At 42.9% G+C, this 576,716-nt stretch overlaps 9 protein-coding genes and 1 pseudogene across 37 annotated transcripts in view; 7 read left to right on the top strand and 3 right to left on the bottom strand.

Moving 5' to 3' along the window:
• SMARCAL1 (SNF2 related chromatin remodeling annealing helicase 1) overlaps positions 1 to 14,767 on the bottom strand; it is a 40,905-nt gene extending 26,138 nt beyond the window's left edge. The window contains exons 1-8 of one of the 6 annotated variants that reach the window (XM_081006356.1): positions 14,730 to 14,767; positions 13,096 to 13,178; positions 10,505 to 11,454; positions 7,965 to 8,015; positions 7,006 to 7,266; positions 5,434 to 5,484; positions 1,967 to 2,150; positions 853 to 1,003 (exon numbers count right to left, since the gene is read on the bottom strand). In XM_081006356.1, coding sequence (XP_080862482.1) covers positions 853 to 1,003; positions 1,967 to 2,150; positions 5,434 to 5,484; positions 7,006 to 7,266; positions 7,965 to 8,015; positions 10,505 to 11,417 — 1,611 coding nt within the window. In that variant the 5' untranslated portion in view covers positions 11,418 to 11,454; positions 13,096 to 13,178; positions 14,730 to 14,767. The other 5 variants (XM_081006360.1, XM_081006355.1, XM_081006357.1 and 2 more) reach the window with 5 other exon arrangements.
• Positions 14,768 to 36,939: 22,172 nt separating this feature from the next.
• Positions 36,940 to 149,956, top strand: MARCHF4 (membrane associated ring-CH-type finger 4). 2 transcript variants are annotated; one of them, XM_081008591.1, is made up of 4 exons: positions 36,940 to 39,453; positions 125,469 to 125,630; positions 132,989 to 133,181; positions 145,736 to 149,956. In XM_081008591.1, the coding sequence occupies exons 1-4, from the start codon at positions 38,932 to 38,934 to the stop codon at positions 146,095 to 146,097; spliced, it is 1,239 nt and encodes a 412-aa protein (XP_080864717.1). In that variant the 5' UTR covers positions 36,940 to 38,931; the 3' UTR covers positions 146,098 to 149,956. The 2 variants fall into 2 exon arrangements, with proteins under 2 accessions (XP_080864717.1, XP_080864718.1); XM_081008592.1 differs by having other exon boundaries at positions 125,469 to 125,624.
• An 18,349-nt stretch (positions 149,957 to 168,305) lies between these two features.
• Positions 168,306 to 208,549, bottom strand: XRCC5 (X-ray repair cross complementing 5). Of its 2 annotated transcripts, none has more exons than XM_081007085.1 (21): positions 208,354 to 208,549; positions 206,578 to 206,691; positions 205,681 to 205,864; positions 204,334 to 204,382; positions 203,135 to 203,257; positions 200,510 to 200,698; positions 198,925 to 199,039; positions 197,693 to 197,831; positions 196,769 to 196,881; positions 195,207 to 195,269; positions 194,079 to 194,216; positions 193,166 to 193,256; positions 192,211 to 192,344; positions 189,933 to 190,129; positions 187,874 to 187,967; positions 186,634 to 186,703; positions 175,631 to 175,740; positions 175,036 to 175,132; positions 172,554 to 172,621; positions 170,330 to 170,404; positions 168,306 to 169,548 (listed from the first exon to the last, which is right to left on the bottom strand). In XM_081007085.1, the coding sequence occupies exons 1-21, from the start codon at positions 208,369 to 208,371 to the stop codon at positions 169,534 to 169,536; spliced, it is 2,196 nt and encodes a 731-aa protein (XP_080863211.1). In that variant the 5' UTR covers positions 208,372 to 208,549; the 3' UTR covers positions 168,306 to 169,533. The 2 variants fall into 2 exon arrangements, with proteins under 2 accessions (XP_080863211.1, XP_080863210.1); XM_081007084.1 differs by having other exon boundaries at positions 206,578 to 206,687; positions 208,354 to 208,461.
• A 5,581-nt stretch (positions 208,550 to 214,130) lies between these two features.
• Positions 214,131 to 228,128, bottom strand: TMEM169 (transmembrane protein 169). Its single transcript, XM_081008890.1, has 3 exons — positions 227,316 to 228,128; positions 221,208 to 221,651; positions 214,131 to 217,593 (listed from the first exon to the last, which is right to left on the bottom strand). Exons 2-3 carry the CDS (start codon positions 221,515 to 221,517, stop codon positions 216,971 to 216,973), a joined length of 933 nt encoding a protein of 310 aa, XP_080865016.1. The 5' UTR covers positions 221,518 to 221,651; positions 227,316 to 228,128; the 3' UTR covers positions 214,131 to 216,970.
• Positions 227,409 to 228,104, top strand: LOC308478929 (annotated as a pseudogene). The gene has a single exon. The product of its transcript is annotated as an uncharacterized misc_RNA (transcript).
• A 183-nt stretch (positions 228,129 to 228,311) lies between the features above and the next one.
• On the top strand, positions 228,312 to 245,116 carry PECR (peroxisomal trans-2-enoyl-CoA reductase). The gene is made up of 8 exons (XM_081008889.1): positions 228,312 to 228,471; positions 230,660 to 230,793; positions 237,585 to 237,750; positions 239,114 to 239,195; positions 240,709 to 240,805; positions 241,884 to 241,991; positions 243,312 to 243,423; positions 244,595 to 245,116. Exons 1-8 carry the CDS (start codon positions 228,327 to 228,329, stop codon positions 244,681 to 244,683), a joined length of 933 nt encoding a protein of 310 aa, XP_080865015.1. The 5' UTR covers positions 228,312 to 228,326; the 3' UTR covers positions 244,684 to 245,116.
• Positions 245,117 to 248,706: 3,590 nt separating this feature from the next.
• On the top strand, positions 248,707 to 287,430 carry MAP3K2 (mitogen-activated protein kinase kinase kinase 2). 4 transcript variants are annotated; one of them, XR_013986838.1, is made up of 18 exons: positions 248,707 to 249,516; positions 258,076 to 258,145; positions 258,461 to 258,579; positions 258,930 to 258,970; positions 260,445 to 260,544; positions 260,655 to 260,768; positions 261,898 to 261,985; positions 262,552 to 262,682; positions 263,898 to 263,977; positions 264,092 to 264,159; positions 264,903 to 264,995; positions 266,996 to 267,202; positions 269,759 to 269,907; positions 271,056 to 271,187; positions 271,382 to 271,511; positions 272,720 to 272,897; positions 274,661 to 284,110; positions 284,147 to 287,430. XR_013986838.1 is itself a non-coding variant. In XM_081007313.1 (17 exons), exons 2-17 carry the CDS (start codon positions 258,142 to 258,144, stop codon positions 274,884 to 274,886), a joined length of 1,860 nt encoding a protein of 619 aa, XP_080863439.1. In that variant the 5' UTR covers positions 248,707 to 249,516; positions 258,076 to 258,141; the 3' UTR covers positions 274,887 to 287,430. The 4 variants fall into 4 exon arrangements, 2 of the variants coding, with proteins under 2 accessions (XP_080863439.1, XP_080863440.1); XR_013986839.1 differs by having other exon boundaries at positions 274,661 to 278,827; positions 278,871 to 287,430; XM_081007313.1 differs by having other exon boundaries at positions 274,661 to 287,430.
• A 2,520-nt stretch (positions 287,431 to 289,950) lies between these two features.
• Positions 289,951 to 308,666, top strand: ERCC3 (ERCC excision repair 3, TFIIH core complex helicase subunit). Its single transcript, XM_081006591.1, has 15 exons — positions 289,951 to 290,099; positions 291,832 to 292,037; positions 292,775 to 293,011; positions 294,275 to 294,324; positions 294,705 to 294,840; positions 295,202 to 295,366; positions 297,348 to 297,552; positions 297,993 to 298,307; positions 299,595 to 299,779; positions 301,553 to 301,755; positions 304,629 to 304,725; positions 304,936 to 305,053; positions 306,427 to 306,545; positions 307,582 to 307,734; positions 308,260 to 308,666. The coding sequence occupies exons 1-15, from the start codon at positions 289,952 to 289,954 to the stop codon at positions 308,392 to 308,394; spliced, it is 2,472 nt and encodes an 823-aa protein (XP_080862717.1). The 5' UTR covers position 289,951; the 3' UTR covers positions 308,395 to 308,666.
• A 7,064-nt stretch (positions 308,667 to 315,730) lies between these two features.
• On the top strand, positions 315,731 to 341,882 carry CYP27C1 (cytochrome P450 family 27 subfamily C member 1). Of its 3 annotated transcripts, none has more exons than XM_081007441.1 (9): positions 315,731 to 316,625; positions 325,425 to 325,615; positions 327,357 to 327,556; positions 328,620 to 328,829; positions 329,534 to 329,697; positions 331,863 to 332,029; positions 335,087 to 335,165; positions 336,990 to 337,193; positions 339,603 to 341,882. In XM_081007441.1, exons 1-9 carry the CDS (start codon positions 316,269 to 316,271, stop codon positions 339,720 to 339,722), a joined length of 1,692 nt encoding a protein of 563 aa, XP_080863567.1. In that variant the 5' UTR covers positions 315,731 to 316,268; the 3' UTR covers positions 339,723 to 341,882. The 3 variants fall into 3 exon arrangements, with proteins under 3 accessions (XP_080863567.1, XP_080863568.1, XP_080863569.1); XM_081007442.1 differs by having other exon boundaries at positions 315,738 to 316,625; positions 325,428 to 325,615; XM_081007443.1 differs by having other exon boundaries at positions 316,515 to 316,625; positions 325,498 to 325,615.
• A 13,169-nt stretch (positions 341,883 to 355,051) lies between these two features.
• On the top strand, positions 355,052 to 471,328 carry BIN1 (bridging integrator 1). 16 transcript variants are annotated; one of them, XM_081007171.1, is made up of 21 exons: positions 355,053 to 355,292; positions 403,658 to 403,738; positions 412,338 to 412,392; positions 413,586 to 413,680; positions 415,294 to 415,389; positions 422,225 to 422,332; positions 424,284 to 424,376; positions 429,986 to 430,071; positions 430,306 to 430,381; positions 432,748 to 432,830; positions 437,645 to 437,689; positions 439,731 to 439,881; positions 446,120 to 446,248; positions 450,579 to 450,689; positions 452,010 to 452,033; positions 455,086 to 455,205; positions 458,515 to 458,634; positions 463,276 to 463,377; positions 464,387 to 464,497; positions 465,210 to 465,311; positions 466,916 to 471,328. In XM_081007171.1, exons 1-21 carry the CDS (start codon positions 355,212 to 355,214, stop codon positions 467,021 to 467,023), a joined length of 1,977 nt encoding a protein of 658 aa, XP_080863297.1. In that variant the 5' UTR covers positions 355,053 to 355,211; the 3' UTR covers positions 467,024 to 471,328. The 16 variants fall into 16 exon arrangements, with proteins under 16 accessions (XP_080863306.1, XP_080863297.1, XP_080863305.1 ...); XM_081007180.1 differs by lacking the exon at positions 437,645 to 437,689 and having other exon boundaries at positions 355,052 to 355,292; XM_081007179.1 differs by lacking the exon at positions 452,010 to 452,033.
• Positions 471,329 to 576,716: the final 105,388 nt, after the last annotated feature.

Genomic DNA, 576,716 nt, shown 5'->3' on the forward strand with positions numbered 1-576,716 from the left:
ATAAGTTTTCTCCCTGCATTTGGCAGGGAAAGAGTTTTATGCAATAGCCAAAGAGACTAAAGAATCTCCATGTATTTCCATATGCCCATTTTCACCCCTAAACTGGGCTCTCAGCTCCATGATCTCCATTCTGAAGACTCCTTTTGGAATTATGAATGAGAATCGCAAACAACAGTGAAGGAGGGATGCCAAGTGAAGGGACTGCTGTAACTCCTCAAAGCTGAGGGCTAACATGAAGCACCATTCCTTTCTGCCCCCATTGTCTCATTTTTCATTGGCACCAACAACTTGAGAGCCAGTGTGGTGTAGTGGTTAAGAGCGGTAGCTTCGTAATCTGGGGAAGAAGAGTTTGGATTTGATATCCCACTTTATCACTACCCTAGGGAGTCTCAAAGCAGCTAACATTCTCCTTTCCCTTCCTCCCCCACAACAAACACTCTGTGAGGTGAGTGGGGCTGAGAGACTTCAAAGAAGTCCCAAGGTCACCCAGCAGCTGCATGTGGAGGAGCAGAGACGCGAACCTGGTTCCCCAGATTACGAGTCTATCGCTCTTAACCACTGCACCACACTGGCTCTCCGGGTTCGCTTCCCCGCTCCTCCACATGCAGCTGCTGGGTGACCTTGGGCTAGTCACACTTCTCTGAAGTCTCTCAGGCCCACTCACCTCACAGAGTGTTCGTTGTGGGGGAGGAAGGGAAAAGAGATTGTTAGCCGCTTTGAGACTCCTTCAGGTAGTGATAAAGTGGGATATCAAATCCAAATCCAAACTCTTCTTCTGCGGTGCCTCTCTCAGAATGTGAAAGACAAGCAAGACAGAAGACTAAAAAGGAGTTGAGAAAATGCAGGCATTACCTCCGCCCATGTATATCTCACTGAAGAAGGAGTGACCACCAGCAGAGGCCACTCTTTTCGATAGTATTCAGCAATGCAGATTGCCTGGATTGTTTTCCCTAAGCCCATGTCATCTGCAAGGAGCAAACGACCTTCTTTGGCAATTGCAAAACTGAAAGAGAGGGGAGGGAAAGAGACCAATGGGTTATTGTTTCCATTTCCACAGTGAATTCAGTTCTTCTAAGGCAAGGTTGAGGTACTTGTGGTTCTCCAGATGTTGCTGACTCCAACTCACACCATCCCCATCCAGCATCACCAATGTTCAAGGATAATGGGAATTGTATCCCAGCAACATCTGGAGGGCCACAGCTCCCTGCTCCCTGTTCTAGAATCTAGTTGCAAGTTAAATACCAGAAACCCCCCCCCCCCAACTTTCTTATCCCGGATTCTTCTGATTCAAGCAGAAATACAGCTTCCATCTCAATCAGTGTTTCTCAAACTTGGGTCCCCAGCTGTTGTTGGACTACAACTTCCACCATCCCTAGCTAGCAGGACCAGCAGTCGGTGATGATGAGAACTGTAGTCTGTAAATATATGTCAAGCTGATTAGCAGAAACCTTTGCCTCAAACGAGTCCACTACTTTGTACCTTGAAAAAGATCCCAACTGCAGTTTCTAGTAAGCCTGTTTCTCAAGGAGTGGAAACGGCAGCAGACTCTGTTCTCCCTACACGGGGGAAGGAGTAGCTAGCAAGAATAGTTAGCAATCAAGGTTATGTACCTTCCACACATTCCTGGTACAGGAGTCTGTCCCCTGAGAATGTCAGCTTTCGATATCTCAAAGGATCCTCTTCAAGTAATAATAGCAGGGGTGAATTAGCAAGGGGGAAACCAGCCATTCACGGCTTTGTTTTTTTCATGTGTCGTTTTATGGACCCTGGAAGTCCCTGCCTCCCCGTTGGGCCAATGTGGGTCCAACAGCATGAGATACAAGTTACCACTTCCAGATTGTGTTGGCAAAGCAAGAAAGCAAAGGAAGGTGGGGGTGCGATGGAGAAAAACTCTCAAACAAAATGCAAGTGCCAACATTTTAAATGAATGGCATGTGTTTTTCAGAAGACCCAGGGCTTGACTTACTTCACACCTTCTCTCTGAAATGGCATGAGGCTGGCCACAAGTTTAGGATCCAGTCCTGAAAGGTCTGCTTCTGGAATGTCAGGAACCTTCGAGGCAGACTTCTCAAACTGAGCAGCAAAGGCTTGTATTACTGGCTTAGGCAATGGCTCCACTTCCACTGCTGGAAGGCTCCTTAACAGTTCAACTAAAAGGAACACACACAAGAAGGATTTGTGTCCCTAGGGGCATTTGTAAACAACCTTCACTTAAGTCTGAACAAGCACACAAACAGATGCCTTGTTTATACAGAGTCCTAGACCACCCTCCTTTGCACGTTTACTTACATATTTTATGGTTCTTTCATTTTGAAACAGAAAAAGACTACTTTTCCCAAGAATGACTTCTTCAATCAAATGCTTTATTGCAGTCGATCAGCCAATAAAGAATTGACTTCATGAAAAGTGCCAATCTAAGCAGGGTGCATAGACACATGTACAAGTACATTAAAAAACAGAGAGCTAGGAAAAGAAAGAAAGTGATGCAGTACTTTCAGAAAATGCTCAGGTTTATTTTGGCAAGTTCTATACCAAAATAAGGGACGCGGGTGGCGCTGTGGGTAAAACCTCAGTGCCTAGGACTTGCCGATCGTATGGTCGGTGGTTCGAATCCCCGTGGCGGGGTGAGCTCCCGTCTTTCGGTCCCAGCTCCTGCCCACCTAGCAGTTCAAAAGCACCCTTAAGTGCAAGTAGATAAATAGGTACCGCTTTATAGCGGGAAGGTAAACGGCGTTTCCGTGTGCTGCGCTGGCTCGCCAGAGCAGCTTCGTCATGCTGGCCACGTGACCCGGAAGTGTCTCCGGACAGCGCTGGCCCCCGGCCTCTTAAGTGAGATGGGCGCACAACCCTAGAGTCGGACACGACTGGCCCGTACGGGCAGGGGTACCTTTACCTTTACCTTTATACCAAAACAAAGTTTGTTTGTTATGCAAATCAAGCATGTTTGCACAGCTTTGCTTAGTTTGCATAGTTTATTATTTTTCTGGCAAGCAGAAAAGTTATGCTATTGAATCTGCACACACTGATCACTGGAAATCTTATTGATCCATCCCACCGACTGCTGAGATTTAACAAGTCATTGCCCACACTGTTTCAAACCTAATTTCACATGAATAAGGACTGGAAACTTTCAATTTTCTAAAATGGCTCCCGCTATAATGTTGAACTCCATGCAGAGTACCAAACTTCATAATTACATTTCACTTGTGCGGAACGGCACACGCAAGTGTGAAAGAGAAAAAAATATTACGAAACACCTATATAGCTAATTATTTGAACTGTACACAGTACTAAAGTGAAATAGTCTGAAATATAATTCACTAGCATCTCAGTCTGCAACCCACTAATAGAAAGAGTCCCCTACATCCTTTGCTTCCCACCGTCTTCTCAGACATTTTTTTTTTTTAAGCAGAATCATATCAGGAGTGGACAATGGTGAGAATTACCAAGTGTTTATATATCTTAAAATGATTCCTCTTCTAAAAATAAAATGATGAAATGATTCATTTCAAAAATGCTGAATATAATGACTCTGGATTAAGCACTGTCTGTTCATCTTAAACTAGTACTGACACTAATTTTTTTCTTGACACAGCAATCAAAATGTTGCCACGATGTATTAGACACTGCAACAAATAAAAAGACACAAAATCCTGCAAGCAGCCTTTCCTTTCAAAGAAAACTAAAATCACTAAAATATGGAAATCAACAGACTGGAACATAATTCTGACAGTGAAAACAAAACACTCAGCAGACTCAGATTTGCACTCGCGTTATAAGAGCCTGGGTATTGACTGCAAACTACAGTTAATTTCGGTTATCTCTAGAACGGAGGCAGCAGATTAGACCCCTGCTACCCAGGCAAAATCCTTCATTCTGAAAGCATATAAATATGTGAAAGAATTTCTATTTGTGCTTGTAGGATAGGCTATTCAGTATGCACCCTTTGGTTTAATCTGTGCTCCTCCAGCAAGGAAAGAAGCCTCTCCCTGCTGAAACAGAGTCCTGCACTGTTATTACGCTCAGAAAGTTACTTGCTGGAATTATAAACTAGCAAATTGCTGCAATTATGCCATCGCTGCTGTTTTGCAGACAGGCTTGGAAAATCAGGATGTCTCAGTAGTTTGAATGATTCATCCAAAAAACGTCCCGTCCCCCCCCCCCGCTCCCTTGTCCCCAAGTGACCTTTTATCTTAAGACAGCTGAGCAAGTGTGTAAACAGGTAAAACCGTTAAGATGCAAGGAGCAAGATCCTTTTTTAAAGGAAATTGTGCTATGGTAGAAAAGTCCATATTAGGGGATTGGAGACTCTTTGTGACAGTGGTACCAACGAAACTAAGAGCCATGCACATGGAATCCAGCTTCTGTATTTGTACCTCTAGCTGGTTTAATAAAAGAAAAAGCGCCCAGATAGGTATTTCACACCCCCATTCCACAGCACAATCCAGCAGCTGTAGCAACATACACAGAGACATATAGAAAAAATAAATAACTGTAAGTAATTGCAGAGAAGCTGTTCAGGAGATAGTGAGCAGGGGTAGACTGCACAGTTGAATTCAGTCCCCCCCACCAAGCAACCTCCCCCACCCCCGGTTGCCCAAACAATGCTCCCTTCACGATGGCACACTATTTTGCAGGCCTCCACTTGCATAGAGCCAGCTGCTTCATTCACACACTGTAGAGCCTGGGTCTTGGATTTTTAGACCAGAGCTGAGAGCATCTAGGAGACCATCTACAAAGGCCTGCTTGCTATTTCCTTGCAACTAATCCATTAAGAACTTGAACATTTGTCCGAAGGTACAGGAAATATCTGACTGCATTCTCTGTTTCCAGACTTGTTTTAGGATGATGCACAGCTTCCTATCTTTCTGGGCCAGGAGAAAACCCTGATAGGATGGCTTTAAAATACACACAAACACATTCACCCCAGCAAAGAGGATGGAAGTTTTCCTACCTTTGAATAAATCTGCGCCATATTACCCATTAGAGCTACTACAGAGGAACAACAGCTGCTCTACTAGATGCAACTGCCTTCAATACTGAAGGTGTGCAAAAAGGATGGGGAAACTGTGGCCCTCCAGATGTTGCTATGCCTGACTTCTGACTTTGTTGGTTAGAGCTGATGGGAGTTGGAGGCCAGCAACATCTGGAGGACCACAGATTCTTCTCCTTTCCAAATGTAGAAGATACTCAAAATATTAGGCTGCAAATACTAATAAACATGTCTACTTTTCACACAGACAATATTGCGTTATGATGCCACCCTATAAGTTTCAATGTGAGTGCATTAACCCCATTGCAAAGCATCAGAAGAGGCAAAAGGGAAACTCGTGACCATGTCAAGTACCTTTAAGTGACCATTTCTAAGAACTTAGTTTTAAGTGAGTAACCCCCCTCCAAAAGAATAAAACCTGTTGAGAGGCAGCTTCTTACTTAGTCTTAGATAGTCCTCCAGGAGAAAATTCCATTTTCTAGTCTTCATATCTGTAAGAGTCATAATATGGAAATAAGCAAGTACGAAGTACATCAACCTTATATGAAATTCTAGCAATCAAGAATATATTCACCAGCATCAAATTGTTCGTGACAACTAAGCAGGTGGATTATTTTAAATAGGTTACAATGCCAAAATTCTTTTTTCTGTCCTCCATATTCACTGTGTGTAATATTTGATATCCTGTTATTTACAGGATGATTCATTTTTCATTTTGACAATTGGACAATGCTTGTCTATATGTATTCGGCTGCTTCCCCCCCCCCCCCACTTTGTGTTATTATTACACAGTCCTTGTTCTATTTTATATGTCTATTTTGAACATTTGGATAAATTTTAGTACAACTTACAATTCTTGTCCTGACTTTTTAAAAAATGTTTTAATGGAGACGAGGCAACTTCATAAATCACAGTTTGAAGATCTCCACTATATGTATTTAAAAACAAGCGTACAGTGGTACCTTGGTTCTTGAACTTAATCCGTTCCGGGAGTCTGTTCGACTCCTGAAACAGTTAGAAAACCAAGGCACAGCTTCCAATTGGCTGCAGGAGCTTCCTGCACTCAATCAGAAGCCGCGGAAGCCACGTCGGACGTTCGGCTTCCAAATAGCATTCGCAAACCGAAACACTCACTTCTGGGTTTGCAGTTTTCGGAAGCCGATTTATTCAGGAGCCAAGCCATTCGAGTACCAAGGTACCACTGTATTTTAGGGTAGGGGCAACATACTAAGGTGTGGCTAATCAAAAACGGAAACAGAAACTTCCAATCACCTTGTAGCTGGGCCAGATAAAGTGGGGGGGGGGTGGAATCTGGGCTAGCTCTGTCTCACCCTTGTTATGCTAAACCATCACGCAAAACAGTCCTCTCCAAATAAAGTAGATACTTCCCTTGAGAGACAGGGCATTTGACAGTCACAGCACCATGACCAAAAAAGCCCCATTTCTCATCTCTCAGTTTTGTACACAGGAGATATAGAGCAGGAACCTGGATGCTGACCTGATCACAAAGGTAGGGCTTTAAAACACTGGCATCAACAAGCAGGATTACAGATGAGTAAATGAGGCCGCATACAAACATGCTATTTGTAAATGCCACCAATGGAACGCATTAACCTAAGAACTCCTCGTTCTTTGCTTTTTATATTTTCATTGCAATTAAACTAAAAATGACTTATGAATAAATGTGAGTAACAAAACGCAACAAATCAAAAACAGCCAAAAGAACTGCATAAAAAGCAACCAGATTTCAACAAAATGTATATTTAAAAAAATTATTCAGGTATAAAATATATTCTATTTGGCATGTCTTGCCTAATATTTTCATATGGCTTTAATTCAATCCTGTATCTAACAAATGTCTGCCAGCTCCCTGCTTTTATTACAAGCGGTACATGAGACAAATTATGTAGGGAAGGTAGTAAGAGGAAAAATACCACCTGGAAAGACAAGGTGCAAGCTTCAGCGACTATGGCTACACGGCTGAAGTGAAGGCATCAGCTTAGATCACTCACCATAATTCCTGGAATTCAACTGCTTGAACACCCCTATGGCGCTGTCAGCATAGCCAATGTCTACTTCAAACCGAGAGTATGAAATCAGCACACATTTCCCTCTGATGGTTGCCAATGGTTTCTGCCAGCCACTGCATGTCTGCAAGAGGGACCTCAATGGAGGACTTCTACCAACAGAAGATGACTCAGTGGCCCGCGAGGTTGCTTTCATTCCTTCCAGAGGTGTCAAAGTCACAGAGGGAAGTTGCTCTGCTTGTTCCACTATACAGAAAAGCAGGTTGACCAAAGAAAAAAAAGAACAAATGGATAATGGGACGGGGGGAATCAACTGCCTGTGGAAAGCAGAAAATCGAAGACAGCTGAGAGAAAAAGCACCAGAGACTTTCAAATGCAGAAGAAAAGCAGAGCAGGAAAGCTCAGAAGACATTCAGTTAGTCTCCCTACTCCTAACTCAGCAGGGACTGTTCCCTCTGTGAGTTGAGTTACACTTGGAGAGCAAAGTCTTTGCTGGCATTCTGAACTTTCAATTACTGATGTGCTACAAAAAACTCTTCTTTAAAAAATAATAATCCCAAACGGCACTCTAATAAACAATGTTTTTCTTTTCGAAATAATAATTTTCTTCAAACAGCTCTTGAACAACTCTTTTATGAGAAAGATCTAGGGTTGTACTTAACTAAATCCTACTCTGAGTGGATCCATTGAAATTAAGGAATCTAAGTTAGTAATGCCCATTAACTTCAATGGGTCTACTGTGCGTAGGACTAGCTTTGAATAATGCACTTAGTATAATAATGCACTTGTTGTACATCTAGAGTCCAAATTTTGAATATAAACTACTTTTTCTCTGCTATGAATTAAGCAAACCATATTAAGAAAGAAACCATAGGCTCTGTGGCCCAGATTTTGTGCCGACTCATTCTGTACCCAACATGCATGTCAATTGTCTTATGACTTACTGAGATGGCTATAGTCTTCCAGACTGAAGTTCCACATCTTTGTTGCAGGATCTAAAACAAAGCAGGATTTAGAGAGTCATTGTGGAGAATAAATGGCTCTGTTAATGTATTCAGAAATGGCAAGTCGCACCTGCGCACAGAATTCCTACACTAGCATAGCAGCACACGTTGCACTATACAGCACTTCCACAGGTCCAGTCAAGTGATTTAAGCCCTTGGACTTAATGGCCTGACAGGGAATCTCCTATTTAGATGGCAATGTATACAGTGGGACCTTGGTTCTCAAACGCCTTGGTACTCAAACAACTTGGAACCCAAACACTGCAAACTCGGAAGTAAGTGTTCCAGTTTGCAAACTTTTTTCTGATGCCGAACATGCTCCGTTTTGAGTGTTACGCTTCCATTTTGAGTGTTATGCTGAGGTCTGTCTGTTTTTGCTATTTATTTTGCGTTTTTGTGGCTCCTTTTTTGTTGTTTTTGTGACTGTGTCACAAAACTGGTGACTGTGTCACCAGTGCAGCTACCGATTGATTGTGTGACTGCAGTACATTGTTTATTGCTTTCATTTTATGGATCAATGGTCTCGTTAGATAGTAAAATTCATGTTAAATTGCTGTTTTAGGGGTTGCTTTTAAAAGTCTGGAATGGATTAATCCATTTTGCATTGCTTTCTATGGGAAAGCATGCCTTGGTTTTGGAACAGACTTCCAGAACGGATTAAATTTGAGAACCAAGGTACCACTGTATTACTTCACTTATTGCAAATTGTGGGAAGGCTAGTCTTGCTGCATTTTGAGTCCCTCCTGCTCATTCTACTGAGGCAGATCCTGGACCTCTGCCCTGAAGTTCTATCCTTGAGAAGGATAACCACTGAGAAGTTTCACTTTTTTGGCCCCATTGGCAGTGCTGACATGTGGAGGATCAGGTCTGGCTGAGAACCATACGTGCAGCATGAGGTAGGATATACATGGGATTCTGCATGCGGAAATAATTGTAGCAGAACTACAGCAGGCCAAGACCACCAAGGAGACTTAACATGTGCACAACACGGCACAGAATGATAGCCTATGCGTGCCTGTGACAGCCAAAAAAGAACTGGAATTTCAAATGCAATGGGAAGCAATTTCTCTTTCATGTTCAAACAGGAGTTCTAATCAGAGTTAGGGCAAGACATTTTACTGACTGAGAAGAGCAGTAAAAGGTTGCCCTCCCTGCCTCTCACCAAGGCAAGGCACACAGGCAGAGTACCCAAGTCTGATGGAGTCATTTTGGCACCTGCGGCATAACATCCCACAAGCCACTCTGCCCCTCTCTGGCATTAAGAAGACAAGTAATAATAAATCTATTCTGGCATTTCATGACGCCTAAATTCAGTGGTTTGTGATGGCCACCCCACATCAAATTCATCGTCACCATGGCCTTAAGAGATTAATTAACAAGTTGAATGTTTTTTGCATGACCTTAGGCAAAAGGCTGAGAAGCCTGCTATCCAACAAACTCATACTATGAGTAGACCCACTGGAATATGAGTTAGCCATTTATGTTTATTACAGTGGATCTGTTCCAAGCATGACTTCGTCAGGCAGAACCCAAAAATAAGTAAATAATAACTTGTTCTTCTACTAGATGTTCTCAGGGCACTGTACAACATAATAAAAGAAAATTGTTATATAATCAATACAAGTACAACTGACAAACCATTTCTAAAAGTATTACAAAGAACATACAATACGATCAATACTCAACGCATACACGCACACCAATAACCTGACAGCAGCAGCAGGGGTAAACAATATTACACATCAAAACTGGCAGCAATAAAACTAGGTGTCACACATTACAAGCCAGTTGAAATAAAAATGCCTTGAACTTTCTAGGGAAAGAAACCCATTAAGGAACCTGCAAAGCTCCGCAGCCTAGACTGGAACTGAACCCAGGATTCTATGGCTCCCAAAACCCTGTCCTGGTAGAATAGTCTGGGATCAAACCCATTATCTGAAGGTGCTCCTGCTTCTTCCTCCTTCACCACCATTTGCGGCCTGTCCCCTTGAGTGAAGAAAACATTGGAGAAAGGGGCAGATAAGGTGAAAAGGCTGTCTTCCCAGCTTGAATCCCTGTGTTCTTTTCTCACTCAGCATGCAAGGAGAGGTACAATAAGTTCCAGCTCCACTCTTCTCTACTCCACTATTGGGAGTGGGGGGGGGGTGTCTAAAGGAGTATCAGGACCAGGTAAGTACCTCATGAGAAACTGTGAAGCAATGGGCCTACAGAGACTTAGAGACCTCTCAAAGGTTATGGGAGCCCCACTCTAAACACTCCTGGATTCAGATATAACTTCAGAAGCCTACCCTAACCTCACGTCTCCCTGATTCTTGCAGTTCATCCAGGTTTTTCCTCACACACATGAGGGCTAGGGTCCTTGTTGTTTTTAAAAGAGACAGAACATACGAATAAAGGCAATTCTGCATTATCCACAAGATCTAGCACAACCCCATCTATGGAAAATCCCAAGAGGCACAGGAAATATCCAGTTACCTTACCGTATTTTTTGCTTGGCAAACTCCTGAACAGTTCAATCAGCTTGGCATTATATCCTATTTCAACCCGGAAACGGTCATCAGAGTGCTTGACACATTTCCCTCTGAGGCCATCATGCGCTTTTTTCTGTGTTTCAGCTACGTTGCCTGGGTCCTCCGAAACGGGCAGTTTCCGTTGCCTGCCCCCTTCTACAGGAGTCAGGAGGTTTTTTGTGCCATAGAACAGCAACGTGCTACTACCTTCTTTTTCAGCAATGAGTTCGCAGGCTGGATTTCTGGCACTTGCCTGCATTTCACTGTCACTGGTGACAATGCCACTGGTGTCCACTGGTGCCATATGTTTAATGCCACTGGGAGATACTTTCTGAATAGGGGTGCCTTCATTTTTGCAAAGCATCCTACTAGCGTCTAATGTAGACTGAAGCTGCTCTGCACAATGTTTTGGTGGCTGCAATGTGCTAGAACTACACTGGATGGGTTGACCTTGCTCCTGAGCACTCAGGCCAGAATAATGCCCATGAGGGTGACTCAGAGAGTCTTTCCCCACTGGTGAGAGCTGCTTAGCACTGTTCAGCTGCCTGCCTAGATTTTGGCTGGAGTCCTCTGAACAACCCCTCTGCTGGGCACCACACAAAATGGGTGCCTGGGGGTCTGAGCTACAGACATTGTGTGGCACTTGAAGATTCCCCAGCACCACATGGTTTCCAGAAACCTGGAGGTGACGGCTGGTGTGGTGGTTTTCCTTCTTCAAAGGCTGCTGCAGTTTTCCTTGACAGCTAGGAAGCGCCTGCAGGTCAGGCAGCTTCTTAGCAACGACACCCTGCTGAGCTGCTAGTCGTTCTGCTCTCCTTGCCAAAGCCTTCTTCCTATTCTCCTCAATCTTCCTTTTCTGTTCTTCTGTGAGCCCAGATGACATCTTCTGTTAAGAAGTCACTGGAAGCCTCTATAACTGCCTGGAGATGGGGGTGGGGAAAAACAAAGGAGTTATAGCTGGCTGGTAAGTTTAAAATTTGCACTGAAATAAAAACTTAGTGGCTTTTAGATAATATGTGTGTGTGTGTATTATTATACTAGACCTAATCATAGAAGAGTCATTCCCTTCTTGCTTGTGAGAGAAATGGGAGGTGCCTCTTCCCAGAAAGTGCCTGCCATCTGCTATATTTATAAATTCTTGTATTAAACAGTCAGTATGTCATAGTAAGAAAAGTGCTGGACTAGAAACAGGGAGACCAGAGTTCATATTCCCTCTGTGATATTGAGCAAGTCATTACACTCAACCTAATCTATCTCTCAGGGTTGTTGTGAGAATAAAATGAAGGGAAGGAGAACCATGTACAATGCCTTGAGCTTCATGGAGGAAAGAGAGGGCATAAATGCAGGAAATAATAAATCATAGAATTGTAGAGTTGGAAGCGATCCTGACGATCATCTAGTCCAACCCCTTGCAATGCAGGAATATGCAGCTGTCCCATATGGGGATCAAACTGCAACCTTGGTGTTATCAGCACCATGTTCTAACGAACCCAGTTGTTGGCATTTTGTTTTAACAAAACAAAACAAAAAAAAGCTCAACAGATCAATTAGGGAAATCTTGCCAAAGGATTGAAAAGAAGGGATTTAATCAATTAATCTATAAGTAATTAAACATTTTTGTTCCACCAAAGACCACTTAATTTTTAGCTACACACACAGGATATACCGTATTTTTCCGTGTATAAGACTACGTTTTCCCCCTGAAAAATAATGTCAAAAAAATAGGGGGCGTCTTATACACGGATAGTGCCGAGGTTGGACTGGCGATTGGTTGTGGTCGCAAAAATAAGGGGTGTATTATACATGGGGGCATCTTATAGATGGAAAAATACGGTACTTAGCTATTTCAAGAGATTCTATCATATATTTCCATTTCTTCCCTTTCTTATTCCAAGGGCCCAAGATGGACTCAAATGTATCTGTATTTTAATACATCTTGCAGGTGCAACTGAAATAATTACATCTGGCCTAACCTGAGTAACGCAACTATCTTTTTCACATGAATCTTAGATTAGGAAAAAGGCCTCTAGTTCTGAACATTTTACTTCTGAGCAGACTAGAACTCCCATGATAGAAATCAAGCACTGGGATGAATCTTAACACTAGTTTAAGTGTTAAGTGTTAAGACACATGAGGTCTGCAAGCCTAAACATGGACTTAAACTGTCACCTACACTGGCCATGTACATGAACAGGTGTGAGTACTACACTAGCATACTGAAACTTATACCAGGTGAAGAAAGGGAATTATTCATTCATAATGTTCAGCAGAAAACAATATGGGCAGAAATCACACCAACGAGGTAATTCAATAAGCATGTTGTTTCTACCTCTTCTGCTCAAACAAGTAAGGTATGTGCTTGCCAAGTTTTGCTTCAAGTACTTGGTTATTCTTTGCACAGTTACATAAATTCCATCTCCAAATGCTGGGCTGAGTCATACAATGTTGTGTTTGGTTTAGTGTCAGACCTGGTTGATTTTCCCTTGGCCAACCTAATCTGGATTATCTCTCACAATGACTGGACATGTAAATTCCCCAGCATCCCCATCAATACTGCATACCTTTCCACACACAACAATTGAAATGAGACATCACTTGGATACGTGGTAAACCTCTTCACACAATCTGTTCAGATCATGCAGCCCTTTAAAGAAAAAAAGTTTTCACAGACTGAAACAAATTCAGAAAGAGGGAATATGAACCAAACCTCTTTCCTAAAGTGCCAAACAAGATACAACAACAGAAGAAGCACTTGCGATCCAGGTGCTTCTTAAACAATAGCTCTAGATGGATTAGACTAGAGACAACAAGACTTAGCTAGAGACAAAAGCACTGGAAACACTGATGACTGCCTAAAATAGAAGCAAACTTTACTGTAGGTGGGTTCCCACCATTCACCACCATCAACTTCAGCTAGCCAACCAAAAAAGTGCTATCTACAACTTTTTACAGATAAGAAAAGCAAAGTATGCAATTCAGGTGACACAAACAGGGTTTTCGCAAGGTACCACCTTTTAGCTAATCAGTGCTAAGAGATGCCAAAATTCACCATGAAAACCTCCCTCGTTCTCTTAGAATGGCAAGGGCACCCACCTGAGAGGCTCCAACTGAAAAAAGCCAATGCTAATGCTACTGACATCCAATAGTTCTTTAGCAAATTTAAAGTGACCTATATGAAGCTAAATTTCTTAGACTAGGTTTTACACATAGATTTGTACATACAGCTAGAGTTTATCAAATTGAAAGCATTTTTTAAATGATACAACCTAGTCAGATGGGCGGGGTACAAGATGTTGTTGTTGTTACAAACCCTGCAAAGGTACTTATCAGAAACTAAAGCAGGAACCATCTTATGCATTGCAAGCAGCTGACATCCCTCTTTCAAGCCACTTCGGCTTTCTGGGGGGGGAAAGAACATCTGTCTCCAGTCTAAGTCAGAAGGCTTTAAAAGTCAAAACATTTCACCCACTCAAGCGCAGAGCTTCTTGACACAGATACCACCTTGACACAAATGCCAGATGGTCACGCCTGCCACTGGGCTCAGGCAGAAACGAGTTCTGAACCTCTTAAGACTTCAGCCACCCAACCCAACAACTCATTCCAAAGAGGAGCAGCTGTGATGAACTATTGCAGCTAATAACAACTGAAAGTCCAGTGCAAATTTGTTAGCCTTTAAAGTGCCACAGCGCTCTCCCGCTGTTGTTGCTGCAAGAGACTTGGGACAGCCCCTCCTCTGGAAAGAGTATTGTGGATTATTGTGGCATGCACTTTTCTTGGACAAGAAGTTTCTGCCAGGTGCTTAAGAGGCCGCGAGATCCTCGCTTGGTTTTCCTACCGTCCAAAGTGGGGTTTACTCTCTGACCACTGCCCGATCCTCTTCAGTTCCCCGGGGGGCTCTTCATGCCTCTTACTCACAAAATGGGGCGCCACCCCAATGCCCCGCCGAACGGCTCCCACCCCCTCTGCTCCTCGTCTGTCTCTCTCTCTCTCTCTCTGCCTCGACCAAAACTCCCGCCCCAAACTCCTACATCCACATCTTCTCCCTTTCCCCAAATGCTGTTTATCCACCCCCGCCCCTCTTCCCCTAAGCTGTCGCTCAGCCGCTCCGTCCAATGCAAGCCATGTTTCTTTTTGCCCACAAAGCCCAAAGCAAACTCAGTTCCTGGGAAACGTCCCCGTCGGATTTCATCATTACCCAAACTCCGCCGGCAGCCTCAAAGGCCTTTTAACGCCTCCCCCTCTTGACTACAACTCCCATCAGGCAACGCGCCGCTCCGCTCGCGCCTTGCCTCCTGGGAACCGTGGTCTAGAGAAACTAGCCTCGGTGCACCATGGGAAATGAAGTCCCCAATCCACTCAAGCCACGTTCGTTTCCTGCGAGCTCCGCGTCTTGAAACCACCTCCGCTTAGCTCTTATTACGTATAGCACAATCCTGGGCAAAGCTGCTCAGAATTAAGTCGCCCTATAGTCAATGGGGCTTATTCCTTAGTAAGTGCGTAAGCGTTTAGGATTAATACAGCCTATGGCTGCAATTCCTCTACACGCCTACTTTCAATAAAGTTCCGTTAAAGTAAGTGGGGTTTACTTCCGAGTAAACGTGGACAGGATTGAGCTGCTGCAGGGAACTTTTTTCTCCCCTCTGCGGATAAAGGGATCTAAATATTTGTGGGGGTCCATAGAAGTTGGTCACTCATGGTTAAGATATGCCCTTCTAAAAGCACACTTAAAAAAAGAAACCCTCCTTAGTAAAAGGTTTGAAAAGTCATCAGCTTTCTTTAAGGAACTTTAGTGTAAGTCATAGTAGATAGCTAACAGATTCAGAGCTGCACAAAAACACATTTGTTCTACCTTTTGTAGCCCCATTAAATTTATTTGCTCTTCTTTTCAGCACTGTTTTTAAGTGTTTTTCAGTTGTTTTATTGTATCCTGTGCACCGTATTGAAACACGTGTGTGTGTGTTTAATTCATAGTCATCATCTTTGTAACCCATTCTGGAAGCCTTTTTTGACTGAAAAATGGGTAAAAGTTCTTCAGTTAAATAAATGCTGCATCTTTATGAAACATCGGATGAGAGCAATTCTAACTCCTGCAGAAATGAGAAGCAGCATCAAATTATATAGGCCTCATCTTCCAACTAATGACCATCTCAGATGGATTCGGAGATTAGACATGACATTAAAATGGACAATGCTTTAGGAAAATGAGCAGCTAAGAGGGTGAAAAAGGAAGAAGGCAGATTGATAGATGTTAGATGTCACAGGGAAACATTAATGGGATTATTTATTTAAGAGCAGACAACCTTTGTGCACTGACGGAGATACACACAGAGAGACCTTTCTCTGTTACATGTTACAGGGCGGCTGCAAATGGGATGCAAAAATGGACATTCATCATGGACTCTATGCTATGGAGCCCACACATAAAGCAGTTAGCTGAGCTTTCCCCCTTGTGCTGCTGTTGCCCATCACTTGTTGCTAGTAATAAAAGAACTACATGCTCCATGTTTTCTTTTGTAGCTTTTTGTATAGGTAGAGAGAGAGATGAGCAACTGAGCAACTAGAACAATGGTTGATTGCATCTTCATTACCTACAATCCTTGAAACTGTTGCCAAAGTTTTGTAATCGTTTTGTAGCGAAACTCTGCGTTTTGTAGCGTTTTGTAACACCCCACAAACAGAGCAATAGGCTTTCTTTCTTTCTGTGGCAATCACTCGTAGCTAAGTAAGTTGTCTTCCATGAAAATAGTCTTAACAGTGAGTTCATAAGTGACTGTGGAGGCCAATTTTGGATCCACACATCCTTCTACAGTGGGGACATTGGTTTCTGGGTGGGAGTTGATCACGGAACCAGAGAGGAAGCCGCATGAGCTTTCTGGGACCATCTTGCCACTGTCAGCTGTGCTTCTACCCTACTGTGGGGTTGGTATTTGTGGGAGCTCCAACTGGAGAACAGCCTTTACCAAAGGTGTCATGGGCTTTGAAGACACTCAAACTCGGGACGCAAGGGAGAAACGTACTAAGAGGAAGGCGTGCTTGGCAAATCACACCGTGATCAACTCCCACCCAGAAACCAATGTCCCCACTGTGGAAGGACCTGTGGATCCAGAATTGGCCTCCGCAGTCATGGACTCATTGTTAAAACCGTTTATGGGAGGCAATCTTACTCGGCTACAAGTGATCACCAAAGAGAGAGATTTGTGGGAGCTATCAGACCACATGTATGCACACATAGACACTGATGAATGTTCTGTTAGTATCTTCAGCTCACAGGCAGAGGTACCTGGCCTCCCCCGAGGCAATTGAGCGAGATACTGTGTTTACCGTCCGTCTGCGACCTCCGGCAGGCTAGGTAAACAAACCGGCGATCCTCCTCAAACGTGAGCAGGACACACCCTCCTCCTTCTCTCCCTCCCTGCACTCCCCCAGGGAGGGGAAGAAAGACAGACAGGAGTCCTTTTACATGTCCTTTCATTCCTGTCATTCAGCAGTACAGAGAAATGTGACTGTTCCCTTCAGACTCCATCAGAAGAGTCTCAACTCCACCCCTGTACTTCCAGCACAGGTCAGATGACACACTGAGCTAACATCCGGTGCTCAGTACAGAGAATAGGCTCCACCTTTTCTCCAACAGTACATCTGCAAAACATAACATCCTGTTTTGCATTCCAGCCATCTGGAGCTGGCTTTTGCCTTGGTGCTTTTTCCCAACATCCTCCCCCAAAAGCATCAATTGGCAAAACATGATCCAGAGAAGAGAACAAACAGTTGTTATACATATAACAGTCCCCTGTTGTTTCAGTTCCACCCTTGGAACTCCCCACCACTGGTTTCACCAGTGTACCTCTCTGGTTGTCTGGCTTCCAAGGAATGAGTGCTTCTGCATTACCTTGGCTAGCTACTCTCTGTTGTGTCTTTGTGTCTGACTTAGACACTCCTTTTACCTGCTTTGAGTTGTTAACAATAGCAACACATGCAACAGCTAAGTTAGCAAACTCTTTTGAGTACCTCTTTGGTGGTACACCCTTTGTAACTCTCTCAGACCTGCGTATGAGGTTCTGATCCTCTGTGCTCACTGGTTCAACCTTTGGACTCTGTTGAGAACCAGTAGCAATCAGTGGTTCTTCCTTCACCTGTGAAGGTCTATCCATTGTGTGAGATTTCCTCTCAATGACTGTTACAACTGAACTCTCTGAGCTATCACTGTCATCATCATCAGTACCACTGTAATCTGTGACATCAGAAAAATCATCATCATCATCTGAATCGTTTCCTGTGGGAAATGTGTGTTCTACAACCCGCTCTTGCTCTGGAGCACTCTCTAGGAACTTTGTGAGAATCACCTGACCAGATTCAGACAAAATTACTCTGTAGAGACCCTTTTCATATCCCACAAAAATGCCTCTGGCATTCTTTACTCCACCTGGAGCTTCTGTTCTCACATGAGACCCGAAAACCTTAAAATAGGCAACAGAAGGTTTTCTATTGAACAGCTTCTCAAAAGGAGAACATCCCAACTCTGTTGAGACTTTTCTCAACCACACATGAAGATAGGACGCTAGCGATTCGGCCCAATATTCATGTGGCAAATGTGAACTCAGCAATTGCGCATTCATCCCCTTTTGCTATTCTTTGTTCACCCTTACACAGACCCCCCTGTTCCACGCTTCTGGCGAAACAGCAACTTTGTGGTCTATCCCTTTTCCATCCAGGAACTTCTGAAACTTCTGTAACAGAAAAACTTGTTTGTCATCTGTGAAAAGACAATCAATGTTAGCATCATGCATACTTTTAACCTTGTCACAAAACTCCTGAAACTTTTCTAAAGTTTCTTGCGGTTTCTCCATCATAGAAACCCAAGAATAATTAGTGAAACAATCCACACACAAAAGGTAATATTTTGCATTGCCCCTAGATGGTTCTAGAGGACCAATCACATCAGCATACACCCGCTGAAATGCTCTGTCGACCTTCTTGGTCACCTTCCTGGTGCTCACACTGGTCACACCTGCAAGAGAGATTTCGTTAGAATCAGAAGAATTACATTTCATGTAATCACTTTGATCAAAAGTCAACAAATACAGTCCATCTTTCTCTTTGGCAGTAAGAAACAGTTCTCCATCTTTGTAGATCTTGCAGCTTTTAGCATCATAGGTCAGTTTCAGTCCTTTCTTTGCAATCTGCGACACACTCAGCAGATTAAATCTCAGTTCTGGAACCAGGTAAACATCACTTATAGTCAAGTTCAGACTCTCAAGATACACAGTCCCAATTCCAGTCGCTTCCAACTCTTGACCGTTGGCCTGTTTCACAGCGAAGCTTTGCTTCTTCAACGTCGTAAACAGTTGTCTGTGCGGGCACATATGAACCGTTGCGCCCGTGTCTATAACAAATGAGTTCTCCACGGATGATGTGGCTTTTATGGACATCAAAGCCATATCTGGTTTTGCCTGGGACTGGGTACGACCTTTGCTTGACGCCTCAGGCTTTACAGAGCTCCCTCTAGCTCCTTTCTTCTGATGTGGTGTCTCCTGACAAACAGCGTTCTGAGCTACAGCTTTCTCCTCTGTAGCAATTGTAGTGGGGGTGCTTGATTTCTGAGCTTCACTCCCCCCATCAGCAACAGCCATTGCAGCAACAACAGGATCATCAACATCAGCAGTAAGGAGCTAGAGGGAGCTCTGTAAAGCCTGAGGCGTCAAGCAAAGGTCGTACCCAGTCCCAGGCAAAACCAGATATGGCTTTTATGGACATCAAAGCCATATCTGGTTTTGCCTGGGACTGGGTACGACCTTTGCTTGACGCCTCAGGCTTTACAGAGCTCCCTCTAGCTCCTTTCTTCTGATGTGGTGTCTCCTGACAAACAGCGTTCTGAGCTACAGCTTTCTCCTCTGCTACCATATGTTAGTATCTTCAGCTCACAGGCAGAGGTACCTGGCCTCCCCCGAGGCAATTGAGCGAGATACTGTGTTTACCGTCCGTCTGCGACCTCCGGCAGGCTAGGTAAACAAACCGGCGATCCTCCTCAAACGTGAGCAGGACACACCCTCCTCCTTCTCTCCCTCCCTGCACTCCCCCAGGGAGGGGAAGAAAGACAGACAGGAGTCCTTTTACATGTCCTTTCATTCCTGTCATTCAGCAGTACAGAGAAATGTGACTGTTCCCTTCAGACTCCATCAGAAGAGTCTCAACTCCACCCCTGTACTTCCAGCACAGGTCAGATGACACACTGAGCTAACATCCGGTGCTCAGTACAGAGAATAGGCTCCACCTTTTCTCCAACAGTACATCTGCAAAACATAACATCCTGTTTTGCATTCCAGCCATCTGGAGCTGGCTTTTGCCTTGGTGCTTTTTCCCAACATGTTCAGCCAACATCATAAATGTGAGGGCCACACAACTTACACTTGCCTCTGTGTGGCCCTTCCCTGTTGAAAAAGTTACAACTGATGGGTAGGATGGTAGAATTTCTCTGTGATGGTTTCTTAGTCAGCCCACACCACTTGTTCCAAGGACAGCATTTAGATATGAAACGTTCTTTCCACTCCACTTCCATTTTGTCCAAGAAGCTGACTTGTTATCTGCTCCCTGCATTCTCTTCTACAAAGGGTTGCTCTGGGATCAGAACATGTTAAGTTTCCATTTAATGGGTGAGATGGGAACATAGCTAGCATAGATCAGCTTGAAATATTGACAGATACTAAACAATGCTTATTCCAGGAAAAAAGCTCAGCAAGCAATAACAGGAGTGCTCATAAAAGCAGTGCACTTTGCATGTGTGCTGTTATTTTTTCCAAAGAGATGTCACTGGCATGGCAGGAGGTGAGTAGCCAAGGTTTAGTCCCTGGGGCAAGAAAAGGATTGCTTTGTAAAGCGTTTGATCCTGCAAAGAGAAGATAGAGCAAAAGCCCGAGATGGAATTTATTTGAATGATTACATCCAAGAAGGGCTGCTTTCAGTGACTAGAGGGTGATCAGGAAATAAGTATGAGTAAAAAGCACTAAGGAGCTGAATGCCTTTATACCTAATTTTGATATATAATGTTATTTACTCTCACCTTTTCTGCATGCAAGCAGGTCCGTCTTTAGCAGATTCCCCCGGGGTGCAAATATCCGCCCAGCGCCCCCAAATTACCATGGATAGTGGGAGGGGGGGCACAGCTGCGCACTGCCAGCCATGGGGGGGGTGCAACTCTCCCCCAAGCTGCTGTGGGAGAGCAATCCCCGCAGAGGCTTGGGAGGGAAGCTGCTCACCCACCAGCCATATGGTTGACAGTGCACAGCTGGTGGGCGTGCAGGGAAAGGGGAAGCCGCCGGCAAAGCCTCGCAGCTCCCCCACTCACTGGGGTGCCCCTGAGAGGCCGGCTCCCTGGCGCAACGCACCACTAAGCCCTATGGGGAAAACGGCTCTGCATGCAAGCAAACTCAGCACGCTTCACAATTTTGGATATGTGAATGTTTATGAAGACAAAACCAAATCTGGAACTAAATTTACCCTAAATTCAAAATCTGCTGATTTCTTCAAATTCAAAATCATCTACTACTATTACTAATCCTTTGTAGTCAACTTCCCATTTTTGAAACTGTAAACGCTAGCATTTATCCATGCAATATGATGTGACCGTTTGGAAATAAGGCTAACAAGGTCATGGACATAATATGCTTTGTACAATTGGTGGTAGTAGCAGGACAATCCATGATAGCTTTCAGTCTCATGGTAGAAACAGGCTGTATGAAAAGCCACTTCAATTACCCTCCAACATTTCTCCCCTTAAAAATAGGGACGTCCCTTTCCATAATCACAATTTTACTATTTATACCCCATCCATCTTACAGGGTTGCCCCAGTCACTCAGGGCAGCTTCCAACATATATAAAAACATAATAAAACATTAAACATTTTTAAAACTTCCCTATACAGGATTCAGGATTGCCTTCAGATGGCTCAGGGGTCGGATAATTCTATACCCTCCAACATTTCTCCAATGACAATCGGGACGTCCTAAAGAAAAGCAGGACATTCCAGGATCCAATCAGAAACTGGGACACCTTCTCTAAATCAGGGACGTCCCTGGAAAATAAAATAGGGACACTTGGAGAATCTGCTTTCAATTGATCCCTGTGGTGCAAGAACCAATTTATCTCCAGCAACTTGCTGTGGAGTGGACTTTATGCTACTGCCAGCCAGGGCCAGATTTAGATGAAGAGAGGCCCTAGGCTACTTCACTTGTGAGGCCCCTCCCCATCCCCCTCATGACTAGAAGAAAATGGAAGAGTGTTATAAACAAAACTGAGTGAAGCCAAGGATGGTGATGGGTATTTAAAATTCTGCAATTCACAATTTCTCCTCTAAAGGACATAAGATGCTATTGTTAAATACCATGGTGATTTTTTAAAAAATTGCATAAAATTAACACTGAAAAACTTTTGCAATAACTGAGCTTTGTAAACCTTTTGTAGAATAAGCATGATTTTTTAGGAAAATGAAGTTGTAATGTAAACACCTTGAGTTTGCAAATTATATTGTCTGGAAAGTATAAATAATATGATCATGATTACCTGACAGTGTGGCACTTTTAGATTCCACTTTATGTTGTCATTAAAAAGTCAGTTTTAAAATACATATTAAGAAGCAATCTACAACCATCAAATACATTAAGGCTAAAATGTTTTCCCCCCTAGCCTTCCTCATAGCAAAATCATCCAAAACTTCATCAAAATTTGTTTGTCTAAGTTTGTCACTTTCGGTGTACAGAATGTTCAGTGCAGACAACCTGTCTTGAGACATTGTGGCCCTTAATTTTTAATTCTTTTGAGTCTTAAAATACTCCTCTCTCCAGAGTAGTTAGTGACCATAAAGCTAAGAAATGGCTGCAAGATTGCTTCCACATTAGGAAAGGCCATCTGAATTTTTTCCTTGTATATAATTTGATAAAGGTCTGTATGAGAGAGTGCTCTGCTGTAAGCCTACGCCTTTGTGTCACGTACAGGTGAAAAGTTCATCAGTAAGTTTCAGGTCAATATCTTCTGGGTATGCTTCCATCAACAGTTCAACACCTTGCTTAATTTCTTGCTTAGTTAAGGTTAAAGGGACCACTGAACATTAGGTCCAGTTGTGGTCAAATTAGCAAGAATGGCAACATCACTGTACATAGTACTTATTTTTAAATTGGTCTCAAGTGCATCTAATATAGGAATAAAGGATTTTATCCTAAACCTATCTCTTGAAGAAAAGGCATCTAAGGCATCAGGTGCACTTCTGTTATTTCTTTGCTGTTCCCTCACTCTTTGTTTCCACTTTTTGTAGTTGACATTTGGCAAGGTGGCTTTTGCTTGTTTCTCAAGCTCATCAAAATCATCTCTACTTTTCCTTAAAAAATCCAGAAGTGAACTGTACAAACTTGCACAAGAACTCAATAACAGGTCTGATTTCTAAGGGCTTTGCTGACCTAGCACATGGGTCCAAAAATGCAGCATAAACACAAATTCCAGTTCTTCCATTTTCTGCAAAAGATTGTTAGCTTGGAGCCTGGTTTCCCTTTCACATTAACATCAGAGTACAAATGACTGAGGGCATCAGTGATAGAACTGTAACTTTCCAAAACAGCTTCTGTGGCTTTTGCGTGTGCATCCCACCTAGTGTGGGACAAATATTTAGGCACTTTAGACTGAGGTGGCAAAAATGGTTTTAGAACTGCCCATCTCTTTGTGGAGGATGAAAAGAAAGAATAAAATTTGTTGATAATGCCAAAGCAGTTCACAGCATCAAGGCAGCAATCCGCAGCTGAACAGCCCACCAGATTTAAAGTGATCTGTCAGCTCTTGTTGCTTCAATGAGTGGTTGATGCACGAAAGCCGTGATTGGTCTTAACTTCATTATCATAGCATTTTCGAGTCTCTGTCTCTTCTGCTTGCTAGCACCACTTTCAAACCTTTTACTCATGTTTCAATTAGAATCTAAAAATAAAAATAAAAATTAATCTTCAACTGGATAAACATGGGCTTCTGTCACTCTTCAGTAGCTGCCACCACTCACTGACTTCCCTGTGCCTTTCTTGAGGAGCGGTGAGACCCCTCTGGCTGACTCCTGGGGTTTGGAGATGAAAACCCCTAAGTTTGGGTTTCTCCTGGAGGGTTGGCACCTGTACATTTTTGGGCTTTTCCCCTCCCAGGACCCTTCTTAAGGCACTGGTAGTGGGCAGAGCAGGGGAGACTCTGGTCACAGCACCAGACTGGGCTTTTAAACAAAGAACAAATGTTTTCTTGAATATCTACAAGTAACAGGATTTTAAACACAAAAGGTATTTTAATTTAAACACAGAAAAGGAAAACACCAGCAGGCACAAATAAAATAAGACAAAATGCAGTTCCTCTGACCCTGAACTGATCCCTATACTTATTTTCCCTCAGGATGAGGTCTAGTTTCCAACCTGCAGCCTGGCCTCCTGTCTTCTACAGGTAGTTCTGGATCCCTTCCCACTGCTGCCTTCCCTGGTCCCCAAGGCCACTCTCTGCTGGTGGGCAATTTACAGTGCATGCTGCAGGCACCAACAGGGCTCTGTGAAGTGTGAAAGATAGACTTTCCTGCCTGGGAACTGGACTCACCTGCAGTTCCTTATCAGGTACTTGGGCACCAAAATACGGAGTTAAGGGTGCAGATAAGCAGACTGGAATAGTAGGGGAGTAATCATGACAGCTGATGGAGGCATGTGGGAGATAGACATCCAAGAGCCTCATGCTGCGGCCAGGACAAAGGCCTGGCCAGGATGGTCGTCCTCTTATATAACCTGCTGGGATTGACAAGGCCACTGACCCTCACCTGAATCTCATAACTGTCCTGACAGGTGATTTGGTCTGCAGCCACAGTGTGGAAACAAAGGATGAGATTGCCCACCAGATACCAGGCACTCTACTATTAGGCCCCAGTGTTTTTCTTACAATCTGCTTCTCAATGAATAAATTTTAATCTAGCATTTAAATTCTCAAAATTTTCTTATTTGTTAATTTGAGCAAGTAAACTACTGCTCTCACTTCATTACAAACAGTATTTCTACCTGCAACTCACCTGAGCAAACCTGCTCCTCCTCCTCCTTTTACAGATATTTTGTTGCCATTTGCAACTGTGGCTGCCTCTGATTAGTTATCATTTAACTCTTTGGGGAAATAATTAGCAACACACATCATGTGCATGGAAGTTGCCGAACCAATTAACCCACTAGAAGGATTACTGTTAATAGCACCAGTTTTCCTATAACTTGATATTGCTGGATATAAATCTCCATTGGTACATATTGGGTGTATACGTACAGGTTTATGGCCATGCTGTAGTGTAGTGCTTATGTGACTGTGAATAAAAGGTGGCTGGGCTCATCGTCCCGGGTTTTTTTTGTGGGGGGGGGGAGAAGTGACAAAACTGATTTCCGATATGTGCCCCCCCTTTATTTCCATAATAAGTCCTTGAGTCTATACTCTGAATAGTGACACCAGGGACCTGAGAGGGGCAGGGCTTGTCAGTCCTTAATTGCCTTAAGGCAATTGGGCCAACTGGGCACCAGGACAATCTAGATGGATTTTATTTACCAGTACAGTGGTACCTCGGGTTACATACGCTTCAGGTTACATACGCTTCAGGTTACAGACACTGCTAACCCAGAAATATTACCTCAGGTAAAGAACTTTGCTTCAGGATGAGAACAGAAATCGTGCGGTGGTGGCGCGGCAGCAGCGGGAGGCCCCATTAGCTAAAGTGGTGCTTCAGGTTAAGAACAGTTTCAGGTTAAGAACAGACCTCCAGAACAAATTAAGTTCTTAACCCAAGGTACCACTGTATATCTCTAAGATTTTGCAGACTTTGGCTGTGAACTAGGGCCCTACAAAAAAAAAAAATCAAGTTGGGCCCCAATGCTTCAAATTGGGCCCCACTTGCCAGCCCTGAGAGCCAGTGTGGTGTAGTGGTTAAGAGCGGTAGTCTCGTAATCTGGGGAACCGGGTTCGCGTCTCCACTCCTCCACATGCAGCTGCTGGGTGACCTTGGGCCAGTCACACTTCTTTGAAGTTTCTCAGCCCCACTCACCTCACAGAGTGTTTGTTGTGGGGGAGGAAGGGAAAGGAGAATGTTAGCCACTTTGAGACTCCTGAAGGGGAGTGAAAGGCGGGATATCAAATCCAAACTCTTCTTCTTCTTCTTCTTCTTCTTCTTCTTCTTCTTCTTCTTCTTCTTCTTCTGTGTCTCATAGTTTCTGGGCCTGAGTTGCCCTGCCCTCGCATGAAGTCTTGGGTTTGCAATTTTGGGAGAGGGGAGACTTCCCGCTGGGAAGAGGGCAGGCTGGCGAGGCCCCCTAGATTTAGAGGCCCTAGGCTTCAGCCTACTTAGCCTATACATAAATCTGGCACTGCTGCCAGCCCATGTTTGGGTAGTTTTTAAAAGGGCAGAGAAACAGAATGGCCGAACATTACAGAAAAACATCTTGCCGTGTGGAAGCAACACCACAGGGAGCAATGGAAAGCAGTATCTGCAGAGAGACATTGGTTTGTGTATTTCAGCTCTGAAGAATCACTAGCTTAACAGTTGTTCCTTGGTAAACAGAACCCTGGGAACTGTAGTTCTGTGTGCAAGGTTTGGGATCTTCACTTTCTCACTATAGTCATACAATTCTGTGAATTCTTTGGTGTAAGATGTGATAGGTAATGGAAATAAAACTGATACGTAGGTCTGTAGTGTAGATAGGCCTTAAGGGTCCTGTTGTATCCTGACAAGATGCAGTTGCTTCATTTTTTGGACCTTTGTTCCTAGAGAGCCCCAGTGGAATGGAGCATGGAAAAAGGAGAAAGGAGGACAACACTGGGAATATTAATAAAGTCATGTCTTGGCCACAGCATACTCCTTGCCAGGAACTCCATTACAAAATGTTGCCGTACTTATAAGCCAACTTCTAGTACAGTGGTACCTCTAGATACGAACGGGATCCGTTCCAGAGCCCCATTCGCATCTAGAATTACCGGTAAATGTAACTAGCGACGGCGCGTCTGCGCGTGCGTCGCTTTTCGCCACTTCTGGGAATGCGCGTGACGTCATTTTGAGTGTCTGCGCAAGCGGTGAAACCCGGAAGTTACATGCTCCGTTACTTCCGGGTTGCCGAGGAGCAAAACTCGAACGCGCTCAACTCAAAGCGTATTCAACCTGAGGTATGACTGTATGGTGTGGGCATTCCCAGTTCATGAGGCCTGCTGCAAAGCTTAGCAGATGTACGACATATTTTACATAGGTGGGTTTACAGGAGATATGGCATGACCCACTCAACCTAATGAAGTTTACTGTGTGCATGCCGATGTTCAGAGACTACTGGCCACTTTCTGGGTGGCCATTTTGCTGACGTGGGGTGTGAAAGTGCTATATGAAATGTCATTACATATAATTTTTTATTATTTAATTTTCTGCTTTACAATTTAAAGTACTCATTTTTACATCCTTAAAATATCAATGACTTCCCTTCTTCTCTTTCCATGGGTCATTTTACATGTCATAAATCGCATGTAACTATACCAATCAATATTCCATTATTGCGTCCATCAAAACTTATTTACACTGCTGAATTTATCTTAACGCTACCAACGTTTTCAACTGTACACAATTATTTCCCATATATTCAATAAACGTTTTCCAATCTTCTCTAAACATATATTCTTCTTGTTCTCTTATTCTATATGTTGCGTCTGCAAGCTGTGCATATTCTGTCAACTTAAGTTGCCACTCTTCTTTGGTTGGGACGTCACTCGTTTTCCATTTTGGGGCTAATAAAACACAGGCTGCAGTAATGGCATACATAAATAACCTTTTTTGACACCTGGGAAATTCAATCTGACTGCCTTGTGAAATTTCATTGTCAGAACTCGTTCCCCATAGAAATTTTGCTAGAAGAGGAATCTTTCAAATTAGCTCTACTTTGGGTGAAATCCAGTTGCAATGCCAGATGCTTACAAATAGATTGGCCACCTTTCTGCCAGAGGGGGCTTCTGTGCCTTTAATACCATGCAGATGGAATAAACTCAGCAATGGCCCAAGAAGCCTTCCTCCACAGGGAAGGAGTCAGAACTATGTTTTGCAAGCAATTGGTGCCTCTGCCAACCAGGAAAATTCCTCTATTGTTACTATGAAGCTAAGACGATTATCTGGCTTGTAAGCAACTAGAGCTGCCTGCATTGTATTTATGCAAAGTCGGGTGTGTTTGCCTGCTGTTCTAGAAATGAGATGCCACAGCTCAAGAGTCAATATGGGCTGCCCATGATGTTAAATCCCAGGATAGGGATATTTGGGGATTTCAGAAAGAAACATTATCTCATATGCTAATTCTCCCAATCTAGGCTTTTTTCCTATAAATGGGGATAGCTCAGGTTGCCCCCTCCTGGTTCATGTCAGGAGGCAATGGAAGTAGCGGTGTGAGCTAGGTGTGGATTTTCACCTTGGATTTGACCACTAACAAGGGTTAGAATAAAATCTCACAGAATTTGAATGTGTGGTTATGGTCAGGCCACTTGGGATTCTTAGGAATAAGAATATGGGTGTACAAGATGCCTGAGAGATGTAAAGCCTAATTTTCAAGTTCCTTTGCTGCACTTTGCAGTCTACTACAAGACCCAGGACGGACTAGCCAGGGTATCCTGAGATACTAAATACTAAAAATACTTATATAACTATATCAGAATAACTTCTACTGATACAGATGGATGATGAAGCGAGAACAAAATTGTATCATCATTAGACAGAGAGAACTGGGTCTTTTGCAAATTCAAGTGGGAATGTCAAGGGGAGAAGGCCTTGAAAGAGTAGAGAGAATAAGATGGAAAGAGGAAGCAGTCCCGACCAAAGAAGTTTAGCAAACCAAGTTAATGGACTATGCTGAAATGGCGAAATTAACTGGAAAGCTCAGAAATCAAGATGACAAGAAATTTAAAAAAGAATGGGAAATGTTTATTATGTATTTGCAAAAGTATTGTAAGCAGGTTAATACATTGGCAGGATTTTAAAAACACTTGTAATTTTAGAAATAGTATAGGAAATCTGAGGTAAAAAATAATAATTTAGAGTAGAAATTATATGCAGCTGAAATGGAAATTTAAGGAACCGGGGGGGGGGGGGAGTCACAGGGTTCGGAGAATCCCATTTTATGGATTCAACATTGTTTTTCTGTATATTTTTCTTTGTTTGTAGTTTTTATTGTATTTGTTACTGTTTGGGTTTTTTTGTTTTTGTTAAAAAATTAATAAAAATATATAAAAAAGAAAGAGTAGGGAGAATATACCTTGTTTGGGGTACACAAAGGGAACCCTTGGCCCTACAGATGTTGGTGGACTACAGTTCCCATCAGACCTGCCTCTCGACCATATGGCTGGGTCTGGTGGAAATTGGAAGTCCAATAACATCTAGAGGGCCACAACTAGCACATCTCTGATTTGGGGATGTGAAATGCCTTCAGGTATACAGGACCGAGGCCGTTTAGGGCTTTAAAGGTCAGCACCAACACTTTGAATTGTGCTCAGAAATGTACTGGGAGCCAATGCAGGTCTCTCAGTGTTATATGGTCCCAGTGGCTACTCCCAGTCACCAGTCTAGCTGCCGCATTCTGGATTAATTGCAGTTTCCGAGTCACCTTCAAAGGTTCCCTGTAACCTCACTTCTCGCAGTGTGGGAACCACCAGAAGGCCCTCGGCACTGGACCCTTGTGAAGATCACAAGATGAGCTCGTCTTTGCTCTGTTCTATTCACTGCCCAAGATACTTTTGCTGCCTGGGGTAAAGGACAAGACAGGGCCTCCCCCTCCATTCTAGGTATGGAAGCTGATTGGAGAGGCCATTTAATAGTTGTTCAACACTTGTCATGGGATAGAGTCCTCCACTGCTCCTGAAGGCAGCAGGCTAGCTTAGGGATGTCTAGGGCAGGCCATGTAGCACACCTGTCCCTGTCTAATGTTAGGGGCAGGCCCTGCCTCATACAGCTATGGTGCATTCACTGACATTGCCCCTTCTGCAATATATGTACATAAGTACTATTATCCCACAGGCAGCTTGAACTGCAGCTCTGCATAGTTAAGAACTTCAGCTAAAATTATCAGGGGCAGGTCAGCTACATAAAGAATACTCAGGAAGTATCCAGATTCTCAGTGTTTGCTGCCTACTTAATCCCTAAATTCTAGGTCCCTTGAGGACCAGCCTTTTAAGATAATTACTACATTGCTTGGGTAGTTACAAGCATTTGGCCTTTGGCCTGGTGCCTTTGGAGCCAACCTGAGGCCTTTTATAAAGACATACTTGGTTATGTTGGATGACTTAATTTTTAAAAATCACATTTTTGCCATGAGTCCCTGATCTTCTGCAGCACAGTGGGCAAACTTCAAGTACAGATATTTCCTTAGGTCTTGAAAACTGGAAGCCTAAGGGTAGGAGCACAATTGTGTGGGATGAATGCACTTAACAGCAGACTCTCTCATCCATCTGCAGCTTTAAATGTTACATAAAAAAGGGGGGGAAGTCAGAGCTTTCTTCTTTGGGACACCCTGACAGGCACCTGGCTGGTGGAAAATCAATGGCCTGGTCCGGCAGAATCTTCTTATGTTTTTGTGTTCTTCCCATTTCACAGAGATGTGGAAACTCTGACTTTTCCGATGCTGCTGGATTTTGACATAGTCAGTATTCAGAGGTGTTGAGAGGTGTAGCCCAAACCAGACCTGGAGAGTTCCAGGTTCTCATTCCCTGCCACCGATCACCTTCATAGTCCACCACATCTGTGCCACAAGAAAGTGCTTGCCGAGCTAGAACTTCAGATGAATCAAACTAGTGAGCCTTAGCTCACTATAAGTTAAAAGCCCATGTCCTCACTAGCATGTATCATTGGCTATGTAGAGTGCCATTTTTAATGGGGAGGTGGCATATATTAAATTTAATCTAAATCTCACTGCATCTCATCTAACCAAGCTGTTGGGATGGTGGTGGCAGAATCCTTGCTCACATCATGATTATACATGATGATCATATTTGCATGGCTTTACTTTTAAAAAAGGAATAGAGACCATGGTTAATGTGGACATTGACCAGCACATCTCCCAAAGCTACTCTTTGTCCCTGAGGACAGGAGCTGTGATCAGCGCAAATTACAAACAGCAACTTGATACAGAAGAAGGAATGGAGCTCATTGGAAAAACAGTGCTGGGAAGAGTAAACACTTTCTTCCTTTGCAGCACAGTCCTGCTCCAGATCAGGGTCCGTCACACAGTTGCTTTTATTAAAATTTTGCAAATGCATTCATGCGTTTTCTGTATCACCCAAGTTGGCCCTCAAACCCTGCTTATGAACAAAATCCATTCAGTGAGCCTTTTTCCTGGGGAAATTGGACTGGGTTACATCCGTACACCAGCCAGCATCCTGTCTCTCAGCCTTTGATTCCCTCGGAGGAAATGGAGGGAAATAAAGATTGTTTCTGGGGAGCGAAATCCTTCCTGACAGCCTTGGAACACACCAAAAGAGAGGCTCACAAGATATCCTTGCAACCGTATCTGACTGAATCTGGTGAGGGTTCCCCCCACTTTTCACCTCCCATTACTGTTCCCAGGGATCAAAAAATGAAACAGAGTCTTATAAATGCAGTGGCTATGATTACAGCTAGCTATTAAGGACATGTGCCCAGGTTCTCAAACACATTCTGCTTCTGTTTGCAGAATGTTATGAAAAGCAGTTACACTTTTACCTGGCGGAGGAGGAACTGGGGGAGGAGCCTTAGAGAGCAGTGGGAAGGCAGGAAACTTCAGTCTTCACAACTGCTTCATTGGGGCAAGCCCTAATGGGAAGGGTTGCTGTGACCACTAGGCCTGCAGTGTTTTGCTTCTTTGAAAAAAATGTAACTTCACTGACACCTGCGTTTTTTATTGCAGACTTACTCCTGACTCTGGCTCCTGGCATATGTACCTGTCTGTTGACAGCCCCCACCCCACCCTTGCACATAACACTTTTCCCAGCTTTGAGACTGCAGCAAGCTGGCTCTGATTTCATGGTGTTTCATTCTTCCACCCCACCACACTGATACATTCCTGTAGGTCATTTTATGCTCTGTCAAGTATTCAGGCTCTCTGCTCATTTCGACCCCACTAAGCCCACTAATTCTGCTCTGCCTTCCTTATCAGCTCTCCTCCCCAGCCATCCAACAGGCACCGATCTTCCTGCTACAGACAGAGTACCTCCGGGTGAGCAACATGCTCCCGCTCCAAACCGTTTTGCCCACTAGTTTTGTCAGAGATGCTCCGCTTAATTGCCACACTCAAGTTTTTCCCCTTAATTGCATCCTCATCCCGGAAAGACACGGGAAGTCTTACTGCAAGGCAACACTCACAGAGGCAGGAGGCTCCTGATCATTGAGAGTTCAGTCAGGAGCCTTCAGTGAAGTATCTTTAAGCGATGGCTTGCCAGGGGGATGTGGCTGAGAACAAAGCAATCAAGGCAGCCTCTGTCCCATTAAGGGAAGCTTAAGTGGAACAGGAAGCTCTCTGCCGCTATTGACAGAGGAGGAGGCAACAAAACGGGTGGAGGAAAGTGTTTGCTTTGTGTAGGAAGGGAGGATCAAGAAGAGGCTTTATGCTTTTTTAAAAAAAAAGTATGGCTGCCTCCCGGCTCTCTGCTCCTGAAGGGTCAAATCAGAATGTTATGTGTCTTGTGTTCTCCCTTTCCCAGGGCTGATTTAGCACACAGTGGTGACTTAATGTAGAGATTTGCTTGCTTCATGCATCAAGCATCAATTGCTAGTACAGGTACCAGCTAAGCATTACATCCAGGTAGTGGTTGGGGCAGATTCAGCTGTTCTTGGGTCTGGACTGCCTTAAGCAAGGGGACAGAAAGGGGATTTGCTCAGTAGGCAGGCTGGGCTTGCTAAGGTCAGGATGCCATAGTAGCCATGGCAGTGAAAGTCATAGTTTGAACCACTCTGGGACGGCAGGCATCTACTTTTTTCCTTTTTCACATCAGTCACTCCACAAGCTACCTAATTCAAAGCATTTGCACAGCATGGGCACCAGGTAAGCCTCTCTGGAGAGGGCATTCCATACATGGGGCAGCACCACTGAGAAGACCCTTTCCTTGATTGCCAGCCACCTCATCTGAATAGCTGGGGGAACCTGGAGAAGGGCATGTGATCTACTATTGAGCTACAACAGGCCAAACTGCAGAAGAATAAGAAAGTCGTCTCCTCTCCAGTTCTGCTTTATCTGACTTGGTTCTGTCCACTTCGCTGTCTCCTAGAAGAAGAAGAAACGTCATTTTGATGTTTCCTTAATATTTTGTTTTTCATAGAATCATAGAGCTGTAGAGTTGGAAGGAATCCCGAGGGTCATCTAATCCAACCTCTGCAATGCAGGAATCTCAGCTGAAGCCTCCATGACAGATGGTCACCCAACCTCTACTTTGAAACCTCCAAGAAAGGAGAGTCCAACACCAGAGGCAGATTTAGGGGAGTGCGACTGGTTCGGTTTCACTGTACGCAGTGGTGTTCACTGGGCGCCTTGGAGGTGCTGCAGGGCGCACCACAACTATTATGTAGAATGGAAGGCAAGAAGTTGGGAGCATTGAATTTTGGTGTTGCTCAGGGCCTCAAGGTCTGCCACGGCCACCACTTTCTGAGGGAGTCCATTCCACAGTCCAGCAGCTCTTCCTGTCAGAAAGCTCTTTCTGATGTTAAGCTGGAATCTCATTTCTTGTAACGTGAAGCCATTGGTTTGGGTCCTACCCTCCAGAGCAGGAGAAAACAAACTTGTTCCATCCTCCATGTGACAGCCCTTTATATATTCGTTTGTTTTAATCAAATGACTGTTTTACAGTCAAGAACTGCAATTTATAGAATCCTTAATATATTTCCATAGGGTTGGTTTTTTGGTCTATTGTGAAAGACAAAACCTTGATTTTCCATGGCACATCAACTCTCAGTGATAAAGTGTTTAACACTTTACAGTGGTTTGAAGTGTAACTTATTTGTGGCAAATTAATTGCACGTGCTGTTTTCATTTGGCTGTGCTGAGTAATTGGATCCACCCCCCTCCACCCTTCATTAGAGAAGAATGAAGAAACTTCCACTGCACTTCATGCTGCTTCTCACCAAAGCCTATTGATTATGTGTATCACAAAGGGAGACCTGGCCCAGTATCACATCTAAATGACATTTGAATCTTACCTGCATTGTTCCTTGGTGATGGGATTTTTGCTTCTTGGAGTGGTGAGAGGCAAGTGACCAAGCCCTAAACTGCTGAGGGTTTCTCAACGCTTATACAGAGACCATTTTTATTTTGTGATATGTGGGCCAGGGGTCCATAAGACCACATAAGGAAGCTGGCAAGTAAGTATGTGTATACAGCCAAGGAGTTATCTGGACACCCCTAAGTACAAGAGAACTGTAGGGGGGGGGACATTCAAATGATTCCACAACACTATATAAGATGTATTCAAGAGTACAAGGGCCCATATAGCCCACCATTCTTATCCTACAGTAGCCAACCAGATGCCCATGAGAAGCCCACACGCAGGAACTGACTGCAACAGTGGTCTCTCCACTTGTGTATCTGTGAGTGTGCCTTACATGTATATGAACAATCTCTGTGGGATTTTCCATGTGCATATAAGTGTATATCTGCAGCATCTATTTTCTGGCATAATTGATATAAAACACTGATACAGAACACCATGTTAACTCACACACACACTAAGTTTAAAAGCACCAGTGACTTAACACCAGCAGCAGTGGTCAAATTGTCAAATGGAAATCCTAGCAAAATAAGTTTCTTTTGGACCTCCTTGGAGGCTTAAGCACCAGTGCTGAAGAGGAACTGTCCTGGCTTCCCATTATCTAGCCTCCTAAAAGGGTTTGAGGCAAAGCACGGCCACATCTTGCAATGCAAACCTACAACCAGCTGTGGTATGCATGTGACTAGCAGAACTGCCTGGGCAGGGCTAAATAATGTCCAAGGACAATCCAAATGCCAAATTAATATACAGAAAGCCAGAGGAGTTCTCCATCAGGCTTGTCCTCAGTCGTTCAGGTACACTTTACACAAGGCTAGCCTTGAAAACAGCCCAGAAACTTCAGCAAGTCCAAAATGCATCTGCCAGGATTCAATCAGTAGCTACCCCTTCATACCACATTACATCATTCCTCTGTTGGCTTCACTGGTTGGCAGTGCATGTCCATACTCACTTGAAGGTTATGGCTTAAACCTCTAAATGGTTTGCAACAAGAATATCTCTGAACCATATCCCTCCATATGAACATGCCTGAGGCTTACATTTCACTGCAGAAGTTATTCTTCAAGGTACACTGCTGGCTGAGAAACAGCGTATAGATACCTGAGAAATGAATATGGTTATGGAGCACTCGTGGCCTGCTTTTAGGTGTGTGATAAATATGAATTTATTTAAGTGGATTTTGTTACAATCTTGATTTTATTGTGTATTCCCCTACTTGGTTTTTAGTTTTGCATCATGGCTTGTTTCTGTTACTGTTTTTTTAGGTCACATTTTTATATTGATTGATTGTTTTATGTTGATTTTATGTGAGCTACCTTGTGTACCTTTTGTAACAAGGTAGAGTGTAAATATAGCACATGCATCCTTTGCAGCCATGATACTTTAATCAGTACCATACTAAGATGATAGATCTATCTCACATATCTCACACTGCCACCATGGTATGTGATAATGGAATGTATTCAAGAGAACAACACAACAGGACACAATTAATATATTTCTTAATGAGCAAAGCATCTCCCGGCATTAATGAAAATATAGATAATCATACCTGTAAGCCATCAAATCCTCTGCCGCTAATTAATCTCGGGGGGGGGGGGGTCTCAGAAGAACCAGATTACCCACTACCCTCTTTGAAATCTTCTGAACTGCATGCAGGATTACACATCTTCTAGAACAGGTGGTGAACTAGCAGCCTGCAGGTCTGATTTGGCCCACCAAGCCTTGACCCATCAAGCCACAACTCAGTTTACTGACTTACTTTGCCCTTAAATTATGTACAACCCATCATTTCTGAATGAACTCAGTGAAGCCTGTTGGAAGTAACAACTAAACTTAAGCAGTAGAATGGATCAATTGATGTGCCAAAACATGTAATATATTTGTTTAAATCATCTCATTCTAAGTGGCCTGAAACCCTTCATGTGTGAAGTGAGCTAATATTTCCTGTGTGGGGGGAAAGTATTCCTGAAGATGATCAGTGGCTGTTGTTCTTGGAGGCTCTGCTATTGTGTGTGTTAAGTTTCATGAGGAAACACGATCAAAATTATGCCATGCCACTTGAGAACAGGGGTCATCAAGTCACATGTGCAGTGTCACAAGTGTGCTGTTAATAATACAAGCATTCTGATGGGACGGGGTGAAAGTCCTCATATTATGCGGAGAAACAAAACACACATTCTCCACTTAAACACACACAAATAAAAACAGATATATAGAAGCATAGCTTCCTCATTCAAGGCACCCACACTAGTTTCCTAAAGACCCTGGCTCAAATTGAGTTGCTGTCCTTCAGATATCTGCACTTTATGACTGCACTTTGCTAAGCAGATAAACTAATAAAACAACCCCCTCTCCCGCAAAGCAGATAAAAAGGATACTAGACCTTATACACATAAAATAGCTGTGCAGGTGAGAGATCAGTTCCTACTCTCACAACATCCCAACGACACACACAAAGAAAATGTGTTCCTAATACTCATAGGTGCACGCAGGTATAGCACAGCTTCCAGAAAACACAGAAGCAGCGCCACAGACACACACTCCTCTGTACACAGACAACCACGTAGAGATCGCTCTTAGAGATGTATGGCACACTCGCAAATGCATAGATACGGCGTGCGGAATAGGAGCGACCTTTGCCTTCCCACGAGACGCGCACAGTGATCACCCTTCCACGTTTACGCGGAAAAGTGGAAGGCAGGCAATTCCCACGCACAAACATACAGGGACACACGCTTTTACAGCTTACCCACAGACACCGTCTCTTTTTCACACACACGCACACACACACGGAGCAGACGAACAGGCAGGCAGCAAAGGAAAGAGTAGCCTCAACCATATCAACATAATACTCGCAGGACCTAATTTATTGCTGGGGAGGGTGGAAGCTAACACAAGGCGGCTCACAGTTCCGTAGCACTTAGTCTCTCCCCCCGCCCCCTCTCTCATACGAGCACTCTCTCTGTGTGTGTGTGTGTCTCTCTCTCTCTCTCTCTCTCTCTCTCTCTCTCTCTCTCTCTCTCTCTCTCTCTCCCCCTTCCCCCACCCCCCTTACTCTTCGGATCTTTCTGCTAGTTGCGTCAGTTCCCCAGTAGCGCGCCAAGCTAGGCAAGGGAGCTGTCCATAGCCTTTTGGTGCTGAAACTGCAGCAGCTCTGACCAGCCCCCCTCCGCCGCTGCTTCCGCCAGCTTCCCGGGCATATTTTCTATGCTAAGCAAGACCTTTCCTTCCCCCACCCCAAACGGTTTATTGACAGCGAGTGCCGGCCCTGGAGGCGGAGAGAAGCAAGGCTGGGCAACAACCTGAATTTATCCTCCCTCTCCCGCTCGCTCGCTCTTTCCCCCCGCCGTCGCTTTTCTGTCTTGGCTTTATTTATTTAAGGGCTGAGCAGCAGCAGCAGGAGGAGGAGGAGAGAGAATCACGTTCCACCCATCCTTCCTCGCTCCCGCCCTTCCTCAACATCCCCATTTGCACTGCAAAACTATCCTCCTTTCCCATTGCATCCCAAGGAGGTAGCAACAGCCACATCATCACTGAAAGCCGGATGGGAGAGAGCTGAGGGGAGGCTGGTGAAAGGGAGAAGCTGATCGCTGCCCAGACGCGAGGAGCTTCAAGCAAAATACCCCCACTCTTCGCTTTTCCCCCTTCTCGATCTGGCACATCGTATTTCTAACAAGCCTGCTTTCATTTTTCCCCCTTACCCAAAGCCGAGGATACTATCTACGTGTGGGGTCCCCCACCCCCACCTCTTTTTATTTTAAAGACTTGCAATGGTTGAGCGTCAATGCCATTGAGCGAAAACAACAGTCAGAGAAAGAGGAGGAGAAGGAGGAGGAGGAGGAGGACAGGGGAAGAGGAAGATGAAACTGGAGACGGTTGTAGCGGCGGAAAAGAAGGAGCCTTATGCATCAAAAGGAGATCCCTGCATCTGCTGAACGCACCTTTTCCTCCGCGTCAGCCACAATGGTCTGTACAGGCTGTCAATGCGTTTGATGACGTCCCTATTTTGTGAAAGGGGAAAGGAAACGTGACAATGTAAGATCCACGTTCTCTTGGTCAATTTCGTGCGAAAAGGATAGAACCGTTTTCTACGGATTTGTTTTCCTCCCCAAAGTCTAGGAGGGAAAACCATTTGAGGAATTACTAAGATCCACGTCCCCTCCTCAATCCTAATAATAATAATAATAATAATAATAATAATAATAATGTGTGTATGCGTGAGTGTGGTCCAGACAGTTCCTGGAACGGGGAGTGAAAACAAAATCCAGTGAATTTGGGTATATAAAAAATTAACCTCATTTAATACTCACTTCCTTTCAGGACTTTCAAATTTTCTATTGAGAATATTTTAATAAAGTAACATTTCAAGTAATCGGTGAGGATTTCACATCGAGGGTGTGTTTTCCCCTCTCCCCCAAGAAATGTGTGCATCTTTTTTCAATGAAATCAGTTTTGATATTACTATTAATAATGATTATGATGATAGAAACAAGAACTAATTTTGCATTTTATTAATGATCTGCTCTGCTGATATTCTGTCAGAGACACATTTTTAAAACGTTCCAACTAAATAAAAATAGTAATAAGGAGAAATACTTGACATGCCAAATACTGTTGGAAAAAACTATATACACACATATATTTATTTTCTCCACACCTTCTGGTGACTTGAATTCCTCTTCCACTTCCTCCTTTTTTTGGAGTTACCAATTGTTATCAGTTTCCAACACATTTTCCGAACTATCCTACCCAGCACTTGGAGTGGATAAGGCTTCTTTCCATAACTATTTCATTTTAACTTTTTAAAAAGGAATTGTGGAATTGCTCATTTAAAAAAAGGAGATGTGGGAAGGAGGAGCTTGAAATCAATATTTTGTGGTTGTTGTTTTAAAAGGAAACCTCATGATTGTTGTGTGTGTGTGTTTTTAAAACGGGGTTGCTGTGAAATATCCGAAAGATCTTCCTACAAATTCCACTTTTGTTATTTAGCTAGCTCTTATATATGTATCAGTGAATTCGGGTGGGAGCAGGGAAAAGGAAACGGAAATTAACCAATCCAGCCCTCTTGCTCTTGGGTGCCCCCTACCGGCCCCATTTTTTCCCACCCGTGCCTGTCTGGAAGGGAAGGCACATGTTAATACCAACCGGTGCGATCGTTTTATGGTACTGTTGCTGCGGATTGCTGATCCCCAGACAGATGTTGCGCCACCAGGGTCTCCTCAAGTGCCGCTGCCGCATGTTGTTCAATGACCTGAAGGTCTTCCTCCTGAGGAGACCCCCCGCGCCCCCTCCGCCCTCGCCGCCGCCTCTCCCTCCCATGAACAGTGGAGACCAAGCCTTGAGCTTGCAGGCTTCTAACAACAACACGCTGACCACGCTCTATGGAGGGCGAAGGGGACCTTGGAGAGCGCCGACTGCCGGGGGTGGTGGTGGTGGAGGAGGAGGAGGAGGGGGAGGGGGGCCAACGAGCCCTCCAGAAGAGGAGTGGGGAAGTCCTGGAGGAGAGGGAGAGCAGCCCATGTCTATGATGAGCAGCGCCTCCTCCGAGGACTTCTGCAAAGGGAAGGCGGAAGATCGGTATTCCCTGGGGAGCAGTTTGGACAGTGGCATGAGGACACCGCTCTGCAGGATCTGCTTTCAGGGCCCAGAGCAGGTGAGTGTGTGTGTTTATGCACATATATGTTTACATTCACCTGAGAGAGACTTCCTACAAAGCCAGACTTTCCTACACCTCCAAAATAGCACTTGCCGCTCCTCCCCACCCCACCCATCTCCACACTGATTCTCCACCCAAGCTGGAAAGGCTCCCCGCCCCCTCTCTCCACACATTCACACAGCTGCCTGGGGTGTTCCATTTATCTGTATCTGTAGTGAAGTTTCGAGAGAGAGAGAAAAGGAGAGTGGAGCAGTCAGGGGGCACAATGCCCCAACTTGGTAACTTTTGATGAAAGAGGACTGGAAAGTACTGCAACACAGTAGGCCCAGGACCAAAAGCACACAGGTGCATACACCAATCACAAACATGAGTAGACAACCCCCCTCCAAAAAAAAGTATCGCAACAAGGGTCCAGGACCACCCCCCTCCTTTTCTGCATAAGCAGTAGTAAACATAAAGTACAATTTTAAAAAGAAGAAGAAGAAATCCAGAAATATTAAGCTTCACATATGTAGTTGTTCTGCTGGTGAAGTTTAATTACATTCCTGGTAGTTTGTGCCAGGTCAGGCATTACTCTTCCATGCAACGGAGGAGTGAAAGAAATGATGAGTGAAAGCAATACAGTTTAATGCACTTGTGAAGGGTCTGTGAGCCGCCTTTTATGGTCAGCCCTGAAGATGCTAGCAATTCCTTGCTTTAAGTTCTGGTAGATGGATTGTCTTTCTGTGTCAATAGCATTCCACATGCAAAGTTACATGGACATAGGCAAGTATTGCTCAGAGTTACACTGTTACTGCCTTCCTACTGCTGATTTGGTGTTATGTTTTGTTGCTTGACTTTCCAAACAGCAAAGGCATCGCTTTTGTTTGACTGACGGTTTGCAACTTGGTGGAGAAAAGTGGACTATACAGCTTTCTAAGTTTGGTGTGATCCAGATTTGGTCAGAGTAGACCCATTGAAATCAGTTGAATTGGAAGTTAGTCTTGACTAATTGAAGTTTACGTATTTGAATGGGTCTACACTCCAAGTATGTCTAAGTTTGTATCCAAGCTTGTGCGATTTCATGTGTTAGAAAATATTGTGCATAATGAAAGTAATGTCATCTTTGATACCTGGCTGAAAGATCACAGTGTGTCAAATTAATGAATTAAACAAGCTTGTCTCAGATTGGCTAACTTCTGAAATGCTAAAAATGTGTGGACATCCTGAAAGCTTGAATTTCAGCACTGCTCAGCTAGCAGATGTTTAAAGATTACAAAATAAGGCAAAAGTAAACAAACAGCCAAGCAATTTAAAGCAATTAGTTTTTTTTAAAAAACAAACAAACAGCAGCACACTTTTCTAGGAAGTGTATTTAGAAAGCACGATGACATAATGATTCATTAGGAATGATGAGCAATTGAAATTGTGCAACAAAACTTCTAAACTTTCATTTTTGGTGTGAGGGCTCACCCATCACAATCAGATACACTGGACACATTTGGGGTGCAGTGTCTTTTTCATAGCCTTTGGACATACATACATACATACATACTATGCTATTGTGCAACTCCTGTTTGATTGTAATATGCTCAGAGCAGATGTTTCCACTAAATTGTGGAATCTGTTACACAGTTGCACATGTTTCAGCATTATTAAAATAGCTGGAGCTACTCTGTGCTGTATCACAAACATTGTTTTAACATGGATATCCTGTAGCCTTGATCATGAATGGTTGTGTAGTATTTGTGAGGCCACATTAGATGCTTTCATGAAATAAAGTGATGTGGTAATATCTGTAATGCAGAGTCATAATATAGGATTTATCTCTGTAGAGTCAGGCTGGCACCTTGGAATCAGACAATGAAGACCCTGAATTTGCCTCTGTTCTCATACAATATTTCATAGGTTGGACTTGGGCATCTTTATCTCTGAGTCTCAGTTTTGAGCCAGCAAAAGGACTCACCATGGCCAATCAAAAAATGCTGAACAAGTTGAGAATGGTAAAGCCTGTTCAGTGATAAAGTATTATTGAAAGAATAGTGGTGCTAATGTTGTTGTTGTTAAAAAACACACACACAATACTATAGTTGAAAGGAAGACCGAGAATAATGCTTCCACATGTAGCATTCTGAAAAGCTGCCTGTGAAACATCAGATGGCTATCTTATGCTTCCAATTCTGGTGGGCCACTGTGGTTTCAATTGTATGATTTGACCAGTGGATGGTTTGAGTGGATGGTTCAGCCTTCCAACAGACAGTGCGTGGTGAGAAGGTGTGGATGAGATGGTCTTTCATGTCTTCCAGTAATGGTAAATGAACCAGCTGCAAAACATTTTTCCATCATACGTTTAGTAGCAATTTGAACTTGAGCTGTGCTATTTGCAGATATAGATCCAAAATAGCAAGCAGGGTGATGAATGCTTTGTGTAGTATAAAACTGGTCCCTGGCCTGACACCATGCAGGCACCAACATAGCAATCACTCTGATGATTACACTGCTGTCACCCAGAATGCTTGTGCTGATACACATCCAGGGTTCAACCAGTTATTCATACACCAAGCATCCAACCTGTGGATCACTGCAGCTCTCAAAGATCAGCTGCACATTGGCTAATACCAAATTGCAGAAATCCACTAGTACAGGCTCCGCTTTATGTGAAGGACAAAAATACTTTCCCTCCAACAAATAAAAATGTAAGAAGGTCACAGTACAATACATATATTTTAAAAACAGAAACTGAGAAGGGTTAACTACAGTCCTGCACATAAAATGCACAGGCACTGCAGCAACTGGGCAGAACAGGAGGGAGAATGCAATGCACTTATACCAGGTAGGTTCAGAATCTGCTGGAAGATCTCTTTAGTTCTGCTGCAGTCCCAATCCTGCCTTTTTACTAGAACGGAGGTTGGCTTGAGTGGAAATGTTTTATATTAACTGGATTCTTAGTGCTATGTGCCAACTCCATCCTTAGTACAGCAAATGTTGCATTTGGTAGTAAAAATTCTGTTGTTGTTTAGTCGTTTAGTAGTGTCTGACTCTTCATGACCCCATGGACCAGAGCACGCCAGGCACTCCTGTCATCCCAAACTCATGAAATTAGCATTTACTTTTTTGGGGTAATCCTGCTGCTAATGTTAATGTAAGAGTAATGTAATGGAATAAGGAATGACATATATTTCCTAGCTTAGTTTGGGAGGCTGTACCAAAAAATGGGCTGGAATCAGGATTTGCTGTAGTTTCTCTTCCATCACTGTGTGGAATCCAGAGCTGACTTTGCTATACTGTGAGCGTAAATGTTAAGGTCTCCTAAGGAAGAAAGGAAAAGGCATTTTAGTTGTCAGCATTTTAGTAGAGCCTTGAGTCTATTGTAAGGGCATTGGATGGAGCATGTCTTGCGGCCTAATAAGAAAAATTCAGCATCTCACAAGGGTAGTGAAGATGGCTCATACTCATGCAGCATCTAAAACATAAAGAGTTTGGCAGAGAGATTCATAGTGAGGAATGGAAACAGAAGGGATCTTGCGTGACTTCACTTTGCCCAGCAGTGAGAATGGTATCTAGAAAAACTGAAGTGCCAAGCTGGGAAAAAAAAGCCCTGGTGGTTACCTAGATCTTGTTGCTGGTTGTGATGTCCTGGTACTGTGTTTTCCAATATTTGTTTTGACCAGCTGTAAGTCTCTACCAGGGCTATAACTAGAAATGGCTCTTTGGCAGCTGTCCCCATGTGGTGAGTCACAGAACAGTGATTGGAACATTATTCTGAGCGATTCAACATTATCATTCTCTGGATTGAGTGGCAGTTGGTTGGTCATTGAGTCCTTTTAGACAGGAAGAGTTCCTGTTTGAGATGATAATTTGAGTAAACAAAAACCAAAAAACAGGCTCTTGTACCTTTGAGTCACATCTGACTTTAGCTTTAGCTTTAGCTTTGAGTCACATCTGACTGCTGCTTATGGCTGTGCCCTGACACGGGCATACATTTGTACAAGCTTCTGTGGTTTGGGCAAGTCAGAATCTCTTTGGAGATAGGTACAAACAAAGGTACAAACATGACATGCAAAGGATTTGGTGGGAGCTCCTGAGGCCGCTGTTGCAGTTCTTGGGCTAGGTCCTGGTGCTGAGGTGTCCATAGAGAGCATTGGTTATTGTTATTATGTGTGCTTAAGGTCCCAGGTTCAATCCCCGGGCATCTCCACGTAAGAATGGGAATAGTGAAACCCTGGAGAGCTGCTGCCAGTTTGTGTTTGCAATACTGAGTTTGCTGGGCCAATGGATCTGACCCTGTGTAAAGCAACCCCCATTGTTCCTCTTTCCTGCCAGTGTCACTCTTGTACCTGATCGCTGCACAGAACCAGAGTGCTGATTTGCAGTATACTCTGTTAGCCAGAGGATAAATGACCACTGAGACACAGTCCTTGGTGGTGACTTCTGTAATTGATGGTTTCAGCAAAATGCCTTAAGATGATTTAAAAACAAACAAACAAACAAACAAAAAACCCTCTCTGTTTAAATACACATTTTTCCCCCTCTGCCAGACAAATTACACCTTGTGGAATTTTATTTCTTTTTTATATGTTTAGAAAGCCACTCTTCTGAAGATGCATGCAACTATTCCCCTTGCGTATCCTGCATAATTCATCTTTATAGAGGTACACAAACTGTTTATCTTTCTGCGCTAGTCCAGGAAAGATGGAATCTATGAAGCGTGCCTTTGTGTGTGTGTACGTAGAGATTATAATCAGCGTTAAAGCAAACAGTCTGCTTTAGAGAGCACTGAAGCCTTAAGACAATGGCAGCACATTGTATGCTTGCCTACTCAAAAGTAAGTCCCATTGAGTACAGTGGAGCTTACTCCTTTGTAAGTGGGTATATGATTATATGATTACAGCCTTAGGGTCAAAACACACATTGCTGGATTTTAAAATAATTAGGCATGGAAGGCTCCCCCTCCATTTGCATTAAGTGCACAGGGAAGGGATGTTTATTCCCTCCCTTCCTGGCCATGATCATGGATGGAAACCAACCCAGCTTTGATCCCACAAGGAGCACCATTGACACCAATGAAAGTTTTCCCTCTAAGTTCAAGTCCAGTGCAGCGGGGGCGAACCCTGTGCAAGGCCAAAATTTGAGACCCTCTCTAGCCCCTGCCAGGTAAGAGGCACCAGGTTTTCGGAAGGAGGCAGGAGGGCTCTTGTAGGTCTTAGAGCCACCGCCCCCTCATTCCCAAAGTTGGTAAGTCCTTGCTGGGTTTGGGGAAGAAGGCGGGAAGGCTCTAGTACCCTGCCAGAGCCCTCATGCCCTTGAGAAGGGTTACACCTCCCTCACCATGCTCTGCAGTCTAAATGAAAGCTGCTCCCCACCTCCATATTTAAAATATCTCACATAATAAAAACATAACATAGTTTGGCCCTCAAACACTTGCTTTTTTATTTATTATTATATATTTATTAATATTATTTTTAGGTGTGTTCCAGATGTTTTAGATTACAACTGTGCTGGCTGAGGTTGATAGGAGTTGTAGTCCAAAATAGCTGGAGGGCAATATGTTGGCAAAGGATGCAAGAGAAACAACAACAACAACCTCACACCTGGAAGGTATGTTTTCAGAGTCTCCTGAAATCAATGTGGCATAGTAACCAGATGCAGCTCTGAAAGTAGAGGATTCCACATCTGCAGGGCCACCACAAAGGATGCCTGTTTTTTCACACATACCCCTCACGCATCTAAGGTGGACTTTTGAGGAAGGTATTTGATGTCAATCTCAGTGCACACGAAACATTGTTATTATTACTATTATTTATCAGACATATATTTTTTCTTCAACAGGCAATCATATATGTGATAGGAACAGCAATAACAGCAACATGAAAGAAGAAAATGTTATACAGATGAGTTCCAATTATCATTCTCCTCAGAACATTGAAAATCCATAATTAACACTCAGATTCCATATACTCTACAATACTCCAAAAAAATTGTTCCTTCTTAACATGAACATGTTAAGCCCTCAAATCTTGGGTAATGCATTAATTCTGCCATCACCACATAGTCACCAGATGGGAGGAGTATAAATTATTATTATTATTATTATTATTATTATTATTATTATCATTATAGTCCCTTATTTTATCATGCCATTCTTTAACTGTTTGGGTGTATTGCCCACCTCCATTTGCCAGCATATAAAATTCTGGTAGCTGCTAGCAAATATGAAATCATTTCCTTATGTTCTTTCTTTATTGGCCTTTCCAAATAATTTAATAGAATTGTAAGTGGATGCAACGGAAATTCATAACCCAACATTTTCACTAGCCGAACTTTAATTTTCTCCCAGAACTTTCTTGCCAAGTCAGATTATATTGGTGTTAGTGATTATGCTTTGATTTAATATATGATGCCTATATGTTAATATGAACATATACTCAGAATTTCTTAGGTTTATAGAATATTCTGCAGGTAAGGTCTACACAATACAAAAGGCAGAAAGGTTGTTTTTTTAAAAGAAGAAGAAGAAGAAGAAACAGCAACAAGCCTGAATGGCCATAATAACAAACACACCGAAAAAGGCTGTCACCCATGAGATTTATAAGAAATTAAGGTAACACCAAAATATCCTTGCCAGAGGTTATTTATACCATAAATATAATGTATTGGCTGCCCAATTGCTTCTTTCCAGTTTTCATGACAAGAGAGATGAATAGATTCATTGAACCAGCCTCTCTTGGCAAAGACATATGCAGCCTTTTGAGTTCCACATGTGCCTTTATCAGGCAATAATCTTCATCAGAATCTGAATACTGAGAATGAACATATCTGCTTCCCCATCCTCTGCCCAATTATGAAATAATAAGGAAGGACAGGAAGCATATTGAAGAATGCTTTAAAAAAAAAAAGCATTATTGATTGGAAATGCAAACTTTCAGGCAGGAACTGTTTCCGCATGCAATACACTATCAAGTCCCATAAAGAGATGCAAATCCTATTTTGATTTTCTTTACAAACAAGCCTAAATAAGATTTCTCCCTGTGTGTCTTTCTCATCTCTTTTTGCAAAGATTTTTTTTAAAAAAAATATAATCTCATGACTAAAGCAAGCCAAAAAGGCTGCAAGGATTTTCAGATTTCAGTTTTATGGCAGTCTGAAACACGGCAGCCTCCAAGCAGCTGGCTTGCTTGTATCTTAAGATCTGTGTGTGTGATGGTGGCTTTTATGTATAAGCCCGTGGTTTCTGTTAAAACTCATGTTGGGCAAAGGGAGCAGAGATAAAGAAACATTTGGGCTTCCCTTTAAGTGAAAGCAACTCCATAATGGCATCCCCATTTCCCGGGGACAGTCCCCGGATTTACAAATCAGTCCCCATACAAAATCCCTTGAAGTTGAAAAGTGTCCCTGGATTCAACTGAAAAAAATCTGGGAACCTTGTGGTTCCTTCCTTTCCCTGAGTGGGTACATTGTGAGCCTCAAGGTTTACATCTTGCCTGAGCCACAAACTCATGAGATGTCCTTAAGTATGCCATTATTCTCTCAACTTCAGATGCCCCTCTGCATGTGGGACCTACAATAAAATGTTGCAGTGCAGAGTGCTCTTGCTCAGTGTGCCAGCCAGCCATGCACCATGTTGCATTTCCCTCTCCCTTTGCTCTATCACTTTCCCCTCTGTCAGTCAGTATTCTGTGCCCACTTAGCATGCAACACCTCCTCCAGCCAGATCCAGGTATCAGAGACTTGATTCATTTCCGCTGCGATATTGTGGATTTTCTCTGTTTGGGAACTAAGATTCAGGAGCAAGGGTGATTCATAAACACGTGCCCAAGTGCATAGGAGTGATAGGCCTCTTGACTATTTTCTTGTTTCGGTTCACAACATCTGTTCACAAAGCATGGCTTAGCTTGGACAGAAAAGAAATCGAGATGCTTTGACAGGTGAACCTCCGTGTTCAATAGGTCTGAATCCTACCTGGAGGGGAACCAAGCAGGTCATCAGAGAAAGAAAAAAAATTAAGAAGAAAAAGCTTCTTTCACTTCAGTGAGTGGCAAGATTGCAAAGGCAGCAGTGCATAAACTCTCCGTCTGTAGTTATGTCCCCTTGTTGCTACTTATTGTGTTGAGAGGGCAAGACTATCAAAACCTCCTTCAGATCCGGAAGGCTCTGGAGCATGAAATAGGGACTCCTTCCTGTAAAATGTAAATATGCTGAGCCCATATATTTTGAAGGTGGCATCTCTCTATTTGAATTTGCCTCTGCCTTCCCCTCTCAGGCTTCACTTGAGCTTAGTGCAAAGGGTAGCTGGGAATGTGAATTCTGGAAATGTGATCTGTTTTAGGGAAGGATATGGAACTCCCTATACTCATTCCAATATAGGCATATAGAGTTCCTCCTGGTAGGGAGGATCCTGAGTCTGAAACACACATTCCCTTGAGTTGTTGGCTCACCCAGTGAGCTTTGTGGGTTCATTCATTCATTTATTCATTCCCCGCCCTTCATCGTAAGGTCACAACATTAAAAACAATATTAAAAACAATGAAATCAACTCTATTTTCAAAGTATGATGGCAAGAGCAGTTGCTAAGGGTAGCTTGCTCTTTTTCCTTGTCCATAACAACAGGGGTGAGGAATTTTTTGGGCATGGTGAGCCAGATTGTTGCCTTTCATCATCCCTATAGGCCAGGAACAACCTATCTGTCAGTCACTTGATATCATTATGCGGTCACATGATTAGCAAGTGGCTTGTTCCATTCCCTTGCACAGTGCTTCCCAAGCACGTGACAACCAGCTCGTGGGAACCACAACGCAAGGGGCTTTGCTGGGGATAAGCGTTGTACATTGGGCTGTGATGATTAGAGCCCCGAGTTGGTGGAAGTCGAATGCCAGCCTGCTAGGTCCCTCCCAATCAATGCCAACCAATTCTGTATTCTACCAGATGTTGAGGCCAGTGCTGGTTTGCAGACTTTTCTTTCTTTGGTGGGCCTTCTACCCATAGAAAAAACTCTTTGTTCTCCACTTCCTCTTGCCCAGACCTTGGATGATTGGGTAGCACAAGCTTATCCTTGGGCCTTCTCAGATCTTTCTTCTCTTGATGGCTGATGGAGACTGTATTTGAACCAATGTTCAGCTCCCTTGAACCCAGCACTCTGAAGTGGCAAGAAGTTATGCTACTTAAGAACCTTATAATGCTGGTTTACTTGTTATGGTTTGTTGAATTCATGAACTGCCCAGAGAAGGTTTGTTCATGGGTAGCATCCTAAAAGCACAGGTGAGTGAATAAATAAGGAAGATCCTGTTGCTGGATCAAACCTCAGGTCATGCAGAGGTTTAATCCTGCCCCCGTGTCAAAGCCAATCCCTGCTTCTCTTTTTCCATTCCTGCTCTTCTCTTGCATGGCTTTGTCAAGTTTTCCCCACTGCACACCAAGCCTCACTGCTGCCCATTTTCTTCGAAACGCCAATTTGGCAAGCAAAGTCTCTCCCGCTAAAAACTTCCAATGGGCTGGAAGCCGAAAAAGCTGATATCATTAGACATTTGCCAATGATGGTTAAGATTCCTGCAGCCTACAAAGTGGCAGGCGCAATGTGACTATTTCAGCAAGCCTGGAGAAGAAGGGCCATGCATCATAGGAGGCAATTATAAACCTGTTAGCTTAGCACAAATTGTGGAGAGAATATCAGAAACAAAGCTGTGAGATTTAATGAGAGGAAGAACTTTGATTAGGGAAAGGCAGCTGACGTGGATCTGGGGGTGGGGGGGGAGCAACGGAAGCCGCCAGAGCTTTTCAAAAGGCATTAATGTCAATGTTGGAAAGGAAACAAGTATAGTTGATGCTGCACGCTTATAAATCTCAACGAAAAAAAGGTGCCAAGACGTTCCACTCTGGACTTTATTTGCTAACGAGTGACATGCCTGCCATGAGGACAGGGAAGGATGTGTGCGGAGGGAGGGCTTGTAGTATATTGCAGGGAGTGCTGGAGTTGAACAGTGCAATGTATCTCCGCAAATTGAGTGTGCCAGGAAGGTTTTGCTTTCACAGCATTGTTATTCACCAGCACAATGCCACTAGGGCTGCGGATGCACTGTGCATTTAAAGCACATTTAAAAGCACATTTTCCCACCCAGAGTCCTGGGAACTGTAGTTTACCCTCCAGAGCTACAGTTCCCAGGAATCTTGGGAGAAAGTGATGTGCTTTAAATATATGGTGCGTATATGCAGCCTAAGTTTCTTTCCCTTTCCCATTCAGCAGCCTGGGAGTCAATTCAGTATGATCCTCAGGAGAGCATTGTATGTGTGAGCCTGTAAATATGTGACCATGTAAGCAGAACGGATTGCATCCTGCCCTCGTGGGCAGTTGTTATTTATTGCATCTATATCCCATCTGTAGAGAGCTGCACAGAGAGCTGGATCCAGTATTAGTCATACTTGGAACAGACCCATCTGAATCAATGGGGCATAAGTCTGGATCGAAACCAAGGTTCAAAGGCAATCATCCCTTCGGGGACTGACCTGATCCAGAACTGCTTAGCTTTGGAAAGGCTGCTGCGTCATGTGTCTTCAAACCATGCTCTAGGACAGTGATGGCCAAACTTGGCCCTCCAGCTGTTTGGGGACTACAACTCCCATCATCCCTAGCTAACAGGACCAGTGGTCAGGGATGATGGGAATTGTAGTCCAAAACAGCTGGAGGGCCAAGTTTGGCCATCACTGCACCAGGACCTTTAATCACACATGTACTACTGCAGCATGGGATCTCACCATAATTGAAGTCTTCTTCTTCTTCTTCCCTGCCTCCAGTCTATAGGGACTTCATCTGTTCTCCAAGAATTCTCAGAGATCATAGACAAAGGCTCTAAAGAGGAAGCATGTTTGTTTTCTCCTGCTCTAGAGCAGGCTTCCTCAGCCTCGGCCCTCCAGATGTTTTGAGACTACAGTTCCCATCATCCCTGACCACTGGGCCTGCAAGCTAGGAATCATGGGAGTTGTAGGCCAAAAACATCTGGAGGGCCAAGGTTGAGGAAGCCTGCTCTAGAGGGTAGCACTCGAGGCAATGGATATTCCAACTAAACATTTGGAAAAGCTTTCTGACAGTAAGAGCTGTTCAGCAGTGGAACAGACTTCCACAAGAGGTGGTGGACACTCCTTCCTTGGAGGATATTAAGCGGAGGTTGGATGGCCATCTCTCATGGATGCTTTAGTTGAGATTCCTGCATTGCAGGGGCTTAGACTAGATGACCCTTGGTCCCTTTCCAACTCTAAGATTCTATGATTCCATTATTACTATTATTAGACATGGGTGGTGCTGTGGTCTAAACCACAGAGCCTAGGACTTGCCGATCAGAAGGTCGGCGGTTTGAATCCCCACGACGGGGTGAGCTCCCTTTGCTTGGTCCCTGCTCCTGCCAACCTAGCAGTTCGAAAGCATGTCAAAGTGCAAGTAGACAAATAGGTACTGCTCCGGCGGGAAGGTAAACGACGTTTCCGTGTGCTGCTCTGGTTTCCCCAGAAGCGGCTTAGTCATGCTGGCCACATTACCCGGAAAAACTGTCTGCAGACAAAAGCCGGCTCCCTCGGCCAATAAAATGAGATGAGCGCCGCAACCCCAGAGTTCTCTGTGACTGGACTTAACTGTCAGGGGTCCTTTACCTTTACATTCTTCTTCTTCTTCTTCTTCTTCTTCTTCTTCTTCTTTTCCTACCCTGCACACTAAGGTCCCAGGGCAGGTTACAACACTAATGCACAGTATTAAAAACAGTTTAAAGCCCTGTGCAATCTGCTACTACTATTATTACAACATCTCAACTGATCATGATGCACTCTTGCTTTGTGCTATATATCCAGCTAGCTCCTTGCTTAGAAAACATCCGGCAGCCACATTCAACAGTGTGGGATGGAAGGATGGCAGATGATTTGCTGATGCAAAGTTGAGAGCACAAGTGAGTGGACATGAATACAAAGATGTAACGTTGGGAAATAGGGGTATCCTGTTTCAAAAGCAAAACCGAAATACTACTACTACTACTACTACTACTACTACAACTACTAACTAACTAACTAACTAACTAACTAAATCCTTGATGTTTTCCTCTTTCAGGTGTGCCAAGCCTGTCAGCCTAGTGCATCATGGGAAACGTAGTTCCCTCCCCACCCTTTGTGTTATGTTAGCGCCTTTTCCCTAAAGGCTGCCTTCATTTCTGTTTGCTAAGCACTTTGGGATCCTCAGAAGGCATAAGTGTGAGAGAAGTGGAAGCTGTTATTTTCTGAGTGGGCGGTTGCTGCGCCTCTTCCGTTCCCCCCACCCTTCTGCCTCCTCTTCACACCATTCCTTGTGTTTCAAGACAACACTTAAAAATTCCCCTGAGCTCTTGCTTAGCTTGTTCACTCTCTCGACTCAAAATAGTAACAAGCTTAATCTAGGGGACATCTGTAATCTTTGGGGTTTGTGTGGGTGGCATGAGTAATAGCTCTGAGAAGCAAACCCGTTTATGCAAAGCAGTTCACTCTCCCCCAGCCACTGTCTTTTAAGAAGGATGAGATTAGAAAGATCTTGCCAGCCAAGTGACTAAGGGATCTATCTTCTTCTGAGGCTTGCTTGGTACTTAAGGAATTTACATTATTTGGCTTTCACTAAAATCTGTGCTGACTGAGCCTAGGCCCACAAAGCAAGAGAAAATGCAGTTTAGAAATAGCAAAGGCTGCAGTCTTAAACATGGGAGACGGCCAATCCTGAAATCAGCAGGATTTACCCTCTAGGGCAGTGTGTAAAGCTGGGCATCACCTAGGATGAGTAACCAAAGGGGGAGAGGCCAGGAGAAACTGCTTGTGGCCTTCCTTGCACAACTGCTGCACAACAACAGCCTTGCAAGGTTGGCCAGTTGCATCGTAACTATCCAGTTACCACCACAGCTTCCTTTCCATTCTTACAGTCCCCAAACAGGGAATTCTTGGGCACTCAAGTAAATACCAAAACTCGGGATCCTGAGACAATGTGCCCTGCATTTCCCAGGCAGATCCCTCTCAGTTTATGCAGGGAGTCCACAGCTCTTCCTGTAATAAGGGCATCCTGCTTCTCCTTAACATCCCCAAACTTTCACTTAGTAAAATGCACCCAGTGGTCATGCACAAAGGAGATTACCAGAAGTCTACCATCATATACACTCTTCAAGTTGCAAACTATGAAATTTTATTAAGAATTTTAAACAGGGAAAGAAAAGGACAAAAGGAGAAGCAGATTGGAAAGTAAAAGGAGCTCATTAGTTCAGATCTACTTAGACTTCTTGGTCTACTCACAAGTAGCACAGTCAGCTGGAAGGTTTCCTGGTGGTTTTGGATGGCAGTAGTGATGTATGGAAGTGAGAGCTGGACCATAAAGAAGGCTGACTGCCGAAGAATTGATGCTTTTGAATTATGGTGCTGGAGGAGACTCTTGAGCATGGGTGTGTCCCTCAGACCTTGTGGGGGGCCGGACTATGTTTTGAAAAAAAATATGAATGAATTCCTATGCCCCACAAATAACCCAGAGATGCATTTAAATTCTACTCATGTAAAAACACACTGATTCCCAGACCATTCACTGGCCGGACTGAGAAGGCAATTGGGCCATATCCGGCCCCTGGACCTTAGGTTGCCTACCCCTGTCTTAGACCAATGGAAACCCTATTCAGCCCCCATGCTGACTTTCCCAGGTATCTCCGACACACATGCCTCTCTAGAATCTATCATTGCCACCTCCAGAACTAAGCAAGTTGCTTAAAAAAATTTTTTTTTAAATCCTGTGGCCACTGCCAGATTCCATGCTTTCATGGTGCAGCTGCAGAATATGCACAGCCTTGACTTTGCCTGTAAACATGTGCCAGCAAAGCAATCTCATCCCTAAGTTACACCCACTTGGCAGCAAAGGATCACTCATGAACTCCCTTGTGCTGTTATAGTATAATGCCAGGCTGGCAGGAGAAATGTTAACATTGGCATGGTATTGGCATAGCCCAGGCATCAACAGAACAATGCCACAGGAGCATAGGAAGCTGCCCATGTCAGACCCACCAGTCCACTGAGCGCAATAAGGTCTGTGCTGACTGGCAGCTCCCTCCAGGGTTTCAGGCAGGGGTCTCTTCAGTGAACCTGGGGCCTTCTGCACACACACACAGAGGACAAAAAGTCACACTGGTGCAATTTGCTGCATGAAACGGCTACCCAGTTCCTGTGGTCTCTGTGTGACAAGCAAAGGCGCAGAGGGGCGCATTCAAATTCAGGGTTTTATCATAGTGGGGAAAACACTATTATTGTTGAGATAATAGCCTGGAAATTTGTTGAATCATAACATCACACCAAAATTTATCAGTTGATTATGGCAATTTGAACCATTATTATGTGATAAAAAGGCAGTTCCCTGCGGGTCAGAAGCAGAGGAAGACACAACATCCTATCTTACTTTAAATCAGAAACAACCGACTTAAGTATTCTTGCAGGGGTGCTGGGGACTCTGTTATCCAGACAGTTGCCTGAGGCCTGGATGGAAATGTATTGTTAGACCAGCTGTTTAGCAGGGCTTGGTTACAGGGAAGTAGGGGTGGGATGGGATGGGATTCCCTTCAGTGGTATTCAACTAAGCAGTCTAAACACTCTCACATTTCCTCTCTTCCCACACCACCACCCCTTTTGGGGGTCAAGTGCGTCATTTCACTTTTCTCAAAATGTTGTAAACTAGCCTTGCTGTTTTGGGGCCCATTTTGCTGAGTGGTGATCTAGACTTTTACCTTCCAAGTCCTGTCCCCATTGGCCCCCCTACCTTTTTTTTTTTAATGCATTTGTTTTAAGAAAGCTGGAGGGCAACAAAATTTAAAAAATCCTTCCAGTAGCTAGCACCTTAGAGACCAACTAAATTTGTTATTGGTATGTGCCTTCGTGTGCATGCATGTCTGAAGAAGTGTGCATGTACACGAAAGCTCATACCAATAGCAAACTTAGTTGGTCTCTAAGGTGCTACTCCCCTTCATGGATCACTGCCTTGCCGTGGCGAAGGGGCTTGAATAACTCAGAGAAGCTATGAACTATGCCAAGCAGGGCACCCAAGATGGACAGGTCACAGTGGAGAGTTTTGACCAAACGTGATCCACCTGGAGCAGGAACTGGCAAGCCACTCCAGTATCCCTGCCAAGAAAACTCCATGGACAAAGACAACGAAAGATTGAGGGCACAAGGAGAAGGGGACGACAGAGGACGAGATGGTTGGACAGTGTTCTCGAAGCTACCAGCATGAGTTTGACCAAACTGCGGGAGGCAGTGGAAGACAGGAGTGCCTGGCGTGCTCTGGTCCATGGGGTCACGAAGAGTCGGACACGACTAAACAACAACAAGGTGCTACTGGAAGGAATTTTTTTATTTTGTTTCGACTACGGCAGACCAACACGGCTACCTACCTGTATCTGGAGGGGAACAGTTTGGTTGAAATAGGGAGGGCAGGTTGCAAGGGGCTTATGGATTGTGTTAAGCCCACCCCAACAGGTAAAGCACCTCTCCATAGTCCAGAGCTGAGAGCAATGAAGAGAAGGAGAAAGACTCTCCTTGAAGACAACCAATAACACCTGAAACGCGCTCATATGTGGCGGTGAAGGCAGCAAAGAAATATCTCGCCTTCATCACATTCTCTGTTGCTGCAGAAAAATAGATGCAAGCCCACCATGTGCTCACTAAAGAAATAACAACAACAACAACAACAACAACAGCAACAACAACAGCAGCAACAACAACAATATAATTTGTTTGTTTGTTTGTTTATACCCCGCCCATCTGGCTGGGTTTCCCCAACCACTCTGGGCGGCTCCCAAGATCATCATCATCATCATCATCATCATAAGTGATACAATGTCAAACATTAAAAAGTTCCCTAAAGAGGGCTGCCTTCAGATGTCTTCTAAAAGTCAGATACTAGCTAGCGGTCAACAGTTCCTAGCCATGATGACTATGTTCTACCTCCATTGTTGGGGGCAGGCAGCCTGGGAACTTAATAATCATAATTGCACTATATCCAGAGAACTCTAGCAAATAAGCTATGCCACACTCTTTGGAGAAACAAAATCCCCTAAAGAATTAGCCTTTTATTGCAATATGTTTTTTCAATCAATCAATCAAATCCTGTTATATGGTTTAATCCGTTTAACAAAAACGGATAAATTCCAGAGCTCAGGTTGTTACTGCATACAAACCTTGACTGAACAAAGAAACCACCTGAGAGAATGTTTAATCTGCTCGCAACTTGTAAACTGAAAGCTAATGGAGGGGAATATATGAAGGAGGATTCTGAAGAGAATCCGACGTTTACTTTGAAATGTGCTGGGGCTACCACCCTGGAATAACTATGAATAATACGACTCTCGCACAGGACTTAAAGATTATCTTCTTCTTGTTTCTTCTTTTAAAAAAAAATCTCCTTCTGAACAGAAGCTCTTTGAATTTAAGTGCTTTGTACAAGGTCACATAGCAAACCCGTCTCAGGACCCGCATCACAACTCTTGACACTGCTGGCTTTAGGCACAAAGTGCTGTAGTAAAAGATTAAACGGTGCTATCAGTGGGAGTGGCTGTCTGCTCTGCCGTTGAGTAATGTAATGTTTCCAGAGATTTGCAGAAACACTGTAAAGAAATCAAAGGAAGTTTGGAAGAAGAATGCCCTTTCTTGAAGAATGACATTTATTTCCACACCGGGCTTTCTGTTTTGGGTATGCACAAGGCTGATTAACCACCCTCATTGTGATGGTGGAAATCATGTCCCCAACTCACTCCAAGTCACTGTGACACCTCCGTGAGTATCCTCTGTGAGGAGCGATGTGGGTGGTGGTGCATGCAGCTGTGTGATGGAACACTTAGACAAAGAGAGAGAAAGTGAGGCATGGAGACGTGTGTGTGTGTGTGCGTGTGTGTGTGTGTGTGTGTGCTGTTACATAGAAATCTGCCTTATACCGAATCAGACCCGTTGGTCCATCTAGCTTAGGGTTGTCTACACTGACTGGCAGTGGTCTTCCAAAGAGGAATCATTTCCAGTACTACCTTCTGCATGAAACACAGATGCTCTGGCAGATCAAGTGGATGGATTATGCTGAAACGGCTAAAATGACCGGAGGAATCAGAAATCAGGAAGAGCACAATTTTGATAAGGAGTGGGGGAAATTTATAAGCTGCCTTAAAAACCATCGTAAACAGTTAAAATCGTTAGTAGGATTGGAATATCACTTGGAAATGTGAAAGATTTGGATTATCATAAAAGATGCAGGAGGAAATGATTAACAAGAGGACCCACAAAGGGAAGGAGGGAAGTCCAAGAGATTCCTTGGAATCTTGTTTTTATGTTGTATGTTCGATATGTGACTGCAGAAAAACCAAATCTGAAAATCCAAATAAATAAAATTATAAGACAGAAAAAAGAAAAAGAAAAGAAAAGCAGATCACGGGGTGTTAGCCCTTCCTCACTATTGTATATAAACTGGTGGTGGTGATGAAGTACTGGATATTTGTTACAGCTGGCTTTTATTTACAATTTTATGGTTGTGGCTGCATTTTAGTATATTTTATTTGTATGTTGCCTAAGAGGATATTACTCTTAAAGGTGGTCTAGAAGCATTCAAAATATCATAACAACAACAACAGCAATAGTGTGAATGAGAATTGATGCAAACTTGCAAAATCAGGCTTATTTCTCTTTTTCTCTGTGCCACAGGGTGCTATGTTTAAACAAACGGCAGTGAGGCAGCTGCAGTTTACAATGTGCTTTTATCTCTTTGCCTAATTCTGAAGTCTCCACCCTGCCCTTTCTGGACCCTAATCAAGGCCACTATTGCATTTCCCCTGCCACGACCAAACTCATGCCCTGTTACCTGCATGGGTGCCTTTCTGGTTGTGTCCTAGACTAGTCTGGTATATGTGTCAAGGCCTCTGCCTATGTGATTTGTCCTGATCCCATGCAAATGACAGCCCGAAAGCCTGTTCATCACTCATCTGGTGTCCTGATGTGTCGTTCAGTTTCAATATAAATTACGGAGGCTAACAGCACCTTGGGAATGTGATTTCTGTCAGGCCAATAACAGAAGTGGAAAGGGTTAATGAAAAATGTTAAAGAGTTTGCAGGAGCAAGAAATTCCTGTTGTTACATTTTTTAAAAATACAGGCATGCTTCATAATGATGTGTTATCATGTCTAGGTTGGCTTTCAGTATGCCTAGTGACACAGCCTTATCAGACTTAGGTCTGAGTCAGGTGAACTAGCACCTGGATACAGTGGGCTGGATGAGGACCAGTCAGCTGAAACTTGACAGGTATGAAGGTGCTCCTTGATTCAACATTGTCCCTAGAAGCCCAAGTAGCTGCACTAAGCCATCTTTGACCATCTTCTGCTGATACACGAACTGTGCCCATTCCTGGACAGGAATGTCCTCGCCACAGCAATGCATACATTGGTAACACCAAAATTGGACTACTGTAATGTGCTTGTGTGCAGCTGCCCTGAAGGCTGGTCTAGAAGCTACAGCTCATTCAAAACACTTGAAACTTTATATGGAGTCTCCCATTGTGAATATGCACCACTCTTAAAGGTGATGCACTGTCTGCCAAAAGGCTACCAGGTCAGGTTTAAGGTTTCAGTCCCTAAACAACTTGGGACCAGGATAGCTAATGGATCATCTTTCCCCTTACTTCCCTGCATGACCATTACAATCCACTAATGAGGCTGCAACCTTTCGGAAGCTCAGTTGGCGGCGACCAAAAAGAGGGCCTTTTCTGTGGTGGAACCATCTCCCCTCTGACCTTAGACAAGTGCCAACATTAGTGATATTCTCCAGCACCAATTAAAGATGCATTTATGTTTGCAGGCCTTTGTGCCAGCACTTGGTAGCACCAGGTTATTTTAGGGCATTTTCAGACTGTTCCTATTTTGGAACAGCAAACCACCAAATCCAGGTTGCACAATTAAAGCTGATTTGGAGCTTTTGTGCAACAAACTTGCTACACACACATACAAATTGAACTTTTGTGATACAGAAAGGGATAGGGAAATGTTTGGCACAACATAGTCTAATCTCCTCACAAACAATTCTGAATGGATGCTCAGTAAGCAGCCCATGTTGTCTAACTACCCCATAAAAGTTCTTCAAACCAATCAGGATGAATGCTCAAGAAACAGGTTGCCTGGAAGTAACCTTACTTTATCTTATGTTAAGTCTGCCTGGGTTATCAGCTGTATTTTGTTCTGCAGGGTAATTTTAACATTTATGTAGTTCAGATGGTTGCAAATTACCTGGAGCCTGAAGCAGTAGGTGTTCTAAAATATATTTTATCAAAATAAATTCTAAACCTGATATACAGTATACAGTAGCTCATCCTGACCAGCTCAGGCTCCTGATTCTGCACCCACACCACTGCTGCAGGGAATAAACCAGACTCCTCCATACAGACTCCTGCAAGCAAGCCGAGCTGTGAAAACCTTCACCGCTGCTGAAGGGTGAGTGGCGCTGACAGTTTACTGATCCGGAAATACTGACAAGAGTGTCAAAAACGTGAGTGTCAGTTTCACTTAAAGCTCCATTGAGAAGAGCTATCTAAGGTCACAAGCAACTTTGCAGAGCCCTTGGGTGGCTTCTTTGTTTTCAAATGTTGCTTCTAATTCCTGACTCTCTTCTCTGCCTCCTGCTCCTGTGGGGGTTAGGGATTGCGCTGACTGAAAGATAGTGTTATGAGTTTGTGGGTGCCGGACCACTATAATCTCTGGATCAAGCTAGTTTGAGACTTATTTAAGGCTTGGAGTGTTAAAACTTGGTGCCAGACCCGTGTGTATTGAGTTGTGTGCTAGACACTTTTAACCCCCTGTAATCAGCAAGTGTTAAAATGTAACAGTGTTGAGGTGATAGCCTGGGTGGTGGGCCAGTAAGAGAACAAAGCATCAAAGGATTTGGTGTGAGACAGCAAACAGTTGGGCCCCCTCTCCCTCAGCAGATAAAGCCAGAGCTTAGAGTAAGAGGGTTAGGAGTTATTTGACCAAGATGCAAAGCAGCAGGCAAAGCACGATGTTTGATGTCTGTTTGAACCCAAGGCTGCACCCATGGGAGAAGCAAGACCCTTTGGGTGTGTCCATGCTGTGAACCCTTCCCTCACAGGCTCAGGCTGTAGATATGTGTACACAAACCATATACCATAAAGACACCGCAGTCTCCACTGTGCGTCATTTCCTAAAGGAAACACAGACCTTCGATAAAGTGCCTGGAACCCCTGGAACCTCCCATCACTTGGAGATTGGGATGGCATGCAACAATTTGGTGCTGCTCCATGCATAGAAAATGGACCAAGTGTAAGGCGTGTACCAGCAAGATTAATTGTGTTTGTTATGCTGAGGCCACACAGGGGACCTCAGCCAACAAGAACGTCAATAGTAGAGACTTAAAGAGAACAAGCCATGTAGCCTGGCTGTTGCTGGCAATATGAAACTTAAGCTGAAAGGAGAGCACTTGAGTGATGCGTTTCTGGCTAGGGAAATGAAGTTGAGGCTTGTTTTATAAAATAACGCTCCCATGGAATGACTTATTGCCTGCAAAGTCTTTCAGTCATCTCCAGACCGGAGGAATTCTTATGAATATGGAAACTTAGTGTCATAGTTCTCTTAAATAAAAAAAAGTGGGGGAACAGAAGATAGCTTGTATCTTACTTGCCAATTAGCTTGTTTAATGTGTTGAGGAAAATATATATAAGGCTCCTCCTCTTCTAATTAGGGAGCTGGGATGAAGGAAACAATTTAGTAGGAGACAAACGACTGGCTTTGTCTCAGGGAAAGCTACTTTGAATAGCTGCTCTGTCTTATTCCATCACATAATTATACCATTTTCAAGAGGACAAGCTGTTTACGCATCTAAATGTGATGTTTCCATTAAAAAAAAAAAGGAAAACGGGGGGTGCAAATGGATGAATCTAAGTATCTTATCTGAGGGGTTTGAACATTTTAATATCTTTTACATAGAGGCAACCAAGCAAATGAAATAACTAAGAAGTATGTGAAATTTATAGACATCTAATAGACCTCTGGGACGCGGGTGGCGCTGTGGGTTAAACCACAGAGCCTAGGGCTTGCTGATCAGAAGGTCGGCGGTTCAAATCCCCGCGACGGGGTGAGCTCCCGTTGCTCGGTCCCTGCTCCTGCCAACCTAGCAGTTCGAAAGCACGTCCAAGTGCAAGTAGATAAATAGGTACCACTCCAGCGGGAAGGTAAACGGCATTTCTGTGCACTGCTCTGGTTCGCCAGAAGCGGCTTAGTCATGCTGGCCACATGACCCGGAAGCTGTACGCCGGCTCCCTCGGCCAGTAAAGTGAGATGAGCGCTGCAACCCCAGAGTCGGTCACGACTGGACCTAATGGTCAGGGGTCCCTTTACCTTTACCTTTAATAGACCTCTATCCTAATGCCAGGGATGTCTTCAGGCTCATTACTTTTTTGGCCTGTTTATTAATAGCAAGCTGAGTGAGAATGCCTTATTTTCCCCATCATCCCTGACCATTGTCTGTGGCAGCTGGGGCTGATGGGACATGAGGCCCAACAACCCTGCAGTGGCAGCAGGTTGACCACCCTGAACTAGAAGCTCAGCATCTTTACTCTTGAATCTCAATTCTGCCTCCCTTGCTCACTCCCCCAACCCAATGTTGCTCCCCCCCCCCAAGTTTGCTCTCAGTTCCGCCCAAGCTTGGCTCTTCCCAGCAAAGCAAAACTCTGCTCCCAAAGCACAGAAAGCAAGACCGTTTCGGCAGTTTTGGGTAGGGATGGGGGAGAAATTTGGTTCAGTTTGCATTTAAAAGTGAACCTGCCTGATTTGCACTGTCTGAAACAATACCTGGACTGAAGCAGCCACCCTTCGGAATTTGCACTTCTCTGAATTTTGCAGTGTGGCTCTCCAGCCAAGCAAGAGATACAGGAATACACACACAAGGGTAAAGTGGGCATAAAAATGCATATATTTAAGAAAACAGCATACACAAATGCATTATGTTAGGGAAAATTGATTTGTTTCTATGAGGAGCAATATAAATGCTGGTGAATTTTCATGAGAACATTAAAAAAAATATTGATGTGGAAGTGTGTAGAACTGAGCTGAAAATGTCAGGTTTGCCTATTCTTAGCTGTGGATCCTAGAAAAGGGGATTGCTGCACTTTATCACCTAGCCTTAACTACGGCAGAAGTCTATTTTGTAGGATCATCCTGGTTTGGGATGGATGTCCCAACCACACACACCCAGGCCATATTAGGGCCCCCTCTGATCTCCCTTTTTTGTGGGCTCCCTGATTGGAAATCATCATAAGGTCCCTTGATACAAAAGGGCACACCTAACTCTATGTTCAGTTATGGTCTCTTACCCTGAGACAAAACAGAGGTGAAGCCAGCCCCTAATTAATCAACCGTTCTCTTGTTTGCTTTCAACTAGCCTCTAACCAATTGATTAAGCTCACTGATTGTGTAAACAAACTGGAGATGGAAACAAATGAAGGGGTTTAGTTATCTCAGGACACAATTCTGTAAACAAGCTGTATGATTGATTTCTTCCTGTGAACTGTAGTGCTTTACATTCGTATCTTGGTGGTGAATGTCTAAAGCATTTAGCTGCTGAGTGTCCCATATGTCTTGTTTGCACAACCCTTATCAAAAGCTTTGACATCAGCGAGTGGATCCTTTCCTTAATGAGGGCACTTCCAGACTGTCACTATTTTTTAGTAGGATTCAGTCACATCCCGGCAAATTCAGGATGCCCAATTATAGTTGATTGGGTAGTCTTGTGCAGTATACCTGAGAAAAAAGCAGTCTTTTTGCAATGAAGAACGTAGGGTTGCCAGGTCAGGAGCATCCCGCCCCTGAAATTTCAAGAACCAAACATGAGACCTAGGGGCAGGCTTCTGATGATGTCACAGGGTGGGCCCTGGTGATGTCATTAAGCATGACACATTAACCACAGTTGCCAAGAACCCGTCATTCAAATAAAAAACACAAAGGCTAACCAAAGAGCAAAAATGTCACAGGTTGGATATTAAGATGGAGATCTTAGATAAAGGGACTGTTTCCTGTTCCATCTGCAGTGAGGGGGTCGTTCCTTCTCACCTGCTTATACAGGCCATGCTTGTTGTGAACGGCTGTTGTTTAAGTCACTGTTAAGGATGCAATTGCCATTCAGTAGTGTACACATTTCATTTCATTTCATTTCATTCTGACCTCACGATCTACACCCCCTCACCAACACTTATGCCATTATACAATTTGTTACTCTTTCAGGTGCCACAAGGCACTCTTGCTTGTTCAGAAAAAGAACAAAAGAAAAAGCATTTAAGAGTTCATAGGAGCACATGACATTAACATCAACATACAAAATCACCTGTGATGGAGGTCTACCTTTCTGGCATATAAATGAATCAGAAGTGGAGAGTAATCAGGCAGGAATGGAGATATAAGTGCAAAACAGATTAATTTCCCCAACATGTGCTTTAAACTAAAAAATGCACACGCAAACCATTTATTCCCCAAGGTCTGTATTCAAGACATGGGGTGTGATGGGACTTGTAGTCCACCAAAGTAAAAACCATGAGGATCCTCTTCACACCAAGAACAGACCTTTCCAAACTTCTATTTTACACACAGGCACAGATAACAATAACAATAATTTATTATTTATACCCCACCCATCTGGCTGGGTTTCCCCAGCCACTCAAGGCGGCTTCCAGCCAAATATTAAAATACAATAATTCATCAAATATTAAAAGCTTCCCTAAATTGGGCTGCCTTCAGCTGTCTTCTAAAAGTCAGATAGTTGTTTATTTCTTTGACATCTGGTGGGAGAGCATTCCACAGTGTGGGCGCCACTACCAAGAAGGCCCTCTGCTTGGTTCCCTGTAACTTCACTTCTCACAGTGAGGGAACTGCCAGAAGGCCCTCAGCGCTGGACTTCAGTGTCCGGGCAGAACAATGGGGGTGGAGATGCTCCTTCAGATATACTGGGCCGAGGCCATTTAGGGCTTTAAAGGTCAGCACCAACACTTTGAATTGTGCCCGGAAACGTACTGGGAGCCAATGTAGGTTTTTCAGGACTGGTGTTATGTGGTCTTGGCGGCCACTCCCAGTCACCAGTCTAGCTGCTGCTGCATTCTGGATTAGTTGTAGTTTCCAGGCCACCTTCAAAGGAAGCCCCACATAGAGCGCATTGCAGTAGTCCAAGCAGGAGATAACCAGAGCATGCACCGCTCTGGCGAGACAGTCCACGGGCAGGTAAACAGCTGCCCTGGACACAGAATTGACCTGCACCTCCATGGACAGCTGAGTCCAAAATGACTCCCAGGCTGTGCAATTTATTCCCCAAGCTCTGTGTATAAGACACTGGGGGGCAGAGAGACTAAAAATACCACTGGGGTAGCAGAAGCCCCTTTTGTGAATCAATATAGCCCTCTCTTCCATCACTTCATTCTCTTCCATATCCAAAGTGATTTGGCTAGATGGGTGGTCTTTAGAATGCCTTACCGGCTTCAGATAGCCCTATGGTCCTCTTCACTGCTTTCATGCGTGGTCTCGAGCGATGTTTCACCAACATCTTTGGAAGAAGAAAAAATCACAGAGAAAATGTAAGGGATGGCTACCATCTGACAGCATCACCCAGGTACCTCCACCGACTTCTGCCTGGCAACTTTTTCTGCTAACTTCAGCCTGCTAGGTTCCATGGGTTTCATCCATTCATCAATATCCACCAGTTTTGTTTCACACATCACATCAGATTCATGCTCTAGTCAACATCCATGAATATTGGCAATGGACACACTCCCTCATCTTTCACTCACCATTCAGTCACACTAATCTTTGTTCCTTGTTGAGCATACAACAAATATCTGCCAGCCTCTGTTGACCAGGTTCCTGAAGCGAGCTTCAACCATCTTACATCCACAAACATCAGCCTTCTTCATCCTTATGACACCCACTGGCTTCTGAATGTGAATTCTACTGCCTTCCACCCAACAATGATTGCCAGCTTCTGCTAGGATCTAATTTTCATACCTATATTTTATCTTTAATACCAAGCAGAATTCAGTGGAGACCTCTTGAATCAATAGACTCATTAACTTAAATACATTGATTCCAATGGGTTTGCTCTGAACATGAACTATTTGGATATCACTCCAATTGTTAAAAATGCCAGCACACAAAGACACTAAAAAAACTAAATGGGGGAGAAAGCTAAAACACAACTGTCACATTACAAACGAAACTACAAAGCCTGAGGGACTTAGGGAAGTGATGAGGAAATGTACTGGCAAGTATGGAATAACATTTGGTTTGATGCAAAGCCATCTAACCTCCTGCAAACAAATCAAGATGACTGCTCAATAGACAGGTTGCCTGGAAGTGTCCTAAGAATGGCTTGTGGTTAAGGTTGCTTGGTCAATTTAAAGAACCTGTTTTTCTGAAGAGGTTAAATAAAGAAGTGGCATAAGGATGTGTGTTCTTCTTATTTCTATCTAGAGGATTTAGACAAGAAGACTTGGACAAGTGGAATAAATCCAAACCTTCTCTTCTAAAGTGGAGTTCGAAATGAAGTCAGCTTGAACATTTTTGTTACTCAAGTTGGGCTTGCTTGTTGGATGGCATGAGAATAGTTAGGTAGGTCATCCAACCTGGCATGCCTGCAGGTATCAGTATACCTGGAAAGCCAGAAATACATCTGGAAGACAACAGGTTTTTCAAGCAAAATGTGCAACACCTAAATAAGCAAATGTTGTAGGTTTGTATCTACTCAGACCTGTCAACTCTGTTGCTTTCTCCTTGAGCAATAGACTTGTCAACACTGTGACTTTGATAGCTTGGTGCCCTTCAGATTTTTTCTACTACAACTCCCAGCAATCCCACCCTGCTGAAAAACAGCTGTTGCAGAACTCTTGCAAAGAACACGCTCAGTATCTACTTGAAGTTGCTCCATCCCCTTGCCAGTCCCATCATTGGCACAAGGTTGTTAGGATGGAGGACTCTCTTCTGCTTGGGATATGAGAGCACTAAATCCAGCCCCACACTGTCCTCCTCAAGCTGAGGGCACTAACCATCTGCTATGCGGTGTTGGGAATTCTATTCCACCTTTCGTTGCAGATATGTGGATTGTTACATGTCACATGTCTGTTTACATTCCAGCACAGATTGCTGGCGTGAGCAGAACTTCTGCTCTGTATTGCTTTTGTTTTCAGTCTCTATCCAAGAAGACGGCAAGGAGAGAAGCCATGTTTTCTTTATCCTGATTTACGTATAATAAATGTGTAGCCTTAGTATTGTATCTATGCCTCAAGCCTCATTTGTTGCACAATTTACACTGCTGAGTAATGTGTGCTCAAGTATGCACTGTAGCTTGAGTCACTGACAAATGTCAGAGGAGCAGAGGTCCATGGATCTCCACAGCGGCAAAGCTGAGAGGGGATACGCTCCAGCTGGGACCGAACCAGCTGGCCTTTCATCCCCAGTTCTGACATGGGGATGGGCTACACAGTGGCACCAGGAAGGGGTGGGACTTTGGGGCAGATGTCCGGGGGGGGCAGTCAGCAGAGTGAGCAGGAAGGCCCCCAAACTCTTGAAGGGCTGGCTTACCACATTTTGAAGTAAGCAGTAAACAATGCAATAGAAAGAGCAGGGAGAGAGACATTTAAGCCCAGAGTCTAAATTTACCTAATTGCAGCACTAGAAATATACATGAATGGGCATTAGAGACTTTGGATTTGGTGCTATCGAAATAATTTCCAAACTCAGGATATCTAGTCAATGAGTGGTTCCATGTGAATGAACCCGAATTATGGACTTAGTAATCAGAAGCTGCAAAGAGAAGTGGTTTTATTTTTCTTTGATTCTCAACTAGTTGCTGCTTTGTTAATAGCGTTTTATAGATTGTAATGATTTTACTGATGATTTGTTAAGTGTTTCATATGATTTATGCTGTACTTGGGATGTTCTATTATGTTTTTGCTATTTATTGTTTGTAAGCTGCTTTGGGATTCATTTGAATGGAAGAGGGCATAGAAATACAATAAATCAAATCAAATCAGTGTTGTATGCTCAACAAGGAACAAAGATTAGTTCGCCATGGCTGGAAATAGCAATAGAGTTCCAAGTTGTTCTTTTGGAACAATGTTCAAATTCACTCTCTCAAAAGATATAAATTATAGCTCTGAATGACTAGAATTGTTTTACTGTTTATGATTACTTTATGATGATTTGTATATTTCATTTAAAGTAGGGACAGGGAACCAGATATTGCAGAACTACAGCTGCCTTCATCCCTGACCTTTGGCTATATTGAATGGTGCTGATGAGAGTTGGAGTCTGATTGCATCAGGAGGGGCACAGATTCCCCATCTCTGATCTAGAGACATTCTGGTCCTATAAAATGGCATAGATTGAGGCAGCAGCAGAAAGAAAGTGGCCTGCAGCTGTACAGTGATCTCATGCCAGGCCAATTGAACAGCAGCCTGCAACTTCCAGCTCTCCAAGGAAGTCACCAGGCTATGCATGGACATTTAAGAAGTCATCTTAGGAGGCTTCTTCTGAGTGGGTTCTCTGATGAGAACAAAGGCCAGTGAGCCTATGTTGCATGGGCTTCAGCACTGCAAAGACAATGGTACTGCTGGCCTGGAGGGCTATTAATAGTCCAGAAATTTATGTTTGGGTTGTGCAGGCTGCTGAGCTGGCAGCAACTGAATTGATAGTATGTTAAGAGATGACACAAGATAAAGGATTACAATGAAATATTATCTACATTTATGGATTATATCATGAAGCAAAGAGAAATGTAAAGTGTATGGATTTTAAGGTTTATAAATTGCTGTGCTGTGATATGCATGGTATGACATCCCCCGATATGATTGATGTGCTCCAAGTTGGATTTGAGTGAATCACTTTTATTGATCAGTATATACTATAAGATGCATAGAATAAAATGGGGGGTGGAGTTAATACTAAGGGGAAAAGTGCATGCTACAGGTCTCGTGTGCAATGAATTCCCCATCTCTCCATCTGATACAGCTCCTGAAATGTTAAAAATTTTGATCCCTGAGTGGGGCCTGGGGCTTGAACCAAGAGCAGGTCCCAGGGTAGAAATCTGAGAAGCAGGAGTTTGTTTTTGTCAGTTGTTTTTGTCGGGCTGCAACAGAGCCTACTGATTTCGGGTCAGTCTGGAGCTTGAGTTCATTCCAAAGACTGTCTTCTTGCTGAAGGTTTATCATTAAGATAAGGCAGGGGTAGCCAATGTGTTGTCCCACATCCCTGACAGCTGGCTGGGGCTGATGGGAGTTGGAGACCATCAACCTGAGAAGCTGGAATGTAGATGAGATAAAGTTGCTCACTGCCATTTGGAGTGAGAGTCTTATCATCAGGACTCTACCTTCTACCCTGGCTGTGAGGTAATGAATGCAGCACTGATTCAGTTCCATGAATATTTGAGTTGTTATCTAGTCAGCTGCCACTGTTTTACAAAGCAATTGGTTAGGATTTTGTGTTACTGATTTAACAGTATAATGTAGTTTTCAAAGGTAATTATTTGGTCTGTTTTTATTTCTTTTGCATTTTATGCGGCCTATCTTTGATTTTTCTGTTGTACACGGACTTGAGTTTGTTTTGTATTGATCTGTATTTTTTTTATACCGTCTTGATAATCTTTTGTATGGGACTGGTGCTCAGCAGTAGGGCAGGGGAGAGTGAATCTATCAGTTTTGGGGGAGACTGGAAAGCTTACCATAGTTCTCAAATAATGTGGCAAGAGAGGATGGCAAGTGTAGCAGGAAGATTCAAGGACAAGCAAAGAAACATTTAAACATTTCAGTGTAATATGGATATGCAACTAGAAACAGTATTTACGCCTCTCTTCAAGAGCATTGGCTGTTCTTCTGCAGATCTCCATATTGTTATGAACAGGGATTTTAATCTCTGACAAATATGAAAGATCAGAAAAGAGAAACGCTTCTTTGTGTTGATGAGGAAATGAGAGTTTGTATCAAATTAGACCTAATATAAATGCTTTTATCCAGCAAAAGCAAGCTCACACCTCTCATTCAGTTTATATACATACTTAAGGTACATATGTTAGAGGCTCGTTCATAATTATATTTTGGAAATGATTCATGTTCTTATGTAGGTGCATTGTTTTATACTTCTTGGATGTCCCATGAACATATTATAAAATAGTTGTGTTCTCTGTTATAAATCAAGCACTTCTAGGAGTTGTTTCTTTTTGTTTCCCATTGTATTTCCTTTCCAATAAAAACTTTGGTGTGGCACAAGCAAATTTTTATTCTGAAAGTGTGGCCCAGAGAAAAAAATGTGTGAGAACCAGTAATTTATGAGAAGAGTTGGCAGCCATCTTTTCCTCCAGCGATTTCCTGGGATCAGCACTGCATCATCATAGAGCATCCCTGTCCTTGGGCAGCAGTGGTGAACCTGGTTCCCGACAGATGCTCTTGGACTCTGAGTTCCCATCATCCCCAGCCAGCAACAACCAATACTCAGAGTTTTTATTTAGTACTTCATTTATTAAAATGTTTCTGTAACACTGTATCTACAGTTACAGATGGGTAGCCGTGTTGGTCTGCCATAGTCGAAATAAAAAAATTCCTTCCTGTAGCACCTTAAAGACCAACTAAGTTAGTTCTTGGTATAAGCTTTCGTGTGCATGCACACTTCTTCAGATACAGTGTGTATCTGAAGAAGTGTGCATGCACACGAAAGCTTATACCAAGAACTAACTTAGTTGGTCTTTAAGGTGCTACAGGAAGGAATTTTTTTATTTCGACTGTATCTACAGTGGTACCTCGGGTTACATACGCTTCAGGTTACATACGTTTCAGGTTACATACGTTTCAGGTTACAGACTCTGCTAACCCAGAAATAGTGCTTCAGGTTAAGAACTTTGCTTCAGGATGAGAACAGAAATCATGCCCCGGCAGCGCGGCAGCAGCGGGAGGCCCCATTAGCTAAAGTGGTGCTTCAGGTTAAGAACAGTTTCAGGTTAAGAATGGACCTCTGGAACGAATTAAGTACTTAACCTGAGGTACCACTGTATATATCTATAGCTATATCTATATCAGTTTACAAGAGTAGAAAAACATAAAAGGGATGATGGGAGTTGTGGCCCATCCACACCTGATGGTGCTGTAAGACCTGGCAACGCTGCTGATGCTGCTGATGCTTTTACTGTCAGTAAAGCTCTTGAAGTGGTTAAAGGATGGAAAGGAACAGGAACCTTCCCTCACCTCTTCACATCAGTCATGATGTCAAGTCCCCGACACCTCCGAAAACGAGTCGATTTCATCTTCTCCATGGAAAACGAAGACTTATTCACCAGCTCCTTTCACCTCAGCCTCCACCCCTTATATAATTATTGGTAAGCTTTCCTACAAAGGCTTCAGCCCAATGTTAATTGATAGGTGCTCTGTCCATAGAGCTTGAGACTCTTCATCTCAGGGTTGTGGGTTTGAGCCCCATGTTGGACAAAATATTCCCCTGCATCACAGGGGGCTGGCCTAGATGTCCCTCCAGGTCCTGCCAACTCTACAATTCTATGATTCTATGTACCGATGCCCAGAGGTGTAGCGTGAGGGATGCCATGGGAGGCCGTGGTCCCGGGCACAAACAGGTGCCCCCACAGCAGGCTGCTTCATCGGAGCCTGGTACCACACCAGAAGGAGCTGCACCTTGGTAGTGGCACTTGTGCCTGGTGCAGAGCAGGCAAGAGGGTGGCAGCACTGCCGCCAACCCTCCTCGACTATGGTGCATCTTACGCCCTGCAGCAGCAGCTCTGCCACCATGTCACTTCTGACCCGGTGGTGGAGAGCAGCCGTCCTTGGCCACGGTGAAGCACGCCTGGCTGCAGCGGCTCCGTTTGACCCGGCAGAGTAGAGTCGGCATCTATGCTGCCTGACACCCACCCTCCTTGGCTTGCGTCCGGCTGCAGCAGCTCCACTGCCGGGTCCCACTTGACCCGGTGATGGAGAGGTAGAGGAGAGTGGGCAGCAGCTCCCCCCCCCCAAACCTTGAACTGTGGCATCTGCTCTGCCGCTGCCAATGCCTGCCAGCTTTACAGGGGATAGGAAATTACGCTTCATACTGTAGGGACTTTTCTCTCTCTTATTTTCTTTTTAAAGCCAGCTCCCTCTGAATGGTTGTCCCCAATTGTTGGTCTTGGTGGAGCTGAAGAAACAGAAAAGCGTGAAGACACATCTTGCCTACCTCACCTGTGACAGTCGCAAAGCGCTTGGAGGAGCCCAGTAGTGCCATCACAGCCCTTATCTGCTGTGATCAAAGCTATTACCGTGCATATCAAATTAATTAACAATAATGACTTGACACTGATTATCGTCTTTAGCCCATTGAGCTGCTTTGATTAAATAAAGAGGTTCTCCTGCTGGAATTGTAAATTCCAGAAGGTGCCTTCCTATTTTATTTTATTTTTTTATTTTTAATTGATTGCATTTACAGCCCACCTTTTTGTCCAAGGAGCTCAAGGTGGCATACATGGCTTCCCTTACCGTCCTCATTTAATCCTGCAGCAACTCTGAGAGGTAGGTAGTCAGTGTGGTGTAGTGGTTAGAGTGTTGGACTAGGACCTGGGAGAGCGGGGTTCAAATCCCCACTTCAGCTATGAAACTCACTTGGCGAGTCACAGTCACTACCTAATATTTCTAGGTTGTTTTCTTTAGTCAAAACTGCCTACGTAATTTTTATGTGATTCTCCAGCACAACTACAAGCACTAGAAATTTGGTGTTGTTCTTTGGGGGGTGGGGGAGCTGCTTGGATTCTTAGCATTCAGCTAGTGCAGCCTGCTTTACAGACATTCCCCAGCATAAGGACAGTTACTGTAGGTGTTTCCTGGTCTTCCTGAGCTTGAGTTGAATAATGTGAGAATTGTTTCTGAACAGCAGGAGTCAAGCAGTATGGAAAACAATCTTTGTTCTTGGCAAGGGCTGTCTTTTCTCCCACCCCCGCCCCTCCAGGGAGTAGATTACCCAAGTTGTTCTTTTCTACACTAGCATTGCCACCTTCTCAATCATGCCTTTGCCTCTGATCTGCAGCCTGAAGGAGGCATTTATATAAGGGCGAGAAAATATTCACTTAATATTTGCCCATCAAACTGCTGCTAAATTGTTGTTTGTTTCTTTATAATGCATCATCATCAGCATGCACTGCATTTTACAGAGTATCAGAGGCCATGTCCCTGCCCTGAGGAGTTTACAATCTAGAACTGGACAATGGGGAACAACCGTGGAAGGAGAAGGAAGTGGAGGCAGGGGTAAACAGGAAATCAACAAGCAGTTGCTGCAGCTGCATGCTGTTATGCTTAGCTACAGTATGACAGCTTCCCCCAACCTCAAGATGTTGCTGGACTCCAGCTTCCATCAGTTCCAGCTGGGACGGCCAGTGGTGAGGAAGGATAGGAATGATAGTCTGAAAAACCCAGAGTAGGGCAAGGGAATTCTAGGTTGAAGCCATGTAACAATTATAATAATGAATAACGCTATTAAATTTGGCCACAGCAAACAGCAAATAATGTTGTTGCTTTGCAGAACCTGAACTGCAGTGGAACGGAAACAGCACTGCATGCAACAGTATTTTTTGCTCTATAAGATGCACCGGACCACAAGATGCACCTAGTTTTTGGAGGAGGAAAACAAGAAAAAAAAGTATTCTGAATCTCAGAAGCCAGAACAGCAAGAGGGATCGCTGCGCAATGAAAGCAGCAATCCCTCTTGCTGTTCTGGCTTCTGTGATAGCTGCACAGCCTGCATTCGCTCCATAAGATGCACACACATTTCCCCTTACTTTTTAGGAGGAAAAAAGTGAGTCTTATGGAGCAAAAAATAAAGTATATGTTGGGGGACTACAGCTCTCTGATCCTTGGACGTGCTGGGTGAGGCTGATGAGAGTTGGAAACCAGCAACATCTTGAAGACCACAGGTTCCCCACCCCTAGCGTAGGGTTTCAGAGGTAGAGTGGTATGGTGCTGAGCTGAAAGCCATATCATTTGATGAGGCCACCCACATAAGAACAGAGTTTCAGAGACTTAAGGAAATCAAGTAGGAGCTAGCAATCTGTGGAGCATAGCCCATTAAAAAAATGCTGACAATCCTATTCTTCACTCTGCCCTTTTTTAATTTATGCATGCTTTTCTTTTCATATATATATATATATATATATATATATATATATATCCCCCCGCTTCCATCACCTGTTACACAATGGTTACGCTGTGCACTGCACGACTTTAGAAAAGACCCAGCCATTGTCATATTCAGCTCTCCTTCGACTCTTAAGCAATCAGGATGAATGCTGGCTTTTTGGTGCTTTGCTCGCCTCTGGAAAGCCTGTGAGGCAGAGAGAGGGAGGTTAAGGTTTTCCTTTTAATGAGCAATTGGTGGAGCATTGGGAGCATGGCTCTGGGTTTTGTGGTGTGTTTTTTCCTCAGTGTTAAAGGTTCTGAGAGAGATTAAGGGAAACAGGCCCTGTGAAAGGATTAGCAGATTTGTGTGTTCGGTTCATCTCTTTAAATTATTATCCCCCTAATTGCCAGTATGATGAAAGTCCACTTGGCAAGGATCAGAAAGAGGTAGAGCAAGCAATCAGGCCTTGAGAGAAGGCTCAAGGGGGGGCTGCGGAGCAGGAGGGGGCAGCAATGTGATTCCTGTTTTGTGCCTGATCAACAGAGCACTTACCTCTTCATTACCAATTCATGAGGCAAGGCTTTTTCTTGGGTCAACGTCAAGATCAAGACTAGCATATGCTTGAAATCTGGGACTCCTTGTGGGGACGGCCCATCCATGATTCATACTGATGTAGCAGACCCTCCAAGTGCCCCTATTTCCAGGCACACTCCTGGATTTACAGAAGCCTTCCATGTTTCTGATTTGACCCCAAAATGTCCTGCTTTTCCTTAGGATGTCCCTATTTTCATCGAAGAAATGTGACCCCCGATCCAAGGAGATAAGACACTATACACCCTTTAGAAGGCAGCCCTGTGTAGGGAAGTTTTTTAATGTTTAATATTTTGTTGTGTTTTTATATATGTTGAGCTGTTTTGGGCAAAGATGTTGAGCTCTTTGGGGTAAAACCGCTTAAAAACAACAACCGATTCTGAGGTATTTTTATGGAACGACGGCATTTCCACCCGGACACAGCTTCTGACAGCAGTATTCCACATATATCTGGGAAAATCTGGACATATGGCAACCCTATAAATTATTATTATTATTATTATTATTATTATTATTATTATTATTATTTAGAACATTCCTATTTCCATCGGAGAAATGTTGGAGGGTATGATGTAGCCACCTCAGGAGGCAAGGGCACTGCCTTGGGCACCTTCACCAGAGAAACCAGGACAAGCAGCAGCAGATTCTGGCAAGAGCCCCATGAAATCTCATAGAATCTTGCAGGACTCTCACAAGATCTCCTGGGGCTCTTGAGAGATCTCGCCGGAATGTGGAATTCACAACTGCATGAACCAGTCTGAAAGGGATCATAAAATTTTCTGGCAGGCAAAGTTAGCCAAACCTGAGCTGTCAACTTCTACAGGACCTATCAGACCCATCGTGCAATGCTGTGCCCGACTCAGAAGTAGTCCCACTGTGTTGGATGTGCCTTACACCCCAGGAAGTGCATTCAGGATTGCAGCCTTTGCTCCTGTGTGGGTTATGAGTTGATAAACTATTCAGCAGACTTCTAGTTCACAACCTGTGTGTCTCCTATATTAATCATATAATAATCTATTCAATCAAAGTCAGTGGAGCAAGCGAATGTCTGCTGTACATGACTGGTGTGGGTTTTTAAAGCTTTTCATAAAATGGAAGTGCTAGATTAATTTGTAGCATTAAATACAAGACCCTCACCCTTTTTAATTAAAAAGCAAATGCCCGGCCAGTTATGAAACTGCAGCTTTCCAATGCCAGTCATGCTAGACTGAGTGGATTTTACGGAAGGGGGGGAGATGAGGTGAAGATGCCCATCACAGTGATTTCGGAGGTGTTAAATTAGCCACTGTAGACTTCCAGGGCAGCCCAAGAGTGTAAAGGGAACTTATTGAATGTGACAAAGGCAAATGTAATGCAACGCTGAGTACCAGGGCTGTGGAGTTCACAGAAAGTGCACACACCTGGCTTTCCACAGCAGTTTGCAATGAGGTCCAAAGCCGCGAAGGCAAAATGTAATAAAAATTTGTCTCACTCTGCAGAGCATGGAGGAATCTGTGGCAATTGCAAAGGCATGAAAGACCCAGCACAGAGAATAATGGAAGGTTGTTTGCAAAGCCATAGCCAGTTAATAACCCCATCTGTTGTAGTGCTGTATCATAGCTCAGTGGTACAGTGCCTGATTTGCATGTAGAAGGTCTTGGGTCCAATCTCTTGTATCTCCAGTTAAACAATATAATCTGGCTCTGCAGTATCAGTGCATGAAAATTACTCCTGCTGCATCCTGTGCTGCAGAAGCCACATGCACACACTTTTTGAAACAGTTATTCCTGCTTGCTGCGTCAAAACTGCTTTGACTTGAGCATGAGGTGGCCCCCAGGTGCTGAATCCCCTTCGGTCAAGTGATAAAGCTTGAACGGCCCATGGATCAGTCCCCTAAGCAATAGGAACCCGTTTGTGTGCAACTTCCCATTCGTGACAATAAAGCGATCAATAAAATCTGCTGCCCCCTGGGCTGCTCCTTATCATCCTAAAGAGCAATGGAGATGGAGAAAGTGTGTTGCAACTCAACTGAGAGTGGCACAGAATCAGCTTAGCTGTTATCTACAAAATAATAATGAAGCATTGATGCAGACTTTTCTGGAGACAAGTGTGTATATTTCTCCATCCCTTGCAGAGTGCACACAGATGTCCGGTTGCAGGTTCTTGACAGCAAGCTTTGACTTCTACAGCTGTCAGATGCTACAAATGAAGTGGAAGCAGGTTTTCGGAGCATGGCTGCTCACATTATTTTCACCAGAGAGAGACAGCCAAAAACAACATTTCTGTGGCCAGTTATCCACTTGGGTTTTCTATATTCCATTTCCCTGTCATGTCACTAAGAAACCAGGCACCATTTGCATTGCTTTGTTCCATTTTAATTTTACTATGCAATATATGATCAAAGAGCAAGCAACAGAGCTGAAGGCCACAAGCCAAAATTACAGTGAGGGTACCATGTGTGGTTTGTTCTTTTTGCATCAGCAGCTAAGGAGGTGAGCCGCTGCTGTTTTAAAACTGCAGTCACATCCACACCATGCATTTAAAACCCATGGTGTCATCCAAGGAATCTCCTCTCCGCATATATGGCAGGTGTAGGAAATCTTTTGGGCTCCTGGGGCAGATTTTTATCAGGATCAGCCTCATGGGCTAAACCTGGCAGGCGGCCAGGGCCCCTTGGCCCACGGGCTGCCGCTGGAGTTTCCTCAACCCTGATATAGGGGTACACTGACATATTAAATGGTGTGTGGCTCTCACCTACGTCAAAGCTCTCAGTATTATATTGACTTTAGTGCCAATCCTGAATTACAGGGAAATACTGTAGGATATTCTGGGCTAGAAAGTGTGCATTGGAAAGTGGAAATTTAGACCCCCCCCTTACTAAAGACCTTGGGACGTGGGTGGTGCTGTGGGTTAAACCACAGAGCCTAGGACTTGCTGATCAGAAGGTTGGCGGTTCAAATCCCTGTGACGGGGTGAGTCCCCGTTGCTCGGTCCCTGCTCCTGCCAACCTAGCAGTTCGAAATCATGTCAAAGTGCAAGTAGATAAATAGGTACCGCTCCAGCAGGAAGGTAAACGGCGTTTCCGTGCACTGCTCTGGTTTGCCAGAAGTGGCTTAGTCATGCTGGCCACATGACCTCCGGAAGCTGTACGCCGGTTCCCTTGGCCAATAAAGTGAGATGAGCGCCGCAACCCCAGAGTCGTCCGTGACTGGACCTAATGGTTAGAGGTCCCTTTACCTTTACTAAAGACCTTTTAAAAAAGACCTGCACTCATGGAGTTGCCTGCCCTTTATTGTCTCTCCACCCCCACCCCCTGATTATCTTTATAGTCCAAGCTCTGCCTGTGATGATTCCAGAGAAAGAATTCAACAAATGCCAAGTTATATTAGAAAAATATGCAGCAACAGAAAAGAAGTACAGACTGAAGTCAGAGAACACTATGTAGGCACAGATCCAGAGGAGGCCTGCGATGTCAAAATTTAAAGCTGCATTTCAGTCCATACAGGCAGCCCTGTATTGGGAAGTTTTTAATGTTTGACATATTACTGTGTTTTTATATGTACTGTAAGCCACCCAGAGTAGCTGTGACAACCCAGCCAGATGGATGGCGAAGAAGAAGAAGAAGAAGAAGAAGAAGAAGAAGAAGAAGAAGAAGAAGAAGACGTCAATGTATATACTGCCATTTGCACAAGCCATAGAGCAGTGTACAAAAACCCATAAAATAACATAAATAATAAAAAAAATCCATAAATTAGTGCAAAAACACATAACAAATCACTAAAACCCAGTTACAAATAGCAGCTCCAATCAGGTCTCTGTTCCTGCCAAAAGAAAGATGTGTGTTAGCTAGCCACCTAAAACGCTAAAGAGGCAGGGCCAGACACACCTTAGCTGCTGATGTGGATTATAAGAAACTTTCCTGCCATCCCATGGATCTCTGCAGAAACACAGGCCCCTGTGCCAACAATTAGCCATGGTTTTGTTGTCTCCTAAACCCTGTGCGCTTGTATCCAATGAAAACCCCTTTCTGCACAAAGGTATGATGGTGTTGAAGATTCAGAAGCATAAGTTGCCGATCCCCCTCAAAGCAGTTCACGAGATGGAGAGCATACGTTTCCTTGGGAAAGATCACATTTCCAGTAGACTGGCGCAGTGGAGCTATTGGCCACAATCCAGCCACAATAATCACACCATCAGAATTCTGAAGCCTAAGCTCTCACAGTGCCAGTTATTGGTTCAGGAGGGGATGGAGAAAGTCTGAGTTTGACCTGAGTCAGCACCTCTCTGTAATTCATGCAGCCTTCTTGCTGTGGACTAAGGGAAATTGTGTATATCTGTAAGGATGATGATGATGCACCGGAGAAAAGCCTGCAAGTTGACTTTACAGTAGTTGAAGCATAACAGTGCACAACTGAGACATATAATTTGGATTGCAAGTGTGTCATTGTTGTATGTAGTGTCAGGGGAAGCGCCAGCAAAGGGACCTTCTGTATTTCTGTGCTTCTTTAAGAAGTAGAAAGAGGACCTTGGCTATTCCTGCTGCTTCCTTGGGATGTCCAGGTAGGGTTGGGAAGAGCTCCCATCTGAAACTCTGCAGAGATGTTTCCAGTCAGTGTAGTCAGTGTTGAGCTGATGAACCAATGGTCTGGCTTGGGGGGGGGGTGAAGGTAGCAGGTCGGAGCGTTAGGGCTGCAACTTCAGATTCCACTTCACAAAGAAGTAAGTAAATGGGGGAGGGGACAGAAATAAAATATTTCGATCCCATCTTAATATTGGAACAGGTACCAAGTCCAGGAAAATGTCAAATGTTATAATTTGCACCAGTAGTTTTTATCGGTGTTTATATAGCTATGTAGGGACGTGGGTGGCGCTGTGGGTTAAACCACAGAGCCTAGGACTTACTGTACCGATCAGAAGGTCGGTGGTTCGAATCCCTGCGACGGAGTGAGTTCCCGTTGCTCGGTCCCTGCTCCTGCCAACCTAGCAGTTCGAAAGCATGCAGTGCAAGTAGATAAATAGGTACCGCTCCGGCGGGAAGGTAAACGGCGTTTCCGTGTGCTGCTCTGATTCACCAGAAGTGGCTTAGTCATGCTGGCCACATGACCTGGAAGCTGTACGCCGGCTCCCTTGGCCAATAAAGCGAGATGAGCACCGCAACCCCAGAGTCGGCCATGACTGGACCTAATGGTCAGGGGTCCCTTTACCTATGTAGCTATAATTTGTTCTAATACGTTCTTTGGCCCAAGTCCGGGGGGGGGGTGAGTTATGTTTTATTGAAGTTAGTTACTCTTTTTGGGGGGACTTGGGATCATTGTGAGGAACTTACCGTAGGTTCTTGATCCCTCACTTACAGAGGGGTGTGGGTGTGTGGGTGTGTGGGTGTGTGTGTGTGTGTGAGAGAGAGAGAGAGAGAGAGAGAGAGAGTTAGAGTTTAGTGGCAAACATAATCTACTATATATTTTGTAAAGTTGTTGGTAACCAAATTTTGCATGAGATTAAGGTACGGGCTTCTGTCTATGTTTGGACACAATTGGACACCCATTTGAATGAAGATGGTGGAGTGAACCTTTCAAAATCACGCTCTTGGCCACTGATTTCAAAACCGCACTGATTTCTTATTCTGATTTCTTAGAATTCCCAAGCATCGCCAGGTATAAGGCTGCTAGTACATAATAAAAGAGGTACTAAGCTTGCCACATGCTTCCAAATAATATGAAAAACTGTTTCAAAAGAAACGTTTGAATTTCCTTTCACCTTAGCTATTGTCTTCCCTCTGTTGCTGTAGTGGTGGGCTTCATGCATCAGCAAAAGGTTGTGCAAGGCAGCCTTTTGAGGCTCCTTCCAGTTCTGTGATTTTTTTTTTTAACATGATATAAGTGTTTTAAGATTTGTATAGGCCTGCATAACGCCCATCAGCTATAGCCAGCACGGCTGTGCTAGCTGGGGCTGATGGAGATATAGTCCAACTCAGCACTGCACCAACTCAGAAAAGGCATCTATATGCATTTGGAGAATGGAGGAGGCTTGATCACGGCACCTTCCTGCTTCTTCAGCACCAATGTCAAATCTGCTCATCCATCTGCCACAGTGCCTAATATGAAGATTCAGTTCTATCTTGCTTCTATAAAAATAACTAGAGGAAACCCTCTGAACAAATTGCCACTTGTCACTGAGTGTATGTTTCATCCTTGGACAAGATGTGTTGTGAAAATATACTTACTAAGAGCTATCTTGGTGGGAAAAGCCCCCGGCCCCCCGACCATGCTTGTGTTTGGGAATGTTGATAACTTGGTGCAATACAAAAACTGAAAAGCTCTTTCCAGTGTCTGCCATTCATCAGCTTTCACCTGGTAGTTCCATTAGGGGTAACCCCATAAGGAAATATACCATCTCACGTGTCTGAGAGAGAGAGGATGTATACAATGGTACCTCGGGTTACAGACGCTTCAGGTTACAGACCCCACTAACCCAGAAATAGTACCTCGGGTTAAGACGTTTGCTTCAGGATGAGAATAGAAATTGTGCGGTGGCAGCATGGCAGCAGCAGGAGGCCCCATTAGCTAAAGTGGTACCTCAGGTTAAGAACAGTTTCAGGTTAAGGACAGACCTCCAGAACAAATTAAGTTCTTAACCCAAGGTACCATTGTATATGCTTGTATGCATGTATGTATGTATGCATGCAGAGAGACACAGGGATGCAGGCTGTGTGTTGATGAATCTTGCTCTTTCAAAGACAGTTTTCTGTTCAATGTCCTCCCACTGTTCCTAACTGACAGCCACAGCAGGAAGTTTTGCAGCGGTGTCCATCATTTGTAACTGTGTTAGAGATACTTTCCGCAGATGAAAGACACGGAGGCAGCCGCGAGCTGCATATGAACACTGGATTTCAAAGGGGGAAAGGAGGACAAAAAGTGGGAAGAGGTCTTTTCTCCCCACCTCCCTTCTTCTTCTTCTTTTTCTTCTGTCTGCTTCATCATTGCGTAGTACTGTCACAACTTTCTCTCAACTTTGCAAGTCTAGTGAAACTTCACTTCAGCACTGCAGCCAAATTTGTAATGGTTCTCATTGAGACGGCACCACATTTTATGCAGAACGTAATTTGCCAGAATGTAATTTCTTTTCCCTTCTCCTTGTTTCTGTCTGAGCTCCCAGATTCCTGCTTCCTCTGCCTGGGACCTCCTTTTCACATGCCTGCAGGTTCTGCTTTAGCCTCCTGCCAGGGGTATCTTGAGGCTTCTCCATCCCTGTCAGCCCACCTTTCCATCTCCACCCTGCCCTTTTCAGCTTCCCATGCATAGCCAAGCAGAGGCCAGCACTCTGCACCGCTGCCTCCCAACACACTCCCATGCTTCACACTGCTAGAGCTAGATTACGATATCAAAACGTTGAACGTGACTGTACCAAACACTTAACCGTTGTGCTGTGTTGATTTCAGTGATCCCTATTTTAACACACCAATTAAACACTGGGTCCCTGCATAAGCTTTGTCTACTGTTTGCACAGTTATTCTAACCATTATTTGGAAATTCACAGGCCCAGACTTGATCACGTTTCATTCGGGACTATCCCTATCATTAGGCAGAGCAGGGCATCTGCCGGAAGATGCAGATTTGGAGTGCAATCAAATGGTGATAAATAAACACTTAGTTATTATTACAGTGGTACCTCGGGTTACATATGCTTCAGGTTATACACTCCGCTAACCCAGAAATAGTGCTTCAGGTTAAGAACTTTGCTTCAGGATAAGAACAGAAATCGTGCACCAGCGGCGCGGAGGCAGCAGGAGGCCCCATTAGCTAAAATGTGCTTCAGGTTAAGAACAGTTTCAGGTTAAGAACAGACCTCCGGAACGAATTAAGTACTTAACCCGAGGTACCACTGTATATCTCTAACGTTTGTTTTGGATTTTCTGCTTCCAGCAGCAATGCAATGAAAACTGACTCAGTCTTTGAATGTACTCTCTGCATTACTGTTCTTTGTGCGAGTCTTTTTCTAACTTCCTTTTGGTAAACTAGTCAAGCCATTGGCTCCATCTAGTTCTTACACCCCAGAGAGATATTTAGGAGCGACATGAATCTTGGGTATTGTCACTGGACACCTGTAAGGCTCTTTTGCCCACAAGCAGCCACTTGCTGAGGGAATTCTATGGCATTTACACAGATGCCTCCACAATTCCCTATTTTCTCTTGGAGAGTTGCCTCAGCAACTAAAAAAATGGCTTCCTTGTCACTCCTTAAAACCTTTACCTTTCCAGTCACCTGATTTATGTATTTTATATTTAACTTCACCTGCTTGGCATCCACTCTCTTGCAGAGGTACCACAAACCAATCCCCATGAATTTATGGGACATGTCACACTCCTTATTGCGTTTTCATGATAATCTTTCACTAGCATGATATTTCATTAGGGAGCAAGAGTTGCGTTTGCATACACTCTCTTGGAGATGCTCTCTTTTTGTCATCAAGAAGTTTCATATGTGGAAAATTCTCTCCAGTAATCACATTTCAAATTGCTACCAACAATTGCTCCTTTCCCAGTTCCTAAAGGAAATCTTTCAGGGAACATACTACACAAACTCTGAAAGCCTGTTTTCTTTTCGCCATGTGTGCGTGTGTATTCAAGTATTACAACTGATGCGTATCACACATACACACATCTTCTGCTTCTCTTCTGTGGAGCTCAGGCATCATGCATGGGGTTGTCAGATGACAGTCATCCATACATGGTCAACCAGATCCAGATCTGCTTAGTGTCAGCAAGCTGTGCCTGCTTAGTAGAAAGATGTAGTAGCTCAGGAGAAGTAAGAGAAACCAATTCTCCTTGCCCAGTTCATAATATTAGCATTTTAACCAAGTTAAATGTTGGTAGAGTATGAACGGCTTAATCTCAGACTTGTGGGTTCAAGCCCCACATTGGGCAAAAGATTCCTGCATTGCAGAGTCTGGACTAGATGATCCTCAGGGTTCCTTCCAACTGTATAATTCATAATTCTATTATTCTAAATGCGTAGTGGAGGCATTCTTTTAAGAACTAGGGAAGGAAGACAATCTAAGTTGCCATTCTGACATGATCTTATTCCATGTTTGGGGGGCGGGCAGTGAAAATCCCATGACATTTATTTTCCATTTCTTCATAAAATACCCTGTTATTCTACGCAAAGTCCCCTGTGATAGTCTTGCTTCTCCCACATCTCTGTCCTATAATTTGACCATTGCTCTTAGACAAGAGGCTCTTGCCTCAAGAACCACCTTGACTTCACCATTCTGCCCGAAGAAATCAGCTATAGATGGGCTTCTTATATGCAAGAGAAAAGAAAAATGTAAATCGGGAGAGGAAAAGTTCACTCTTGTCTGATCTCTTCCTTTCCACTGACTTAAAGAGAGATTCTGAAATATAATTTTCTTTGAGCATGATCGCTTACATGAGACAGTATCTGTCTCACTTTCCTAATCTCTCTTTCCGCCCCCACCTTCCCTATATAATGTATGCAATTTATGTTCTCTCTTAAAGAGTAATGAGAAAAGTTATCCCTGCAAAAGATAGCTTCTTTTCAAAGAGGATAAGTGAAGGTGAGCAACCAAGTGGCCATAAAATATTTCTTCTCCTGTGAAATTGCAAATTATGGTTGATCATATTGTGCAGGCAACAACCAAAGAGAGGAAAAGATGATAACTCCAAGTATTACCTAAAGGAGAAATTTTGTCCGCTAGCATCCAACGTTTAATGAGGGGTGTGAGCACATGCTGCGGAATGAGCATTACGTTGCATCAGACAAGAAAGTTTGGAGTTGTGGTTCACCTATCTAGATCAACTCTGGTTTCAGGCCTTGTTTTGACTCTGAAACAGCCTTGGTTTTCCTGGTTGCTGGCTTTTATTGGGGGAGAGGCAGGGGGTGTATGATGGTGCTGGTTCTCCTTGACCTCTCAGTGGCTTTTCACACCATGGTATTTCTTATGGCATGATTTAAGGAGGTGGGAGTGGGAGGTACCGTATTATAGTGGTTCTACTCCTAGCTGCAGGATCGCTATCAGAAAGCAGTACTAAGGGATTGTTGCTTGGATCCAGTTCCCCCCCCCCAAAAAAAATGTTTAGGGGTACTCTCATTTTAACTCAAGAAAACCACCATTTTCAAATCTGGTAAATAAATACAGTCAGTGGACAAAAGTACAAAGATTCACAAAATGTTTAGGGGTATGCATCCCCCCAGAAACAAAGCACTGCTTGGGTCCATGGTTTTTGGGCAGTGGAATCCCACAAGGGTCTATGATATGCTATATACACTTAACAGAGAGTAGTAATTCCTAGAGAACTTGGTTGGATTTGTAGCTGCACATAAATATGCAAACCAGCAGGCTGCACAGAACTGAATTAAACGCAGCTGTCCTTTTTTGTGACTTCATCCATAAGAACATAAGATGAGCCTCCTGGATCAGGCCAATGGCCCATCTAATCCAGCCTCCTGTTCTTACAGTGGTCCAACCAGATGCTTGTGGGAAGCCTGCAAGTTGGACACGAGAGCAGCAGCACTCTGCGCATCCATGATTCCCAGCAACTGGTATTCAGAGGCATACCAGAGCCACTTGTCCTCATTAATTTGCCAGATCCTCTTTGAAAGCCATCCAATTTGGTGGGCATAACTACCTCCTGTGGGAAGAAAATCTGGGGTTTAACTATGCACTGTGTAGTCCTGATCTTTTTTATCCATTATCATCAGAGGCTTAGAGACTGAAAGAACAATCATCAAAGGACAAACAAATTCCTATAATTCACAGAACCCACATAAATAATTTACAGCAAAATCCTATATGCCTGCTTAGAAATTAAGCCCCATTGAGTTCACTAGGGCTTACCTTCAAATCAGTGGGTTCAGGAGTGCAGCCTGAGACATCAATATATAATTCCAATTCATTTTCAGTCATTGAAACTATTTTCTATGTGAAAACCTTGCATTACTAGAGTGATGACATTTACCGCCACCGCCCCCAATTCTCCAAGAAACATGGCTTCCCCACCCACTCATTTTATCCTAGCAACAATCCTGTGAGGTAGATTAGGTGGTGTGATTAGGCCCAGTGAGCTACATGGCACTGTGTGATTTGAACCCAAGCTTCCCCAGACCTATTCCAACACACTGGCTTTCTTTGTACACTCCCTTAGCCAACTTCTAGTTGCCTACTAAGTTGAATTCTTAAACGCAACAGCACATAATGAACATCTGTTGACCTTCAGCTACGAGAGCTACTTTGGGACCTGTAAAATTCAGGTCATCAAACTGACCTCTCTTTCCAAGAAAACATACTTCCTGGGAGTGTCCCCCACCCTCCATCCCTGTTTCAACAGTCACACAACTGTGTTAATCTCATGATGAGTAAACTATCCTGGGACAGCCTAGTTTATTGATTCGGGTCCCACCTCACCATCCCAAGATGGCTAGCAGCAGCATAAAACAAAGAATTAAAAGAGACTACAGAAAAAGAGCCTTGCTGGAGCAGGCAAAAGGCCCATCTGGTCTGGCATTCTGTTTTCACAGTGGCCCACCAGAGATATATGGGGAGTCAGGACCTGAGTGCACAGCCATCCTGGCTAGTAGATACTGATAGCCTTATATTCCATGAATTTGCCCAGTCCTCTTTTAAAGGCACTCATGTTGCTGGCCATCACTACCTCTTGCAGGAACAAATTCTGTAGGTTACCTATGCACTGTGTAGGGATGTAAGAAGGCATCCGTTCCATTCTGACCCACGTTCCTTGCATGCAGCGCTGTTTCTATCCTGCCTCAGTTCGCCTTCTGACAGAAGTGATGCTCTTCATCTCACTATCCACTGTGGAAAAATGTCATGTTACTGATTATGTGATTAATCACATTATTATTACGCTGTTCCACACCATTCATTTCAACACTAAGGCCATTCATTTAAGTGGAAAAGGAAACAATGCATTTTTGGGGAGGGCAAAATATACCGTATTTTTCGCCCTATAGGATGCACCGGCCCATAGGACGCACCTAGTTTTTTGGGGGGGAAATCAAGGGAAAATTTTTTATTTCCCCCCCAGGTTTGCGCAGCCATCCCCAAGCTAGAAGAGGGAGATGGAGCGCTCTTCTGCCTTCAGGGACAGCCTCCCTAGCCTCTGTGGGGCAGCGCACTCCGCTGCCCTGCAGAGGCTTTGCGCAGCCATCCCCAAGCTAGAAGAGGGAGACGGAGCGCTCCGTCTCCCTCTTCTGCCTTTAGGGACAGCCTCTCTAGCCTCCGTGGGGCAGTGGCTTGCCCCGCTATCCCCCGAGCTTGTGGGGCTGGCGGGGGGGGGAGAAGCAAGCTTGCTTCTCCCCCCCGCCAGCCTCCAGATCAGGTCCGGGAATAGCGGGGTGGCGGCGCTCCGCCTCCCCGCTATCCCCCGAGCTTGTGGGGGTGGTGGGGGGGAGAGAAGCAAGCTTGCTTCTCCCCCCCGCCAGCCTCCAGATCAGGTCGGGGAATAGCGGGGTGGTGGCGCTCCGCCTCCCCGCTGTCCCCTGAGCTTGTGGGCTGCAGGCTGCTGCCCGCAAGCCTTGTGAGCCCGCGGGACCTCCCACCGGGCTTGCAAGGCTTGCGGATAGCTTCCTGAAGCCTGGAGAGCGAAAGCCTGCATTCGCCCCATAGGACACACACACATTTCCCCTTCATTTTTGGAGGGGAAAAAGTGCGTCCTATAGGGCGAAAAATACGGTAATCAATTACATATCATTTGCAGACTGAAAGCAGCAACAACAATGAATACTGAATGTATTTGCTGGATTGATTTGTGTTCCGGGCATGGAACAAATAAGAGAATATTGGCAATTTCTGCTGCTGTTGCAGTTTCTGTCCCAATTCTCTCAACATCTCCAGTGCTTTACCTTCTTTTGTTTGTCCTGAATAGTCCAACATTCAAGTTTCAGTATTGCAGGAGATAGAGAAAATAAGGAGACTCTCTCCTTTTTTCTAGCCAAAGCATGGGTGGCAGCAGGCTTTCTTTGCTATGGCTTACAGTATCAAAGTTCATTCCTAGACCTCAGCTGTACTCGCTTTTCTGAAGTATGTAATCTCTGCTCCTGCTGTTGATGCACCGCAGCTCTTATTTTCCAGTTCTGGAATCCTTTAAACTTTGCCAGCAAGAAAACCATCAGCACCCACCCGTCTCTGGCTCTCTGCACACAGACAAAAAACGGTGGGGATCGGGGGAAGGTGAGGGTTGCTTTCATGATATATTCACGCACAGAAATCCAATTTCTGTCAACGGAGCAAACTGGCAGATCCGTGCTGATTACAGAAGGCGCTGCACAGCATTTGTCCAAATTACCACTGATATATAAGAGGACGTCGTGATAGGGTTGGTGGCTGCTGCTTTGTGAGGAAACCCATTTTCACATGTTAAAAACAACAAGCGTAGAAGTACGGCACAAATCACTGCAGAGGGTGGTATTAGGTGAGAATGCAGTAAGCCACTATCTGTAAATAAGGGAACAAATCATGAGAAGATTGGCCGGGGAAGAGCTAACCTCAGTGAGCAGCTTGCAGGCCTGTCTCTGGATTTCATATATTATTCAGCACCAAACATTTCATGGCAGAAAACAAACCTGAACATGGCAGGAGCTCCTCTCCTCTCCTCTCCTCCCCCAACTGCCCAGCTTATTTTTTATGCATATCTTGGTCTGCCTCAGAGAACTGGATGCTATTTAAATTCAATTATGGTGAGGTTAAGCTCCCCATTGTAGTACCAGCCGAGTAAATTTAGAAACAGCGGAGAGTGAATAGGTGCATTTGTCTTGTCTCCATTAAATTATACTGTAGTGAGAAGGGTTTCCTGGGAATAAAACAATTATTGAGCAAAATGAAATGGGCTAGGCTTGTTTGCCTTTCCTTATCCCAGAGTCCCCTTTCGTGGTGAAACTATTATTTGGATAACAGAACCAGGCTGAGCAGGAAACTAAAGAAACTCGGCTCCAAAGTTTAGCGATGGCTGGTGGCCACTCGGGCTGGCAGGGCAGAAGACAAGGAGCCCTAACAGTGGGTGAGGCCAGAGCACATGGCAGGTAGAGCCAGCTAATTCTAGTTTATACCCCATCCCTCTCCCTGCTGAGTTCTACAAGGCTCTTACCACTAGGAAGTTATTCCTGATGTTTAGTCTGAATCTCCTTTCTTGTAACTTGAATCCATTGGTTTGGTTCCTAGTTTCCGATGCATGAGAAAACAAGCTTGCTCCATCTTCCATGTGACAGCCCTTTAGACAGCTATCATATACCAACTCCCTCAACCGTTCTTCATGAGGTTTGGTTTCCAGACCTTTGATCATCTTGGTCTCCCTCCTCTGCACACATTCCAGCTTGTCAATATCCTTCTTAAATTGTGGTGCCCAGAACTGACACAGTAGTCCAGGTGTGGTCCGACTGAGGCACCTGGGGTACTGTGTCCAGTTTTACTTTTATGTAAAAGGAAATATTGCACCAGAAAAATATGGAAAGCATATTCCTTCTATCGATCCCAAAGTCTGTTGTTTATATAGACAAACTTGGCAAAACTTGATGGCATCAGTTCATTCAAGTGCTGCCTGTTTTGCCCTAGCAGCAGATCCAGGCATTGTGTCACTGCTGACTGGGTGGATCTACACACATGGGGGGGGTGCTATAAATAATGTATAAATTAAATCGTTACAACAAAAGAAAAAAAAGCCCTATGAAAAATTGCATAGAAAAGTTTTGCGCTCTACAGCGCCATCTGGTGTAGCATGTTCATAACACATTTAAAATGCTTTTTAAAAAACTAATGTGGCTGAGTTCTCTTACTCTCTCAATAAGCTTCATAATCACCACTGCAAAAGGTTTGTGGGGAGGTTAGAAAACACTGACTGGCTGTTTATTGAGCATTCAAGATTTGTTCACAAGGAGGATGCATGTTATCACGCATTTTTGAATGCATCTCCCTGCCACTTTCATTATCACAGTCTGATTTGGGGAGGTGGAGGTTGTTGGGCAAGAGCACCAAATCAACGTAATTGTGCAACCTGAATTTGCTTATATGGGATTGAATCCCAATTGAAAATAGTGAAAGTCTGGAAGTGCCCAGAATTCCTCACTGTTCCTGTCATCCTTTTGGTGGGTGGTTAGTTTATTAGGCATGAGAGACAGCATTAGCAGTTTTCTGTGGAGCAAATTACTTGCTGGGTATCTGCTGGGTGGGGAGATTGACTTGAATATCCTGAGGATTATTGGTTGACAATTGGTCTGGCTATGTCTATCCGACTCCAGAACTTTCCCTAAAACTAAGCAAATCTAGCAACTTCTGTGCCCTTTGACTGTGTCTTAGATATGCCCCAGCTAGAATGGAAATGATAAGATGGGACAGAACCCTCATCAATGGAGCCATGACATGAGAATGTGAAAGACTGACTTCGTGATACAAACTAGTTATGACTAATTTCTTGGAGCTAACTCCAGAGGATCATTATTTGGATCTCTTCCAAGGATGAAAAAAAGACAAAGTGATTGGAAATGAAGAGAGGATATAAGTTAAGGAACAAGGCCGAAGAACAGGCATTGGGTAGGGTGTAAGGTAAAGGTAAAGAGACCCCTGACCATTAGGTCCAGTCGTGGCTAACTCTGGGGTTGCGACTCTCATCTCGCTTTATTGGCCGAGGGAGCCGGCGTACAGCTTCCGGGTCATGTGGTCAGCATGACTAAACTGCTTCTGGTGAACCAGAGCAGCACATGGAAATGCCGTTTACCTTCCCGCCGGAGCGGTACCTATTTATCTACTGGCACTTTTGACGTGCTTTCGAACTGCTAGGTTGGCAGGAGCAGGGACCGAGCAACGGGAGCTCACCCCATCGCGGGGATTCGAACCACCGACCTTCTGATCAGCAAGTCTTAGGCTCTGTGGTTTAACCCACAGCGCCACCCACGTCCCTCGGTAGGGTGTACCTGACTAGTAAGAGAGAGTAGCTCTTAAAGACTTAGGAGGAAGCTGGATTGATCAACTAGAGAACATAAGAATAGCCTGTTGGATCAGGCCAATGGCCCATCTAGTCCAGCATCCTGTTCTCACAGTGACCCACCAGATGCCCATAGGGAACCAGGAAGCAGGATTCAAGCACAAGTGCACTCTCACCTCCTGTGGTTTCCAGAAACCACAGATGTACTCTGGAGATTTCCAGTACAAAGAAAGGCTTCAAAGAAAACTGGCTAATTGCTTTCAGTTTTGATTAGGGTTCTTTGTATTCATGTGTATGTTTGCGTATAATTAATAAGAATCTCTCAGCTCTATGTCCTAATATTTTCAGGGACAAGGCCTCACGGAGAGGTGTCTAGTCTGATGGGGAAAGCAGCTTCTAATGTGTACAGAAGGAATGTCAAATCTAGAGTCACAAAGGATTCGCTTCTTCTCAGTTCCAGATGGTGTGCTTATCCCTTAACAGGTTAGAGGAATTCACAGCATGATGCTCTAACCCATTCAGAGTCTAAGTATTATAGAGTAGCAAAATTGAAATTCATCTAGCTTCTCATTTTTAAGATAGACAGTGTCACAGACTCTGGGCCAAACTAGAAGACGAGACAGCAAACATGACTGAGAGAGAGAGAGAGAGAGAGAGAGAGAGAGAGAGAGAGAGAGAGAAGCATGACAGTCACCAGTTATTGTGACTGCAACATGCAAGAGAGAAAAACAAATGAGGGTTTGCCTTCTGGGGAGACTGTGAGAGGGAAGGAAAGGGTGAAACTTCAATTTCTCATGCGCTACAAACAGACCGTGGTTTGCCCACGCCTGCTAATTGGCCTGCCCACAAAGGAATGCTGCTTCCTTTGCCAAGGAAGAGCTTCTTCCTTGATATTACTTCATATGATCTAAACCGAGCTGGTGCAAAGAGAGGTGCTTTGTGGAACACGCTGCTTTGGTCTATTGTCACACGCCTGTGTGAGTGCGTACGTGTGAGATACCTTGGGTGTGCTGCATTGAAACTGCATCTTGCACCGAGCACACTTCCTGCCAGTGCTGTTAGAGATCTCAGACTCCTACATAGTCAGCCTGCGGGAAGGAAATGCTCTCACGTGCAAGATGGGCTTGGGCAGAGTCCAAATGGAACAGCCTGTTGTCTGTGCTTCTCCGCTGTCATAATTGTGATCTAACAATAAGGTTCAATTTGCATTGTAAACCATCTGTGCCTCCCTTTCAAATGCCTGCCTAGGAATTCACCCTGTCAAATGATGAGCGAATGCAGAATAATGGATTTTGCACACATATTAACTACCTTGCAGGAGATGTAGGTTCAGTGGAACCAGATGTCTCCCCATTGCAGGGACCTTGCCCCTGCCCCCCTATGATTTATTTTTAGTTGTAGTCGTTGCATCCTAGCTTGCTTTAGTTGGGCTCAGTTTTCATCTCAGTCCTGCTCAATGGGCTTTATTTCCTCATTGAGGTTTCCTTTTAATAAGGTACCGGCACTACAAAGGAGGGAGGAAAGACCGTGGGAACTAAGCTGTACCATCAAAATGCATTGCAAATAGGGTTGCTGTATTATTATTCTTATGAGACCTGCTCCCATGTCTTTCACAATGCCTTTGAGATACAGATATTTAGACTCCACTCATTTCCATTGTCAGGAAGACCTTCACCTGCTAAATGTCTGCATCATACAATGCAGTCCTTTGCATATCTGCTCAGAGGTTATTGACTTCAATGTGGTGTGGACCCACATCAATGTGCACAGGTTTGCATACTTAGGCTATAAAAGATACAGGACCAGGACCAGTGAAAAAAGAAGTGGCAATCTTAATGACAAATTATTTAATACTTCTTTGATGCTTTTCATACCAGGGGTATGTTTGTGTGTGCTCTGCAGACAGTGTAAATCTTCTTAACAATGCCAAAACTCAAGCCTGCAACTAAGCAGTTTTTGAGGTCAGGATTTGAAGGATACCAATAGGCCTTTCATTTCCAAACTCTGGACTAAAGGAAGGAATTCTATCACTGATGGGGAACCTTTAGCCTTCTAGATGAGGCTGGACTTCAACTTCCATCAGTCTAAGCCAGCATGACCAATTGTCAGGAATGATGGGAGTCCAGAAACATCTAGAAGGCTGCAGGTTCCCCATCAGTGATAGAGTTCCTTGCTTTAATTATCATTCTCACAGAATGGTAGCATATATTTAATGTTATACATGAGCATAGTGGGGTTTTTTTAAAAAGAAATTGCCCTTTCTGCCTTGAAACAGCTTAATATTTCTTCCAGTGTCTAAATTATATTTAGACAGGAGTTTATATTCAGCAATGCTGTACCAGCAGTAGTGCTTTTGTTTTCACGTTTTAAGTTAGTGTCCAAAATGCTCTGGGGTTTTTTGTTATACAGAGGAACCAAGGGTGCCATTCTCAAGCCTGCCAAAGACTGTCTGAGAAACGATTGGCTGTGTTGTAAGAGCTGCTCTGCCGGCAGAAAGGGAAGCCTGCCTGTGGGATGGCACGTAGGCCAGTATAGGTTCCCTAGTACACCCATGAAAAGCTGCTTTGGGGGAGTGCTGTAGCTCAGGGGCAGAGCATCTGCACTGCAAACCGAAGGTCCCCAGATTCAGTCCCTGGCATCTCCAGGTAGGGCTGGAAAACACCTCTGCCTGAAATCTGGGAAAACTGCTGCTTATCACAGAATCACAGAATTTTAGAGTTAGAAGGGACCCTGAGGATCATCTAATCCAAACCCCTGCAATGCAGGAATATGCAGCTGTCCCATGATGGGGATCAAATCTGCAAACTTGGCATGATCAGCCTCACGCTTTAACCAACTGAGCTATCCAGACAGTCAGTGTAGACAAAGCTGAGCTCGATGGACCAATGTTTTGACTCTGCATAAGACCGCTGCCTATGTTCCTACGTTGCTATAGTTATTTTCATAGCTTTGTGTTCCCAGGCTGTCCCTGTATTGGAATTGTTTTTAGACATCTTAATTGCTTTACTGCTTGTGGGTTTGCTGCCCTAGGCTCCTTTGGGAAGAAGGGCAGGATATTAAATAAACAAATGTCGCACCAGCAAGATGTGTGTGCATGTCAGGGGACATTTTAAGGCATGGTGGGGGGTGTCGGGGGTGGCTGAGGATCTGTAAAATCCTAAATTGTCCCCACCACCACCACTGGCATTCCTCCAGCAGGAGCCCTGAACACCACCAGCTCTACAGCTGCCATAGTTAATTCCCTGCTATTGGTTGCAATGGGAGGGGAAATGGACAAAAGAGCAGGAGGGAAATGAGTAACAGAAAGGCATCTCTGTCTCCTGCCCTGGGCACATTGTGTCTTCAGGGGTTAGGAAACAACAGCGCATAAACCACAGAACCCACCACCATAGAACTGCTCTGTGAACTGTAGTCTTGATTGGTCCGGATTAACTAGCATTCAAAGCAACCATCTTCTGATGCTGCATTCACAATTGCTAATGGGGATCCCAATCCCCACTGCAGCCATTGGTGTATCTCTTTCCCCACTCGTTATCAACTCTGAGTATGGAAAGTGGCTAAAGGGTAAACTCGTCCACATTGATGATGAGCCTTTTGTCCTTTGAGAATTTCCGAGGCCACTTCCAAATTAATGTCCATCCTTACCGTGTCGCTGCAGAATGCCTCTGCCACTGAGCTTCTGCTCAGTTTCACTCTCCTGCTGTTGGAGGCTGGTACTCACGCTGAGGTGTGGAGACTGCTCAGAGGGGGGGCTTTTCGCAGGAACTTTTTGCTATCTCACTTGCTTTTTCATCCTGGCAGCTATCTCCTCGTGATTTCCACGAAACTTTGTCCATGCTGTGGATTTTCCACAGGCAAGTGCCAATTCGGATATTTGAAATTTATTTTAAAAGGGTTCGGCTTAACAATAAGCTGATTTCCCCACTTCAGCATAAATCATCACTACTGATTGATTGATTGATTGATTGATTGCATTTATATCCCATCGTTTTCTCCAAAGGAGCTCAAGTTGACGTGCATGGTTCCCTCCTTCCTCATTTAATCCCCGCAACAACCAGGAGAAGTAGGTTAGACCAGGAGACAGTGACTGGCCTAAGGTCACTGACTGAGCTTCATGGCTGAGTGGGGATTAGAACCCTGGTCTCCCAGTTCCTAGTCGAAAACTCTAACCACTGTGCCACCCTGGCTCTGTGTGAATGGAATGGAATAAATTTTTAAGGTGCTTCCAGACTGTCACTAGTAACAGGTGGAATTCAATCACGTATTGGTAAATTCAGTTGTACAATCAAAGTTATTTGGAGGTTTTACGAGACAAACCCACTCCTCCACCACCCAAAAGCTTTGACTTTTTGCAATGAAGAAAGTGACCAGGAAATTCCCTGGAAAGTGTGGGATAACATTTGCTCGATGCAACATTATCTAAGCTCCTTAAAAACCTTGCACAAACAAATCAGGATGGGTGCTCAATAAAAAGGCTGTTTGGGAATGACCTGTGTGAGTGCATTGGATTAAGAGCTTTTGTGACTTGCAGTGATGGTGCAGGGCTGTCCATGAGGTGGACTGAGACATCCTCCTCGGGCAGTGGTACCCAAGGGGCAGCCCCCCTGTGAGTGCCCTGCAGGAGCCTCTCCACCACCACCAGAAAAGAGAGAAGAAATCCCATGGGGCTCTCACAAGATCTCACTGGAAGCTGCCACTTCTCTGGCACCACCCCCAGGTTCTGGTAAGATCTTGCAGGGCTCTTGTGAGATCTTTCCAGAAGCTGCCTCCACTTCTCTTTGCTTCTCCAGAGCCGCCATGGGCTCCCAGCCCACCCGCTGCCACCAGAGCACCAAGGAGAAACAGTGGCGGCTTCCGGGTTCTGATGAGTTCTTGCAAAGCTCTCACAACATCTCACTGGAATCTAGAAGCCACAGCTGTGCGACTCCAATGAGCAAGGCTTTGGCAGGGAGCGGCACCTTCCCATATTGCCTCAGGTGGCTGAACTTCATCTGCTCTCTAAATGCTTCTTACGAATACATCCTAATGTAGGAACAGCTAGTATTTGCCAAAGTGCTGAGAACCAATAAAACAATGAACAGGGTGGTGATACAGTGACTACTGCAACCGACATAAGATAATATCACCAAAGCAACAATCTGTAAACATACAATAGACGTCCATAAAAATGGCAAAAGTAGTTTCTTTCCCAAATAGGTTTAATCTTAAACAATAGCAAACACAATAAATAAAGAGTCCACTTGTAATATATCAGTGATTCAGTGCTCATTTCTGACGTCATTCCGGTAATCAGACGTTTCGTCGCTAAAGAGCTTCATCATCGAGCTTTGTACTAAATAATATACAAGAGAAGACTGTATGTAAATGACTTAAAGCAGGGGTATATCTGTCCCCATCTGCATGTTTCCATCAGGAGGAGCATAGAAAGAGGACAATGTCCTTCAGTTTCTGAAACCTCCTGGATAGTGTTGAGAATCAGCAGGTACCTTGCCATTTAAATGTCAACGAGAACACATTCCTAACAAATATTGACTCTCTAAAACTAACACTGCAGCCGAGGCATCACGTGGAGGCTTTTCAATGGCAAGGAGGAGGTGGAGGAGAATAAGAAGATGGCATGTGAAGCTCCTGCCCAGTGGTTTCCTGTCAAAGTTTATTCCTTGGGCCAGAAGTATTCCCAGCACTGCAGGACTTTGAGGCAGGATCTAACTCAATTGACTGTATGGGTAGGGACTGTATGCTGTAGGGTTGGCTTACAACGTTTTCGAAGTAAGAGAAGTAATGCACATTACCATCGACTTAGGAAGCCTGCAATACTCCCAATAAGTCCGCAGTCTAAAATTGCCCAAGTGCAACACCAAACATTATGGAGATCTCACCCAAGGGAAATTTGCCAGGACCATTCTGTTGTGAATTTAATATGGTCAGTAAAATATATATCCACCATGGATGCTGAACTTGTTGACGGATGTACTTTCATTAGCTGCTATTATTTTTAGGGTTGTTTTTTAATGATATTGTAAACGATTAGTTTTAGGTGTCTTTAAAGGTGTGTGTATTCTGGAACTATTATTGCATTTCTTATATATTTATTAAAATATTTCTGGGCCACCCTACCTCACTTGATCTAACAGGCGGTACCAAGGAAAACTCTGGTATTTCAGCAAGAGGAAAGTGTAGGGGAAGCCAGGGAGCGCTTGTTAACATCCCAAAGCATGTGTGTGATTATGAACTGAATTCCCATCTTTATGAGGAACTAGTGATTGACTGAGCTTCCACTTTCATAAGAGGTAGGAGTGGGGCTCAGAGGATATTTTCCTTTTCCACCTACCTTCAATCTCAGGCGAGATATAATTCATGTATAGGCCTAAACAGAAACTAGCTTCCATCAAATGATTTCGGATTGGGCAAAACCGAGGAGACTTGGGCAGAGCCTTCGCACGCACCCAAGTGTAGGGAGCAACCCCCCCCATTATATTTGTTTATTTGTTTAAAGTTTTTATATATATTTTTATTCCACTCTTCGGCCAAAAGAAGGGCCCTCAAAGCAGCTTAAAAATATCAGTTATTGTGCCTCAGGCATGACATAAAAGGAAAAGGAATTGGGAGAGAGGAGGAAAAACAACAATCCAGGGACTAGTTCTTATTTACAAAATAATTGAAATGGCAGGCGTGCCAACTTGAATATAATATGGGGGGGGGCAGGCAGGTAAGCTCCTCCTTGCATAATCAATCACAAGACATAGTGCACGCACAGCATTTGAATGGCAATGTCCATCAAGTGGGGTGGGTGAGTGTTTCAAATATTTTATTGGGGGTGGGTGAAGAGACCTTGGTCCCTAGGAGTTGGCTCCTATGGCTAGTAGGACTGAAAGAGTTCAAAGAGAGGAGACAGAAGTTGATGTTTTTTCAGCAGAGCCGCTGGAGAGACCCTGCAGTCTTGCCCTCTTCTATAGCCTGATGGAATAGGTGCTTCTAGGTGACAGGGCCTGATGGATCTAGTTTAACAGCAGAGTTGACCGAGGGATCCTGCAGTCTCCCGTCTCTTCCTGTGCTAAGTAATTCTGCTGTTAAAATTCTAACAAAGCTGCCAAATTCTGGGCTAGTTGCCAAGTTTCACCAGAAATGTCTAAACTTGCAACATTGTTGAATCCATAAGGCCTTGCACAAACCTTCTGCCAACCGCGATTGTTACGAAACATAGTCTTTTTGTCACACCACACAATGAAACACAAAGTCACAGAAGATCAACTGTGATAATAGCAGGTTGGGCTAGGTGTTTATTTGTGAATTGCAATTACAGGCAAATGAACACCTTGCCTCCATTTAACAGGGGTGTGAAAACACTTCCTTCGTCATAAGTATTCTTGCAAGAGTTCTTGGCTACATTGATGCAGACTTGAACTGTAGGAGAATATTTGCGCTTGAATTCTGTGTAAGGGAGTCTGCTGCTCAGCAGTAGAGGATACCCCTTGTCTAATTTAAGGTCCTTTCTTCAACCCGTAACCCGAAAAAATGCAACCTGAAGCATCTGTAACCCGAGGTATCAAAAAATAGTCTGTTCATTTGTTCTCTATAGATGCCTCTTGAGATATCACCATCAAATATGGCATGGGAGCAACAGTCTTCCTCAATGTTTGGATGCTGGCTGCCATTTTTAATCAAGGTGGTGGACCAAAACATAGAATTATAGAGTTGGAAAGTACCATGAGGTTCATCTAGTCCAAACCCCTGCAATGCAGGGATCTTTTGCCCAATGTGGGTCTCAAACACATGACCTTAGATTAAGAGTTTGGTGGTCTACCAAGTGAGCTATCTAATTATTGGTATCCTATAACTGACATTTAACTGGGAGAGGGTGGGTAGTGATATTGCTTTTGCAGATTTCAGCCAAAGGGACCACAGTTCCATTCCCAAAGTGGCTTTCTGAAGCAGCCCATCCAAGCAGGTGGTCAGAGCCATTGGGAAGCACTTGGGTTCATTCTAACTGAGAGGTGCATTTCTCAGAGACTGCTAGGACTGTGGGTCAAGTGTAGTGCAGACCACACCCCTCACTGGCTGTGCTTTGTACCCCAAATGCCTTTGCCTGGCTGGAATGTGTCCTTGAATGCTGAAAATGCCTCTTGCTTGTCTAGTTGGAGGATACAGAGAGGGGTAGAAAGAAAGTATGACAGTCGAGACTAGCCATTGCTTCCATTGACTCCCACTATTGCCTCTGCTGCTGCCCACCACTGGCATGCAGCTCTCGTGAGGTTGCCCAGAAAGGAAGCTGCTCCTTAGATGGGAAAAGGCTCCCTGCCCTTGTGTTGTGCCCCCCTACTTCCTTGCTCTATTTCTCACCTCTGTTTTCTCTCAGCAAGGCCTACCCGCCTGCCCCACTCTCTCGTTCTGCTTCTTCCGCTCTTCTTTCCCCTCCACATCCCTGGCTGCTTCTGTTTCTGCTTTTAGCATCCAACTTCCACCTCTTCCACCTCCTGACTACCACGGCTCCTTTCTCCTTTTGTCTCTCATCTGAGTTGTGATTTCCAGGAAACAATTGAAGACATTTTTGTTTCGACATGCTTCTCCAGCTGGATGAAAAGGTCTCTGCCATCTCCAGTTATTTTTGTTTTTGTAATATGCTTGTACGTTGCCTTGACACATATGTAAAAAAGATTCATAAAATGAAGGGTCTTCATAAATAAATACATAAATTGCCCCTTTACCTTCCTCTCACATACTCTCAGCTTCCTCTGTGTATCTGCTTTGGCTCCCACTCCCACCCCACTCCGTGTCTCCTGCCTGTTCACTTGCTCCTTCCTCTCACTGTCATCCCTCATTCGCCTTTTGTTGTCCCACCTGCTTCCTCCTCCTCTGTTGTCATTGCATTTCGGTTTAATGGCACCAGGAGTTTCACTTAAGTGCCTCCCTAGAGTAGGGTGGCATTTGCAGTTTCCTGTTTCTTCCCCCTCCAATTTGCTTTATGTGATCACACACATGTGAAGTCACCCTACTTTCTGGGTTTTGTAAAGGGGGTGGCCCCAAAGGATGAGGATGATGACTTGGGGAAATACACTTCAGCAAACCTTATTTAAGTTAATATCCCACCTTTTCCTTCAAGGAGCTCAAGGTGATTTACATGGTTCTCCCCCTCCCCATCTAATCTAATCTGTGAATTAGGTTAGGCTGAGAGTCAGTGACTGGTCCAAGGTCCCCCAGCGAGCTTGGCTAAGTGGGGATTTGAACCCTGGTCTCCCAGGTCCTAGTCTGACACTCTAACCCCTGCACCACACTGTCTCAAAGTAGGTTTTGAACCGACATCTCCTGAGGAAACTGCAGCCTAAGCACAGTGCCTTAGACTACCCGGCCATTCTTATTAGGATACACCTGACATGCAGGTACTTCCCTTTTGCTTCCCAGTGACCCCATTTTGGTCACAAAACTCTTGGCATGCTAGGACTGAACTCAGCATTAGGTGGAACAATGTTTGGTTGCATAAAAGTCAGGGGAAAGCAACTCATTGTGGTACAGACTGTGGTTACTAACTTCTGTTCCTGGCCTCTGGCTTTATTCCGGCTCTCTCATCTCCTGGCCTAGCAGTGAAGAGATGATGGCATTCTGACCCTCTCTCCAGAGGCCGTGATCAGACACACACACACACACACACACACACACACACACACCGCCTGTCAGGAAAGGAGGAGACAAGGATATGGACAAATTTCCCCCTCATGAATTACACGTGCTGCTTTGTAAGCCATGTTTTTCAATTCAAGAGACTTTGTGAGGATTTGAAAACGCAAGCATAGTCTGTCTCCAAAACCCCAGCAGATCCCATAGGGAGTTCAGCCATTCAAGAAAAGGTAGTTTATCTCAATGTGACAGAAGAACATCCAGTCCCCAATTAGATGTCACTGAGAAATATGTGTCTCGGTATTTCTAAAAGAGCCTCTCCCTGTGGTTTTCCACCACTAGGTGCACATGTATTTTCTGCCCCACAGGACAGCATGAGATGGGATTTCAATATTTCAAAGCATCTGCTTTCAGTCTTACAACGGCAGTGAGCTTCCTAGTTAAGTGGGTCACACAGGTACGGCGATATGTGTTCCCTTGTACCTGAGATGCCATTTAATGCCTTCGCTCCTCCCATCTCAATGTGCTGAACAGCAAAGGGCAACTTTTCTCCAGGCTGTTTCTCCATATACAAAATTTTTGTAAGAATCTTTTCCTTCACAATAATAATGAGCACAAGCATGGGTGGCGGTAGGGAGCGCTTTCAGCAATTGTACAATAATGCGAGGCACTTCTCAAAAGAGCAGCCTTCCTTCATTTCTCAAAACTGCATTTGTCTTATGTGATGGCTGCTTTGGGCCCTGGAAGGTATTCCATCTCAGCCCAAGAAGAAGAAGCACTCTTCCCTGTTAGCGAGGAGAATGCCCTATATGCATTATGCATCCGAGGAAGTAGACTGCAGTCCATAAAAATGTACGGTGCAATAAACATGTTAAGTCTTTAAGGTTCCACAAGAATCATTGCTTCTCTGGTTTCCTGCCCTGGGGTGGCAACCCTGTGCCCCATTGTATCTAGAGGGGTTGACTTCCAACTTAAACATGCACAGCCTTATGTTCTCTAGCCCAGGCTTTCCCAAACTTGTGTCTCCAGCTGTTTTTGGACTACAGTTCCCATCATCCGTGACCACTGCTAGCTAGGGTTGATAGAAGCTGTAGTCCTAAACCAGCTGAAGGCCCACGTTTGGGAAACCCTGCTCTACAGTTTCCTTTGTCCCTGTGGGTTACATATCTTGCGGGCTTAATTTATGCCAAGGCTCAGCACCCAGTTCTGTCTTTTTGCACAGTGTATGTCACTTTTCAGGAAAACCTCGCAAAATAGATGATGTAGAAATAGTAGAACAATAAGCATCAATAACAATTGCATAACAGAGCAGCAGAGACAAGCTACTGGGGGGGATTTTTTTTGACAGCTACATCTCTTCTCCCCATCAGGGCAAGAAAGCCCTTAGGTAGGCATGTGGTGGCAGCTGGCGGAGAGAGATGCCATGTCATTAGCTGAAAAATAGTTGAGGGATATTTTTAATCAAGTAGGCCTGCAAGTGAAGGGCTCGCTTGTTCATATATCCACCTTTCACGTGGCTGTATAGCTGCCATTATTTTATTCATATAGAAAGGTGGAATAAGAATTATGGATATATATTAAGGGTGATGAGTGGATATATAAACAAGTTTGATTAACATTTCCCTTCGCCAATTTTTCAGTTAATGAATCTGTGAACTAAACATTGCAACCCCAAGGTAGAGTGCTCAGGAAACACAGTTTCCATACAAGAGAAGCACTTCCTAAAAGGATAATATATTAATTCCTCTCCAAAACTGGCAGTGTAGTGGTCAGAGCATGTTTTCCCAAACTGACGCTCCCAACCTTGAGATGTTGCTATGCTACAGTTCCCATCAGTCCTGCCTATTGGCCATGCTGGCTGGGGCTGGTGATGGTTGGGAGTCCAATAGCCTCCCAGCTTGAGGAAGGGTAGATTAGAGTGTTGTGTTAGGACTAGGAAGACCAGGGTTCCAATCCATGCTCAGCTATGAAGTTCATGAGGTGATCTTGCACCGTCATCCTTCAACCTAACTTTTTTCAGGTGCCCACACCATATGATGGGGCAGCTACAGGGGAAAGAATCTACTTTTTTGTTGTTGTTTAAAAAGAGGCCCACAGTGGACATGACGTGAGGGGTCTATGGCCAAATCTCCTGAGGGCATCTTCTTTCGTGGACAGGGTCCAAAAGGGAGAAACCTGATTTGTATTGGGAGTATAGTAGTCTAGGACAGGGCAGATATCATTATCTTCTGCCTTCAATTCCTCCTCTCCCCCCCCCCCCCAAGTTGCTATTTGTTGCTGCTGTGGGAAGGGAAATGCCAAACATACATGTATCAGACCTCCTCCCCACCTCTGTGTCTAAGAGCAGCTTCAGAAAGGAGGGATTTAAGTCAAAAACGGGAAGGTGTTTTTTAAAAAAGAAAGTGCCACATAGAATTATAGAACTGTAGACCCACAAGGGTAATCTCATCCAACACTCTGCAATGCAGGAATCTTCATATTCGTCTTCTGATGTGATTTTAACCAATGGAAGCTCTGACCATAGATCTCCCAGATTGTGTCTAGTTAGTTTGACTATCCACACAATACATTCAATGCACATTTAAAATGAGATTGACAACTTCAGTTCTTCCTTTTATTTTGTTATTGCGCATTCTCGTAAGGGATACAGAGATTATTCGTGCAACTATTTCAAGATGCAGGGTCAGCCCGGAACACCTTGCTACCTGAGCCGCTGCCCCACACCCACTCAAGGTGCATGGCATCCGTGGCCCTCCAAGTTCTTTAGACATCTGAAGCAGAAAATCCTCACAAGCACCTCTCCCCCTGCCTGGAAGTGAAAATTACAACAACAGCAACAACAACAACAACAACAACAACAACAACAAATTTAGCTTGATTTCTGCATTGCAAAGGGCTGGACTATACAGTTGTATGATTCTAAGAAATTAAATAGCCAGCAACCTGCTCACTTTCGTGATGCTCCAATCAGCTGCCTGAGGCAGCCACCTCAATTTGCCAAATGGTAGGGCTGCTCCTTTTGAGTTGGTTGCCTTTTGGAGGTTATGTTTCAAGAATTTATTTGTACTCTCAAAGAAGCCTAGAAAGATCCCTCATCTTTCTTCTCTTATAATCCACATTTACATATTCCTCTGAAAATATATTCACTATTTCGTTTGTCTACGTCCTTTTCTAAAAGACACACAGCTCTTAGATGGAAGGAGGCAGACCAAAGCCAATAGCAAAAGCAAAAGCCTCTACTCGAGCCTCACGCACAAACACAGGCTTCACTACAAAGGTAGAGTTAGCAACCTGCTGAGAAGCACAACACCCAATATGCTAGGAAGAAAAACAGGGTCTAGAGGAGGAGGAGGTCTGCTTGCCTGGAAACACAGAATTTGGAGCACTGGTAAACAGTAAGCCCGCCCACCCTCTTCAAAAGAGGGAGTGAGAGAGGTGAGCTCTTTAGTCTAGCTGGAAGTGAACAGGTGCTGTTAGTCAGACAACAGTCCGAAATCAACAGTGGTGACCTAGTTTGTTGTACATCTCTAGGTTGATTTGCATGACCTGCTCCTACAGTGAGCCTCACATTCTATGTTTATTGCTTGCAAATGTTCCCAAGCACACACAAACAAAAAAAACTTATGGTACTCTTTTCTTGAAGTTCTGGCCTGGAGCTGCTAGGCACACCACTTTTGGGGTTGTTCTCTTCCCCAGCTTTGTTGTTGTTGTTTAGTCGTTTAGTCGTGTCCTACTCTTCGTGACCCCATGGACCAGAGCACGCCAGGCACTTCTGTCTTCCACTGCCTCCCGCTATTCCAACTTAGTGGGGAATAAATAAATAAAACTGGGTGGTTTTGTTTTAGTGGTAGTAGCATAGGCAGCTGCAACTTAGTTGGTTATGAATGCAGAGCCCTAAATGAGCGCCGTAGCTATGGGGTGGGGGCTAGCCAGGTATTTTTTGCCCCGGGTGAAGCCTCCAGAGGGGCGCCATTAAGGCTCCCATGTGTGTACACAAATGTGCATGGAGTGTGTGCCAAACTGGGTCTTTGACCTGGATGAAATATAGCCTAGTTTCACTTCTGCCTAAATGCATCTGAAACTAGAAAAAAGGCTGCATACAAACCATGAGTTGTATCCAGTGCAGTGCCAGCAAAGTTCTCTTGAAACAGCAGTGCTTCTACTTCATTTCCTCTCCCTGCATGCCCTCAAACCTTTTTCCAGAGGATCTCCCATCCCCCCCCCCCCGCTGAATTGATTTAAAGGGTGTGCAGAGGCTACAGTGGACAGGAGGGGCTTGGGAAATTCCATCCCTGCACTAGCAGAACAGGAGTGGTAGACACCACCACACCCCTTTAAAGCACATAGCTTCTTCAGACATGCCAATTGCACCTTGAGGGTGGACACCATCCCCTCTCCCCTCTACACGCATGTATCCGACTCTGATTATGGGTTGTATCCAAAATAGCACTGAGTAACACATCTTCACAAGAATTTCCACTTGTGCAACAGGACTTTCCCCCTCCACATGCCCCTTAAATATGTTCCAGGGGTTGCCCCAACCCTCCAGACCAGGGCAGGGGGTGGAGGGAGCAAATCTCACTGTGGAACGCCCTCCCATCAGATGTCAAGGAAATGAACAACTATCTGAATTTTAGAAGACATCTGAAGGCAGCCCTGTTTAGGAAAGTTTTTAATGTTTTATTGTGCTTTTAATAAAGTGGTACCTCAGGTTACAGAAGCTTCAGGTTACAGACTCCGCTAACCCAGAAATAGTACCTCGGGTTAAGAACTTTGCTTCAAGATGAGAACAGAAATCACGTGGCAGCGGCACGGCAGCAACGGGAGGCCCCATTAGCTAAAGTGGTGCTTCAGGTTAAGAACAGTTTCAGGTTAAGAACGGATCTCCAGAACGAATTAAATACTTAACCCCAGGTATCACTGTATTCTGTTGGGAGCCGCCCAGAGTGGCTGGGGAAACCCAGCCATATGGGCAGGGTATAAATAATAAAAATTCTTATTTTTATTCTTATTCTGATGTTGCTTGAATACTGCCCTATGCTGTTTTTAAGTGATTGATGACAGCCCTCAAAACTGTTTGAGAATACCCAATTATAAAAAAAGTTAGAAACCTAGGAACCTGTTTTGTAGCAAGTCATACCACTGTTTCATCTAGATCAGGGGCAGGCAACCTAAGGCCTGGGGGCCAGATGCAACTCAATCGCCTTCTCAGTCTGGCCCACAGAGAGTCCGGGAATCAGCGTGTTTTTACATGAGTAGAATGTGTCCTTTTATTTAAAATGCAACTGTGGGTTATTTGTGGAGCATAGGAATTCGTTCATCCCCCCCCCCAATATAGTCCGGCCCACCACAAGGTCTGAGGGACGGTGGACTGGCCCGCGGCTGAAAAAGATTGCCGACCCCTGACCTAGATCAGTAATGTCTACATTGATTAGCAGCACCTCTCCAGTGTTTCAGGCAGGAATCTTTCTCAGAAGATGCCAGGGGACGGATGAAAAGCACCTGCTCTTCCACTGACCTACCACCCTTCCCCTGGTTTGTATAGTGTGTGCACACCAGGCTGGAGGAAATTTGCCCTTTTCTTTGGGGGGGGGGGGGAGAAAGAGAAGCACTCCTGCAAGGAAGGTGATCCCTCCCTTAAAAACTCCACTTTGATGTGTTATTTTAGCTTCATATTGTCTTAATGAGGGTGGGGCTATGCGTGAGAATAAGAGATGGCAGAAGCAGTGGTAGAGGGTGTGAAAGATCTAAGAATATCATTTCGGCTTCTGAGACCTGCCTCCTGCAGAGATTTAGGGACAGGTGCAACATGAATATTCGATGCCAGTACCTCGAGTTGGAATTCAGCTGCCAAAACTGCAGGAGGCAGGGTCAACTTCACTCAGATTCAAGCTAGCTTTAATCCTCAAGGTATTTCTGCAAAGTTTAAAGCATGGTACCCACTAATATTGGTATGAATGCTGCCTTACCATCCTTTGTGTGACTGATGGTTGGCCAGTATTCCACGATGATAGCACAACCTTTCATTAGTGGGAGCTAATGATAGGAAATGGCCTCCTGATGGCTAGAAATCTCTCTGCAAATATTGGAATGTGATATCCATAATCAGGGCTTTCAGGAAATGAAAGGGACAAAAAAACAGAGCCCATTCACAATTTTGAGTTTGTAGAGAGTATTTGTGGGGGGAGGGGTGTCAGTTGGCTGGAAGTAAAGTACCTCGGGGTTCAGCGATACTCTCTGAGATTTGCTGCATGAAAGCTTCTTTGTTTTCAGTCTGTTATATATTTTGGAAAGCTACTTGTTTGCTGTGCATTTGGACACCTCTGAATATATCATAACCAAATTTTGCAGGATGGTTCCTGAGATCAAGGAGCAGGTTTTCATCTATGTTTGGATAGAATAGAACACCACATTGAATCCAGATGGCGGGCTGAACCTTTAAAAACAGAATTGTTTTTTTGGTTTTTCAGAATTCCCAATCAAGGCCAGATATGAGGCTGCTAGTAGAATATAATGTGAGCTCCACTGGGTGAGACTAAAGAGCTATCTAGTTCAACATCCTGTTTCCTATAGTGGCCAACCAGATGCCTCCAAGAAGCCCAGACCAAATGAGTTGAATAGCACTCTCCCACTGTTGTTCCATAGGAACTAGCACTCAGAGGCATGGTGCTTCCAATCCTGCAGGTAATATTACTAGCCATCATGGTAAGTAGCCATTGATAGCCTTAAGGCTTAATGTTAAACTCTATGAATATGTATAAAGGTAAAGGGACCCCTAACCATTAGGTCCAGTCGTGGCCGACTCTGGGGTTGCGGCGCTCATCTCGCTTTATTGGCCGAGGGAGCCGGCGTACAGCTTCCGGGTCATGTGGCCAGCATGACTAAGAGCATGTGGCGAACCAGAGCAGCACATGGAAACGCCATTTACCTTCCCACCGGAGCGGTACCTATTTATCTACTTGCACTTTTTGATGTGCTTTCGAACTGCTAGGTTGGCAGGAGCAGGGATCGAGCAACGGGATCTCACCCTGTCGCGGGGATTCAAACCGCCAACCTTCTCATCGGCAAGTCCTAGGCTCTGTGGTTTAACCCACAGTGCCACCCACATGAATATGTATAATCCCCCTTTAAAGCCACCCCCTTTTAAAGTTGGTGGTCGTCACTACATTTTGTGGTAGCAAATTCCAAAGTAACAAATATATATATAAAGAAGTATAGCTTCCTTTTGTCTGTCCTGAATCTCCTCCTGTTCAACTTCATTGGATAGCCTCACGTTCTATTATTATAAAAGAGGCAGGAAAACCTCTCTCTATGCAGTTTCTCAACACCATGTAGATTTGTATACACATCTGTTATGCCCCCTGACTTGTCTTTTAAAATAAAAAAATTCTAAAAGAACAAACGCTTAAATGCTGTAACCTTTGCTCTACTCCCATGACCTTTTCCTGCACCTTTTCCAGCAGTACAATATCTTGCTGAGGTGCAGCACACAAGATTCCAGATGCAATCACACTATAGGTTTGTACACAGGAACTGCGATACTGAGTTTTATTTGCGGTCCCTTCCCTAATGATCCTTAGTATAGAATTTACCTTTCATGGCATCCACACACAGTGTCGATCTTTTTTGGCTGAGCTATCCACCATGACCCCAAGATCCCTTTCCAGGGAAGTTGCAGCCAAGTTAGACACCATCGGTATACAGGAAGTCAATTTTCTGTACACTTACCTGTACACTGAACCGCATGTGCCACTTTATAGTCCATTTGCCTATTTACCCATAAACCTCTCTGCGTCTCTCAGCTTTTCTGGGTCAGCTACCTTTGCCTCAAGCGAACAAATTTGTTCCTCAAGAGCCAGGAGATCGCTGTAAGTGGGCACCCACCCACAGCTGCTGTCCAATAAGATTACAGGATACTCTACGCCATGCTTTGGAAAGCCCCCACACCCCAGCTCATTTTCTTCCTTCATAACTGTTTATTATTATTATTATTATTATTATTATTATTAGGGAGGGGGGATATTAGGAAAGTGCATTTATTTACAGTGGTACCTCGGGTTACATATGCTTCAGGTTACATACGCTTCAGGTTACAGACTCCACTAACCCAGAAATAGTGCTTCAGGTTAAGAACTTTGCTTCAGGATGAGAACATAAATCGTGCTCCGGCGGCACGGCGGCAGCAGGAGGCCCCATTAGCTAAAGTGGTTTCTCAGGTTAAGAACAATTTCAGGTTAAGTACAGACCTCCGGAACGAATTAAGTACTTAACCCGAGGTACCATTGTATCTATCAAATCTTTATACCTTTTAATATAAAAAGAAACTTCTGAGCAGTTTCCAGTTTGCAAGATCAAAAGCAGCAGAGGGTCCACTGAGCTGGCTCCTTCATCCTGCTGCTCCTTCACACAGGTGCCTTACTCTGCTTTCTTTTTTATTTCTTTTTTAATGATATTTATTAGAAGTTTAAAAATTACAGAAAAAAGAAAAAAAGAAAACAACAAAAAACTTGACAAAACATACATTACAATACATAAAAGGAAAAGCATAAAAAACAATACAACAATACAGCAAAAAAAGAAAACAATAACATTAAAACACACATCCAATGTTCCATATCTTTATCTTTCATTTACTTGTTTTGTCAACCTCCTCACACCTCCCTTTTTGTATTCTAATTTAATTAATTGTTTCAGCAAATTCTTTCCATCTTTCTCAATTTTTGTTATATAATTTATCTTAACGATCTAACCTTTTAATTAACTCAACAAATCCTTTCCATCTTTCACTATATTCTGTCATTCAATTTACCTTAATTTATTTAACCTTATCTTACCATAAAAAAACCTTAAAACTTAAAACTTATTTGTACATAACTCCTTATATCATTTCTACTAAAGCCAAATAGTTTCATTCCAACATTTTTCCTAATACTCATTAATTTTACACTAATTCTCAAAATAATTTTTTAAAAAACTTTCTTCCAATCTTCATCCAACGTCTCTTCTTCCTGGTCTCAGGTTTTGTCAGTCCTTCTTGTCCATTCCATCTAGTCCATCAACCTGGTGATCTTATGTCTGAGGCTCTTAAGTCTTTTCCATGTCCCTTCTGCAGATCTTCTTCTTGTTTATACCTGCACTTTACTTTGTCTTTTGTTAATCTTTTTCTTAATTTCTTTCCTTTCTCATTGGGGGGTAGGTCTCGGGAGGACTCCAATCCAAAAATATCTCCATCTCCCCTCAACAGATCAGCCCATTCCCCACAGTCCCATTCCCCACAGTCAACACTGTAATCCAGGAAGTATTTAAAAGCATGTTTCAATGTCCTTCCAAAATTAAGAGCCCTCACAACTCCAAACCCCCCCGGTCTACTCCAGATTCAAACTTCAAGAACAGCGGCTTATGCTCCTGCAAGGCCTCAGGTCTCTCCATTTGTGTTACTTGAGGTTCAACAACAACTTCCTCCATTATCTTCTGCACTTGCACTTGCCCTGTCAAAACAGGTTCCTGGGCTGGTTCCTGAATGGTTTCTACACGAGTATTCGCCGCTTGTCCAAAGTTTTTAACTGCAACAGTCATCAAATCCATCTTCTCATGCATCTGCTCCAGCAAAGCGCTTGTCTTGCAAAAAGCAAGCACCAAAACTTCTTATAAACACATTTTTATTCAAGGTCAGAGTCTGGTCCCACGATCCTAATCTTCACAGCTGTGAGGTCCCCAGATCGACTCCAGCAACAATTTAACAAGCTCCCTCTAGAGGAGACAATTTCTATTTGTATCCATCTTTTGAGAGCAGGACCAACAAAGGAAAATTACTTTCATTTTTCAAATATTTTGTTTCTTTTGAATGGAAGAGGCAACATTGGAATCAATTTGTTTCTCTTTTTTAACTATCTGTCAAAAGACGTTCCATTCACAGTCGATGAACTTCCCCATAAATTTCTGTCTCTGACACCCCGTTCCCAGGTTTGAGACGGTGGAAATTTGTCTTTCTTTACTCTCTCTCCTGCTGGCTTAAACAGTCAAAAATTCCCCCCCTTTTTTCCTGCTTCCAAGAGGGGTTTTGGTGGTAATAACTGAAGGAAATTTAGACCTTTATATACGACTTTCCAGACTTCAGCTTGCAAAGTTTTTGCTTCAATCTATTTACAAAAACGGGAGGCGGACTTCCTGTTTAGAGCCTTCCCGCTTCAGTGCCAAATTAAAATATTTCTTAATCCAATTTTCCGTTCTACTCACGGGTACTTGTTTAGAGTCCAATTGTCCACAGGAAAAAGTCAGCGCTCTCCGGCAACGGCTGTGCGGCTTCACTCCGTAAAAGTAGCAGTTGATTCAAAACACCGCGCCACTCACCCCACGTCGCTTCGGATCCCCGAAAAAGGATTTCCCTGCAAGTAGGGGAGGCGCTCCTGGTGTCAGCCGAATCCCACGTTCCCAGGCTTCCTCCGCCTGGGATTTTTAAAGGGTCTCCGCCTTTGCCGCGGCGGCAAGACCCGATTTTCACAGAGTGGGTTCCCCTCAGTCAGAGGAACTCCGCCATTGCCGATGGCGCTAACCCGGAAGTCGCCTTACTCTGCTTTCGGTTTTATCTTGGGGCTCCATCAGCTGGGGCTCTCCTCATGCTATACAGCTAGGCTCCTTCAGGAGCTTGCTTTTATGTTATATATATAAAAAACACATTTTTGTTATATTTGCAGTAAAAACAGAAGAGGAAAACAGGCTTGCTTTTATACACCTGGCTATCTGCAGTTGATTAAATGAAATGGCCTTCCTTTGAAAATAGGGTGTGACTGAATCAGCTGCACCAAACGCCACTGAGTGGAAATTTAAGTGGGTATTTAATCGTAGACTATTAGAGTTGGAAGGCACCCCAAGGGTCATCGAGTTCAACACCCCGCAATGCAGGAATCTCCATTAAAGTATCCATGCCAACTGGCCATCCAACCCTCTGCTTAAAACCTCCAGTGAAGGAGAGTCCACTAGATTCCGAGAGAGTCCAAATGACTCTTCTCAGAATGGTGATTTTTATTGAAAAGCTTGCACTGAGTTTGAACTGAAAGCTAGACCTACGCTCTTTGTTTATAAGCTGACTTCTGAGTAGTGCCGGTGTAGATTAGTTTGTATTTCGTTTCCAAAACTGGGTCTAGTATAGGTTGAAGTTTAATGCGTCTCTCAAGGCGTCACAGCTAGAGCAAAGCTGAGGGAGGGAAAAACTAAGTTTCCACAGGATTACCCCTCTGGGATTTGGTTCCTGGCATGCGATGCCCTTGCTGTGCCTTTGCTTCAGCTTCAGCCGATAATTAATAATTTAAATAAATGGGTAGTACTTAGCTTCTCCTTGCACAGGTGCTCAATTCACCTGTCTGCTTAGCTGTTTACCTTGATGAGCTGTTACTGTGCTCCCCTCATGCTTTTATATACTCTGCTTGCATATTTGTAAATAAATCAAATATTACAAAGAAGACATAAATCTCCCAGTGCTCTCTCAACCAAAGGAAAACGATTTCTGTGGCACTGCCCCTGGAATTTTTTGCTGCTTGGAAGCAGGCAGCATGTAATAATATGCTCGAAACCAAATGGATGCAAGTAAATGGCCTGTGTGATCTTCTGCCAAATGGCTCTGCAGAGCTGACGGCCCACATTCTACTATTTTAGTTTCTACTGAGGATTTCTATCCTTGATTGTCAGGACTTGTGAGCTTTCTTTGTGTGTAAATTGCATCACAGATTGACTGGTGTTTCTTCCACTGCTACACCAAAATACTTTCAACCCAGAGATCCGTTCCTTTATGGTTTCCCAACAGTACAGGGTTGTGACGTAATCACAGACATGGGGAATGATTATACATGTTGCACCTCCTTGTTTGTGATATAGGGGCCAGCTCCTAGGGGCCAAGTTCCCTTTGGCCCCCACAATAAAATATATGTGGGGGACAGCCCCCCACCAAGTTGATGGGCATTGCCATTCAAATGGTGTGTGTGTGTGTGTGTGTGTGTCTGTCTGTCTGTCTGTCGCGTCTTATAGCAGTGCCCTTGCACTCCCAAACTCTGTTACTGCAGATCTGTAACAGTGTATTATGGGAAATATTTGTTCAGGGTGTTGAAATCTGAAGAAGGGAAAAGGCATGGGGCAACTCTTAAGGATTAGTTTTCGAGCAGCACTGAGGCAACAATATAAACAAAGCCCTCTAATTATTTTATGTAGCAATTACACCATGCCATTGATAGCAGTGGATCAGATACTTTCTTCTCACGCTTACTTAATTGCTCCCCAGCAAGAGCCAGAGAGGTTATCAGAGTCTTAAGAGACTTTGCATCTCTCCATGCTTGCACCATAGACACTTCACAAAAAGCAAAAATATAGATAGGTTGCCTACGTAAAACCTATCAAGTGTACATGGGGAAGTTCACCCTATCAAATCAATATCCTCACCTCAGTGCTGGATTTACATATAAGCTAAACAAGCTGTAGCTTAGGGTGCCACTCTCTTGGGGGCCACCAAAAAAAATTTAAAAAAACAAAACACCTGGATGTACATTTCCAAAATATAAGATAAAAAACAAATAAAATAAAACCTACATACAGCAACAGTGGTTTGTGTTGTGTAGGCTCCTATTTGTTATGTGCAAATGGCTTTAGATATCTATTAGGTCCATAAATTACCATATAGCATATATTCAACACAAAAAACAGCGACTATTTGTTGTTGAGAAAGGACAGCTGGACATATAAAGGGCCCCATTACCTTCAGTAGCTTAGGGCCTCATCAAACCTAAATCCGTCTCACCTATATTCCTATCTCTCACTGCCCCTCCTGAAGGCAGAAGTGTGCAGAACAATGTTACATGCCAACCCCACAAAAGCTGGAGGTTTCTACACACTTCTTCATCCAGGCGAGCAAGATGCGCAGTTCAAAGACAGCTTATTGTGTATTAGCAGTGGATTTATACTGAACGTTCCACACATCGTTCTACTGGAGCTCCCTTAATGTTACTACATTATTGCTGTCTGGAGGGGCACCACTGGACTACAAAAGGGGTGGGTTTGGGGGAACCACACACCGCATAATAACTGTGTTGTGAAAAGGTATAGGATTTCAGCAGCAAGCTCCTGGACATCCACTGATTAGAAATGAAGCAGTATGTCTGCCCCCAAACGGGATAAGGTATTATCACCCCCAAGACCTCCCTAAGAACAAATCATCATGAACACACAATTAAAAGGAAATCTGGAGAGGCCCTATGAAGAAAGAAGCATTGCCTTTCTATCTCAATTCCTGCTGCTTGGCGAAGGATTTCCAGGCACATTTCCATGAGAATCATATAAAAGGTCAAAATCATACACCGGCCCTTTGCCAGGATCTCTCGCATTACACTGCTGGCATCTCAGTATGCCCAGAGCTCACAAGCCAATGCATATCGGACGCCAGTTCTGCAAAGAGTCTCTCTTTCTTCCTCTTCTTGTTACTCCTCCTCTGGACCACAACCCACTCTGGCTCCTAGCCAAACTCCTGATCTTAAGCTTTAGCCTGGGTGTCAGCTCAGATCAGCAAAAGTGATACACTCAGATGGGCTCCTGGTAATTCCACCTTCTGTCCCATCATCACAATCCCTTATGATCACAAGAAGTGACTTAAAGGCCTTCAAGTGGCATAAAGGGACACCAACTTATTTCTATTAGAGCGCCCTGACTTCCTTCTTCACCAAACATGCTGGACTTTTAAAAGGCAGGGTCCACTGTTACTCAAGCACTGCCTGCAGGGTACTGTGGACATAAAGCAAGGGTGGGGGGCTGTTTTTCAGCCAGATGACCACATTCCCTGCTGCGCATGCAAACCTTCCAAGGGCCAGAGGCTAAAGTGGGAAAGCAGGTGAATTCTACTGTTGCACAGCACACTCACACACCCTTCACTATCAAGATACAGTACATAGAAATAGCTCAGTCAGTAGAGCATAAGACTCTTAATCTCAGGGTTGTGGGTTTGACCCCTGTGTTGGGCAAAAGATTCCTGCATTGCAGGGGCTTGGACTGGTTGACCCTCGTGGTCCCTTGAAACTTTACGATTCTATGATTCTGTGATCCTCCAACCAGACAAGCAAGGCAAATTAACAGAGTTCAAGGACAAATTCCAGGCAGGCAAAAACACTTGGAGTGGGGTGGGACATAGCGCCAGTGAGTGAGCAGGCTGGGAAGAGGGATCTGGCCTAGGGTGAGTACTGAGGGCCAGCTAGAGAGGTTGGGAGGGCAATATTTGCTCCCTGGGCCTGAGGTTCCTCACCCGCGATGCAAAAGAAACTGATAAATTATTTGCCGCACAAAGTCAGCTGCCTCTACCCATTTGCTCCTTTGTTGTTATTGTCCTTTCCCTGTACATTTCAACCTCCTTGGCAGGGCCTCACAGAGTCTCGCACTAGGGCTGCCTTTCTCCTTCTTGAACGGAGCTGTTGTTCTTTTAGCGCTTCATTTATTTACGTTGTTATTCATGGGCCAAGGGAGCTCCTGTACTGTATGACTGATCTGCATGCGCTTGCTGTTGCTATGGCAACCAGGTAGCCAAAGAACCTCATGGCTCAGTGCCCCCCCAAGCCACCCCACCATCACACACACACACAAACACACACACACACCCTCTCTCTCTCACACACATACACAGCTCTAAATCTGCTATACTCTTTCACCCTGCCTAGCAAAGAAAAAAGAAAAATCCCTTCTCTCGCTCAGGACATATTGGCAGAAGCCCTGCTGTTTTCAAAGAAGTTTGACGGTGCCGGCAAATTGCAGGCCTCATGTCTTAGCTGTAAATTTTGGATGGGGCCATCGAAGCAGCTCGCGCCCCACCAGCGCCTGTGCCGGCTTTGATTGTTCATTATGAAAGTGAGAACATAAGCCAAGCATGAGAGAATATAGAACGGGCTCGCGCTGCAAATCCCAGCACGACACTTGCACTGTCTTCCCCAAAGGTTTTCCAGCTTTCCAAGAAAGAAAGAACGAGAGAAAGGAAGAAAGAGCAGGGTGGTTGGGGGGGAACGTTGATGTGTTTCATTTGGTGCTTTGTGAAAGGGGAGCTGGCAATCACAGGGCTCTAAGAAGTATCCCTTTCTACAAATTCTCTCTGGCTGGTCCTTTCAGCAAACTGCCAGCACAACGTTTTCCAAGATGCCTATTAGCGAGTGTCTTTCTCCGCTAACAGCTTCCCGCACGAGTAACTGCAAAGTTCAATTTGCTGAAATTATGGCGGCATCACTGATAAGAACCGTATTATAAGGCGCTCGCATGTGGAAAGCATTAACTTTTGACTTTGAACTTTTAAAATATGCATTGATTAGAATGGAACAGCTGAAAGCCTTGCAGGATTAGAGATAATAAGGCATACATACACACACACACACACACACACAGACCAAACCCTGCCTTAAAAAGAACTATCATCTAAATTATATTCAGATGATATCAGTTAGTGAATCTGTTCTCCCGTTGTATTAAAAAAAAATGTATTAGGGAATCTTTTCACCTGTTTCCTAAAAAAGAAAAGAAAATTAAATTGGGACTATTTTATTTATCTGTTTCTTATTTATTTTAGCATCCCATACGAATCCAGGACAGTTAGTAACAGGCCAAAGTTGTGCCAAAAACAGGTGAAGTCATGCCAAAGTCATTTTCAGTCTGCCACTTTGAATCAAAATTACACTTGGTGTCCAAACATTGATAGAGACTCCCCCACCCCCACCTTGGGACCATTGTGCCAAATGTGGTGACAATACTTTGGGAGGTGGCCACCACACCTGTGCCAAACAATGGGTAGAGTCACACCCAAGTCATGTAGAGCATGAGACTCTTAATCTCAGGGTCATAGGTTTGAGCCCCACATTGGGCAAAAGATTCCTGCGTTGCAGGGGGCTGGACTAGATGATCCTCGTGGTCCCTTCCAACTCTACAATTCTATGTTTTGGTCCACCACCTTGATTAAAAATGGCAGCCAGCATCCAAACATTGAGGAAGACTGTTGCTCCCATGCCATATTTGATGGTGATATCTCAAGAGGCATCTATAGAGAACAAATGGACAGACTACTTTTTGAAATATATAGTAGGTGGTGTTAATTATGTAGAGAAGAAACAAACAGAAGTCTATTGTCTGGATGGGATCTTACATACACGCACAAAGGATGAAAACTTAATTTATTGTAAGGAAGGGGAAATAATCATTGCTTCAGGGACCTATAATGAACAAGTCATGGCATTATCTCACCAGCAAAGCTCAGGGATTGTCATTTACTCATGTTAGCAATAGCTGACAAAAGTGACAGCTGCATCCAGGTGATATTACCCATGTAATTTCTCACAGCCAAGTGCTCCTTGACAACTGTCATTTAACCTACTATTATCCATTACAGCTACACCGTTTGGATGGACAAGGGAGTCAGATGCTTTTTAATGTCTCCTGTAATTCATCCCCTCTATTGTACAGATTTACAAATCTTTCATAACAAATGTTCTTCTGAGAAGTGAAATAAATTGGACTTTTGACATTTGCAATCCAAATGCAAATGTTCTTCTCCCTTAATGGTCTTTGAAAATGGCCCACCTTGATGTTTACCAGGGAAGTACAGTGAGTCACCAAATTCAAACTGGCTCTAAATGATTTGTAATCTATCCTGTAGATTATATACGCCCAGCAAAATGAACAGGGTAACTGAACATTTTGGAGGAAATGTAGCTAATGCCTACACAAATTACAATTGTAATCCAAGATTTTGGGATACCCATGTGATCTTGGCCTTGCCATAAGGCCTTTAAATCTCAGGATGGGATGAGGAAAGAGTATATGGCTGCCGCACATCTGCAGTGAGGTTTTTGTCTGAGGATCTTGCATTCTCTGCTGACAAGATGGTCAAATGTGATGCTGTTTTATATTGTCAGGTCATTGGTCCATCTAGTTCAGTATTGTCCGCACTGACAGGCAGAGTCCCCCACAAAGTCTCCCCTAGTTGTACCTGGAGATGCCAAGAACTTTTGCATGCAAAGCAGATGTTCTACATCAGGGGTCAGCAAACTTTTTCAGCAGGGGGCCGGTTCACTGTCCCTCAGACCTTGTGGGGGGCCGGACTATATTTTTTTTGGGGGGGGTGAATTCCTATGCCCCACAAATAACCCAGAGATGCATTTTAAATAAAAGCACACATTCTACTCATGTAAAAACACACTGATTCCCAGACCGTCCACAGGCCAGATTTAGAAGGCGATGGGCCGGATCCGGCCGCCGGGCCTTAGTTTGCCTCCCCATGTTCTACATCTAAGCTACAACCCTTTTTTCTCATCTTTCTTTTAAAGACACAGGATCGCCCTTGGCTTAGCTCAGTGTGGAATTCAAAAAAGACGAGAGAGGGGCAACACAGCTGTGAGCTCCAATCTGGAAGCTCACACATTCATGTAGTCTATGTTTGGTTTACTCTATTGGATTAGCCAGTACCTCCTCACCAGCAAAACCACTGCTTTTCACTTACTCTTACTAAAAACCATTGACAAAAGTGGAGAAGCAATCAAGAAACTATCGCACCAAGTTAACGGCCCCTCTAAACATCCTATTTGTCGTATGTTCATGATGATTTGTGCTCATTATTATATCAAGGTAGTTATACATCATCCTGCTTTCAATACTGTTAGCTTCTGCAGATATTTCAGGGAGGACAAACTACTGAAAATGGTCCACTAAAGCCCCCCTACTGCACTACAGACCAGGCGCAATGTTCGGCAACATAGTTAATGCAATAATAGTGCATTAGTGGTGGGTTTATGGGGGAACCATCCACATATTCAATTTTATTCTGTGACGCTTCCCCAAAGCTATTGCATTATTGCCAACTGTAAAGGTCTTCTTGCGCAATGAAAGTGGGACAAAACAATAAACTGGAAAAAAAGGTTTAAAGAAATTCGGCAGGATGTTACAGGGCATGAGGTGGTTGTTAGCATTTCACTCCTCCGTTGCTGAATGTGTGATTGTTACATCACATGTCAGTGTTTACTTTCTAGGCTTGGAAAGTGTGAGAACGGAAGTCAGTCTTATCTCTCTTCCGCTGTCCTGTACCTTTGTACTTTTCTTTTTCTCTCTCTCTCTTGGAGAAGAAGTGAGAGGACGCCATGATTGCTTTATCCTGTATACAGTGGTACCTCAGGTTACAGACACTTCAGGTTACAGATGCTTCAGGTTACAGACTCCGCTAACCCAGAAATAGTACCTCAAGTTAAGAACTTTGCTTCAGGATGAGAACAGAAATTGCGTGGCAGCGGTGCGGTGGCAGCGGGAGGCCCCATTAGCTAAAGTGGTACCTCAGGTTAAGAACAGTTTCAGGTTAAGAACGGACCTCCAGAACAAATTAAGTTCTTAACCCGAGGTACCACTGTATATTGCTTAATCACTTAGAATGCACATACTCACGTTCCACTATCGTTTCCGCTATACTCTGCTGAGTGAGCGTGCACATGTCTTTTGATATGTGTCGCTGGTGCACACCAGGACTGATTTGTGAACGTCCCGGGCTGTGCTTCATCAGGAAGACACCCAGAGAGGTCTGTCTCATTCTGGAGGCTACGTGTGCCCCCAGGCGTGTTCCAACAGTGATTGTGCTTCAAAAGAACCTGGGAACACCCTGAAACATTTGCAGGCACAAATAAAATATGTGTCAGCAACATCTGGAAGGCCAAAATTCCCCACACCTGGTGTAAAGTCTTTGTTACAGTAAACGTTTTTTATATAACTCATAAATATAACAAAATATAGTTTCAAACAGAAGCTTGTCAGGAAACATTTTGATGGCTTTAAGGTAAAGGTAAAGGTACCCCTGCCCGTACGGGCCAGTCGTGTCCGACTCTAGGGTTGCGCGCTCATCTCACTCAAGAGGCCAGAAGCCAGCGCCGTCCGAAGACACTTCCGGGTCACGTGGCCAGCGTGACGAAGCTGCACTGGCGAGCCAGCACCAGCGCAGCACACGGAAACGCGTTTACCTTCCCGCTATAAAGCGGTCCCTATTTATCTACTTGCACTTAGGGGTGCTTTCGAACTGCTAGGTGGGCAGGAGCCGGGACCGAACAACGGGAGCTCACCCCGCCGCGGGGATTCGAACTGCCGACCTTGCGATCAGCAAGTCCTAGGCACTGAGGTTTTACCCACAGCACCTCACTAACAAAGCCTTACATTGCTACTGCCCAGCAAAAAGGAGGAATGCAGGTCAGGTAACAGGGAATCATACAGTGTGATGTGGGAGCTATAGAATGGGGAAACCTTTGGCCCTTCAGATATTCCTGGACTCAAACTCCCATCAGCCCCTGCCAGCATGGCCCATGGGCAGGGAGTTGGAGTCCAACAACATCTGCGGCTTCCAGAAGCTTACTACCACAAGATCCCCTCCTTCTTTGCTCAGGATGTTGATCCTGGTTTACTCTCAGAGCTAAACAAGCAGATACCCAAGTTGTAGACTTGTAGACCTCAGGCGCTATGGCCAAATGTACTAACACGTGACTTGTAGTTTTGTGTCAGAATGGTTCCGCAAAAGGGTTGTGTGGCAAGTCGAGCAGCTTCTTCATATGACTCTGAGTACATTTTATTGCCTCCTCTTCCTGTTCACAAAGCCACGGTGTGAAATGCCTCATATCAACATCTCATGGATTAAATTCAGTCACCATTCTCTGACAGTCAGTGAAGGACTGGGCAATGATGCCTGGCTGTGTCACTCTACAGTGCCCTGATTGGGTACACATCATACATGTAAAGCACTTGACTCTCCCCAAGGACTGCAGTTTGCTACAGGTACTGGGAACTGTAGCTCTCTGAAAGGGAAACAATAGTTCTAAAGATTCTCTGGGTGAGGCTATGTGCTCTATGGTGTGTATACAGCCCTTGGGGTGTTAGGGGAGGGGTAGTACATGGGGAACATGTCATGCTCCTTCTGGCGTAGTTTGTCCACCTTTGGTCTCCACCCTGCATTCAGCTCTCACCTGTGGTTCCAAGAAGCTGTCAGTATGTGATAGTGGCCACACTCTAGGCACTGCTTTGATTGCCCAGTGGAACCAGGTAGGAGAAGATGATGGGTCTCAAACCCCTGGTGAGTTAAGGATTTACCCTGGATATGAAGACAGGCTCTGGCAGATTGAGAAGACAAGACCAATAGTGGGTCCAATGGTCAAGAAGGCGGTTTCTACACGTGCTGTAGAGGGAAGTAAAGGGCAGATGGGGCTCATCAACCTGGTAACCCATCTAAGAGAAGGAAGACTCCAATCCTAAACCTCTCCTGCCTTTCAGGTTATCTTTGGGAGAAGAAAAGCCTAAAGAATAAACCCTGCACAAATCTGGAGTGGAGTCCTAAGCCAGTTGGATGGCGCCTTGTATCCCTCCTTCCAGCAACTCCTGCAGCCAAGCTGGTGCCAAATGTATTGCTCTGCTTTCCTTTGGACCACATCAGCAAGGCCAAGAGGGGAGTCTTGTTGTCTGGGCAGCTGAGGACCTACATGCACACTGCCCAGGTCATTTGACTTCACCTCTCTCAAGACAGACAGATGCCAGCCAACCAACACAGCTCTATCTTTGTCTTAAAGAGTGCTTTCTCCCTTAAGAATATTGGATTTTTGAGTTCAATTTCCCCGAGTTTCCTTTCCATTAATTTAAGTTCTCTCTCTCTTGGCAACTTCTCAGCAGGGTGGAAGCCTGTATCTGCTTCCTGGGGAGTAAACCCCTTTGAACTCAATGGGATGCACTTCTGAATAGACATGGGATAGGGTTGCACTCTAAATTTAGCCACAGGCTCATAAATTGGATTAATTAATGAATCCTTCTCACATCCGCAGATATAAAAGTCAAAATTTACAACTAAGGTTATCTAGTGTCTCACACAAGCCTTGAGTTTTTTGTTGCTAATTTCTGATTCTTGGCAATAGATATTCATTTGCAAATGTTAAGTCACACTTTTCACAAGTTTGCAAAAAACAAATGGCAAAAACCATATGAAACATCAACAGAAAAACTACCATCAACACAGTGCAGCCAGCCAAATGTCAGCACTTTTTAAGATCAATTGACTTGAACAAGATCTTAACTTGGAACTTAAAAGTTCATTGGACTGTGTTCATGATTTTAAAACAAACAAACCCCCAAACCTATTCAGATGACATTATAAAAAGCAAAATTAAAAATATCTTTGAAAATTAGAAAATTATTGATGGTCTTAATGCAGAGTTGTAATTCCTCCTGGAGTTTTATTTAGAGCACTGTTTCCATCATGCTTTTATTTGCTTCACATGAGGGGTCAACATCTACTCTTCTGTCACCTATGGCAAAATTAGAGAGAAAGTTTGATTTTTTAAAATTTATTTTTTACTAAACCTTTCCTCCCAAAGGATCCCAGAGTGACCAACCACAAAAGATAAAATGCTAAAAAACATTTCAAAAGCAATTTGAATACGGATGCAGACTGGGAAAGATCTCAGCTTCAATGGCTTGTTGAAAGAGGAAGGTATTTACTAGGTGCCAACAAGACAACAGAGATTATGCTTGTCTAATATTCAAGGGAGGGAATTCAGAGAGTCAATGCTACATCACAAAATGCCCGATTCTTGCATGTGTTGAATGGACGTCCAAATAAGATGGTATCTGCAGGAGGCCCTTACCTGCAATACCCAATGATCAACTGGTTATATAAGGGGTGGGATGATCTTTCAGGTAACCTGGTCCTTAGCTGCAAAGTTAACCAAGCAAATTCTCTGTGCTGCAAGATTCCAGCACTTGCAAATCCCAGCAGATACAAAAAGTGATTACTTCCTTCTAAAAATCCATTCTTTTTTCCTTTTAGTTTATTTTTATTAGTTCTCAAATTATTATAGAACCACGAAAACAGATGAACAATAATGAAAAATTCATAATATATCCAACTAAAGGCTTGGCATTTGAAACCTAAACATATTAAATGATAACACCCAATCTTAGATCATGACATCTGTATTTCTCTAGATGGCATGGGGAGAAATACCTATAAATCTGAAACTAAATTATATGATGCAAAATCTGTCTTCACCCCTCCCTGGAAGGAACACATTTCAGCAGCATAAACTGCCTTTTGGTTTCTCAATGCCATTTGGTCACAGGCACAATCCCGAAATCTCAGGAGCTTACTATTTATTTCATGGGACTTAAACCACATGAGGCCACTGAGAGGAAAAACTGATGTTTGCAAATGGCTTGCTTATAGATCATGAAATATTTGCTGCTAAGTGAGAGATAGCCTGATGTCCTGGGTCTCCTGGCAGTCTCAGCCATTCGCTCTCCACTGTGGGACCACTTAAAGAAGTTTAACAGAAGGGCAGCTAGGGCTAAGTGTCTTCCGTGATGACAAATTACTAATACACGGTTACTGGCATTTACCAGCAGCAGAGTAACAATGTGATTCTTGTTAAATCCCATATAATTATGTTTTTAATGCAGGAAATGCCTAGTGATTATTTTCCACTTTAACGTTTCCAATTCTTTATCAATTGAATGTGGAGTTACATACACTAAAGAGACCATTAGCGCCACTTTTTACATTTCATTCTTGGCGTATCACACACGTAGGGCTTTTTTTTTTTCCCCAGCTGGCGCTCACCGGAACTCAGTTCTGGCGCCTCTCAGGTGGGCACCATTGGCATTCTAAGAGAACAAGGGGAGATGTTCATGGAGTGCTGGCACCTCTTTTTCTAGGAAAAAAAGGCACTGCACACACACACACACACACACACCATTAAGAGTCATGCATCCACCACACCCTCTTGTCTGTCACCCAACACTCTTTGGGTATGAACTCCAAGTAAATTAAAAACAACAACAACCCAGCAACACTGTATAAGCTTTCCCCCTTTTCCCTTTGTGCCCACCTTTGATAAAATGGGTGTCCCACGTGACCTCACTGTGCTGGCGACAAAGTGGGAGTGGGCCCTAGCCCACAAAAGCTGCATGCGGCAATAACATGTATTAGCTTTGAAGATACCATAAGACAGGTATGGGGGACCTTTTACATCCTGGGGACTGCATTCCCTCAAGGACAGCCTTCCTGGGCCCACATGGAAGGAGCCAGAGGCAAAAGGTGGGTGGAACAAGGTATGTGACTCTTACCTATGTACAACAGTCTACGTTTTGGCCATGCAAAAGTCAGAGGTTGCTACACATACACACCCCTGCACACACATCTCTTCATCCTTTTTCCAAGCAAGCAAGAGCCTTGGTCACATTTCAATGGCATCTTCCAGCCAGGCAAAGGCATGTGAGGTGGTCTGGAGTGGGGCCGTGGAGGGGTGTGGCTTGGGGAGAGCTCTGAAGGACACAGAGAGAGGACCAGAGATCTGCATTTGACCCCTGGGCCCAAGGTTCAAGCAAGTGGGTGAGCTGCCATAGGACAAGGATGGAAGACCTGAGGCCCTCCAAATGTTGTTGGTCTCCAGCTCCCATCAGCCCCAGCCAGTATGGCCAATGGTGAGGGATGGTGGCTCCAGCAACATCTGGAAGGCAGCAGGGTCACGATCCTTGCCGTAGGAGGCGCTGAGGGCTGAGTCTCTGTAATGGCTGATAGAGTGAAGCATTGCCTCTAGCTATTCGCGGTTGGAGCTAAGACCCCACTTGGTAGCTTGTTCTTGTGGTTGCTTTGATTTTCCTTTCCCTGTTCATCAATAAGCAGCCTCTTGTTTTGGGCCTGCAAAATGAGTAACTTATACTAAATAAGAGTCTTACTGAGAAGTTGGGAATAAAGCAGGGAACGTGTTAGGAATTACTGGAGGCAGGGTGCGTGCGAGGTGGGAATTCGATAATTCCTGCAAGGAGAGTTACGGTAATATTTCACTTGGGAGTCGGACACCCACATGTTCAGGAGTGGCTCTTTAAAATGATCAACTACTCAGTGCTTTAAAATGGGTGATGATCTCTTGGCTGTTTGTTGTATTTTATCGAGAGTTTTATTGTAAGCCACTTAAAAGCTTGCACTCAAGCAGAACATAAAATGTTGTTAAATACAAGAGAGACTTACAAGGCCTGCTGATTTTCCAAGCTATCACATTTTCACACCCCTTAACGGAATAGTGGAGAATACCCAAACAACCTAGTTGCCACTTGTGCACATATAATTCCATATACACTAATACATTGTGCTCCCCCGGACTACATTTAGTATTTGTGTTGGAACACATGCTGCTACCAGTTGGTGTTATACATACAGATGACTATTATTGAATAGCTTGCCTAGTGGAGACTGCAGTTATTATGTAATACCCTAGCAGAATGGATTCATCACTGAGGAAGGAAGCTGACACAGGGCAATCCAAGCTCCCTATTAATACTGTCTGAAACCACCACACACACACACACCCCGCAAAATGATTTTTTATTACATCTATTTTTCACCACTACCATTTTATCCTCACAATAACCCTGTAAGGTAGGTTAGGCTGAGAGAAAGTGACTGGCTCAAGGTCACCCAGTGAGCTGAGTGGGGATCTGGACCCTTGTCTCCCAAGATCCTAGTCCAACCATCTACAGGCTCTCCATTGTGGGATGACATCTATGCTGCCATACTTCGTGAATAACAACGTGGGTTTCTCTCTGATCTGACCAAGAGCTCCTGGTCTTACCTTTGTGGCATGAAAAGGATCTGTATTGCACAGAGTGTCATATCACACGAAGGTATCAGAAGAGGTAATCCCATTTTAAATTTCAATTCCTACCAATTCCACCCTTAGTCTAACCACCCAAAAGTATCAGCCAATGAGAAATTGATTTTGTTTTTTGGCAATACGGCTTCTTCAGCTGCTGTTTCCTCCTGGTTTATGCCCTTTTCCTCCCATCCAGTTTCATAATTAAACTCCGTGGTGGGATAGGTACTACCCCACCTGTGCAGATGGTGGGGGTGGGGGTGGGTAGGCATGAGTGTCAAGGTGGATAAGGCTCTGCTATCTTTATTCCCAGATTCTTTTGCAACACAAATTGCTACATATACTGTCGGATGTCAGAACCACTCGGCCCTGAGCTTCTGAGTTTGCATGACAAGGAATGGCAGGATTCACTATTTCTCATTATAAACCAGTTTGTAACTTGTAACAATGCAATGAATATTAATAGTGTTTTTTGCTGACGATCTAACTTGAATGCCAAGCAGCTTTGGCTGGATTTCTGAGCAGGTGCTGCATTTGACTTAGAGTCAAGCAATCAGGTTGGAGTCTTGGGAGGAAGGACGTTACGGAGAACATAGGGGAGAGACTTGCCACAACCCCAGAAAGCACAGCTGCCTGTATGAGCCTACCAGCCTGTTAAGATTATCTTTCAGGGCTCTGCTCCAGGGTTCATCTAGTAAGAAACTTAGGCTGACTGTATGATGCAAAGCAGAGACTCCTTGGTGGTTGCCCCAGTCCTCTGGAACACCCTTTCTCTAGAGGTATTTTTCTCCCTCTCTCATAATGCTAGAACTGTGCTGAATGTTGGATGGTGCACAAAAGAAAGAAGAATTCCATTGTGGAATTCGCTCCTACAAGAAGGATGGATTGCTTTAAAAGCGTTTTAGATAAATTCACGATGGCATAGGCTATCAATGGGTACTAGCTATGGTGGTTACACTCTACCTCCACAAATCTGTTGATATGCAATGGTCTTTGGATAGCTGGAGGAAAATCATGCTGGGCTTCAATAGTAATAATTGTTTTATTATTTGTTGGTTTTGATAGAAGAGTCTAATGACTGAAAATTGGGTAAGGCAGTGTATAAGTGTTTAAAAATAACTGGAGAAGCTAGAATTCAGTAGTGTAGAGCTATGCTACAATAAAATAGCCCTTGAGCAATCTAATAATAATAATAATAATAATAATAATAATAATAATAATATAATTTATTTATTATAACCCACCCATCTGGCTGGGTTTCCCCAGCCACTCTGGGCAGCTCCCAACAGAATATTAAAAACACAATAAAACATCAAACATTAAAAACTGCCCCCTGTCCCCCAAAAACAGTACTTCGGTCTTGTCAGGATTCAGCCTCAGTCTGTTAGTCACCATCCATCCTCCAACTGCCTTCAGGCACTCACACAGGACATTCACTGCCTTCACTGGTTCTGATTTCAAAGAGAGGTAGAGCTGAGTGTCATCTGCATACTGATGAACACCCAGCCCAAACCCCCTGATGATCTCTCCCAGTGGCTTCATATAGATATTAAAAAGCATGGGGGAGAGGACGGAACCCTGAGGCACCCCACAAGTGAGAGCCCAGGGGTCTGAACACTCATCCCTCAACACCACTTTCTGGACACGGCCCAGGAGAAAGGAGCGGAACCACCATATAACAGTGCCTCCAGCTCCCAGCCCCTTTAGACAGTCCAGAAGGATGTTATGGTCAATGGTATCAAAGGCCACTGAGAGATCCAGCAGAACTAGGAAACAGCTCTCACCTTTGTCCCTAGCCCGCCGGAGATCATCAACCAGCGCGACCAAGGCAGTTTCAGTCATGTGTGCGAAGAAATATTCAGCTCTCCACATGCCTAGTGCCAAGAGGTGGCCTCATCTCCATGTGGTTAGAGGGGGAAATCTGAGGTGGGACCATGTAGGAAGCAGTTGGCTGTTTTCTACCCTTGGGGTGTGGGAAGGAATGCATCTCCATGTTCACGCAGGCCTGCCTGTGCTCCACTGCCTCTGGACGGGGGCAGCAAAAACCAGCTTTTGATCCTATTTCTCTTTCTTTCTCTTTGTTCCCAGGGTGAGTTGCTTAGTCCGTGTCGGTGCGACGGGTCAGTGAAATGTACACATCAGCCTTGTCTGATCAAATGGATCAGTGAGAGGGGATGCTGGAGCTGTGAGCTGTGTTATTACAAGTATCACGTCATTGCCATAAGCACAAAGAACCCCCTGCAGGTAAAGGTACTAGAGATTATTTCAAAGTCCTTTCTTCCATTGTTTTGCCTTTTTTTAATGCTTTCCTCTCATCCAGTGTGTGTGTGTGTGTGTATGTGTGTGTGTGTGTGTGGCGTTATTCATTGTATCATACCTTGCACAGTGAATGACAGAATTGCTCTTTCCCATTTTATTTATTATTTTGAAAGCTCTGCAAAGATGTTTATGAACGTTTAATAATATAATCAGATTTTTAAACACACACACACACAACTACAACTACTACAACAACTCATCTTTTTATTTGTTCAGCCTTGGTCATCAAACCAAAAAAGTCTCCTATTATGTCCAGAAGATTCTCAGAATCAAGCTAAGACGAGGCTTCAGTAACATCCGCACAGCCCACAGGCGGAATTATAATGTCAGCTGCCTTTTCTCCAGCTCCAGGATCTATCTTCCTTTTTCATTTTCAGCTGGCACAGTTTGCACAGCCTTTTCTTAAATACTGCCAGCGGCTCGCTTGAGAGATGGCACTGGATGTATGTTTCACTTACTGTCACAATGCATTATGGGTTTCCTGGGCTTGCCATTCTTGTGCTATTCTTATTTTGATGTATAGCAACATTCGCTGCTTGAGCCAAGCAGGTGGCGTCCAGCCGTCCGCTGGGTCAGAAGCTCTTTCGCCAGCACAAGGGCACCTGTTGAATTCCACTCAATGTTCCTAAGAGGCCATCATCCCTCTAAGTCCCAAAACATGTTGGTTCGATATTAGAGCCCTTTAGCACTGTGGAGGCATCGCTCTTACACAATTAGCTGAAACAGGAATTAAAATGGAAACTGCACACAGGCATTTAAAAGAGTCCTTTTGTAAAGAAACCAGCCCTGGACCCATTGCACTGGAAAAATTACTGACCAGTCACAGGTACCACCGTCTTGGGGAAGCTTGGGGCAACTGCAAGCATTCTTGGATGATGCAAGTTATTTAGATCTGTTCCAATCTGGGTTCAGGATTGGTTACCTCACTGCAAGAAGTGAGGGGAACCAGGCAGAGGGCCTTCTTGGTAGTGGCACCCACCCTGTGGAACGCCCTCCCATCAGATGTCAAGAAAATAAACAACTATCCAGCTTTTAGAAGACATCTGAAGGCAGCCCTGTATAGGTGTCAGGGACTGGACTGGGAAGGAATGGTGGAGACCACACACCCCCTACAATTCCCAGAGAAGTGTGAGACAGTATGATTGCACACTATGCACAGTTCAGGGACACGTGGAAACAAAATGACTGGATTGTGGGCAAAGCAGCTTTTCTTCCCTGGGTGTAAGACTTCAAGCACTCTGATTTAAAATTAGTATGTGCTGTAAGAGGAGGGGGGAGTATCTCGCTCCTATCATTAAAAAAACAGATCAGGTTGCTCTTGATTTGAATACAGCATAGCTTCAGAAATAAAGACCAGATAGAAATTAACCACAATGGCAGTCAGTACCCAACAATGTCAAATGAGCTGGCAGGGAAGAAAATGAAGATGAAATGGTTCCCTTTTATGAGTTCATTTCTTTACTGTGTTCTCAAAACAATATCAGTGCAGCCTACCGGTGCTACCGAATATTTGTTTTATGCTAGGCTCTGACATTAAAAAACAAATAGAATATGCTATGTATTCTGGTCACATCCACTTAGGGTAAAACGTGTGTGTGTGTGTGTGTGTGTGTGTGTGTGTGTGTGTGTTTAGTATACTGCACCCACGTAGATATTCCAATACCGTTCATGAATCTGAGAGGCACAGTTTCGTTCATGTCTCAACAAAGTGATGTGCCGCAGTTGGAGTGTTGGACTAAGGTGTAGGAGACATGGGTTCAAATGCCCATGAAGCTCAGCAGGTGACCTTGGGCCAGTCACTTCCTCTCAGTTTAACCTCCTTCATGGGGTTGTTGTGAGGAGAAAATGGGGGAGAGGAAGAACCACGTATGCCACCTTGAGGTCCTTGGCGGAAAGGTGGGCTATAAATATTATAATAATATTCCAAGTATTTGAACAAATTACTAAAATCTTACCTGCATCCTACATGGCTGGAGTTTTTTCAGGCTTGGTATGTGTTTGATTTCACACTAATCAGCTGGCAGGTAGCTCACTGAAAACCATCATTCAAGTGGCAGAGGAGCTGTGTGTCTCTTGCACTGCCCTATTCAATTTATAACAAATAGTCCTATTCAGGCATTCAAAAGAATGTGTGAGGGCTTAAACTGGTGAGGGAGAAGAGGCCTGTGTGCACCACTGCTGACTCTCTTCTGTTGACTACTCAGGAGGTCTGAAGGGGACTTCTAAATGCTTTGGGCTGAATGTCTTTACAAGCCTCCTCCTCCTCACCTTATCAGGGAGTGTCACATGTCAGAAGGAGTGCATTTGGCCCCAAACACAAGCTCCCTTCAGACCTTCTGGGAAAGTCAAGGGTGGTGGTGGTGCTGGAGTGGGTGTGCCCATAGCACATGGGGACACTGAGGGCTGGCCTGGCCTGCGTGCCTGAAATATACTCGGAGTCAAGAGTGGATTTCATGCTCTTAATTCAGTTCATAGTGGTCAGGAGGAATGGAAGTTCCCCCAGAATGTCTGCTTTATATACATTATTTACACAATGGGCCCCACGTGATTGGCTAATTCCGGGATTCTCCTGTAGGCCAATCAGGTTGCGGATTCACTTCCACCAGGAGCTGGATTGGGTGGCTCCTGTGGACCAATCAGACTGCTGCATTCTGAATCCTATTGTTCTAGGACCAATCAGACTGCTGCATTTTGGGTCCTATTCAACTCAGTACATAACAGTGCCCCCTGCTTCCTCCACTCCCCAGTTTAAGCCACACTGTTTCTTTTGAGCAGGGGTAGTAACCATGTGATGCAGAGAACCTGCGGTTTGACCGGGAAAATTAGACCCCCCCCAATTACACAATCAAATGTAGTCGGAAACACCGGGCAGAAGAGCACAATTAATTATTGTTTTATGCCACCCTCCCTCCCAAGAATTCAAGGCAGTGTATGTTGGGACAGTCTTCCATAGCATCCTCACAGCATCCTTGTGAGGTAGGTTTAGGCTGAGAAAGTGGAGACTGGCCCAATATCACCTAGTAGGATTTGTGGCTGAGCAGCGGATTTGAGGATGCCTTCCCAGTTTAAGTCCAGCTCTCTGAGCCGCTCTGTGCTACGTTATGCTCTCCTGAAAGGGATGCATCTTTGAGAGCGTGTTATACCAAGGAAAGGAGCTGCTTCTCATTGTTTCCTGGGAACGTGTCATGGCACTGATTTTGATCTATAACTCCATTACTGGCTTGAGCCGAATATACCTCAGAGGGTACCCCACAGCTAAGTCCCAACACAATCTCTGAGATCAAAGAAGAGCGGCCTCTTTTTCTTTTCTATTAATAGTTTTTATTGTGCTTTTTAATCAGCTTTACAACAACATATGCAGGTGCCACGCCGCAAGTCCAATTTTGTAGAACAATCCAAATCCCCCTTCACTTTCTGCCCCCTGACCCCTCCAGTTCCCTTCGTGGCTTAGTATCCGGAGTGCTCCAGAACCAGTCAGCATAATAAACAGTTCTAACTATTAGCTTTAAAGAAAAAGGGAGGAAGGGAAGGATAAAGAATAGCAGAAACAGAGAAAGGAAGAAAGCAGTAAAATAAAGGGTTTCTTATTGATTTCCCATATCCCACTATGGGAAATGGTCTCACTTGGCTATAATCATGTGAGGCAGGAGACCCTCCTTGATGTTATGCAGCCATGCATGGGGAAGGGGGTATGTCTGCCACAGGGCAAGCTGCCAAAAGCATGTAGGCATGAGTGGCCTTTGTCACACTGCAGAATAAGGTCCTGTGTTTTGAAGGGCTGCCAGAGGACAGTTCTCTGTTTCTTAGTCCTTTGTTTGAGGGCTGCCTGGTCCAACCCTGCATCCACTGCAACAGTGCTGGGCAGTTCAAAAGAGCCCTTGTAGATTCCTTGTTGGGTTTTGCTTTTTTAAAATCTGCATTTACAAATCTGCAAATGCTATCTAGGATTGTAGCGTTCCTGAGACCCAGTGTGGGGAAACAGCAGCCAGCATACACCATACATAGCTTGAGCCAGTTATCAGTGCAGACTGCACAGCCTGTAAAACAGAGAATACACAGAATGGCCTTGCTGCTTTTTAATTAACCCAGCCACAATCCAGCCACCAATCAAGCATCCTCCCCAAATAAAACCACTTGTGCAGGTCCAAAAGCGATTTCCAGGAACCCTGACATATCCTCGGAACACTTCATTCCCAGGCAATCTTGTACATTCATGTAACTGGCCAGAAAATCATGCTTGGAAGGTTCCTTGCGTCAGTGAAGTGGCCACTTAGCTTGAATTTACGCCCATTAAATGTGCCTTTTCTACTCTGTATAGCTGGGGGTGGGGGTTTCATGGGAAAAGGTAACATTTTTCTCTGATGGCCCTAATCAGAGCATAACCTTAATAAACAAGCTAGCAGTCCATCTGTGTGATACAATGGACATTTCACCAAAGGACAGAAGGTCATGCTAGGCCCAAAATATCACACAAATAGTCTTATAGAGGAGCTATATAGAAGATGCCCCTTGGTTAAAGGAATACTGAAAGCAGGCTCCTTTAATCTAATTTCTAATGCATTTGTGGGGCAAAAAATTCTCTAGATGAATCCCCGAATGCTAAGCATGGGATCTCAGAGGCTGCTTCATTAGGTGGACTTCTTTTTTACAGGAGCTGCTTTGCATTACTCCGTATCACAAAACTGGAACTTGAATATATAGAAGGATTAAGGCAGTGAACCTGTTGCCCTCCAGATGCTGCTGGATTGCAGCTCCCATCAGCCCCAGCCAGCATGGCCCATGATCAGGCATGATGGGAGTTGTAGTCTAGCAACACCTGGAAGTTCAAAGGTTCCTCATCACTGAAATAAGATCTACCCCCTACCAATTCCTACCTTCACACATTTTTGCCTGTAGGTGGTGGTGCTTTGTATTGGCGCTGCCCTCTTTGCTTTCATTTTTCTTTTGGCATATGAGTTTTGTTGATTCTCCCTTCTGCGCTTTTCCTGGATGGCTGCTGCGTCAGCTCGCTCGCTTCTCTTCATGGCACTGCTTGCCAGGCTGCTCTGATGAGGCAATGATACAGTTAGCCTATTTTAGCCTTGCGAGTGTGTCAGCAATCTAGCCTTGGGTTTGCAAAGGCCCTCTGCGATCTCAGGATGTCAGATGCAGGCATATCACAGTGCATCTGAGGGCAATTAGCTGAACTGTTCTGATGTCATTATCTCAGCTGCTCTGATGTCACAGAAGGCTTTGCAAACATGACTCCTCAGGGGCCATAGAGAAAGCTTTTTATTCTGAGCGCCAAAATTTAGGAGCAACATTAGGTTAAGTTATACAGCACTGGCATGTATTTGCTGCAAGGGCTTTCAAACCATTCCTTGACAAAGCCAGAAACATACATGACACTTTCTGCTTATAAGGGATGTGCTTGACTAGCAGTTCAAGGGGTCTGCATCATTCTTGTTGCATTCATTGATAAGACAATGCTTCCAAAGGGGGGAGGGGAGGCAGTTCAGCATAATCCTACAGTTCTATTCAGAAGTGCCATTGAGTTCAATGGGGCTTTCTCTCAGGTGCATGGTACATATAAAATCACAGCCTTTCACAAACAGTTGCATTCCTTTCCACATCCAAAGAGCTGTTGTTGTGATCATAGAGCAAGCAGATAATGGTGCTCAGAGCAGGACAAAGGACAGCAGCCATGAAGTGTGTAGAGAATGTAAGATGCTGTACTATAAAACTGATAAGAACAAACATGGATGTTTTTGCTGTTAAACAAAACCTTTTATTGAAATTTCACACCATCTAGAAGAGAAGCACAGGGCAAAATGCACACATCCTCAGATGCTTCAAAATTTATCTAGCCAGAAGATGAGATGTTTAAAAATAATTTGTAAAGCCTATTTTCACAGATGGATGTCATAACAGAGTGAGTAAATGGAAGGTTACTTGAACCAATCTCACACACTATTTTGCCAGCCAAACATGTAATGTTGGCTGGTAAGTTCCTGGTTTGAGTATATTTCACAATGTTGTCCTCTGTAAATAATAACCACAGGGGCTCTGCACCTATTAAACAGCTATGGAAGAGCGAGAGCAGCACATTACAAAGTACTATAAAAAATCATAGCCACAAGAGGCCTGGCCTCTTCAAGGATTTTGTAGGCATTTCCCTTTATATTTTATTTTTAAAAGTACAGTTCTGGGATTATTATTTTTTATCCCTTGTATAATGTCAATTTTTGTGTGATGTGAGTAAAAATGTGCAAGGCAAAAATGAAATAATCTCTCTCTCTCTCTTTTGGAAACCTGGTCATTTCTTATCCCATCAAATGATTTTACACACACACACACACACACACACACACACACATCTTTTTGACACTGCCATGAGTTTCTTGGGCTTTCCAAATAGGCGGGTGGCAACACGAAGAGTTGGACACGACTAAACAACTAAACAACAACAACAACACAGTTGTGGACCCCACCTCCACCCATTCTCCCCGGGCTCTGAAATGCAGAAGAGTAGTCAGACCAATGAAATTTGGCAAGTGGATTTCATATTTGCTCCCAGTGGTGGAAGTTCCAGACTGGGGACTGACTGCTGTTTTTCTTCAAAAGAAAAGTGATCAGTTTAAGCTTAAAATCATGGATATAGTGATGCACAGTTTGATCCTTAGGGCTATGGCTGCATCCCCATCCCCTGGGTACCATTAAAAAGCCCCTGCTTGGTCATGCACAGAGAGCCTCACACCCTTTAGGCCACTCAGGATCGCTCCTTTCAAATTATGATGTGCCCATGCCATCGTTACTCGTCTGTGCGCCATGGGCAAATGAATTTTACTACCACCATGGCATGTTCCCATGCTAGTTTCTGCAAAACTAGCCATGACCAATACTGTGAGAAAATCAAGAAAAAAGAATACTTAAGGTGTACTTAATCAATGCACCTACCCAACCCACTCGTAACAAAGCAGCCCATAAATGTTTTGAATGGCAGTGGGCTATGGTCAAACAGTAGAATAGCAGAACGGAGAGCAGAACAAAGGCATGTGGCAAAATGTGATCCCATCTTTCTGATCTCCTGTTGCAGGCAGGCACAGGACTGCCCTTTTCTTCTGAAGTCTGCTGTCTAAAGAGCTGCTAGCCTCTGTTGCAAAAGTCCATGCGAAATGCTGTGGGGTGTTCATTGGTAGCCACTGGTACCACTAACTAAGGAATTAATTCTCTACATCTTCTGCTTACGCTTCTCTTTTCTTTGTTGACTTCCCCTCCCTCTTCCCCCCATCCCCGCTGCTGTCTTGCAGTGGCAAGCCATTTCTCTGACCGTCATTGAAAAGGTTCAGATAGCGGCCGCCATCTTGGGTTCCCTCTTCCTTATCGCCAGTATCTCGTGGCTCATCTGGTCCACCTTCAGTCCTTCTGCGAAATGGCAACGGCAAGACCTGCTCTTCCAGATCTGCTATGGAATGTATGGCTTCATGGACATTGTCTGTATAGGTGGGTGACTGGATCTCAGTATGAAATGTAGTAACCATAGGCAGTGTTTTTTTCTGGGGGGCTGGACACAGGGGTACGCAAACCCCTAAACATTTTGTGAATCTTGTACTTTTGTCCATTTACTGTATTTATTTTTCCAGATTTGAACTATAAAATTGTAATTTTCTTGAGTCAAATTGAGAGTACCCTAAACATTTATTTTAGAAAAAAAAGCACTGACCATAGGAATTCATTTGTAAGAAGGAATTAAGAGGTAGCTTCTTTGCTTTTTTGGGGGGGGGTGTCCAGAATGAAGTTTTGGTGCAACTCTTTTTGGACTCAACAGTATTGGTCCTGGTGGGCTTTTCAGAAGCATCCAAAGTTATCCTGTTTCATATGTAGCATCGTAGCTGAAGTAGACTCAGTCACTAGTCGGATCCAGTAGGACAGCTCCTGTCCTTTGACCATTGTGGGTTATCTAAGAAATTCCCCCAGACAAAGACATATTTAGGGTAAATCTCTGCAGTCAGTGGTGTCCAAACTTTTTTCAAAGAGGGCCAGATTTGATGAAGTGAAGGGCCGTGAGGGCTGCCCAAAGGCTTTTTTTAGGATTGAAGTTGTTGAGGTTTTCTTAGGATTTTGCCCCAGGAAATAAACTGCCATGGGGGGGCGGATTAAACCAACCGGTGGGCCAGATTACACCCCCGAAATGGACTTTGGACATGCTTGGTTTAGGCCCAACGTGGATATCCCCAGTGCCTTGCTAAAGATAACTGTTGATAACTATTTTGAATCTGATTCTTTGGAATTTATCATAACTGTTGATGTGATAAATTCCAAAGAATTAGATTCAAAATAGTTAAAATGCAAATCCGTTGTATTTGCTAACTCTTATGCATTAAAAATATGAGACAGAAACTTACTTTGTAGGTTTGCACATTTTGTTTTCTCAGATTATACTGTAAAATCTGATGTTTTAGATAGTGGAGTCTTGTTCAGAATTCAAACCTGCAGACCTAAGATTCATTTCAGTGACAATTTTAATGCTTTGAGAATCTGCATGTGCCAGCCCTGGTACTTGTTACCTAATTGAGGTGCTTGTCTATTCTGATCCCAAAATAATAAATTCCAGTATCCTCACACAAAAGACAGAAAAATGGGGAACTGATGAGCATAATCAGTTGGCCTTCTCCTTTTGTGGGAGGCTTGCAACAGTGCCAGCCCACTACAAAGAAGAGAGGAAAACGAAGCCATTTCTAGGCAAAAAGAAACAGCCAGAAAAAGGAATGAAATGTTTGAAATAAATAAAACTTGGAGAAGGGAGGTTGATGAGGACAAGAAGCAGGTATTCCTCCTAATTTTGAAGGGTGTGCCACAAAGTGCTTGGGGGGTAAGACAGGACATGAAGGATATGAGAGAAACTTAACTGGGAACCACTGCATGGCTGGCGGTGATTTCTGAGTCTTTCCCAAGAACATTGGAGGAGAAGCTTTCTTTAATTGACAGTGTGCCATAAATGTTCAATAAGCCATGGTATGTGTGGGCATAAGGGGCAGTGAACTAGTAAAAATGAACAGGGTTTAAGTCAACAGTGGGTTTATTTGCAAGCCTTGGCATAGCTCACATGCTCTGTTGTGTAACTCTGACATTCTTACCACTCCCATTTCTGTGGTTCTCATGACCCACCACAATTGACCAACCACCACTCACCAAACATTGCCTTGTATGGAGGGCAACAGATTTTTCCACTAGTCAGCTACAAGCTGGTATCTACTCCAATCCAACCATATTGTCCACTTTTCTCTTTGGGATTTGGAGATCACCTGCTCAGAGAGCAACCATATTTAATGAACAATATCAGCTTCCCTGCCACCACACACCCTTTCCCTGCCACACCATCCCTTTTTACCCAGCTATGCAGGGGACAGGAAGAAGAAATTGTCTAAGTTCTCTTGCTTGGCTGCTGATGGGAACAGAGAACAGGTGGGTGGCTTGCAGTTGCCAGTAAGTAACATGATTAACATGGCTTTGGTAAAGCAGAAATTGTTGGCAGCAGCTGGAGCGCTCATCTGTCAGTGGAAGATAAGTATTCTATTTCCGTCCATGAAATGGATGCAAAACCAAGCAAAATATGCCAGTCCTTAATGAGGGGAGTGAAGAAAATGTTATGTTTAAATGGAAATCAGAGTGTGATTTCTCAGTTTCCCTTTCATGTGATTGTTGCATTGTAAATCTGATTGTTAGCTGGATGATAAATAGATAAAGTGGTATTCAACTACGTTCTGCTCAGAGCAGATCCATTGAAATCAATGTGCCTAACTGAGTCATGTTCATTCATTTCAATGTGTCTGCTCTGAGTAAAACTTCCTTGAATACCACCTGAAGTCTTCCCCCAAACCCCGGTATATAGGTGCAGTGATAGGACAGACTTAATCTACTAAATTTCTGCTTATCGTGAAACGAAAGAGCACTGTCAGAGGAAAAAATGTGCCGGGGGAATGCATGAAACAGCAGAAAGTGTATTTTTGCATCTCTTCAAACAGCAACTTTTGCAATGAAAATAGAACCTCACAACAATTCGGTACCCTACCAGTTTGCACACAAAAAATGGGGGTGGATAGTCATGCTGCAGGGATATTGCGTTGCTTCAAGACAGCAGGCTGTGTTGATGTTAACAGCTCCTCCTTCTTTGGCATGGCTTATAACTGCTAGCAAACTGGCATCCTAGAAACCTCGGGTAAGAACCTTTTAAAATGCATATTGCCGGATGAGTTCCCATGTACCGATTCTGCAATGCAGGAGCTCGCCCCTCCTGCAAAGCACTTAAAAGGAGATGGTATCAAAAGGAAGCACAGCCAGCCCTTATGAGAAAGAGGCATTGGGAGTTTGCTCATTAGTGACAAATTAACCAGAAAGCAGGTATGTGGGGAAATGGATCGAGGCTCCCTGCAATTCATGGACGCTGCAGGCATTTTCTAGCAGGTACCTGTGACAGTCGCATAACCGTATTCCATACAGCCATCACAAAAGAGCTGAGTGTGTGTTGGGTCAGGGATGGGGAGTGGTCGGACACTGTCCTATTTTCCCAGCAGCAGAATAATGCAGCTTGAGGGCTGGGGAAATGTGATACCCCTTTGACAGAAGAGCAGTATATGGATTTCTCACCAGCCATGGACATCAGCTGCACATTTATTGTTAAGAAAGGAAGACCCTTGCTGTTCTTATTTATTTAATCTAAAGCAACATTACTCACTTTGTAGGGCCAGAAGAAGAGGCTGTTTTTGGATGAACAGACTTGAAAGAAAACTACATAGGGAAATGACAGTTATCACAAGACCACCCCATATCATCTGGATGCAATACAGTGGTACCTCGGGTTAAGTACTTAATTCGTTCCGGAGGTCTGTACTTAACCTGAAACTGCTCTTAACTTGATGCACCACTTTAGCTAATGCGGCCTCCTGCTGCTGCCGCGCCGCCGGAGCACAATTTCTGTTCTCATCCTGAAGCAAAGTTCTTAACCTGAAGCACTATTTCTGGGTTAACAGAGTCTGTAACCTGAAGTGTATGTAACCTGAAGCGTATGTAACCCGAGGTACCACTGTAGCGGGCTTTCGAGTTATGAATTACCATACTTACTGTGACTTGATGCCCCTTCCCCTCCCTCTCTCTGCATATTGGAGCCTAGGAAACCTAAGCCCTCTAGCACTTTAGGAGCATAGGAAGCTATCTGGTAGCAGGTCAGACTGATGGTTTGTCCATCCCAGAGCTGAGTTTCCAGGGACTCAGACAGAGAACTCTTTCCCATCCCCTGCTACCAGATACTTCTGGCTAGAGATGGAACAGGGACCATACTGGATGCAAAGGTGCTCTATGGTGGTGCTCTATGATTGAGCTGGAAAAGGGGAAGAGACCCCAAAAAAGTAAGAGGTAATTACGTTTGGAGAACCATTTTCTGTGCAAGGTATGCCATTTGTGTATGTGTCAAGGCTGCCTCAAGTCTCAGCTCACAAAAGACCAACGCCTATCTCTTCTTATATACAAAAGTGTTTATTGCAGTTCATTGTTTGCTTCACATCCGAGGCGCGCAGCCCTACGTCTGCTAGGCTTAGACCGCTGAAGTCCCCTCTGAATCCGTCCCTCCCCTGCACCAGTTTAAGAGGCTTGCGCTGCTCCACCTCTTTCTCTCTTTCCTTTTCCGCAGGGTCTTTCTGCCCGCTGGGGTTTCGCCCCTCCTGGATTCCTCTGACGCGGAATCAGACTGCTCTTGCCCCCTCCTGCGGGCTTTGGGACCTGGCCCCTCCTCCGGGCTCCCTGTACTTCCGCGCGCCTCTACATTTGAACTTGGCATGCGCGCCCAACCTCTAACCTTCCTTTTAACAGCTACACTACTCCCTTCACTACTCCCCTCCCCTTCCGGGAGGGTGGCTTGCTCCGACCTCCCTCCTTTCTCTGCTGCCGGAGCCGCTTCCCCTGATACACTGAAACCTCCACCCCCTTCGCTGCACTCTGGCGGGGAGGCTGGTCCTGACGCCCAGCTGCCACTTTGGGATCCCCCGCTGGCCCCCTGCTCCTGACACGTCCCCCCTGGGGCTCCCCTGGCCTTGACCACCGGCGCCCCCTTCTGGGAATCCTCTGATTCGCTGGAAAGACTCATGGAATCTCTTGAGTCATTGTCATCCTCTTCCTCGCTGTCCTGGGATTCATCCCCATCGCTCTCCATCTCCTGCCTACCCTGTGCCTCTGTCCCTGAACCCCTGACAGTATGCAATACATATAGCCAGTCAAAAAAAAAAACCCCCACAAAAACCAACCTTCCAAACTCACACCACTGAGCTGAGCGATGATGACAGTTTGGAAGTTCACTGCACATTCCTGCAAGCACCTGGCCATTAATTAAATGGCAATTCAGATGCAGTTGTGCGTCTGGCTGCCTGTATCAGTGGAGGCTGCAATTAAGGAAGCTTGATCTTTGCAGATTCAAGTGGCGTTCAGGGTCAGCAGGGCTGGAAACCATCTCTCGTTGAACATCGGGAAGTGTCATCAGCTAATGAGAGAGGGAGGCCAGTGAGCAGCACGACTGGCCCAAAAGGGGCGCTGTGCATCACAAGACTTGATTTAACAGATGGCCCACACGGTGCTGTCACTCCATCCACCCACAGACCACCAGAGCTGCATACACAACAAGTGCGTCCCATGATTCGGTTTATTTCTTTTTGTTTTCCTGGCTGTGTCAGTTTACCTCATGCACAGCGGATGACTGAAATAGCAAAAGCAATTATGCAAATTGAGACTGAGGGCTTGGAGGTGATGGAGGGGGTGGGCTCTTGGGGAATTTGTCCCTTTACAGTGGGCAGTTTGCGTTACTGAAGTTGACACTGGCTGCAGGGTAAGTGCAGTAAACACTGCCAGTTCAGAAAGATATTTTTCCAAAACATTGGGGGTGGGAAATAGTTTTAAAGCTGGAATAAATAAATATGGAGCAAATAGGCTTTTTTTTTTTTTTTACTCCATTACATGACCTGATCAATTTCAACGTTTGACAGGGGATATACTGTACATAAGTTGAATAAAGGAATATTAACGTGGCTATCGGATGGAGCAATTAGACTCCATGTTGCTGCATGGTCAACTGTAGCACATTTTGTATATGTGGTAATGTGAGCTGCTTGCCAGCCTTTACGTTTCTATATTTTTCATGCATAAATATATACACTAATGCATGCACACAGCTTCTTCATCAGATCCAGAGAGCCTTTAGCTCTTTGAAGAATCACTATTTTGCATCTGAACAGCTGGGGGGATGAAATTATAAGCAGAGTCATTCATCTGCCACTCCCTCCACCAGCTGGCAATTTTTGTAGACATCACTGTTGCCTTGGAGAAGGGTTGAAGCTCAGTGTCAGATCACGTGTTTTGCAGTGAAAGGCCCCACGTTCAATCCTTGGTCTCTCTAGGTAGGACTGTCTGAAACCTTGGAAAACTTCTGGCACCCACTGTAGATATATGAGCCAATGGTTTGACTCGGTATAGGGCAGCACTATTAAGTATAGTAATTTAATTCACTGAAATTGTAAATGCTTGTATGCATTACTATGTATTCAATTTTGGCTGGTTGGTAACTGAATTCTAGAGAGTCATTATGTGGTTGGGTAATGTTGGTCACATGGGAGGCATCTAATGAAGGAGAGACACCATTTTATGTGAAGCAAGATGACTGTGTTTTAGAATCCACTGTGAACACTGCTAAGTTGAATGGAGTGTTGGAGTCCTTCTTCTCTGCTTGAAAGAAAGAGAGCAAAGCTGCAGGAGAAGGTAAAAATGGGAAACTCTCCTAGGAGCTACAAGGCATGGCCTAACTGAGATACAGAAGGCTGAGTGCTGAGCTCTGGAAAGAGATGAAAATACTGTTGTTTGGAAGTTAGAAGAGACTGTAAGCCCATGCTTGGATGAGCATGTGACTGTAAATATTATGTTTTAATTCATCTATAACTATTAGTTTCTGCAAGTGCATTGGTTTAATTTCCAAAGAAGGGTGTCAAGTCATATATATGATCTGAGCTTTTTAGCTGTGTTTTTGCTGCCTTTACTTCAAAAAGGACTCAGGCACTCCATTGCAAACCAGGAACCGCAGGCCTCCAGACTTTTCTGAAAGTCCGGCTGCTGACAGTCAAAGGAAGGCAGAGTTAGGCAGTCCATTCAGCAACCCCTCTGCACAATTGCAGGTAATAGAACAACAGATCAATAGCCAATTAAAACGGATATGTGGTGCTTGATCTTTTGTGGCTTGATGGGAAAGGAAATTAATGGGGGAGCTGCCTGTCGACGCTCACAATTCAGGATCTCCTGTCAGGACTAATGGCGACTTACTTTTAATGGTGCTGCCTGTTTCGACTGGGCATTGTTTAAAATGTGCCAGGCTGGAAGAACCTTTGGCACTTCCTTCTGCTATCCTTTATACGTCAAACGCAGGTAGGCAGAGAAAGAAGAGAATGATGCATACAGCAAAGATAAGAGCAACACCGAGGAAAAACCACACAAAAGCTGCATTTCTTTCGTGGACAAGACTGAATGGTGTTTATAACAACAAAACTTGTCCCAGTATCTCTATAGCCCTCTCCATCCTAAAGCAGAAAATTGGCAGAGGCTTGTGTGGCAGTCTTGCCTTTGGCACCCCCATGCTGTCACCTGCTATACTCCTGAAAGGGCTTCAAGGATCTGAAAGAGCTTCTAAGCACATTCCGCTGAACATTTGTAGATGCATCCTCACAATCAAGAACCTTATGCTGTTCACAAGGTTCCTGTGATCAGGTTCCTGATCACAAGGAGGCAACAAGACTTGTCCAGCTGAATGCACTTAGACGCAGCATTCAGACCTCCCTGCTCAGTCTGGGACAGTCAATGGTCAAGTGGGTGTCCCTGGCCCACACAGGGATGTGTAGGGGGATCCAGTCATTCCACCCTACATCGCCGAAATTGGGCCTTTGCAATTGGATTTCATTTGCCGTGCTTGCGCTTTGCCTGACATTTTCCTCTCTCATGGAGAGGGTGTCCGTTTGCATCATGCCCAAAGGTCACTAGTAATGGCCTGGTCTGAGGTCAGCTGGCATCATCCTGAGGCAAAGACCTGCCAATCATGACATACCTCTTGGAGGCACTGCTCTCCCTTTCGTCCAAGTGAGCCACTTCTACCAGAGAGCCATGATTGGGTCATCCATCAGCAATCCACCACATTATATGTGGTGTTGCACCAAACATTTCCCACTTGCTGGTATTATGATGCACCGAGTGGGTGTCCAAGAATCATAGAATCATAGAATCAGAAGGGACCCCAAGGGCCATCCAGTCCAACCCCCTGCAATGCAGGAATCTCAGCTAAAGTATCCATGACAGATGGCCATCCAATCTCTGCTTTAAAGCATCCAAGGAAGGAGAGTCCACCACCTACTGAGGGAGACCATTCCACTATTGAACAGCTCTTACTTTCAGAAAGTTTTTTTTTTTTAAATGTTTAGTCAGAATCTCTTTTATTGTAACTTGAAGCCATTGGTTCAAGTCTCATGGTGGAGTCCTTGGAGGCCTCTCTCTCTCTCTCTCTCTCTCTCTCTCTCTCTCTCTCTCTCTGACTTTATAATTTCATAAATATTAATACAACAATAAGAGCTGCCATTGCTTTCAAATGCATCTTGAATGTGCTTGAGACTCACACCAAGGTTCAAAAGTCTGCTCTTCAATATATTCAATATGTAATTCAAAAAGGTAGTATGTTTTATTAAAAATCATCTCTTGTGCTTATTTATTATGTTTTTCTGCTGCACCTGTGCAGTTGAGTGAATTGATGAAACACTGCCAGAAGAGAAAAGAAAAAAAAGCAATCTTGTTGTGATTGTATGTACAACTGTATAAATTTTAGTTTCGGGGGTAAGAAGGATTATTTCAGCAATGTGCAGGAGCAGATGTGCACATCAGTAAAACATCTCTTGATGGAATGATACGTACAGTCACATCTGCAATGTCACCTGCACATTTGTGCAGTGATGTGCCTTGGTAACATAAATCTTTAGGTTTGTGAAAGCAAATAAGTACATAAATAAATAACAGTAAATAAACAAACAAATAGTAAAATGAATGATAAGTCTCTAGCACAACAAATCCACTTTAAAAAAAAGAACTGGACCTTTCGTGGTTTGGAAGGGCATGGGGAAATGCATTGAAAAGTGTGGGTTTGATCAGTGACTAATGGACAGATGTGTAAGAAAAGCCCCACAAGCCAATCAGAATAAATGCAAGGCAAGTGTTCATTGTTGTATAACCACCCCGTAAACAAATCAGAACAAATGCTCAATAAAGGCCAGATATTGTCAGATTTGTGCTAGCAAATCTGAGTGAATGCTCAATAAGTTGGTCATCTGGAGAAGCTGTTAATTAACCATATCAAACTGGTTCCAATAATATAAGAGCTCTGCTGGATGAGGCCAAAGGTCCATCTAGTCCAGAATTGTGTTGCCTGCAGTGGGCAAGCAATATCCCTAGGCAGCCCACAAGCAAGACATGAAAGCACTGGCCTCCTACCCACTCCCACCTCCATTGGTCCTCAAAAAATGACATACTCAGTGACGTACTGCCTGAAGGTTGCATATAATCATCTTGACTAGTAGCCATTGATGGAGTCATTCTCCTTTGATGTAGTCATTGATGTAGTCATTCTCCATTGATGTAGCCATTGATGGAGTCAGCCATTGATGGAGTCATTCTCCATGAATGTGCCTGTTGTTGCTGTTTAGTCGTTTACTCGTGTCCGTCTCTTTGTGACCCCATGAACCAGAGCACGCCAGGCACTCCTCTCTTCCACTGAATGTGCCTAATCCCTGCTTAAAGCCAGTTATGACAGTGAATTCCACAGTTTCCCTTCTTCTCGTCTGTCCTGAATCTGTTCCCCACTAGTTTCATCCTAGCCATTATTTTAGCCTGCTGAACCACATAAAGACGTCATACCAAGAACCAGACAGGCTAAGGGCATATTGTGATTGTGTTAGAATTAAGTTAAAGGCAGCTTTCATTTTTATTTGTTCCAGTACAGCAGAACACAACACTATAGACATTTTAATGATGGCAATCCAACACAATGCTAAGCACACTTTAGCCCTTTGATTTCAATCGGCTTTAAGCACAATTAACTTTGTTAGATTGTGACTTTCAGATTTTCATCACAATTTGTTGAGTTCTTTCCATTGAAACATGTGTATTTCAATGTTTATTGCCAATGTGTATTTCAAAGGTTAACCTACAAACTCCACCTAGTGATATTTTTCTCTTGACACTCCATACTCAGGCCCAGACACTTAATTTTTGTTTTTTGAAAACCCAAACACAATGTGTTTAAACCACAGCTTTTCCTGCCAAGATACACTGAAGTGGCCTGATGGCAAATTCTGCATATTTTGTTGAGAAATGTAAATATGCACAGTTTGGAACTGAGATGTATGCAGGCTTCTGGAATGGAAGGGTTTAATTACTGGCATCTTTGGTTAAAAAGTTCTCTACTTCCGTACTTGAAAAGCTATTGGGCTTAATGGATCACTGATTTGATTCAGTAGAAGACATGTTCACATGTACAGTGGTACCTCTGGTTACGAACTTAATTTGTTCTGGACGTCCGTTCTTAACCTGAAACTGTTCTTAACCTGAGGTACCACTTTAGCTAATGGGGCCTCCCGCTGCCGTTGTGCCGCCATGCACGATTTCTGTTCTCATCCTGAGGTAAACTTCTTAACCCGAGGTACTACTTCTGGGTTAGTGGAGTCTGTAACCCAAAGTTTGTAACCCAAAGTTTGTCTGTAACCCAAAGTTTGTAACCCAAGGTGTTTGTAATCCGAGGTACCACTGTACGCAGTTATCCACACCTTACAATAACATGAGAGATCCACACCCCTGTTCATTTTGCTTATTTACATATTTATTTACTTTCCTCTCATAGAATATCAGGGTAGTGAAGAGAAATCCAAAAACTATTAAAAACAGTACAAAACAATAATTAAAATGACTGGCTACTCAAGAAAAAATTAAACAATCGCACAGAAAACATTACACATCTGCATAACTCCAAATGACTCAGATTTATTTTGATGAAATCCTACAGCTTTTTGCAAATTACTCTCCGAGTCCCTCCTTGCTCTCTCCTCAGCTTTCTACAGTTGCAGATGCATTTGCATTATTTCCATCTGCCCACCCAGTCCTCTGCTTGGTTCCTTTTTAATTTTACAGCTTCCTGAGCTCAATGCTGGGAAATCAATAAGTAATTTGGATCCCAGCAACTGCCAAGGAAAACAAACTTATTTTTTGCACTTATAGTAAATATTTTGAAGCACAATTTATCTAGGAAAACAGGTGTACGGTTGATGCACTGGCCCATCCATCAACATCATTTTATTAATTGCATGGGATCATAAACACTTATAATTTACAAAGCAAAACAAACAGACTTTTTAAAAAAATCCTCTTGAATCAGCCTTCTCATTAATATTTGTGATAAGCTTTGAGGCTGAAATGAATTGAATTTTCCACATCTGACTCATGATCCGGTGAGGCAGACTCTTGAGGTCATATACTTGAACTTAAATAATTGAGGTCAGGATTCCTCACCAAACTTTTAACAGAAATGTGAGGGTGCTGGCGTTCATTCTGCAATAAACATTTGACCTTCAGCATCAATATTTGACTCCCGCAATTGATTGTTGAACTTTGGAAACAAAGGGGTCTGCCAAATTGCAGATGTACTTGAGTCCACTTGTGCAAAATGGAAGACTGGCAGATCATATGCGTGTGCCCCTCTGAATCGCAGTATAAGTTGTGCTTGGCGGCTAGCATACTGTTTTTGCACTTGTCTCTTAATATTAGGTGTGGGAAAAGTTTGCGCTAAAGGCTTAAACCTGGGATGGGGCAACCTGTGACTTTCCAGATGTCACTGGAGTACAACTCCCATCATCCCTGACAAATGCTCATGTTAGCCAGGGTGAGGCAGAGCTGCAGCAATAGCAGCAGCAGTTCTGGCAGCAGAGTCCATGCCACTTAGTGGGAGGGGTGAAGCAGCAGTGTGGAGGTCAGTAGAATCAATGCAATGCTCCTACTGATGCATCCATGGAGCCCAGACCTGGTTTTTGTCTCATCTCTCCTGGTAAACAGCTGCTGGATTGTTCCAAAGGCCACCTAGTCCAGCATCTCCTCACACAATAGCCCACCAGATGTCTGAGGCAGGGGAACTGAGCCAGTGCCCTCAACATTACATGTAGTTCTGCTTTCTTTATAGACAGACTCAGCAAATATAATTCCATAAAGAAGAAACTCCTGCATGCTTTGGGCGCTCATTTCATCCTCACTATTTCAGGCCATTCACAGGTCACATCTATTTGTAAGAAGGCCTGTGCTCAAGAAGGCTGGTCTAGGTGGAGATTTGTCTGATCCAGACCATACACTGTTGCTGGTCTTTTAAATCTGTTTATCATTTTAGAATGATGATGGGACTTGGAGCAGACCATTCTCCCAAATATTAACACTTTGTGTTAAGCGGCAATGAGAGCAAGATGTGCCCCCTAAAGCTATATCAAAAAATGTTCATGGGGCATGTATACCCTCCAACACTTTGAAGCCCAAATCCAGGATGCCATCTTCCTGGACACCATCTTCCTGTTTTTTATTGTGAGAGTATGGCAGCCATTTTGGTTGCCATGATCTCACGTGGTTTTGCACCTCTCCCCCTTAAAAAAACACACACACTTTTGGGGCGCAAGGCACTCTAAAACACATGTTTGGGAGCACCACACAAGATTGCATCCCTGAAAAAGTGTGGGGGAAATCGCACGGCAAAATCGCGTGAGATTATGGCAACCAAAATGGCCGCCATTCTCTCACAATAAAAAATGGGATGTCCCATTTTTTTCTAGGATACTTGTGGGGTATGTACGTGGAGTTGGCCGTAGGTGACTCTCAGAGGTTTGTGTGCAATGATGATGAGTCAGTGAAAAATTAATAGATTCTCTTTTTTTTCTCCTATCCACACACTCTTTTTTATTCTACAGGTCTAATAATCCATGAAGGACCCTCAGTTTACAGGATTTTTAAACGGTGGCAAGCAGTCAACCAACAGTGGAAAGTTCTGAACTATGACAAAACAAAGGACCTGGAGGATCAAAAAACAGGGACCAGGACCAACCAACGAACCTCTTCTCAGACTAACCATTCATCCTCCACTGGTGGTGCCACTAGCAACTCTGCTCCAGCCGAGAGTGTGGCTCGGGGAGCTGGCCACACCACGGGCACCTTGTCTGACCACCACTGTGCTTATACCATCTTGCATATACTCAGCCACCTGAGGCCTCACGAACAGAGAAGCTACTCTAGCACAAACAGAGAGCTCGTCATGAGAGTCACGACGGTCTGAGCTAAAGGAATTCAGGAGGCCTTAATGCAACGCGGAGTGGCAGAGGAACTCACAAGCGGAGGGGGCGCGGCGTGCCTTTCCCCCCACCCTCTACCCCCTTGTCCTCTGCAGCTGCACCAGGAGCACAATAGGCCCTTGGCCAGCCAAGATGGTGGCGGAGGCAGAGCTGCACACACAGCTGAGAGGCGGCTGAAGAGGTTCTGCAGTCGCTGGAAAGTACAACAAAGCAAGTGCAATACAGAACTACAAAAACTGAATTAGGGCAGAGGCCGGTGGGCTGAGGTGGGGTGGGGAGCAGAGAGGGACAGCTGCTCTTACTGCAAGGGAATGAATGGGTAAGATTTTAAACACCCACGCAGACACTGAATAGGAAGGAAGCAAGGAAGCCAGAGTATTTTAAACTGTATTAACCATGGGGTTCAAGTATTTGAATGCATAAATTATTCTGTGGCCCTATGCTATTTTGTGTGGCCCCAGGGTGTTCAAGATGAAACAGCAGTCAGTTTATTGCTATTGTTATTTTATATGAGTAAAGACACTCTGCCCAGGTTTTTTAAAAAAACAACAACAAACAAACATGCAACAGGTATAAATTCCTGATTTAGCTCCCTCCTCAAACACTACAATTTTTCAATGTTTTTGAGGGGAGGGCCAAATCCATTTGAGCCACAAACATTTGTAGGAATCAATGTCCAAAGCACAAGGTGGATAATTTATGCCAGCCTGCTTTTTTTAGACTACAACTCCCACCAGCCCCAATCAGTGCATCTGTGCTAGCTAGGGCTGATGGGAATTGTAGTCCAAAACATCTGGAGGGCACTAGGTAGGGGAAGATTTATGACATTTACCACTGAAAGAATTATTTGTGTGTTTTATTTGCAGATTTTTCAAAATGGGATTGTCCCCTACTGAATTTCCTACTTGGCTTTTCCACCTCATTCTCCAGCACCTCTGTATCGGTGCACCTCTCATAAACCCCTGTGATTTTCCTGCTTTTAAATTTACTTCCTGTAATCTTGCTGCTCCTGGAAACAATCTCATCCACTTAGTTCAGGCATCCCCAACCTGCCGCCCTCAATATGTTTTGGCCTACAACTCCCATGATCCCTAGCTAACAGGACCAGTGGTCAGGGATGATGGGAATTGTAGTCCAAAACATCTGGAGGGGCGAAGGTTGAGGATACCTGTCTTAGGTATTAAGCCACAAAACTTTGCACTCAAAAAACAAATGGAAGTCCCAAGTTTAATCCACACTGTGGATTTAGGCTCCAATCCTATGCACATCTTTCCGGAAATAAGTCCCATTGAACACAGGGGGACTAACTTCTCAGAAACATGTATGGGAGGAGCGCACTGTAAAATTGGTTGAATGGGTCCCTCTCTGCAAGGAACACTGGGAATTCTAGCAATATGAGTTACACTAGAAATTGCTAAGAGAGACCTCATCACCCTGACCAAACAATTAACAGGATTCTTTGGGAGAAGCCGCCATAATCACACTGGTATATTTGCCAGGTACCCGCTGAATAAATTTGAGAATACCGGTACACTCCCTTCTCCACAGGTACTTCCACAAGTAACACTAAATGCTGAAGTATCCCGGGTGAAGCTGCCTTATCTTACAGTGGATTATCATTATTGTCGCTGTTATTTTTCAATCCACACAAATTGGCATATTCACCAGATTTGTGTACACTGAAGCAAATCTTTGAATGCTTGACATCTACCTAGATTGTGAGTCACCACAGCCTGAACACATCAGTGAAGCAGGGGTTGAATCAGGACGTGATGAATCACAATCTGGATACATGCAGAAGACCAGTTCAGCACCTGAATTCACCTGAATAATCAGCATGATTTCAGCTTGGGTTTTTTAAATATATATATATGTCCCAAGATTGTGCCCCCTGCAGGAACCAAGGAAGCATAGGAGCCAACTCCCAGCAGCCGAGGTCCCTGTGCCCCCCCCCAAACTATTTGAGGGAATGACACACTTAAAGGAGCTTGGCACAAAGTATTCCTTCATTGTTTCCTGTCTCATGGCCACTTTAGATGGTACTTGCTGCCACAAAAGTCCTGATTGTCCATGTTGGACATCATGGACCCTTAATACAATGCACCTTAGGCCATTCTCATCCCCCATTGTGGTGTCCCATATGAAGCCAACCCTGGCCTATCCCTTGGGGTCTGGCCTGCACAGGTTCCATGTATAGAGTAAGGAGCAATGGAATAGTCTCAGTTCCACTTCTCTTTCACAAGGACCAGTACAGTACCATCCAAACACAGACATCAGCCTGCAAACCTGGCTCACATCCTGGGAACCGTCATTTGTTGAGGATGCTGGAAACTTTAGCTCTGTGAGGGGTCTTCAAATAACTCTCAGCACCCTGTTCTGGGGTTCTTTGGTAGAGGGGACCATGATTGTTAAAGTTGTATGAGAGTGCTTGAAATGTGTGGGTGTGACCCTCGTCATTCTCGCCAGGTCAGTTGTAGGAACTCAGCAGTACATGGGATCAGTGTTTTCTGGATGTACCATCCGTTTTTCAGGGAACTTATCTTTCTAAGCACAATTGGTGACTCATCTGATACGTATGAGGGATGCTGCCCAGAGAGGACACCTTAAAGCTACTTTAGTTGGGAATATTTGCTTCCAAAGTGGAAAATCGAAACGTATTCATTCACCTTTTGACTTTTCCTTTCCCACCAGTCCTCACCCTCTTCATTATACTACCACTCCTCCTGAGGTCCCCACTTCTGCCAGGAGAGAAAAAAGCCACTCACCCATTGCTGATTTGCATATGTTTAATTGACTAAGTCATTAAGCATATGGAGGTTGAGCACTGCCTAGAAAGCCTATAAGTTGTTAAGACCTTAATATTCCAGGTTAATAACAGTTACAGGTAGGGCAACAGTGAGCATCAGTGGCAGCAGGCTCTGTGTATTTATCAGCCACAAAAGCTACAGCCAGGGTTTTATTTTATTTTTTGACTAATATTTCTTACCCACCTTTCGCCTCAAGGTCCCAGGGTTGGTTACATGAACTAAAACAAAATCACCATGATAATACATAAGCATAAACACATAAAACAATAACAATAAAAGCACAAAATGCTTAATGATACAGGAAGGACAACTAAAAAAACACCTATACCACACTTCCAAAGATCAAGGTAAACAGGTGCTACTCTGAGTTCCATCCCTTTACCACTGGGAAAGGGAACCTGTTGCCTTCCAGGTGCTGTTGGCCTTTGGCTCCCATCATCCCTTGCCACAAGTTCCACATCCCTGACTTGAGTCAATAGAGATGTGACATAGGCTAAATGAAGAATGTTTTGGAGTTGAATGTGCAGCAGAGAGCCATAAACAATTTTATAAATTTATAAATGTTATATGCATTTTTCACTGCCAACTCTGCATCCTTGCATGATGCTTCTACTGATTCATTATCTCTTTCAGTCACTTTAAACCCTCTGGACATTAACTTGGGCAAAAAGTAGGGAAATTAAAATGACACCCCCCCCCAAAAAAAAAAAAACCTCTTACACCATCAGGATGCCAAAAGGAGAGAAAAAACCCAATTCAGATCTGTGACCTACTGCTGATGATAATAATAATTTTAAAAATGTATTCTTGACCACAAAAAAATCAGGAAATTTTGCTGAGAAGTTTTAGCCCAATATCAACAGAACTACTACCTACCTAAATCCACTGAAAACATTGATTCAGTAATGGGTATCACACAACAGCTTGTTGGGGGAGATATGAGCTTCTCCACCTCAGAACAATTTAGGACAGTTTGTACATCTCAGAAGGAAGTGAAATTTTGCTTCTTCCCTAATAAATGAAATATGGACAACTATACAGAGTATGTGTGACTAGTGCTAATTAATTTATTGACAATATTGGAAAGGCTTTATTCATTGGAATTTCCTCCCATACAGTTTTGCTCCATTTTAGTCCCATCCAGAAAGCACAACATCAGCCAAGATGCCCATGTTTAATTTACTTGAACCACTGGGGCAAAAAAACCCCACCCCTAAATATGAGAGCGATAGATTATTGTATCTTAACAGTAACTCAGAACAGCTGCTATCATTTAGAAACCAAGGCAGAATCCTGATTTTGAAATGAAAAAGGGGGCAGGTGAGTGAAGATGGAGTCCAGACCCTTCTCTCCCTGCCCCATGGCAGCCTCTCTCCTCTCAGCTGGGCTCAGTTCTGACACGGGAACCTAACTAAGGGGAAAGTACCTGGAACAGAGGCTGTAGGGAGTTATGCTGTGAGGGTGCCCCTTATCCACACTTTCTGCTTGCTGTTGAAAACCAGACTCTCTACCCCACCAGCTTCTATCATGATTGCAACAGATCTGACTTTAAAGGTACAAATCAGCCTCCAATCACATCTCATTTGACCCTTGAGTTTGACACAGGAGAGAACAATGCAGACTGGGCTGTCAACAGTTGTCTTTGTCTCACAACTGGAGAGGCTCAGTTTCCTTTTTGACTGAGGGAAGTGTGCAGCCAGTTACATAGTTTGAACACGACTGGCCTAAGGGAATAGGAAGCAACCCATATTTGGGGTTTCTTGTGTTCTGATGGGTATTCCCTTTGAATAGGGAAAGTGCAAAGGGGGGGAAGGCAAGGGTTTTATTATGCAGTGCATAGTTCCAATCATTGGCGTCATGTAGAATCAGCCTTGAATTGTCCTGACATCTTGGAAATGGCATAGTCTACAAAAAGCTAATTGGCATAATTGGAACTGCTCGTCATTGACCTGGTATGTGGCATGACTGCAGACCAACGAAAACATTTTACAGGGAGTGTGGAAGGTACTGTCGATGAGCCCCACAGTTTGTCACCGAAGACAGATTCAACATCTGTCAGGGATGCACAGGACTGGTGGCTTCTGCCTGTCTCAATCCCACACTGCTCTTAACATTAAAAGTGGTTGCATGCATCTCCCCTTCTGCGTTTCTTTGCTTGGTTTTAAGGAAAAACAGTCCCAGGTAGTGACCATTCTGTGTGGAGCTGTAGCAGAAGCCTGTGTAGCTCTTTCCCTTTAAAATGTTGCCCTCCTGCTTCACACACACAACCCCCTGATAGGGTTAAGAAGGACTCCTTGGAATAAGAAGTTGTGTTGGGTAGGGTTCAGAATCAGACATGAAGCACATGGATGCTGGAATAAGCACTAAGGCCACTGGGTGGCTATCCTGTCACCATCATTTAAAGCTGCCCACCACATTACACACATTTTTATATGGATCAGATTCCAGATTCCATCCTACAAGCAGTCGAGTTGTTGTTTTTTAGCTGGAAGATAATCATCCTCATGGCTGTAAGCCCCATTAGATGTAATATGAAGCTGGGTACCCTTCACATTGTATGGGGTGGGGGGCAACATATCCCTGAAGCTCGCAGACTGAAGAAGCCATAAGAACATCTTGTGATGGGAAGAAGCAGCAGGAGTTAATTGCAGATTCAGAGGTTTTTCCCCCTTGGCTTCATTTCAATAGGGATTTTCTTTGTAGCCTTGAGCATGTTTCCTACTCTTGGGAGCAGGGAGGGGGTGATGATACTCTAACTACCTCATGGGGCACTGTGAGAATCAGTGGTGAAGCACATCCGTTCCTGACAATGAATGGCACTCTGTGCTCCCCTTCACAAAAAGAAAGAATCTGGTTTCCTCAGCAAGTTTTGATGCAGCATGAGCAGGAGGAATGGAGAGCCTCTTGAATTGAATCCTGTCAGAAGTTCTTCCCAGGGTGCAACTAGGCATGCTACCTAGTGGATACCACAGTGTCTTTCTGGGCTACAAGCTTTGTTATAATATGTATGTGTGCATGTTTTCCATAAGGCATAAAGCGTCTGTCTCCAGTTACCACGCGTCTCCCCGTTTCTATGCCACCTAACAGGACTCCTCTTGTACAAGCCTCTAATCCTTTTTCCTTGACAAGTTGATGTGGGTAGGGGTGGAATCTTGTTTCAGAGAGTCTGAAGAAACTGTTGAGGCTTTAAGGGTGGCCAGAGAGAGAGAGAACCAAACACTTTCCTTAAAATGAGTTAAGACCTTTAAAAATCGGTACCTCAGTTGTGTTCTCCAAAGTGTTGTAGTGCTGCTCTCTCAAAGTCTTTCCCCATATATTGACCTTTCTGGTCTGGTACAGTGGCTGTCCCCAGGTACTGCGTGTCAGGATCCTACGTGCCGTTTACAGATTTGTTCCTCCACAAAGTCGCTTTTGCAGCCATGGGTTCCAAAGCTGCAGACCAAGAGAGGTTGCAAGTTTATTCTCAGCATGCATGGTGGTGGCATTAATAGTGGTGCTCTCCAGCACACACTCAAACTTACACCCTCCTCCCCCTTTGGTTCATAGAAGGGTTCCCTTTATTTCCCCCCTTCTTTTTCCTAATGAACAGAATATTACTAAGCAAAAAATCAAATACATTGGGTGGGATTGACCTAACAAACCCTTACCCTGCTCTCCCCCTGTCCACATGCCCTCTCCAAATAGCTCAAGGGGGTGGTGGTCAGAAGAACGCCCAAAACAGCATGCAGGAGATGGGAGATTGTTCCGTCTGGCAATGTGGAATGCTTCCACAGAGGGAGCGTTTGTAACAGCACAACCATTTATTTTCTTCTTTCCTCCCTTGAAGTAGCATGGGGGAGGCAGAATGCATATTACGGATCAAGACAAGAGACAATATGATTTAGCCAAAACAAAGAAATTTCCTACTGAATGTTCATCTCCTTTCTCCCATATCTCCCTTCTTGCTTTGACAGTTCTCCTGTGTTGCCTTTAATTTGCATCTTTAAAAAACAAAACAAAAAACAAATAAAAGGATTATTTCTTCTTTTTCACTTTCACAACTTCTTATGAAACGGTTAAGTTTTCTTCAGCTGGCTTACGGTTGACCAAAAAGCAAGAACTCACTTCTGTGGAAGGAAGAAAACTATTTCTTTGTACTGTGCATCTCCCAGTTGTTATACTTGGTGCAATTAAAGAAACAGAAGGGGCAGGTTACAGGGGTAAATGGCCAACTTGTGGCTACAGGGGTAAGTGACAAAGTTGTGGCCAGCTGTTGCCGGACTCCCGCTCCCTTCATCCCTGTACATTGTGCATGCTGACAGAAGGGGCTGGTGGCAGCTGGAGTCCCAACAACATCCATTGGACCACAGATTCTGCACCGCTGGGGTGGAAGATAGGTAAACTCTTCTCTCCAAGGCAATCCTAGCTAAATATCTATAACAAACCAAAAGAAGGAATCATTATCATCATCATCATCATGTCTGACTATTAAATGCAACAACATAAAATAAAAAGGTCAAGGTAAATTTAATGGCTGTGATGGACATAAATATATTAACAAAATTTATTACATAGAAAAAAATGAAACTTTTAATAAAGAAAAGAGTGCAAAAATCCCCAAAACTGAATACCAGATGTACAAAATCCATAATACAATAACTGGAATGGGTAAATCCATAAACAAAACATGTATCAAAATAATATCCGCAATATATGAAGGTCCCTTGCACTTCTTGTTATTCATATTACTGCATGTTTCTTCATAGGTTGTGTACTATTTTGATACATGTTTTGTACAGTGGTACCTCGGGTTAAGAACTTAATTCATTCTGGAGGTCTGTTCTTAACCTGACACTGTTCTTAACCTGAAGCACCACTTTAGCTAATGGGGCCTCCTGCTGCCACCGCGCCGCTGCTACACAATTTCTGTTCTCATCCTGAAGCAAAGTTCTTAACCTGAAGCACTATTTCTGGGTTAGCGGAGTCTGTAACCTGAAGCGTATGTAACCCGAGGTACCACTGTATATGGATTCATCCATTCTAGTTATTGTATTATAGATTTTATACAGTGGTACCTCTGGTTAAGAACTTAATTCGTTCTGGAGGTCTGTTCTTAACCTGAAACTGTTCTTAACCTGAGGTACCACTTTAGCTAATGGGGCCTCCCACTGCCGCCATGCCACCGCCACACGATTTCTGTTCTCATCCTGATTTAAAGTTCTTAACCTGAGGTACTACTTCCGGGTTAGCAGAGTCTGTAACCCGAAGTGTTTGCAACCCGAGGTGTTTGTAACCCGAGGTACCACTGTACATCTGATATTCAGCTTTTTTTTTTTTAATCTTGCCTTTTCTTTGCTACAAGAGTTTATCTTTTTTGTAATAAATGTTGTCATTCTATTTATAGGCATCACAGCCATTAGATTCTGTATAAAGAGACTGGTGATTAAGTTCATTTATGTTAGTTACCCTTGAGGTTTTTTTAATTTTATCTTACTTTGATCCCATCTAATTGCCAGGGGTTAGATTTGTTATCTTTATGCAGAGGAGTGAAAGTGAGCAGTGCTACCCCTAGATACTTTTGGACCTTAATCAAAGCCTCCCCCATCCAACAACTTCCTGGACAGAAGCTCAATATTGTTTTTATTGACACAGAAAGATGAGGAAAATTGATACCCAACCAGACAACTTCATGGTGGAACCAGCCCTAAAAATGGGGTGTATGGGTGAATGCTAGTGGATATGTTTGCTGTCTACTTGTTTACAAAAAGTTGTCTTTTTTGCCACATTAAAACAATACCAACAAAAAGGGAGAGACGATAAATTCTTGAAGTGCAGGAGGGATAGACCGAGCCATATATAGATCAAAGTAAGCACAAAGATAACACTGGTCAACAACAAATTTGTTGTCTGTGTTTTTTCAGTTGATTTAGGATGAATCTGATGCGCTGAATCCAAAAATCACATTGGTTTTGCTCAATCAGGTCAAGTTTTTGAGCTATGGCCACATGGTTTTTTTTACGTTTTTGTTCACATGTATGCTTGTGTGGAGCATTTTAGGAGAAGTTGGTGGGGGTAAAATGCCATGTCGAATAATTTTTTTGATTGGAAATGATTATTTTAATGACAAGAAATATTCAGGTCCGATAGTTCTGGGTGATTATGTCGAAAAGGGATCAGTTTGAAGTCATAAAACCTCAAAATCATCCATAAATTGGTGCGGCAAAGCATAAAGTTGCTTACCATGCGTATTTTGGTATTAAACTTGGTGACCAGGATTAAGCTTGGGCGCCACACATGGTGTGCAAGGCATGCACCGAGACTCTACGTGGGTGGACCAATGGCAAGAGGAGTCTGAACTTTGAAATTCCCATGGTTTGGAGGGAGCCAACAAACCATGTCACTGACTGCTACTTCTGTGCTGTTGATGTGACTGGGATCAACAGAAAGAACCGGAGCAGCCTCAAGTATCCTGATCTTCAATCAGCACGTTGTCCTGTAGCTCATTGTGATGAAATTCCAGTGCCTATCTTCGGAGAACTTCCTGACATTAGTGACGAAGATGCCTCCAGTGTTGAAGAAGAAGAAGTGGTTCTTGAAGATGATGCTCCACATCCATTTTCCCAAAAGGAGTTGAATGATCTAGTTCGCGACCTCAGCTTGTCAAAGGACTCTGCCGAACTGTTGGCATCCAGATTGAAGGAAAAAAACCTCCTCTCTGACAATGCTCGCATCAGCTTCTTCTGCAACAGGCATCAAGAGTACCTCCATTTTTTCTCGGAAGAGAAGGACTTGGTATACTGTGCAGATATTGCGCAGCTTCTGTTCAAGCTTGGAGTGGTACAGTACGAACCCAAAGATTGGAGACTGTTCATTGACAGCAGCAAGCGATCACTGAAATGTGTTCTGCTACACAACGGCAACCAGTTTGCCTCTATACCCCGGCTCACTCGAGTACACTGAAGGAGAACTATGAAGCGGTGAAGTATGTGCTGGAGAAAATTGGTTATGATCAGCATAAGTGGTTTATTTGTGTTGACCTGAAGATGGTGAACTTTTTGTTGGGACAACAGTCTGGCTTCACCAAGTACCCATGTTTTCTGTGCATGTGGGATAGTAGGGACCGTGCTCAGCATTACATGAAGAAGGACTGGCCTGTGCAGGAGGAATTGGTGCCTTGCAAAGAAAGGAACGTCATCAACGACCCTCTGGTGGACAGAGACAGAATACTCTTCCCACCGCTGCACATCAAGCTCAGCTTAATCAAGCAGTTCACCAAGGCTCTGGACAAGGATGGTGACTGCTTCACATACTTGTGCCAGGCTTTTCCAGGATTGACCATGGAGAAGTTGAAAGCTGGCATCTTTGACGGTCCTCAGATCCATCAGCTCGTCAGAGATCCAGAGTTCGGAAACTCAATGAACGAAGTGGAACTGGAAGCGTGGAAGCCATTTGTTCTGGTAGTGAAGAACTTTCTTGGCAACAATAAGGCCAGAAACTATGCAGAACTTGTCAACAACATGCTGACTGCTTTCAGAAACCTGGGCTGCAACATGAGCGTCAAGATGCACTACCTATTTTCACATATGGACTGGTTTCCTGAGAACCTGGGTTCAATGAGTGACGAGCAGGGGGAGAGATTCCATCAGGACATGAAAGAGATGGAGACCAGGTATCAGGGTCGCTGGGACGCAGTCATGATGGCTGACTACTGTTGGACTCTGAAGAGAGACCTCCCTGCCGCTGAGCATTCCAGGAGTTCCAAGAAACGGAAGTTCAAGCCCTGAAGTTTGAAAAATGGTGAAGCAACATGCAATTTACGTGTACTTACCTTTATCAATGCCCACCATTCATTTTACAGTAATCAATGTTTCTATCAGGTAATCAATATATGTTGTTGGAAAAACATTATTTTCTCTTAAAAACATATTTAGGATGAAATGTGTTGACAAAAATCAGCTGATAATGCCACAAAAATGTAATCGATTTTGTCACAAGATCTGATTTTTTTCAAATCAACATAGCACAAAAACCTGACCTGATGTAGAGAAACGGATGCCATTTCCTGATTCAGCAGTGCAAAAATACCCTAAAGCAGTTGGAGAAATCTAGACATCATTCAAAAAGTAAAAAATTGTTGCCCAGTGTAATTGAAGCACAAATATCTGGAGTGACAAAGGACTCGGGTTTTGTTGCGAATGGTTGGTGGGCAAGTCTGAGAACAAAATGGAGATTCATTTCTACATCCTTTTGCCGGGTAATAAGATCCTGTGTAACTGGTTTTCTGAGGAATTTTGTTAAGGAAATAAAAGATTGTCATTTATAACAAAACACAATAAAAAAGATTCAAAGCAGTAAAAGGAGTGCTTTGGCTGCTTCCAGACTGTTGCTGTTTTGTTGGTGGGATTCAGAAGCATACCAGCAAATTCAGGTTGCACAATTAAAGTGGTTTTGGAGCTCTCATGCAACATAAACACTTTAAAAAAAAGATTATTTGCAATAAGGAAAATGATGAAATGATGGGGAGATGCACTGGAAAGTGTGGAATACCAATCATTTGATTGGTCTGCAAGGTCCACAAACAAATCAGAATGAAAGCTGAATAAGCAGACTGTGTTGCCCAAGCTCCTATTGTGCAAACCAGTCAGGATGAATGCTCAATAAACAAGTTGTCTTGAACTGACCAAAGCATCAAATGGGCAGCAGACAGGGAGGTGGAGAGAATGCAAAGACAGAAATTCATTCCCCTTCTTTTTTCATCAGATGTCAGGAAATTTAAAGAAAAAGTAGCCCACCAACTACCGCAGAACTTTTGGGAAACTGAAACAGCCACCAATTTATCAGAGTGCCAGTCTTCAGAAATGAGATTAATTAGAAGGAAAGTGAATATATTTGGCTGCTTCTTGCTGGCAATTTGTGGCAGTTGCTTTTGACACTTCCATATGAGTCACAATCCATCCTGGCTGCTGGGCCTGCTGAATGCAAGCAACAGTTGTCTATGTAGCAAAACAGACTTCAAAATTTTCCGCTGTGTGGCCAAGACTGGTTTTCAACATGTGTTGAAGCACAAGAGAAATGCTTTTGTCAGAAGAATGGCAACATAGCACAACATTAGTGTCCTGGGCGATGACATCATTTTGGAGTGCCTTCATTTCAACAAGGAATAGCAGTTTGCTGGGAAACAACTGTGGGAAAGGGCTTATTGTCCTCATGTGCTGCTTGTGAGCTTCCCAAAGGCATCTGGTCGGTCACTATGAGGAACAGAATGCTGGGCTAGATAAGCCCTTGGTCTGACCCAACAGGGCTCTTCTTTTGTTAACACTAACACAGCATTATATAGTTTCTTATCACTTGCAGGAGTTTGCCTATAACAGGCATAGGAAAACTCGGCCCTCCAGATGTTTTGGGACTACAACTCCCACCATCCCTAGCTAACAGGGCCAGTGGTCATGGATGATGGGAGTTGTAGTTTCAAACATCTGGAGGGCCGAGTTTGCCTATGCCTGGCCTATAAAAAAGAAGTGGAGCAAAGAAAGATGTTTATTTCCTTTTTCTTTATTAAAACAAATGATATAAACTGCTTAATTTTACAAAGCCCTCTAAGCAGTATACTTAAAACAATGTAAAATGGCCATCAATAGCACACAGATAAACTCAGCAGTTTTGTTTAAAAGTGTACATGCAGAATACCTGACTGAGGTTGATCCCACTGAGGTTATGGATTTGCCAACCTGGCCCCAGGTGTTTTGGACTACAACTCCCATCAGGGCTGGCTGGGCCTCATGGGAATTGAAGTTCAAAACATCTGGAAGACAGCAGATTAGCAAAGGCTGGATTAGATGCTGTACACAAACAGCTGCCTAGTCCAAACACTGCCACATTCTTCGTATTTGACTCTAGCATTTTCCCCAACATCGTTGAGGTTTCTGTGCACCAGCTTCCCCAGCTTACTTCATTAATGCCTACCCCCCGCCTGTTATAAATGGAGCAGATCAAGGTGAGGTCTCTAGCCTTCCAGATTTCTCACCTCTCGGGGGAGGAATGAACATTTTCCTGAACCAAAGTTCAGAGTGACACAGGAGAGATGTTTTCCTTTCCTGTCCTTGGCACAGAAACAGTTCTCACTATTATGCATTTATTGTAACAATTAATGGTATAATACTCACTAGTAACAATGGAGGGCGACCCTTTTACATCAGAAACATCTTGGATGAAAATGCCCTCTTTGCCTCACTCTGATTGCAGTGTCTGATCTGTGCTTTATTCTGCAAAACATCATCCCGATGCTACGATTTCCATCAAAGTTTTTGCAATGCACTGATACAATCAGGTGCTCTTGTTTCGCTTCCACATGTCTCCCCACCGTCACCTCTGACAAAAGCTGGTAGTGCTACATTCACAGATTAATGTGGCACTAACAGATAGAGCTCTTCCCTGCCCCCTTTCTGATAAGAGCGAGGCAGGAAGAAAAGCAATTCAGTTATGTAAGTTCGTTGCTTCAGGTGTGCAGAACCCCGTTCATGGCTTCCCCCATTGGTTCCCAAAGGATTTTTACATCATGCACATGCTAACTCTATAGTTGTTTCTTTGATGGCATTTCCAAAAGTTGCACTAAGAACACCTTCCCTGGAATTTGACACAGCTTTGTGTGGGTGGTAGGTTTGGGTGGTAAGACATCAGGATACCTCTGTGTGTTCGAGACAAACTATCTCAGATCCAGACTCAAGATTCAGCATTCTGAACTGCTGGTGGGAGGTAGAAATTTGAAGAAGACTGCTGTGCTACCCTCAAGAATCAGCCTAATGGGAAAGGAGTCTCATTTCAAGACTTCATTTATGTCACTTTCCTGTCATGTTCCCACATCAAGTATGAAATAGCAAGTGCTCTTGATGGGCAGACAAAGTATTCTTGGGTGTTTGAAGGTTGTTTTCTAAAATAAAGAAAAAAGGGTGGGAGGAAAAAGTTGAAATGCTTTGTTCATTTCTCTCCCCACTCCCCGCCTGCCCTCTCTCTTGATTATTTATTCCGTGGCTTGATTATTCCCTTTCCGTGGCTATCCATGAGTCACACCACGTTTTTTGCTTACAATTTGGGAGTGTTTAGTTCAAATGCACGAAACACTCCCAAATGCACTGGGACGCGGATGGCGCTGTGGGTTAAACCACAGAGCCTAGGACTGGCCGATCAGAAGGTCGGCGGTTCGAATCCCCGCGACAGGGTGAGCTCCCGTTGCTCGGTCCCAGCTCCTGCCAACCTAGCAGTTCGAAAGCCCGTCAATGTGCAAGTAGATAAATAGGTACTGCTGTGGCGGGAAGGTAAATGGCGTTTCCATGCGCTGCTCTGGTTCTCCAGAAGCAGCTTAGTCCTGCTGGCCACATGACCCAGAAGCTGTACGCCGGCTCCCTCGGCCAATAAAGCGAGATGAGCACCACAACCCCAGAGTCGGTCACGACTGGACCTAATGGTCAGGGGTCCCTTTACCTTTACTTTAGTGCAAATGCACAGTGTAATTATGGTGGCGGCCCACAAATCGCTTTAAGAAACCATGGGGCTACTTCATACAGGACTTTCAGCTTACATACATTTATTTAATACAAAGCTGCTGTACACCAAGACCATAAACAAATATCGTCTCCTCCCGCTGATAGGGGCGCTTCACTTCAAAGGGTCAAAAAGCAGTTAATGGGTCCAGAGACTTTTTTAGAAGCAACAGTTCGAGGAAGAAAGAGTTAAGCAGCTCTCTCTCCTCACCTCCTCCATCTTTCACTCAAGATTGCCTTTAATGGCAAAAGTCAGTGTGGGCTTGCTGACTACTGTAGTTGATTTATAACCTTCTATTGTCTGTAAATATAGATATGGATATAGATATATACTCAAAGTAATAAAGTCAGCCAACTATAAAATATATGACATTCAGAATAGCAAACATCATTCCAAAAACAACACACAGGCTTGTCCTTAAATGCAAACTGCATCAAATCTGCCCACCCCGATCCTACTCTGGCTGCTCTATGATGCCTTTTCCTACAAAGCCACAGGCCTGACACATGAATCTAATCCCATGAGATATCCCGAAGCCATTTACAATATAACAACAAAAATGAAACAGTTAAATATATAGGAACAGTTTTAAAAACAATTTAAAATTTAAGAATAGTTTAAAACAGAAACAGCACACAATAAAATCAACCCACAATTTTAAATGCAGCTGAATCTTAATACGTAGATGGATTTTCAAGAGGACTTTTTGAAAAGAAGTTGTCTAACTGATGTGGAAATGTAGGGAGTTGAACTTAATATTGGAAAAATCAGAAACAGGGAGAAAATGAAATGGAAAAGTTCGCCCAACCCTAGTCTAGAGCAGATGCTCTGTACACACACAAACACACACACACACACACACACACACACACACACACATGGTTCTCATGTCATTCCCTGGCACCTTATAGGACTTACTTTGCAAGTATTTTCTATCCTTAATGTAGCCTTTTTTCGTTACCCCCTTGCTTCTCCTGAAAAGGAGATTCTAAAAAGGCCCCTGGTTGGCACTCTCCCATTGTCTTATACTGGGCCACCATTTTAAGTAGTTCTTATCCTCAACATACAACAGGCCCCATTACACCATTTATTTAAAAATACAGTGCTACCTCGGGTTAAGAACTTAATTCGTTCTGGAGGTCCGTTCTTAACCTGAAACTGTTCTTAACCTGAGGTACCACTTTAGATAATGGGGCCTCCCGCTGCCGCGCCACCACTGCCACGCGATTTCTGTTCTCATCCTGAAGCAAAGTTCTTAACTCGAGGTACTATTTCTGGGTTAGCGGAGTCTGTAACCTGAAGCATCTGTAACCTGAAACGTCTGTAACCCAAGGTCCCACTGTATACAGGATAAAGCAATCATGGCGTCCTCTCACTTCTTCTCCAAGAGAGAGAGAGAAAAAGAAAAGTACAAAGGTACAGGACAGCGGAAGAGAGATAAGACTGACTTCCGTTCTCACACTTTCCAAGCCTAGAAAGTAAACACTGACATGTGATGTAACAATCACACATTCAGCAACGGAGGAGTGAAATGCTAACAACCACCTCATGCCCTGTAACATCCTGCCGAATTTGAAGCGTATGTAACCCGAGGTACCACTGTAAACGGCATAAAAATAACATCACACATTTGAAAATAGACACCACATTATAAAAATAATAAGCACCATACATTTGAAAAGAAGAAGTCAGAAGGAGCTGGAAGAAATTCCCCCTATGTCTCTCACTAGTCAAATCAATAATAACAAAAGAAATAAAAACTTGCTTTGCTGACCTGCTGGCTGGTGTCTCAGCAAAACATGCCTTTTTTTCTCCAGTTCAGTAGGCTGCTTAGCAAAGAAACAGGTCTGAACGTGTTCAGAATGGAAGAATGATTCTTTTTTGGCTTGCCAAAATGCCAGTACTTTGTAGAGTCAAAAGTCCAAAGCAATTTGGGAGCGAGTTTTTTTTGGGGGGGGGGCTGCCTGCTAACACCTGTGCCCTGATTGGCTAGATTGTTTATAAGGATACAAATAAAGATTTTATTTTAAATAATACAAAGTGCTTGGGGTGCCCTAGCAGAAGCTATGTGAATGTGTTATTCTGCCTGGAGATGGATGGTGGGACAATATTTTGGCTTGGGATTGGCTGAACAGTAGAAAGAGCTGATTGGCCAGAGTATGGGATATTGACAGAAATGGCTGCTGTAGTTCAACTGGAAGGATAGAACAGAGAACAGGAAATAGTGCAGGTTGGTGGGGCGTATTTTGGGCAAAACTTTTAATTTCCACACTTTATACACCATGTGATGGGGCATTGCCCCAGTTTCCCAAAGTGACCAACCTCTACTGACCCGATTCCATAAACACCATCAAGCCATTCGCCCAATAATTTCAATGGGTTAAACGGTGCTTAAGCAAGTTTTGGATTATGGCTCATCAAATGATTCAGAAGAAATCCAGTGTAATAACCAACTAGAAAGAAGGAATTACTCATCCAGTAATTTTAATGGTAAATAAATTAAGCAGGAAATGAAAAGCTGCACACGGAAATATGTTTAAGTCATGAGGGACAAAATCCATCTCATAAATTGCAAACTTGTCAGCTCCGCCATCAGAGATTTTATTAACAGCTACCAGAGGGGTAGCCTGTTGCAGCAGAGGCAACAAAGTCTTGGTGCCATAATTCATTCATCACAAGAAGTCTTTGCTGTTTTTATCAACAGCTAGTGGAAAAAACGCTTCGTATTTCAAAACAACCAGAATTCTCACATTAGCAGTATATTCAGTAAAGGTCACCTCTCCCTATATATCATTGCATGCATCACAATCTCTGAGAGGTGAGACACTCTAGAGGTGTCTGTGCTTACCTAAAGTTCAGTTTTATTTACACATATACACATGAGCTTAGGATGGAAGAGCTCACAGCATTAACACTCCAACAGATCGTGGTCTCTGCCCAACCGCAGCTTTGGACTCAGCACACCAAGAGAGTCAAACCTCTCTGTCTTGTCCAGCATTAGCCAAACATCACACACAAAAGCTAGCCTCTTGGCCAAATGATTTCTGGATTTCACAATGATACCACTTCCAATTTAGTGTGGGAGTTGTGGAAGTGCCTACCCCGCCCCTCTGCCCAGAGAACATGATCAGTCAGGGACTGGCTGGACACTGAGTACACTGAGTGGGCACTGGGGCAATTGGAGACTGACTTGGAAGATGGAATCTGTGATTTGGGGGAGCCCGTAACGGACATGAGATGAGAGGCAGAGGCTGCAGGATTGGAGAGTGAAGATCAGGTTGCAGGAGGAGGGAGAGATGTGCCAGGCTGGTGTGGAATCAAGCACCTCCATACCTCCTTCTCTGGCTCCATCACTCCGGCTCCCTTGTCTCTCAGGACTAGGAGAGGATAGAAGAGGGAGGAGCAGAAACTGGTTACACACAGGCAGAGTCTTCGCCTGCTTGCACACAGCTCAGATGGGGGAGATACATAAGCTGAGGTTGAGGGCGGGGCCTCTCTGTTGCTGCAACTGCCTCATTGGGTGCACACCTGGGAGTATGTAGGACTGGTGGACATGCCTTTACCTAACTTGTAAGTGTACTTTTGACAATAAAGTATTCATTCCTCACTCTGGACATCCCTGGCCTGACAGCATCTCTCAGTTGTTCCCATGGCAACACAGCACCCTCTTTAGGATGCTACGGGAGGTACTTAGCTGGGCAGGTAGGGACATTATCTTAATGAAGAAACAGATTTGATCAGTTTAGCAGACTTCCTCTTTTAAATTCTAACCTCATTGACACAGAATCATAGGTTTGGATATCATCCAGACCATCCCCCCAATCCTATACTGTAACAATATTATTATTTTTAAATGTGATTTTTTCAAGTAAAGATATGTGTGTATAGGATCCTGACCAGGACCAAAGAGAGACCTTAACTCTTTGCCCCCATCATGGTCTAGATTATCAGAGGGCCTCCCTTTCTGGCTTCTACAGTGGTGCCTCGGGTTACATACGCTTCAGGTTACAGACTCCGCTAACCCAGAAATAGTGCTTCAGGTTAAGAACTTTGCTTCAGGATGAGAACAGAAATCATGCTCCGGCGGCGTGGTGGCAGCAGGAGGTCTCATTAGCTAAAGTGGTACCTCAGGTTAAGAGCAGTTTCAGGTTAAGAATGGACCTCTGGAACAAATTAAGTACTTAACCCAAGGTACCACTGTATATACAAAAGGAAAGGGAACTCCCAGTTCCCAGTGGAGACCTTTAACCATGAAGTAGACTATAATTCGCAAAAGCTTGTACCATAAATGTACTGGTCTTTAAGGTGCCACAATACTCTTGGTTGTTTTTCTTGCAAGGGACTAAACAGTTACCTCTCTGAAAATTGTTAAATAGATTCCGATTGTAAGCTGTACTGCCCGAGTTCACAGTTAGAGAGACTGATATGTAAAACTCAGCATTGTTCTGAGTCCCTTGCTATATTTTAGCACCCTAGGTTTAGCTAAGGACAGAGCTTCTAAATGTAAATAGCTTTATATCTGAGGCCCTTGCCTATTGTTATAAATTCAAATTAGGCCTCGAAACTGTTTTCTTCCCATGCAGCATGATGCTAAGGAACCCAGTGGGAACTGACACCATGCAAACCAAGTGTCTCAATGAATCAAAGACTTGCCCAGGCTTTCCTTGCCAATGCTGCTCTTATTCGCAAAGATCACATGACTGCACTGCGTAAATTATGACACTTGCATGCTTATTTGCATATATGTTCAGCCAGCATGCATTTTATTTCACATGGTATTAATCCATGTAGAGAGACGCTTGCAAGGCTAGGATGCTGAACACCAAAGAATTGCATTCTCAAGGTCACAGGAAACGAAGATCACCAAACTACCTCGGTTATCTGTTCACTCCACAGCGGTAAGATATAGAAGAATCAGTTTTACTCAGGTTAAACTATAGTTATGAATCTGAATAAAATAAAATAAAAATTGACTTCTTTTAAGAAAGGACCTAAAAACCACCTCCTTCAGTGGAGACTGCAGCATATCCTCGTCAAGAGATGTAATGACATTCTCTGCAAACCCCGCGCCTGCGGCTTCCATTTTGAATCATACTCGAGCTGTCGCAAGATCCTTGTAAACATGTAACAGTAGGCTATAAAAAAAATGTCTTCTTGTGGTTGGTCATTGCTGGGTGTTAATAGCTTTCTTTATCACCCAAAACACCTGGAAAGGTAGCAGGGAAGGAAACTCTTCCCTCCCACCATCACAACAATCCTGCAATGAATTCCAGGCTGTGCTGTTAACTTTTTCTTGTCCTTCAGTAATTTAAGCCACTCACATGCCAGAAGGAATTTCTACTCCCAAGTGTGGGGTATCAGATCTAAGATCAGAAGTGGATTTAGGAAACTGCACTGGGCACCAAGCGGAGGGGGGCACCACAGGTCTTCACGACTATGACACAGTGCATGTGCAAAACGGAAGATGGCGTGGGGCACAGACATCTGGTCTCTCACAAGGTGCAGCTGAAATTTGAAAGACCAAAGTCTGCCCCTGTCTAGGATCCATGGAAGTAAAAAGCTAGAGTCAACCTGTCATTCCATAGGCTGCATTTCTATCCTGCCCCTCGGTTTATATAGTTTTCTTTGCCTATTTCATCTGTGAGGTAGGCCAGGTTAAGGGAGAACAACTGGTCCATGGTCATCCAGTGAATTATCTAGCTAAATAGGGATTTTGAATAAGAGCCTCTAATCACTATACTACACTGATTCTCGGTATTTGTTGAAGAGCCAATGCTTCTCTGATTCTCAGCTGCCCTTCCTCCTCCTCTTACTGTTGCATAGAGGGCTGTTCTTATTCTGAGCACTTGAGCAGGACAAGAAAGGCAACAGGTGTGCTAGGAAGGCCCGCCAATAAATAAAACCAATAAACAGGGAGGTGACAGCAGAGAACAAGCCAACAAAAACAGAGAGCGAATATAAGGCAGCTCTTGCTTTCAGTCGGAGAAGGCCAGACCCCTTGTAAAAACCTCCCAGCTCATCCATAACAGCCCAAGGCTGGCGTGTTTGCCCCTGCCATACACATTATTGATTGAGATATTGGGCATTAAAAAACCCAGAGTCATTCAAACACCAATTACTGACACCCCTGTTAACACACATAACAAATTATCTTCCTTTGAGAAACCTCATAAAAATAGAGAACCCAATTTTGTGTGTTTCTGCTGTTTGTTCTGAACATAACAGGCAACATTCTCACAACCATATTCTGTGCCTGGCGGCCTGCTGAGCCTGAGATAAGTGTGACTATCTCCATGTTCTATTAGTACATATAAATTATGCCTCTCCTCTCAAGGCGTTCACAGCATAACTGCCCAGCCAATAATACACTTCCAGCACGCTCAGGGCACCAATAAACAAAGCGAGACACAAAGCTTATGGCAACTAGTAAACAGTTCATTGTTTCTCATCTTGCATGACAGCAGGAGGAGGAGATGGGAGAAATGAGACAATGGATCCATTTCCAGCCTTTAACATTTCATTTTGAAGGCTTTAAGCATGTGCATATAGCCAATAACCGTCAGAGTAATATGTGGAAAGTCAAAACATCCAAGCTGCAGCTTGATGCTCTGAGCAGTATCCATCTGTCTCTGTGTTCACATAACTTCCTGAATCAATTCTTGAGTGGTTGAAATTAGAACAGCTGGTTTTCCATTTTCCAGCTCACTGTGGTTTTGGCTAACTCAAGAAGATTCACAGTGGCTTACACGTGAATCCTCAGAACAACCCTAGCACTCTTTTTACACGTGGGAAAGTTGGACTGTAAAATGAGTGGCTTGTCTGATGCCATAAGGGTGGTGGAACCTGAAGCCAAATCTGCAGAAAATGGATCTTTCAATTTTGTCTGGGTGGCTATGATGGAGCCTTTTCGGAAAAGGACAATTCTATGGATCTGCTGTGTGTGCTACAATGTGGTGCAGGTCAGCAAACAGGTGAGAATAACCAGAGCCTCAGAAACATAGGGCTCAAAACCTGCAGCCAACAGCAAGATTTTCAGACTTGGGATGCAATTCTCTTGCAGCCAGAAAATATCTCCCATGACCACAGTCCCATGTTTAAAGCCGCTGCACTACTGCTGCTTCTTTGAGTTAGTAAACTCTTGGCAGAAGTTTCAAAAGGGTTTCATAAGGCAGCCACAGAGCTAACAGCAGAGCAGTTGAATGTTACACAATATTTTGCAGTATGCAGTCAACCCACTATTCTGACAGCAAAATACATTAACTTTCAGAACGACTGCTGATTTAATTGATTGAAAGCCAAACAATTAATAGACTAAACCCCCACCCCAAAAAAGGGGGCATCTAAAATAAACTGATTTATCACAACTCTTTTCATTAAAGTTACAACCATGAAAGAAAACAGACACTTTGGAATATTAATCTTCTAGTTAAGGCAGTCAATTCACAGACCATCAGCATTTGGAAGCTCGCCCCAGGAGCCTCCTTTTGCAAAGAAGTGTCTGGATCCTGTGGCAAGGGAAGAAAAATAAGGGCCCTTCCAGACATCAGCTTTCTTCAAGGATCATGGGTTTTTTCAGATGATGGGCACCTGTAGGTAAATTAACTGTGCCACTTGCTGTGATGAATGCTACCAGTGGACCAGCATGACAAGAGGAGAGGAGAGCAATCACCACACCAAAGAACTGGTGACAGACTCAATCCACTTTTTAAAAAAGTCCCCGCCCCCTTCTGCTTATTTTCATGCCCTCACTTGGAAAGCCAAGGCTTTTAAGTGCTCTTAAACCTACCCTCCTTGTGATGAGGAAAGAAGATACCCATTTTATGAATAAGAAGCCATGTTGCACAGAGTACAGAAATGACAAGACAAGGTTCCTACTAAACATACTTTGGCTTTTAATATATAATTTTTCTATAGCAACAATATTATTATCTTTACAACCAAGACTGTAACAAATTACACTGCATCAAGCCAGCCTATATCTAACCCGTGCTTTTAGCATCAGTGGCACTGGCAACTAGGTGCACTGTTAGTTATGAAAACTAACCAAGGCAGCTAAAAACTGGTGGTTGTTAAGGAAATGGTTAAAAGGCAAAAACCTGACTTTGGATATAGAAGTTGGGGGTTGGGAGCAATGTGAGGAGGAAGATAAAGGAAGTTAAATGACTGATCTGAACCGTGTACTGCAACATCAGGAAGAATGCTATGTCTGTACCACAGGCTGTGGTTGTGACTTTAAATGCTCCAAGGCAGGGGGAAAGAATGCAGCTGTTGTGGCTCCCACTCTTGTCCTCTGCTTGATAGCTTCATCCACTTCTTTCAACTGCTGACAACTAACACTAGAGCTCTGCTGGCTACAAAAGACAAATAGAAAGGGCTTGATGAAGGAACCCACGGAGCAGTGGGATATTCAGCAGCTGCTTCTAACCATTTGAAGGCATAGATATGCAAACTCTGAATTGGCAAAAAACACACAACCACCTCTGTGTATAAAAACTGGCTTGTGATTCACCTGGTAGGTGCTGCATTGGAAAGGACACATAAACCATGAGCTTCAACAGATAAACATTTGCAACTCAAGAGGCTTTTCTGGGTTGCAGTTTATGAGTACAAATCTTTGGAATCTTTTTTAAATTCTTCATTGGTATTTCAGGTGTTTATGGCATTCATGAACAGACAATATTTCTGTTAGTATGCCGAAAAGACACACATATTTCTGGATATGAAGTCTATTGGGATTTCATTCTGACAGCATTCCCTCTGCAGACAGTGAGGTTAAGGCATCAAAATCTCTTGTGACTATAACAAAGGCCAACATATGACAACAACAGGTATTTGCTTTCAGAGAATGTGAATCTGTCCTATTAAATGGAGACTGAGCAGGTAAAATTCAATGCACTGCCTTGGTAACTTGTGACAAATTAGAGAAAATGAAGATTTGCACCATCCTGGAGATTTCCTTGGAGCCAGTGCCCTCTTTCTGGGTCGGAGTATCTACACAGGACTTCCTGGCCACACCTTTCTTTACCACCCATGTCATTCTCTCTGGAGCCTCAAAACATCTTCAGATCCACCCATTCCGAGACACTGTCCATCCACTTAAATCATGTCCAGCTGCAAAAGCAAAATGGCAGAATTGAAAATGGGGCCATCAGTTTCAGGCTAAAGCTTGTGCAGGCCACGTACAAAGTGATCGTTATTGAAGAAAAATATGTACAGCCTTTTAAAACTTAAGTAATAGAGATTTACTACTATGATATAGTTTATGGCAGTGCTCCATTCATTACAGAAACAAAAAAAGCAAGAAGGCTCAATTCAGTCTTAACGCCAAATCCTTTCTGACCCAGCAGCTTTTCCCACAGGTTACCAAGGGGGTTTAGAGAAGGGAAGTCTGTAAATGCTAAGCCTTTACAGGCAACTTACAGGTAGAGGGTGACAACCAACATTAGTCACTAACACTACTAACACCCTGACCCTAAGTCATTTATTGCAAGGGCACAGGAAGTGATCCATTAATTCCCTATCTTAATTCCTGATCCACAATTTGAGAACCGCAGCCTGATAAGATGAGAAAATATTTTACGACCTCTTGATTCAAATCTGGTAGGGTCACCAAGGCTCAGATAAAGCGGCTTTAGTGAGCTGGGTCTGCCTCATACTGCACCAGCCGCCGCCTCCCCCACCCGCCTGTTGTTGTTGTTTAGTCATGTCCGACTCTTTGTGACCCCATGGACCAGAACACACCTACCCCCTGAGCACACCACCTGCCTACCCCCTGGGATACAGAAATGTAAGAAACCTCACATTAACATGAATATTTATCACCCGCATCATCCTCCAGTACAATCCAGTTACTTAAAGTAATCATGTTGGAATAATTCTTTAAAATACTTACCAGATCATCAACATCGCCGCCATCATCATCTGCCACTGGTGAAGTTTCCATGAGCTTTTCTTTGGGAGCCAAGAACTATAAACAAACAGTTATTAAAATGTCAATTGGGAATTCCATTGTGATTTTTGATTATCTGTAACAGTAACATTGAATAATAATAGATAGTGGAAGAAGCGAAATTAGAACAAACTTAAAAACAATTGAATATAGCCAAACAAACAAACAAATATTAGAGTCACAATACAAGACAAACAAATCAGTGTGTAAAAGTACGCTAGCAAATTACGTTTGACTAAATTTTCCAAATTTCAATTTTGTTCTGCAGTTTCTTATATGATTCTATTGCAACCTTTGATACTCAGAAAATGGCCCATTCCAACCTGGATTAAAGTCTTTCAACCACTTAAGATCTCTAAACTGAGCAACGAGTCACAGCCACAGAGCACAGAAATGTTTTTAAAGTCACAAATTTAATCCAATTCAAATTTCCAGCAACAGAAAAAAATTACAAATGCTCTAACTGCAGGTCCCCAAATAAAAAAAATTCACAATGTATGATGGCTGCTCTAGTTGCATCACAGTCCAAAGGCCAGGGTTTCCTAAGCTGCAGGCAAATGTTATTCTACACATAATGTTTAACTTAAGGCTGCTATGGCCTTTGAAGCAGAAAGCATCACAGATCTGCTAAGGTTATACAGCTGAGAAGACTGCAAAGTCTCAACACATCATCCCTGTATGCTTTTTTCCCTGACACTGTGGATGTAAAACCATTACTGTACAGGCAATATTGAAGTAAAAGCAAGTTGTCAAATTTAAAAGCCTTTTTCCACTGGAGCAGATCCCATTTTACATAGTTAATTAAGGTAAAACGCTATTTCTGAAAGTTACATATTTGCTCCAAGGCCTCTAGAGTGGCATCTCGGCACTAAATTAGATGTAAACAACACATCAGAGTCTTGAAGACACTGAGGATGAGAAATTGCTTAGCAACAAAATTAAACTTTTTATTTCCCATCAAGAAGGCACTGAGTATCAGCAGTTGATTTTTATTCTTTCCTGACAAGATCTGTTTTACATTTATGCAGAAGCAAAATTACACGTAATGGTTGTGCTGAAATCCATTACCTTCCTTGAGATAACGACAGGCTGTGCTTGGCAGGGCTGTTCTTATAACATTGCAGCTCTGTGTTCTGAAGAGGAACACGCTCCCCACCTGTGCTCTTTCATGAATATACTGCCTTAGAGAGAACAATTCTCCCAAGGAAAGGAATTAAAGTCCCCGCCAATACAAGATGTGGGCCATGGGTTAAGCTCTTACCCATGTATATGGACTTACCTCATGCACTGTCCCATTCATGCAACTTAGAATGCCCATGCTCAGTGACTTATATGACTTGGCCTGCTTACATGCTAGCATCACATACAAATATATCATGGCACACAGTGTGTTTAAGTGGGATACAAGCTTACATGGGAAATGGCTTTCCATGTGCACTATGTGCTGAATAAATCAACTTCAATGCCTGGATAAAATATTCAGCAGAATCACAAGAAAGGAGGTGGAAGAGTAGCTTGTGCCACTTCAGAATGCAGGGGCACAATGCTTCCCTATGTAAAAAGCTCCCTGCATATGGTAAACTAGAGCACCATGGAGAAAGTTTTAGATAATATATGCAGGTAGGATATATTATTTATCTAGTATCATTTAAAAATGGCATCCCCACACCTTCAGTCTGAAGTGGTATAGGCCCAAATTCTACCACCTCACTTTGCTGCATGTGGGAGCAAAAACTCATTCACAAGAAAGATATAGTAGGGAGGACAAAATAGCTGGCGGACTCTCTGAGCAGCTGGAGATAGAGACCTGCTATCATGAATGCACATCTGTGCACAGGCATACAGCAAGCTGTACTAAGATATTTTGCTGCTTAAGGGGGCACAGGAAATGCCCCCCAAGACGGGGGCAGGGGGGAGAGAGAGAACTGCTCTTTCCTGTCAAAATCTATTGCCGGAGGCAGTCATCTCACTCTGCCTAACAGTAGGGCCAGCCCTAGCTGTACCATTTTTTCACACTCATCAATCTGCACACCCAAAAGAACATTACCTGGCCTAAAGGTAGGTTAGGTTCGCCACACTACATACTGACAGAGTTTCCAGAAGAGAAACCTTTGCTTGTAAGCTACATATTTTTTTCTTAAAAAATAAAAGGCACTCTATCCAATACCTTTTGGGCATCTTCAGCTGTCAGAGAGCTTCCTTCAGTTTCTTCTTTGGTGATCAAGGAAATTCTATCTATGAATAATTAAACAAAAGACAAGTACCATACTATAATTTTCTCCGAGTGGAAGTAGAAGATTTTACGCTCACAAAACCAATGTTTTCTTGAGGTCCACAGGGTAAAACAGCTCTCGCAAAAAAAATCTCAAGTACCACGGTGTATAAAAACAACTAATGAATGTTTGTAATAGATTAAAAAACCAACCATTTCAAGGTGTGTGCTTTTCCCTGGACCAACTAGTTTCTAGAATACTAGAAAGATGACTTTGAGTTACACCAATTTTGCTCGTCTGGAGGGAAAAAAAGGAATAAAACAGGTTTTACATGGCATACAGTGATGCTGATCTAGCCAAGTGTGTATGTTAGGTGTAATTTAAGTTAAGAAGTTAATGTGCCTAACAACTGGTTCCTGCACATATTCACCATGCCTCATGTAAGTCACACTTACAAGCTGCATTTAACCACTAACTGAGCTACTGTAACTCTGATGGAATATTTACTGAAAATTTAACTTTTGCAGGGACAGATGAGTAATATAAGATTGACTAACATGTTTAGCTTACATAAGGATCTCGTGTAGGGCCTTCAGATAGCAAGAGATGAGAATAAGGGTTGAGGAGACAGGATAGACGGGATTTAAGGAGTGGTTAAAAACCTCATGAATGGGCCATGGACAGGACCAGCTCCACGTTGCCTGAAGAAGAGGAGCAAAACCTTCACACAATTTTAAAGATGGCAAGAGGCTTGTGCTGCAGAGAATACAGGGGGTCTGGGATGCAAGCAGACTAAATGCCAGGAAGGAGAGCAGCAGTGGTGGTAGGGAACCTCGCATAGGACCTAGTAACAGGAAGGGATGCTTGGAAGGAAAGGGTTTGTATGGAAAAGGAAGGCCAAATCCCATATGCCAATTGTAAACAACTAGAAAATACTTTGTTTGCTAGTGTCTAGCAATAAAGACACATTGTTACATTCTGCGCAGTATATCCCAAGATTTCCTTAACCAAAGCCAGTGCTCCCCTTTCACAAATGGAGATGCCAGGACAGAGAGATACAGTAACTTGTCAAACGTTACACCAATAGTTAAAATGAAAACCCATGAGGCTTGTTTTTATGATTGATTTCATACACTGTATACTTTTGTAATTTTTGTGTGCACTGCTTAGACATTTTTGTGAGTAAATAGCTGAATAAATACGTAATAACAAATAAATGCAAGTGCATGACTAACAAAGCTATTAGCCACCATTCTCTGGAGTCCCTGACGTGAACACCTTTTGTACTAGTTTCAATTTCATCGCTCCACTTTCTTTCTCCTTTATGCTTACAGTTATACCTCATTAACTCAAATGACACTAGTCAGGACTCACACACGGCATGATGAATTCCGGATTCTAGGGAGAAATTGCAACCACCACCACAGGACTGCCACAGAGCACATGCTCTTCCTCAACCGTGGCAAGCGGTTACCTGAGTGCATCACTCAGTCGTGGGAGAGAGGGGAAGGCGTGGGTATGTGGCCAAGACCCAAGAACATTGAGCTGCCACCAATATAGGAATATGTGGACTCAAGTTTTGATTATTAAAATGTTCTGGCTTTTGCCTTACTACTCAGGCATGGCACACCCTTGCTTAATTCCCTATGCTCGGTGGTATCAATGTAACGTTCTGCTTTGGAACAGTGGGTTGTACACAATCAAGTCATCCCATTAACTCAAGGGCTTTCACCTATGCAATGGGACTTCCTCTCGTGTGCCCCGCCCCCATCTGTACTGAGGGTTCCCAACCTTCCAGAGCAGATCTCTGGGAATGTGGGAGATGTGGAAGAGTGGAAGTCTGTGGCACAGGTGGAAGTACTTGTGCTAATGGGATGACTTTGCTAGATATAACCCAGTGTCTGCATGCAATTTTTAGTGCAAATGTTTTTGTGGTATTTTTATTATCATTATAATTTATGTATTAAATCTGCATACCACCCTTCATCTGTAGATCTCAGGGCAGTTCAAAGCATAAAAATACAGGATAAAAACACAAAACATGTATTATATATTATTATTTTGTATCCCCTTTTATGGCACACAAGGGAAAAATCAAATGCATTTCAGATCTACAAAGTAAGGTAAATAAATACAACTGGACAAAGTGGTAAGTAAAATACTTGGGGGGGGGGGAACATAACAAAAAAGGAAATAACTGCATTCCAGAGCAGTCACACACACACATACCCTACATACTGTACATAAAATAAAATAAAATAAAAAACCATGTTTTTTAATATAGATTCTCTGCAGAGATGTACTACAGGTCTGCATTCAGTCTACTCATTCTTCTGGAAAGAATTGTGAGCACAATCATGCAATTTCCGATTTGCCTCTAAGCTTCACTCCTCTCCTCCCCCTTGCACCGTACATTGTAAATAATGTCTGACATACCTTGTATTACAGTCTCCCAGAAATCAGTTAAATTTTTATCTTCCACTCTCTTTTTCAGGGCCTGCAGAAAATCATTAAAGCACTGCACCTCTGACAGCTGAAACAACAAGGATAACAAAGGAATCACAGCGATGAATAAAAGTTAGCATGACACCCGTGACACCATATTCTTAATTCATCATAATACTCTGCCTGAATAAATGGGGGGGGGGAGGGGTAGCATTTCAAACCACTGCACATTTATCTGGCCTCACTCAGAAGCAAACTTCTAATGCGCGGTGAGTCACTAAAGAAATGACATTTCACAAAGCAGCACTGTCTTTTTTTGTGATTTGCTTTATTCAAGAAGTTATTTGGGAATTGCACAGCTTCCTTTTCATCTAACAGGTCAGAGGTATTGTCTTTCCACATTTGAAAAGCCCCAGTGGAACTTGGTCTAAGCTCTGAAGAGGCCAAAAGGCCAATATGTAAAACCAAGGTGTCTTTTAAGCCTCCAGAATGACATAGCCATTTTAATTCTGTGCACCCTTTTTGATGTTGTCACGTCATTCCCCCTACTCTCCAGCAATGAGTGCAGTTTCCACATGCGCATTACCTTAATAGCTTCCTCTCGGAAAACTTTTATGCAGTCGATGCTCTTCATATAATACAGATGCCCCTTGTTCTCCAGAAACTGGTAGATGTGGTTTATCAGCTGCTGACTAACTGAAAGGCAAGAACCAGAAAATTAGAAAAATTGCTCATAAAGCAGAACCAATGTGTATCTTGTGCAAACTACATATGCATTAAACTAAGGTTAGAACTTTGACATGGGAAGCAGGGGCTTCAGTGGGTAGCAATAATTTATTTGATTTAAGGCAGGGATCGGCAACCTCTGGCCCATGGGCCTAATTTGGCCTTCGAGATTGGCCTGCTGGGCTGTTTGGGGGAAATCACATGCCTGCTAGCTAGCACATGCCTGATGTCGTACATGATGACAGGTGCAGGGAACTTCAAGCCACAACAAAAACCAAGAAGAATTGGGAGCATGCTCTTCAGAGTGCTCCCAACTCTTCCTTTGCATCAGAAAGTCTGCATTTTTTGAATTTGGTGTCTTTTTGTTTACATGCCAATCACTGATCAGTGCTTACAGCAAACCCCACTAGAATCACTGCCCAAAGCAAGGCTTCTTGGGCCACCTGATATCATGGCTACGCTGCCTGTCAAAAATAGGGAGAGAGGGTAGGGAAGCTTGGGATCTTGCCCAATCTGATTTTGGAAGTTCACAGTATAGGAACTGTTGTTAAATAGGAGCCCATAGAATAAAATCCTGATGTGCAAAGCAGAATAGGCAAACCCAATAGCTATAGTTGGAAACAGGATAAAGATTTGAGCCCATCTATTAACTGGTGTAGTAAAACTAGCAAACGCTGTGGTAATTAAAATGCTAGCACTCAAGCAAAGAAGCCATGGGGCTGTGGGGACTTTGGCCCCCACAATAAAATATTTGAGGGGGCTGGGCCCCCACCAACTTGATGGGCATTACCATTCAAATGGTGCGTGTGCACTGTGTCATGTGATTGATTATGAGGGTGGGGCTTACCTAGGCCCCCACAATATTTTATTCAAGTTGGCACCCCTGCACTCAAGACAACAGCTTGGCACTTAAGTTGTTTCTCTGCTCCTTTGAAGAAGGGTGTGTGTGTGTGTGTGTGTGTGTGTGTGTGTGTGTTTTCTACCAACTCCCATCTCCATCTGCAAACCCTAGGAACAATATTCCATATCAAACTATTGTGGGTGAGACATGGGAAAGCCTTGTTCCATAAATGTGAATTTTGTTTCTGTTCATGAAAGGAAATACAGGATCCAAAATACTGATTGTAACGTTTTGATTCTCCTTCTTTTACTAGGTTAGAATCTCATGAAAGAAACATCATACGCAAGACAAAACTGGGTCAAAGTGGTGGGGTAGGAATTGAGACCAACCGAGTAGAAAGTAGAAAGACATGGCATATCCAATCAATGAAGGCAACACCTCCTAGAGGAAATGTTTCCTCTTCACATAGACAGTAAAGGCTCAGATCAAAAAGTGATATTGCTCATTAAGTCCTGACCAATAGTTACTGAGACCTTCATCACATTTTACATGTCCATTTATCGGAAATAAAAATGATGATCATATGAAATACCAGCTAAGTATATTTTGCCCTGTTGCACTTTACACTTCTATAGCCCAAACAGAAACTACAGTATAAGCAAGATGAAATAGGAGTGTTGTGAGGTGGTTGAAGAATGGTTTTTTTAAACCTGATTTTTAAAATTCTCAGTTTCATTAGATACCCCCTGGGGGGTGGCACAATTTAAAATGCCATTTGGATGAAATGCAAACATTTTAAAGGTCACACTAATAATCTCTTAAAAACTGAATATGTGAGGCTCTCTGAAAGAAACTAAGAGAAAGCCCATTTCCCATATGCTGAAGAACAAAGGACAAAATGTGTGCCTTGATATTGATAAATTTATTATCCTGCAGAGCATGGGGGGTTTCAGCTGGAACTCACCGGAACCCAGTTCTGGCACCTCTAAGGTGGGTGCCATTGCCATTGTAAGAGAACAAGGGAGGCGTTCACAGTGAGTTCTGGCACCTCTTTTTCTAGAAAAATAGCACTGGTCCAAAGTATGAATACTTGGCCTGTCAAACAGCATGGATGCTCCTTTCTCATGCAGTGGAAAATTGCTCACTAAGCACTTGCTTCCAAAAAATAGGATGCTAGACAAGATGGGGCTTTGATGTGATCAAGCAGTGCTCTTCTCATGTTATTATGGAAGTGGTAGACAAAACTTTTTTCAAGGCCTTAAATCAGGGATGAAGAACCTCCAATCTATGGGCCAATCTTGGCTCACCAGGCTTCACCTCCCCCACCCAAAAAACCCCCAACCCACTCACCTGTCAATCAGCTAATGTTACTTGTGATGTGAGCAGATGACATTTAAGCAGCAGAACTTAACACCCCCACACCCCACACATATTTTGTATCTGGAGATGTTTTAGCACATGTTAAATTTCTATCTGTAAGGAATATAACAAGTCCAAGTCAGCCTAAGCAATCTACGACTCAAAGCAGTAACTCACCAATACATTTTAAACTGAGTCATTGTTTTAATAACAACTTCCATTAATGGGATAATAAGAAACATAATCACTGAAGGAATCATTACAACTTATTAATCTCCAAGGACACAAGGTAACTCAAAATGTTGCTGCATCCTGGAATGTAAATGAAACTGAAAACATGCTTTCAAGGCCCATTAGCTGACAAAAATGATCATAATATTAGAAAGAATGTGTGCTAATAAAATGTGTCCTTGGGTGGATATATGGGCATACATAATTGGACCCCAATGTAGGGAAACCTATCCATAAGCAGAAGAAGGTTTCTGCACATTGGATAGAATCCAGTGCCGGCACGGTCTAAGAGGCAGCAGGATCTACAAAGAGCCTCCTAGTTGAGCTGAAGCGACCAGTGTTTCTTTCAAGTCTGAAAGAGCTCACCACACCATTAGCATTGTGCTCCTAGTGAGAAATCGTCTGTGGGGAGGGTTGGGGACAGAAATCTGTGGACAAACGATAATTATTATTCCCAAAATTGGAGCTTATAAAACAAAAAGGGGTTTTAGCATGTGCGAGCCTGTCCACCAATGCTAGTGCTGCAGAGATACTGAGAAGCCACTAAGTAGCTCTATAGTTCCTTGGGACACAGTTTTTAAATTGCCTTCATCAGGTTAAAACATAGCTCACCTAAGCGTAAACTGGATCCTCATTCAGGAACCAGTATCATTTATCGACAAGCTTCAGAACTTAAAAAGAACCCAGATGGATCAGTCCAAAGACCCATCTAGTCCAGCATCCTATTCTCACAGTGGCCAGGCAGATGTCTCCCCAGCAACAGGAATCAGAGGCAATATATAGCCATTACAACTAGTAGCCACTGATCACGATTAGCCATGATCACTGGCAGTCTTATCCTCTGTGAATTTGCCTCATCTGCTATTAAAGCCATCCGAGTGAGTGGCATGTTGGATTATATGTAAAATTGGGTGGTTTTTGCCCTACTGTTTATCACTTTACATTTGCTTATACTGAACTGCATTTACCATTTTAACGCCCCTTCACCTAGTATAGGGAGAGATCCTTTTGCAGCATCTCACAACCCAGTTTTGTTATTATTATCTTGTAGTAGAAGTATAGCTGGCACTAACTATAGTAGTAGTAATGACAGTCTGGCTCCAACAAGAAACTGGAATAAATGTACAAATCAATGAAAACTTTACAATTTCAGCTCCACAAGTGAATTCACTCCCCCCGCCCTCCCCTCTCATGGCTAATGAGTTTCTCATAAAATATTCTAATTTCTTACAAATTGCAACAATAAAAATTAAGCCCTGCTGTTCCCCCCACCTCTTAGTTCTGGAGCGCTGCTTCTTCATTGATGTGTTAAATTAAAACCCCAGGCACCAAGAAAGTGTAATAGAAGTCTTCATTGTGAGAAAGGAGCTTCAAATAATTCTCAAGTTTATCCTAGCACGTTGACCTTTTCCCTCCATTAAAATAACAACCTGGTTTCTCTCCTGTGACACTAGCAGATTTCTGAACACAGAGCTGAGCCCATTTCTGCTTAGTGATAGCACTTTTTGGTAATAGCTCCCCGGGGACTAAAAATCTGCTTGAATCATTCCATGAAGCAGTAGAATTCAGTACTCGGCTCTGGGTCCATTTCAGTCTGGCTTTTGCCCTGGTTATGGGACCGAGACGGCTTTCGTCGCCCTAACAGAGGATCTCCATAGACAGCTGGATCAAGGCGGGTCGAGATTGCTGATTCTTTTAGATTTGTCAACAGCCTTTGATATGGTCAATCACGAACTTTTGGACCACCGCCTTGCCAACGTGGGGATTCAGGGCATAGTCCAACAATGGCTGCACTCCTTTATCTCAGGTCGGAGACAAAGGATGGCGCTAGGGAAGGAGTTGTCGCCATGACACTCCTTGGTGTGTGGAGTCCTGCAGGGTGCTCCCCGATGCTTTTCAATATCTTTATGTGCCCCCTTGCCCAGATTGTCCGGAGTTTTGGGCTGGGTTGTCATCAGTATGCTGATGACACCCAGCTTTATCTGTTGATGGACAGCCGCCCTGACTCGGCCTCAGACACACTGACCAGATGCTTGGAAGCTGTGGCTAGATGGCTGCGTGGGAGCCGGTTGAAGTTAAATCTTTCGAAAACAGAGATTCTCTGGCTGGGTCGGGACGACATGGGGTTGGGGGGGCCAACTTCCATCTCTTGCGGGGGCTCAATTAGTGCCAGCGCCTTCTGTCAAGAGCTTGGGTGTAACCTTCGACACCTCCCTTTCCATGGAAGCGCAGGTTGCAGCCACAGCAAAGGTGGCATTTCTCCATCTCCACCGTATCAAGCAGTTGGTCCCTTACCTTTCTCGCCCTGATCTGGCCACAGTGATCCATGCGGCGGTCACCTCCTGGCTTGATTATTGTAACTCGCTCTACGCAGGGCTGCCCTTGAAACTGACCCAGAAACTCCAGCGGGTGCAGAATGCCACGGCGAGGCTCCTTACGGAGTCCCTGCCGTGGGACCACATTCATCCAGTGCATTGGCTGCATTGGCTCCCAGTGGAGTACAGGGTCAGGTTTAAGCTACTGGTTTTGACCTTTAAAACCCTATGCGGCCCAGGACCCTCATACCTACGGGACCGCCTCTCCTGGTATGCCCTGCGGAGGACCTTAAGGTCCACAAATAACAACACTTTGAAGGTCCCGAGCCGAAGGTGGTTAGATTGGTCTCAACTAGAGCCAGGGCCTTTTCAGTACTGGCCCCGACTTGGTGGAATGCTCTGTCACAAGAGACCAGGGCCTGCGGGATTTGACATCTTTCCACAGGGCCTGCAAGACAGAGCTGTTCCGCCTGGCCTTTGGTTTGGACTCAGTCTGACCCTTATGTTTCCCTTCCCTTATGGTTTTTAATTTATGGGCTACTACTAAAATGAGGCTGCATTTTAAATTGTATTTTAACCCGTATTTTAATTAACTGTTATTTCTTTTACGTTTCATTGTAATTTTATTGGTGTTAGTCACCCTGAGCCCAGTTCTGGCTGGGGAGGGCAGGGTATAAATAAAAATTTATTATTATTACTAGAGATAAAAAAGAAATGTAAGGCAGAGCGACTAGCACATCTGAATCTAACACAACATACACACATACAAATCCCCATGATCTCATATGACTCAAGAAAAGGGATGTAAATCTGTGGCAAACCATCTGCTCTGCATGCGGAGAGCCGCAGGTTTGATTCTCAAGATCTCCAGGTAGGTCCTGCCTGAAAACCTGGAGAGCCACTGCCAGCCAGTGTGGACAATAAGAAGTTAGGTGGTTAGACCATAGTCAGACAAATACTCCCAACTTGTTATAGGGCAATTGTTTACGTCCCCACACTTGCCAATTCCAACAAAGTGAAAGGGAGGAGGCGGATGGGATTTCCCCCCCTGAAAACGCTACTTGTTTCAGTCCTGTCCAACCGCAAGCAAATGTGGGCAGTTACCTGAGCCCCCTGCTCCATCTGCTTTCAAGTATTACAGTAACCCACATAGCTGCATGCAATGGCGTTGCCCAGGAGTTTGAGTGAGACTGAAGGGCTGCAGCTTAGCAGTAGAGCATTAGCTTTGCATGCAGAAGAGCCCAGGTTCAGCCACTGGCAACTCCAGGTAAGGCTGGGAGAGACCCTTGTCTGAAATCATGGAGGGCCATTGCCTGTCAGTGTAGAGAATACCAAGCAAAATGGGCCAATATTCTGATCTGGTATAAGGCAGCTTCCTATGTTCTTATGACTGTAGGAAAGGAGGAATAAAATAAGAAACTGAGTCATTAGTGCCATCAGTCCAGTCCTGTGGAATGCTCTGTCCATACAGATTCAGCAGGTGCCTTCTGTTTTAACCTTTCAATGCCTGCTGAAGACTTTTCTACACCAGCAAGCATACACAGGCAATTAAGAAAACTTCGTTCCACAGTAGTTAGTTGATGTTCTTTGATTTTAATTTTCTATGTGGCTTTTTTTGACCCATATGCTTGTTGTTAAGCGCTTTATTTTTTATGATACAGCAGTATATAAATATTTTTATTAATAAACAATTGATTATGTAATCTGGCTAGAAACCCTACCCTCTTTTTCCATTCTCTCCATCACACACACACACACACACACACACAGTCCAAGGCCAAAGGTGTAAAGGAAATAAGAGTATTTCAGGTAATAGATTATCAAAGTATGCTAATGCATCAAATGAATATCAAATATTTGGGGTCTATATATGCTTTGGGCTTCCCGGGACTTTGCTGAAACAACAGAAGTGGTCAATGCTGATATTAAAAAAAAAAAAAAAAGCTGACACCGACTCTGCAACCAGCACACACACTCTGGATGTTGAGAGTCCGCAGGGTCACTGCATCCTTTGTCAAAAGGGTCCTCTGTGCAAGGAAATGGAACTTGTTGGCCAAAAGGATCTCTGACCTCAAATGCATGTACTGCCAAATTTTTCAAATCAGATTTGTCATCACTGACAAATCACTCACCCATAGGAAGAAAAAAGAAACTGATGCAGAACAGTCTTGACGGGACTTCGGCTTGAGAAAAAGACTTGGGAGAGAAGGACATCCTCTGGCCTGAATAACTATTAAGTAGGAGATTTGATGTTTCAAGGGAGAGCCTCCTACCCCAACCCCCCCCCCTTTCGAAAGCCAGCGCGTTTAAAAAAAAAAAAGTAAACTTACAGACAAGGTTTGATGCATTTCACACACATCCATAAGCAGATCATGCAAATGCAGAACCTGCTATTTAGTGTAGAATTCAGCATCCTGAGCACCTCAGCTGTTATGGGGGGGGTGTTCCATTAAATTTCCAATCTTCATAGTTAAGAAATACAAAATCCTTCTACAGTGGAACCTTGTGTTATGTACCATCCTGCTTACGAATGCTTCAGGTAAAGCACTCCGCTAACCCAGAAGTAGATGCCCCTTGTTGCAACCTTTGCCCCAGGAAGCGGGCGGAAGTAGTGCGGCGGCAGCACGGCAGCAGCAGGAGGCCCCATTAGTGAAAGCGCGCCTCATGTTAAGAACGGTTTCAGCTTAAGAACAGACCTCCGGAACGAATTAAGTTCGTAACCGGAGGTACCACTGTATTAGTAAATTAGGGAGAGGGCTATGCTCAATCCTTTGGGCAAGGTTTCAACATGCAGGGAGGAGGCTTTCTTTCCTCTCCTTTCCTTTCAAAGATAGGGTAAATTCAAAAATGCAATTTTCCATCTGCACTCTGAAATAATGCAGGCAAAAAGTTCTGCCAACTCACTCTCACCCAGAGTAACCAGATACACCTTTATACCTGTATAGAAGAGGAAACTATTAAAGGCGCAAGAGATCTGTCCCCTTTTGCACCTGGCCACCCTAGTTTCACATGATTTGCTAAAATGCATCAAATTGTGATCCGTTAGTACTTAATAGCAGCAGCACCAACTCATAATTACAAGGTTTGATGTATTAATTTGTCCACCTCAGCGCTATTTCCCTCAAGGATTTTTCCCCTCCCTCAGAAAGCTGTGCATGAGCAGACTCCTCCCCTTTACTGCACATAACCTTTATTATAATTATGTACAGGACTGTGTGTATGTCACACTTTAAAAGAAACTGAGTACGGGTTTTCTGGCAGCATCTATCTCTCTTTTGTGCTTTCATGCTTTGAACAGCCAAAGGACGAAGTAGGGCTACAAGGTCTCGCAGTTGCCCTGAACCTGTCAGGTGTGGGACAGGTACATCCATAGGGCCAAGCTGAAAAGGAAGAATCACACCGTAGTGGCAGAAAAAGGCACTATAACTCAAGATGCGCCAAATTACATCCGGAAGGGAAGAATCAGGAGCACATTCTAAGTGATGGCAGGTGATTGACAGGTGGGTGGCCCCACCCACCTCTCAAAAGTTGCCTATGGCAGGGGGAGTTTTGGATCTTGCCATCTCCATCCCTGACATAAATAAGATGAAGTTAGAATAAACAGTTTCACCAAAAATAAAAATAAAAAAAATACTTGTGAAGTTAAAATAATGTATTTTTGTTACATCCAAAGCTATTTCTTGGGTTTTCTACGTTTAAATTAACACACTCATATGCTGAATGGGAACACTTAAGAATGTCACCAATCTCTTTTCCTTAATGAGTATGTAGACCATATCCCACACAATCTACCCTGTAATTATAAAGCATTCCACAAGCGGAAGGTAAATTGGCACTAAGTGTCCAAGCCATTCAAGCAAAGACATTAGACACTTCAGAAACAGCTAGTGAGCCGACAGTTTTCCATCTACTGAGCTGATTTTAATAAATGCATGCTAAAGACACTCCAGTCTTACAGAACTAATGTTCCTAATGCACTATTTATTTTATTAGCTATGATTTTTAAAGTACATGTGGTCTAAGTCAACAACATTTTGCTAAGTTCACCATTTTCAGAGCAATCCCTCCTCTCCCTCTTATATCTGGGGTGGTGGAGCTTTGGATTAGGTGAAGATATACCTCCATCCAGCCATGGGCATAGCCAGAATTTTTGTTAGGGAGGGACCGGCCTTTTGTTGGAGAGAGCAGAACCTCAGTTTGCTGTCTTTTTATTTATTTTTATTGACTGGGGGGGCAGCTGCCCCTCCCTGCCCCCCTTGGCTACACCCATGCATCCAGCTCTCCCACTGTCTGCCAGAGAGTGTAGAGTGGTGCCTGGATCTTAAGCCATTCTCACTTCTGTCACATGATCATATCATGCCCAATCACTGTGCCAGCCTGTAGATGTCACTATGACTGGGTCAAAATCATGTCTGATTGTGTGTCCGTCCCCCCGTCCCCCCGCCACATACAGTGGTGCCTCGCAAGACGAAAAGAATCCGTTCCGCGAGTCTCTTCGTCTTGCGGGTTTTTTCGTCTTGCGAAGCAAGCCCATTAGTGGTTTAGCGGATTAGTGCTACAGTATTAGCGGCTTAGCAGGCTTAGTGGATCAGCTGATAAGCGGCTTAACATCAGCTGATAAGCGGCTTAACGATAAGCTGATAAGCGGCTTAACGATCAGCTGATAAGCGGCTTAGCATCAGCTGTTAAGTGGCTTAGCCATCAGCTGATAAGCGGTTTAGCGGCTTGGGGAAAAGGGGGGGGGAGGAAAAAAACCCCGCAGGAACTCGCAAGACATTTTCGTCTTGCGAAGCAAGCACATAGGAAATTCGTTTTGCGAAGCACCTCCAAAACGGAAAACCCTTTCGTCTAGCGGGTTTTCCGTCTTGCGAGGCATTCGTCTTGCGGGGCACCACTGTACCTTGCACACACACATACCTTCCACGGCAAGCAGCCAGGATGAGGCACTGGCCCCATCAATCCCCTCAAACAGGAGTTTGGATTGTGTCCTTTGAAAATTCAAAGTATTATTGCTGCCATTTTACATACCGTATTTTTCGCCCTATAGGACGCACTTTTTCCCCTCCAAAAATGAAGGGGAAGCTCAGCGCGTCCAGGCTTCGCGGACCTCTCCGCAAGCAGTGGGAGCGCTCCCGCTGCTTGCGGAGAGTTGCCTGCATGCTGAAGCCCGCGCGCGCTGAGCTCAGCACGTCCAGGCTTTGCGGACCTCTCCGCAAGCAGTTGCCTGCATGCTGCATGCTGCACGCTGAAGCCCGCGTGCGCTGAGCTCAACGCGTCCAGGCTTCGCGGACCTCTCAGCAAGCAGCGGGAGCCAGCGCTGGGCTCCCACGGCTTGCAGAGAGCTGCCTGTTCGGGGGCTGGGGTCGGGGGAAGCTCGGGCTTCCCCCGCCCCAGCCCCGCACCTGGGGGGGAAATAATTTTTTTCCCTTTATTTCCCCCCCAAAAAGCTAGGTGCGCCTTATGGGACGGTGCGTCCTATAGGGCGAAAAATACGGTAATTAAGGCAGCAGCTGTACTGGTGAAGATCAGGTGAGAAGGCAAACATTATAAATGGTGACTAAGAGGAAACTATTACAACTGTACACAAATAAACCTGAGCAATCAAAGTTAAATTCCAGTAATAAAACAATAAATGAGAATGCCACACCTATCCAGTCCTATTCCATATATACCAATATTCCTCCTACCGGACACAAAAAAATTACGCAAGTATAGAGGATACTCATTTATCACAATTCATGCTGTCTTCGTAGAAGTACAGTCATACCTCTGGTTGAATGTGCTTCAGGCTGAGCGTTTTCAAGTTATACTCCGCGGCAACCCGGAAGTTACGGAGCGTGTTACTTCCGGGTTTCGCCGCTCGCGCATACGCTCACAATGTCCCGCACATGCGTGGAAGTGGCAAAACGTGACCTGCGCACATGCACAGTCGCGTCTTACGTTCTATTCAGGATGCGACCGGAGCTCCGGAATGGATCCCGTTCGCATCCCGAGGTACCACTGTACACAGAATTTGGCTGATTAAGAAAAAATGGGTTGGGGGTTTTTGAGCTTGGAATCCCTGGACCCCAAATGGATTGTCAAAAGCAATTAGAAAACAAACATCTATCCACTTACCATCCTTGAAGTCAACATTTTTCTGCCTCACCAGCACTTTGAAGTTTTCTGCAGGATTAACACTTCCAACCTACAAAATAAAACAGCAAGGGTTACATCTTCAGCCTATATTCTGGTCTCACTTACTAAAAAGGAACACCCAATGTTCCTATAACTTGATTTCATTGGTACGTATCCATTCAGGAACAGCATGTCCTCAACAATGCCTTAACAGGTATCAAGAACAAAAGCAGATTCGCACGGAACACCCACCCACTGTGAATGAAGTTTGATTGCAATTAACTTTGTCATAAGAAAAAGAGAACAGCAGGGAGCTTGGCCAGTCTCTCTGCCTGCCATTCCACTCCTACAATATTTCTTTCTTCAAGTCAACAACTTATGCAACATTTTCTGAATATATACAGTTGTACCTTGGATCCCGAATGCCTTGGTACTCAAACATTATAGCTCCCAAATGCCACAAATCCGGAAGTGACTGTTCCAGTTTGCGAACATTCTTTGGAACCCAAACATCTGACGGGGCTTCCATGGCTTCCGATTGGCTGCAGGAGCTTCCTGCAGCCAATCAGAAGCCGTGCTTTGGTTTCCAAATGTTTTGGAAGTCGAATGGACTTCCAGAATGAATTCCATTCGACTCTCAAGGTACAACTGGAGAGAGAGAGAACAAGAGAGAGACTACATTCAGGGGATACAATCTTAAGCACCCTTACTTGGCCATAAGATTCCATGGTCATACTGCTGCCAAACAAATGTGGTTATGATGAAGGTATAGTTAATATACACGGCTTTCAACCCATGCAACTTCTGTATCTCAGTTCATGTTGGCGTGATCGTGATTATCTAAGCAGCTGCTTCTGCAATCTGAAAAATCCTTAGTTCACAAGCTGCACTGCTCCACCAGTAGACCATTGGTATGTGAAGGGGACAAAACAGTGACATATAAAATGTGAACTGATCTTGAAACATAACTCACTCATCTAAATTGTGTCTCAGAACTATCGTTGCCAGTATGGCATTCTTGGGGAGTAAAAGGGACATTTCGAGGAGCCTGTGTGTTTCTCCATCATCTTACCCAAATGAAGGCAAGCACACTTCCCCACTTCCCTATCCATCACCACATTGGATAATTATGTGGGGAGAAATTGGCCTATGTGGACACTGGAAATAACCCCATGTCAGGGAGTGACATGCTTAGCATGACAGCCAATCTAACCTATTAGCATCTGCCAAAAGTACTTACCACGGTGACATTGCCTTCAGCAAGGTTTGCAATTCTAAAGTCACCTTCATCATCTTCTGTTTTTGCCTTTTTAGCATTGGGCCCATCTTCATTACTGAAAGCAGACAAGACAAGGCTATCAATCTGAAGAAACTATTTCAGGAATAAACTAACAGGGAAATTTATATCTTAAACACATATATACTGTGAAGATAGTTTCAAGAGCAACACTTCTAGTTATGCAGCTGTATTTCGGGCTCCTAACAAATTACACCTGTTTCAGTCAAAAGGGAATCGGAAAATAAGGAATCGAATTTGACCCCAGAATAATGGGGTAGCCAACAAGAGAAGGCTATTGCTTTTCCTAGGTCCCTGTGTGGGGAAAGGTATTTTCCCTATAGTTTGCCAATATGGCAACTTGGGTTTTTATCTATCTGCGTTAACACTTACATGATATTATGCATTCACATCAGATTTATTTTTCTTGATTAAACTGGCATGAAAGTTAATGGAAATTTAATGTTTAAGAAGGAAATCTATTTACCCTTCCAATGTAATTTTCTAGTTCATGTCGTGAAATGGGTAACTATTAAGTATCTGTGTACACTGAAGACCTGTATGCCATCAAACCCATCTCCTTGATCAACACGCATAAAGGCTAGATCAACTTGCAGCTGTCAGTACTTACATGACAAACACCAATTAAAATATGCAAGACCTCTCTGTCACACTGGATAGCCTTAGACTACAATCAAAATTGCTTTCAAAAGCCAAATATCTAATTTTTAACAAGTAGTTTTAAACTCATCTAAATCAGACCACATTTAGCGTACTGCAAGAAGTATGAAGACTCCAACAGGAATTGAGATTGTGACCTGATTCACATGTTACTGCAGCAGCTTGGGGGCTGCTTATCTGTGGTCTGAACTCACTATTTTTTGGTTTATGGTATCAAGAAGGAAGATGCACATGAGATGAACGGTAGAGTTACTTCTAATGCCAGTGTCTTTTCCCCTTTTCGTGTGAAAAGAAACTACACTGTCTATCTGGCACATGCAGATTCTCCATCCAGACACCTAATTTAGCAGGCTAGGGCCAACAAGATTTGATTTATTCTTTCCAATGTATTATTATTTAAATTTGTGGCATGCCCCACCCCCACAACTTAGAATGGGAAACCCTGGTTAAAATAGCACCCTTATGAAAAAACAGAGTAAAACTTGGCATAGTTAAAACAGTTCACCCTTGACACACATCTAAGGGCAGTTCAACCAACATTGCTGAAATATTGGTATTTTTATTTATTTTATGACATTTCTATACCACCATTCTCTTCCAAGGAGCTCAAGGTGGTGTACATGGTTCTCTTCCTCCCCATTTCATCCTCACAAGAACCCTGTGAGGTAGGTTAGACTAACAGATGGGGACTGGCTCAGGGTCACCCAGTGAGCTTCATGGCTGAGTGGGGATTCGAACCCTGGTCTCCACGTCAAGCACTAACCATTACGCCACACTGGCTCCCACACTCTCACACATTTGGCATCACTCTGGAGAAATAAAGTTCCACAATTGCGGAATGGATACTGAAAGCATGGCTGGCAACTTTTCCCTTTTCTTGCGAGGAATCCTATTTGGAATAAGGGAATTTCCCTTTTAAAAAGGGAAACGTTGACAGCTATGACTGAAAGCCCTCTTCTATGGGTCCTTGATAGCTAAAATTAAAAGCAGAGATAGTCTACTCTAGAGCAGAGCATGCTTTTGGTCTACCTCAGCTATCATAAAAGCTACAGAGAAGGTGGCATTCTCTGAGCTACGCTGAAGAAAACCATTAAGACATGGGAAGGAACAGCAACACATGTCTCCCCCATGTTTGCAAAGAGGCATCTTTGTCTTTGAGGTTATGAGGGCACAAAAGACAGAAACTAGGTCTACATCCAAACAAAATACCTGCATCTCTTTACACACAAAGGTAATGAAATCCCTCCTGGCCAACACAACCTGAGATTGCAGGTGTAACGATGTGGCTAAAGGAAACTGGATTAGCTAACAAACAATTTGCACCAGGCCTATGATAACTTACTTATCTTTGAAGATATGCTGAGCTGTTTTCTGCTCTTTAATTTTATCTGCTTCCTTCAAGGGAAAAAGCGCTTTTAATTTCTCAAGGGGAGCCTGGCATTTCTCAGTCACTTCTTGTGGTGTCCCCAACATGTCTGAGAGGTGTTTTTCAATAGGAGGCAAAGGTGCATCAGGATGGAAAGCCTTATGCTGTAGGCACTGATGGGAAAGCAAAAGAGGACAAGCAATTCTCTGTTTGTCTGTCTGTTTCTCTCTCACACACGCACACACAAATATACATACATATAACACAGTGTATGAGAGATGGACCATAAAGAAGGCTGATCACCAAAGAATTGATGCTTTTGAATTATGGTGCTGGGGGAGACTCTTGAGAGTCCCATGGACTGCAAGAAGATCAAACCTATCCATTCTTAAGGAAATCAGCCCTGAGTGCTCACTGGAAGGACAGATCTGGAAGCTGAGGCTCCAATATTTTGGCCACTTCATGAGAAGAGAAGACTCCCTGGAAAAGACCCTGATGTTGGGAAAGATGGAGGGAACAAGAAGACGGGGACGACAGAGGACAAAATGGTTGGACAGTGTTCTCGAAGCTACAAACATGAGCTTGACCAAACTGCGGGAGGCAGTGGAAGACAGGAGTGGCTGGCGTGCTCTGGCCCATGGGGTCACAAAGAGTTGGACACAACTAAACAACAACAACAAACACAGTACATGGGGTTCACTTTGGTTTCTAATATGCAATATGCCTTTCATGTAAAAGGGGATTTGTTGCGGAGCAAAGTTCAAATATTCCACGGCATGAAATTTTATTGATTTAAATCCATTTTGATAAATACTGAAATAATAACAGCAACAAGGCATTTTACAATAAAAACATTTCAATAAAAACATTCCACCACAAATACTATAGTCAGGAACTGTTAGAACTGGCATCAGAGGCCAAATAGATGTTTTTTTAACAACCAATGGAAGCACAATTACAGTCTATATTTCAAAGGGACTATCATCCCACAAAACGGGTATCACTGCAGAGAAGGCCCTGTTCCAATTTGCCACAAGATGAACTTCTGCAACCCCCAGCACAACTAACTTGTTGTGGACTTGTTCTCAAGATTTTAGTGAATAGGCAGGTCTATGTTGTGGGAGGCTTTCTTTCAGTGACATTCAGTGAAAGATGGCATTCTGGGATCATATAAGATTACAAGTAATAATCTGAGGTGAAAGTGTTCATATAGCACAAGCATACATAATGCTCACTCATGTAAGGGTAATGAAATTTGGCTTTTAATAGAATAGTTTATTACTGAATGTTATGGCTTTCTGTTGGCTGTAAGCCTCATTGAAAGGACCCTGTCCTGAAGCAGATTTGTTGGATTTACATGAAACTGATTTAAAATCAGCAAGAAAAATGCCAATTTACATCAGTTTTCCCACTGATAGTTCCTTATTTCCCTTATAATTTCCCCAAATTTTAGATCAAAATATACTGATTTTTTTTAACTAATTCATTTTTATTCAGCAACAGAAAGGCTGCCTAAAAATATTCAAAAAAAAAGCAAGCAAGCAAACACTGAAGCCCTCCTGTGTGCTACATGCTTTTTTTTTTTTAAAGCATACAGAGATCCATTTGGTTGGCAGAACTTTAGGATGTGTAAATATTGCTATGGTAGAATTAAACCTGAATTTCCTATTTTATCAATTTAAGTCACCCAGAGCTGGATGTTAAAGCTTCTTTAACTCAGGCTTGCCTGTCAAAATATCCAGCTTCTCTGTAGGAGTTTCTCAGATATAGTCCAACACTTTCAGCAGTGAAACACTGAATTATTTTATGCTGCCCACACATTTTCCTGTGAGACTCCAGTAAATAAATGATGAGGGGCCATGTATAGGTTATTCTGCTGTGAACCAGGTGGAGGAAGCATTTGTGGGGAAAATGCTACATAATTTAAGCAGGCTGCTACATCGCAATAGCACAAAACCACTTGAACACAGCACACTGTCCCCAGTCTACATAATTTGTAAACACCCCAAAGACCCTAGTGGAACTGACTGAAAGCATCTTGCTCTATTTCCTACAAGGCAAGTAAGGATACAGAAATGTTCACTGTGATAACCAACGGCAAGGGGCGAGGTAGCTGTTCTCACAGGCACAGGCCTAACTTTATCACATTACATTTGCAACAAAGTTGTTTTTGCTACAGCTTAAAACAGAGAAGGAAAATATGGGAAAAAATAGGGAATGTTTTAAGGTAACGGTGATATGGTCATCCTCTTACCTGATACAATCTTTGAAATTGAGGGTTGGGGAATTTGCTGGTTTTAAATATATCCTGGCTGGTCCCTTCACTCTCATCTTCATAAACCAAACTCATGGAATCAATCAGAGAGTCAACTGCACACAACTGATCCTCTGTGCCATCAGATATAGACAAAGGAATATTCAATACATCCAGGAGATAAAGACACTGTAGCCATGTTCACTTTCCCCACTACCCTCTGCCCTCACAGTCTCCAATGAGAAAATTGCTCATAACACTAGGCTGCATTTACCTTCTCCCACTGAAATCAATGGAAGCCATTTCACTTCTGAGGGAAAATGTAAGCAGTTGCGAACAGGAGCACAGCCGAGGTAGGAACTTTCCTCCACAACTTCACTACTGGTAACCCCAACATCTGTATCCTCACTTGCCCATCAAGTGCCCACATGAAATATGTCTGCAGACGCAGTCCCTTCCATTTTCTCCCACTGACTTCTAAGGGAAAATAAACACCTCACAGACTGGAGTCAAGGGTGTGTGATGTTAAGCGACTGACAATTGGGTGTGGTTTGCCCAAAATGGCCTAGCAGGCCAAATCCAGAGGCCATTTGAGCCTAATTGGGCAGTACCAGGTACTTCAATGGGTGGAATGGCTAATATCTCGGAAGATGAAATCAGGATTCAATATGACCATAACAGATTGGAGAACTGTGCCAAAACTAACAAAATGAATTTCAACAGGGGAAAAAGTAAAGTTCTACACAGAGGAAGGAATAAACAGGTGCACAAGTATAGGATGGGGAAAACTTAGCCTGACAGCATGAAATGTCCTGCATATTGCAAGACATATCTTTACACTGCAACCGTACAGACATGCACCTGGGAATAAGGAGCACTAAACTCAAAGAGGCTTATTTCTGAGTAAGTATATGTAGGATTGCTCTGTTAATGATGCCAAAAGTTCAAAGCTCACCTGTTGGTGTAAACTTTTTATTATTTTTTAAGGAGGAAAACATGTATTGCCTCAGATCTTCCATATACGGTAGCTGTACATAGGCCAAACACTGTAAAGAGAGAGGGGGAATGTCAAAGGGGGGAAAACATTTTCATTTTAGTTGAGTTATCATAGTATCTAACACATAGCACAAAACACATTCTAGACTAGCACACATTCAATAGAAATGTTTACGAAATTATTAAAATAAAATTCAACAAAGCTGCCCTGAGCATTTCTTGGAGAATGGCTTGACGTGTCCTTATCTTTTTCTACCTGCTATAGTTCCTATGGCAGAGCAGTTTCCAAATTTGGGAATCTGATCGGTTTCTTATAGTGGTCCATCAAGCTTGTTTCTTTTAAGATTCCAAACCACGGCCCAAACCAAGAAGTTCTGCACTTCCCATTTACAGAGCTTCACTGGGCATCCTTTATCCACATACCTCCGCTGGCTCACACCACCTCAAACAATTCCTTTTCTTCTTGTGCTTATTTTTGCCAGTCAAAAGAAGATGAAAGATAGTGTCCGCCCCCACTTTAGTCACTGCTTAACCAAAGCAATGCTTATTAAGCACTGCATTCCATATGCGCATTCACTAAAAAGTAACATGCCAGAAATGGCATAGCCGTCTGCAGACTTTAAAAAAAATATGTATGCAATGCAGAATTTTCTTTTATCAAAAAAATACCCAGCAGCTATATACAGATTTTAAAAACCACCCCGCACCAGGTTATAGGTGCAAGCACCAAACTACTGTGCTATAGTGATGTCTAGAAAGTTCCTATGACAATACTGCATTCTTAACTTGGTGGGATTTATGCTACCCACCCCTGCTAAGAACACAGGACTGAATAGGGGTTAATAACTATATAACCATGGTAGGGGGAATACCTCGTATTCATTCTTAATTAACGGAAAAGCTACTCCAACTTGCGGGTGCGATCTTCTGTCATAGACATAACGCACTATGGCCACCATATCCAACTCATCCAAAGCATGAATGAGGGCAGAAAGAGCCACGGCTGCAGCCTGTCAAAAAGAGAGATGCAATTAAATGCAAGCATGATGAAAGCCTGGGAACCGCAGCAGTCATGAAAAATCAAAGAGGTAGGTTTTGAGCCAGCAGTCTGACTGAAACCTCACCTTTTTTACCTTTTCAAAAGCAGTGACAGTGCACAAGATCAAGAGACATACTGAAGTAGGGCACCCTCATATATACTGCACCACCGTGTCAAAATTAAATGTGTCTATATTTAAAGTTGCAGATTTAAAAACAAACTCTCGTGTGATATCACTTCTCTTAAGTTCCTATTTCTCTTTCTATTAAAGCTGGAAGAGATTCCATTTTAAAATCTGATGAGGAGAACAGGCTCTACGTTCAAAAGGGGTACAATGTAAGTAAGTCAGCAACTTCCCCGATACTACTGAAGGAGCTTGGAGAAAGTGGCTCTAGAAGAGCTGTACATTTTCTATTTCCAGGGCCTCAAAACGGCCCTGCAGGTGCTATAACATCCTAGTTCGGTCCTTGGACAAAAACTCTGTTACCCTTCAATTTTTTGTGGCAGAGAAGAGGAGGAGGAGCTGAGACTCTGATTCCATTTCCTCAATGCTTCTACAATCTAGCTATGTTGCACAGTCATGCTAGAACTAGTGGAAGAGAAAAAATGGGGGCAAACAACTAGATTGCAACTGCACCATGATACCTACTGCTAAGAAATCAATGTAAGATCTCATCTGTATCAAGAATATCAAAGCCCAAAAGGAACATCCAAGCCATGATCTCCCACTGCTAGTTCTTGTGACATTCTAGCTCCATTCTCCTTGCAGATTTTCATGTTTGTTTTCTTAAAACAGTAACGCTTAAGGAAAATAACTTGTCTGTTTTTGTGATACACCAGCTTTCAACATGTTTCACATTAAAAATAAATAAATAGAAAAATGCAGCTTTTGATTCAAGGACAGCCAGTCAAAGATTTAAAGATACAGCAAAACTCCAATCAGCAGGTTGGTAAAGCTCACCTCATCATCCTTTGCTGGGAAGACTTTCAGAACCTGATATCCCATGTAACGATGTCTCTGGACCTATGAATGAATGTTTCCAAAAGTTAGCTAGCTTTGACCTGGTCCAAATGTGATTTTGAACTCTTAAAAGTCACTGTCTAAAAGACATGAGATTCAATTCCACAGCCAAATATAGTGTTATATTCCAGGAGACTTTTAAAAATAGTTGCTAAAGCTTCTGCACTAGGTATCACTTTGAGCTACCTTCAAGCGCACTCATCACTCTTCTCCCCACCTCATACTCTCAGTTACACAAGTTCATCTGTCAGCCTTCTTTCTTCACCCCTGTTGCTCCCATCATGCCTTCCACTACAGATGGGGGGGGGGGGGGAATGCAATACATTGTGCCCAGTTTCCAAAATCTTCCAAGTTACTTCTCAGTGTTAGTGACCTCTACTTTGAGGGAAGAAGGCAGGCTTGTAAGATAAATTTTGTCTCATCTTGTTCTCCATTCTGAAGCACACTGAGGCCCCATCTGCACCACACTTTAAACACTAAAAGTCTTCCCTCAAACAAATCTTTCCTAAAATGGCGCTGAGAGTTGTTAGGAGATGCCTATTCCTCTCACAGAGCTACAATTCCCAGGAAAGAGGGATTGCTTGCTTAACCGCTCCAGGAACTGTTGCTCTGTGAGGGGAAGAAGGGTCTCCTAACAACTTTCAGCACCCTTAACAAACGAGCTCCAAGGATCATAAATGTCTGACGTGGCATGGTACTGCGTTATAAGGCCTTAATGAATGGGATGTAGCTCCAAGTATGCATAAGACTACAGCCTTAATTCTACTGGCTATACAAAATTTGATATCTCCTGTTGTAGTCATCGTTTTGTGATGTTCAAATCACCAGTTCAGATTGTCCTCCGTGGCCAGATCAGGTATGCCCACAGCCTCTGAATATGTGCAAAATAGTGCTCAGGACTGTGTGCAATGCAAAAAGAAGCAACCCAAATTTAATTCATTCACCCAAATTTTCCAACAAGATAGGGTGAATTCCACAGCCTCGGCGAATTATGAAAATTAAACAGGCCATCATGGTTTCTTATTTTGCACAATTCATTCTGCACCATTTAAACAACACGTCCCTTTTCTATTTGTCATGGGGAGGAGCAAAAAGCCACAGAGGCACTGAAGTTCCATCCCTTGACCACTGGTATTCTTATTCAGCAATTCCTCTGGATTCTGAAATTTCACAATGCAGTTTCAATCATCTTCACAGCACACACACAACCCAGATTGTGACAAAATAAAAAGAATGCTTCTCTCCCTGCCACCCACACTCAGGCATAAGAAATAAGGGAAGTGATCTCTCTCTCACACACCAACATCTACTTAAAGTGAGCTATGATGGCTGTGTTAGAAACCAGGAGCTGAAGTTCATAGCAGCTGCCCTTGCCACAAGAAGTAGTTAGCTCATTTGAAACTCATTTGTACAACCTCTTTTGCCTAGGATAAGTTTTCAAGTTATGTGAAAAGCCCTACAGCAGTTGTACAATAAGCACTTCTCCAAGTTTACATCCATACCTGAGATGATCTTGTGAACCCCAAGACAGCAAAACATTTCCCATCCGTCTTGTATTTCATCTGTTCCTCGTCTACCTTAGAGAAAGGAACTATATCGCTCCCATAGCGGAATCCTGCAGAGTGAAAGAATCAGTTCCTATGTTATTAAAGGAGGGTGACTCTCACATGGGAGCCTAAATGCAGAGCAGAAGAGAACGAGAGAGCCTTGCAGGAAAATATGAGTGTGTGGGGTGGAACTGGAGAGGACCCTCCCACCTCACAAACCAACAGCAGCCAAGGGCCACATAGGGACACTGCCTGGAACCCCTGAAAGTCGAACACAGGCACAGCTGGAAGGTAAGCCTGCTGCATGATTCCCTTCAGCCTATGGACAGAAGCAGAGATGGAGCTAGACATGGAAGGTGAGCCCACCTACCTCAAGTTTTTCCTTCAAGAGTGCATTCAAAGTGTGCATGTGTGTGTGTGTGTCACTCCTGTTGTCACATCCTCCATACTCAACATACACATCAACCAAGCATCTTTTAAACTGCAAGCAGGGCTGTCCTGTTGCAGCTCAAGGGATGGGGGGAGGGTGGCTAAGGAGGACGTGCTTCCTCTAAATAGATCTCCCTACATGGTATCAGATAATTGTATGAAGCTTGTTATCTCTTGATACCCTAGAAATTCTTTTGTGTATTTAGCAAAACATGCATGCCCCAAATCCATTTTCAGTACTCTCCTATCTGGAATGGATATAAAATTTAATTCCTCTGTTACCAATGTTACCTCACTTATTCTACCTTCATCTCAATGCTTCTGCCAATAAACCAAACCCAGAGCTTGCTCACTAAATGCAATTCACTAAATTGCACTTAACTTTTTTTTTTTTTTTGGCAAGCAAATACTTTCCCAGGAAAATCTTGGTGCTCAAAGCAGAAGTCATACCTTGAATAACGTCCTCCTTCTGAACTTCTGTTTCATCATCGTCATTCAAGCAGTAAACTGTTTCTTTCTGAACATCTTCTCTTTTTAGTGTCTTGGCATCTACAACCGTCCAGGTTTTTTTCACTTTTTCCTCGGTGAACTTGACATTGAAATTAAAAAGATAAGTTATTTCATGTTAACAGGCAGAACAATCCTAAGTATGGGAAGCCAACAGAACTTGTGCCATCTTGAATTCAGCTGGAGTAAATTACCCCTAGTCCGAACTCTGTTCAGGAGCAAGACTACTGACAGCTGAGTTGACCTAAGCCTGGCAGAAGAAAGCAAGCCTTTAAAATAAGAGACTGACAACACCCTTTTTGCCAGCTTGAGTTCCACTGGGTTGCCAGGTCATATGACTGAGCTGAACAGAGCTAGGATTCAGCATACGCCACCAAACATCAGCAATACCCATTTTTCAGGGTTTGTGCCAGCATAAGATCCCCGGCTAAGCTAGGACATATGACTTACACTAGCACAGCCCAACTGTGCTGGGAATCCACCTGCTAAGCTAGAGATCCACTGGATCCTAATTTGCTCATCCCAGCAATCTTGGGTTTGGATTGCTCCCTTGGAGCTTAGATATCCACTGCAACAATTCAAAGGCCCCCTTTCCTTTCCCAGGCATAAGACAGCAGCCAACTTACACTGCACTAGTAAAAATATCCCTGAACCCATAAAATTTATTTCACTTATCATCAATGATATGCCAATATTGACAGTTAGAAAACACTGGAAAAAATGCCTGAAATTTCAGGTGCACATAATCATGGATTGACAGTCTACAATGCACTAATTTCTAGTGACTGAAGGCAAACTGCAGATTTAAAAAGTTACAGTGGTCCTATATACAAGAACACTTTACCGGAAAATGTGAGAAGTTCCCCAAGAGAAATATGGAAGGAATTCATTGCTATGCAGTTTCTCCAACTGCCATCACTTGCGTTTTCCAAGGGAATAGGAGTTTCAGAAACCAGACAGTGAACTTTATGAAAAACGACCATATTCTATCTCTCTATGCTGTCAGATTTAATAATTTAATAGGCAGCTATACTAATCAGTTACTGCGGTTGAATCTGAATTTACAACTAATTAATCCCTGCTGTGTTTCCTCCCTTCTACTGGCACCAGTGTTGGCATGTGTTCAATTATGCTAATATGGTGCTAAAAATACAAAAGTGGCTGTTGTAACTTACTGCTTTGTAGGCCACAATCCTTATAGACAACTGAGAACCAATTGTGAGCTGGCAAGGCCAAGCCATAGGTCTCCGTTCAACCTTCTTAAACACTGAAAGGCGCTCCAGACTCTCTCTAAATGACAAAACACAGGGGAAAGTGATATGGTGAATCCCGTAAAACATTTTACTAACTGCTCACAGGAAAAGAATAGGTTAGTTTTAACAAAATTGTGGTCTTGAAAATATTTTGGTTCTAGATAAATTATCTGTGATTTTTCACATCTTCACATCATAGTAATGTATGTGTTCTTACATGTTTATCACAGACAGATCTTCAATTTCACCTTACATCATCTCAAGTCAGGGTGATTTTCAAGAGAGACTATTCCCACATCCAGAAATGTGCATGAATCCAGTTACATGTGACATTAAGGTTGATGACACTGTGGTATTTATTTTCCAGGCATTTTAACAGTTCTGCTGAATTCTTGAATCACTTGAAGCTCACTTGTTGTACTAGTATAGTTAGGATGGAATGCGGCAACAGCACTAGTCCAATATCACAAAACATGTCATTGTGCTACTACCTCAGCAATGTTATATCAGCAACAGAGATGGGTATTTCCATGCTCACTAGTCGCTTTCATCTCTGTGATGAGAGCTGCAACCAGATAAAAGCACATGGATGGCACGATACACGAGCAAGGAGTGCAATGTGTGCTATTTTTCACCAAGGTAAAATCTGTTAGGGTGCATAGCAGAGCCCTCTCTCTTATGGCACCCACAGTATGGAACTTGTTAATAAAAAAAACATGCCTGGCTGACTACCCCCTTAGAAGTACTGCACTACCAGAAGATGTTTTCCTTTAGAAAAGCCTTTGTCAGCACTTCACAGAACCAATAATGTCACTGGATTGCGCGGTAGATCAGCTTAAAAAGCCACAACAATGAACAATAAACTTCCACAGTTGATTTTTTTTTCTGAGTGCTGGTTTAACACTTATTTTATATCATTAGGCTGTAAACTGCTTGCCATGAAACTTACCAATAATAAAAAAATCAACAAAAATAAATATTTTTAAAATGTCAAATCCAATGCAGATATAGGTTTGGATACTAATGTTTGTTGTAATTACATATTGGGGAGGAAAGCGGTGAGTAGAGCTTGTCATTTTTAGCATTATTTTTCCCTTGCTATTTTTGTGTGCTGCTGTTTGCTGGTTTTCCTTTGAGGTTTTTACACACATTTTTAGATTTTAAGCTATCTTTATTTTAAAGTGCAGGTGCCTGCAAGCAAAGAGGCACCTCCAATATTATCGGTAAATAATGAGCACTGCTCTCCTGTACATTGCTATTCCCGATGCTATTAAGGCCCAGGTTTGCTGCTGAACATCTAGCTTGGCCTTACGAACCTAAAACATTACACTGAAGCCATGTTCCACCATAATGAAAAGGGAAATACTTCTATGTAAAGGAACACTGTGGTGTCAGGAGGAGAAAAAGCCCAATTTATGCAAACAAAACCTCTGTGGGCATGAAACTGTGAGGGAAATAAATACAAGCAAAGTTTCTAATAATGGAAGCAAGAGCAATTCAAAGTTACCTGAAAGTATAAATGTCCTCCAGGCCTTCTTCTTTGGCTAAGGAAAACATAAGCTTTCTCACCATCTGAAGGCCTTCTTTCTGCTGCCCAGATAGCCCCTTCCTTGGAAAAGGGTTTTGGCCCCTACTGGAATGCAAACCATTCCCCGTGTCCCCACTTCCATCTTCGTCATTCGCTGGAAATGGCAAGCTAGGAATACAATAAAGAACAATTTCCATTCACATTCCTCATTCACCAGAACGACTACAAATCAATTCACTGACTTTTATTTTATTTTTTCCTGAAATGAAAGAAATGTGAATTGACACTTTGCATCCTCCCTTTATTCTGATGCACGTTCAATTGTCATTCTGAAACCTTAGCAAGCCAGCCCACACTGATGCTCATTTATTGCCACGCTATTAGTCACTTGTGACATGACAAGCTCTGTATAGGATGTTTTAAAGCTCAAACTTGGGAGTATTCATAAATAAAGTTGACGTATTTTCCTCTGCGGAAAGAAATTGGATTAAGAATTTTGCATAATACATCTGCATGAAATTATCTTTTGATGTAATTTATATGTCAACAACTAACAGTCAAATTATACATAATGTTAAATGTATCATTTTCCCCCCCTTAAAATTGCAGCAGTGGAGTGTGTGGGGAGGTCAAATCAGAATTGGAGCAGTGGCAATGGGAAATGGGGATTTAACCCTTTCCCCACACATGGAAACCCCCCTTCCCCAAGTAGCTGATTACCCCAAGAGGGAACAGGCCATTGGGGCAAATAGCAGTTTCTTTCCAGAAGTGGCAGAAGGGAAAGGAATATATTTTTGGGGAGTGGGGGCACTTTTCACCAAGACTGTGATGTGGTATGAAAAGGTTAACCCCTCCTCCCTCTATGTCTTGGGACAGAATTCCCCCCTTCCTAGTATGGCCATTAAGAAAAAGGAAGGAAGATGGAAGCTAAGATATGCAGTTCACATGATGTGTTTGGCCCTGAGCTTACAATAAAAGGACCTAAGGAATGGAAGCACCCATTGGAAAAGCCAAGTTTCCTTGCCCCATGCATTTCAAGTCACTTAATTCACTGAATGACCACAATGGTCTGTGCATGCCTGCTTCCTTTGGGACTTCTGCCCTTCAGATTTCATCCACGGCATCTTGCCAATTTTTGCATTTTGCGATGTGAGCTGAGTGAAAGCAGTTTTCATTCTCATATATTGAGCATGAAAATCTATAGATTAACCTGGAAGTAAGCTTCACTGTGATCAATGAGCTTACTTCTGATCAGACAGAACAATCCTATTTATGTAATTGATCATAGCATAGCAAAGGTGGAGGATGGGGACGGAGGGGGGGGAGATGAAACAGAATTCCAATTTAGGCACCTTTGTCTATTTTGCAGCATTAATGATGTCTAAATATCATTATTGCCACTGGCATATTACAGTTAAGATAATTTCTTCTTAGTATTGCTTTCTGAATGAGCCAAATCACAACCTATAGTCTTTTTCTCAATACATTAACAGGGCAATCCTAACCATATCTGCTCAGAAGTAAGCCCGCTGGGTTCAATGGGCCTCATTTCCAGGCACAGGCACATAAAGGACGTTCCCAATTAGCAGTTGCTTGCTTGCATGCAGCCCTACAATTGCTAAAAATATGGGTATTCCTGCACAGAAGCAGAAAAAAGGCTCTGAAATATAGCAATGGATGAGTAGAATTAAGGCCTGTGAGAATGTCAGCTATTCTCCAGGGGTCTAGAACTGCTGAACCACAGGCAAGATCCAGCCTATAAAAGCTTCTGAAACGATCTGCCAGCCACAATGGCATAAGCAACACCACAAGAAGACTCAGGTGGCACAATGGGGTCAGTGCATCTGGCTGTTAACCAGAAGGTTGGTGATTCAAGCCCACCCAGGGACAGCTGCAGACAGGATTCCTGCATTGTAGAGGGTTGGACTAAATGACCCTTGCGGTTCCTTCCAACTCTATGATTCTAAGAAAAGCTGTCCCCAGTCATTCTATACAAGCGCTGGGCTGGGGGAAGAGATTTAAATGTCCTGACTGAGCCCGGTGATGCAATGGGGATGAAATCCCCATGGCCCACCTTGCTCTTCAGAATGAAGAGAAGTTCTGCCTAGTCGAGAGCAATTGTGGGAATGAAAATTACCTTTCCCACCACTCCTCAGCTGATGTGCATGCATCAGCTAAGGAGCAGTGAGTATGTGCACCTATGATTGTGGACCTTGGCATACCTGGGGGGGTCTCACTCCACCCACTCTGGGGTCTGGTTCTGCCCACTCTTCAGCTGAGGCCCCCCAACAGTTGACATCTATCAGCAGAGGAATGTATACAACCCAGAGCTTTTGTGCTATTTGCAGAATAAGATATCCCAAATAAGGGCAAAATATGCAAATATGCTTTATTTGCATAATTTATGCAGCTTGCAGAATTCAACTATTCTGGATGCAGACTTGCTAAGTTTTTTGTTTGAACGCACAGCCCTACTTATACAAATTTTTAGTGTCTTTTTGAGAAGGCACTAAAATATTAGAGGCTAGAGTTAGAGAAATGACATTCCCTTTCTCAGAACAGGACAGAGTTGAAATAATATTTCATAGTTCTCTCCTCACTCACAAAAACTGAAGCGAAATACCAGTATTCTTCATGTTAGCAATGATAACATCCAGTTGATCCTCACTGAAGGGACTACTGAGGTCTGTAAAAACTTCAATGTGTAGTTTGTCATATTTTTTCCCACTAAAAGAGAAGGCAAAAATAAAAGAGTTTCAAAAGCACAGGTATTTTGACAGCTGCAATATTTTGACTGCTTCTTTACAAAGAGCAATTTATACTTCTAGTAAGGCCACATACGATTAATATGAATCCACAGAATGTCATGTATTTGCTGTGTTTGGCCATCACAATATACCATATTTTAGAGGGATGTGATTGGACCTAGGTAACGCCTAGGTAAGCTGACATGTTTAAACAAGCCATAATTAACCTTAACCAAAGTATAAGGTTCAAATGAAATGCTAAACTTTATTATTCTTGCTATCCACCTTGAACTGTCAGGAAAGGCAGGATATAAAATTGTTAGATCAATACAAATAAATAAGTAGCACTGCCATTTTAATTATTTCCCCCCTTTATTACTCATTGGGGGAAGCATCTCCTCTTATAATATACTGAGTAAAATTAACCAAGTGCTATATTCCACTTGGTATCAGTCATGGAAAGTACTCCAGTGTCAGGTGAGCTCTGATTTTCCAACACTTAAGTCAATGAAAACCTGCAATTTTTACATTAGCATAGACCTGATTCTTAGCATTGTGCTGCTGAACAAGTGCCCAATTAACCTGAAAGCAAACTTCAAAAATGGGCTATGAAAGACTTAAGTGGCTAAAGTTCAGCAGTGAAAACAAATGAACAGAGCAGAGCGGCGAGGAAACCCAATACTTTTCATTTTCAGCTTGTTATATACATTAAGAGTAAATGTCATTTTGTTCTTCAAAGAACTTCCAGTTCTTTATCTCAGTGATAATTTGGGCCCACAAAAGCTGGTTGAGAGGTACTAACACTTCCTTTACAAAATTGAACTAAAAATGTCCTTAAGGCTATCCCAAAATAGCCCTATTTACTAAGCTGTCTAATAATACACACAGAAGATTTTGAGCTCTCTTGTGGTAATCAGTCAGAATCCTTCAGTATTTATTATCTCAAAAACACTCCTTCCATAGTAAGATAATGTCCCAACACTAAAATGGAGTCAGGTCCATTTTCAAAACTGAGTTTCAGAATGCTTAAAGGCAGTTGTGGGCTGATATACTTACATTGTTTCCTTTTGGAGCAAGTCCATGCAAACAACAAGAGCATCAAGAACTAAGCACATTAAGAAAAGTCACTTTAATTTTTAAAAAACCCACAATCTGATACATGCTGGCCAGGATACAGTCATTACTGAGCAGCCCTAGTCACAGTAATATTTCACATTTAACACACCTGAAGTGTTCAAAGCATTTAACATATCAATAACAGCCCTGTAGGGCAGTGTTTCCCAACCTTATTCCAACTATGACCCCCTTCTGACTTAGTTTCCTTTCTGTGGTGCCCCCCATGGGCATAGCCAGGGGGGCAGCTGCCATCCAATAAATACAAATCAATACAAATCAGAGGTTCTGCCCCCCCCCCAACAAAAATCCTGGCTACGCCCATGCCCATGTTCTATGTAAACAGAACCTGTTTTATTTATCATTTTTATAATACAGTCCAAAAGTCGCACAGGGAGCTCTGTATATATGGGAGAATTTTAAAAGGCAAGTGGTCTTCACTGACCTGGTGCAAAAAGATCTTGTCATCCAGAGGAGCCCTGGCTGCCTAGATAAAACACTACAGCCCCACACACCCTTACCTGGGAGTATGGTCCACTGAACTCAGTGCAACTTTCTTCTGAGTAGACACTTATTTACCAGATGCAAGGCAGCAACACCAGACGACCCCACTCAGCTAGGCGCTGGGATGGATTTCACCCAGACCTTGCAGAGTCAGGCCAACACTGGCCGACAGGCCCAGGGGTGGGAAACACAGCATTAGTCCTGCTTTGGCCTGTGAAGCCATTTCCCCCAACTCATGCCCCTCTGCCCCACACCTGAAGTCACATGTGAGGCAGGTAAAGACATGACTGGATTTGTTCCGCGAGTTTCCCCTGAGAATCTTGATCATGCCACCAATCCTTCCAGACAGCAGGGTCAAGTCACTGGCAGGATTAAAGTCACTGATGGGCCATGAGTTTAACACTGCTGGGTAGGCTGCACAACTGAGCTCCCCTGTAGAAAAAAGCTTTGCCAATAATGAAGTTGGCGAAGCGCCATGCACCCCACACTCAGCTGGATGTCGGGTGCTTGGGAAGTGCCGTGCAAGAGACTTTGGCAGGTGGGAGGGATAAACCACCTGTCAATCATCTGACATCATAATAATACCATGTCCTGCCCACCTGTCAATGGTGTTCTGTCGGGGTGAGACAAATAACAATCAGGCCCACTGAGCCAAATAGGTTTGTCTTAAATAATAAGGGCTCTAGGAGTTAATGTGGCAATTCCAGACACAGTTAAAATATAAACTCCCAATCTTCCATGCAGCTGTAATCTGGTGAAAAGATTTTCAACATTCATAAAGGATACTGTCCCCATGTTCAGAGCCAGGCTGAACCATATTTTGTATGTCTTCCAGCAAATCAAAATCCGGCATCATCAGGTGTCTGTGCACAGTGATATGCTGATATTGGTCCCCGCTGGCAAGGCTATTTGCAGTGTCCTCTGTGCCAAATAAAACCAAGGCGATTTCATCTTTACTCTCAGCAAACACCTGCAGATGGTAAAAGATGCCAGTGCAGATACAAAGTGATCAGTATAAACTTTGCTACTCAGCTTCAGATTACTATCGATTCATTTTTCCAACCTTATCTGCATCATATATGAAACATATTTAAATGACATTTTAGGTTCTGTGGTCAGCTACCAAACTGTTATGGGAACTACAGTTCAATATCTGGAAAAAAATCCAGAGGCTAGAAAATACAGTTACAGAACTTTGCCTCCCCCGCCCCCTCCACCGGAAGGGGCAGTTTTAACACAAGTTGAAAACTGAAATAATGGTAGGAAAAAATCAATGTACCAAAAGGATTGGTGGAACAGAATGCATTATCAAAGAAGTGGAGTAGACATTCTGTATTTCTGTTACACCTATGTAACTTCAAGGAAAGAAGTATGAAGCTGAGGGGAAACATGGTGTGCAGCAAATTGTAAACCACAGGAAGGGCAACAGCCTCAATGCCCCTGAAGCTGCCCCCGTCTTCTATCCCATCAGAGTTATTTTTCCCCCCTATTCATTTCTGCCTTATTTCCCCTGGTTTATAAAGTTAACAAAACACTGCAGGCCTGTTTTAAGTTTTACTTCTTCCCTTTCACATGAAGTGAAGTTTAGCCCTGTTCTGATGTCATCATGCTGTGAGTTTTCTGCAGCACCTTCATCTTTATCATAACTTCTACTGTTCGTCCCACAACTCTGAGATCTTTTACCTGTCGCTGCACAAACATTGTCATCACTTTTTTGGCTTGTTCAAAAGGAGAGTCTTCTCCAGGACCAGAATTGCTCATAGAAAAGCCGACATCCATACACAGGACCACTGCTGCCTTCAGAAAGCAAAAGTACATGCTGAACTAGAATATAGCTAAGTGAAATCATACAAGCACCTATTTCTTGAGCTGTAACATTCTATACCTACATGCTACTGCAAAGGAAACTATGGAACCAATACAGTTTTCAGGCTACAATCCTATACCCACTGGGAGTATGCCCAGCTCGGTTTAATGGATTTTACTACTTTACTCAGAAGTAGGCATACACAGAATTGTTTTCAAAATTTCTACCTGTCTTGTCAAAAACACTGTAGAAAAATAAACCACAATACACACTCCCAGCAGGATTGGGGGGAAAGTCCGATTAGCTTTGTAAAATTGCTTTTACAAGAGAAATAATGTGTTTAATGCAGTAAGGGTAAAAATGGAGTGCTTATATAGGGGAAAAAACATATTTTGTTCTTTATTCAGTTTATTCAATCTATGCATTTTGGGTCGTAGGGCTCTCCTGAGCAGAAAATGCTTGCTCTGCCTGTACCACTGAAGCTTTACAATCACTCAGCTGAGCAATACTGTTGGATCCAACCCAATATTTATAACCCACCTTTACTCAAACTATAGGAATCCATTTTTTAAAAAATCAGGTTCCCCCAGGTCCTAAACTTCTCAGATATATTTGTTCATGTCTTAGATGCTGGAGTCACAGAACTGGAAGAACTGTTTGGTTTGTTTAAATTTAATAGTTTAGGTTTTTTTAAAAAATGCATGTTTACTGTTTTTATATTGTATTTATACAAGCTTTGCTACATAGAAAGCTGCTTTATGGTGGCTTTCCCCTCGAAAAGTGGGATATTAGTACCTAAATAACTACATAATAATGTTATTATAGAATTAAGAGGTTGTGTCCAACTAACATGTACCAGTAGTTCAAGGACTCTTGCCTGTGTATGACTTTCCATCCCCATGCAACCCCTTTTATCTGCCCTGAAGAATTGGCATTGGCAAGAAGAGTGGGCATTGCGCACTACTTTACCGCTTGATCCCAACAGGTAAGTTTCTTATATGTGAACAAGGTCGGTCTGTGTGTGTGTGTGTGTGTAAGTACCACTGTGTGTATAATCACTCCCTTGATTAATCTGGAATACAAGGCATCACTTGGTTCTAAATGCAAGTGTAGATTAGGTTGCAATCCTACATACACTTACGTGCGAGTAAATCCCATTGAACTCAATGGGTCTATGCACAGAATTGTACTGAAATAAATAAATAATATTGTATCGCGATCCGCTTCGTGCAGACTTATCTGCCCCTGAAAAGCAGGATGCAATCCTGATTCTATATATGTAGCATTTCGGAGTGTGGGGGGGGGGGTCCGCCCCGGGATAATCTGATCATAGGTTAACACACACCCCCCCCAAAAAACCCCACACACCTCACTAAGGACTAGAAGCCCCACTTTCACCTACAATAATAATAATGATACATTCTTAAGCGAGGGAGGGAGGGAGGGGAAGAGACTCGCTAAGCATCTTGAACGGAAGTCCAATGCTAGGGGATGAGTCCGTGTGAAGCAGCCGAGAGAAGCGGGGAAAGTTCCCCTCAGGCCCCCATTAGCCCTGTCGGGGCGACGCGCGTCTCTTCCTGAGGCAAAGAGCCTGCAGGGGACCAGCGTAGCCGGCGAGGTCCGTCTCTCACGCCCCACCACCCGCGCGTTACCTTCGCCCCCCGCGACATCGTGCCAGAAGCGGCTCCAACTCCGTCTTCCGCGCCTCCGCCGCCTCTTCCTTCCGGAGTCTCTCGCCTAATATCCGGCCAAGTGGGTCCGGGCGCGGCCGTGGGAACGAGCCCCACAGCGGCGCCTCGTGGTCGCAGCCGAGATGGAGGAGGAAGGATGGAGGGCCGGGGGAATTGCGGTTACAAGGAGGAGAGGGTTGTGTTGGCACAAAAGAGGATGCTCAGGCTGCAGTTCTAATGCACGCTTCCTGCAATGATTTAACAGTGCCGGATTTACGTATAAGCTCAACAAGCTATAGCTTAGAGCCCCACTCTCTTGGGGCCCCCCCAAAAAATTTAAGGGGGGGGGGAACTGGATGTACATTTCCAAAATATAAGATAAAAAACACATAAAACCTACATACATCAACAGTGTTTTGTGTTGTGTAGGCTCCTATGATGTACATAATGGGCCCCGCCTGCTAGCCTGCTCCCTAAAATATCACTGGTTTGCTCATTTCTATATATAGGGTGCCTACATTCATTTATAATTATTAGAAGTTTGCATCATATATTTGCACCTATTATTATTTCATGTTATAGCAAGTTTCTAGAGACTAGATTATGAGTCTTTAGAAATTGTGTTTCTAAAGGAAATTTTGTTATTGCCAAATGCCAATGTGTTTGCATTATTAAGTTTGTTATGAATAAAAAATCATTTGAAGTTAGAGCTTAATAATTATTTCACTATTAATATACCTAATTGTATTTCAGTTCAACAATTACTTTGATAAAATACATATTTTGTTATGTGCAAATAGCTTTTTATACCTATTAGGTCCATAAATTACCATATAGCATATATTCAACACAAAAAACAGCTACAATTTGTTGTTGACAAAGGACAGCTGGACATATAAAGGGCCCATTACCTTCAATAGCTTAGGGCCTCATCAAACCTAAATCTGGCCCTGATTCTTCAACATCAACTTCACTGGACTGGTCATGTTGTGCGGATGCCTGATTAGCGTCTCCCAAAGCGACTACTCTATTCCCAACTTATGAATAGAAAGTGTAATACTGGTGGTCAAGAAAAGAGGTTTAAAGACTCTCTCAAGGCAATTTTTTTTAAAAAAATGTAGTATAAACACGGACAACTGGGAAACACTGGCCTGCGAGCTCTCCAATTGGAGAACAGCCTTTACCAAAGGGGTCATGGGCTTTGAAGACACCCGAACTCAGGATGCAAGGGGAAAACGTGCTAAGAGGAAGGCACACTTGGCAACCCCTCAACATGATCAGCTCCCACCCGGAAACCTATGTCTCCAATGGGGAAGGACATGTGACTCCAGAATTGGCCTCTACAGTCACAGACTCACAGTGAAAACCGTGTTCATGGAAGATAATCTTACTTGGCTATGAGTGATCGCCAAAGATGAAGATAAGAAGGAGAGAGGAAGGAGTAAAAAGATGTGTCGACACAAAAGTGGATGTTCACGCTGCAGTTCTAATGAATACTTCCTGGGAGTGAGTCTCCTGGAAGCCAACGGCTCTCTCTTCGAAGCAGACGTGTATAGGGTTGCACTGTTCATATCATAAGCCTAAAAGAGGGCAATGAAGATTGGGTGTGTGTAAAAAAATGCCACCTTTTAAAAAGGAGAATCTTTTCACCCCACTGCACAGCAGTAAGTTCAAGCTTCCCACCACGTCGATCCTTAAGGATGCAGTCCTATACTCCCACTTACCTGAGGGCGAGGCTCAGCTCCATAAGGCTTCTGAGTAGACATCTGTAGGAGTACAATAACCAATCTCAAAACGTATGGGAGAATGGGATGCTGAGAAGAGCGCAGAGAGAAGAAACGTCATGGTGCATCTGCAGTAGGACAACTGGATGCCTTCACCTACCCCAGCTACAACAAAACATGTCTGTCCTGTATCGGTCTCTGCAGCTGTTACTCAACAATTTGACTTCAGCTCCAAAGGCACACTCCTCCATCAGCTCCCAAGATGGACAGGTGCCAACCATTTGTTTTAAAACTACTGGTTTTACTTAGATTTTATGTCCATTTGTTTTTAAAGATTTTAGCAGTATCTTTTATGAATATTTTATATTGTTTTATGTAAGCCACTTAGAGGTTTGGGTTGATTAAGTGGAATGTAACTTTTGTTAAAATATGGGAGTTCATTTGGAAACACTGAGGTATTGTTCACCGACTTTTTTAAAAACTAAATGTCTGTGTATAGTATCTGCTAGATTAAATTGCAGTTTCCTTTTGCAGAGTATGGCATCCTGTTAAATATATGAAATTTTAAAGGAGGGAGGAAATCTGATAACCCAAGAGGGAATCTTATTCATTTCCCATCGTTCCTTAAAGAAGATGCCCTTGGTATTCTAAACGAACTTGAACAAGTTCCACCCTGGGCTGAAGCAGTGATTCAGGCAAAACTGCCCAAGACTAAACTTAATTTGGCCACTTCACAAGAGAACGAAAAGAATAGGCCTCCAGTTGCATCCGAAGAAAGGGCACATTATCTCAAACAGCCGCAGCGGTAATGCTGCAGGACACTGTGGTCTAGATCAGTGTGAATGGATTCTGTGTACAGTTAAATAGACCACTTTCAATTTTCTCCATGATGGGATCCTTGTGTAGGCTGTCTGAAGTTCAAATGGAAAATACACAAAGCAGCAGGTGATGTGAACAATTTTGGACAAGTCCCTCACCATTTGCTATGTTTTTGGAACAACCAGACTCTTAAGGAATAGGAGTGGGTGGTGGGTGGGGGAAAGCTTCAATCATTTTGCAAGAAATTGGCAGGTGGTCTATACAGAGGTTTCCAAAACACCTGGGGTTTTGAAAAAGTATCTGTTGAAATATGGTTTTTTAAGGTCTTACACCCCAGCATGAGATAGATCTGCTGGGTACAGAATTGCCTTATCTGTGGCAGCTTTCCTTAAACACTTATTATGCGCTGTACTCTACACTACCACATGCAGCTCGCCATGACTGTCTAGCAGTTATTGATGATTCCCTGCAGAGGTGCATGTAAGTGCACAATTTACTTCCTCTATTTGAGCACACATACCTGGAGAAGAATCCCCTACCTACCCATTTCATGAATGTGTATAAATAAACCATGTGCCCATGGTCTGAAATTGAAACAGAACTTCTATACAGGTGGTTAATGTTTCTGTTCACCCTGTGGAATAAACTGCATATTTAGTTCTGCATCAGTATGGTTTTCATACTGAGAGCCAGTGTGGTGTAGTGGTTAAGAGCGGTAGTCTCGTAATCTGGGGAACCGGGTCTGCGTCTCCGCTCCTCCACATGCAGCTGCTGGGTGACCTTGGGCTAGTCACACTTCTTTGAAGTCTCTCAGCCCCACTCACCTCACAGAGTGTTTGTTGTGGGGGAGGAAGGGAAAGGAGATTGTGAGCCGCTTTGAGACTCCTTCGGGTAGTGATAAAGCGGGATATCAAATCCAAACTCTTCTTCTTCAAAATGGTAGCTGGGGAAGTTTTCATATTACAGTGGTACCTCAGGTTACATACGCTTCAGGTTACATACGCTTCAGGTTACAGACTCCGCTAACCCAGAAATAGTGCTTCAGGTTAAGAACAGACCTCCAGAACGAATTAAGTACTTAACCTGAGGTACAACTGTACCAGAGTTTAGGCATCCCTTATGCACACTACAAAATGCTAATGCATTTCTACAAACCTTCTTGTTAAACTATTTAAAAATCCATCCACAATATTTTGTTTAACCAGCCCGCCCATTTGCACAAATCCAGGTGCTACAAGGCAACTTGCCCCCAAATAATTCTTGCTTACCTTAGGCCATGATCTAACTACGTATCTGCACGCATTTCAGAAAATCCATCACCAGCTAATTAAACTTTAGAACACAATAACTGATTCAAATATTTTAATCAGATTAAAACTTTCTAAAAATGAAGCAGGCAAACTCTCAGGAATAACTGCTTCTGTTTGCAAAAGACTGAGATCTGTCTGGCTTGTTACAATTTGGATTGTTGCTGCAGTGCAACAGACAGAATACAGCAGGTACCAAATAAAGAGTAAAACCACAAACATTTACTCATTGTGCTACCATTACCACAATGCAAACTGGCTATCTGTTTTGTCATGTTTTGAGGCGAGGATATATAATTTACTTATTAAGTCTATATGCCACCCTTCATCAGAGGATCACAGGGCAGTTTATAAAGACAGAAACGCAAACAATTCATAGGAAACACTTCCCCACGGTAAGAAATGTTTTGACAGTGAAGCAGACTCATGGGTGGCGAGTTTTGGACATGGGCATCTGCAGGAATCTTTTGGGATGGGGAGACAAAGCAAAATACTGGAAGTGGGAAGCAGGCTAGTTCCCCATAAAGAAATGAAAGCAGTGCCCATGTGTTTTGCCACATTATCTCAGGTTCTACAAATGCTAGAAATGTAGGGTGGTATTCAATTAACTCATAGGTAGGCAAACTGTGGCCTGGGGCCAATCACCTTCTCAATCTGACGGTCTGGGAATCAGCATGTTTTTACACGAGTAGAATGTGTCCTTTTATTTAAAATGCATCTCCGGGTTATTTATGGGGCATAGGAGTTCGTTCATTCCCCCCCCCCTTCAAAATATAGTCCGGCCCCCCACAAGATCTGAGGGACAGTGGACTGGCCCCCTGCTGAAAAAGTTTGCTGACCCCTGAACTAACTCCTCATGCATGTGAAATTATGTCCGTTTTTGTAATGGGACTTCCCTCCCCGCTCTCATGGAAGCAGATCTGCTCAAATGCGCCAGCCACACTGCACACTGCAGCTACATGGCACCCTCCCCCAAACAGCCAGTGTCAACATTAGTGTGCTATCGAACAAACCTGAATTATGACTTAAGTTTACAGATTACAGAAGTGACTATGGATGCCACCAGATTCTCATTCACACACAGGAATTTGTACATACCTGGCAGGCATCACTGACACATGCTTCCTGGTTGGGCCCAGTATCTTGGGGTGGCTAATCTAACCTGTGGTCTTCCAGATGTTGTTGGACTCCAACTCCCATCAGCCCTAGTCAGCATTCCCAGTGGTGAGGGATGTTGAGAGTTGTAGTCAACCAACACCTGGAGGTCCGTAAGTGCTTTTCCTTAATTGATATTATGGTCAGGCCATGAAGAACCAAGAAACTGCTTGGGGATGGAGCTATGCTTGAGCCTTGAGAGACAGAGAACATTTTATTTCCTGATTTACTGCAAGGCATCAGAACACAAACCAGAAGGCTCCCAGGTCTCAAATAATATGTGCAATTGAGAATGAGGGAGGGGGAGAGGTCACAAGGGCAGATATTTGCTTAGCATTTTCCTAACTTTTTTGGGGGGGGGGAAATCCCATGGTTTAACAAAGGCTTTTTATCACAAACATTGAAAGAGCTTTTTATTTTAATCTTATGAAAGACAAATTTGTCTTCCTATACAAATTGGCTGAAACCCTGTTAAAATCATCTGATGAACTGTACTAGGACAGTAACAATGATAAATCTTCTGTGTTTGGTTTCTCGTATTTCCTGATGTTCCAAAACACATGTAAGAAATGCCACCAACTTCAGCAGAACATTAATCTGTAATAACAATGGATTAGGTTTGAAAGAAAGGAGATCAAGAAGGTCTATGTCTCACTGCAGAACGGCTTATGGGAAGGTTGGCGAGAGGGGGAGTGAAAGCACCCCAAGATAGAAGGTAGAAGCAAAAGGTAAAGAAGAAAAGATAACTACAGTGTCACCATCCATAGCACTTTAATATAAGTCAAGGAAGGAAAGGGGAAAGGGTACACGTTTGAGGCCAAAGATCAAGGCGGGACAGAAATATATAAATAAATATTAAGAAAAAGGTATTTAAATCTCCCAATACAAACATGGGAGTAACTAGACACATTCAGCTAGGAAGCCTCTTTGGGGAAGTCCAGCAAGTTAACAGTAGGTGCATACAGATGTATCATTAAAGCAGGAGCCACCACAGAATTTACCCTGACTTCAGCCACACTTTAAATCAGAGGTGGGCAGCCTTCGACCTTGCATGATCTACTTTCATTTTTACTAGAACCTCAAGATGCACCAACCAGAGCCAAGTGTGAGAGTGAACATACAAGGAGAATTAAGTGTACTTCTCAGCACATATCCAATCAAGACATTGTGATTAATGTAATAGAACTGAGCTCACAAGCCTTTCACACTAAAATCCAGTCCTGGTTTTCCAAAGGTTTTCCTTTCTGCAGCCTAATTTACCAGGGTGGGTGGTACAGGGAACTATTGCAACTTATCTTGAGTTCCACCAGTAGATCCTGAGATACATTCTGCCCACTTCTAATATAAAATGATGGATGCACATATCAATGACTAAAACACAGATTTAGTCATCAGTCTTGCACCTCCTCCTGCCATGTCTTGGGCAGGCTGTTGACCTGTTAAAGAATTATTTATTAAAACTTCATACACATTTGTGATTTTAAGTGTTCCTGGTCACCTTTTTTTTTTTTTTTTAAAAAGGTCTTTTTGAAGTTGCAAAACTGCTCTGGACAGGGGAGGAATGGATTGGTAATGTCACTGGTATCAGCCAGTCAGTGCACAGACACCTTATGATACAAAATTGCAGAATTGTCGCCCCTCCCCCCCCCCAGGTTGATCTGGAAAGAAAATAGGTTTGTTTGAACAGAATGTGACAAACATCCTTTCCAAAAGGCACCACTCCTCAAATAGTGTTATATCTGAACACACCCAATGGCACACAATCAGCATACATTGTGAGTGGAGGAAGGAAATTACATTGTGCTTTTCAACTACAGCATGGCTTTTAATAAAGTTAGTAAGCTTTACAGACACTTTGCAGCATTAGGCGACTAAAGCTTGTGATAAGAGAAGAATCTACAGCTCAGAAAGGCGTACCAAAGGCAAATACAAATAGCACCAGCACTTGGGCTCAACCTTGCTTATCCTACAGGGGTCAACAGATCAGGCCTCCCCAACCTGGTGGTCTCCAAATGCTCTGGACTCCAGCAACCATATGGGCTGTGACTGATGAAAATGAAGAGCCCAACAACATCTGGATGGCACCTGGGTTGGGGTAAACTGCAGTAGACTAAGGAGCAAGAAAGCCCAATAATGCATAGTAGAAAACAGAACATTTATGTAGGTGCTGTGTAATTACCAGCCTCAAATACCACAGTATTTGCCCTACACAAACAGTAAGAAAGAGCACTCTATTGTAACATTTATGATATCAATTCCCTCTCCCCCATTATATAATCTGTGCAATCAATAAGGCTTGTGCTAATTACCTACTTACACAAACATACAACTTGATTTACACGTGCATCTTTTTTGTACAGGTTCCCCACCCCCACCCCATTCCATTATATTATATTAAAGGAAAACTTCTAATTCAGCTTGTCTAAACTAGACACTAGATTTAACACCTTTTAACAAACATTACATAGATTTAAAATTTGTGGTGACTAAATGGGGACGACGACAGACCACTGAAAAACTCTTTGTGAGTCGGGTAAAATAAGGGAAGGACTGATAGGGCTTGGAAGGTTCAGGTTCCTCACTTCTTTCCCTGAAGACCATTCTTGGGACTCTAAGTTTTTAAGACAGCGTCCTACAGCATCACAGGCTATGCTTAGTTGTCCCTGGGCCCTGTCTTAATGCAACATACTTGGTGCATTTCAGATCGCAGTCATTACCCATAGCACCTATTAGCTCCTGCTTTTCACACAAGGAAGGCAGGCATCAAGTGGAAGATTGCACCTGCGTCTTCACACTGGAAGATCCAGTTTGCAAAATAAAAATGTTTGGGGGCAAATTTTATTATTTCCCCACCCCTCCCAACCAAGCAACACCCCCTGCCAAACAACAGACTTTTTGTCACTAAACTGTGCGCTTTAATAAAACACAACAGAGAGCACTGATCAGATCAGCAATATTAGTAGCCAGTCATGAATGGTCATCTTATAAAGAATGGGATATTCTTCACCCAGAACATTGGCACTTCATATTCACTTGAGAATCTAAATGCCAGTGTGTACAATCAGTAGACTTGAGTGGCAAAGCTGTACCTGGGCTGAACCATATCAGGCAGTGGATAGGGAATGAGGGTTGGATGTTATCGCACAAAAAAACCAAATTCCTACACACACAGGAGAGACATGTCAGAAGAGTTTACTCTTCTCAATTATGTGCTGCTTTTGAATGTACAGGAAGACATTTAATGTATTCAAACAGGCGACCCTTCATCTGTAGCCTGGAGTGGTGTAAACTGGGTCTGGGTAGGTCAGACATAATAGGAAGTCAAAAACACAGCTAGGCTGGAACTTTCCTTGAACACTTTAGCTTTTCACAAGAAGATGATTTTTGATGGGGGCAGGGTGGGGAATGTGTATTAAAACTTGTAATCACCCCTTGGTTTTGAAGTGGTACCATCTAGGAAGGACTGTCCCCCTTTTCTCCCCATGCCCCACCCCAAATGTTTGAATTGGCTTTATTCCCTGTACGTGCATGCCTCCCGAAGTACATTTGCAATGCAAGTGAACATGAAAAGTTAGAGACACTTAAAGCAAAGGCTCAGACAGCTGAAATCTCTTCACCTTGGGCTGAGCCTTTGGCTGACAAGCTCCCGGAGACATTGTCAGAATCTAGTAGCTCAACAATGCTGTATGGGGAACAGTCTTCCAGGCCCATCTTGCTACACAGCCAGCCACAGAATCCTTTCTCCATATCCCTCACGGCATGCCACCAATCCCCAAAGGCCCACGAGATCTGTGTCACTGCTGTGTAGAGGCCCAAAGAGAAGGACACCACCATGATGATGATGGGGTAGAAGATAATTAGGAAAGGGCAGAAGGTGATCTTGTGCCAGAAGGTCCTCTCTTCGTTGTAGACCAGGAAGACATTGTACCAAGCAATGGTGCCATAGTAAAAGGACACCACAAAGGACATGATGAAGATGACGGGGAGACAGGTGAGGCTCCAGAGAAGGACATGGGGGCCTTTAGAAAGCCCAACCTCACAAGCTTTTTTCCCTTCAGGGATGTCCGTTTTGGGAGGCTCTTTCGACCTAGCCAGTTCTTGCAGCTCCTTGTCAGTGAGTGTAACATGAATGTCCACCATCTGGCCTTTCTTCTTTCCTCTTGTGATGGTGCCAGTTAAAGTAACGTATCTGCTATCTAATGGCATGGCCCAAGAACCTAGGAAGAAAGAGAAACTAAATCAGTTCAAGACAGAAAACTAAAGCAGAACTTAATGGCATTTTCAGCAGTGTTGTAAGAGTATTTTGGAAAACTGCAAAGAATTAAAACTGTCTGAGGCATTTCGGTTTGGTTTTACCAAAGCTTCTGATTTTACAAACACAACCCTAAAAGATGCAATGTTGTTAGCTCTGCACACAGCATATAAATGGTACATAGGTTAATCTTTTAGGGTTGTGCAGGTTCAAGGAATCCTATCTCGGCACAGGGGAAAACTAGGTAATTTGCTCCAGCTATTTCACACTTATTCGGCAAGATGCTCATTTCAGGAGCTCTCTCAACAACACATTTCAAGCAACTGAACCATATAGCATGCCTTAAGGCAAAATAAAACAATGTGGGGGCAGTTGACAAATTGCTAACGAATTCTTTCTCTGCAACAAATAGTGACACAGTATAAAAAGCTGCCTTCAGCTTCTCAGGAAGGATGGGATAAACATTGAAATAACACAACAGCTCAGTGATAGGAGCACCTGCCTAGCAGGTAGAAGGCCCCAGGTTCAATCCCCAGCATCTTCAGGTAGGTCTGGGAGAGACCCCCTGGCTGAAACTCTGGAGAGCTTCTGCTAGGCAATGTATACAGTACTGAGTTAGATACAGACCAATGGTCCAACTCCATATAAGGCTTCCTATGTTCATATAGGAAGCTTCCTATGTTCCTGTGCAGAATTCCTAACTGACCTGGGAAAACCAGCCGTGTTCTGCACTGCCCTTATGTCTTTAATGAGCCAGTGTGGAGTAGTGCTTAGAGGTCAAACAAGGACTTTGGAGACCAGGGTTTAAATCTCCACTCAGCCATGAAGCTCAATGGGTGATCTTGGGCTAGTCACCGCCCCTTAGCCTAACCTACCTTACAGGGATGTTCTGAGGATTAAATGAGGAAAGGGAGAAACAAATACATCACCTTGTGAGGAAATCAGAAGCTATGCTTCCATTTAAAATTAACTACTACATCCTAATACTAAACTGTGGCTTACTCAACTATGGTTTCTTGAAATAGCCCAGCTTCTTAAATTATGATTTTAAGTTGGCTTGTTTCAACAAACCATAGTAGAGATTAACCATGGTTTTGTTAAGTTTGGATGGCACAGCAAGGTTTCTCGTGGTTACCATTCGCTCACGTGCTGGTGAAATAGCAGATGGAAAAAACATGCTAGTTAAAGATCAGAAAGCAGAAGTAAGAATAAAATGACAGTTTTCGTAATGGAGGGATGTAGACAGTGGGGAACCAGTACAATTTAGCATTTATAAATTATCAGGTGTGAGGGGAGAACCAAGTTTGTGAATGACACCAACATATTCAGGATGATGAAATTTAAAGCAGATGGTCCAAGTTGATCTCTCAAAACCATGTGAATGGGCAAGAAAATGAGATTTTTAAAAAGTTATGCAAACAGACCAATAAAATAAAGTTTTTAAACTGTTTATGTCTATCTAGAAAACTATGCATTAGGCTTGTTGTGAACAGTTTGCTGAAAACTATAAACTCAGTATGCAGTGGCAGTGAAAACGGCAGAATTATTAGGAAAGGGATTTAAAACATTAAGTAGCACAATGTCTTACATCAGGGATGAGGAACCCATGATCCTCTAGATATTGTTGGACTACAACTCCCATCAGCCTCAGCCAGTATGGCTAACTGTCTGGCACAAACAGAGCTGTAGTCCAACAACTGAAGAACTACAGATTCCCCATTCCTGCGCTATATACTGTATATGGAATACTAGTACTAGTCGGGTTCCCTAATATCACAGAGGATTTCTATTAATGGTAAAGATATAGATAACGGTACAGAAAAGCACCATCAAAGCAATTGGGGCTCCTCTGTGAGGAGAACCAGTGTTTTATTATTATTTTTTGTTTAGAAAAAAGATTACTAATGGGAGACATTTAAGGTTTATAAACAGTCCTCAGGGAGTGGGACTGTAAATTCTGAGTCATTTTGCTCCAGGGAGGTCTGTGAATTCTCAGTCACTTTGCTAATTTAGTTATTTGTAATCCAATTAACATAATATGCTCCAGCTATCTGCTCTTTTATGCTTATTTTGTATTTTGTATTTGTGCTCTGAATGTTTATATCTGATGAAGAATGTGTAGTTCAAAAGCACACAGCCATGAATTTAAATATATGATATTTACTCACAGGTAAGGCCCCCTGTGTTCCATAGGATTATCTCCCATGCTAGTGTGCATAAGGCTGAATGTTAGTCCAAAAGTAATAATTAATAAATCACACCCACACACAATAATGTGACATTGAGTGTGTCATTAACAAGGGTTTTAGGTGCACGCAACGCTACGTATGATCAGGCTGAAAACTTCCTGGTTTTATTTTCCCCATATTTCTCATCAAATAATGATACACCTCTACATTGTCACAACTAAGAATTACATTTTTCCAGACACCAAAAGCAGGAAAAACCTCTGGATTTATTGCACAAATGTTGGAGACACCAAAGGCCAAGAAATAAACTCATCATTTGAGAACTGCTTCTGTTAGGGCAAGAATAAATGGAGAAAGTTTAGTGAATGTGTGGGATTAATGATTGTTTGGCTATTTCACCTAAATGGCGGAAGACAAAGACCAGGGATAGAATCTGTGGTGGTGAGAATGGTGTGGATGTATCTCCTTAAAAAGATGGGAAGCAGAGTTAATGGACAGCTTGAAAAGCTGGGACTAGAGCGTAGTGTAGGTGTAGCAGTTGAGAATGTTGGACTAGGACCAGGGAGACTGGGGTTCAAAGCCTCATGCAACCATCAAGCTCACTGGGCCAGTCACTGTCTTTCAGCCTACCCCACAGGGTTGTAATGAGAATTAAAAAGGGAATGGGAGGAGCTCCTTGGAGGAAAGGTAAGAAAGAAATGTAATTATTTTTATTAAAAATCAATGGCTATTTTGAATATGCTTGAAAGCCGAGACTCAATTTATTTATTTTTGAGACTTTGTTTTAATTGCTCCAGGAACCCTGAAAGCTCAACAGACCTGTGAGTGGGAACCTGCTTCTCTGAGAATACCATACACTGGGACAAACACAGGAGGGTGAGGTTGGGGTCTTAGAAACTAACCTAATGACCTTTGATCTAATGGGTTCAGCTCAACAGTTAACATCACCCACTTATAACTTCAAGGTGAAAACTCAGCAATATAAAGTGAAGACTTGTGCACCTAGGATTTTCGAGATTAACAAGGCAAGTCCAGCGGTAGTGACTATGCATTGCCAGAACTCTGCTCTCTACATGACCAACTGCTCTCAAGGTTGGCCACCTGGGTCATATGCTTCAGTATGAATGGATAGGGATCATGTTTAGACCTTGTTATTGAATAAAGAACCGACTGCAAGATATAGCTGTGTTTGGACTTTGACTACCCTCTGCAAGCTATTCAAAGGGTAGCTGATCACCCACTAAAACTCAGCAGCTAATGGGTCGAAGGCACAAACTGCGTGTAACACTTCCCATTGTGAAAGAAGCCACAGAAGCCCCTTTCCTCGCACTCTGATAAGGCAGCAAAGCGTGCCTGATGAATCACAGACCACTTGGTCTTGGGCATTTACCATCGGCAGAGTGTCCCAAGAACTTGGAACCTTCCTCTGAGCTTCTCTCGCCCCCATCCTCCTCCACCTGTTCTTCATCCATCTTGTTCTCGTTCCCCGATCGGTAGACGATGATCGATTCTGGGCGGGACTCCTTCTTCCTCTTCTTCCGTCTCTCGGTGGTGGCTTCTCCATCGAAGGTCACTGCAGTAGCTACAGCCCTGCGCAAGGAGTTGCAGTGAGGGCTCTGTGCCCCAACCCCACCCTTACCCTCCCTTAAGGCAGGCTCCTCCGCCGCCTCACTGCTACTCTGGAGGCTCTCGCTGGGCATCTTGGTGAGGGAAACAAAAGAAGTCAGCTTCTTCGGTACCTATGAGCTGTCAACACTGGTATGTAGGAGTCGGTGCTCCACCTAACAGCAGCAACCATTTCACGGCACAGAACGAACACATTCCACGCCTAACCCTAAAAATGGGAGAAAAGGGAAGTAGCAATCAGTGTACATATAAATCCAATCCATTTATTAAAAGAGGAGTGAGGAGGCTGTGGTCATGCAGATGTTGATGGCTTATAACTCCCACTATCTCAAATGGATGCGGCTGATGGGAGCTGAAGTTCAGCAACATCTGGGGTACCACAGATTCTGCATCCCTGTATCAATCTGGAAGCAGCATCTTAACTCTCAGAAGAAATTCTGAAACATTCCTGTTTATTTTATATGCACCCCTTTATGAAGATATGAATCAGTGTCATACAAATGAATGAGAATTAAAGCACAGCAACAGATGGGAAGGAAAGAAGAAGAATGAGAATATTGATAGTATTGATAAAGACTGCAGAGCCAGCAGTTGGTTAGCAGGGAGTAGCTGACTTGTTACTAACAGCCCAGAGCAGGCATGTCCAAAGTCTGTTTCGGGGGCCTAATCCCCCGAATTTTGGGGTAAACTTCAATCCTAAAAGCTCAACAACTTCAGTAGGCTCTCATACATGTTCACTTCATCAAATCTGGCCCTCTTTCAAAAACGTTTGGGCACTCCTGGCCTAGAGGGTGTTTGCTGGAAAAACACAAAGAACTTTTAGAGGTAGTGAAATCAACTGTTATTGTGCATAATTTTGCTGCTGTGCCTTCAGGGATTCCTGCTGAAGCTGTTGAGCTTTTGGAAGTTTTTGCCATTTGATAACAGGGCTTTTTATTGTACAAAGTAAAGGGAGATGTGGATAGGTTTAGTCAACACCGAAGGCTATACAGTATTGCAATGTTCTTAGGCTGGCAGGGCAGAAGCTAATTAGCATTTCTTATTTACAAGAAAGACAAATTATAATCATGTTTGAACAAACACAGTGGACACGTTACAGTGGATATGCTGTAGCTGCCCATAATATCATTAGGGCACTTTTCATTTAGAAAGTAGCAATTAAGTTATTCTGCAGATGAATGATCATGACTTAAACCAAGATCTCAATTTACCACCAATTAAGGTTCAGCAACTGGGGAAATATCCTCAGAAATAGATACACTACCCAAAGAGAAATTATAATTGTTATTAATTTTCATTTATGAATTTCTTCTCATGAAGCATCACAAAACAATTTCACAATACAATAAAAACACATATGACATGCATAAATCACGGAATCACACAGTTGGGAGGGATCCCAAGGGTCATCTAGTCCAACCCCCTGCAATGCAGGAATCTCAGCTAAAGCATCCATGGCAGAGGGCCATCCAACCTCTACTTAAAAACCTCCAAGAAAGCAGATACTATCGCATATTCATAAACACATTTTCAAATCCAATACACGTACCAACCGAGATAAAAATCTTGAAAGCTTGTTGAAAGAGGAAAACTCTTTAACAGGCTCTGAAAAAAGATGTCTGGTGTGGATTGGGAGTGAGTAGTAGGGTAGGTGCTATCACGTTAAAGCTCAATTTGTGTTGAATGGATGTCCCTGATAAGACAATATCTTCAGGGTACTCTTAGTGAATGCAGTGAATATACAGTATTTAGGTCTCCTGGTCTCAAGCAGATTAGGGCTTTCCACACAAGTACCAGCACCTTCATCTTAGCCTAGTGGCTAATTGCTTGCCAGTGTAATTCTTTCCACACCAGCATAATACAATGGTGAAATTCTATCCCAGTGATATTAGTCTCATTATATTTATATCTCCCCAAACTAGCAGGCTACCAATAATGGCTCAAATGCCAAGGAAGGTCTTGAGGAAGACTCAAAACAAATTTATGGATCACCACAGGAAGGTGTTTACTAAATTCAGGCAAAGGACTCAAAATCAGTGCTAACTCTCAACTTCCAAATAATAGAGCCAGTTTCTTAGGAGTCAGAACTTGAGCTGGCCAAATCACTGTGTCTTAAAGTCTCATCCATCTCAGAAGGTTGTTGTGAAGTTGAAACACCACTCGAGAGTTGCGTTGAGTTACAAATTGTCTGTTGCTGGGCGAAATCAAGAGGAATATAAATCAAGAAGAATATATAATATTAATTTAAATATAAAAATATGTATCAAGAAGAATATATGCCAGCATGGTGTAATGGTTAGAGTGTTGGAATAAGACCTGGGAGTGCAGGGTTCAAATTTCTACTCAGCCATGGAGCTCACTGGATGACCTTGAGCCAGTCACCATCTCTTAGCCTAACCTACCTCACAGGGTTGTTGTGACGATGAAATGGGGAGAAGAACCATGTACACCACCTTGAGATCCTTGGAAGATAAAGGCGGCATACAAAGGCAATAAATAAATACAAGCAATAAATCATTGATGGATAACAGTTTGTTGTGTTCATATTCTCTTTTAAGAAGGCCAGAATTTGTAGGAACTTATAAAGGTTGCAGACTTATTTGCAGTTCAGTCTTATGCAGTTAGGTTGTGGCCCATCCCATTACACAAACTTAGGTACTTTCTTCATCAGCAATTATTAGTACATTCAGAAAGAGCTGAGGAACATTTAGATCAGTGGTTCCAAAACTATCCCCCACCCCCAACCACTTGAAAATTGCTGCATTTTTTAGAACCACTGATCTAAATATTCTGAATATTGAAAGAAATAAAATAAACAAAAACATCCATAAATTAAAAATCAGCAGGATCATTTTAATGCTGTGGATGTGTCTATAAGTGTTGAACAAAGTTCTCTGATTTGTCATCTTGAGGATTCATCATTCATCCTGCTGCTGCCCACGTATCAACTCTCCACTCCTTTCAAGTGCCTTGTCAGTCTTGCTTTATTCCTCCTCGAAGCCTATAGATGGGCTTTCTCTAGAGCCCGCTTTGAGACAATGCCCTCAGCAGTGCTGTACGGCAAATTCACGCGGGTTCCAATGCATGCGCGTCTCTGCCCTTGTATGTCTAATAAGGTAGAATCTGTCACACACATTCTTCTATCTTGCGAATTCTATAGTGAAGAACGAGTTCAACTTATTTTACCGCTTCTATCAAAATTTATACCCCTTCAATATTATTTGGAATCCTCCCCTGAAATTCTTCGAAAATACCTCCTGGAAGATTCCTCAAGCTCAATATCATATGAGGTGGCTAAATTTTGCACTTTAGTAATTAAGAAGCGTAAATCTCTTCTGTTGAATGGCACACTGCGAAGTTCCCTTGTGTAACCTTTTTTCTTTTCTGAAGTTGTTGCTGATTTCTTGTTGTCTGATCTTGTGGTGTTTAGTGTCACTGGCTTTGGCCGCAATAAACTTGAAATTGCTTTATTCCTCCTAGGAAGGAAAAATCTCCACACCCTCATCATTTCTGGTCAGTCTTGCCCACCTTCTAGGCAGACAGCCAGGTTCCAAGAATGATGGAGCACCTGCTGCACCCACCTTTTTCACATGTGCACCCACCTTTCTTCACACACACGTAACTATGTTGCTCCTCAGAGCTGCCACCGCAAATCACTTAAATGGAGCTCACAGAACACACTTTGGGGACCCACACCTGACATAGAGTCTACAAATTGGAGGTGCAGACAAATCTTTCTGAGGAGCTTACAGTACAAGATGCTTATATGGGGCTGACTCTGAAGGAAGTGTGCATAGAACTGTAGACTTAGTCAATTAATTACCGGTATATGAGTTCTAATAACTTTAAATCAATTAAATCTTAATAAGTATGCAGACAAAACACACACCCACACCCCAAAACCATTTTTTTAATAGAAGAAACTTGTGCACACATATGGTATTGAGTCTAAGCTTTTTTCCAAGGCTTTTTTGGTGACAAATCTCACTGGGATGGAGTATTGGCACTTGTTTTATTTTGCTACCCAGGGCAGCTATTTTGTGCTGATACCCATGACACTTTTATCAATATACGAGTACTGGCACTTAATTTTATTTTATTTTGTCAAAAGAGCACTGCCTATGTCCATTGCCCTACTCTGGATTTACACCTGGAGCAGTACTGGGCTCAAAGTATCATGGGCTCTTCTTTCAGATCTCCCTTATCTTTCAGGACTGGCTCAAAAACATACCTTGGCAGTGGCGGAGGAAGGGGCTGCAATATGGGTGGTCTGGCCCAGGTCTCACCACTGAGGGTGATGACAAAATGCTGGGTAGCACTCACCGCAGGGCCTGCAGCGCACCCATGCCACGCATCTCTCCTGGGAGAGACGCGATGGTTTGGGCGCACACAGGCTCCGTGCTGCCCAAACAGTCTGCCCACTGCCTCCCCCTCAGCTATAGGGCAGCTGGGTGGGAGGAGGCAGGCAGACTCCTTGGAGGCCCCGCAGAGAGTCCTGCCCTGGCTGGCCCCGCCCCCACAGGCAGCTGGCCCCGCCCCTGGGCGCTGCCCCAGGTGCCTGATCAGCTTGCCCCACCGCTGTACCTTAGTGTAGGAACTGAAAGGTTGCTCATGGTTTGACAACAAGAAGAATTCCTAGGGCAATGGTGTGAATGTCAGCTTCTTCCAACTCTGCAATTCCATGATTCTATGTTTGTATCCAGTAATTGAGAAGGATATTATTGTTGCTCATTACAGTGGTGCTCTGGCTACTTAAAATACCTCTACGTCAAATCAGCCTAAGTACCACTAGCTGATGCATTAGCCGTACTGTATCTATATTCTCAATAGCTTGTGCTTAACATACTGAACACCACTGCCCAGATTCTATATAGCTTTTAAAGGTGTTTTCCAGAAACACACAGTTTCAGAACAAAGGGTTATTTCAAACCCAGGCTAGTGGGATATACTTCATTTTTTCCAGAAATCTGAGATTCACCAATGAATGTCAGGTGCAAAAGTCATGCACTTAAATAATGATAAGGCCAGGAATTTGGAGTTTTCTCAGCACCAGTCTTGAATGAACTCAGTATCCTTCTACACAAAAATCCACATGGAACAGACTTTTGAAAACTATCATCCAAGTTACAGAAGAACTGCTGGTAGAAAAACAGATTTGGGCAAGATGTCAGAAGCATCACAGTTAAAAGCTTCAAGTCCAGAAGGGCAGCATAATTTGCTGCCAATTTCCTCTTACAAAGTGATCTAACCTAAGTAAATCCCATTTAATTGACACCAATTGGCTTGGGAAGGAACTTCACAGGCCAGGTACAGGAGGGAAGGCATTCATAGCTCAGATTTCATTAATAGTAACTCAAATGCACAAACTCTTTCGAGATGTATGCCAGATTCTGCCACAAGCAAGCTTGCTTGCAAGGGGTGTGTACGTCTGTCCTCTTCTTTATAATGTAATAAATGAGTTAGTTGCCCCTTTCCAGGATAAAGGGTGGTGGGAGGAATCCACTCTCAGGGAACTCACTTCCTATATCCCAGGAATGCCCTCAGACGGGATTTCTGCAACAACCCCACATAATCCAAGGATCCCTCTGCATTTCTGGAATAGTGTGCTCTCTTTAAAAATAGAACATCGGCCAGGAGCATCGTGGAAAGGGAAGGAATTTCACCAGAATGAGATCTGAGGGTCTCTTTCGACAAGCATTCCCTGCAGGGAGCCGGCACTCCTCGCGTGACAGTGCGCACCACAGCCGCCCCATTTACCGAAGTGCTTGGGAGGGTAGGGGCAGGCGCGACATCTGGCTTGCGCTTTAAGTGGAAAGGGATGAGGATGCACAATCGCTTAGGGCCGACCAGTCAATCAAACCCTCGCGCTTACCTGCTCCTGCGAGATCAACGAGGCCTGCAAGAGGGGTGGGAAACTGTCTCTGCCGGGCTCCCCACCTTGGGATCATAGCATGGAAGGGGCGCCATGGAGCCTCTGGTCCTTCGCCTCCCCCGCATGCAACCGGGTGGGTGGGGTAGGATGTGTCGCCGCCTCTTCTCCCACCACCCTTTATCCTGGCAAGGTGAACGCAGCCAGGCAAGGAGGAGCTCTCCTCCTCTCCCCTCGCCCCAGTGGCCCGTCTGCCCAGGAGATGGAGAGCGGCGCGGGGGGCGCAGGGCAGGTCCGCTTCAGCGACGAACGGCTGGGTCGCCGTCGAGATCCCTCCGCTTGGAGCTGCTCATCGCCGCAGTCAACGGGTCTCGGCATAGCTCGGTTGCAGCAGGCGCGACGGCTGGGGCGCTGCTGCTCCCTCTTTTCCCGACGGGTGAAGCCATCAACCCTCAGGCGTCGGCGCTGGGTGGGAGAGGCTCAGGATCCCATCTCTTCCACCCACCCTTCCTATCACTGCATGCGCGCAGAGAAGCAAGCCACGATTCCCTCTCTGCGCGTCGAGGAAGAACCGGAGGAGAGGGGCGATCTCCCCCTCCTACTCTCTGTTCCTCCCTCTAGCTAAATGCAGGCAGCAGGGAAGGGGGCAGGCCTTTTGTGTTGCGAGGTAAAAAGTGGGGGGGGGGAGGAAAGAAGGCCGCCGCCCCTTGCGACCCTCCACCCTTTTCTGGCACGCATGCAATAGGAGAAAGCGCGCTCCTCTTGGCAGCCCACTGGGTTGCACCGCGATGAGGACGCCCCGCCCCGTCGGGGCTGCAAAGCGGCACCAATAATAAAACAATTCTAATGCTAAGAATACTCTTGAAGCTCCTGCAGCCCGCGCTTGCTTTGGTGGCTTAATTCAGGAGGAGGGGAGAAGGGGGCGGGGCGCTGCGTCACGTGGTGCTAATCCCTCCCCCCTCCCTCTCGAAGGCTGCTGGTGGCTTTGGAGACCTTGGATCTCTTGAGACCAAGATGGCGGCGGCGGCGGCGGCGGCGTCTTGTGGCGGCCACGGGGGTCGCTTTCTGGCGTCCGGGCTGTTCCGCAACCGGGTGGCCATCGTGACCGGCGGGGGCACCGGCATCGGCAAGGCCATCACCGCCGACCTGCTGCAGCTCGGTGGGCAAGGGGCGATCCGAAGGGGAAAGAACCAAAGGGAAGCCCCCGGGGACTCCCCCCAAATCGGGAGTGAATCAGGCTGGGTACCCTCGCTGCGCGCACGCATGCACGCATTCACACGTCCCCTCGGGAGGAAATAGCGGGTTGGTGGTAGACTTGGGCTGCCCCGTGTCTTCTCCTTCCTTGTTTTCAACAGGACTGGCAGGAATTCAACAGGTGTAGCCTCCCAGGGGCGTAGCCAGGGGGTTGCAGGCTGCCAAATTTTGCAGCACCTGAAGTTTTCAAACCATCTTCAGAGGCAGTTCTGCATATAACACATCGCAGTAATCTGACCTAGAGGTTCCTAGAGCAGTTAGGCTACCCTAGCCCAGATAGGGCCCCCACTGGGTTACCAGCTAAAGCTGATGGAAGGCACTCCGTGCGACAGAGACCACCTGAGCCTCAAGCGACAGCAAAGGATCCAGAAATATTCACAGTATCCAAGCTGTGTACAGTACGTGCTTCTTCAGAGGGAGAGTAACCCCTACTGTGTCTTGATAAGCTAGTTGTTTTATATATATTTATAATGATTATATTTATATCCCATCTTTTATTCAAGGAGCTCAAGGTGGTGTACAAACTTTTCTCCCTTTGCATTTTATCCTTACAACAACCCTGTGAGGTAGGTTAGGCTGAGAGACAGTGACTGGACCAAGGTCACCCAGCGACCTTCATGGCTGAGTGGGGATTTGAACCCTGGTCTCCCTGGTCCTATTCCAGCGCTCTAACTACTGCACCACACTGGCTCATCATTGCCTTTGGCCCCTGTCCTAGAGGATTAATGTCTCTTGTTAATCAGTGATATATAATGTCAAATCCAGGAAGGCAGATAATGAACTCTGATTCTCTAAGCTGCACTTGTAACTGATGGATAACTGAGCTGTAGGGAAAGTGATTGGCAGTTTGAAAAAAAGCTGGCTATATCTGTGTGCTTTACATGGGTCACACCAGGGAATCGGGCCATGTCACTTGTGTGTTAAGTAGGGCAGGCATTAAAATACCAAACTAACTCATCTGCTGCTGAAGATTCTGTACCTCGTTTGTGGCTTTGAACGATGAATGAAGTCATGAACTAAGGGTGGGCAACTTTTTGCCATTGAATGTTGTTTTACTGAAACACACCACATTTTGATTAACACATGGTGTGTGTACATGCAAATTCTGAAGCCAAGCCACAAATGATAGACTTCTTCATTTGTTCATCGAATGAAATGTCCATAAAATGTCCATCATTTGTCCATTCTGGTATAATTCAGAATGTAATAGCATGCTTTTGGAAATACTAGAATGTACTTTCTGTTTTGGATAACCTCTGACTCTCCCTGTCATCATGGCGAACTGCAGATATTCTATTATTTGGACCTGCCACTCATTTATCGTAGGTGTTTTATCACTTTTCCAGTTTCTTGCAATTAAGATCCTGGCTGCTACTGTCATGTACATAAAAAGTGGTCTAACATCTTTTTTAATTTCTGGTGACGTTATACCTAGAAGGAAGGTTTCAGGTTTTTTCTTAAATGAGAGCTTAAATAACTTTTTAAATTCATTATAGAAGTTATTCCAAAATTCCTTAATGGCTGTGCATTCCCACCACATGTGCATATATCTGCACTTCTAGGTCAAGAAGTGATGGTGGGCGTGGTTCTTTGTAATCAAAAGAGGTCTTGTTTCTGTTGTCGTTAGCACTACACTAATTTCATGTCTTATAATTCAAATTCTACCATTGGCTTAGGAAGTTTCTGTGAGATGGCTTTCCAGTTCAGTAGTGGGGGGGGGGGTAATCTGATTAATTTGCAAGCTTAAATAACAATTTATAGAAGCATTTCAGGTATCTGACTTTGCAGACTTCCAGAACTGCCAAAAATGCTTGACAATCCAGAAAGTCATGATTGAAGATGGTTATCACAGTCTGTGTACACTGCCATTTGTTAAGCAAGAACCCTTGTTGCTTCTACTAAAATGCAACCATGGGCATAGCCAGGATTTGGGGGGGGGGGGGGCAGAACCATGTTATCTGTGACACAGTTGGTCAGTTTATTAAGTATTTTATTTATTTACTTGATTGGGGGGCAGCTGCCCACCCCTGGCTATGTCTATGAATGCAAGACTATTAATGTCTAAAATGTATTTCCGCCCTCTTTTTTGACAGGTTGTAATGTAGTCATTGCCTCCCGCAAATATGACAGATTAAAAGCTGCAGCGAACGAGCTAGCTGCCAAAATTCCATCCACAGTTTCTGCCCAGGTTACCCCTGTACAGTGCAACATTCGCAAAGAAGAGGAGGTAAAAACAAAATACTTTTGTGCTGTAGAGTGGACAACTAGTGTACTGGTTCACTGGAGAATACTTGCCTTGAGTGTATTACACACACACAAACACACAACATTTGATTTATTATATTTCTGTGCCGCTCTTAATTCAAATGAATCCCAAAGCAGCTGGTAGTTCACAGTATTTTTCAAAGAGGTTGTTGTAAGAGTAATACTCTGTGATGGGAAAAGATTTACATCCTGCTGCATAATTGTCTTTAATGTTGTACGTCACTAATAACAGCCTCCTTTGCCAATGTTGAAATGACTTCTGAAGAATGTAGATTTTGCAGGCATTGAGAAATGTACACATGTGGGTGCTTGCATCTGGAGATTGGATCTAGATGCCAGCCACTTGGTATTAAACAGTGCATCTGGATTATTCCAAAGAAAAGGGGGAAAGGCCACTTATTTTTGGTGACTTTGTTTTATAAGGAAAACATGTAACCTGGCTGTTGCTTTGACTAAGAAATTGTTGCTTTCCCTAAATCATTGTAGTTTTTTATTTCGTATAGCTTAGAAGAGTCACCCAGTCTGATTATGAAAGTGGTAACACCCAGTTGTTTATGTTGTTAAGGTGTGTTGCTGGTTCTACTTTTAAAAAATAATTGGGGAAGGGCTTTGTGAAAGAGCAGTGGGAAGGGGAAAGTTAATGTTCCTTTTCACTAACTCTAAAGCGTTTTTGTGTGCATCTACTATCCTTTGTCACTATGAATCATTTAATTATTCAGACTGCAATGCACTATCTGGGTCTGTTCGAAACCTCAAGTGTATCTGGAATTATTTGTCTCACATTCATGAATAAACTTTTAAGATTCGGCGTTTGTCATAATTTACTTTCTTTTTGCATATGCTTCTTGGTTTCCTAATCCGTGGGTGGTAGTCACTATTTCTCCTGGTAATCCTTCAAAGCCCTTCCTGTTTGTAACCTGTCTTTTGGAGCTGGAGGAAGACATTTTCTCTGGGTTTTTTTTTTTTTTGAGAGTTGAAGGCAGTAGGGTTGCAGATGCTTGTTTCTTTTGTCATGGTATTGCGGGGTTTCCCAAACTTGGGTCTCCAGTGGTTTTTGAACTACAACTCTCATCATCCTTAGCTAGCAGGGCCAGTGGCCAGGGATTATGGGAATTGTAGTCCAAAAACAGCCGGAGACCCAAATTTGGTAGTGTTTCAAAAATTACTAGATATTATAAGCAGTGCCATAGCTACTGGAGGGCTAGCCAGGTTTTTTTGCCCCAGGTGAACGCTCCAGAGGGGTGCCATTGAGGCTCCCAGCCTGTGTGTGTGTGTATGCAAATGTGTGGAGTGCGTGTGCTAGTGTGGTGTAATGGTTAAGAGTGGTGGACTCGTAATCTGGTGAACTGGGTTCGTGTCCCCGCTCTTCCACATGCAGCTGCTGGGTGACCTTGGGCTAGTCATACTTCTCTGAAGTCTCTCAGCCTCACTCACCTCACAGAGTGTTTGTTGTGGGGGAGGAAGGGAAAGGAGAATGTTAGCCGCTTTGAGACTCCTAAGGGTAGTGATAAAGCGGGATATCAAATCCAAACTCTAAACTGCGTGTTTGACCTGGGTTTTCACCCCTGTTTCAGCTCCTTGGGAAAGCATGTGTGCTTTGCATGCAAAAGATCCCATGTTCAATCTCCAACATCTCCAGCTTAGGCTGGGAAAGACTTGCAGTCCTGCAGATTCATGACCAGTCAGCTGTAGGCATTGAATTTTTATTTTGATTATATATTTTGTGGTTTTATATTTTGATTTTGTTCGGTGAACGGCCCTGATACCTCCAGGTATAGGGCGGTATATAAATTCAATAAACAAAAACAGCAACTTTGTATAAGGAAGCCAGCTATGCTCTATGATTAATCAACGGTCTTAGAGCTGTCATATCACTTTCAAATTCTGCTTTTTCAATAGTAGTAGTAGTAATAATAATAGAACCACCTATTGTCAGTCTTCTGCCTTCATCTCTAAATAGTGTTCCTGCTATGAAAAATAGCCCTTCCTTGGTTCTATTTTAGTTCATTCTGCCTAAACCACTGCTTTCTCTTTCCATTTATTTCATAACTGGGCTTATGGAGTGGCTGTTTCCCTGATCAGCAAAAGGAGATTCACGTAAAACATCTAGGGAATAACTTATTGAATGCGAGTTTCAGAGTCTTCATCTTTATCCTCAGGGGCCTCCTTGCTTTCTTTTTCATAAATAATTCTGCTTATTGGCACAGGGCTCCTGAATGCTGTGCAGTCTGCCAGTTTCTTTTGTTAAGAATACAGTGGTGCTGCATTGTACCCTCTGTGTCTCTTGGCTGTTCTACATCCTGTAGCCACCAGTCCTACCAGGCTTGATTGTCTCTCCTAACATAAAGAACATAAAGCTATTGAATGCTGTCATGTGGAAAGATGACCTCAGTTCTCTTTTCTCTCCAGCCCACCCCACACTCAGCACCAGGAGATTGTATCTGGTTTGTCATAAGATGGCAGTGATGAGATGAGCTCCCTGTGATTATTTAATTGAACAGCCTTCCATCTCATACTTGCTGCTTTTAGAGGAGTCGTTGGAACTAAAGGCCTTCAGACCAAAATCTATAGATAATGTTACCTACTGGTAGTGATGAAGCCATAGATTTCATAAGAAAACTCTTGGATCGGATACCAAATGCTTAGTATTCTGTTTCCAATAGTGGCCAGCTAAATACTTTTGGGAAGCTTGCAAACAAGCTACAAAGGTAGCAGCCCTTTCCTGTTTGTCTCCAACATCTGGTATTAGAAGTGGTTTCACTTAGGTATCGTATCTATTAGGTATGAGGTTGATAGTCTTTGGTGGCTGGGGAAGCCCAGCCAGATGGGTGGGGTATAAATATTAATGATTAGCTATGATTATGATTAGCTATAAGATCACAAAACTAGTGAAAGCATGGTGTTATTACATGTATTATTATAAAATTACTTGTGAAGTATGGAAAGAAAACACCATGCTTTCACTAGTTTAGTGATCTTATAGCTAATCATAATTAAATATCAAATTCTGCATATAAATTATTACATTCATCTGGTTTAAATTGCTTCAGTTTAATAACATTTCCTTTTGAAGAGGGTGCTGCTTCAACAGTGTACAAAGTCTGGTTATATACATTGTTACAAGTCTCCAAAAACCCTGAAACAATAGCTTCCTCTCAGAGTGGAAGGGAGGTCTGTTCATAAGTTTGACGTCTGAATCTAGTAGTAGTTCTTTATTCCCAATGGAATAAAGGTGTTGAAGGGTGCAGGACTGCAGCCCATGATGCTCTCTGAAATACTCCTTTTTTTTGCTAATGGGGGAAGCTTGAGTGATACTCTCTGGGCGATTTTTCTTCTTAAACAAAGCAATTTAGGCTGCAAGCCTAAACAAACTTACACAGGAGTAACTCTCATTGAGCTCGGTGAGGCTTCCTTCTGAGTGGTCATGTGAAGGATTACACTGCTCATGGTTTCATAGTCAAACATTTACTGAAGGGTCTTAACCATTAATATGGTTCTCCATATTGAGCATGCAGTGCTTGCATAATTCCTTAATACTCTGTAAACAGCCCAGCCTTTTATCTGTACTCCTCATTCGGTGGCTATGAGTGGCTTTGCAGTATAATGTGATTGGACTCTGCTGCCTGGGAGTGTGTATGTGTGTGGATTTAAAGGTTTCTTGTAGCATGTTCTCTGAAGAGGCTGGATTTTCTTCTAAATGCATTGTTAAATCGGGGTTTTGTAATTGGTTGACTATCCAGACTGGTGCTAGGAAATGCATTCAGCTGTAGCTAATCATAATTAAATATCAAATCCTGTGTATGAGTTGCTGCATTCTTGTCTAGTGCTTAAGGGTTATCTCCATAAATATTCCGTTGAGTGATCTACTTTTTTCATGTGCTACTTTATGGACTTGCCCTTTTGTATTTCTTGATTCCTCATTTTCCAACTGGAGTTAATTGCTGTTCTTACTTAATAGGGCTCTGATATTTGTTCTGTTACTCACCTATACTGATTTTTCTCTGGCTTCTCCATATACCTGGAATGTGTTATATGCTAATATGCAGCCTATTTATCTCCTTTCTTAATACAAACTCCTGAACACACTCTTACCCCTTCCCTGCTGCCCCCTTACGGCCTCTTTTAATATAAGCAAAAAAAAAAGCCATTTTTAAATTTACTAGTACATAAGGTTCTTCCTCATCTCATTGTCTAAAGATCTCAAAGCTGTGTACAAAACTACAACCTAAAAAAATTGAAACGGTATCATAAAACAGACATACAACAAAATCAGTAAAACAGTATGATTAAAAAAAGGAATTATGTAATATCAGGATCCAGTCTTATGGACTAGGGAAATCACAGGCAAAACATATGCATTTACAAGTAATCTGAAACATCTGATGGATAATGCTTCACATATGGCAGATGGTAGGGAATTCCACAGTACAGAGATGATTATAGAAAAAGACAGTTTTGGGGTCACCACCCTGTGATATATTCTGTAGAGTATGTTTCCATGATTATCATTTCCTCAGATGATATACCAAAATGAAACATTTTAGTAATATATGGCTCTTGTTTTTCTAGAAGAGTCGCACACAGTTTCTTGTCAACTTGAGCTAATTCAGCTGTTTGTATTCAGATTCCCAGATTGCATGCCTCTTTTTAAAAGGAGTGCACAGGTATGAATGTATACCTATGATGTAACGCCTGAAGCAGCCCTTAGCTGTGAGCTAGTTAGTCAAGGGTTTGTTCTGCAAATTGTCTCGTATTAGGCATCATTATAAACAAATATTACGCATTTATAAAACTTCTTCTTACAAAAATGTAAGGATTTTTTCTTGCATTTTTGCAAGACTGCTGGTCTGATTCTGCACAAAATCTATGCTGAAAGAATTGTACCTGCTGTACATGCCTTGCTAAATATTCAAGAATGGCATTTTGCTTTTCTTTGATGGGGTTGTATAGACTGTGACTCTGCCACTTCAGCAGAATGTTGCCATTACTTGTTTTGGGTAGCTGAGGATGCTGCTGGATTAGCATTTTTTCCATCTTCTGCTTGGCAGGGATCCAGGCCCCTTGGATCCTTGTGAAGACCATTGGCACAGATAGCGGAAAGGGGACACACAAACTGATTGGATGGGAAGAATAACTTCTGTGTGGCAACGCATTATTCTTTAAAGCACAAATATGTTTGCATTAAGGCAAGAAAGCAGCCTTATTTTTAATCCTCAATTTTTAAGAGCTTTTGCCAAATGCTCTGAAGGTCAGAGGTGAATTTGAAACTCGGGACACAGGTGGAGAGGTGGGAAGAAAACTGGTGCTATTGGATTAAGAGGAGAATGAAATCACTTTTTCAAATCTGCCCTAAAAAGAACTTTTCAATGGAGTTGAAAAGGGAAGAGCAACATGGAAGTTGGTCCATTAGAGCAAATGGGGCGCTGTCCTACCACCTTAGAGTGCCATCAGTCAGCCCCCACCTGCATGCTTTCTTACTTACTGCTGGGCTTTAGTTTCATCTTCTGTGCTTTAGTTTCATCTTCTGATGGGAGTTGTAGTTTAAAACATCTAAAGGGCACCAAGTTGAGCAAGGATGGTCTAAAATCTCAGAAATGCTCACCCAGCTTCTCTCTGAACTCTGCTCTTCTATCTGTGCCAAGTGGGCCTTGCTTCCATTCTTTGGGAATGCATTAATTTGCATGCTGCTGTTTTCATTCATAAAATACAACAGATTGGTTGTCCTCCCTTGGTGACCTTGGGACTAGCAAGACCTGCTTGCTGGCAAAATACTGTTTCACACATGACTTAAATAGACTATTAAAGGCTGCTTGTTCATTCTATCAGTGCTGCCGCTGCACCATAAAGTCTCTATCTACTTAACTAAGGTTTAGGTACATTTGAGGATGCATGTTTACTACTTCCAGTATTAGATATAAAAGAACTATTCTAATATCCTTTATTGCAGAAAAGCTCTTTTTATTCATTCTTTGCAGTATTATGCATGGCATTGTTAGGAATGTCATTTCATGTTGTGTTTGACAAGATGCTCATGTCAGTCAGCTGTTAGGTAAAGTAAAGGTAAAGGTACCCCTGCCCGTATGGGCCAGTCTTGCCAGACTCTAGGGTTGTGCGCTCATCTCACTCTATAGGCCGGGAGCCAGCGCTGTCCGCAGACACTTCCGGGCCACGTGGCCAGCGTGACAAGCTGCATCTGGCGAGCCAGCGCAGCACACGGAACGCCGTTTACCTTCCCGCTGGTAAGCGGTCCCTATTTATCTACTTGCACCCGGAGGTGCTTTCGAACTGCTAGGTTGGCAGGCGCTGGGACCGAACGACGGGAGCGCACCCCGCCAAGGGGATTCGAACCGCCGACCATGCGATCGGCAAGTCCTAGGCGCTGAGGTTTTACCCACAGCGCCACCCGCGTCCCACCCAGTCAGCTGTTACTGTATGTTAAATTTTGTAGCATCATGAAAGTTCTCTGAGACATTCTATAATCTAGATCTAAAAGTCTATTTTTAGGAGGTTCCAGTGGACATGAGACCTCTGGCTGCAATGTTGTGATTTCTTTAGTGTTCACACTGTTTTACCAGCCCCTAACCTTCTTTTTGCAAGAGAAATATACAACATATACAAAATACAAAAAGAAACCACTACAAAACAACCAATTGTTTTTATTCGGGGCAAGCTTGAGTGATTAATGTAGAAATGACTAACGCTAAAAGGCTACAGTGTGCAGACTTATCATTCAACTTTTTTTACTATTGGTAGGTAGAGGCACTGGTGAAATCAACATTGGACCTTCATGGGAGGATAGATTTCCTGGTCAACAATGGGGGAGGCCAGTTTCCTAGCCCAGCAGAAGCAATTAGTTCAAAAGGCTGGAATGCTGTGATTGAAACTAATTTGACTGGGACCTTCTACTGCTGTAAAGCAGGTGAGCACTTGGTGTACACAGGAAATAAGTAACTAAGCCATCAGAAGAACTCTCCCTCTGCTTTCCCCGTATAGCAGTTCAGTCTCTTTATCATTGCCATGGCATGTTCTTGCTCTGCTGTCCCCAGTTAGCAGTGACAACTTAGTCTGGAGTCCTTTAATAACCTGCTGAGCCCAGGAAGAACCCCAGACTAAGTTGTCACTGCTAACTAGGTTTGGTTGAAAGTTGGGTTGCCAGGTCTGTTGAAGCTCAGACCCTGAGATGCAAGGAGGAGAGGTTGGGGGCTAAGAGAGTCTGGATGCTGCCTTAGGTTGGAGGTTGACAGACATGGGGCAGTGGTAGCAGGATGAAGCCTCGAGTACAAATGATACAATAGCCTGCTGCCTTGATTTTTGGTCCTCAATCTGAAATTCTGTTTTTGTAGAATCTTAGAGTTGGAAGGGACCCAAGAGTCATCTAGTCCAACCCCCTGCAATGCAGGAATCTCAACTCGTTTCCCCCTTCAAACCCTGGGAAGAAGGCTGAAATCTGACACCCCAGGTCAAACCATGAGACCTGACAAGTAGTTTCTCCCCTGACTAATTTACAACTAGAGGTGGAAGAAGCAAGGGGATTCTTTGACAATTTTTTTCCATGTCTGCAGATACCTACTGACTAGATGATAGATTTACATTTGAACACTGATACTGTTTTTGGCACTAAGAAATAGTGGGTGACAGGTGAGGCAGCAGGATCTTCCTTAAGGCTCCAGAGCAGTTTTTTCTAGAAGGAAAGGAGGTGGGGGCTGGAGCAAACACTGGATTGTCCAAAAGTGCTGTCAGTTCTAGTTCTCCATACTTGCCTAGAAACATCGTGCCTGGGTCATCAGGCCTAACTAGTTGGAGCCATTTTCTTAGGAAGTAGTAGACAAATTGGTAGCAAGATGGACAGGTATCCTTCAGGAAGCTGCCTCACACTGAGTCAGACTTGGTGCAGCTAGTCTTGTCTGCACAATGACTAGCAATGACTTTCCAGGATTTCACAAAGACTTTCCCAGCCCTTTCTGGAAATGCCAAGGTTTGAACCTGAAACCTTCATGCAACAGATGCGCTGTCCCACTGAGCTGTGGTTTTGTGTTATACAGTACAGATAAATATCAATAGAGTTATAAGATGTGCATTCAGTTGTGATTCTCAGGTGAATATTTGGGTTTAATGTCATTGCTGCTTCCACCTCTGAGCAACTGGTTTTGTCAAGTTTTCTAAGGCTATGGAAATAAGGCTTGAGACAGATTTCATTCCACTCATGTGTTTACTGTAATCTTTGTACACCATTTATCTGGCAATGTAAAAGCCTTCACGACCATTCTTCTGTGTCTACCCAGTGTACAATGCTTGGATGCAGGATCACGGAGGTGCTATTGTCAACATCGTGGCTGATATGTGGAAAGGGTTTCCTGGCATGTCGTAAGTTTGCTATCCGTATACGATACACAGTCCACTTGCTTTTACTTAAACTGCTGTCCCTCTGAGTAGTCGTGTGCATTTGAATGGTAAAACAAGATGGAACGGCAGATTCCCAATATTTAACATGCACATTCCTTGAGATTCCATTTTAACAGAAGTCTTTGAGGAATTTGGGACTAAATTGCCGGTGCTTATGATCCTCACTTATTGTCACCTGCAAGGCTTTCCTGAGAATGCTCTTGAACAAAAAGTGGAATGCAGGAAGCAGTCACAGACAAGAAGAGGCTGCATTTTTCTTAGGCCAACTGGAAAGCAGAGTCCCTCTGCTGGGACAGTGCAATGAGACTAGCTGAGGTCTGCCTATATAGCTGTGCATCTTTGCACATGCCTGTTTGTAATCCGCCATCTTACTGGGTTGCCCCAGCCACTCTGGGTGGCTTCCAACAAAGATAAAAGCATAATAAAACATTGAACATTAAACACTTCCCTATACAGGGATGCGGGTGGCGCTGTGGGTAAAACCTCAGCGCCTAGGGCTTGCCGATCGCATGGTCAGCGGTTCGAATCCCCGTGGCGGGGTGAGCTCCCGTCTTTCGGTCCCAGCTCCTGCCCACCTAGCAGTTCGAAAGCACCCTTAAGTGCAAGTAGATAAATAGGTACCGCTTTATAGCGGGAAGGTAAACGGCGTTTCCGTGTGCTGCGCTGGTGCTGGCTCGCCAGAGCAGCTTCGTCACGCTGGCCACGTGACCCGGAAGTGTCTCCGGACAACGCTGGCCCCCGGCCTCTTAAGTGAGATGGGCGCACAACCCTAGAGTCGGACACGACTGGCCCGTACGGGCAGGGGTACCTTTTATACAGGGCTGCCTTCAGGCAGCCCCAATGACATAACTTCTCATGCATTTGCAGTTTAGTTCAAGAGGACTTCTCTCATAAACATAGTGAAAGGACAGGGCACCATACCGACTTCTGTTTTTGTACTGGAAGTTGTTTCTGCAAAGTTCCTACAGAAGACTGAGATGTCCGGAAGCGCAAAGTACAATTTTATTAACAACCTTGCACCTCAGAAGTCTCAGTCTTCTGTAAGCCATGCTTTTTTCTCAGTCATTGCCTATACTTCTATAACTTGTTGTTTATAATTTGATGAGTCATACAGAATGCTATTAACATTGTGAGCTTTTCGTTGGGCTGGAATAATTGGACAAACACAAAATATTGAAAATTTTTTTACTGCAGGACTTCAGCCAGCCTTTGTTCATTGTTTGTGTTAGCATTGAGTTTGCAATTAAGCTTCTAGAATGTCAGATATTGCTAACTTGACTGCCCTGTTCTGCTGAGATTTGTTTTGGATTTGTTTGATTGGATGACTGCTTGTCAGAGTGTGAACCTAGTTAGGCTTGCTAGGTGTCGCTATAGTTACTTCAAAGCATCCAGTCTTGATGGAGCTGCCTCATACCCCATGTCTATTTATTGATGGAAGATAATATTGCCCTTTTAAAATTTCCTTCCCTCACAGACACAGTGGTGCAGCAAGAGCCGCAGTCGATAACCTGACCAAAAGCCTAGCCATCGAGTGGGCCCGCAGTGGAGTGAGAATTAACTCTGTTTCCCCGGTAGGTGACAGAAACATGTGACCAGACCAGCTTTGGTGCCTGTAAGGGAAGAGTCAAATTAGTACAAATTTGTAAAATGATCATTTAGTTTGGTTTAGCTGAGATAGAATAAGATAATTCCCTACCAGCTGCGCATTTGGTCATAATTATTTGAGTCTATTAAGGGTTTTTGTAGTTAAACCTACTAATAGCATCCAGGGTTTGGGATGGGTCTTAGGATATGAAAATGGAGGACGATTCTTTCTTTCTTTCTTTCTTTCTTTCTTTCTTTCTTTCTTTCTTTCTTTTACAAATTTATAAGCTGCTTCACAGACTGAAGCTGCCAAAGCAAACTACAACAGTATAGAAATGTGATAAAATGCAAGCTCCCAAAACAATTTCTATAGATATACAATGTGTCTTCCTTGAATGACTGGGTCACACTTCGGGGAAAGCTGTCTTAAGCAAAAATTACTATGGTACATGCCTAAATATCATGATGCAACTCTTCACAGAGATTGAGTGGTTTATAAAAGATTCAAATAATAAGTGCCGTTAAGCCAAAAGGAGAGAGAACAATTTAGTTGCAAGGAATAGAAACTATGCTTTTTGGTGCGTGTGCTTGGTTGTTGTTTTTTTAAAAAAATATTTATTATCATTCTACCGCATCCTTCCTTCTGCAGGAGACCGTTGGAAAGTACACATAATCAAGAAAATACAAATGGTTAAAAAAAGTTTTTAAACTGCCATGCAAACAATAATACCAATAAAACAATTTAAATACATTATACAGTGGATGAGGAATATTGGGCCGTCAGTCTCAGTTGCCATTAAAGTGGTTTTTCCTCAGGGTGAATCCTGCACCACACAAGAACAGAATGTTGCGTTGGGAATTGTGGCATATGCACAGCCCTATTTATTGAGGGAATTGTAAGCAAGTTAAAGAGCCAAGATTTTGAATAAGAGCTGGAATTTATTTTTATCCCCTTCCCCAATCATGTAGGTCTTAATGAGCACCTGCTTTTCAGTGTAGAGGGTTCAATGTTACTGTATTAAGCATTAATGGAGTCTTACTGTGAGTCTGTCCTTTTCTTCATAGGGAGTGATATTTTCAGAAACTGCTGTTGCACATTACAAAGATGGTGAAGAACTGTTTAAAAGCTATGTCCGAAAAATTCCTGCCAAGAGATTAGGACTTCCTGAAGAGGTATTACAGTATTTCAACCTAAAAGTTACCTTTTGGCACTGAGGGTCTTTCCGGATGATCAGTAGTGGCGCCCACCCTGTGGAACTCCCTCCCACCAGATGTCAAGGACATAAACAACTATCTGACTTTTAGAAGACATCTGAAGGCAGCCCTGTTTAGGGAAGTTTTTAATGTTTGATGTTTTATTGTGTTTTTAATATCCTGTTGGAAGCCTCCCAGAGTGGCTGGGGAGGCCTGGCAAGATGGGTGGGGTATATGTAATTATATATATATATATATATATATATATATATATATATAGTGTGTGTGTGTGTGTGTGTGTGAGTGATTCCCCCCCATACACAACGTTTGCACAAAGTAGTGCAAATACCAGCCTTGCTGTGGGAGATGGTTTTCGGTGGTAGTCCTGATCAACATGTGTGTGAACAGGGATAGGTCAGCAAGGGCCAAATACAGTCCTTCAGGCCTCTCATAGAATAACTAATGCATTAAGGGGAAATGGTGCTATTGCATTGGAAAGAGGAATTTCATGACACTGAAAAGAACACCCTAAATTTCAAAGAGTAAGATGTTTGAAGACGCATACCACTAATAAATATGTTCATACCAAAATTTTTTATTGAAGTACTCTTTAAAGGGCAAGCTATGTGCCTGGCATTGTATAAACCTAAAATAGGTATCCTGATTATGCTATAATTATGTTGTATGTACCATTCACTCCACAGTAGCAAACACCACATTGCGAGCCTGCTGGTTGAACTTGCAGAACTTTTGAATGTGCAGTATATCATAGAACCTTGCCACTTTTGAAGGTGATTTTTGAGTACTTTTAGAATGGATCGTTCCGCTGACATATCCAAGCCAGCAAAGCATTGAAATGATATAATATTTATGGACAGTAAAATACCAAGCATTTTCTTTTTGACTTGAACATTTTGTATTTAGTAATATATTCCTGTGGACCACTGGTCAGTAATCTTCTGTAATTGATCAGTAATGACTTCTGCTCTAAGAATCACCTTCAAATAGGGAGCTAACAGGAACCCTTTTCAGAAATGTGCATTCAATGGACGCAGGGCTGGTGGCACTGTTGTGGTAACTGGCTCTGTTTCCACCCTACATGCTTATCACTGTGCATTGGCACCATTCCTTTGACATACAAATGCATACGTTTGCACATGTGTAGGGCAGAATCTATACACTACTGCCTTGGTTGTGATGAATGCATGAAGCCTTGCCTGCATTTTTGAAAAGTGCTATGGCATGGCAGGCACTGAACACCTGTAATTCACATAAGCAAATGTCTCGAATCTTTATAAGGTATCTCCCTTGGTGTGTTTCCTGCTGTCTCCGGCTGCCTCTTTTATCACTGGAGAAACTGTGAAGGTTGATGGTGGGCAGAGCATATATAGTTCCCCATGGGAAGTACCAGGTAAAAAACCCCGCTTTTTAAAAACTACTTTCTAACAAGTAGCTTGTTCAGTTATATGCCCACCCAGGGCCTGTTTAGATCTCTTACACTCTTTTGTGGAAATCAGCACTTCAGTTTTATCATAGTTTATTGTCAGCTTTGCAGTAGCTTGATAATTTAGTTTTGAGTCTTTTTAGGTCCAGCCTGGGATTGTAGAGTAATACAGCTCACTGTAATAAAAGGATTTCTATGCTAGTCAGTCTGGGCAAGTGGTGCTGTGAACCCTGAATGCTTCCCCCCCCCTAAACTATATGCTCAACAGCCTTAACTTAAAGGTTCTAGTCTTAACCCATGGCCGCCTTAACTCTCATGACATTGGAATGGGATTGGTAAAAACACTCTTGGGATTACCCCAACCTCAGTTATTGAATTGTCATTTAGCTGTCTTATAAACAAGAAGAAGGAACCTTTTTATAAATTTTTTTTGAAGGATTTTAATAGACAACAAGGGTATATACAATGTCTCTGTTCTCAGTTCATAGAGTCCTTTCTATAGGTCAGTTACATTTGGTGTGAGACACTGCTGTCATAGAGATTATGAGGTGGAAGAAGTGAATGGGGGAAGAAAGGGGGTAATGGTTTTCATTATTTTGACAAACAACCCTTTACTTAACAATGTCACATCTAGTTTTTCCCAGATCTTCATGTGCTGAATCCAAGGCTGACTAAAGATCTGTAGAAATATAGTTTGCCTTTTTGGTGTTTGGAAGATTTTTCAGCCGAAATGAACATAACTAATGCATGGTCCATAGCTTTTTCTCCTAAGATCTCTTCCTATACATGTTGGAAAGACAGTGCTGTAATTTGGATCACTGTAAATATGTAACATGATAATTTTTGGAAAGAATTCGATAAAAGGGTGTTTGGAGAGCATTTCCTTTAGTCCAGTCTTCCCCAACCTGGTATCACTATTTATTTTGGACTATAATTATCATTCGCCATGCTGGTGGGGACTGATGGAAATTGTAGCCCAAAACAACGGAAGGGCACAAGGTCGGGAAAGAGTGCTTTACACTTACAGGAAGTTTTCTTTCTTTAAGAGAGCTTCTCATCGAGATCTAGCTGGGTTAAGGTGAGATGAAGCAGCCACTAGCTTTTGAAGGTAACTGTCTTATTGTATCCTTTCCCACAGATCATAATAGATGGCCACCTGCACCAGATGGAGATAATGCCAAAGCACTCAAGAAGATACTTTCAGGAAAAGCTTTGTCAAAGCTGTAAAACAAAAGAAATGGGGTTAGCTCCCTTCCATGCCTGTCAGTGGATAAATGCTGCCTTTCAGTAATTGACTGCAATCTTGAGGATCACAGTCCCACTGGGGTAACAAACTGTGCCTTAGTTTTCTTCTTATGATTCCTCTGAAGAAAGTCCTCCAGAACCATGTGCTGCTGCTGGCTTTGATGTAAAAGGGTAAATGCATCTCTCATGACCTCTGCTTTTGCAATTTGCACTCTAAGCTCCGCTCACTAAATCACGTACATATGCTGCATTAACAAGGTGCTGAAGTGAATTACGGTCCAAGTTCTGTAGCTTGTTATCATCATAGCCTTTCTGATTGCCATGCATTGATTACTCACTTCTGCCATAAGAGTCTTTGCCACACCTTCCAGAGATGAGAGATGTTGGTGCACAATAAACTGGTGGTTTGTATCTATGTTCAAAGTTGTATTTTATCTTCAGTGGGAGTAGGAAGCATGGGTACTAACTGCCACTTGAAAACATCTTTAGGTAAAAAAGGTAAAGGTACCCCTGACCGTTAGGTCCAGTTGTGGATGACTCTGGGGTTGCTGCGCTCATCTTGCTTTATTGGCCGAGGAAGCCGGCGTACAGCTTCCAGGTCATGTGGCCAGCATGACTAAGCTGCTTCTGGTGAACCAGAGCAGCACCTGGAAACGCCATTTACCTTCTCGCTGGAGTGGTACCTGTTTATCTTCTTGCACTTTGACGTGCTTTTGAACTGCTAGGTTGGCATCTTTAGCCTGTACTATACAGTGGTGCCTCGCAAGACGAAATTAATTCGTTCCGCGAGTTTTGTCGTCTTGCGATTTTTTTTGTCTTGCGAAGCACGGTGCCGGGAAAGTTTTGGAAAAGCTTCAAAAATCACCAAAGTCTTAAAAAACCTCAAAAAAGGCTACCACACCGCGTTCTATGAGTTGCTCCTCGAAGTCAAGTCGCAACTGTATTAACGGTGTTAAGAAAAAGGAAACAAACTTGCAAGACGTTTTCGTCTTGCGAAGCAAGCCCATAGGGAAAATCGTCTAGCGAAGCAGCTCAAAAAACAAAAACCCTTTCGTCTAGCGAGTTTTTTGTCTTGCGAGGCATTCGTCTTGCGAGGTACCACTGTACTTTAAAAGTTCAGAGATTCAGAAAGGGAAATGCCTTCATCTTGTACACATGGAGAAAACAATGGCAAAGCTTCATTTTGTTCGCATGTGTTACAAGATAGTTTATTTTTCTGAACTAGCACTGCTTGTCTTAGACAGCTTGATTTGCAAGCCTTCATTTTGACTTAATTCTAGTGATTAGAGAAGTTGTCCAGAAACATTTCCCCCGCCACAAAGGAGCTGAAGAGGAGAGGTGGCAGATGTAGAACTGAAATATGGATACTTCATTATCACTGCAATTACCAGAACCCAAGGGGAAGAAGAAAAATCATTAGAGCTATAAGGGGAAAGTGCATGTTAGCTGCAGTTCCTTGCTTTTAATGAATTGCATTTTATATTTCCAATTTGCCAAATAAAAAAGAAAATTAGCAAAATGTTATCCTACCAGAGTGTAATACTTTGAAGGGGTAGTTTCAAAGCCAAGTTACTGCACAAATTTAAATATTTAGTATCTAAACATTGGTTCTTGGGAGTCTTCATTTTCCTCTAGGCGGAAGTGTAGTAGCAAAAAAAGGAATGGAATATCCTTGTCTTCCCTGATAACAGTGCATCTTCTTTTCATAATTGACTGTTGTGACAGTTAGGAAGTTTCCATCACCCTTTGCAAACACTGTTGAACAGCTGATATCTATCAGTTTACAAACAGTTTATGAACTGTCTTGTTATCAAGGAAATACTCATTTATTTGACCATCTACGTCACTTTTGAAGTTCACCTGCACGCCAATGATGCCTTTTGATCAACTCAGATGTGTACTACCCTTCACTGATAGACCAGATTTATAACCATAAGAGACAGTTAATTATGTTTTCCAGAAATACAGTAACCTACTAACAGATTGCCTTGGTGTAGGGCGGCTGCATTTAATTTATTCTTTGCCGAGAACAAATATCAGCAACCTATTAAGGAACCCTTTAGTGACTCTTCTGTTATTTCCCTGCCTACTATGGCCCACAGTGTTTCAGGAAGGACTGGCTTGTTTGTCTTTCTTAAGCAGTCCAGAGAAGCTCCAAAAAGTGATAATGGGACCATTCATAATTGAAGACACGTGAGAGATCTTCACTTACGCTCTTTGCTGATAAAGCCAGATGCTGGAAAACAAGATGTCTATGGGCTTACAAACTACCTTCACTCCATTTTTTGCTTTGCTCTCTTGAATGTATATTGTGAAACACTTTTCTTACTATGGACTTCAGAATATGTTGCCCAGCATTGACATCTTGACCCTAATGTCACTTTATTTCCTGTTTCATAGTGATGGAGGGTTTCTATCCTGGAAGTAATCATAGTTAAAACATTTGTTTTTGTTTTTATTTTTCCATCCTGGATTAGATGCTGTTCTTGTGTTTGACACTGTGGTTCCGTTTAACTTTCAAACAGTATTGTTCATTTCTGTACAATGGGCCGGAAATCAACAATGCACAAAACACTTCCTTAAAAACAAACAATACAGGGAAATGCCATTTGTTATGTCTCCTTCACATGGGTTTATGCAAAGAAAAGGTTTAACAGAAAGGTGTACCGGTACACACACACACACACACACACACACACACATATATAACAGTATAAGGCTTACTAGCACTACCGCAGGTTCCCAGAATGGAAAAGACTGTGTTTCCAATTCCACCTAGTGACTAGCCAGATTATTACATTTCACCTATTTATAGACAGCTTAATATTCAGAATTTCTGCACCTTGCCCATAAACGTGTTTAAAAAATATTACAGAAAACAAGAATGATAAAAAAAATTGGCTCCCCAATAAGCCAACTTTAAGCCATGCAAGTTCTATTGGCTTGTTGACCAGAGGAGGCTGCATGGCGACATCCCTCGCCAGCACAGCATTCCTGCACGCACGCGCTCTTCCCAGAGCTACGAGCGGCTGTCGGTGGGGATCGAACCCGCGATCCGAGGACAGGCAGAAAGGCAGGCAGGCGAGCACTGCCCCAAAGAGATCCACAAGGCGGTAGGGGAAACTGCGCATGCTCCTTCCGATAATCGCTTTTCGCGTCATCGGCCACTGTGTGGCGAGCGTCGCTCGCGAGGTACGGAGAGCTCTGGCTTGTCCACCACAGAGATAAGAATAGTAGAGAAGCCCATCATTAACGAGACGGAGAATTTCAGAGTTCGCACAAGGGAATGCCAGTGGGGTCGGAAGCGAGAGCTGCCCATAGAAATAGGATTTTGTAGGAGGTGAAGCTGAGGTGAGAAGCAGGGCTGAATTTCCACTCAAGGCTGCCTAATGCAAAACACCCTTCAGCTTAATCATTCATTTGCTTCCTCAAATCAACCTGTCGGGCCAGCTGCAATATGCAGTCGCATGCAAAAGCATTGTTTTTAAAACTCTCATTACTAAAATAAATATATTTAACAATATATACAAGAAATCGCGACGTGAACAAGGAAGAGTATGACGTTCTGACTTTTCTACCTTGTTTGAGGAGAGCTCTAACTATATTAAAATTGTGGATTTCTCCATTGTTAGAGGGAGAAAACATTTACAATTAACCCGGAAATTTCTTCCTAGTAAACTCCAGTTTTACAAATATACGATCCAGATCAACTTTAGAACGGAAATGTCAGTTAACTTCTTTGAATCCTGCGACTTGCAGACTTGTGAGTCCCAATCAAGAAGGTTCTGCTTCTATACTGTTTATAAGAGTTGCGTTTATCCTCAGTTGGTAGTTCTATGACACAAAGCATACGTATTTCGGCGGTGGGTTTTTTATTTATTTTTATTTTACCATCTTAGAATCCCCAAGACGTCCAGCGCTACCGCTCTGCGCTCAGAGGAGATCATAGATGCCGGGTTTCCTTTTTATCCCACCCCCCCGACCGGCAGTTGGACGCTATGGGAAGAGGGGGTGGGTGCCCTCAGACGTCACCGGAACTACAACTCCCATCATCCCTCATTATTGGCTATGCAGTCATGGGGCTTGCTGGGAGTTGTAGTCCTACGACTTCAACGGGTTACAAAAGCTATCCTTTCTGGAGACTCTTTCTCCGAGCGCACTTCTTCGGGCCACCCGCGAGCCCCTTTCCGAATAAAGTCTCTGTAGGGGGACGCGGCTCTTTCCCTCCTTCGTGCCTTTTATTGATTGATTGATTTAGGCGCGACGTGCGTCATGACGTTGAGACGTGCCGTCCTGTGTGTGTGTGTACGGGAGTCACGGGCTCCTGCGTGAGGGGAGGCGGAGCCTGAGGAGATCTTGAGGAGGAAAAAGAACAGGGGTTGCTTGTGAGGGGTGGGGGTGGGGGAAAGGTCTGCTCGAATAGGAGACGGGCACCGGGTTGGGGTGGTGGGGGCTCCTTGCGCGCTTCTTTCCCTTCCCCCTCCGGCCCCCGGGTAGCGCAGGGGAGAGTGAGGGGGGCCGCTGCCTCATTGGCCACTTCCACCTCTCCCCCCCGGCTCTTTCTGTGGGTCTGTCCCCCTCCCCCCGCATCGACGTGCTGCTTACCCCCCTCCCTGCGGAGGGGGTGTTGCTGGGCCTGCTGTTCTCCCCCCCCCTCCTCACTGATACCCGGTGAGGGGTGAGAGTGGGTCTGGCCTCAGCTGAAAGCCAGGATCCTGGACCCCTCCAGTGTTCGAGGCCTGGAGCTGCCGGCTTCTGGGGGGGAGGGAACCCTCCGCCTCCCCCCCCCCCCACTTCCTCGTCTCTGCCCCACAGGTAAGTAGTGTGTGTGTGTGCGCGCGCGCGTTCATGTCGCCTGCTCTGGTGTCTGGCGAGGTGGGAAAAAGCCTCTTGCTCTTGGTGTAGGAGACCTCACCCCCCTTTGGACCTCATAGCCATGCATGTAACCTAAATTTATTATATATGATATGTTAGCTTTATTTCTAGTGGGTCACTTTTCCTGGTTGCGGTTGTAATTGGCAAAAGCCAAGTACCGAAAGTCTATGGGGATTCGGGGTTTGGGAGGACCCTTGAATTGTCATTGAGGAAGAAAGGGGAGGAGTAAATTGTGGTTTCTTTCTATGCCATCCTGCGTGTGTGTCTACTCAAATGTAAGTCCCAATATCAAGAGTGTGGCTGGGATTTTGGCATGTGTGTGTGTGTGTTTGGAAAGGAGGTGAGGTTTGTGAGTTCTCTAAACCATAAGGCTTGGCGTAAGCGTACTTATTTGGGAATAAGTCACACTGTGTGTACATTTATCTGAGAATGGAAGAAAGTTTTTATATAGCGTCTTTTTGCCCTGCTACCACACGTGCACACAAAGACACATCGAGCAGAGGAATCTGGTTTCAACTGCAGAGATGAGGTATGGAGAGAGAGGAAATAAGCAAGAATCCACAAGATACTTGCAAAAGAGCATCAGGTAAGAAGTAGGCCACAGTTTAACACTGTGGTTCAAAGAACAGGATGTCAGCACAGATTAGGGTTGATGTTAAAATGAGATATTGATTTACTAGAAGTATAAAACAGGGTTTTAATCCTGATTTGGGATTTTATGGAGAAGTTGGTGCAGTTTTGGTGGCCATGTTGGCTAATGACAAATTTCAATGTGTAGTTGTGGAGTGTAGTTAGAGGTTATGGTCAAGTTGAGTGACTTCTGCTGACAAGGAATATTGGGTGAATGGGCTGTTTTTTATGTGTTGCGGCTTGTAACTTGTGCTACCCTATTAATATCATTTTACTTGAGTTCTTGATGTTGTGAATTTATGAGAATTGCCTATCAGGTATTTTCAAGAGGGAAAGTGAACAAAGAGCTCCTTTTGCCCTGAGTTGTGAAGTGTGGAAATACATGCAAGGAATTTATCTAGCTTCCGTTCTTACTTTGCAAACAAATTCTTCAGGGTTTGCCACAACATTGTTGGTTAGAAGATCAAAGCTGAGAGATGCTGACCACAACTTAGTGATATTTGTGTTTCATGCTTATTTTCTGTTGAATGGCTAAAAAGGCTAGTGGAAGTTCACTTTTGGAATAATGAATTTTCATAGAATACTGTATCTGTGCTCTCTCCACTCACAAATCCCCCTGGAATTCCCCCACATTAACCATTTAGAGCTTTTCATTCCTACTCCATGCAACTGTTAAGCTCACTTTTCATTTTCCCAACCTCATTTCAGAAGCCACCTCTCCTATTCTGCAACCTTGCTTTGAATGCCTGTTTTCACCTTCATCCCCATATCCATGCCTCCCTCTCTCTTTTTGTGCAACCCCTGCACACAGACCACCCCCATAGTAACCTCCTGTATCATCCTCCTCCAAATACATTGCGTCCACTAACCATCCTTTTCACCTTCCATCCAGTTATGATGAAGCCACCATCCCCTCCTGGGAGAGCCTTTTATTCCTTTGCTTTCATCTTCATCCCAACTCCCATGCCACCTACTCCCTCCTTCTTTGCAACTTCCTCTGCCCCCATTTTCAACTTCACCCCTTTTTCTTACCTCCTCCTTCCTATTTTTTTCTAACTCTGCCTTGCACACAGACCACCCACCAATTCCATGCCTTCTCCTCTCTACTATTCTGTAGCCTCTTTTGCACATATACCCCATGCTGATATGCTACTATATTTTTAAGAGGAATAGAATTTTAAGAGCAAGTATGCTAGTTAGCTTGTGTTGATGGATGTTGTACATATATGGGTGTTTGCTTGTTAATAAAATATATTTTCTAAATTACTACATTGAATCTGTAACTTCATGGGACCAGAAATACATGGGACCAGACAACACATGAGCAGAAATGCATTCTGTGAAGGTACTATTGAATATTTGAGGGCTCCACGTTTTTATCTCTTTCACATGAGGCAGATCTGAGGGAGATGCTTAAAACAACCCTTTCAGTATTCTCCCCTTCTTCCAGTACTCAAACAATGGCAGAAGTTTCAGTAAAGCAGGGGTGTAAGAACACTGAGGGTTGTTGTTGTTGTCTAAACCAATTTTAACAAGGAGAAATACAAGAGGTGGGTACAACACATAAGCTAATACCAAAAAGCTAACACAACAGAGCCTTCCCCAGCTCTTTTCTCACTCTACTCAAACTCTATTTTCAACTGCCACTCCCCCCTTCAGTGCTGCAAATTTGTGACTGTTAGTTGTATGTTTTAATTTAGGAACAAAATTCAGTTTCATGATCATAACAAGCTGAAAGATGTTGCTGTCAGGGCAGAAGCATATAGGATAAACAACTTAGCAATGTTTTTGGGGGGAGGAAAAATAGTATTTTGATTCTTGCAATTCCTTGCCGTGTTAACATTACAGTATTAAAACATTACAAAAAGGGTTGTCATTCAGACTATTTTCAGCCCAAGTAAATGCTGATGCAGACTTCCTCTAGAAACTGTAAAATTGTGAAATGATTTAATTATCACCTTGGTAGAAAATGACACTTATAAAATAACTCACAGAACACATTTAACTTGATGCCGAAAAGCAAAGAAGTGGTTAGCAACTTTAAAGTTTTTTGATGTTAAAAAAAAAGAGGTCTGTATAGCCAGAACCATTAAACCATTTATTAGCTGAACATTATTGCTCCCACCCTCTAGTACTCTGCATAACTTGCTACGGGGTCTTCGCTGCGAGACCACATTCATCCGGTGCTATACCAGCTGCACTGGCTCCCGGTGGAGTACAGGATCAGGTTTAAGGTGCTGGTTTTAACCTTTAAAGCCTTATACGGCCTAGGACCCTCGTACCTACGGGACCGCCTCTCCTGGTATGCCCCACAGAGAAACTTACGGTCTTCGAATAAAAACATCTTGAAGGTCCCAGGCCACAGAGAAGTTAGGCTGGCCTCAACTAGAGCCAGGGCTTTTTCGGCTGTGGCTCCGATCTGGTGGAACACTCTGTCACAAGAGACCAGGGCCCTGCGGGACTTGACATCTTTCTGCAGGGCCTGCAAGACAGAGCTGTTCCACCAGGCCTTTGGCCAGGGCACAGCCTGACTCCCTCCCTCGGCAATCTTCGCGGAGCTCTGGCCCAATAGTTGCCAATGGCTTGAATTAATTAATTTTATAACGAATGATTTTAGACTGTTGTTTATGCTGTACTTTTGTACTGTTTTATTGTTGTTAGCCGCCCTGAGCCCGGCTTCGGCTGGGGAGGGCGGGATATAAATAAAATTTTTTATTATTATTATTATTATGTGAACTGAGCTATGTTCAAGGTATTGTAATTGACAGATAAAGGCTTGAACTACTCAGGGCCAGGTTACCTGAAAGAGCTGTTTGATCTCTTAGCTAATCAACCTGAATCCCTATTGGTGGTACTGGATCCTAAAGATTATTTTACGGCAGGGGTGGAGAATCTGCAGTCCATGGACCTATTCTGGGCCACCAAGCCTCTCAGTTTGGTCTTTGAGGTCATTTCAAGTGAACCCTGCCCAACTATTCTACACATGATGTTATTTTGATGTCAGGTGTGGGGTATGTAAGGGAACGGTTTGGCCAAAAGCACCTTGGCACACACCGCCAGTTGGCAGTGCCAGCAACACCCCTATTTTACAATACAGTGGTACCTCGGGTTACATACGCTTCAAGTTACATACGCTTCAGGTTACAGACTCCACTAACCCAGAAATAGTACCTCGGCTTAAGAACTTTGCTTCAGGATGAGAACAGAAATCGTGCTCCGGCGGCGCGGCGGCAGCGGGAGGCCCCATTGGCTAAAGTGGTGCTTCAGGTTAAGAACAGTTTCAGGTTACGTACGGACCTCCAGAACAAATTAAGTACTTAACCTGAGGTACCACTGTAGTTCCCAAGTTCCCAGCTACCAACTGGTTGTTGGGTGCTTGGTAGCTGCTGTACAGGGGCTTTGCCAGCCCTGTGTTTGGTGCTCAGGTGTCAAGCCTAGAGCTTGCAAAGACTTTGGGCTAAGCTTCCGGTTTTGGCACTTGACAGTCATCTGCTATCATTATGAAATCACATGATTTATAGATGGATTGTCCCTCCCTTCTGTCAAAGTTGACTTGCAGGAATGGAGGGTGATAAAGATTTTGCCTATTCAGCCAAAAAGGTTCCTCACCATTGTTGAGTGATGAATTGGGAGGGGGCATTTTGTACGCTTGCTCCTGCCATTTGGAAGGCCCTTCCCTGTTCAATCTATCAGTTATCTGCTTGAAGCCACACCTTGTTCAGGCCTTTCCTGTCCCCTAAGGCTGGACTCTGTCTCTTTGTATCTCTGTTACCTGTATGTTTATGATAGTGTTCTTGTGTTTTATTGTTTGTTTTTATTGATTATATGCTGTCTTTTATTGTATATGTGTACTCCGCTTCAAATTTTTCTAACATTAAGCAGTCTAATTTTTTCCCCCCAAATAAAATAAATAGTATGGGGCACTTTTTTCCTTACCTGTACTAAGAACAACTCTCACTGATAATCTCCATACAGCCTTGCCAGCTAAATAGTGTTGGTGTTATGAAATTCTTGGCTTGCGAAGAGAGTAATACTTAAAATAAAATAAACAGTTTCAACTTAATGTGTGCAGTGCTGAAGACTACCCAAATCCATGAAAGTTTCTGCTTATCTTCAGTCTTAATTGTTTAGGCAGCAGACGGGTTTCAAAAGTGTTAGGAACAGAGGAATTTCATAATTCAACACACATGTTCTTTCTGACCTTAAAATAACCAGATGTTTCTGTTGTTCATTTCAGCCCATTTTTTTTAGTTTTCAAGATTTGTTTTTTGCAAGAGCAACCTGCAACACAATTTTGTAGTGTGGGGTGCTTCAGTACAACATCACGGCTATTCCATTCTCCCCTACCCACCCCAGTATATATGTATGCAGTGCCAGTATTCTATGGCTACCAAGCATATTCAGCCCCCATTGGGCTGTTCTGGAGATTAATTTCCTACTGATGGTTTCCCCTCTAAATATTTGTTTTTAATTTATGAAAACCTTGGGGTTCTTTCAAGCCTGGTGAAACCTCCTCCTCCTCCTCTGCATGGATAGTTCTGAAGGGCTGTCACTTAGCTAATTTTGATTGCTATTAGTCTGTACAAATGCAGTGTGGAGTATGGACTGGGACTGTTGCTGTTCAGGGTTCCAGCCACTCTGTCCCATTCTCCTCTCTGCCTCCCACAGGTCCCCCATCTAACAGTCAGTATTCTGAGCGGAGGTGGCAGACACACCTTTGTGCTAAATCCCAGATACGTTAGAATCTTGGATTTCTGTGAACAGCTCTCACTTCTGTCCCTGGGGACACTTTAAAGTAGTTTATGTGTGTGAACGAGGAAGTGACCTATCAAGACAGTGAAATGGCCTTGTCTGTCCATTTTATATCTGTGTCTTTCTCTGGCCATTGCATTCCTGCTCCCACATAGTTTATAGTTGTTGTTTTTCATGACAGTCAGTCAGCATTTTGTGCCCAATGGATAGGTTTCAGAATTACCTAATTTGGTTTTCCAAATGGGAAACCACCAGTAGGAAATAAAGCTCCAAAATTGTGTTGCAGGTTGCTCTTGCAAAAAACAAATGGTTTCCCTTCTAAATAGATAGATACGAGTCCTGTAATCTTCAGGGTTAGCCAGTTTCTTCTTGTGCATGGGTAGTGGTGTTTCAGCTACTTTGTGTGAGTACAAAATACAGTGGTACCTCGGGTTAAGTACTTAATTTGTTCCGGAGGTCCGTTCTTAACCTGAAACTTCTTAACCTGAAGCACCACTTTAGCTAAAGGGGTCTCCTGCTGCTGCCGCGCCGCCGGAGCACGATTTCTGTTCTCATCCTGAAGCAAAGTTCTTAACTCGAGGTACTATTTCTGGGTTAGCGGAGTCTGTAACCTGAAGCGTATGTAACCTGAAGCGTATGTAACCTGAGGTACCCCTGTACTTAAATATAGTTGATATGATGGGGAGAGAGATGGAGGTAGACAGAAACATACATATGCAAACCTGCTGAGAAAGTAAAACGTGGAGGTGCTGATCCTGTACATGCATGTAGCAGCTTCTTTGAATTGTGGCTTTAGTTGGTTCGGATAGGAATACATATATAAAACCAGACTTTCATTTGCATTTCAATCATCTATAACAGAAAGCTGTTGATATTCTGCATTGGTGTCTGGAGGCGGTAATGGGCAGGATAAGGGCTAATAAATTGAAACTTAATCTAGACAAGACAAAGGGGTTGTGGAATAGGGGTTCATCCTGTTCCAAATGGGACAGTACTCTGCTTGAAGAATCACGTTCACAATTTGGGTGGGTTGTGTGCTTCTGAACTCTGCTTTGTACCTGGGTGCTCAAAGAGCAGTTGTAGCCAGGAGTGCCTTTGTCCTGCTTAGCTGGTGTGACAGCTGTGTCCATTTCTACGAGGTCGGACCTGGTCATGGTGACCATGTAGACATAGTTGCATCCAGATTGGATTATTGAAGCATGCTCTGTGTGGGGCTACCTTTCCAAAGTTTTTTGAAACTAATTGGTCCAGTATCCTGGCTTATGGGATGATGTTACACCTGTCCTGCCAGGCTGCACTGACTACTGATTTGTTTCAAAGTATAAATCAAAGTGTTGGTGCCTTAAGACCAGGGACAGCCCCCTCCTGTATCTTCCTGCCCTCACCTTAAGATATTACTGAGATGCTCTTCTCTATGTCCCAACTGTAAGAACAGAAGGAAAGCCTGCCAAAGGCCCGTCTAGTTCAGCACCTTGTCACGGTGAGCTGCCTTGGAGAAACCCACAAACAGGACCCAAGCACAAGAGCACTCTCCCCTTCTGTGGTTTTTGGCCACTGGTATTCCATAGCATATTGCTTGTGACCACAGAGGTAAAGCATAGCCATTATGGCTAATAGCTACTTATCTTCCATGAATTTGTACAATCCTCTTCTAAAGCCATCCAAGTTGGTGCCCAGCTACAGTATGATGCAGGCATGGTTGCTAGGGTCTAGATAAACATCCTTCTCTGCAGCTACACCTAAATTTTTTAACACTTGGATGCTTCCCCCTTTTTTTTACAGTGTTTCACTATATGGCAAAAACCTTTTTGTTTAGGCAGGTATTGTTTTATCATTTGGGTAGACTAGTATCAATCTCTATTTTAGCTGCTACAACTTAGCTCTCTTTTAATTATATTGTGTTAATGTTTTAAAAAGAATTGTATTTCATTCTGGGTTTTAATTGTTTGCTGCTCTGAATGGTGCATAGGCGCCATTAGGGTGGGAAATTTATGTTTTATTGTATTTGTAAAATGTATCTGCTTTTCACTACTAGTATGCCCAAAGTGTGTACAATGTCAATAAAACAACAAATTTCATAGTAATGTATCAATAAGACACACCAAGGTAAACACAATCAGCATATGCATGTAACAGTGTAGCAACCTACAATGATGTTTACTGTACACTTCCTGATTTAAGTTCGACAAATGAGCAAGTCCAGAGGATACCTGTCTTCCATAGCGTTTCATTTTATTGTTGAATCAATTTGATTTTGGGTAAATCTTAACTTGGTCTTCTAATGTTGGTGGGCATTGAATTTTCAACAAATCCTGTGAATTGTCTATTTCAGGCATTGATGGCATGTGATGGACTGTTAATACTGATTACTTTCCTTGAATTTATTTTTTCTGCTGGTTCTGATTTTAATTTTTATGGGTGCATGCTTTTAGCGTTCTATGGATTTGCTCACTTTTCCTATGGTTTTAAACTTCATTTTTTTATATTCATACATATAGTCACTCAGGTTATTTTGAGAAAGGTGACTAAAATGTAATAAACAATATATAATCATTATGACAACACAGTAGTAAGTGGGCTTCAGCTTTTTACTTCTCTAGAGGAGAGTGGCATTTACTTCACAAATATATTTCATCTTTATTAAAGTTTATCACCTCTGTTGGACCCCCACCTTGTGCTCCCTACAGTCATATCTGTCCAGACAGGTTTCTTTTATTATTTTAGTATATGATTTAAGATCAAGAAGAGGTTAAAACAACAACAGCTTTATTGTGTCAGTACAGCCAACATAATGCTTCTCTGCTGCATGGTAATTTGGAGGTCTGAGAAAGGGACTGTGGTTTGTAGAGCTATAATAATACAGCAAAAGCTACAACATTGCATTGTTGGCTATTCACAAACAGTAGTCAAGTAATTCCTATAGTAATCTTCACCCATACTTCTTCATGAAGAAGCTGATGGGAAAGGATGTGGCTGACCCGTAACTAATTTCCAGTGGCTTATTATATTTAACATTTGGGACATGGCAATTTTCTTTCTTTATGCCTGTAATCATAGTCCTTTCTGAACTGTTTATTCTCTTCATTGCTGTAATTTATGTGTTTGTTTTTCATATAGGCAATAGAAGGGTTCTAATGGGAGAACCATTCTTCTGAAGTAAAGGTTTGCTGGCTGGCTGCAGCTATGGGTGAGTTCTTGGGTTCAACTCAATTTAGCTCAGGCACATCAGCCTTGTGTTCATAATGCAAACCATCACTGAAAACAGGAAATTTTTGCAAGTGTATATTAAAATTTGGAAATCTATGTTAACGACATAAGTTAGAATACAAAGTAGTTCTTGAGACATTAGACAGTCTGAATATATATGAGTTAATAAAATGTATAATCAGAACAATCTTCAGATCCTACTTATTTTATTGGAGGTATTAAAAATAATAAACCTTGTTTTCAAAGACATTTTATGAATAGTGGGTACAGATAGTTCTTTTTTCCTCCTAAACAGATGAGCAGCAAGCTTTGAAGTCAATCATGCAGGATTTGGCAGTCCTTCATAAGGCAAGTCGCCCTCCATTGCCTCTACAAGAAACAGGGAAAGCAAAATCATCTTCACCGAAAAAACAGGTAATCCTGTAATGTGTTTGTCTTACAATGAAGAATGTGTTTCTGCATTTGATGTGAGTGATTTCCACTTGCTGGAAATGTTCCACCTTGTGGTGTACATATTTTTGAAATTATGAAGTAAATGAAAGGGATATAGTGTTGCAGAACAGATCTTAAACAGATGTGTCCTGTGTTCCAGAGTAATGCATATCCCAAATTCCCACTTCCCAATAGTTTTTCTTCCATTGCCAAAGAATGTTGCTTCAAGTGTGTGAGAATATTTGTTGGCCGTCTGCAATCCAGGGAGGAATATTCACAAATAATATTTGTTCCCAGCTTTGTTTTCTAGTATGTGTGTAATTCTTTTACAGAATGATGTCCGAGTCAAATTTGAACACCGAGGAGAGAAAAGGTAAAAAAAGATAATCCACAAGTTTCCAGAATCCATTCTGAATGTTACATCCAGTTGATGACCCTCGGCAGATGGAAGGCTCTTTGATCCAGTGGAATGGGAATTGAGGCAATATTTAACAATTCCCCCTAGAACTCCCACATCTGCTGCAAAGGGTTACTGGACCCTTCAGAACAGTATGGACTATAGTATGGGGTGTGTGTGTGCAAAAGGAAGATGACTCTTTAATAATTACTGTGATCCCTGTTTCACTGGCTAAAAATTCCACTGAATCAAATTGTCTTCTGTCAGTGAAGGAAAACCAATTGGATGCAACCCATAATATTTTGTAGCTTTATGGAGTATTGGCAAAGCTTGATAGAGAATAGAGAGATGCCTGTCCAACGTCAATGTTTAGAAAAGAGAAACTTAAGAAATGTGCTAAAAATGCATGCATATGTGTGAAATATATATGTTGCTATCTTTTGCTCCTAGAATAGAATAAGGAACAATATATCTTAATAAAATCATTTATTTTGACACATGCACACCCTATAATACTCCTGCACTGCAGGGGGTTGAACTAGATGACCCTTGGGTCCCTTCAAACTCTGCAATTCTAATTACACATGCAAAGTAAGCTCAATTATGGCATCCAGCTACTCCTGAATCCCAAAGAAAATGGGGGAGCCTTCATGCACCTGCATCGTGGTTTGTGATGGTCAGCTAGTTTCCGTTTCTGCTGAGTAAATTACTAATGTTTAGAGAGATCAAACCTGGAAAATGATCTAGCTTCTGTTCTTGTGCTAAAACTGACTTCAGGTTATTTTGGTGAACAAATTTATTCTGTGTTAGTATTTCACCTCAAATGACTGCACAGCACGTATTTCAAATCCTTCAGATAGTTTGCCTTTGGCATAGGAATTAATTTCCTAGAAACTCTTGGCCAAGTTGATGTATCGCAATTAGGAGAGTTTTACTTTAATAAGGTATTGACTCACGTAGTTTAAGCCTGCTGCAGATCTTAAATAAATGATTTCTAAGCATGGCTTTCTAACTTTAGAAAATCTTATAATGGCTGATAAAATCTATCTTCAGAAGCTGATTAGCTTGCTAATTCACTGTGCAAGTTTCAATTTGACTACTACTTTTTCAGCTGCAGTAATTATTTGGTGTAAGGTGGGTTGAAACAGTATTCCGGAATAGTGCAATAGTTTACCCAGCAGCAATCATGTACATTCAATGATTCACCTTACTGAATGTGGGGTTATTAATTTGGGTGCTGTTTTTGTCTTTTCAGTAAATGCACTTTTTAATAATTTGATTTTTAAGAGAGAGTGTGACACCTTATGAAAACATGCTTTTCTCTCCCCCACCCCCCGGTATGTCACTATTCCACAAACAAAAATTTAACTTTCATCATTGTCATCAATAGTTACGTACTTGTTTTCATGTTGGTGGATTTCCCCCCATATACCTATACCTTGTATTACAGAATTCTACAGTTTCCTAGACCTGTCAAGTTAGAAGATATTGCATCAAAAGCTAAAGTTGCCTTTGGACAGTCAATGAATTTGCATTACAGCAATAATGAGGTAAAAGAATGGCTCTTGAATAGTAGTTGTTTGTGTTATTCCTTAATCGCATCAACTGTGAGTAGGTTGCATTGTGACCTTGTTCTGTGTGTATATTTTTCTGCCTGTAGCTGGTGATCCCATTAGCTACACAGGATGACCTGGACAAAGCGGTACAGCTTCTTGATCGAAGTGTTCATATGAAGAGTCTCAAGATATTGCTTGTTGCCCATGGAAACACACAGGTGTGTACATGTTATTTATACGGATGTATGTGTGTGTGTATTCAGATATCATATGACACAAGTGAACTTTCTGTATTTAAAATTACTCTTTGGGGCATGTCCACATGAATCCAAATCCATTGGTCTGTTTTGAACTAGCTTTGTTTGGTTGTTTGTCTGTTATGTGCTCAGGTGAAGAAATCCAGATGGCTGATTTTCTGAAGCTCTGTTCAGGTGTTCATTATGAGGATTAACTTAACACATGGGGATTAGAGAGCACCACCCGAACTCCACCCTCTTAGGTCACACTCAAGAAGGTTCCCTGAGGTCCTAGCGTTCCAAAATATGTGCAAGCCTCCATGAGTAAGGAGGCTTCATTAATGCAGATAGTTGCATTTGAACCCACAGAGGGCAGCAGGGAAGATGCAGACCTAGTGTGCTCATTCATGGACACTCCCCTCCTCACATTTGAATGCCTGAACAGGGACGAGAGTCTATGGAGGGCATGTATTGTTGTGGCAGCACTGGATTAGGCAGCACACTGCTGCTTTTATGAGTTGCAGACTTTTGCTTCCTACTACTTGCCTCACCAAAGCAGTGGGAAGGGGTGATGTAGACATGACCTACGTCAATTCAAAGACTGCTAGTGACTGTATTTTTTTAATCTGTTAGTGCTGATAGCTGCCATTGTGTGAAAGATGGATGCAAAAGTATTTTTTCATGGGCAAGAACAGGCATTGGCAAACTTGGCTCTCCAGATGTTTTGGGACTACAACTCCCATCATCCCTAGCTAACTGGGCCCAGTGGTCAGGGATGATGGGAGTTGTAGCCCCAAAACATCTGGAGGGACGGGTTTGCCTATGCCTGGGCTAGAATGATGACAAAAGTAGAATATTACTGACAGAAATAGAATATTTCTTCCCAGTTTTAAAATACTCTGGTTTACGTATTTTAAATCGTTGAATTCCTTTGTTTTTGTAACTGGCTTTTTGAAATTCTGGTCCGAAAAGAGCTGCTAAGGTTGTGTAGGCACGGCAGCAAATAGCACCTGTCCTCCTTAACAGTCCATTCACTGAAAAATTACAAGAGTGGGAGGATTTCTTATTTTTTTTAAGGGATAAATAAACTGCTCCATGCTTTCACCTTCAGAGTAATACTGAGCCTCTGCCATCGCTGGAAGATTTGGATAATACAGTTTTCAGAGTGACTGAGAGGAAAAACAGGCTTTCTGTAATAGGTAAGCAAACTTCATATTCCTACAGTTTTGAGTTGGTTGGGTGGTGAGTGGAGGGAATCAATATCTCTCAGTCTAATATACTTCACAGAATTGATGTGAGAATTAAATTGAGGTCAAATTTGGAGATCCAAATGTAATAAATAAAAAGGTAAGCACCTGTGTGTGGGTGAGAGAGAGGAGACCAGCGCATTGAGTCTTAGCGCAGTGTGACTTTTGCACCCCTCTTCTCCCTCTGTTGCCCCTGTTCCCTCCCCAAATCCTGGTTGGGAGGGTCAGGAGAACCCCCCGAACAGCAGCAGGCAGAGGACAGAGGAAATCATTCTGTCTGGCAAGCCAAAATACTTGTGCTGACAGAATAATCACTTAAGTGCAGCATTGAACCCCACCCCTTTGAATTTATCTTCCCACCAAAAGATAGTCAAACCTTATTTCTTTTGTGTGCCTTGCAGCATCTGTGGGCGTTCAAATAAATGTCACATGCTTTGATACTAAAATCATATAAGTAGATGATTCTTGCTGGTAAAAGGATTTTTATAATTTACTCACATATTTTAAAAAATCAACAGGTTATTATAGTCGTGACAGAAGCTCTCCCCCTCCAGGATACATTCCAGATGAGCTGCACCAGGTGGCCCGGAATGGCTCATTCACCAGTATAAACAGTGAGGGCGAGTTCATTCCAGAAAGCATGGATCAGGTGAGTGTTTTCTTTCATTTTCCCTTCAGGGGCTACTGCATTGAGGGGCTGCTGCATTTCCTTTAAAAGGGGCTACTGCATTAAGGTTTTGCTGTTTAAGATCCTTTGTTATCCTGATCTAACAGTGGACCATGGCCAGGGGAGATGCAGCTCTCCCAAAGGCAACTCTTGGTACAACTATATATGCTATGATCCTTCAGGCTTAGCTAAGCAGTGTTGCAAGTGGCAGAAAGGGAAGGAAAAACCTCCCTCCTTTTCCTCCTTCATGCCCCTGATGCTGCTGTTGTTACTGCTTGCAAGGTAAGTGAATGGGGGGGGGGGATATGTTTTTTGGGAGGGTTTCGGGGAGCAATGTGGGTTGGTGAATATTTACACAAGGACATTTTTCTGAATTACCAGATTTATTCAGAAAAATGGAATGAAATTTTTCTCATTCCCATCCCGTGAAGATCTCTGATAATTTATCAATAAATCTGAGGTGAGCTTGAGAAAATGTGCTCATCTCTAACACCAATGCTTAAGTATGCCCCGAAATGAACTGGTAGCCACTGTATCTCCTTAAACACTGGATTAAGGTGTTCCCAGTATCCAAATTTGTGCTTGGCTAGTGTCTACTTAGGGGACGCGGGTGGCGCTGTGGGTAAAACCTCAGTGCCTAGGACTTGCTGATCATAAGGTCGGCGGTTCGAATCCCCGCGGCGGGGTGAGCTCCCGTCGTTCGGTCCCAGCTCCTGCCCACCTAGCAGTTCGAAAGCACCCCTAAGTGCAAGTAGATAAATAGGTACCGCTTTATAGCAGGAAGGTAAACGGCGTTTCCGTGTGCGGCACTGGTCTGGCTCCCCAGTTGCAGCTTCATCACGCTGACCATGTGACCCGGAAGTGTCTTCGGACGATGCCGGCTCCCGGCCTCTTGAGCGAGATGAGCGCGCAACCCTAGAGTCGGTCACGACTGGCCCGTACGGGCAGGGGTACCTTATACCTTTACCTTTTACTAGTGTCTGCTTAGCTCATCATGCAGCTACTGGGTTACTAACAGAAGTTTCTGAGACATCTTCAAAGGTAGCACTATGTATAATGTGTTACAGTAAGCAATCCAGAATGTTAGCAGAGCCTGGACAACTGTAGTCTGTGTTTCCCAGCTTGTTGCATATTGCCTATGTATGTTACACCCTTGTAGTGATAGTTCTTCAAACTTCCTTGTACTTTTGTTTCCAGATGCTGGATCCGTTATCATTGAGCAGTCCTGAAAACTCTGGCTCAGGAAGCTGCCCTTCGCTTGACAGCCCTTTAGATGGGTAAGAACCACATAATCTGCACTTCTTTCTGCTGTGATCTTTAAAACAATGAGGTAACAGAATTCAGGTAGTGTTGTACACGAGGATGTAATAGTTCAGTGTTTCTACTTATAGGGATAACTACCCGAAGTCCCGGATGCCAAGAGCCCAGAGCTACCCAGATAATCACCAAGAGTTTTCTGGTAGGTAAAACAAATGCGTACAGCTTCTGATGCTATCCTTACAAAATCTTCTACTGTAACTTCATTGTGTGCCTGGATGTATGCATAAAGTTTAACCTAATAACGTTTTATTTGTCTTTGAGGCTGTCGTAACAATGACAAAAGTATGAAAAGTAGAAACAACCCTATGTTCATACAAAAATGTTTACTATTTTTTGAAATGTTAGTAAATCAGTAGATCAGTGGAAATGAAGCATGCACTTATAAGCCGCAAAAAATCAGTGGAGGCAGAGCATAGCTATTTGGAGGCAGAGCATAGCTATCACGGCTAATAACTATTAATAGCCTTAACTTCTATTAATTTGTCTAAACCTCTTTTAAAACCATCCAAGTTGGTGGTCATCCTGTGGGAGTGAGTTCCATAGGTTAACTATGTGCTGTGTAAAGAAGTACTTTCTTTTATCTGTCCTTGATTTTTCAACATTCAGCTTTGTTGGGTGTCCTTGTGCTATGATAGCAGGAGAAAAACTTTGTTCTGTCCATTTTCTCTATGCCATGCATAATTTTACAAACTTCTGTTGTGTCACCTCCTACTCGTCTTTTCTCTAAACCAAAAAGCTCCAAATAATGCAGCCTTTCCTTGAGGGGAATTACTCTGTCCCCTTGATTATTTTGGTTGATCATTTGACTAACTCACTTAACTTTTGCATCCAAACCTAAAATAGCCTAATTGAGAACAGGAACTTAATTGTTTTTTCCTTTAGATTATGATCTTCCTATATTTGAGAAGTTTGGCAAAGGTGGAACTTACCCTCGAAGGTATCATATTTCATACCACCATCAAGACTACAATGATGGTAAGTTTGTGGGCCCCTTAACACTTTGGTGAAAGCTTCCCCCCCCCCAAAAAAACACACACACATAATGCTCTTTCCTATCCAGAAGGGAGGCAATTTTAATCTTCAGTTGTGTGTGCTCTGCAATACAAAAAAGTATTTCTTGGCTGGTCTCCTTTCCAAGTTTGAAATGTTCCTTAATTCTTGATCTGTTGTATGCAACCATAACAGTGTGTGATGGATTTAAGAACATAATTAATTTTCATGAGTTTTCTGGATGGCCTAGAGGCAGAAATCACTGTTTGAAAGGGGGGGGGGGGGAGGAAAGCAACCTAAATGTAGGATTGCTGCTTTAGGAACATAGGAAGCTGCCTTGTACCAAGTCAAACCCTTGGTGCAGCTATCTCAGTGTTGTCTACCCTGACTGTGCACTGTTCTCCAGGGTTTCAGACTAAACTCTCTCTCAGCCTTGCGTGAAGATGCCAGGGATTGAACATGATGTGCTTCTGCATACAAAGCAGATGCTCTACAACTTGGCCACTTTCATATTATGTGCGTGTTAGTAAACCCCTTTGAATTAGGTGGAATTTATTCCCAAATTAACTTCCATTGGCTTCCAGCATAACAAATACAAATATTACACAGAGGCAGCTGAGTCGTGTTTCTTGCCGACAACTTAATTGTGGATTCTGCTGTTTAAATAACTCTGGGAAATTTTCCGTTGTTTCTTGTTACCCACGGGCATTATCGTATCTGAATCTCATTACAATTACTCCCAGTTTTAATAAAGGTAACAGTGTACTATATTTTACTGCATTGTACTATATTTTTAAAGCCATAGTTGCCTTCCCACAAAAGAAGTTCTCTATTTGCAGAAAGGGCTGAGATCCTGCAGAGTCTCACCCTGGAGGAAAGAAGGGAGAGAGGGGAAGGCAGTATTTGCAAATTTTCCACTGCAGCCCCCAGCACCACCCCAAGTTCTATTCCGGAATGGCCCTCAACCCTTTGGAACAGCTTTTCAGGGGGCTGTAAGGGGAAGGAATGAGTGGAAACTACCTTCATCTGGCAGGAGTGTCTCATGAGGAGAGATCTATTTCCTCGTTGTCACAGAGGAGCATAGGACACTGTCTTATTCCAAGTCAGACCTTTGGTCCATCTAGCGCAGGGATGTTTACCCCAGTGGTTCCCAGTCTTTTTTGATACGGCAACCCACATCAAAATTGACTTGGTATGGTGCCCATTGATTTATTATCACATGAATTTAGGACCTTAGGTCCTCATGCATTTTAACTACAAGTTTGCCAGTTTTATAGTCATTACTTGAGGCATCCAGGCAAAAATTTCCATAACACTTTTCAGCCACCAAAAGGCGGTTTGCAAATGCTGTAATGCAAAATTTACTCTTTCCCATGTTCAGTTACAAGTTTCAATACAGCATTATAATAAAAGTTGTAAGAGGTATTCATCCTACCAATGAAGAATTATAAGCAGTACTTATTTTGGGCTTACTTATAACGCCCTTGGCCAACTTGTACAAGCCTTGTGCCCCACTTGCAGGTTGGAACCCACTGGCTGAGAAACACTTGCCTACTGACAGGCAGGGAATCACCAGGGTTTTAGATAGGAGACGTTTTCCTGTACATGCCATCAGAGATTGAATCTGGGACTGCCTGCCACTGAGCTGTGGCCTTTCCCCAAGTTAAGTTCCTCCTTCCACACAGAAAAAGTTGTGTTAAGAGTTGGATCCGAGTCTGCTGAATGTGTACAATCTTCCAAGAGATGGTCCTAGATTTGTTTCCTTTGGAAGGTATTTCCTTATTCCTCATTCATCCTATGCACTTTTCTTTATTTTTTAATCTAGAGGTAGCATGCTCTGTTCATTTGTGATTGCCATTGAGGTAGAAAAGTGTGGTTCTAGTCTATCCAGCATTCAGTTACTGTCCTTTGCTTCCAGTGGAATGTACAAATGGAAATAATGTTTCATGGTCCTGTATTGTAGGTTTCTTTGTTCATTTCTGCAGGCCGTAAAACTTTTCCACGAGCTAGGAGAACCCAAGGAAACAGCTTACGATCCCCAGTTAGCTTCAGCCCAACTGATCACTCATTGAGTACAAGCAGTGGGAGCAGTGTTTTCACTCCAGAATATGAAGATGGGCGGATGCGAAGAAGAGGAAGTGACATAGACAATCCTACTTTGACAGTCATGGATATCAGTCCGCCTAGCCGCTGTAAGGAAAAAAGCTGCATATAATGCCATGTGACAGACAAGTCCAGTAAAAATAAGGTAACTTTAAAATGATTGCAAAAGGAATTGTTTTTGAGAGAACAATCAGACTAGCAAAACAACAACCCCATACCAAAATATATATAGCGCAATACAAAACAGATTTCTTTTTCCATTCCCAGTTGCTGAACATGGCTGAAAAGTAATAGTCACTTGACAGTGTAATATTTTGGAATCTTTGGGGTCAAATGGGTCCCTTTTTTGTAAATTTGTTATTAAAACCTATTAACACCAAATCTTGAAAAACAAAAACCTCTGGAACTTATTTTGTAAATTTCCTTTGCCAAATCATCAGTAAAATCTGTTGATGGCAGTCGCTGTCATGATCTTCTGGCATCTGGGCCAACACTTTGTTTCAGCATAAGACTCAATGTAGTATGGTTCCTCCATGCTAATAACAGCCAGTGTGGGTGGAAATGAATAAGGTACCCCAAATGCTTGACAGATTTTCTACCCCATAGAAGTGCTGGACTGTACACAATTTTGTGCCATCACATAGAGGATACTCTCCTAGAGGTGGTGATGTCTGATTTGGGGTGAAACCAAGCTTAGCTTACTCAGTTCTCTATTCCTATAGGTAAAGGTAAAGGGACCCCTGACCATTAGGTTCAGTTGAGGCCAACTCTGGTGTTGCGGCGCTCATCTCACTTTATTGGCCGAGGGAGCCAGCGTACAGCTTCCGGATCATGTGGCCAGCATGACTAAGCCGCTTCTGGCGAACCAGAGCAGCACACGGAAACACCGTTTACCTTCCTATTTATCTACTTGCACTTTGACGTGCTTTCGAACTGCTAGGTGGGCAGGAGCAGGGACCGAGCAATGGGAGCTCACCCCGTGGCAGGGATTTGAACCGCCGACCTTCTGATTGACAAGTCCTAGGCTCTGTGGTTTAACCCACAGCGCCACCCACGTCCCTTCTCTATCCCTATATCCACTGGTTATTAACGTCCCCAAGGTGTCAGTTCTTGACATTGTCTGTGGGTTGAACCTACTTGGCTTGAATACATGGCCCTCTTGTTCTCATTTGGAAATGCTTCAGGAGAATGGCCTATAGTGCCTGGAGTGGTCACTCCATCCACCCTGTACTAAGACCAGCCATGGCAACATTTGCAACGATCTGAACAAGGCAGCTTTTCGGATCTTCATTTTTTTGCTTGTCTGATGATTGTCTCAAATAATTTCTTTTGCTATTATTTTAAAGTTTGCATGTACTTTCCCCAATCTCTACTGGACTGCCTGCGTTCCTATTTTTCTTTTCAATTACTTTGAGTCTCTTTGTCCCGGTGAGTTCCTGTGCTGCTGTTTGCATGTTAGCAGTTTACACCTACAGAAAAGTAGGACAAGAATGACTTTCATATAAGCCTCCTGGCTCTTGTAAAGCAGCAGTCAGTGGTGCTCGTGGGTAGAGCCCCCAGGACTGTCCCCTTGCTGGAAAACCCACATGTAAAGCAGCCCCCTTCAGACTCACCCTGATTACGCAGCTGGAGTTTGTGCCCGACATGCACAGTGATACTGAGACAATGGAGCTCAGCCTGTGTATTCCTGCTTATCCCTTTCTGCATTCCTACTGAATGCCTGCAGAGGGCCTATGTATTGCATGTGCCTACAGTATTTCTTTGGAAGAACAGCTGGCACAGACATCTGCCTAAAAGTCAAATACACACAGGTATCTTGCATTACTAGCTTCTAGCACTTTTGTGGGGAAATTGGTAATTCTAAAGAGATACACCATGGGCACACCTGGGACATTAGGAGGAAATGTTTCAATACATTGTCCCTCACAAAAACTGTGTCATATTTAACAAAAAACTTTCCTCACACCTGACAGGGTAAAGTTACTAAGTTGTATGTGACCAAGCAACTGTAATGGTTTGTTGCCCTAACTGAGTACATTGCTATCATAAGCAACTATTTAGTTTCAGTCTGTACTAGGTGCCTCCTCAGTCCAAAGTAATCTTTTGTGTGAGATACTTTGGACTGAAAAGGTATCTCGTACAGACTGAAACTAAATAGTTACTTAACTATTAACTAATGTTCTATCCTTAGATGCATGGATAAGTTTTCAAGAGACATCAGCAGCCTGCCTATTAGTCACACTGCTGGGCTTAATGAGTATTTTCTTTGAGTTTTTGACAGATGGAAAATGTTTAGCATTTTTACAACATGCTATGTTGCAAACTGCTCAGGGGATATTTATTGATGCACATTTACTTTTAATAAATAATATTAATAGCTTAATGATTTTTCTGCCAGATAAAGTGCCACTTTTTATTTTAAGCTAATTTAGTTGCATTAAAGTGAGGAATGCAAGAGTAGTTTGTGGCTTGCATTCTTGATCATTACTACAGATTGTTGTCTTAAAGGTTCTCTTTAAATACTTATGTTGCAAAATGCAATGTGTGTATGTATCAATTCTTGCTGAAACATTCCTTGAAGTTTTGATCTTCTGATCCTTTTTCTTTGAGAAATAGAAATTGATTTTTTTATATTCTGTTTTCAGCCCCAAGAGCTCCAACTAACTGGAGACTAGGTAAACTCCTGGGGCAGGGTGCATTTGGCAGAGTTTATCTATGCTATGATGCAGATACAGGACGTGAGCTAGCTGTTAAGCAAGTTCAGTTTGATCCTGACAGCCCGGAGACCAGCAAGGTAAGAGTACTGGTTATGGTGGGTTGGTTGGTTGGTTGGTTGGTTGGTTGGTTGTTGTTGTTAACCACTTTTCACACAGAGGAGTGTCCCAGCATAAAATACATTAAAACTCAGTATAAAACAATAAAAAAAACTGAACATGCTCATCCAGTAATATGTGTAATATTAGGACAAATCTTACTTACCTCATTAACAGGATGAGTGTTAAAAGTTTTTTTAAAAAACTAATTCTCTTTCCCGATGTTTGAGCGCAAACACTTTAGCCTGGCACCTACAAGCAAACAATGACTGCACCAGGCTTACTTCCCAGGGGAGAATATTCCACAAATGGGCAGCCACCACTGCAAAGGCCTGTTTCTATGTTGCCTCCCTCTGCACATTCCTTGGAGGAGGCAGAACAGGACCAGGAATGCAGTGTCCAGGTAGCTTCATATATGGAGAGGTGCCTCATGTATCTGTTACCCAACTACTTCCAGAGCCAGTGAGGCATAGTAGTTAGAGTGCTGGACTGAGACCTGGGAGACTAGGGCTCGAATCCCCACTCAGTCATGAAGCTCACTGAATGTGACCTTGGGCCTGTCACTGTCTTTCCCTACCTCGTAGGGTTGTTGTAGGGATTGAATGAGGAGGGGGAGAACCATGTACAATCCACCTTGAGCTCCATGTAGAAAAAAAGGTAGGCTATGAATGCAATCAATCACCAGTCAATAATATTCTGAAAATTCCCTGTAGTTTTATTTTTGCTGCTACAAGGTAACTTTGCCATGTGGACATTAAGACGAGGTTGAAACCCAGGCCACTGTGCAGTGAAAATAACAGAATAAGGACTCTTAAATTGCTCAGGTACATTTCAAAGGGACTTGGAAAAGTCCAGTCTTTATATAAGAAAATGGTAATTTTATGTGGTGGTACCAGATAAAATAGTAAGTACTATCCAGTTTAGCCACTCTTATTTAATAGTTGGGGATGGTGGATTTGCTAATTCCCCAAGTTCAAGGATTTCTAATAGTGAGCTAAAGGATGAGCCCCAATGTGGCCTTTGGAAGTCTTCGGTTCCAAGTGCAAGTTAAATGATGCGTTTATTGTTGTTTGAATCAAACCTGCTTGTCAGATTCTGTTAAGGCTAATCCTGTGCTCTTGCGTTCCAGGAGGTAAATGCACTTGAATGTGAGATTCAGCTTCTGAAAAACCTTCTACATGAGAGAATTGTTCAGTATTATGGCTGCTTGAGGGACCCTCCCGAAAGAACACTCTCTATATTTATGGAATATATGCCTGGGGTAAGCCAGAGATCTGGATATAGATAGTAATTTAATGTGGGCTTGTTAGAGTTAAGGCCAGATAGGGGAAGGGTCCTTAGAGGATTGCTTCTACAAACTTGTGAAACATTTTTAAATGCAGCCATTTTTTATGCAAGAGTGACTCTACTCTTAAAAGAGGCGCTACAGTATTCTTATTCTTCCTTTGTCTGTAGGGCTCAATTAAAGATCAGTTGAAGGCATATGGCGCACTCACGGAGAATGTGACTCGGAAATATACCCGGCAGATTTTGGAAGGAGTTCATTATTTGCACAGTAACATGATTGTACATAGAGATATTAAAGGTAAGAATGGGAGAATTGTTGAAGGTGTGCACTTACCAAATTGTAGATAAGTAATGTGGTTAGAAAAAAATAACAACTATTAACTAAATGCCGGTGATGAGCCAAATCTTTATGATGAAAACAATACGATGTTTTATTCAAGGTTCTTCTTGCAATTAAAATATAAATATATCTGTTGGTAGTTTACAATGTTTCAAGTTAAGACATCATTTCAAGTAAGACTGCTAGAAAATTTTAACAGACTCTCTCATTCATATTGCTTTGTCAAAAACTTCTCAAAACATCTCCAAAGCAGTCAGAACATTAAACAACTCTATCATGGTACCAATAGGTGAATCTTTTCCATTTATTCATTGTGAATGCTTTTCCAGTACAGTGATACCTTGGGTTATGAACTTAATTCGTTCCGGAGGTCCGTTCTTAACCCGAAACCGTTCTTAACCTGAGGTGCACTTTTGCTAATGGGGCCTCCTGCTGCCGCTGCGCCGCCATTCCTCGATTTATGTTCTCATCCTGGGGCAAAGTTTGCAACCTGGAGCAACTACTTCCAGGTTAGCAGAGTTTGTAACCCGAAATATTTGTAACCCAAAGCGTTTGTAACCCGAGGTACCACTGTATTTGGAATTTCAACCACAAAGGTTGGCAATATTTAGTGTTTACACAGTGCTTTTCTCAGTGCCTAAAGAGCTTCACATATACTACTATGCTAATGTGTAAAATGTTTCTCGTATGCCAGTATTATCCCCATATTGCTGAAAGAATAGCAGCTTGCTAAGATCACCAACGAGGGAGTGCATGGCTTAGTTGCAGTTTGAGTCTGGCTCATAGTCCTGACATGGACACTGCACCAAATTCTCAAAACAGCCAAAGCCCAGGGAAAACAGCATGGCAAATGCCCCAGGCTCACACATCTATCATAGCTTTCAAGGAAAACGATAGTAATTTTATTTCTGCTTCCTCATCCTGTCTCCTCTACCTTGGCCTACTTATGTGGGTGAAGTGCCAAGACACCCTGGAAGTGATCTGTGTACACAAATGTATTGACTTGTATGCAAGGGCCACTGAATCAAACATCGAATTCTATGTTGAGCTGATGTACGTGTAATGTCATGTAAGCTTCTGCTAGCCCCATGGGACTACTATAAGTCTTCTGTAGAGTTAGCTTGCTACCAGATATACACCAAACCTTATCTCTCTGTGTTTTGCAGGTGCAAATATTCTCAGAGACTCTGCAGGGAATGTTAAGCTGGGTGATTTTGGTGCCAGCAAGCGGCTTCAAACAATTTGCTTGTCTGGTACAGGTATGAAGTCTGCCACAGGAACGCCATACTGGATGAGTCCAGAAGTCATTAGTGGAGAAGGGTATGGGAGGAAAGCAGATATCTGGTATGTCTATGCTGTTCCAATGAAAAACAGTTGTACAAGGGTCTTAACATTAAATGGTATGCTTGACACACACATGTGTGTGTGTGTGTGTGTGTGTGTATTTTCATCTACTTAGGACACACTGTTCACAAATCTGGATTAGAAAGTTATGAAGAAGTGGCATAATGATATGGCATTAGTAAGCAGGGCAATATGATTGGTCAGTTGTGTACAGATCTGTGAAAGAATTCAGGTAATACATGTGAGAAAATGATCTCTGGAGGAGCCTGGGATGATCCATTGCCTCTGATACAGCTCACAGGCTCCCATTTTTTGAACTGATGCTCTGGTATGGCTTGGGTCTAGACTACTTCATGTTACAGGTGGGGTCTCAGATAATATTTTTCCCTACAAACAAATGTATTCCAGATTATTATTTTTTTAAAAAATTAGCATATCATGGAGAAAGCTTAGTTTTAACTCTTCACTCTGACATTTTATTATTATCGTTTATTATTATTATCATCATCCTGCCATTTGTCCTGCAGGATCCCAGGCACTTATACAACATGATAATAGTTACAATGATTAAAACATCTGAAATTCTCTATAATATAGAAAAATATAAGCAGTAATAAAGAACTGCTGAATCGCCAGACTTCATGCAGGTTCATGTCCTAAAAGCTTGGGCAAGCAAAAGTGTCTTCAGTTTACAACCAAGTGTCATCAGTGTGATAAACAAATGCATTCTACAGAAAGGGAGTCCCAGGATGCAACTACTGAGAAGGCCTTATCTCAAGTCACCTTCCCATGGCCCATACCATTGTTGGCATCACTTGCATTTAGTTTGGATTATGTTTCTGAAAGGAGAATTAATGATGTGCTTCTAATAGAGTATTCTAGCTTCAGAGACTGCTGTGTGTGAGTTTGCTTTGTAAGAAGATTTGTAAGTTCTTTTCTTGCAGTGATTGCAGCTATTTCCTTGCTTTCCAAGGTATTTTATGTCACTTTTCAGAAGTATCTCACAAAGCGTTTGCATAAGATTATTACAACAATAAGCATCGAAAAGCTTTCCACATAAAAAAATGCAGTTGTTTGTTTTGAAAATGCTGTATGCCCTTTTTCTCGACAAGGGCAATGTGGTTCTCTCCTCAAGTCCCTGTGAGTGACAGTTGGAAGAGTTGTCTGGCTCAGTCTGACAACAGCCAGTTCTAAAATTGAGGGGCAACTTTAAATATTGAATTAATGTAGCTCCAAACTTCGTATTCTAATTTTCTTCAGTACAATTTCAGTCTCCCACCATTTTAAAGATTAAATTGTAACACAAAACACTTTTGCTGGCCTATGGTTTTTAGGTAAATGTGCCTACAAGTGTACAAACCCTTTGTGGTGCTGTTGGGTATTTTTCGCTCTATAACACACACCCGACCATAACACGCACTTAGTTTTTAGAGGAGGAAAATCCGTAGGCATGCCACCCGTAGGCATTCCCTCCATAACACACACAGACATTTCCCCTTACTTTCTAGGAGGAAAAAAGTGAGTGTTATGGTGCAAAAAATATGGTAAGTTATTGATAGATTGACCATTAGATCTAGCAACAAAATTATTACGTTCTGATTATTGGCATAATACACACTACTCCAACATGTGAAAGAAATGCAGTCTTTTGAACTGAATGTAAGTTGTGCTCTTTAGATATCCCTGTCTGCTTACTCTTGCAGATAGTAGAGATACTTATTAGTTTATATGACTTCAACTTGCTTTTCATTCTTGACTTACAGGAGTGTAGGCTGTACCGTGGTAGAAATGCTCACGGAGAAACCACCTTGGGCAGAGTTTGAAGCAATGGCTGCCATCTTTAAAATTGCCACACAGCCAACCAATCCCCAGCTGCCACCTCATGTCTCGGACCACGGTCGGGATTTTCTGAAGCGAATATTTATTGAGGCCAAATTGCGACCATCCGCAGATGAACTGCTAAGACACACGTTTGCACATTATCACTGATGGCCTGCTTCAACCCAGCTGTCACCTACTGCATTTATTTTCTGACTGCACTTTTTTTTACACAAGGTTGAGAAAAGACAAGGGAGAAGTTGTTTCTCTTGATTCTTTATTTCATATAGATTGTTAATAATCTCTGCATATTTACACTGCAGATTTCGTTCCCCATTTAGGACTTAAGATCTTTTTGTTTTGGTAATGTACTGATGTGGTTCGCATAAAGCACTTTAGTACATATTCATTCCTTATTTAAGGGGGGAAAGGCAAGTTATTGGGACTGCCAGGAATTGTGTGTTAAGGTTTTTTTTCCTAGCACTACTGATTAACTCAGGATGCAGGAAAAATATACATGTTGTTAGCAGATATAGAAAAGGAAAATGTGTCCAATTGTTCTTTGTAATATGTAGATAGATGCCCTGGGAGGTTTTGGTTGTGTTTCAGCTTTGACATGAGGCTCATCCACAGTATTGGAAACAGGTTTAAAAGCTGCAAACTCAAACTGCCGACCAAGGTGTATTCTGGAAAAGAAATCTGACCAGTGCATCGCCTGCAACCAAATGTATATTTATAATTTTAAAAGAATATACAGGAGGGTTCCCTAGCTGAAGTAGTTCAAGAGTCTTTTGAGTCAAGTAGTTCTGATGTGTGAATGTTCTAGACCAGGAATCGTAGATAAACAGATTACTGTAGATCCATAAACCTTTACAGTTGAAGAACAGGCTTCACATACCGTGCCACAAGTTAGTTTACTTAATCTGCTAAGAACCGCAATGAGTTGTGCTGGATGGGGCCTCTGGTGGCCAGGGTGAAGGCTAGTTTCTCTCTTGATAATTTTCTGTTCTGCATCCTTCATGCTGTCCCAACTGGTCTGTCTGTTGCATAAAATACTTAATGAGACCCAGTCTTCCTTCCTTCCTTTATTATCATGCTTACGATGAAGTTTTAAAGTACTTGAATAGGTATCAGTGTCAAAATTAAGCCGTTACCATTTATGTTGATGCTAAACAGAAGTCTTTGTCTTAAGTACATTTGATTTAATAATCAAATAGTATTTGCAGAATTTGCATCATGGTGAGCCTGCAGAATTTGGCTTTCCAGGTTTTTTATATGGAGTATAGACGATCCCTCCTCTTTTTAAGCAAAAAGAGAAAGCAAGCTGATTAGAAATAGATGGAGGTTTCCATGTGCATCGCAACAATATAATTAAGTTCCGGCACGCTGACCCTGATGGAGGCACAAAGAATGAGGTACCATTTTTACTGTCCTTTTTCTAAAGTACGTTTTATACCTTATCTGACTGTTAGTAATTAAAATAATTTCAGATTTGACATTATTATCCCAAATGTGTACATTCATCTTTGGACACCTGAATATAGTCTTGAAAAGGAAAGAAACCCCTTTAGAATGCTTTAATACTTTCTGTCCCTTCAAGAAATTGGGAAAAGTTCTTGAAAGGAAATAATTCTAGTTTCCGGTGCCACAGTGTCTGTTTTCCAGAGGTGATGTTTCTTAATGCTGCTATTAAACGTTTCCTAGGGAAATTCAGCGCAGCCTGTATAAAAGCATGCTTGGCAAACCAAACATACTGCAGGTGTGCAGATATTACATGGACAGTGCATAGTTGGTGACACTATCTTCCATTAATAAGCTAAAAAAAATGTCATAAGTCTCAACAGCAATCAGATGTGGAACAATGTAATGCTATGCATGTGATACGCTGCATGCATGTATATAACGCTCCCAATACTTTAGCCACAGGTTAGAAATAAGAGTTGCAAGCCCTAACTCCTGTTTACAGTTGTAAGTGGTTAAAGCCAACAAGGGAAATTTGCAGTTGGGAGCAGGGGCACAAGAGGCTTAGAGATAATATCTGATCCTTTAGCTATGGTTAAAGGATGCAGAGCAATATGAGAGCACTCAAAGTTTGGGAATTGAAAGTTTATTGAACAAAATTTACTCTAGGTCACACTAAGAGACTCTTGCAGTTTTCTATGAAATATAGTACCCAATGTAGAAACTATCATACTGAGTGGACTTCTAAGAATAATAATTTCTTTAGTTCTTAAAGCAAATCCTTTTAATTGTGAATAAAAAAGAAATGGTCAATTTTTGCTACCAAAAAAGAAAGAAAGAAGTACTGTATAATAGTCTGGGTGTGATTCCAGTGATTGACTTTCCTTCTGTACCATAGGTATTGATCCCTCTCTGTGGCCCACAGTCTGTTGTCTTCTCCTACAGACGTGTGCTCATCTTTCTTATACACTCTTTTTCCATTCCTCATAGGAAGATCCCTAAGGTTCAGATTTCTAAACTCGCATAAAACTGTAACTATGCAAATTGTGTAAAACATGCAAATCCAGTAAACATATACAAATGTGCATTGTTTGGTCCAGTAATGGAATGTGGGATGAGGCTAAGATGGAAGTATTGACTCCCCAGTCTCCAAAGTGTACCAAACTATGTTGAGCATATTTGTCAAACTTCCTTGCTCTACTCCATTGTCACTGTTTAGAATTGTTTAATATCTAGCAGACAATCATTGCAGCCTGTAAGTGACCTCTTATAAAGTGTTGCTGCACCAGCTAAAGACTTGTTGAACTGAAAATCATCTTCCAGTGCAGTGATTTGAAGAGCATGTTTAATGAACCTTCCCCTCTACAGAAAACAGTAACTAGGGTTGCAGTCCTGAGCACACTTACTGGAGAATAAGCACCATGAAACAAGACAATAGTTACTTTTGAGGAAACACGGATAGGACTGGGCCGTTGGATTTGCCCCCTCCAATTTTCATCAAAATCTCACCTGATTTTTGGCTGAGTGGTCATAGAATTGTAGAGTTGGAAGGGATTCCAAGGATCATCTTCTAGCCCAACCCTCTGCAATGCAGGGATCTCAACTAGATCATACATGACAGGTCGCCATGTTCCACTGCTGAACAGCTCTTACTGTCAGAAAGTTTTCCTGATGTTTAGTCAGAATATTGTTTCTTGTAACTTGTAGCCTCTGGAGCAGAGAAAACAAGCTTGCTCCATCTTCATGTGACAGCCCTTTAGATAATTGAAAATGGCTGTCGTATCTCCTCCTGGTTTTTAACAGCTGACAGAAGTTTCTAGCTTGGATGCCATTCAGTAGTGTACACTTTTTAACATGATTCTTTGAATATCTGTTTTGAGCTGCAGAATATAAATTTGGTGCTAAAGTCACTGGCTGCCTACCCTTGCTGTTTAGCTGTGTCAAGAACAGTGTCTCTTGGTGCTTTTTATTATTGGACTGCTAATCATTTGGGATTTATCGTATCACCTCTTGCCTTTAGAAGTCTCAGATATGTGTAAGCCATGATTGAGGCGGGGATGGAAGAGTGAACTTTTTTTAAAAAGCACCTAGGAAAGTTACCAAGACTTAATTTTAAAATGTGAGGATGGAAAAATGTGCTAAAATCTAGAATTGAGGCTTGCTTTTAGGAGTCTGGATCTGCCTTAACCTGTTTATCTTTAGCTCAGCCACCTATACCATAGTTGCTGTTTTAGTGTCTGAGGCAGAGGAGTAGTAGTGATGGTTTCAGTTTTCTTTTCTTCCCCACTGTTCAGGGTGGGTAGCAGTATAATCTTAGGAGAGATCCTTGAGTCAGCTTTTTTTGGCTTCTTATTACACACCAATCGCTTGTGGAACCTGAAGGGAGAATGTGAATCTCTGAAACTCTAAATTTGAGCAGTTAAAAGGAGCCTAAAAATGTTAACATTACTTTATAGTGTACAGGTATGATAGTACTCATTGATTATGTGAAGGGTAACAATGTTATTAGAGTATTAGTTGTGTAGGTACAACATAGAGCAAGTAGGACAATACCTCTTACTGGTCATTTAGGGGGAATATGCAAACGTTTAGAGTCGTTTCAGAGCTTCAGGCATTCAGAGTTCAAATAAAATCCAAACAGAATTTTCTTTGTAGTAAGGCTTTTTGGTTATTTAGCTGGGTGCAGTTCTCTAGGACAAAGCAAGTAGATGCTATCAGGCTACACAGGTATGAGTTCTGCTTTTCTAGAGTTCTTTGCAACCTAAGTCTTACTAGATGGAGGGGGGAGCCTTATGGGTTTTGGTTATATTGCTTACTATCTACATATTTTCCCACACCTTTTTTTGTTCCTAAACAGAGCAGCTTACAGTAACCCAAAATCTATTTTAAAGCCGCTTTATGATCTGAAGTAGTATGCTGTTTCATCCTCCCATTTCCTTTGTTCTAAAGAACCAGAGCCTTGACAGAGGGCTAGAGGGTTCAAATTGCATCTCTGTTTATTTTGGTCTCTGAATACCTGTGCTGAAGCATGCAGTTCAAAAGTTTGCGCTATTTTAACAAGGTTACTTCTGTTACCAAAAAGTATGAGAATGGACTTCAAAAAGAATGTATGAATTGCAGCATATGAATTTTAAACTCTTCTTGAATTGTTTTAAAAGGAACTATTTGAAGCTTGGCAGCATTCAGATTCTATATTAACCCACCAGCTTGCAGTGCACAGCTTGTTTCTCTCAGCTGCAGGTCCATTTCCTTATTGTGGCTAGACAAGGGTTTGGGGCAACCTAGCAGAATAAGGTGCCTGCTTTCTGTGCCTTTCTCCCCCAGTACTGCATTTTGTCTTGACAATGGCAATGTAAAAGCGCTGCAGAGAGATAAGTATCTCTGGAGATTTCAAAAATCTGAACTACTGTCTTTAATACCATTTAGATGACATAAATACTATCACAAACACATGCTTATATAGGAGTCCCAGTGGTTCTTTAACATTGTTGCTAGTTATTATTAAAAACACTGATTTGCCCCCTAAGCAGCATGGGGAGTGGATCAAAGGTGTCTGATTCTTAATCCTTAGCAATTTTGCACTTAATGTAGTGCAAGTTTTGGATATAAGCCCTTTGCCTAAGGTCACCAAACCAAAAAATGCAGTGAGGAATTTTAGTGAATGGCAGCAGCTCTGATATTGAGGAGCCCAAAAGTTACCATTTTGTTTACAATTAAGACTTTGCCAAATGGGGCAGCAGAGTGTTTACATGATTACTTTGTGGGTAATCAAGTGGAATTTGCTGCCAAGGAGTGTGGTGGAGTCTCCTTCTTTGGAGGTCTTTAAGCAGAGGCTTGACAACCATATGTCAGGAGTGCTCTGATGGTGCTTCCTGCTTGGCAGGGGGTTGGACTCGATGGCCCTTGTGGTCTCTTCCAACTCTATGATTCTATGATTCTATGGGTTGCTGTCTAACTGACAAAACCACTTAGAGCCTTTTAACAACATCTACAAGAAGTGTACACTTTTATTTAGAAGAAAAGCACTGATCTCTCAATAAGTTGCATATATCCTCCCCCATGCACTGGGGTGCATAATGAATCCTAGTGACATTGTCAGTTCATTAAATTCCCCCTTTCTAGGTGTGTATTCTAAAATTCTTGTGTTCCTAGAATTCCAAAGATGCAGGGAGAATGAGGCCATGAAGCCTTGCGTACAACTGCTATCATGTATAGGCTATTTGCGGAGAAATTTTAAATCATGAACATTCTTCATGTTTCTTAAGGACAATTATGAGAAATTGGTCTGGGAACAGACTGTGATCAAATGATCATTCTAAGGTGAAACTGGAAACAACAAAAAGCTGGTAAAAGAATCGTCACAGCAAAATAAAGATTCATCTCTCCAAATATAAGTTGCAGATCTGGCAGCAACAATTGTCAGCCATGCTAGTTGGCTTTTGTCACTGTTTTTAGCAGAATTTAGATGGCATACTGATGGCACATTTTAGCCAGTCAGAAATGAGCGTAATGCAATAATGCATTAGTGTCATAACTTCTTGTATTTGGTGTAGCTTGAAAGTTGTCATCTTTTGGAGAAGAATTGGGTGAACAAAACATTGACATGGAATCCAGCCACTGTAGATTTTTGATACCTAAAATAAGTTTTTGAAAATCAGGAAACAACCCTAACATTATTTGTTGAAGTTAAAGGAAAAATGAAGTTTCACCAAAATCATGTACAGTCAATTGGAAGCAATTTGAATCTGCAGCATAAGCTTTAGTCCTTACATTTCTAAAGCATTTTATTTTTTGTAGTTTGTTGCACTCATTTTTCAGATGCACACCCCACGGAGTGAAACTTAACCTATTTAGTTATACAAACAACAAAAATCAAGCAGAGTGCCTTTATCTGTATGCCTTAATTTTGTTTGTTTGTATATTAATTACAGTAGTGGACAAGTGATGCAGGACCAGCAAGATCAGTCTTTGAAGTGTAGAAAATGGCAAATTCCCAGTTGTTACAAGTTACTTGTTCGTCTGCAGAAATTTCAGATTTAACTACCTAGTTTCCACCACCCCCGCCAGCCAAGTTCTATACAAATACTCAGAATACAGCCAATGTTAAGCTTGTTGAACAAACACTTAACTCTCGCCACTGGAAATCAATAGCACTTAATTTGGTTTGACAGTGTCCTTTATTCTTAAGCTAAGTGGGAAGTAGGAAGTTCTACCACCACATTGTTCTTGTTTTTTAAAAAAATAACCCAGGCTTTGACTCTTGCACTCTGTTCCAGAATGCATGGTTAATGCTGCAGCTGCCCTAATGTCCAGTAGTTCAGTGAGCTGCTAACAGCTGCCCTATATAGTCTATGATGGTACTTATTCTGAAGGAAGGTGTTAAATCCCAGTCAGCATGGCCACTGGTTAGGGGATGATAGGACCTCTGGAAGATCACAGGTTCCCAACCCTTGGCTTAAAGCATGTGACAGTATTGCTTTTGTATAGACAAATCAGATGCCGTTTCAAGGAACACATTTTCTTTCTAGTTATATATATAAATAGAAATATATATATATATGAGACAAACCTTGTTCCTGCCATTGTCCAGATTTAATGCTGCATCAATGAGTCAGTTGCACTAGCAATCCTTTCAATCATCTCTGCAGCAGTGTCTGACAACTGCTGCAGGTATTTAAGAGAGCTGGTCAGCATTCATAATATAGTTCCTTTTTTAAAATATGTGATCTTTGGAATATATCACGCCTATGCGGGCTGGGGACAGACTTTATTTGTTTGAATGTAAGTCCTTGTGGTGGTATTGAAGTTAGCAAAGGTACTACCGCCAGCATACCAGTACTTAATTGCTGGTTGGTTCCTTTTATGTATTATTGGCATGTGTGCATTTGCAAATCACTGCAAACCAAAGCTTTTCTACCCCTGTACACAGCCCAAAGTGATATTTATCTAGCTTAGAGACTGTTAATTGTTGTCCAATTTTTAAGCTTTGCTGGACATAACAACTTCCATGTGCAACCCAAGAGGCTGTGCGAGCAGAAATATTTTTAAGGGTGCCAATGAAACTGTGTGATGTAAGTTATGCTTAGTAGCCTCTGTGGAATTTCAAGGGCTCACTCCTGGGTTTGCAAGGTACATTAGTCCTTGTGGTGGTGGTGGGGCAGCAAAATGTGCAGGTCCTGATAGCTAACTGCAGGGGCTAGTGAGTGCTTTATTGGGCATTGCCTGACTCGTGTTCAGTGTTGATGTAAAGACTTAGCCCTGTTGATGTACCAAGGAGATTCTAGTACAGCAGCAAAATTTGAAAAGTGATCCATACCTCAGGGAAAATCTTACAGGTTTTAAATGAAAGGTGGAGGTGTATATAACAACTGATCCAAAATCCGACTTTATGCAGGAGCTAGGAGAAAGATCATTTGGTATGGAAAATACTCTATTACACACTTACATAAATTCATCTGAAACTTTCAGAAATGAAAGCCATTGGAAGAAATGTTCCTACTTAAAAAAGAAATGTGTGTTTATGCATAACGTGTTGGAAACTGGAATTGGCTTTTACATTGCAGTGCCACATATTTCATTTCTTCTCAGCACAAACTTAATAATGCTAAATGTGTTAGATTCTACTTTGTAGATGGTGGAGGCACCCCATCAACCCATCCCTGGCTTAATCTCTTAATGGAAAAACATTATTATGCTATCCATTGAACTGACCAGAATTGGCCTTTAGGCGAAATATAGAGCAAATACTCATGAAAACTTGGAGGAATCTGTCACAAGAAAAAGCTACGCCTGAAATGGTGCAGCATTCACAAGGCAGTGACCACACTGACCTTCACACTGTGTCCTGCAGACTGATATGGGAACTTCTAGGAAGAAGCTTGATAATGTGGACCTGCATCATCTGATAGAATGGTTTGACAAGCCTCAAGCCTGACTAGTCTTTTGTGTCCTGTACTTTGCAATTGTACAATTAAATTGTACAATTAAAGCAGAAGAAATGGAATCTAGAATGCATACAAAAGATGGACAACATCGGTGGGTATGGTGCATCAGTTATGGTAGGCTGCTTCAGTGTGGAGGAATATCTGTCAGTCGTGATTATTCATGTGGGCATAACCATTCTATTCTGGAGATTACAATTACAGAAAGAAATGGAAACTTTGCGACTACCTCAAATACGAACTTTAAATACAGCAACGAGTTCATATGTAAAGACTGCCGTGCAAAACGCCCTTCTGTCCATGGAAGTTTGGTCACTCACTACAATGCTAGAAGAATTGATTGAACCTTAAGCAGTAATATTAGGACACAGTTTGGCTTTGATGGAATGAATCTAGGAATTGTTCTTGTGTCCTCATTCCCAAGGATAAAGAAGTTCTCTGCTTCACAAGAGGCCAGCTTGCTAAAGAAAAATAAAAGTGATTGTGAAATCGCAGGCTGAAATTGGAGCTGGACCCAGATTCTTTGTCAAATTGTGCTCTTGAAATGTCAGCGATTCTTTAACATTGCTTTGCTTCGCAGAACATGTGGATGGCAGCTACGGATGCAAAAACCTCCACAGGGAGCAGCACATTTCCCAAGACACTACCTCCAGCCATTTTCATGTCAGATTTGGGAGGTCTACACGCTAGATCTGAAAGTAGGGCTTGGAAACTTGAAAAGTTCATTCTTATGATAAGGCTTTTGATGATATCCTTAAATGTTGCTGGGTGTAAGTACAAGATGGTATCGAGGCTTGCATGCAGTACAGCTTGCCTATGCTATAAATGTGGCTTGGCACACATAGCATCATGCAGTGATTGCCAGGGCAATGGATGTGGGATCCAAAGGTGCCTTGCTTAAGCAAACAAAAAAAACTTCAATCTGCATCAAGCAGGGGAAGATCATATCCTGAACTATTCCCAATAACCCTGCCCCCTGAAACCAGAGTTGGTGTTTGGGGGGCCGCTGAGCACTGCGGCACAGAAAAGGAAGCAGATAATTCTTGCTCTGTGATGGAAAACTGCTTGTAGTTCTCTGGATCAAAGCCATGGTTGGCTGATCTGATGAAACCTGACACCAGATCGTGCAGCATAATAAAGTATCACCAGTTTGTTAATTTTGTAGAGTGAATTTTATGGAGATTTCATAAATACTTCGAATGAAATATGTATTTCATGTCAAAATTTGCCCTTTGTTTAAACTATGATCACCACATATTAGCACTGGAGTTTTGGATAGATGATATATATATACCTTCACCTTTCATTTAAGTACTTCTGTACTCCCCCTCCACCACCCCTGGTCTAAACCACCAAAAGTTGTATTTCTGTGGCTTCAAAGTTTGCAGCTGAAGGGAACGAGGTGAGTCTTTAGGTCAGTATAATAGGCCAAAGTATTTCTTGTGCCATAGCAAACCAGAACATTGCAGAGTTTACGGGAGAAGTAGTCCATTTTATTCCAAATAATTCAGAACAAAACTTCTCCCTTGGCTATCTTGGTTCGGTGTAAGTCAGACATGCATCCAAGTGAGCAGGACTTAAGATTTCTAAACTGCTGGTTACTGAGAAACTTAGCATCAAAAGCATTTTATTTATCTTGCGTATGCCAACTTTTTCTGCATTTCTAAAATAAGAGTACTTGACAAAACTAATGCTATTGGAAGTAGTTGGAGTCAGGTGAAAGGGGTCTTGTATAGGAAGAAGGGTTATTTTAATATACATATTTTTTAATGGATTTGACCTCCTCTCTCCTTAATAAGAAAGGAATAACTACAAAAGGTTACTGAAATTCTCTCTGGCTATTTGACTGTAATGCATTCAAACCCTGTTGGTAAAGGATGTCTCCCTCCTGAGACCCCTCCTAGGCTGTCAGACACTGAACAAATTCACAGACTAGTTTAATATCAGAGGCTGAACTACTCACAAACTCTGTTTTTAAAAAGGATTGTCCCAGTATTGAATACCACCACCCACCCACCCACCCACACACACCATGGGCACATAATCATGACCTAAAATAAAAGGTTTGTGCTTTCTTTTTGGAACAGGGTATGTAATCTGTCTAAATTTCACGTGGCTTGCTATTTGTTAGTATCACAATTTTAAAGCTTGATAATGTTTGTCCAAAAGTGGAAACTTGATTAATTGCAACCCAAACGTGCTCAGCCTGCCATCTGTACCTTGCACCATTTTCTTAAGAAAATGTCACTGTAAGTTATGGGGAAGAGATGTTGGTTAAAGCAGACTTTTGCTTTTAAAAAAGCTAATAATAATGATGATAATAATAATGATGATGTATATCTACCCTTTGGATCTAATGTACATTTTTTTATGCAGCTGTCAAATTCTCTATTTAATCCCTTGGTTTCTCTGTAAATGTTTTTACTCTCTGTTTGAATGCTGGGCACAGTTTGTAACGTATGTACACAACGGTGTTTTTTTCTATCAATGTTGACTCTTTTGCACATTTTTTGAAATTGTTTAATTTGTACACTGTTTTAATACTCTGACCAACTGTTATGGAGTGTATGCGGATTATGTATGTGTGCAATGTACTACTGTTTTGAATGAGGATTTTTAGATTCCGTATAAATGCGTGTCCACTTCTGGCTTTACCTTGGTTGAGGAACTCAGGACATTAGCTTTGCTTACTAGTTCCCCCACAATAGTCCAAATCCAGCAACTTGGTTGTACCTGCAGAGCTTTGACACAGATACTGAACTCTGTGTGAATAGGGACTCCCCAGTTCACTCCATGCTATTTGGGGCTCTTGCCAGTTGACCAGTCAAATATGGTCAAGTTGACCACCATCTAACATCATGAATTCAATGTAACAGTTAACTTGGTTCTGTTTTGTAGCTAGTGCATTTCTGAATCCTTGCCCATTATTTGGCTGGAATGCTAGCCAGATTCCAAATGCTTTTTCACTGATGTGCAGAGTGCACATACCCAGCTTCTCAGAAGCATGGCGTGAACAGGAACAGGGAAGCCACTGCTTAATAGAGCTTCAAATATGTGTCAGATCCTCTGCGGAGTTTGGATTGTGGTAAATGTGTCTAAGAACTTTCCAAATATAGGGTACATAAAAATGCCTTCTATGTACTGTCTGTCCTGTTTCCCACAGACCTATTCCAGTTTCATTTCTACATGTTTTTTAAAAAATTGTTTTTTAAAGGTACTGCATTTAGTTAGATGAATATATAAAAGCTTTGAGAGATAATTTACTAGATAAATATATTTTCAGCTGGCTGATGTTCAGAAAATATTTTATTTTTTGTTTTTAACCATTCAAAATGTATTTGTATTTCCAAAATTAGACATGAATTGTATATTAAAACACTCTGGCTGGATAATGGTATGGTTTGTCTTGTAAGGTTTGTCTCTCTCTCTTTTTTAAGAGCTAAAAATGTTTCTGTGATACAGAGAATAATAATACTGTTCTGAAAAGCTGAAGGCAATCTTTCAATTTAGAGCTGCTTGAGAAAATTGAGACACAAAACCAATCTTAGAAAAGTCAGATGTTTTTATTGCCTGTTCTTTTTTGTTACATTGAATGTAATGTTTCCCTCTTGATCTTAAAGCTTTCCTTATTTTCTGGTACTGGGAAAAAATAAAGCATGTTGAAGGTACTAGCAGAATACCAATTTGCCAGCCTAGTTCATGGCTTGAAAGATTATTTGTATCATTCTTAAGACTTGCCAACAAAAAATTCTCATGTTGGGTAAATAGCACACTGGTGGATATCAAAAACCAACAGTTAGGAAAAGCGGTATTCTCTCTTTCTCTCTCTTTTTTTTTAAAGAGCCTACTAATAGCCTGGTATGGTGTGGTATGTTCCATTGTTCATGCACATTTTGACCTTGTCATAGTCTCAAAAGTGTGCTTGTACAAAATGTATAAAAGCATTTTGATTTTTTTAAAACAACAACAACTATGTATTTACCTGTCATTTTTTTGCTGGTAAATGGCTTTTATTTTATTTGGGTTTTTTATCGATTATAAAAAGAAGCCATGTTTATATTCTGTGTTTGACCAAATTACTTCTGTTTTATGAAATTTGTATATTGGTGGTACACATCTTCGTGTAGGATGATTGTGCATGAGGACCTGCAAGAATTAATACAATGAAAGATTGGAGGTTGTTTTTTTTTTCTTCCAAGTTAATTCTGGAAAGGTTATGGTGCAAAGGTTTACTGGATGTAACCTTATGAGCTTATGGAATGACTATAGAGAATGGCACTTCTAAGTGTTAATAAAACAAATATTTATTTCCACTTTGTTTTTTGTCTTTTCTAAGTGCATTAATACTTGGCATTTACATAATGCTTCGGAGTGATACCCAACAAGTCATGCTTGGAGTAGACCCAGTGGAATTTAATGGACAATTCAGTTTCAGTTGATTTCAGATTTCAGTTGAGCTATGACATAGCTGGAAATTATCCTTAATGTACTGACAGGGTTTCATGTACAGCACCTCAATAATTATTACAACACTGCAGGGTAGGTTGGTGAAATCCAGTGCATGCTTTACCTAGAAGTAAACCACTCTGTGTCCTCTGGGGCTTACTCCTTAATGTGTTTAGCACTGCAGCTTCATTATTGTATCTACTATGCAGCACTATACAACTTGCAGGTAGTGTTGGGTATTCATATATAATTTCTATATTGCTTTTCCCACCCCAGTGTTCATAGTACTAAAACAGCCACCTAACTGATTATTGATTGGTAAAATTGGTATACCTCTCAATATAAAAAGAAATCTATACATTTACATGAAATATAATTAAGGGGGTAGGGGGAAGGTGAATATAAAATCATATAAAAATACAAGACCATCAAATAAATTTTTAGAAGCCAAAACTGAGTACTGTAGAACTATATCATAGTTATAACGTGAGTAGTACACAAGAAAGAAAAAGTTTTAAGAATTAGAAATGAGCGAAAGCTTGGGTAAGCATGTCTTGGTAACAGTTGTTTAAAGCTGGTTACTGTCTCAACCTTTTGAGCCACCCAGGAGAGGGCATTCCAAATGGAGGGTGCCACCACCAATAAATCATCCTCCTTGTCTTAAGTTTACTTACAGAAACATGAAGAATGTAACAATGATGCAGAACATCTATTACGCTTTGTGTACTTCTTACGCAGGGCAAAACATTTTAAACAATCCAAAGCAAACAAATGTTTATACAAATAAAACCAATGTTTTAGACTTATTACCTATAGTCAAATAGCTCAGGCCAATGGCACCACCGTATATTATTAACATGCACAGGCCTATAAATGTGGACACACACTCCAGCCCCCATGCAGCTTACATAGGGTCTGAACATGCATCTTCATGCATGTGATTACATTGCTTTGAAGTCTTGCAGCTAAACTATGTAAGCCGCCTCAACCGAGAACTGTTAGGTGGAAAAGATGGCATGAAACCCAAGTTCACCAACTTGGATGGATTTAAAGGTGGATTGGACAAACTCGTGGAAGTGAAGGCTTATGTTGAACCTCTGTATGCCAGTTGCTGGGAATCGAACGGGGGGGGGAGAGGGTTGTTTTACTCAGGTCCCGTTGGCGGACTTCCCAAAGGCATCCAGGCAGCTATTGTGAGAGCAGGATGCTGCACTAGATCCAGCAAGGCTCATGCACTCAGTGCCTGCATGCCTGAATTTAACAACTCACATTTGGTGTTTTTTTTTTGTTTGTTTGTTTGTTTTGTTTTTGGCTAATTGTCCCTGCACTTAATTCCTTCCTGGGCCCTTTCTTTATGAGAGCCATACACACGTGGCAGGTACCTGATCGAGTGGACTATCCAAGGCCGGATTTAGGTTTGATGAGGCCCTAAGCTACTGAAGGTAATGGGGCCCTTTATATGTCCAGCTGTCCTTTGTCAACAACAAATTGTCCGTGTTTTTTGTGTTGAATATACGCTACATGGTAATTTATGGACCTAATAAGGTATCTAAAGCCATTTGCACATGCAGAATGTGTTGTCGTTTAGTTGTGTCCGACTTTTCGTGACCCCATGGACCAGAGCACGCCAGGCACTTCTGTCTTCCACTGCCTCCCGCAGTTTAGTCAAACTCATATGAATGTAGAATGTAGGCACCCTATATACAGAAATGAGCAAACCAGTGATATGTTAGGGAGCAGGCTAGCAGGCGGGGCCCATTACTTACATCATAGGAGCCTACACAACATAAAACACTGTTGCTGTATGTAGGTTTTATTTGTTTTTTCTCTTATATTTTGGAAATGTACATCAAGGCGTTTTTTTCCTTTAATTTTTTTGGGGGTCCCCAAGAGAGGGGCCCTAAGCTATAGCTTGTTTAGCTTATACGTAAATCCGGCACTGGCTAGCCCACGGATGCTTGTTGTTGTTGTTGTTGTTGTTTAGTCGTTTAGTCGTGTCCGACTCTTCGTGACCCCATGGACCAGAGCACGCCAGGCACCACGGATGCTTAGGCTGCCTAATAAATCTGTTAGCCTTCGAGGTGCCACAAGCCTCTGGGCTGCTCTTTGTTACATCTTCGTGGATGCTTCAGCTGAGATTCCTGCATTGCAACGGGGCAACTTTACGATTCTAGGACACCCGACGATCAGCGACCTCCTTTCTGCCAAGCGGGCACGGCCGGCCCTCCTGGCCTCCCCGGGAAATCCGCCTCTTTCCTGGGCACTTGGGAAAGCGGCTCCAGGCTGAAAGAGGCCCCATCGCGGCAACTTTAGCCCTGGGGGCGCACGCTTCTTTCCCTCCCGTGCAAGCCCCCCGTTCCTGTCCCCCCCCCCCCCGCAAGATCTGCCATGTTATGGAGGCGGAGAGGAACCGGATTCGCTCCCTGTCCTGCTCCGGAAGCGGCGGGGCGAATGGGAAGGGACGCGGAAGGGAGGCGCGAAAGCGGCGTTGCGCACTCCTGCCGAAGCCGCGAGCCGATGGGCAAGAAGGAGCGAGGTGAGGAGCCGGAGAGGCAGCCCTTTCCTTTGCAAGGGGAGCGGAGCCCAGGGAGATCGTCCCGACCGAGTGGTCCCCAGGGATCTCATTCCCTACGCATCCCTAGCAAGGGAGATTTCCAAATCCTGGAAGCCCTCGGGGGTCCCTACTGTCTTCTTTCGTTGGGGAGGGCTTGATTACCTTACCTCTTTTGAACTGTAGGATGCATGACGGCTTAATAAAAGAGAGCATACCTTTTATTATCTTAGGCGCCTTTGTCTTTTTTCAACACATGCCTATTTTGGGGAACGCAGCTGTAAAAAGGCGTCTTTTTTCTGGCAGCTACAAAATCGGTATCTACAGTTAGGCAGGCCGATTAGCTATACTTGCTCCCGAGCCCTGTTTTATTCACTTTGTGTTTTTAGGCATAGCTTTCCGGTTTGAAAATTCAGCTCTCCTAAGTCACGTGTTGCGTACTGCTTTTCAAAACAACTCCTTTTGTGAATAAAAAGAATTTCTGCATGCATCTATGTGCTAGGGGCCCAAATCGAAGATTGGAACTGGCAGTTGGAGTTCAATGATAAAATGCAGGCCCTTCCAGCAGGAAGTTTCCAGGTTTTTATCATCAACCCCTTACGGTTAAGAAGGCTGGAGAGCCTGTCTAAGGCTCCAGAGAGCCTCATGTCTAAAGAGTTTGGAAGCTTAGCAGGGTGAATGGGCTGACTGAATGTCTCAACATTAGCCTCTTCTAGGGTTCATTTAAATTAGTAATATAGCTGTCAAGGAGCATGGAGAGAACAGATTTTTGGAGCAACACTGGTGGAATGTTTGGAGTGTGACTCCTGAGAATTGGCTGGATTGGAAGCTTGGTTCTTCAGTGATGTGTTTGAGTTTGACACTCCTGCTTTAGAGGGCCAATTTGTCTTGGTTTATTTGACCTGGTACTCCTCTTGCTGCCCAGTGAATACTTCTCTCTCCATAACTGTGTGTTGGCAGTATAAACAACCCAGTCTGTGCCTCTTGCTAATTATTTTTTAAAAAACTCTTTACTGGCATGACTTTCAGAGGCGTATTAGTCCATGGAAGTTGTAAGCAGACATATGTGCATTTGAAGGAAAACACATTATCAGTGCTTAGCTTGCAAGCACATTTCACTTCCATTTTTAAAGCAAATGAGTGTGCGGTTGTCAATCAGTTATGTCACTCTGTTTTGGGTCTTTTCTCTTGCTCTGGATTTTTTTACATGGACATTTCTTGGAATGTAGAAAATACATTCACAATATGTGAATGTAATGCTATTTGCTACACATTCATTTGCTACAAATATTTTCATGGTAGGGAATCTAATTTTGTCCTAATAACAGGAAAGGCTGATAATATCCTATAGCCATATGCGTTCTCAATGAGACAAAAAAGCGGATGCAAAATGAGGGAAGTCTAGTCCTAATAGTTGCCCTGCTCCACATATTCTGTCAGGTGGGGGGTGGTAGCTGGGCATAGTTTGTGGGAAAGCCTTCCCAGTCAAATTGGGACCCCTGTCAAGCCTGGTTAGATCTGAGGACCAAATGTCCCCCGTCAGGGAGCAACTTTTGGTTTTCTGAAGATTCTTCATAGAGAAAGGGCAAAGGGGTTCCATATGGGTTTCTCTACAGACAGTATAGTATTGTAAAATTCAGCGCCTGTGATTTGTTTAGCAGGAAAAAATTTTCTGAGTTGCGGGTGTGTTTTAAACCGCTTGGGCCTTGGTTTTCAGATAAGAAGAAATCTAAGAAACGACACTATGAGGAAGAAGACGAAGAAGAATATGATATCTCAGGCAAAGAGTCCCAGGAAGCAGTTCCCTCGGCAGCAGGGAAGCAAGTGGAAGATTCCTCAAACAAAATAGATGAATATGGAGCGAAAGACTACAGGAACCAGATGTTCTTAAAGGCTGATCATTCCTCACGCCCCTTGTGGGTGGTAAGTTCCATGAACTTGGAATGCTCACGTTTCGGCAAAGGAAATGTATCAAAGTATTTGGATATATTGAGCTGGTTTGCATGTGATGCTGAGCCAAACTATGGCTTAGTGTGAACACAGAGGTTCCCAGAGAGGAGATTGCAGCCGGTGTGCTTCTTCTATTATGCTCTTGCACTGACGTGAGCTGTCCCAACCTAGACTCATGGATTGGAATAATATATGAGTGCAGTGGGACTTCTGCCATCTGGTGCACGGCATTTCCAGGAGAACACTTAAAAGTGATTTATTCCCCACAGGTGTATTTTCTTCAGACTGCTTGGTAGCCTTTAAAAGTTACCTTTCTTCCAAGGAGCTCACAGCTCGGGGTAGCATGCATGGATGCTTACAACACACATTTGCCCTTACAACAACCATGTGAGGTAGGCTAGGCCATCAGTATATAGTGGCCCCAAATCACCCAAAGTGAAGCTTCATGGCATTTGAACCTGGGTCTTTCCATTCCTGCTCCAACCACTACACAATTGGCTTTGGGTGAAATTGTTTTATTATTAATTTTAATTATGGATAGGTTTTTTTAATATTCAGATTTATACTTCTTACGTTGCCATTGGGTTTTATTTGTTGGTGAACTGCCTTGGTATTCTCGAAAAAAAGGGTGGGAAATAAATTCTTTTAATAATGATGAACATACAGATAATATAAAGTATTATTACCATTGATGCTTGCCTTTTTTGTAGGCCCCTGATGGCCATATTTTCCTCGAGGCCTTTTCACCTGTTTACAAGTATGCCCAGGATTTTCTAGTTGCCATCGCTGAGCCTGTTTGCCGACCCACCCATGTCCATGAATACAAGTTGACGGCTTACTCCCTCTATGCTGCTGTCAGCGTGGGCTTGCAAACGAGTGATATCACCGAATATTTGCAGAAGCTAAGTAAGACTGGAGTGCCAGATGGGATCGTTCAGTTTATCAAGGTAAGCGGTTAATCATTATCAGCTTGCTTTATATTTTAAAACTAATAATATAACAACAACAACAACAGTCTGTTGCAGTGCTTGGAGCTGCCCAAGAACATCGGTGCACAACTTAACATGATCTTCAATAGATGAGTGGTGGAGACTTGCCAGTCCCAAAGTCACTCATTTAAGTGGGGCACAGCAGCGAAAAGAAGGAGGAAGCTAAACACTGAGGATCGGGCATCATGAAGAAGTGTATAGGTAGCTCAGTGGAGGAATGCTCTATGGATGCTGCAAAAGCACAGCCACTTGCTGCTGTGAACCTCGGCCAGGATTTTGCAAGCAACAGTGGTGCCTCGCAAGATGAAATTAATCCGTTCCGCGAGTCTCTTCGTCTTGCGGTTTTTTCGTCTTGCGAAGCACGACTATTAGCGGCTTAGCGGCTATTAACGGCTTAGTGGCTTTAAGAAAAAGGAAACAAACTCGCAAGAACTCGCAAGACGTTTCGTCTTGCGAAGCAAGCTCATAGGGAAATTCGTCTTGCGGAACGACTCAAAAAACGCAAAACCCTTTCGTCTAGCGAGTTTTTCGTCTTGCGAGGCATTCGTCTTGCGGGGCACCACTGTAGTTCTGGTCAAAGCTGAGAGCGGATCTTTGGTATCAGGTCATTATGGGGCTAAGCCATGGTGTCTGTCTTCCACCCCTGGGCATAACGTTTAGGAGAACTTCTCATGTGCATTCTACCCTTCACATAGTGAGCACTGCCTCATTGCCAGTAGGTGCCATGGCATGGAATGAAAGTGGGGAAACCTGCTGTGTGATGCGCAGGATTCATGTGGCCATGGGAGTTGTCTAAATCTCAGGTAACCAACGTAGTGCCCTCCAGATGTTGTTCAACAACTCCCTTCAGCTCCTGCCAGTATGGCCAATGGTTGAGGATGAGAGGGCCTGGCTGCCCATGTTCTAAGCCAGGGTTTCCAGTTCCCTGCTGTTTTTAGACTACAGTTCTCATCATCCCTGACCATTGGTCCTGCTAGCTAGGGATGATGGGAGTTGTAGCCCAACAACAGCAGGAGACCCAAGTTTGGGAAATGCTGGTCTAATCCAAGTTTTTGAAAATGTGGGGCCTTTGTTCTCTTTCATGTTTCAGGCAACTTGACCATGTAGCCTGCCTTGTTGGCGATCTTGTGAAATAAGCTGCAACATTATTCTCGCCATGTGTATAATGCAAATTGAATATCTTCAGGAGTTCTGTTTCCAATGCATATTATTGTTTTGCAGCTTTGTACGGTCAGCTATGGGAAGGTAAAGCTGGTCCTCAAGCACAACAGGTAAGCAGGTGTTTGCTTTTTGAGTTGCAGGGGATTATTTCCCAACCCATTCCCAAATCCCAAATAATAGCTGATTACTGAGTTCCGGCTGGGGTGCTGCTGGAGTGAATTATCGTCTGTTATAGAACGCCATTGCAGAAAGCAGTGTGATTGGAGAAGCAATGTTCTTAACACACTGCCTCTTTAAAAACTGTCATCAAGTATTAACTGTGCCATTACTTCACAGTTGTCCTAAAAGTATATGACACAGCATCCTAGCAAAGTGTGTCATACAGAGGAGCAACATGCCCTGTGGAGGCAGACCTTCTGTAAAATGGTGGTAGATGTTGTTAACGTTTGTGAAATCTATAGAATTCCCTCTCCTTTTCTCTAATTCCTAGGTATTTTGTAGAAAGCACCCATCCTGAAGTCATTCAGCAGCTTCTCCAGGACCCGGTTATTAGAGACTGCCGGCTGAGGAATGCAGAAGGGGAAGAAACTGAACTCATCACTGAAACATTCACGAGTAAATCAGCTGTACGTTGAGATTCTGGACCACCTTTTTTATGTAATATGTCCCCTTCTTTCTTGACTAGAAGCTGTAGAAAAGCTTACCTTCCTGCTGTACTCATCCCATTGAGTTTCCCACTCCATTGGAGGTATCAGAGATGGCCATGAGGCATGTTGGTTACATGTTTCACTGGGACACTCTACTTCTCTTCTTCTGCCAGCTGTCCTCACTGCTGTATGGCAGTGATGTGGGGCTCCTGCTTATTTGCAGCCTGTATTGGAGTACAGCTTGTCTCATTAGTTGCCTTTTACAAGGTCCAGCTAATTGACAGAACTTAAGCCTCTTTCTAGCCACCTTTTCCTCTAGCCTGATGAATTTCTGTTCTAGATTGCCAAGTCTAGTGAAGGGGGCAGTGGCCCTTCGACGTCGCAAGGGACAGATTCTCAGGGTAAACCAGGTGTTCCTGCTGACTTATTTGAGTTTTACGAACAAATGGATAAGGATGAAGAGGAGGAGGAGGAAACCCAGACTGTGTCTTTTGAAGTGAAACAGGTAAAAAACAACCACACCCATAAATTTGATGGCACCCCCATTGAGGAGTACCCTAGCCACAGCATATTGAATATGAATTAATTCAGTTTTGCAGTAACAGCATGACTTGGCAGGACATGGTTCTCCATGGTTGTTGTCAGCCCTTTGCTGCTTAGTTTGAAGAGCCATTTTCCTTCCTCCCAGGCTCAGTTGTATCTGTGGGTCCTTCAGTGATCTTCAGTTTTGCATGCCATACTTCAGCCAACTGCCTTGGCAGTTTTGTGTGACCGCAGAACAATGTCCTTTAAACCAGTAAGACCAAATGTTCCTTAGAAACTGATTTCTATTGTAGTATGATCATTTGTCTGCAACTGATAAGGTGAAGTGGATCTTGGCCATGTTAATGCAAACTGTTAACTTACGTTTAGCACGGCAAAGTATATTGAATGGTCTTTCAACAGGTATACAGAGGAAGAACCAAGGCTACACATTCTGTTCCAAAGAGAATATCCTAATTCATGCTTAGTTTGGTCTGTGAACATTGATAGTGGCTGCTCTTCCCTTCCACAGATATAGAATAGAAATTGTATGGCTGTCTGTACCATAGGGAAACCAGAGCTGAGAATAGTTCTGGATTGAGCTCATGACTTCAGTGAGTGTGCTCCTTCACAAGCAGGGCTAGGGAACCTGATAGGCCCTCCAGGTGTTGCTGGACTACAACTTCCATGATCCCTAACCATTGGCCATACTGTTCACTCTTCTGGTTTCAAGGGCAAATTACCGTATTTTTCGCTCTGACCATAAAACGCACATAGTTTTCAGAGGAGGAAAACAAGAAAAAAAATATTCTAAACGAAACAGTGGATGTATGATTTTTGTGGTTCATGCTGTGGCCACAGACATGTGATCTGACGGTGAGTTTGGGGTAGCCCAATGCAAAAATCCTGAGGATCCATGTGGATCCGTGCTTTGTAACCACGTTTTAAGTGGGGAGGGAAGGAAAAGCACTCAAGGGACAAGGAGCACGCGTGGGGTGTCTGGAGAAGGATGCTGCTAATAATGCAGAAGAGGGGTATAAGGGGAGAAGGCTCCTCTCCTCTCCCACTTTGCTCCTTTAAAACAAGCAGGCTCTGCTTCTCTCCCTCCTCCCTGGCTTAGAGAGCTGAAAAGCTTTGCTGCTATTTCGCGAGCTGAGTGGGGAGGAGAGAGGGACAGAGAGCACAGTTTAAAGCAGCCAACCAGACAGGAGCCGTTTACACCTGTGTAAGTGGCTCCTCTCCCACTTTGCTGTTTCAAAGCGAGCCACGGAGGAGGGAAGGAAGGGGAACCATGGATCCTCTCCTCACGACTGCAGCAGATCCCCCTCCCCCGCCACCCGTAGGCATTCGCTTCATAACACGCACAGACATTTCCCCTTACTTTCTAGGAGGAAAAAAGTGAGTGTTATGGTGCAAAAAATACGGTAGGTATTTTCTCCTGAATAACCTGAGTAGCGTAGAGTACATGTTACCTTATGTTCATGTGCACTCAGCCTGAGAAGTTGATCAGGATGAAGGTTAGATATTAAAACTGTAGTAAGTGCTTTCTGCATCCCCATCAGCTGGAGCTCTAAACTTCAATCAAGTATATAAATGTAAACATATGCTAGAAAATTAAAGCATAGGAGTGATTTTTAAAAAGAGAGAGTTGATTTTCTTGCTGTGGCTCATAAAATGTGAGAAACATTTTCAGATTTGTCCATGATACCCAAAGCGTTGCAGCATGTATGTGTGTTTGTGTGCTAGTTGTTAATAATAATAATAATAATAATAATAATAATAATTCCCCTCCATCTTGATGGGCCACCCTAGCCACCAAACACATAGTCAAACATTAAAAGCTTCAGATATAGCAACCTGACATTCTTCTTTCAAGCCTTACAGGAAGATTGTAGCTGAAGCTCCCAGCGAATAGCAGAGTAGCAAAATGAGAAAAAAGATTTTGCCCCTGCTTCTTTTTTAAGGAAATGATTGAAGAGCTTCAGAAGCGATGTATCCATCTGGAATACCCTCTACTGGCTGAATATGATTTCAGAAATGATTCGGTGAATCCTGATATTAATATAGACTTGAAGCCAACAGCTGTCCTCCGACCATACCAGGAGAAGAGTTTGAGAAAAATGTTTGGGAATGGCCGTGCTAGATCCGGTGTTATTGTCCTGCCTTGCGGTGAGTTGGCTGGGTTTAAGTTAAAAAGCTTTCTCAAATTCTCTGATTTTGGCTTAGGCTTCGTCACACATATGAGAGTGTTTATTTTGCCGGAGAGCAATCACTAATCTGAACTTTTATGGATATATATTTCTTGTGCTTGTAATGTCTCTTTTCATTCCTCTTGGAACAGCTTATCCGACTTACTCAACTTGCATCTACATTTGTCTTGAGAGCGTTACCTGGGTCAGATGTGCCAGTTAAACTTTTCCATATTAGTGTGACAGGCAGGACATGCATCACAAGTGCTTTTTCATATGACCACTTTATTAGATGTTCTCTCGATAGAATGCAGCTCTCTGGGGTCTTGTGCGCTTTCTATTCTGGATCCTACTGCACCTTGAGCTGTGGTGCATTTCAGGCACATTTTTGACAACTTCCCATCTTTTTGTCCACTGCAGGTGCTGGCAAGTCACTTGTAGGAGTCACAGCTGCCTCCACGGTCCGCAAGCGGTGCCTGATTCTGGGCAATTCCGCCGTCTCTGTAGAGCAGTGGAAAGCCCAGTTCAAAATGTGGTCCACCATAGACGACAGCCAGATCTGCCGATTTACTTCTGATGCCAAAGACAAGCCAATTGGCTGCTCCATCGCTATCAGCACTTACTCCATGTTGGGGCACACAACAAAGAGGTCGTGGGAGGCAGAAAAAGTAATGGAATGGCTGAAGAGTCAAGAGTGGGGCCTTATGATCCTTGACGAAGTGCACACCATCCCTGGTAAACAAACCGTGTCCATGTCTGTGAACAATCCCATTTGCCCCAGTCTTAAATCCAGCACTACAGTCGTACCTTGGAAGTCGAATGGAATTTGTTCCAGAAGTCCGTTCGACTTCCAAAACGTTTGGAAACCAAAGTGTGGCTTCCGATTGGCTGCAGGAAACTCCTGCAGCCAATCGGAAGCTGCAGAAGCCCTGCCGGATGTCTGGGTTCCGAAAGAACGTTCTCAAACCAGAACACTCACTTCCATTTTTGCGGTGTTTGGGAGCCAAAACGTCCAAGTTCCAGGGCGTTTGGGGTCCAAGGTAAGGCTGTACTGAACTAGGGCATTCCCAGTTATTTCATTCTGTAATTTTGACATGTGCTGTCATCTGGCTTCAAAAATTAATACATGTTTCGGAACCCTAACATGGGTGGAGCATATTGCAGTGCTGCTAGTTGCCCTGAAAACTGCTTTGTGAGCTTTCTCAAAACAAGTAGGAGCTGCATTTTTTGTAATACTACTACTTGACTATGATTCCTTTGTAGCCTCTCTTTTCATTATTCTTAAGCGAAGAGGGAGTGAAAACCCAGTATGATTCACTATATGACATTTAGATTTAGACATGGGCTAAACTTATTGCAAAACTTGGAGATTTCATCTCTAAAATGCGGGACCAGGGGTGGGTGGAATCACAAACCATCTCACCAAAAATATTGGGTCTTCAAACCCCCCTGAAAAATACAATTTAAAAAGCATAATTTTTCTTACCAAATTTAATATTGTTCTGTTCATTTTAAAAATTATAATAATGTGCTCGCCTTTCCATACTAGGATGGACTCCCTCCTCCCCCGAAATATGATATGATTTTGCAACTGGGAATTCTTCTTTTATTAAGCAAATACTAAGGATGTGGTCTGTGTATATTTACTTGGAAGTATCCTACTACGTTTAACAGACTTACAGTCAGGGAAGTATATATAGAACTACAGCCTGGAATTCTAAGCATAGCAGATTTAATTCCCATCTTGTAGGTTGTCCCTAGTTTTCTCAACTTCAAAAAATATAGAGAGGCTGCTTACTTTTGATTTGATTAATGCTTGTAGAGCATAAAAAATAAGACTAAACCCACCTGGTTAAAGAAAATTTCTAATCTAATGTGGCTCTTTGAAATAGGCATATTTTGGCCTAAGCCTTTTCATGTTACTCACAGTTCTAAAAATAAATGTGGCGCTCCAGCTTGAATGCCTTTCTAAATATCCTTTTTTGAAATCAAAGCATAATCTGTTCTTCTGTGATTCTTCAGCAAAAATGTTCAGGCGTGTTCTGACCATTGTTCAAGCCCATTGCAAGCTTGGGCTGACAGCTACTCTTGTCAGAGAAGATGACAAAATCGTAGACTTGAATTTCCTCATTGGGCCTAAACTGTATGAAGCCAATTGGATGGAGCTGCAGAACAATGGCTATATTGCAAAAGTCCAGTGTGCTGAGGTAAATTATACCTTGCTCCTTAAAGCTGTTGTTCTTCCTTGGACTCCTGATTATGTTCTTAAACATTCAGATTATGTTCTTAAACATTCAGAGTAGCCACAGAATTGCTTTTTCTGTAGATCAATTTCTTTTTTCTAACCTAAAACTCTGAAATGGCTATCATTGGGTATATGGCCATGGGTTATAATGCTCCTATTCTGCAATGAGTTTTCCCCTATCATGGAATTTAAAATCAGGAAACAGGACTGATACAAATCATGGCAAATTTTCCCAGTATTAAATCTGTTAGCTTTTCAGCTATTGCACACAGCTGAAAAATGAAGATGCTACAAATACTACAGTCTTAAGCACTCTTGAGCAATTGTTTGAGCAATTGTTTGCTTACAGTGGTCTTTTTATATATATTTGCCTTACTAAAGCCCTTTTCTGGTATTCATCTTCTGAGTTAAAAAAGCACCATGGAGGGTGGCAGCAGTGATGAGTATGCTACTGTCCCTACTTAATTTGCTGGAGGGGGGAAACTAATGCATTCATCTCTGTGTCTCTCTCTCCCCACCCCCAAGCGTTTGCTTAGTTCAGAAGAAGAATGCCTGAAGAGAGCTTTCGTCTTGCAAATAGACAGTATATAAAAATCCTCTCTCAGAAAGTTGCATTTTGAGTTAACCCATTTTTACCATGTGAAATAACCAGTCTGCTTTGAAACGCTCAGTTCTCCTCAGCAACAGCAGAGGGCAGTGCCCCATTGCATGATCAGGCAATGCTGTGTTTGGGGCATGTGAGTTGAACTATTTCTTGTTAACTTGAAACCAGAGAGGTGGATGGCAGGAACTGCTGCACAAGGTTTACTGCTCATAAGGGTGAGAATACTGGATGAACTGCAGCCAGAATGGTATTTGCCCAGAAGTGGGAAGAAGATGCTGTACCAACTAAGGAAGAGCAGCTGATTAAATTGATGGATTATGCTGAAATGGCAAAACTGGCAGGTGTAATAAGAAATGGGGGGGGGGGGTGATCTTAAAGAGTGGGGGAAATTTTTAGAATATTTGAAAATTTCTGGCATACAGGCACGTTCATTAGTAGGATTAATTTAAACCAAGCAGTTAAAATTGTACTAAGATAAATGGAAGAATAACAAAAAAATGGAGTAAAGTGGAAAATGCAGTGTTATACAATCTAAATTAGAAAAGGAACCACAAAAGACTGGGTGAGGGAAGTCAAATATGCAATTGTATTGGAGGTATGTGTTTGTAAGGTGTGTATTTGTCAACTTTTGAAAAATGGAAAATAACATTTATTTTAAAAAGAGAATACTGGATAATCTGGCAGGGTGACCCAGAGGCCTGAAAGTACCCGAACCTAGAAATATCACTAAAAGTAGTCTACCCCATATTGGGGGGTGGGAGTGTGACATCACACATTTCTCTTACTTTTATTAAGCATTGCTTCACGTCTTGAAAGGTAGCAGTGAGAGAGGATGCACAGGTGAGTCATCTATCCTCAGCTCATTGTGTTTAGACACAATGCACTGATTTACGTTGTCCAAGGGATGCAGTGAATAATTTTCCTTCTTCTTTTTAGGTTTCCTTTTAAAAATTCACAAACATCCTTTTTCAATTGTGAATATCTCCTCTTGTTGAGGTGCTATGTGGCCCCTTCATCCTTTTTTATCATACAGCATAACCTATAGACTTTTATCATAGTTCTCTTCTGAGAAATATCTTACAGCAATATCCTGATTGGAATCTAACTTTGTTTTATTTGGCTTAAACATAGGTATGGTGCCCAATGTCTCCTGAGTTCTACAGAGAGTATGTGGCTATTAAAACAAAGAAGAGGATATTGCTCTATACAATGAACCCAAACAAATTCAGGGCTTGCCAGTTCCTGATTAAGTTTCATGAGCGAAGGAATGACAAAATCATAGTCTTTGCAGACAATGTGTTTGCTTTGAAGGAGTATGCAGTTAGGCTGGGCAAGTAAGTATTGAATGAAGCGTAGACATGAAGATATATATGTGTTATGCTTACCCATATGTTTCATATCCACAGTAAAATGGAATGGTGAACAGCATTGACTCGCTTAGTCTTTTCCCAGTGCTGTCAAAAATAGCATTTGGTTTTTCTGCTGATTCTCCTTCCTCTTAAAAAACAAACTATAGTGATGGAGAGCAAGAGATTATTATAAACATCTATACAATTTGCAGAAGCAATATTTGGAGGAAGGGTTCAAATCTTGGATCATATGTAAAATTGTATTCTAATTAAGAGATTGTATCCAACACTATTTGTGAATGGAGCACACTGAGCCAGTTCCTACAGTACCAGGGTCTATAGAGCCAGAGTCCGGACCTTTAAAGGAGCCTTCCCCTAGGCTGGAGGAACTGAGGGCCTCACAAAGTACTTCACCAATTCAACAGCACAAGAAGCGCACCAGGAGGCCATGAAGTGTGGGATAAATACCTGATTTCAGGCCAAGTGTTGGCCTTTTGTTCCCAAAAAGCAATAGAGCCTAGGAGTAGTGGACTGGAGGCCAAGACTTCGAAGGCCTCCGCTCACTTCCGCTCCCTGTCAGAGGAAGTTGCCCAGTCAGAGCTCTTGGCAGAACTGTGACACTGACCCTCCATACCCTGTGGGCTCTTCTGCAGGAGCAGAACTGGATACCTACATAAACTTTAAACTGAACAAAATGAGATTTTTATTAAGAAATGTTCAGTGGTGTGGGGCTTGACTGGACAAAAGTGCTGTTGCTCAGAGAGAGCAACAGAACTTGTTTAATGTTGCTTTAACTACTTCTAAAAAGGGGTTTATCTTATGTGGAGAATTGTGAGGACAGTTGGAAACTTATTCAGATAAGTCACATTAGATACGTTTAGGCCATAGTTCAGTCATAGTAACATGCTTTACATTTGGAAAGTTCAGATTCAGTCGTTGACATCACCACTTAAAAATATCAGGGACCAGATGATGCAGAAGAAATCAAGTCCCCGGAGAGCCACCATCAAAGCAGACAATACTAGGCTAGATGTCCAATTGGTTTCATTAAGATGTAAAGAAAAACTCTGGTTTATTATTATTATTATTAGTGGAATGAGTTACGGTGAGGCTCTGGATTGCGTAGTCTTCTGGCACAGCTGCGAGGAGGAGACAGGAGCTTTTGCATATGGACAAGCTGAGACCAAGACAACTTGGGTCCTAACCCATCATTTGAAGCTGACTTGATTCCACAAACCGTAGTTAAGATTAACCACAGCTTGCTCAAGTTCAGATGTAATGACAAGATGCAGTTAATAAAAAATGGAAGGGAGAGCTTCCCACCTGCCTGTCATTGTGCTGGAAGAGGAGAGGGAGAGCAAAAGCACAAGAGCCCCAGCTTCACTTCAGCTGATTCCTTTAATGATAAACTATCATTAAATCCAAACATAACCAGTGTCTGACGCGGTAGAGCAGTGCTTACGGTTGTTTATTTTGAATTGACCTACATTCTGAAACTTACCGGTTCATTATTTCCAACCCAGCGATGGTCGCTTTGCCAATATTTGCCGATGAATATAAGCATAATAGCAATGTGGGAGCAAGTTTTACCACATGCTTTTTTGTTTCTATAGTTACAAATCACCTTTGCCTCAGGACAGGGTATACTGTTTAATGTACAGGTACAAAAATGCTGTCTAAGAACCGTAGAAGTACTGTGTCGAGTGGTGCTCGTTACTGCACAAAACAGCAAAATTGCTCATGGTAGCTGGGAGATACTGTGCCCTCACTCTCAAGTCATGCTAAGCCGAGCCATGGTTTAGCATGAACAAGCAAAGAGCAGAGGTTGAAGCCACTGTTCTCCCTCCCTTCACCAGCCATCTGGTTACTATGTCAGGCTATGGTTTCACTTAGTATGTTGTTTGAACTATGGTTTGTGGTTTAGCTCTCTTCCAGACAAACCACAACCTGGAACCAAGGTCAGCTCTATGGGTTGCAACTCATACATTGTCTGGAGAGAGCTAGGCAACAAATCTTCATAGTCTTAAGCATTGTTTGGCACTGCATGTGAACCTGGCCTGTGTGAATCTGAATCTACCAAGAAACTGAAATCCATATATTTTCTCAGATGTGTTGTATATATCCCTTTTTCTCTCTCTTCCTTTGGTTTTGTAAAAAGATACGGTTGTTCTTTTGTGTAGTTTCTTCTTCTTCTTCTTCTTCTTCTTCTTCTTCTTCTTCGCCAAGTAAACAAGACATTTCTTCCTCCCTAGATGGGTTTACTTCTGTAAAGCCTAAACAGTCTCTTTGGTTGCTGTTCTTGACCAAGCTCTTTAGGCTCAGCAACCTGGATACTCTGTCCCAAAGGGTGCAGGGACGCTCCCAGAAAAAAAAATTAATCCACAGGGCAGCTTGTTACGCAAGGACACGAGTGGGAAGGGGGAAGGGAGGACACAGCTGTTAATGTGCTAACTCAGTGAATTTAACAAAAGAAAACACCTTTTTTATTTTAACAGCTGCTGCTATCCTTTCATGTAGGATTAGCAGATAAATTCAGCCCACTGATCTGTTGAGTCAGGAGGCACACATCAAGCGGATAACATTTACAACTGTCTGGATTTATTTCTTTGGAAGGGGTGTCGGGAAGAATGGGTTTATCTTCAGGCGGGTGGGTCCTCAGTGCAGTCGGCAAAGAATGCTGCAAGGAAAGCAAAGTATTTTTGTATTTTGAATGGAATGTGGAAAATATGCGAAACAGATTTATTTTAAAATTCCCATGGTTTTCGAGTCTTCGTAATGCCTGTTCCACATACCTGAGTCCATGGGACAGAAGGCGACACCCGTTCATCACAATTTTTTGTGTCCTTTTTTCTATTTAGACCCTATATATATGGGCCTACAGCACAGGGGGAAAGAATGCAGATCCTACAGAATTTCAAACACAACCCCAAAATCAACACCATCTTTATTTCAAAGGTAATGGAAAGCGATCTGTTAGTTACCAAATTGGCTTGGGATGTTACATGGCTTGTTTTGAGCAGCCTGTGAAACGGCTATAATGTTGACAGAATTATTTATTTACTTTACTGTAGCCCACAAATCTGCGTTGCTTGTTAAAGAGTTGTTTGCTTTTATTTTCAATGCTGGAAACAACACATTCGTTAGGAGGTTGTTTCTGTATTGTAGGTAGGAGACACGTCCTTTGATTTGCCAGAAGCCAATGTCCTCATTCAGATTTCGTCCCACGGCGGGTCTCGAAGGCAGGAGGCTCAACGATTGGGTCGAGTGCTGAGAGCCAAAAAAGGTAACTCAAGGCCTGTGCCCCTGAAAGTCTTCCATTTTAATGGGACACTCAAGCATGAAAGTAACATAAGTCAACTCATGTAGCCGACTAAGCATGTACAATTTGCCATTGTGCTAGTTTGTCACTATCAGCTCCAGGTCACAGGTTAAAACAAAATTCAAGGGTAGTTCTAAAACGTGCTGCAGTAGGGGGCCATCTTTCCCTTTGTCTTTCTTGCCTAATCGCTCCTCACATGACACTGAGCATTAGCATTTTGTATGTCTTGTAAAGACACACTTTCGCAGGCCTTGTGCTCAAGGGGCTCTGTTCTAATTGTTCTTACTGAACTTCCAAGGCAGCTGTGTTAGAGTTCTGAGGTGTGTCTGTTGCATAGTACTAGGATCTTTGCATAGGATTTGGGGCTTGGATGAACATGCTTCCTGCTGCTTTGCTGATCATTTTTAACACCTTGACCAGCAAAGGGCTCTATGCATGTGGCAGTGTGCTGCTGGCAGTAATGGCACCCAGCTCTTAGAATCGTAGGTTTGGAAGGGGCCCCAAGGGTCATCTAGTCTAGTACAGCCCCCTGCGATGCAAGAATCTGTCACCCAACATGGGGCTCAAACCCACTTCCCTGAGATTAAGAGTCTTGTGCTCTTCCCAACAGATATCATTGGATTGGGGGAGATTAGAATTATCCAGTGTTTAAGCATAGGGATAATGGGAAGTAATTGCATGGAATAAAGAATTCCTGCCTACATTGATGTGTGTGTGTTTCTTTCAAATGAAGGCATTGTTAGGGGGAAAGGAAACAAGAATAAATATGAAACATAAGAATAGTTGCTAACACCAAATAGCTGAATTTTACTGCTTATAGTAAAAGGTTGTATTTTAGCTTGCTTTACATGACCTTATGGAAAGAATTCTAACGGTGTTGTGTCTTTGGTTTATAGCTTGGGTGTACCTCATATCCTAATACAATCCTAGCTACTCAAGTGAAATATTGGGTATGGAGAACATACAAACAAAAAACCACTGATTTCATATATGACATGTATAGGTTGGTTGATGCGAAATATTCTTTGTGCACTACACACCAGAAGGGTATGATTCTGCAATTACTGCAAACGCTGAATGGAGGGTGGCAGAAGGAAACCTGGCTCCTGCCCAGTTGACTTAGAGAGACCAGGGTACTTTGAGCTGAAATAACCACTTGGGACTTTTGCCCATCTAAGGGGAGCTCTTTTCCTTTGCCTAACTGCAGCTGTTGAATTGGCAGCTGGTGGTTTACTTGATTATCAGCGATCGTAGGCTGCTGACATGGCAATAAAATAACTACAAAATGTTTGTTTCTTGACATCCTGACGTGCTTTTATGTGCTGCTACTTCTCTAGGAATGGTTGCAGAGGAGTACAATGCCTTCTTTTATTCCCTGGTCTCCCAGGACACTCAAGAAATGGCATACTCAACCAAACGTCAACGGTTTCTAGTAGATCAAGGCTACAGCTTTAAGGTAATGTTGTCCCCCATTAACTTGCAATATTTTTTGCAGTGACTGGCACCTGAGTGTTCTGTGGATCAACAACGCCGCAACTTAGAAACACAGTAACACTGCACTAACTTTATTACCTCTGGTTCTGTGTTGCTCATAAAGAGATAAAGGTGGGACAACAATCACATCAAATATGTTGCTTCACCTTGGTTATTTAATAGTTAATTGTTTAGAAGTTGCACTGTTACTGATACAAACTCGAATTTATTTATTACACACACACCCTGCTCTTTTCTTGAATTAGCTCAAGGCAACATGTACAGCTCTCCTCTATTATCCTACCAAATAGGCTGGATAATAGAGAGTGGGATGGAGGGGGTTAGGCCTTAGATCACCCAGTGGGCTTCATGTCTATGTGGGAAACTGAACTTTGGCACTCCCCAGTCTTAGTCCAATTCCATAACACAGGGGTAGCCAAAATAGTGCCCTTCAGATGTTGTACTACAACTTCCAGCAGTCTCAGCCAGCCCAGTCAGGGATTCTTCTGCTAAACACTGTATCATCCCGGCCCATTATTTCCTCAGATGATGATAATAATAATAATAATAATAATAATAATAATAATAATAATAATTTATTATTTATACCCCGCCCATCTGGCTGGGTTTCCCCAGCCACTCTGGGCGGCTTCCAGCAAAACACTAAAATACAATAACCTATTAAACATTAAAAGTTTCCCTAAACAGGGCTGCCTTCAGATGTCTTCTAAAAGTTTGGTAGTTATTTTTCTCTTTGACATCTGGTGGGAGGGAGTTCCACAGGGCGGGTGCCACTACCGAGAAGGCCCTCTGCCTGGTTCCCTGTAACTTGGCTTCTTGCAGCGAGGGAACCGCCAGAAGGCCCTCAGCGCTGGACCTCAGTGTCTGGGCAGAACAATGGGGGTGGAGACACTCCTTCAGGTATACTGGACTGAGTACAGTGCCGCATCCATAAGCTTCACTATGAGAGGCGTAGTTAATTTCTGTATGTAACATCTCTCTTCCTTCCTGTGTCTCAGGTGATCACTAAACTTGCAGGTATGGAGGAGGAAGAGCTTATGTTTTCATCCAAGGAAGATCAGCAGCAGCTTCTCCAAAAGGTTTTGCAAGCATCAGATATGGATGCTGAGGAAGAGGTGGTTGCAGGAGAGTACGGCTCAAAGTCATCTCAGGCAAGTGGATATCATGGTAGCCTGTCAGGTTTGATGTGGAGCATAGAGGAATTTAATGTTCAACACCGCTCACCACACCCACCGCCCAAGGGAAGTGGCCCTGCCTCTACCTGCTTCAGTGGCAGTGGCTTCCATGATGAATGAGGAAAGGAAGTAGAAAGTTATTTTCCCCATTCCTGTCCATCCTGCAAGAAAGAATAAAAGGAGGGAGTTTCTTTCAGGATACAGGTGGTGAATGATTATGAGGGGACACAACCTCGCTCCGAAAATAAAGTGTGTGTGTGTGTGTGTGTGTGTAACTATCACAAATCTTGTTCACACATCATATGAATGTAGGGGTTTCATATGCAGAACAGACATTGCTACCCTGACATTGCACTTTCTGCTGGTCCTAGCCTCTCCACTCCCACATGGCAGTTCAAGTGTAGGCACACTCTGCTCAGTTGAGACGTCTGTGTGAAAAAGGGTTGCAGGCTCTGCCTTAGACGGTAGACGTTACTAAATTCTTATCCTCTCTCCTTCTAGGTTTCCCGGCACTATGGCACAATGAGCTCTATGTCTGGAGCAGATGATACAGTTTACATGGAATACCAAGCCTCACGAAGCAGGGGCTCCTCAAATAAACACGTCCATCCCCTTTTCAAACGCTTTAGGAAATAGTACAAGGAGAGTGCATTATGCATCTCTTCTTCCTGTAAGAAGAGGAGATAGATGAGTGAAGCAAACTCGTATTTTACAAATGGACTTTACCTTTATTATTTATGTGTGGTATTTCATAGGTAATGCTTTCAATTTTTATTTAACAGTTTAAAGATGACTTCAGAATAATTCTCAGCTGAGGAAACTATTTTTTGCATATGTTTGTTACAAGTACACGGTAAAGGTTCAGATATCTTGAAAGCACTGAATAAAAATACTCTGTACAAAAACTACCCGTAAATCATCTCATTGTCTCTTTTTCCTCTGACTCCTCTTGGTGCCTCAAATTGGATGCCTTTAGTGAAGACTCAGCCATGCTAAGAACAGTGGTCCTATTGATTTCAGACCCTTATGTAATGCTTCTGATCTAGTTTTTCCCCTAGCCATAGGCTTCCAAGAAAAAGTGATGAGAGGAGTTGCACATACCTAAGACTGGGAAGTGTTGAGCCATATTACATATTATGCAGTTTTGGTCCTTAACCATGATGCTTATATTTCCTTTTCAGGCTCAACGGCCAACAATTTTCAGTTCCGTGTTATGCCAATGATATGGTCCTTTTATCCCAGAGAAACATTTGAGATGGGTGTTTTAGTTAGGAGATGTAGTAATAAAAACTGACAGGTTACACGAAAATTGAGATGGTCTTTGAGTATAATCCTCCTTGATTTAAATATACCATGGACAGTCATCTGTTGGAGCAATTTTTCCTCTGCTATGTTTTGTGCAAATAAAGGCTGGTGTTACCAGATCTAATACACCAGGGCTATAGGCACTGTATAGATATACCATACTGCATTGCATCTTTTTGAAATGGAGGTACTTCCCAAATAACTTGTGGATCAGTTCAAACTTAACAGATACAGTGGTACCTCATGTTACAGACGCTTCAGGTTACAGACTCCGCTAACCCAGAAATAGTACCTCAGGTTAAGAACTTTGCTTCAGGATGAGAACAGAAATTGTGCAGGTCCGGCGCAGCAGCAGTGGGAGGCCCCATTAGCTAAAGTGGTACCTCAGGTTAAGAACAGTTTCAGGTTAAGAACTGACCTCCAGAAAGAATTAAGTTCTTAACCCGAGGTACCACTGTATAGGGTTTCTACAAAACTTCAAGATCAGTTTCTACAGTGGCTTCTTTCTAGTCCTAAGAACGTGGCTGCTATAACAATTAAACTGGAAATATACATAGGTGTCTCTACTAAAATTGACAGGTTTAGGTTAAGAAGTTCTGATGCATCAGGTCAAAGGCCCATTGAGTCCAGATTCTGCATGCAGGATTGAGTACAGCAGTAGTCTATCCACTTGTGATTCCCCATTCCTGTTCCAAATAATTCCTGGGCATAATGGCTATGTTGTATCTTAGCATGCAATGTGTACTTCCCTAATCTGTATACAAAATAAATGACACCTCATGAAAACAGTTGTCACAGATTCGTAAGAGTTTAGGCCAGATGTAGTTTGACCAAAGAGTTCTTACCAGGCCAAGGTTTACTGAAACAAGGCAGTCCTGAAGGTTGCAGTGAGTGTTTGATATTGGAGAGCGAGAAGAAATTGTGTTTCCATGTTTGTGTGTTGTTTTTAAGTGACCAATATTGCAACGAAGGAAAGAAAATGGAAGATTTTGCATGTTTCTTCTTGCCTGTTGCATTGTACAAAATAAGTAGCACTTTGGGGTATATATTTGGCAAAAATAGTTGGATGGCAGACAAGTTGCAAACTGATCTTTTAGGTGAAGATGCGTAAAACTACAAAAAGCAAACGAGGTGTTGTTAGCCCGTATGAAAAATTCCTAAAACCACATTAGGGTGATACTTTTATTTAGCCAACCAAACCCTTCTTAAATAGCACACAAGCTTTCAATTTTTCCAGAACTCATTATGTTAATTGGTTTTTAAAAAGCAAAGGATGGTGGTGAAAATTTTTGGCTGATGTTAAAGCCATGGATCAAGTCTGCGTTTCAGTCAGTCTTAAGATGGAACGTCGGAGGAGGCAGCAGACATTCAAACGGGACTGTAATAATACAGTGGTCTAGTTTGCATGTTGTATTAAAAAGGTAAAGGGACCCCTGACCATTAGGTCCAGTCGAGACCGACTCTGGGGTTGCAGCACTCATCTCGCTTTATTGGCCGAGGGAGCTGGCGAACCAGAGCAGCACACGGAAATGCCATTTACCTTCCCGCCGGAGCGGTACCTATTTATCTACTTGCACTTTGACGTGCTTTCGAACTGCTAGGTGGGCAGGAGCAGGGACCGAGCAACGGGAGCTCATTCCGTTGCGGGGATTCGAATATGTATGAATTGATCAATATAATTATATCTTAATGACTATCACATGGAAGAGAGAACAGGCTTGTTTTCTCCTGCTCTGGAGGGTTGGACTCGAACCAATGGCTTCGTGTTACAAGAAAGGAGATTCCGACTAAACATCAGGGAGAACTTTCTGACAGGAGGAGCTGTGGAACGGACTCCCTCAGGAGATTGTGGACTCTCCTTCCTTGGAGATTTCTAAGCAGAAGCTGGATAACCATCTGTCTTGGGTGCTTTAGTTGAGATTCCTGCACTGCAGGAGGTTGGACTAGATGGTTTTTGGGATCCCTTCCAACCCTAAAATTCTAAGAACAAACCCATTGAGGGAATTATAGTACTCGTGCCCCAGGATTTGCCCATTCTTCATTTCACACATCCATGCCACCTCTGTTAATTGGTTTGATTACTAGAAGATTCTGGCAATTTTCCTAGCATACCTTGTGATTTCTCCTTTTCCCTTTAATGCAGCCCAACTGCTAGATTCATTATCATTCATTATCACTTAATTGGAACAGAGCAGGCTGGGAGCACATTAAGCTGCCGGGACCTCTCCCCTCCCCCTTGCTGGTGCCTTCAGTGCAATAATAATTCATAATTATCGCCCCCGCCCCCTGCTGCAGCTGTTATTAAAGGTGTTGCTATCACAACCTAGCCACAATTATTATATTAAGAATTGTATTTTTAATTTTTGCTTCTTTATAAGAATTTATTTATTTATTAGTGTGCACATAACCAAAAAAGGAAAAGCAATAGAACTTTAAGAACCAACATAAAATATTACATACAACAGCAGCCAGTTTCATTAGGCTTCAAAAACTTAGCAAACTGAAACATAATCTTTAAATTAAATAATCTACGTCATTTTAAAATATGGTTTAGCAACACTAATTTACCAAATAAAAATATTCTTTATTTGTTGAAAGCCTACCTGTGGTGAGAGACTGTTCAACACAGCCATGAAGCTCACTTGGTAGCCTAAGGCTAGTCATTTCCATCGCAGTCTAATATGGTAAGACCCATGCACACTGCTTGGAGCTCCTTGGAGGAAAGGTAATAGATGAATGAAAGAATGTGGCTGCAACAAATGATTCCTGTAAGCAGGTGCTCACCTAGGCTGGTGAATTAGTAACAACAACATGCTACCACCGAGATGCTTTTAACATTCTGCACATCTCAGGCTAATTCCCTGCTTTCTCATTAATAGTTATCACAATTGCTATGTCTGCTAGATGTTGTTATCTGGAGCCTAAAGTAGGGTACCTGTAAGTTATCTGAGAATAAGAGGGTTTCATCTGTTCCCCTTAGCTGTTGGGTGCTTGTTGTTTGTACATGGTTCCTCATCATCAAAGTTCCTCATCACCAGTCTCTACTTGTGAAGACTTGGGCAAAGAGCCATATAGCCGCATGTTGCATATCTTGATATATCAGAACTGTGTTCCTTTGTGTGAGCTTATATATAACCAGAATTGTGTCTTGATTGTAATCTTATAGTCTGCTGCTTTGAATAAAGGGAGGGGCAATCATTTATTGCTTTCCAATGGTAGTGTTTTTACCTTATGCAATCTTTTTTTGCAGACATAATATTACACTATCATGGGACTGATACCCAAGCAAGCATAAAATCCCAACTACCTTCAACTTTTCCACTTCCACACACCCAACTCTTGCATTAACAGAGTTCCACCAATTCCACCAGCCCAAATATATTGCTATGTGGTGTAACTTTTTCCAGTGATGTGGTTAGTGCTCTGCAAGTACAAGGGAATTTGGCGTGATTTCTGTTCTGTCTAGCATGTACAAAGATAGGATCATGCAGAAAGTCTGAGTCCAGTCTGCTCTATGGGCTGGTGAAACACTGTTGACAATTATATATGCAACCTTTTGAGGTTTCAACTAGCAATATATGATCCTCCTGTAACAGTATTGTCAGCTGACGAAAATACGTTGATGAATGATCGTAGAAATAATGGGTGGTATATGTTCTATAGCAGGTTTATTGTCAGCAGTTAGATGTTTCAAGATGGGGGGTGTATTTATAAACCACCACAAGTCTCCTGCCTGTATAGTCATTCCCAAAGAAGAATCACAGAGCATTTTCAACTGTGACTAGGACCTAATTAAAGAACAACAATAAGCATGCCATACTAGCTAAAAAATCCATGGGAAGCAAAAGGATTTATTATTAAGGATAATTCCTGGAAGAAAGGTATCTTCTTTCTCTTTAAACACACAACAGTCACTACTCAAGCAGAACTCTTTGAAATCAATAAAAGTTGAGACTGAGTAATGATTGTTGGATGGCTCTGGCGATTGTTTTCTCACTCTTTGAACTTGCCACTTACCAAAAGATTTTTTAAAGAAAAGTTTGGCATCTGTTATTACAAGCTTTTAATTTGTGAAGACTGATTATGTTCCAAGCAGTCTCTCACTATTGGCCAAAGTAAAAGAGGGGAAAAGTTTGCTTTGTTTTACTTGAAAATGTTAGCCTGACTCATAGTGACAGTCATTCTTCATGTTTGTCTTTGTGCCTTTTTCTGACTGCTGTGTAACTTTCAGTTTAATTAGATCGGCTGTATACAGATTTATCAACCACCACCTAGAGAGAAGATGTCAAATGAACTCAGCAGTCAAGTCAAAATGACATCTGGTCCTTTGACTTCTCTTTTAATTAAAGGAGAAAAGTGCACAATTTTAATATGAGATCATGGGAACTACTTGGTGTAGGCATTTAAATTATTAAAAGTAGGACTGCGTGCCTGAAATTTATATTGTGTGTAATAAAGTGCAGTGTATAGTATAGCATAGCGTATGGTGTAACTTTCAATGTATTGTGCTGTGTTAAAAGAAAAGAATTATAGTGAGGGTATTTGAAGCTCAGTGCAAGAGGTGGGAAGACTTTTACAAAGTTATGTCTGCAAAAGTGGCCAAATGTCCTAAGCTGATATCTACATACAGTCAAAAGGCTTGAGATAAACAAGCTTCCTCATCCCTTGCCTTTCCCAACACCATGTTTCAACAGCTGTTTCTCCTTTCTCGATAGTCTTAAAAATTCCACCTAGTGTCACTATTTCTCTCTTCCTCCTTAGCTAAACCATCATGTTCTGTCTCCCAGGCAATAGATGTTGGCAGTTTCCTACTGCCAGTACCAGGAAATGTGCTATTGATTTAAACTTTTTCTCATCATCTAAGTTAATTTTACTTATAGTGTGAGAATGAGAAAAGGAAATGTGAGCTGGATGAACAAAATATTTGGTGAGATATAAGCATACATATGCATTAAGTGAAGGCTTATTATTATTATTATTATTATTATTATTATTTAAAAGGACATAGAATGTTAATCAGCCAAAGGCCTAGTTACAGAGAAATCCTTTCACATAGTGCCTAAAAATATGTAATGAAGACACCAGGCACGCCTCCCTTAGGAGAGCATTCCACAAATGGGGAGCCACTGCAGAAAAGCCCTGCTCTTGTGTTGCCACCTTCTGGACCTCTCATGGAGGAGGGCTTTTGAAGAAGGGCCTCTAATGATGATCACAGGGCCTAGGTTGGCTCATATGGGGAGAGGTGGTCCTTGAGGTATTGTAGTCCTGAGCCATTTAAGGCTTTATAGGTCAAAACCCACTTCCAGAATTGGGCCTGGAAACTAGTTGGCAGCTAGTGCAGTCAAGCCAGTTATATGCTCAAACCATCTTGCCCTGATGAGCAACCTGGCTGCTGAATTCTGCACCGCCTGAAGTTTACAAACTATCTTCAGCCCCATGCATAGCAGTAATCTTATCTAGAGGTTATCAGAGCATAGATGGCAGAAGTTAGGCTACTGCTGTCTAGATAGGGGCACTGCTGGGCAACCAGCTGAAGCTGAAGGCAGGTGCTCTGCACCACTGAGGCCACCCGCAAGTGACAGCAACGGATCCAGAAGTATTTGCACCTTCAGAGGAAGTGTAACCCCATCAAGTGCAAGCAACCTCCTCTCCATCTGGTCTAGGATGGATATAGGCCCACTAACAATGCCTCAGTCTTATCTGGATTGAGCTTCAGTTTGTTGACTCTGTCCTCAGTAAAATTTAGTTTAATATCACCCATTGGGCTAGATTCAACTAAACAGTAAAAGGCGTTCCAAGGCTTTGTGCCTGCGTGTTCCCGCTCCCTCAATTAGGTCTGGGGAGTTGGGAGAACCCTCAGAACAGCATGTGAGGGAAAGAGGGGGACATTGTTCCATCTGGCAAGCAGAAATGCATGCACTGATAGGAAAACTGATAACAGGAAAATGTTGAATTTCTTTCATTCAGTGGGTTTTCTCTGAGCATGACTTAGATACCACTCCTGGTCTGCAACGTAAGTGGAAAACCAAACACTAACAAGCAAATAAAATTAATTTAAAATTGACTTTCTATTGCTTTAAATCTTACATTAGCACATATATTGCACTCTATAGGTCAAAGGCTTTATATGACTAAAAATAACATCAGTATCCCTTGTGGAATGTGTTAGCAGGACTGTTTCTAGTTATGGAGAAAATATTGATGCTGTCATATTGATAATACTATAGAAAATTATGTTTTATTTTACTTAAAATTTACATAGCAGCAATGCAGAGTGGGAGTAGAGGAAAAGGCAAGACAGAAACTCAGCCAAGAACAGCGCTACGTTTGGGCAAGTCAGAAGAAAACTAACACAGTGAGAAGTGAGGGGAAGAATCTGTCCGGGTTCTCTTGGAGCTGCCAGCTCACTGATGTTGATCGGTTTTCATTGGTTTTAACTTTTGAAAAGTTCAAAGAGAGATTACAATATAGTTTGAAACTTAGATGATTCTCTGTGTAAACAAAACCAGAATGGTAGGCATGGATACTGTTGCACGAGAGTGTTATGCAATGTCCGGCAGGTCTGACGTAAAGCAAATCTGTTGAACTGGAAAATGTTAGACAGCTACAAGATATTATTATAGTACTTCAGCAATATGTAAGAAGCAAAGGGCATGCATGCACACACTTATAAGGAGCAGTGGAGGACATCATGGCAAAGATGTGTCATTTATGCAGTTTTGAATGCATTTTCAGCATTCTGTGTACAGAATAACTCAGGGTTCCCCCTTTGGTTATTCTGCTGCACACTGAGTGCCCTTCTTTGTGCAGCTTAGGAATCGGACTGAGCATTAGCTGACACATGGAAACCAAGCCGACCAAGAGAAAGAGGCGCCTCACAGCCAAATCCTCCCCTCCTTTTTTTGCCAAAACAGTGGGGAGGAGAGTAGAAAAACCTGCATGTTGACCAGTTTCAGATCAGACACTCATGTGGGGCATCTCATCTGACCTAAATGAAACAGAATACATGCCGCCTCCTTCCCCTCATGGCAGGCCACCCCGCCTTTCCCCAGCCTCAGGGGAGGGAGCCTTTAATAATGGTCTGTGTAAACTGATGCTCAGGCAGCGAAGAGTTTGGGGAAGAAGCACTGCTGGACGAGAAATCCCACAGAGGAGCCGCGACTCAATGAAAGGCGGCAGCCCCTGAAGTGCAGCAGACAGAGAAAATGTCTCTCCTCGCCAAGGTCTTGAGAAGGGACTGCAGGCAGGTGCTGGAGCCTCGCAGGAGCTGCGTTGGCGGCGTGGCTTTTGTCAGCAGGCTTCACCAGCTGCCCAAACTTTCAGGCAGCCCGTCCCTGGAGGGGCAGAAGGAGGCAGCTGCGAGAGCGGAGGACAAAGACGACGACGACGAGGAGATGGGGGCAGCTTCGGACCGTGGAGCCCGGGGGCTCCTCCTCGACGCCTGCCAGCACCCGAGCCACCAGAGAGTGAGGAGCCTGAGGGAAATGCCCGGACCCAAGACCTTCTCCAATCTGGTCGAGTTTTTCTGGAAGGATGGCTTCAGCCGCATTCACGAGATCCAGGTACCATTGAGCGGAAGGGGATCCGTGGCAGGAGACGGTCGACGAAATTGGGCAACAAAAGAGCGAGTGAATCACGGTGGTGGGACAGGAAGATTTCACACGCATTTCTCTCCCCTCGCAGGGCTCCCTTGTCGTCTGACTGAGAAGCAAGGAGGGCAGCTGTGTGTGTGTCCCCCCCCCCCATTCAGAAAATGAAATCAGTTTTGTGTTATTTCTCCAAGACGTAGCCTTGCTTTGTTTTCCAGAGGAGTATATGATGAACCCTTTTGTAAAATATCGGGTTGCAGATACAACCTAGAGAGATTGTAGGGGTGTGTGTGTCGTTCTTTTTTTTATAAAAGAACGGTCTGATAACTTTACCGACAAGTCAGAAAATAGGTGCCAGAAAATATAACTAGCTGGTATTTAAATAGTTTTGAAGTCTGAAGCGTGACTTCTGAGGTGGTTTTTTGTTTGTTTGTGGCAGATGCTCTGAGGGGACTGAAAAGAACGTGAAAAGGAGGTGTTGCGGTCGGAAATGTCTGAGCTCCAGACTTTGGTCAAGGCTTTTATTCCGAACTATCCCCCCCCCCCCGGACCGTCTCGCCGTGGCGGGAGACGCGCGTGACGCAGCCTCGTGCGTCGTATGTGTGTCCGTGAGGAGCTGACGAGGGAGCTCCGGGGTCGCAGGGCTGAAACCCGCACCTTTCTCCTCAGCTCCGGGGAGAGACCATTTTGTCGCCTTCGTTTGCACAGGTCTCCGGGGGAGGGGGGACGTTGAGTATATATGCACGTTATAGATTAGATAGATAGATAGATATGGTTGACGGGGGGGGGGGGGGAGCAGCAGCAGCAGCAGCAGCACGAGCTGCCGGCGAGAAAGTTGCACAAACGTCCCCTCAGCGGAGGCGGGCGCTTTGAAACCCCCCCCCCCCCCGTTTCCCGGCGAACTTCCTTCCTTCCCTCTCCCGCGCTCCCTATTGAAAGAGAGCGCGAAGCAGTGGCGGCTGGAGGGGACGCAGGGAGGCCACGGCTGCTCATCCTCGCGCAGCTCCCCGGTGCCCAAATGCCCACGGCGCCGGGTGGGCGACGAGGGCTCTTCCTCCCCCGCCAAAAGGCGCCACACTCCTCCGTTCGCCGCCCCATATGCTGGCGGGGAGATGAGCCCCACGTGACGTGGGGTTGAGGAGGGTGGTGGGGCCAGCAGTTGTCTGCTTTCCAGCCTGAACGGGGCGGGGGGGGGGGAGGCAGGGTGGTTTTGAAGAGAGGCAACGCTAAGATCCCTTCCCCACCCACCCCTCCCCGCTTCGGGTTGGTGCTTGGCTGCTAATTTGCCCACATCTGGTTCTGTGCTCAGCCCTTCCCCGCCCCCCGCCCCCCCCGTCGCATAACAGGAGGGTTGCTATGGAGCCAGGAGTGTTTTGACACCACACAAAAACACATTTTGCACCCCCGCCCCGAAGGACTTGGTGCATTTGCCATCCACGCTGTTCCTGGCACTTGACGGCGCTAACGTTTTACATCTGCTTCGCTAAGCCTTTCATCCCAGGGACCGGTTGTTTTGCTCGACATGTGGGACTGCTTTATTTTCCTCGGGAGGTTGGCCTCAGCAGGTTTTAAAATGGCAAAAAGGATTTCTCTCTCTCTCTCTCTCTCTCTCTCTCTCTCTCTCTCTCGCTACCTTGACCATCAAATATTGCATACTGGGAAGTTTTGTAGTTGTGAGTAACCGCTGAGGGGTCCTTTCATATTCCCTTGCTAATGAAAGATAAGATATGATATATCCTGCTAATATATTTAAGAGGGTGCTCTCAGTGTATCATAGTGCTCACAGGAAGATGTGGGGGCAGACAGGAGTTAAGAAATGCACCACAACGTGATATTATTATTAATACATTAATAAATTGTTATTTATTAGTTTCTATATGGATTAATGACAAAAGAGCATTCTTAGTGGTTTATAAGTATAAAAACCAACTGTGCAATCAATCAAATATCCATAATAAAAAACACAATGAAACAATCCAGTTAAAAGAATCCGCAATTAAAATATTCAATTAAAAAACCACAGTAATTAAAACAGGAGACTCTGGAGAGATCAAGGGAATGCTTGTGTAAACAAGCATGTTTCAAAAGCCAGTGGAATACCAATACAGATGGGACCTCTTATATTTAAGTAAGGGATGCATTTCCTAACACTGGTGCCACCAATGAAAAAGCCTGCTTCCTTGTTACCACAAGCTGATCATCATTAGGCTGTGGCAAGACTGCTGGCTGATCTTAATGCAATGGAGAGGATTTTGGTTTTTCAAGCATACTGGTCCAGAGTTGTTCAGGTCTTTATATGCAATTAAGAATACTTCAGAATTGGCTTGGGGGCTAAGTAGTCAAATGCATTGATTTCAGATTGTAAAACTGACAGGTCACAACACATGCTCAGAATATCAGTTCAGTATTTTCTGGATTTAGTTTGCCAGTTCACTTACATCCAAGTTCTAGGCATGTTAGAAGCCATGTGGGATCTTATGCAGCTTCTGGATTGGATGAGGAAGAAAGATAAATTGGGATGGCAACAGCATATAGAGATCTCACCAAATCTTGTTGTCTTGCTGCTCGGTTGTGCCTTATACACGCTGGATAAGGGAAGGAAATGGAAGGAATCTGGAACTGGAAGGGAAGGAACTGGAAGGACCAGAGAGTAAAAGACATACGAAAACGTAGGGAAATGACTTACTGGCATCTTCTGGGACTGACTTGCCAAAGGAGATTTCATCACCGCAACCACACCTCCTACATGCTCATATAGAAGAGGCATTTACAATCTCCCTAACCAACCTAGCAAGCTTATCCAAAAGCTTGTGAGATAAATACCTACCAAACTCTAAGTAACGTTGCCCATTAATTGTAGATTGAAGGCTGGCTTGTAATTAAACCCCCTTCCCAATTCTCTTCATCTCAATCCCCTCTTCCTCTGGAACCAGTATTCAAGAGGTGAAAACTGTCAAGAAAGAAACCCTCACACACTAGCAGAGGTACTGTTCCACGGCGGGACCTTTGGGTCCAAATATCAATCTACCTGCTCAGGAAATTCAGCAACTAAACTCATTCTGCAAATGTAATAAGAAGGCAAGGGCACATCTAAAATGTTATTCTCCTTCAATGTAACAGCTAAATCAGCTTGGATACAAACAGTTTTTCTTTCAACACATTTTGCAAATGTAGCACAGCAGATAACCAGGGCTGATTCATTGTCCCATTAGAGACCTGGATATAACAGGCCCATAGCTACCCAGAAAAGTTCAGCTGATTGACCACTGTGGATACAGTGGTAGTAGATAAGTAAGATTTTCACATCACCATCACTGCCACAAAAGAACACAGGCTCTGGTCTATGTTTGGTCATCCCTACCGCTTCATTGTCTTAAACTCTTCAGAATATTAGGGATCAAACCTGAAGAGAAAGGGCGGAAATTGGCAATAATGGGGACTCTTTTTTTCTTTTTAAGAAAAGACACTGCTGGAGGGTCACAACTGGGGAGGGAAGGAATAACCTTCCTGTCCCCTGCCTGTAATTATTTAGATAAAAACAAGAAGCCTAGCTTCTATTACGCATGAAGCATAATGTGCAGCCTGACCATGAACTGTGGCATGTAGGATAGTGTGTCTAGGAACAATAGTGTCAACTGCTCATACTATCTCCTTGCTTTAGCAGTTGACTAGTACTTCAGTGGGACAACTTGCAATATTTATTTGAAGGAAATTCCCTGGAGAGCAGTCAAGAAACCATTTGTAACCATTAGCCTTTACATAGGCAGATTATCCTAACTACTATTACTCTCTCCCAAGAAGGCTATATTCACTATAAAGCTAATCACCAGGTAAGGATTTATCCATGTTGTTGTAACTACATTTCCCATGTATTGATCTCCAGTGTCCTGTCCAGTACAAATCCAAGGTGTGATTTGTAGTATAAGTAGGTTCTGATCCGTACCAAGAACAGCCCACTCATGCCATTAAATCATGAGCTGCACTAAAGAGTTCTCAGCATGGATACCAAGATTATTTCACAAACACTTAATGAAGAAGAGCACCAAACATCACTGAAAGAGGGTCCAGTTTCCACAAGCATTTTGTTGTTGTTTAGTCTTTTAGTCGTGTCCGACTCTTCGTGACCCCATGGACCAGAGCACGCCAGGCACTCCTGTCTTCCATTGCCTCCTGCAGTTTCATCAAACTCATGCTGGTAGCTTCGAGAACACTGTCCAACCATATCATCTTCTGTCGTCCCCTTCTCCTTGTGCCCTCCATCTTTCCCAACATCAGGGTCTTTTCCAGGGAGTCTTCTCTTCTCATGAGGTGGCCAAAGTATTGGAGCCTCAGCTCCAGGATCTGTCCTTCCAGTGAGCACTCAGGGCTGATTTCTTTAAGAATGGATAGGTTTGATCTTCTTGCAGTCCATGGGACTCTCAAGAGTCTTCCACAAGCATACTATTGTTATTTGACAATTGTTCCAATTCATCAGCAAGGCCTCAGCACTTGGTATGATTGCTGTATATTACCTCCAAGTTCAGAGGAAGCATGGCTCTGAAAACTAGTGGCTGCTGCACCCTCAACTCCTGCCTGTGGGCTTCACAAAGGCATCTGCATGTTAGACTCCTCATATCACCCATGCATTTATTGAAAATATTGACATAAAAGCCAACCTTTCACAATGTTGGTTGCACAATAGAAAGGGGATAGCTAATTAAATAATTAACTCAAACGTTTTGTTTCGATTGTACATCCATGTAGGGAAATAAACCATTTACAGTTTATTGGAAGCTACAGGAAGTGGTAGCAAGCAAGTACATGACTCAGTCTGTAGTACTGTGTAGCTTTCTTGTTCAAGAGTTTTATGCAAACCACCACACTTATGCAACTCTCTAAAAGAATTTATAAAACTATGTTAAGAACATAAATGAATAGAATAAAAAATAATAATCTGAAACCTTTGAGCAATCACAGCAGCTACTTAAAAGATGCAGTCTGACATGCAGAATGTTCCATGCATCACACCATATGTGAAAGTGGGGGAGGGAGTTGAGTGGTTTTACAATGAAGGTTCTGTTTGTCAGTAACCTGACTCCAACATTAAGCCGGCCACAACATCTATGCCTAGCTCTGCTTTGGTTAAAGAGAAACATCTTCCATTTAGAAGAGCTATAGCTATGCAATGTGTTCTCTGCATTGTTAAGCAAGAAAGCAGAGAATGATTTTTCCACCCCCCAAAAATCTATATATTTGCATGTGAAGTGGTATGTGACATTAGCAGGGGGCGGGGACGGGACATAAATTATAAACAGTGTTTTAATGACTGAACAAAGATTAAATGCTTGTATGACATTGGTGAGCGCAGTGAGCAGGCAATATTTCACAGCACAGCATTTAAACGTCATTGGGATTATTAGGAGGTTTTAAAAAATCATTTGCCAGATTTAGATTTTCTGTTTTGTTTCGTTTTGGTGAAGAAAGCCTTTATCTGCAGCACTACTGAGGCCGTAGCAGATTGGATCCCTAAATTCTCATGAGAGCAGAACTCTCACAGAATACTCCAGCTGGCACATGCCGGGTAATGTGATTTTCACTTATTCTGTTCTTTTTCTGCAGCCCTCTGTGCTCTCTGAAAATATGCCCTGGAGGCCTGGGGACCTCCAGGAACAACGTGGGAGGGGGTGGGGGAAGGAATGGATGAAAATCGCCACCTTTCACTCTGCCTGCAGAAGCCTTCCTTGGATGAGAGTTCTTTCTATTCATAGAAGGGCAGTTTAGGATCCAAGCCATTGTTCTTGAACACTGAGCATAATTTCCAAAAGAATCTCAGAATTCTCAAGCACAACTTTAGTTTTTCTTTCTTTAAATAGATTTTGTTGCTCAGTTTTGAAATAAAGTGGTTCAGTCACAATTTATTAAACAAAGTATAATATTTCATCTTTATGTAATATAATCTGCTAGGGAAGGCACTTTTTAAAATTCTTCATAGTTCAAATGTTTTTCACCAGCTCTTCTTTCATAATTGTCCTCTTGTTGTCTCCAGCTGGCAGAGATTCATTGCTATATGAATAAGCCTTCTTCCCTCTAAAATTATATATAATTTTGCAATGTATTTAAAAGATTAAAGCTGCTGTAAGGTGGGGACATTTAAGGGCATGTATTTTTTCCCTTGGCAATCAGTATATAGACCATAAATAGATTTTTCCAAGAAATGGGAAAACCAAAAGTATTGCAGAAGAAAGAACTGAACAAAAATGGAATATTTTGCTTACTAACATGGCTGTTCCTAGAAACAAAAAGCAACCCTCAACCCACTAGTCTGTGATAGTTACCAGCCAACTGCTAATGTTTTCTTGGAAAGGAGATTGAAATGGTTGTGGTGGATGAGCTGTAGCCATTCTTGGCTGAAGCTATTTTCATCTAATTTCAGTCTGGGTTCAGATCTGGATTTGGGACTGAATTGGCTTTGTTTGTCCTGATGTATGACCTTCATTGGGAGAAGGGGACTATGCTCTTGCTTCTTCTGCTTGATCTCTTAGCAGCTTTTGATACCATTGGCCACAGTATCCTTCTGGACTGGTTTTGTAGCATGGTGTTGTGGGCACTTGGTAGATCCCATACTGCTTGCAGTGTTGGTTCCAGAGAGTAGCTTTGGAGGAGTGCTGTTTGCCCCTCTGGAATTTGTACTATGAGGTTCTGCAGGGCAATATTATTTCCCAAGGCTGTTTAATATCTGTATGAATGTGTTGGGATTTGGAACAAAGTGTTACCAGTATGCTGAAGACAAATATTTCTATTCCTCTGTTAGATCCGAGTCAGGAGTACAGGCTCTGCACAGAGCTCAGTGCTAGGTGGAGAAATTCTCTATGGAGAAATTCAATACAGTGCTAAGTGGTGTATGCATGTGGGGAAGGAAGTATATTCTCAGAATGGGACTTTCCTCCATCTCTTCTGCCCATGTGCCCCCTAGCATGCCCCCAAACCTGGAGGGAGGTGGGAGTTCCACTGCATGAGCAGACCTCATTCTGAGCACACAACAACTTAGTTGAATCCCTCTTTTAGTTTAAAACCTGGCAGTGTGGAAGCCCTGTGGGTGAGTGGTTTCTGTGTCTGGGAGATAGGTCAGCAACCTGTTCTAGGTGGGGTTGCATTCCCTCTGAAGGAATATCTATATAGTCTCCTGTGTCACCTGAGGAGCATGTGGCCTTGGTGGGTAGGAACGCCTTGTGTCAGCTTTAGTTGATTAGACAGCTATGGCTTTTCCTGGCCTAAGAAAAGCTTGCCTGCTGTGGTCCTGGCACTGGCAACCTGAAGACTGGATTAATGCAATGCACTTAATGTGGGGCTTCCTTTAAGATTAGTCCAGAAACTGCAGCTGGAGCAGAATATTGCAGATAGGTTGTTGACTGGGACAGCCAGTCAGCACCATATAGCACCTGTTCTGAGGGTGCTGCACTGGCTGCCAACTTGCTACAGAGATCATTTCAATGTTTTCCTTTTAGCCTTTGAAGCCCTAAACAGTTTGAGACCAGGTTACCTAAGGGACTGTTTCTCTTCATATATATATCTCTGCCTGGAAACAGCACTATTCAGTTCTGTATGCCCCAGATGTGTGCTTAGCATACACTAGAAACTGGTTTTTTACAGTTTCAGCTCCAGCCCTCTGGAATAAGTTACATTTTGAAACACCTAGCATTCTGATATTTAGACAGCCAGTAATGATATTTTTATTTAAGAAGACTTTCATTTACCCTGCCATTTTATGGAATAATAACTGTCTAATTGTATTACTGGCTTTATAGACTTCCATTTACAGTTGTACCTCGGTTCCCAAACGCCTCCGTTGTCGTACATTTTGGTTCTCAAACACCGATAACCTGGCAGTAAATGCTTCCACTTTTGAACGTTTTTTGGAACCCGAACGTGCAACGTGGTTTCTGCTGAGTGCAAGAAGCTCTTGCAAGCAATGGAAAGCCGCACCTCAGTTTTTGAATGTTTCGGAAGCTGAACAGGTTTCTGAAATGGATTCTGTTCAAGAACCGAGGTACCACTGTATAAAGTTCTTAATCTTTCATATTTTATACTTTATCTTCCTTTATTGTACACTGCTTTGTTAAGTTTTTATTATAAAGTAAAATAAATAAAATGTCACTTCAAAACATTAAAAATGTGGGCAAAGTTCCATTTCAGGTTTGTTGGAATTTCTTAACTTTCTGTTCTTATTCCAATCCTAACACACTGTAAAAAATTATTCAGACACATCTAATGTTGATTATGTCAAACTCTTATAAGGTTTATAATATCATTTCTATAAAATGAATAAATATATATTGTTTGCATGCTCTAACAACACATTCAAATAAACATATTTGACCACTGGGGTGGAAAGAGAGAATTTTCATAAGTTTCACAACTGGGCAAAACAGAAAGCACACCTGATCTTATACTTCAAGTTCTTGAAATTATGTACAATGCCTGAAGTGATCATGTTGTTTTTAATTCCCTGGGTCACAATACCGATTTGTCCATGACAGAACTTGTAATGTTGCATTATGAAGAGGGAACCATGCCCTGGGGGAATGCCCCTGGGCTCAGATTAAAATCAGATTAAAACCCATTTTGCTTCAACTCCTTGATCTCTGCAACAGCAGCTTTTCAGGTGCCAGGGAATCTGGGAAATCAGGCTATAATGTAGTTCATTACTTCTAACTGCATAGCCATATGACTATATTTTTTCTTGCTGGTAAGAATGAATAATGTATTCATCTGAAATTTACTTTTCGTTCATAGCAGAAGCACGTTCGGGAATATGGAAAAATTTTCAAGTCTCATTTTGGTCCCAAACTAGTTGTATCCATTGCAGATCGAGACATGGTTGCTCAGGTTCTTCGGGAAGAAGGATCCGCGCCACAACGAGCTGACATGGATTCCTGGCAGGAATACAGGGATCTACGAGGGAGAGCTACAGGACTTATATCTGCGTGAGTGCAATGGTATTTTTGGCATTACGTTGCCAAACAATGTTTAGATCTTTGGGTTTCACACAAAAGACACTGATGATACATTTTAAACTGTTTTTGATTAATGCGTTTCTTGAAAGAATGTGCTTGTAGCATGATTATATACCTATGGGGATGAGTGTTGGAAAATGCCTTTAGGGAACATTCAGAGTAATTATTGATGCAATGTGCTTATTCCAAAGAAAGCCAATCCCTTTATGACTCACAGACATTCTTCTGCTTTTATCACATGATAACATTGCAGCAGCTAAGTGTTTTATGTAGTAAGAACTAGGCTGTACATTAATAAAGGTTAGCAGCATCTTAATGCTACAGTCTGGACAAAAATAAATATATTTCTTTTGTAAGTCTAGAGATGGAATGTTCCATTTCCCCCATAGTAAATGCGTAAGGTGACAATGTTAGTCAAATTTAAAAAAATAAAATTGGAATGTTAGTCATTCTCAGAGTAAACCCATAACTTAAGTCCATCAATGTCAATGGATCTATTCGGTGTTTGACTAACACAGAATGTCACCCATTTTTAATATGCAGTCAAAACGTTGTATGTTAGGCTTCAATCACCCCACTGTTATATATATTTAAAGTCCACTAAAGTGAATGGCATTTAATTTGAAACGGCATAGCACAACTGAGAAAGCGAACATTTAATAATTAGACTTAAAGTATAATATCCACTTGTATCATCTTGCTTGCAGCATTTTGCTTGCTTAACAGACTTCTGCTTGTGTAAATGGGGCTTATTGATCCTCTCCTTCCCACTGCAGCCACCCACATACCCCAAGGGCACAGTGGGGAGAAGAAGTATGAGCTCCATCAGGTCCACTAGCTTAACATCAGATCTCCCCTCAATATACCACTTAAGAGTATAAGGAAGCTAGCAAGGACTAGATGCATTTTATGGAAGCGGGGGGTGGGAAGCAAACTCTGATCAAATTGGTATGAGTGGTATGGGTCACATTCCTCTCAAAACTTCTAATTAATTTACATGTGAGTTGTTATGACGCCCCATTACCTAGTTTGATATATATTAATAACAAAATTCAGTAGCACTGATCCAGATATATTCCATTATACACAAAGATCTCCTCAGTTCAAACAACAGTGCTAGGCACCTTTTCTGGAGGAGGGGGAAATGGGGAGGCAGCTGGACTTAATTGTATCCTAACTGATCTGATCAGACTGCACAGTTTTACATGCGTGTGCACACCTCACCTCTAGGGTGGCCTCTTATGAATCAGAAAAAAAAACTATCAAAACAAGAGGACAAAAGAAGACACAGGTTTGCATATGCCAATGTACAAACACATTTAGAAACAAGTCTCAAATGGAAATATATAATCTCAATATAGTAGCGACAGCTGAGACCAGGTGAACTGTTTGCCTATTCAGTCTGCTATTCAGTCTGCTAATTGTTGATGGGCAACTTCAAGGGTACTGCTATCTCTTTTTATGGTTATTTATCTTGAAACTGGACTTGGACCAGTTTGTAAAATATGTAAAATATAACCAGTAAGGCAATGTGCTATCTGCTTCTTGTTGAATCTAAATGATTGAATAATCAGCACACAAACATTATTCCTCCAACAACACTTTCAAGAATAGACACATTTGGTTATGGCTTTCTAATGAGAGATGCTCTCTTTTTTACTTATTGACGTAAATAATTATTTAGATAATTTTAAACTGTTATTTCTTCCAGAGAAGGGGAACAGTGGCTAAAAATGAGGCGTGTACTAAGGCAAAAAATGGTAAAACCCAAAGATGTTGCCGTTTTCTCAGGAGGAGTTAATGAAGTTATTGCAGATTTAATTAAGAGAATCCACATTCTCAGAAATCAAGAAGAAGATGGGGAAACAGTGACAAATGTTAACAGCCTTTTTTTCAAGTATTCAATGGAAGGTGAGATTGATAATTCATTCTTAGAAATTAATTGAAGATGTGGCTGTGTTGGTGCTTCATCAACCATTATTGCTTATTATTATTATTTATTAATATTATCATCATCAACAACAATTGTTCTTGCATTACTCAAGTTGGCAAAAGGAACACACTTATGTTTCACACAAAGGTACAATGTCTGGATAAGCAGTATTCAGCTATTAAGGAGAACAATATAATTGTCTCGCAATACATTCCACAGTACATCAGAGGTAGTTGACTTTTTTTGCCTGCAAAGTGCACATGTGGTGTTGGACGGCTGCTTGCAGACTGCATGCCTGTGGGCATGGACAACAGTGGATGGAGCTGATGTCATTAACAGGCATACATTGGTCCACATATATTGCTCATCTGTGCTGCAGATGGATAAAGTTGCACTGTACATTATTCCACTTCAGTGTAATGCAGTGTATTATTCAGTGTTTGCACCATTACACCATATGCTATGTGTATGTTGCCTTACTCCACAAAAAATGCTTTGTGTAAATCAGGGCTGGATTTAGGTTTCATGAGGCCCTAAACTACTGAAGGTAATGGGGCCCTTTATATGTCCAGCTGTCCTTTGTCAACAACAAATTGTTACTGTTTTAGTGTTGAATATATGCTATATGGTAATTTATGGACCTAACAGGTATCTAAAGCTGTTTGCACATAACAAAATATGTATATTATCAAAGTAATTGTTGAACTGAAATACAATTAAGAAGTAGTATATTAATAGTGAATTACATTTTTTTCCTTTAAGTTTTTGGGGGCCCCCCAAGAGAGTGGGGCCCTAAACTATAGCTTGTTTAGCTTATGCGTAAATCCGGCACTGGTATAAATGTACAGACAATATTATAGCCATGCAAATTAATCCCATGTGTTTTGAGACAATGGGTCTCCCTCCCAGATATGTGCCTAGGACTGGGCCTTTGGTTCTTGTTGTGGGTGTGGGTGTGTGTTTGTTAGCTTGCTTTAGTTCTTCACCTTGAATTACTTTGGAAAGGAAAAGAATAAATCCCAATGTATTTTTATTCTATAGGAGTGGCAACTGTTCTGTATGAGTGCCGCCTGGGGTGCTTGGAAAACCAGATCCCCCAGAACACTGTGGAATACATTGAAGCTTTGGAGTTGATGTTCAGTAGTTTCAAGACTACCATGTATGCAGGAGCCATCCCCAAATGGCTTCGTCCAATTATTCCAAAACCTTGGAGAGAATTCTGTAGATCATGGGATGGACTCTTCAGATTTAGTAAGTTTTTTTTTTTTTTAAAAAAAAATCATTTTGGTTTCATAAGTTTGCAGTAATTTGGAGGGCAATGTTTTCCGCTTCCTTAATAAATTTAGCGAGGCATTATTGCAGTTCAAGGATGCATTCCAGCAAGGCAGAAGCAGCCAGGGAAGGTGCAGAGCTGGACCAGCGAGGGACGTGGCATGAGAAAAGGGTGTGTGCCCCAGGGAGAGTCTGAGGGGCCAGACAGAAAGACCTAGAGGGCTGCATTTGGACCTTGGGGTGAGGTTCACCACACCTGCTTTAGGCCATTCCTTATCTTCCAAACTATGGATTGGAGACTTTAGAGGAACATCTCAACTGAGTCTGACTTCTCATTGCACCTTACCTAGAAAGCAAAAAGAAAAGAAAATCTCATATTTCAGCCGTGTTAATGGCCATACCGCTTCCCTCGCTTTGAGTGTAATTTGCTGTACAACAGAATTTATGTGGGGCTGCAGTTATGTGCTTTGCCCAGCAAATCACTTTGTTTAGCAGAGCTAGGACAGTTTTCTAGCAAGCAATGCGTAGTGAGCTTACAAAAAAACAGCACACAACTCTAAACCTGTTATGAAAGCCCTGTGTTGGTTGCTGTCACCAAATGACAAATGAGAAATAACAGTTTGAGAAACGAAATCTCACTGATTAACAAATGCATTCCCCCTTCTTCTTTCTTCATCGCAAAGGTCAAATTCATGTCGACAATAAATTACGTGATATAAAGTCCCTTTTGGACCAGGGGAAAGAGGTAGATGGTGGACTTCTCACAACTCTGCTTAATAGTAAAGAACTTACAGTGGAAGAAATCTATGCCAATATGACTGAGATGCTTTTGGCAGGAGTTGATACAGTAGGTTTACTGCTATGACTGTTGTTATTACATTATCAATATGATTACTGTTATTGTTGTTCAGTGAACGTTTCCTAAATTCCTTATGAGAGAGCGAGGCAGGGGGAGAAAGAGAATCAGGACTGTTTTAGTTTCTCCCTTGCCTGAGTTTCAATCCAGGGTGACAATGGGATCAGGACTCACATTAACGCTTCCAATGTGTTGCCTAAGCCTAGCGGCTCACCTTGGCTCAAAGCAGGGCTGGACCTCTCTGGTCCATTTATCTCAAGACAGAATATCCCTAAAGCTGCAAGATACAACTTCCTTTTAGGCATATTAAATTGAATTAATTTGGTTCGATTTGTAACAATTTGGAAAATCAATAAAAGTAATTGGCAAAAAACAAACCTGCTTTTAGGCAACCAATGAGAAATAAATATGGAGTTATTTTCCTTCCTATAGAATACAGTATAAACAGCATTTCATGTTTTGATTGTTGCAGCAGCAAATGATGTAGTGGGGCTGCACCACCCACCTGACCTCCACTTGGCTGAGTCACTGCAACATGTTGGAACGGAGAGAAGGAGGGGTGTGGCGGTGGCGAGGTCAATCCAGTGCTCCCTCCCGCTGGTGGATTTGCACTGTGTTGTCATAATTGCCACTGTGCCCCTCCCCTTCTCCTTCTTGGAGTGACTCAGCCAGATGGGAGGTCAGGTGGGCGGCGCAGTCCCACCATGTCACCCGCTGTTGCATTGTTCTCTAATATTAGACTTGTCTCAGACGCATAAATAAATTCTATAAATCTGTAAAGCTATAGCTGAGGTCTGAGGAGCAGCAAACTAGTCTGCTTCTGCCTACATACATGTAGAACAAATACCATTATCAGAATTTCTCTAAGAAAGATGGCAAGGCAAAAGTGAGTGTGTTGTTAAGTAGTAAGAGTTACAATGGTATTTCATGCCATCAGGTAAGGACAGGGCCAACCCAAGGCATTTGGCTGCCTTAAGCAAAGGGCGAGAACTTTCACCCTCCCATTCCCAATCCATGTAGAAAAGCTCAGCAGACCATTGAATCATATTTCAACATCCTCCACTGCATCTTAAGGGCGGTGACTTTAGTGGGTGCAGGATTCCCTGCCCTTCAATACTTGCTACCTGAGGCAGCTGCCTTACTCTGTCTCATGGTAGGGCCGGCCCTTGGTAAGGGTGAGTTGATGTTATTTTACCTTATGTTACAGATTTGAATTATAATACTCTCCCCAGAAACATCTATGGAAGTATGATTAGGATTTTATTTAACATAAATAATTTGCTTTAATTAAAACTAATTCCACACCTGAATTTAGTAGGTTCTGATTTTAAGCCTGAAGGGTGGGGACATTAACTTGAGGACCTTAGAATAAAACAAAGTGTGTCAAATATATATGTTCTATACATGCATTTCTACTTTTAGTTTTGAAGCAAGCTCTTTTATAGAACTTGAATTGGCAATGTTTTGTGCTATCAGAGCAGTTGTCTTAATTTATATCTACCTCTGTAGCTGGTAATAACCAGATTATCATGATTCTGTACTATATGAAGGAAAGTGTCTAAGACCTGGTCCCTCAGTCTATGATTTAAAATATAAAAGCAGCAGGCACAGAAAGGGGTTATTAAAGACTTTGAATAGAATAGGGCAGCTGTTACTGGGCTTCAAAACACTTCAGTTATTTTAGCACTGTGCCAGTTTTGAAGAGGATGTGAAGGAGCTGGGAACCTGAGAGGAGACACTGTTTAGCTCACAGCAATTTCTTGTGTAGTTAGGCACGGCTCCCAGCCTCTACTGAGAGAAGCTGTCCAGAGCTTTTTAGAAAAACGATAATGCAGAACATAATGAAAATAATGAAATGAGGGACTGAAGGCAGCGTAGCACAAAATTGGAAAGAGTGGAGTAACTGCTGCTTGCCCCCTCCTCCTCATGGTTACCATGGGAAGTCAGTAACTTCTGAGTTAAAGTACATAGGATTGTGCTCTTCGGGTAAGAGCTTTATAAAAATTAGCTGTTGTTATGAAGAACAACAATAATAATCATATCTGCATTTTGTTCAGGTTATAACAAACCATTGGTTGAAAATGAAAAATGCTACTGCTTAGCAAATGTTACTGAATGTTCTCCCTCCCATTGGTACTGTCTCTTCCCTGCCCTAGACTTCATTCACTTTATCTTGGGCGACGTACCTGTTAGCAAAGCACCCGGAAGTGCAGCGTTCTGTCTATAAAGAGATAGTCAATAACTTGGGGAAAGATAAACTCCCTGATGCACATGACGTCCCCAACTTACCAATGATCAGAGCCCTTCTCAAAGAAACCTTGAGGTAAGTGCAGAAAAACTAAGTTGACCATTAAACGTTTTTGTTCCTTTCTTGTTGTTTTGTGTCTTTGTTTTAGCTAAATTGCAATTGTGTTTTTTAATGTGCCCTTCATTATTTGTATTAGAGTATGTCTCACTATTCTCTGCAGATTTAAATAGTGATTTAATGCACATTTATAAAAGCAAGCAGCGTTGAATTCAATTGGACTTTTTGCTGACTAAGCAGGCTTTGAATTGGGCTGTAGGTTCCCTACATTACAGAGAAGCTTCTCTGAGTTCCTTTTGAGTTAAATATTCAGAGTACTGTGCTAGTAGGTTCAAAAACTTGCTCCACCTGCAGCTTCACAAAGTTGCCATAGTTCTTTAAAATAAGTGACTTTTTTTTACATAATGTGCTCTCATTTCAAGAGAGTCTGTTTGCATATTCCTCTCCCGTTCCCTATGATATGCAACGAGAAAAGATTGGGAACTTCTACTTTATCTTTTCAACTAACCGCTGTCCCCCTTATGTCTGAATGCAGGAAACTGTGGTATGTTCTAAGTGTGATTAGTTAAAACAAACCAGTTTTAAACTGTGGCATTATATTCTAGTTTGCTAACCAATCACACTTAGAAAAAAACCATGGTTTCCCAAAATTCAGATGTAATGGAAACCGTGGCTTCCTGTTTCTTGTGCATGGAGAGAAAACATATGAGCCTGAGGCTTATGCAGGCTCATTATTGCAACAGGAAACCATGGGTTCCTACTTCACCTGAATAAAATCTAGTCAGCTGCCTCAATGAAGATTACAAGGAAGGTATGGTGGAGAAAGACACTATTTTAGTTAGTAAAGATAGTTGGTTGTAGACTGTCTTTGAAGATAGACTTTCCCTTTTAACTTGTATGGCGAATAGTTATTGATAGATTATTCTCGGCGAAGTTTTTGAAAGACAGCTTATGCTAGTAACCAGCATAGGATCAAGTGGCAATAGTAGACAAGTACGATACAAAACTAACAAACAAGCATTTCTTAATTTGATTATGTTTTGCATGAGATGTAACTCCTCTCATGTTTTTCTGATCAGTTTGTGGTTTGTGAACAGAACAAAATAATTTTGTCAACTTCTCACATACCTTCTCTAACAGCACAATCAGATGCACATTTACTTAGAAGTAAGTTCTATGGTGTTCAGTAGAGATTACTCCCTAGTAGGTGTGTTTAGGATTATAGCTGCAGTTGTAATAGTAATAATAGTAATAATACTCCATCTCCTTCAGTATTTTAGGCTGCCATCCTATGCACTAACCCCACTGAATATAGTGGGATTTACTTCTAAGTAAACATGTATAATTTTATATTGCATATTGCTCTTTTCTATATTTTCTCCAGCTTGACATTACTCTTACTGAGATGGGGTGAGACGATTGCATCATGGATTTAAAAAATGGCATTATGATACTTCCATTTAAGTGTAGCCCCTTTTCTAATATTGAGTTTATCTTCTTCATTGCTGTAGGACCCTGAGTTTTCTATGATACATCCAAGATCCTGTATGGTTTTAGCCAATCTAGATTCTATATATGAAACTAGGAATGTTTATCATTTTACTTCTATTGAATTTCATCTGTCAGTCTGTTACCCAATCACTCAGTTTGTTATAGTAGTAGTTGCTGCTGCTGTTGCTGCTGTCATCGTTGTTAGTATTAGTAGTGGTTTATTACATTTACTTGGTGCTTACTACAAATTTATGTACAATTATAAAAACAAATATAATACAAAATTTCAAATACATAAAAAGAACACTAATTAACTAAAAGCAACTGTCCATCCCCCTCTTTACTACTTTTTATCAGCCATGAAGGGCATGGGTTAAGAGCACATGTGATTGTCCACACCAATCCACACACCTTGTTCATGTCCTCAAGCCATACCAACTGAAGCTCATCTGAAAAAAACAGAACCAGATAATGTTCTAAATATCTCTTGAGATTCACCTGCTATAATAGTGAAGTCAATGTCTTCATGGATGCAGGCAACTCTATTCTCAAAACGCTTTGCAAACAAATTATAATGGGCCACCATTGGTTCCACCAACTTTTTAGAGTCAGAATATAAAAGGTCCTACAGTATCTGGGAAAGTTCTACTGGATATAATAGTGCTGACTTCAATGCCACTGAGTAGGCTTAATAATGAGCCCTTATTTGGGTTCTAGTTTGGCTGCATTCATCTGGAGGTTTCCTCTGTTTGTGTTCAACATGTCCCAGCTTACATCATTGTCCTAAGCTCTGGTGTATACCAAGGAGTCAGGCTGTATGAAGTGGGAGAGGACATTGGGGTGTGTGTGATTGTGTCAATAGCCTGGGTCACCTGTTTATTTCACAGATCAAGGAGGACATGACAGGGAGCACCAATCATATCAGCCAAAAAGTCTCCCAGAGCTGTCTGGAAATTAGTTGGATCCATCAGCCTCCAATAAGTTATAATAGTTCCCCTGCTTTTGCAGAGGTGAAAAGCTGCTGAAAACCAAAATCTCAGCAGGAAGTGACCTGACCATGACAAGCAACTGATTTTTACAATCCCTCATTTTCAAATCATCCTCTTTCTGCCCAGTCAGGAAGACCAGATCCAGAATGTGGCCTTGCTAAAGGCATGGCTTGCTAAATGACATGCCCCACATAAGTTTAGAGCTCTTCACAATCTTTTTAAGATTTTGCCATCCTAAATAAATTCGTGCTTTCTATGACCTTGGCTGCCTCACTGTTCAATTTGTTAAGAGGCATCAGTCTTGAAGCAGATTCCCTGTTTACTTGGCTACATTGTAAAAAAAAAAGTTTATTCTTACCTTGTACTTCCAACAATTTAGTTAGTATTGGGGCCCTGTTCTATTATCCAAATAATGCTATTTTTAAAAATATAGGGGCCATTGTTGAAGGCCTTTGTCAAAACCTTGTTAAAAATCCAAATATGCAGTGTTTACTCACTGAATTCCTCCTATCTTCCCATTTGTGGGCACCTTCAAATAATTCTAAAGAAATATAACATTACAGGCACTGAATATCTAATTGACACTTGTTTGTAGGTTATATCCAGTGTTACCAGGAAACGGTAGAGTAACCCAGAAAGATATGATTGTTGGAGGATACTTGATACCTAAAGGGGTGAGTTGTACAATGGCTTTGTGAAAGGAGTGGGAAAGGATGAAATCACAGATTTACTCTGGATACGTGAAACTGCCTTTGCTAGGAAATGAGCTATTATGTGAAAGTCTGGTTTAATTTTAGGCATGTTCAGAGATGTTATTCAGGATCTCAAGCTCCTTTTCTTTTGCTGTGGGACCCAGATTTCCTTTGAAAAAAAAAAGAAAAGAAGTCTTAAAAACAGAAGAAAATTCATTTGCTTATTGGACATCTGGGCACAGCCATACACCATCTTGAATTTTCAGAGCCATTTATACACATGAATTAGAACATGCAAATTTGTGTTGTGAGCATTTGCAGTGAGTGCTTAATGCACCTAGGAAATCCCCTGGCCATGTGAGGTCATTAGCTTAAAACATAGGCGCCATTTTTTAAAGAAACATTGAAACATTCTAAAATTATACTGTATGGTATTTTCAACCTATTTGAGTATAGGAACTGGTAACTTGAAATTGTACTTTTTGTATAATTACATGTTATTCTGCTCTCCGCCGATAAAAAGTTGGGTAAAACAGTAACCCGAAGAATGGGAACAGGAGTTAGCTGGTAGAGGTCTTTTACCTTGTGGGTAATATGTATCAGGGGACATAGTACATGAGATGAGCTGCTTCAGTATTCCCCTTTGCCATGCTGTTGAATGGAGAAATTACTGGACATAAGGAGAAGACTGGTGAACTGTTCATTCTGACTACCCTTGGCCCACCTTCTTCCACAGTGCTGGTTGCTTTCACCCTCCCCCCAGTGGTATGCCAAAAGCAAGGTAAAGGTAAAGGTAAAGGACCCCTGACAACCAAGTCCTGACAACTAAGTTGCGAACGACTCGGGTTGCGGCGCTCATCTCGCTTTACTGGCTGAGGGAGCTGGCATTTGTCCGCTTCCGCAAACAGTTCTTCCTGGTCATGTGTCCAGCATGACTAAGCTGCTTCTGGCAAAGCCACAGCAGTGCACGGAAACATCATTTACCTTCCCGCTGGAGCGGTACCTATTTATCTACTTGCACTTTGATGTGCATTTGAACTGCTAAGTTGGCAGGAGCTGGGACCGAGCAATGGGAGCTCACCTCATCGCGGAGATTTGAACCTCCGACCTTCTGATCGGCAAGTCCAAGAGGCTCAGTGGTTTAGACCATAGCACCACTCGTGTCCCAAAAGCAGGGTAGTAGTTTTAAAAAATGGATTTTGCCTTGAGGCTGCATTTCAGTCATGCATCCAACAACCTTCCCAATAAAAGTAATTGATAATGCTGATGCAACTAACTGAAGCATCAAACATCTGGTTTTCTTTTATGTGAGAGGATGTCAAATTTAGTGTGGTGTGCTCCTTGAAGGGAACCACCTATTTGAGATTGCTTTGAGACACGCTCATGAAGCACACTAATTACTTAAGGTAGACCTACTGAGCCACACTTTTTTTTTCTAGGAGGAAGAATCTAGAGAGCATGGCAGCTTTTTGTGAAGTTAAAGAAGTATAGTTTTTAGTACAATTTTTTTTATATAAATGGGTCAGTTCTGTTTTGTCTGATTTAGGCTGAAATCCAATACACATCGGGCAGCCAGTTTTATTGAACTTGGTGGGACTCACTTCTGAGTACACGTATATAGGACTGCACTCTTAGCATCTTAGCTTGTCCAATGTTTTTTAAACTTTTTAAGCAATTGTATTGATCCTTGTGAATAATCTGAATTTATATTAAACAGCATAAAATGTATATTTAGGAAACTATAAGTAGTTCATTAACAGGCATTTGGGAAATTATATGTAAATATATGTTCATTTGTTTCATTAGACCCAGCTGGCACTCTGTCATTATGCTACATCATATCAGGAAGAGAATTTCCCATTAGCAAATGAGTTCCAGCCTGAGCGCTGGCTAAGGAAAAGCAATATGGACAGAGTGGATAATTTTGGTTCCATCCCCTTTGGTTATGGTATACGTAGTTGTATAGGAAAAAGAATTGCTGAACTTGAAATTCACCTTGCACTAATACAGGTAAGCAGGCTACTAAAGCACATCTCCTTGCTATATAAAATGTTTAAAATATGTGTGATTTTGTATTTCAGAAATTCAGATTAATTCCCTGAACCAGCAATAGCTTTCTTTTCAGTGTGACTGCTCACATGTTTAAAGTTTAGCATTTGTACAGTCATACCTCATGTTACGTCCGCTTCATGTTACATTCTTTTAGGTTACGTCCTGCGGCGACCTGGAAGTACCGGAAAGGGTTACTTCCTGGTTTCGCCGTTCACACATGCGCAGAAGCACAAAAATGACATCATGCGCATGTGCAGAAGCTGTGAATTGCAACCCGCGCTTGTGTAGATGCGCCGCTGTGGGTTGCGCTCTCTTCATGTTGCGAACGGGCCTCCGGAATGGATCCCGTTCGCAGCCAGAGGTACCACTGTATATATTTTTGCAAGGATTGGGGTCTATAAATGCAATGCCAATAAGTGACTTAGTTTGCAATCCTGTACCCTTTTACATGGGAGCAAGCCCTATCAAACTTAATAGGATTTACTTCTGAGTAGACACATAGTGGTTCACACTGTTAGGCCCAGTCCTCAAAGTGCTCCACTGGTGCAAGTCACGTGGGCCATTTGGCTGTAAGTGCCCGTATTGTTGAACGCAAAGTAAAAAAGGCTATAGATTTATGGTCCTAAGAGTGATCTGTAATAGCAAATAAGCTATCTTTCCCAATTCTTAATTTGAATTATATAATGAAATCATTCACTTATATAATTTCTGATATTGTCCTTCCCCTAAGGCAGGGGTAAGGAACATGATCTAACTAGCAAGCCAGATCCTGGCTGTCTCAACCCCATGTCGGTCATTTTGACAGGTTGGCAGGACCTTCAGACATAAAACAGAACAAAAAATATTTTGTGGGTGTGTCTCAAACTGCACCCACAGAGGTAGATCCTTTGCATGAATAGTTTCAATTCAGGATAGTCATGCAAATATATTTGGCTATATACCAAGCCCCATTTTGGGGCTTGCTGTAACTGTCAATCAGTTGATCAGCACTTATAGGAAGCTCAGATTATTATTATTATTATTGCAATTATATCCCACCTTTTTTGGATAGGTATCAGCTGTGCCATGGATTTCCCTACCATGCACTCCATACTGCAGCTGATCTCAGTAGTCTTCCTTAAGTGCCAATCAGGTGTTTGGGGCCTATAGCAAGCTGGCTTTGGGCAGATAGTGGTTGTGCTACGAGTTCCCCCATAGCACAGTCTTACAGTCCACTCCAGCAGTTGCTTATTGAGAAATAAACCACACTCTGCTTAGTGGGACTAGCTGCTAGTGTGCATACTAATGAAGCCTTGAAATAAATCTGAAGCATGTTTACTCAGAAGTAAGCCCTGCTCAGTTCCATGGCATTTGCTCTCAGGCACACACAGGACTGCAGCCTTAGTTCAGTCTTTGGACCTTCCAAAAACAACTGTTCAGTGAGTGTTTATGGAAAACTCTTCTACTCTGTCCTGGCACACAAGGCTCTGCAGACTAAAGCAAAGGGCCTAATACTTGGGCCCTTTCAGTAGCAGCTTATTTTCATCACCAGTGATTAATAGCTGAAAAGGGGTTCTAGGGGTGAAAGCTGCTCAGAAGGCACACCATCTGATCCAGTTACTCTGAAAAAGTCTCACTGGAGTAGTGTACACCAGAACTGCTAGTGCTCCACTTCAAGTTCCTTCAGTGGACACCACGTGGGGTCTCTGTAGTGCCCTAGGATATTCTACCTGGATCAATGGCTCACCCCTCTGGTAGTTTGAGAGTTCGAGTCGCCAATCAAACTGATTAGCAGTAGTTTCAAAGAAGAGAGCGTACTTACACAACTCATAATTAAATTGCTCAACTTACTGCTACAAGATGTGGTGATGATGACCATTGGATGAGAGAGCTTTTTACAAAATAGGTATTCACAGAGAACAGCTGTTAGCCATAACAGGTAAATGGAAGCGCATGTTAAAGGGCAATGAATGCCAGTTGCTAGGGGATGAACAGTTTGAGATGGCTGCTTCACAAAAGCACTTCTCTAGCCACTGTTGGGAATCTACAAGGCTCTTTCCTCTACAGTGGTACCTCGGGTTAAAAACTTAATTCATTTTGGAGGTCCGTTCTTAACCTGAAACTGTTCTTAACCTGAGGTACCACTTTAGCTAATGGGGCCTCCCGCTGCCACTGCACGATTTCTGTTCTCATCCTGAAGCAAAGTTCTTAACCTGAGGTACTATTTCTGGGTTAGTGGAGTCTGTAACCTGAAGCGTCTGTAACCCGAGGTACCACTGGATTCTGGATTCTGCCACAATGTAGGCTGTTAGGACTATCAATATTCTTGTTGCCTTTGTCATATCCAGTTTTTATTAATTCTAGTGTTCTGTTTTTTTATCCTTGAAGCTGCTTCAAAATTTTGAAATAAAATTTTCTCCAAAAACTAAACCAGCTTATGCCAAAACCCATGGACTATTGACTCCTGCAAACTCCATCAATGTGAAATTTGCTGACAGGAAATGGTAGTAGGACCTTCAGGAGGCTCCTCAGCCTGACCTCTGACTGAAAGCTGCATGATGGGATTCCTGTAATCAAGCTTTATATGCCTCCCTAGCGGTTTCTCTTTTTCCTGCTAAACAATTATACATGTTCATGCAGAACATTCTGTAAGTCCAAATTAGAACCATTCCTCTTTATGCTGGCAATCCAGTTTGAGAGTTATGGTAAAGGCAGCAGTTGTACCAGTACAGTGTCATAGTCTTTATCACATGCCATCACCTTTGAGAAGAACTGAGACATCCTCTGCAAAATTCTAGTAAATGATAGCCAAAGTAGTAATCACTTTGTCACCTCTTCCAGCTGGGTTCCCATGGTTAGCTGATTGCCTGTGATAAAAGGCAATTATGAGATAACTGGTAACAGATTTGCATCCTCAGGATATCTGCAATTATCACATGCATAAAATATAAACTCATTCTTAAAGATAAGTGTGACTGACTGCAGGATAAACACTGGTTAGTAATGTTTGTTTGTTTGCTCTCTTCGTGTCTCCCACTTTGACTTTGGTTAACTTTTTGATAGTTTTTGTGCATTAACTATAATGTACTAAAAACCTAGTATAATATTTTGAAATATTGAGACATTTTAAAGAAAATTATGAAACTTATAGGTTGTCTAGATTTCAATGTTTTATTTTTATTTCATAAAAGCTTTTTAGAATAATATACAAAAGGGATATAAAGTTTATGTAAATTTAAGCCAACAAGTCACATAAATGGTTAAAGAATAAATTTTTATATTTGTCATTTTTTTAAAATTTACAGTTATTACAAATATAGCTTTCATTTTAAATAAAAGCTTTACTTTAGTATCTTGGCAAAAAAAATTTTTAATTGCACATTGTATATCCTGCTTTTACATAAAACTTTATTATTTGTGTGGGCTACTGCCCTCTCTAGGACAGATAGATAAATGACATGGTGTTTATGTACTTGAAAAATGTGCACTTTGTAGTTGCTCATATACCGGTAAGCAATTTGTATAGCTAGTGGCAACCAGACAAGTTTATGTATTAAACTTTTGCCTGTTACAGGATGGGAGGACAGCAATCTGACCGTTATGCAGAAAGCATTATTAAATCAATTACTGTGTAGTGAAGCCATTTTATACCTGCAGCTAAACGGTTGCTAGTAAGATTGAATAAGGATATGTACAAAATGGGTGAAACTTATTCACTTTGAAACATTTACGTTAGATATTTCAACCCAGCTGTTACTACCTTGACATTTACTAATCTCAGCTTCACATTAATTTTCCAAATGTGTATCTGTCCAACTTTCTTGTGAAGCCCTCTCTCCATCTCTGGAGAAGTTGAGCAGAGAATCAAAACTTGTGCGTTCTCAATATTTAGGCTTGCTTTTGGGAAACTCTGAGAACTTGGTTACATGGGGATCAAATGACTGGTTCTCAGTTTGAATTCTTTATGGCACTGTAATTTGGACTGTTGCATTAGCTGTTATCAAAAGTCATAATATGTTTTTATGATCTTTTGTAAGTTAACTTTTCATATGATATAAAAATAAAGAGAAACATTTAAATAGTTTTCTATCATTAATAAATACGTTTAGTTACTTTGATCATTCTCCCTATTTGTCCCTTAGCCATAATAAAGTAATTATATATCAGCCCTGGATTTTGTCTGAAATTGTTGCAGTTGTCAGCACCTTTAAAACAAAAGACATCATAGGGTTATTCTGCCTTATGCCAGCAATCCAAACACATTCATTACAGCATAAGCTTTGTTGCCTACAGTCTATGCAGTCTATACAGTCAGATTCAGAAAAGCTCTTCATAATAAATAATTCCCTCATGTGAACGTGCCTGGGCTCTGAGATCTTCTCTAGGTCCTGCCTCCCTCAGAGGCATGCTTGGTGGGGACTCCAGAGAGGGCCTTCTTGGTGGTGGCTGCTCCCACACTTTGTAACTTCTTTCCTAGAGAAGTTAGACTGGCTCCCTCCTCCTTGCTGTTCTTCCACCAGCAGCTGAAGACCTTTCTATTCCAACAGGCCTTTGAGAACTGTTATTGTCTGTGGGTCTTCTAATGGGTCTTTTAATGGGTCTTCTAATATTATTTGAATTTTATTGGTGTCTAATTACATTTTAATAATAAACATTTCTGTATTTTTAGCTTGTTCTAGTTTATTTGTGTAAGGCACCATGAGTCCTGGACTGGGGGAAAGGCATGGTAATAGTAGTAGTAGTAGTAGTAGTAGTAGCTGAGGCTCCAATACTTTGGCCACCTCAGGAGAAGAGAATACCCTGATGTTGGGAAAGACTGAGGGCACAAGGAGAAGGGGGCGACAGAGGACGAGATGGTTGGACAGTGTTCTCGAAGCTACAAACATGAATCTGACCAAACTGCGGGAGGCAGTGGAAGACAGGAGTGCCTGGCGTGCTCTGGTCCATGGGGTCACAAAGAGTTGAACACGACTAAACAACTAAACAAGTAGTAGTAGTAGTAGTAGTAGTAGTAGTAGTAGTATTTAAGGTGCAATAAGACTTTTTGTTTGTGCTGCAACAACCTGACATCCCCCCCCCCATACTTGCTTTTACTTTCTGACTGACCTAAAGCACGCTTGTTCAGTTATTAGTCAAGGGACAAATGTGAGAGTCCTCTAAAGAAGGAAATACGTAGCCAGGTGGCATGTAAGATCCTGAAATCAACAGGGCAAAGATGCCCTGCACATAATTTCCAGTTTTTTAAAAAATGACTGCAGAGGCACATTGCCTGGGGCTGCATACTTGCCTCTTGCTGGATCAGATGTTATTAAGGATAGGTGCTATGAATTGAAATTTACGCTGATCAGCCTCTGGAGCACATCCTGGGTGTTGCAAAACCTAACAATTTTCTTTGGCTCTAGAAATCATTCATACTGCACATGCAAGTTTGGTCCAATGCTACAGTATCATAACTGCACCAATAGAATTTATGCTCTGTCTTTCAAACTACCACCTGTCTGTTATGTGCTGTAGAAAAATTAGTGTCGTGACTTCAGCCCCTTGATATTTTCCTTTCCCAACCCTCTTGCTTCAATCCAGGAAAAGCTAATTGGGTTTATATGCTGTTACAATGGAACTTAAAATATGACAAGTTATTTCTGGACTGAACCCATATTTTGTATTATCTGGTTTATCTCCAGGATTATCCAGTGAAAAGTTTGTTCTGGGTTGGTCAGGTTGGCTGCAAGTCAGAATGTGTCCCCCCCCCCCCCCCGCTGACAGAGTGAGTTTATTTCCAACTCTCACATTCCCAATTTAAGAAGAGCCTAGTTTGCAGCTTTGGGAGAAGACTTGACCTATGTGCAGAGTCTAAGCACTGCTGGCATTCACTAGCAGACAGACGTTATCCCCAGAAAAATGATACTGTGCAGTACTTATGTAACCTGTCCACTATGTATCAAAGTGAAGAGGATGAGATGCTATTATTGAGCATACATTCAGAAAGCTAAGTTTGAGTTCCTTTTAAGTTCTGCTTGTTTCTACCCATATATTTTCTTCTTGTTGCTGTTTTCACTATTTTAGTTTATCTAGCACAGTTCTGCCATAAACAAATGCTTCTTTTTCACCAATAATCACAATACGTTGGTTTTACTAGACCATTTTTGGGTCTCACTATGCTTTGTTGCAGGCTGGCTCCTGTTCAGTCTCTCCCCCCCCCCCCCGCCCACATTTCCTTTAAAAAGGAAAGAAGTAGAGGATAGAGAGAGGAATATAAATCACCCTTCTTACTGCTTAGGAGCAGTATGATTCATAATGTTATCAGAGGTGTTATTGAAATGCATACTAGTTGAAGAGGAACAACTAACTGTGAAGAAGAAGTGAGGATAAATCTCTACACCTCTTGACCAACCAATATGGTTTCACATTATCATGCACCAAGCATCTCATTTAGCCCCGAGTTTTTCCTTTATTTGTGCTGTCTTCACCATACTGTGAACATGTGTTCTGGGTCCACCTCTGGAAAATGGCAGACTTCCTCATGGCTCACAAGGTGGTGGTGGTGGTGGGGATGGGGATCAACTGAAAGCCACCTGCAAGTAAAAAGCAAAAAAAATCCACATCTCTCCTGCTTGTGGTGGTGTTTGAAATTCAGCAACCTGACAGAGTGGTTTCAAGCCATCCCTCTGCAAACAGGAGACTACCGGCACAGGGCAGTTTTAAGAAGGGAGAGATTTGATAGTGCATATGTGGCGTACTGTCTGTAGTTTCAAAGGCTGGTTCAGTCCACACCTTCAAAGATGAAAGGACCTACTGTGTAGGTTTCCTACCATCTTGATCCATACCTTCAAAGTTCATCAGGTGAAATTCAGCAAGGGGCCAGGACTGACCCATTGGGCATAGGTTCCCCCACCCCTGGTTTAAAACATTTCTGTCAGTCAAGAGCACCACAAATCAACAAGAAAGAGAACCATCATCAGCTGTAATGATTGATGTATAAAGTGAACGGATTAGCAAATTAAAGCTCACTTTCACCTTACAGCCTTGCTACGTTATCTTTGCCAGGTATCTATAAATCCAGATGAGAAGTCACATGCCTCTGGCTACTGGGAATCCCAAAAACTGGCATAGATTTTACTGATTAAATTGTACCACTGCAGTTTATAAGTACGTATGGAAAACTGAATGGACTGAAATCTCGCAACAACTTTAGGATCCTCCATTGTGGTGGCTGCATTAGGTCTGCCTGTTTGTGCCCTTGATTACTTTCCAGGCATGATACTTTTGTCATTTGCTATGCACAAAATGATGAAGCATGTGCCCAGGTGAATTTCCCAGCATCTAGTTCATTTGTGGTTTCCTCCCTTTTCTCTTGCTTTCTTGTTGGGCAACAGTGGCACAGCCTGGTTGTTGCAGTTATTTTCAGGACTTGACATGAGTCCTATTTTTGTATAGTATGAATTTTTATTTGCCCAACTGGAAAAAGGTGTATTTAACAAAATCCTGCTCCTGAGGCTATGAGTGCAGTTGAAAAATAAGTGTGTATCAATGTGCACTAATATTCTGTGAGCAATTCAATTGCCTGAATCAAATCAAAGACATTTTGCTGTATAGAACCAAAACACCACCAGATGGTGCTATTTTTTTGCAATAGTCTGCCTATATTGACTTTCATATGTATTCCAGCAGGGTGGTGGATGAGACAGTGGGGGAAATGCTTACTTTGAAATAAAAGCTTGAAAACTTGGCTCAGGTGGTTCAGAAAGTTCCATTTAGAAAGTCCAGAGAAACTAGATTTATTGACTGGTTGAAAGATTATCTCAAATAACTGCTTCCTGCTATGGGGGGGGGGGTGATGGAAGGGGAGGGGGGGTACAGTGACTTGGATCTGTCATCAAGATTGTTCATTGCTTTCCAGTCATAAACAGGACATCTCAAGTACAGTGGTACCTCGGGTTAAGAACTTAATTTGTTCTGGAGGTCTGTTCTTAAGCTGAAACTGTTCTTAACCTGAAGCACCACTTTAGCTAACAGGGCCTCCCGCTGCTGCCACGTCGCTACTGCCTGATTTCTGTTCTCATCCTGAAGCAAAGTTCTTAACCCGAGATACTATTTCTGGGTTAGCGGAGTCTGTAACCTGAAGTGTATGTAACCTGAAGTGTCTGTTACCTGAGGTACCACTGTACTCCTTGAGATGAAAAATAAAAATACTGTAAATACCTGTCTGATTCCCATCTATCAAAACACTTAGAAAATTCAAGGCTGGGGGAAGTTGGTCATAATGAAGTGACTCTTGGTTTTGTAGGAACAGACAACACTCATTTTGATGTTGAAGAAGTAAGCTATGATATCTATACCCACCCAACACTGTTCAGATGTTTCAGGAGTGTGCTGACTTGGTTTTCTTCTCACACATACTGAACCGGTCCCACCCATAAAATAATTTGAAGCCATGCAGGTTATACATCACAAAGGCAATAGTGAATGCTACAATGTACAGCTGCAACAGTGAACACATGCCAATGAATGAAAAAAGAGGGCTGTGTGTGGGGTATGTGTGTGTGTTCACACGCACCATCCACCGGGCTGTTCAAATCATACACAAGGATACATTTTTCAAAGAAGCAGATACTTCCAGCTTGGAAAAAGAGTAACGTGAGATGGAAGCCACATTGGATTATGTTTCACGCATTCAGGATTCTTACTATGAACTGGTTCACTATGAATGCAAGATAAGAGTGTTATGAAAAATATTTCTGTCACAAAAGTGAATTGCAGTGCAGACAACTGTGTTAATGTCAATGCAAATATATTTGATGAATAGTATGTGCTCTTCTTCTTCTTCTTCTTCTTCTTCTTCTTCTTCTTCTTCTTCTCATTTAATTTATATATCGCCCTATACCTGGAGGTCTCCGGGGGGTTCACAGAACAAAATCAAAATATAACAGCACAAAATATATAATCAAAATGAAAACAACAACCCAATAGCCTCTCCCCTGAAAAAAGCACACATTTTAAAAGGGCATAGGATGTAAATCAGGTCACCCGAAGGCCTGGTTAAAAAGGAATGTTGTTTTGCCTGGATCCTAAAGGTGTATAATGAAGGTGCCAGGCAAACTTCTCTGGGGAGAGCATTCCACAGACAGGAACCACTGCAGAGAAGTTACCTGATGTCACACTGGTATCTGGAGATTAAGTGCTTTGAAGCCAAGATTTAATATACTGTGTAGGGCTTTCCAAGAGTCCTGTGTAGTGCTTTAAACTGCCCAAGCCTTGGGCCTTACCACTCATCAGCCAAAACCTGCTTTCCCTTGCCAATGCAAAACTGGGAATGCACATTGAGGCATTGGCAGCCACATCTCTACCTCCTCAAACCTGACATGATATGATGTGGTCTGTAGAGAATTGCCATACTTAAGTTTGTGTTGCACCTACAGTACATGCTAGTGTAAATAAGAATCTGTAGACTGGCAAGCTTTTCAGGTCAGATCAATGTATTTGTACAGCTTTGCAGTGCTGACACCTCTTGAGGTCAAGCAAAACAAAATACCTTTCCATGACTATTGTAGCCTATGTAAACAATTCTTGCAGAGCACATTTTATATTTTTTCAAAGTTTAGATAATAGAATTACAGTGGCAAATATGGGAAAGTTGGGAAAGTATTTACCAATTCATCCTTGTCAGCACTAAAGGACTTTTTCCTTTTAGCATACAAGGAATGTTAAATTATCTGTAGCTGTGATCACCGCCTGGAGGAGGCTAATTAACTTTTGGCAGAATCTAGAGTCTGATGATGATGATCTTATGCAGCCTCATTCTTTGACTGCCTTTTGCTATCTTAATCTTATAAATCTCGTTTGATTAGGCCCTGAAGTTAAGCTGCCTTATGGCAACAGTTTGTTTGTCAGAGAGCTCTTCTCTAAGAATTTGGTTATCAGTTCTTCACTTGATTTTGAAAATGCCGCAAGATTAGCTCACATTGTAGCATGCTTTTCTGATCAGGCTCCCAGTTGCTAGCCTAGTAGCAGTAGACAACGCTAGTAGCTTATATGTATATAAGAATAGGCTAGGATGCAAAAAGGAAATACAGCCTTGTCCTGCCACTTCAGTGATCTCTTTGCCCATTCATTCTTCCCAGCTTGCTCAAAAGTGCCTTTGCACTTTAGGAAGCTCTAAAGGGCTAATTCATACGTTTGCTTTGCTATGTAGCTAATGTTTTCCTAACAATGTGTAGTCATTTCTGGAAGCAGATAGTCTCCTGTTTAGGCTGTTAAAGCATGAAAACTCTAAGCTAGTAGGCCAAAGACAAACATCAGATATCACCTAGGTTTTGCCTTATCAGCGTGTCACTTGATTGACCCCATACAATAATTATCTCAGGAATGAAGCTGGCTAGGCAGCCCTGGAAGATAAAAGACCATTTACGCATCCCAAACTCATCCCAGAAACTTCCTGGGAGCAGTTATGCCATTGGTGGGGCTTATCTGCAACCCCTTCTTGCTGGAATTGCCCATGAATCAATGGTGTGAATTAGCAACAGTGCTGATTCCAGGTTCTGATTTCTGATCTCCTCCTGATTGCCTTCTGTGCCCTCTCTCACCCTTTCCCCTCAAAGGAGAGAGATGAGGCTTCTTGGCTCAGCAGCAGACCAGATGGGAATGAGGGTGTGAGTTTTATTGTGAAGAAGAGGAGCTGCCAGTCAACACAGAAGTGTCTCCAAGAGCTTCTGTTTTTCCTCTCTCTCACCTCATTCCAATTCTTTTTGTTCCTGCCTTCACTCTCCGTAACATGCATGCACACACAAGGAACTGCTGCCACAGACACCAATCCAGTTAAACACTGGTATGGTCAGAGGGTGCGCTGCAGTACTGAGGCCCACCGGGGGTCCCCAGTCTAGAATTCTGGAAACAATATGCTTGTCCAGATAAAATTTCAAAATGCTAAAATTTTGGTGATCCAAACATTTCATTATTGCTTTTATATCCACTCTGTGTACATTTTTTTAAAAGCCAACAGCAGCAGCAATTGATGGTATTCTATAACCTTTGGGCAGCTTGAGATATTTAGCCTCAAAGTTTGTGGAGCACTCAAGACCAGAAATAGTCATGCATTTGGTGATATCGGTCTAACATATATATATATAATCAGGCGGCAATGAATGATTGAAAAATGAAGAAAAAAATTACTGCCACATATAATCATTATAGTCACTGGTTGCCACCGCTCACTGTATATTGCCATTGCATAAAAATTGAAGTAAATCTGAAATGAATTAATTTATCCAGATTCACCAAAATTCTGAACACTGAGAAGATGCAAAGACAGTGATAAAATGTTCGCGCACCAGTATTTGAAACTAACCTGAAATATGGCAGTGTGCTAAAGATTGCATGCCTCTCTTGCTGGAATGAATCTTACACTGTTGTCTCTCTCCCTTAGTTACTCTGAATAGCACCAATCACCTGTTCAGCAGAGAGGCGAGGACAGCTACATTTGCAAGTCATTGATTGGTGCTATTCACTGTAACTAAGGCTGTGAGCACATTATCCTTCACTCTGGCTCCAGGGCAGTTTGAAGCAGAGTACTGCGTACATGCCAGTAGCCACAATTTATATGCACCCTGTAGTTTCTGGAGGAATACAACTTCTATCTGATTTAAAAACATCAGCTGTGGTTAAGCTGAGATGTGTGCATTTGAGGCAGCAGTTGTGTATGCTCAGATGGCAGCTTTACTGAATAGGAGTTTGGTGTGGGGAAACAAATCAGGGATTGCACATTGGGTGAAGACAACCCCGGTGTCTCTCTGGTCTGCAAAGCAATGTAAAAAAGTGCGGGGGCGGGGGGGCTGACGGACAACATCACTGCATTTTAAGGTGTTGATATATACACAGGTTGCCCCTCTACATCTGCAAAACTTGCCTGGGGAATTGCACATGCACCAGCCATTTCCACAAGCACTTCTCTATTTAGTGAGGAATATGAAGGCACAGATCTCTTTCTGTGTGTATATGGACCCTAGCTTGCTCAGGGCAAGTCTAGAAATTCTCAGCAACTGTCCTGCGAACAACCAGGTAATCGAGAAACATGGGATTGATGGATGCTGCTGCCCATTCTTAATATAATCTTTTAAAACATTGTCTCTGTTCCTGTTCCTGCCCTTCCAGAACGATTTGTCACTGAGATAGATGAATCACCATTCTTCTTTTGCTAGTCAGATTCTATTCCATTAGCATAAGAACATAAGAATAGCCCTGATGCATCAGGCCAGTTGCCCATCTAGTCCAGCATCCTGTTTGCACTGTGGCCAACCAAATGCCCATAGGAAACCCACAAGAAGGACTTGACTGCAACATTGCTCTCCTTCTCCTGTGGTTTCCAACAATGGGTATAGTCATCCTGGACAGTAGCTATTGATAGGCTTCTCCTCGAAATCCTCTTTTAAAGCTTTCCAAGTTGGTGGTCATCACTGCCTTTTGTGGGAGTGAATTTCACAGTTCAGTTATATGCTGTGTACACCCTCTTGCCCTTGTTATTTTAATTTTGCTATTGGATATTTAAAATGAGAGGCCTGGTTCCGGCATACCAAATTCGAAACGAAAACAAGAATTGGGACAGTCAATAAAAATAAATTGGTATGAGCTGATTATCATTGCTGGCAGAGCATTTTTCTGCTATGTAGATTACGAATAGTCTAGGAAGTTAGGCCTGATGATTCTGCAGTGGGTTAAGAGCTTATCTCCTGATAGGTGTGGAATCTCAGCATTCCAGCCAGAGCTTGAAGAGGATACTTCCATCTGTTAAGGCATGGGTAGGCAAACTAAGGCCCCGGGGCCAGATCCGGCCCAATTGCCTTTTAAATCCTGCCCGCGGATGGTCCAGGAATCAGCGTGTTTTTACATGAGTAGAATGTGTCCTTTTGTTTAAAATGCATCTCTGGGTTATTTGTGGGACATAGGAATTCGTTCATTCCCCCCCCCCCAAAAAAAAATATAGTCTGGCCTCCCACAGGTCTGAGGGACAGTGGACCAGCCCGCTGCTGGAAAAGTTTGCTGACCTCTGAGTTAAGGAGTGGGGACCAGATATAAAGCGCGAGGGAGGCTGTGTTTGAATGAGGCAGGCAGCCTGCAATCCTAACCCAATTTACATGGAAGTACAGTAAGCACCAATCAATTCAACAGGACTTCTGAATAGGCATGGTGCTAGGGTTGCACTGTAAGCAACTGTGAGCTAACCTACAATTTAATTTGGGGAGGGAATGCTATTAATGTCCCATTGAAAGGCTATCTTTAATATTTTATTGGGAGGGGGTTCATTTCAGGACTGCACCAGAACCAAAATGGCTTGAAATAGAAACAAATGTACCCTACTTTCTCACCTCCAACGATTAGAATTTCTCCCCACCAAAATTTATCAACCAAAGGGTCAGTTTTTAATGTATTTATCCAATGCATAGTACATACACAAACAAAACCATTAGAATGGATATAACATGAAAAAATTTGCACATTGGCACATGACTAATAAAAATTAGGAAATGGCTGTATTTACGTACTGTACGTTTTGCTTATTTATTGTGCATTGGGGCTGATCCTATTAGTCAAATGGAAGTGGTAGCCTTGGGCAGATGATTTTGGGTGACAAATTGTTTGTTACTTTATTTACTACTTTATTTTTACTTCTAGGGAGGGAGAGAGCAATGAGATTATCTGTCTCAGGTGCCAAAATAACTTGGTCAGTCTTGGGTATAATGCCTCTGACTTTGGCAGGGCTGGAGAGCATTTGCTGTTCCACCTCAGGCAGCAGAATGTTTTGAGCTGGCCCTGTTGGGCATATAAAACTAACAATCCAAACTAATTATAATATTCAAGCACCTCAATCTTTGTTGTTTAGTCGTTTAGTTGTGTACCTCAATCTAGTCAGGGGTATATCTGGAGTTGGATGAGGAACTGCACTCACAAAGAGATGCTGGATACGGGGACAAATATAGGAAGACGCCTTCACCCCGGTATGGCTTCCGTTTATCACATACACAGCCCAACAAGACAACGATAAGAATCCACCAACAGCATACGAATCAATATGGCTAACCTGATCCTAAACATCCACCCACCCCACTCACTCATGAAAACAAGGTTCACCACAACCAATCACAAATGAACAACCACACCCTAGGCCAACCCTGACCTCTCTCACCACCAAAGGAACACAAGCAAATAGTAAAGAGAACCTGCACAAGTGACGCTGACACAAACCCCACACATGCACTAAGTAGAATAGAAGCATTGCCACCCGACCCCACTCACCATTTCCCCCTTTCTTCCTAATGTAACGCTAATGTCTCAACAAATGAAACTGATCTGTAGAAAATGTAACTTGAAAAAAGAGACATTGCACATACTTTTGTAAACCAAGAAATTGTTAATAAAGGACTTCCGGGTTGGCGCCATCGCCGAATGGCGGACTCCCTCCGAGTTCTGGAGGGAGCCTGCTCGGCAGGGGCTGGGTCCTACCGCACCGGCGATGCGGGGACCCTTAAAAACCACGGCCACGGAGGCCGTGGACATGGAGACTCGGCTGGCACCGCTAGCGCCCTCCCGACTCGTGAAGGAGCCTTTTTAAAGGCTACGGATCGGGTGCCGGGGAGAAGCGTGGTGCTTTGAGTCCTCTGCTATCCCTGCCGAGCGAAGCCGCATGCCATCCGGTGGAGAGCGCTGACTTCTTCCATTGAAAATTCGGACTTCTTAACAACAACCCGTGAGTAATTTGGAAACCGGGTTCAAAAGGAGAAAAAAAGAATTTTTTTTTCGGATTGGACACGAGCGGGGGGGGATCCAAAAAGGAAGTCAGTCCCCCCCCCTATTGTAAACCTTCCAAAACAAGGATGGGGAAACCAAGGTCCAAAAAGATTTGTATTGCTGATAAAAACTAAGAATTCCACGATGGGGAACTACAAGAACTGTGCTGGAGGAAGAATTGAGGGAAAAGGGAAACGTAACCCCCCCCCCTGGGAACCGGGGTGATTGAAGAGAGAGCCTGGTGAAAAGAGTCGGAGATTTTGACAGCTGTCAAAGTAGCTGTCAAAGTCGGAAAGCAGAGAGGATTTTATTATGAGAACTTTGCTGGTTAAAATTTGTTACAATTTGCTATAACCCGTTAAAACTTGGATACAAAATGGCGAAAACATGGATAACAATCGGACTTTTGGACTAGAGAAAACAAAGTTACAACAATCCCCCTAGAGGAGTTTCGGGACATTACAAAGATGGTCGTAAGTGGAAAAATACCATTGGAATTTTACAGGACTGGTTATCTTCTGGGAAAGCTGCAAAACGGAAATAATATTTTGTCTACAGGGTGTTCAGCTAAAGGAGACAATAGAATTTTCTATTGAAGAAAGGAAGGGACTGAACGCAAGTTTTTGTTCCTGAATAACAATAATCCCTGCAGAGTTACTAAACTTCTGAATTAGAACGTTTTAGCAGCGGAACAAGAGGAAATTGGACTACAACTTGGAAAGAACAATGGGGGGAGTTTTATTAAAGATTTGAAGTTAAATGTTTTAAAAAAATAACTATAAAAAGAAAAAGCCAGCAAGGAGTTGGGGGAAATAGGTGATTTATGGACTTTAAGAATTCCAGGCAGATAACATGGTTTGGTGGTCAGGGGGAAATTAAACCGGGGACAGGGGGGGGGAGAACTAAAATCCAAAGGCTTGTCAACTTTTTTTTTCTGAATTGGCTCTTTTTCATCTATTATACTTTTCATTTCTTATTTCTTATATTTCTATTGTGTGGGGTGTCCTTATTATTAAAAAAAGGGAAATTGTGGAATGAAAATGGGGTGGGCCCTGGGGAGAGAACTTTTGTTTTTTTATTAAGGGTATTGATGAGGAGTGTATAAATTTTAAATTCGAATAATGGTCTAAACAAATTAAGTTTCAATTAGAACTGAGAGCTTGTGGAGCCAACAATATGAAAGTGGAATATGGTAGGGGTGGGGGAAGGGGGGAGTCCCGGAAAGTGGATGTATGAAAATAAGGCTTTGAATGTACTTTAATCTTTACTTTCTGTATTTTTGAAAATTTTAATAAATATCATTTAAAAAAAAAAAAAAGAAATTGTTAATAAAAATACATTAAAAACAAACAAACAAACAGATGCTGGATATGTAATTCCCTTTTTGACCAAGCTGCCTGGGCTAATTGGTACAAATACTGATTTATTTATTTATTTAGACAGGGCTATGTGTCCATGACTGTGGCAGGTCTGTGTCTATTTGATCAATCTATCAGTTAAAGCACTAATAGTACAATGAGTGTGATTTTTGTACCTTAGGTGATTTTTTTTCAAGAAAATGGTGTGTGTATGTGTGTGTTTGTATAATCACAAAAGGATGGTGGAACGGTGGTCCATTTCTAACTCCAATTCAAGTTGTTAATATTAGTGTAAAGATAAAGGGACCCCTGACCGTTAAGTCCAGTCGCGGACGACTCTGGGGTTGCGGCGCTCATCTCGCTTTACTGGCCGAAGGAGCTGGCGTTTGTCCGCAGGCAGTTTCCGGGTCATATGACCAGCATAACTAAACCACTTCTGGCGCAAGTACTTGAAATTATTGAAATGAGTCTGTAAGTGACTGTGGAGGCCAATTCTGGGTCCACATGTCCTTCCACAGTGGGGACATTGGTTTCCAGGCGGGAGTTGATCACCAACCTGGTTTTTAATTCAGTGGGGGAGACTCAGTTTCTGGTGTCTTTAGTAAATGCAGACTATGGGGCTACCACAGAGCAGGCCCTTCTTGGTCATAGTGTTCCTTATGTTGGTTTCATTCAGGCATCAGCTAAAGGTGAATTTATTCATGCAGGTCTTCAGAACACAGGGGGAAGGACTTTGCCTATTTTATCGCTGACTGTTTTATTGCATTTTAATGTGTATTTGTGATTTTTGAACCATGATCATAATGACGTTTTGTGTGTTGCATTTATCTGGTTGACCACTGTGAGAACAGGATACTGGGTCATTGGTCTGAATCCAGCAGCTTGGAAGTTATGTTATCTCAGATGTGTGCGAGATGCCTGTGGTTATTCAGGAATGAATGGAAGTTATTTTGTACATTATCAGAGGTTCTCTGTTCAGTGACCCTGGCGCCAAACACAGATGCCAATTCTTGTCAAATAAACCTTAAGTAAAAAAAGGTGCCCAGTTGTCTCTGCCATCTCTCCTTAACCATGGTTGTCATTCCCACTCTGTTAGGATTTTAATATCCTTAGAGCAAAGAGCCATTTGCCTTTTCCCCTACCTTGCAGGCAAAGTATTATGTGATTGCATCACCATCATCCAACATTCATGTATTATTATTAAGATTATCTCCAGATTCCTTTTAAGAAGTCTGCCAAGCGGCAGGTGCATTTAATTTCAGCCAGAGAAATGCACATTGCTCTAGGGGAAGAGGAGAATAATAAAAACGCAGGATATTTGATAAAGTTCAAAGATGATGAGGGCCACTGGGATTTCATCGTAAAACTGCAGCACCCAGAGGAATCAAAGACTTGACATTCATGCATCGTGCGTTTCTATCTTTGAACACAGCAAAAATTAAAAAGTTGCCGAAAAAGGTGAAACCATGTGACTTAACCCTCATCCTTGCAGAAAGCAAATGGGGCAATAATCATTGTACATCTATTTATTTTTCAAATCACGATGCCCATAGGCTTCTCCTCCATGCTTAGCCTACGTTTATTGGCTCCTAAGCTTAAGTTGATTGCTTCTTCGTTTGCTCTCGCTAGGCTCCCGTCCTCGTCCTGCTCCCGAGCAGGGCGCGCTGTCCCTTTAAGAGGCCGCCGCGCCTGGGCTGCACTGTCTCTTTAAAAGGCTGTATCCTGCGGGTCCCCGGCTCTTGAAGAGGGCTATGGCCATTGTTTCGCTCCTGCTCTTTCCCCTCTTCCTCCGGGTCTGATCAATTTAACCACCACCACCGCACAGCTTTAAGACATCTACATATATTTTTAAAAGGACAGCAAGATGGCTGAGATGGGCAAGGGAGTCACCGCAGGGAAAATCGCCAGCAATATGCAGAAGAAGCTCACCCGGGCCCAGGAGAAGGTATGGGGAGAGCGCGGGGCGGAAAAGGCAAGGGGCTGGGCCGGCGAGCCGGGCGTCGCGTCTGCGGTTCCCCGGGGCGCTGATGGGGCTTCATGGGTGCGGGGAGAGGGAAAAGGGTCGACAGTACAAGGAGCAGGGTGGGCGGCTGCGCCTTGGCGAGAGTGGCGCAATGCAATTCAGTGGGGCGTCCTTCTCTCCCCTGGTCTCCTGGAAGTGCTGTCCCTTCGGAGGATCCCTGGTGCGCCTTGACAGCTCGGCCACGTCTCCTCCTTGCCCGTCACCCCCGCGCTACTTTTTTGGGGTGCCCACGCTGCGAGACCCTCCGGGGTGGGCTTGGGAAGGAGAGGAGCGCGCGGAGCAGGGCAATGCAGTCTTCGCTCCTGGCTCGTAGGCTGCTTCGGAAGTGGAAGTCCGGCTGCCTTCAACACGAGGGCTTCAAATCACAGCCTCAGAAGCGCAACATGGGGCCTGGGATAGCAGACAACTCCTACGAGCCGAGGACCCTTCTGCCCCTCCTAAAATATTTGAGGGGGCTGCCCCCCAAGTTGATGGCCATTGCCATTCAAATGGTGTGCGTGTGCCGTGTCTTGTAATCGATTATGTGGGGCGCTGCTTACCTCCCCCCCCCGAATATTTTATTCAAGTTGGCACCCCTGGCCTGGGTCGTGGGAAGAGGGGTGGAGAGAGAGAGATCGGCAAAGGGTGTAGGATGGTGGCTCGGCTTATTTTGGAGACTCTGCCCAGTTGGTGAAGCCGAGGGGAAGGTTATTAGGGGCAAAGGCATTATGGCGTATGGGATGGAAGGGAAACTCGACCTCTCCATGGGATGATGTCCCTCTGTTCTCTCCCAACCCCGTAATCTCTCCTATATTGGCGTGTCTGTAAGGTGTCCCTCAGCCTCGATCCGCTTCCTTTCCAGCGCTGCAAGCGGGACAGGTCTGCTATAGGGCGAAAGCGACGCGCGATGTGCGTGCGGACACACCGCTGCTATTTTTAGCGGCGAAGGTCAGCGAAGGAAAGCACGAGAAAACCCACCGCCACTACCGGGGGTTTGGCCCGAAGCCCGGACGAGATGGCGAGGCCTTGGGATGGGATTCTGGGCGGACGGATCGACTGGCTCTCGATAGGGAAGGGCGCGCTTTGCGGTTGCCCCCTGGCGGGGGTCCATGGCGCCCACTTTACGCCTGCAATAAGATGCATTTGTGTTGGGAGAGGCTTCGCGTCCCAAAGACCGCACAGGGTTAAAACCCACCTCGAATAGGGAAAGGAAATGGGGGGGGGGGGTCCCGGGGAGTTGGAAATCCGCTCTGCAACGTCAGAGGAGATGTGGACGAGATTCCTCCCTTTACGCACGCGTGAGATGTCCGCCTCCCCCCCCCCCGCCTCCCCCAGGTTAAGATGCTTCAGATGCAGCTCCTTCACCTGCAAAGGGCAAGGACAGCAGTGGGCCGTTTCCTCTTCTGCCTGCCTAACAGAACACGGAGAGCTCAGCCCGGATTCCCCAGCCCCCCCCCCTCTGTGCTTGGAGATCTCCCTGCTGTCCCCGTGGGCAGCTCTCGCAGTCTCTCCATCTCCCTCTCTCTTGAACGCATGCGGGGGGAAGAGCAAGGCAGGCGGGCGCTGTGGCTGGCCTTGGATCTGGCTGGCTCTTCTCCCCTAATCCACTCCTGTCTCTCTATCCCCCCCCCGCCGCTTTGCTGTGGCCACTTTTCCCGATTGACAGGCGCGCATAGGTCAGGCTGCTGCGAGAGCGGGCTTGTGTCGAAAGCGGCTTTCTGGAGTGGCTCGGCGGGAGATTAGGGCTGCCTGCCTGCAGTTCCATCCGAGAGAGACACACAGAGGGCTCTGCGTGGGTCAGGTGCCATCAGAGGCGGCTAGGATTGGGGGAGATGAAAGCCTCTGCCCCCCCCCTCTCTCTGGTCGTGTGGAAGAGACCGCAGGCGTGCTGCATAAGGCGTGGAGAGGCGGAGGAAGTGCTGCTGCGCGCCACGCTTCTTTACCGGATTACTCGCTGGGTTTGGAGACACAGATTGCCTTTCGCTTGCCTTCTTGCTCAGGGTCTGACTGGCCTGCTGCCAGACTGCCTTCCCCACAGCAACAGCAACCCCCGAAGCTCATTATTATTGCTTTTCTGTGGGATTGCTGCTTCGCACCTGTGGGCCTATTCCAACATAGTATCATAGATCTATAGAGCTGGAAGGGACCCCAGGGTCATCTGTTCCGACCCCCAGCAATGCAGAAATCTTTTGCCCAGCGATCCTGAGATTAAGCGTTTCAGGCTCTACTGAATGAGCTATCCCAGCAAGCCCATGGAAAACATAATTCCAAAAGTGATCCCTTGTACTTGCCGGATGGCATTTTTTCACCATAGTAGCCTCATTCCACACACTTTAGGATTAAGTCGCTGGAGGATGAAGTAAGCATCTAGAACAATTTCTCTTACTATTGCACTTTCTGCCTGACCACTGGGACAATGTTTCTCTCTCTTTGCCCCCAGCATTTTGTTGCTTGCCAACCTTCTAAGCTTGGTCTGCTTTGGGACCTCCTGTGCCTTCCCCATCACATCAAGCACCAGTTACCTTTTCAGTACCTGACCGTGCAGGGATTCTCCATGTGCCCCTGGGGGTGGTCCAGTGTTGAAAGTGTCCTCTTTCTTAGAGGAACTCCAGGTTAGGGTGGTTAAAGGAGCCAGTCCTGGCAGGAAGGCAGGAGGGAAGTTTTCTAGGGCTAGGAGGGAGACAACAAGCAGAAGCAGATTGCTTGCTGAGTTCCCACTCCAGGTTCCATCTCTCTCTTCCAGTCACTAACTCTGCCCTGATACTACTGGGATCAGGACTTCATTTTCTAGAAGAGGACCAGAGGGGAAAGAAGCACATACTCAAAACCTAGAGAGGGAGCCTCCATCAGCTGGTGCTTGACTTTTGACCCCTGTGGTTGCAAGACCTCCAGCAATCTTGACACCTTCCTTTGGAGGTGTCTTGCACACCTGCCCCTCTGCAAGGGGGCTTGGCCCAATGTGCGAGAATCCAGGCGTAGGAGGGGAGGTTCTATTTCAGCCTTGCCTAGCTGATGATGGTTGGGGTAAAGTTTCTAAATGAGGTAGGTCTATTTACAGCAGAGCCCTTTTGCCTGTGTGGCAAGTTGCTATGCAGCGCAAAGTGTCACCTTACGCTCAGAAAGCAAGACATGGCTGCTGCACTGCTCCGGAGCAGTTTGGAGCAAATATTTCATGATTTGCCGTGGAGAAATTTTATCTGGATCAAGCAAGGGGATAGCATTCTGTCTTATTTTACTTGTCCCCTTTCTCCTGTTCAAATACGCAATTCCCTTTCTTTCTTTCTTTCTTTCTTAGGGGACAATTATCACCACAGTTTAAGTCCATAGCCTGCATAGCCTGAAGAAGAGCTTTTCTAAAATCTTTATTCAATAGACAACTGGCTGTTATTATTGTTGCTTTTTTATTGTTCTGGCTTTTATAGTTGTAAGACATTACATAGTGTCACACTTAAGTGAATTCTTTCTGTGAGTGGCTTATTTCAAGGGTAACATAATTTACAGTTTAAACACACAAAATGTAACTTTGTTGTTGTTAGAAAGAACTCTGACTTCTGAAATGGATAATATGTAGCATTTTCTGTTACAGTATCATACCAAAGCCAAAATATCTTTTAAAAATTCAAATTACCAGAAGTTTCTCTTTCTTAACAAAATTACTAGAATTAGACACAAATTAGAAAGAGAAGCTATTTTTTTTTATTTACTTAAAAAAAACAATATTTGGATAGGGAGAAGGAACTTCACCCTGTGCTTTGCAGCAAGGCTGGATTCTCCATATCTCCCAAATGATACCCCATATTTTAGAAGTATGTAGCCTGTGGTCTCAATTAGCCTGCCACAAATAAAGAAATTGTGCATGCATCCTATTAGCCTTTCAGAACCAATATTAGTATGACTAAAGGGGATGGATTCAAAAAAAGAAAACCTTACCAGGAAAATGACATGGTGATGGAAACAGAGGCTTACCTACCTAAACTCCCATGACCCTTGGCAAGGAGCTGTATTGGCACCCCATTATCAGTGCCCCTCTGTCCTTTGTGCCAGCTGACTGGGGAGGAGCCTCCACAGGGCTTCTGCAACAGCCCATGCCAGTCACCGGATTCGTCTGCCCAGAGGAGACTGAGTGCCTCGCCCGGCCACACAAAGCAGCAGAGGAATGGCCCAGGGAGTGTATGGATGGGCTGGTGGGCTTCTAGCCACCCTGAGGCAGAGTGGAGAGGCATGATTTTTGTACCTCCCTGGGCCTGCCCCCTTGGTGGGTCCCAACCTGACCAACCCTTGGGTGGAAAAGATGGGAGGAGCGGGCACTGCTTCATTTTGTAACTAGAACACAAAGAAGGAGCAACTTGCCCTGCCTTGCAACTTGTCTTCTTCCTATTGACTAAACAGCTGCTTCCCTGGAATCTGTGGCTGATACAGTCAGGTGGCCATGTGACAAACCCGACAATAGTTTTCCTAAGGCTGACGTTAGCAGGGAGCAAATCCTCCCAGCCAAGTGCCAAATATGGGAGTCCATAGTGCTGTTTATGGTTGAAAAGCAGTGTGCGTGGGTTTGTGCTTAATTCATCATTTAAAAATCAATCTTAACTTGCTGTCCCTACTTATTCAGTGGTGAGGATGCAAGGACATGCACATACTACTGAATGAACATGACCCTTACCAGGTAACTGCAGTATCGAGGTGGGGGTGGGGACCCCTGGAAGCTGTGAACTCTGGTACTGGAAACAGGATTTTGGGATTCAGCCTTCATATACTGTGGCAACAGTGCTTTTGGAGTGGATGCCCTGTTTGGACTTTCCCAAACAAAGTCATGGACTTATTTCTGGTGCTCTCTCTATCGCTCTCTCTTTAATGGCTAGAGATATGAAACATAACGTTGTTGTGTGTTTTGGGAATAAGACAATAAAGCCTCTGGGTGCAGGCTCAGGGTAACTGTGAGTAAAGATTTCTGACAGGTGGTAGGTGGTTTTCCCCCCATTATTAAAGTGATCTGTGTAACATATGTTAGATGTCTCTGCTATATTTATCCTGTAGACAGGTGTCCACTATCAGTAATTCACAGATGGTTAGTCAAGAACCTTGTGGGAACCCAAGGCTGCCTGCAATGGATGCCTGCATTTTGCAGGCAATGTGACACAAGGGAAATGTGAATTATGGGAAACGCAATCGTGAAAAAAGTATGCATGGCACAAAATGGAAATCTTCTGCTGTTGGTGTCAGTGCATCCTGGAAAACTACTCTGGAGGAACCGCCAGAATAGTGCCAGAAGTGTTGCTGTGGGAGGATAAATTTGTTAAGATCACTTCTCCCCTTCCTGCAGTGGGCTCCTCTCTTGGATCTCAGTCCACTCCCTGAAAGGCAATGCTGGATCCCACCCCATGGGTATCATTGATCTCCTTGACAAAAGCAGACTTAAAATCTGTGTCAATTTAGTTGCAGAGCAATCTTGCAGATATTGTTACATACCAAGATGATTACACTGAGCTAGATCGTTAGGATCTTTCCTGGGTTTGAACCTGGAGTCTTTCCTAGTCCTACTGAGAAATATCAAGGATTGACCCTGGAACCTTTTGCATGCAGGACATCCTCCAGTGTGCTATGGTCTTTCTCCCAGTGAGAAGATTCCTCATTCCTCAGTCAGAAGATCATTAATAGAAGATAAGCATCACTGGGAAATGCACCACCACAATCAGTCTTCACTGATCTGTGTACATCTGTGGGGGGAATGCATCTGTTCTCCTGTAGGGGAGAATTGGGATCCATGATGTGGGCTGTCTCCGCCCCTCTCACCACTGGCAGGAAGTTAAGATTTTGAGGAATACATTGGGGGCAAGACACCCCCCCAACTCCATTTCTATTTCCTGCCTTCATCATTGGTAAGAGGTTTCTCGCCTGCTCTAGGCATGGTAAAAGAAAAAGGCGAAAACGCCATATTGGAAGGGATTCCCCCTTCTGTTCTCTTGCTTTGTCTTTGCTTACTAGATCCTCTTTCAGCTCCCTTCTGCTTTCCGTACAAGGTTTTCGTTCTCTCTCTCTCTCTCTCTCTCTCTCTCTCTCTCTCTCTCTCTCTCTCTTCCTCTCAGATCCATTTTTCTTTCTAGACCCTTTCCCTCGCCTGGGCCTACAGCCCTTTGGAAGTCTTGGACTTCTGTGCTTGGGAGGGAAGCCTAGGAAAAGGCTGAAACATGGCAGAATGGGCCCACTTTTCAGGAGGAGAGCCTTTTCTGGGAGATGGAGCTTTCTGCTAACTCGTCAGAGGGATCTGTGTGGGGAACCAGTGTTCTGCCCAGACACTGAGATCCTGCACCAAGGGCCTTTTGGCGGTTCCCTCACTGCGAGAAGTGAGAATAAAAAAAAATCCTTCCAGTAGCACCTTTAAGACCAACTAAGTTAGTTCTTGGTATGAGCTTTCGTGTGCAAGCACACTTCTTCAGATACACTGAAACAGAAGTTGCCAGATCCTTCTATATAGTGAGAAGGTGGGGAGGGGTATTACTCAGAAGGGTGGTGGGAATGGGAGATTGGCAGATAGCTGGGATGAGCCTGCTGACGACTCTTAACGACTGTAATGGGTCTTACAGGAAAAGGCAAGGGGTGAGAAGGTGAGAAATGGCTTAGTCATGTATAATGGGATAAGAATCCAATGTCTTTGTTCAAACCAGGTTTCTCCATGGTTTTAAGTTTGGTAATGAGTTGCAATTCAGCAGCTTCTCTTTCCAGTCTATTTCTGAAATTCCTTTGTAGTAAAACAGCTACTTTGAGATCTTGTATAGAATGTCCTGGGAGATTAAAGTGTTCTCCTACTGGTTTCTCTGTTTTGTGATTCTTGATGTCAGATTTATGTCCATTTATTCTTTGGCGTAAGGTTTGGCCTGTTTGTCCAATATAGAGAGCTGAAGGACACTGTTGGCATTTGATGCCATACACAATGTTAGATGATGAGCAATTGAATAGTCCCGAGATGGTATGTGTGATGTTGTTGGGGCCAGTAATGGTGTTGTCCGGGTGTATGTGGCAGCAAAGTTGGCATCTGGGTTTATTGCAGGCTCTGGTGCCAGTGTCCGTGTTAAGTCTGGTTGTAGTATTATTGTGGGTTAGGAGTTGTTTAAGATTGGGTGGCTGTCTGTAGGCAAGAAGTGAGGTTACAGGAAACCAGGCAGAGGGCCTTCTCGGTAGTGGCGCCTGCCCTGTGGAACGCCCTCCCACCAGATGTCAAAGAAATAAACAACTATTGGACTTTTAGAAGACATCTGAAGGCAGCCCTGTTTAGGGAAGCTTTTAATACTGGATGAATCATTGTATTTTAATATTCTGCTGGAAGCCGCCCAGAGTGGCTGGGGAAACCCAGCCAGATGGGTGGGGTATAAATAAATTATTATTATTATTATTATTATTATTATTATTACCCAAGCCACCTGTGCAAGGGGGCCTGGAATTTCCTTGAATTTAGCAGCAGCCCAGGCAGAGGAGGTTTTGGGGGACCCGCAGAGGCCTGATCCAGCAACTCCAGTACACCTGGAGCTTTTGGTAAGCTGGGGGAGGGGGACCGCCCATGCCTACGCCTCCCTCTGGGATACCTCCAGTTACTCCTGAGAGGATTGCCTGACTAGGACAGGCTTTGGGCCTCCCCACTTGCCACAACTGATTTGTGCCTCAGTGCCACAGAGCTCTTTCTCCCCTGCCCACTGACTAAACATGTGGCACGTTTAGAAAACTTGCTCATTGTCAGTGTTCACCCAGTTATCTGAAAATCCACAGATCTTTAGGTCTTTAAAACTGTTTAGCACTTCCCAGTGAACTTCTAGATTCACTATGACTTGTCTATGATTCATTCCACAAACATTATAAATAATGAGACAGTGAGTTTAATGCATGTTTGTTCAGGGTGATTATTTGTATCCTGAAATAAACCCTTTGTAAATCCCTGCCCTGCTTTCCTTGTTTTAATACGCTAGATTGCTAGGGTATTACATAGTGTCCTTCTTGTAATGTTCTAGAATGCTAGAGTATTACATTCCAGATGTAAAGTTCTAGAATGCTACTGCATCAGACTTGGATTGCAAAATGTCATAATTTCCACCCAAAGCCCTGATGATAATAATGCCATACAGGCCTGGCCCAAGTTATTTTGATACCTAGGATAGAACATCCCACAAGTGCCTCTCCTCCTCCCTGCTGGTAAAAATAGAATAATAAAAAATAAATGGCATTTTGCTGTCCTTTCAGGACACCCAAAATCAGCTGCCCGATTTTGGAGGAGGCTTCACTCTGTCTAATGGTAGGGTTGGCTCTGCTGATGTGTTCTCATTAGCTGCTTTTCTGTTGCTGTTTCTCCCATGGCTTCTTACCAGCGCAAGTGACAGCTGCAGAGTCCCGACTTGTGAGCAGGATGGTCTTTCTTCACAGACAACTGTGCAATTGTTGAAAGAGGACATGGTGTCAGGGGCAGGGCTCAAAGCGTATGCTTGCTGCGCACGTTGCCACTGAAATAAAAAAAATGATTGTGTGGCTCACGTAAAATAATTGTATAAAATATTCATTGAAAAGTAGACTTTGAAAAAGGAAGACAAGACAAAATAAAAATGCCAAACTATACATGAAATTGACAGATTTTAAAATCGGCTTGCAAGTCATGCCCAGATTGTGCCTGTTCAGAACTGTTCGTTGTGGAAGGAGTTGGGTGAGAGTGACTAGATCTGTACCTTTCTCCATAAAGGTCAAGGTAAAGGGACCCCTGACCATTAGGTCCACTCGTGGCAGAATCTGGGGTTGTGGCGCTCATCTCACTTTACTGGCCGAGGGAGCTGGCATATAGCTTCCAGGTCATGTGGCCAGCATGACTAAGCGGTACCTATTTATCTACTTGCACTTTGATGTGCTTTTGAACTGCTAGGTTGGCAGGAGCAGGGACCGAACAACGGGAGCTCACCCCGTCGTGGGGATTCGAACCACCGACCTTCTGATCAGCAAGTCCTAGGTTCTGTGGTTTAACCCACAGCGCCACCCTCATCCACCTTTCTCCATAAATCTAAATAAAACCTGCTAAATCAATTTTGTGTAAACCACACACCAAATCCTGAGCCCATATGAGGAAATCTTGGAGAGGAAGTAGTGAAAAACATGGAGCAGATGAAGAGTGGGGGGAAGGGGGTTCCATACCCAGCCTCTGCAGAAAAATAGGGGCTCAGAACATCCCCTCTCCCGGCCACTAATAAAAGTTCAGAAGCCACTGCAGGTGAGAGATGCATCTGTGTGGTACTCTCATGCCACTAGAGAGCATCCCTGTCTGTAGCAGAGAAAGTGCACACACATTGCTCCCTGGAGCATAGAAGGAATTGTGAAGAGAGTGAGACTGGACCTGGCCCAATTTCATTGAAGAAAGGCTCATGGAGGGCATCCTCTGTCCTGGGTTCCCACTTCTATTACTTATTTCATTTATGTATGAAAATGCGTGTGTACATGCAACGTGTTCATAAAGACATTCAGCTTTTCTTGATGCACAGTTTCTAAAATAATATAGCATGCATATAGCCCTGCTTAGGTATAGACCTTGGTACCAGCATAGATCATTTACAAACAAAACTGCATCACCTGGTTGGCACTAGAAGTAATACGTGGATCCTTTGGCTCTTTTTAGTTGATATTTTTACCAAACATTTTATGGGATTTTCAATCATGCTGCTTAACCTATGAAGGAAAATGCATAGCAAGAGATAATATGGAATGATCTGGATCAAAGTTAAGTATTTTGTAAAAAAGATTCATTCATTTCAGTAGGCAAGATGAGCAGGCATGTTGGCTTTTCCACGGAAGTCAGTAGGACTGTGGCTGGGCCATGTTCAGTGTTTTGTAGTGGTTTCTTCCAGATCCAGAAGAGAGGAAGAAATCCTAGGTTTAGGCATCATTATGTGTTTTCAAGCTCTGAGTATGTTTGTTCATGCTAGTGTGTGGGTGCAGTCACAATCAGTATTTTGGAAGCAAAGCATCCCCTCTGCTTGCACAAAGTAAAGCTTAATGTTAAGTAAGTGAGGATCATGTTGAGGGAATAAGACCAAGCTCAACAAGCTTTTGAGATCCCTTAGCTATCTCCTCTTTTATTTGTTTATGATTTCATTTTTCTTAACAACAACAGATCTTTATTTTTATTTTTTGCATTGTGTCCTTTGTACTTATAATGGATTACAAATTGGCAACTGTTTCACTTAGGCAATGAACCAGGGGTTGTTTACAATGATCTTGCCACAGACATGTGCTTTCCCCACCCTCTAATGTTTGTGCTTCTGACCTCACGGTCCTCATATTTTCCATAGCTTCTGCAATTTCCCCTCTATTGTGGGGTGTCTTTGCAAACAACCTTGTGTCAGATCCATGAAATGTTTCTTTACTTCATAGAGTTAATTGGACAAACTTATAATGGAGGGGCCTGGATTTTAGATCTCATTTTATGATGAGGACTAGAAGCAGAAAAGTGTCACCTGCATCTGTCTGTGGGATTATGGGAAGATGGGCAGTGAATTAATTTGTACACCATCAATGAGGTGCAAATTGCCAAATTAGGTAACAAATACTACTAAAGAATGTGAACTCTGCCTTTGATTGAGACTTAGGGCTCCCCCAAATGATCTGTTTATTCAGCATTCATCCTGATTTGCTTGCTTAAAGCTTACATAGTATTTAGACTATATCCTGTTTTATTGAGCGGTCTGATTTGTTTACAGGGCAAATATGTGATGATGAGCCTTCATCTGGATTTGCTTATGGAGGTCTTCTTCTTCTTCTTCTTCTTCTTCTTCTTCTTCTTCTTCTTCTTCTTCTTCTTCTTCTTCTTCTTATATTATTAATTTACATTCATCCATCCCCACCCCCCATTTTTCAATTTATTTCCCTCATCACTTTCCAAATTGTTGTGCTAAGGTGACAGAGTGCTTAATGTTTAATGGCACAAATGCAAAGTTGTGCTATGTGCTTGAATTTCTCCTGCAAAAGTGTTACAGAGGAACCTTTTGTGGCCAATCTACTGATAAGAGATTTTGGAAGTAATGCCTGGATCATGCTTGTTGCTGTTCTAGCTAATTATATTTTATACTTCTATTGTCTTAATGATTCTATATGTGAACTACTTTGTGTGTGTGTGTGCGCGTGTGCCCCAAAAGCTGAAGATTGATTATTAATGTCTGAGTCTGAATTATGTTTTATTTTGTGTAGATTAAGGGATATATATGTTTGTATTTTATTATATATGGCTTTAAATTTTCGTGTATCCTATTCTGCCATTGCTTTGCAATAAAGGATGGGTAAGAAATATTTTAAATAAGTAGAAAACTTTGTGGACCATAATTTCCCCCAAGTCGAATATAAGTTTCAAAGGAGGTGCTGAAGGAAGACAACCAACTTTGGATGTTCCTTTTGTCGCTCAGCATAATGCATTTTGAAAAGTTCAGAGATGTGTGAGGGCAGAGTAGAAGCCACTTCTCTGCTACAAGATGCCCCTCTGCACCACAAAATCAAGAATCGAATTGTCAGCTTTGTAATGTGATTTGTCATCCACATGAAGTAGGTATGCTAAAATATCCTGCGCTTATATCAGTGGAGCAGAGGAAACTGAGGACTAGGGGCTGCTTATTGTGCATTTAACACAGTGAAGCGAGAAGAAAACTTATTCACATGGCAAGAAATACTTAATCTTTGTTTTAATCTGCAGAAAAAGGAGCTTTGCTTAGGGAGCAGCCAATTGTTTTATGCGCCGGCTTTTATCTGTTTGGCTCCCACTGCGTTACACACAAAAGCCAGAAGCAGAGTTTGTAGGAAAAAATGAATTGGCACGACCATAATAGGGGAACAATATGTGAATTTTGTGTGTGTATATGCCAGTGACTTCTTGACATACAGTTAGGGAGAGAAAAGAAAAATTCCACTTGCAGAACTAGATATATTTTGCCTATGGATTGAGTAGACTAGTAATGGCTGAGATTGCAGAGTTGCCTCTCTGGCCACCACTTCCTACCCTCCAACTGCAGACAGAATTGTTCTGAAGACCAGAGAACACTAACATTGCTGTGAGGTGCTCTGTCTGGGGCTGCTATGAGAAAGTGTTCAGAAACTTCAGTGGAAACAAGATGCTGTGGCCAAATTGCTGCCTGGAACAAGGTACAGGGAGAACAGAAACCCCTTGTTATAACAGGCTACTGGTCTGTTTCTAGGCACAATTCAAAGTGCTGGTTATGACCAACAAAGCCCTTCATGTCTTGGGTCCAGGCTATCTGAAGGATCATTTATTTCTATATGAGCCTGCCTCAGTTTTGATAACTTAAGGGGAGAACTTTCTCTCAGACCTGCCACCCTCACAGGCATGTTTGGTGAGGGCATTTGACAGGGCCTTCTCGGTGGCTGCTCCCAACTGTGGAACTCCCTTCCATGGCCTTTCTGCTTTCCTGTTGCCAGCAAGCAAAACCATTTTTGTTCAAACTGGCTGTTCTAGCAGGGTCTTTTAATGGTGGGCATTGAATATTTTCTTCTCTTGCATTTTTAAATGGTTTAAAGTTGTTTTGATTCAGTGTGGTTTTTAATATGGTAACATTTTTTAAATTTTTTTTCTTGAAAGCTGTATATGTTTTTAATGCTTTTTGTGAGCTGCCTTAGAGAATAGCGAGACAAAAGTAAATTAATTTAATAAATAATACAATTTGGTGATTAACCCTAAGGTAAGAAAGCGAGTATATAAAAATGCCACTTGCATTTTTCTCACAATCCTGAGGTCTTTGCTCTCATGGTCCACAATGTTCAGTTCCCTGAAGGTCTTGGGATCCCTCAGTTGATATATTGTCCTGCCAACCTAGCAGTTCGAAAGCACGTCAAAGTACAAGTAGATAAATAGGTACCGCTCTGGCGGGAAGGTAAACGGTGTTTCCGTGTGCTGCTCTGGTTCGCCAGAAGCAGCTTAGTCATGCTGGCCACATGACCTGGAAGCTGTACGCCGGCTCCCTCAGCCAATAAAGCAAGATGAGCGCCGCAACCCCAGAGTCGGTCACGATTGGACCTAATGGTCAGGGGCCCCTTTAACCTTTACCTTACCTTTCAGATCTAAGCTGAAGGATTGCTGAAATAATCTTCTATTGCTTTTGTGTATTTAAGGTGGGGTTATTGTCCATAGCTAGATAATACAAAAAGTATCCCTTTTTGTGTGTCTGTATGCCTCCTGATACACGGCACCTTCTCATGTATTCATGGGGATTAATTCCATTGTTGATTTAATTGTTAATGCCAGAACTGTACTCTAGTTGCATTTAACTTTATGAAGGACCAAGAGTCTTTTACCAGAAATCCGTCAGGAATGGGCAGCACAGAAGGATGGGCAGGCTTCAGTTTTGTGGGAGCTACTTTGGTTTTTATTAAAATCCTGAGTGGTACAAAAGACTCACACATATACTTAAAAATTCTGGGAGGAATTAAGCACTGCAGTATTAACAATTGTTCCATCAGTGCAAACATTTCTGCTTGCTAGACTGAACATTTTCACCCCCCCCCCATTGTTCTGGAGGTTCTCCTAACACAGGGGTCAGCAACCTTTTTCAGCCATGGGCCGGTCTACCATCCCTCAGACCATGTGGGGGGCCAGACTATATTTTGAAAAAAAATATGAACGAATTCCTATGCTCCACAAATAACCCAGAGATACATTTTAAATAAAAGGACACATTCTACTCATGTAAAAACAGGCTGATTCCCGGACTGCCTGCGGGCCAGATTTAGAAGGCGATTGGGCCTTAGGTTGCCTACCCCTGTCCTAATACCTCCAGCTAACTTGGAGGGGTGCAGAGAGGAGGGTAGAGAAGCCCACATTGCTCAAGCAGGATTTGCGTTATGTTGGTTGGGTTGGTTCCCACTAGTGATACTATTCTGTTGAATTTGCCTTCTGGACCCAGAAGTTTGTTCTGAGTACCAGAAGTGAACAGAGCTCAGTCTCTCCACTTAAAAAAGCCACTGTGGATTGCTCCAAGCTTTCTGCATATCATCATCATCATCATCATCATCATCACGACCATCATCATCATGGTCATTTTGTTACTGCTATTGTTAGATGATTGGGGCTCAAAAATCCAGAGCTCTGCAAATCACCCAGAGATCTACCAGGAGATTCTGATTCTGCCCACTCCTGATCTAAATCAGTTCAACATCTTCTAGAGTGCCCTTGTTGCACATAAGTGAATCTCAGCCTCAAAACTATGCAGCTTAGCTGTGCCTGTGGCAACAATAATCTGATTGTGGTGTCTTGTCTCTGTTATCATGGAGAGATTCAAAAGAGAACAAGTAGTATGGTGGACAGAATATGTTGGTTTTGGAAGACATGGGCTCAAATAATTCTTAGCAATGTTCTCACGTCGTGGCTACAGGCAAATCACAATATCTATATAAAATAAGAAGAACAATGACCAGGCTTGTAGGGATGGTGTGAAACTGCATGCCTCACAGCTGATAAGCATATTGCATGTAAACAGACTCTATTCTAGATATGTTTCTAGTTACGACAGTGGTGTTAGTTTTGTGATTTTTTTCCTTTTTAAAAGGCTTGTCTAAAAAGTGTCGGAAAGGCACTTTCAACATTTCAAAGCCGCATACTATTTTGATGTAACAATTGGGTTATTTAAGGTTACTAATATTAGCTTTTGATTTGTGAGCAACACGTTAAACACAGATGCTATCTGCAAATGTTTTGAGGCTTGAGGAAATAGCTGACTTATTAACCACAGTTAACACTTCTCAAGCGTTTTTTTCATTGCCCAAAGAGTTACTGTCTTACTCCACACTTCCTTTGTTTTAAATAATTGTTTATTCTTTCTTAACACCACTGCCCAATGTATCATAATGGTATTAATTGTTCAGAATACTGCAGCTCCAGAATGCAGCAGAATGTTTACTCTGCCATGTCCTCTAGTAGTCCTCAGTGGGGCAGAGGACAAGCAGTGTTGCTTTTTCTGATATGTTGTCACTGGCATACTACTGTCCCATTTTTAAATGGGACGATGTTTTCAGTGTTGGTTATTGGAGCTGTTGTTGTTCAGTTTTAGCCCATTTACCTGATTCTTTAAAGCTTAATCCCTGACAGGTGCTTACAAGTACAGTGGTACCTCTGGTTACGTACTTAATTTGTTCTGGAGGTCCGTTCTTAACCTGAAACTGTTCTTAACCTGAGGTGCCACTTTAGCTAATGGGGCCTTCTGCTGCCGCTGCACCTCTGGCACACAATTCCTGTTCTCATTCTGAGGTAAAGTTCTTAACCCAAGGTACTACTTCCAGGTTAGAAGAGTGTGTAACATGAAGTGTTTGTAACCTGAAGCGTTTGTAACCCGAGATACCACTGTATGATTGAGCACTGGTGCACAACACACTGCGGTCTGCCATTGCACACCTTGCAACTGGTGAGATTCATTTTGAATTGCTAAGCTGAAGATACCCTAATTGCTAAGCTGAAGACACTATAACAGCCTCGGTGCATTCAGATTTAGAGCAGGACAGGCCATTGCACAGAGTAATAACAAATAAGCCAAATGGAGCCCTCCAGCACTGAATAACGTTGGGATGGGGAGACTGCTGAGACAGAGACCCATGAAGAGAGCACATTACAAGAATGTCCCTGTTTCAAATAAGAAAGCAATCACAGGGCTACTGGTGGTGAGGAGAGGTCTCTAGGCCCTCTATCTACTTTCTCTGCACCATAAATAATTATATATACTCTATATTTGTTCCCTGTTACTCACACTTTTCTAAAACAAAAGCCCCAAATGATGTAGCCTTTCCTCTTAGAGGAATAACTCCAGCCCCTTGGTGATTTTTGGTTGCTCTTTGTTGTTTCTTTTCTAGCTCTACAGTACCCATTTTGACATGAGGCCACCAGAACTGTACCTGGTATTTGAAGTGTGCTCAGATTGTAGATTTGTACAATGGCATTGTGATATGTATGGGAAGCTAATAATCCCTAACACTGAATGAGCCTTTTTAAAAAACAGCTGTTGCATGCTGGGTCAACATCTTCACTGAGATATCCACTACTCCCCAAAGTCTTCTTCCTGGTCTCTGTTTCTATCATCTTCTGCCTCATCTTTTAGTTTAATGTTGCACTTGTGTTCGCAGAACCCTAACCCTGTGCAGATAAACCAGCAATTTAAGATGACTGCTTTAGAGTGGAATGGAAGGAGAAGAGATAGTCAAGGGATGTGGAGCTTGTGCAGGCTGCACTATTTTTTGCTCACGGTGCCTCTTGCTAGGGTTACAGCTAGCTATAGATAGGGTTTAACTAAGCCATATTAAATGCCTACCCAAATACCGGAGACTTATGATGTTGTGAAGTTACAGGGCATGGAATGTGACATTGATGCAAGCTGAATTAAGTGATGCTATTCTGGCCCTATTAGTTGTGCAGTTAATATTCTAGTTTCCTGAATATCTGCAGAGCTTGCCTACAACAGCACAAGGGCCTTCTAGTCTGAGCAGGATGTAGATCGGAATAATTTTATCTTCCATTTGCTGTAGGATCTTAATAAAAAATGGGGATCATCAGACCGGTCCTAGCTCTGAACTTTTTGCACTTCTAAGGCTCCATTCGACCAAGTGCAATTTAATTCTGAAGTCAATATATAACCATAGGATCAGGTTCTCAGGAGGATTATTTACTGGCCCTGGTGCTGTGCACTTAACAGCAGCCTGACACCGATAAAATGAGCAAGAGCAGCTTTTCCTGTGAAGGAAATACATGGTAAGCAAAGCCTCATTAGGTAAATTTGCACATTCAAGCTACTGTCAAATGCACACCAGCCAGGGGCTGATTAAAATCTTTAGAGGCCCTAGGCACATAAAAGATTTGGGTGCCCCCCTATATATTTAAATCAAAATATAAAGAATAATAAATGGTAAAATAAAAAAATATTTTTCAAAGTGAAACCGAACTTACAGTAAGATGGAAAATGTTTGTTTTCGTATTCTTCCCCTTTATTTATATTTGAAAAAAAATCCTACTTTTTCTAATTGCAAAGTCTCTGATCCGATCCTCAAAACTAATCTTACATAATTTCTGTGGTGCCCCTTTTCCCTTGATGCACGAAGCACGAGCTTATTTTGCTTAATTGTTAATCCAGTCCTGTCACCAGCAAAAAAAAGAACAAGAAAAAAGGTTGCTTCTCTCTTCCTAGGACAATGAGTGTGAGATAAGCCTTTTTTTGCTTTGAAAAAGAAAGAAAGAAGATTGATGTGCCTAATATTTACTGCTTTTGGGTCTCACTGCAGTTTATAATGCTGAGCTTTCTTCTGGGACTGTACATGACATGCTCTCTTATTACTCTCTCAGACCCACATTGCAATGTTACAGAGGAACTTGGAATAAGCTCACTGCCACTTACTTTGAAAAAATGGAATTTAGAATTGTCTTTCCCCAGGCATTTACCCATCAGTCCTCTGGGAGATTCATAGCGGAGTAATAGGAAGGTGGGTGTTTTAATAGCTGTAAGGGAGAGCTAGTTCAGTAAGTCTAACCTTTCTCACCCATGCAGGACCAGCTGTGCTGGCCAAAATTCTTTCTTCGCTTTGTGTAACTGATAAAAGAACAGGAGCTTGGTTATCTTGCATAACCAAAGGCGTGCTGCCACCTGTTGCTGTTCTTCTCTGCCCCCCTCCTTTCTGAAAGCTTGCAAGGCCCTAGATCAGCTGTGCTGCTTGCTTCAGGAAGAAGGCTGGAAAGTACATGATAGTAGTTGCCTAGCAACCATTCCAGCTTTCCTCCGGAGGCTTTCAGGCCTGGTAACTGTCAATAATCTTGCATGCTGCTTCCCTCCAGCTTTCCCCCTCTTTGCTGAAACAAGGTTGCATCTAGGCATATATGAATCACTCTGCAAGTTATGTCAGTCCTGGCTATTGAAGGATGGCCAGTTGTTTGAAACAGAAAACTGTTTTTCAATTATTATCATTGTACTTTTACTTCGGGGATGGAGAGGTGCTTGTGGAACTTTCTGTCACCTGGTTTAGCCAGTCAGTTGAAGCCATTTATCGGGGTGTGGCCACTGTTGCATATTATTATTATTATTATTATTATTATTATTATTATTATTAATTACCACCACCACCATCATCACTGTACTCAGGGTCCTGAATTCCGCACTACATACCCAAATTATTGTACTGTGCAATTAATGGCACGTGGAATACTACTAGCCTTCTTGGCAAGATATCTAGAACATGGGTAGGCAAACTAAGGCCCGGGGGCTGGATCCGGCTCAATTGCCTTCTAAATCCAGCCCGCAGATGCTCCGGGAATCAGCATGTTTTTACATGAGCAGAATGTATGCTTTTATTTAAAATGCATCTCTGGCTTATTTGTGGGGCATAGGAATTCGTCCCACCCCCCCAAAAAATATAGTCTGGCCCCCCACAGGATCTGAGGGACAGTGGAGCAGTCCCCTGATGAAAATGTTTGCTGATGCCTGATCTAGAATAATAGTTAATTATGCCTCCATAGACCAGCTTTGAAGAGAAAACTGTATGTTGACTGATCACATATCTATTTTCCGCAAGTAATGTGTTACTTGCATAACATTTTCCATAATCAAGAGGGTAATATGTGGATCGGCTGCACCCTAGCTACATATTTGGGTTTGGGTAGTTAACCAGGGTAATTGCCCACATTTGATATTACAGTATGCTAATAATTTTCTTTTCCTTCTGAGAATCTGTATTCATGCTTAGATAACCAACTTAAGAATTTGTACAGTGGAAAAACTTTTTCCATGTCTTCCTCATGCTTTATTTTCTGGCAATAAATAAATACATTTACAGTTCAAAGGGTTAAGAAAAATATATATAAGAACAACAAAACATCTCTACAAGCCACTATATAACATCTTTCTGAAAATAAGCAGATATCTTAAATCATTCCCATCAATCTGTGTACATTCATTTGCCTTAAGGCCCCCACTGCTTTTGATTCACAGTTGTTCTTACTGCTCTCTTTTCTGAGTTTACATCGTTGTAGGCTGTTTGGCTGTTACAGATGCCTTGCTGTCTCAAACTACTGTAACATGATAAGCACGTTTATCTTGGGGGGGGCGCTAGGGGGTGCCTTGGAAGATGGCGGATATTAACATCTATCCAGCTCGCACGAGGTAATTAGAGGCTGATTATGGGGAGTATATCAGTCTCCCTTCATCTCTGGAAAGGATAATGAGTAATGACAAGTATTGAGAAGAGGAAACTGGAAACATCATTCTTAATATGGAAGCAGAACAAATATTCGAGGATTGGACTCCTGCCAATCAAGAAGCATGGGTACCCCCCACAAAAATTTATAATTTGGAAAACAATTGGATTATATGATATGTATTGTTATAATTTGGACTAATTGATTTGATGTGTTTAATTTGGAAATATGAAATTTAATAAAAAAATTTTTTTTAAAAAAGATAAGCACGTTTATCTTTATCCTTTCTTCAGGTTGTCTTTTCAGTTAATTCCATTTAGGCTTTTTTTTTTTTTAAAGCCCCCTTACTTTCAATATACGCTTCCAACATAGGGTTCTAGTGCTTTCCTGTCCAAATGGGCCTTTTGCATGGTGTTATCTTCCAATGGAATTGGGTATTTTACTGAAAAGTCAGCCTGTTGAAGGGGATAGGCAAAGCATGACTTGGTCTAGCAAGATAGGATTAAAATTCTTACTCTTATCCCTTCTGGATGATCTTGGGTCACACTCCTTCTGATCTGCCTACAGGGGTTCAAGAAAATCACATGTATCCTTAAGATGTTGTTTGAATGCTGAAATGGCTTAGTGGATTGTTGGCTGTATGAATGAATGTTGGCTGTATGAATGAAAGAACTGAATCGTCAACTGTGGCCAGATAAACACACCTGGTAAGATTCCACCCCCCCCACCTCTGGACCTGATTTAATTTAGCTATCTTAACTAATAACTGCTGACAGACATCTTCCATTAATTTGTCCACCTTTTAAAACAAAAAGCCTCCTAATGTAGTGATCAAAACTACATCTTGTGGCAGTGAATGTGCAAAGGGAATCTCATGCCACAGTTTAGGGGCCACAGCTGAGAATGCCCTTAGCAAAACTGTGACCTGGTTTGCACATCCATAGCCTCCAATATATCCAGGCCATAAACCAGGACATAAGTCTTCTGGAGTCATGTGACCTGGGCGAGATCAAGCCTCCGAAAAATGTGCTTTTTCGGGATAAATCGCAGCATTGAAAATGGCCCCAAACAACCAGGATGTCCTGGTTTTCCCAGGACAGTTGAGGGGTATGTACATAGTGCTAAGACAAACCCACCAACAGGTACAAAAAGTGCTTATAAGCTAATGTTACAATTCCTTTCCTACTTTAAACTTTGGCTTGGTTCACACATCATGCCAATTACTTGGGAGCAGCAAACCTGCCAGTTTCCTCTCTGGGAGCCCATGCACTTGCATATTTACAGTAGATCATGTTTGGTTTACTGTGATGTGCGAACCAGGCTAATACTTGAGGTGGGATTGAAATTATAATGCTGTTGTCAGTAGTGCTGAGCATTGCAACACTTCTGGTCCTCTTCCTCAGCTATTATTAGGATGCTTTTCCTGCACTTTGCCCAAACGTTATCAGTTCTGCTTTCATTTTCTGTTTTTGGTAATACTGTATGTACTTTTGTAACTTGTTAGGCATTTGCAGAAGGAAAACACCAAGAGGTGATGAGTTGGAGGAGTTAAAGCAATCCCTCCTAGATTTCGGCCAAATTATTTTCTCATTAGCACTCATGAACAAACTTGCTTCCAGTTCTCAGATGCAGAGAAGAAGAGTTTGGATTTGATATCCCGCTTTATCACTACCCGAAGGAGTCTCAAAGTGGCTAACAATCTCCTTTTTCCCTTCCTCCCCCACAACAAACACTCTGTGAGGTGAGTGGGGCTGAGAGACTTCAGAGAAGTGTGACTAGCCCAAGGTCACCCAGCAGCTGCATGTGGAGGAGCAGAGACGCGAACCCGGTTCACCAGATTACGAGTCTACCGCTCTTAACCACTACACCACACTGGCTCTCAAAGGTCTCTCCCATCACATGTGTGGATGTGCACAGAATTATAAGGGAGAAGGTGGTCTTTTAGATACCCCTGGACCTGAGCCATTTGCTTGTTGGGTGGTTGCTATGACCCAGTGAAGTTTCTTCTATAAAATTGTTCTAGACAATAATATTTGAAGGTATGCTTTGTGAAGCCTAGAGATACCATTTCAGAAACTGTAGTAAGCTGTAGGTAGAAGACGTGTGCCATGGAAAACCACTGCATTCCAAGATGCACAGTGGCCAAGTTAAGGCAGTTGATACATCCAGTTGGTGAGGAGCGATTTCTTCCTCCTCCCCCGGTTTCAGCCCTTTGCTCCAATTGAACTCTTTGCATAGTCCAAACAAGAGCAAACCATGAATGAGGGCCCGGACTCCTGCATGCACTCCTCTAGGACACTGTAGATTGTGGTCCTTCATTTTCTTGCAAGAGAGGATGTGTGCCAGTGTAATATCATCTTTATCATCCTGATGTGGAGGTTCTTGATTAGAATTACTGATTTCTTTTACTGCCTGTAGCATATGATGCTGCATTGTAGTCACTGCCATTCATTCAGCAAAATAGGTGCTCATATTCCCCTGAAACAAACTGTAGTCTGAAGTGGCTATTTTTTTTAGTAATTAAAGAAAAGTTAGGAATGGGAAAATAGTTTTTTCTTTAAAGATCTGCATTGTAGAGAATGCTCTCTGTTCTAATGATGCTGAAGTTCTGAATGATGGAAGTGGCAAAAGGATGAGATGAGTCTCAGGCGATGAAGGAATGCATGATTTGCCATGCAAATTGATGGAAGTATGAACACCACAGCTGAGTGGTGGTGGTGAAGGGTGTTGAGTTAAACCCAAATTATGATGATGGCAAAGACATCTATTAAAAGTAGAAAGCTGGAGAAATCTTGGCTGCTGTTAAAATATTAAGAAAATGGAGAAGAGAGAATGGCAAAACAATTTTTGTTTTGCAAGACCAATGATGGAAGGGAATGCAGATTTGCAAATCAAAGGCGGGCTGCAAAAGTGCAGTTCTACTTTCCAAGAGCCATCTATTTCATCATTCAAGTGTTCTCTTTATCCTTCTCTATGAGAAATTGCTAATACCATGTGTTTGGTTCATGGACAGCATAGCCTAAGGTTCAGGACTGTAGGCTCTGTTTGTCTCACGTCAGCACAAATCCGTAGGTTGCTTACATTACACTGGATTGCAAATTTACACAGGAAGATGGTGTGGTAAGAGATGCTGGGTTGTCTTGGACCACATCATTTCTAACTGCAGAACTGCAGAGTATGCTACCACACATGGTATTGATAGGGGCAAATATAGGCAAATTGGTTGGGGCAAATATTGTATCAGAACAGCCTCTGCATTTTAGCTCTAAGCACCATTTCTTCCCCTGTTGCAAGATGGCACACCTGTACTGTTCAGCTGGAAGTGCATAGTGTTGCTATGTAATGCTAAGTAGAAATTTTGTCCCTGGCTCTTTCTCCTCATTACTCTTGCCCTTTTTTTGGCGTGTGGTGCATTTCCTCTTAGGCAATGTGCAAGTGGGCACCCTATGAAGCACTGCAGTAAGAGAATACGTGGAGAGCTGCAGCTTGATGGTGTCTCAAATGTCAGGCTGGTAGCTAATAATAGGGATTTGGTTACTTTGAAGGGCGAACTGCATGCCGCATGCAACTCTGCTCCTCTCTCAAAGTTTAATTAGAGATTAGGGTCCTGTGTGGATCACAGGATTCTTACTTTTTTTATATATATATACGGTGACTGTGTGATGACACATTACAGATTGGCTGGCATGTAGGTTTACTATGGAGAAACGGCTGTTTTCCCCACAGCACTTAGTAGGAGAAATTTGTGTAGATCTTCTGACCATGTTTTCTGACCATGGTTACACTCCCTCTGAAGAAGCCTTTCACTCTCCTTCAGGAGTCTCAAAGCGGCTAACATTCTCCTTTCCCTTCCTCCCCCACAACAAACACTCTGTAAGGTGAGTGGGGCTGAGAGACTTCAAAGAAGTGTGACTGGCCCAAGGTCACCCAGCAGCTGCATGTGGAGGAGCGGAGAGGCGAACCCGGTTCACCAGATTACGAGACTACCGCTCTTAACCACTACACCACACTGGTGGCCAAGCTGTGCCCCTATTTAGACAGGGATAGCCTAACTATTGTTGTCTGTGCTCTGGTAATATATAGGTTATATTACTGCAATGTGAAGTATGTGGGGCTGCCTCTGAAGATGCTTTGGAAACTTAAGCAGGCATGGCCAAGCTTGGCCCTCCAGCTGTTTTGGGACTACAATTCCTATCATCCCTAGCTAACAGGGCCAGTGGTCAGGGATGATGGGAACTGTAGTCCCAAAACAGCTGGAGGGCCAAGTTTGGCCATGCCTGAACTTAAGCTAGTACAAAGTTCAGCCGCCAGGTTGCTCATGGGGGCAAGATGGAGCAGATCCTGGCCTGACTGCACTGTCTGCCAATTAGTTTCCCGGCCCAATTCATTCAACAAACAAACAAACAAACAAACAAACAAACAAACAAACAAACACATACAAATAACTGTATGATCATGTCTTGCATGAGGGTGCCTTGCTTACCAGACTCTGGAATGCCCTTGTTATATCTTGTGATAGCATCCTGCAAAATCTCATGAGAACATCACAGAGCCTGGTAAGCAAGGTGGAGAGCTTAAAAGTTTCTTTTTGCACCAGGGAAACCCAGAGCAAAAGAAGCATTTAAACTCTCTGCCTTGTGTGCAATTTGTGGGATTTCAACTGGCCGCCTTTCAACCAGACATGGTTGAAATTGTGCAAGTTAATTGTGTGCAAGATGCAATTGTACTGTGCTGCTCTTCCTTTGAACTCCAGTTTGTGGGGTGTGCTGAATATTGCTGTTTCTAGTAATGCAAAATTTCAGAAATACTTGGAAAGGCATAGGAAGTTGCTTTATACAGAGTCAGACCTTTGCTCCACCTCGCTCAGTATTATGGCCTACACTGACTGGCAATAGGGCACCAGATTTCAGACAGGGGTGTTTTGGAGCCTTACTTAAAGATGCCTGGAATTGAACCTAGGTCATGATATATTCAAAGCATGGGCTTCACCAAACTACTGCCCTTCTCTATACAGCCCTTGGTAAACTGTTATGAATATTTCAGGCAGCTCTGTTCTTTCTTGTGAGAGAAAGGGCAAGAGATGGTTAATAAAATATTAGAAATGTGTTCAGTTAATTCCCAGATGCTTGGGGTCTTGGCCAGAATACAACAGCATTAACTGCAAGGGACTTGGATGTTAAACGAAGTAGTGGTTGGGGGAGTCTAGGGTAAGCAAATCTTTACAACATTGCTATGAGTGAATATTTCCTCCTGTAGTAACTGCAGTGAAACAGAATGCAACGAGTACGGGAAGAGATTCCAAATTTCGAGGTGCCAAAATCAACACACACACACACAATTCTAAGTGAGAAGATAGTCTAGCTTCAGCTGCTTGTAGGAAACCAGCCTCTCTCTCTCTCTCTCTCTCTCTCTCTCTCTCTCTCTCTCAGAAAAAAGTAGCTTTTTGCTCTGGGTAACAGCAGTTTCTTATAGAGATGTGCTTTCTTCTGCTTTCCAGATGCAGGGTCTCATGCTCTCTTCACTCCCTCCCCCTCTTGTTGTTAACAGAAAGACATCTGCGTGCATGTGTGTGTGTGTGTGTGTGGGTTACATGACATATGTGGTGACGTGTGCATGTGTATTGCTCATCAGTTCTTTGTGTTACTAGTACGCAGGCAGGCAGTGGAAGGACATTTGCTGGTCACCTGCCATAACTCACTTTCATAAAACCCTACCAGGCCAAAAATTAGTATTTATGGGAGCTGCCTTGGGAGGCTAATGTAATGCTGTTGGAAAAGGCAGCTGTGAGCTTTGAGCATGTGTGGTTTGCGCCAGCATTGTAGGGGAGAAAAGTAGGAAGAGGAAGGAATAGCTGCAGTTGCTTAATGCAGCACAAATCTGCACACTTACATGGCAGGCTTGTGCTATCTGGGGAGAGGATAGACCTGAATTGGCAAATGCTTTTGGAGCTGATTCCAGTTAATTTTTTTTTTTTAAATAATTTTTATTAACTGGCCAATCAAATCAAATCAAATCAAATCAAATCACATCACATAAATTCCAAATTACAAAGCCGAATTTTAAATTTTGTTGAGGGGACCCACATTTCAAGATCCAAAGGGGGATTCTGATCATCTTCTTGCTACTGCGTTAATATCCAAATCAGTCCAAACAAAGTTCATAATTCTATCCAGTCTTATCTTGCTGTTTCCACATCACATCTTGTTCATATATTTTCTCTTTTTTCTTTATGATCTCTTCTGATAGTCTCCTTAAGCCGATAAACACCAATAATAATCCTGTGTGAATTTTTCCGTTCTTCCAATCCTCAAATCAAGATGGTTTCCATATATCATCGCCTTCATAGATAACATCACTCTTTCCATCTTTAATTACAGAACTGTCATTCTTAAGTCCCTCTGAGGAGTTTCACCCACAATATAAAAACAGCTCTATTTCTCTATTTCTCCTCCCAGACTTAAGTCCTCTGACAGAACTTCCCAATATGGCGATGGCACTTTTAACTGCGTCATTCCAAAGCCCTTATACATTCCACGCTCTTCTCAAAACATGCTTTGGTTCGAAAGTTTATCTCCACCCAGCCTTAAATCCACAGCTTAAGTCCTTAAAACAACATTTCTGACTTGTGAGGGGGGGGGGATTCTTGTTTAATCACATAAAGGAAAGAAAGGAAAGTTTTTTCCCCTCCCCCATCAGACCCTTTGCCATACCGAGTCTTGGCGTATCTTCTCATGATTTATACTTGTTCCTCCGACTCGTCTTGTTTTATCAGAGATCTCTTCTGTTAGCAGTCTTTACTCCCCCTCCTTCCTTGAAATATGTGCATTCGCTTCATCCAAATTGTTTCTTTTGAAGTTCTTGCAGCTAGTGGCGCGGATCAGAGACGGCGTCCAGGAGTGCCGAAATCCCACAGGAGGGCATTGTGCCTAGTGCCCCCATCCCCACAAATTTGGGGGTGGTATAGGGCACATCAGGCAAGGACAGTCCCCCCCCCCACAATCCTGGGGGGTTAGGGAGGCTATTTACTCCCATCACAGCCTCCAAATTACCTCGTGTGGGTCGGAGAGATGTTATTGTCAGCCATCTTCTGATGTGCCCCTAGTGGCCCCCCCGATTCCAGTTAATTTTGAACAGCATGTTAAGCAGCACACAAGGGTTTGCTCAACACGCCATTGCAACTCTATTTTGTTAATTCAAGCATCCATTTTCTGCTGCTTTGATTACTCCCTGGTGGCTTTAACCTTGAGTCATTCTCCATTGCTTCTTGAAGCATTTCCTTACTATTCTGTACATTGCAGAAAATAAAGGGAGTTGTGTGCATGTAGCAACATTGATCACAGACTGAGATGGATATGCAAAGGGAAGACTCAAAAGAAGACTGAACCAGGAAAGCCAGAGGGGTTTGTTTATGTGCCAGTTCTCTGCCTGCATAGAAAAGTGTTTAATAATAATCCAAACCTCCATGGTCACAGAAATAATAATAATAATAATAATAATAATAATAATAATAGTAATATTTATTATTTCTACCCCGCCCATCTGGGCTGCGTCCAACAAAAGATTAAAAATACATTAAAACATCAGTCATTAAAAACTTCCCTAAACAGGGCTGCCTTCAGATGTCTTCTAAACGTCAGATAGTTGTTTATCTCTTTGACATCTGATGGGAGGGCGTTCCACAGGGCAGGCGCCACTACGAAGAAGGCCCTCTGCCTGGTTCCCTGTAACTTTGCTTCTCGCAATGAGGGAACCGCCAGAAGGCCCTCGGTGCTGGACCGCAGTGTCCGGGTTGAACGATGGGGGTGGAGATGCTCCTTCAGGTATGCTGGATATAAATTGGCCTATATATTTTGCTCCCAAGTAGATGTAATTTTTTGCCCATACAAACAGTACCTACATGTGATCAGAGCCCTATGTGATTTTGCTCTGACAGTATAGAGTTCTTTTCTATCAAGCATGATATTGTGGCTTGCCTCTTCCTTTTTTGTTCTCTCTTAAGCTCAGCATGTGCCTGTATGCTTCTGAGGTGCTTGGACGGGATACCTGCTCTATGTCAACTGGTCTTGTTCTGACTCAATTGCCAACCCTAGTTTGGCCCACAAAAACCCTTAGTGTGTCTCATTTTCACTTTCTTTTCTAGGATAGCAAATGGTCTTGTGATAAATGTATCTGGGGCTTAGTAGGGGCCATAACTTAATTTCTGCTTTCTTTATGATTTGAATATTGTCCAGTTATGATCAGTGAGTCTGGCTTCTCTGAAGCCCACAGCATAGGGTTATCCTATGGCAGAGGTCAGCAAACTTTTTCAGCAGGGGGCTTGGTCCACTGTCCCTCAGACCTTGTGGGGGGCTGGACTATATTTTGAAAAAAAATATGAACAAATTCCTATGCCCCACAAATAACCCAGAGATGCATTTTAAATAAAAGCACACATTCTACTCATATAAAAACATGAGGCAGGCCCCACAAATAATCCAGAGATGCATTTAAAATAAAAGGACACATTCTACTCATGTAAAAACACACTGATTCCCGGACCATCAGTGGGCTGGATTTAGAAGGCGATTGGGCCGGATCCGGCCCCTGGGCCTTAGTGCCTACCCATGCCCTATAGTATGTATTGGCATCTGTGGAGTGAAGTTCATCCTCAGTGGTGCTGCTCTCTTTCTAGCCTTGTTGATGACTTTTCCTTCCCTATTTCAGTGGTGGTTTTTTCCTCCCTGATGACTCTTCTTCCTTTTTTGAATGCCAACAATTATTCCTATATATGTTTGTAGAGCAATATCTGCATCTTGTGTGCATCTTTGTTAACACCAAAATGTTTTAAAGTACATAAATACAAGAGAAGGCTCTGCAAGCTTTGCATATGCATATTCTTCAAACTTGCACCTTCGGTAGTACAAAGAAGCACGGCTTATATCCACTTTCTGGTTTTCAATATGGCAGTGGGGAAGAAGTTGACACTCCTAATCTGTATAGACTACAATAACAAATTATAGCAGAGCGCTAAGGGTTTTCTGGAGTAAGTTAACAGTTGCAGAAGGTTCAAGATAGTTTTCTGTTCTTGGGGTTCACCCATAAAATGTTCTACATATAAATATGTGCAGCTGTCCTTATTAACAAGTGGGTTTTAATGCTCTGAGAGAAAGATTGTTTTGCTCTGCAAAGCTTGTCTGCACTTGTCTATTGTTGTGGGTTATGCTGTTCTTTCTACTTAAATCCTTGTTCTATGGGCAAGTAGTTTCTTTCCAACATCTTGAGCATTAACATTGGCAGTGGGGTGGCAAAAAGCACCAAGATGATTGATGCTACAACTTGGCTTCAACATTTTGGAGTCTTTTTGTTTTGTTTTTGTACTCTGTACGCTAATGCATTAAGGGTGGCATTCTACAATGTAGCTAAGCCAAAGCATCTAGAGTTTGAGTCTGTGCTGCTATCATTAAAGTCAGTGGTGACTAAATATACTTCTTGTATATTGGGTAAGTGAACTGTAGCTTGGTTGGATACAAATGGTTAAAGTTGCTAGACTGTACATATTTCTTCCAAATAACGTTGCCATGTAAGTAGTCCATTAACCGAGTGATCTTAGATAAGCTGCTTTCTCCACGTGCAATATGGAGGTTTAAATTCTCACCTATCTTGCAAGGTTGTAATTGTAAGAATTCCTGATAATTTATGTAGTGTATTGAGGACACTCAAAATATTATAAAAGGGCTAAATATTCTGCACATGCTCTCAATTTCATTGAGGGGCTGCAGCTGAGTGGTCCCTGGTACAGTCTCTTGCATCAGGTAGCTGATTACTGTATTTATTTATTTGACAAAATTTATAATGATGGGAAACTGGAGTTTAAAGCAGGACACACACCCACACACACACACACCCACCCACCCACCAACCAACCAATCAATCAATCCACAGACAACATGTGTGGAGGTCTTAAGGCTTCTTGCAGCCAATATACCTTTTCATAGATCAGGTCTTGCCACTCCACTGAAATGGTAAATGACCATGCAGTTTATATCCTCCAGTTACCTGCTTAACAACAGCATCTTAGCCATTTAAAGCTATGCTTAAAGGCACATGTTATTTTTGGCTTTCTTTGAGCTTCTTCTGCTGGGGAACTAACTTGCAGAATGATAAGCAAAGCAAACTGTTGAACTCCTCAAAGGGGCACTTGTGATTTATCTTCCTCCTCCTAAATTCCCACTGATTTGAAACAAATGCTGGAATAGAAATGACTAAGCTGCTGAATGTGCTGAGGACGCAACATTAATAAGAGGCCTCTCAATTCCTTATCATGGGCTAGTTTTCAGGGAGATGCACTCTCTCTCTCACACACATTTTTGTGGTGATCTTTTTCACAGATCCTGTGTGAGTTGCATTGGCTTTTTGGCAAGGCAGTGGGTGTTGCAAATGCTAGAACAGTTTTGTGCTGAGATTGTGGCTTTGCCAAACTGTTGGCTGAGCCAAGAGGTTGGTGGCTTGTGATTTTGATAGGTTGGGGGGCATTCAGTTTTATTCATTCATTCCCTCTTTTGAACAAAACTCAAACAGAAATTCATCCTCTAGACTAGAGATCACATGCTAAAGCCAATCTGTAATGGCTTCACCACTATTTAAAAAGTGGTGAATGAGCTGTAATTGCAATATACAGGCAAATCAAAGCTGAGAACATGAAGAGTATAGAATTTACACTGAAATGTTGAATCATTGTCAGTGTGCATATGTGGGATGGCTACTGTATAGCATCCATAAATTTAGTCACTTGTTCAGGCATGGGGAACATGTGGGCCTCAGAAATTGTTGGATTCCAACTCTCACAACATAATGAACACAACAGGCTGAATGGTAATGTTTGTAACAAATTTCTTTACTAGTTACTTCCTAACATGAATCAAGTCCAGGATGTACACCATATACAATCCTTAAACAAGGCATATAACCTATGTTCATATGTTGTAACTATTGCATCTGCGTAACAAGATATTGTATTTGTTTTGGATTCCAACTCTCTGCACCTTCATCCATCATGGCCTTGTATTACAGTGCAGCCGTTTAATTATGAACTGGTATATCTTTGCTTGTGTGTTTTAAATGTATCATTTAATAATGATGAGAAATGGAATTCACCAGTATTGCCTACTTCTCAGCCCTCATTGGAAATTCCATGCTGAATATACCACAAACAAAGCAAACAGCAAAAATCACACACCCACAAAAATCCTGCACTTGCATTCTTTGCAGTCATGTAACATCATCATTGTCATGGCAATTGGCCATGATCCTCAGACCTTTCCTCCACTTAGATCTCAGCTGTCAAATCCCCAGCCAATCACAAACTATGGCATCCCCCAAGTATGGCTCATACTACTAAATTCTTTCCATTTTCTATTATTCCTATTCATGAAGTCATCACCCAGCAGAACTTTCTCTGAACTTTCCCAGGATCCCTTTAAGTTTCTAGCCCTTTGGCAAACATAGCTTAAACGTTTTCAATATTTTTAAATCCACAAGCACCAAGAACATTTATTTATTTTTAAACCAACAACCGCAACCTGAGAAGCTCAGCAGGTGTATTCTGTGCAAGAGTCCAAATTCAGTAGCCCTGTATAAGCATCCTTACTTCCTGATTTTATTCCTGTTTACTCTGAAAGTCCCACAGATTTCAATAGATGCATTCTTTAGAAAGTGTGCTTAGGGTTAGAGTGCTAGTGTGTTGGGTTATGCCTTCTCAGTCCTCCACACAATTGCTTTCTGTTGTGAGCCAGCTCAGTCTTCCACTCTTAAATGTATTTAACCACCCCCAGATGTGTAATATGAGTTGTCTTGTGTGTGCAGGCACGACATCTGGGAGTGGGTATGGTAATGTATGGTGACTGTCCTGTGCTTATGAATGATGATGGCAGGAACCAGGATGGCTGAGAATAGACACTTGGCTCTAAAGATGACAGCTGACAATGGTGTCCGATACAGCAACACCCTCTCGACTGGGCATTTGACTGACAGCAACACATCTCCACTGTCTTCCTAGCAGTAGCTTAGTCCCCATGACATTTACAATCACAGCTATTTTTTACAGTTCAATTTTAGATGCTGGTAGTATGTGTGTAAAAAAAGAGAGAAGAAAAGAATAGGTCTATAATAAAGAGAAATTCCTGGCAGGAAAGGCAAAGATCTTGCAGTTGGAAAGCTGAAACAATTTTTAATATTCAGGATCTATTTTGGAATAGAACTCTGACATCAGCTTGGTCTTCCCATCTCCCTGCTGACATCCAAGTACTATTGGCTAAACTACATATGCCCATAAAAGTGAGATTCTTCTGTTCCTATGACGTGGATGTTCTAGCGTGAATCATTTCTTTCAGAGTTGTGGTCTTCACATATATTAGGCTAATGAGTGAACATCCTGTGACAGTAACTTTTTGGTCACATGGCTTGGGTTTTTAGTGGTGACATAAAGATGGGAGGCTTCCTGTACCATTACTGGTCTCCAAGGAATCACTCAAGAGCATCCCTTAAACCTTCATTCCATAGTGTCTGCCTGTGGACACACAAAGCCATTGTTAGCTTTCTTTTACAATGACTGCATCTAGAATTCAATAAGATACTGCCAAGTAGTAAGATAAAGTGAAGGCGAACACCACAAAGCCAATGAGGAAGGGAGAAAGTGCTCAGTGCTGGACCGACACATTTTGCTAACCAGAACACAAGGAGTCACTGAGTGTGTGCTGTGACTGCAGCACACTTTTTCTTTTGCACATAGAGGATGCTGTTTGTTGCCTTCCTAACTTGCCTCCTAGGGCATATGCCCCCCCCCCCACAAGGCCTGAAAGCGAGCCATTGTGGGGTGTTCTATTTAATGGAAGAAATTTGAGAGTTGTATAGGGGATGGCATTTAAATAGCAACATGTTCTTTGTCAGGCTTTGCCATGCGTGTCAACAAACTCTTTAGGAATGTCTATTGCACATCCTCATCTGGAGGCATAAAGGATTTACACCTGGCGCTGGATGGGACCATATACCCGACTGCCTGCCAGACAGCGTCTAGTGTATCCACAGCATTTTACTTGGTTGTATGACTTTTGATCCAAGCCTTTGAAAGGACAGGGTGATGGAGCAGTGCCTGGAGAGGCCATTACATGTCACCTGTTCCAAATTGATAGTGGGGCTTATAGGAAATGGCTTCTCTGCTAACTGATATTAAAGAAAACTCCCCTCTCCTCCCCCCAGTCCTTCATGGAATCTGTCTTCCAGCTGGCTTTCTGCATGTGGTGGAGGAGGAGCTTAAAATGACGTGACAAATGATACAGGCTGTACTGTCTTATATTGGCATGACCTTTCTTCATTTTTCAAGAGGCAAAGATTGTGTGCAGATGTGCCGTGTGTTAAGTGGTAGAATCATAGAATTGTAGAGTTTGTAGGGACCACGAGGGTCATTTAGTCCAACCCCCTGCAAAGCAGGAATATTTTGCCCAATATGGGGTTCAAACTCATGACCCTGAGATTAACAGTCTCATGCTCTACCGACTGAGCTATCCCAGGCGCGGTAGAAATGTATGCGGTTTGCTGTATATAGTTCTCTTAAGGGTATTGACCAGACCTTAATTTTTGAAGTCAGAAGGGTAGATCCTTGATGGAAGGATGAGAGGCCTTAGTTCAGTGCCCAAGGACATGCATTGCATGCAGGAGATCCTAGGTTCAATCTTCAGCATCTTGGGTGATAAGGATCTCTGGCACCAAGAATGGGAATGACTTTTGTTGGAGACCTCGTAGAGCAAATGCCTTTCAGAGAAGATAGTATTGAACTAGAGGGACTAATGGTCAAACTGGATATAAGACAGCAATTTTTCTTTAAGGGCTTTTTGAATTAATCTAAAGCAGGAGTTAGCAGACTTTGGCTTTGCATGATCTACTTTGTAGAATCTTGAGGCTGGTGCAAAAGACATATATTGAAAGAGTTCAGATTCCAGGAGATTGTTCCAAATGCCCCATCTGAACTGAGTTCTCAGTCCTTCCACACATAAATTCTCTCCTGGATACTCCACTGCCCAGCTCTCTTCATTTCAGCAGTATAGCTCATGTGGTTTTATAGCTGCCATTGTTAAAAAAGCTTGGGCAAGGATTTCTAACTCCCAATTCACCCAAAGATTTCCCAGTAGATCCTGTGCTGCCATCTGCCTTCCCCAGCCTACATAGTTTTGTCACTGTGTTGATGTTAGAATTGAGAAAGAATTTTTTTTTGCATGTAAGCTACATACAAATAAATAAAGAAGTGAAATTTAACAGCATGGTGTTCTGCAGTCATTTCTAAGATCTGTGCTGTTTCCTCTGCTGTAAATGAAATACAGTAAAGGTGGTGAATAGTATGTGGAATATATCTTGTAGCCAATTTAGTTCATTGCATTTTGCTTCATTCCCTCGTTGCTATGCCAAGAAGAGTAATTGCTTCCTTTCCTTCCTTACAAACTCACCTCTATTTTAATCTGAGCCAACTCTTTAGATTACATCAGGACACTTTCATGTGATGACTGCATCCTTCTCTGCACATAATCACAGGGCAGATGGCAATTACTTTGGTGTAAATGCCCCAATACGTGTACCTTGAGGACAGAGATAGTCTAATGGACGCTTGTAATCTCACAGTCTAACAAAAACAGTTTTATATTATGAACATTCAAAATGCTATGTTGAGCTCTTCCTGCCCCTTATGTAAGAAACTGAAGCACAGCTAAGGACATTTTGTGCTGTCAGATGATGTCCATCAAGGTAATGCAGCATCTCCAGCTTATAACATTATGTTAGACTTTTGGGAGAAGAGTCTAAACTCATTTGAGGGCAATGTAATTCAGCATCTCTGTTTCTTTAGTCTTCCTGGCAAATTTGTGAGCCGAAATTCTTCATCCAGCATGCTTTTGATTATGCTGTTTAGTTCTGATGTCAATTTATATAGTGCCCCAAAATACAAATGTATAAGTTTGTAATGGTCTCATGTAGGTGAAAACTTGAAGAACTGATTGATTGTCCTAGCTTGCTGTTACTGTAGTTCTGGGCATTTCCTAGAACCACATCAGGAAGTGCTGTCATCCCTCTTAATCCAAAACAAGACCTGGATGTATTTGTGATACCTCTCTAAATCCAGAATAGAGGTCATAACATATTTTGGCATGTTACCAATGAGTTGCCAAAGAAAAAAAAAGAAAAAAAAGGGCTTCCTTGTTCAAGGAGGCTGAATTCAGACATGACAAAATAGGTGTTGCCATGATGACGACCAGGCATGATCTTTGGCCTAACACACTTCTTTCTTAGTTTCCTATGAATGGAGGAGAGAAGGTTAGAAGCATTTACTTTGAATTAGTATCAAATCATAGTTTTTAATTGCTTCCAAATACAGCAAACTGTGGTTTGCCCCCAAACCAGGCTCAAACTGTAGCTTCAGATCCTGATTTGTGGGCAAACCATGCTTCAAGCAAATTGTGATTTGCTGCATTCAGACACAGTGGCCAGCTATGGTTTGTTCTAACCATGGTTTGCCTATAGTCTAGGATCATCAGCTACAGTTTAAGGAAAAAACTGGATATCAAAACTAATTTCAAACTATAACTGTAGTTTGTTGTTTTCTGACGTAAAGACAACCTATGACTTGCGGCTAACTCAAAGTGAGGGCTTTAAAGCTCCCCTCCTATGTAGAGGAAGGTAAGGAAGGAGTGTGCAAGACTGAGGCTTATGCCTGCTTATCTTCATAATCGTTTTAATCCTGCCATTTACTCATGTTTGCTGTATTCCTCCTGAAGATTCACACTGAGGTTTTTAGTGATAACATTGTACTGTTCCTTTGTGGGTGAGGATAGATCGCAGCTAATCTCTAATATTTCAAAGAAGTTATTTTCTTGTCTCCCTCTCAAGTAAGTTAGACAGATCAGGACAACCTTTTCCCCTCCACTTTCACACATGCTTTTGAATCCATGCCTTTGAGGTTCATGTTTCTTTAGAAGATCCATATTATGAGAAGTTCATGAAGCTCTTCAGCTTTTTCGTCTACCTCTTCTGTTGTATGAATTAAATTAATTGTTTCTCTGTTGTTTCTCTGACATGCCTTTTTTAAACAACAACAACAGCAGCAAACCCAAATGACTATGTCCAATGCGGTGGCAGAGATAAAGAGAAACTATACTGGGGATTTCTCAACAGAGCTCCTATTGAGTTGCAGCGGCAAAAGCTTTCCATTGTGTCTTGCTCCAGTCCATCCGGCAATGACAGCTCTTGTCCACTTGCATGTAATATATTCAGCATCTGTCGCCACCCTTCGAACCCAGAACTGAGCAAACAAGGCTTCATGTCCAAGCTTGGTAATCGAGCCCTTTCCCAGTGTTGTCAAAAATAAAACCTGCTGATCTTTAAATCAGATCTCTGTTATCCGAGAGCACAAAATATTTATGGAGAGTAGAAGTGAGTGAATCTGTAACTGGGCCTGCAGGAAGAAGGCAGGAAATGGAGAGATGCTGGATTTGCAACATGCTTCTTTAGGGTTCGTAGCAAGAATGGTAAATGTTGAAAACACTGATTTGGAAGGGTGTGCATGTGTGTGTCCACCCTTTCACAAAATCCATTCAACTTATTGCAGGAAGGAGCTCTGGTGATCATCAAAGGGATGTGTGGGGTGAAGATGGTTTGCCTGGCCGGGTCCCTGGCAATCCTCATAAGGATGTGGCAGGGCCAAGCATCTTTGTACTGGTGCATTCTTTTGAGAATCACTGGGAAAATGGGAGGGGGATGGCCCCCTTCTTGAAAGTATTGGAGGGGGCCCTGGCCCCCATGACCCTCCATAGTTGGTGCCCCTATATGTTACTATGTTATGTACTTTTGTGTTTTTATATTGTAAACTGCCCTCACATAGCAGATCTCATTAGGATGCAGCTATAGCTAAATGTTTAATGGGTACCTGTAAGGATGAAGAATGCAGTGACGCTTTGCTTTAATTGCTGGCAAACACAATGTGTGTCAATAAAAATTCACTCGTTTCATGAAAGAAATCAAGTTGTAGTTTACAGGCATGTGTTTGAGATGCTTGTTTATGTAATGCTTGCTTAAGGTGGGAGATGTGTACCAAAGTGAAAAATTGTAACAATGGGAATAAATTAACAACAACAACAATGATAATGATAATGATAATGATAATAATAATAATAATAATAATAATAATAATAATAATAATAATATTTATACCCTGCCCATGTGGCTGGGTTGCCCCAGACACTCTGGGTGGCTACCAACACATATAAAAACATATTTTTCAGGTGACACTAGGTAAGCTCGAATCCTTCTCTCTGTCTCTTAAGAATTAGGCCCTGAAAGCAATGTTGCTACACCTCTGGGTAGAGGGTGGTATATAAATTCAACTAATAATAATAATAATAATAATAATAATACTGATTGGGGAATTGTGCTTTTTGGATACCCCCCCCAACCAGGAGTATACTTGGCAGCTGGTAATCAAGATTATTCTCCAGAAGAGGACCTGCATGTTGAGCATGTGAGAAAACTGAATAGGAAGCACCAGAAACCGCTCTGTAATCCTCTTCTGTCAATTCCCTCCAAAGTTAAAAACTATAATTAGATGCAACGTGAACAGCCCTAGTAACTGAGGCTTCCCTGAGAGACTGACATTGGTTCAGGGAAATGTCAATGCCTAATTTAGAAAACCAATTTGACACAAGATCACAGGCTTAAAACAGCCTTTTTCTTTTTTGCTTACTGCCTTTACCATTCTTATGGCCAGTGTTGGAAAAATAAGGCATTTTCTCCAGTAATCAGGAACAAGCCTATTTTAGTGGTCACTGGCAAAAAGGAGAAACTTACTAGGGTTCCTAATAAGACAGAAAACTGATAAGGATTCTGGAACTGAAATTCTTCTTACCAAGAAACTTCACTTAAGTCGAAACTTCCGTTAACATTCTAAATCTGGTATTCAGTATTCATTAAGAAACAGAAGAGACCTCAGGTTATTTCATGTGGGCCTTACTGCATGTCTGCCAGTCTCAATCCCCCCCACCTCCCAATGAAAGGGCTTGCAAAACTGCTCTTTTTAAAGAAAATTTTTTGGATAAAGAAGTGAAGAAGTGGGTGCCTCCCACTGGCTTAGCTCCTCCACCCACTGCCAGTATGCTCCTTGTAACACATTGCCCAGTGAGAATGTGGCCCTTGATAGAAAACGTTTTCCTACTTTTGTAAACCTGTGGCTGTACGTAATCACATCATTCTGTCTTCTTGGCACTTAAATATTGAAACATGGTTTTCTCTCCTTTCCCTATTTACAGCTTGTTGTTTCTATCTCCTTCAAAAAGTTTTATATTTTTACATGGTTCTTGCTTCTGAATTTTGAACAGCCCTTAGTTGGGAAATTCAGGTTATAGAACACTTGACCATTGATAGCGAGTAGCTCCTGCTTGCACAGTGTAGATACAACAATGCATTTTAATTAGAACAAATTGTTTGAGTCGTATCAATCTGTGACTGCGTGATCAGATTTCATTTTTACCTAACTAGGAAATTACTCGTGTACTGTTGACCAGTCCCAATTTGAAACTGAGTAATTCATGGATTTATATTGAGTAGGTTTAGAAGAATAGTGACCATGTGGCTTAACTTCAGCTCTAGTACATGAGATGTTAGCTGTACTTGGATGACTGAGAAAGCACACAATCTGCTTTAATAAAAAGGCCCTTAAGCCTAATAGGTTCTCTTTGTGCAGCTGCATATTTGCTCATTCAAGATTAGCCATCCTTTGCTTTAATGTGATGTGTGAGCCCAGGCCATTATATGTCTGAGCAACAGGGACTTCCAGAGAGACATGATCATTATACGGTTGGGCATCTGAATTGGTGGGGAAATTGCACCTTTTCAAAATAAATAGCTGGACTGTATCATTTACTAAGTGGCGGCAGGCTGCAATGCAAGAAGATGCGTTATCCCTTTGCTCCGGTGTGGCTTTGAGTGGGATTCACCTGTCAAGTTCAGTCAGCACAAGGCCTGCATGAGAGCTCCCACTTGCACAGCAGGACTTTCCCCCTCCTCTTCATGCCCCCTGAAATTGAGTTGGGGGGTCAGAAAAACCCCACCCCCCAAATAGTGGGATGGGTGGGGGGGTGTTATTTCAACTGGCAAGCTGCAATGTTTTTGCACCAATGGGGCATTCGCCATAGCACAATGTTGAATCTCACCATCTGTCTCCTGGGATGGGGGCGGCTGCAGCCCTAGACATTGTGGTGGTCACCCTCTGAAGGAATCCCTGTATTTTGTAGGTAAAGGAAGGGCAAGGTAGGCGGGTGAAACGAAGGGGCTAATTGCCTGTCTGACCTAATGTTCTTTCCGTGCCACTTTCCGAGCTAGCTTGATGCTGTGGCATGACCTAAAGGCCACTTGAAGCTTTTCTCCTGCTGTCAGATAAAATTTGCTTTACCAGAAAACTACACAAGATGAATTGAGGCCTTTATGAAGGTGAAAGGTGCACTGTTGGACAGGGTTGGCTTCATATCTTATGACAGAGCCCTCTGCTTGTGCTGAAGCAGCTCAGAAAAAGACGGCAGCTATTCCTATCTAAAACACACACCTGCTGGTTCAAAAGCTGTGAAAGATACTGTCTGAAAATGTAGTTCAGAAGAGATTTGTCATGCTCAGATTGATTTTTTTCTCTTCAAAAAACTAGGGCAGGGTTACAAATCACAATGAGGCTGTGTTCAGATGGCACTTTATTCCATCTTCCCAATGTTGCCTTTTCCTGATATTTTTCATGCTTTATGCCATCTTTCATGCAACGTAAAAGCCACTTCCAGAAATCTAGTCGATGAGTACTGCTCATTTCCGTGATACTTGCTTTCAGAAAGAATTCGCTTGCAGTCCTGTTAACCAGGAAAATTTGTGGGAGTTTTACACTGTAATTTCCCCACTGGTTTTCTTGGACCATGCATGTGACCAAGTTGGGTAGTATTCTTGCATACAGTTCTTTTCCATCATGCGCATGGGGGATGAGTTGGGAAACAGAAACACACATGCCATAAAAGGTGGCAACTGTCCCATGATGTCCATTGTGTCACACTGCAGGTGTGAATGAAATTTGGTACTACATGGCTATGCACTGATGAAAAAGCCACAGTCCCACAGCACAACAGGCAATGTAATGTACAAGGAACATTAGAAACTGGAACAGAAGTGCTAGCATCATAACCAGGAAGAGGCATGCAATAATCTCCATGTCTGAGTGCACCCTGAGTCTTGTGGAATCTTTCAAAAGGCCAGTTGATCCTCTCCTTTCTGCGGGTTTAGTCTTTGTGACAAAGGAAGCTGTTCTGAAAGTCCCACCACTGGGTAGGTAGATAGTTGCTGCCAAAGCTTATGCCACAACAAATCCATTAGTCTTTAGTGTTACTGTCCACAAGATGCTCGTTGCAACATCCTAAGATAATCATCTCTCTGAGGCCCTACCAGGAAAAAAGGCGGGGTATAAACAACAACAACATATTTTGAGTTTGGGGCCTTGATGTTACTGCGGTAATCTCAATTCCAGAAAATTATTGTTTGCTCAAAATACAGCTAACAAGCACTCCTTTGTAAGATAAGACAAGCAAAATATTTATACCATCAATATGGTTAGAAATGGCTGCCATCCCCGCATTGTATCTTTGTAACAGAAGATATTCTCAGACGATACAATGGTTTATTATTTTGAGTCAGGAAAATAAATTAAAATAAAACTTCAGTCTAGCTTCTTAGCTTTTTAAGGGTGAAATTATTCAAGGTGTGTGCTCATATTAAGTATTTCCTCACTTGAAGAATTCTGTGCCACATTTTCTTAAAATATATTTTTTATCCCAGAAGTAGATGCAGAAGGCCAGAAGATCCTGTTACTCCATTCCACAAACCCTCTAACTCAATATCGATAGCCTGAACAGATGTTCAATCTGGATGAAATAAATGTGTGTATGTGTGTGTGTGTGTGTGTGTGTAACAGAATAACAACAACAACAACAACAACAACAACAACTATATTATATCCAAAGTTCACAGGGTGGTTTACGGTATAAAAATAAAAAATACATAACATAATAACAACCCCCCTAACATCCCAAACACATTTAAAAAGCCATAGGTCTGGGCAAATAATGTTTTCACGGGCTGCCTAAATATATATAATGAAGGCGCCAGGCAAGCCTCCTGGGGGGCGGGGAGGGGGAGAGTATTCCACAAGCGGGGAGCCATGGCAGAAAAGGTCCATTCTTGCGCTGCCACTCTCCAGACCTCTCATGGAGGAGGCACACAAAGATGAGCAACAGGTGACGATTTCAGGTTCCGGTTCTGTTCATATGGGGAGAGGTGGTTCTTGAGGTATGGCAGCACTGGCGGAGGAAGAGGAGTGCGGGGGGAGCGCACCGCTCCCGGCAGTGCGATCCTGGCAGGGTGCCATTGCGGCTGCCCTCCGCCCGTGCTGGGTGCCCCACCCCCACAGATGGCGTGCCCCGCCTCCAGGACATGCACCAGCCCCGCCCCGTCTGCTCTCCTCCCCCCGGTGCCGGAGCATGAAGCTCCACCACTGTATGGCAGTCCTGAGCCATTTAAGGCTTCATAGGTGAAAACCATCACTTTGAATTGGGCTCGGAAACAAATTAAAGCAGTCCAGTTGGGCCAGGATTGGTGTAATATGTTAAAACCATCTTACCCCAGTGAGCAACCTGGTCACTGAATTCTGCGCTAGTTGAAGTTTCTGAACATTCTGATCCCTGTGCATTCACCTAAATGTGGATAAAGCTTATGGGGGAATCTTGCTTGCATAGATAGGACCCTAGATATATTTCAGTAGACCCAAGTAGGCTCTCTTCTGATGTTCTAGGTCAGGGGTTGGAGCAAGCCACCATATTGTGATTCCCTTCTCCCATATGAATTTCCTTTATGTCTCTTGAATGTCTGTGAAGATGCCGGTGTCTTGCATGTCTTGAGCCTATTGATTAATTTGCTGTCTTGGTCTCTCTTAATTATTTGCATCGGTGGAATTTCTGTTCAGCTTCTTACGCTATGGATGTTGGTTTTAGACCATGAGCATCCTGGGTAAAACAAAACACTACAAAAAAACTGGCCTATGGAAGTCTCTGCCAAAACCCATATTGAAAATTCTAGGATGTTCCAGGATATTGGAGGCGAAAAGTCATATCCTGCTAATAGATTTCCATATCTGCAAAAGGGGTATAACATTATTTTTCATACTGCATGTGTGATATGGGGGCAATTGCTGGCTCTGTGTTGTATTGCTGATCTCTGGGTGTTAAAACTGCCAGCAGTTCTCTGGGTAAATGGAAGGTACCAGGAGGAATGTGGCAGAAGCAAGGAGCTGTTGGTTATTCAACAGTTTAAATGCAACCAGATCATTGGTTCAGCCTCCCATGTGTTTTCCCCTCCCTTTCCCTTTCCTCCTCCTCCTCCAACCATACAACTAATTCTTGCCATTGTGAGCTGATCCTGGGTGCTACATTGACTTCTGCTAGGTTCTTTCCATCAACTGTCTTTGGGCAAATCTGCTCCATTTATAGCTGCAAAGAGCCTGAAGTTTCAATCCTAACCAACTTTATCTGGCTTTGCAATGATCCGACAGATTAAGCGCGATGGCGTTACGCAGGGGGAGGATGGGGGAGAGCGGAGCGCCAATAGCTGCCTGCGAACGGTCTAATCTGACACCACTTGCACTTACTTCTCCAGGGGATGGATGTCATCCTATGAGCTCACAGTTCATTAGTGGCCAAAACGGACACACATAACTGATGTTGCTTGCGTTCTTTGCCATCTGCTGCTTCAGCAAAAGGTTTTGTACCAAAGCATTTCTCTCGAGGATCTGTCTGGATCTGATTTGGACACACTTGGGTGGGAAGGTCAGTTGAAGTCTTCCACTTCATCTTGGGTTTGGTCCTGTTCCAATTCCCAGGGGTTGGGTGCTGCCTCTTGTCAACAGCCAACACCACCTCCCTGTTTGCTGTGGTGTACACACGGCAAACACCCCTTCCCTCCCTCTGAATGGCAATTTCTCCTGATGCTGGAGCCAAATATCTGCTGCATCACCTGCCTCTCCAAGAGGAGCCCCTTACAGAGATTTTGAATTCTATCTGAATTTTTTTAGGAGCAGATCCTGCATAGAAAGCCCTTCCACATACAAAATATGGCAATGGCCTGAAGTGGGATGGTTTGTAATATAAGGCAGCCCTCCCCAATCTGATGCCCTCTAGATGTTATACGATTCTAACTCTGACTACCCCTGATCATTGGCCATGCTAGCTGTGGTTAGTGAGAAATAACTGTAAGGCACCAGATTGGGGGAGGCTGATATAAGGCGTTGACCATCATCACAGAGGCACAGGGTTTGGAATAGTACCTTCCAGTTGCTGGAAATCCCTGAGATTAAGAGCCATTTAACTGTGCCCCCCCTCCCAATAATTCAAGGCTTTTCAGGGCTTTTGCACATCATGCATGCCTATAAGCAGCACTTTATACATTCTGATCTACACACTCTTACGGTGGACTCTCCTTTTAAGAATCTGGTAACATATAAAGCCTGAATTCTGTCTCTTAGAAAGTCAACAGTTGCAAGAAGTGGTATAGCCTGTGCGGTTTTCAGACAGCATTCAAAATTCACCAGGTGCATTTTGCACCTGGCTATCAGCCACTTGTAACCAAGTGAAGATGCCCAGGTGCCAGGATGATGCCTGACCTCTCCATCTTCTGAAGGTGTGTGCCTGGGGATCCTTGGATCTTGACTGTTTTCCCACACTAGCAACACATCCTGAAGAATCCTATCCATCATATTGTATCCGCACAAAGAGAATGAATTCAAGGAACCAAAAAGTTGTATTGAAAAATAAGTATTTCAAGCCACCTGGCCCAAAAATGGCAACTAGGCATTCTTTCTGGGTAACCTTAACTCTGGTATAAGGAGCCATTTGGTGCCTAGCTTATATATTGGAGTTTCTAACACTGTTTTCGAATATGACTAAAATAAGTATTTATTTCAGATTTATCCCACCCTTCCTCCAAGAAGTTCAGGGCACCTTACTTACCTTATTTACTCAAATCTAATGGCCACCATTTTTTGGGGACAAAATTACATTGTGAAAATTAAGGTGCACATTAGATTTGATGGCACATTTACATTCCCCAGCAAATACTCTTTTTGGTTTCAAGGTTCTGAAAATTGAGGTGCACATTAGATTCAATGGTGCATTAGACTCAAGTAAATATGGTGGTTCTCTCAACCCTCTTTTTATCCTCTGTCTCATCCTCCACTGCCTGTTTCAACAACCCTGTGAGGTAGGTTAGAGAGCAAGGTCATCTGTTTAGCTTCATGGCTGAGTAGGAATTTGAATCCAAATCACCATGGTCCTAGTTGTTTTGGAGTGTAGAGAAGTTACACTCAGTATTTGGTTAAAGCTGGCTGAACCCAGTCCTGAAGTTTTGTAAATGATAGTTTCTTGGGACAGGAGGTTGGTAACTATTGTGAATTTGCAGCAGGCAGAGAAATTTAACCCTTTCCTCTTTTCTGCACTTGCTCCTCAGAAACTGCTATTTTGCATTAGGAGGAAGTTTCCCATGGGAATGCCAAAGAGCACGATTTGCAGAAATGATTTTAGTTAGGGGCATGGCAGGGGAGGAAAAGGTTAATTTCCTTCTTCCCCACTTGCTGTGAGTCCAATTTTCATTATTTTTTTAAAAAAAACCGTCCATTTTTTAAAACAGAAAGATCAATTTCATATTTTATCTCATTTGGCCCTCTGAGTTGAACCATTGCAAACTGAAAACTGAACTATTAAAAATACATAGTAATTAATTAATCAGACTTCTTGGGAACTATAGCTTCACATAAATTTTGAGCTCGTACACATGTGTACACATGTGTAGACAGACCTTCAGCAGACAGTTCCATGCCTGTTTTTATGGCCACATTTTCTACATTTGTTGATTGTTCTGTGTCACCTTTGAGCTTTTGTAACATTCTGAGTTCTTATCTTTGTTAAATGACCCTTTCCCCAGTTTAGAATTGATCATTTTACCTGTGCGTCAGCCTATGTTTTTTCAAATGCCTCTTTGTATTAGCTATTCCCTTGTTCTAATTGAGGATGGTAGCTGGGAGCCAAAGAAGTGTGCAACTCCTTCTGTGTTCTCAAAGAAGACTCTGCATTAGGGTTTTCCAAACTGCTGCCTAGAAGGACAATGGCACAAAGCTTAAAAATCTTTTAAAAACACATTCTATTTCCTTTCAGCTTTGCCATTTACTCTTACACTTTCTGTATTTAGTGTGAAACTATAAATATGACCACCTCAATATTTTGAAAGAGCTACCAGAATTTGCTCTTGGAGTTTGATTTTACTGTCTCTCACTGCGATAGCTATTGGAACACGGAGCTCTCTAGACCCCTTATCCAGAGTTGTGCATTTCCTAGAAAGGATTGAAATTTTGTGATTTGGCTTTTCAAATGCATTCTGGAATAATAGGTGAAGACACACACACTTAACTATCCCTATTCTTCCCTCCTCTGCTCCCTCTTTGCAAACTGTAAATTTTGTCAAGTAATGCTGTATTGCTATGAGAAAATTGATTTAAGGGCTCTTTAAATATGTGCGGATAAACCTTAATCTTCTCAGCCTAATCAGGGGATGTGTGGAGCAAATGAAAAATGACTTGGCAGATTGATCCTGCATAGTGCTGAGTTCACCTGCCTGGCTGTTTGCAACCTTGGTGAAGGTTGCAAGCAATTGTGATGGATAGAAGTGATGTGTGTGTGTGTGTGTGTGTGTGTGAGAGAGAGAGAGAGAGAGAGAGAGAGAGAGCGCACAGCATGAATTGTTACCCTCCAATAGGTAGCAGGATATTAAAAAAGGAGTAGCAGACAATTGTGTACCCTTGATTTCTTATGCATGGTATGCATGCAAAATGCAGCTTTAACAATGCTGTCTCAGGAATAGTCTTCAAAATGTGCAGTTTGCATTCTGTTTATTATTTATTAGACTGCTTTTTAAAGCGAATTTGCTTCTCAAAGTGGTTTACAAACATGTGCAAATACAAATCCATAAAATCTAACAGCAAAACCAGCTAAAACAGTTGAAATGACAGATTCCAACCAACGAAATAACCCATTTAGCTTGGAATAATGGCATCTGATAGCTTAGATTAGCCCCCAAAGGGCAGTATGAAGGAAAAAAAGGGGTCTGTAAGGCCTTGAGCAGGAGAACTTCCTCCCCTAACCCCAAAAGGCTAGGTGGATTTATAACAGGCGTGGTGGAAACACAAGTTGGTGGCCAAGTTCGTATCACATTCCCTGCTAACATAGCCTTCTGTGTTTCCAGACTGGTTGAGTTCGGAGAGCTCCAATTTCTGCAGAGGATGTTGCTTAGCTAGCCACCCACTCAGTGATTAAATACTGGTCTTCAGTGATGTTTTTGCACACTTGGACAGAATGATACTCTGAAACCTGAGTGCTTTGTGATGCATGTTGCAATGCTACAGAGAATCAGCTGTCTATACGTGTGTGCATGTATGACTAAATTCAAAATGACAGTGTGAAATGAACGGGAATCTTGGATCTCTTTCTAAATTCAGTGCTTGTATACTAGGGATTCTTAGAGTTTGAAGTAGGTATCTCTAAGCAGGGCCTAAATACCATATTTTTCTCTCTATAAGACGCACCAGACCACAAGATGCATGTAGTTTTTGGAGGAGGAAAACAAGAAAAAAAATGTTCTGAATCTCAGAAGCCAGAACAGCAAGAGGAATTGCTGCGCAGTGAAAGCAGCAATCCCTCTTGCTGTTCTGGCTTCTGGGATAGCTGCGCAGCCTGCATTCGCTCCATAAGACGCACACACATTTCCCCTTACTTTTTAGGAGGGAAAAAGGAGTCTTATAGAGCAAAAAATACGTTGGTTGATATGTGGGTTGTGTCTTGAGCTCTGTCATGCCAACAAACAAGGAGGTAGCCACCATCTTCTGTATTTGTTATCAGTGTTGGGTGAATGAGGAGGTTCTTTATATACTGATACCCCACTTTCCCCTCCAGGAATGCTTCACACACACACACACACGGATAGTTTCTAAACAGCAGGAATACTAATGCACCCCAAGGAGAATGGCTGCACTCAGATGATACTCTGAAGTCTGAGCCGTAGTGCGGAGGACTGGCAACGACTCCCCCCTTCCTCTGCATGCAATTGGAAGAGATTAGAAACTTCTATGTTTGGTTAACAGGAAGCCATAGTTTGTTGGTACTTCAGAAAGTTGCAAACTATAGTTTCCCCTGCAAACCAGGAAGCTTTGATGGATCAGTTGAACGTATCCATGTAGTTTTAAATGACTACTAGTCATGATGGCTATAAACTACCTCCAGGATCACAAGCAGCATGCCTCTGAATAGCCAGTTGCTGTAGAGCAGCAAGAGAGGACTGTTGTCAGTATGTCCTGCTTATGGGCCTTCCACAGGCATCTGGTTGGCAAGCTGTTGGAAACAGAATACCAGACTAGAGAGGCCTTGTGTGTGATCTTGCTGGATTCTTCAAACTTTCTTCTCTCCATAGGTCAGTTGCAAATATTATGTGCCATACATTATTGCCCATACCAGTTCCCTCATGGCCATTGCCCATACCAGTTCCCTCATGAGTGGAACTTCATGATTTCATGCATGAGCTGCATGTAAAATATTTTACATTCACATCTGAAACAGCCCTAAGTGTGAAGCAGCCCTAAGCATGATTTGTGGCAGCTGAAGCTGTCTACATACATTACTGTTTGTGTCCTTTGCTGCTCCCCCCCCCCTTCAGTCACTCAAGCTGAACAGCCTTGGGTTAGCTGTGTGGGCAACTCCACTTTCAGCGACCCACTTGAATCAAGAGTGTTAAAAGGGAAGGGCTGATAAATAAAGTGTCTTGATTAAGATTTACTCCGCCTGGAATGGTGGGTGAACTTGATTGTTAAAAAGGACTCTTGGTACTAAGAGAAGCCTGGCTGGTTGCCATGGTTATTCCAAGCCTTCCTGGTGGCAGAATGATAACAACAGGACTCTCTCCCAAGCTAGTTCCAGTTCTGGCTGAAACTCTTAATATATATATATATATTAATCTGAAGATAACATTTATGCCTCCAGCATATGAATTTTCCTCTTTCACAAAATAGTTTATTTGTGAGAGGAGATTAACTGAAGTTTCTCTTGGGGGACCTGCACAGTGGTTTATATTGTCTGTTCAGCAGATTTTTCAGTACCACTCTTCTCCAGCCAAGGGCTGGACAAATAAGTTTTGCATGAGAAATATAGTCTGTGAGTCATCCGAACCCCCTTCCGTTTCTATGTTGCATTTCCAAAGAGTTGGTAAACTGGTCTGCAGTGCAAAATTAAGTAGATGAAGTGCAACGCTATAGTTTTGTATTTAGTACCACTTTATTAGCTGAAATTTTCTAACTATTAAACATTGACTTTGTGATGCAGGAGAGAAAACCACAGAGAAAACTACTGATGTTAGGAAGCTGCCTTATATCAAGACTGACCACTGGTCTATCTTGTCCATAGGGTGGCCATTTATGCATCACCAAACAAGGAGGGTGCTTGTTTGCATATAATTTGCATATGCTTATATGCAAATTCAGAAAACGTTCCTATAATTGATATAGAAATGCAATACATTTCATCATAATGAGAGGGACTGATCTGTGTGACAGCTCAGCTTGCTGTTCAGTGCTGTTGAGGGGCAAAGGCAAGGTTTCTGCTGTCCAAGGTCCAATCTCCCTTCTAATGGTTCATTTTCCTTTAAAGCCCTTCAAACTGGAGGACTATTCACAGTAAAGTAAGACATGCAGTCACTCTGTTCATTCAGTACTGTCTTCTGCAACGGGCAGTGGCCATCCAAATTCTCCAAGCAGAGGGGTTTTCCTGCAGTGTTTCCTGAGATCTTTAAAAGCGGCATTCCCAGTGTTTGAACCTGCCCCCTGTTCTCTGCCACTCAGTAAAGCTGAAACTGTGACCCCCTCCTCTCGAATTGTCTTTTATTGGTTACAAATGTTCAAATTTTGTGACTTCAATACCCTTCTCTGTTCTCTTTTTCTGTGCATGTGCAGGTCCTTCAGAAACTTGGCAAAGCTGATGAAACAAAAGACGAGCAATTTGAACAGTGTGTGCATAACTTCAACAAGCAACTGGTAAGCAACTTTAAATATACGAACAGTCAGTCTTGATCATTCCTTAACCCTTGATGAGTGTATCCTTGAAAGGGTTTCACATACTATGGGCGGACTCATAGTTGGAACTGAGGCTGGGTGAGAATGATACCAGTAGGAGGAAGACATATTAACATAACTTCAAATTTCACCATATTCTTACATTATACTTTTAAGCCAGTACTACTAATCTTTTTTATGAAATGGGACCCCATCTTACAGCCTCCATATTTAACCATGAAGGGAAATATATGGAATTTCATCCAGGCTGGCAAAGGAGAGATGGTGTGATCTGTTTCTCCTTCACCAACTAACTTGGCTTCGGTGCTAACAATTGGTGGAAGAAAGGGGCCTTCCTCCATGAACAGCATGGAAATGCAACAGACTGGCTATTGGCCAAGATGCAACAGACTCTTCTGTCCCTCCTTCACCATGAAGCTGTTAGCAATCTCCTTCAGTGGGGTTGCACAAGCACTTCTGAGCTGGCTTTGCACAATGGCAGAGAACACAAATAGCAAAGAAACAACAGTAAACAGATCCTTGTGGCTTTGTCTGAGGTGGTTTGGCCACTGTGAGGAAAAAGCTGCTGGACTAGATGGACCTTTGGTCAAATCCATTGGGATTTTTTTGTTTTTTTTGTTATGTGTGTGCAGCATGCAAATGTAAAATGTAAAAATGCCCTGAAAATGATTAAAAAACCCCCAAAGCTAAAGCTAAAACCAGCCTCTTTCAGAACCTATAAGTTCATGTAGAGAGGCAGCTTGGAAATGTTGAGCAAAACAATTTGTGTGTGTGTGTGTGTGTGGTGAGGAAGGCTTCAGCAAAGGCCTCCCTTGACTCAAAATAGCAGCCTCCCAAGGCTATCCTGTATTGTCTAACTCATTGAGGATATAATATGATGATGATTTAAATGTTGGGACTTTATTCAGTGCATTTGCCTGGAATGTTTAATTTGCCTCACAATGTCCTGAAATGTCAGGCAACCGTGGGAGGGGGGTTGACCTTGTTGTTTGCAAGGCTTTTTCAAGTAGATGAAGACTTCAGTACTAAAGTGCCACATGCTGTGTGAATATGCAGCCACTGTGGTTATTATAAACCTTATGAACAAATGTTGACAAAGCAGCAGGGACGTTGCAGTACAGACAAGTAATGTGAATCTGGCAGGTGCCTGCTGTTATATCTCCCAAACTTGTTTCATGCAGTACTTGCAATAGTATTTTTTTTTTTTTTTAAAAATCCTGCTTTTCAGTATTTAGGTCTCAAAACAGCATACAATGACAAAAATATACAAAATTTTAAAATCAACATTAAACCCCCAAAATGTAAAGCCTCAGAAATTTAAAAACATCTGAAGTGTAAATGCATATAATCACAATCAAAGAAGCAATCATGTTACAAAGGCCTCCTGAAATAAGATGGTTTAAACAAAGTTCCAGAAACTCAACAGTGCTTATCCATCATGACCTGAAAGCATGACTTCTTACTGCCATGAGTCATTCTTCTGGTCCATGGGGGACCATTAACAGTGCTTCCCAGATGATCTCAACAATCGACTTGGAAAATACATGGTGAGGAGGTCCTTAAGGTGTCCTTAACCATAGACCATAGACTAAGTCAATGGTTTTCAGCCAGTGTGCAATGGCACCCTGAGGTGCCTTGCATGATGGTCAGGGTGCTGTGGGCAACACTGGCCTCTGTTCCTCTTTCCTTCCCTCCCTTCCTCTGATGCCCTCTTGCATCTCGGGCCTCCCAAAGGCTTGCACAGCTGTTTGTTGCAGCATCCCTGGCTACAAGCTCCTCAGGTGAATGGTGCCTCTGGGACTGGCCAGCGGGTGCTTTCCAGGTCCCTGTGGGGCAGTGTGAGTAGGCATCTCTCTTTGGGGTGAGGTGGGGTGGGGAAGCTCAAGAGATTAGGGATGGCACCTGCAGCTGCCCAGAGGACTCCGAAAGAGAGGGGAGATGAGAGGAGGCTGAGGGAACACTCCCCAAGGGGAGGGTGTTTGAAAAGGGGTGAGGGATTATTGGCTTTGCAGGCAAGGGTGGCATAACTGGACTCTTGAGCCCCACAGGGGTGCCACAGAAAGAATGAAGTTGGTCAAGGGAGCCACGGCCCCAAAAAGATTGAAAACCTCTGGACTAAGTTATTCAGGGCTTTGTACACTAGTACTAGAATTTGGCTTGGTGGCAAATAGGAAGCCACTGCAGGTATTTTAACACACGTATAGTATGTTGGCAGTAGCTTCTTCTCATCATCAGTCTAGCTGCAGCTTCCAGACTAGACCCAAGGGCCCACTTCCATAAAGAGGATGTTTTAGTAATTCAGTCTTGAGGGTAATAATTTTCATGAGCCCTATGGAGACCTTTTGGCAGGGCTGGTCAGATGGGAAGGAAGAATAGTATGTGAGTTGGGAAACCAATTCTGGGGAGGGGCCCAGCAGCTTGCCAGGAGGAAGTTCAGTGACAGTGGATGTCCTGAGTGCCGAGAGAAAGGTTTTTGAACCAGGCTCTGCCCCAATCTCTTGCTAGCAAAGTGCTTCCCCCCTAGGTCAGACAGTGAACTCGCACTATTGACTTTGTCTTACTAGGATGTGATGCTGATTGTGGTGGCATGAGCAGACCCACAAGCATGCCTCCTTGCCCGTTCTCACAGCTCAGGATGGGATTTCTGTGGATGATTGTGCCTGCCCTCCTCTTCAGAAGGGTAGCTCAGGGGGCATGTCAAGTCTTGAGACAATGTCTTTGCTTACACCTAACCATGTATCCTAGAGCTTTGCAATAATCTGCTAAGTGTGTACCTTCCAACTTGATATATGTTTAGGTCATGTAGCAAATTCTGGAATAAAACCAAGTGGAGAGTCTGAGTATTACGTCCGCAAGTGGGAGCCAGGACAGTCATGGAGGTGTTAGCTGGGAGAGGAACTGTATTTATTGCATGATGGGTAGGAAACGCAAGAACTCTGAAACATGAGCACTTCCATTTTGATGTGCAGCAAATTAGTAAGAACACCACTAAATATATTGTTCTAAACTGATGGTGTGGACAAGGTTCTGAATGAATAGGAAAAAAATGTCAGCTTCCCTCTGGTGCCAAATAGCAGTTTTTCCAGTGATTATTTGTATGTTTTAAACATATTTTATATATGTATATAGTTTTAGTTCTATTAACGGTTGCTTGTTTTTTAATTATTATTTTTTTTTTTAGTGATTCTTGTTTTTATTTGTAAGCTGCATTGAGTACCATCAGGGGGAAAAAAGCTGGAGTATAAAAAACAAACAACCAAACAACAAGGGCTTTTGTTGATGCTGCTACTGCCCTACATTCCCAACTGTGGTCAGACCACATGTGGCTACCCAATCCTCCTTCTCCCTCTCCTCTACATGTGAAAAGGGGCACAATTCCCACGCCACAAATGGATCTTTGTGGATAATTTTTTGCTTGATTGCCCAGGTCTCTGTATTTTCCTCTGCTAGTATAAGTATAAAATAGCCCAGTATATGTTCATTGTTCATCAAGCCAGTTGCTTACACTTAGGATGGTATAAGCAGCAGTCTATTTCCACAACCGTGGAATTATAGTTGGGGCAACTAGAGCACCAAAGAAAGCTGATCCGGTGCAGCTAAAGAGCCTTCTGTATTCAAGCTGGTATCCCAGGAAGGATGGAAATGGCTTCTGGGCATCCACTGCAAAATGGACCGATTGTTTGCTGTGTTCCTGTGAAGACAGGCAGCTGTCTTTGATTTGCCCTGGGCTGAGAGTCTCTTTTTGTTACAGTCCATGCAGGCACATGGTCTGCTGCGAAAGTGGAAGAGATATAAACTTAGCTGTCTCTCTCATTGCACAGCGCTGTCATCTTTTTCTTTTTCCTGAATGGGGAGGGAAGGGGGGGAATCTTGTTCTAAATACCTTGTATGTCCATTCAGAGAACGACAAGCGTGCTTCCTTTTTACTCTGCGAATGGCACGAGATCTCCCTCCCTCTTTGCTTAGAGGCTGACTTTGCTACGTGACACACAAGCCGAACATGACTTGTTTTTTGGCAGCGGTGCTAACATTCCGGTGGTCTCAGGCCCCTCTGGAGTTTGACGAGCAGCACAACTGGGGATGGTCAGGAGGAGGAGGATTCTTCCTCCTAGGATGATCTGCATTCAGTTATTGTCCTTTGTGCTACTTCCATCAGAATGAGCTGCTGTACAATAACCTGCAGATAGCTGCATGCTTCCTCTCGCCATTAGAAACCCCACCCCCAGAGCAAAAGGTGTATAAATACATTTTATTAAGACCCAGCTGAAATGTCACAGAGTAGTGAGCTAGCTTCTGAGCCTCTCAGAACTTGTCTTCAGAGAAATGATTTTCAGTAAAATGGTAAAAATGGGGGCACGGGAGGAGAAAAGATGTTTCAGAGCAGGATTTTTAAAAAAGACCCACGGTCAGCAGTGTAAACAGAGTAGACAGAATATAGACTTCAGAAGACTAGATCAAGACTAGGTGCAGAGCACATTTTGGGTTGTGCCAAGGGCTACAGGGAAAAAGAAGCAAGAACTGTTTTTCAGAAAACATAATAAAGGTAAAGGTAAAGGGACCCCTGACCATTAGGTCCAGTTGTGACCGACTCTCGGGTTGGAGCGCTTATCTCGCTTTATTGGCTGAGGGAGCCGGCATACAGCTTCCGGGTCATGTGGCCAGCATGACTAAGCCGCTTCTGGTGAACCAGAGCAGCACACGAAATGCCGTTTACCTTCCCGCCAGAGTGGTACCTATTTATCTACTTGTAATTGAGGTGCTTTTGAACTGCTAGGTTGGCAGGAGCAGGAACCGAGCAACGGGAGCTCACCCTGTTGCGGGGATTCAAACCACTGACCTTCTGATCAGCAAGTCCTAGGCTTTGTGGTTTAACCCACAGCGCCACCCGCGTCCCTTAGAAAACATAATAGCCAGTAGCTATTTGCATCTACCTGTTGCTCTTTTATAAAATTCTTGATTAATGTTCATCTGTTGTATCCAAATTGATGCAATGAAACATGAATAGTTAAGCCAAAAGAGCAGAAAACAAGCTGTTCCAAGTACAAAATATTCCCAAGCTGAAGTTGACAATCCATGGGCAATATTGGCTCCTCCTTATGCATTGTGGGGTGATCTAGTTTTCTATGCAACTGTGACACTGACCCACTTGCAATTGCTTGCTCAGATGTGATTGGCTCTTGATAGCTTACATAGCGTTATAGTGGCAAAAAGTATTTGCTGTAACGGCCAATTAATACTGTTGTGTACGTATCTAGAGTTCCTCACATCTATTAGGAACATAGATCGGTATTACTGGTTCACAGTGATATCCCTGTATTGAAGGGAGATGGGGGACACTGCATCTTGAGGCTGAGAGAGTGGCTTTTAAATTCATTGCTCAAAGGCAAGCTTTGAACCAAGGGCCTTCTGCTTCACAATTCATTTTCTTCAGCTATGGCACCAAATTGGTTTTCAGTTCAAAGCTCGCCTTGGGCACAAGCTTAGTAGTCACATGAAAGCTGCTACTACCTCAGCCCCATTAGCATTATGGTAAAAGCATGTACCTTAAGGAAAGCTTGCTCTTCAGCCTCCCCAGATGTTGACCTACTGCATTCCTTCAGCTTTGCATGCAAAAGATCCCAGGTTTCATTCTGGGATCCAAGAAAGCTATTTTAAGATATATTCAATGTAAGATACCAGCATCTGATATGAAAGCAGCTGAAAGAGATGTGGATTGCCATAACTCAAGTGGTAGAGCATCTGCTTTGAATACAGAAGGTCCCAGGATTAATCACCAGCATCTCCAGGCAGGGCTGGGAGATGAACCCTTGTCTGAATCTTTGAGAGCCACTTCCAGTCAGTGTAGACCAGGGTTTCCCAAACATGGGTCTCCAGCTGTTTCTGGACTACAGTCCCCATCATCCCTAGCTAGCAGGACCATTGGTCAGGGATGATGGGAACTGTAGTCCAAAAACAGCTGGAGACCCAAGTTTGGGAAACCCTAGTGTAAACAATGTTGACCTAGAGGAACCAATGGTCTGACTTTGAATAAAGTAGCTTCCTATGTAGCTCATAGGGTGGGTGGTGACCAGGAGCAAGAATTTTCATCTGTGACACACTGATTGTAGAATTCCCTCCAACAAACTGGCTTGGTGTCTGCTTTGCTATCTCTTAGGGACCAGACTTGTAACTATTATGTTCTTCATCAATTCCGGTAGTTTTATTGCATAGCCTACTCTTTCCTTTCAAGAGAGCGTGTGTTTTGCATTTGTTAAGTTTGCACTGACTTTTTAAATTCTCACTGCAGACTTCTCGGGGGTGTATATTATTAAGAGTGGCACATAATGTTTATGTGTTATAGTGCTTGCAAATGGATGCTTATCAAGAACTGATCCTGGTTTCGTGCATGGCAGCTGCTGATGTGACGAGCAGTTTTCTCATGCCTCTTTCTCTTACACCTGGAGCTGCTTGAAGGCTCTGCTTGTCCAGGGAGGCAGCCTTGATCTGCTGGCAGGGAACAGGTGGGCTGCATATGCAGACATTCCTTGCTTGTGGGAGTGGTTGGCAGGGAAAGCATCAATGCTAAAAATAATTCCCAGCATGTTCTTTTGACTTACAGAGAGAGTTGTGGTTGAGTACAGAGCACCAGTTAGGGTCTTCTGTGAGAGGGAGGAATGCTAGAAATGATGTTGGGCATGGACTTGTTCTGTTGGTTAGAGAAATGAGAATATGGTTACAGCCTACTTTGGTCAAAGCAATAGCTCATCTGCTCTCCATAGGTCAACCTTTCCCAACATGGTATCTCCAGAGTTTTGGATGAAAACTTCCATCTTTCCTAACCAGTGGCCATGCCGGATGGGGCTGATGTGAGCCATAGTCCAGAATGTTTGGAAGGTACCAGGTTGGGGAAGGCAGTTTCTTTCTCCACCCCCCCTTCTAACTTTCTAATTTTGTGGTACTCATTTAGCCTCAGAGACATTTGGGTGTGCAGGAATAATGAGCCTCTCTTGTGATTGAAGGGTGAAAAAGGGTTCCTTAAAGCAGCAAAGTTGCTAGCTGAAAATGTTCGTGTCAACTGTCTAAATAGCAAATCTGTTCTTGGGAATCAACTGTGAGCTGCTGGGACTGATTAAACAACCTTATCCATCCTGCTCCTTTCCTTTTACTGTAAACACTGGGTTGGAGCACTAGCCAAGTTGTGATGTTTCCTCTATGTCAGTCTGTGATGGGTGAATAATGAATGATGCTGCCGTTATTCATTCCCTGTGAGGACTTTGAGGATGTGTTGGGATTTGCTATGAAATGACAGCTAGCAATCTGAACAGGTGAACGATGTAACTGTGCAAGAGACAGGCAGTTGTGCCATTAAATGGGGCAGGATATGGGGGCAGCCATCCAGGCAGGGCCCCATTCCGCAGAATGAGCAGGAGGGACCCTCAGTACATGACTTTCTCACTTATTTCAAAATAAGTGAAATAACATACAATGCCATCCAAACAACCGGTAAGTCTGGAGTCTAAATTTAGTTTAAGATTACTTAACTGCACTACTTGAAAGAGGAGAATAATAGTAGGAAACGCCTCCTCAAAGCTTAGTAGCACCTGAGGCAGATGTTCTGTGAGTTTGCTCTCTTTAAAGCCCCCTTTACTGAGATGAAAGAAAAATTGAAATGCAATATTATGTATGAGTCTACTGTCAGACCATGGCACCCCCCACCCTTTCCTTGCATCCTCCTTTTGGAAGATCTGCAGCTGCTTTTGTGGTAGCAGAAAATCCTGCTCAACCATTTGTTAAATATAGCTGTGAAAGGGCAACCAGCACATGGTTATCCTCTATCCTTTGTGTTCTTTGGAAATAAGTTATAAAGACAGAACCATTGGGAGAGGAGAGGTTCTGCCATATCTGAAAGGTGTTGGAAATGCTGGTCAAGTCTGAGAATCAAAGCTGGAAAAGGATCCCTCCCAAGAAGGAGTTGCACTTCAGCATCAAACTGGAGGCCCTACTTTGGCTGCCAAGTACTTGGTGGTGTTTGTAGTTGATGAAATTAAGGTTGTTGTTCTTGTTTGCCTTTCTCTGAAGTAGACTGTTGAAATAAGGGAACACTCTCTGATTAATAAAATGACATCATAAAAAGTCCTTAACCTGGCACATAAGTGAAGGCTTTGTTTGGGGATAGTGTTCCATAAATGGAGCACCACCACTAAGAAGGCCCTCTCTCTGTTTGCCACTCCCATGGTGAAAGCATAGTGAAAGGTTGATCCTAGAGATTAGGCAGGTTCACAGGGGAGAAGGCTGTTCTTCTAAGCATCCTGATCTTTGCAGCAGGGTTGGTGAATCTGTGGGCCTTCACTTGTTGTACTACAAATCCCACAACCCCTGACCGTTGACCATGCTGCTTGGGGCTGACAAGAGTTGGAGTCCAATAACATCTGGAGGACCACAGGTTCCCCACCCTGTCTTAAGAGCTTGAAAGATCAACACCAGCACTTTTGATTAATTGTGCCTGGAAACAAACTGTTGCCTTTTATTTTATTTTGCTGTTGTGTAGCCTACTTACTGGTTCCATTTTCTGTCTTTTCAGACAGAGGGAAGCAAGCTGCAGAAGGATCTCCGGACATACCTGGCTTCAGTAAAAGGTAACACCAGGAAAAATTGCTGTGATGTCACTCTCCCCACAGAAGACAATTCTAGAAATGCTCTCAGGGCTTGTGTATGTTTTATTCTTTGTGTCAAGAGTGGGCGGCATGGTGGGGCGATGCCACAGAGCTGCCCTCCCACAACAGCGGAGTCACTGCTACTTACCTGGACGGTTCTGGGATGGGGCAAGCTGGAAGTGAGGTCAGGGCTGTATGGGTGCACCAGAGGGAGCACTGGATTAGGCTATGCCACTGTGCCCACATAGTCCCAACCACACCATGGCATTGACCCCTCCCTACCCTGCTCAGGTAAGCAGCAGTGTTCTGCCCCACCACACTGGGCACTCCAGTATACCAGCCAAGAGGCACTGTCTGCATTAACTAGAGAAAACTACACATACAGAACTAAGCAGTTACAGGAACTTTCAGTGCAGGACAGCAAATATCTGTCAGGGGCAGCTGCTACTTTGTTCTAATGTAGCATGGAAAGTTCTCATCCCCTGGGTGCATGCCACAAAAACACAATGTTCAGACAAGACTGCTAGCTACCAAGGGATTTGCTCTCTGTGGCCTTTGATATGATCAGTAACCGGTAAGTGGCATCTTCTATAAGATGCACTTATTCCTTTGATGCAGGATGGAGTTTAGACAAACAATCGAAATGGGAAGCTTATCTTCTCAGTTGGTCCCTCTCTCCCCTTTCTCTTTCTAATATTTTTGTTTATATATAGGATCTCTCAATATGCTTTCTATGGTTATAGAGAGGGGAGAAGGGAGAGAAAGAGAAATCCAGTCCATTTTACAAATTGACTAAGTAAATACTTAAATGTAAACACAAACCCTATCCCACCTATCTATCTATGTTCAGATCTAAAAATCGGCCACTTCCAAAAGTATTGGTTTACACATTTTTGAAACAAAAAATTATACTTCTCTCTTGGATGCCTGCACTAGAGGAATATATGTTATATATCTAATGGCTCTTGGTGTATGTGTGTGTGTGTTGCCTCTGTGTTATATGCCCTGCTTTGCTTGCCTTGGAAACAATTCTCTTAAAGAATTGTCATGGGTTTGGGATAAGGCCTTGGTCAATAAGGAAGATTCATTTCCCCTGTTTGCTTTTTGGGTTGGGTACTTGATGGGATGCTACTGTGTTATTCAAAATTTGGAGTCTCTTTTTTTCTATCTCCAAGCAATGCACGAAGCCTCCAAGAAACTGACAGAGTGTTTGCAAGAAGTGTATGAGCCAGATTGGCCGGGAAGAGATGATACTAACAAAATATCAGAGGTGAGGTTCTGTTCCATTAGCATCACTTATGTATTATGATCTGCATTCCCTCATTCATTCATAGGGACCATAGCTGTTGAACTGATTTTGGGGTTATAGCACAGTGACCTGGTTTTGGACAACATCACTGTATCTATCAATGCATGTATCCCAGCCAATGCAGCAAAATGTGATACCTGTGGATAGCTCAGTCGGTAGACTAAGGGACAATCTCAGGGTTGTGGGTTTGAGCCCCACATTGGGCAAACGATTCCTGCATTGTAAGGGGTCGGACTGGATGACCCTCGTGGTCCCTTCCAACTCTACAATTCTATGATTCTAGGAATAAATCTGCTGAAGCCTCTGGCATGCACACTGCCCCTTACCCCATCTCCAGTGTGGTCCCAAGGAACTTGTTGGAGGCATCCTGTGTAGAGGAGTGGTCGGTGAGGAGGCACTCCTGCCATTGTGCCTACACAGTATCAACCTCTTCACCACATCTCCCTCCCGATAAGCAGCAGGAACTCTGCTGCTGGGAGGCTAGGTGTGCAGTAGCAGCCCTCGCCACTGACTGCTCCCGATCTTGCTTGTCCATGATTTATCATTAAGACTGAAAATGTTTTAGTAAACTACAGTGGAACCTTGGTTCTTGAATGTAATCTGTTCCGGACGTCCGTTCGACTCCCAAAACCGTTCAAAAACCAAGGCACGGCTTCTGATTGGCTGCAGGATCTTCCTGCACTCAAGCGGAAGCTGCATTGGACATTTGGCTTCTGAAACCATTTGAAAACTGGAATACTTACTTCTGGGTTTTCGGCATCCAGGAGCCGATTTGTTTGCCAACTAAGCCATTTGAGAACCAAGGTTCCACTGTCTAGTGAAATTGACCACAACTTTTCCCTTTCAGCTATAACCAAAAACTGTTGTTAGGTTTAAGTAGGAAGTGGGTGCTTCCTCCTTGTGGCCTCACCAGAGGAAGTAGGGGGAGAGTGGAGTGGAAGGAACACATGAGCCCATGGCTTAAGCAGGCTTGTTCATATAATGTCATGTCATTGGAACCAGGCCAATGTATTCTATGCCACACTACACCAGCCATGTGATCTTAAATATTCTGCATTGTAACAACAAAAGCATAATGTTTCACCTTAAGCTATAGTGATGCCGCTGTTGGTGTGCATTGCCTCCCTTCTCCACTGGCTGCTTCTGGCCCCCACCTGCAGCATGGCAGACAGAAATTCTGCAGACCCAGCTTTCCTTTGCTGCATGGGAGATGTAGTGACAATGAATTCTTTGCCTGTTGAATTTCAGGAGGTCTGTGTAGCATTTGAAGTTACAGGAGCTTTGTAAAAGCGAAGAAAAAGAAGAGGTTAGGCATAGTTTCCAGTGTTTTTTTTTTTTAACATGCACATCTCTTTAGAAAGTAGATATCAACATAACAAACATATCTGAGACATGTATGACACATGTATCTTACAGGTACTCCTATCAGTGTTTTGAGAAACAATGGCAGCTCGTTTCTAAGTCTGGGTTTGCCCTCCAGACAAATGTGTGAAATGATCCACAAAAAAGCATAGTGTTGCCATGTTTTGCACTGTTGCTGCTGATAGATTACATGTTTCCTTATATTCTTCTAGAACAGTGACCTGCTGTGGACAGACTTTCATCAGAAGCTGGTGGATCAGGCACTGCTAACTATGGACACCTACCTCGGCCAGTTCCCAGACATAAAAGTATGCAGTTTCCTTTACTTTCTGTTGTGTTCCTTTTTAAAAAAATGGAGTTGTGTGAACTATGCATCAAGGAAGAGTTTTGTAAGGAACTCTGTGAGATCTTATCTTGTCTACTTTGGGCAATGGTGGAAATAACGACTAGCAGATTTTATCTACCGTATTTTTCACTCTATAACACGCACCTGACCATAACACGCACATCGTTTTTAGAGGAGGAAAACAAGGGGGGGAAATTCTGAATGAAACAGTGGACGTATCATTTTTGTGCCTCATGCTGTGGCCACAGACATGTGATCTGATGGTGAGTTTGGGGTAGCCCAATGCAAAAATCCTGAGAATCCCTGTGGATCTGTGCTTTGTAACCACGTTTTACGTGGGGAGGGAAGGAAAAATACAGAAGGGACAAGGAGCACGAGAGGGGTGTGCAGAGAAGCAGCTGGCTAAGAATGCAGGAGTGGGGTTTAACGGGAGGGAGGAAAGGAAGGCAAAAGTTTTCCCCCACCCACCCAAGCCAACCCTCTTTCTCTCTCTCTCCCACCTGCATAAGCACGGAGAGGAATTAGAAGGAAGGACGCGATCCTTTCCTTTCCCCTCTGGTTGCCTGGAGGGGAGGGGATTTGCCTGCTCTTTGTTCTGTTTGAGCAAACAGGAACCAAAACAGAACAGGGTGGGCAGTAAGACCCTGAGGCAGAATGCAGGAAAGCAACAGCTTCCTCTATCACGGAGCTCCCTCCTCCCTGACGAGCGTGATTGGATTTTTGCCGGATTTTTACCCCTGCGCTCCTGCCATCGGCTCCAGGGACCACACATTCGCTCAATAACACACACAGACATTTCCCCTTACTTTTTAGGAGAAAAAATCTGTGTGTTATAGAGAGAAAAGTACGGTATTTTTTGAGTCGTTCAGAGTGATGCAGAGGTTTCACCCTCAAACCTTAGTGAAAAAGAAGACCACTGTGCAAGACTTGAAGATGAATCTTTACTTGCCAGGATGGCAACAACTGAAATCGAGTTCAATACAATTTGTTTCTCTCCCTTGAGCCCTAGAGAGGACTTGGGCTTCTTGCTCTAAAAACACAGTCTTTCGTAGCAATGAATAAATCATTAGTTCAGAGCTTGCCTGTCTTCATAAACACATGAAAACAAATACAATACGATTTTAAAACATACAACCAATAATTAACATACTGCTAGCCTTGGTGTGACTAAAAACATAAAAATCACACGAATCTGGGAGCAGTGTTTCTGCTAGATGTTTGAAAGTAAAAGCCCCTCCAGAACAATTGTAGTTTTTCATGAAACTAGTGCTGTGCTGAGATGTGTCCTCCAAATTCTGAAAATATTTCCTTCCCTGAGAAGCAGATTTCCATTTTTTCCTGATTCATTCTCAGGGCAGAATTCCCTTAGAATTTTCAGTGTGGGTGGGGTTTTGATCTTACCTTATTGTTGTTCGGGGGCTGAGGGTGCCTGTGCAGTTTCTTTCCAGTAAACATTTCTCTAGCACTCTGCAGCCTCCCCTGGCTGCCTGTCCTACTTGATCTGATAAAGCCCCCCATGTTGGGAGGAGTGTCCTTGTGATGTCTTCCTCTGGACATGGGCACCTGGGAAGGCTGCAGCGTGCAACCACTGGTGAGATGATTTGTAGAATGAAAGAAAGAGCACTGACAAACACTGATTGACCACCTCAAAAGGGAAGATAAGCACCACAAAAGCCTTGCCCCCCCCACCCATGAGCATTTCACTAAAGTTTTCTCTGTCTTTTTTTTTTATAAATTTCAAATTCATTTTCTTTCCTCATTATTTGACAGAGGATGATTAAAAAAGACACACTGGAGAAATCATCGGCACAGCACCAGAGATAGAATTAGGGAGGAGGGGGCTAAATGAATCTCATTTGCAATAAGAGGTTTGCCAACATTATAGAATGTGTGTTGCATCAGGAAGCACTATTCAGTATGATGAAAAAGATTCCTTGCTCAATTTCCTGGCAGATGTTAACTTCTGTGTTACACCGCCCCTCCCCATGTAACATGCACAAATACTTTCTTTTATAGTTTCCTCTTTCAGATACATAATTTTCTCCCCCTGCATCCAACTCTGATCCATTTATCTAATGGTCTTAAGCATATATAAGATTAGCATGGGAACAAGATTTGTGCAGGGTTTTTTTGGTCTCATTTAATTTCTACACTCTAATAATAATAATAATAATAATACGTGTATAATGAAGTGGTACCTTTTCTTTACTTTGCCTAAAGCTCTTTAAAAAATCAAAAGACCTAAACGCCAACATCGGACTGTGCATATTTTGTGCAAAAATGCACATTCTGCACATCACTTGCTCTGCATCACAAGAGCTGAAGCCGTGCATGTAGAATATATTATGTAAACAAAGACTATGTAAATCTTAATTTAATTTATGCAGTTCTGCAATATATATAGATGTGAATTAAAGAAAGTTCATTTGAAAAATTTAAAATAAATAAATAATGCATTTGTGGGTGAATTATTCTCTTTTGTAAATATATGAAGATATATCTATTTTCAGCAGAAGGGTCCGGCTTCTTATTCTTTCTCTCCTTCTTTTAATACCCCCTCTCCCCCGAAGGAAACATCATAACAAGGAATCCATTATTGCTGGCTATGTACTTTTCAGGGATGGCTTGCATCTGGCAAAGTTATTTGGGGGGGAAAAGTTTTTTTTTAAAAAGGCATAGATTTGCTAGGGATAATTCCAGTCCTCTCCTAAGAACTTTCCCAAATGCTGGATTATATCCTGTGACTGCTCCTCTCCCAATTCCTGAATGGCTTTGAGAAGGTTGAAAAAAGGAGATGTATTTGCCATATGGCAGTACTTGTAACTACGTTCCCACATGGAAAAGGTCAGCTTGGCTTTCTCCCAGTGAAATCAGATACCCCGTTTAACCCCCTTAGCTGAATCCCAAAAGGGAGACAAAAGCAAGCTGCCCTCCCTTCCTCCTTCAATTAATCCATTCTGCAAAAGATACTGTGTTTATGTGTTTTTTCCTCCATTTAGTATCAGGCAGCTACACGGATAACCTGTGGCTGTAGTTTTTCTTTAGTTAGTGCCATACGTAAGTTTCTGCTGACCTGGTTGGCCACTTGCTGGAAACTCTTCAGCAGGAACAGCTTAGAGCTCAGGAGAGCCTCCTTTTCATAACTCTGTCAACAGTCAGTGGCTGTCAGACTATATATATAGAAATTGAGGGCTCCTCCCTCCTCAGTTTAGAGTTCACACTCTAGTTAATTTGCACCCAGAAGACCCCTTCTGCCTGGGGTATGGGAAAGTGTTTTTATGAATGTATCACCCTTGGGTGGTTGCAGGGTATTAAAACGTCTGTATTTCAATTAAGGAAATGCAGAAGCTACATTAATTCCTTGGTGTTCCAAAGGATCTTGAGATTTCATTGAGCTCCTCTAAATAGTGGGAAGGACTTCCACTGTTATTGTTGTTTACTTAGAAGTAATAAGTTCCACTGAATTTTGCATGGTGTTCCAAAGTTCAGTGCGCATAGGATTGTAGCTTTGCAGCAGCACAGCGTAATTCTGTACACACTCCCTGAGACTAAGCCCAATTGAACACATTGGAACTTAGTTTTGAGAAAACATCATATTGCACTGTTAGGGGCCTCCTCATATCATGGCATTTCATCCCTCCCTCCCTCCCTCCCTCCCTCCCTCTCCACCCTCATCTTATTTATCACATTTGCTCAGGAGGGTGTACATGGGGTTATCCCATTTTTAATCCTCATAGCAACCCTCTGAGATAGGTCAGGTTGAGACTTTGCCCAAGTTCATCTAATATGGGTCCTGAACCCAGGTCTCTATTGTCCATGTACAATAGTTTCTCCACTCCATCCCACTGGCTTTTCTTACTATTAGTTGAGAATGTTTCAGACAGTAGAGGTGAAATACCAGCTATTTTACATGCATCTTTTCCATAACCACTGAAATATTAGTAGGCGAATCTTTCTGGTGGCTTTAAAGGCCTTCTTAATTTAAAGTGGCTTCCTTGTTAGGAGCATCTGGAATCTGTTCTGGTGTTTTTAATTCTGCTGAATTCTTGAAAGATGCCCAGTGGCTGCATTCAGTGCTGTATTGGGAATTTAATTAAACCAGAGATGGATGAAGCATGAATGAACTGCAGCTGGTCTGGCAAGCCCAGGAAAGGGGTGAGAGAGTGCACAATGGACAGACTGAGAAATAGATGCAACAAAAGCCACATGTTCTTAAAAGAGGACACTGCGTAATTCCTTGAAGTGTTTACATGGTTTGTTGTTAGACTTGGCAAACATAACACTTCATGCCAGTTGTTCCTGAATTGTCACCTACTTTTTGAAGAAGTGTAGCAGTTATTTAAGAGGGCGGCCTCTGACTGTGGAATGTGATGTCCAATCTACCTTCAGTGGGTTTTGCCACATTTATTTTATTTATTTCATTTGTGTATTGCTTCCCATGAAACACCTTGAATTGATGAATAATAGAAATAGATATAAAAAACAAAGTTCAAGTCCAGTACAGATAGAGTCTGGGATAAGAATCTCCATGTCAAAAGGCTTGTAGAAAACAGAGGGTCTTCAATAGATGCTGAAAAGGCAGTAGAGACAGTGGCTGTCTGATACAATCATTTGATTTGATGTTTTCAGCACCCGTTAAAGAATTACCTCTTCATCATGTCCGTTTGGAGGAAGTTAATCTGGATGAGATTAACTATGAATTGACATCTGCTTGCTCTATTGTACTATGGACGTTATTTTAATGTTGGTTTTAAATTGTTTATTAGAGTTTGGAACCACCTTGTGATCATAAGTGGTGTACAGTTGTACCTTGGATCCTGAACGCCCTGGATCTCGGACGTTTTGGTTCCTGAATGCTGCAAACCTGGAAGTGATTGTTCTGGTTTGTGAATGTTCTTTTGAAACCTGAACATCCGACGGGGCTTCTGCGGCTTCTGATTGGCAGCAGTAGCTTCCTGCAGCCAATCAGAAGCCACGATTTGGTTTTTGAATGTTTTGGAAGTAGAACGGACTTCTGGAATGGATTCCATTCAATTTCCAAGGTATGACTGTAATAGGAAACTGAATGTATGAACATGGACCACTTTTGCTGTGGGAAGATGATTATAGCTTATATAATATGATTAACTGCTAATGGGGGTGTAATGTTGTTGTTTTATTGTGTTTAGTGTTTTGATGTTTTTGTAATTGATATTTTAAATACCGTATTTTTTGCTCTATAAGACTCACTTTTTCCCTCCTAAAAAGTAAGGGGAAATGTGTGTGCGTCTTATGGAGCGAATGCAGGCTGCACAGTTATCCCAGAAGCCAGAACAGCAAGAGGGATTGCTGCTTTCACTGCGCAGCGATCCCTCTTGCTGTTCTGGCTTCTGAGATTCAGAATATTTTTTTTCTTGTTTTCCTCCTCCAAAAACTAGGTGCATCTTATGGTCTGGTGCGTCTTATAGAGCAAAAAATACGGTAGTTAATATTTTCACCAGCCTTTTAGAAGGAAAGGCCAAGGTACGAATGCTTCAAAAAAATAAAACCAATCTGTATGGGCTAGGTTAGGCTGCGTAAGGATTTGTATCCCATGGTGGTTACTGGACCCTGGAGTCAATCAGACCTTTCCTCTTGTTGCAAACAGCTGATTCCCCCTCTCTTATGTGCCAATGTCCTCCCTCAGTGTCTGTGGGGTGACAAGCGGCTGCATTTGGTGTGAATTTGTGTTCTGAAGATTGTTCCTTGACTTCCCGACACTTTCAGTGTGGGAAAAACTACTGACCACCTGCTAGTGCTCTTTCAATTGCTAACATGAATTTAGAATCACAACTCAGTATTACTTGCTCAGTATTATTGAATGGTCAGATTTATTTAATTTCATCCTGAAAAATAAACAAAAACCTTTTTTGACATTTGACCATATAAGGGTGGATTTAAAAGAGTTTCTGCTTGGCAGAATGACAAGGAACATTTTTTATGTGGGAAGTTGCCATTGGAGATCATCCTCGATTGTGTAATAAAATGGATACTTAAAAGCAATGTTAGCAAGATATTGGCTAATGCCTGCAATTGATCTCAATATTTACAAACAATCTTGTTGAACAATTTACCTCTGTGTGAATGGTATATACACATGCAATGAATGGTGGGGTCAGGGAGAGGGGACTAGGGGGTTCTTTATCTGTATTTACTATTGTATAATCCGACCGGGTCCGGTACGTTTCCACAGCCACCGAATTCCCGTAACGCAGCACCCACTTGACATTTACTACTGAAAATGCACGAATAAAGATTAAGAAAATTACACAACATTCTTGCTAAATAGTGGAATTTCCTTGCTTACTGCCTGTTAAGTAAGCTGCTATACTAATGCTAATTGGAGTCTTTCCATGCTCAAGATTTATATAGTTTGTAGCCAAAATCACTCCACTGATACACAAAAGAGAAGTACTATCAGACTCTGTGTAACCCTGAAGTATTCACACACACACACACACACACACACACACACACACACACAATTCCCCCCCCCCCCGGGAAACCCTCCTGAAATTCCCTCTCTAAAAACTCTCCAGTTCTGTAATAACTCCTGTGTAGGCAAAGGTTGAATGGATGTCTTTTGATTTCTACTGACCACCTTGCCACTTTAGAATGTTTCAGTGTAAACAATTGCAACAATTGCAGAGTGTTGGCATCCTGAGCAGTATGTATGTGAGCTGTAGACGACTGTAAAGATCATTAGTCCACTAATTAGCATGGCTCTGGTGTTCAAATGATATTTTTCTCCCTTTCTTTCTCCCTCTACCTTCTTCCAGTCTCGCATTGCTAAGCGGGGAAGGAAACTTGTAGATTACGACAGTGCCAGGCACCATTATGAATCTCTACAGACTGCAAAGAAAAAAGATGAAGCTAAAATTGCCAAGGTAAAGTGCCCAGTGCCCTTGACCAGATATGACATCCTAAATCATCTCTCTCTCTCTCTCTCCTCTCTCTCTCTCTCTCTCTCTCTCTCTCTCTCCTTAACTAAGTAATTTAGGATATTGTTGGTGGTTTTGTTTTTCCAAATATGAAACTACTACTATTTATTTTCCCTTAGAAGAAAGTATAGTATTAATATGTTAATGTCTCTAGCTATGTCCTTTTTCAGAGCATTTCATAATAAATAAACTAACTTTCTTTCGTCAGAGAATGTATCCTGTTACAAGTCAAAAAAGCAAATGGTAGAACATACACAATTCCTGAAAAATGTGATTGAAAAGCAGTGCAGAAGCTGTTACTTTACTGCACAGATGGTATGTCAACAGGTGCCCGTGGCTGAGATGAAGGAATTAAGCAAAGGAAGAAAGGGAAGTCTTCGAAGGATGGAGGCTGTTCCTTGCAGCCTCAGCAGGGAGAATGACTCCAGGAGCTACCCTTCCTTGGTGGTCTCCTTTTCTTCTCAATTGTCAAAGCATCTAGGGCTTCTGGATGAGCCCATGCTCTTCTGATTGGACAAATCATGTCCTGGCACCAGGCTGAAGCGTCAGCTAGCAGCAGATTGTTCCCAGGCCCTAGATATGCTCTTGGGTGAGAGACTAGGGTACATTGTTCTTGAAATAAGGAGCAGCTCTATTTTCCCATCAAAGGCCACTTCAAGTGTTATTGACGAAGCAAATCGTAGGTGTTATGTGGGGTGATTTATGACTATGGCATCAACACCTGCTTAGAAACTTAGAAATCTTCTTGATTCACCTTCTCTTCATAAATGTTCTTTTTGCTCTGAAAGGGATAGACATATAATTACTGGTGGATAATTCTTCTATTCTCATACTTATTGCCTTCTTGTATACTTGCTATCAGCTGTTTTAAAAAAATGTAACAATGCAGAACACAATCTTGTGCATATTCACATGTAAGTGCCACTGTATTCAGTGAAATGTAAACTTTTGCATAACTGTACACAGTATTGCAGTGACTATAGAGAAGAGTATATTGATCGATGCCATTTTTCCTTCAGGGAAGAAAAGGTGAAGCAGATTCGTAGTGTCAAGGGTTAGCACTGTTATGCACCTGCCAAGGTCACCCACCCACCTCAGAGGGGGTCTATTAACAAGAGCTCAGGGACTTATACCTCTGTTCTACCATTTCTGTGCTCATGTCTTGTGAGTGCACCTTGTGGCATGCATGAGTGATGTGAGCACGTCATGGGGTGTGCACTCATGGCAAATGTATGTCACTGTGGGATATTGAGGGGCTCTAGCCCCCTCCTTGAAAATTTTGCTGGCAGCAAGGCCCCTTGGCCCTCCTATCTGATGCCCATGGTGGCAGTGAGGATCTACTCACAGAGCGAGGAGGGGCAACTCTGTACCAACCTGATGTTTAAAGGTGCAAGAATCACTCTAAAGAGCAGACTTCGCCAGCTGTGTTTTATAATGTGACGTTTAAAATAAAAATGCTGCAAATTCTGACTAATCCGCATGGCTGTAATAACGGTGTCTCCTAATCCTGTCTTTTCTTAAAAGTTGCTGGTGTCTCACAGAGGGGGGATCCATCTTCCTCCAAGCTGGGTTTTGCTGCTGTCTAAATGACTAACAGTTTCTTCTCTGTTGCTCTCTGCAGCTGGAGTGCTCGTAAACGCTGCTGGCCTTGGTGTTTTCTGACCCACACCATGGAGCATTAATTACTGCTAGACTTGGCATGCCATGTAGGATTCACCCTTTGACTTATCTCTTAATGCTTCCTTTCTCTCCTGTTTGCCAGGGTTTGTTGTCTCAGCCTGGCCTGATAACCCTCTTACCGTTTGAGATTTATATATATATATATTTAAAAAACAAAGTTCTCAAAATCTGTCCCGTTTGTTTTCTTGTCTTTGTTTTGAAAAACGCTCTCACACAGCCTGTCTCGTTGCTTGAGAAAGCTGCGCCTCAGTGGTGCCAAGGGAAGCTGCAAGCACATCTCGTAGCTCAGACTAATCTGCTGCGGAACCAGGTGACAGCCAAGCCCACCTTGCTCTCTAACCCTGCATGCCCTCTCCCTGGCTGAACCCCTCTGCTGTGCTCTTCACCCTCAGGCAGCATTCACTCTGCTAAGCATCCTTGTAAGGCACTCCTTTTCTCCAAAGAAGTGACTTAGGTTTCAGTACATTGGAATAAAAATGTAATACAAGGAGACAACACCAAACCAACTTGTATTTTATTCTTAGAGCAATGTTGTTGTTGTTGTTTTAAAAAGACTATGTGATTTTCCAAACTTGTTTTCTTTGTCGGCTATTCCTGCTGTTAAACAAATTTGCCACCAATAGTATAGTGCAATGCCTTGCACACCAGCCAGATTTATGGGACAACCAGTTAGAGAATAGGTTGAAAGGTGTTGGGTTAGCTCCACCCCTTTCTTGGCCTCAAGACCCAATGCCCTAAGGACCGTTTCCTCCACACATGGATGACAACTAGTGGTTGTTAATCAGGAATGATGAGTTGGTTGTGGAGCTTCTAGTTGATGATATTTGGTATGGTGCTTCTTGTTTCTGAGACATTACATGGATGGATGGATGGGAGATAAGGTTGATGTTTAGGTGAAATGCAGATTTCTGCTGCTTATATAGTTTTCCCTTCTCCTGTCACTTGGGTGCTTTTCCTGTCATAAAAATCTTCACAGCAATACCGCCTCTCCCCATTTGCTCTCCCATGCTCAAAAACGTCCTGGTCTTACTGAAACATCAACCTTCTTGTTGCTTTGTCCATGCTTCCCATTCCACAGCCATTCTTCTCCTTCCCCATAAACTGGCCATTAATTCATGAGAATCTCTCTGCTTGAGCATCCCAGGGATGATAGCATTGATGCTTCTGCTCCCTCTCTTCTTGCCTCCCTTCCGGCTCATTTGGTCTAAGCATGTGACAAGTTGGGGTGAAGAGAGTCCCTTTTCCTGAGTCTCCCTTTCTTAGATTGTCTGCAATATCCTTTGTCAGTTCCTGCTTCCCTTTTATAGATTTTAGAGTTGCAAAGGCACCTCCAAGATTTTCTAGTTCACCCCCTGTCATTCTAGGAATTCTACTCCTGCAGCCTCTTGTATGGGTGGCAATTAAAACTTCTAATAAAGGAGAATTCACCACTTTCCAAGGGAATCTGTTTTATTGTCAGATAGGTCATTAATTTTCTACTTTGTCTTTTGTTTTGGCTCCTTTCTACTTTGTGTTTTGGCTCCTACCGTCTGGAGCAACAAATTTACTTCATCTATATGACAAGCTTTCAGATATTTGAAGATGGCTATCATACATCTTATTTTATAATTCAGCTTTCTCTGAAGTCCAGAGGTTTTGTAACTGTATCTGGAGCAATATCTAGAGGGCTTGTACATATTTCCACTCCTTCTGCAGTGGATTAGAAACAGGACTGAACTCTGGAGCTTTTTCTAGCTTCTAGTTTTGCAAAATCATCAGAAGGGGGGGGGGGCGCAGTTGCCAGTTAAAATGAAAATCTGGCAATAATCCTTAAGATTCATGGACTGGTTTGGGAAGGAGTTCTGGAATAAACTAATGAAAGTCACTGGACACCAACTTGTCAAAGGAGAGGGAAACTTCAGCCTCCTTATTGGAAACCCTTCTGGCACAAGGCATTCCTGGGAGTGAGGAGGGGAAGATAGATGATGCAACTGGCAGATGAGGAACTGAGCAACAGAGGAAAGAAAACAAATACTGCCTTCAAGGACTGGAGGACAATAGCTCATTAGCTTGGCTGGAAGGAACCACATTTCTTGTATGTTCACAAGGAACTGGTTACTGAGTTAATTGCTACTTACAAATTTGGAGTTTTTTCTTTGCCCCTCCCCAATCTCTCTTACACACACACACACACACACACACACACACACACACACACACACAGCTCTCATAGGTTCCCTACTGTGATACCAAGAAGCTTGCAAATCGATGGAATTACGTGGCCCTCCAAGCCCCCGCTTTGTCCATTTCCCCTCTGACTGGTCCCTTGCTGTGATTCTGTTGTGACAAAAGGTTGTTGTGCCCCCCACAACTTGTCCTTAAAAATAGAAGGGGCACACCCACTCTTTGGTAATGCCTGTTTTGATATTCCGTCCACCTTCAGAGGGCTGACCATGGGTCAGTGCAACCCCCTGTCTTTAAATGGTTAGCTACCCCTACCACAAAAGCTAGCATTTGGCTACTCAGAACTTTATAGGAGGCTGCTGAAGTTTTTGGGGGCAGCTTCTAGAAATAGCTCTCCATGCATTTGTTGGTTTGGGGATTGGGGATTTTATGTTTTACTAGGTGTGTGAAAAGCTGCAAAATATATCTTTAGGCTTGGCCTAGTCAGAACAGTCTGGCTTCAGTGAACTATTAAGACCTCAAAACAGAGACTTCCAAATCTTTAATTGAGTTACCAGCTTCTTGGTTTACTAGAGATCTTCCTCTGATGTAAAGTTTAAAACCACGATCAAAAGGATTCCCTTTGCTTCTTTCTGGGCTGGTGTGTGTGTGTGTGTTTGTGCGTGTGTGTGTAAAACTGCCCACTTTGCTGTATCAGGTGATATTTAGCAGGCTGTTGACAGGATTCAAGATCTGATTTAGTCCTACTTCTTCATGTACAAATTGCCTCAGTTTGTGCAACATCTTAAGCCTGTCAGCTACTGACCCATGGGTTGGACTGCATTCCACAGATCTTTCCTGCTTTCTGCTATCATTTCAGTCTTTTAAATCAGAGTCTTAAAGCGAATTCTTTGGTGTAGACCGAGGCCCCTTTGCTCCTCAAGCAGTTAAACTTGGAATGTGGACCCTTTAAAGATAAATGTGGGAGATGAGCTTTTTGAGAGCCATGCCAGAACCAAAGTTACTTCTCAAGCAGCATGTTCTCTTCTGGAATGTGTTCAGATTTGAGGGTGATGGGTGGGGTGGCAATGGATAGAGACTGATGCTGACTGCTTAGGACAGCAAATTCCTGCCTTCCTACAACTCACTTGAAATGCTGCTGACTAAGAAGCAACACAGAAGCTTGCTTCATGAAACAGGCCCAGAAACAGCACATCTCAAAGTGGATATGGCAAGCAAACTCCTGAAGCTTGCTGGATAGGATATGCTGCCATTTCATCTTGCTGAGTTGGGGGCTCTCTTAATAGGGGCGGAATCTAATCAAATCACACTGGAGTCTAAAATTTGACTGAATTCTGAAGCCCAGTGTTAAAAATCTGCAAGCAGGTTATTGGGTTGGAAAGGTGACGGGACCTCAGATAGTTAGCAGCAGGCCTTAAAGGATGCTGTTTCTTGACCACAAAGCGCTGTGCCTGCATTTTTAAAAAGGTAACACAACAATAAAAAGCAACTAGAAGAATTAATCTCCTAGAGATTAGTTGGACACAGGAGAACCAAGAAAAGCAGATGACTGACAACTGCTCTTATGTGCTGTCGTATACATTATAATTTGGGCATTTAAGTGTTTCAGGCAGGGGTCTCTTTCAGCCTTACTTGGAAATGCCAGGGATTGGGATTGGGACCTTCCTGTATGAGAGCAGGTGATCTCCCACTGAGCCCAAAGTCCTTCCCTGTGGATAGGTGTGCCTCAAATTCCATTATGTATCAGTTTGCTTTGAGCTTTCCAAGGTGGCAAATTATTGCAAATATAAATGTTTGGTTGGGCAATGTCATGTGGCTGCTTCTGTGATGCCCACGTGATCCTCCTCATGGAAAAACCCTAGAATCTTGGCTGGACCCCCAACTCTCTTCTTGCTTATTTCTAGAGTGAATGTTGCCTAGGGTGCTTCTTTGTTAGTGCATATTGGGATGTCATAATAAGTACACACTTGTATCAATTGCTTTTTTTGATTCTTTGAGCTGTCAAGCACAAATGGTTCTACCTGGCAAGAGTATAGAAGCAGTTTAGTACAGTACTAAGAGACAAAACTGTTTAGCAGACTGCTAAAGTTAGCAGACTTTCAAACCATAATCCTACTTCTGATCGATTTAGTAACCCCTAAACAGAATTTAATTTAGTTTTCTCAGCATAAAGATAGATCTGTCTTTTGCTTCTGTCTGTCTGCCCAGAGCAAGAGTAAATTAATTAAATCATTGATTCAGGCTAGCTTTATAGTAAACACCTTGTGTAAGAAATACTACTACTACTATTACTAATATAATCTATGTTTTAGCAACTAAAAGTTTATTTTTTATATTAGCATCCTAGACCACTGCAATCTCCCTTGTATTTGTTGGCAAGGACAGGAAGTCCAGAATACAAGCCTCCTTTGACAATACAAATATCCAGAGGTTCAGTCCATGACAATGATGCTTTCTATGTGATCTATAGAGGCTTGTGGCATTGTGACATTTTTGCTCTTGTGGTGGAGTATGAGTAAGTTGCTTGCATTTTTTTCCTGTTAACACAAGCTGCTGAATAGATAAGACTCGAGATTCATTGTTTATCCCAGCTGTGCTAGGCTTTTTGCTGCACCAGATTACATTTATGAAACAGATGCATTATAACTGTGCCAGTGATAGCTCTGGTGGTGCCAATTGCCTAATAACTTCAGATTCATAGAATCATAGAATCATAGAATCATAGAGTTGGAAGAGACCACAAGGGCCATCGAGTCCAACCCCCTGCCAAGCAGCAAACTCGGACAATTATTACACTATCCACCACTTTCCTAGAATCTGCAGCTACACATTGGCATTCTCATCACTACTGGGGAGGAGTGAAAGGCCATGCAGAAAATTAATAAGTATTGTGATCAAAATAATAAAGGGAAACACTGAATGGACTGTGAGATTGGAGTTAATTTAGATTCAGGATCCTAACTGGAAAATGATTGGAGAAGGTGACCAAGACTCTACAATGGAAGTCATCAAGAGTCAGGGAAATTAATCACAATTTCCTGCAAAGATAAACTGAACTTGCAGGGGGTGGGGAGTGGAAGTGTCATAGGGCTCCTGGAAAACACTGGGAAATTTCTAATAATGCCCTTCAGTCTGAATTAGCACCCTGCTAATATCTTTGATGTTACTTCATAACACAATTGTTATCTGTGGGGAGCAGGTCTTGAGCTTAAAATATTTAGCCTGGGAGCTATTTTCGTGCGTGTGAAGTTCTACAAGGTAGGGAAGCAGGATTTTGGAATTCTACCATGAAATTGCTTGTGAAAACTCACAAATTGCTACGACCACACTGCTTAGATTATATGGATGGGTAACATAAGTCTAAGGCATAGAGTGGCTTTGGAAGTAACACAAAGTAACACGATGCAGACATTGAGGAACAGGAAGTGCATGGGACAGAAACTCTGCTTCCTCAGGATCCACATCACATCTAAAGCCAGTCTCAGAGGTCACTGGCTGTTTCTTCCACTCTGATCATTAGGGCTTCCCTATGCCATTTCCAGGCTGCAGATGAGACTCCTACACACACTCTTTACAGAGGTGGATTGTAGGGTGGATGGGAAGAGGCTCTTGGGCAGTAGATCTATAGAAACCCAGTTCTTGGAATGCCCTAGTCTTGACCCACTTACGGAGCATGCAGCAGCAAGCTCATGTAAGCCTTCCCCTGAATTGTACCCCAGAGGCTGTGCATATCATTGCCCCATCCTTCCTCTCTAGGCTGAAGAAGAATTAGTAAAAGCCCAGAAAGTGTTTGAGGAGATGAACATTGATCTTCAGGAAGAACTGCCTTCACTATGGAATAGGTAAGCACATTCAGTAGTTTTCAAATTGTGTTCATGGGGGATGTGGTTGGAGGGGAAGGGTAAAGATATCTTGACTGATTCCGGCCATGATGTATTGGTCCACTCAGTTCCTTTTGCTAAGTGGAAACTCGTAAGGTTCAGTTCCACTGAGCATTATGGCTCTGCGAGTGAATAATTGGAAGAAAAGCAGCTGCCCATGTCTTCAGTAACTTATATTATGTTTCATTTTTCCAGTCGTGTTGGTTTCTACGTCAACACATTCCAGAGTATCGCAGGTTTAGAAGAGAACTTCCATAAGGAAATGAGCAAGGTAACAATGGGTGACATTCTTCCTCTTCTCCCTTTGGGGACCATTGATGCTAATCTGGCTTCTCCCCCATGCCTTTCCTCATCCACTGTAAGAGAGGTGTAGCTATGTTAGCTGTTGGTGCTCAGGGATAATGGTACCACCTCCCATTGTTACTAGGGCATTTTTCCTCACTGGCATATCCCTTCATGATGTTACAGAACAGAAGTGACTTGCTGGGTGGGGCCACAACATCAGCTCCATGGCTCACTAGTTCTTACCAGAAGGGGAGGCTGTGGGGCAATGAGGAGGCTGGCATGGTGGCTCCCTCTGGAGCCAATCAGGTGCTCCTAGTGGTGTGCCAACCTCCCCACTGCTTTGTCCATCCCTCCTCTTTCCAGTAAACACCAACAACCCACTTGCCGGGAAGCTAGCATGGCAGCTCTGCTCTTACCTGACCAGCCGCTTCAGTTCCAGAGCATGACCAGAAAGCTCACAGTTCAGCAGCCTTGCTGAAACGTAGCAGCTCTGCATGGGAGCACCATGTCTATTTCATTGAGTTTCCCTGAGGAAGAATAGTGGGACATAAAATGCAATTAAATAAATCATCATTTCATTTGGTCCCTCATCCTGGTCCCTCATCCTGTCCCCACTGCATCTGTCTTTAGCTATGCCTAGTGAGTTCTTTCAGCCAGCTCGTATTTCTTCTGCTTTGGAATAATGAAGCTATTTCCATTTTACTTGTGTGAGCCCACCTGTGAGCGAGAAGCCTTGATTTATACTATTATGGCATAGTTTGTTCTGTCAAGCTGTTGAATTGGTACCAGTCCATAAAGGGTTTTCGTTTAATGTCCAATGCATATAGTTACATAGGCCGTGCAGTTGCTTCAGAAAATTTAAATGCCTGCATGTGGAATGACGACTTTATATCTTCTCCTCCCCTGAATTCTGCACAAATCCCAAAAGAGGGAACCAACAAGTTTAAGGTTCAAAGCAGAGAATGCAGAATAAGACAGGGCCAGACAAACTAGTAAAATGTTGCTTAGCAGTGATGCATTCATCCAACACATTTGGACAGCTTGTTACTACTCGGTAACAAGATTTTGTATCCCAATTTTCCCTGTTTTGGCAAAAGATTATGTGTGTGAAAGGTCTCTTTCCTTTGCAGTTATCTACGTTTTATTAGAGCCTGGGGGAGGTCGGTTGAATTACTGCTGTGGCAAACACATGGCTGCCGTCACCCCCTCCCCACCCCACGGCATGAAGGCTAAGTTTGGCCTAGCATCTTGTTTAGTGACAAACTGTGGTTCCATAGCAACCAAGGCTGTTGCAGTTCCAAGCAAGGCTCCTGGCTGCGGATGGGAAGAGAGAGCAGAAGGAAGGCATTAAGTCGCAATGAGGAACAAAGACCCTGTGTTGACACAAGGGCCCGTAGTAGTGGAAGTATGTGATAGAAGGGGCAAAGGGGGAGAAAAGGCAGGAAACAGTAGAAACACGAGCTGAATTTGTTTCCCTAATGAGACACAGGCTTCGCTTATGCGGCACCTGTTTCTGGAAGTCAAATGATGCTCACAGGACTTGGTGCTTTCAGTTTCTGTGACCATGAATCAGTGGGAATGAATGGAAGACCATTTCCAGTAGCCTAGTTTCTGGGTCGTAGTGTTATGGGTGGGGAACCTTCAACCCATGGGCCTGATTAGGTCTACTGGAAACTTCTGTAGCACAGCTGGTCCCAGAGAACTTCCTATGACACCAAAGAGCTGATTGGCGCTTATAGGAAACCCACTGACACCTGTACTTATAGCAAGCACCAAAGAGGGACTTGTCAGAAGAGAAAGTTGCATTGCCAGCTTGAACTGAAGCCAGTGATGCAAAATACCTCTGGTTTAAGCTGTGTCTGCAAATATGTTCTGTTTTGTTTTGTGTCACCTGACATCATCATAACACCAGCCGATTGACAGGTGGGAGGCCCCGCCACCTGTCAAAATGGCCTTTAGGTTATGTTTGTTGGGGGAGGGTAGGATTTGACCCACTGGCCAGATCCTGTTCCCAACCCATCCTCTAGGTTTTTATGCATTTTTATATGCTCTTGTACAGTGGTACCTCAGGTTACAAACACCTCAGGTTACAAACACTTCAGGTTACAGACTCCACTAACCCAGAAGTAATAACTCAGGTTAAGAACTTTACCTCAGGATGAGAACAGAAATCGTGTGCCAGCGGTGCTGCGGCAGCAGGAGGCCCCATTAGCTAAAGTGGTACCTCAGGTTAAGAACGGTTCTCCGGAACAAATTAAGTACGTAACCAGAGGTGCCACTGTATTAAAATTGTGAGCTTAATTCTTTCCTTTGTTGACCTCCTATTTATTCATTTTAAAATTTTTGTTTCAGCTGAACCAAAACTTGAATGATGTCCTTGTGAATCTAGACAAAGCACAGGCAACAAGCACCTATCCTGTTAAAGCTCAGCCAAGGTTAGTCATTACTATATCTAGCATTGTGGGAAGGTGAGGGCAAGTCGGTGTTTGTGTTTGTCTTATTCTCTTGACTACGGTCGCCAGTGATACACTGGTTGTTAATCTTCTACCCCGCCAGCCCAAGAATTGGCCCACCGAATGCTTTTCTTTCTGTGTGCTGTTACAGATACGGCAGCCACTGTGAGGGCGCCATCTCCCATTGCACACCACAAAGATCACATGGTTCTTAACATTTGTTGACTATGGTGATTTTGTGCACCTTAAAAAAAAATAGTGTGTTTTCTTCAGAAGCAACATTTTGAAAAACAGTAGTGGACAGAAGGGCAGGGAGGGGTGGGGAGCATAGGAGTGGTGAGAAGCAACAAACATCTCTCATGCTTTCTATGAATGGAGTTCTCAGTTATGGTTGAAACCTCCTTTTTCTCTGCCTTCTCCTGTGTTTTTAACAGCTGACTGACACACAGAAATTAACCACTGAAGCTTTTCCTGGTATGTCATACAGTGGTAGGAACAGGAAATTTCTCTGTGTCGGACTGCTGTTTTAAAGGCACCAGAGCAAGTCCACTTAACAGGGCGCCAACCTTTGGCACAATACCCTTGTCCTCGTGTCCTATTCATACTCAGCCTGCAGCTAAACCTAAGTATGTGTACCTGAACTAATCACATATTCTTTCCCTGTTTCATCCCTGCCTTCCCCCCCTTTCCTCCCCTTCCTATGTTTTTCCTCCCTGTGTCAAATTTTAGATTGTAAGCTCCTTGGGGGCAGGCACTTGTTCTCTTGTACTCTGTAAAATGCCTTGCACATTGATGGTGCTATATAAATAATAATAATAATAATAAAAATTAATAATAATAAACCTTATTCTCAGCTCTGGGGCTAAAGGCTGGCCCTTTGGGCTCCTTGACTCTGTTCCTTGCAGTCCATATTATTAAAAGCTGAGGGTCCCTGTGAAACACATGTTAACACACTTGTATGTTCAGTAAAAATGGATGGGGTTCAGGAAAAAAAAATGAGTTCTACAGCCTTGAGGGATTAATATAGTTAAACTAATTGTCAGTCATTAAGATGAGAGCTGCGTAGCTAAACATACAAATCACAGGTTTTTTGCTCTTTTTCCATTCTGCATGCAGCTGTGGCATCTAGCCACACAGTGATTGCATTTAGACAATCATTATCTCATCTTAATAAGCCCACAATATTTATGAGCCTTTTTGCACATCCATCCCCTTCACACCTCCCTTTGAAGTCAATTTTCAGCAAGTTGTCTGAAATGGGAAACTGTGATTACCAGCTTCGGAACAGGGCAGGATATTAAACCAACTTTCAGCTTTGCCCCTTCTTCTCAATCTTGTTGCTGCTCTCATTGACATGGTATCTTGTTGACCCAGCCCAACATGTTGGGTATCGGTGGCATTGTTTTGCAGTGGTTCCAATCCTATGTGCATATCCAGAGGGGGTAGCATTTGGGGTGGGCAGAAAGTATACTTCTCATCATTTGGAGTGCTGCAGGGCTCAATTTTGTCTATTCAACATCTATATAAAGCCAGTGGGAATGGAGATTTTGAGCATGGTGTCCTCATTTCTCCATAACATCTGTATCAGGTGTGACTGAGCGAGCCCTGGGGTAGTGTCTGGATGCAGCAGTAGGCTGTGTATATAGGTCAGCAAACTGAGCTTGAATCCTGGCAAGATGGAGCCTCCCAGCTCCAAGAGATAGGTTAGTTGCCTGTTCTGGATGGGGTTGCGCTCTCTTTGAAGGAGCAGGTTGCAGTCTAGGGATTCTCTTTGGCCCATCTTTGTTGCTTGAGGCTCAGATGGCCTCAGTGACTTGCAGAGTCTTTTGTCAACTTTGACTGATGTGACAGCAGAGGCAGCTCATGGACTGAGATAGCTTAGCCACTGCAGTCCAGGAACTGATAAACTCATGACTGGATTGCTGTAGAAGTAGGAAAACCTTTGGGTTCCTGGAGGAAAAACAATCAAGGCCACCTAGCAGTTTCTGTTTTTGCCCTAACACTTTAAAGGACTTGTTCAATGACTCACTTCCCCTTTTCATTTGTAAAAGAAATCCATTGTATCTTAGAGTTTTGTTTTGAATAAACCCAGCACAGCTTATGGGCACAAATAGGAATAAGGAGGAACTGGCTAGGGTTGTGTAAATACACACACTTCTCTTTCCTCACCCTCCGCTCTTAAGGAGAAGGTAGGCCTCACTCCTTGGATGAGATGGCCTCTGGCTCTCACCCAAATGCATGAGTGATGAAGCAATTTGGGAACTTGCACTCCCAGCTGCTTTGAGTCCCACATGCTGTGTTAGCAGTAATGAGTTGAATGTGCCAAGACTGCATTAGGCAGAAGGAGAACTGTGGCTTGACTCCACCCTGCTTTGGCAAAATCAAATGGAGGTCAGTATGATATTTTAAACCCAACTGCTTTATGCTCACTCTTTCGTAGGTGCATTGAATTAAATTAAATGTAGAAGCTAAGGAAATTTTTTTAACAGACACCAGGGAGCTCGTGGCTCTCATACTCTCAGCAATGAGCCGAGCACTTTGTGTAACCCCCAAGGTGTAGAGTGCTTTTGTATCGACCATGCATGAACACAACTCTGCACAATGCTAAGTAAGAGCAATGCATAAGACAAATGAGAGGGAGAGGCTGAACACGGATACAATTTTATCAGCATGCTTTGTTTATGCATTGTACAAACAAGTACCACTCTAGATGTATCGTGCCATGAGGAAAAAGAGAGAAGATGCTAGGGCTAGCTTTTGGTCTCCAGATGTTGTTGAACTCCAACTCCCATCACGCCTGACTGCTGGCCATGCTGGGTGAGGCTGATGGAGGTTGGAGTAGTGGTGGACCTCGGGGTTTCAAATTTCAGTGGCACCCTGTGCAATGCCAAAATTTGGTGCCTCCCCTTGTTCCATTCTAAATCATAGCTGCAGCATCCACAGTGGCATCCCCAAGGCTCAGCGTCCAGTGCAGTCAAACTGGTCATGCTGCCATAAATCTGCCTCTAGTTGGAGTCCTTTAAAATCTGGAGGGACACAGGTTAGCCAGCCCTGATTTAAATGTATAGGAACCCTGGAGAGAGAAATTTAGATGGACGTCTTCCATTTTAAGGTTCATTTCTTCCTCATCCTTAGGTTCATAGTGACTTCAACTCAGATGTCATTTCAACACTACAGTTTTCTCTCTGGGGACACTTTGGAAGGAGTGCTCTCATAATTGAAACAATCTTTTTATTTTGTCCTGTTGCTCTTTGCATGAGGTCTGCCAGAATGACACCAGTTTATACCTGATAATAGGTTTGAAGCTTGGGAGAAAATGGCGAGATGGTAAAAAGAGCAGGCGGTCCCTATACAATATTGTACCAATACTACGCACAATGATATGTGCAAAATTTTATTTTTAAAGTTAAAACACCCTGATATATAGTGTAAAAAACAACAACACAGATATGCAGATAACAGGAGATAAAAACATTCTCAGAGCAGCCAGTGGACTAGGGGCAGCTAGCCTATGGGGCATATATGCACACCCCACACTGCAAGAGGTTTGTTTTTTGTGCCTCTAAAATTTATTTTTTTAAATAATGATAGAAGTTTTCTTTTACTGCTTCTGTGGCTCCCCTTTGCCCCCTAAATCTGTTTTAGGGGTTGAGGAACCCCCAGAACAGGTTTAGCGGGCACATGCATGGGTCATTTTGTGCACATATATCCCTCTTAGCATTCCTCTGAATTCCCCCCATACATTTTACTTTACTTTATTTTTATTTTTTTAAAAACAAACCCATTCCTGAGGGTTCTTGGCTGTGATTTTGTGACATCAAAAGGTTTTTGTGATGTCTTCTGGACCTCTCAAATATCCTTTTTATTTTATTTTAAAATGCCACATTCACTTATACACTTTGACATGTGGCCCTTGGAATGTTGACCATGGGCCAATGTGGCCCTCAGTCTGAAGAAGGTCAGCCATCCCTGCAGTAGAATGTGCAAAGGGCATGAAAGTCCACCCTAAGAAACTTGTGACGGGATATGAAGGACATGAAAGTAAATACTTCTCAGGAGCTTCTGATTTCACCCCAAAACTCTCCCCCCCAGTGGTTGTTCAGCCCCCTATTGGTTTTGTGGGGGTAAGTTCTCCACCATCTTATGGTACAAAATCATTGGTAGAATGGTCGCTTTGGACTTTAAGAAAATATTGCTGCATTGTTAGGGCCGTGGGTGAAGATACTTTGGAAAGGACTTGCACATTTGGTGGGATGGTGGGTGGGTGCACATGGTGGGATCGTATGCCATAGGGTGATACCCTCAGGAGGTAACTCCCATTATGTTAGTGCAAGGTTTAAATAAGACACAAGCTTATTCTTTTGTAGGCTCACACTATTGATATGTTGATTGATAGCCGGTGGTCCTTGGCTCACTCAGCCACCTGCTGGATTGCTTAGCTTTCTAGTTTTCAACCTCCACCTTTGCCCTCCATATAACTTTGAGGTAACTTGGTAGATCAATGGTAGCAAGTAGCTTGCAAATGGAAAGCAATGAGTCCTTGATCTCTCCTCTTCCCATCTCCTGAACATTCACACAGCACTTAAAATGATATTTTTCTACTGAAAATGTCTGGCGGACACCCCCTCTGCCAAGCTAATCAGATACAAACTGAGGGATGGCCCCATAGGTCCTCTTTGAATAAGTCTCTTCATGGTAACTATGTACATTAGCTCATGCACGGAATCTTCACCTTTCTTTCACATTGGTTGAGCCGTGTTGTAATGGACATCACTTTCGTGTGCCGTCCTCAACAGAAAGAAAACTAAACTGTTCTCCAGGCTGAGGAAAAAGATGAGCAGGTACCAGCAAGCTCCATTCCCTGCCCGCTCTGATTTGGATGTAAAAGCCAAAGGCCAGGCTGTATTCTAACAGCATATAGTGCATTGTTAGCTTGGTGACTGAAATGGAGTTTCTGCATGATCCAAATTGCTTTGTTTTGGAATTACGGATTGCATTGGTGTTTCTGAATAATCCTAATAGCGTTTTACAAATGTTTATAACCACTTCCACCCTCCTTTGCAAGTTGCCAACGGAAGATATATGGACCTTTGTATTTCCCAAAGAATAAATGAATATCTTGTGGTCTACTCACGTACTGCAGACCTAACTACTAGAAGTTGCTTAAGAGAGCAAATTGCAGCTGTGTGCCAAGGCCAGATTTCCTTTTAAGTGCAGGGAACTTCACGAAAACTTGTAGTGGATCTGGACAGACATAGGTTGGGTGGGAGGAGAGATGGAAAAAAATGGGAGCAGTCTTCTTCTCTCCCTCAAACCGTGTTGAAGATGAGTTTTTAGGTCTCCTGTTCTTCCTTCTTGAAAGTCTAAAGAAAAATAATCTCATATCCTTTTTTTCTTCTATATTCTGTGGCAGCTTAGAATTGTGTTTTTACTCCTCTTTCAACTGAAATTTGTCCTTTTCAGGACAGGAGCCGGTCAGCCTTTTAACCTCTCCCCTTATACTTCCTAAAAATAGTGTAGATGTTGGAGGATAACGTAAGTTGGGTGGATGCTTAGGGGACATGGTGCTTGGTTGCATTGTATTTATATACTAACTAGCTTGCTGAATTGCATGGTGGCTGGTATTACTGTGTAACTCTGAGTTTACAGAGAGAACTTTCAATTGCTTCCTTCCCACTGTGTATGTCCTTGGATAAGATCTGAGAGCTAAAAGACCTTCAACCTCCTTGCTGAAACAAGAGTCCCTGTGAGGATACATGCAAGGCAGGAGAATGGTTGAGGTGTGAGTTGGTGACCCACCTTTCATTACTTGCTTTCTGCAATCCCCATATGAGGCTCCCATAAACAAACAGGTTAGGGTCCCCTCTTAAAACCATGTTTCAAATATGTTTATCTAGAAGTAAGTCCTACCGGATTCAGTGGGATTTACTTCCTAGTATGAATGCTCAGCCATAGACAGGCCTTGAGCATCCTGTTCTGTTGTTAGAGACAGTTTTCAAACATTCTCAAGGATTTCTAAATACTGAGATGACACAATGTGGTGTGGAAATCCAGCTCTTGTGATTGCTTTCCAAGAACAATGTATTTCAAAACAGCTTGTCTGCTCCAAACTTGAGCTTTATACTCCATGTTGTTTCAATATGGTCTGTTGCCCCCTATCTTGTTATGTGTCTGTAGCTATCACAGCTAACCAGTGGCTTTGGTGATTGAAATAATTATTGCGTAATACAGAGCATGGTGTGGGAGGGTGAAAGACACTGGTGAGGTTAAAGGTTGTATGCTTGATCTATTAGGGGCCCTGTTTAATTTAGTAAATACCACATTTACTAAAAGTCAGATTCTTTCTTGTTGAATTCTTAGGGGATAACAGCTTACTGTATGCAAGGGCCAAACTACACGTGGCATTAAACATACAGTTTGGTATTACATTATCAGGATCAAGACCACAGAATGCAAGGAGAATGAACTCTTCTTCCCCTCCCACATCACAGACCTGATGAAATCTATTCCCCATGCAGCTGTTGTTTGACATATGAAGAAAGTTCCTATGGGCATCTTCCTGTGAGAGGCAGCAGCTTATGGAGCGAGTGAATTTTTCTTGGCAATTGTGGTGTGGGAGGCAAGAGTTAAATGAATATGCCCCATGTGTACTATGCCCACCCAAAAAAGCAGCTGCTATTTGTTTTTGAAGATAACTTCTGCACCAAACTACATGATTATTGTCACACATTTTCTTGCATTAAAAGTTTGTGCTATTACAGTAATGGGGCCAGGCATCTGTTGCAAAATAATAATTTAAAAGGGTACTTTCCCTCATTCCTTAAGCCACCTCTAATAAAAAGCTCATTCTAATGCTGATATTCTCTCTCTCTCTCTCTGCAGTGACAGTACCCCAGCAAAAGCAAACAAAACCCCCTCATCTCCGCCTGATGGGACTCCCATCACCAGCCCTGAGACCAAGGCTATCAACCATGAGCCAGAGCCATCCACTTTGGAAACACCTGGGGGAGGCATCCCTAAGTCTCCATCTCAGGTAGTGAGGATTGCTGGTGCTGCTGCTGCTGTTTTTTCCTTGAGGACATACATGACAATGTCATTCATGGTTGGGTTTCCTTGGCTGCTACTCTATGGAGAGTAATGGACTTTTCTCCATTTATGTTCACCAACAGTTCTAGGCAACGTGTATCAACTAGTCTCTTCATTTCTCTCTAATGTTGTTCTTGCCTAATCCAGTTTCTTTATCTACAAACAACAGTACTTCCTCTTCAGTAGGGATTCTATGTAGGCCAAGCTGGTCTTGCTGTGTAACAGGTATGGTACATAACTGTTCTTAAGGACAAGCAGAGGCTATAGATAAACTAAGAAAACCTGTATTGGCATGGACAGCTTCTGGATCAACTGGTGGCACAGGATATCAGTTGAATCAGGAAGCAGAATATGGAAGTTAATTAGAATTCTTTTAAAAGGCAAATAGTTTTCCTAGTTAAGAAAGGTGCAATATGAACTCTTCCATCCTCAATGGACAAGAAACAGGTAAGTGAATTGGACCAGATATAAGATAATGAAACTAAGAATGACATTTTGGATATTTTTTTCTTCTTCTTCAGCATGAGATGCACTATTGCACAAAACCTGCTCTGGACTTTTAAAGTGTACTGAGAGCATTTTTGGGTTGTCAGCTTTGCAGCCATAATGGCCAGTTGAAACCCACAACAATCATGCGAAGAGAACAACCTGTACACTGGCAGTTAGACAGTTGTAGGCCTTATGCAAAACAGACTACCTGAAAAGTCTTTGGCATGTCCCATGGTTGCGTGTCGAGGTCCCCAATACACCCCAAAGGAAAACACAATTGACACTTAATTTTTGTTTAATTTTTTTGGCATAATTTTGGCCACAACTTTATTCAAATACAGCAATGTGAGTGGTTGCTTAGGCATTGGTAGCACTAACTGCCCCCGGACGGGGACAGCTCTGACATTTGCACCCCCCGCAAAGTCAGGAAGGGTAAGTCACCTGGGGAGAGAGAGGGGACTGGGAACCATGCTTCACCTCTCCCCAGCATGCTCCCAGGGGCTTACGTGGCCCTAGCCCCTTGCCAGGGGGTTTCGGACAAAAGCATGGGGTTCCTTTAATGGTAAAACCCTTCAGCAGCAGCAGCATTTTGGAGGGGCAGGCACAGCCGAATCCATGCCCCTCCACCAGCAGCAGCATTTTGGGGGGCAGGCACAGCCGAATCCATACCCCTCCAGCAACCAATTCCAGACCAATGCCTAACCGCAAACCTTACAAGTTGTGACGATTTGCTACGTGGTAGGCGAAAACCAAGTGGCACACACTAATCAGCCAAATGGCAAAATTCCTATCGGGCCCCTGCCCCAAAGCAGACGACCCCATGACAGGCAATAGCAAGGTCAAGCAAACAGCCTAACATTAGGGAAGGGAGGGTGGGTGGGTGATCCGAAGCACGCAGCGAAAGAGGACGTCCATTGCTGCGTGCCTTGTATTTAACAAATAGGGCTGTCAATCACTAAATGGCAACATCTAAATTTCCCCAGTAACAGCCCGCCCCTGCTTACGAGTTGGCCAAACCATCTGCCCAGAAACAGCAAGGTGTCTTGGAATCCCCAACTGCAACACGTGCTGTCCGTGATGGAGAACATGCTTTGCCCATGCAACTGCTGAGGATTATATGAATTGCTGAACAGCAAAGATGGCAGTTCTCTCCTAGCAAAAAAGTTACAGCAGGAAAATGTCAAATGTCAAAATATTTATATTATGTTCCAAACATTAACTTTTTACTATTGCTGGAGTTTTTTTGATTTTTATCAGATCTACATACACTGTGAGTGGCTTTTATTTGGCCTTTTCTGTGCCCATTCCCCCCCGCCCCGAGAACGGTAGGTTTGTCCTAGCAGTTAAAGCACCAAACACTATTTTGAGAATATTGTGCTTGTTAGAATGTTAACCCATGGGTGCTGAATTCTGGCTGTGGTATATCAAATGTAGGGCATGTTTCATAATATTTACTGTAACTGTAGATTTATATAAGGGCTGCTTGTGAGAAGGAATTACAGTATAACCCTCTACATACTTTCACTGTATTCAGCGGGGCTTGGTCCCAGGTAAGTGTGTCTTGGATGGTAACCTTAGTGTCCAAACAGAACCTAGCAGAACCATTGAAAGTGTTCTTTCTATATAGCAGTATTTTTAAATACCCACATCCTGTCTTTTGAATAGGGCCCTAAATAATATGCCCAAAAGAAGAGGTGGAAATTCTAATTGGAAATATCGTATGTTCTGAGAGTAACCTCTATCTCATCTCGGATATGTTAGGTCCAAGAAGGAGGTGGTTTGGAAAACAGTTAAAACTTGGATATATGGAAACTTGAGGTTTCAGTGTAGGTGTTCTGCTATGAAAAGGAATTTACAGATGGCCTCTTGAGGTGCTCCCCGATGTACATCCTGCTCCAAACAGCTGATAGGTGGGATTTTAGGTTTTTTTAAAAAGGGTTAAGCAAGTAAAGCCTCAACTTTTACATCAGGGAGATGAATTGCACTTGCAGCACCTTCTTTCTATGAGTGATTTCCATATCCAGTTAGGTATATGGATGTGAACCTCTGCTGGTATATGTATGTGATCCTAGGCATTTTGGGGGCAAGGAATTGAAGCACTGCTGACCCACAATCTATATGTTTGGGATACCAGTTGTTTCTAATTCAGACAAGAAATTCTAAGCCCCCCTCCCTGCCCCCCTCACAGGGTGTGCCTCTCCTTTCAGGTACCTCTTCCTGGGCTTTTCACTAACCCAGTCCTAACTCCTGACTCACTATGACACACCGACAACCACTGCGACTTGCTCTTTTTCTCTAGCTGATATGGGGTTGGGCCTCTCAGGAAAGGCAGCCCTTCTTCCTCATTGCTGCTAGTTGTTGTTTCTTTGGAGCAAACCACAGCCTCACCCTCTCAGTGCCACCTGCGTGGCTGAAAACGACTTACAACAACAAACAACACATGCATTAAAACCAGCCAAGACATAGTAAAATCTAAAACTCATTCATATTTTAAAAAGGAGGGTCAAAAACATTCCATCCCACAAAGGGTTAAAATATTGCCTTCAGGTTTTTTTTGGGGGGGGGGAAGCCGCTTCTCTTTATCCCCGCCACCCCTAAAAAAGAAATACAAAAGAAACATGGTTTACTATAGTATCTAGAGCTGACTTTCTCAGCCTTGGGTCCCCAGATGTTCTTGAACTACAGTGTGCATCATCTCTGACCACTGGCCTTGCTGGCTAGGGATGATGGGAGTTGTAGTCCCTGGGGAGCCAAAGTTGAGAAAGACTGATCTAGGGAACTTGCCAAGGTAGTGCATTTACAGAAAATACACATGGTGAATGCTGCCATCAGCTGGTGGTTCTTTTTCAGTGCATAGTTCAGCTAATCATTGCAGGTTGGTTGTTTCATTTATTATGCTCACACATCAGAGACAGATCCTAATGGGCATAAAACAGTATTTTTAAACCAGCAGATGGGCACATTAATTTTCCTAGAATATTTTTTAAAATGAAATATAGCATGCAGTAGTTAAGGCATTTCAGCAGGAAATCTATAATTCACTAAGAAGCATTCCTGACAAACCCTCTTCCACAGTTCAGTGGTTTATACTTGCAGATAAATGACTAAGTTGGGTGTGTTGAGGAAGAAGTGAAACCTGGAACTTTAATGTGAGTTTTTGAAAGAAGATTTGACAATGTTGACACACTGGAGTTTAGCTAAGCACTAATCAGCTCAGCAATGAGTTGCTCTTAACCCCACCTCCTCATGCAAACAGCACCAAATATTTTTAAAATGCAGTCAGCTTCCTGTTCTATACCTACAAGTGCTTTTGTGCATTATTGTGTAATGAGAGATACAATATTTTTCTCCTAAAATCAGCATATTTGTCTGTTACTAGCTCTCTCGCCTGCCCATGAAATCTTGAGTTGTGCAGGTGGAAATAAGTTTATATAGAAAGTTATAGGAAGGATCCACCATTAAAACATAAAGCAACATTAGATTTTTTTAAAAGGCACATAAAAGTAGACGGTGCATGCGATTAAATGAAAAATACAACCTATTGCCTAACAAAATCAAGTTAAAGTGCAAGCCAAAGTACAGACCTCAGGGTATAAGCTATGTCCAGATGGTGTGCGCAGAATGTAGGGGAAGGTGGGAAATCCACTTCCGTAAAGGGAAACTTCTTGAACTCTAAAGGAACGAGTTGACAGCACTATCTCAAAGTTAGATAATCTGCCTGTCACTGCAATAGTGGATGAATAAGAATTGATCACTTGCATGCTGAAGGTGTGTTCTTGTTTCTTGTTGGAAATCTAGAATGACTTCACTGGACACAGTGCAAAAATATTTTCTTAAGTTCTCCAAATGAATGTAGCAGCATTTGAAGAGGGCATGTGAGGAAACTTAAGCCTATTGGTCTTCTTCTAGATGACATGCCCCCTTCTCCAGAACTGTGGAAGACACGTTGCTCTGCTGCATCCAAAAGACTGCCATATTGAGAGGACATGGTTTCCATTTGATTTTTAGATCCCAGTTGGTGCTGATAAAGTGCTTGTTAGGTAGTGTGGAGGAAGGCATAACACTACTTTCCAGAGTTTTAAAAACCATGAGTAGGGTGTGCGAGAGGGAAGATTGCAGTGCAGATAAACACCCATGTTGCCTCATGAAATCAGGCAGTGGTCTTTCCCAAGAGTGCTGGGCCCTGGGCATGCCAGTTCTTTTTATACTGAAAGCCAAAATGTAGGTTGTGTCTGTTGTTGTTAATAATGGATGTGTCCATTATTAAAAACCCACTCCAGGTTTTCTCCCAAGTCCCCAACCCCCAATTTCAGAAGCCTAATTTAGATTCCCTTCCACCAGTTATATTTAGTGTTGCTATTGTTAAAGCAATTAGGAGTATTGCATTAGTCTTGCCATTCTGCTGCCATTTGCCTGGAGATCTTCTAGTTGATCTGAAATTACCTTCTGCATGCGCTGGAATTTCTGCAGCATTTGATTATCAGCCAGTTGATAAACATATGTATGAAATGGCAGCACCATCTTGTGCATTAAATGTAGGTCTGCAGTTAAAAGAGTTACAACCAGAGATAAGCCACTGTGTTACAAGAAGCACTAAAAAGCAAAGTGTGTGAATCACGTGACTCTGTTATTTTTGGCACTTTTGTGACATGTGAAACTAGCCAGATTGACTGTTGAAGACCTCAGTATGTAGCTTAGCTTGCTCATGCTAAATTGTCTTCAACACTTCAGAAAACTAGATCTTTTCTGCTAGGCAGGGGCAGCATGACAAGAGTTTCGCACAATATTTTGACTGGGACATTTTTTGAATGGTCAAGTAGCACAACACAATTGAAAACCAACCTACTGCTCTGATATTGCACCTAGAAATGAGACGTATTCCAGCTAATTTAGGTTTCTTAGTATGTTTGGTTGAAAGCCTGACACCAAGTAAACATCTGAGAAAGGAGATGGAAGAGAAGAAAATCTTGACGTAACCAATCCAGATGGTACAACCCCCAAGTGTGGCATATGATGTTAAAGAAAAATAAAAGCCGCAATGTAACTTGTAGGAGAATATGGATTCCCAGACCAGCATAATTTTTATTCTTGTGACATTTGTGGTTATTTCACAGGAATGCTGTGACTCCAAAAAGAATTGGACCCTGATTTCTTTTGGTTTGTATCTCAGCCATATTTAGGATGCAGAAATGTCTTTGTGACGCTGAACCAAGGTCACTTATAAAGAATGGGTTTAATATATCGGGAAGCCTGTTTTTAGGAATCAGTAAAGCTGGCTTGGGTATCTTCTTTCTCTGTAGGCAGACAGGTACTGCTGCCACGAGTAATGCTGCTGTCTCTCCTGGCTCCTCAGCACTTTTTTTTTTGTAGTATGTAAACTCCCTCCTTGTCCTCCAGAAGGTTGCACAGACTCTAATTATGTATGCATGACCTATCTTATGCATATTAATTGTGTTACGCTTCTCCTCTGCAGAAGGGAGACCTGCCCACGACTGAAGTGTAACTAATGATGCGAACCCTTCTTTTGGAAGTGTGTGATTGTTTCTCCGTCCTCCCATGTGTGGACAACCCTCCTAGACCTCTTTCCCCTCTAGCTCTGTGTGTGTTTTGTATTTAGTTTTTGCTAACCTGGTTCCTGTCTCTGGTTTTTTGGGTGTTGCTGTCTGTGCCGTCGCCATGTGTTCGCTTGCATGCAGTTGCGGAAAGGTCCTCCCGTGCCGCCACCTCCAAAACTCACTCCGTCCAAGGAGATGAAGCAGGAGAACATCATCAACCTGTTTGATGACAATTTTGTCCCAGAGATCAGTGTGACAACCCCCTCACAGGTTAGCTTCTCCTTCTTCCCTGCCCTCCCTTGTCCCTTCCTCTATCCGCTTCACCTTCACCTAATATTTTTTTTTGGTCCTTTCCTTATTAGAGGTGTCAGGCCATGAAAACTGCTCAGTGCATGAATGTATGGGGGGGCCAATGTGATTTGAAATGGGCAAAAGGGCCAGTGAGTTTTCCCACCATATCTTATCGGCTCAGAAACTGTGTCTGAGGTAAATGGAGGCAGAATACGTGGAGAGGTTCCATCATTTTCCAATGTCTTTCATCAAGGCCATGGAGATCAAACCTATTTCTCCCCAGCTAAATAGGAGAGTGAGGCAGGAAGGCATTATTGTTTCAGGACATTGGGTACCCACCCACCCACCCACTCATGTGAAGTGGTCCCAGTTCTGCAGCCAAGTGGAGGAAATGTGGTTTGGATCAAGGGCATCCATCCCCATCCTTTAGAACAAAATTTCCTCCTGAGGCCCACATTCCTTTCTGGGGAGCTTTTTGGGGGGCCTGGGCAAAAGTGGGTGGAGAACAGAATCTAGGGTAAAGTTTAGAAGCTCTGCCCACATTATTTTTCTTAGAGTGAGGAGGAATTGGATGGGGTCTGGATGGGGCCCCCTTGATAATTGGGTACTAGCATGGTCACCCTGGCTCATACCTTACTTCCCCTCACATGGCTGGGGCATTAAGAATTGTGAGATTCTTAAATATATGAATGTGGACTGTGCCTCACAGTGGTAACTTGAAATACCTGTGTGGTTTTAGCTGCCTCCAAGAAAAAAGTGCTTTTTTTCCTTATTGATAAGAATTTGAGAGACAAATGGGTTTTGTGTTAGTGACTTTGGATGCTTTCATGCATCAACCCTAGACAGGTCATTCTTGGCCCTGGGCCTGCACTTAATATTTTTTAAAGTCACTAGCATCTGCCACCTCTTCAGAGTCTCATGGCCTCTCAAGCTACTATTGTAAAGCTTGAGAAACTGATTGAAAACAAAATATTCTGTTGTAGCTAATTGCCTGAGGTAGTGACTAGGCAAATGGATGATATCCACCACATTGTCCCTTCCCAGGGATGATTTAATTCTAGCCCTTGTGAGGGAAGAAGGAAAAAACCAGCCTGATCAGTTTTCTGGCCACAATCTTACAACTTGCATCATCATCATCATCATCAACAACAACATTGTGATGTATAATTTTTTTCCATTATTCATAAAAAAATGACACCTCTAGCAGTTCTGTTTCCTGATTCCGCTCTTCCTTCCCTACCTCAGCGCGGTGGCCTGCGGCTTTTACCTCTTCCTCCTGTTCGACGGCCGAAACATTGCGTGAGGGGCCTGGAGTTGGGAGAAAAGGCAAGTGTAGGCCACAAGTTACAAGGGTTGTGGGATTACCTCACAGTTGTGGGGATACAGGTCATAGTTCTACAACAGATTAGGATTCCTTATTGAGGGTGGGGAGCAAAGGAAGATATTAAGCTGCCACTTAGCTAGCTTTAAACCTGATTTTTTTTAAAATAAATAAATAAATAAAAAGTAGGTCTTTGTCATTGCCAGAAACATTTATTGGAATGTTCTGAAACAAATTAACACAGAAATGAGCACCAAGTGTGGATTTCTGTCTGGCCATTTAGTAGCAACCATACATATATGGGCCAGTTCAAGTAGAACAGGGTGTGGAGCTCTTTGGAAGTGATGGGAGTTGGAGTCCAAAAACATCTGAAGGGCTTCTGGTTCCTCACCCCTGCAAGGGTGGAAACAAAAAGCAACAGATTGCAACATCTCTCTCCATCAGGACTTGATTTTAGAAGGTAAGGGGAATGTTTATGTGTGGAAATCTCTTGAGAGATGACCAAAGGGAAGGTTCAGAAGTAAAGGAACTACAAGGGAAAAAAGAGGACCCTGTAGGGGAAAAAAAAGGCTTGTAGTACAAAATAAAAGAGGTTGTTGGGAGTAGTGTGTGGGAGTAGTGATTTGTTTACATTTGAGAGAGAGAAATAAATGAGCCTGTCTAGGAGATCTTAGACTAAGGGACTTTTGGAAGAATGCCTGTGGAAAAACACCTGTAGAAAAATGTTATGTGAAAATGCAAAATCAATGATGAGCACAAGGTAGAATTAGTCTCACCCTGAGGTACTGCGAGATTATTGTTTCATGTGGCAGATTCTGAACAGCATTAGAGGCTATCCAAATTGTTCTTAATTTAGTATAATTTTAATGAGGTGGGAGAATGGAATTTGAAGCAGAAAATTCTTAAATGCGCTGCTAGCCATGCAAAAAGGATTTCACCACCTGTTAGTGGCACTTTTCTTTCTTTCTCAAAATCCTGATATGTAGGCGGTGTGGTTTTAAAGAGGTTAATTGTTAGTAACATGCAATTGGCCGAATTTATAGCTTCAGTGAAACGTACCAACAAGCATTGCCTTTTCTTTTTGATTTTTCTTCCTAAAGATGAGAGCTCAGAGATAACAGTGGATACCATGGGGAGCTAGGAAGGAGAGCAGAGGCTTTGCATTAATGGGGAAGCAGAGACTAAAAGTGAGAAGAGTTGCACTTTGTAGAGTCTTTTGGTCAAGGGAACCAAGGAGCTGCCTTCAGTGTAGGAATTCTGTCTGTATATGCCCCGTTCATTTTGTTATCTGAGAAAGCCGTGGGCCACTGAGCAACCTCCCATCCTTGTCCACACCTATCTTTTCCTTGTAGCATGCCTCAACAACTCTTACACCATGTTTTATATCATACGTTTCTGTGTAAAAACACTTGCCTAAACAGAGCATTCAGCTTGGGACGCATCCAGCATGGAGGACACCTGGCATGTACAGGTTTCAAATGGATGGGTTTGAGTCCTAGAACAGAAACCATAGGGAAAAACCTATGATCAATGTATTTCATGTACCATATGTGATTTTTTTCTGTGTGTGTTGGGCTAATTATTTGGGAGGAGAGGGAGGGCAAGCTAACAAGAAAGAGGAACCCTCGGCACATGGTGCAGGTAACTCTGGGGTGACAGGTAAGCTTCTAGCATGGCTATACCCTTTTGACCTGAATTGGTTTTTAGTCAGGCACAGAAAATGAATACCTAGAAGGTCTTGCTTCAGTGGTAACCTACATAAGAAATACTTAGGTGATCTGCTGTGAGTATTGTGTAACCTTTTAAAATCTAAATTTATTGGAGTTGAGATTATGAGACAGAAAACCGCCTTCATTGAAAGCTTGTTCTGATATTGGTAGGAACTAGTGAATGACACAAAAAAGTTAAAGTTGAAATATAAATTGCTGCTGCTTGGAAACTGTGTGGAAAAGAATGTGCTAGAAGTTTCTCTCTTGAAAGTATGTGGATATATCAAACTGATAAAGGGTTTTGCTTTGAAACAGCAGCAATATAGTTTTCCTCAGTTGGTGCATTTACGTTAGTTTTCACCAGATATCCTAATAATTCAGAAATGTTTACTGCTGTGCCTTGGTTTGGTTTAGAAAGGTTACATTGCATTACTTTGCCTTAGGACCAGAAGAACTATCAGAGAAGTTGCTGAAATATTTGGACAGAGCTCCTTTCAGAAACAGCAAGCTGGGAAAAAAGGGGTGCCTTGTAAATCATCTTTTTAGGAATATGGACATTAGTCAAAATTTGAATGCTGCCACTGATGTTCTAATTTGCAACCCCAATAGAATTGCTTCTAGTTAATAAGATAACCTCCTGACTAAAAAGGGACCTTTTGGCTAGATATATAACTTGAAATGTATATAATAGAGAACTGGAATAATTTATTAATATTGGAAATAACGTCCGAATATGGAAAGCATTAGAATATGGGCAGGGGAAACAGATTGCAAAAGCTAAGATCTTAAACAAGGAATCTACTGTGTTTCTGACTATGATGATACAGATTTGCTGCTGTGAGGATCATAGAGAGGCTTCCACTGAAAATGCTGTGCACATCATACATAGTTTCATTCTTTTAAGAAGTGCCTAAAGCAGTGGCCTAGCTGTGCTGAAAGTTGCATGTGGAAGTATCTTGGGTAGGATTTAGGGACCCTGTTTGGAAAGATCACAAGTGATAGTGACCTCAAGAAGACCCCTGATAAATATGATGGATGGTAACATGAAAACTGCTCAGGCTCTGTAGAATACTGATGCTTTGTTTTCACGGCTGCGTTTCTGCAAAAGTGTTGAGCGTACTGTGGCCACTGGGCACATGTGAGCAGTCATTGCTTGTACCATAGAGTTGTATGCATCTTTTTTTGCACCTTCAGCTCCTGGGTAACACCTTCTGCATACCAGCCTGCATCCTATACCTGACTAACACGCAATACTGCTTTTCTTCCTTAATGCTGCAAGTTTGATGCCCCTGGGCCCTTCCAGGAGGGAGCCAGCCTGTTGGATTTTGATTTTGATCCCATTAAACCTGATAACAGCCCTGTAGGGAAGTCGCCTACGCCTGCTGCCCAGGTTGGTTTACTGCTGCCATTCCTTCATGAAATGTTAGACAATATAGACCTCATCAGTCATGATGGGGATGGGTGTGTATGTATGTATTCATAGCAACAGAAGTACATGTGGAGACTTACAAAATGTATCTACAGAGTCTCACATGACTCTTCCTGATGATTTGCATTAATAACAGTAGCTTATGCTTTTTTTAGGTGTTTCATGTACACTAACTTGATAATTCTTAGAATAATCTTGTAGAGCAGACCAGTGTTGTTTATACTACACTGCTGATCAGGGAGCTGAGACTTGGAGAGATTGACTTGCCTAAGACCATCTAGGAGTCCATGACTGAGTTGAGATTTGAACCACAGATTTCCTGCAATCAGTTATGAGTCAACCTTGGTAGGCTTCTCGTTGCCTTGTTGCCATTATTATTATTATTTCAACTGGGAAAGTAATCTGTGGATTCTGTACACATAATACATAATATCCAGTAGGTAACTGCATTCTGCAGCTGAGTTTCTCCTTCAGGTACCTAGCGTATCAGAAGTCTTCTCCACAGTAACTTGCCACAGAGCTTTCAGTGTGGCTTCTCCTCTTCTACTTTCTAAAAAAACAACTGAATACATTTTTTGTTTTGATGAATTTTTCCAGCTGGATGTAAAAAGGTCTCCTTTCATATTGTTTTTAAACCAATCTGCACCTGGATTTTTGTAGTGTTCTAAAAACTAATTTTTAGCTGTTTTACGGTATATTTGTAAATTGCCTCGAGATGCATGCAAAAGGCAATTAATTAATTTAATCAATGGCTCTCCTACAGCGCATTATCTGCTGAGCCTGTTTAGCTTCACAGGAATCCACCCTCATCTGGCAGATGCAGAAATTGTGACGTAGTGAGATGAAAATTGGCCATCTCGTGCAGTGTAAATTAGTAGCAGCTAGATTAAAGAACATGAGGGATGAAATGGATAATTCAAAATATCACACAATAAGCTTGCATTAATGTCAATGAATGGCATATTATTAAATGTGGTATCCAGTGCTGGACCTGAGCGGGAGGCAGTTTATGGTGTGTTACTCTCCTCTTCGAATCCCTTCCAGAGCAGGGATTTTTGTGTGTTTCAGCATGTGTGTATGTTACTGATAGTGTAGGAGGCTCCTACAGGGAGAGCGAGGGTCATTGAAAATTGCCTCCCTCTCTCTTCCACTGATGGATATCTTTGTTGGAGGAATCCTCTGGGTGGTACAAGGAGACTTTGTATGTTTGCACTTTCTGTGTTGGCTGAATTAATGATGTCTCAATGTGTTTTTATTCCTGTTGCTCTTTGCTATGCTTAGTCTTTGCCTTGGGATTTATGGGAGGTAAGATTTCTATTAATATAGCTTTCAGTGCAATAAATTCTACCATGTGGTGCTTGGCATGTGTGAGTACTTCCTTCTGTCACTATCATGCAAAGATGATTATTCTTGTCTTGACCTTCCGTTCTCATCCTCTTCAGTGCTATGAACTAAAGTGGTGTGGTACAGTTGCAACCTCTTCTGCCCTTTGTCTGTCACGCTGAGAAGAAGTCTTCATCCCCTGTGCTTTGATATTGCCTATTATTAATGGCATTGACTGAAGCACAAACCTTCTTGCTGCAATAATTGTAGACCTTGCTGCTACTTTTTACCTTGTCAAAAAACAAACAAACCCCTGCATGCCATTTCCTACCTCTCGATTGTGTAGTATGTATACTTCTCAACTACCACCAAACAATTCCTTATTCTATACATATATTTAGTATAATGCTGTGCTTGCTGATTTGCTGCCGTGGTTCACTAATAACAGAGATTGGAGATCTCTCCAGTACTGCTGGAGAAACGAACCTTTCCTCCTTTCTTATTATGCTGCCAGATATTACGCTGTAATAAATCAGTTTAAAAAGCCAATGGCTTGTAGTTTCCAGACTTTCTTCATAACATTTTGGGCATGTTGAGATATATAGCTTTGCTTGAGTCCACCTGCTAGCAAGTAACCTTTATTCTTTGCTTTTGTGCATTTCCTGTTGTCTTTATTAATTCTATATCTTCACAGGAGGATACTTCTTATGTTCTAAGTTAAAATTTAAGTTTACTCATTTGGCTTACGTTATCTGCCATCAGATGTCTTTTGAGGTGTGATTGGCCTTTAAACAGAATTGGCCTACACTGGTTTCCCATTGTAAATTCATCAAATTGTCTCAAGAAGTTGACTCCCTTGTCTTTCCTGACCCAAGAACCTTCACTATTACTTCTTCCTAAGCATTTTCTCTGCTGTTTTCCCTCCTCCCTTTCCTCCTCATATAAAGGTTTAGTGAATAGATTGTGTCCTCAGGATAGGTAGCCATTAGATTTAGATCAACCACCCCAGAAAAATGGTGCGCTGGGGAAACAAGCACCATATTTCTTCAAACAAATGTGTATGAATCCCCCCGCCTTCCATTATTTTCCTTGCTATTTTTCCTCATTGAAAATATATATTATCACACAGCAGGGTTTAACTGCACCAAAACATATAGCAGTCCAGTGAGTAAAGAATTGCTAGCTCAACCACCAAATTATCTGATTTAAATCTAAACATCATTGAGTACTGCATTACCAAAACTTCAGTGTAGGGAAGTGCAAGTTGACTCATTTCATTCTGTATAAAAGCAACACAGAGAAGCTAGATAGCCCCCCAAATAAAGAAGTATGACAAGTCTCACCTTAGTTAAAATTTCTCAACAGAAGTTCTGGCTACTGATTCAGTAGCTTGCCACCCTAGTTAAAAAGCTTACTAAGCCTGACAGAAGGCATTGTTGTTCAAAATGTATTGTCAATAAAGCCAACTATTAAAGGCAGGAAGTGAGAAAAAGAATTGTAAGCTACTTGTGTGGGGTACTGTGGCCTGGCACCTTTCTGTGCAGTTGAGAGGAGCCCGATCAGATGAGAGATTGCAGTGGACTACCCATGTAGCTGTGCCTCAGCAACTGTGGTTGTTGAATGGAAAGCCAGTATGCTGTGGCCTCTCTTACACAGTCATAGTGTATGTACAACTACTCCAGAAAAATGGTGCAATGTGGAAACAAGCACCATACAGTGGTGCCCCGCAAGACGAATGCCTCGCAAGACGGAAAACCCGCTAGACGAAAGGGTTTTCCGTTTTGGAGGTGCTTCGCAAAACAAATTTCCTATGTGCTTGCTTCGCAAGACGAAAATGTCTTGCGAGTTCCTGCGGGGTTTTTTTCCTCCCCCCCCTTTTTCCCAAGCCGCTAAACCGCTTATCAGCTGATCGTTAAGCCGCTTAACAGCTGATCGCTAAGGCGCTTATCAGCTGATCCGCTAAGCCCGCTAAGCCGCTAATACTGTAGCGCTAATCCGCTAAACCGCTAATGGGCTTGCTTCGCAAGACGAAAAAACCCGCAAGATGAAGAGACTCGCGGAACGGATTCTTTTCGTCTTGCGAGGCACCACTGTATTTCTTCAAACAAATGTGATCTATATTTTCCCAGCTTTAGTTGTGATATAGGATGTTAAATACCTACCCTAAAGTAGATAGAGACTATGAACCACCAATGTTTTGCTTCTCTCTGAACTGCAACCTTTAACCTAAGATATCTTCTGCTGCTATTTGCTCTGCTTGCTTTTGTAATATCCTTATGTCATGCTGACGGCGTGCTTCTATAGTTATTGCTGAAACCATTATTGGCTGAACAATTCATTAATTTCCGATTCAGAATATAGATGTTTTTAAGTGGAACAGTTCTCCATGAAAGGTCATTTAATCCATGCTGATATTATCACTGTATGTAGTTTGCTTCTTGTCAGGAACTACCTTTAAGTCTATTTAGCAGTGTTTCGTTGCTAGTTAAGCATTTACCTAAAAGCAAATACATTTAGTGGTCGTTCCTTCTTTAAAACCCTGCTCCCACCCTCTGCCAGCAATGGCTATTCTTTAATATATATTTTTAAGGACATAATCACCTCCCCCCCAGGTTCCATCCAAAATTATGGCACATTTGACTCTTACCTGTTCAACAGTTCTATTTACCCTGGGATTACCGTATTTTTTGCTCTCTAAGACGCACCCGACCACAAGACGCACCTAGTTTTTGGAGGAGGAAAACAAGGGAAAAAAAATTCTGTGCAGTGAAAGCAGCAATCCCTCTTGCTGTTCTTGCTTCTGTGATAGCTGCGCAGCCTGCATTCACTCCGTACGACGCACACACATTTCCCCTTACTTTTTAGGAGGGAAAAAGTGAGTCTTATAGAGCAAAAAATACGGTATTTCATTGTCTACTCTGTCTTACTTCTCACTGCACTCTTCTCATTTTTGTAACTTCATGTAACCATGCCTACTGCTATCTCCTCCCATCTCTGTTTCTCTCTCCTACCTCCTTCAAATTCTGTCCATCAGCCGGAAAAGACTCCATCTAGCAGCGTTCAATCTATGGATCAGTTTCCGGCCGATAATCCTAGCAATAGTGCGTTCGAGGTGGACTGGCCTGACCAGCCCACTGAGACTAAGATCAGCCAAGTAAGTGAAAGTATTTGAAGTGATCATACATTTGAAATTGTCTTGTTCTGGCTGGTGTGCTCTAGCACAAGCCTGATTCAGTTGTTATTCTTTGGAATGCATTATGCTGGGGCAAATTTATGACCTTTTGCACCCAGCACTCTTCAAAAGGAATTAGAATTTACCCATTCCCTAAGCACAATAGTAAAGCACATCTCCTTAACCGTTTATCTGAACTGGGGGGAAACTGGTGTGGTCTAGTGAGTAAAAGTAATAGCTTGGCACGGAAATTCTAGAATTATTTTATCATTTGTTTTAGGGATTGGTGAGCAGCCGTGTACCCATAATAGAGATGCATTGCATCCCTTGAAGCTGAATGTTCAGAAAACATTGGAGGAGGGTTCTCTGAGTGTTCAACTTAATATTTGAAGGGTTCGATGCCAGCCCACCTCTGCCTGTTTCCCTCTCTCCCAAGGAAAAGGACTAACTGTGGGGAAGTCAGAATGGGTATCAGGTGGTGGGAGAGTGATGTAGAGAAACACTCTTTTATTTTCTTTTGGAATATTTACTGCTAAACTGCCTAATAAAAATGCTTCCAGTTTCTTTACAAATGTATGTTTTAGCATTTTTTTTAGTTCCTCGTAAATCATGTCCCAATTTTTTTTAATTTGGGGACAAGTCTGCCACTTGTGGAAAAAGGTTCCTATGGTTTGTTTACACCTCCAACACTTGTTACTATTGTTTTTATTAATTTTAGCTAATTTGGATGGGGTCAGGTACCATCTGTAGGTCATTTTCATAAACTTTTCTTTAATCAGATAGCACACTATAAATTTTAAATCTTTTTCCCCCATAATTCTTCCCATTTTTCCATTTCAATTGGGTAGCCGAAATGAGCTCACTTCACCATCACTTCCTTTACTTTTTCATCTTTCAAATAATAATAATCTATATGTTTTTGATAATGTCTTCCTATTATTTAATATTAATTCTTTTTCTAGGTCTTACATCTTTATATCAAATCCATTTGTTTTTTAATGTAATTTAAAGATTTCATTTAGGTGGTAATATTGTAGCCAGTTCATCCCTGTCTGTTTAAGTTCTTCATACCCTTTAAGTTTTAATTGGTTATTTTCTTCTTCTAATATTTCTTTATAGGTGAGCCAATTAATTTCCATGTTTTTCTTTTTCACTGCTATTGCCTCTACTGGAGACAACCATCAAGGTTTTTTTTTGGGTTCCAATAGTTTATTTCTCCCCCATACTGTGAAAAGTGATCTCCTTCTTATATGGTTAAGGAATCCTCTGTGCATTTTAACTTTGTCATATCCGAGATAACCATGCCAGTCGAACCTATTGTCCCGGCCTTCAATGTCTAATATATTGGCATTTTTTAGTAGTATCCATTCTTTGAGCCATACTAAACATGCAGCCTCGTAATATAATTTAAAGCCTGGCAGCACGAACCCTCCTCTGTCTTTTACTTCCATTAACAGTTTAAACTTAATCCTTGGCTTTTTGCCCTGCCATATAAATCTAGCCAGGTCTAGGGGCAACTTTGCCTTCTGTTGCACCCCTTTCTCTTTCGTCTTGCTGCGCGTCTGTCTCAAGATGGCAGGAGCACAAACTACAACCTGACACTGAGCGTGCTAGTCTGGAAGTCTTTCTAGCAGTGTTTTGTTGCTAGTTAAGCATTTGCCTTCGTTAAATATTCTCAAAGCCATTGAGAGAGGGTATTCTGTAGATCCAGCTCTATGTTTTGTACAACAGCAAAACAAGCTACCCTGGATGGGGTTGCGTAACCCACCCACAGCAAAAGACAATTCAATGAGACCTCGATGAGCATTGTGTTGAGGGTGTGTATAGGGAATGAATATTCAAATGCACACCTGCACCAGTTGTTCACACAGAAGTTTACTCTACAAGTTGATTTCCCATGCTATTTCCTCCTGAAGAGAGTCAGGGGTTGTGGATTGTGATACATATTGTGACATCAAAGACCCATATACTGGTGGGATGGGAAAGCCATTTTAGAATCAAACAGCCTGATATAAATGTAACTGATGCAGATATGGGCTGCCATAACTCAGAGAATCTGCTTTGCATGCAGAAGGTCTCAGTTTTCAATTCCCAGCATCTCCAGCTAGAGCAGGAAGAGACTGCTGTCTGAAACCCAGTCAGGGTAGACAATGGTGAGCTAGATGGCTTTCTATATTCTGATATTTTCCCCAGAAGGTGTTTGATCCAAAGACACAAAGAAGAGATAGGGGTTTTAATCTTTATAATACGACTTTTGCAACAAAATAAGCTATACAGTTGAGAGTCCAAATAAAAGGACATGAATATTTTATGACATAAAATAAATTACCCCAAATGTTATAAAATAAGATAAACCAAAATATCAGATAAGCTTGTTAAGTCCATACTCAAATTCACCTCACAGTTTCAGGCTTTAATTTAGCTCACTATAGATCATATATCTATATCTATATACAGTATCTACATATCTGTCTGTATATATTTATATATACTGGTAGATATATATAGATATAGATATACATATTCTGTGACTGGAAAACCACAGCTTAAAAACAAATACATTTAGTGGTCTTTCCTTCTTTAAACCCTTGCTCCCACCCTCTGCCAGCAATGGTTATTCCTTTTATATATATTTTTAAAGGACATAATCACTTCCTTCTGTGTTATGGAATTAAATCTACTGAGAGGCTAAATTCAGTGACAAAATTCAAAATGTGGCCCCATTCCCATCTTCTGCAGCAGAGAAGGTGTCACTGAGACAGCTCAGCACTGCCTTTATGGATTTGGCAGTGCATAGAAGCAGTGAGGGAGAAAGCAAGAGGTACTTAATGATGTAGGAGGGATTTTTAGAAATATCCAGGGATGCCTTGACAAGGCTAAACCAGGACAGCATCCTCTGGAGAACGGTGCTGCCTGATGCTTGACACTGGCAGTCTTCCAGGGCAGTTCTACTTGCACTGCCTGTATCCATGGAAGCTCCATCTGCACCCTAACAATCCACTTCATCTCAAGGTGAACTACCCTGGTCAATAAATGGAGGCACTTTTGTCAGACCATTGGCTGCAGGGGTAATGTTGACCCCACTTTCCCCCCAGGATCCATCCAAAATTATGGCGCATTTGACTCTTACCTGTTCAGCAGTTCTATTTACCCTGGGATTATTTCATTGTCTACTCTGTCTTACTTCTCACTGCACTCTTCTCATTTTTGTATCTTCATGTAACCATGCCTACGACTATCTCCTCCCATCTCTGTTTCTCTCTCCTCCCTCCTTCAAATTCCACCCATCAGCCGGAAAAGACTCCATCTAGCAGCGGTCAATCTATGGATCAGTTTCCGGCCGATAATCCTAGCAATAGTGCGTTCGAGGTGGACTGGCCTGACCAGCCCACTGAGACTAAGATCAGCCAAGTAAGTGAAAGTATTTGAAGTGATCATACATTTGAAATTGTCTTGTTCTGGCTGGTGTGCTCTAGCACAAGCCTGACTCAGTTGTTATTCTTTGGAATGCATTAGGCTGGGGCAAATTTATGACCTCTTGCACCTAGCACTCTTCCAAAGGAATTAGAATTTACCCATTCCCTAGGCACGATAGTAAAGCAGGGTATAAATAATAAATTATTATTATTATTATTATTAATGAGAAGGGGCAGGCAGGCAGAGACTACAACCTCCCCTCCATCCAAACAAACAAAGGCTTACCCACCTACCACTCTGATAATTGTCTTTTCTTTGTGTTTTCCATGTAAGGAAGTTTTTTTAATATTTGATGCTTTGATGTGTTTTAATAGTCTGTTGGGAGCTGCCTAGTCAGATGGGCAGCATATAAATAATAGAATTATTATTAAGTTCATCAATTCCTAATTTGTTCAAGAGAGATTTTGCTGTTAGAAGTGTCAAATAAAGCAAGGGTTGCTATGTTCTGCTGCATGTGGGATGGGAGTGAGGGGGAGAATTTTACCTAGGCATTGTTTATCCCGCATTGCTGAGTTTCCCTGTTGTCAGAATGCATACTGGTTCCTTGTGTGTGGCTTTGTTTCAGTGGAGTGTGGCCCACAATTATTTATACCAAGTGTGGAATATGTGTGTATTCTTTGGTATGATTCTCCTGAAATCATTGGAATAAGCTGGTGTGCTTTTAGTGAGATTTCGTTTTCTGCACACTGACAATAATGTTTTTGCAAAATTGGAGCATTTATCACTTAGCAAGTTTCATTCCTACCCTACAAGAAAAAAGACTGCATTTTCTGGGGCTTGGTAGTCTAGAAAAAAGAAAATTAATGGGGAACATTTTGCAAGGTGTGGAGAAGCAGGATAGAGAGTACTGTGTGTCTCTCTCCCTCATCATACTTGGGATCACTTGACAATGTTGATGGGCAGAAGCCTTGAGACAGGTGCAGAATTATTAATACAAATTATTATTATTAAATACTTATTCATACAATACACCATTAATTTGAGAAACCAATCAAGACTAGTCCTTGATTGTTATATGAAACCTCCAGGTTTAGAGATAGGATATCTCTGAATATTAGCTACTGGGGAGCAGCACTGGGAGGGGGCTAGGACCTGAATATACCGGTAGGTTTCCCATATTGGCTAATGGGAAACAGGATACCTGACACGATGGACTACTGGTCAGATCCAGTAAGGAAGCTAAACAGAAATAGTTGCAGTTTCAATGTAAAATAATAGTGATTCCTAAAAGGGGTTTTTGAATTCCCTTTTAATAGACTCTCTCAGTCTTGTGCATCAGAGCATATCTATCCTGCATCATGTTGCCTTTATGTAGCATGTGGCTTTGTAAGAGCACTTACACAGTGCCTGTATCTTCTTTGCTCCTATATAGTTCAATATATAGCCAGTTCAGTTAGCTTTGTGCCACTTCCATTGTAGTGTTTCAACAAGAAGACTCTATAATGACTTCTCTGAAGAGGCCTATTAGGAATAGTGCCATCTTGGACAATGGCTTGTCAAGTTGTTTAGTGCAGAGATCCGTACTGGAAACCTTTTGAGAGCAACACTTGGATGTGATTTTACTTATCCTATATTGGCAATATGTAAGTTTCAATCAATGGTGGCAAGTGGCATATGCTCTTAAAGCCCTTGTAGACTAAAAGGAAATGTGACGTGTGTTCATTCATACACTGGGAGGTAGAATGGGCAGCTTTAATGATGTGCATAATATTCCTTTCTACATTACCTACCCACCTGTGCCACTGCCGTTTCCCTCATACTCCACTATGTAGATAAATAATATACATTTGGGTCAGCTTGAAAATGACAAGCCCAGAAGAAAGCCTTATCTATTTCATTAATGGGTAGTGGTATTATTATTATTATTATTATTATTATTATTATTATTATTATTCTGCTAAAAAAGAATAATCATTATTGTTTATACCCCCATCGATTTGCATATTTTATTCTTCTGAAGAAAAGAAATGTTGGTAGCATCAACAAAGATTTCCCTGATCTTATCAGTTTCCCCAGAGATGTGGGGAAGGAAGCAGCCATGGTGTGGCTGCCCAAAGTCATGGGAAAAAAGGAGGAAGGAAAAAATGTACTTCAGTTGCAAAGCTTCTGTTCATAGATGAAAGGGGGGGGGGGGAAGGCAGGAAGACAGAAATATGATCTGTATATCCACCATCCTTCAAGGCAATCGTTTTTTGAAACTTCATGTAAATGCATTGAAAACTGCACTTCTATCTTTAACAAATGAATGCAAATGGTAGGAGAGAAGCCAAAAATCACTTTAAATAGCATTTTGGAACTGTTCACCTCAGTAGGTGAACCTTTCAGCATGTCAGGTCCTCTGTTTCATAGGCTCCATTATCAATCTTTTTTTGGTTTTAATCTCTGATAAATGTTTCTTAGCTTGCATTCACACGGCAGTTTATTTTGTTTTCCTGACATTTCCCTAACATAAATTTCTGCCTTATATTCCAGCTTTCACACAACGATAAAGACACTTCCAGAAACAGAGCGGAATGTAGCTTGAGTTTAGTGCTCATTTCTGCGTTATTTGCAAATGGATTTTTTTTCTTCTAGAAATGAGTGCTAAACTTGTGTTATAGTCTGCTTTATTTCTGGAAACGGTTTTTATGTCACCTGAAAGTTAAAATATATGGCAGAAATCAACTAGGAAACACAGGGAAAATATAATAAACTGCTGTGTGAATGCAGCCTTACTGTAAGATTGAGATGCATGCAATCCTATTGATTAACTGCTGAGAGGTAGGAAATTGGATGGGTTCTTACTAGTCTCTTCTTCAGTGGCCAGGTGGTGGCAGTCTTTGATAGCATTGATTCTCACTATATGCTGCTAACTCTGCACAGCCTTATGTGGTATAACTGATCGGCAGGGTGTATGCCATCTTCATATCTGATCTGATGGTCTATTATTTTAACTGCTGCTGACTTAGAACGGTGAACTTGGTGACCAGTTGACCCTGGTCCAAAAGGCAGCTTCTGTTGTTCTGTTGTCATAAGGGTCTGCTGTTATTAGGAAGCGCACTGCCAGATTTCATCAGACTTTCCTTTCCAAGTCCTGCAAGCAGGAATTTTCTCAGCCACATTCAAACGTTTTACTCAAGGTGAAGTGCGTCAGTTTTTGAAGCTATGCAACTGTATGAAGAGATACAGCAGTTTTTCGCAGCCATAAAAGAAATGGTAGAAACTATGCAATCATGCAGAAGATAGAACCTTTTGGGCACACTGTTGGCTTATTTGGCAAAAGACAGGGTCAGCACTGGAAAACTTGAGAACATGAGGTTGTTTTCAAATGTGAGGTTTTAAATAGCTCTTGCTTCAAGCTGATTTGTAATGCAAATGCGAAACCTTTATTAGCTGGATCATTTTCATAACCCAAGCTGCGCTTCGAAACCCCCAAACATACCCCCCCCCAAATGAAGATACACAGGATTTTAGTTTAAGTTAGTGGCAAAATTTAGGCCACAACTTTATTAAATACAGAATGTGAGTGGTATTGGCTTAGGCATTGGATTCACCCGACTATATCAGACTCCCATCTGCTTCGCAGGGAATCTGATAAAAGGGTGAAACACCGCCAGAGGGAGCCCTGCCAGTGAGGACCGACTTGAGCTCCCCCGGTGTCTCTGTGGGGTCCTGGTATGGCCCTAGCTCCTACCACGGGGTTTCGAACAAGACCCAGGCCAACCACTGATTCCTTTAATGGGATACCCTTAACCTTGGAGGGGCAGGTGATGGCCACCCCCCTCCCCACATATCACTGATCCAATGCCTAACTGCCAGACTTTACAAAGTTGTGACAATTGCTACGTGGTAGGCAAAAACCAAATGGCCATGCCAAATGGAAAAATTCCTACCAGGCCCCTGTTGCAAAACAGGTGACCAACGAAGTCCACAGCAAGGCCAAGTGCACCAAGATAAAGGGCGGGCGGGTGGGCGTTCCTCTGCGTGAAGGCAATGAGGACCAGCAAACAACACGCAGGGCATAAATAAAGTTTTACAGCCACCCCCTAAGCCACGCCATTGGCTTTAGGGTCCAGGAAACATGCAAAACGACCAACCAGCGTGGAGCAGGGCATAGCCCTGCCAACCCCAGCAGATGGGAGATGCTTGGAGGCCCGATCGCAATGCGTACCCTCCATGAAGAGGATCCGATTTAACGCAAATAGTGCAGGAAACCCCTCAAAGGTGCGCCTCCTTTAAACTTGACTCATGAAAAATATCTGAGATGGGTGAGACTGACCCACATAGTGCAACCACAAAGACTTAATAAGCAGCCAACTCAATGAGCTCCAGGCTACATTCCAGCCCAGGGTCATTTACTCTTCCTCAAAGTGGTGCAGATTGGATCTGTGCCAACACATGGACTTGGGATACCCAACTGGTGCCGATACCTGACTGTTTTAAGAGTGTGGGTGCTGCAGTCCAGCTAAGGACTCAGACTCCACTCAGCACTGAGCTGCAGATGCTCATAATTCTGGCAAGGCCTAAAGATGTGGCAGGTCATGCTCTCCTGGGCATGCTGGGGTTCCAGGAGTTTAACTGGCTTTTGTGTTGCAGCCCACAGAAGCCGCTCCTGCTGGTGCTGAGGCAGCTGGCAAAGAAGCAGCAGCAGCTGGAGCTGAAGCAGCTAAAACCGAAACTGACTCAGGATCTGCCTCAGTAAGACCATAGGCAAGGGAGAGGGGTGGTGGCGGTGGGATCTCTTTCTCCCATGTTGCTGGCACACAATATATAATCACTGTTTCACTTAACTCAGTCAGATGGGAGCCCGTCAAAGCGACACTGTTGTAGCTTCTGTTCTTCAAGTAGTACAGAATCCTTGATGGAGGGGCCCAATTTGCTGGGTTGTGACTGTTGAACAAAGCCCTTTAATTATCTGCAGGTGGTCTTCCAGAAGAAAAATGTCCCCTTTGATGCAAACAGCTAAGCATGTAGCAGCAGCAGTTGCAAGTGGTCTGAGTCAGAAAGAATATCTCCACTGTTCTCCCCAGTCCCAGTTAATCACCACCCTGGCTCTTTCATGTCATCCAACAGCCTTTGTTGCTCTGACAGATCCCTCCAGGCAAACCATGAAGGCTAAAAGCACAGAACCCTTTCTCATTTCCCCTCCCTAAGTTTTGATTCCACTTTCTCACCATGTCTGCCTCTGCTAAGAAATTTGGCCAGAGGCATCAAATTTGTTGCTCTTACAAGGTCACTGAGTTGTTAGTTCTTGTGCATGAAAATGATGCTGAGGACGTAGAGGTCAGAGGCCACCAAGAAGAAGACAGGTAGCAATTTCAGATCAAGGAAAGGAAAAAAAAAAATTTAGAAGAACTTCTGCCTCTTACTATGAACCTATATCTCCTCTCACCCTTGTGACAGACACCTGCTGTGTGTTCCATAATCTTTATACCACCCTGATTTTCCCTCTAATATTTGCCACTGTCTGTGATTCCCTTTTTAAAATTCCCATCTTGTCATGAGTCATTCTCTTCACCTTAATGGCTACTCTGGGCCATAAATTGTAACATCCATGTGGTGGAGGAAAAACACACAATACATTGGCGTTGAATTTCTGAATAATGGGGTGAACCAGTTTAGTGCAGTGGGGTCTCATTTTGCCAAGTGTCTTGTTTCAAGTGTTCCTTGTTGTGTTTTCTTTGCCTCCCTTCACTGCTATGCTTAGAGCTCTCTGCCTGCTGTAGTTGTGGAGACCTTCCCAGCCACAGTCAATGGAACAGTTGAAAGTGGAGCCGCTTCTGAAAGGGCTGACATGCCACCAGGTTTCCTGTTTAAGGTGAGTGTGAGGAAGAACATTTACCTCAGCCGGGCACACATTCCACACCAATGTCCATTAAAATGAATTTGTGTTTCCTTGTCAGTTAAGTGAAGAGTAAGGGCAAGCCAAAGGGAAGAGACAGGATCAAGCATCATTTAGTGCATCGAGAAACCTTGTGCATGCTGCTACTCATAGTATGGGTGGCTTCCGACAAGTTAGGATCTGTTGTTTATGTTAGCCAAAAACATAGCCTTCATAGTAGCATAGAGGACTGTCACAAAAGATACATGAGCTGGACCATTTCTGTCCCCTTATAATTCAAAGTAATTCAAAGTACTGTCCCAGGCATCTCTTTTTCTAACTTATTTGGTGAAATAACCAAAAGAAAACAACCAGTTGTGTCTCCCCTCCTTTTACACCCTTCGGAGAAAATCATCCTACCATAGAGCTTCTCTGGTTCAAATTTATTTTATTTTTATTTATTAAATGTCTATAATGTCATTCGTTTAAGGATCACAGTGGGGCTTACAATATAAAAACACAGAAATACATAACATATTAGCAAACAAAACAATAACTTTGCAGGACAAGAGGAGGTGGGATAGCGGATAGATAATCATGTTCTCACTTGTCAGTTTGGGTAAAAGTGGGCAGGAGTTGTATGCATCACCCCTTCTTCATGAAATGGACCAAGCTCTCTCCCTTCACTGGAGTCATTATTTCTTTGCAGGCACAAGCCATGCATGACTATGCAGCCACTGACAGTGATGAGCTACAACTGAAGGCTGGAGATGTTGTCCTGGTGATTCCATTTGACAACCCAGAGGAGCAGGTAAGGAGAGCATGTGGGATTTATCATCATCTTTTTTTGCTTCACACACCAGTGTCATATAGTATGTAGAACACTGGATCTGAACCAGAAAGACATTGTTTGAAAACCCCATTCTCCTGTGTGTGTCACCTTCAAGCAGCCAGCAGATAAATGGAGATGATGTCTTGCAAAACCAGAATCTCTGAAGTAACTGTCTGCTTGATTCTTTGAAATGATTAGTATAGAGCAGGGGTGGCCAACCTGCCACCCACAAACCAGCTGAAGCCTACAAAGCTGTCTGAAAGGCCCTGCTAGCTCCTTACAAAGGCACCTCTTCTTTACTTTTCAAACCTCTCCTCTGATTGGCTCCAATCAGCACAAAAGATGAGAAGACTTCTCAGTGGCTAAATCATGTTGTGATTGGGTGGCTTCTGGGTGCTGGAGAGTGGGACCTGCAGCACAAATAGTAGTGGGTCCTCAATCCCTCGCAACCCTATGTGCCTCTTGTGTGTCACCATCACTAGCAGATCAGAGCACTCTAGAAACCGGAAGCATTCAGTCCTGTTTCCTGAGTGTCTTATGCAAACAATGGACATTTTCTTATGAAAGGCCTCAATAGCCTTTAGATACTCTTGATGCAAGAGCCACTGTGTACCTCATGAGTGGAAATGACCAAGATGTAATCATATTCAGTTTTTCACAATAACAGCTTCCTAGGAGAAACCATAGTGTTGAGAGAGAGAGAGAGAGTGTGTGTGTGTTTTATTTGGTCCATAGACAAGCTCTCTTCCTAAACGGATTAGGAATATCTCTTCTTAGCAAATAGCACCTTTAAAAATGTCTTCTCTTCTTTATTGTAGTTAGCTCCTAAGTGACTTTAGAGCAGGAATGGGGAACTAGATTCAGGCAGCAGGCTGGATCCCTATTTCCCCCATCCTCTGTGGGTCAACGTTGACAGGTGGGCAGGACCTTACATGTGCAGCTAAGTACCTTCATCTTCAGATAAAGCTTGAATTTGTCAAATGCAAATTTCAAGACAGGCAAAAAACCAAAATCAATGGAGCTTAGGAAACATAATAGGTCATATTAAGCTCTGCTGTTCTGCTCGCGCAACAGACTTCTGCTTGAATACTCCTTGTGCATCATTGAATCTACTCCAGAGAATTGTGGGAACCTCCAGAGCAGATTTTCGGTGCTCCTAGAGGGAAGAGGAAGTCCTGTTGCATAAGCGGAACTCTGCTTGCACAGCATTGGATACAACCCAGTGTATCCAGAAACAATAACAGAATCTTATAGCGCCCTAAAGACTAGCAAATGTATTGTGCTGTTACCTTTCGTGACCTAGAGTTCACTTCTTCAGACGCATGGAGTGTTGTCCTCAGCTGACAGGTATATATACCCATGAGGAGGAAAATGTGAAAAGTTCTGTGAAAGCTCAAATGTATGCAAAAGCAGCACAGATTCTTCAAAACCACAATAATAGATGATAACAAATTTATCACCAATAAATAACTGATTGCCTTGTTTGCTCAAGGTTGTGATCAGTGGCCTAAGAGTCCTAGGCTGCCCTCCTGCTTGTCTTTCACTCTGTACAAACCTTTTGTCTACCTTTCTCTCCCTGGCAGGATGAAGGATGGCTGATGGGTGTGAAAGAATCCGATTGGCTTCAGCACAAAGAACTTGACCAATGCCGAGGAGTTTTCCCAGAGAATTTCACTGAGCGGGTGCAGTGAGGTCCTGAGGCTTCTAGGTGGCTTCTCTGCATCGAGAAAGCAGAGGTGTTTCCTCTCTCCCTCTTGCCCTGGGGAAAGTCTAAAAGTAATAGAGAGAATTTTAAAGGGAAGAGAAGCCTAAAGGTTGGATTCTTCACAGAAAACAAGCTTTTAGAAGTACATTGAATTCAAAGTGTTGTTATCAAATATATAGGTAATAAAGAAAGACAGGTTGAAAAACAACAACAACTTTTCCCCCCTTTTAATTTGAACAGTGTTGGTGTTCAGGAGGTTTGCCACCAAAGTGGCTGCGTCGTTTTGTGTGAGTTGGACTTAGGGTAACTCCAGCATCATAAGCCTCAAAATACTAACTGCCCCATTACTCTGAAATGACATACTTTTAAGTTTACCTTGTGGGAAGGTGCAGTCAACCTGTCTTGTGTCTGAGGCTGCTTATATGGCACCCCCTAGATTTCAGACCCTGCACATTATTCACACCCGCTGCCATAAGCCCAATGCCTGTCATGCTGTTGAAAAGAAATATTTAGTGTACAGTGTTCACAAATTATGATTATATATATGTGTGTGTGCGTGCGTGCGTGTTTGTTCATCCTTGGGGGGGATGCAACAAGAACTGTGATTTTCTACATATAATGCAAACAAAATTACCTGCAGATGCACATCAGAAAGAAAAAGGAGGAAGTGACGCCTGATCCAAAGCTCCTTCAAATATGTGTTTTGATATAGTATATTGGCACTTCCTTTTCTTTGAAAAAGATAAACATGACTTCATTTGATTTTTAAATTATTATTAAAAAACCCCACTCTGTTGTTGTTTTGTTAAACTGAGTTTGGAATGGGCATCTAAAATCATTTTACTGCATTTGAAAGGCTAGGGTGGGGAGAGAGCGCGCTGTGAAATACTAACACGGGAAAAAACATTTGCAGTTTTTGTTTCTTCCATATTTTGGAGAACTCTGCAGGCAACCGCACGTCCCTTGCCCCTCATTCATTTGTTTTATCTCACCTGCAGTTTGTGAACAGCCTGAACAGCTTGAATTTAGAAGTTCTGAGCGGCTGCAGCTGTGTATAGTAACTTGCACTGATGTCTGCCCTACGCTTGGCAAATCCAAGCAGCTGTGTCACCTACCAGTTGCTGCTCCATGATAAGAAGTTAATACCAGTCCATACAGTTGTACCAGTGTGGCTGGCTCTGGAGGAGGGAGGCCTTCTGGGCAGCCACAAAGATAAAGAAGATCCAGTGCTACACCTGCCTTGTCTCTGATACCTGTGCTGTGCACTAGCAATCTTGACGCTGGAGGCAAGTAACACACCCTTTTGCTGTTGCAGCCTCCTAGCACTTCATGCAGGATCATTGTTTGTGGAAAGCAAACTTCTGGCACAGCAGTTATTGCACTCCACCCATCTTAAACATTTATTTCCCAGTGCAATGGCTCATAGGATTAAGGTAGGAAAAGAAAACATATTAATGCATGATTTTTAAAACAAACAAACAAACAAACAAACAAACAAACAAACAAACAAACAAACACAGTGGATTGAACTTTCTTATTTTTAAACCTTTGCAACATAACCTGCCAGCATGGTACTTTTTCAACTTTTATTTTAGGAAACCCTGTTCCCCAGAAGGCTGTCATGAGTTTTTCAGGGGGAAGGCCTATAACAAGAGGGCCAACTTCAGCTTGCCCACAATTACAGTGCGGAGCTGGGTGTTGTCTAGGGTGCACTCTCAGTTCACTGTTGAATTGGGTGTGCACCCTAGAACGTGCCCTGGACCCCCCTTTTTTTGCAAGGCCATGGGCTTACAGAGCATATATGCAGGGGTAGCCAAATAAAAGGTAGAAAAAGTTTCTGCATGGTAGACAGTTGGAAAACCACTCCTGCCATTTATACAGTTGACCTCATATTGCCTCCATTGCTCCTGTTTTGTTTTGTTATGTGTATTGCTAAGTTGCTAGGCAGTTTTTATTGTTAACAGTGCTCTACATATTAGTGGCAACAAGTAGGTTTTCTCCCGACACAACTGAATCCTGCAGTGTTACTTGAATAGCTGACACAGCTACTGAGCTCTTCACATCCTTTTATGGCTGGGTTCATTTACTTCCAAGTTCCACTTTGGATTTTTTTCTATTTTATTTCTTATTTGCCTTGAAGGGATTGCTTTAGAACAGGCTACCTCCTCCTGCACTGGAATACATTGGAAATCCTTTGTATTGACTAATCTTATAAAAGATAAACTGCTTTTAGCAAAGCATGGTATGCTAAGTTACACCACTTTATATATATATAAAAATAAAAGTAAAAAAAATTAGACCAGCTTAGCTTATATAATCAGAGGGTGTGTGAGAGAATTCAGGTGCAAAGCTTTCTTTCACCCAGTAAAAAGTGAATGGTCCAATTTTGCATTGTGGATATAAATCATTATCCAGAATTGCTGCACAGCCAAGAGTGCACACAAAAAAACCCAAGGATATGGGGAATGTGTGTGTGTGTGTGTGTGTGTGTGTGTTGTAGATTAGTCACAACTGCATATGCAGTTACAACCACTTTATCTGTGTCTCATTATTCTTCATAACAGTGTTTTGAATCTTTTTTTTTAATGGCTCAGTGGGTCTTAACCCTCCACCCCAACACATTCTAGATTTTGTGATGGTCCCTTCCTTCAGCCAAAGTTGCATTGTTTAAATTCCTCTGTATTCCAGAGCTGCTATCTGTTAAAACTAGCCCACCACAAGGTTGTACATTGCTGTGTTGTTGATGGTTGCAGTAGCATATTCCCAATTCTTGCATCCTTTACAGCCTCTCCTAATAAACTCTCTATATTTTTATGCATTTGTAAAACAAGTTGTCCTCCTTTGAAGGGCAATATTGGAAGGCATATCTAAAGGAATATCAATTTTAAAAATACGTTTATCCTGTAAGGAAGGTCTCATTGTAAAATCTATTTTTATGAAGAAACAAGGGGGGAAAACCCCAACCCTGTGGATTTTATTTTAAAAAGATAATTGCCAGATTCATGGTGTAACATTTAGGCTGTGATCCTGTACTCACTTACCTGGAAGTATGCCTCATTGAATTCAATGGAACCTACTTTTAAGTAAACGTGTAGGATTATACTGCTAAACTGCTTCTGTAGCTGCTAGTGCATAGGTATTTGTGTAGACTTCTAATCATTGTCTCTTTTTGTTTGGTCTTTGTGTTTTGATTTTTCAGGCAAGTGTTGCAAAAACGTTTCTGATCAGCTTTTCATTTTGTTGTGGAAAAACAGCCATCAAGTACTGTATTATGTCTTTAATGATGCTTTATTCTGAAGCTGTACAAAATGGTATAGCTCTTAGCCTTTAAAAGAACGGTTGATAAGCTTGTAGTTTTCAGGTCTTATTAAATTTTCTTCAGTTGCTGCAACAGGGAAAGGGGTCTGTCTCACTGATCAATATTTGCTCCTGAAGAAATCTGCTCAATAAAGGGGGAGTTATCCAGCTAAATAAAAAGCCACCCATATGGCCTGGGTCTTCTACAAGATATACTGAACACACAATGCTCAGTGATGTTACTAAATGGTTGTGGACAGCCCTGAAAGGAAAGGCAGATAGATTTGCCCAGTGTAAACAGGCAACTAGTGAATGACCCATTTGTTTTAAAGATTGGGGAAAACTAGACAAATCCTGACTGTTCAAAAAGATCTGCAGATAGGGTATAGCCAAAATTTATATTGGATTGCATCCAATAAAATTGTCCATTGGTGCAAGTGTTGCTGCTTGAGCAGTGGAACATCTCCTCCCTCTCTTTCAGCACAACTTCAGATCTGCTCCAGAGGGTTGAGGGGAAACCCCAGAACAGGTTTGTTGGGTTTTTTTTGGCAGAGGGGGAAGGAAGTCCCATTGCTCTTCTGACACTCTTTATACTAACTGGGCAACTTCATTGGAGATAACCCATAGGTGTCATATCAGTAAAATTGTTACAGCCTGCCCAAACCATCCAAAATACATAATTTCTTGAGGATGCTGCAAATTCTGTCTGAGAGATTCCCAGTGCCCTCCCTCCAGAACTATGGGTCCTACAATTCCCTAGAGAGAAGGAATTCCTATTAAACTGGTCTAAGGGACTCTGTAGTGTAAATATGCCCTAGGAAGAGGACAGTTCATGGGCTACTTCCAAACGTGATGCAACTCCAGAAAAGAAATTTTTTTATGTGCCTTATCATAATCCCTAGAAGAGGGGGTAGCCACTCTGGTGCCCTCCAGATGTTGCAGCCAGAGAAGGTGCCAAGTGGAGTCCAAAAGCATATTGAGGGCACCACATTGGGGGGGGGGAATACCATGCATTTGTTTTAAGAAGAATTCTTAAAGGTATCAGCAGCCTTGCACCAAAGCAGGTGGGGGGAGGAAGATGAAGTCTTGTTGTGCAGGTGCAAGTCATTGCAAGAACGGTACCAATCCATTGGCTACAACCCAATGCTTTGAATCAATTACAAACATTCCCCGCCCCTGCTATCAACATTTTCTTCCAACCTTGGTTAAAAGTTGGATGTGCAGCTTGGTCTTACTTATAAGGTTGCTTTACACACGATAGGTTTCCTAGATCTGATATCCCTTTGATGGATGAAATTACATGGAGGAAACATGCATCTTTTTGACTATTTGTGTAAATTCTGGGAGGCCACAATTTGTATCCGATTAGCATGAAGTAATAGACACATCTGCTTCAAAAATGATGGTGTGAACGGGTAATTTCTAACACAGAAATGATGCTTGGTTTGTTATGTTTGGTCATGTTTCTGTTCAACTTGGAAGTGTCATCAGAAGGCATTGCCATTTATTAAAAAAACAAAACCTGTTTTTTTTAATTAAAAAAAGTTTAGTTTTATGTTGGTCTGAGATGCTTAGAGGTAGGCATACACTCAGTAAATGATGCTTCTTCCTAAGCACGGTGTCTTAGAAACAAAATGCAGTGTGGAAATTTTAGCTGGGCTTAGGCAAAGAAGCAGAAATTGTGTTTTCATGATTTTAAGCATCCCAGCATGAAATATATCCTTGCTTGCCCCACCTAACAAAAGGTGATGCACACAGCACTGATGGGCAATATTGAACTGTTTCCTGTTCCATAGCAGGATTATTTATTTACTGTAAATCAGTAAGGGGTGTGCATGAGGAGAAGAGTTTAGCAGTTACTACCTATGGTAGAGGATGGTGAGAAGCTCCCTTATGGACCCCACTATTCATTCACATCCCAGAAGTGATTATTGGCAGGATTTAGCTTTTAGAATGCTTGGACTGCTATGTTCACAACATGCCCTATTCAGATGTGCTGAAATGAGAAAAGAAAAACGAGAGAGGTAATATACTTTCAGTTTGCTAGTCTCTGGACTCATTCTTAATTTGCAAGCAACTCACTGTGGCTCCTTTGTACTGAATGTTTGTGACCTGTTAAGTCTCTCTTGTAGTACTGATGAGCTTTCATGTCCCACTGAAGAAATAATGGTACAAAGGAAATTTGATATCACATAGTGATGGATATCAAGCCTAGTGTTATAATGGAGGGTGTATGTATGAGGGATGCAGTGGTTAATTGAACAGCTAGAGTAATCAATTAAAATACTTTTAATTGACTAAAAATTGTGCCCTCAATCAATCATGCAACAGATTATATTATATATTGCAGATGGCAAGCACCATCTCAAAAGAAGCATTCTGTTTCTTTTTATTATTATTTAAATAGGGTTTTTTTAACCTTGGCTTTTAGGGTGTCTACTCTCCTAAGGTGGATTACACACAATATTAAGACACTACAACATTAATATTTCAAAGATAGCCATAAGTGACAGAACAAAAATAGCAGCAAGAGATGAAACGAACAGTTCTTACGTAAAGGAACCATAGAAACAGCCAAATGTAGACCTGCTTTCATAAAGGCCAAGAGAGATGAGGCCATATGTATTTCCATGAGGAGGCTATTCCAAGGATACAGGACCACAACAGAAAAGGGTTTATCCTGTCCTGGGTACCCAGAAACCTAAGAACTTTTGCCATGTATTGGAGAACAGGACTTCACAGGCTGATCTTATAGCTCAGGCAAGGACACATGGATGCAGGTAGTCCTTGAGATAGCCTGGTCCCAAACCGTTTAGGCATTTAAAAGGTTAATAGCATAGCAGAACCTTAAATTCACCCCAGAAGTGAACAGCTAACCTATAGGCCAAACTCTGGTACTTGGACCTTTAGGTAGAGTGCAATGCCATCCACTACCAGCTGTGTACCACCATCCAGATTTGCAGATTTCACAGTCCACAGCATGTTCATTTTGTCTCGATTAAGTTCCAAAAGAGGTGTTCTCCGTCCTCTCCTACACAGGAAGGGTGTTTCCTCTGAGATGATGCCTGCAATGACACTCATTCCTGCATCATCTCTTCTTGATGCAGGAATGCCAATTCCACCCGTTGAATGAAATGTACACTGATTCAAAATTTCTTTAACTGAGTTGCTGCCGTATCTTGTGTGGGTTTTTGGTATGTCTTGATGGATGAGAAAGTGAAGTTAGGAAAATAAGTGATATAGTTGTATATTTCTTTTGACCATTATTGTGATAATTGCCTGAAGGGGTAAAAAGGGTGCTTCCAGGGGAAAGGAGAATTGACAGCATCCCTTGCTCAAATGTGTTCATTGCAATCTTCACACTTGCAATTAAATTAATGTGCATTTTGGGCATGGTGGCATCATTTTGGTAAGCGTATTTAAAGCTTGGTGCACTCTGATACACACCTGCTCTGAAGTAAGCTACATTAATTTCAGTTAGACTTATTCTCCAGGAAAATATGTATAGGATTGCAGCATCAAGCACCTTCTACAAAGCACTATCTATGCTTGGGCCTTGTTGCATCCTGCAGAAGCCGAAAGTTCTTCAGGTTCTCAACAGTCACCTGACACCTCCCTGAAACAAGTCCCTCTTGGCACGGCATGATTCCATATCATTCAGACTTCAGACTCTCACAATAAGGGCCAGGTTGTAGATATACCATAGGAAAATTTGGTAAAAGGTGAGTCATTTAGCCAGTGGTATAACTCTAAAGATTCTGAAAGAGCATTACAAGCACTATGTATTCAGAAAAAATCATGGTGGCTTGTGACAACCGCCTATTTAAAGATAAATAGCTTCCCATAATGACTCCAGGAAAATGTAATCTCTGCTGAGCATATGAACCAACTTTAGTCTTGGAACAAATTGGAAAATTACTCTTGTTGGGCTCCTTGGTCAAATATCACTGCAAACTCCCTAGTGACTTCAATATAGGATTTTTTTGAGAACCACCCTTCACTGATCAATAGTTTGTGAGCATATTGTGCTACTGGCAAAAGGTAACTAAAAATGACTGCTGTAGGATTAGGGATTCCAGCCTTTATACGAGCCCAAGAGTTCAGTTGTGGTTTAAGAGCGCTGTTCATAGGTCAAGAAGAGTTGAGCACCGAACGTAGCCAATTTCCATGTTTAAATAAGCCCCCCCCCATCTGCTGCAGGTGAGCAGTTTAGGGAATAATGACTCATCACTCCATTCCGCACTTGCCCTCTAGCTCTGCTGGGCAGAGTATAGCCTCAGTGTTTTAGGATTGCAAGAGCTCTTTAATGTTGAGCATCAGAGAGTGGATTCTCACAGTTCCCCTCAGTGCTCTAGAAAACACCAGCTTTTCAATAATGTTTTGAAGCTACCAGGTTGGAAAAAGGAGGATTTTCCCTCTGGAAAGCTACATCCTAGGGTTGGGACATGAGTTATTTGCTTCTGCTCACTTGGAAGAAAAACATAATACTTGTAATAGGTCTCGGTTGGAAGCCATGGCTGCATCTTTGCTAACTGGAGTCTGGTTTTTCCAATATCGATATAGGGAGGCTGTGAAGAAGAGCATTCCAACTGGTACATGGCTTCTTCATGGCCTTTGTAGCATATGAATGGCCAGGCCATTCTGAACCATATACACATGGTTAAAATAAGATATAAAGTAAAACTCCCATTGTCAGGGTTTGGAATGTGTGGAGGTACCAACAATCAGAGTGGCTTCCTAGGGAGAGAATGATATATTAAATGTGGCATTTAGAGAGTGGATTTTGGGTGGAAGTGAATGGGGTGATGCTATATTAGCTAGAGCTGGTCAAACCAGAGACAAGGTGCTAAGGTTTAGGTAATCTTTCTTGGCCTGAATGTCTCCCTGCTTAATGAGTTTCCCTGAGCAGTAAATCAAACTCTTCCTTCTTCCCTTTGCTATGGTATAAGGTATACAAACTCTGTCCTGAAAAAGTTGATAGCCTTTTAACATGTCATACTTTGATCCTCCATGTCACCCCTATTTATTTTTGCTGTGGGGACACCCAGTAAAGCTGGGGATTCTGTATTGTTAGAAAATACAAATGCATGGGAAATTGCAATTATATTTTGACCTCTTCTGCCTATGTAATTCTGTTGCCTGCAGCCAGACAGAATATTCATATTTGAGGCTTTCTGGATCGTATCCCTGCTTTCCAACACCCCTCTAACTCAATGAGTTTGACTCTCTGTACTTGCTTTCTTAAAAAAAATCTGTTATTTCAGCCACTTTGATCCTGTAACTCACAGAACACCTGATATTTTGGGTGGCATTTCCTTTTGTTCTGCAAAAAGAAAAGAAAAAAAAGGATTCTGGTGTACTGAGAACTGTGACTCCTACTTTTAGTGACATGTACTTAATGGAATTATGGATTTATTTATCCCGTATGTTCAGAAATATAATTTTGTGTCATCCTGCTTCCTTGTGTACTGTTGTTTTTGCATTGTCTCTTACACACATATCTTTATACCTGAGCACAAAGTACTGTTGTTGTCAACCTTTGCAAGATCACAGATGTATGGATTTTATAGAATCAAAGTATCATAGAATTGTAGACTTGGAAGGGACCCTGATGATCATCTGGCCCAACTCCTTGCAATGCAGGAATCTCAGCCAAAGCATCCATGACAAATGGCCTTTCAAACTCTGCTTAAAAGCCTCCGGCGGGGGGGGGGGGAGCCCACATCCTCTCGAGGGAGTTTGTTCCACCGTCGAACAGCTCTTACTGTCAGAAAGTTGGCCACACTAGCTATTAACTTCTGGGGTGGACTACTGCCTTAAGTGGGGTTGCCCTTTAGGATAGTTTGGAAATGGTAACTATTTCTTTAATATATGTATGCCCTGCTTTTTTCTCAAGTTTTCTCCCAAATCAAATGCACCAAGTTTTCAAAGGCCTGTCTGAATAAGAAGGTTGAAAGATCTGCCCTGGTTTCCAATTCACTACCAAGCTCAGTTTAAGGCATGAACACCCACATATAAAACATGCAAATGACTTAGGCCTCAAATATCTGAAAGCAAGCTTCTACATCAACATGCTACATCAACATGCCTGAGTATTAAGGTCAGCAGGGGAGGTTCTGTTGGTCATACCACCACCCCCTTTGATTCAAGGGGTGGCAGTGTGTGAAAAGACTTGTGTGGTGGCCACAAGATTGTAGAACGATTGCCCCTCTGGTATGTCTTGTGCCATCATGATATGCTCTTTGACAATTGGTCAAGACAACTCTTTACTAAGGCCTTTGGTCGAGAGGACGTCTTCTCCCCTCTTGTATTGCTATTCTGTGCTACTGTTATTTAGTCACTGGTGGTTTTATGGTTTTATTTTAATGTAAATTGTATTAGGTTGGGGTATAATAAGAAATAACAGTGGATTGGATTGGGGAGAACATAGTCATGGAAGCTGAGTGAGGTATGCAGTTCTGGATTCACACAGAAAGCGCTTGATGAAGTGGGCCAGTCTCCTCCTTCCCTTTAGTACGAGAAGATTATTCCAGTTCACAAAGCTAAGAAACAATGACATTTACTTTTATTTGAGACTGAAATTATCTGCTGATTTTGTTTTGACATTTTGACATTCACAAATGCACATACACTTTCTGCTTGCTTGCTTCCGAAATCCTGATGCCTTACACTTGGAATATATATTTTTTAAGCTTCCCATTATTTCAATGCACACTTGTTAGACTGGTTCTGCAACCTGCTAACATGACTTCATGGTGGCTCGATTTGGAATGTTTTCTCAAGGCATGCTGCCAAGCACCACATCACCCATAACCTTTCAGAAAAGCTATGACTAAAAGCCAGAAATTGGTGTGTTTATGCAACACAGACCTGTTACAAATTATAGCCTTGAATAAAGCAAGCACAAAACTAAAGCAAAACGTTAGTAGGAGTCATGCCAAGATGTGGATTGAGTGCATCAGCGCTGGAGCTAACCAGTGTGGCAAAGCAATTGATCTGGAGGCTGACATTTGACCTTAAGTGCCACATTCAATTCATATTTCAGTGTACACCAGGCGTTGTGTGAATTGGCCTTGATTTTGGATTAACCAGCTTCCGGCAAATCTATAATAAGAATTACATCAGTGATCTATTCGCCACCTCCTACAATGGACTCTCATTGAGAGATTTGTGGTCTAGGATGATGAATTTTGGGATTTTCCAATGAGAAGCTCCACATGCTGCTCTTCATTAAACTCTAAACAATTCTATCTTTCGTCACCAGCTTAGGGTGTAACTAACTTCCATCTCTCTGCAACTTGGGGTGTGCTATAACTAAGTTTAACTTATGTTTAAATGCAATAAAAGTCACAAAGTAATATTGAATGTTTGCTCAATCAATCAACCTCTGCACCCTCCTTATGATGCTGATACCTCCTCCGCACTGAGTGTCCTTGGCAGCAGCCAAAGCAAGACACTCAAGAGGACCATAAATTAATGATGCTGCAGATATGGGGCTGGCAGCTTTTGACTTGTGCCTGAAGCCAAATAGATCACAGCATCTACTGAGCCACCATGTCCCTTTCCTCTTCATTAGCAGCCCAAATGAACTCCCAAGTGTGATTGGCAATCAGTCTGTCCTGTGTTCTCTTCAATTTGCAAGGCTATAAATAAATCAGACTGGGGCAGCTGCTTAGTAAGAACCTGTGATTCATTAACTTGCTGCTGGCACTTAAAGATCAGGCTCTTTGCCTTGGACTGCTTCTGCTAATAAAGGACTACCCATCTCTGTTGCAAGGCTATGAAGCTAGCTGGTTTGTGATTAGCCAGAATACACCAAGCCAGTAAGGTGGTTGGACTGCTCACTAAAGCACAGCTAATATTCATGTCTTCCCTCCATGAACTTTCTCCATGAGGTAACCTTATGATAAATCCATTTATCCCTGTCATGGATGGTCTTGAAGCCAACTCAGACAGAAGAGTAACATAACTGCAATTTTTCATTTTTTGGTGAATCTGCGAGCAACCAAGGAAGAGATTCACAATGGCATCACTAGGTTGATACAAGAGTATCCAAAGGATGTTGACCTTAATCTAGTCCTTGTTGTTGTTGTTTAGTTGTGTCCGACTCTTCGTGACCCCATGGACCAGAGCACACTTCTGTCTTCTACTGCCTCCCGCAGTTTGGTCAAACTCATGCTGGTAGCTACGAGAACACTATCCAACCATCTCGTCCTCTGTCGTCCCCTTCTCCTTGTGCCCTCCATCTTTCCCAGGGTCTTTTCCAGGGAGTCTTCTCTTCTCATGAGGTGGCCAAAGTATTGGAGCCTCAGCTTCACGATCTGTCCTTCCAGTGAGCACTCTAGTCCAGTGCTTCCCAAAGCAGGCAATATTGCCCCCGGGGGTTGCTGGAATGATACAGGGGGGGTGATGGTAGCCTTGGGTGAAATTGGGGGATATTGAATAAAAATAAGGGGGTGTTGGAAGCATAAAGAAAGAAGAGAAGAAATTTTTTTGAAAAACCACTCCTACATGTTTCACCTGTTGTGTAATGACGCTTACTGCTAGGTCTGGCATTGTTGTGGGACGGTGACAACGCTTTCCCTGGTTCAGCTTCACCCAGGCCAAAGAAATGGATTGCAACTTGCCTGCCTGTTTGGTCAATTCCTTCATTATATTTAATGGAATGTGGGTTCAGTGTGGTCACAAATCTGTTAACTATTAAAAAGAAACTGACTGCAAATAGCTAATCACAGTGATTTAAGAATGCTGCTGACAAAAATAAAGCCGAACATTAATAAATTGATAGCAGTGCACCAGGTTCATCCTTCTCATTAGGGCTATTTTTAATGCTATTCACAATTTTTATTTTAATATTATCCTCCATTTTCTTAATTTTCTGTGTTTAATGTGAATGTTACTATGGTTGATTTTAATAAATATTTTATAATTTTAAGCTTCAATGAGTCTTATTTACAACAAGTTTCTTTACGATGTTGTAGGATGTAGGTAGAAATACAGATAAATAGAAGAACACAAATTTGTCTGCATATTTCTATTCGGTTAAAGAAGGTAGATTTCCAGGGGGGCACAGAGTAATATTTTTTTCCTGAAAAGGGGGCGGTAGGCCAAATAAGTTTGGGAACTTCTGGTCTAGTCAATGAACTATTTCATCTGTATGTCAAACAAGCTTACCAGAAAATTTCAGCTGCCAAGATATGTATCAAGTAGTATTCCAGGACAAAATTCAGACAGCTTTTCCAAATGTGGAAACAATTTTCAGATTGTTACTGTTTTTAATGGTTGCAAACTGTGTTGGCAAAATATCATTTTCTAGACTGAAAAGGATAAAGAATGATTTACAGTCAATAATCATTCTCTGCATAGAAAATGATAGACTATGACTTACTGATTATAATGATATAATTGATAAGTTTGCATCCAAAAGAGCTCAAAAGAAACCGTTCTAACTTTGTATATAGTGTAATGGCATAACATAGTTATGATTCCCCTATGAATGTTGTATATGAATGTTTTCATTTATAAATAATCTTTTTAAATCTTTTTTTTAAAAAATAATTTTTATTGAAGATTTAAACAAAACGTATTATCCAAAAACATATCATCCTTAATTCCCCCCCCATTTTTCCTCCCCCCACAACCCCCCCGACTTCCCTCAGTTCCAGTCTTTGGTTTCTCTGTGAATGCTATTCTCTGCATGTTACAAAGTTGTATAAATCCTTCAATTATTTAACTGATTACTGTCAATAAAAAGTTTGTGAATATTTATTCAAAACCTGCCAAGGAGTCCAATTCACTTTGTTGCCTCTTCAAATACTTTCTAAAGGGTTCCCATTCGTCTTTAAAGTCACAGTTATCCTTGTCCTGTAGCTTATGTGTCAATTTTGCCAGTTCTGCATAGTCCATCAATTTTTCTTGCCATGATTCTTTAGCTGGAATTTCTTCCGTCTTCCATCCTTGTGCTATTAGGACTCTCGCAGCCAATAATATTTTTTATCAATGCTAAAATTTCAACTATGTTCTACTTTCCTTGAGTAGCTAAAGAAGAGAATGGGGTTTTGTTTCTCGTGATCAGAGTCTATTAAGTTTGGGCCTCCCCAGGTCCCCTACTCCACTTGCTTTAAGCTGGGCCTGCACAGCATGCTTCCTCTGGCTGAATGTTCAAGGGGGAAACCTTCAGTGCTGGAGGTGATGGCTTTTTCTGCCTTGGTAAGCTTGTTTGAGCTCCAACATGCTTAGATGGACTTGAGCAAGTCTCATTCTTACCTATCTACAAGGGTTGCTATGAGTAGGAAACGAGAGGACTCCCATGCATGCTGCCCGTGGAGAATGTGAAATACGATGCGATAAAGTACAAGCCTTTTCAAGCCCCCCACAGAGTCTCAGATAAATAGGCATTTTCTATTTGCTACTACCAGTGCAGTTTGGAGATTAGTTTTTACCAAGACATAAATAACTCCAATCCAGTGACTTTTTTATTAACCGCTTTGCTCTGCACATTGAAGAAAAATGGAAGAGGGGTTGCTAATTAAATGTTTATTGTTAAGGACTTTGTATATTATATACTATAAGCCATTCTATCCATTAAACAAACCATTTAGCTCCCATAAAACTGCATTGCTGTCTGTTATTAGGTTAATCAGCATTCATATCCAGCCACACTGCATTTCCATTTAATTGCCCTTACTTAAACTTGTTTCACATTTTTATTTAATTAAGCCCAGCCAGCCACCAGAATGAAATTAATTGGGATTCAATCAGAGGATATGATTGTACCCCCTAAAGTCCATGGGCAAGGCATTTGAGCTCCCCTCCCCCGCAAAAAATAAGTAGTTACAGTTCCCTTCCCATTCAAAAGCTTGATGTTAGCGCTAAAGAGTTTCAAGAATCTAGTGAAAATATGGGATGCAATTTAGATAAAATTAAATACAGCTAAGGGTGTGGGGTTTAAAAAAGTTTTTTTTTAAAAGAAGTGCCATTTGCTTTTACTATGTCTGTATTGCAAATGCAAATTTTATTGTCTAGAGAGCAGTAGTTTTCAAAATGTGTTCTAGAGAATGCTGGGATTGTCACAGGTTTCAGACAATATATGTTAAGTCAGGATCATAAAAAAAAAATACCTGCCCAAATTAAAGAGAAGAAGCATTGGTGCTGCCTGAATGCAGACCTTCATAACCCATGCATCACAAGGGTATCATTTCCTGGCATATAAATGGGCAGAGATGTGCAGATGAGCCCAAGGTTGCAGCAACTAATTGTGCTCTATCTTAAAAGTAATCCTGAAGCCACTTCAGTTTGCATAAACGTAGACTTCTGATGCATGGCAGTGAGTTCAGCTGCCATTACATTAGTCCAAGGATAGGGAACCTGTTGCTCTCCAGATATTGTAGACTCCGACTCCCATCAGCCCCAGCCAGCATGGCCAACATCAGGGACAAGAGGAGCTATAGTCCAGCAACATCTGGAGGGTCAAAGGTCCCCATCCCTGTATTTATTCTTTATTTATTGAACTGATATACCACCCTATGCTCGGAGGTCTCAGGGCGGTTCACCAAAAATGTCACAATATATAAAATAACAATAACATCAATAATCCAATAACACCCCCCCCCCAAAAGAGCCACATTTTAAAGGGTATAGGATGTTGATTAGAGCAGCCAAAGGCCTAGTTAAAACGGAATGTTTTTGCTGGATGCCTAAAGGTGTATAATGAAGGCACCAGGCGAACTTCTCTGGCGAGAGCATTCCACAGATGGGGAGCCACTGCAGAGAAGGCCCGTTCTCATGTTGCCACCCTCCGGACCTCTCAAGGAGGAGGCACGTGAATGAGGGCCTCAGCAGTTGATCTCAGGGTCTGGGTAGGTTCGTATGGAAAGAGGCGGTCCTTGAGTTATTGTGGTCCTGAGCTTGCACTAGTGGAACTTACATGCTGCCCAGTGGAACACTCTTGTTCTACCTGCCTGCTCGGGTCTAATTTTGCAATAAATCTCTGCACTATTGCAATTGAACATTTATTTTAAATCCGAAGGCTGGTGAGCATAATCTATGGGGAGATATTTACTGGATTTTCTTCACTAGCCATAGCTGTAAAACAGCAGCAGCAATTATACTAGTGATAACAGCGTGAAGCAAAGCAGGCCACACTGAGATTTCAGTCTCTGGAGTGGAAGACCTTTCTCGTTCACATCTCGGCATAGCATGCAGTACAGTAGGTGTGTCCATCAAGATTCTAGAACTTTGACTTCAAGGTTCCACAGCAAGCCTAGAAATATAAAATAGTGAAATGCTCCGGATTCTACATTTCAGAACTGCAATTTGTTGTGTTTCACAAATGCAGTTGTTAGACAAATTATGCTACGGTTCATTTCTATGCCTTTCAGCCAACATTGCCCCTAGGTGGCTCACAAGGCTAAAATACAATAATGGAAATTATAGGACATTTCAAGTGTTCAGAGCACTTCTTGTACATTATTTCATTAATCCTTATAACAGCTCTGTAAAGTAGAGCCCTATTTTACAGATTGGGAGTTCAGAATAGGCCATCTAATGGGTTTGTGGCTCAGATGGGATTTGAACTATGGATGTCCCTAAGAGATTCCTGTTTAGATTTTATCACCTCTTCAAGACCTGGATCAGAGCAAATGTTAGCACAACCTTCATCCTGCTCATTGTCCCCTAACCTTGAAGCTGCTACACCAGCCCGTCCGTCCAACACCCAGCTCCTTCTACTACTGCTGAGACCAAAACAACTAGCACATTGAGTCCTTTTATGAACTTTAAATGGGGAGGTTAGTCTCAGCCACGAGAATAAAACCAATTTATGAGGCAATTAGCGGTGCAAAAACATTTCACTCTCCCCCGAGAAGCCATCTGAAGAGCATCTTACTCCAGCTGAACAGCCTCATTCCATCCCTGCATTTATGGCACACTTCACTTGTCATAAATAATAGTACTGTAAAAGTTAACAGCTTCCCATTGCTTCAGGGAAATAGAAGAAAAATGTACCCGGGCTAGTGTGGCAACAGGGTAGATTTCTTGTCTATTTGCCTGCATTTGCAAGTTATGTAGATGCAAAGCTTGCTGAATCTTTACTAGGGGTGGGGTTGGGGAGAACTTTGTTCAGTTTGCAATTTATTGAGAAACTACCAAATTGCCACTTTCCAAACCAATACACAAACCAAAAACACAGCTCTCCTTCGAAATTTGCACTTCTCCAATTTTTGCGATGCAATCTTCTCCCCCCAAAATGTGTTCAAAAATGCTACTCTTAATGCACCTATTAGTGAAATAATGCCCAAAATGCATTTTGGATGTACAAAAAGGCATTTTGTTACAGGAAAATTGCTTGCAAAATTCCACATAAAATGTGCATATTAGGGGAAGTGTGCATGAAAATTTTGCATTGCAAAATTTGGATAAACGCAAATTTCAATAGGTAGCTGTGTTTTGGTGTGCATTTTGTTTCAGAAAGTGCAAATCTGATAGATTCAGTTTTAAATGTGTGCTGAACCAAGTTTCTCCGCCACCCCTAGTCAGGAGACATTGATTCCTGCTCTATGGGGGCTAGGGCCCTTGAAATAGTTGCAGGGATAAACAATATTATCAATAACACATCCCTATCAGGATTTCTTATGTGCGCTCTCTCTCTTCACAACCCGATTACTTTCTTTTACTGTTATTCTAGCTAAAGACCTGGTTAACATCCATGTTTGAATCATTCCGCCTTTAAATTTTGATGACTCTATGAGTCTGACAGACTGGAGCTTTTTAAAAGCTTTTAATTCTAAGTTTTCAGGCTTTAACACAGCTGGTTAAATTTGTAATGACTCTCTGCTGCTTTCCTTCTCCCTTGAACTTTCTACCTCCTTGGCAAGTGCAGATCTCCTGCTAGGTGCCAATTAAATCCTATCAAGGAAGCATACATTCATTAAGAGAATCGCTCTTTGTCTTAATGCTTCTGCATATAAGTGGCACTAACCTCAATAGGCTGATCATCTACCTGCAAGGGATGGGGAGAAAAGGCCACCTATGTCTATCTGAATAAATTTTGCAGTGAGGATTGGGGCCTGAAAAAATGAGCATTTTTTTAACTGCAATCAGCTGCTATAGATTGATGGGGAGGTGGAATGAGGGAGGGAGGGAGGGAGGGAGGGAGGGAGGGAGAAGGAGAAATTGAGATTTGTATGAATAATGTGCCACATTGGCACATGTCTTGTGCATGATAGCACACCACCCCTTATCACATTTAATTTTCTGGAGACATGGCTGTTTTGATCCAGGAATGGTTCAGTGCATTGGGTCCACACCAGCCCGGTTAAGAGTAATAAAGAGATTTGGAAATGATGTACCTCCTCTCCATTAATTAACCTCTGCCACTCTGTGTACAACTCATGTATAGCACTGCTGGGGCAGGAAGGGGGGAACAAAATCATTGTCATAGCTGGTTGCCTCCTACTTTGCATGGGATCTGGGATCTAGGGCCAACACCAACACAAGGGAGCTTGCTGTCTTCTTGCACTGTCACCTCCTATCCAATTCTATGAAATGCTCTACAAGTGCAGCAGTTTGGCAGGCTTCCGTACATCAAGCTATATAAACCATCAGATAACTCCTCCTTCTGGTCACGGGTAAGGGGAAGTTGATATCCTATCTCTTTCCCCCTTGACCTTTGACACCTGAGATGTATATTTTTAGGACCCACCCTATTTTTGTGATGGTAAGTTGTTCTAAACTGTTTTTAATGTCGAAATTTAAATGCTTGCAACCCAACCTGGGACCTTAGGGTGAAGGGCGAGTTGTAGTTGTGGTTGTTAAGGTTTTGGTAAAGCAAACTTGAAAAGCATGGATGTAAGTCTGGCAGGTATAAATGATTAGGGGATATCTGTGGAGTGGAACTGTATGTTACATATGAAACAAATGCAAGTAACCCTCACCTCAAAGCATGAGGGGTGTCTCTTTTTTTTTTATAAAAAGAGAAGTGGCAGTGAGGGGGTGCTTAACTTCTCTCTGCCCATTAAAAGGTGTTTCTAAGCTGCTTGCTAGTTAGAAAAACAACCAACCCTGTGAGAGACAGTTCTCTCTTTTGCTTCTTTGATAAGGAAGAGAAAGGTAGCAGACTTGCGTGAGTGAGATTATGCACCCTCTCAAGTACCCTTTCTCATTTTAGAAATCTCATGGCTACTGCCATTTTATAAAAGCAAGCTTCTTGAATCTCACCCTCTGCAAAATTCACCCGAAAGCTATTTGAGTGATGCTTAGCTTGACATTCACTACCCATTTTGGTATGCGCTTTTGGTGTGGCATTTCTAGTATTCCCTGCATTTAAAAGGGAGATAATACAATAGCGCAGTAATGTTAACTGCCGAGAGTGGGTAAATGTCACAGATAACATTGCCAAGGGACACACACACACATACACACAAGCCAATATGTGCTTTCCAAATAAAATATTAAAATCTCATGACTGGTGTAAAATGTAAGATCAGTTTTGAGAGCCACCTTGGAAATGTTAAAGGAGACACCTCACAAAATTCATACTATTTCTGGGTACAACTCTTTGAACATTCAAAGATGAGTGAACATGCACATCTTAATATTTAATAACATGAGATTATCTTAATTGAGAATATTATGGGTGGCCAAAAAAATATTTAAAGGAGAACATTTTAGAGCTTTTATAAATAATGAGATTTCTCTAGAAGGCTACAGAATGGGTGCATTCACATGGGATTATTGCATTAGTTTTCCTGGTTATAAAGTGAGCACTTCTGCTCTAGTTTTTAATGCTCTTTTTATGCTGCACTGTCTGTTGCATTATGGAACAGTGGCTTTTTAAATCAATATACCACAATGTCGTGTTAATTTCATTCACACTAGTAGGCGTGGTGTGAAACAACAGTGGATTTAATTGGACATTTTGCTACCCTTTCTGTGCATGCATTTTTTCCCTTCCCATGATTCATCCATGAAAATGGCAGACAGGAACTGTATGTCAGAATAACGCTGTGTATTTGGTCACATGGTATGATCATGGAAATGGTGGGAAATCATTGCACAAAACTCTCACGATTTTCTAAGTCAGTGAGGTTGCAAACTGAATGCTGTAGGGTGTGGTTTATTTGCACTTTTTCTAGCCATACAATATCCTTTCTGAGGGGGTCGTAACCGGATCCGCACACAGAACAACAGCACATTACATGTGCTGAACTGAAATGTTAAAATGCCATGGGTGATAATTCCAGGTGAACGTTAGAGAAGACCCACAAGCGGGCAGAAAATGGTCTCTTTTCCTGAAAAGAATACAATTTTACAGATGGGGACTTTTTATGAGGGAGGGCAGGATGTTAAGGAAAATAAACTGGCACCAATCACTGAAAGAATGAAATGCTCCCAACTCATAGTCAGGGGAAAACATACACAAATGGTTCTCAGATGTTTGTATTTTGACTCCTGTTACTTAGTGATGTAATCAGGGCATTTTAGACTCAGGAGGTAATAGTCTAAACTGGATGGAGGTGAGGTTGGGTAGGATGAGGAAGGCCTCTCAATGGTAATGTGTATTACTTCACTTTGGTGGGGATGCAGGTGGCGCTGTGGTCTAAAACCATAGAGCCTAGGGCTTTCCAATCAGAAGGTCGGAGGTTTGGGGTGAGCTCCCGTTGCTCGGTCCCAGTTCCTGCCCACCTAGCAGTTCGAAAGCATGTCAAAGTGCAAGTAGATAAATAGGTACCGCTCAGGCGGGTAGGTAAACGGCATTTCTGTGTGCTGCTGTGGTTCGCCAGAAGTGGCTTAGTCATGCTGGCCACATAACCCGGAAGCTGTCTGCAGACAAACGCCAGCTCCCTTGGCCTATAGAGCGAGATGAGCGCACAACCCCAGAGTCGTCTGCGACTGGACCTAACGGTCAGGGCTACCTTAACCTTTATTACTTCACTTATTTCAGAACATGTGAAGCCAACCCTGCTGCGTTAGGGGCTCCCCTACTTGTTCAGCTGACTTGCTCCATTATCTTGCTCCAAAGTCTTGCTTGCTCCATTGGAGTACCACATCTCCCACAGCCTTAAATGTCCTGGTGTGCCGTCTGGAGCAATCCACAATCTTTGGTCAAAGTGTATCTTTTCAGTCCCCTTTCAGCCAGGTATCCCTTTATTTACTTTGGGACACACAGCTAGGCCCATCCTCTTCCTCCCTCCTACAATGGACAGGTTCTTGCCATAAAATCTTGGTCTCTCTGAGCAGTCCCAACCATCTTCAGCTGTGGCATGAGAAACAAAACAACCTCTGCTTAGGCTTCGCTCCCTTGCAAAACAGTAAGGAGATTGTCTGCATTCATTTCTTTTACTAGTCAAACAGCCCTCAGAGCTGCTATAAAATCCACATTGGTTCAAGTGAACCAGGAAAATGGCAAAATTGGCTATTTTTGTCCTGTTAAAAATACAGCTGTCTTTGAGGTGAAGCATCTTAAGGTGGCACTGTTGCCTCATGGTTAGAATAGTTCGCTCTTGCTTGTTTTGTATTTATTACAAATGCTCAGTGCCAGAGATTTTGCCCTGAGTCGGGAGGAAGCCAGGCTCACACCACAGCTTGAGAGTTTGCTTTGAGCATTGGGTTAACAATGTAATGGATCCGTGGGACACTGTGGGTGAAGACAGATGGAGGATGAAAACAGAGCTCAAAGCAAGTTCTCAAGCTGCGGTGTGGGCCCTGACTTCCTTCTGACTTCACAACTGAAATGACAGGCATAGGGTGCATTGCCAAAAGAAAGAGAGGACACAATTTTGCATATACCAATGTATAGATATAGACACAAATTTAAATATATTTCCTCTAATTGAAATACAAATATAATACAGCTCTCCAAAGCAGGAAACACATCAGATAACTTGTGTATCTCCTCAGTCTGTTGACCGGTGCTGTTAGCTGTTGACAGACAACTTTAGGCCTCCTGCTCGCCCTCCTTTCTTAGAGTTTCTTATCTTTAAATCAGACTTGGATTGGACAGCCCCCAAACAGAGGACACCTTCAGATATTGTACAAATTGATAGTGCAACTGCACTTTGAGTACCGTGTACAGTCCCGGTTGTCTCATTTCGAAAAGGATATTGTGGAATTGGAAACGGTTTGGAAATGGGCAACCAAAATGATTAAGGGGATGGAGCGTCTCTTCTATGAGGAAAGGTTTGCAGAGTTTTAAACTTTTTTAGTTTAGAGAAAAGCCAAGTGAGTGGTGACATGACAGAAATTTGTACAATTATTCAAGGTTTGGAGAAAGCGGATAGGGAGACCCTGCTCTCCCTTTCTCATTATATAGAACTTGGAAAGATCCAATGAAGCTGAATTTTGGAAGTTTCCAAAAGAAAGCACTCTTCAAGCTGTGCAATAGGCAGTGATTGGTCAGCAGCTTAAATGGCTTTAAAAGAGGATTATACAAATTTATGGGGGGGGGGGATGGCTATGTTTTACCTCCATTGTTGGAAGCAGTATGGCTCTGAATACCAGTTGCTGGGAATCACAGGTAGGGAGAGAGAGTGGTGTTGCAGTCAGGTCCTTCTTGTGGATTTCCCTCAGGCATCTGCTTGGCCACTGTGAGATCAGGATGCTTGACTAGATGGGCCATTGGCCTGATCCGGGAGGCTCTTATTATGTCCTTGGAGGATTATCCTTTGTAAAGTAGGTCACATGACCACCCTCACCCAGACCAGCAAATCAAGCACTTGTCACAACTTCCCATGTGCTGCTGTAGGTGACCTGTCCCCCTTCATTTTTGAAAAAATGTCTATATAACTTTTATGAGTTTATCCATACATCTTTGCCGTATTATTATTATTTTTAAGTGCTAAACCTCTCCAGGGTGAGTGGGTAGTGACAATGTAAGAGCCATGGGCAGCCAGCTTCTGCTTGAAACTCCAGAATCATTCCCTCCACCCCAGAACTCAGCCCTGTACAGGAGTCCTTGGGTATATTTGAAAGGAACAGAGTGAGAGTGCTGTGATTTATAACACGATCAGGATTCTTAACCATATGGGGAGCCCACCTGTGAACAGCAGGCCATCAACTCTTCCCACTCTGATATGGGAAAGGCAGGGTGGAGAGGGTGGAGCTTGGAAGAATGGTCTCTCGCTCCTGCCTGATTGTAATCGCAGGAGAATGAAACCAGAAAAGGGTTATGGAAGAGGAACGAAGTGCATCTATTGCCCATGTATTGTGCAGTGGAGGTTCAGATAGTTTCCCTCCGCCTCCTCAAGGAAGCACTTCCACAATTTGAAAAAGGATTAGACCTCTTCGTGGAGAATAGGTCTATCAATGACTCTCAGCCACGTTCTGCCAGTGGCGGTGGCTCCTTTTTGGTAATTCTGGTGGAGCAGGGAGGTGTTCTCCCTCTTCCTCTTGCCTCATCTCTCAAATCAGCAGGGCTAATGGAAGCAACAGGAGACAGAAAGCTAAACTACCTCCAGAGCCATAAGCAATCCTGAGGTACTTGCGAGGCATTTTCCTAATTAAAGTGCAGCATTTTGTCATTAAGGGGATGCGATTTCCTTTGTCCTCTGGTATTTTGCCTAACTGTTTACTCTGCCCTTTTCTCCCTAGATCAAATTGCCCCTTCACTTAAAAACATCAGCTTCCCCCCAGGATATAGGGAGGGAAAGAACAGAAAGCTGTCCAGAATTTCCTTATTAATGGCAGAAAAGAGCAGGAAACCATAGAAGGCAGAGTTAAATTTGTCAGCTTGGAAGGAGGCAGGCTGCTGGCATGACAAGGGCAGGCTGTAATACAGTATGAAACTGTTAACCACAAAATGAAATAAATGCTCCTCAGGGAAAGATCTTACACTAATGCCTATTACCTTAATAGCCTTGTGGTTAAATTCAGGGGGTATGGGTTCCATTGTTATGTTGCATTGGTCTTGAACAGGTGGTCTTAATTTGAAGTCACTTGAAGAACAGATCATTATAAAGAGGCTGAGGGCTGTGAAACATGCCGCAATGATTGCTGCAGTGATTAGGCATGTAGCCCCTCCAGCCAGCAGATGGTGCTGCATTGTCTCCTTACTGCTGACCTAGTGGTCTTCCATGGCCACATCCATTAATTTAAACCACTATGCTTTCCCCAAAGAATCCCAGGCACTGAGAAATTTAGCTCTGTGAGGGGTAAACTACCAGGGTAAACTATTCTTTTGAGAGAATCTGTGTGCTTTAAATTGACGATGTGGGTGAGACCTGTTATCATCCTGTTCTAAGCAGGATCTGGAACTTTAGTCATGTTCCTAGGATGTGTACACTTCTGGAGTGGTCATTTAATAAAGCTTGCTTATTTAAGGAAGTATCACAAGTGACTGGTCACTCACATCTAAATTATACATCTTAGATCACTGAGTACCAAGCAAACGGTGACTTCTGAGTCTTTGTGAATTGAGTGGACTCATCCGGACAATATTTCAAAAGGCGAGTGACAAAAAAGATCACCTGCAGCTTCCTAGCGCAGTTTATGGTCCCTGCAGTCGGTTATCACAACAAAAGAACATAAGAAGCACCTGCTGGATTGGGTCAGTGACCCCATCTGGTCTAGCTTCCCGTTCTCATAGTGGCTGGACAGTTGCCTGTGGGAAATCAGTGAGCAGATTTGAGTGAAAGAGCTCTTTCCCTGTTCCTGCGGTTTCCAGCATTGCTGCCTCCAGCTGTGTAGGCAGAGCATAGCCATTGTGACTAAGAGTCATCCATAGGCCTCTCCTCCATGATGATCACTTTGGGCCAAAGTAGATGTGATGCTTGGGGAACCTCAGGCCTGGGGCAAGGAGGACAGGAAGGTTGCCCTCAAGGCCTCTCTGTTCAACTCTTTGGTCTTTCTTTAGGCTATACCCCTTGCTGGCTCTGCTTTGGAGTGAGTCCTTAAACAGGGATATTGCTTCTTGCTTGTTGGATGGCGAACGGAGAGATGGTGGGGAATACATTGTGTGTGTGTGTGTGTGTGTGTGTGTGTGTGTGTAGAAAGTTCTGACTTTGGCCTGGCTGCACAAAGGTAAGAGTCATAGCCATAGCTCTGTGCACTTTTGCCTCTGGCCATGCTCATCATGCTCACGTGCCCCCCCAAGCTTTCTCATTTGAGAATATGGCCCTTGGTCTAAAAAAAGATTCCCCACCACTTTGCTCAGTGCGTAATTAGAAACCACAAAAAGTTTTTAATAGGAGATGGGATGGGAGGTTTAACCCTTTTCCTCTCCATGTGCTGTGGGCACAGTGACCTCCTCGTGGCTCCCATTAAATGAAAACGAATACCATGTCTAGTTAGTCCTTCAAAATTGCTATTAAGGAAGCCTGGCCCTTCTAAAATGCAGGAAGAAATGGCAAGCTAGGAGAAGTCAGGAAAGGGAGCCTTTATAATGTATCTTTATTCGTGCACACTGAGAAAGCTGTTTGATGGAGCTTTTCCTGTCCATTCCCATCCTATGGAGGGTTTAATCGAAGCAAAACCTTCTAGAGAGATCTGAAGCTGGCAATGCAAAAAACCCCACCAGGCTATGTTCATTGGCAAGCTATGACTGAATCCTGTATGAAGAGTTGGTTTATAAATGGATTTCATGACCTGCTGTTGAGGGAAGGTGCCTCCCTAGACACACCAGCAATCTGTTGCAGACTGTGGAAGCGGGAATGAGTGTTCACTTTTGTTAATTTGAAGGTCTGATCATATACTTAGGGTGTGGGCAGATTCCATGCTTTGCTGGTTTGTTAACAGAACCTCAAGATCTACCAACAAGAGCCAGGTACAAAAGACATATAGTCCATACCTTGTTAGGATCAAGGCTAGTACGGGGACTCAGCAGTCTCAGGCAACGGGTGTGAGGTACACAAGTTGAGTGGGAGCAGTAGTGGACATTCCTCCTGAGCCCCCTGGCCATGCCACTCTGTCGAAGGACAGTGCTGTGTGCGCACCATGCAGCATGCTAAGCTAGCTTGCTGCCTCCTGATGTGGTGCAGGACACTGTCTCTTCACTCGTGCAGAACTAAGATTCAACTGACAGTCCTGTCTGCTGTTGGGATGGGCAAGAGGCAAAATGTTTTTTTGGACCACCTCTAGGACTTGCCGATCAGAAGGTTGGCGGTTCGAATCCCCGCGATGAGGTGAGCTCCCATTGCTCGGTCCCTGCTTCTGCCAACCTAGCAGTTCAAAAGCACGTCAAAGTGCAAGTAGATGAATAGGTACCACTCCAGTGGGAAGGTAAACGGCATTTCCGTGCGCTGCTCTGGTTCGCCAGAAGCGGATTAGTCATGCTGGCCACATGACCCGGAAGCTGTACGCCGGCTCCCTCGGCTAATAAAGTGAGATGAGCACCGCAACCTCAGAGTGGGTCACGGCTGGACCTAATGGTCAGGGGTCCCTTTACCTTTTAAAGCACATGGCACCCCCAAAGAATTCTGGGTGCTGTAGTTTGTTAAGGGTGTTGGGAACTATAGCTCTGGAAGGGGTACACTACAGTTCCCAGGATTTTTTTTGGGGGGGAGTTATGTGCTTTAAATGTGTGAAGAACAGCACAATTTGGGAGGAAGCGGAGTAAAGTGAGAGCTGAGTAAAAGATATGGACAGGCACCATTCTAGGAACAAAAGAGTGACATGTCAAAGAGTTGCCTCAGATTTCTGTGATTCTGTGAAAACTGAAGGTTTTAGGGGGGTTCTTCCCATCAAAGCAAAAGCCCTGGAAAAAGAGAAATGTTAATGGAGTTAAGTGACAGAACTGGTCCAGATGGGACTGGGGGATTGTGGGCTTCAAATTTGCCTGAAAAGGCAGCAAATGAAAGCACTCCTGAGAGACATGATAAAGGGGTATATTATAACTGACTTTATTTTGTAGATTTTGGCTTTAAATTCTTGCTGAGAGGTTTGTTTCCTCCTTGAGGATTTCCTGTTAAATATAAAAGCTTAATGGAAGCTGTGAAATGGTTGCACTACGAATTAATCATTGAAGTTGATACTTCGAGATGAGCGAGGACTGGGACTTGAGTAGTTCCCAGAATTTTCGGTCCTCTGAGACTCCATGGCAGCTTTTATTTCCATTTTCCTTGATGTCAAAGTCCACTCTTCTGAACGCTGTTGGTAACTCTACCCAACAGAGGAAGTTTTCCTGTGCAATATGATTCTCTTGCCCAGATTCTATTCATTTCACTGGGGCCAATCCAGGCAGCGATGGGACGTTCCTGGCAATTTTTCCATGCCCTAATTCAGCCTTAGCCTAAACATCTGAAGGGCACCAGGGTGGCAAAGGTTGTCCTAAATGGTTTGGTGTGCTTGACTTATGTCTGGTAAGCAACATTTTTTTTTAATGTACGCTGGCTAATTCCATTTAATATTTCAAAAGGTTTCCTCTCCACCATAGCACACAAATGTGGTTGCACAGAAATATTTGAAACAACAGGCGGGGGAGCCTTAATAAAGCACACTTAAATGTTAGTGGCCTTTAACATTATATTCAAACAAATTCAAAGCTTTACTTGGAAATTATTTTTATGGAAATACCTGTAAATGTTTGCAGATGTTACAGTTCAACAGAATACACTTCCCATACATTATTTAAAGTTAAGGGAATATTTGAAGGCATTGAAAACTGTTAACCATAATTTTATCATATTGAAAGAGCGTTGTATATACACGTTTTCAATACGATTTCCCGGGATTTTAAACTCCCAAGTATTTTTTAAATCTCTGCTGTGATTGTTTCTAATGCTGCCTGTCACTGTTGCAAAGTATTTTATTTTTAAAAGTGCATATGAAAGAAAAAGACACAATACTTAATAGGCCAATGACCTGGAAAACTGGCGGGGGCAGCGGGAACCGTGGGAGGTGGAGGCTTAAAGGGACATGCCCTGTATCAGTAACTGTATCTCATCTTTATTTATTTGTTATTAAACCTGTTTATTAAGTTGGATCCAGACTAAAGGCTCATCCACACTTCTCTTTGCCCCACTGCTTATCTTTGGGGAAATCTGTGGTTTAGCATGGAATTGGAACAAATGGCAATGGGGTTTTCCATGGGTTGATATTTATTCCAAATTAGCACTACAGTGTGGGTTTTCTGGGGGAAAGCGGCAAACCAAAGGCAAAGCTACTTGAACCCATGCCTAGAAAGCATGGGGTAAGCAGAAAAACACTTGAACCCATGCTTTCCGGGCATCGGACATGTGGAAGTGTGGACGAGTCCTAAGTTAGCCATGCACTGGTACTATTGAAATCCATGCAATATGTCAGGCATGACTAATCTAAATCCCATGGGGTTTAGTGGTTGGGGCTAAAGTGCCACTATTTGGCAGAGCTATGTTGTGGGGCTGGAAGAGGGATAATTCATGGCATGTCTGGAATGAGCCAGCTCCCATGGAAGGTTTGCAGCCAATGGAAGAAAGCAGCCAGGAACAGAGAGAATTAATTTTCACGCAGGATGAACAGCAGCTAGTGCCAACTCCCCCTCCCCTTGGAATGCTGTTCAATAAGGGAACAGCTGAGAGTGGGCTGGAACTCAGTCAAAGCTCTCGGGAAGTTCAAAGCGGCGGGAACAGAGAGGAAGTAGTTTGTCAGAAAGGGAGGAGGGGGGAGCTGATCCAATCCCTCCTCAGAGTTGGCTAAAGGGAGGGCTGTTAGACCAGAAACAAAACAAGAGATGTAAGACGCGAAAGTTCTCCATCTTCTGTAGAAGAAAATGGAAGGAGTCTTCAGAAGGGTCATCTTGACTGATGATGTCGGAAGCTGTGTTAGAGCCACCTGGAGCTATCTGTTTGTTTTGACAATAGATCATCCTTTTTAATTAACTACGCTTACTGTGTTATCAAGCTGGGAACCTGGACTCCTGACATGGCAGAAGAACCACCAAATCCACAGCTTTGCCAGTTTCTTGCCAGTCAGTGGGGAAAGTGGGGAAAGAATGGTTGGAGAGGGTAGGCTGACGAAAAGGATGCCAACTCCAAGGCTGGCATATTTTCCCTTCTTTGTTGGAGGGTGTGATGGAAGGGCTTTGAACCCTGTGTGTGCAAACCTTCCTAAAGTTCCCTGACACAGCCCTTCATCCCTATGCCTGTTAGAGCACCAATGAGGAAGATGGATGGCCACAGAAGTTCTGGCACCTGCCACAAAGAGACCTCCTTCTCTGCCTGCGGATCTCCCACTCCACTCGTTTTTCGAAGTGGAAAATTTCCCATGGAAGAATGATAGGAATGGAAACATCATTATCCACAGGAGGGTCTCTCACTGCATTGTGTGTCCTACCGATGCTTTGTTATGTCATCTGTTTAAAACAATTTGCTTTAACTCATCCACAAAGCAGCCACTCCCACCCGGGGCTTGATCAACTGGAAGATGATCACGCATGTGGTAGGCCATGCATGTGGCTGCTGTCCTGTGCTCACTTCCAGTTGGTGGGTCTGATCACAGGATGTGCAGGCTTGGTTTAAAGAGACCCCGTGACACTTTCCCCCAAACTGCTGTAGCAACACTGATGTAGCATAATCTGCAAGCATTCAAATTTGTGCTGCCACTTCTCACTTCCTACACACTTCCCAATCCACATTCCCATAATTAAAAAGGTGGCTACTGCTTCTACTGTGAGAAAGTCTCTTTTCTGCTGCTCATGGCTTTGAAGTAACTAGGGAAGTGCCAGTGTGTTTGATGCCTCTTACTTTGTTATTTGACCAGACACCTTTTTCCTGGCAGGGTGCATGTTTAGGAAATAAAGACTACCTCACCTGTAGGTAACAAGACTCTAACCGGTGCTACAGTTTCAAAACTAGTAAACTGAAATAAGATAATGAATTGCTAGTAATTGCACACTTCTGTAAATGTATTTGCACAGGTACACAACTATCTGATTGCATGCCCAGAACAGGATAAGGTAATAATAATAATAATAATAATAATAATAATAATAATAATTTTTATTTATACCCCGCCCTCCCCAGCCAAGGCTGGGCTCAGGGCAGCTTACAAGCAATAATAAAAACAAGTTGAATGATTACAACTTAAAAACAAAATTAAAATACAACATTATTTTATTATTAAGGTAGTGGAAAGCAGGGCAGTAGTTTCTGAAGGGAGATGGAAACCTTCCATCAAGGACCGCTCACTGTTGTGATTAGGAAAGAGTGGTATAGCTATGAAAAGTGGAAGACTCAAACTACATGTGTGTGGATCATTGTATGCCAATCATGCACACATTAAAAAAAGGATCTCAATTTTCTGTTGATTTATTTTTAATCAAACTGCATTTTTTGAAAACAGAGTTTGTGGAAACATTCTCAAATCTGAATCAGAATGCTGTTAAATAAACAAGTCTTGTGCATACCAACAGCCTTTCCTTCCCAAGTCATGTTATATAAACTAATTGAAGGTAATTCTGCAATTTCCCATTATTCTATTAAATGTACTCTATGGATTATTTTTGCTCAGCTGGCAGGGCCTCCATCACTCTGCATGGATGATTGCCCCAAACATTGACCATTCTCAGTATGGAAATGTCTCAAACGCTTGTTAAGTACAGACATGTGGCTACTTAATCGATCCACTGCTTTGCCTTAAAAGAGCAACTTTAGATGCTCCAAGCAGATGTGAAAAGTTAAGTGTAGTCAACAAATAAATGAAAAAAGATTGCTACTTCCAACTCTTTTCCTAACTAATCAGATGTTAATACTTGGGCTGAATGCTCCTTTTTGGTCAGCTAAATAGTAGAAGCTGATCACAGTGTGTGATGCATTCTGAGGAAATTCAGTGAGATTCTCCCCTTTGGTTTTAAATTGCCTCATTTGTGGATGGAAGTGGCTTGTTTTCTTTAAAACCCTGACATTTAAAAGCACTTATTTCAAGTAGGGAAGAGGAACAACAACAACAACAAAAACATAGCTCCACCCAACACTTTCACCATCTCACTTCCTTTCTGATCTGTTTCAAGTGCAACAGGAACACACAGACAAATGTGTTCAGAAGAAAATCTCATTTCCACCTTAAATGGTGCTTCAGAATTTCCAATTCACACTGTTGCCATTTTTACAGAAATTGATGGCTGCCTTTGTTATCAAAGCTGACAGGCCTCTAGTAAGGCTGCATAATTGTCTTGAGCTGCCCATGCCTTTCATTATTCCTAAATGGCAGATTCTCATGATATCTCTCTTTCATAGGCATCCCTCATTTTTATTTCTTATTTGACATGGCTTCTCCATTCTTCTTCTGCTGGGGTGCTAAGATAAAACAACAACTCCTTGGAAGCTAAAGGAGCAACAGCGCCAATCTACTCTAGATGCAGCTGGCTGTGCTTTCTCCTCCCTGTGCCTTTCCAAATATTTACATTCAAGTTCACAGAGATGAAGCAATGGATGCAAGGCTAGAAAAATAAAGTCTTTGCCACCAAGATCAATGTTTTAGAAGTCAAGATCAATTTTCATGGTACCAGATCAGTGTACGGCTTAACTAAATTTACAGATTCTTGGCAGCAAATCTAATATTTTTTTCCAGCTGTGGTGGCACTGTTACTTTCTGAATTTTGGAAATGATTCTCCACTTAGAGCAGGGGTGCCCCAACTTTTTTCCAAAGAGGGCCAGATTTGATGAAGTGAACATGCCACAGGGGCTGGATTGAACTGACCGGTGGGCCAAATTAGGCTCCCAAAATGGACTTTGGACATGCCTGACTTAGAGCACTCTAGGGTCGCCATATTTTGAAGAGCAAAAATCAAGGCAGATTTGCTGACTTCTACTTTTAACGATAGATCGCTATGACGACTCTCATTTTACATACCCATGAAAAAGAGGATGCGTCCTGGAAAAAGAGGACATTTGGCAACCCTGGCATTGGCCATTTGTGCTACACCATTCTACTGCTGTGCTGACTCGTGCTCAGTCGTGCATCATGTTTTTCAAATTACAGTACAGTCGTACCTCAGCTCCCGAATGCCTTGGGAGTCAAACATTCTGGCTCTTGAAAGATTGAAAACCGGAAATGAATGTTCCGGTTTTCAAACATATTTTTGGAAGCCGAATGTCCGGCCCGGCTTCCGTTATTGTTTTCTGCACACCTGCGCAATCGGAAACCAATCGGTAGCTGCACCTTGGTCTCCGAAGTTGAACACACTTCCAGAACGGATTTCATTTGACTTCCAAGGTATGACTGTATTTGCAACTCCTTGTGTCACATTTCAAGTTCAGATTTTTTTTTTTATGAATAAGTTTATAAACACCAGTCCTAAAACAGATCGTTGAGGAAATCCACTTCTTACATAAGCATCTGATTCCTGCTCTGGTCCTGGTCACCAACCCATATAAAGGACCTGTCTTTTTATCCCACAAATGACACATTTTTCCCCAAGACCCTTTGGTGACTGACTGTCAAAAGTTATTTAATAGTCCAACTTTTAGAATGGAATAACTCCTACCCACAGCCCTTACATCTTTCACAGTGAAGACAAATGCAAAGAGTTCATTTAGCTTCTCTGCAACCTACTTTTCTTCTTTTAACTCCCTTTCATCCACTGATCCATCCATCTCACTAGATGGTTTCCTGCTTCTGATCTATTTTAATAATTCTTTATTGTTGGTCCTTGCTTTTAGTTATATGCGCCTTAATTTTTCCTTTCCTTTTTCTGTATCCTGTATTATCTGCTTGCATTTCTTTTGTCAAAACCCCTCTTTGTGTCATTTGGAGTCCTTGGGCACAACTTCCATCACTTGAAGAAAATTCAACTAACTTTTTTGGAGGGGGAGGGGGGAGATGCTGGATAACCTTACTGCAGAACTCTTTTTTTTTTTTTTGGCAATTAATCATAGCATTTAATCGGGTAAAAACGTGCTGTTCTTGTGAGCTTTGAGAACGGAAAAGGGGACCAGAGGGAGCCAAGCAAAATGCAAGTGGTGACAGTTTATCTGGTGACAACGTGGTGTTCATTATGTATTTTTAAAAATAATATTTATTAATTTAATTAATTAATTAATTAATTATTAATTTATTTGTTAATTAATTTAAACACAACAAAACAACAACAAAAAAACATTAAAAAACATAAAACTAACAAAACAAGACACAAACCATTTAAAACACAAAACAATTTCAATATCTTATCTTTCATTCCCTTATTTCCACGACCTCCTCACACCTCCCTTTTTGTATTCCACTTCTATTAATTGTTTCAGCAATTCTTTCCATCTTCCTCTGTTTTCTATCCTATAATTATCTTAACATATTCTAACCTTATTTTTCCCTTTAATACTCTATTAATCTATTTATACTTGATTCCTTATAACATTTCTACTAAAGCCATATAACTTCATTCCAACATTTTTCTAACATTCATTATTTTTACAATATTTCTATAAATAATCTTAAGCTTTTTCCAATCTTCTTCCACCGACTCTTCTCCCTGGTCTCGGATTTCTGCCAGTCGTTTCCGCCAATTCCATATAGTCCATCAACTTCATCTGCCATTCTTCCTGAATAGATAAATCTTGTGTCTTCCAGTACTTCACAATGAGTATTCTTGCTGCTATTGTTACATACATGAACAAAATTCTATCCTTCTTTAACACCAATTGGCCGACCATGCCCAGGAGAAAGGCCTCTGGTTTCTTCAAAAGGGTATATTTAAATACCTTTTTCATTTCGTTATGAATCATCTCCCAAAGTGTCTTAATCCTTGGGCATGTTGACCAAAGGTGAACTCTAATCCTCAAATTCGTCTGTTTTTCTTTAAGTTCAGTCATAACAAGCGTCAACGTATGTTCATCAAATTGCCTCTGTAGGGCTGGGGCTCTCTTTCTCTTTCTCTCCAGTTGTGTTACTTTACATTCAGCAACAACAGCTTTTTCCCTGGCTTCCTCCGCAGTTTGCCGTATCAAAGTAGGTTCCTGTATCAATTTCTGGGTGGTTTCTATATTGGTATTATTTATACTTTCTATATTTAAGTTAATTTTAGTAATTGAAACATCCACTTTCACATTTATCGTGTCCATTTTCCTGTTAAGCTGATCCAGTGAGTCATTTATCTTATATAATGCAGCCACTAAAGCCTCTTCTGTCGACATTCCTCTTGGTTTTAAATATACTGGTACAAAGGCAGCAACAGAAGGAGCAGGGGGGCCTGATGATGGACCTCTCCTGGATTCTTGCCAAGTCCTCCTAGACCTTAATGTTTTGTCAGCAGTTGACTGGTCTGTTTTTCCTCTTCCATTTACCATAACACTTAAAAGATTCAAGGTCAGTCCCAGAGTCTCACGGTTTTTCACTTGCAGCTGGAAATTCCCCTAGCCCAGCTCTTGTAAAGCAACCGGTTTCAAAGGCTTCCACTAGGGGGAAACAGTTTCTATTTGTAATAGTCAATAGTATCCTCTTTTAAACAATCCAAAATTAGTTTCAAATTAGTTTCAATTTTCAGTTACTTTTACTCCTTTTTAAAGCAGCCGGAGACAGTAGAAACAATGTATTTCTCTTGTTTAACTAGCTGTCAATGAATGTTCTAAACGCTGTCAATGAACATTCCGAAAGACGTCAGTTCTGCTAGCAGCCCGTTTCCAGGGTCAGAGCGGCGGTGTTTTAAATCTCTTCACTCTCTCCCACAGGCATACTCAATCCGCAACTTCCCCCTCTCTTCTCCTGCCTCCAAGAGGGGGTTTAATGTTCTTTACCGATGGAAATTTAATCTTTTACGAAAGACTTTCCAGGACTCCAGCTTGCAACTTCATTGCCTCAGTCTATTTACAAAAGGGGAAGGCGGACTTCCTGTTTTGAACCTCCCCGTTACGGTACCAAATTAAACATTTAGAAATCCAATTCTTCCGCTTCAGCTCTACTCACAGGTAATTACTTTAAAGTCAAATTGTCCACAGGAAAAGGTCAGCGCTCTCCGGCAACAGCTATGCAGCTTCGCTCCGTGGAAGAAGCAGACGATTCGATGCACCGCGCCGCTCACACCACGTCGCTCCGGAGCCCCAAAAACCGGGGCTCCCCGCGAGTGGGGGAGGCGCAAAAGGTGCCCGCCGAATCCCACGCTCACAGGCTTCTCCTGCCTGTGATTTTAATGGGTCTCCACCTTCGCCGTGGCGGCCAGACCCAGATTCCCACGGAGCAGATTCCTCCCGGTCAGAGGAATTCCGCCATTACCAGAGGCACCTCCCTGGAAGTCCCTTACCACAGAACTCACTTGTGCGCTTGCAGCAGTTTCTAGAGGACAGGTTTGAAGGGACAAAAATGCCAGGAAATCAAAATAATTGAAAAAGGCTGTCTAATCCCTGGCTGCAGATCAACGAATGCTCCCAACACGCAGTGTTCCACCATCAGAGAGCTTGTGCATTGCGTAAGAATAACCACAAAATGAATCCTCATTATCATCCACAACTCCATAACATTTTCATGTGCTTCTCAAGCATAATACGGTTGTAATTCTTACAACAACCCATTATTATCCTACAACGTATATTATTTTACTAATCGGAAGATGCCAGTTTTATGAAGTATATATTAAAATTAATTTTAAAAGAAATAAATAGAGTGTGTCAGTAAAAAAAAAAAAAGATTAGTCACAAGAATGTGAGCATGTGCAACATCTATCCACTAAATTACAAGCCCACTCCATCATGCATCCTCTTTGGTTCTGGCAGATTTTGATGCCTCTGAAAACCCTAGTCATGTGCCCACTTGACTGCTTCGATCAGTGGAATTAGTATTACTACAGGCGCCACATAATTCTCATTCTGCATTGGTAAATCCTTGATTGTTTAGTGTGGCAGCACCTGCACTTTGGCACATGCTACGTATTGAGATCAAGCAGGCCTTCACTGTACAGTGGTACCTTGGTTCTCAAACACCTTGGTACTCAAACAACTTGGAACCCAAACACTGCAAACCTGGAAGTAAGTGTTCCAATTTGTGAACATTTCATGCTCTGTTTTGAGTGTTACGCTTCCAATTTGAGTGCCACACTTCCATTTTGAGTGTTACGCTGAGGTCTGTCTGTTTTTGCTATTTATTTTGAGTTTTTGTTTTTGTGGTTTTTTTGTTTTGTTTTTGTGACTGTGTAGAACCCAGTTCAGCTACTGATTGATTGATTGTGTGGCTGCAGTACATTGTTTGTTTATTGTTTTCATTTTATGGATCAATGGTCTGGTTGTTAAATTGCTGTTTTAGGGGTTGCTTTTAAAAGTCTGGAATGCATTACTTTCTATGGGAAAGCACACCTCAGTTTTGGAACGCTTTGGTATTGGAATGGACTTTCGGAACGGGTTAAGTCGGAGAACCAAGGTACCACTGTTCTCTTTTTGGCACCTACTAAAAACATTCTTGTTTAGACAAGCCTACCCAGATGCTTACAATTTTCAGGTAATTTTAATCGGATTTAGCATTTTAACTTTTGCATGTTTTAAAGTATGGTTGCAAATTTTTCTTGAAGTTTCTTGTTTTATTTTATTTTTTGTAAACTACTTTGAGGTTTGTTTTTTTTCTTTCTTTCAATCAAGCAGTATATAAATTTTAAGCAGAGGCTGGATGGTCATCTGCCATGGATGCTTTAGCTGAAATTCCTGCATTGCAGGGGGTTGGACTAGATGGCTTTTGAAGTCCCTTCCAGCTCTAAGATTCTATGATTTTTTAATGAAATAATAAATAAATAACTAGAACCAAAGGCAACAGATCTGAGCTGTGAGAAGCTTTAGGGTGGGAAAGCTGCGTGGAACAGGTAGGGAGGTAACTCAGTCAATTATGCCTCCCCTTTTTTCTCGCAAGTGTTTTAAATATTTCAGCTTGAGCTATAATCTGTGTTGATGGTTCCCTTTGATATCTCAATCATTGATTTGGAGCAGTTCAAAGAGACACCTTTTGATATGAGGCACAGTCAAAACCGCCAGAGTAAACTTCTTATCCCACTTCTGACTGAGGTTGTAACTGCGAGTAAGGCTCTACCAATTAGACAATGTTAGACAAACAGAAAGATTCTTTGGAGGATGCTAGATAGCATAATTTAATGAACTGATACTTGCCTGTAAGCTTACACATCTCAGTTTCTTTTATAAGCACCAGCCTCAGAGTGGGGCTTAAGCAGCTGATCACTGCATAGATAAGGCATTTGAATTTTGCACTCCTGTCCTCACAATTATGTGTTTAAAAGAAAATGCCCCCCCCCCCATTTTTCCAAGGCTTCTGTAATTACTTTTAGTTCAGGTTGATTTGCTATCTTCTTACAGGTAATGAAAGTCAGATGGGAAATTGCGAAACTTTAGCCTGAAGTCAATCACCTTGTTAATTCAGAAACCTTGAACACAAACTTCACTTGTGCATTTCATTCATCCCTGCTAAAGAAACAATGCTGGGAGAGCAGGATGAAAAGCGCCAGGAAGAAATGAAACAGGATCATTTAGGCAATAGCAACACCACCTGAAGGGACATAAAGGCAATAGAAAAGAAGGATGCTTTTGAATCACACACCCAAATACTGGAGTGAGCAATTCAAATGACAAGCCCCAGCAGAGCGTGCCATCCATGCCTACCTTTTAAAAATTGGCTGGGTCTGGGATCTGTCGTTTAAATTTCTCTCATTGGTCCTGATGCACTGTTGCTCCATGGTATTGTAGGTAATTAAAATAGCATCTCCAAAACCCAACTACAGACCCTCCAAATGTCTCTATTTCCCAGGGACATTCCTGGATTTACAGAAGCCATCCCAGTTTCTGATTTGATCCCATAATGTCCTGCTTTTCCTTAGGATGTATGTCCCTATTTTCATTGGAGAAATGTTGGAGGGTATAGAGCTTTGTGACTCCTGAGCCAAGGAGACAAATAACTATACAACCTTTAGAAGACATCTGAAGGCAGCCCTGTATACAGAAGTTTTTTAAAAATGTTTCATGTTTTATTATAGCTTTTTATATATAGGAAGCCACCCAGAGTGGCTGGGCAACCCAGTGAGATGGGCAGGGTAAGTTGTTGTTGTTGAATAGGACGTCTTTATTTTCATCAGAGAAATGTTGGAGAGTCTGCAGCTACAGTGGTACCTCTAGATGCGAACGGGATCTGTTCCGGAGCCCCGTTCGCATCTAGAAGCAAACGTAACCAGCGATGGCATGTCTGCACATGTGTGTGACGTAATTTTGAGTGTCTGCGCATGCGCAAGCAGCGAAGACCGGAAGTAACACACTCCGTTACTTCTGGGTTGCCACGGAGCGCAACTCGAACATGCTCATCCTGAAGCACATTCAACCCGAGGTATGGCTGTATGTTGTTGCTGCCTGGTAAGCAAACTAGTGTCAGAGGTAGCCCGTCAGAGGTAGCCCATCAGAGGGCACAGTGTCAAAGCCTGCCTGGACTCTGCTTCTGTCAGCAGGCTAAGTAGAAAATATCCAGATGCAAACAGCACAATAATAAGGATAGAATCTACTGTTAAAGTGCTTCAAAAAGAAATATCTTGATAGTTTTGCTTTTAACATGGACGTTCAGAAAAACTGCCTGGATGGGGAATTCACATGTTAAAATATTCATTACTGTGGTTTAGTACATGTTAAATATTTGCAAAATTAAATATTCATACCTTGGCTTCCCTGGTTGTGATTCTATCCTGGGTATAGTTGTGGGCGACCTTGCTCATTAAGGGTTCCCCAAAGTTTCAGAGGGGGAGCTGCTTACAACATACCTATTGCTGCTTCCTTCCTTTACTTGCAGGTGCTTGGTTTATTTTCAGCGGCAGTCCCATTAATTGGAAGAAATGTTAATGGTGTCATGTTGCTTGGCTGGGAAGAATATGAGAACAAATCCCACTCATGCGCCCATAACAGAATGGATCAAAGACTCTGAAATATTTCATTTGGGGGAGCAAAAGTTAATGGGATGCAATGTAGTATACAACCAGCACAGCAGGCTCTCCCATTCTCTGACCCAGAAGGAATCTTCTTTCAGGAAATGTAAACAAAGAAGAGCAAGAGATCTTGGAACACTTTGTGATAGTGCAAACGTTTCTGAGCAGTAAGTGACATCAAAAGAGAGTCTGTGTTCTTCAAGGAGACACACAGAGCTGGAGATTGAATTTAGCAGCATTATTAATTGGGCTGAGTATCCTGAGAAATGAACTGCAAGTGCACCTCAGTTCCTGCAGTCCTAGGTTTCATTTACGGTGCAGATCACAGTACTCTTGTGGCACTGCTGTGCACATGAGGTACACATGAGATTGTCTGAGGAGCAGCTGCATAGCTTCCTCCACTCTCACACAAAAAGAGGGAGGGGAAATGGGGCCATACAGGCAAGCTCAGAGCAAAGCAGCTGCACAGAATTGCTGTAATGTAGGAACTACCGTATTTTTCGCTCCACAAGACACACTTTTTTCCTCTTAAAAACTAAGGGGAAATGTCTGTGCATCTTATGGAGTGAATGTGTGGTCCCTGGAGCTAAATTGCCGGAGTGCAGCACGCTCCTGAGCTGCTCTTTGGGGCTGGCGGGGGAAACCCGGGTGTCAGCAGAACAGCCAGGGATTCCCCCTCCAGCCCTGACAAGCTCTTGCTTAGCTGCGCGCAGCTTCCCCAGCTGGGAGAGGCTGCGCGCGGCTATCCCATAAGCCAGGACAGCAAGCGGGATTGCTGTGCAGCGATCCTGCTTGCTGTCCTGGCTTCTGGGATTCAGAACATTTTTTTCTTGTTTTCCTCTTCCAAAAACTAGGTACGTCTTATGGTCTGGTGCGTCTTATAGAGCGAAAAATACAGTAGCTTAGATTCGGCAGGAGCTTCTGCAATATGGTACACATGAGAGGGCAGAGGCACTCTGTGAAGTGTTGTGGAGATGACTAGTCATGGCTGGCAGTCTGCCACTTTTGGTTTCACTCATTTTCCCATGTCTAAATAAGTTCAGCCCTCCTCATTTCCACATCAGCTTGCTTTAAAAATAAAAAAAGTCCTTGTGAAAATTGACCAGCATTTTAGCATGACTTTCTCCTAAACATGCTAGTTTCTAGCAATTTTGTCTTATACATTTCTGAAAAGCATTTTCAACACATTTCTGTATGCCATTTTCACTAGCATTTGCTGAGATAATGTGCAGTTCTCCCAGAATGGCTGCAAACAGCTGTAGAACCAGTGAGAGATTTTAGAATTTTGACTTAGAAGGAAATGGAAGGAGAAAAAAAAGGTATGTTAAGGCACCACAAAGCTCAGATGTGTTGTTAGCATCCATCTGTCTCAGAAGACAATGGAGTTGTGCACCTTTGGGGGTGGTCAAACTGTTGGGATGTTGCAGTGTCTGCTGTGGCTGTAGAGATTGATAAGGGAGAGACATGCTATGTTGCAGCTGGGGCAGATGAAGGTGTCCGGTTGTGCTGATGCAGATACACCATGTCATTTCTTCTCTCTGTGCTCCTCCCAGCAGTCATTCATCCTCTGCTCACAGCTATGAATGCATGACCTGTCTGTCTCCAGGCACTGCAGTCGTTTGCAAGGGATTTCCACATAGCGGTATTGATGTTGCCAGCCTTCATGTCATGTTATCAGACATCTTTGTAACACAAAGTTTGTTGCTGAGACAGGTGTGCAAACATGCTGGAAATGTGGACTTGAGAGAGCACATATTTGTTTGAATCATAGAATCATAGAGTTGGAAGAGACCACAAGGGCCATCGAGTCCAACCCCCTGCCAAGCAGGAAACATCATCAGAGCACTCCTGACATATGGTTGTCAAGCCTCTGCTTAAAGACCTCCAAAGAAGGAGACTCCACCACACTCCTTGGCAGCAAATTCCACTGTCGAACAGCTCTTACTGTCAGGAAGTTCTTCCTAATGTTTAGGTGGAATCTTCTTTCTTGTAGTTTGGATCCATTGCTCCATGTCCGCTTCTCTGGAGCAGCAGAAAACAACCTTTCTCCCTCCTCTATGTGACATCCTTTTATATATTTGAACATGGCTATCATATCACCCCTTAACCTCCTCTTCTCCAGGCTAAACATGCCCAGCTCCCTTAGCTGTTCCTCATAAGGCATTGTTTCCAGGCCTTTGACCATTTTGGTTGCCCTCCTCTGGACACGTTCCAGTTTGTCAGTGTCCTTCTTGAACTGTGGTGCCCAGAACTGGACACAGTACTCCAGGTGAGGTCTGACCAGAGCAGAATACAGTGGCACTATTACTTCCCTTGATCTAGATGCTATACTCCTATTGATGCAGCCCAGAATTGCATTGGCTTTTTTAGCTGCCGCGTCACGCTGTTGGCTCATGTCAAGTTTGTGGTCAACCAAGACTCCTAGATCCTTTTCACATGTACTGCTCTCAAGCCAGGTGTCACCCTTCTTGTATTTGTGCCTCTCATTTTTTTTGCCCAAGTACAATACTTGAGTTTGAAACTCTGGTGTGCCATGTGATGCCCAAAATCTTCCTGACACAGCGCACGTGGAGGGCTCTTGGTGGTTGTAAGTTGCCCATGACTCACTTCCATACAGCAGCGTGATCAACACACAAGCCTGGTAGACCTTCATCTTGTTATTGGATGCTAGCATCATGTTCTCTCATACGCTTTTGGAGAGGTGAGCCATTGCCATTGCTGCCTTGCCAATACAGTGTTACCTTGTGTTGTGTAACCTCCAGGTTACAGAATCTTTGGGTTACGGCCATGGCAAACCCACAAGTGTATACTTCTGGGTTTCGCGTGTGCGCAGAAGCACTCTGTGCGTGTGTGCAGAAGTGCTCTATAGTACCATGTGCAGAAGCGGCGCCTCTAGTTATGGATTTTTCAGGGTGTGCACGGCACCCCGAAATAAATTAAATCCGTAACCAGAGGTACCACTGTACACTTGTCCAGCTCAGCATCAATGTAGAGGTTGCTGGTTATGCTGGGACCCAGGCAGACAAAATTGTCTACCACCTGAAGCATGTGGTCACCAATGCTGATGTGTGGAGTGCTAGCAGTGTCCTGACCCAGAATGTTGGCCGTCGTCAAGCTTATGGTAAGGCCAAACTTCCTGCAGGCCTGGGCAAAACAGTTGATGTGTCCCTGTGGAGCTTCCTTGGAGTGCCAATACTGCATCATCTGCAAACAACATCTCTCAGATGAGGACCTACCACACTTTTGTCTTGATGTGGAGATGTGCCAGGTTAAGCAGATACCCAGCACTCTTCAAATAAAAATACACACTGTCTTCCAATGAGCTGCAGGCCTATGAGAGCAACAGGGAGAAAAATATGCCAAAGGGAGTTGGGGCAAGAACACAGCCCTATTACACATCACTCTTTATAGAGAAGGTGTCTGAGGATGAGCCATCATACTGGACAGTGCCGCACATATTCTCACGGAAGCACACAACCATCTTTTGAAGCTTAGGTGGGCATCCTATCTTGTTTTGCAGCATGAAGAGTACTTTTCAGCTGATGAGGTCAAAGGCCTTTGTCAGGTCTATGAAGGGGATATTTAAGGGGCATCTCTGCTCTCAGCATTTCTCCTGTAGCTGGCACAGTGAGAAAATCATGTCAACTGTTGACCCCCTGAGCTCTAAAACCATATTATTGTTCAGTTTCTGTTAATTGATTCTCATGGGAAACTTGCAGATTCTGGCTTCACACAATTAACTCAAGGCAGTGTCAATTTACTCTTGGCAGAAAGCCCAGGTCTGCTTGACCTAGAAACTACTTACTCTGATTGGTTAACGACCAGCACTCAACTCTGTTATCTAGGATTGCTAGCACAGTGTGATGTTGGGTGTGTTAGGAGTAGAAGTGCTGTGTATGGTTATGAGAGAGAGAGAGAAAGAAAGGATTTATTTTGCTTTCATTTGTATGCAGAAACTCTGCTGGTTTTATTTTCCCTTTTAATAAATCCTGTAAATAGTTATTCTGAGTCTAGCTGACTAGTCATTACCGCCGCAACTAGCTTCCTCGCTGTGCAGGAAAACTCTGCTACGTTTGGGCTAAAGCCAATAGGGCTATGCCTGACACTTCAAAGTTCCATGAATTATGGCTCAGGATAGACTCTGTCAGTGAGTGTCTGTCTGTAATATCTTGAGAACTACACAGGGGAAGGCTTTCCCCACAGCACTCAGCAGGGAGATTCTACAGTTGTTGTTACAGTTGTGGTGGCCACCTTTGTTCCTGTACAAATATATTGATGATATTCAGTGGAATTGTGTCTGGCTATGGAATATTGCCTGTAGAAGATATCTGCCTAGGGCACACTGTATATGTTGTTCCATACTCAGGAAATATGGATAATTGGTCTAAAAAGTATCTAGAATGTTTTATATACACTCCAAATAATATATTTAGATGAATTATTTGGTCAATGTACATTGTGAATGGAGATGAAACCCTGGGCCATTGTTACCTATGATATTTATTTTATGAAGCAACTGATTGAAAGTTATATGTTGTGTTGAAATTTAGAGACTACCTTGACATTTTGCATTCACAGGTTATTGGTCTGGGAATATATGCTCTTATTTGTTTGTGTGTTTGACTGGTTTGGGTGTTAAAAGTAAAAAACCGATCTAGGCATTCTCTCAGTCAATGGGTACAGTAGTAAAAGTCACAGCTTAATAAAATACCTGTCTTTCTTCAAGGCTTTGGTGCTTATTACACACACACACACACACACACACACACACACACATTTCACCCCAATCTCTGAGCAGTGTGAGATTCCAGGAGTTTCAAGCGCTTAAGCCAGGGTTCACATTTTCTTTTGGAATGAGATTCCAGCAGAAATCAGGCATGGCGCTCTCTCTCTCTCTCTCTCTCTCTCTCTCTCTCTCTCTCTCTCTCTGCCTTTCCAGTCTGCCGCTTTGCCTCCAGTTTCGTGTGCGTGTGTGTGCGTGTGCGTGTGTGTGTGCATTAGTCTGGGAAGTGCAGATCAGATCAGCTTGCATCAGAATCTGCAAAACCAACATTTCTCAGGTATCTGTAAGAGGGAACAACTTTGTCCCCAAATCTGTCATTGACATACAAAGTCAGTGTTCTCATGCATGAGTTAAAAACCTTTCACAATCGGAAAGATTACTTAAATCCTGGCTGCTGGTTAAATTTTCTCTCCCCTCCCTCCCCTCCAGCTCTGCTTGTTCTTTCTATTTGTGCAAGAAGCATCTGAGCTCACAAACCTAATGAAGACCAAGTCTAAGGCCAGGCTCCACTCGCTTGCTCTTTTGGTCCTTTCCCCTCTATGGGGTAATGTTCTGGCTGTGTTCTTCACCACTTTTCTCCTGACCTTGCTAAGCTGCTGCTTGCCCAAGGCCCAGTGTGGATGATGAACCTCAAAGGAGAGCCATGTGATGAAAGAGACAGAAGGGGAAAAAAAATTCTGAATCTCAGCAGAAGCATATTTCAATCATCCTGGAAGGTCATTGGCTGCATCTCCAACCTTCTCTTTCAAAAGGTTCATGTTAAATGCACCGTGTAATGTGGTAAGGAAGTTAGAGGTATGCTGGGGAAGCAAAGAAACCTTATTCCAATAGCCTGAACAGCAGATTGCAAAGCTGAAAAAGCAAAAAAGATTAAAAATAATAATCAAGGTGTAAAATCACATCTCCCGGATAAGGCCACAAGAAATGTTTGATGGGGATGGATCTACAATGAGGAAAGCTTTGATGTTGTCGATGCTTAGTGATGATATGTGTGTGTGCACACCCAGGGACAAAATTACCTTCAGCTGTAGCCATCATGTAGGCTTTGTGTTCATGTGAAAGCCTGGTTTGGGAACCACTGTGCTTTGAATTAATATATCATGTATCTTATTCATTAGACTTCATGAACATGCTGAAACCTTCACATCAAAGCCCTTTCAAAGTCAAATCTGACTTATAAAATAACAAACTTAGTTCACTCTATAATAATCATAACATTGTATTGTGCTTAAATACTATTCTATTATTCTATTCATATGTGCGCCCACCTTTTGTGCACAGTTGTTTCTGCTAAGATTTCCATTGGATTTAATGCCATTTTTCTTATTCCCCAGCCATTCTTATCACAGATTGTCAGAGAGTGTTGATAATACTACTCCTTCAGCTTTGGTGGCAGCCATTAGCCCCTTTTCATTTTTTAAAAAAATCTTAATTTATCTTTGTCATATTTTGACTTTAGAAGGCTTGTAAGAAGTTTGGTTGAAGCAGGCCTCCTTTCACAATCTCTTTTGCTCTGCGAGTATAAATTTTGCAAAAGGTTAGCTGCCCCTCAGTAATGCCTTGCACTTAGACACGGACCAAAACAAAGACTATAATTGCTAAAGTTTGCAAAGAAGTGCAGAGCACTGCCTGTTTTTGCAGCTTGTTCCAAAATCAAACAATGATTGATGAGACGCAACACGATGGCTTCATATGCGAAAAGGGCATGTTAAATGCCATCATAAAGCTGAACTTTGGTATTAGAAAGGACTCACTGAAATGAGAAAACTGTATATTTATGTTCTGTCAGCTGAAAAGCATTAGATGGCACCTAACGCCACGAACTGTTTTGACACATTCTGATCTGCCGGAATTCATGATGGGCACAAATTCTGGGTAATAACCCAACCTTATTGGAATACAAAAGCAGCGAAACAGAGATTAAAGGAGGGCAGGAAAAAGGCTATATAATGTCAACAACTTGATTCAGCGTGTGGAGTAAGTGTCTAATGATGGCAATTTGAGAAACAAATTAAGAAGATATGAATCTAAACTGTCAATGAATAACAAAAGCCAGTGTGAAAAGGGATGTCTGGTAGTACTGGGGTAGATTTCCAGAAGGATGAGGTTGTACAAACGCAGAGAGTTTTCTTCAGCTGGTTGCCAAACTCCACAGGAACACATGAGTTAAAGAGCAGAAGGGGGCATTCCCTATCACTTGCACTGGGCCTCAAAGAACTTTACAAACCAGTGAGATATTTTTACTGTTTTGTCATGTCTCTATAGCTCAGTGCAACCCTAAAACCATTCCACTTAGAGCAGGGGTCAGCCACTGGCGGAGGAAGAGGAGTGCGGGGGGAGCACACTGCCCCCGGCAGCGCGATCCCAGCAGGGTGAAATCGCAGCTGCCCCCCGCCTGCACTGGGTGCCCCGCCCCCGCAAGCGGCGCATCCTGCCCCCGGGATGAGTGCCACGTCCTGCGGACGGTGCGCCACACCTCCAGGACGTGCGCCATGCCCCTGAGGGCAGCGTGCCCCCCTGCTCTCCGCCCCCCCAGTGCATGACACTCTGCCACTGGGGTCAGCAACCTTTTTCAGCCGTGAACCGGTCCACCGTCCCTCAGACCATGTGGTGGGCCAGACTATATTTTGAAAAATATATATGAACGAATTCCTATGCCCCACAAATAACCCAGAGATGCATTTTAAATAAAAGGACACATTCTACTCATGTAAAAACACGCTGATTCCTGGACCATCCGCGGGTCGGATTTAGAAGGTGATTGGGCCTTAGGTTGGGCCTTAGGTTACCTACCCATCTTAGAATCTAATAAAAAGCCAGGTAGGTGTAGTGGTTAGAGTCCTGGTTCCCAATGTGGGGCACATGCCCCACAGGGGGCAATTTGATTTTTAAGGGGAGCAATTTGAGAATGAGTTATTAACAGTGAATGGCCTTTTAGGCTTCCTCCACGTGAATAGGAGTTCACCTTTTGAATAATAAAAATTATATGTCACGGGGGGGATCAGGATTTTAGAGATGCTTAGGTGGGGCATGGTCAAAAAAAGATTGGGAACCACTGGGTTAGAGTGCTGGACTAGGGCTTTGGAGGCCCTATTTGGACATTACTCCAGTTTGGCTATTATGCCAATTATTAAAAACAACAGTATAAAAAGGCACTAAAATGGCTAAACAGAGGAGAAGGTTAAAATACTGGTTTCACACTACCCCTCCCCTTAAAACGCCTGTGGGCACTTAAGGGCAACTCTTTTCCTTTCATGTTCATAGCTGTGAGATCATAACAACCTACCTTGTTCTTAGATTTTATTTTATTATATTTGACAATTTTGTAAAGGATATAAGGCTATTATTGGCTACTAGCCATGCTGGTTATGTTCCCCCTCGCCTGTCAGAGGCAGTGTGCCTCTGAATGCCACTTTCGGGGAATCCCAAGTGGGGTGAGGGATGCTGGTTTTAAGTCATGCTCAATGGCTTAATCCAAGAGGGCTGTTCTTACATTCTTACCTCCCTAGGCAGCTACGAAGGAAAAGGTAATAAAGACTTACAAAGCATTTTGCTAAATTTTTAAAGTGCAAAATAAATTATTGCTAGTAGTAACCACTTTACTTGTATATGAGAGCACTCTGTCTCAACCAGTATTAGAGACCCTGACAGGAACCAATGTGATCATAATTATTTGAAATGGACTTCTATTGTCTTCCTTCGCAGTGACACAGTTCAGAATTCGGTTGTATTACTTTCATCTTCTCTGTTATTTATTCGAATTAGAATGCAGCTTGCTCAACATTTTTTGGAGTTTAATACCACCGATTTCAGGGGGTTATTACAATTTATATGGCAGCACATAGAAATGCAAATCGGGGGTGTCTGACAACCTCACAATTTTCTCTCACAGCGTGGCACAAATGTGACACTTTCCAATAACATTCTTTATTTGTACATCGATAATGATACTGCCTTAAATTTATCTTTACAATCTGTATCAACAGCTCAACACATTAAAAGAAGAAGAAAGAATACATTTTATTTATGCTTTCATAATGCTTTCATGTTCTCTGTGGGCTGGTTTGGATGTAGCCATAGTTTAGTGTTATGAGAATAAGCCTAGTCCTCTGTACTCACTGTCCTCTACTGGTATAGCCACAAAGAAGATGTTGGAAGCTTTTGCTTTTTTAAACTGCACTTGCCATATCATCTGAATTCATAAAAGCTCTGGCTAATTAATTATGGTTTGTTGAAATAGGTCAACTTTAAAACATAGCTGATGAAGCAGACTTGTTTTTATCAAGGAAAATGAGCCTCATTTTAGGGTTTGGGTGATATACTAAACTGTGGTTAATCCAAAACTCAAGCAGATGCTTCCAGTGTCTTTGTGTCAGCCACACTGGGGAAGGAGAGGAGGACTGTGTGAGCCTGGGGGGAGTCTTGGCTCATTTTCATATTGATAAACATGGTATAGCAAACACAGCCATTGCCTTGAATCCATAGTTAACAAATCATTTAAAACATTTATACTAAAGCAGGGGTGGGAAGCAGTATCCGTCCCATCCCAGCAGGCCACTTTGACAGCTCATGTGACAATCACCTGACAGCATGACATCAGGTGACTCCTTTTCCTTTGCAGCACAGCTAATTTCAGCATGGCTTGAGGTCAGCTGATTGGCGCTGTCTTCAGGCTACATTTTGGGCAGAGATATGCTTACAATCTGAAGTTTCTGATCAGAAACTATGGAACTGATGAAGGAAATCCCTCTTTCAACAGGGATTAGCTCCTGCCACCAATTCCAGCACTGCTTGTTTTTGGCACCCAATGCCAATGATGCAAAATGCAAGCCAGACTTGCTAAGGAACAATCAGGAGTGCATTTCAAGGCTCCCAATAATTTTTTTGCAAGTGTGTTTTTACTTGCCCTACAAGTATATGATGTTAGGCTTGGTGAAAATGGATTTCTGCAGGGCTGAATTAGGCCTTTGGGCTGGGGGTTCCCACTGCCAATGCTAGAATGTCCTACTATTCCTCTACACAGGGCCGTCTTTACCCGGGGGTGCAAGGGATATGGGGCACCCAGGCGCTGAATTCTGGGGGGCTCCAGGTGCCCACCACTGAAGCCACTACCTAAGCTAAGGCTGCTGCAGGGACTCCAGGTGCCCACCACTGAAGCCACTACCTAAGCTAAGGCTGCTGCAGGGAGAGCTCTCTGGAAAGTCTCGCTCACCAAAGCCAGGAGGAGGGAAATTGACAGGAAAGAGGGAGAGACAGACAGAAAGAAAATGCACCTATCTAGCAATGGGAGCGCGTACAGGCTCCAGAACCTTCCCAAGAAGAACTCGTATATGCATGCTCGCAAGGGCCCTCCCAGCTCCTCTAGAAATAAGGTTGCTTCCACGCATGTGCACAATGCCCGCCCGTTTCATCTTTCAGACACCTTCCTATGACCGTTAGCACATGCATGGAGTCTTTACACTGATTCCCAATGACTTCTTTAGAAAAGCTGGTTTTAAACAAAACACACACACAAAAAACTCCTTTTGGAGCTGCGCAGGCGTGAGCGCTATTTATCAAATGATAATAGTGACATAAGCATAATAAAAGTTAATTTGGGGGCTAAACTAAATTTGGGGGCGCTGGGTGGATCTTTGCATCCCAGCGGCGCGTATGCTAAAGACGGCCCTGCCTCTACATGTCTGTGGGAGGGTTCATGTATGAATGTTTGACTGCATGTATGTGAGATTGCATGTCTGGTGAGTGTGCTGTGTTGTGAGTTTATGTGTGTGTGTGTGTGTGTGTCCTGTATGTGCAGCATGCACAAGTGAATAAATACATTTGCCAAAAACACCACTATTGTATGACCCTTGCAAGCTGCCTGCCAATGTGGCCCTCTGGCCAAAAAAAGCTGGCAATTATTGCATTTGATCCAAGCGCAAAAACAAACCTGTTTCACACATGGGCATTTTGCCCTGTGGCACTGGTGCAAGGCAGTACATTTTCCAGACTAGGAATCAAGGTGTTGCTCACTCTTTTTGAAAGAGTCCTATTTGTTTCCTACTGGGTGACAGATGTAATAACTTCTATCAGAAAGAGCACATTGCAGGAAATAAGGATTTAAAGGTCACCCCATGCTTGATTTTTAAAAGCAAAAAGAACTCCTTGAGTATTGCTTTAACAGCACCTCTTTGATAAGACCCTGTTGTTCTCATAGGCTTTTGTTAGCTCTTTGCTGTGTATGATTTCCATCTTTCCCACCAGTTAGAACAACTGTGTTTCTATCATGAACCCAGAAAAATAATTTTAAAAAATGATATATGTATAGCCATAGGAGTTTCCTTGCCCTGACTCTGGATGATCAAAAATAAATGGTGATTGGGTTAAATGAAAAGTGAATGGCTTGCTTCTTTAGGCAGAAGACCAAAGATCAGATTCAATATGAAACAGTTGAAGAAGCAAAATGATACAGACAGAAGATAAAATATATACTTAAGTAATCATAGCTGAATGTGTTACTGTCAGTATCCTCTCTCCTTAATCAGAAGGAAATGGACCACATAAAGTTTTGTCGACGGTATAAGAACACTGATCTCCTTCCTTCCTAACTCTCATACTTATATAAAAGACCTCGCAGTAGTGAAGCCATCACAGCTATTTTTGATGTCAAGTTCACAGCATAATAAAACAGAGGACTAGAGCTCAAACACTTCCGCAACCTATAAAATATTACAGAACACATACATGCCTTTCAGAATTTGTGATGAAACAATGAAGGAACCACAAAACCTTGAGTTGAGAATGAGTTCCTGAAATGTTGAAGGAATTCAGTCTCTGATTTATGTGTTCCAGTTCACCAGAGTCTGGAGCATTTGCATTCCAGGTCTTCCATAGAGCTTGGGAACTCCAGAGACTGGGTGGGGGGGGGGGGTATTTCATAGGGGACATGGGGATGGAGGATTTCTAACAATCTGTATGGTTAGTTGGTCTACATGCTGGGCTGAATGCATATACTGTACATTTAATAAATAAACAATAATAAATTCAGTAAACAATAATAAATTCCCATTGTTCTTGGAAGGATCATTTGCATGAAATACGTTGAGAAGTAAAAACTAAGTGCAATTTGGTTGGTTTGACTAATCCACAAAACACAAATGAAGCCCGCCACCTCCCTTTTGGGAACCCTTATGCCAAATTGGGTGACAATAGCTCAACATGCATCTAAATTGGCACAGTTGGAATCCATCACACCAAACTGGGTGATGATATCTCCACCGCTGTCCAAATTTGCAGAGTTTGGCCACATCATGCCCCAAATTGGGCAGTCACACCAAAGTCACATTTTGGACCACTGTCTTGATTCAAAATGGCACCCCAAGTCCAAACATTGATGAAGACCACCATCTCACCCTTGGGAACTCTCAGGCTGAGATTGGTGACAATATCTCACTTGACAGCTGAATTTATAGAGAAAAGAGAGACAGACAAATGGACAAATAGACAAACCAGTTACCAAAATATATAGTAGATTTTGGCATGTAAGTAGTATATAAATTTAACAACAACGGTGTGGTGTAGTGGTTAAGAGCGGTAGACTCGTAATCTGGGGAACCGGGTTCGCGTCTCCGCTCCTCCACATGCAGCTGCTGGGTGACCTTGGGCTAGTCACACTTCTTTGAAGTGTCTCAGCCCCACTCACCTCACAGAGTGTTTGTTGTGGGGGAGGAAGGGAAAGGATATTGTTAGCCGCTTTGAGACTCCTTCGGGTAGTGATAAAGCGGGATATCAAATCCAAACTCTTCAACAACAACAACAATAAAAATAATAAAAGCACTGTTTTCAAAGTGGCCAGCTAGATGCCTATGAGAAGCCTGCAAGAAGGAACAAAGTGCATCAGCTTGTGATTCCCAGCTCTTCCTGCTTGTGATTCCCAGCAACTGGCATTCAGAAGCTGTACTGCCTCCAACAAGAACCAACCTGGGCTGAAGCCTGTTTAGGCAGCGAAGGAAGTGGACAGATTCAGAGAGAAATCAACATCCAAAAATGGCTAAGTGCCATAGCTGGCATGGAGACCACTCTCTACATACTCATTTCCTCATGTTTCCAATCTTAAGTTTAGTTTTACCACATTTTCACATCAGTTTGCATCCCCCCCCCCCAAAAAAAAGTGCTCAAGGAAATTTGTCAAGATTTTAGTGTGCATTTCTCCTAACATACACCTGTTTGTATACATTGTTGTTTAATAGGCACAATATTGCCCAATAGGCATGATTTTGAATTTTTCATTAACGTGTTCATTCTTATGCCCATTTCCCCCTAGTTTACTTTTTTGGGGGTGTAGATTCTTTTCCTGGAGAAATGCATCATGAAATTTGGAACGGTGTGCATTTGAAAGGATAACTGCTTCAGTTCACATATTGTTCTGGGAAGTAAGAATTAGGTAGATTCATATTAAAATGCAAATAGAAGTGAATTTCCCCACTCCCTATTCCTGCGAAACTGAGGAGCAGACACAAACTTGCATTTCTGAGGGGACCCAATCCATCTTTGTTCTCTGCAACCGAGTTAAAAGGACTGACCACCTGCATAACCCCAGAGGGTTATATATGATCTCCATAGGAGAGTGCTTTTATTAGCTGATTGCTTCTGAAAGTGTCATGTGGATGTGCTTAAGTAAACCAATTAATTAATGAACTCTTGACCTTGTGTTGTGCAGCTTTGTCTCTGTTCAATTAGAATCTAAGCAAACTAGTGATTACTGTAATTGACCTCAGCTACAGAAAGGAGAGCGTTTTCTGATGCCCGTTAAAAGAAATAAATAGGGGTATAATCTAGCCAAAGACAAATGCTGTCCTACTGATTTCAATGGGATAATTAAGCAGTACATGCTTCAGTTTTACCTACTAGTGCCTGCAGTGGAGGGTACATTTTGCATTTTTTAAAAAAATAACTTTTTCTTTTGAAGGAGCCTTGGTTTTCTGCTTCAGATTTCACCCACTGCCCCTTCCCTCGAGGCTGAACTGGAAAGCCGCCTTCTTATTTGGCAATCACTCATAGTAACAGTGAGTCCGTAAGTGACTGTGGAGACCAATTCTGGAGCCACACGTCCTTCCACATGGGGACATAGGTTTCTGGTTGATCACGGTTAGGGTTTGCCAAACATGCCTTCCTCTTAGCATGTTTCTCCCTTTTTTCCTGCCACCATAAATGGTAAAAGACCCTCCTCTGCAGCAAGCACACAATGGATTCTAGTATGGTGTTCCATGGGCCAGGCTATGTGGCTAGCCTTCCTGTCTCCAGAGATGCTCATGGTGCAGCCCTAAACATTTTTACTCAGAAGGAAGCTTAATGCTATGCAAGGGGCATGGGCATGGGGGGGGGCAGGGGGGACACCTGCCCCCCCTAAATCAATAAAAATCAATACAAGTCTGTCATGGAGAGAGTCGCTTTCCTGAGTCCACCCTCCAAGCTGCTAATCAATCACATGCAAGCACCAAACGGGTTACCAGGCTTTATTGGTTTCTTCTCTGGCACCAGCTACAGAACATCAAACAGTGTGTCTAAAACACGGCATGGTTTCTCTCTTCCCCCCACTGGTTAACTCGTAGATTTATAGGGGTTGGGGGGTGCTGGCAACTAGCCAGCCCCATCACATGCTCCCACTTTGGGAGACTAAATGTTACCACCTTCCTGAGGGGTCCCACCCAGCAGTACTTGCTCGAAGGATCACTACTTTGCGACAAAGTCAATACAAATCTGAGGTTCTGCCCTTCCTACCAAATGTCTGCCCCCCCCCCCGAAAAATCCTGGCTATGCCCATGGCAAAGGGCCTTTAATCCCATGGAAGTATGTTGCCTTGGCAACAGCCTGACAATGGCTATGCTTTTGAATTATGGTGCTGGAGGAGACTCTTGAGAGTCCCATGGACTGCAAGAAGATCAAACCTATCCATTCTGAAGGAAATCAGCCCTGGGTGCTCACTGGAAGGACAGATTCTGAAGCTGAGGCTCCAATACTTTGGCCACCTCATGAGAAGAGAAGACTCCCTGGAAAAGACCCTGATGCTGGGAAAGACTGAGGGCACAAGGAGAAGGGGACGACAGAGGACGAGATGGTTGGACAGTGTTCTCGAAGCTACAAACATGAGCTTGACCAAACTGCGGGAGGCAGTGGAATACAGGAGTGCCTGGCGTGCTCTGGTCCATGGGGTCATGAAGAGTCGGACACGACTAAACGACTAAACAACAACAAATGCCTAGGCCCCAGGAGCCTGACACTAGTCCTTGGATACCATATGCTAGGTTCTGCACCTTAAATTGGCTTCAGAAATTATTCTGGACATGCAGTGCCTCAGTTGGGAGTGTCTCTCAGTTCACCTCAGCTTCCCTTTCCCTTCCTTTATTGATGCCTTTGTCAGCATACATTATGCATATCATAAACCTGTTGGCAAATAAAGAAATAATTCCGACCAACAGTTCCGGAGCTCATCAAAACATCCTTTCTTGTGTGCTTCAGCAGTCTTTGCTTCAGAGTGTTGTAAATGAATAAAAAGCCTTCTTAAACACTGTTCTTCATAGGTGACTGATTATCCAATGCTCCAAAGGCAAAAAGAGTAATTAAACTTTAAACTCTATAAATGGTGCATTCCATGGGGATAGAATGCATGTTTCTTAAAAGAAAGAAAGAAAAAACTAACATAACATGGAAGGGAGAAAACCTTAGTAATTTGCATTTAGTGTACGTCTAGTTAGTTTCAATTTCGAACTTTTGTCTGAAGTGTGTGCTTGGGAAACACATGCTGCAGTCCCTAGGTTATTGCAGTGGATTTACAGTTGTGGAGAGTTAATTGACTATTGATGACAGGGTAGCTCATTACTGGCAGGCAATGTAAAATGCTTCACTGGACCAATAAATATTAGCCTTCAACAAAAGGTTATTCGTTCCACTGTTTATTGCCACAGAGTGCAAATTCCTGTGGTGTAGGAAGAGGAGGCAGAATGTACTCCCTTTGGCCTGGCTCACTTGGTGAAAATGCTAGCTTTGCAGGAGAACTGAATTATGCTTAAATCAGGGGTGGAAAACCTTTAGCCCTAGAGTTGTTGCTGGACTACAACTCCCAAAATATGACCATCAGGGAAGTTTTTAATGGTTGGTGTTTTATTGTGTTCCTAATATTTTTTGGGGAGCAGCCTTGAGTGGCTGGGGCCAGGGGCGTAGGAAAGGGGAGCGGGGGGCAGATCACCCCAGGTGCCATCATGGAGGGGGGTGACAAATCAAGGAACAATTACTGCCCTACTAGGGTGGTTCATAAAAAACCTTTTTTTAAAAAAAATGCCTGCTCCAAAGGTCTTATCTTACTACACTAGGGATTATATAGCTACATATGAAATTTCATGCATATCAGTTAATATCTTGACCCTCCTCCACGAAAATAGCTGTTTACTTGGCCGTTTTCCTATTTCGTGAAGGCTGAAATTTCAACAAAGCACATGCCTTTGCTAGACTCTTTTCGGGCACCTGCTAAAAGCATTCTTCTTTAGGCAAGCATACCTAGATGCTTAGGAAGTTGAAGTAATTTTAATCTTAATATTTTAGCTTTTGTATGTTTTAAAGTAGGATTGTTAATTTTTCTTGATTTTACTGCTGTGGTTTTTTTGTTTTTTGTTTTGGTAAACCACTTTGCAGGTTTTTAAAAATAAATCTTATTAAATAAATAAACAATAAATATAAATAAAATAACACAAACCAAACACAATCCATCCTGTAGATTTAAGTATCTGTCCATAGTTGCCTACTTGTTATCAGAGGCTCAGAATCCATATTCCTTTGTAAGAAAATAGGAAATAACGTAAAACCATTTTTGCAGGCAAAAAATATATATAAATAAATAAATGTGTGTTGGGGGGGTGACAAGAAATTTTCCGCACTGGGTACCACCTGACCTTCCTATGCCTCTGGCTGGGACAACCCAGTCGGATGAGTGGTATATAAATCATCATCATCATCATCATCATCATCTGGGGGTCCACAACACCTGGAGGGCTACAGATTTCTCACCCCTGTCTTTAAATCAAGGCAGATATATGAATGCGTCTCTACATGAGGTGTGCACAAGTTGCTATTTGTGACCTACCAAGCAGCCAACTGGCCAGGTGACTACCTACCAGGTTATTGCCAGCACTTCTGCTTTCTCAGTCAAAGGCAGGCAACAAAACTAAGACTTATTCAATACACTCTTTCTTGGGAATAAGCTCCAGTGGACTCACTGAAATAACTTTTGAGCAGATATACATAAGATTGCACTGTAAGAGGTATAGTGAGCCTCTGCTGGGCCACACTATATAGCTGATGGGCTACTTCTGGCATGGGGTGGTGGTGGTCAGAGGTGGCGCAGGCCTGTTCTAAGCCAACAAGGAAAGAGTCCACCCAACTTCAGTTCAGATTGTATTTAGGACATTTTCAAGCAATTGTTTTCAAGCAAAGGTGTCATGATTTCTTAACGTGGTGGTGGTCAGACCCTCTTTTTGAGTAACTTGAGCTAAGGTCTGCCCATCCAGTACTGGATTAATGAGCCTATACTCTTCACGTCTGCTTCCCTTTCTTTGGAATTTTTGGCTTTCCCCCAGGGAAAGAACTTGGCATAATTTTATGCAACAGTAGTATGCATAAATAAATCAAGGGGTATTTCTGAGGTTGTGGGCTGGGCTGGGCTGTGACTGTCAATATCGAACAGGTGAAGAAACTATTAGAGGTTACCATTCACACACATTTGCTGTGCAAATACTGGTGGTTTTAGACTTTTAAACTGTTTTAGCAGAGTTTATCTTCTTTCTCTCACAGAAGTGGTGAACAATGACGAAGTTGTTCTAAAGATGACTCACAAACTCTGTGAAGTCTCGGTCAAGAGATTTTATTCCCAGACCAGGTACAAGCATGACGGTAGCAAAGGTATTTTCCAGCTGTTACCATAAACAGCAATTAACAGCATACTTTTAAACAAAAGTCTTTCTTATCTCTCAACACATAGTAAATTACAGCAACAGTCCTTCAGCAGAATTTACAGGCAAGACTCTTTGGACAGACATTTGCTATCAGGCGTCTGCAAAAATGAAGCCGAGTGGTCTTCTTTTTTATTGACATTTCCAGGTGATGCTAATTAATCTCAGAGGAAAGCTCTAGAACCTTTCAGAAACTTTCTACTTGTTTCTGGCAGAATGATTCCTTAACAGGAACCTCCTGGCCAGGGTGATAGTATGTGACATTGCTGCATTTTAGGGTCTACCTACTAGAGTGTGTAAGGGGTGGAGAGGCAGCTGTCTTTCCTTGCTCTATGCTACTGTGCCCACAGGGGTTTGTACCATTTCTGGGCGTGCAATAAAGGTCTTCCTCTCCTCCACTGAGAGAGTGGTGGAATACATCCTTTGTTCTGGGGAGAACATGTGGTGGGACATGACTGCATGATGGGGAGCTTGGAGGACAGGTGGGGCCATGCTCATTTGTTTATGGTGTTGCCCACGAACATCTGAGTTGTGCTTGTGTGTTGGTGATTGGCCAGGCATGTGTTGGGTAGGGTGCATATGTCTGCTGGGTAGTGTGCCCAGATTGGCAAAAACGGAGTTGTCATGGATGCCACAGATGTCTCCGGCTTTCACTGAGTTTTCCCCCTCCCGGCTGCAGCTGAGCTGCTTGCATACAGCGTTCTTGTTTTGCCAGATTGCCAATAGCCACACCAGTTGATGGGTTTCATTATTTTGGATTGCTGTGCAAGTGGCTCTCCAAAAGAGCAGTAGTCATGTGGTATACTGCCATAGATGTGTGTGTTCTAGAAAGCGAGACTGTCAATTTGAGAGCAGTAAATGTCTATACAGGAAGGCTAGAAGAGAAAGACAATGGAGTTGCACACTACGGGAAGATGGCTATGTGGTTGGTTAAATAAAGTTATATTCAAGTAGCTAATGGTGTCTGAGCAGTTGCATAGCAGGGAATTAAATCGTGAATTCTGAAAAATACAATGTCATATTCATATGCAAAACCCTCAACCAAAACAGATAATTCCTACAAGTAGAGAAAAAAATATGTCACATCTTCTCCTTTTTAAATCTTGGTGTGTGTGTGTGTCCGTCCAAAGAAGAGGTTCCAGAATGCTCACATTTTCAGCTGTGATCCATCAATGTCATACCGAGAGAAAGGGCAAAAACCCTGTAGTGAGACTGACAAGCACTAAAGCTTCCTACCCTTCTTCCATTATTTCTTCTACATGCTATAGATAAGTAGCTTGTCCAGACTCATGCCATGCCTGCCAAAGTCAATTTCCCAAACACACCCCTGCTTCTCACTCATAATCTTGTGATTTAAAAATGGTAAGGTCATAATACATTTGGAGCAGCATCTGTCTTCCAGTTTTCTGACCTGAGCACCATTCCACCAGATCCAATGGCCATTTCTCCTCCCTGCCTCTTGGAGTTCTCTGTCTTGTGTCAAAGGAGTCATTTGGACATTACTTAAAAGTACAGGAGAGAACTCCAAGAGAGAGAGATATAACATCTTATAGGCCTCATTGTTGGTGTGTCTCTGAAATTTGTATTATTATCTCTAGTATGCATATGTAGTAGTAGTAGTAGTAACAACAACAACAACAACAACAACAACAATAATAATTTATACCCCACCCATCTGGCTGGGTTTCCCCAGCCGCTCTGGGCGGCTCCCAATAGAATAATAATAATAATAATAATAATAATAAAGCGCAAAGCATCAAACATTAAAAACTTCCCTAAACAGGGCTGCCTTCAGATGTCTTCTAAAAGTCAGGTAGTTGTTTATTTCCTTGAAATCTGATGGGAGGGTGTTCCACATGGCAGTTGCCACTACCGAGAAGGCCCTCTGCCTGGTTCCCTGTAACTTGGATTCTCGCAGTGAGGAAACTGCCAGAAGGCCCTTGGCACTGGACCTCAGTGTCTGGGCAGAATGATGGGGGTGGAGCCACTCCTTCAGGTACACTGGGCCAAGGCCACTTAGGGCTTTAAAGGTCAGCACCAACCAATTGTGCTTGGAAATGTATGTGTGTATGAAGCTTGGGGCCTGTTTGCCTGCCAGATCACTTTACTCCATATATGGCCACGCAACTCCTTTGATCTGAGGAACTGGCACCGTTACAGGTGCCATACAATATTCATTCCACATTTGTGAGAAATCAATATTTTATTGTGGCAGCACTCAAGCTTTGGAACTCCCTGCCTATTAACAACAGGCATGTGCCTTCACTGTACTCTATTTGGTGCTTGCTAAAAACATATTTGTTTAGTTAAGCCTATCCAGATATGTAGAATGTTGTCATATGTATTAATCTGTTTTTCAGCTTTATTGTTGATCTTAATTATTTTTGAATGCTTTAAATAGTTGTTTCTGACTTCTTTACTGATAGTTTTATTGTTTTATTCTTTTTGTAAAATGCTTTGAAGTTGTACCATAACGAGTACACAGACACACGTGCTGTTTTATTCCTCCATATTGTGGGAAAGCTACTAACCTGAACTTCCTGGATGGTCTTCCAGCATCTGTAGGAAATAAAAGCGTATGAATTCCTCCTCCCTCCGTTGTCTTATATTTGATCCAGCCCATTAGATCTCATCATAGGTGGCACATTCATTAGCATTTGGGGAAAAAATCTGTTGTTATGCGGTGTTTGGCTTAAATAGCTGAACAGCAACCTTTGTTAACTGACAGTTGATAAATTGCCCAAGGAAATAACAGCGGCCAAGAATATATTTTAAAAAATGACACAGGGGTGAGGCACTGTAATGACTGGATGTCAGAGCCCGGCTCTTTGCAATCATGTCTGTTTATTAATCCACAAAGAGGTGGAAATCACCGCAAATCAAATGCGAACAAAGGCATGATGAATTAATCAATAAAGCCATGGACAAACCACACCAGCACTCCCCTGCCTTAATTTAAAAAGCAAAACAAGATTGCCTCTATTTGCTCGTCTCTTTCAACACATATTGCTGCATATTGCTGGTTAAGCAACAAATGAAAGCTCAGTCGAGTCATTTAAATCCCTGTGAGACACATGCTGTTTCCCATAAAGGGTTTGAACAATAATCCTAAATTACAGTGTTGAGTTTATAGATTATGTAGACTGCTGCATTATTATTATTTTTACTTTTCTAAGCCAATGTAGACAGCATTTTGGTATGGAGAATGCTAAATCACACATAAGACAGACATGCTATGGCCTCATCCACACTTCTGCTTGTCCCATGCCTAGAAAGCATGGGTCAGAGAGGTTTTCTACTTTTCCTACTCTTTGTAGACATGAATCCTACTGGTTTTGCCTTTGCCCCAGAAAACCCACTCTTTGGTGCTACATTGGAACAAACCGTAATCTGTGGAAAACTCAATTGTCCTTTGTTCCGATTCAGCACTAAAGATCAGGTTTCCCCAGGGAAAAGTGGTGGAGCAAATGCAAGTGTGGAAAAGCCCTCTGTTACACTTTTATTTTAACTGTATCTGAGCAAAAAAACTCCCCTGGCTGCTGTTGCTCCACAGGATCTGCCATCTGAGATGCTCACTCTGCCTACTGGTAGGGCACAGAGGCCCTCCACTATGATGTGATGCATTGCATTTCTATTTTAATATATTTTTTATGAATTTGCATCTCTCCATATAAATTAACATTTGAAAATTTAATGCAAATCTGTATCCTCTTTTTTTTGGGGGGGGGGTGTGTGTGATGTGTCTGTGGCTACATTCCATTCCACAACATTCCATCACTGGAGACAAAAATGCTCACGCAGTAACCATTTAAATGGATAATTTGCAACAATTTCTTAGACTGGTGTTGGATTTTCCACACCTGTACAGTGATATTGGAAAAATCTCCAAGATATATAGAGAGAGATTTAGCTGTTAACACCTTTGTTTTCTTATAAATGCCCGCTCCTGCCCATAAGATAATTTTGATAGTAGGAGTGGTGATCAGGGACCAATCGGCTGTATCCAACACTGCACACAGAGTTTCGCTTGTAGAACTGGACTTCCTTCTCTGTGCACTCCCCAAATCTGCTCTGGAGGTTTTCCCAGCTCTATGGAGCGTGTGTGGAGCACTGCAGAGGGGAGAAGAGGGAAGTTCCATTGGGTAAGCAAACATCTGTTGTGGGAGCAGAGCAACAGTGTTGGATGCAACCCAGTGTTGTCTTTTTTTTAGTCAGAGTCTGTTCACAGGAACAGAAAAATGCATGATCATCAGATCATTTGAACTGGGACTAGCTCATTTGTAGGCATTGCTTCCATGCTCTGAGTGCTTGTAGGATTTCCCACCTCAGGTGTAAAACAACAACAACAACTTGGCTGGCTTTGGGTACTGTAACACCTAAAAGGGGTGCGGAGTTTTGTTCAACTCCTGTTACCTTTGATTCTTCATTGCTAAGTGGAGTTTTTACAAGGTGTCCATTTTGCAAAAGGGTCTTCCTCAACTGCTTGCAACAGGAAATATGGCAACAATTTGAAGCCCATGAGGTCACGAGGAAGCTGCCTAATGACTACTAACACCAGTCTAGCAACAACTCTGAAGTGTAGATGAGTTCCCATGAGGCAAGACACAGTGATAACATCAATAACCTTTATTGAATGAACAGAACTGGACATCGGGCAAAGCAACTGCTTATATGCATTTCTGAAGGCCTGGGCCTCTCCCACTCTCAACGTGATTGGCTGTCTAAACTCCCAAGCTGCGAATCATAACTCAGAGTTTAAGGGTCAGTGGCAGATGCCCAAATCCTGAAATGTTCTGTGGTTGGATATCATGTATCGAATCAGAACACAGGGGCTCAGAATCCTTAGTCCAGACTCAAGCTCAGGCAAACACAGATCACTGAATACAGTGGTACCTCGGTTTAAGAACAGTCCTGCTTACGAACGATTCAGTTTATGAACTCCGCAAAACTGGAAGTAGTGTCCTGGTTAGCGAACTTTACCTCAGTCTAAGAATGGAATCCGAATGGTGGAAGGGCACCAGTGGCGGGAGGCCTCATTAGGGAAAGCGCACCTCAGTTTAAGAATGGTTTTGGTTTAAGAATGGACTTCCTGAATGGATTAAGTTCATAAACCGAGGTACCACTGTACATAACAAACTCTTAGCTCAGTGTTGTTTACACTGTCTGGCAGCAGCTTTCTGGGTTTTCAGGCAGGAGCCTTCCCCAGCTTTACCTGCAGACACCAAGGATTGGACCTGGAACCTTCTTCATGCAAGACAGATGCTGTACTAATGGTCTTTCCCCAAACATTGGAGTGATGCAGAAGGCCATCTTGGTGTGTCTTTGGTCATTAAAACCACAGATGCTATGAGTGTTTGCACAATTCAAACCTTCATGCAAATCTTCTGCAAATGGTTGCGTGAACTGGAGCTGATCTAGCACAGGACAGAAATATTTTTCTGTGATCCAGGCACCAATAAGCAGAAGAACCACTTCCCATTATGCCTTTGCCCTAAAGGTCCATAGATTTCAATAGAATTTGTGTAGAGGGGAATGAGAGCTCCACCCTCAGGATTGCAAGCTTCCATATTTAAATTTTATGGCTTTTCCTTTTTTTGAACTTGAGGAAAGGGTTCATGAGACGAAAATCACCATGCAAGCCCCAGGGGAGGGATTGATATCTCTCTAGTTTTAACATCCTGTGATTACCCCTGCTGCTTAAGTTATTGTTTATAACAACTGTTTCAAATACATTGGGGCTTCAATTAAGGAGGTACTTACTTCAAGTGACTTCAAAGTATTTGCATTGGTAATGAACGATGCCTGGGATCCAAATGAAGGAAGCCTGCTTTCTCTTTCTGTCTGGAGGGTGGGGGAAATTCTGAAACCCCCAAATGCCTGCAATTACTGCCAGCAACATTATTTGGTGAAGTTGCTGAAATGAATCCCATTATTTGTTTCTGCATATGTGTAAAAATCATTATGCTCATTTTAAGGAACCACTAATTCTGTCATCCTGAAAGAAAACTCGAAAATGAAAATGTGTCAGGTTGTAGCCAACTAAAGCCACATCTGCCCTATGGGGCGGTAGTTGATGCTAGTCCTACTCAGAGTAGCCCTACTGATGTAAATGGATCATATGCTTCATTTAGGTTCTTGGGATTCAACTAATGAGTCCTTCACTGTTCAAGGACTTCTGCTTGTGCAACAGGTTTCCTTTATCTCCTTATCCTTCCCCCCAAAATTAGCTTGGTGGGAGTTGTGAAAATCCCCGGAAGAGCACACAAGGGGGTGGAGAGAGGGGTGTCATTCTTTCTGAAGCATTCATTGCATTGATGGAATGACCAGAAGAGCAAGATGTTGAATTCCTCCCATTCATTTTAATGGGTATACTCTGAGTAGGACTTGACTGAATACAACCCTATACAGTGTCATGCCACATTAAACAGTTATGACTCCCCCCATAGCATCACGGGAAGTGTAGTGCATTAAGGGTGCCAAGAGTTATTAGGCAATCTCATTCCCCTCACAGAGCTACAATTCTCGGAGTTCCTTAGGAAGAGGGATTGACTGCTAAGCCACTTTGGGAGTTGTAGCTCTCTGGGGGGGGGGGGGGAATAGGGATTTCCTAACAACCCTTTTGACCAAACTGCGGGAGGCAGTGGAAGACAGGAGTGCCTGGCGTGCTCTGGTCCATGGGGTCATGAAGAGTCGGACACAACTAAACGACTAAACAACAACAACAACCCTTAGCAAGTAGAATTAAAAGGGTATGGGCAGGGGATGAAATTTTGAGTTCACTGGTAGGAATTTGTGAGAACTTGAGTGGGATTTCCCCTGCACTTTTTTTGCTAAAAAATGCCTTGCACTAATGTTCTTAAGGATTTCAGAAACCCAATACCTTTTTTATATATATATATAATGAGCCTTCCTGGCTCATTTTTTAACCACTGCCTCTGCCTCTGCAGCTTTCTAACAGAGCTTTATTCCGCAGCTGTGTCAATGACCTGCGAGAGAAGGGGGTAAGCCACACCAAAGTCTGCTACCTTCCCAATAAGCAATAACAACCATTGACTTCTACCAGGATCAATTGGAATAATGACAACACCCCCCCCCCGTGTAAATCAACCAGGCTTCATTAATTTTCATGCCCGTCAGAGAAAATTAACTGCCCTAATCGCATTGCACATTTGCCAGTGCAAAATGAAGAAAGCATTGACTGCTATGTCCTGAGGCTATTCCATTCTACTGGACAGCTTAGACATTACGGGACTGAGTATGCAATTAAGATTTCTTTTTATTAACCAGTTTTTACATTACGTTCAACAGCCCCTTTGCACAATTAAATGTCCCGTTTAACAAGCATGATAAAATTCTCATTAGCCTCTATTATAGGCTTTTGTAGAATCTTCCTGCTTTGCTAGAACACCAATGTAATCTAATTAACTCCACCACTTAAAATGTTTCTTCCCACCTCTTGTTCACTCCCCTCTCCACTGCCACCAATTTCCTTGATGTTCATTAGGCCTCTTGTGGAAAACAAATCCACAGAATGCACAATGAATGCCATTTATCCTATAAAATACTAGGGAAAGGAGGCCTTGCAGAGGTCAAACATGGTAGCTAATTTCTGCAGAAGCATGATAAGATGGAATCATAGAAAGATAAGTGTTATCACAAGACAAGACAGCAACAGACAAAGGAATTAGGCTGTTGGCTGCTCCCCCCGAAAAGCATCCAAAACAGCAAAATGTTAGCTATATACTTGGAAAGATTTAATGATAAACAGAGGGTCAAATGTGCTTCTTTGAAGATGAACTTTCTGGGCAGGATGGACTGAGGGCCAAACTTAATGTGTTATTAATTAAATGTGCAACAACAATTCATGTGATTAATGTGCTTTTTTGGTTACATAAATAACAATGGGGGATGCTGAACAGGCTTAAGAACATATGGGGGTGGACAGATGGTGAATTTAATTATTTCTCCCCTTGCCATGATGAAAAAAATATGCCTCTCTGGTGTGGCTAGTTATATTTCAGTAGAAGCTTTTGTTGGTACCAATAGTTGAAATTCACTGGGTGGGTGGACTGTCCATTGATTAAATACTGTGATTCCACAAAGGCAAGTACAGCACACTAATGGGAGGAGTGGTGGATGTTGTGCTGATTTGGTCATCCGTTTGATGTGGGTATAATGGAAGCTTCTCCATCTGTGAACACAGTCCCATCTACTCTACATCCAGTGCATTCATTCCACTGGTTTGGGAAGCGGTGAGCAAGCATTGCTAACCACAGTCCATATCATGAATCTATCCTGTAGTTTATTATGAGATACTGTGTTCTGAGGTGCTTCCTCCCAATCCAGCTTTGATCCAAATTGAGAACAAGAATGATCTAGGTGTGTGAAAGGTGGTGGTGTATGCACAGCCTCCATTGCTATTGGGGAGATGGGATTATTTTTGCCCACCTCACCATAAGACAGAAAGAAGAGTCCTGATAGATTAGACCAAGGATCCATCTTGTGTGGCATGCAATTTCTCTCAGTGGCTAGCCAGTGTATGAAACAGCTGTATTATGCTCATGCCCTCCAGTGGTGGCCATTCACAGATATATTGACTTTGAACATAGAGGTTCCATGTGGCTATAATTTCCAATGGCTGTTGATAGACCTGTCCTCCATTAATTCATCTAATGTCCCTCTGAAGCCCTCTAAGGCCATAACCACCCCCATATCTTGTGCCATTGAAACACAAACAGAGATGACATAACCTCTTGGAGCAGAAAGTTCCACATAAATATCACCATCACAAAGAACTCTCACTCTTTGCCACCAGCTCTGCTTCAGAAGGAAGTGGCTGTCAAACGTGGAGAGTCTTCTCCCCCTCCAGGCAATAATAACAAGCAGTTTGTATTTTATAGTCCTTTTTATTCAGTCATCTTGTTGCAAGACAACAATCCATGTCTCCACACAAAGAAATACATTGGCAACTCTGAGCCCTGCCTCTTCCACTCCCAACAACATCCTGAGTGCCAATGGGAAGTCCCAGGAGTCCCACCCCTCTGCCTCCTCTGTTCTAGGATGCGGAGGGACTGACGGGCCTGTGGAGACGGAGGATCCCCCATACTTTCCAGGGAGGTCTCTGCCGTCTATGCTATCATACCTTTCTCCTCCACTATCTCATAACTAGGCAATTCCTCCTCAAATGGTATAGCATCTCTCTCCCTCTCCTCCTGAAACTGCTGGAGACAAGTGAGGCAAAACACCCCCCCTTCAGAGAGAAGCTGATTAGACTGAGTGCACACTTACCAGTCTTCCTGTTCCGGCCATTCCCTGATGGCAGCCAATGGAAGAGACACCCAAGTGTGTCAGTCAATACCTATCTAAGTTGTTTCTTTGCCTGAAATCCAAATAATGCCCCCCTAGCACTACAAAAAGTCACCAGTTCTTGCCATCACCTGTACCCTCTGCCCCCCAATGTTGCTTCCTGAAGCAGGTTACATCAGGTATGCCCATGAGCCTGATACCAAAGTTAACAATGTCTAAGAAGGTTGCATAACTGGCTACGTGCAAATGTGAGTGTGTTTTTAAATTGAGATTGCTTTCAAAGAACTATTCAGTGGACGATCTCCATGCTAACAGCATAGAAGAAAGAAGAAAAGACCGTGAAGGAATTCTTCACGGTGACAAGAAGACAGTATATGAGAAAATGAAACCTTATGCAGGTGTGTGATTAGGAAGATGCTGTCCTAGTGGTAAGGAAGGCATGTGGAGCCTTCCTTGACAGGAGGATGGAAAAGGCACTGTTACCTGAGCAGCCCAGCCAGTGCCCTGACATTGGGGATTAAAGGTTGTTTTATCATTGGCTTCAGGGAGATGATCCTGCTGTTGAACCCCTTTGCAAACCTTCCAGTGTTCTATTGTAAGCCACCCTTTAACCATGATGGAAGAATCAGAAGGAGAAGGATGCCCAAAAGACTCTGAAATCCAAATGAGCCAGGTGGAGGACAGATTTTCTAAAATAACCCCCCTCCATTCTATATAGAATAGAAAGAAAAGAAAAATGAGAAAAAAGCCTACAGAGGAAGCTCTCAATTGCCTAGATTCGCCTCTCGCCTTTTCTCGGACCTGACTCCGGTGGATGCAAAGAAATCTGTGGTGCTACAATTCAAAATGACTTCCCTATCTCTGGGCCAAGAAGGCATGCTCAGGGACCTTTCATAAGGACATTTCTCACGCTCCATTTTTTTTGTTAACCTCTTCCCTTCCCACCTCACAAACATTGCCCTTTTTTAGCACAATCCTTCATATGTCACAATCTTGCCACCCCACATCTCCATGATGTACAACATACTTTATAAATGCCCTATCATCCACAAAGTACAGTAATCCATTGTCTTTTATAGAAAGACAGGAAAAGAAAAATCCAAAATCCATAGGAGGGCAATACTTTTATTAGAGCCCGTCAAAATGTCACAGAATTGTGAACTCATTTTTTTGTGGCATTTTGGTTACTCCTTAACATTAAGGATGGACAAATCTGTCAGTTTAAAGTTTTCTTTGTTTTCCCACATTTCCTTATCAGTTTCCAACTTTAAAAGAAACATACTTATGAAATTTCATCAGCAGTAGTGTGTGTTGCTTTTAGTATACACAGTTTTGGAGGTAAATTTCCCTAATCAAATGCATTTTAAAAAAAATAATATATGCATTTTTTTGCACCCTGTTCCCTAATACACACTTTTTGCTGCTGTTGGAGAAGTGTATCACAAAATTGAGGGGGGGAGTGTTATCTTTGGGGGACAGCTGTATTTTGTCTTCATTGTTTTGGTGAATGCAAATTAGGTAGATTTGAAGTAAAATTCAAACCAAACTAGGTTTCTCCCTCATCCCTAGCCCTAATACAGTTAGGATAAAATTAGCACCTTGAATCCTTCTCCAAATACAGTCGGAAACTAGTGCTGATGCTCACATCCCATATCAATCAGCCCAGGCTCTAAGATAATTACCAGTGGTCTCTCTGTTGATGATCATATCTAAGAGAGAAGGGAGGGCCTTCTCAGTAGAGGTGCACCACTTATGAAATGTTGCTGTCCTTGGTGCTAACGCACCAGGCAAAAACATTTATTTATTATTCATTTGGTACATTTATACCCAACATTTCTCCCTCGAGGGGACTCAGTATGACATATGATGCTCCCATCTGCCTCTCCCACCCAAGCTAGGCTACATCAGACTTGGTTAGCTTTAGCAAGGTGGTAGCATCAGGATCTAAATATCCAGGTTTAAATGGAAATTATTTAGCAATTTGTAACCCATTTTATAGTTCATCTGCTGCTTTTATCCTTGTTTTTGTGTTTTATTGTATTGGTTTTATGTGGAACACTGCTCCACAATCTAATATTCAAGCCAAATAAATGCTGAAGCATCAGTGGAATGTCTTCTTGCATTTTTGATTGGAGACACATGGTTATTTATTTCATACCACTAGATTCATAATAAAAAACCCTCAAGTGGGTTTATAAAAGCAATAAAGCAATAAAATTATTAGTAAAAGGAGTTAAAACAGTAGAAAAAAACTATAAACTGAAGACGCACCAGTATTCTAGATATCTGGATTTGCTTGTCTAAACAAAAATGTTTTTAGCAGGCACAGAAAAGAGCACAGTGAAGGGGTCTTCCTGATATCAATAGGCAGGAAGTTCCAAAGTGTAGCGATGCCACACTAAATATCAATATTAAACATATGGACGTGTAAAAGGTTAAAAGAGTATTGGGAAATGATCCATAACGAATTGAAAAAAATGTTTAAAAGTACTTTACCAAAAAACCCAGAGTCCTTTCTGTTGAGCATAATTCAGACTGAAATTCCCAGTTGTTAAAAAAGTTTATTTATGTATGTTACTACTGTGGCCTGTGTTTTGTTAGCCCCAAAATGGAAAATGAGCGAGGTCCCAACCAAAGAAGAATGTCAACTTAAGTTTGATGGAATATGCACCACTTGCAGACTTAACATATTGAATAAGAGAACAAGAAGAACATATGTTTAAAGAAGATTGGAAAACGTTTATTGAATACATGGGAGATAATTGTGTACAGCTGAAAACACTGGCAGCATTAAGATAAATTCAACTGTGTAAATAAGTTTTGATGGCTGCAATAATGGAATACTGATTGGTATACTTTTCGTAAAATATGCAGGGATTTATGATATGTAAAATGAACCATGGAAAGAGAAGAAGGGAAGTCTTTGATATCTTAAGGATGTAAAATGAGTATTTTAAATTGTAAAACAGAAAATTTAATTAAAATTATATATAAAAAAATCAGTATTAAACATTGGTTTCCATCTATCCCTTTCTTGTCATACTGAGATTCTGTCATTAATTACATCATCATCTGTATGTCCTTCCACAGGTCAGGAAGATTATTTCAACTTCTGTGGAGGAATTGTTTGATGAAGGCTGTTGGCAGAAATGTATTTTAATGCTGGTTTTCACAAAAGTGCATGAAATGAGGTGATTTATTTCCCCTTTGATAGGCATGAAGTACTCAGAATGCAAAAAGAGAAGAGCCCAACATTTTCTCCCAACTAACTTTAACCCCTCTGAAATATATCTCCATCAGTGCTATTCTTCTAGAAAAAGAGGTGTTGGAACTCACCATGAACATCTCCCTTGTTCTCTTATGATGGCAATGGTGCCCACCTGAGAGGTGCCAGGACTCAGTTCCAGTGAGTTCCCACCGAAAAAAGCCCTGATCTCCATTGGCATGAAGATTAAAAGTGGTATTCAATGTTAGTTCTATGCAGAGTGGACCTGCTGAAGTTAATACACATGTCTAACTTAGGGCCATCCAAGCAGGTGAGGGCTGTGTGATAACAATGTTACACTTCTATGTATATAGGACGATACACACAATTCCTGGTTCACTTCTTTCACTCCCCCATCTTTGGTCTGCTAGGTCAGTTTGGGTGGAGCCTTTGCTTCCTTCACACCTGTTTCCTGCTATACTATCTCTGTTGCAGAGGGTCATAATCATAGGGAAGCTGGGAAAGTACTGCAGACAGATAGAATAAGTGAATAGCTGGTAGACTGCCTGACTGGAATCCTGAGACAGTGAATATTGGTTGCCTGTTCTATCTCTTTGATACAGAATAATAAGATTACAAGTTAATCCATCCCCAAATACAGTTCTATTATTTGCCATGGCAGTTCCCCCCTCCCTGTTTGGTTGCAATGGTAATTTAAGCTGTCTCCATTCCCAAGCTTCTTTTGCTTAGTCAGTCAACACTGTTGCATACTGCAAAACAACCTGACACATATGAGTGACACATAACTGCTTATGTTATGCACACATGCCGTGCCATTCGGTATCACTGAACACCGTGTCAGGCTGCAGTTTGACAACCCCAAAGTTGCAAGTGAGTTTGTGTGTGTGTGTTTTGAAATTAGTGCTATACAAAACAGAGAGTTTTAATTTTGCCAGAGTGTGCTGGGAGAAAATCCAAATCTTTGTTCCAATATCAGATGGCACCGAACAGTGCACTGCCAGAACATAATTAAAAAAGAAGAGATTGATGGCAATTAGGTGTGAGGAAGAAGCCCCCTCCTGGGTTTGTAAGGGGCAGATCAGCTGCAGAGAAAGAGGATTAGTTCTCTCTCTCTCTCTCTCTCTCTCTCTCTCTCTCTCTCTCTCTCTCTTTGTGTGTGTTTACAAAATTTCCTTCAAGTAAGAGGGAACAGATTTTTTTAAACTCCTTGCAAATGGCGATAGCTGATATCCCTGGAATGATGGCTACATCATTAATAAGCAGTGCTATCGCTTCATCATGACCACAGTTTACTCAGCGTATAGTGGGTTATCCATCACTTGAAGACAGACATTGTAGCATTATGAAAGATCTGCAGCTATTCGTTGAGAGATCAGTGAAGCAGGAAACAATTGACATTCCGAATTTCATAAATTAAGCAACCCAGAGATGATAATGGATTTTCTGTGTGAAGCCAATAGAGGGAAATCTTGAATGGCAAATGACAAGTTGGACTCACAGTGCCATCCTAAGCATGTCTACTCAGAAGTAAGTTTTATTGACTTTGGTGTGGCTTACACCTATGAAAGTTGGGTTACGATTGGAGCCTCAGAGTTGTGGTAAGGTAAAGGAAAAAAGTTGTGGTACTACAATGTGTGCTATATGATGAGGCAGGATTTTAGAATTTTGTGGCAAAACATATAGGGCAAATACTGCACCTCTTTTAAGAAGCTGAACCCAGCCAGTTTCCCATACCTCATTGCTGTCAGGGTCTGACTCCTCCTCCTTTACATTCCTGCTGTTTGATCACTATGGCTGGCTATGGCCTACTCACCTCTTCTAATAAGCAACCCCCACATCATCTGGTGCTGGATTCTGCTTATTAGAGGGTGGCACAGGAAGGCCCAATTCCATCCCCACCCCAGGAAGGGGAAGCCAAAAAGCTGCAGCTGTGAGGGTGGAGACAGGACATTAACCTCCAGGTTGGCTTCTTTTTTGGTGGTAGTGGCAGCAGTGGAGATCAAGGGGAGAGTCTTTTGCCTCTTCATCATTGTTGGGATTTCAACTCCACATTCACTGAGAATTTGGGGGCAAAGAGACCAACATGGGATAATCAACAGGTGGAAGAGAAGAGTGCTTGATCCATTTACTACCTGCTGTCCCGCCCTCCCCTTGGCAAGCTCCACCACCCGACGCTGCCTCTTCCTCAAACCAGTCTTTTGATTTGGGATCCAACCTGGTAAGAGAGATCAGGTGTAGGCATTTGCCAGAGGTGGATTTGTGACTGGTTCACACTGGGTGCTGAGCTGAGAGGCTGCCACAGAGGGCACTGCAACAACACCGAACAACGGAAGGCAAGAGGCGGGGAGGACACTGAATGTTGGCATCACACAGTGTGCCACTTAAAATTTTAAAGCCCAAAGTCCGTCACTGCAATTCCAGTGGGAATTGCTGGGGGAATGACTAAGCCCATAAAATCTGTGCTTTAAATGTCCCCCGCCTCGTCATTAAGGCTTTTCAGGAAGTTTTATTGGTTTGGAAAACTCCTTTTGTGTTGCTCGTAACATCTGCTTCAGTCCCTGTCCATGAAACTCAATGTGGGGCATTGACTCAACTTATCTCAGCTTGTGATGAGAATAAAATATGTATGCCCATGAAACACCCATGTGAGAAATAACAATGAAGGATCCTTATACATTCCAAATAATACGCCCCCCCCCTGCAAATATGGTTGCTTATTATGACTTCGTAGACTAACCATAGCTTAGTGGCAAAGCTCATGGCATCTTCAGTTAAAAGGATGATCAGGTAGCAGGTGATGGAAAGGATTTTACCCTGGGACTCTGGAGATCTATTGCCACTCAGAGAATGCCATGCTCCATGGTCAAATAATCTAACTTGGCACAAGGCTGCTTCATACGTGTTTTTGATGCTTGAACATAGTTTCCACCTCTATGTGCTCACCCACTGTGACTTATGTAGCACCACACAACTTGACAATAGCTCAAGTTTCTTTGCAAACAATCTACAGCCTATTGCCCTGAAGGCTCTGGTATGGCAAGCGTGTGTTTCTTGACTTAGCACTAGGGGATGTCAGCTTGGACAAGAGCCAGCAGGAGATCTGCAGTGTTGCTCGCCCCCTGCTCCGCAACATTTTGGCAGATGGAAGTAGATGGGGAAGAGGCTCTCAGAAATGAAACCACAGCTGCACATCCTGATGGTGACTGCCCTCGGGGATTTCTCATTTATTCTGTGCTGGCTGAGTTTGCAAAAACAAAACACAAACCCTGCATCTGTGCTGTGGCAAAAGGGAGCGAAATAACTGGATTTGCAGCCTGAAGAAGACCCATACATCCAAGCAGCTCTGTGCAAAGCCAGCACCTGCTGTGAGACGTTGATGTATTGAGACTCTGAGCCTGATGTCATGAGGGCTCATGTGAAACACATCTAAATCTTTTCCTACCTCTCAGGACCATCTGGAAAACCTCTTGATGCATTATCGGATCTCATTCACAACTTACTGTGTTATGCATGGCTGCCAAATGTTTGAGAACAGTGGTAGGAAGGGATTTGGACATCTCTTAAATACAACATTCAAGCTTTGCATGATGGTTCCTGAGATCAAGGAGCAGGTTTTCATCTATGTTCAGATATGACTGGATGCCATTTTGAATCTACCATCTTAATTCGATCTACTGACTTAACCTTTCAAAGCTGCATTGATTTTAACCACCAGTGTAAGAACTATACTGTTTTTTTTGTTTTGTTTCTTAGTGTTCCTGAGGAATGCAAGGTACAAGACTGCTTCATACTTTTGTGTGCCTATATAATATCTGGTGGTATCCAGTGCAGTTGTCTCATTCATGCAAGGGTTTCTGCTTGTGCAACAGGAATTCCCTTCCCCCTCCTCTCCTTGTGCACCCCCTTGAAAAAAGGGTTTATACCCACCAAACAGGGAAACGGATAGGGATAGGGGGGAACCTCCATTGTGCAAGCAGAAGCCCTTGCACAAACAGAATGGCTTTGTTGCACACAACTCCATGTCTTAAAATGTTATTTCTCTTTTGCAAACGTTTTAGGATCAGTTTCAGTCACATGAGAAAGATCCCTCCACTCATGAGGATTAGAAAATAATGAAATATTGCATTATGCTGGTGAGGTGCTTTGAACAATTTAAGTGCACTACGTATTTCTATCTGTTAAGTAATAGTTACTTACTTACTGGATTTAGATGCCACTTTTCTTTCATGAAGCTCAAGGGTACAAGCTTGGGGGTTCTCAGATGATCTCCATTCCAGGTAACAACCAGACCCTGAGCTGCTTCGATTCAGGAAGGGGCAGTGCTGGACACACCATTACATTTTGCTGTGTGAAGTGCAGCCCAAATGGCAACACCCTCTTTGATAGGACCCAGCCTGAAGTGCTGCTGCGCAGACAACCATTCCTATCTCCACCCATTCCACCCTCATGGCACTGCCTGCAGTAGGGTTACCTTACCCTGTTGCATGGCAAAGCTGGTACTGGTAATATGACTGCATCATGTGCCAGTTGGCTGAAGAGGAACACCAGAAGCATGTGCAAAACCTACAGCACAAAGAGTTGATGGGTGGGTGAGATTAGTTTATGCAAATTCATTTTAAATCTGCAGGTTCAGAGATGGTGGAGGAGACATCTCACATTGGTCTGAAACTGTGACTGTGCCGATTGTCACCAGTGAAAGTTTTCCTACACTAGTCTGAAAACTCAGTCGTCTTTGCATTACCTGCCTCCACTTCAGGCAGCTGAAAACCAAAATAATCATTGCAGACTGAGAGAAACAGCAGATTTATGGAAAACTCTTAAGTCTTTCTAGCTCTGAAGAAGATGGGTACATTTCTGATTGGAATATGCATGGTGTGACAGGAGCAAAGGCAAACTTCTAGCCTCACACACTTTCCACACAGCTGCTTCTCAGCAGCATTATTATCCAACCCCTTAACACTCTCCAGTGTGAAAGGATGGGGGAAACTGTCAATCAACAAAAGAGATTCTCCTGGGGGAGCAAATAAGGGGCAATTTTCTTGCCTCTGCTGTTTTAATTGAATGCCAGGGCCAGAATCCTCACTGTGCATTGTTTAGGGATTGCTGATGGGTTGAGTGGAAAGACTTGGAGCAAAGTGCAGAGTTCAAAAAACTGAAAGCATGAAGAAAAGTGAATCTTCCCAGAAAAGTCTATTATTTAAGGAGGTGTGCTGGGGGGGAGCACCAATTCACACCTGCAGCTCGAGTAGTCACTTATGCCCTTCCAAAAAAAGGGGGGAAACCCACATCACCAAAGAAAGAAAGAAAAAGAAAAGAAAATATATACATATACATACACTAATTAACATGTAGGTGCTAACAGTAGATGGCCAACTTTAAGACCCCCTCCGGCTCTCCCTTCTTAGGGTTCCTAAGAACTGGACTGGGCAGCCCTTTAGATACATGACTGGCCTCTGAGAGCCCTTCAAACTGTCCTTTATGAAAGAGGATGCATGACTACCATACCTGGGACTTTTGCTTTGCTCTTTGCACTTTAATAGAATGCCTTCTTAAACTTCAGCTGCATAAGGGAAATATTTATCACTGCTCATCTGTAGCCTGGTAAGGGCTTGCTATTCATACATCATGGTAACTTGAAGATGGCTCCTTGCTTAGAAGGAAGCAGGATCTTTATTAGTACCTTAAATCACAGGATTCCTGCATTTTGTATTAAAACCAGTGCTTTTTCTGGGGGTACATGGGTATGCATATCCCTAAAAATTTTGTGAATCTTTGTACTTTTGTCCATTTACTGTATTTATTTTCCCCAATTTGAACTATAAAATAATGATTTTCTTGAGTCAAAATAAGAGTACCCCTAAACATTTTTAATAGAAAAAATCACTGATTAAAACCAAAACTCTGCATATTGGTACCTGACCACCCAGCCCACTTTCCTCTTAAAATGGCTTCTACCTGTCATGGATTGGCTGAGTCAGGATGCTGCTGAGGCTGGTTTGCAGAAGACAGTAAGACTTCCATGAGAGGTAGTGGACGCCTTCCTTCCTTCTTTGGATGTTTTTAAGCAGAGGTTGGATAGCCACCTATCATGCATGATTTAGTTGAGTTTCCTGCATTGCAGGCAGTTGCACTTGATGGCCCTCAAGGTTCCTTCCAACTCTACAATTCTATGTTTATATGACCCCAGGGAGTGATGCTGAGGATCCTGGAGTGGGTCCAAATGTGTGCAAGATTTCCTTCGACCTGCTTTTTCACCCTGCTGGTTGCTGTGATGAGAGTCATGGGCCTCACCTTCCTCTCCACAGCTGCCAGAGTCCATTGACCCCAATTTTTTCTATTATGGTCTTCCTTGATGTTCTCCAGATGATTGGACTACAATTCCCATCATCCCCAAACATGAACTATACTGGCTAGGACTAATGGGAGCTGTAGGGTCCCAGGTTGAGGGAAGGTTGCATTGCATATAAATCAATGTAAGCTTTACTTTATCCAGATTAGAGATGGTCAACAATGGTATTTTCAATTTCTCAGGACTGTTATAGTCTACAAAGTGTGGCCCACAAGCTTCACAGCCTTACAAGCAAAGCTCTGTGCAAAATTTTATTGCGCCTTGATTAATATTTGCCCTTGGGGCCAGATCCAGCTCATGGATTATCAGTTCGCTATCCCTTCTCCAGATCACAGTCCACCTGTCCCTCTCTCTGGATTAGAGGTTGTTCTGCAAATTTTCTGATTCAGCCAAGCTTTCAGACTCTAGATGGCAGAATTACAGCTTCTTTGTCCTCTCGATTCTCTGTCATCTAGTTCAGACAGATAGGTGGACAATGTGGTTTTTTTTTATTAAAAAAGTAAGGATGAAATAGGGGTGGTGGAAGGAATAGTGTTTTCATTTTGGAAGCTGGTGAGTTTCATCTATTATGTTCCTTGACTCCCCAAACACTCTGGTCTGTCTGTGTTAGTTTACAGACTAAAGAAAGACATTCTGCGTTGAGCTCAATTGTTTGCTGCCAGTGCCCATTTTTCTCTCATGCTGATGCTCCAACTAGCTGCTTCAGTTTAATTATAGCATAATTGGACAGCAGAGAAAGGAGTTCATTGTTGATGCTTCTTTAAGGGATAAAGAATTAAAGATACCCCCCCTTCTTCCTCTATCCCAATGAATGGTACTTGATGCTGCAGGGACTTTAATTGGCCTGTTAAAATCAACAATACTAGAGCTTGTTCGAACTGTCCCCAGCAATCCTTTATTCTTCATTGTCCATAATTTAGCCATTCTTTCCTTTCTCTTGTTTCTTTCCCCAATCACTGTGCTGCTTTTGCTATGACCAAAGAATAAGAGGGAAATGGAATAACACTAGTGCTATTTTTCTAGAAAATGAGGTGCCGGAACTCACCTTGAACACCTCCCTCATTCTCTTAGAATGGCAATGGTGCCCACCTGAGTGGTGTCGGAACTGAGTTCTGGGTGAAAAAAAGCTCTGAAGAGCACATATGGTGTGTGTGTGTGTGTGTGTGTGTGTGTGTGTAGTCTGAATCTTTGTTGAACTCAAAATAGGTTCCCCTCTTTCTCCAATCAACTCTCTTCACCCACTCCAGAACTGACACTGACCAGGGAAAATTATGAATTTCATGGATGCCTCATTTGCACTGGTGTTTAAATGCATGATCTCTTGAAAGTGAAAAAATATCAGTGCTGCTGAAACAGACAAAGACTTTTCATCTGTGTTTTGATGGAGAGCATATGGACCTCTCTTTTTTTCTTTTAAATTCCCGAAGAGGAGAAAAGCCCAAGCTTGTGAAATTAGCAAGACATTTCCTAACATTCCAATTTCATTGGGGACTTGAGAATGTGGACAGTGTTTAGGCTGAAAAAAAGGATGCCTGGTGGAGAAAACATCTCATAATAGTGTAATATCACTTTGTGCTGTATTGTTTCCTCCAATGTCATGGCATTCCACTCTCTAAGTAAATGAGCTATATATGGAGGGAGATCTGTGCCAAATTTCTTTACTTTTGATTACTCCTTTCTTTTCTGTTTGCAATTCTATAGCCAGCACTTTCAGATCCATTCCAAAATAGAGTATGGTCATATTGCATTGCATTGTTCACTTTAACATTCCTGTACTGGATACAAAAAGCTCAATTGTTCAGTAAATACCACAAATAACCTCTCGTTATGACTGTGTTTAGGACATATTATATACAGCATTGTCTAAAATATTAAAAGCTGGATCAATGAGAAATGGGAGTGGGAGAAAAGATGATTTTAAAGGAAGTGGGAGAGTTTCCAAGTGGAAGTGAAAAGGAAGTCAGAGGGTTAGGCCAGGCTTGGTTTTAGCTATCTGAAAAAAGAAAGAAAAAGAATTGTTATAAATTGCCTTAAAAGAAGTGAGATGGCATCCTTTCCCAACTCATACCACTTGAGCATAGAACTGATTGCAGAATGGTCTGAGAAAACAAGAACTGATGTTTCTTCATATTTGACTTTGTCATAGGCTTTTACTTCCTCCCCCTTTGCCTTTCACTGGTACTCCAGATTTTCTGGCCAGCATTTGGCAATGGGGACTTTGCCACTTGCCATCAAGCCCTTTTATCTGCTGCTGTCAATTTGCACCTGCCAGTCCTGGAGTTTGAGTTCTGACTGTCTCCAAATAAAACAAAGTCACCATCTTCAACTCAGGAAGGTATGTACTGTGATGGTCTTCTTCAAGGTGACTCTACTCAGGTGGCTCAAGCAAGTAGTTGCACAGGTAAGGTTCAAAGCAGAGCGTTTTTCCAAGCACCAACTGTTTAATTTTTGTGCCACAGAGATTCCTCTGGTGCTCGGGATTGCATGCAGTCACCCAGATATTTTTCATATGATTTTTGATTCTCCAAAGTCAGAGTGCAGATTTGGGAAGGAAATCATTACTGAAAAGCTAGAATCCTGACAAAAGACTGAGCTCAGCCACACCTTTTAGCTTTCTGAGCTGTTTGTGGCTGCATAAATGTGGCATTTTAATTCTAGAATCAATGGAGAATGTGTATATGTTTTCCCCCCTACATAGTTGATGCACAATCTCGATCTATTGCATTATTATTTTTTGCCCCTATTTTTGGTTTCGTTCCAAAAATAGAAGCTTATTGAAGATTGATTCTGCATTACTGTGCAGTGTGTCCATTTGAAAACAGGTGACAAGAGATGGAGGTAGTCCCGGCAATGGGCTTCTGGCTACAACTGCCCAGTGTTGTTGGTGGGCATATACCAATATTGCAATCACCACTTCCTTCACTTACTGCAAGTTCAGGAAGCAAAAAGGCATGGGAAACCTAATCAAGGGGAGGGTTTTCACATGCTTATCACGTAACCAAATCCACCACTGCAGACATCAGGATTTAGATTCAATCTAGACCGAAAGCAGCATATTGAGGATGATGAGCACAAACGACTTCAGACTGAGGAAAACTACATTTTTGTGCTACAAATGGGTTAGTGTGTACGCAGCCTGTTTCTCCAACTGTGCATTCAGACTGCTCTCACGGTGACTTTCTCTCCCCGTATTATCATTCCTTTCCTCCTTCCTGTCAGAACTAGTTGCACTTTTTTGTTTCCAGCCGTCACCTGCTTCTGCTTGCAACTGGAGTGGAAATTATCAACAGCGTCGTGGAGATGCAACCACAGAAATAGCTTGTAACCGGCAATACAGTTTTAAGACAAAACAAAACTGATGACTGGCCAGGGCGACTGAGAGTCTAGTGTCTAGTTAGCATCTACAGCAGGTTAAATAAATAATAGACCCTGGGGAGGCTAATTTAAACAGCACCAATTATTTTTGGGCTTGCCATTGGGGCCATAGAGGTTAAACCAGGGCTGCGGAGCCTCTGCACTGCTTGGTGTTGCTGGACTCCATTTCCCATCAGCCAGAGCTGATAGGTCTCATCCAGCAACATCTGGAGGACCATTGGTTGCCCATTGGTGTTAAAACTTTGCTATAAGTATGCTGCAGTCCCAGTGAAAACTGAGAGCTCTCTTAGTCTAGTATTAAATTGACATCTAGTTTTGCCCTGAACTGACAACCAGAAGGGCTTACAAGGCAATAGCATATGCTGTGCTGTGGTGGAGCCACAACAGATGCTGTGTAACCTGGGAGGGGCTTGAATGGGACCAGGCAGCAAGGTCAGGGTTGTGTGGTCACACCAGTAAGAGCTCTGGATTGGCTCTGCTAGTGTAGCCTTGCTGCACCCCATCTAGGTAAGCTGCAGTGCCATCAGTGTTGGGAGGGTGACATTACTGCTACTACCCCATCATCAGCCACAACTGCTATAAAGCAAAGGGCGGAATGGATTGGCCTTCTGTCTCTGGCTAGGGAGAAGGTTGTCTTGTCTTTCATTTACCATGAACCCAAGTTCCTTCCCAGGCCAGACTAAGATCTGTTCACCTTTAGACTCAGTAAGTTTCCTTCAAAGACACATGCATGTCCTCAATCAAAATGATATTTTTTTAAAAAATAATAATATTTGGATGGCTTTTACCCTGACACTAAAAGAGACATCAACATTTCAGTCCAGTGGTAAATCTAAATCCGGTATTACTGTGGTGTTAATAACAGAGAGGGCTAAATCCACGGTGAATTGATTTCTTGGAACTGAATAGACTATTGGCCTCAGCCGAGAAGCAGCTCCAGTCAATGAAGGAATGGCCCTTTCAATTTAGTTCTACTGCTGTCGATGTAAATAAAATTGCCCATGAAGCCAATTGCACTTCCTTACTGTGTGCACTTGAAGCCATCCAATTTTTTGCAAATGGCTGTTTTATGTTAGTAGAAGGATTAGGAGAGGGTGCCGGCCAATTGCAGGTCACAGTTTACTTTGAAGGTCAGTTGGGGATTATAATCGGGCAATTAAGATTAACTGGGGCATAACCAAAAGTGATAAAAGGAAGGAAGGAAGGAAAGAAGGAAAGAAGGAAAGAACAGGAAAACCTGCTCATGAAAGGATCCAGAATTCCCTAAACCCAATTACTTAATCCAAATGAAGAAATAAAATAAAATAAAGTGAAATGAAATGAAATGAAATAATGAAATAAAATAAAATGCATCTGAAGGCAGTCTCTACCATATTTGACTTTGTGGAGCCACTGTTGACTTGAAAAGAAAGCTCACCAAACATTAGATAGCTGCAGTTGCTTTGGTTTAATTACACCGCTGTTCACTGCTGTTGATCAATGAATGGGTACCATACATAGAGGAAAGGTATTTGAATAGCTTCCTCCCTGCTTAAATGAAAGGGAGTGGAATTGACCCTGAAAAGAAGGAGGAACTCAGGAGGAGATGAAGAGCTTCAGAGACTGAACATGCTGCACACTTAATGATGGAGACCATTAGGCCTGTCCAATTCAATGTGGATACTGGGGCACAGGCACTAGCCCTGTGCCTAATGGCTGTATAGAAGAATGTCAGCCATGCTGCCTCTCCTTCCATTCAAGTGCTGTGACAGAAGGTACCAAATTAGCTGGAACGGTTCCTTCAGTGCAGCTAATTGAAAAAAAGCCACAGCAGGACCCACAGGTATGAATCTGGAAACCAACGAGATCAGCTTAAATCAACTTGCTGCTTTCTGTTAAATGTACTAAAGCATCTCTCGCAATCCTCCCTGACAGGAAAGGTGCGTGGAGGAAAGCAGGGTAACACATATGAGGGACTGTGTGGCCAGCAGTGGCACATCCTCATGTGTCATAGCCACTCTGTACATTTAAAGCGCATGGCTGCCCCTAAAGAATCTTGGGAACTGTAGTTTGCCCTCCACAGAGCTACAGTTCCCATCCCCCTTAAGTTCCCATGTGCTTTAAATGTGTGGTGCGGATGTGACCAGTGTCTCTGAGCTGTCCATCTGTCTCAGCGTCTTGATGTTCACTTGTAAGGAACTAACTGCTTTGGCTGCTTTTACCTTCCCCCCACCCCCAATCTTGTTTGGAGAAGCTGGCAGACTGAATCTCCTTTCCTCTCACAGTCAGAGGCAGCGGCATATGAATCACCTTCTCTGTACTTCTGAAGCGGTTCCCACGCTGCCAGGTATGTTCTGAGGTAATGAAGAACGATGGAAGGAGTGATCTGCAGAGGCTTTCAAAAGCAAACTATGAAAACACACACACGTTACCCAGCGCAAACAGTACAGGATACAGCGGGGTTGTGAGTAAATGTCATTTTAAAATTGTTTCGTTCTCAATGAAGCTTTCCTTTTCTTATTAGAAAATCAAGTCCTTTGTTAGTTAACACCAAACAGTTGATACCATCCCCTCCATCCCCTCCTCAGTTTGGCATTATAAAGCTTCCCTATGAATCTGGGGAAACAATGTTCTATTTTTCTCCTTCTTAATTATTAGTACTCACAGTGCATGGCTCTGACTTCTTGCAGGAAGTGAGCATTAATTAAAATGGCCCCCTACAGGTAATTTTAAAAAGTATCATCATAGAACCATAGAATTGTAGAGTTGGAAGGGGCGACAAGGGTCATCCAGTCCAACCCCCTGCAATGCAGGAATATTTTGCCCAATGTGGAACTCGAACTCATCACCCTGAGATTCAGAGTCTCATGCTCTACCGACTGAGTTATCCCAGGTCCTCAATCTGGAAAATATTGTCCATGATTTCATCCAACTCCACTTTGTAAAGCAGGGGTGGGAAGCCTCAGGCCCAGGGGCCAAATGCAGCCCTCTAGCCCAGGCATAGGCAAACTCTAGCTCTCCAGATGTTTGGGACTACAAATCCCATCATCCCTAGCTAACAGGACAGGGATGATGGGAACTGTAGTTCCAAACATCTGGAGGGCTGGAGTTTGCCTATGCCTGCTCTAGCCTTCTCTTTCAGGCCCTTGGAACCCACCCCAGGCCACACATCCTTCTAAGACATACATCCTCTATCTGGACCACGCCTTTTATTGATCATGTTTTGCAGCCTCCTTGGATGTTTTTGCCTGGCTGGAAACTGTCCTCGAATTCTGATGACGTTTCTCACTTGCCTGAATTGAGGATAAAAGGAGGTGTGCAAGGATGCGCGGAAACTAGTCTCCTGTGCAAAAGTAGACTTCACACTCATTGGCCACTTGGGCCTCTAGCCCCACCTACTGCTGACATGTGGCCCCTGTCAGGCTGCCCAGAAGAGAATGTGGCCCTTGGGCAGAAAATGTTCTCCCGTCCCTTCTATAAAGCATCTGCTGACTTTTTGGAGTGTCAGTAGGGTTAGGAATGTAACTATCGACCACAACAAATAGCAGAGCAACAGTACAGAGGAGGAAGAAAGGAGAGAAACATGAAACAGGAGGCACAGTGGGAAGTGAAGGAGCCAGCAACAGTGACAGGAAAGTGTGTGAGAGAAAAGAGGTTGTGTAAGGGCACTAAAGTAATTAATCTGAGCAACATGCCATTGTGGGTTCCTACTTGTAATCAATAAGTGAGTGGACTGCGAACAGTTTTCTGGCAGTGCATGACAGGGCTCTGCAAACAGACACCTTGTAATAATACACAAAGAAACATTCTGAGGGGCAGCGAGTGCGGAAAGTCAAGAAACCTGAAGGGTCCACATGATACATTCAAAACACTTTGCTCAGAAACTGAACGTTTCAGACAGGCAGAATGGCTGTTTTTAAGTCAAAGAGAAAGCAATAAGGGCTGGGATGAATTCTCTCTCAGAGAGGCATTAGGTATCAGGGTTTCATTGACTATGAACCCCAAAATTTAGGATCCCCTTGAAACCAGTGCCAGGTTTTGCAGTTTTTTTGCAGCGTTTGGCAGAGAAAAACCTGTGTTTTGCAGCACCCCACAAACAGAGTAATGGATACAGCAACCCCGGGTTCGTAGTTAATGCCCCCAAATGCAACATTGTCTGATTCACTCCAAATTTGGCATAAGTCTTGCAGTGTCTTGCAGCAAAACCCTCGTATTTTGCAGGGCTCCACAAACAGAGCAATAGGCACTCAAACCTGGGGTAATGGGGTCACCCGAAAACCAAACATCGTCCAATTTTCTCGGACAATGTTGGGTTTTTCGGCATTAACTATGAACCCCATTGTGATGTCTCAATTACTCCATTTCTGGGGTGCTGCAAAACGTGGAGTTTTTGCTGCAAAATGATTGCAAAACTTTGGCACCTGTTTTGAGGGGATCCCAGATTTTGGGGTTGGTAGTTAATTAAGCTAGGACTCACTGCTGTCCAAGGGGCTAGGCTTGCACTGTCTGCTCTGTGTGGCCAGGAGGGACAGGCGATGGGTATGTATGTGGCAGGCCTTCCCTCTCCAAGAAGCCTGTCTGCATCTTCTGGTTTCAAAACCTGAAAAGTGTCCATAGAAATATAATAAAAAAATTCCTTCCAGTAGCACCTTAGAGACCAACTAAGTTTGTTATTGGTATGAGCTTTCATGTGTATGCACACTTCTTCAGATACCTTGCACACAAAAGCTCATACCAATAACAAACTTATTTGGTCTCTAAGGTGCTACAGGAAGGAATTTTTTAATTTTGTTTTGACTACAGCAGACCAACACGTCTTCCTACCTGTAACACAGAAATATAGCAAAAACATTTAAGTTGGGGACAAGCAATTTTTTTCTACCAGGCACATCAACATTTTGTCACATCACTGATTTATACTGTTGCTACCTGAAAATTAGGATCAAGGGAGAATGAAGTCATGTCTGTTGAGCTCTTCAGCTGTAGCGACAACCAGCAACTAAGTTGCTACTCACTTTGGGTACAGTTCAATCTTGTACAGAACTCATTCACTTCAGTGGAGGGTGTTTTGTTGATACAATATATATCCTGCCTCTTTTCATTCCTGGCAATTGAAATGGTGTAACACATGCAGTCTCCCATCCAGGCACGGACTAGACCCAGACTTGCATAGCTTCTTCAGCAAAGTGATTGAATCAAGTACCCTCAGGGACCTTGTCCCGGGAAATGTATAGGCAGGAGAGTGTCTTGATGGACTGTGTCAGTGAATAGACTATTGCTATGGGAATGTAACTTGCCGGGAATTTTTTCAATCAATATTTAGGCCAGTGCTTGAACCAATAACATTGACTGACGGGTAACCCTGTCCAGAGAATTTTATCAACTGAATGTTGCTCCCAAAACTTCATTGAAACTTTCAGTGATGAGTGGAACTATTAAACAAATTCCTGGCGCTACTGCTAAGCCAGCACTGTAGTCTTGAAATCGTATTCTTTTTCTTTTCTTTTTACCCCTGTTGCTTTATCACAATCATTATAATTGTTCCACTCGCTGGACATGCCGAAAGCCCCATTTTCTACAGTCCTTTCTGCGTAATGGAACCCTTGGTTGTGTTAATAAGAGCAATCTATCTCCTTTGGGCTCTGGTGGTTACATACAGGGTTTATAATGGATTATCGCACGTTACAGCAATGCTGTTTCTCAAGGGCATTGGAATGGTCATAATGCAGGATAAAACTATTTGAGAGGGTGAGGAAGGAGACCTGTCGGTGCATCCATCCATTTTACAAGAGCGGAGAAGGAATGCGTGATTTAATGTTCAAACTACTTTCTTTTTTTAAAAAAACCAAACCTATATGTATAAAAAATGCTGTGTCCCATTTAGTAGCAGTTGTTTCTCTAGCTGGTTATGGTAAATAGATCTGTGCTGAATTCCCTCCCCGCTCATTTTTGAGGCTGAAGTCTGCTTCTGAGATTGTGTGAAAAGCAATATGAAAAACTTGCCTTCCACTTTTCACGCTATTTTTCACACACTGCCTTCCTTCTCCAGGTCTGCTTCTTCTTCTTCAGCACCTTACATTCAAATATACACCAATCTTTGCGTTCCTACAATGGGATTTATTTCTGTGCTTGGTGCACTACTGATTTTCTCAGCAAGGCATGTTGAGCATCAGACAATTAAGAGTTTTGGGTTAGGTTGGGGGGAAATTATACATTTTTTAATGTCCTCCCCCTCCCCCCATGCTGTACATGCAACGCAGGAGCCAGTTGCATCTCTCAGCAGTCCTCTGGAAAATGCTGTAAACTGCTGAACCAAGAAATGCTGGAATTTGACCTTCTGTTACTCATGTTATAAACAAATTTCCACTTCTCAGAGCTACCTGCTGAGCTTCACACAGCAGGAAGCCATCCTGAGTCAGTTTGCACATATCTGGCAGGTGAAAGCCAGTCAGTGGGTGTCTGGCTAGGTTCCTTAGTGTCCAGGCATCATTTGTTCAGACAAAGCCTGATGACTTGGATGCCCTGACACTCTCAATCTGGCTTCTCGGGACCTTTCCTCTTACAATTTTTCTACCTCTCTGTAGGTGGTTGCAGAGATGAGAAGGGAAGGAGGTGGACAGAAATCCTAGATTGTGTGAATTTGCCAGTCCTCTAAATGGAAGAATTGTCGAGAATGATTTGTGGTTGTGTGTATGGGTGGAGATGAATTTCAGCCAGAGATCGATATATGCTGGACCGTAAGAGCAATTTTGGATCCAAGACTGCAGACAATCTTTGATCAAATCATAATGTTAAGAAGAGTCCTGCTGTATCAGTTCAAAGGCTCATCCGGTTCAGCATTCTGCTCTCATAGTGGCCAATCAGATGCCCGTGGAAAACCTACAAGCAGAGAAAACGAGCACGACAGCACTCTCCCCTCTCATAATTCCTAGCAGCTAGTGTTCAGAGGCATGCTGTTTCTGGCAGGACAGGTAGTATCTAGCCATCATGCCATGTAGGCATAGACTTATTCTCCATAAATTTGTCTAAACAGCTTTGGAAGCCATCCAATCATTAGTACAATGTATGGATGTGAGCCCCATAGTTTTAACTATGGATTGTGTGAAGAAGAACTTACTGTTACCTGGCCTGAGTACCCCAAATTTCAGCTTCACTGGCTTCTAGTACTTTGAGAAAGGGAGGGGGAAAAGAGTGTCTCTATCCACATTCTCCACACTAAGCACAATCTTACACACTCCAGCATGTCTCCCCTTGCTCATCTTTGTTTGTAAGCTAAAAAAAAAAGCCTCAGATGTAACCTTTCTCCATAGAGGAATTGAGCCAGGCACGTGATCATTTTGTTTGCCCTATTCCAGCTCTACATTATCTTTTTTAAGGTGAGGCAACCAGAACCATATTCCAAGTGCAGCCATGACAGAGTTTTCTATAATGGCATTATGGCACTGGCAGCTTTATTTTCAATCCCTTTCCTAATGATCCCTAATGTGGAATTTGCCTTTTACACAGCTGCTGTACCTTGAAGCACTCTCTTTTCTCCTTCGCAAAGGGCATAATCCTAGGCATGCGTTCTTGGCAGCAAGCACCACTGAATGAGAGGCTTATTTCTAAGCAGACTTTCAGCTCAAGCCGACGCCTGTTTAAGTTCACAGGCGCTTGTTCAGGAGTGTGCAAATCAGCCCTAAGAAGGCGCAATACAATACATATGTGTGTGTGTGTGTGTGTGTGTGTGTGTGTGTGTGTGATAGCTTGCCTTTGTAAGTATTGTATTGTTTTAAGTATGACGGTGGCATAATCTTATGCTTACAATGCAACTTGAATATTGTGATCCCGCTCAGACTGCATAATGTCTGATATGCTTCTCATTGTCTATTTTAATCCTTAACGAATCTGCTGTTTTGAGTGTATAGAAGCAGATTCGTTACTTTTGTGAATTCAGCAGAGACCGACCAATCAGTTCATTATGCAGGCTGCAAGATATATATATATATATATATATATATATATATATATTCATGGTAAATCTTTATTGGTTTAAAATACAGACGCAAATGATAATTTACAATGAAGGTAAGTATAAAAGAATTGAATACAGAAAAAAAAATCAAGACATAAGAATAAGAAAAAAGAAGATAAAAAGATAAAAAAGATAGGAAAAGAACCAAAAATTTATACAGAATCATATCCATCAAATAAAAATTTATGCATAAAACTTCCAATCATTCTCATTATACTGTTTATATAATCATGATTTTATCGCACAGCTTTACCTTATATCCTTTTTCATATATTCCATTAAAGTATTCATTTCATTCATTTTTGTTTACAGGTATCATTCCAGTTCTGCTAAGATGGTATCATTTGTACAATATAATCTTATATATTCCTTAAATATTTTCCATTCTCCATATATTTTCTGATTTAAAGTGAAATATAAAACCAGTTGTCTGGAACTGACTTCCTGAGAGAAACATTGGATGTCTTACATCTTGAAGAAGCAGCTAAACTGTTGGTTCTGGCCCATATTCATAGAATGCCTTGCTCTTCAAAAAGGAATAGCAAGGTGGGTGGGGGAATGATGGAGACAGTGACCCTTTCTCAAGGATGAGGGCCTTCAAGACGTTGGTTCTGGGGTGGAGCTGTGAATGTAAGAAGAGCCCTGCTGGATCAGCCCAGTGGTCCATTTAGTCCAGCATCCTGTTCTCACAGTGACCAACAAGATGCCTTGTGGGAAACTCACAAGCAGGACACAAATGCAACAACACTCTTCCCACTGGTGCTTTTCAACAACTGGCATTTAGAGGCGTACGAGAGGAAACCGCATGACAAGTGTCATGTCTCATTTAGCTTTCAGTTGCACACAGTGTCTGGGTGGCTGCTATCACATAGTTGTCAAGGATTCTGGGATGAAATCTATATCAGCTTTGGCAGTCATGTCAGCAACTCTTGTTTCAGGCCAGCTCTGAATAATTCTTTTTTATTATTAATATTCTATATTTTTAATAAAATTTTCTGTTTTACATTTTAGAATAACCCCTTCTTTAGAAGACTTCCATTCTTCTCTTTCCCTGGTTCATTTTACAAAACACAAATCCCTGCATATTTTATATAAACTAAACCATTCAGTATTCCATTATTACATCCATCAAAATTTATTTACACTGTTGAATTTATATTAATGCTGCCCACGATTTCAAATAAACGTAATTTCCCATATATTCAGTAAACTTTTTCCAGTCTTCATTAAACATATGTTCTTCCTGATCTCTTATTCTGTCTGTTTGGTCCGCAAGTTGTGCATATTCCACCAGTTTAAATTGCCATTCTTCTTTAAGTGGGACTTCGCTCAATTTCCATTTTTGGGCTGACAAAATACGAGCTGCAGTAGTGGCAAACATAAATAACCTTCTGAATAATTCTTTAAGGTAGGTGGATTACATATCCTCCAACATTCCTCAGATGAAAATAGGGATATTTCTAACTCCCCCCAACTCCTTGATACCTTATTTTTATCCCAACCCTTCTGCAGAACATTTCCAATCAGAAGAAGGGCACGTGCCCCCATCACTTCACCAACGGGGCACAGCACACATGCCCTTCAGCATCCCAAGAAGACCCCTTAATCCTGATTTTATTTTATTTATTTTATTCTTTGGTAGATTTACAGAAAGAAAAAACATACCAATAAATAAATGTTAGAAAGAGGCAAGCATAGATGAAAGCTTTTTTAAATCAAGACTCCTTGTGCTCCACTCCCCCTTTTTCCCCACCCAGGGCAGCCCTGCCCTCTGCTTGCCCCTTAGAACTGGCACGTCACATGGGACTAGGCCTCCTCTTTCTTGTCTGCTCTCCAGCAGCTGCTAAGAGCTGCCCAAGGGAGGAGACCAGCAACATCAGCCATGGAGAGGCCATGAAGAGGCAACAGGATGCTCCCTTGCTGCTGCTGCCATTCAGGATAAGTGCCAGCTCATCCTCCTCCCTGAGCTTGGTGGTGGAAGCACCGGCTGGGGAAATAGGGACATTCCGGGATCAAATCTGAAGCCAGGGTGGCTTTCATAATTCTGGGGCAGTCCCTGGAAAATCGGGGCATTTGGAGGGTATAGGATTAATAGGCACATGCTTATGAGGTTATACCATAGGAGGCATCTTAGGTAACTCTAAGCACACAGTTTGCTTCAATAACATTTAAATGCATAGTGGGTGGTACTGGGGCTGGAGGAGGCCACTAATTTAAATTCACTTTTCTTATCAAAGCAGAACTAAATGCCCTAAAACAGGCCAGTGACACAAGATCTTGTTCCTCTGATTTACCTTACTTTAAACCACATCATCTATCTTGAGTAGAATTGGAAACTCTTTTTTAATGAAAAAGATCACATTTTGGATTGAACGAACAAGCAATGTAGCACCATCTCCTTTGTGAAGTGACATCTTGCTTTTCTTTGATCCATTAATAATCAGAAATGAGTCATTACATACAGAAAACTCAAATAAACCAACAAAGACTTCTTATAAAGTCATAAAACCTTCATAATCTATAGCAAAGGTGCCTCTCTCTCTCTCTCTCTCTCTCTCTCTCTCTCTCTCTCTCTCTCTCTCTCTCTCTCTCAAGAGCTGAATTTCTTTGAGAAAAATAGATTGGGGTCCCTATGGCAGAGATGGCTAGGGCCAACTTTAGAACTAAACTCTACACAAAAAATATTCTTGTAATGTTCTGTTGTGAATGCTGTGGAAGAAGGAAGAGACACACTGAGATTGCTGACTAACAGGATACTTTACTCTCTCTCGCTGCATCTTATATAGCTCTATGTCAGGGAACTGCCATCGGAGCCAGGGGGAGAGGGAGGGCTCCAGAGGGATTCCGGAGAGCGTCCCGGGAGGGAGAGAAGCAGCACATCTTCTGGGGAAGGAAATCAGCGTAGCACCAGTGGAGAAGGGGGGCAGATGGGGGAATCGGCGAGGTGGCTCCATGACTCCTCGCCGGGGACCAGCGGGGAGAGCACGGGTCCTCCGCTGCCCACACCCTCCCTGCGCAGAAGGCTTCCGCGCAGGGAGTGTAGGCGGAGACTAGGCGTCAAATAACTTCTTTGCTGGAAGAAGTTCAAGAAACGCCCACTGACGGATTCTGCCAGCGATTGAGACAGCCACGGGCGAGTGGCTGTCTGGACAGAAAGGGTTCACTCAGGCAACCCAGCCAGGTGTGGCACCGATTTACGCATGAGCAACCCCTAGAACCATTACACTCTATTATCACTAGTGCCAACTATTGATATTAACTGTAACAACACTTATATTACAATTGTCAAATTAACTGTGAAATAGGTTTCTATAGAGAGGGAGACAATTCAAGGGAGTGCAAAAGTGGGTAGCCTTAGGATATGCCCATAGAGGGCTTTTCCACTTGAGAAGCAGGCCACCAGGAGAAACAACCACAGCAAGAAGGTTTATTTTCTCAGAACATAGACCCCATCACTCCCTCCAATAGTGAGCTCAAAAACTAAGCCACTGAGAAACTAGAGGGCAGGATTAGCATTTGTGGAGGAATCTCATGTTTTGCAAAAGTACATTTAAGAAAAGTGAAGGATGCAACATCATACAGAGAACTGAGCATGGCAAGCAGTCACAGAATGATGAGTTTAGGTGTGAAAATGAAAACCAGAAAACTGGTAGGGGAGTAGCCTGGAAGAGGACATGGCCAGTTGGCTGAAACCTTGAAGATACACTGCAACATTTTGTTTCAGTTCCTACTATTAATGCTAGCTCAGAAAAGCAGTGTGCTGATAGTTATCATTTTGTTAGAATTTGCATCTGGGGGTCACCTTTCTCTAGACAAAATCAGCACTGGTGACGCCTACACAAATGTTTTTAAAATGACAAAAGCAACGAAGTAACAAAATAAAAACCATTACCTAAAATAATAACTGCTTTATTAATAATAACTGCCAAATCCAGGACTCTCTCTAGGCAACTTGCAATCTAGTTTTCAAACATGGCTAGAAAAATAACTTATTCTCAGTTGGGTTATTCACAACTGAAGTAATACACTTGGCCATCTAAACTGCCCCACCCCTGTAAGGCCACTAAGTCCAGGGAGTGGTCTTCAGCTAATACCTTCTGTCAGCACAAGGATTTCCACTTGAACAACAGGATTTCTCATGTGCACTTTGCATGCTCTTTCCAAACGTGCTCCAGAGGGTTGGGGGAACCCCTAGAATAGATTGAGGGGAAATCCTTTCACTGACAGAACTATCTGCTTGGTGTCATGTTGAATACAACCCAGGGTCTAAAATCTCCTCGCTTCACCACTGAAGACTAATGTGAACAGGTGTGTTTTCATGTAATTAGTACTTAAGCAGATGTTGTAAGAGGCAAAGTGCTCCCACTGCTCTTTTCCTTGAAACATGTCGATATAGGACACATATGATGTAACATTCTACAGAATTTTGAATGATATCCACTTAATATCATTGGCTGTTGGCCATTGGGGTTGAATGATGGTCAGTCCAGTATGTTACGTCAAGTCTTGTGCTCAAACTTGGAAGGAAGAGCAAGCAAAGCAATATGTAGCTAAGCCCTTTGGCTTTGTTTCAGCTGTGGATGAAGAATCAGAAGGATCTGCTTCCATCTAATAAATAATAAAACAAGCAATAAGCCAGCGTATCGCAGTAAAGGAGCATCACATCAGTGCACAGAACCAGATGTTCTCCTTTGCTAACACCGAGCCTTGTTCCGTTTTTAAAAAAGTCTTTAGCTTTTATGCTTTGGGAAGTCCTTCAAGGCTGCACGAAACTCTTTCTTTAAGTACCAGCATCCTCTATTCACAATGTTCCACTGATTAAAATGCCTCCATCAGCAAGTAGTAAATATACAGGCTTCTCCTGTGTCACTCTGCATTGACTTTTATATTCAATCAGTTCTGCAGTACCAGCCTGCCACTCAGTTATTTAACAGCCAACCCAAAGACCAAGGATTTCATAGAAGCAGCATGGTAGCAAAAGCATCGCTCAGGGCCAAACAGCACATCTGTGGGAGATCTGTGACTGTGACTGGCTGTCCTGTAGTTGTAATTCAAAGTAGTTATTTCAAAGCAGTGACAAAGGGCTCTGAACCTAGTCAGAGTGGAAGAGTTTAGGGAGAGAGTGTTTTAACCCCCTCCCCAAAGCTGCTGTTTAGCTGCTGCCCTGCTCAAATTTGGGACTAGCCACAGGGCCAACTCAAGACATTTTGGCACCTGAGGTGAATCACAGACACTCCAAGTGTCCTTATTTTCCAGGGACAGTCCCAGATTTACAGAAGCCATTCCGATTTCTGATCTGATTCTGGAATGTCCTGCTTTCCCCCTGAATCAGTGTGATGGCCTGGGATTCCGATTCGGAGGATGAAACAGAGGAATCCCAGCCTGCACAGGAGTCCCCGCCTCCAGGGCCGGCTGAACTGGGGCAAGGCCTAGATGCTGAAGAGCCTGCACCTGTGGCAGTGCATCAGGAGCTGGCCCCAGGTGAAGCCCTTCTGGCCCCAGAGAGGCTTGACGACTCAGTGGCCACAGGTGAGCCTCCTCCAGGGCCCAGTAACCCTTCGGCCTCTCCTGATCTGCAGAGGCTTAGAGCAGAGAGGCGAAGGGAACTGGTTGCCCCCAGGAGGAGTGCTCGCCTTAAGGCCAGAGGAGGCGGGGCTCCTGGGGGCCGGGACCGCCCCTGGCCTTAGAAGAGGATAAAAGCCCAGTCAGCCCGGCCCCAGGTTGCGGGAGCAACGTCGTTGTTGGCTTCGGACCTTCCTGTGTTCCTGATCCCTGCTCGGCCTCCTGTTCCCGACTATCCGGTACTCCTGTTCCCTGCTCGGCCTCCTGTTCCCGACCATCCGGTGTTCCTGTTCCCTGCACAGCCTCCTGTTCCAGCGTTCCTGTTCCCCGCCCGGCTCTCTGCCTCGGACCTTGCCCCTCTTCGTGTGGACTCTGCTACACCCAAGGTACCTTACCCCCGGGACCAGCACAGTTTGCTCCCGCCACACCCGCACTTCCCCTTCGTAGGGGTGCGTTCGGGAAGAGCCAGAGGCCATGGCTGAACAGGCGGCTGCACTGGTGGCTTTGGCCCAGGAGAACCAGGCCTTGACTCACACCGTGCAGCAGCTCAGCGACGCGGTTGTGGCACTTCAGCAACGCTTGGAAGCCCTACCGGCTCCTGGGGCCGACGCCCCGGCTCCGGGCAAGTACCCAGTGGCTTTGCCTGAGAAATTTGATGGAGCCCCGGCCAGCTTTCCCATGTTCCTGGCCCAGGCCAAGCTGTATATTCAGGGGCGAGCCCGGAACTTTCCTGACGACCGCACCAAGGTGCACTTTTTGATTAGTTTGTTAAAGGACCAGGCGGCCAAGTGGGCGTTGCCGCTACTCAGGCAAGACTCCCCCTTGCTGGCAGACTATACGGGGTTTTGCAATCGTTTGGAGGCCGCGTTCGGCAACCCCCAGAAAGAGAGTCAAGCCAACCGGGCGATTCGGCGTTTGAAACAGGGCAAGTCCACGGTGGCCACATATACCACGGAGTTTCGGCTGTTGGCACAGGACTTGACCTGGAATGACTCGGCACTGCGGGACCAGTATCTCGAAGGGCTTTCGGACGAGGTACTGGACCAGTTGGCCACAATGGAACGCCCCACCACGCTGGACACTCTCATTCAACGGAGTCTACAAATAGACGACCGGTTGGAGGATCGTCGTCAGGCCCGGGGTCGCCGACACTTCCAGTTCACGGCACCAGCTTTTTCCGGCAGCCCCACGGTCACAACTGATTTAACGGAGGAGCCTATGCAGCTCGGGGCAGTGCGGCCACGCCTTTCCCCCGCAGAGAAGGCGCGGCGTCGGGAGGGAAATCTCTGTCTTTACTGTGGCGGAAGTGGACACTTCGCTCTGTCCTGCCCTGAGAAACGCCAGCCGCAGGGAAACCGCCAACCCCAGTAGCTGATGGCCCTAGCTACCGGGGGTCCCAAACCGTACAGAATGGGCCCGCACCAATGGACTTGCAACATCTTATGGTTTCGGTACGTTTATACCCTCCAGGTGGGCCCTGGATCCTCACCCATGCTTTGGTAGATTCAGGGGCAACCCGCTCCTATATGGACGCTGCTTTTGCCGCCCATCATCAGGTGCCACTTCGGAACAAGCCAGTACCGGTCCAGGTGGAAGCGATTGACGGACGACTTCTGCGTTCAGGTGCCGTTACTCAGGAGACCCAGCCCCTGGTCCTGTGTCTCCAGCAGCACCGGGAGTTGCGAACTTTGGACATTGCCTCTATGCCCCGCTTCCCCCTGGTGCTCGGGATGGACTGGCTGGAAGCCCACAACGTTCAGATTGACTGGGTCAAACGGACCGTGCACTTCCCAGACCCATGTTCCCATGCTCAATCCGGAACGCTGGCGGCCGCGCCCTCAGAGGAGGCAGCACCCACGCTCCCAGCCGTGTACCAGGACTACCAGGATGTGTTCGAGGAACAGGGGGCAGACCAGCTGCCGCCGCATCGGCCTTTTGACTGCGGCATAGACCTCCAACCCGGAGCGCCTTTACCAGTGAGTCGCTTATATTCCCTAACAGAGCCAGAGCGCGAGGCTTTGCAGGACTTCTTGCGCAAGAACCTGGAGCGTGGGTTCATTAGGCCTTCCACCTCGCCTACCGCGGCACCAGTGCTTTTCGTTAAGAAGAAATGTGGGGAACTCCGCCCTTGCCATGATTACCGAGCCCTGAACAAAATTACCGTCCCAGACCGGTACCCCTTGCCCCTTATCTCGGAGCTGCTGGAGCGGGTGCAAGGGGCACAGGTGTTCACCAAGCTGGACCTCCGGGGGGCCTACAACTTGATTCGGATCCGAGCCGGGGATGAGTGGAAGACAGCGTTTGGGACCCGGTACGGGCAGTTCGAATATTTGGTTATGCCTTTCGGTTTGTGCAACGCGCCTGCTGTGTTTCAACGCTACATCAACCACGTGTTTCAGGACTTGTTAGACAAGTACGTGGTGGTGTATTTGGATGACATACTGATTTACTCCCGTGACCCGGCTTGCCATGAGGGACATGTCCGGACCGTGCTGCAGCGCTTGCGTGAGCACCGTTTGTACGCAAAGCTCAGCAAGTGCGAGTTCCATCAGCGGACTGTGGACTTCCTTGGTCACCGGCTCTCTCCAGATGGGGTGCAAATGGACCCGGGGAAGGTGACAGCGGTTCAAGAATGGGCGGCACCCCGGAACCGCAAGGACCTGCAGCGTTTCCTGGGGTTCGCCAATTACTACCGGACCTTCATCGCTGATTATGCTCATCGCACCACCCCGTTGACCCGGCTACTGCGCCCAAAGACGCCGTTTTCCTGGGACAAGGAGGCAGAGGAGGCGTTTCAGGGGTTGAAGGCCTGTTTCCAGAGGGCACCAATCTTACAACATCCTGACCCCTCTCGACCCTTTGTGGTGGAGACCGACGCTTCCAGTACGGCTCTCGGTGCCGTCTTGTCTCAACAGATTGGTCCTGAAGCGCCACTCTTACCCTGTGCCTTCTATTCTCGCCAGCTCCTACCAGCGGAGCGTAACTATACTGTGTGGGAGCGGGAACTACTGGCCATCAAGGTAGCCTTTGAGGTCTGGCGCCACCATCTTGAGGGGGCACGACATCCGGTGGAGGTGAGAACCGACCACCGGAACCTGGAGTACCTCCAGACCACCCGCAAGCTGAACCAAAGACAGATCCGGTGGGCGTTGTTCTTTTCCCGGTTCCAGTTCCGGATCCGCTACATCCCTAGCTCTCAGAATCAGAAGGCGGATGCCCTGTCCCGGAAACCTGAAGACAACACAGACACGGTACAGCAAGCAGAACCCACCACGATCCTACCTCCGGCTGCATTCCTGGCCACCCAGGAGGCGCAGCCACTGCAGGTTCGGGTGCGGGAACAGCAGCGGGTCGACGCTTGGGCCCAGGAACGACTCCGGGAGCTGGCTGAAGGGTCCAGCCCACAGTATCCAGGGCTGGTCCTGCATCAGGGCCTTCTGCTGCACCACGGTCGTCTGTACATCCCGCCAGGGCCACTACGGCTGGAGGTTCTCCGGATGGCCCATGATGCCCCAGCAGCGGGGCACTTTGGACGGTATCGGACCACCCATCTGGTCAGTCGAGAGTTTTGGTGGCCCCGCCTGAAGGCTGACGTGGCTCGCTACGTTGCTGGTTGTGATGTCTGCCGGCGCGCCAAGGGACCTACCGGGCGACCCCCCGGCCTACTTCAGCCATTGCCAGTTCCACCGCGCCCTTGGCACACGGTTTCGTTGGACTTTGTAGTGGACTTACCCTCGTCTCGTGGCTGTACCTGTCTTCTGGTTTTCTCCGACCATTTCACCAAGATGGTGCACTGCGCTCCCTGTCCATCTGTACCCACAGCCAAGGAAACTGCTCAGCTGTACCTTCAGCATGTCTTCCGCCTGCATGGCCTACCTGAGCGCGTGGTGTCCGACCGGGGCGTTCAGTTCACATCCCGGTTCTGGCGAGCACTACACCAGACCCTCGGGACGGAGGTCTGCCTCTCGTCAGCCTACCACCCACAGACCGATGGCCAGACGGAACGGGCGAACGCGGTGCTGGAGCAGTACCTCCGGTGTTACTGCAGCTACCAGCAGGATGACTGGGTCGACCACCTGGCATTGGCGGAGTTCGCCTACAATAACGCGGTGAATGCGTCCACCCAGCAGACCCCGTTCCAGGCCAGTTATGGTTATCATCCACGGCTGTTTCCAGAGGTGCTGCCGACATCCACGGTCCTGGCGGTGACGGAGTGGCTTCAAGAGCTCCAGTCCCAGCAACAGCTTTTGGTGGAGCAACTGCACCAGGCCAAGGAAGCGTACAAGGCCCAGGCCGACCGCCACCGCCAGGTGGGGCCGGAACTTCGCGTTGGTGACCTGGTTTGGCTCTCCACTCGCCACCTCCACCCCTCTCGACCTTCGCGGAAGTTGGACGCCCGCTTCACCGGCCCGTTCCCTATCGTAGACCAAGTCTCTCCTGTGGCATTTCGTCTCCGGTTACCCGCAACCCTGAAGGTTCACCCGGTCTTCCACAGGTCCCTTTTGAGTCCGGTGGCCCCACCCGATGAGTTCCATCCGAACCGTCCCCGACCGCAGCCAGTGTTGGTTCGGGGAGAGCCTGAGTACGAGGTGGAACGCATCCTGAACTCCCGATACCGCAGGGGAAAGCTGCAGTATCTCATTGACTGGAAGGGGTACGGACCGGAGGACCGTTCCTGGGAACCAGCGGCCAACGTCCACGCACCTGCCTGCCTCCGAGAGTTCCATGCGACGTACCCCGGCAAGCCGGGTCCGGACCCTCGGTTGAGGGGGGGGCCTGGGAGGGGGGATGGTGTGATGGCCTGGGATTCCGATTCGGAGGATGAAACAGAGGAATCCCAGCCTGCACAGGAGTCCCCGCCTCCAGGGCCGGCTGAACTGGGGCAAGGCCTAGATGCTGAAGAGCCTGCACCTGTGGCAGTGCATCAGGAGCTGGCCCCAGGTGAAGCCCTTCTGGCCCCAGAGAGGCTTGACGACTCAGTGGCCACAGGTGAGCCTCCTCCAGGGCCCAGTAACCCTTCGGCCTCTCCTGATCTGCAGAGGCTTAGAGCAGAGAGGCGAAGGGAACTGGTTGCCCCCAGGAGGAGTGCTCGCCTTAAGGCCAGAGGAGGCGGGGCTCCTGGGGGCCGGGACCGCCCCTGGCCTTAGAAGAGGATAAAAGCCCAGTCAGCCCGGCCCCAGGTTGCGGGAGCAACGTCGTTGTTGGCTTCGGACCTTCCTGTGTTCCTGATCCCTGCTCGGCCTCCTGTTCCCGACTATCCGGTACTCCTGTTCCCTGCTCGGCCTCCTGTTCCCGACCATCCGGTGTTCCTGTTCCCTGCACAGCCTCCTGTTCCAGCGTTCCTGTTCCCCGCCCGGCTCTCTGCCTCGGACCTTGCCCCTCTTCGTGTGGACTCTGCTACACCCAAGGTACCTTACCCCCGGGACCAGCACAATCAGTGAGCTAAGTAACTATGGAACCTTTAGAATACATCTGAAGGCAACCCTGTATGGGGAAGTTTTTAAATGTTTAATATTTTATTATGCTTTTATATAGGTTGGAAGCCACCCAGAGTGGCTGGGGCAACCCAGTCAGATGGGAGGGGTGTAAATTATGGTTACCAGACATCCCCATTTCCCGGGGACAGTCCCTGGATTTACAAATTTGTCCCCGGACAAAATCCTTCCCCAGAATGTCCCCAGATTTCATTTAATGTCCCCAGATTTATATTTTAAGTGTTGTAGATTTATTAGTAGGGAATGAATGTTGCGTGATTGGTTCAATGGCACAAGATACATCATATGGGGAATTCTGGCGAGGCAAAATGGTGGCAGCCACGGCAGTGAGCAGGTACAAGGGGGGGGGGAATAAATTCTACATCGGGATCTGCTGCCTCTATGGATCCTGCTGCCTGAGGCAGTTACCTCACCTTGCCTCCTGGATGGACCAGTGCTGACTTGCTACACATGCTTTAGAATAAAAAATGAAAACATTGGGAGGCCCAGTTATGCTTCTCAAGGCCCTCTGCAGCGGCGTTTGATAGAGGCAACATTGCTGGGGGAAAGAACACTGTAACCACCATGTCATTATTTTAAAATCAGTCCAGTTTTCTTTTCCCACTCCCTCCAAGGGTTAATTACATATGCTCAGAAAAAAGGGGTAAAGATCGTTGTGTGACTTGGGCCAGGAGAAAGGGAGGAAAAAGCCGTGAGGTACAGGGTTCCCCTTCTTGAATTTAAAGTTGTTTTTTTACAATGTAACAAGCTGGAAGAAAAACATTGTAAATTAGAAATGTCCTGCATTCAACCATTGCTTTGCAATTAATTCACAAATGGACTTTGCCAATACCTACCTATCACACAAGGCACCAGTTGATGCATGGTCTAAATTTCTTTTGAGCAGCTGTCAGCATCACTCAGTGTCAAAGTGTTTCTTGGAGTGTTCTTAACAATGTGACTAACACTCTTCATTGCAGGCATGCTGGCCTCTTTGCAGGGAGACAGTGATCTCTTTCCTCCCGCCTTACTCACATGCTTTCTCTTCCTCTTTAATAAGTTCCAAAAACAGGGAGTGAAGGGAAGCACTAAATGACTTCATCCATCTGTTAATAAAGGATGTTGTTGAGAGGTCCATCAACTGGTCCAAGGCACAGTGGCAAATTGTATGTCACATGGAATATAGTAGGGTCAGAAAAGATGGCCACAACAACAACAACAACAACAACAACAACAACAATGGCTGATATAATTTGATATTGATATCAACCATATTTAATATTGTCTTGGTTAGGGGAACAGTCTTGAATACGTATATCTGGATTAATTTATCTCTGTTTAATCCTTATTTGCACTTACAAGTAACTACTTTAACTGTAAAAATAGGACATTTTTCTTTCTAAAACAGTTTTCTAGGAAAAAAAGGCTGCATAAGTTGCTTTGGAACAATTGGGTCTGAGACCTTGCAGAGCATTTGTAATGAAGGTCAAAGGGTGCAAGTTGAGAACAGTGATTTGTAGGTGTAAAAACATAATACTATGTGCTAATAGTGAACTCAAGAGCTGAGTTGTGATAGCTACATAGGCCAAACAGGACTACTCAGGGGCGGAGGAAGAGGGGTGCATTGGGCGCAGACCACCCCGGGTGTCACCACTGAGGGGGCTGACAAAATCCCGGGCGGCACTCACCACTGGGCCTGCAGTGTGCCCGAGCCACACGTCTCTCCTGGGAGAGACGCGGTGGCTTTGGTGTGCGCAAGCTCCGCGCTGCCCAAATGGTCCACATGCTGCCTCCCCCCCCAGCTGTAAGGCAGCTGAGTGGGAGGAGGCAGGCAGACACCAGAGGCCCCTCCATCGCCCCTCCGTCACCCCTTCTTCCGCCGCTGGGACTACTGAGAAAAAAGATGAAGGTATTAGCATGTTTGGGGAATGTCAAAGTTGGGCAAACATAATTTGGGAGCAATCCCTGCTTCCCCCAACAGCCCAGTGAGGATTGGGCATGCTTACTGGACACAGAACACTGAAGGTGAAATGGAAAATGGGGGGGGGGGACGCAGAGGGAAATGGAATACAGTATGCTGAAAGAGAGCAAGAATGGCCGACTGGCAGAGAGACACATTGATGTTAATACATTAAATATACAAGCTAGACAAAGTAGATGTTGTGCCCTATTACACAGTTTTTCTATGACCAGTAATATCAAGGGCAGACACTTCATTGAATAATCAATAAATGTTGACTTAACCAAAGGAAGCATGAATGTTATCAGGTTTTAGATACATGCACATAAAAGCACATGGTTAAATATGAGAGATACTTCACTTTCTGTACATCAATTTCTTGTTCTCACTGTGTAGAATCAAGTAAAAACAAAAAGCTATTTTACGTTCCTAGAAAGAGAAGGAAATCACATTAGCTCAAAGCTTTCAGCCCCACAGGTCTTCTATTACAGGTTCTCCATGGCTGCATGAAAGGATATTGGTGAAAGGACAGCTATCTTGCAAGACAGATTAAATGGCCAGGAACATGAGGAGCCATTAATACAGAGATATACAATACACATGAGTTCAGCTATAAACAGCACTATTTTGGTTGCTCCTTAAAACCATTTGAATAACAAAAGGAAGATTTTGGTGCATTTGTAAAGAAACTGATTGGTAGTTAAGGGAAGGCAATGACTGAGAGTAGAACAATAGGAATGAGATAAAATATTTGAAAGTTGCACTTCTATTTCACATTGAGATTATTATTCCTATAGATCTGCTGGACTCGGGACAGTACTTTATTGACTTGCCCGAAGAAAAAGCCTTGTTTGGTGAATATGGCGGAAACAAAGAGAAAAACCAACACAGCAAGACAATCAGACTTGGCAAGCAGCAAGCTGCTTTAGAGAAATGCACTTTCGTTACACAAAAAAAGGAAACCATAGCCCCCAATTCACAAGGACAACATGCAGGTGTTTGGCTGCCTGAAATTGTTCAATGGAAATATGGTCCCAAAGATGAAATTTAGGAGACACGACTAGTTGAATCAAGAACAGTGTGATAGTTATTTGGATAACAGAGGAAAAAAATAGAAATTCATTAGGCCCAGGATGGCACACATGACAATATTTCTGCTAGAACAGGGGTCAGCAATTTTTTTTGGGAGGGGGCTGGTTCACTGTCCCCCAGACCTAGTGGCGGGCTGGACTGCGCACACGGGAGCGCATGCGCACGTGGTGAAGGGGGCTTCTCTCTCCCCCCCTCTCTCCTCCAGCCTCTCCCCTCCCCCTGCCTACCTCTTCCACCACTCTGGCTGCGTTTGGGAGTCAGTGGCAGTGGCAGCACCTCTCCTTTTTGGACCAGCTTTCCTGGGCGCCAGGCGCAGGGCCAGCAGGCACGCCAAGCTCCAGCCCACAGCACAGCCATGGGGAGAGGCTGGTGGGTGAGGGTGGCGAGGCTTCCTATCAAAGCCCAGCCCCCTCCTCCACAGGGCGGGGAGAAGCCAGGAAGAGGGAGGGAGGAGGCGCCGCCACAGTGAGGGAGGGAGGGGAAAAATCACAGAAATGGCGTCCAAAAAAAAATTGAAAAAAAGTTGCGATCGCGCTGGTCCAAGCGGTGATTGCAGAACCGTTTGCGGACTGGATCCAAAGGGCAATTGAACCGGATCTGGCCTGTGGGCCGTAGTTTGCCGACCCCTGTACTTGAACCTTGTTAACTCCAGACCATGCAAAATAGGCAGTTCACATATCTCAAGAAGACAGCTATTGTTTGATTCAAACAGATACATTAAGGGGCAAAAATCTACACAATGGTAAGTATCGAGTAACAAATGTTGGGCGGCTGGTATAATCCACGGAGTGAATGCAAGTTGTTTTTCTATTCAAAGGTTAATGATTGTATTTACTTCATATATAGAATTAAGTGAAATGTTTTGCTTGCTTTCATACTTTTAAGAAGCCCCAGATAAATCTCTTGCTCAGGGACACCCCAAACCCAAGATCCACCACTGCCTATGCCTCAAGCAAAACCCAACCAACTTCAGGAATCTGGGGAAAGGATCCAAAGGGTTAGAACTGGGTATGTTAATTTTCCATTCTATATATCTATTTTCAGAGACTGCATTTTCCTCTGTGTATGCCTCTACCTGAATTTTCTATATATTTGGGCTGCAAAAGATGGGCTTTGAGAGCAACCACCGTCCCATAGGAATAGAAATTTGTTTGCTCATCTGTCTCACATATAATTCTCTTTTTCTTAACCTGCCACAGATTGCGTCTTAAACACACACACACACAATCTTGAAATGTCAAAGAATGTGATTTGCAGCACAGAATAGTGAAACAGCATCACCTGGTGCAGAGAACGGAGTTTAATGTACCTGCAAAATGGGCAAGACACCTCAAAATAAAACACAATTGAAAAAGGAACGATGAGTGAAGCCAGACACTGTGCAGTGACAAAGGTGAATGCAGCTAACCTCCACTGAATGAACAAAACAATCAATTGATATTGTTGGTGGTCAGATTTACATATTTTACTTTGCAGACTAAATTTGCTTCATCACTTTCATCTAAGGAGGGTCCTGTTCATCAAGCTATTCCCTCTAATCTGTGTCTTGCACTGCTCTGCAACGAGTTGCAGGGATGATAAATTGAGCAGCCATTTTTAATCTGACTCTATATTATAAATAATACCTCAGGCGCCTTTATAAATAGAATAAAAGTACTTTCTTACAGGCTGTGAGCTCTGTCTCAGTGCTGAAGGAGTCAAACATAAGTTCAACATTTTTTGTTTCTGTCCCTTCCCCAGCCCCTTTAGCTGGTTCAATAGCTGCCCCATCTTTTGCTTTTATAGTTAAATCAATCCCTTCGGAGAACATTTAAAGTGTGTTTGTGAGTCATCCCTCTTCCTCTCCGCCACTAGTTTAACCTTCCCTCTAGTCAGTTTTAAACAACCTGAAATAGATCAACTCCAAACTTTCATGAAAGTAGAGGACAATGGTGATAAAGAGAGGGAAGCAAAAAAAGGGAAGGATATTCCGGTTAAAAAATAAAGAGAGGTGTGGGTGGGTAATCATTCCATGTGTGTAAACAGCCTATGATGGGAGTAGATCACTGTTCTGTGTATCCCTTTTATTGCAAGTTGGAGCTACTGCAGCAGCTTTTTATTACTTTCTCTCTACACAAACAACTGGAAATGTATAAATACACCCCTTTCTGCCCCTGGATTTTTAGGGAATCACAGAATCCAAAGCATTCAACAGAAGAGATTAATATTGTTTTACACATTGCCATCTACTGGTATCCTCCAGTATCACATAAAAGCCAATAGACTTTCAGGTTCCACCTGAAGGGACTATGACAGAAGACATAAAGGGAGATTTATGGTTGAACATTAAGTATCTTAGCAGTTCTACTTGCTTTTAAATGAAGATAAATGTTAAGTTGTTGATTTCAATTAGGTTAAAGCAAACAGCTCTCCTAATGATAACCATGGGCAAAAACTGTTGAATGAGAGATGTTGGCTTTTTCAATGTCAGTAAAAATAAGTTACAATATCATTAAATATACATTCATACAGTTAACGCTTGGGTTACTTTAAGACATTTACAGGAAAAGTGGATTTGTCTCCTATTAGAGCTCAAATAAATGTGCTTTTAACAATCCTAGTATATTTTAAAGTTGTATGGAATAGGCCTCATTAAATCTAATTGAAGATACTGAACTTGAACAAAAGGGAGGACAAGATTAGTAAAAGAGGTTTGTTAGAGCTCAGCTTAAACTGTAATTGAAATAAACCTTCTCTTTCAAGTACGGTAAGTCCCTGTAGTAAGGTCTTCAGCATGATGTCAGGAAGGGGAATGCTTGAAATGCAAGAAGATGCTAATATGTGACCTTCTCCTAGTCAACCATTAATATCCATATAAACTCCCAACCCCCATAAAAATATGTGTGTGTGTATGTGTAGAGTTGGAATAAACCCCCATGCCTGAAATGTTATATTCTGAGTACTTATGTGTCCAGAAGAGCCTCACAGCAGCCAAGGCTGCTCAGTATGTACTAGTCCCAGTACATACTGGGTTAAGGAACTGGGTTACACTATGTTCCATAGTGGGCAGAAGAGGGCAGTCGTTCGTTTGAATGGCTGTCTGATCAAAGTCTAGTTTAGAGAAAGAGAACCACAAGTAGGGAGAACAGGGACTTTGCCTATCAACAGTTAGCACTTGGGCACAAGTCACAGTATTCCCCACTGTGGTGAGGTGATCTATTTACGTTAGATCAATTATTTCTAAATTCTAATGTGCAGATACATAAGTATGTTCAAATTTTATGCAAAACTTGTCCTCTTCTGTTCTCTTTTTTGGTGATGCATTTCTTCCTCTTCCTCTTCTTCTTGAGATACATAGATGGCCACTCTACTGTGGCAGCTCCATGGCTGCAGCTGCAGCAAGCACAAGGCCCTCCTGCCAGTATTTCTCTATGGAAAGGGGAGAAGAGGAGTCCTAGCTGCTACTACAAATCAATTCCCCTTCTGTTGAGGCTGATTCTGGTGTGTGATGGTAGGCACCTCTGTAGCGAAATGGGTTGTTCTGTGCAGGGCTCCTGCCATTGTTATGAAACAAGCATTGTACCTCAGCTTTTGAGAAAGAAAGCAACCCATGTCCTGTTTCCTGACTTTCTAGCAATTAGAGTGCCTTGGACTATGTATGTGTCAGTTTCAACTTTCTATCTGCTGTGGCAATGTAGGACAATTAAATGCTCAAATACTGGCCGCAAAAGCAATTTAATGAGGTTTAAAAGAAGGACATTCCCAATATGGTTCAAGCATATGCTCTCCTAAAACATTGTTTCCACACACTTACCTGTCCTATACTAATGAACATTTTGACTTGCAGAAACTATTGCAGATCTCGTGAGATTTCACAGGGCACTCACAGGAGTTCTGCTAGATCCTGCGAGATCCCGCTGGAAGTCACCGCTGTGCAACCCCAGTGGTGGCGGCAGGTAGGGTGCCCATAGGGGCACCACCCTATGGGATTTCACAACCTGAGGCAGCTGTTTCAGTCCACTTTGTGGACCAGCTGCCTCTGTCACCCAGTCTTCAAATGATTCTTAGTACTATTTCACGTGATCACAGATTGGCCTTATTTAAACCCATGAGCTATTTTGTACATGATGGTCTGTGTGATATAATCCTTATAGTTTGTTGCATGCATGCATGCTGGTTTGTGATAGCAGTTGCTGATTCACTTATGATAAATATCCCACATATTGTGAGGCATCTCCAGGCCATTTCATCTGGAGTAAACAACATTTCATGAAGAAGCAACAGGAGCTGCTATGATTTCCATTCCATGAAACATGGCCCTTATTAGTTATCGTAAGTATGAAATGTCAGTTTCCATTTTAAGCCTTTCTCTTTATGCTATCAGGTGGGGATTATGTAATTACTTTGTGTAATTGAAATGACAAGGGTAAAGTCTGTATTGAATAAATCCCCCATACACTGAGCAATAATTCCCATTCATAAACTCTCTCATTGATTAAAAACTATACTTTCTGGCTCCTTAGGAGCTGTATTTAAACACATTCTCTTTATCAAGAAGGCAAAATTCTATCCTCTGAGAAAAGAGAAGGGCTAGCGTTTGGATTAATATTAATAATGTAATAATCACTGTACTTTCTGCATATCATTTCTTTCTGACCTCACTGGACCTCACTGCTTACAACCCCACCTCACTGTGTGTGTATTTACCTGTAACTCAGGTTAACACTTCATGCTTTTGATACAAGCTTGTGTCTTAACAAATACAGTCATTTTTAAGGCACTACAAGATTCTTGTTTCTGTACAATTTTTATTTGTGTACCTAGAGACCACATTCGTGGCTGTCATCCCAGAATGGTTTATTTTTTAAAGAAGGAAAGTTGTTCCTTCAGGAAGTCTGTAGTGTCCCACAAACACTATGGGTGTCACAGGGTTTCAGTTTACATAGTTAGATTGTTAGCACAGGTGACTGAGAGAATGGGGCTCCCCAGATCACCCAGTCTGGGAATTTCTTGTTCAAAAATGGCTATTGCCAGCAGCTAAAAACTACCCTTTCCCCTCCTCATAGTGTGTGTGTGTGTGGGGCACGAGGACAGATGGTGAGGAAAATGATTGTGATTTGGGGCCAATAATAGCCTGAGGGGAAAGAGTAATAAATCCTTTCCCTCATCAGCCTTCCACTCAAGATTGAAGCCTGCCTGTGTTGTCTTCTCATTTATTTATTATTAAAAGTTACACATAAATGCATGGACTGTGTAGTTTGGTTCTTGACTAGCTTTGCCATTAACCGCAGATGAAGGGGAAATCAGAACGCTCTAGGAGTGCAGGTCAGACCAACCTGCCAGATTGGGGGCTGAAGCCAGTGATGTGTATGCGTGTGAGGGGCACAAGAGAGCGGTTGTGGGAGGAAGAGGCAGCTTTTATATGGTAAAAATAAATGGAACACGGAGTCACATAGGCTGCTGGTAAAAGCTTCCATGAGATGACAAAGCCCTGCTACAGCTATGGAATGTGGCATGGAGGGGGCAACACTGATACAGAAATTCTCTGTGATGGTTGCACAATGACAGATGTGATGTGGCTGTGATGGGAATATGATGCCCTGTGGAGGTCATTCCGAGCAGCTTCCACGCAGTGCCATAAATGTGTACTCCAACTCAAAGAGAATATTAGGCAGCAGACTGGGATGTTATGAAAGGGCAACAAAAGTGTTAGTTATTCCATTTAATACTGTTGCATTGTTCCTGACAGGAAGAGAAAGAGAGTGGTGCTTTTGGGATTTAGTACTTCAGGTGCCTAAATACCTTGTGTACTTTGCATGACGAGTGTTGGGGAACGGAGGATGCCATTTTACTCTGCCTCAGGCAGCAAGATGTCTTGGTCTAGGCCTGCTTGTAAGAGCTGCTGTTGCTTTTGATGATAGATACAGCTTCAGAAACTGCCTCCAGTAGGCCTATGAGTTCTTGCATCTCTTCAAACTCAACATTTGTAAATAAACAGTTTATTACAAAAGGCATCTTAAGTTTCTCAAGTTGTCTCCTCACAAGGGAAATGACCTTGTACAAGGCTTTCCCTGAAACTGCCTGCTGCTGGGGGAATTGGGGGACATAACTGTGGGATTATGGTCTCAACGGCTGACATATTACAATGTGATGCGGCTTTATAATATCAGCCAGTTTGTTGTGGGGAAACCTGTTATCACATTCAGGTGCCAGCCTTCTGGCCTGTAAATCACTTTGCTTGCTGAGAACACTCCTCAGAGGGAGCCAGTTAGGCTTTCATTTGAAACTTTGCCTCATCTAATGCTTACTCACAGCTTCACTTGAAGAAAGTGAACCAGTGCCACAGCTATATTTGGAAATCCCACCCCCCTGGCTGGGTCCTGTTTGATGGAGAAAAAGGGACCAAGTCATGCACTTAAAATAAGAATGACAATTACTATGCATCCAGGTACTTCGTTAGCTCTTTCAGACACAACCTTGCATCAACAAGCCCTGCACGCCTCATTCTGCTATGAAGTCCCTGTGTTTTCTTTTATTAGTTCAGTTAGAAATCTTTGAACTTGAAAGACCCGCTTCCCTCTTGGGTAGCGTCAATGCATTTAAATTAGCCCGAGACGGGGAATGAAAATGGAACCTTTTGCTCTCCTATTCTCTTTGGTATTTTTAGCATTTAATTTGTTAGCATGTGTTGCTGCTTATGGAGGTAGAAAAAGGCCCCGTCACCATGGAAACACAAGTCTCCCATTTATTTACAGGGAGACCAGCAGCAGGAGCCTCTTTGGAACTGTTGCCAAGACTCTTAACCTGCAGATGAAATGAACGGCTTGCCTGATGGAAAGGTGGATGCCTCAATGCAGTTGTCTGTAACACCTCTTCCTAGATATGCTAGCTAAGGTTGCCACTGTCCTTGTGCTTTGTAGAAAAGGTACTCTTGCTGCCTAAGCTGAACTGAGGTGACCTGTTCCATTCCTCTTGTATTTCTGGTTGGATCATGGGCGGATCACAGTCTCAAATGTACATGGCAAAAGTGAAGAATGTATATACTTTATATTTTGGAGAGTTGTCTGTTTGCTGTGCATTTGGACACCTCTTAAGATATTGCAGCCAAATTTTGCATGAGATCAAGAAGCAGGTTTTTGTTTACATTTGGATTCAGCAGGACACCATTTTGAATCAAGACGGAGGGCAGAGCCTTTCAATACGGCATTGATTTTAACCCCTGATTTCAAAACTGCACTTCTATTTTTTTAGAATTCCTGAGCAAGGTTAGCAATCATAAGTAACAGGGGTTGTTAAAAGTACCTTTCTTTTGGACTAGCCAAAGCAGTTTTGCTGTCTGAGGTGAAGGACAAGATAGTGCTACCTTCCTTATTCCATATATAGAAGTTGAATGGGCTAGCAGCTGAATCTCACTTCAGCACTGCCAATGGGACAGCATCCTCCGCCAGTCCTGAAGGCAGCAGGTTTGTGGGATGCAGAACAGGCTTCATGGCACCCTCAGCTGTTCTCCAGAAGACAAGAATGGTTGGGAGTTCAGGAGGATCACATGGGATGTCTCCTGCTGATCTTCCCCCAGCATCTGCTGTCTGAGGTACCATAATTTTCCGTCTATAAGATGCCCCCATGTATAAGACGCCCCCTATTTTTGGGGACTCAGATTTAAGAAAATGGGGGAGATGTATCTGTGTATAAGACACCTCCTAATTTTTGACATTATTTTTTAGGGGGGGGGGACTAGTCTTATACACGGAAAAATACAGTATCTGCCTCATCCTGCCAATGATAGAGATGACTCTTCCTTTGGGAAATGTTTGGTAACATTTGGTGTAAGTTGAAGAATGACTGTGGACCCTTATGGGTACTGTTGCTCAAAGCTCTAGTTCCTACTAGTCAGACTGCATCTCTTCCGCTAAATCTTTGCTGGCTATTGCTGTCCAGTCAGCACCACATGCAACCCATTTTCTCTTTCCTGTGGCACTGTAAGGGATGCGGGTGGCGCTGTGGGTTAAACCACAGAGCCTAGGGCTTGCCGATCAGAAGGTCAGCGATTCAAATCCCCGTGACAGGGTGAGCTCTCATTGCTTGGTCCCTGCTCCTGCCAACCTAGTAGTTCAAAAGCACATCAAAGTGCAAGTAGATTAATAGTTACCGCTCCGACGGGAAGGTAAATGGCGTTTCTGTGCACTGCTCTGGTTTGCCAGAAACAGCTTAGTCATGCTGGCCACATGACCCAGAAGCTGTACACCGGCTCCCTTGGCCAATAAAGCAAGATGAGTGCCGCAACCCCAGAGTCATCTGTGACTGAACCTAATAGTCAGGGGTCCCTTTACCTTTAACAAACAACATCCAGTAAATCTGAATGCACTTTGGCTTCCAGGACACAGCCAGCCAAAAAATGTATCTGCCTAGCTATCCCTACTAAAACTCAGAGCAAGGTCCCCATCCAAGTTACACCCACTCCAGTTTAACACCCTGCTCCAGTTACATCACTACTTATTTCACTACCATCCAATTGTGTTCTTCTTCTAGGATGAATCCCAAGCAAATCTCATTTTTAAATATCCGCAGTGAATGAAAATTATGGCAGATATCACCAATAGCTTTGGGATACAGGAAGGTATTCATACTGCACTTAGAATCATAGAATCATAGAATCATAGAGCTGGAAGAGACCACAAGGGCCATCGAGTCCAACCCCCTGCCAAGCAGGAAACACCTGCTTGATGTTGCCAGCCTTCATGTCATGTTATCAGACATCTTTGTAACACAAAGTTTGTTGCTGAGACAGGTGTGCAAACATGCTGGAAATGTGGACTTGAGAGAGCACATATTTGTTTGAATCATAGAATCATAGAATCATAGAGTTGGAAGAGACCACAAGGGCCATCGAGTCCAACCCCCTGCCAAGCAGGAAACACCATCAGAGCACTCCTGACATATGGTTGTCAAGCCTCTGCTTAAAGACCTCCAAAGAAGGAGACTCCGCCACACTCCTTGGCAGCAAATTCCACTGTCGAACAGCTCTTACTGTCAAACAGCTCTTACTGTCAGGAAGTTCTTCCTAATGTTTAGGTGGAATCTTCTTTCTTGTAGTTTGGATCCATTGCTCCGTGTCTGCTTCTCTGGAGCAGCAGAAAACAACCTTTCTCCCTCCTCTATGTGACATCCTTTTATATATTTGAACATGGCTATCATATCACCCCTTAACCTCCTCTTCTCCAGGCTAAACATGCCCAGCTCCCTTAGCCGTTCCTCATAAGGCATCGTTTCCAGGCCTTTGACCATTTTGGTTGCCCTCCTCTGGACACGTTCCAGTTTGTCAGTGTCCTTCTTGAACTGTGGTGCCCAGAACTGGACACAGTACTCCAGGTGAGGTCTGACCAGAGCAGAATACAGTGGCACTATTACTTCCCTTGATCTAGATGCTATACTCCTATTGATGCAGCCCAGAATTGCATTGGCTTTTTTAGCTGCCGCGTCACACTGTTGGCTCATGTCAAGTTTGTGGTCAAC

Source organism: Podarcis pityusensis (assembly GCF_964106645.2).
Source record: "Podarcis pityusensis genome assembly, chromosome: 1".
NCBI classification, from domain to species: domain Eukaryota; kingdom Metazoa; phylum Chordata; class Lepidosauria; order Squamata; family Lacertidae; genus Podarcis; species Podarcis pityusensis.

Bases quoted from the DNA above. Each gene is read 5' to 3' on its own strand.
- PECR (XM_081008889.1), top strand. From the start codon at position 228,327: ATGGCGGCGGCGGCGGCGGCGGCGTCTTGTGGCGGCCACGGGGGTCGC. The intron at 230,794-237,584 runs GTAAAAACAAAA...TACTATTGGTAG, and splicing joins ACATTCGCAAAGAAGAGGAG to GTAGAGGCACTGGTGAAATC. The intron at 240,806-241,883 runs GTAGGTGACAGA...TTTTCTTCATAG, and splicing joins GAATTAACTCTGTTTCCCCG to GGAGTGATATTTTCAGAAAC.
- XRCC5 (XM_081007085.1), bottom strand. The intron at 204,383-205,680 runs GTATCCTTTATG...TAATGTGCTTAG, and splicing joins TGGCTCTGAACATGGGGACA to TTCTTGATGCTCTTGTTGTT. The intron at 170,405-172,553 runs GTATTGGATAGA...GTTTGTTTATAG, and splicing joins CAGCTGAAGATGCCCAAAAG to TTCTTGGCTCCCAAAGAAAA.
- MARCHF4 (XM_081008591.1), top strand. From the start codon at position 38,932: ATGTTAATACCAACCGGTGCGATCGTTTTATGGTACTGTTGCTGCGGA. The intron at 39,454-125,468 runs GTGAGTGTGTGT...CTTTGTTCCCAG, and splicing joins GCTTTCAGGGCCCAGAGCAG to GGTGAGTTGCTTAGTCCGTG. The intron at 125,631-132,988 runs GTACTAGAGATT...GCTGTCTTGCAG, and splicing joins AGAACCCCCTGCAGGTAAAG to TGGCAAGCCATTTCTCTGAC.
- MAP3K2 (XM_081007313.1), top strand. The intron at 271,512-272,719 runs GTAAGAATGGGA...TGTGTTTTGCAG, and splicing joins TGTACATAGAGATATTAAAG to GTGCAAATATTCTCAGAGAC. The intron at 272,898-274,660 runs GTATGTCTATGC...CTTGACTTACAG, and splicing joins GGGAGGAAAGCAGATATCTG to GAGTGTAGGCTGTACCGTGG.
- CYP27C1 (XM_081007441.1), top strand. From the start codon at position 316,269: ATGTCTCTCCTCGCCAAGGTCTTGAGAAGGGACTGCAGGCAGGTGCTG. The intron at 328,830-329,533 runs GTAAGTTTTTTT...TTCATCGCAAAG, and splicing joins GGATGGACTCTTCAGATTTA to GTCAAATTCATGTCGACAAT. The intron at 332,030-335,086 runs GTAAGTGCAGAA...ACTTGTTTGTAG, and splicing joins CTTCTCAAAGAAACCTTGAG to GTTATATCCAGTGTTACCAG.
- BIN1 (XM_081007171.1), top strand. From the start codon at position 355,212: ATGGCTGAGATGGGCAAGGGAGTCACCGCAGGGAAAATCGCCAGCAAT. The intron at 452,034-455,085 runs GTAAGATTTCTA...TCTGTCCATCAG, and splicing joins TGCCTTGGGATTTATGGGAG to CCGGAAAAGACTCCATCTAG. The intron at 458,635-463,275 runs GTAAGTGAAAGT...TTTGTGTTGCAG, and splicing joins CTGAGACTAAGATCAGCCAA to CCCACAGAAGCCGCTCCTGC.
- ERCC3 (XM_081006591.1), top strand. From the start codon at position 289,952: ATGTTATGGAGGCGGAGAGGAACCGGATTCGCTCCCTGTCCTGCTCCG. The intron at 299,780-301,552 runs GTAAATTATACC...GCTTAAACATAG, and splicing joins CAAAAGTCCAGTGTGCTGAG to GTATGGTGCCCAATGTCTCC. The intron at 304,726-304,935 runs GTAATGGAAAGC...TCTGTATTGTAG, and splicing joins ACACCATCTTTATTTCAAAG to GTAGGAGACACGTCCTTTGA.
- TMEM169 (XM_081008890.1), bottom strand. From the start codon at position 221,517: ATGCCCAGCGAGAGCCTCCAGAGTAGCAGTGAGGCGGCGGAGGAGCCT. The intron at 217,594-221,207 runs GTAAATGCCCAA...CTTTCTTCCTAG, and splicing joins CTTGGGACACTCTGCCGATG to GTTCTTGGGCCATGCCATTA.